Source organism: Panthera leo, chromosome B3 (genome assembly GCF_018350215.1).
Source record: "Panthera leo isolate Ple1 chromosome B3, P.leo_Ple1_pat1.1, whole genome shotgun sequence".
Lineage (NCBI taxonomy): Eukaryota > Metazoa > Chordata > Mammalia > Carnivora > Felidae > Panthera > Panthera leo.
In genome coordinates, this window is record NC_056684.1 from 133,179,469 (window position 1) to 133,756,184 (window position 576,716).

At 45.2% G+C, this 576,716-nt stretch overlaps 2 protein-coding genes, 3 long non-coding RNA genes and 1 other non-coding gene across 29 annotated transcripts; 2 read left to right on the top strand and 4 right to left on the bottom strand.

Annotated features, from left to right (window-relative positions):
- The first annotated feature begins 44,894 nt into the window (after nt 1–44,894).
- On the top strand, nt 44,895–47,630 carry LOC122223049. Its single transcript, XR_006204018.1, has 3 exons — nt 44,895–45,222; nt 45,598–45,609; nt 47,138–47,630. It is a non-coding gene; the product is annotated as an uncharacterized LOC122223049 (long non-coding RNA).
- A 2,826-nt stretch (nt 47,631–50,456) lies between these two features.
- Nucleotides 50,457–304,722, bottom strand: TTC7B (tetratricopeptide repeat domain 7B). Of its 11 annotated transcripts, XM_042944086.1 has the most exons (23): nt 304,593–304,722; nt 281,456–281,610; nt 275,284–275,452; nt 240,669–240,799; nt 224,377–224,498; nt 223,697–223,720; nt 196,784–196,862; nt 190,782–190,954; nt 182,813–182,876; nt 178,584–178,721; nt 159,767–159,850; nt 158,615–158,719; nt 156,574–156,691; nt 154,399–154,456; nt 147,936–148,008; nt 145,012–145,172; nt 121,851–121,967; nt 114,868–114,965; nt 110,275–110,439; nt 107,875–107,925; nt 98,829–98,969; nt 84,470–84,672; nt 50,457–51,417 (listed from the first exon to the last, which is right to left on the bottom strand). In XM_042944086.1, exons 1-23 carry the CDS (start codon nt 304,711–304,713, stop codon nt 51,196–51,198), a joined length of 2,772 nt encoding a protein of 923 aa, XP_042800020.1. In that variant the 5' UTR covers nt 304,714–304,722; the 3' UTR covers nt 50,457–51,195. The 11 variants fall into 11 exon arrangements, with proteins under 11 accessions (XP_042800020.1, XP_042800010.1, XP_042800012.1 ...); XM_042944076.1 differs by lacking the exons at nt 107,875–107,925; nt 110,275–110,439; nt 223,697–223,720; XM_042944078.1 differs by lacking the exons at nt 107,875–107,925; nt 110,275–110,439; nt 223,697–223,720; nt 304,593–304,722 and adding an exon at nt 296,005–296,209.
- On the top strand, nt 115,641–122,211 carry LOC122223051. 4 transcript variants are annotated; one of them, XR_006204022.1, is made up of 7 exons: nt 115,641–115,746; nt 119,516–119,744; nt 119,943–120,035; nt 120,202–120,308; nt 120,414–120,603; nt 121,477–121,579; nt 121,905–122,211. It is a non-coding gene; the product is annotated as an uncharacterized LOC122223051 (long non-coding RNA). The 4 variants fall into 4 exon arrangements; XR_006204021.1 differs by having other exon boundaries at nt 119,519–119,744; XR_006204023.1 differs by having other exon boundaries at nt 119,694–119,744.
- LOC122223475 lies at nt 244,545–244,674 on the bottom strand. The gene has a single exon (XR_006204345.1). It is a non-coding gene; the product is annotated as a small nucleolar RNA SNORA11 (small nucleolar RNA).
- A 7,594-nt stretch (nt 304,723–312,316) lies between the features above and the next one.
- Nucleotides 312,317–314,320, bottom strand: LOC122223052. The gene is made up of 3 exons (XR_006204024.1): nt 314,307–314,320; nt 313,912–313,987; nt 312,317–312,417 (listed from the first exon to the last, which is right to left on the bottom strand). It is a non-coding gene; the product is annotated as an uncharacterized LOC122223052 (long non-coding RNA).
- Nucleotides 314,321–338,968: 24,648 nt separating this feature from the next.
- On the bottom strand, nt 338,969–522,373 carry RPS6KA5 (ribosomal protein S6 kinase A5). 11 transcript variants are annotated; one of them, XM_042944090.1, is made up of 18 exons: nt 501,387–501,590; nt 474,848–474,988; nt 472,904–472,975; nt 452,004–452,222; nt 422,145–422,260; nt 418,853–418,960; nt 394,942–395,025; nt 392,887–392,990; nt 373,605–373,755; nt 370,269–370,430; nt 368,237–368,362; nt 367,249–367,382; nt 366,459–366,552; nt 362,726–362,896; nt 359,001–359,192; nt 350,922–351,081; nt 348,960–349,123; nt 344,274–347,431 (listed from the first exon to the last, which is right to left on the bottom strand). In XM_042944090.1, exons 4-18 carry the CDS (start codon nt 452,158–452,160, stop codon nt 347,192–347,194), a joined length of 2,163 nt encoding a protein of 720 aa, XP_042800024.1. In that variant the 5' UTR covers nt 452,161–452,222; nt 472,904–472,975; nt 474,848–474,988; nt 501,387–501,590; the 3' UTR covers nt 344,274–347,191. The 11 variants fall into 11 exon arrangements, with proteins under 11 accessions (XP_042800022.1, XP_042800024.1, XP_042800026.1 ...); XM_042944092.1 differs by lacking the exons at nt 474,848–474,988; nt 501,387–501,590 and adding exons at nt 485,672–485,749; nt 485,938–486,029; XM_042944088.1 differs by lacking the exons at nt 344,274–347,431; nt 474,848–474,988; nt 501,387–501,590 and adding exons at nt 338,969–339,267; nt 522,271–522,373.
- Nucleotides 522,374–576,716: the final 54,343 nt, after the last annotated feature.

The following is a 576,716-nucleotide window of genomic DNA, read 5'->3' on the forward strand; positions in this document are numbered from 1 at the left end:
CTGCTTCGGATTCTGTGTCTCCCTCTCTATCTCTGCCCCTCCCCTGCTCACACTCTGTCTCTCTCTCTCAAAAATAAATAAACATTAAAACATTTTTATAAAAAAAAATAAAAACACCATTCCTTTGTCAAAGAAACGCAATCATTTGCCCTATAAAAAGACCAACATTCTGGATTTGACTGTGTTCTCGTGGTGGTGTTTGGCATGTTCCTCTCTCCTCCATTTTTCTGTAAACTGGAATATCTAGAGGCTTAAATAGATTCAGATTTAGTGTTTGGGGAAAAGAAATTACGTTGTGGGTACTGCTGTGTACTCGTGGGCATCCCATCAGGAGCATGTTCTATTCGGTTGTCTCACTTTGTGTGATGTTGACTGATCAGTCAGTGCAGGTGCTGGAGCCTGACCTATTCTAAAGTTCTCCTTGAGTCTTCTACCCCTTTCCACCAGCTTTAGCAGCCATTGAATGAATAGACCCATTATTTCATTAGGAGTTGCAAGGGTGATATTCTAATTTTATCATTTCTCCTGCTGTTATTAGCTCTCATCCTTCTATAAAGAGGAATGTTCTCACATCAACCATTTGGTTATCTTGAAGATGAGTTTTACAGGAAAGGCATGATAAGTGCTTGAAGTGCTTGATTCTTTCTCTTCGATGGTCTTCTTTCAAAGTGATGAGATAGTGCCTGAGCAAACCTCCACAGGTGGCCAATAAAGGACTGTTTTTGTTTTTTATTAAAGCCGTTATAATCAGTAGGTTTTTAACATATTTATGTGCTTTACTCCATTTTGGTCGTTAGTCTTCTTGACAAATAAATATTCCCATCTTTGGCCAGGGGGAGCTCATTCAAGTTGGTTCTCGTGTCCTTTTTGACATGACCCCAGTAATCACTGCCTTGCTTTCAAACAGAACAAGAGGATCCAGACTCATCCTGTACATTTCCTGCCCCATCCCTAAAATCAGCCATTTCTCCAAGGAACCCTGGTTTTCTTTCAGTGAGAAAAGATACTCAGACATCACAATCTAGATATTAAGTATTGCAATTGGGTTGTTACTGCTCCTAAGACTTTTCAGTGGACAATGCTAAGGGGAAAACTGCATATTTTAGAAAGAGGGAAAAAATCCTGTGATACTGATATTTCAAATTTAATTAAAGAGCATAGGTAAAATTTTATTTAACTTTTTAATTTCATATTTATCTGTTTTCTCTAGCTCCAAAAATATTTATTGTCCTATCTGTATCCATCCATCTATCCATCCATCATCCATCGATTCATCCACACATATATTCACACAGATAAGAGTAGTTTCAAACTAACCATGCTGATATTGACACTGACAATAACCAATAACTAAATACAGGTGGAGATTGCTTTGTGTGTGATTTCTTCCTTAAGATTTGCTGAATAGTGTGCTTTAAAGTCACTTGAAACCATGTTTTTTTCTCCATATGGTTACATTGCCAGCTTGATGTATAACCATTATGATGTAGAAGTAGGTTTATTTAGTTCAGTTTGGTATGTAATTAAAAAAAATTAGAGATCCTTTGACTTTGTTTTCAATTTTTATTTACTTGATCTCAAGTCAAAACTATAAAACAAGTTGCATTCAGAAAAGTCGCTTCTCGCTGTGTTTGCCTCTCTTGTTTTTTACTAGTTTTTGGAATTCCTTCGATTATTTCTTTTTGAAAATATAAACAAATACATACATATGTGTATATGTGTATTTCCCCATTCTACACAAAAAAATAACAAACCATGCACTCTGTTCTGTACCCTCCCTTAGCAATATGTCTTGGAAATTGCTCTACAATACCACTTACAGGTAGTCCTCATTCTATATAGCTGAATAGTACTCTGTTGTATGGATGAACATAGTCTTTTCAACCAATTCTTTATTGATAAATATTTGGACTATTTCCAGCTTTTTTTCTTTTTGCTATTATAAATGATATTCCAGTGAATGACCTTGCACCTATCATTTTGTATTTCTTTCAGTGTGCTTTTGGGGCAGATTCCTAAAAATGGGATTACTGGATCAAAAAGTAGATGCCTATGTAATTTTGCTAGATATTGCCAAACTCTCAAGAGAGGTTGCATATTTATGCTTTCCTATCAGTACTATAGGAGAGTGCCTGTTTCCCTAGGGCTTCTCCAACAGAGTATGCTGCTGAATTTTGGAGTTTTGCCCATATGATAGGTAAGAAGTGGTATTTTGGTTCAGTTTTCATTTGCATTTTCCTATTTTCATAGGTTAAGAAGCTATTTGCATTTTTTTTCCCCTGGGAACTGTCTATTCCCATCTTTTACCCATTTTTCTTTTCTTAGCTGTTGTTGGGAATACTAATTCTTTAAAAAAATTTTTAAAAAAGGAATACTAATTCTTTGTGATGTAAGTTAAAAAATATTTTCCCAGTTTATCATTTGTCCCTGTGTTTTTATATGCTTTATAACATATGTTTATATGTTTTTTATATGAAAATTTTAAAAGCCTTTTTTTAATATAGTAAATTTACCATTTCCCTCCGTATTGCTTCTGGATTTCTAGTCATAATTAGGAAAATGTTTTTCCAATCCCAGGTTATAAAGATTATTTATATTGTTTTGTTTTTACAATTAGATTTCTCATGTAAATGGAATTTAACCTGGTGCACAGTGTTTGTCTGCATCTAATTTTATCTTTTTCTGTATGACTGTCCAGTTGTTCCACAAGACTTAGTAAATAACCTTCTTTGCCCCTGCTTACTTGAAATGCTGCCTTTATCATATACTCAATTTCCTTAAGTACTTGGGTCTATTTCTGGATTTTCAACCCTTGCACCATAAATAGATATATTCATCTTTATGCACCAATACTACACTGTTATAATTATAGAGGCTTCCAAATATGTTTGATATCTTATAAGGGTAGGACTCCTTATTACTCTTTCATTTTCTTTCCTAGCTATGCTTACTAGCTTTCTTCCATATGAATTTTATAATTAATCTTTAATGCTCCAGGGAAAAAAAGATGGTATTTTGAGAAGGGTGAATCCTATTAAATTTATAAGTAAACTTATGGAGAATTGACATTTTTACAGTGTTGAACTTTCCCACCAGGAACATGGAATATACATCAGTTTGCTCAAGTATACATATTTGCATTTCAGGAACCTAAAAAAATTTCCTCCTATAGATTTTACACATTTCTTGTTAAGCTTATGTCTAAATATTTTATTTCAAGTTTTGCATTACAAATGGAGCCTGTTCTTCTGTTAACTTCTTATAATTTTTTATATTTATAAAGATGATGGGTTTATGCATGTTGATTTTATTATCCTACTACTTTACTAAATTCTCATTGTTTATAGTAGTTTTTCCATATTCTTTTAGCTCTTTCAAATATATATAGTCATATTATCAGCAAACTGAGTTTTTTCTTCCTTTCTGATTATTATGCTTCTACTTGCTTTCTCGTATCTAATTGCATTGGCTACTATCTCCATCACATGTTACATAGTCATTGTGTGCTATTTTAAAAGTACTGTTGTTTTGTATTTGCTAGTATTTTAAGATTTTTCTGTGTATAGGTGAGATTGGTGGGGCCTGGTTTTAAACCCTTCTATGGTACCCATGGCATGTCACCTACAGGTGACAGCATAAACTGCAAAGAGTCTCATGAACTTCACTTTGCATTTTCTTCTCTTTCTTCCATGCTGGCTAGTTCACACTTGTTTGCTTCCATTGTTTTTGTTGTTTGTTTGTTTGTTTCAGTCTTTGGCATTCACCCTCATGTTTGCTTTCCATTCTTTCTCCTTCCTGGAGATCAATGAAGCTTGGTAGTGTTGGGGAAGTGAACGTGCCTCAGACTCACACAGACCAGCCTGGCATTGAATCAGAGCTCAGCCACTTACCAGTTCTCTGACTTTGGGCCAATTGCAGAATCTTTTCAAGCCTCAGCTTTCTCATCTGCAAAATGGGAATGATAAAAATGTCCAACTTTACAGGTTTGCTGGTAAGAGTAACACAATTAAAGAATACAATTAACAAGTGTTTGTTACAGCTGCTCGCCAAACCCTTTCTTTCCTCCAGGGCACAGACTTAGATAACATTTTCCACTCTTCATTGCAGGTAGGTGTGGCCATGTGCCTGTGTGCTAGCAAATGGAATGTGATCACAATGATGTGTGCCACTTCCGGGTAAGGCCCATAAAAAAAAAATTCCCACATGTAATTGTCCATTCCTTCTACTCTTCCTTCTACTGGGCTGATGCAGACGTGCAAGGTGAGGAATGTGGAAGGGGACTGGGCCCCTGAATCACCACATGGAAGAGAGTCGCCTGCTAGTCACAAACACAGTGTTGGACTTTACACGAATAGATAATAAATTTCTATCACATCTGACCCATTGCCCATTTCAGAGTTTGCTTGTTATGGCACCTAGCATTACCCTAATTAATACCATGCTCAAAAAACATAACTTCTTCCTCTCACTTTCCCCTCTTCTCTCCCTCATGACCCAGCTCAAAATGTCAGCTCCCTGGTGAGATTTTCTCCAATCTCCTCAGGCAAAATTAATGAGTCACCACTGTCTCTGTGCTCCCAGGGCACTTATAAGCCCTGACCCAGTCACAAACTGTGTTCTGAATTCTTTGTTATGCTTCTTCTCCAGGTGCCTTGCCCAGAGCTAGTACTCAACAATGGTTAGTGGATTACATGAGGAATGAGTACATAGTATGCAAACGCTTCAAATAGACATTCTGAATAAAGACTGAAGGCTGGCTAATGTCTGCAAAAGGGTGTGGCAATAACACACTGACCTCTTCATCTAACCTTAAATCTCAAAGCAAACTGTTGGCATAGTTACACCTTTGTTTTTTGTTTTTGTTTTAATTTTTAAAGTGTTTTATTTATTTTTTGAGAGAGAGACAGAGGGTGAGCAGGGTAGGGGCAGAGAGAGAGAGGGAGACACAGAACCTGAAGCAGGTTCCAGGCTCTGAGCTGTCAGCAAAGAGCCCAACGCAGGGGCTCGTGAGATCATGACCTGAGCTGAAGTTGGACGCTCGACCAACTGAGCCACCCAGGCACCCCTTAAAAAATTTTTTTTCTAAGCATGGTATTCATTTTTGAGAGACAGAGACAGACTGTGAGCTGGGGAAAACCAGAGAGAGAGAGAGGGAGACACAGAACCTAGTTATACCTTTGGATCACTGCAAGGGACTGCTCTCTCTAAAGTCTCCTGTTTTTGCATTGGTACAAATGACGTAGGTTGCATGGACCCTTCATTTCCTACCACATAAGGTTCAAGTCTTGGCTCTGTCTGGAACTAGTCATGTGGCCTTCGATTTGTCACACATACACACACATGCACATACACAGACACTGGTTCAAAGGGATGTACCTGGGAGTGGGGAGACCACTTGTGCTCTGAGGGTGAGCCTGGGGAAGTTGAGATGCAGGGAACTGAAGCTGGGGGGAGGCAGCCTACAGTTTTTTTGGTCTAGGGTCAGGAGACTCCTGAAATGCGAGAATGATGGGCCCAGGACTCAGCCCTCCCCGCCTTGGTCAGCTCAGTCTCAGTCTTGCTGCTCCAAACTCTCCAAGGGAGGGCCACATGAAGATTTTCTGAGACCCTGTATTTGGAAGAGATTTTGGGGCTGGCCACCACCTCACAAGTCATACAAAATTAAAACAATATTGAAAATACCATAGTCTCATTAAATTCTGATTTTGTGTGCGTGTGTGATTATTACTTTAATAGTGCTTTTACAACATTATATCAAAATCTTTTAAAAATGTTTTATTTTTCCTCATTTATTTTTGGTGCCCCTGTTTGCCATCATCTTTAGCACCTGCTAGGCCTCCTGCTGTAAGATCCAAGAGGCAAGTGATGCTCCTCTTGAAGCACCTTGAAAATTGTGTGTCCCTGGGATTTATGGGAGTGGAGCCCAATTCCTGTGTGTGTGGGTAGGTGTTAATACTTCTCCTCACACGTGGCTGGAAAGGAGCCAGGTCTCAGAGCTGTAGCACCTCTCCTTAGTTCCTTTGGTGCCTGGAGGAGGCAGGAAGTCTTGCAAGCTGCTGAGTGTGGGGGTGAGGGTGTGACAAAGGGCGCTGGGGATAGGGACAGGCAGGGAATGGAGAGGCTGAGCTGGGAGGAAAGCTAGCAGGGAGAGGCCTGTGGAAAATGCCACCTGCATCATCTCTTGGGCTCTGGGCGTGGCAGAAAAATGTGGAGCAAGCCCAGGTGCTTCCTCATGCAGGGGCCTCAGAGCAGTTCCTTGGGACAGCAGCTTGACAGGATAGGGGTAGGGGGATTGGTACTGGGAACAAGGAGCCCCTGGTTGGCCTTTGAGCCTTTTTCCTGATGTCTCGATAGAATCAGTAAAGCAGAATATTTAGAAATCATGGACTTCAGAGTAAGATTGCCCAGATCTGAATCTGGGCTCCATCATGCACTAGCTCCATCACCTTGGGGAAGTCATCTAATGTTTCTGAGATGCGAGTTGGTCCAGATGGAAGGGATCAAACTGTCAACTAGTCTAACAAACTTGTTTTACATATGATGCTGATGAGGTCCTGAGTGGGGAAAGAGCTTTCCAAGAGTTTGAGTAGGAGGTGGAGTTAGAGCCTGAACCAAGGACTTCTGACTCCCATCCAAGTACTTCATCCAGCATATCTCTGTGAACATTGGGCACAAACAACATCCAACTACCAATCCCCCATTTAACCATTCATTCTCTTGATCATTCATCATCCATCCCCAAACAAATTGACTCCTTTATTTAACCATCCATATAAATATCCCATCCACCACCTATCTGCCATCCACCCATCTATTTATCCATATATCCCTCTATCCAACTATTTCTTATTCACCCATTTACCCACCATCCTTTCTATCATCTATCTACTCATCTATCCACCCATCTATCCATCCAACCACCACCACATCCATGAACCCAAGGTGGGGGCGGGGGATGGAATGACTGTTGGGTACCTAACCAATAGTGTTTGTCATAGGGTGTGAGAAACTGAAGTTATTACCTTTAAAATTTGTGTTCCTAATTCAATTCAAAGTGGTTGCTGAATTGCTATTACGTTCACAGCATTGTGCTGGCATTGCTGCCTAAATATAAGGGTTCAGGAAAAAAACCCTGTTATATACACAACATTTTCTCCTAAAGAAATATGACAACTAAAAGCAGTTCGAGGCCCTGGATTGGATCTTGGACTGGGAAAATAAAATAACTACAAAGGACATTATTGAGACAATTGATACAATTCTAATATGGACTGTGTAATACATCATAGTATATTACTAGAATGTTTGATACCCTGATTTTTATAACTGTACTGTAGTTATACAAGAGCATGTCCTTTTTCTTGGGAAATGCACCCATAAGTATTTAGGGGTAAATGGACACAATATCCCCAACTTACTTACAAATTATTTAAGAAAAAAATATTTCTTATATGTAAAAAATGTTTACATAAATATTGTAATATACAATGTAAAATATATTTATATATAATATGTAAATGTACATATAATATATAAAATGTATAAATGTTTACATATTACATATTTAAATATATATTATAAATAAATAAATATATTTATAGAAAGAGAGAAAGCAAGCAAATGGAAGCAACTGATGAATTTTGGTGAAAAGCAGTGAATTTTGGTCAAGTATATAAGGAAGAACCTTGTACTATTCTTGCAGATGTTCTGTCTGTTTGAAATGATGTAATTAAAAGCCATCCCCCAAATGCAGTCTCTTTCTCTTGGAGTTTACTGTTAGATGAGGGAGCTACCCATGGAAAACCCAGACACATAAGAAGAAGACAAGACCTATTAGTCCATGAGTGTTCATGTTCCCCTTTCACCCCAAGCACTGTACATGATGAAGACCTAGAGGGGAGAGAATGGAAGAAAAACTAGGGGGTGGGACTGGGAAGAACATGGAGAGAAGGTTTGTGAGAGCTGTAGCTCCCGGGTCTGGAGACCTTAGGAATGCCAAAAGGAGCTTCGGAGAAGTCTATTATGGGTTTTGAATTTGATTGTTTTCCAAGAATCAAAAACAAGGATTGAAATGTCTTTTAAAATTGCTTTCAATTGCTAGACTTTCTTTGAGTGCAACTTCATGCAAAGACTAATTCACAAGGAGCCCTGCATTTTATCAGGTTGCAGATATATAATTATTCCCCATCAATTAGTATTACGAGATTGCTGAGGAATGGGTTGGTTATAGAAGCTCTACCTCCAATAGTCACTGGAAGATGTTGGGAGTAGAGCTTGAAGGGTAAGTGGCAGCTGGCTAGACAGAGAGGAGGAGAAGGCCTTGGGAATCCAGGTGAGAAAAGGGAAACCCTGTGCTAGGCTCTTTTACATACGTATATTTCATTTCATCCATTCAGTGTCCTTGTTAACTACTTATCATTAGCTCTGTTTTACACATCAGGAAACTGAGTCATAGAGAGTTGCCCACACTGCTGGTAAGAGGCAGAACCAGGAACTGTATGACTCCAAAGATCTATGATGCCATGCTGCCTCAGGAAAGAGCATCCGGGGAGATGGTAGAGAGAGATAAGGTGGGGGTGGGACAGAAGGGAAAGGCCTTGAAATGCTAAGAGTGTCAGCCCAGACTTTACCAACATAGATTTCCAAAAAACTACTAGCAGGGAAGGAGCCTGGTAGATGAGGGATATAATGAATGGGGACCAGGGGTTCACAGTCTTATGCAGCCACAATAACAATGGTAACAAAGAAGGCCACCTCTTACAGGACCTCACAGCAGACCCCTTAGCCTGACGGGTTCTCCTCAAGGTGGGAACTGCTTCTTTCACCACGGCACCAGATACATTCAAATTCAGAGAGGAGGATTTGTGATTCTGTGTGGGCAGATTCCCAGTTGTGAACTTGCTAGCTGCCATTTCTTCTTCCTTCTGCCACAGGATGGGGGAAACAGGCCCTTCTCCCCCTTGTAGAGAGTGGGTGATTATTGGACACACACTGGCTGCTCATTCATCCAGTTTCCCTCTGTCTGGTGGTGACTTGGACAGCAGCTCAAACTCCAGACCAAGCCCTTCCTAGATGGGCACAGGGGCTGAGCATGTGACATAAGGGACTAAGAGAAGGCTGGGGTCTGGAGAAATGGCTCAAGGGCAGAATGAGGGGGACAGTGAAAGCCAGAAAAAAATCATTTGGGGTTTTAGCAAAGTAGAAGTAGAATTTTTCCTGACTGGGCCAGGGTTCTCTCTCCGTTGGTCAGCTAGAGGGGAACTATGATGAGGCCCCACAGGATGGCTGAGCCACAAGATGGAAGGAGCCTGGGTCTCTGAAGGACAGTGAGGAGGACAGCTACCCAACTACCCTGAATACCTGCCCAGGACTAGTGTGAGCAGAGTAACAGAGGGGCCTCTGTTGTAGGGATCTGCTACATGTTTGGGCCTATTTGCTACAGCAGTTAGTTGGCCAATACACAGGCTGAATCATCAAGGGGTCATGCAAAGAGCATGATCTTATTCCTGGTTCTACCACCAATTGACTCTGTCATCTTGGGCCAGTCACTTTTCTGGACCTCAATTCACCACCTGTGAGAAAAGGGGTTCAGTTAGGTGACTTTTAAAGTCTCTTCTATTCTGCAATTCTTTTTTTCTAAAAGGGAGCAGCAGTCCTTGAGAAAAGAAACCCAGCCAAATATTTGACAAAATGCCTCACAGTATCCTTACTGATAATATGGTAAAATGGAACCTTGCAGGTTCTAGGTGGAGATAAGTCACAGAAGATAGATTAATGATGCCTAAGGAGCATTGTTTAGTAGATCAATAACCTGGAAAGGAGGTCTCTGGTGACATTAATAATTTGGATGAATACAAAGAAAGGGAACTGGAAAATATATGGAAGACACAAAGCTGGCTGGCTTATAGATGGATGAAACACTCATGGTTCAAAATAGTCTCTATAAGGCAAGGGCTGTGACAAAGGCAACAAAGGGAAATGAAGAAAAGGTAATGCAAGCCCTGCAAAACTCAAGGGCTAGAGGAGGTTGTCTTGGCAACAGGCCTTAGCAACAGGCTATGCAAAAGTGACCTCGGCATTTTTGTTGACCACAGGTTCTCTTGGAGCCAATACTGGGCTATGGCTGCTAAAAACCCACTGCATCTGTGGCTATACCAAGCAGCCACACACTGGGTCCAAGGAGGGGAAAAGTAAGGGTCAATCCTCAAGATCAAGTCATACCTGGGGTCTCCTGTACCATTTATGGGACAATTGATGCTTTAGAATAGATGTCAGAAAACTCTTTCTGTAAAGGGCTATGTAAGTAAGTAAATGTTTTAAGCTCTGTAAGCACAAAAGCAGTCATAGCCAATAGTAAATGTATGAGTGTGGTTGTGTTCTAATAAAAGTTTATTTACAAAATAGGTAGTGGGTCAGATTTGGCCCCTGGGCCAAATAGTTTTGCCAGCCCCTACTTTAGAAAAAGGACAAACGTAAATGACAAGCATGGGAAGGGTTCTGGAGGTTGAGGCATATATGGATTGGTAAAGAACAGGGTGAGACTAAGTATGGAGAGGTAGACACGCCCAGTCAGTGGTCTCAAAGGGAAAATAATAATGGAAGGAAGTTACAAGAGGCATATTTTAATTCGTGTCAAGGAAGACCCTTTAAAACAACAAAGGGGTAATTCTGTATCATCAGAAATGAGCAAGTAGAGGCTGGGGGATGTGGGAATTGGGCTCTGTGTTCTTTAATGTCCAGTTTTGCTCTGGAGTGAAAAGTTCTCTGCCTCCCATGATGGCCCTGTCTTCCCTTCCTTCCCAGTACTCAGTGCTGAGCTGGTACATCCTGCCCACACAGTGAGGCATAAATAATACATTGGAGATACAGCCATGTCCCTTTGATCACGAGGCTCCAGGAGTTGGAAAGACATTTGTAGGACTGGCTTGACTGGAAATTTATGGTGAGCACTGTGGAGGCTGGAGAGGCCTCTGGCTGCAGATATGCTCCTCTACCCACATAGGTGATTGAAAGCTGGCTCCTCAAATGGGGATCCTGGCCTGGGACTGAGCATTCAGAACTCGGTTTGTCCCTTTCCTGACCAAAATGGTGGAGGAGATTGGATGAGTTCATTTCTCTGGCCCTTCTGAGCATAGGTATCTTGGGGGCAGTACACAGCCACCAATGATTACTGACAGAAACACATGCCTCCATGTCAGTTTTAGCTGGCCCCTGGAAGGAGTCTCAAGAATAGGACTGGGACATCCAGGTTTCCTGAGGCAACATTCTGGATTCACTCACTTCAGTTCTGTAAGTTCATGACTGAGCTTGAAGAGGTCTGACCTTTCAATCTTGCAATAACCTGTGAAATGAATGGGGTGCCACCAGAGAGTTTTGGTTGCTAATAACAGAAACTCCAACTCAACTAGTCATAGTGGAGCAAGGAGTGACTCATCACCAAAGGCATGAAGGCTCCAAGTTAGTGAGGTGGCTTCTCAGGTAAAGGAATCTCCAATTCCCAATGGCTTACATCAATGAAAAAATGCATCCATTATATCAGCGACAATATTCAGTAACGTGAGACCCCACCTCTCTGGCCACAGCTGATTGGACTACAGGGAAGTATGAGGCTAAGAGCAATCAATCAGTTCCCAATGAAATAGTCAGGGGGCGGGGTGCTCTGCCCAATCAGGGAGCCAGCAATTAAGAGATCAGAATTGGAGCAAGAGAGTTGGATAGAGTGTGGGACCATCTGTGAGGGATCTGAAGGCAAAAATCCAGCTGAAGGTAGTGGGTAGAGGAACATGAGCCAGAAGGATGCAGAAGCCAGAGGGGAGTGAGAAGCAGGCAGAGTCAGCCTGGAGAGGAGTTGGCCATCCTTAAAGTCACAAATAGGGGATTCTCTTTCCCCAGAGCTGAAGCAGATCTTTCCCAGCTCCCAGTTTGTTCTGGTCTTTATGAGCCTGGTTGAGTGTCTCACCATGGAGGTTATGCCAAGTGAGGTCATGCCTGGCAGAGTTGCTATATTTGCTGCTGTCAAAGCATCCATCTTCCTTCCTCCCTCTCTCCCTCCCTTCCTCCCTCTCTCCCTCCCTTCCTCCCTCTGTTCCTTCCTTCCTTCCTTCCTTCCTTCCTTCCTTCCTTCCTTCCTTGTTTATATTTGAGAGAGAGAGAGAGAGAGGGTGGGGAAGGGGCAGAAAGGGAAGGGGACAGAGGATCCAAAGTAGGCTTTGCACTGACAGCAGAGAGCCCGATGCAGGGCTTGAACTCATGAACCTGAGCCAAAGTGAATGTTTAACCAACTGAGCCACCCAGGTGTCCCTGCCACAATATCTTTTAATAGGACCTATGATCAACTTCTCACTATGCTCTGGGAGATTTTGAGGAGAGAAGTGAATCCCCTGGAATTCTAAGTAATTCCCTTGCAGGGTCATGATATGGCATAAGCCAGACTTCCTGGGTCAGGTTTTCTCTCCTCAGGGTACCCCAGGAGTATTGAGGGAGTGCTGGGAATGATACCCATGTCTCTTGCCTCCTTGATCTCTCAATGCCAACCCTAGACCAGTAGCCATCTCTGGGCTTGAGAGAATAAGCAGTCAGCCAGGGCCAGGGAACTCAGTCAACAATAGTGTCAGGGAGGTGGGGTCAGCTGGCATTGCCCTCAGCCCTGGCCTCAGCCAGGAAGGTCGATGTGGGATGTAGACAGAGGGAAGGGGAAAGTGGGGAAGGCTCTGTGGGGTCTCTAGAGCATAACATATTCTGCCTGTGTCCCTTGTCTGCCTCCCCCACCCCCGATTTCATTAGCAGCACCTGGACTTATTCAGACAAGGGAGACCGCCCAGACACCATAGTGGCTAAGGGTACAGTCCCTGGAGCCCAACCAAACTGCTGAATCTGCCATGTATTGTGTGAAATGAATAAGTCACCCATCTTCTCTGAGCCTCCACTTCCTCATCTGGAAAATGGGGATGATGATAGAACCTACCACACAGGGTGGGAGGATTACATGAGTTCACATGTGTAAAACACTTGGGTGGTGTCTGGTGTATAGTACTCACTCAATAAATGTTAGCCACTGCTCCTAAGAGCAAGAGCTCAGGGGAAAGAGTAGGAAAATCAGGATTTAGAGATAGGACAAAAAGATACAGATAGAAACATTGAAGGAGGAAGGGAATGAAGAAGGCAAAAAGGAAATATAGGACTCATTTGGGTGCTGGCCTTGTCCACTCAGGGTCTGCTCAGGGCTCACTCTCTTGTTCTTCCCTCCCCCATATAATATCCCTGGAATTCTGAGGAATTCTGCTTCCACTCTCCAGTGGTTGCCATGGTGATGGAAACCTGGACCCAGTGGAAAGTTCTCTGTGCTTGGCAACGAGGCTGCAGCACCCTGCCTTCCGCCTGCCTGCCTGTGCGTGGGCGACTAGCTACAACTGCTTCCAGATTTGGGGCCAGCACAGCCTCTCTTTGGAGACCCAGCCCTCCCCCCCTCAGAATCTAGGATGAGGGCCCTGGTGTGACTGGCACCAAAGGCCTCAGACAATATCTAGCTTGTCCCTTTTTGCAGCTGGGACGTTGGGCCAGAAGGGTGACTTGGGAGACTCTTTCAAGGTCACACAGGCCTCTGACTCCCCTGAGTCGTCTCCCCTGGGCTTAGCTGTGAGTCCAGTAGGCATGGTGTCCCTGAGGACATCACAGATGGCAGTAGCTACATGGTAGGCCAGCCCCAGAGAACACACTAGCTGCTGAGAGCCAAAGGGACACGGGAAAAGAATCGGAGCCTGGGGAGAGCACCACTGCTTCCACTTCTCCCAGATACAGTGCTAGATGGGATTTATTTGGGTGCCATGTTTGCTTGTCTCTCAACAGCCCTCATTACAGCTGAAGTGACAAGGTCACAAAGCCAGCCTTTAGCAACCTCCCTCTAGCCTTACCTGGTAGGGTCCCATTGCTTATCTTGGCTCCTCCCTCTGCCCATGCCCTGCCCCCCAGACTGAGCCTCAGTCCCCAACAGGAGCCCAGCTGTCCCCTTCAGTGTTGGTACGTTCTGGCTTAACCAGATCTCCTACCTTTCACCCCCACCCCCACCCCGCAGTTACTTGTGTGATTTTTCTTCTATGGACTCTGTGTTGTCGAAACCTTTGTCCTTTGAGCAAACAGCGTTTATTGAGTCTGCGCACCATAGCTCATTTTTGATCATCAGAAACCAGGCTCTGACTACCCCAGAAGCAGAAACATGGGTTTGTATGATTGTGTGGTGGGTATGTGGGACTGTTCCAAGAAGTGAAAATTGACACTAGCTCAGGGATTATCTTATGGTCCCTACCTCTCAGAACCTGGCAGGAGAAGGTTTCCATGTTGGCAACGATAGAATTTCCCCCAGTTCCCATAGGTCAACCCCAGCAGGTGGGATGTGGTCTGTCTTGGGAGCTCTGACCACTGACCACATTAAGGCCAGACTGGGCCATATCATGCCTACCCCCACTTCCTATGTATGAGCTTTGACTAGGCATTTAAGGTTGCTGCTGAGAATTCAGATCATGGAAAGCAAGGGCCCCCTACCCTGTTTCTGATAATGAGATCTGGAGACAAAACTATGCATTGGAACAAAGGGCTTTCTTTGAACAAGAAGTTATTACCCAAAGAATAGAGACTAAGCCCGTGGGTCCTAATTTTCCATGGAATCTTGGAGTTGAAAAATTCCCTTAGAGATAGATTTAGCCCAATGTCATCATTACACAGGGGTGTGAACTATAATCTAGAGGGGGAAGTGATGGCATTGGCAGGGGATGAGTACCAGGTCCAGGGGTAGGGGGAAGTTTTCAACTCCATTACACCTGAGATATGTGGTTACAGAAGAATTGCATCATTTCTCTGAGCCTCAGTCTTCCTACCTGTAAAATGGGGCTCAAGTTATCAGCCACCATTAATTCCTCCACTGGGTCACGTGATCCTTAGGGGAAGGACCATGCTAACCTCCTAGTTTTCTGCCACAGTCCTAGCACAGAGAGGTGTAGAGGTCCTGGAATAGAGGTCCTGGCTTGATTAAAGGGTAAGAAAAAACATGAGGGCATTCCTTCCACATACTATCCACCACTCATTCATTTCATTCATTGACTCATTTATTTGTTCAACCAAAATTTATTGTCATCCTTTATGTGTTGGGAACACAGCAGTGCAGGAGAATGACTAGGAGCTTAAAAATTGACTGATGCGGTTTGGACAGGTGGTCCTCACACACTGGAATATGGGAAGTACAGGACATTATGTGAACACAGAGGAGATCACACTAAATTTTACAGAGCCCAAGAAGACTTCCTTGAGGAGGTGACAACTTAGCCAAGACCTCAAAGATAAGAAGGTTTAATAAAAGCAAAAAAAGCAGAATTAGAGTTTGAGGAAAGATAAGTGTAACCTAGATAGGGAGGGGTCCTCTGGGGCACACAATTCCCCACTCTCTACCTCTGCTCCTCAAAGAACAAAGTTATACAGAGCAGAGACTAGTGAGGTGGTTCAGGACCACGGAGAGCACCACGACATCCTAGCCACCATTGTGGTCTTGCTAATGCTGAGGGGCACAGCACAGGCTAAGACCTGAGATGAAGAAGGGCAGGGCCTATGGGGGTTTGGGAACCACCAAGCTGGGAACAGAGGAAGGAGAATCTGGGGGACTCACTAAGATCCAGGGTACTGATTGTTACATCTTCAACTGGATGAAGGCTGCAGTCACAGACCCATGAGAGCCTGGTGAGCAACTCTGCATGAGAGTGGAGGAGGGAAGAAGAGGTATAGAGAGTAGCTGGGCTGAGTCTGCCTGGATCCTCAAGCCCAGTACGAGAGGGGGCTCAATGCTCCCTGATCAGCTTCTGGGGGCATCCATGGGTTACCAGCTCCTGCTTTGCTTTTGCAGCCCCACCTTTCCATTATCTTATTTATTAATTGAGCACCTTAGTCAGATCACTCCCTGTTCTACACGTTTAGGGTATATCAGTGAGCACAAAAAATAAAGTCAATATCCCCATAAAGCTTATATTCCAGTGGATGGAGACAGATAATAAATAATAAAATAATGAAATTATATAGTATATTGAAAGTGGTAAGTGCTATGAAAAAAGGGGGGCAGGAGGAAAAAAGAAACCTGGCAGGGTAAGAGGAATTCAAGCACTCAGGATGGGCTGGGAAAGGGGGAGTCAGTTACAATGTTAAATATGTAGGTTATAGTGGGATTCACTGAGAAAGTAACACCTGAGCAAAGTAACACCTGAGCAAAAAAGGTTGAGAGGGAATAAGAGGGCTCCAGGCAGAGGGAACAGCCAGTGCAGAGGCCTGTGTTGGAGAAATAGCAGGGAGGAGTCAGGGAAGAGGTGAAAGGGACAATGGGGGACCATATGGTGGGGAAGCTTGCACCAGGTTGTTGCCAGAGCAGTGGAGGGAGCAGTCAGATTCTGGACTGATTCTGGAGGTAGAACCAACAGGATTTGCAGAAGAATCAAATGTGGGATGGCAGAAAAGGAGAGGAGTCAAGGATGACTAAAGTCTTGGCCTGAGCAATTGAAAAGATGGAGCTGCCATCAAGTGGGGAGAGATGTGGGCAGAGCAGGTTTGGGGGCACAGAACAAGAGCTCACTTTCAGCTGTGTCCTTTATGAGATATTCATTGGACATCCCACTAGAGACACCAAGGAGGCATTTAGAAACATAATTCTGGATTTCACAGCCCAGAGTAGCTGAAATGGAACAGGCCCAGAAGAGGCTGCCTGAGCTCAAGTCCCCATCAGAGCTGGCACATCTCCTCCACACATTTCCCACTACTGCTTCCATGTCTCTAGGGGTGGGTCATCGTTGTCTGCCCCTGCGGACATATGGAGGCCTCCGTATGTCTGAATAGTCCTGATGGAGAGAAGTTCTTCCTACACTGAGCAGACTTCTGTCCCAGGGTGTCAAGACCACGAGAGAAACTTAGATAAGAGACTCTGTGACCTCCACATGTAAGAGAGAGTGAGATGTAGAGGACATGTAAGGGTTCTTGATATCTTTCCAGTGTCTGATTGCAATCCTTTGTGAGACCAGTTTTCCCTAAGACACCCAGGGGCTTTCCAACGTGTGCTCCCTTTCTCTTAAGGTGGCTCTAGTGGGCTCTGCTCCTGCCTTCAGAGACCTCTGCCAAGCCAAGCCAAGCCAAGAACTGACAGAAGAGCTGTGAAGATTCAATGAAGGAAAAAATGTCAAATGCTTAGCCTGGTGCCTGGTGCCTGGTGCAGAGAAGGTGCTAGATGCAATGAAATAGTCACCTGTGACAGAGGTGATCACCTGTGCCCCAGAGCATCCAGAAAAACAGTGATCAGGGAAGGGACTCTTAAGTCCCAAAAGGTGGGTAGGACTTAACCAGATGAAGAGAGGGATGCAGGGATTCCTTGTCCCCAAACCATCTCTTCTCCATATTGAGCATGCCCAGCTCCTGCCACACATCCGTCCACCATGACTAGTGTGGAAGCTCCAAAGACAGACCCTTGAGAGGACACAGCACAGTGTAGAAGTATGTGGGGACTAGAGCTAGATATTCAAATCCAGGCTTCATCCTAGCTGTGTGACCTTGGATAAGTTATTTGACCTGTCTGCATTTCTGCTTCCTCATCTGCAGACAAGGGGATAGTAACAGGGCCTATTTTGTAGACTGGTTGTGAAGACAAAGTGGGCTAATGCCTGGTAAGAGCCTAGATGTGGTGAGTGCTCAAGAAAATGTATCTATTATCATGGTTGGGGCCCGACACTGCACTGGCCTCAGCTTCTGCTCAGCCCAGCAAGCCCTGACAGGTCTGTCATGGTTCACAAAACCTGCTTCAGTCCATGAGCTCAGGTGGCTCTGTTTTATAGAGAAAGACATGAAGGTGACCCAGAGAGGCCGAATGACATTTCTGAAACCCTACAGCTAGTCTGGGGAAAACTCAGCTGAAGAAGACAGACAGGCAGTTACTGAGGGACCAAGTAAAAGTGTTGTGGGGACTCAGGGCCAGGAGCAGGAAGCAAAGGAGACAGGCAGGGCTGAGCTGGGGGGAGGCAGTTTCCAGCAGGAAGAGGGAGTGGAAACCAAGCAGCTTCCCGAGGGGTAGTGGAAGCTCTGGCCACAGACACCTGGCTGTCCCATTGGGTCCCTGCAGACCTCTCCTGCCTCAACTCTGGGTCCTCGGCTGCAGCAGAAAATCCCTTTGCTGAGTCACCGAGCAGCTGGAACAGGCATGGAGCTTCCTGAGTCTTCCTGTAGAGCTAGCCAGTTTCATCCCCCTGCTGAGTAGCTCCTTGGAGCATTGGCTTCTGCTCTGGCCTGACCTTCAGCTGATTATGTATCCTTGGGTAGACCCCTGACTGTCCAACAGGGGTTCCCATCACCAAAATTCAGCTTCCAGGAAGCCAGGGACATTGATGGCCTTTTTTCTGTGTATTCTAGGGCCTACAGTTCAGTCAGGTACTTGATACTCAGAGAGTTTTTGTCAAGTAAAGCGAATGAATGAATGAATGAATGCATGCTCAGCCTTGGTCTGAGGGCAGTAGTGGAAACCAGATGAGTAAATAGGCAGCAAAGGCCTTTCTCAAAGGCCTTGGTCCGGTGCTCAATATCTGCACACACACTGGCAATTGGACCCTGCTCCAGGATGCCTCCAGGCCTCAGAATCTCCATGACTGAATCCAGACTCATCACCTGCCCTCCCACCCTTGGTGCTGCTTACACATTCCAACATCTTTGTCTCTGACCACAGAGAAGGAATTCCCTCAGTATCACCACCCTCAGCTCTTCATCTCCTAAATAATTCTCTATCCCACCCACTCTCTCCATCTGAACTCCATCACCTTGCTAGACTATATCCTCTTTCCCCTCCTATCTTCCAGAATGACCTTGCAAGTGGTCTGTGTCCAGGCATGCCCTGACCCACCCCACCCACCCCATTTCAATCTTCCCACTGTAGCCAAATAGGTCTTTTGCTTTCAGGGCTCCTCAATGTCCTCAGGACAGAATCCAAATTCCTCAGCAAGACCTGCATGGCCCTTGGAAACTGGACCCCTGCTTATGTTCAACCTCCTCCCTCTCCATTCTCCCCTCCTCTTATTTCATAACACTCTCCTTATGTTTCAGGAACCACCATATTGTTTCCATGTCTCTGTATCTTTGCACATTCCATTCCTTTGGCCTCCCTTGTCTGCATGATAAACATCCCTCCCTCCCTGGTTTGGTAATAAACACCCATCTCTCAAATCCCTCAAGAAAAGTCCCAGAAAACCCATCATGACCACCCCAGAGTTGCATAATTTCCCCTAAGACTTGCACAACTTATTATGAACAAATCTGTTCTATCACATCTCTCATGTTGTACCTCAAATATTTGGATGTCACTCATCCCTAAGAGGTATTTCTAGAATATCTAGGCACATGGTTTGTTCAGACTGCATATGAATATATATATATATATATATATATATATATATATATATGCAGTATCTAGCTCAAGTAGGTGTTCATAAATATGTAATCAATAAATGTACTGATGGGGTGGACAAATGGAAGAATGGAAGAAAGAATGGTTGAATAGATGGATAGACAGAAGTAAGGAAAAAGGAAAGGCAAATGGATGGATATATTGAAGGAACAGGATGAAAGGAAGGATGGACAGCTAAATTGAAGGAAAGGACAGGTATTGAATGGAAGGGTATAAGGACAAGGGATGATAGATGGAGAGGAAGACTGAAGTTTGGATGGATGGAAGGAAGGATGGGGAGATGGAAGAAAAGAAGGAAGAGAGAAAGCATGAATGGATGAAAGAGTAGTTGGATGGAATGAAAGGATGGAAGTAAGAAAGGTGAAACGATGGATGGATGAATGGATGGATGGATGGATAGTTGGTTGGATGGATGGATGGACGGATGGTTAAACAGATGGATGGAGGGCTGATAAGATGGAAGAATGAAAGGGAAGATAGGAAGAAGAATGGAAGCATGGTTGGGTGAATGGGTCAATGCTTAGGTGTGATTCACGGATAGATGTAATAGGTTTTGTGCCACTTGAACTGATCAGCTTTCTCACAGGCATTCTGGGGCTCCCAGGTTGTCCCTGAAGTTGGTCCTGGCCTGGTATATTTACACTGCACACTTTTACATTTTGACCTTAGACAATAAACTACTCATCTACTTGTGGTTGTTAAGAAAAACTAGAATGCTAGAGGTCAGCCAGTTCAATATGTTCAAGGGAGTGTCAGAGGAAATGGGGCTCAGAGGGTTTGGGCAGTCTGCCTAGGTCAGAGCCAGTTCCCGAGGTATCTGACTGGAACTCAGCTCTTCCAGCTCCCTCCAAAGCTCTGCATTGTACTCTTTGGTTTGCTCAAAGCTTCTCCCCAGAGGCTCATTCCGAGCAGGCCCTGCCTGTCCACTAACCTGGGAGAGATTTTTTCATGGAACAAATGAGAAAAGGAAATGATCTCAACCTGGGATTGAGGCTGGGGAGGCCTGAGTCAGGCAGCTGCTTTTCCACACTAAACGTGACCCTGGGCACATTCCTAAGTGGCAGGAAGAGGATCTGGTCCAGTGCCAGCTTCCTGGCACCTTGCCAGGGCCATGACATTGAAAAGGTTTGGGGAGCAGCAGAGAACAGTTTGGGTGCCCAGAAAATCCTCGGGGGAGGTGGGCTGAGAGGTCAGAGTTCCCCTCATTGAACCCAGGGCAGGGCATGAGCGTGGAGGCATCCGTGGACCTTCTGTCCCTGCCACACCCATCCTCTGTGGTCAAGGTCCAAAGGCTGAACCTCTACCAGTATCCTCAGCCTTGTTACCCCTGGTAGCACTCACCACTCTCTTTCTGAGCTCTTCACCCACAGATTTCATTATTGAGGCTTCCAGAAGATACCTGGACACCTGTGGTACCCATATATTGTCCTGTATCTCTGCATCCCAGTGTGGGTGGCAACAATCCAGGGGAACAGTGCCTGGGAAATCATTTGCTTCTTTCTCCGGTCTTCCACACAAAGCGCCACTCTGGGACACCTGGTGGCTACTCCCTTGGAACTTCCACCTTCACCCTCTCATGGAGACCTCACAGCCCCTTGAAGGGAGGGGCTTGGGGTTTCTGCTATGCAGACGTTGACCTAGAACCCAGTATAAGAGGTCAAGCGAGGCCACACAGTTTAGTTGCCAAAGGTGCAGATTTTGGAAGGTGCTATCAATGAGAGGTAAAGACTTCACTTTTTAAGCCTCTGTCTCTAATTTTGTAAGTTCTGTTGTATGTTTATTTTCTTTAGGGCAGCTGAAGGACAAAGCATGTATTTTTGAACCAGCAATGTTTTTAGTGTTTTCTTTTTCTCCCTTTCTTCCTGGGAAACAATTCAGGGCTTTCTTTTCATGCTTCATGACCATAGAGACTGAAAAAAAAAAAAAAAAAAAAACCTTGCTTTGGAAAATCCAGAAAGAGTCCAAGTTTCCTAGGGAGGCCGGCCGGGCTGGTGGGGTGTGGGCTTTCTTGCTTTCTTTGGTGCAGACGTGGTTGGCCTATCCTGCCGCTCAGCCTCAAACACTCAGCCCTTTGTGGGCCTTGTGCCCGCTGTGGTTTTTAATGTTGTTGTGTTTCAGAGTTAAGAATCTGTGGTTTTTAATTGCACCTCAGGATACCACCCAGCTCTGTTCCCAACCACTGCACCCCCTTACAGGCTGAGCGGAGGGACTCAAGGTAAGGTCTGAGGCTCTGTCATGCTGATAATTCATGAAAAAACATGCAGAAATCTGTATTTATTCAACCAGAGATGTCCTAGAAACCTTTACAGACAACTAGATATGAATTCTAATTTTAAAATATATGTTTGGGTAGATTAATATTTGAATTGGACAAATATATAGCAAGAGTATTGTAATACTGTGCTTTGGGATGTTCTTTACTGCTTAAGAGTCCGCCCTCTTCGTGGGTTCCTTGCCTCTACTCTTGACCCGCACAGTCTTTTTTCAGCATTGCAGCCAGGGCAAAACTTAAGGCACACACATTTAGGACAGGGGTCAGAAAACTTTGTCAAGGGCCAGATAATAAATATTTAAACTTCATGGGTCTTACAGTTTCTGGGGCAGCAACTCAACTCTGCAAAAAGTAGCTATAGGCAATAGTAAACAAGGGGGCATGGTTGTGTTCTAATAAAACTATTTACAAAAGCAGGCTGAGGGCCTGATTTGGCCCTTGGGCTATATTTTACCAATCCCTCTTTAGAGAAAGGACAGACATAAATGACCAGTATGGTGAAGAGGTTGAGGTATACGTGGATTAGTGGAAGAACTTCATGGGGATTGATGTGGAAAAGACTCGGAGAGTTTGACACATCCCTTAAATGATCAGGGAATGGGAGAGGGACCCACTCAGTGGTCCCAGAGGCAGGCCATAATGAGGGAGAGCTACTGGAGGTTTATTTTCATTCATGACAAGACAAACCCCATAAACAACAAAGGGGTGAGTTCCCTGTCGGTAAGGGCATGCAAGCAAAAGCTGGGGCATGGGAGGATTGGACTGGGTGTTCCTTAATGCCCAGTCTTGCTCTTGGAGTCAGAAGTCAGAAGTCCCCCACTTCTGCTCAAAACAGTCCTCCCCTTTGCTCACAGCAGAAGCCAAAGTCCCCACAAAGACAGACCAACAGTTCTGCACATCCTGCTCCTGCCTTCCAATCCTCTCCCTGTCTCTCCACTCCTGCCTTACTGGCCTCCGGGTTGCTTCCTGAGCCCCAGACACACACCCACCAAAGTGCCTCTACTCTGGCTGATCTGGTTCCTGAAATTCCACTTCCAGACCTTCATATGGCCAACATTCAAACAGCCACCTGACATATACATCACCACCTGCCCCCCACACGCCCTAGTGCTTTACCCTACATTACTGTTCCTCTTAGCACTTACCTCCACTTGATGTGCCTTTGAGTTCACCTATTCATGTGGCTGACCGATTTATTTAGTTGACCGATTTGGCTGTGTTCTCCAACTAGAATGTCAGCTCCCTGAGGCGGGGACTATTGTCTCCAGGTCACTACTAGTTCATAGTAGCCACTCAATGAACAGTTACTGAAGATGGCAGGTTGTATTTTTCAAAGATGGCTGCCACCACCTCCCACCCCACTTGCTCTTCGTACAGTGTAATTGTGACACTCACTCCTTTGAATGGCAGGAGGTGGATGTCTCTGCTCTCTCCCCTTGAATCTTGGCAGGCCTGTGACTACGTCAGAAGTGACGTTATGTGACTTCAGAGTTGGGGTCAGGAAAGCGACAGAGCTCTGCCCAGTTCTCTTGGGATGTCCACCCTTGGAGCCCAGCCACCATGGTGTGAAGAAGCCCAAGCCATATTGAGGTCAAGTGCAGGTGCTCCAGCCAATGGCCTTGGTTGAAGTTCCAGCTGACAGTCCGCCTCAATCGTTGGACACAGGGGTGAGGAATTCTTCAAAAAGGCTCCAGCCCCAGCCACCGTAACCATATGAGAGGCTCTAGGTGAGAACTGATCAACCCCCAGAACTGTGGGGTATAGTAATAAATTTTTTTTGAGAGACAGAGAGGGTGCAAGTGAGTGAGAGGCAGAGAGAGAGAGAGAGAGAGAAGCGGGGCTCACCCAAAGTGGGGCTTTTTTTTACCCAAAATGGGGCTCGAGCTTACCGGACACAGGGCTTGAACTCATGAACCAGGAGATCATGATCTGAGCCAAAGTCACATGCTTAACCGACTAAACCACCCAGGCACCCCTAAAATGTTGTTGTTTTAAGCCCCTAAGTGTTGGGGTGACTTGTTATCCACAGAACATCCAGTGACAGCATGCCGATGTGTTGTTTGTAACTCCCGCGTTCCCCACGTCAGTGTTCGGGACCCCACTTGACACTGACCCCTTGCTGGAAACCGGCCCTTCTCAGAGTGGGTCCTGCTGTGTCTGCATGTTTTCCTGGGCGCTGCCTACCTCGTGTGCTCTCTGGAAGCTTGTCCTGGGCGGGGGGCGGGGCATGCCCTCTTTTCTGGCGTCTGCTGAGACTCCTTCTCCTGGGCCTGGCTCTCTGCTGGGGTCACTGCAGATGCTCTTCGGGCCTCAGGAGGCATGGGGACATGGCTCTCCTCAGGCTGTTCCCCCTCCCTAGGTTGGCCAGAAAGATGCCCCTGCATTGAGGCTGAGGGCTCCTCCATCATTGTCCTTGATACTGGTGTCCCAGAAACTGCTCACCGCTCTGGATGCCTGCCTCTGCCACCAGCAGGCGGGAAACAGAGGCACAGCTGGTTTTTAACTCTCAGCAGCCTCCATGTGACCCACTGCCAAGACCACTTTAGACCCTGGAGCTAAAACTGAGAGTCCAGGAAGAGGAGAAACTCCTCCTGTCCCCCTTGCCCCTTTCCTACCCCCCTGAGACATTCCCTTTTCACGAATGTTCTTTCCAAGATCATTGGCGGCACCCATTCCACTCAGATTACACCCGAGAAACACCCCCAGCGTCCATCCAGGATGTGGTTCAGCGTTGTGATCCCAGAAAGTGATCCCCAGAGAGCCCAGCACTGGTATTTTCCTGAAAGCCTGGTCTATCCACGAGCACAGGGTTCCACCTGTCTTCTCCCAGCATCCTCTGGTTTGCCTGCACCTGCCCTCTGTAGGAGAGGTGCTGAGGGTGCTGAGGGTGCTGAGGGTCTGGGCAGGGCTGGGGCTAAGAGCACACGCTTCAGAGTAAACCAGACCCAGGTTTTCATCTGCTTTGTGGCCTTGGCCGAGTCACTGACCCCCTGTGATCTTTGAACGGGGGAAGTGGTCTTTCTGGCCCTACCGTGAGGATCAGGGAGGTACTATGTAAAATGTCCTTCTCATAGTGCCCGGCACGTTGTAGGCTTGCAATACACGGTGGTTGTCACTATTGGCATGTGACTTGCTAAGGTCATGCAGCCAGCCAAGGCACACGCAGCCAGCCCTGTGTCCCCATCTCCTCTGCTTTACCTGGCTGACAGCCCCCCTGCCTCACATCACACTTACAGGTGCACACCCCCACGTCCCACGTCTTCACTGAAACCACCTCTGGAGGGACAGCCCCAGGAGCTACCTTGGGGCCACAGACCAGCTCCCCCTGGGGCTTCCTTCTTGGGCTTGCAAATCAGGATAAGGTCTTCTTCTCCGCCTTGGCAGCCCTTGGCAGACCAGAAAAACAGAAAGGTTCCAGGAAAGGAGGACATGTCCCAATTTGGCCTTTGACTCAGGGTCAAATGGATCCAAGGCTTGGCTGCTGGAGCAGCACGAACCCCCAGAGGGCTTGGGGGATGCAAGCCCCTTACTAGCTGTGTGACCTTGAGCAAGTCCCTTTACCTCTTTGAGCCTCAGTTTTGTCATCTCTGAAATGGGCATAGTAGTACCAGCCCGGAGCATCGGTGCTTCCGCCTGGCTCTGGGGCTGGATGAAGGCACTTCTCTGAGGCCACCTCGAAGTTGGTCTCCCTCTTCTCTGGGACCATAGTCCCTTTTACCTCCTCCCCCAAAGAAGTCCCATGGTGATGTATTTGCTTGCCCTTTACCTTTAAGCGCCTTGAGGACTGGAACCTTCTACTGTGTTCCCTGTTAGTGGCCCCATGCCCAGCACTGGGCCATATACAAAGAAACCAACCTGTGTCAAAGGAGCAGGTGCTGACTGATGTGTGACCTCATAGCTCAGCTGGGACTGAGAGTCCAGAAGAAAAAGGCCCCAATCAGTGCCCCAACCAGGCAGAGGCAGGGACAGGGGCAGGCTAAGGATGGTTGTTTTTAGCTCACCTGGCCTTTGGAGCATTCCTGCACAGGGGCCCAGGGGCCAGCCCAGCCCAGCCCACTGCAGGTGGCACTAACTGAGAGGATGACGAACTGCCCCACTTCCCAGAACCCAGGAGCCCTAGAGGTACCTCAGCTGGAGAAATGTCTAGATTCCACGGGCCTGAGCCGTTTTACTTTCCCCAAGGGTTTCATCTTGTGACCTTTGTCATTGTCATCATCCAGTAGGCTTATATAACGGTTATGATACCCCAGGGCTGTTCTAAGTGCCCAAAACATGTGAGGTCACCTACCATGCTAACTCTGGAACATGGGTACTATGAATTAGCCTGGGGCCCAGAGAGGTTGGGTAACGCGCCCACATCATGTGGCTGAGGGGCAGAGTGGGGCTCTTCGCTTCTTTCTGAGAGCAGCAATTGAGAACAAGGCACAAGATGGTTCTAGGCCATCTCCAGGCACAACTGTAAGTTCCCCCGATGCCGCCTGTGGCCTTGCGAGCTTCCATTTCTTCATTTGTAAGTGGGGACAATAATGGCCAGCTCCTGGAGGCAGGAAGGGGCTCAATACTCAAAATCTGGCCTTATTTCCTTCTCGCCCAGCATCTGGCGGAGGCTGGTTCAGAGGTCCCCACGGATACAATTCTGCTGGAACAGCATTCTGGGGTGGAAGGAAGTAAGAGCAGGGCTAGGGAGGAGCCCTCGACTTCAGGGCTGGCTACACTGGGGGGCAGCCCCAGAGTGTGACATCCTCAGGCAGGGGTGGGGCATGTGCCCCAGACCTTCCCCTTCAAGGCCGAAAGCCTTGGCTGCCCCCTCTAACGAATACTTGGGTAGGCTCACAGCATCCCCAGGGCCTGGCCCTGAGCTGTGGGCTGTTTGCCAAGGTAGGGTGACCCTGGGTCAGAAGGCCTCCCCAGGCTGGCCCACCCCCGCCTTTGAGGAAATCCACTCTGTTCCCCAAAGGATTCCCTGCGTGAGTGTCCTGCCAGCCAAGGTACACAGGACCTTTGTTTGTGGAGCCTGGGGTGTGGGCAGGAGGGGAGGATGGGGCTTGGGCCAGGAGGAGCACCCGGCCTGGAGCACCTGGCCTGGCAGAGGCCCATTGGGCACAGGCCCAGGAATCATGGGCATCCCTGGAAATCAGTTTCTGGCCCCCAAGCCCCACCCTCAGGCCTCCCGGATCTGCTGCGTGAGGTGAAGCCCTAACAGGGTCCCTAACAGGGACCTCAGGGCAGGAGACGCGGAGCCCAGAGCACACATCGCCCTTCTCCTGGAGGAAGGGAGCCAGGGAAGGTGGCCCTGGCTGAAGGTCACACAGGAGCCCTGGCTGCTGGCCACCTTGGGCTGGGCCTGTCGCAGGAGGCCTCTCGTGCACCGAGGGCTTCAAAGTAGCCCTTTGACATTCTCTGCAAAGGAGGTGACAGCCTTAGGTATGACTGACATATCCACAGGGCTAAAGGAAGCTCATTTTATGGCCACCGGGGAGGAGGGTTCCCTCCCTTGACGCACCATCCATGGCCCCCTAACCGTGTATATGCAGAAAAGAAATCCTCTAGCTAACTTGTAGCTGCCACTATGATGTTACCCCGGGAGGGGACTTTAAAGGCGATTATTGATTAATTGCAAGCATTTGAAATAAGACCACGATTTTTTTTTTTTTTAACTGTATCTTGACTTGGTTTGGGGTGTTCTCCACCTCCGTGGGCCTGGGCCCGGGGACTTCTGGGTGGGTGGCGGGGCAGCCTCTGCCTGCCCCTGCCACCCTCCCCCCACCTCCACTGCCTACCCTAGGGAGGGAGGGAAGGTGGTGAGGAGTCACATCGGAGCCAAGAGCTGATGACCAGGGTGTGAGAGACAGGTGGACATCTCCCAGATCAGCTCCCCGCAGAAGACAGACTCTCAGCTGCCAGGTTTATCTCAGCTGGCCACTCCTCTGTGACATCGGGCCAGAGGCCCCTGCCCCCTCATCCCCATTCCCGCCTGGGGCCTCAGTGTCTCCAGCGGAACCTCAAAGGGCTGAGCTGAGTGGCCTCTCTGGTATCTTCCAGCCTTGACCCAGCATGGCGGAGACACCTCAGCTCACACCCTCCAATGTGGGGAACCACCTCGAGCACTCCAGGGCTTGAGCAGCCTCAGGAAGGAAAGAAAATGCTCTTTAAGTTGTCATAACAGAGCGGGCCTCCAGGCACCTCCTGTTTACCGAGACTGAGTAAATACAGCCCGGCCCTTAGCAACAGGCACAAAGGGGCCCTTGTGCCGCCTGCTCGCCCTCCCTCTGCTCTCTCCCTGAGCTCAGCCCCAGCTGGGAGCACTGTGGGAGGCAGGGTGGCCTGCCTGGAGCCGCCTGGCGGGTGACAGGGGTGGGTGCAAGACCTGCTGTGTGGGGACCCTGGGGCGTGTCAGGGACCCAGGTCTGCACGGGCCCCTGTCTTCGGCAGGCAGGAAGTTCTGCCCCATTTTGATACGGCTTGTCACTCAGAGATGGAACAGGTAAGCCTTAAACCAAGGAAGAAGGGTGGGGGGGGGGGTTCAATGTCAGTCCTAGCTGTGAAACTTTAGGTGTCTTATGGAGCCACGTTGAGCCTCAGTTTCCTCATTTGTGACCAGGGACTAATACACCCCACCTGCCTCACCTGGCCACCTGGTCATCCAATGAGATGGATGTTCACTCTATACGACCGACCCCGGGCAGACAGAAGAGTTGTTAGTTCAGGCTGAGGGGCAGAGCAGGTGTTACGAGTTGATGACAAATGGGTTGTGCCCCTGTTGAGTGCTAAGAGCTCCCAGAGCCCCCTTTGAAGGATGAGGGGTCCCACTTTTGGAAGCCTGTTCTGTGCCAGGCACTCGGGGCAGCGGGGGCAGGCAGTGAGGCTGGTACACCCTCTCCCCATAGACCCTCACTGTCTAAAGTGGGAGATGAGGCAGCTAATGACAAAGGGCTGATTTCTGTAGCATGTAAAGTGTTACCACAAATCAATACAAGGATGAATGGCCCGGTTGAAAAATGAGGAAAAAATACGGAAAAGTAATTCATAAAAGACTGGCTGATAAACACTTGGGGGGAAAAAATCAACGTTACTAGTAACAAAAATGAAAATAAAGGCAACAATGAGATTTTCTTTTTTTTCCTCCCGTTAGATTATCAAAAGATTAGAAATGTTTCTCGGGATGCCTGGGTGGCTCAGTCGGTTAAGCGTCTGACTTCGGTGCCAGTCATGATCTCACCATTCATGGGTCCGAGCCCCGCATGGGGCTCTCTGCTGTCAGTGCAGAGCCTGCTCGGGATCCTCTGTCTCCCCCTCTCTCTGCCCCTCCCCTGCCTTGTACATGAGTGTGCTCTCTCTCTCTCTCTGTCTCTCTCTCAAAAATAAATAAACATTTAAAAAAATTAAAGAAACATTTCTCTTCGTATTAGCAGGATTGTGGGGAAATGGGCATCTTCATATACTAATGCTCTGCCACTTACTAACTCTGGACTACTGACATAAAACTTCCCCCTGCCTCACCTTCCTCATCTGTAAAATGGGCTATGGAAGCATCCACCTGGCAGGTTTGTGGGGGGATTAAATAAGTCATGAGGTATAAAGTGCTCAGGAAGGGCCAGGTAAGAAAAAGTGCTTACTACCTGGTATTTATTATTCATTTGTATTATTACTGTTGGCTCAAGGTATAAATTGGTGCACTCTTTCTAAAGACCAACTTGGAAACACGTGTCTGAGTTTTAAAAGTGCCTACTAGGGGCGCCTTGGTGGCTCAGTCAGTTAAGCGTCCGACTTCAGCTCAGGTCACGATCTCGCAGTCTGTGAGTTCGAGCCCCGTGTCGGGCTCTGGGCTGATGGCTCGGAGCCTGGAGCCTGTTTCAGATTCTGTGTCTCCCTCTCTCTCTGCCCCTCCCCTGTTCATGCTCTGTCTCTCTCTGTCCCAAAAATAAATAAACGTTAAAAAAAAAATTTTTTTTAAAAAGTGCCTACTAAATCCTGCTCTAAGAAAATAATCAGACAAGTGAGCAAAGACCTGTATACAAGGATATTCATCAGAGTATTGTTTGTGAAAACAAAACATTGGAAATAATCTAAATGTCCATTAATAGGGAACAGAATAATTCAATTCTAATCTACCTCTTCAATGAAATACTGCCCAGCAATTAGATCAGATAGGGTAGACATGTTTGCATTGACATGGAAAGTTCTACACGTCACATTGATGGATAAAAGAGGTCAGGTGACATCTGATGCAAAGAGATCCCATTTACATGCAAGTGTAAACACAGATTTATACGTGTAGAGTCTGCACACTGAGGGATGTGTGTGAGCATATTCTCCAGAATGCTAGAGGGGCCTTCTTGTAAGGTGGCTTTTATTTTCTTCTTTATATCTTTTTGTATTCTTTTAAATTTTTTTTTAATGTTTATTTATTTTTAAGAGAGAGTGCAAGCAGGGGAGGGGCAGAGAGAGAGACACACACAGAATCCGAAGCAGCCTCCAGGCTCTGAGCTGTCAGCACAGAACCTGATGTGGGGCTTGAACTCACGAACCATGAGATCATGACCTGAGCCAAAGTCGGACACCCAACTGACTGAGCCACCCAGACGCCCCCCTTTTTGTATTCTTTAAACTAAAATACACACAAACACGTATAAAGTTGGTTTTACAGTTTATTAAAGCTACTTATAGCTTATTAAAGCTATTTTTGTTGTTAAGTTCAAAGGCAGTAAGTGCTGAATGGAAACGTGGCCTTACTCTCTGTGTCTGGAAAGGGCCAGTGCGTGGAATGACTTAAATGAGGATTCGCAGCGTGGACGGGAAAGGTGTGGTCAGTCCTGATTCGGGGAGGGGGAGGCTCCATTGAGGGTGGACACAGAGGACAGGGAAGGTCACAAGGTCTGTACAGGGGGACACTGTTAGTGGTCAGGACTCTGGCAGAGACGGGGAGGAGAGGAATAGGGAGCAGTAGTGAGAAAAGTAGACCGAGGCCAGGTTGCAGTGACTGGAAGGCCAGATGCAGGGTGTGGATTTTACGCAGAAGGGGCAGGGAGCTGGGGCACGGCAGAGGCCCCGACCCGGCGTCTTTGCTTTCTTTTGGTTGCTTACATTCGGCTCTCACTGCTCTGGGCAGGGGAGCCTTGGAACGGAGGGGACAAGCCCGAGGAGGTAGGTGGACCCTCACACACGAGCAAGTCCTTTCCGCTTGAAGTCTGTCTGCTTGAAGCCGGCCGGGGCTGTGGCCATGACTAAGTCTCTCCCAGTCCAGTAGAGCCTGGGCCTTCCCATGATGCATGATGAGAGCCGGTCCCCATGCACCTGTTGGGACTTGGAGAGCCTGAGGAAAGGGCTAGATTCCTGTGGTCAGCAGACTGTCACAACCCAGAGCTGACAAGGACCATGTGCCACTCCCCAGAGCCATCTGATGGCAGCCCCATGAGTAACCCCAAGGTTTTCACCAGGGCATCGTATAATTATAGGAGATCCCATGCTCTAGTCCTCGTGCCCTGGGCACTTCCCTAGTTGGCCAAAGGTGCACTATTGACATTTTGGGGGTTAGATAATTCTATGCGGTGGGGCTCGTCCTGTGCACCCAGGGTTTAGCAGCACCCTCAGCCTCTACCCACTGCTGTGAGCAGCACTCCGGCCAGATCTAATGACCCAAATATCTCCCACCTCCTCTGGGTGCCACAATCGCCCCCAGTTGGGAACCAGGGCTTCACAGTGACCTTCCGTGGCCGTCAGCCCCTCTCCGGGACTGAACGCCGCGCCAGGGCAGAGTCTTCCCAGCCCCAGCCCGGGCTGTGCTTCAGCAGGAGCTTGTGATGGCCGAATGGGAGCTCCAGCCCTGCCTTACCTGGACACCTCCTCTGCCCCTCACCCCACCCCTGCAGCTTCTCCCTCGGGGGGGGGGGGTGGAAATAACAGCTGAGAGAAGCACGTCCCATCCCTGCCCCTGCACCCGCCTGCCTGGCCCAGGACACTGAAAGCCTCATTGTCCCTCCCACCTCTCCCGGCTCTGGTCTGCAAGCCGCCATGATGGAAAGAACCAAATCCCTTGAGTGAAACAAACTTCAGTAACCTTCTCAGACGACTGTCCCCCCGTCCCACCCCCACACACAGGGAGGCCAGCTGCTGACACGGTGGGGACTCCTTCTCCTTGGATCACTGCATATGCATCCTTCACACCCAGCCTTCTCTGGCACCAGCCGCCTCAGAGGGAAGGGCCATCGAGATGTAGTGTCACATCCTTACCACCCCAAAGCACTTAGGGGAAGCTCAATTCTCAGAACGGCAGCTGGAAGGGTGCCGCAGATGACGGCTCGATGTGCAAGGAGGACAGAGCCCGGAGGGGATGTGGGCCGGGGTGTGAAGTGTGTCCCACGTGGGGCTCCGGCGACTCCAGCGGCAAGCATCCCAGGGCCGTGATCCCCAAGGGGGATCTTTGTTTCCATCTAAGACTCTGACCCGGAAGGATTCCGTCATATTCAATGTTTGAGACAAACATAAAGGAAGAAGCCATTGTAGTTAGGCAGGTGGCCAAGAAGGCAGAGTGCCTTGAAGGAAGGGAGCCCATGACAGCTGACAAGGAGCTGGCCAGAGAGGGAGCTGAGAGCATTTGCACGTTCAGGGACCCCAAATGTGCATTTGGTGACACGGGTCTTGCCTCAGGAATGGCTTCTTCCCAGAACCCATGGCCTGGACCAGAGCTCACTGGGTGCACAGGGTATCAGCAAAATTCTGGAAACCGGAACCGGGAAGTCTCCAAGAAAAGGCTTGTCACAGGTCCCTGGAGAGGAAAGATTGGATCCTGATGACTAAGCCGCACTGTCCAGGCTCAGCCATGATTCTCCACGCTCAGATGTGTTCACCGAAGGGCAGACGTACTAACTTTTGTTTCAGAAGGTGCCTGATAGGCAGCTGTCCCCATCAAACCATCTTCATAAAGTGCTGTCGCCTCAGGGCTTCTTGGTTCCCAGGGGTCCCTGGAGCCGTGGAGTCGGCAGAGAGGGGTCATACCAAGGCATCTGGGCTTCTAAATGACTTCCTGTTTTTCAAAGTTAAAGGGGATTCTGGGTGACCCTGGGACATCATCGCACATAGGCAGGCAGAGGTTTTGGTGGGGGCTGGGGAGGAGAGGGACCCTCGCGGGAATGCCGCCAGTGGATGTGTCATGGTAGGAAGAACAGAGGCTGAGGCACTAGATGCTGTTTGGGGACACGGGACATCATGATCAAGATTCTGGGGCCTGGGAGGGCACAGCCAGGTAAATGGCCCCTTCCTGCTTCCAGCAAGGTGGCTTCAGCAAGCCTGTTCCTGGCTGGGTTTGCCACCTTTAGGGACACAGCTGCAATGGAATTTGGGGTCCCTTTCCCTCCCCCAGGGAGTTCAAAACTCCTGTGCCTTCTGTGTCTCTTGTCCTCACATTGCCCCCTGGAGGAGGGACGGGGGATGGAGCTCATGGCTGAAGGGGGGGCAGATGCCAGGCATTTGAACTGGCCCTTCCCCTCCTCTTCTTGGCCATTAGAATCCCGATTTGGTTCAAAACAGCAGAGAGTGCCAGGGCCCAGGGGATGAATCTTGCCTCACTGCTGGTCCTGTGCCCCTTTGCCAGAGTCTCTCTTTCCCGGCCTCCCTTGCAGCTCTAGGTGGCCAGTGACCCAGTTCCGGGTTATGAAATATAAGGTAAAGTCTGTGGGGAGGGAGTGAGGGTGGCATCTGGGAGAGCTTTTGTTTCTTCATAAAAGGGACAGGTATGAAAGGAGACTTCTCTTAGGCCACCTTTCCTCTCCTTTCATGCTGGAATGCAGACACGATGTCCAGAACTGTGGCAGCCATCCTGTAACTATGTGACACCATGTTAACGCTGAAGATGATGGGCCGAGAGGTGGAAAGAACCTGGGTCCTTGACGATCTCACTAAGTTGCCGAACCGCCCAGAAGTCCCCTATGCCCGAGGTCCTCGTTAAATAAGCAATTACTGTACTAGTGGGTTAGCTGGATTCTGATACTTGTAACAAAACATGTTAGGGAGGCAGTGAAGTATGACTTCCTCTGTGGGAGCGTATGTAAAGGACCTGGCTCAGCGGCCATTGTCACTGCCGCGTGTATGTGCTCACACCCACAGATGTGTGTGGACGGATGATAGATGAGTCAAGTATATGTACACGTGATCTCTGGGGTAGAATGTGGTTCAAGTCCAGGTCCTCCGACTTGGCCCGGGTCTTTCGGGTTCTCCCTACCCTAGCAGAGGGGCGGTTTCCTTAACTAAATGGGGGACGATAACGATGACTGGCTAAACTGGCAATTACGATGTCAAGTCTCACGATAACCCAGAGGGTGGGCCAGAGTCCTGGCTCCACCCAGCAGACGGGGAAACCGAGGCTCAGAGAGCTTGAGTGATGTGCCAGAGTCGTGAGCCAAGCTGTGGCGAAGCTGGGGCCCGAATCAGCCTTCTTGCTCTCTCGTGTGGCCTCGCACAGTGCTCTGGGCGTCGGAGGGCTGCGTGTGGGCAGGGGCATGTGTGCAGAGGTGTGCCTGCAGGGTGTACGTGCAGGGGTGGGTGTGCACAGCCACACAGGCCAGTCACATGGGCTCTTCCAGCAAGGATGCCCCTGTGCGACAGACAGCTCCCTCCGCTCCCTCCGGCTCCCTGGGGCCCTGGGGCCTCCCGCTCCCTTCTCCAAAACAACTTCATCAGCAGCATGGGCAACAGCTCCCCAGGGGTGGGCCACCTGTTTACCACCTACGCGGGCCTCACCCCGCCCGGCTGCTCCAGGCTGCGACGACCAGTGCCTTCCAGGCCCCCAGCCCTTTCCCTCCCGGAGTCTTCGAGAGCCAATATTGGTGCAGCTGCTCCTGAGAAGAGCTTCCCTTTCCTTTGCTGCCAAGAGCCCCCAGACAAGGGGGCGCTTTCCAGCCTTCTCCCTCTGGGCAGCCTGGGGGACAGGGCTGGGGGCCTGAGTGGGACAGAAGGAAGGCAAAGGAAGTCAGAAGCTCACAGAGATGGTTCCAGGCTCCTCCCCCCACCACCCCCTCTTCCTTGTCCAAGCGGATCTTTCAGGTCGTCCTGAAGGACAGAGGTCCACTGGGACCTCAGGCTGCAGCCCACAGGTTGCCCGGTCATGGCAGACACGCTGGGGAGCCCTCCTGCTCTCACCTTACGCTGAAGGGTGCCTCCCTCCTCCCTCCTGTTCTCTGTCCTCACTTCCTCTTTCCCCACCGCTGGTGGAAGGAGATTCGGCCCCGCACTCCCAACTGGAGCTCAGGGCAGTCCCACCGCTCGGCCACAGGCCTCACCTCTATGATTTTCTCACAACAAACACACTGTCCTGTTGTCCTCCCCACCAGGGAGTCTTTGATCCAGCTTGGGCCCTGAGCCAGAAAGTCATTCAAAGAAAGTACAGCCAAGGAGAGGAAAAAATTGCTCTTCTGACGGGACAAAGCCAAACACTGTCACACGCCAGGGCCACTGGCCTCCTCCCAGGAGCTCGGAGAGAACTTCTGGGGGGTGGGGGCAGGGTGGGGGCCAGGGAAGGGGGCAGAAGAGGGGTGGTTATGGCCAGGGCCTTGCAGCCCAGCTGGGGTGCAGAGCCCAGGTTCATTCCTGCCGAGGCCTTGAGCGGGGAACCCAGCCTCTCGGGGACGGCCACCTTGTGGGGTTGGGTGCCTTGGAGGCCTGAGTGAAGAGGGCCTCCTGAGGTCTCTGCTGTTTCCCACAGCTCACAAAAGTGTTTGGGGGCGGGGGACAGTCCCCACACAAGCGACCAACTGAGGCTTGGGAGGGGTGAGCCGCCTGACATCACGGTTGGGGCACCCTCGGCTGTTCCCACGTTCCCCGGGGCCCCCACGGCTGTCCCACACTGGCCTAAGGAAGACAACACAGCAGTAAAGATAGCAACCCTCAGGAGCCCCACCTTCTCAGTCCCTGGCTGGAGGAACTGAGACCCGGGCCAGCTCCTATGGGGTGCCCGGCTCTCCTCGCGCCTTGCCTCCCTGAGCTACATCGCTGATGCTTACTGCGTGCTTCCTGCGAATGGGGCTAGTGCTTCGCGCTCTCAGCGTATGATCGTGTTTGGTTTTTATAACAAACGGATACATTAGGTACCTCTACTACCCTCCTATTTACAGGCGAGTAAGCCGGGAGGGCAAGAGACAGACCCAAGGTCACACAGCTGACCCGCGGTGGAGTCGGAACTCGAACCCACGACGGCTACCTCCAGTGCCCGGGGCTATGGCCCCCGGTGAGGGCTTCCTGTTTTAAGTGCTGTATGTGTAGTATCCCAGCCCCCAGTTCCTTCTAGGGGAGTCTCAGCCAGAGTGCCCCGTTACTGTGACAGCGTAGCCTGTCCGTCTCTCTGTTCGGTGCCACGTCTGAGGGTGTCTGCTCTGTGCCAGGCAGGCCGCGGAAGGAGCTCTTGCACCCTTGCCACCTGGCTCAGGGGTCCGGGGAGGGGCAGAGGGTGGATTGTGTCGGCTCTTCTCAGGGGGGCAGGGGGAGGGGAAGTGAGGTTGGAGGGAGGGAAGGGTTGGGGAGAGAAAGGGTGTCCTAGTTAACCCTCCAGACAGCCCTGTGAGTCAGGGCGCATTGCCACCCACTCTGGAGATGAAGCTGGGGGCATCCTGCGTTCTGCCCGCGGCACAGCAGTGAGGCGGAGTCCCCCCTAGACCTGCTGGTTCCAGGACCAGACCCCCTGCCTCACTTCCGGCTGAGGGTGCAGGGCCCAAATTAGACACTCGTCTCTGTCCCGATAGACTGAGTGCCTGATGCTCTCGAGCGGAGCTCCTGGCTCACCCACGACCCATCCTCCGGGGTGAGTTGGGAACAGCCACGCAGGAGGCCCGTATCCACATGGGGTCCCCGGCAGAGCATGGACCACATGGGGCTGAGGACCAGGCAGCTGCAGGAGGAGACGGCAGGAGAAAGGGCCACGGGCGCTGGGCCTGGCCCCTCCCTGGCCTGCTGAGCCGCACAGGGCCGGCAGAGGGTCCGGAGTCTAGGGCGTTTGTCACTCTGTCCCTCCCGCCCCTGAGCACTGGGGGTGGGCTGGGGCTGTCTGTGAGGAGAGGCAGTGAGAAGGGCTCTGCTCTCCTTTCCAGAGATCTTGCTGGAAAGAGTGTGGGAGATGGAGGGTCCTGGCTTCCAGCTCTGCCCCAGCCGCTCGTTCATCAGCTGTGCGACCCTGGATACGATTCTTAGCCTCTCCGAAGCTTTGGCCTTTTCGGCTGTCACAGGGCATGTATTGGTCTGCCCGTGCTGCCGTGACAAAGTCCCACAGACCAGGACTTAAAACAATGGACGTTCCGTGACTCACAGTCTGGAGGCTGGAAGGCCTATGTCAAGGTGTCCACAGGGCTGGTTCCTTCTGAGGCCTCGCTCCTTGGCTTGTAGGTGGCCGCCTTCTCCCCGTGTCCTCTCGTGGTCATCCCCCTGTGCGTGTCTGTGCCTTAATCTCCTTTTAAGGACATCAGAGCTCACCCTAATGGCCTCCTGGAATCACCTCTTTAAAGACCCTATGTTCAAATACAGTCATACTCAGAGGTACTGGGGGATTTAGGACTTCAATCTAGTGATTTGTTGGTGGGAGTCACATTTCAGCCCTTTAACAGGCATAACGTGAGTATGTTCTCACAGGGTTGTTATGAGGATTATTTACTATTAAGTTTATTTTGAGAGAAAGAGAGAGAGACAGAGTGAGTGGGGGAGGAGCAAAGGGGGAGAGAGAGAGAGAGAGAGAGAGAGAGAGAGAGAGAGAGAATCCCGAGCAGGATCTACGCTCTCAGCAGAGTCCGATGCGAAGCTCGATCCCAGCAAGCGTGAGACCATTACCGGAGGCGAAATCAAGAGTCAGATGCTCAACTGACTGAGCCACCCGCACACCCACATTGTGAGGATTATTAATCATGAAATGTAGGCTGGCAAGCCTGGATGCTGCCACCTGTCCAGGGACATACACGTGATAACCTTCACTGCTCAGGGGGTGCAACCTGGTGCCTGCACCCTGAGGAAATGGAGGGTGCTGAAGCCCGGGGCTTGGCTCAGGTGGGCCCTCGGTCAGGTTGTGGCTTTCCAGAGCCTGTCCTGTCCACTCAACCACGGGAAAGGGGAGCGTCCCTGTGGCCTCGGTCCGTGGCCCGGGCCCGAGGCCCCATTCAGCCAAGCCTCCGCTTCCTGAGCCGGCCTCCAGGACGGGCTGGGCCGCCGAAACCCTTCCTAAAAAGGAATTGGGCTGTAGTGGCCCAGGCTATTTTTAGACAATTGTGTTGAAAAATCCCCAAAGTACATGTAGCATCATGCATTTTTTTTTCCTTCAGGAAGAAAAAAGAGAGGGAGTAAGTGGACTCCCCCCATCCCCCTCCCCCACCCCCGACACTGGGAGGGGCCTCACAATGTCCCCTCCCTAGAGGGTCAGTAGCCAGGGTCCTGCAGCTGTCCAGCTGTGAGGTTTAGGAGCTCAGCACTTTGGGCCAGGGGAGGGGCTCCCACTGGCCCCCACCTCACCCTGGGCCCTCAGAGGGGACAGGGCACATGAGATCACCCCACATTACAGGCAAGGAGACTGAGGCCATGCTTTCCTTGACCCCATACTCCGGCTTCGCATTTTACTTTTTATTTTATTCTTTTAAGGTTTGTTTATTTATTTAAGTGATCTCTACACCCAGCGTGGGGCCTGAACTCACAACCCCAAGATCAAGAGTCCACTGGATCCACTGATCCAGTCGGGCTTTACTTGCTTTTTTTAATGTTTGTTTGTTTGTTTGTTTGTTTTTGAGACAAAGAGCTCAAGTGGGGGAGGGGCAGAGAGCCAGGGGGACAGAGGGTCCGAAGTGGGATCTGCCCGACAGCACAGAGCCTGATGCAGGGCTCAAACTCACAAACTGCAAGATCATGACCGGAGCGGAAGTTGGATGCTCAACCGACGAGCTACGCGATACGTTTTGATGGCTGTGAAGCCATCCCTACAACCGAGATAGTGAACACACTCATCATCCCCTAAAATTTCCGTCTCCTCTTTGTAACCCCTCCTTCTCGCTCCTCTCCCATCTCCACCTGCATCACTACCCACCCACCTGCCCCAGGCAACCTCTGGTCTGTTTTTTTTTTTTTTTTATTCTAGAGAAAGAGAAAGCAGGGTGGGGAGAGGGGCAGAGCTGGAGGGAGAATCTTAAGCAGGATCCACACTTAGTGCAAAGCCTGACGTGGGGCTGGATCCCACGACCCTGGGATCATGACTTGAGCCGAAATCAAGAGACCCACGACTCTGAGATTGTGATCTGAGATGAAATCAAGAGTCGGACCCTCAAGCGACTGAGCCACCCAGGGGCCCTGCTTTCTGTCACCATGGATGAGTTTGCATTTTCTAGAGTTTTCTGTAAATGGAATCCTACAGTACGTTCTCCCTTGGCTTCTTTAACTTATCATCGGTAGTCTGAAATCCATCCACGTTGGCTGTACATCTCGACAGCTCCTTCCTTCCTATCGCCACTGGTACCCCCTTGTGCGGCTGCATCACAACCCGTTTACCCATTCATTTGCCGATGGACATTTGAGTTCTTTCCACTTTGTGGCTGTTACGAATGAAGCAACTCTGGGCATTCATACGCAAGTCTTCGTACGGACAGGTATTTCCTTTTCTTCAGATAAATACCTAGATAAATACTACCTGTAATTCTATGTTTAACTTTTTAAGAAACTGCCAGACGGCACCATTTTGCAGTCCCACCAGCAGTCCCGCCAGCAGTAGATAAGGGCTCCAATTTCTCCACATCCTTGCCAACACTTGTTGTTGTCTGTCTTTTTGATTATAGCCATCCTAGTGGGTGTGAAGTTGTGTCTCCTTGTGGATTTGATTTGCATTTCCCTTATGACTAATGATGTTGAACATCTTTTCCTGTGTTTGTTGGCCCAGATCTCACTTAAAAAAAAAAACAAAAACAAAAACAAAAAACAGCACATACTTTTAATTTTGGAATAATTTTAGCTATACCGAAAAGTTGCAAAGACAATACCGATACCCATACCCCCTCACTCAGTTTCCCCTAATAGTAACACCTTATATTACCTGGCACATGTCACCGCTAAAGAAGCAATATTGCTACATGACTATTGATTAAACTTCAGACTTTATTCAGACCCCACTAATTTACAACGCTAATGTCCCTTTCTTGTTCCAGGATCCCACCCCGGAACCCACACCACATCACATGCGGTGGTCGTGTCTCCGTGAACTCCTCTGGTTAGTTTCTCAGACTTTCCTTGTTTGTCACGCTCTTGACAGTTTTGAGGAGACTTGGTCAGATATTTTGTAGAAAGTTCCTCAATATAGGTTTTTCTGATGTTTTCTCATTACTAAACTAGGGTAATGGTCTTGGGGGAAGCAGACCCCAGAGGTGAGGTGCCTTCCCATCCCATCCCATCCCACTGGGGGTACATGCCATCCACATGACTTACTGCTGGTGACATTGACCTTGATCGTGTGCCGGGTTTCTCCGCTGTGGTGGTACCATTTTCCCCTTTCTAAACTCTGCTCTTTAGTTGGGAGTCCCTAAGTCCAGCACACTCTAGTGTTCAAGCTCCTGAAGCCTCATCTTTATCTGAGAATCTTCTATGCCAGGCACTTCACACTGTCCCCAACCCTACCACTGTCCCTTTGGGAGAGGTCCCAATAACCCCTAAATTTGGTAATGTTTAAGATTACAAAGGATCAGGGGTCATTTAGTCAAGCCCTGTCTTGCCTTTCTTACAGATGAGGAAACTGAGGTCCAGAGAGGGAAGTGATTCACCTATGATCTCACTATGATCAGAAGGAAAACGGGGGCGCCTGGGTGGCTCAGTCAGTTAAGCATCCGACTTCGGCTCGGGTCATGATCTTGCAGTTCGTGGGTTCGAGCCTCGCATCAAGCCCTGTGTTGTCAGCGCGGAGCCTGCTTCTGATCCTTTGTCTCCCTCTTTCTCTGCCCCTCCCCTGCTCATGCTCTCTCTCTCTCTCTCTCTCTCAAAAATAAATCAGCATTAAAAAAAGATAAGAAGTAAAAGGATCTCAGGGCCCCAGACCAGGGCAGAGATCTGGAAGGATGTCCTGGCCCAGAGTAAATGCTCAGTAGGTATTTAGGGATAGATGAGGCGAGTATATGTTGAGTGAATGGTAAGGGCTTCCAGAGGTGATGAGGGTTCTTGGTGGACACCACAGGCCAGGCAGATACCTGCCATCTGCTAGTTCCCTGGACAAACTAGGGAAGGAATGATGCTGAAGGGCAGACAGCCCCAGACTCCCCTGCTGTGAGCCTCAAATGCCTCCCACGTTGGCCATACAACAGAAGGGCTAGAGGAGCCCAGATCTGGGGCTTCCGCTGGCTACAGATGACCCTCTGAGTGGCCGGTTAGGAACTAGAACCCCCATAGTGAGCAGACACTGTTACATCTCACAGGTGAGAGAGTCCAGTGGGAGGGCAGTTTATTAATGCTTATCAAGGGCATTAAAAATGTTCATGTGTTTGCCCTGGTTCCTGCAGGGAGGCGAGTGGAATCAGATGGATCCTGGATGGAATACAGGTCATGCTCATTGGCAAGTCACTTGGTCACTCTGTTTCAGTTTTCCCGTCTACAAAATGGGGCTAATCACTGCATCTACCTTTTGTATTGTTTTTAATTATGTTAACATACTTCAGCAAGGGCAGTGCAACATATATTAATTTTGATGTGCACCTAGAGATGACTACTTAACGCTTAAAGAAGTCTAAGCAGGAATATACACTCCAGGGCTGGTTGGTCAGCATCTGAAAGACTAATCAGAAGCCCCTGGTCTAAGAGGCAGCTATGACCTGCTCAGCTACTATATCTTCCACCAGGTCCAGAGGGTTTGGGGAGGGTGCTAATTAGTACAATGGATATGAAAAATGCTCTTTTTTGGGGGGGCGAAATCACTGGTGTTAAAGCGTTAGTGTGGATTGGCTGGCAAGACTGTACAGGCACCTCTGACATGCCCAGCACTCCAGGAGTAGCCCAGGACCAAAGACCCAATCTAGTTCTGTGTCCAGATTCCTTTGAAGGTTTTGATGTCTGATCTGACCAGAGGGAAGCTGAATTCTGAATCTTGCCATCAGAATCCTGTCGTACCAGTCCCTTCCTGGGAGTGCTTCTCGGCACCCGGGATGCCGGAGAGCTGGGACCCACCCCACCCCCACCCCATCCCAGACCGTGCACCTGCTTTGGCACCTGCTTGCTGATAGCATGATCTGCCTGGGTTTTGTATTCACGGGGCTCAGCTGGCAAGGTGGACTTGTGGGTCAGGAGCCTGCAGCCCTCCCTGCCAACGATTGGCCTCCACACAGACCTGCCAGCGATTCAAACTGACCAGCGTGGCTCCGGTCAATTTACAGACCGCCTCATAGAATCGCGAGGGTTGAATGAGGTAATCCACAGCATCACCCAAACCTGGGGCAGTTTGCTTCACCTTCTCGAGAAGGCTTCATTCCTCATCTGTTCCAGTACCTGTCATAACAGTATCCACCTCACAGGGTTGTCGTGAGTGTCGGAGTTCATCCAAGTACAATGCTTCGATCGGTGCCCGGTGCATAGTAAAGGCTCAGTAAATGTGAGCTGGCCTCCATCATTCCACTTCATGTGATATGACCATGAGAGACCATGGCTGACAATAATGGACAGGTGGAATGATTCACAGTGCACCCGTGTGATGGAAGCATCCGCTACCCTTAAATCGTCTACTGAGTTCAATGACAGGGGAATATTACGTGAAAAGGTGTGTAAGTATTATATGTAATTTCCATTACATCAAAAAATACCCTCATAGGAAAATACTGGAAGGCAACAGGGCAAAATGCTGAGAAGACAAACACTAGATGGTGACGTTTAATGACCTTAGTCTTTGTATTTCTGAGACTGGTCACAGTGGGGGTTGTTGTCAGAATAATGGCCCCCCAAAATGTCCACATCCTAATCTTTGGAGCCAGTGAATATGTTGCCTTATATGGCAAAAGGGACTTTGCAGATGTGATTAAATCAAGGATCTTGATTTGGGGAGGTTATCCTGGATGATCCAGGTGGGTCCAAAGCAATTACAGGTCCTTGCACGCGAAAGAAGGAGGCAGAAGGCAGGGTTGAAGAAGGAGATGGGACAAAGAAGATCACGGGTCACAGTGATTCACTGCTGGCTTTGAAGACGGAAGGAGACCACAAACCACGGAACGTGGGCCGCGTCTAGAAACTGGAAAAGACAAGGAGCAGATTCTCCGCCAGAGCCATCAGAAGGAACGCAGCCTTGGGGAGCCTGGGTGGCTCAGTCGGTTAAGCGTCCGACTTCGGCTCAGGTCACGATCTCGCGGTCCGTGGGTTCGAGCCCCGCGTCGGGCTCTGTGTTGACAGCTCAGAGCCTGGAGCCTGTTTCAGATTCTGTGTCTCCCTCTTTCTCTGACCCTCCCCTGTTCATGCTCTCTCTGTCTCAAAAATAAATGTTAAAAAAAAAATTAAAAAAAAAAAAAGAAGGAACGCAGCCTTGCTGACACCTGGATTTCTGTCCTATGAGACCTATTTCAGACTTCTGATTTCTAGAACACCAAGTTAATAAACACGTTGTTTTAAGCCATTGAGTTTGTGGCAATTTTCTACAGCAGCAATAGGAAATTAACACAGTGGGTATTTTGCGATGATAAATGAAAAGCAAAAGATGTTTGTGATTTATTTATTTATTTACATATTTTTTAATGCTTTCTTCTTATGTTTATTTATCTTTGAGAGAGAGAGAAAGACAGAGTGGGAGCAGGGGAGGAGCAGAGAGAGAGGGAGACAGAGAATCGGAAGCAGGCTCCAGGCTCTGAGCTGTCAGCACAGAGCCCGACGCGGGGCTCGAACTCACAAACCGTGAGATCGTGACCTGAGCTGAAGCTGGACGCTTAACTGAACCACCCAGGCGCCCCTGATTTATTATTTTTAAGACCATCGTTGGCCAAATAAAAATACAGTAAAACCTTGGTTTGTGGGCATGATTCATTCTGGAAACATGCTTGTAATCCCGAGCACTTGTATATCAAAGCTTATATATCAAAGCACTTGTATATCAAAGCAGCTGTGATCATGTGACGTCCAGCATCACGTACCTCCTGGTATTGCAGGACGTTGCTCTTCTATCAAGTTGAAATTTATTAGAGGGGCCCTGATAGCAGAGAGCCCGATGAAGGGCCTGAGCCTATGAACCGTGAGATCACGACCTGAGCCGAAGTTAGACACTTAGTAGACTGAGCTACCCAGGTGTCCCCAGAGAGGGACTCGATCCGCAGAGGGAATCGTGGCGTGGCCTCCGGCCCTGCTGCATACGGTTTGTATGGGAGGGGGGAAGAGAGCCAGCACATGCCTCCCTGCCCACCCAGGGCCGCTTGGCGTGTCTCAGGGCTGCTCCCCCCACACCCTGTGCTTGGCAGGGAAGAAAGCACATCCTTGCGGTGCGCCTCTGGGGCCAGGCACTGTGTTCCATCAAGATTACGTTCACACGCCCGGTAGCCCCGTGAGGGGAAGTGTCAAGCCACTTTGAGACAGGAGCTTGCGACCCTTTGCCGTCAGAGGTGATGTGACTGGGCAGAGCTGGGATTCCAGCCAGATCCGTGTGACCCACAGGAAACCCTATTGTCCTCAGGGGGTCGGGGGCCAACCGCCAGCAGATGGAGGAGGGAGGGGGGCTGTGGAGGCAGTGGGTGGCCCACTGGCCAGCTGGAGATCCTAGCTCCAGACAGACCTGCAGCAGAAGGCACCCTGTGACCTGCCTGTCACTTCCCCTTAGCCAGCCCCACTCAGGGTCCGAACCCCCAGGAGGGGTCCTGCTATAGCGGGGCCCCAAAGCCCCATGTGGAGGCCCCACGGGGGGCAGTGTGCCCTGCCCAGCTCCCCATAATCCCTACAGGGGCCTGCCGACTCACATCTCAGCCCAGAAGTGAGGCCACCATCCATCCCCGCTGGACCCTGAAACCCAGAGAGGGACAGTGACTCAGTCAGGGTCACCTCCAGGCAGGCATAGAGCTGGAATGGGTCTCCCAGGACACGGCCTTGAGGAGGGGGTCCCAGATGGGCTCTAAAAGACCTTCCGGAGGAGGCCATGCTTGTCTGAGACATTTGCAGGATGTCCTTTTCCGGGTCCCGTCCAGCGGCAGCGTGGGTGGGGGCGGCAGGAAATGAGTGAGAACAAGTGTGAGAGGAAGGCCGGTGGCAGGAGCAGCATAGCACAGAGGGCCAGCCTCCTGGGGCCCCACTCCCTGTCACAGGGAGACACAGGGGGCCTGCTGGCCCTGAGCAAGGTCTCGGCGACTGGCGGTCAGCGTGTGGCTCTGAGTGGCAGGAGGGAACAGAGAGAGGAACCGAGAGAGGGGCAGGGAGGGCAGGGAAGGACAAGAGTGCCCGCTGACAGGCCGGCCGCCGCACTCAAGGCTGAGAGTACTAGTCACCAGTCCTCCAGCTCAACTGGTGCCCCCCCACTGGATGACGTCCACCCTGCCGGCCCTGAGAGGTAGCAGGGAGAGGAGAGCAGGAAGGAGACAGGAGGGGACGAGGAAAGGGGGAGCTGAGCAGTGACAGGCACCCCCCCACAATCCTCAGGGGAGGGCTGAGGGTGGGGATGGGAGAGGGGACAGCAGGGCCCCTCAGAATCCCCTTCTCCCCGCCGCCCAGTTTAGTAGGTACTGGCTGGGCAGGGTAGGGGTGCAGGGGAAGGGCTGCTGGCCCTGTTTAGTCGGTACTGGCTGGGCTGGGTGGGGGCGGGAGGTTCCCAGGTGCCGCACTGACAGGGTGGAGGGTGCCGGGCAGAGGGCAGGGACGACCATGGGACCACAGGGGAGCTCTGAGCGACCATCTGGAGTACTTCCATCCGTGTGCCCTCCTTTAGGCCATAAGACAGGTAAGGACACAGGCATGGGAAGCCTTGGTTCTCACCCGGGGAGATCTGAGCTCACATCCCTCTCAGTCCCGAGGGTGTGCAGGACCCTGTCCCTGAGATCCTTCTCTGCCGGCAGGGGCTGGCTCCTTGTAAAGAAGAACCTCCTCTCTCCTCTCTCCCCTCACCTCTTCCTCCTTCCCTCCCTGGCCCCCTCACACCCCCTTCCCCTCCAATTGCCCACGTTTTCTCCTCACCCTCACCTTCAGCTTGCTCTCTAGCTTGCTGAGAGGTGGGGGCCACAGGAAGAGGACCACCGAGGCTCATCGGCATCAGGGGTCAGGTGCTCTACCCACGGAAAGCACCTGGGCTCCTGGCTGAAGCAGCCGGCTGCCTCTCATCTGCTCGGGGACGCAGCTCCAGCAGTTTCCGGCCCTGCTCTCCTAGTCCATCCATGTCCTGTCTGCAAACTTGAGCGTGAGCCCATCTTAAAAACAGTCCCGGACCACCTGTGCCCCCACCTTCTCAGGGTCCCTTGGCAGTGACATGCCAAGAAAGAGACGTCTGCACTCCAATCTCTCTTCCCACTCTTGAACCCGCTCCAAACTGGCTCTACCCTACCACTCTGTCCAAACAGCTTATTGTAGTTATCTCAGGCCGCCATAACTGAAATACCACAGACTAGGGGGCTTAGCCACGGGAATCTATTTTCTGACAGTTCTGGAGGCTGGAAGTCCAAGACCAGGGTTCTGGCCCATCTGGGTCATGGTGAGAACCCTCTGCCTGTGGTGAGAACGGCCGCCTTCTGGCCGCATATGCTCACACGGTGGAGAGAGAGGGAGACAGTGTGAGCTCTCTGGCGTCTCCTCTTACAGGGACACTCATCCTGTTGGATCAGGGCCTCACACTTATGACCTGATTTAACCTTAACTACTTCCTTAGACTCTATATCCAAATACAGGCACATTGTGGGGGTAGGGCCTCCACTGTAAATGGGGGGCGGGGGCATGACTCAATCCATAGCACAGCTCTCGTCAGGATCATCACCAACCTCCATGGTGGCAAACCCAGGGGTCCGTTCTTAGGCCTGGCCTACTGGCCTTCTGGGCACGGAACACAGCCGGCTACCTTTCCTCCTTGGCCTCTGAGACTCACTCTCCTGCTTCTCCTCCCTCACAACTGCTTCTCCTCATTCTTTGTCGGTCCGTCTGCATTTTCCCAACCCGTTAACCTTGCCATGCCCTGGCGCTCAGCCCTGACTTTTCCCCTTCCTGTCTACACTCCTGAGGCGGCCCCACCACATCCCCCTTCACTGATGCCCCCACGTTTACGCCCTCATCTTGGAGTCTCGCCTGTGCGCCAGCCCTGTCTAGCCGGCTGCTCCCCACTTGGAGCCTTCACGGGCGTCTTACAGTCAACCTGCCTACAACAAACGCCTGCCTTTCTCCCGCCTCGCCAACCTGCCCTCCCCTCGGGGCCGTCAGCTCCCTTTTTCCTGTGGTTCAGGACCGAACCTTTGCCATCCTCCCTCACTTCTCTCTTCCCCTCGCAGCCCTGGTTCTACATGTGAGCACATCCTTTTGGCTCCGTCTTCAAGATATTCAGTCCAACCACACCTGATCACTCGGCCTCGCCACCGTCGTGTTCATCCGGAGGAAACATAGCGCCCTCCTGATAGTCTCCCGCTCGGGTGGGCTGGGTGACGTCTCTCCTCCCCCAAAGAGGTCCGCGTCGCAATCTGTAACCTGTGACTGTGTCACCTTACGTAGTAAGAGGGACTTCGCAGATGGAATTAAATTGAGGATGTTGAGACGGGAGATTATCTTGGATTATCCAAGTGGGCCCAAGGGCCCTCCTTTTGAGAGGCACGCGAGGACAGAAGGCAGAAGGTGACGCGACAGTGGCAGCAAGCGTGGTGTGACGTGGGGCCACGAGCCCAAGAAACGGCAGCCTCTAGAAACGGATTCTCTTCTAGAGCCTTCGGAAAGAACACAACCCTGCCAACACAGACCTCCAAAACGGTAGAATAAATGTGTGTTGTTTCAAGCTGCTAAGCTTGTGGTAATTTTTTTAGAGCAGCCACAGGAAGCTAATGTGCACCCTTGATGTGGGCCACAAGGCCCTGCATGATCTGGCCCCTGTTAAGCCCCTCTGACTCATCTTTTTCCTCTCTTCCTTACCGCCCTGTCCCCCGTCTGCCTATGAGCTTTTGCACTTGCTGTTCCTGCTTCCCGGGATGCCCTTCCCCCCCCCCCCCCCCCCCAGATCCACCTGGCTTGTTCTGGCCAAATGGCACCTTATCAGAAGCTTTTCTAACCATCTCCTATAAACCGTAACTCTGATGCCCCCTTGCACCCCTGCATACCTGTGTCACTGTGTGTATATGGTGCATACACCAGATTATATATTTCTCTCTTTTCTTCCATGAAAACGTAAGTGCCGTTTATGTGTGCTGCTTACCCTCCGTGCCTACGATAGGTGTTCCGGTGTTGTGAGCACTTTACAGATATTTGTTGGATGGAGGGATGAATGAAGGAATTTTACAGATGGGAAGACTGAGACCAGGGAAGGGGAATAAATCGAACACGGCAACTGCCACATCTCACTTTTCCTCAGCTGGGCAGCCATAGGCACCTTTCAAAGGTTTATCCCTCAGGCCTGGATCTCAATCTGGGTTTTTTTTTTTTTTTTTTTTAATGTTTATTTATTTTTGAGACAGAGAGAGAGAGAGAGCATGAACGGGGGAGGGTCAGAGAGAGGGAGACACAGAATCTGAAACAGGCTCCAGGCTCCGAGCTGTCAGCACAGAGCCCGACGCGGGGCTCGAACTCATGGACCGCGAGATCGTGACCTGAGCCGAAGTCGGCCGCCCAACCGACTGAGCCACCCAGGCGCCCCTCAATCTGGGTTCTGCCGGGTAGTGTTCACATGACCCCAGGCTGGTGTCTCACCCACTCAGCTTCTGCTCCCTGGTCTGTTAATGAGTGAGTGAATGAATGAATGAGTGAGTGAATGAAGGCCATTGGTTGGGAAAGCCCTGCAGGCTAGAGGACCAGGGCTGGAGCAGAGAGAGACTAATGGGGAGCAGGAGGGGACAGCAGGGCCAGGCCGCAGGCGCTCGGGGCCTGGTTCCAAGAAAGAGTGGGATTAGCCATGGAGCGGGATGAAGTGGGCAGAGGCCTGATCCAGCCCTCACCCTATAAAGGACCCTCAGAGAACGGATTGCAGGGCACAAGGGAGGAGCGGCGAGGACACTGCAGTGGTCCAGTCAGAGGTGGTGGGGCCGGCTGATGGGGCAGGTGGGGAGGGAGAATGGACATATGATCCGGGTAGAAATGACCGGCCTCACTGACAGGTAAAATGGGGGGTGGGGAGCAGGTGAGATTAAGGAAGAGGACCAAGGGGTTTGAAAAGAGTTCCCTAATGGGGGTGGACAGTGACAGTCCCTCGCGGAAATGCGCTCTGCTTGCACAAGCAAAACAGGGAAATGCATAGGCTCCCGTGATGGAAAAGTCTGGGGCTCCGGTGCTCCAGCTATGAGTCTGGGATCTGGTCCCTGTCTCCTTACTCTCTCCTCCTGAGTTGGCATCACTCTCAGGCAGGCCGTCCCACATGGTGCTTGTGGCCAGCAGCAACCCCAGGCTGGCATCCCTTCAGGACATCAAACGCAACAGAAAGAGGGTTTTTTTCTATTTCCGTAACACAAATCCTAGGTGGGCCTCCCATTCCCATTGGTCAAGCTTGGACCACAGGCCCAAACGTGAACCACTAAAATTGGGGGCTGCCTGGCAAGGCGGGGCCCATGTGCTTGCCTTTGAGCCACGTGGATGGAGAGTGGGGGAGGGGGTTCTCCCGAGGGAGATGGGACCCTGGGGAGGGGATGGATGGGGGGCAGGCAGACACGATCCATCACCAGTGCCCTTGCACAGCCTGTCGCCTTAGGGATTTTCCGAGGCAAGGGCCTGGCACAGGGTTGGCTTGGGAGATAATGGCCGGTATGGTCCCTGGACCGTTATTTTTGGGTAGTCCCAGCTCCTGCCTTCCTGGTCCTGATCTGGGCAGGCCTCTCCCTACACTCCTGCACAGGATGGCAGGGCTGGGCCCTGACCCTCCAGCCGGGGTGAGCTGCTACCCCACTGGATACCTGCCCCTTCCTGCCTGTATCTAGTGTTGAAAATTCCATGATTTTTGTCCATCCACAGCCCCAGATGCCCCCTGGCAATGCCAGTGCTGAGGCTGGGGGGCTTACCTGCTCTGCTAATGGCAGGCAGGCTCCCTGCCTGTGGTCTCTCCCCAGACCTCAGCTGCCCCCTCACCTGCCTGCTCAGTGAGTCGGGAAGGCTGCGCTCAGCTTGGGTGGGGGGCCTCGAGACTGGAACTCAGCCCCTGCCCCCCATCCCGCATTTTCTTGGGCCCCGGCAGGGCGGGGCTGCCCCATATCTGCTTGGCTGAGCAGCCCCGGGGGATTGGAAGGTCCTCTCTGGCTCTTGCTGTTATCCATCCTGTTGGAGTCAGTCTCTGGCTTCACATTTGTCTCTAACACCTCTCTGCCCTCCCTCCCTCCCGCCACGGTGGCAGGAGGGTTGCTGAAGTCCTAGCCACACCACTCAGCATGGAGAGTAAAAACCTTTCCTCACACCTCCTGCCTTAATCGGGTCACTTTATTCCTGATCCTGTGCGCCCGTGAATGCAGACATCAATTGCTAGGCCCGAGTCCCATGCTCCAATCCCAGACAGCAGGGGAGCGATGGGAAAGGTGAATTTCCACAGGAAGGTCAGGGCGGGTCCCGGGCGCACACGGCCTCCCGCCCCGCAAACTGAGCCTTAGCCCCTCAGCCCTGTGGGCTTTCGTCAACACCACAGACCACGGGTCCATTTAAAAATCATTTTATTATTAACATCATCTTCCCATTTAGCCAAGTGTCTGTCATGTATAAGGAATGTCGGTAAATATTCCATTTGAAGCTTCTTTGTACATATTTCCATCGATAAATAAACTCTGAATTCACATAAAAAAGTTAAACTTAAATAGCTCCTATTCCCTTCTCTTGTAACAGGCATATATTGGTGAAATATAAATATTCTCGGACTCAGGCTTTGTTCTAAGTGAGGAGAGGAATTCATCACATGGTACAGTTACTGACAACAAAATCGAGAAACTGTCAGCTGGTGTCCTGGCTTGGACTAGGACTGAGGTGGGAACCAGAAAATTCACATTTGGTTTCCCGGCCGAGGTTGGGGGAGGAGTGGTGACGGGGAGGAGAGTTTCCTTTACAGCTCTGATAAAAATAATCTGCTCTGCCAGTGAACTTTAACTTTGAATATATTCTTCTACATTGGCTGATTCATTCCATTATTGTTTTACTTAAAACTTGGATGTCAGCTAACAAAATATGGCACATAATCCATTTTGAACAATGTCGGTGGGCTTGGAAACTATCATTGGGCTGGCCAAAACAACAACAGAAATGCACGTGGGGAGAGCGACGATCCGGGGCTTGTTTGGTGAGTTCACTGTGGTCAATCGCATGTTCAGCCACGGCCTCGGCGCGGGGCGCCCCAGGCGGGGCCTCCTGGGCCCGAGCGGCAGTGAGGCTGGCAGGGGCCTGCTCAGAGCACCCGGGGGATGATGGTGAAGGGCACGGCGGGGCTGCTGGCCTCCAGCTCCAGGGCTGTCAGGAAGCACTCGGTGGCCGCCGCGTCATTGCCCTGAGCTTGAAGGACCTCGCCCAGCCCGTTCCAGACCTCGTGGGCCGTCGAGTTCACCTGCACCGCGTCCCGGAGGATTTTCTCTGCCAGACTGTAGCGGCCCAGCTGATGAAGAATCAGGGCCTGCAGGCATCAGAGAGAGAGAGAGAGACAGACAGACAGACAGTCAGAGAGAGAGTCTCTGCAGCTCTAGGCTCTTAGCCGTCCTGGAGTTTCTGCACGTTTCTGGGAGGCTGGCGTGAATCTCCACCGGGCTGGGCACCCGGCAAGTTCGAACCCTTCCCGCACTCAGGCGCAATGTTCCAAAGAGTTGCTCGAACTGTATGTAGTTGCCTACGTACAGCCGTTTTTTGAAAGATACAAAAGGCAGTTCCACACGGTTCATCTTACTACTTAACCCCCAGGAGCGAACCAATCTGAGAGGCCAGTCTGTACTGACCCAGGGGGCCATCCCGGGTGTACCGGCTGATACGTAACAGGTTTTCTAACCTGAAGAAATGTCATTTGTGGCATTACTTATGGTGGTGACTAGAACAGACCTTTTTTTATTGCTCTCAGTCTCCCTACCATAAACAAGCCCCTGCCTTCGTTGTCCCCTGCTCATCGCAGGCCCGCCCGCCATTTTACACAGTTTTAATTAGGACGTAGGGGTTGGTCCCCAAATATTTGACCATGACCGTGTTTCTAAGTTATGCATCTCGATGACCGATGTTTTTGTATTCTTTCATCCGATGATATATTCTCTTTGCTCAATCTCTCCCTCACGGGGAACACGCTGAAATTGTGCCCACTTTCTCTATTTTTTTTTTTTTTTTTTTTTTACTTTATTCTATTTGTTTAGAGGGGCAGAGAGAGGGTGTGAGAGAGAATCTTTGGCAGGCTCCCTGCCCGCACGGAGCCCCACACAGGGCTCGATCCCACCACTCTGGACTCAAGAGTCAGATGCTCAACAGACTGAGCCACCCAGGTGCCCCTCCCTTTGCTATTATAAATCATGCTGCGATGGTCTTTCCAGACAGCGCCTCTGGTTCTTACAGAATGGCAGATCTCAAATCTTTTCTACAGTCCTGCTAACCTGTGGGTAAATGGAACCTTACTGAGAATACCCACATATTCTGGGGGGGACGCTGGGGTGGGGGCAGTGGCCTCTGTGGGCTCCTCGCAGCAGCCCTGGAAGGGGCTCAGTGGAACTAGCTTGATAGCAATTTGGAGACTCTTCCTTTACAGCAAATTTCCGCAAAGTGACCTTGACCGGGTTAGCGGATGTGACTCTTTTTAAGTTTTCCAAATACTCTGCAAATTATATGCCTAAAGGGTCACTTTCTTTTTTTTTTTAATAATTAAAAAATTTTTTAATGTTTATTTTTGAGAGAGAGAGACACACACACACACAGAATCCAAAGCAGGCTCCAGGTTCTGAGCTGTCAACACAGAACCCTATGCAGGGCTTGAACTCACCAACTGTGAGATCATGACCTGAGCCGGAGTCGGACGCTTAACCGACTGAGCCACTCAGGTGCCCCAGGCCGTGTCACTTTCTCACCCATCCGCAGAATTCCAGTGCTTGGTCCCCTGTCCCCCACTATCATTACTCTTCATGTTTGCTTATTTCATAAGTGCAGAACGTCTGTCCTTAGTAAAACCTGCATTTATTTAGTAACAGTTGAGGTTGGGGCTCCTGGGTGGCTCAGTCAGTTGAACACCTGACTCTTGATTTTTGGCTCTGGTCATGATCCCAGGGTCATGGGGTCAAGCCCCGTGTTGGGCTCTGCACTGCGCATGCACTGAGCCTGCTTAAGATTCTCTCTCTCCCTCTGCCCCTTCCCCTGCTCTGTCTCCCTCTCTCAAAAAAATAAAAATAAAAAAAACCCAACAATTGAGGTTAAAGATTTTCCATGTTTTTGTTTACAAGTCTTTTAGAAGACTGCTATTCGTCTGCTAGCGTACTTGTCTAGATTGTTCTTTAACTTTTGAGATTTTTTTCTTTGAACAAAAGTTTTTAGTTTTTTAAGTTGGATTTGTTGAACTTTAGTGGGTTTTGTTTCATTTTTTGGTCACTTCAAAGCTCTGAAAGTTATACTTTCAAAGAACTGACACGCGTTCAATCCCGCTTTGTTAAGTAGTTGTCTGCTTTATCTTGGCAGACAGGAACCTACCTGGATTTCTTCTTCTCTGCTGGACACAAACTAGCTACCCCTCCCTCCACGTTCCTCCCGTGAGGCACTGCCCGTCATGAAGTGAATTATTACATGAAACACGGGGCCTTCTACAACTTTCCAGTGAGCCACAACAACCCCCTCCTGCCTTTGCATCAGTACTGTGCTGTTAAGATTGCTGTTACATCATGTTTTAATGGCGGGGGTGGGGACGAGAGCCTCTCCTCCTTCCCTTTGCTTTTGAGTATTTGCACGACCGTGCCCGATGAACTTAACCATCATCTTGTTCATTCTCTTCAGGAGTTGAATCGTGCTTGCGTTAACCTTCTAGGTGTGTGTGGAGAAGCCCGACATCTACCGTGTTGGGTTTTCCCAACCAAGAACATGGCATGGTCGGCTGGTCCCGCGTATCTCTTCCTAAATTTCCCGGTAAAGCCTTGCTCTACCTTTTTGTGGTTCACGCACAGAACCGATGAGGCACCCCCAGTGTTCTCGAGCATATGCGTCACCAAGGGGCGAGGGCCAGCAGAACCTGCTGGGGAGGGGGCATATACGCGCCTTCCAGGGGGCTGGCTGTGGCCTGAGCCATAGGCCACAGACAACGTGAGCATCGGGGAACCAGGTGGGGCCCACTCTGAAGAGCTCTGGCCTCCGAGACAGGCTGTGAGGAAGGCGCCTCCGTGGGCGGTGTCCAGGTCCTGTGGGCTGCTAGGGCTGGCCTCTCCCCCAGGGCGTGTGGCCCTGGAGGTGGCGTCTGAGGGCCTGGAAAGCAGCCTTGCTTCCGAGAATCACCCGCACTTAAGAGTACCCAGCGCAGGAGCTGTGAGGATGATTCTGGCAGAGGCCAAGGTCAGTGGGGCGACGGCCAAGGCGACCCACAACCCCAGGGCAGTGCGAGATACTGTGGAGGGGTACTCTCCGTGCCCCCAGCTCCGGCTCCCTGAACTGCCTTCCAGAGCGAGGAGGAGAAGGCCTCCAGCAGACAGAGGCTGTCCTCCCCTGGCCAGGGTACAGCAGACCTCACTGTCAGCTCGACTCTCTCTGGGAGGAAAATTGAAAGGAAACACTATACATTCCCTTTCTTATTAACTTCGATATGTGCCTTAATTACGTCTCTGCTGGAGTCCACGTCCTAAATGGGATCCGTCAGAGCTGAGGCTCTGAGAGGGTGGCCAGGGCCGGGCAGACAGGTGGCTCCCTCTGATGCTTTAGGACACGAGAGGTGGCCGGAAGTCAGTCCTTGCAGTTAGGATTTCACCTTGGCTTCTGAAATTCTTCTCTCCTCAGACTACAGGCCTTCCCGTCCTCCAGCGCGAACTGCAGGTTTCAGCCGCCTTCCCCAAGGTCAGGGTCAGTTTTGCAGAGGCCGCCGGTGAGAGCCTCCCAGCTGTCTCCCCAGAGCCCCATCCTCCACCCACCTAGGAGCGGGCAAGGGAACCATGTGCTGAGAGCAGGGGTAGCGGTTCAGCATGGACCCAGCTTCCTGGCAGGATGATTAACAGTGATAACAGCAGCAAGGGCTTTCAGCGTTTTTGACGCACCAGGCACCATTCCAAGTGCTCATGTTCATTAGTTCACTTAATCCACCCGGGGACCCCGAAGTGGTTTCGCACGGGCATGGCCGGGACATGTCTGCACCTGGCTGCAAGGCCGGCTTCGACCGCGGTGGACAAAGGTCCTGCAGCGGAGGAGGAAATCTCCCCACGCACTAGGTACTCCTCCCGTTTTGCAGGTGAGAACTCCTACGGCTGCGTCTCCTGCCCCAGGCGCACAGCCAGCTGCTGCAGAGCTGGACTACAACCCGCATCCTAACTCTCAGGGCCTGCCTGACATCCATTCGGATGCGGAGTCCGGGGCGGGGCTACAAGCGGCCACCTCCACCTCCTGGGGTGGGGGGGCGTGGGGCATCCTCCCTCTGGCCCTCCTTCAGAGACACTGGGGCAGCTCGACACCCACACTTCTCAATCTTGGAGGTCCAGGCGGAAAGGACGAGAGGCCCTCCCCGGCTTGCAGGCAGCAGGATGTGAGGGCCAACGAGCTCCTGCCTTCATTCCTTCCGGGCGAGGTTATCAGCTTGAGCTCACTCTAGAACATTCCGATTTAACCAACAGAGCAGTGAGAGGAGGGAGGGGGTCCGGGTGGAGGCAGCAAGCAGTGGCATGAATTTTACCCAAGTGACCCTGTCATACTCTCTCTCAGTGCATCAAATTACTGAATACACACCACCTTTTTCTGAGTGGCCCTCCCAGGCAGGGAGACACGCACTGCGTGTGCCGGGCAGATGAGTAAGGAGGGACAAGCCACCGGGTAAGATGGAAAGAGGCATCCCTGGTTACCTGGCGGCAGGCCGAGCATATGGTCTGGGTCCCGACAGGCTCTGCTTTCTTCCTCTACGCGGAATGTTTTCTCCGCATCAGGCACGATGCTAGGCACTTGTACTTGGCTCGTCTTACATTACCACCGCTTTATAGATACAGAGACAAGGTTCAGAAAGGCCAAGAGTCTTGCCCAAGGTCCCAGGGCCAATGGATAAGGAGCTGTGGGCCGGCCCAGGTCTGCCGGAGGCCAAAGCCCCCATGCTCCCTGCATACCTTCCCAGCCGGCCCGCCTGCTCACTGCTGCCTCTGTCGCTTTAAGAGATGAGCCTGGAGCCCCCTGGGCACTGACCTAGTTACATCTGAGCCATGGCAAATGGGCATCTGCCGCACTGGGTCTCCTTTTCACTTCTCCAACCATTGATCGATCACTGGCTCTGTCACTCCTCCCCGTGGTTATGGCCAGGAGATGGTTCCTCTCCAGCCCAGCTTTTCTCCAGCTCGGGTTCCTGCTTGGCAGTATCCTATATATTCACTCAAGGACGAGGACAGCTCCTTGCCTCCCTTTGGTGGCCCAGAGGCTAGCTGTGATCTTGAGGCTTGGCATGGACATGGGTGCCAAAGGACTGGGGGCCAATGAGACGTGAAGACCTAGAAGGACCAGGGCCTTGGCCCAGCAAGACCCAGAGGCCACTGCACTCAGCAGCAGTGACCTACCCCCACCCTGTTGGAGTGGGGACAAGGTCACCAGTCCTTTTAACTGGGAATTTTGTTTAGAAATTGGCAGGCTGTTGTATCTGGGTATAGCCTACCATGGGGGCTCCAGGGTCTAAGGCAGGGGACACGTCTCCCCACTCCCAAATGCTTGCAAAGAACCAGCCAATGGGCTAATCTGACCTATCACCCGCAGTGTTGGGAAGCTAAGAGTCTTCATGTTGTCCAGTGTCACACAGGTCTCGTGGGCTTGGAAATTTCCAGCCCGTGTACCTGGACTTATATTCCTAATGTAGGAACAGGCTACCCTTTCCAGATGACCTTGAGGCTTCCTGAGCAATCTGTTTAGTGGAATTAATTCCTAAAGCTGGAGCTGCTCAGGGAGACATCAGAAGCTTGCCAGGGGCTGCCAGCTCAGGCTTGGCAAGGGAATGAAAAATCAGCCTCTGCCCAGTGCCCCAGCAAGCCAAGAGCAGCTCAGAAATCAGTCACATAATGGGATCAACCAGGACAAGCTCCAGCTGGGGTCTGAGCCATTGCTTGGGGCCAGCGTCGCCGGCAGGTTGGCCAGAGGTGGGCTGGGACCTGGACACGCCTGGCTGTCAGGAATGACATGCCACCCAAGCCCTGGTGTGCTGGGAGAGGCCTTCCCTGGCTTTGCCGTGCTCTTATGCACTAGAATCCCGACACCCTTTTCTTTAGGCCCTGCCTCCTCTCTCCTCCAACCATCAAAGGCTTAACTCGTGAGGCTCGAGTTTAACTATTCTCACCACGGCTGGATCCAACTTCCTCCTTGGACAGACCTCTTGGTTCAGCCAGGCTGGTCTAAAAGCCCACCCATTTCTGCAGGATGCCTCCCCCAGCCTTCTTCCCCCTCTCCAACCGTAGTCATTCCTGGTCTGGCCCCTCCTGCTGGAGTTCAAGTCCATCTGCTCAAAGCCCTGCAGATCACCATTCCCCCAAGAGCCCGGGCCACACTGCCCCCCTTAGGCAGCACTACCCAGAGGCACGGGTCCGGCTCCCAGCACTCAGGCTGGTAGGAGACAGAGCTCTCCATGAGTGACATATTTCATTACCACAACAACCCGCCTTCTCTCCCATGTCAACATCCAAAACCCCACTGAGTGACTGTCCAGATCCCAGCCACGTTCCGGCGACACACAGGAGGTCAAGTCTGCTCTCAAAGCTCGGGGCCCAGTGAAAATCCTAACCAGATCGAGCAATCGCTCCCTAAGCCCTAAGACACCACTGCAGGCCGAGGTGGGAACTCACGTGGTCCGTGCCTTCTCTTAACACCAGCCCCTTCTCTTCTCTTGGAGGTTGTGCAAACAGGCTTCCACCTTTCCCAGCCCTGGGGTTCCTGAGCCACCGTGGGAGCCAGCTGGGCCGGCCTTCTAAGAAGAGGGGAATCACTGAGAGGTAACTTACTTGTCCCTTTTCTTGGACACAAATGAAGACAGCCTCCCAAGCTTGTGATTATTATAATCACGTGTTCTGTACAAATAAGCTCTTGGTGCCACACCAAATTGGAAGTGAGAGATTAAATTAAATCTGTTATTTCAAATGAGACAAAATGGACTTGGCTAATTTGAGGACGGTTAGCATCTTCCTCACTCATGTCTTGTGTGTGTGTGTGTGTGTGTGTGTGTTTGTGTGTGAGATAATTGATGCCCAAGGACTAAAGACCTTGCCACATGCCGTGGGCACCCGTGTAGGAGCTCTGCGTGGGCTCTAGTGCCCAAGACGTCCTGCTACAGCCCTCGCTCTGGAGAGCACTCGGAGCCCTGGATCAGGTGACCAATAGCAAAGAGGCAGGACAAAAGCCACTATTTCAGACATCCCCATGGTGCTCTGTGCAAGTGCCAAGATGGCCCTTTGCTGGGCTCACTGCTTGTCCCTGTAGGAGTATGGGCACAGAGAGATAATGTCCCTGCAGGAAAGCATCCTTCTCAATGCCGAGCCACCACTAAAAAGCAGTCCTGCAGCTCAGCTCTGGTTCGGGGGTCAAGCCGCAGTCTCCGTGTGCCTATCACTCTTTCCGGGGAGGATGCTTTGGAAATCAAAGGGTCAGCAGCAGGATGGGGGTGAACAGCTCCCTTGTGCTTTTCATGCCGCGCCAGGCTGCTGCTGCAGACTCCACCCCGGGGCCGCTGCTCTTGACTTCTGGAGCAGAGACCAGCAGGTGCCCTTGCTGTGTTCGAGCCAGCCTGGGTTTTGCAGAGGCTGCTGGAAGCACCAAGGCCGGGGGGTGGGAGGAAGTCTGGTGTCTGGGGTGGGACTGGAGTATTTAAAGAGTTTTCTGTCCCATCCTGGGTCAGACCCTCCACCATTAAATCACTGCAGGGGGGTGGGGGTAGGGGTGGGGGTGAGGGCGGGAGCTTAGGGCAGTATTGTCAGGAGGTTCCTCCAAAAATACAGGTAAACCTGCAAGGACAAATGCATGGATCCACTAGGCTCTATTAATCTTTAAGTTTTTTGTTTTTTTTTTTTAAGTTTATTTTTGACAGAGACAGAGTGCAAGCACGAGCTGGGGAGGGGCAGAGAGAGAGAGAGAGAGAGAGAGGGAGACACAGAATCCGAAGCAGGCTCCAGGCTCCGAGCTGTCAGCACAGAGCCCGACGCGGGGCTCGAACCCACAAGCTGTGAGATCGCGACCTGGGCCAAAGTCCGACGCTCAACCGACCGAGCCACCCAGGCGCCCCATAGGCTCTATTAATCTTTAATGGGCAAAGTGTGATAGTCAACACGCTGCGTGTTACTGATTGCCAAATGCTTTCCTAACCGTCCTACGCGACAGGTGCTACGTCAGTCAAGGTGGCTTATCTCCGTCCCAGCTCCCCAACTAGGCCTCGCTCTGAAAGGCCGGAGGGCAGGGGCTGGGCAAGCTGTGGGTCGTCTCTGCTTTGGCAGGCTCGACGCCGAGCAGGCAGGGCCGTATTCAGTGCAGAACGAATAAATGAGGAGCCCCCAAAGATCGAAGAAACGAGGATCATGTTTAAGGCCACTGCTGGCCAAGTCCAGGTCGGTCTGGCCCACAGCCTGTGCTCCTACCCGCCACGGCATGCGTCGGAGAGACGGAGGACTTTGCCGGCACCAGGGAGCCAGGGGCCTGAAGGCAAGGCTGTCCCTGGAGGAAGTGGACATGGGCTGAGGACCAGATCTGCAGCCCCTCCTGGGCCACTCAAGCCAAACTGGCACCTCCAAGACTTTTGGACAGAGACACCTAAGCCTCCCCTCTGGTGGGTCTTCTGTTGTGACGGCAGCCAGAGGAAAGCCCATCTCCTCAGCCCGTCACCCTCTGGGACGGTGACAGAGCTGCCTGGCTGTAGCCTGAGCGGCGGCTGTGCTGACTAGAGGTAGCTTGTTGGGGGATCAGGACGCAGGCGAGGGGTTACAAAGAGCTCTGCGGTCTCTGGCCACCGCCAGAGGACCCGTGCCGCGCAGGTGAGAGGCCCGGCTCCCTCTTAGAGAGTGGGAGGTGTAGGTTAAGAGCGTGGCCTGGGGCTCACTGGGACTGGGTGTGAGCCAGTCCCACCAGTGACTTGGACAACTTCCTCCGGGTCCCAGATACTTGATCTGTATAATGGGGACAAATGCTAACTCACAGGACAGTCATGAGGCTACAAGAGCCCAAGTTTGTAGAGCGCTCAGTAAACCTCTGGTGAATGGTCACCATCATCAACAAGACCCTGACCGTTATCGTTACCCTTAATGATCTAGGGGGAGGGGAGGCCCTCCCGAGATGCCCAGGGTTGCAGGACCCTCCACTGCCGTCCTGTGTGCCTCTGGGTAGAGCTTGTGACAGCAAGGGCCATCTGGCTTGTCCTTGCACACAGAGGGGGTTCTTGGTCAATGTTTGGTGAACGGGTGGGAAGATAGACAAGCGGATGGCACGGGACACTGTCTGATGGTGGGAGGACGGGGGCGGGCATGACTTCTTGCCAGTGCTCTCGACCAATGAGTACCAAAAGGCCTGGCCTCGGGTCACCCTCGTCCACACTCGCATCAGAGCCCGATCGCTCAGAGCCTCCATGTGTGCCTTCTGGGGACATCGTTGAGGTGGCTGAGCCCGACGGGAAGAGGCGCTCTGTTCCCAGGGGGTTGCCACCGTCTCCCCTACAGATACTGCATCGCCGAGGAAAGCAGGACGCCAGTCCCCCTTCTGGTCAGGTACTTGCGTTCTCCTTCCTGAGGATGCGATCCATCAGAGAGAAGCCGGGTGGTAGTGGCGGTGCCCTCAAAGATAGTTTCCTTTTAAGTCAGAATCTAAATGGACTGCCAAGCAGGGCCACCCTGAGAAGGCCGCGGGAGACGGTGGCCTTGCAAAGGTTTTCTGGGAGCAGCGGTGGGAAGGCCAGGTGGGGGGCTGCCGCCGGCTCCCCCCCCCCCTCCCCGGCCCGGGAGTGGCCCTTTCTTCTCTGGGAAGCATCAAAAGCACTGACAGTTGTGAGCACCAGCATTTTGTGGGCGCAACTGAAGGGGCAGCCTGAGCCCCGCCCCGCTTCCCAATGATGCCTTGAAAAGGAACTGAAAACACACTCAGATGGGGTGGGGGTGGCGCTCAGCTTCTCTACCTGGATTCCAGCGGCTCTGGGTGAGGTCTGGGCTCTCCTGGGCTCTGTTTTATGTTTCATTTCTGTGTGTTTTGAGTGCTTAGAAATGCACACTGGCTTGCCAGGGGGCCGAGCGTGTGTGCCTTGGCCAACTATGCCAGGCTTGGAAGGGCCTGCCTAACCAGGCCAGGAGCTCCAGAGGCCAGATTCTAGGTGTCCCGGCTGATGCCAGGCGTCACTGCCCTACGGCCTATGCCGCTGCCCACGGCACCTCCAGAGCGCAGCGGGGGTCACACGCTGCAATTCAACCCCCTTTGCTACGTCGGTCAAGAATGAGTTTGGGGCGCCCTGGAGAAGAGCCTTCTGGCGGTGGCTCGGCAGGTCAGAAGTTTTGGGTAGAAACTGATAAGGGGTGGGTCTTTTTGTTTTAGCCATTTTACTTAGTTTTGCCCCCAGTTTCCCCAAAGGCCGGGGCCAGCCATTCCCGGCAGCCGCACACCCATCTAACCACGGACAGCAGGTGAGGCTGCCGCAGCCCCCACCCACGGCTGTCCGGGTCCCGTCCACCCCACCTGGCCCTCGTGTAGGGACACAACATTCACGAGGCCGCTTGACCTTCAGAGCAAAGGGCCACTGACATCCGGTACTGGGGACGGGGGTTGAAGAGCAGGAAGGAAGAGGCTGAGGGACAAAGGGGAGGAGGGAGATGTGGGCTGAGCGGCTCCTGGGGAAGGGCCAGCGACTGTTCAGGCTCCCTGAGGAGTGGCTCCTTGTGACAAGGTGAGTGGAAGCCAGGCCCCCATGTAGCTGGCCTTGCTCTATCCATGGTGGGGCCAGAGATGGACATGGCAGACATTACAGGACAATCTGGGCAGGCCTGGGCGAGGAGGGGCAGTGGTCTGAACCCAGCAGACACCCTGTGGAGGCTTTCCCTCAGGGTGTGCTGTGAATTGGTGCTGAGGATTCCAGAAGGAGGGAGGCAAAGACCCCAGCGCCTCCCTTCCTCCACCCAGGGAGGACCAGACGTGCCCGAGAGGCAGCTGGCACCTTTGTTCAGGCAGGAGATCGGCCGGCTGTGGGAAGCTGTCCTCTCACAGGCCCCTTTTCCAGGTCAAGTGTTTTATTTGAAGAAATGTGCCTTCTGGAGACCAGGTCTTTATAGCATTTAACTCAACTCAGAAGGAAACAGAACTCAATTTTTCCCAAACCTCTTATATTTCTAAGCCAGCAGCCAAGCATCCACGGAAGCAGAGCTCCTTGGCGTGAGGAGGGGGCTTGGGCCTCTGCTTCATGACGCACGAGCCCCTGCTGCAGTCCCTGACAGGCAGCCTCCCACTCTTGCTTACACCCTCCAGTGACGGGGAGCTCACCACCACCCCGGGCAGCCCACACCATTAGTGGGCAGTCTGAACTGTCAGTTAAAAATGTAGAGCCCTAATTAGGCTTTTTATCTAATTACTGTTCTCTGATGTTCATTTAGTCTTCTTGAGTCATATGGAAAAAGTCCCCTCCGCTTGATATCTGATAGTCCTTCAGGATCCAAAGAAAGCTTCCAGAATCACACACGCACATACACACAAGCTCTCTCTCCCTCTCTCTCTCAGTCCAGGGCATTAGAGGAACAGTAAATTCAGGCCTCCCTAATCTCCCCAACTCACTGACTTCTGCTGCTGAGCATGATACCCAAAGGAGACTGAATGGTGGGTTCAGAAGAAGGAGCCATTAAGCCCCAAGACAATGTGACTGTGGCTTTTCCTTTTCTTAAAGCGTCTGACTGGCATTGCTTAAAGCTGCTTTCTTCCAGAATGGTCTGGAATATTCTGGAGGAGCTGATTCCTCAAATAGCAGAGCTATAGGCTGTCCAGCAGTAAACGTGCCAGCAGTGAGGATGGGGGCAGTCTGGTCATAAGCCAAAGGGCCCGTCCAGCCTCAAGTGGATTTCACACAGAAATCCCAATTTGGCCCCAAATTTCCTCTGGCCTAATTTCTTTGAAACTGGGTACTTCACTGTCGGTGCCAAAATATCCACGTGCTGTGGTGGCTTTCAGAGAACAGTTGCTGGGGATCAGAGGGACATTTTAGGGAAGGGACCACAGTCAGCCCACCTGCCAGCAGCTTCCCAGCACCAAAGACCCACAGCCTGCCGCTGCTGTAGACAAATGCCCAGAGGGTGGTCAGGGATGGCAAAGAAGGGCACATGAGCATTTCCCAAAGGGCCACCCTCCTATTTCACAGGCAGGAAACAGGGGCCCTGATCTACCCAGGTGACAGAGTGAGCTGAGGAACAGCATTGAGGTCCCAGGCTGGGGCTCTGTTTGGTCTGCTGTAACCAAAGCCGTTTCTAGTCCTTTCCTCCCTTCTATAAACTCCACTGAGCACCTGTGGGTGTTCTGGTACCAGTGTGTGTGTGTGGGGGCGGGGGGCGGCTAGTTTGCTGAGGGTCCTGCCCCAGAGAGCTCCCTGAGCCCAGCAGGGGTGACTGTACATGTGGACGTCCAGCATCTGGAACAGAGTGAGGCCTGCTGGAAGGAGCACAAGGGAGGTCATTCCAGAAGAGATAACACAATGCTCCCACCTATTTTTTTTTTTTTTTAAACTAATGGGAAGGCTGACGCTCAGAGTTGGGCATGACTGGCTCATGGCCACAGAGCTACTTCAAAAAGCTCCTTGTGGGCAGGCATGTGGGCAGCCAAGCTTGGGAGGGGCTTCACTGATGACAGAAAAGTGAGGAAAGGGTCCTGGGCGGGCAAGCACCTGGGTCAGGCACCAAGCCAGGTAGAGGCCAAGTTGGGTCTCAGAAGCCAGATTTGTGGAGGACCAGCTCAGGGCTGTTTCTCTTAGGTCAGGGTACCGGGGTCTCTAGAAGGTGTTGGGCATTTAGGGGACCAAGAGACACATTCTAAGAGGGCTTCTCAGGGTTAGCTGGCTCTGGACTGGGCTGTCCAGGGAGCAGTCCTCTTTGCAGAAGGAGCTCTGGGGACAGGACTTCCCAGTCCAGCTCTGTTAGCCTGGACACTAGGTCCTTCTTCCATGCAGGGGATGCCACTCCAGTGGGGCTAGGCTGTGGGCTCTCTGGACCTAGGTGAGCACCACAGGACCTACCTTGAGAGGGGCTGATGGGGCTGCTCACATCTGCGTGACGTGACGAATGCCCACCCCACCCAGCACCCTGTGCTAGTGGCCCAGACGGTCACCTGCACGGCAGTCCCTCGAGGTCTGGACTCTGCCATGCAGAGCAGGAAAAGCCCAGCTCCCTTCTATTCGGCCTGCTGTGTTAATTTTACAACACTCCCCCCTCCCCCCATCTGTAATGTCTACTGGCAAATGAGATCATTTAAGACACTGATCACACTCCAAATCAGAGATGAGGTATCCTGTGCTCTCAGCAGTCTCTCCTGCCCTAATTAGGACCCAGCTATCTAGCACCCCAAGTCCCTTTCTTTACCTGCTCTTCAGAATGGTGCGGAGATTTCATTAGGAAAAAGATGTCAGAGCCCCTCTCTGACTTCATCGAGAAGGCTAAAAAGGCAGCTGCTTCCTCCCTGGAAACGGCTCAAAGGCAGCCTTCAAGCTGCTCCCTCTTGGTCCCAAGCACAGCCCCCACCCCAGCCCTGGGAGGTGAATCACTTTGATCTGTGTATAAAGCCTGAGGGTCAGATACCAAGGCCAGCAGGCCCTTGGAGACTAGGCCAAGGGCAATGGGGAATCCCTGTGTCTGGTGGGGTGAGCTCTCCCCTCCCCTTCCCTGCTATCCACTGCAGCCCAAGGCAAGGCACTCACAAATTACACACACACACACACACACACACACACACACACACACACCAGCATAAGCACCTGTAAAGCTCCTCATGGTGCACCTGCTAGGCAAGTTCCCTGCACTATCAAAGGACATGAGCGAGAAGGTCTGCCTCTGTGCGACTCGGGTTGAGCAGGGGGCCCTGGTGAGGGGTCAGAGGGGACAGGGCCTGCTGAGCCTGGGATGCTGGGCATTCTCCTTACTCTGAAGCCCGTGACAGTTCTTGGTAAAATTCCAGATGATTCTCCATCCTCCCCTGACCCAATCTGCCATTTAAATTGCACGCCTGGTTTTTACAACGAGTATTAGTGCAGAGCCTCAGGGTGGATATAAATATTAGCTACCAATTCTTAGGTGAGAGGAATCTGCAGTTTGGCCCTGGTGCTGTGGGACCGGCCACATCCCAGCCAGCATTTTCTGCGGGTGCTAATGTGGCTCCCCTTGCTCGTACTTTTCCACTGGTAATGGGCAAGAGACTCCTGTTGACTTACTTCTACATCTCCCTCGTTGACTGATTTATTTATTTTTATCTACCTTCCCCGACAAACAAGTCAGGCGGACATAGCAGCCCAGGGTGGCCTGGAAGTCAGCGCTTCCCCACGGCCCCGAGTTATCCACGCAGTGGAAAGTTTGGTGCTAATCACTCCCCGGGGCGAAGGCCCAGCCTCCCAGCCTCACGGGAGGCTGCTGGCACCCCAGGTGTGTTCGGGAAGATGGCGTCCCACCCCAGGCTGGTCCAGCTCAGCCAGAGAGGTGTGGGCCAGGGAAGCTCCGAATAAACTTCCAGCCCAGCCCTCCCCTGGGGTCCTGGCACCCTGGCTTCCACAGGTGAGAAGGGAGGCCCAGGCAGATGCTTAGCTCCCCATGAGGCGATGGAGACAGGTAGGTATGGAGGGAGAGACATGGCCCAGAGCTCTGGTGGGGGATGTGTCTGACAAGCCCCAGCTGCAGGTTCTCTGTCCTCAGGAGAATAATTCACACCGCAGAACTGAGCTGAGGGCTTGCTGGGAGCCCCTGGGCCATCGACAGTGGGGGAGTCCTAGAAACCCCAGCCCCATCCCCAAGGTCCAAGGCTGGGCCTCCTTCCCAGTGACCCTGACAGACTCACGTTGGGCCTCTGCTTTAACCTGTCCTCAGATGGGGCAGGGGGAGGCTGTCACACCTTCCACTGGGATGTCACTGCACTGAAAAGTCCTGGCCTTCCCTGGGGCAGAAACACAGGGATGTGGGGGACATCCTGCTGGCGGGGGGCACACTGTCTGGGCTTGCTCTGTGGCCCACTGCCAACCATCCTACTTGGGCAGAACCTTCTGTCTGCCTCACTTTCCTAACCTAGAAAACAAAGGGTAGATGATCAATATGAAAATTCTAGGGGTTTGGTAAAATCTTCCATCTAGCAAGTGTTTTTCGGACCACCTGTTACGCCTCCGGTTTGAGAACTTAAATGTTAACTAGAGAAAGCACCATAGGGAAGAGCCTCTTTCTGCAGTCTGTGGGGTTCAGGGAAGACTGCCCACAGCATGCCAAGAAGGGGCAGGGAGGGCTTCCTGGAGGAGGAGAGGCCACCACAGCCCAGAGAGCGGCCCTGGAACCTCGCTCCCTGCTGTGCTGTGTTGCCTGGGCTGAGTGGGGCCTGCGGGGTCACTGGGCAGTGCAGCGTGGCTTTCTCTCTGACACCTGAAAGGCAGCCAGCAGCTGGAGACACTTCGGCCCAGTGTGGAGTGGGGTCAGGAAGTGGGCTCACTGGCGGTACTGGAAGACGGCTGGATTTACAGGAAGCCCTGGGAAGCGCAAACAGTCAACAGTGCAGACGCAAAGGGCTACCAGCTTCTGACCTGTGCAGACTCAGGCACCTGGAGGCAGGGGCCTCGGCAACTCGTCTCTGTATCCCGAGAGACCGGTGTGGTCCTTAGGACCCAGTGGGCACTCATCAATGACTGCAGTATGGGTGTCATCTCCCAGCTGTGAGCCAGCCCCCCACTGCTGTCCAGGCCAGGGCCCGCCAGAAGGGCCTCGCCCAAGCTCGGTGCTAACTTGTAACTCTGGGTGCAGTGGAGGCTGGCCCAGGAGCGGACGGTGCTGTCCGGGTGGTGGGGCGATGGGTGTGCCCCTCAGCCTGGATGGCCAGCAAAGCTTCCAGACCCCAGCCCTGAAGGCCACCTGGGGATGCGGGTGCATCCGGGCTCCATGGAGAACACTAGCTCCACAGGCAGCCGCCAGGATGACGCAAAGCGGGGTGCTCCCCGAGTCTGGGTTTTCAACAGGCCCTGCTGGGGGCTGCTGGCCCCAGGCCACCACGGCAGTGCCACGCCCCTGATGGAGACAGACGGTTCTCTCGCCAACGCGCCAACGCACCGAGACGCAAATGCCGGTGATTCACTACCTGCCACGGGGGACGAGGTCATTTTGGCAGGCGCCTTCCCCACCCCTGCCAGGGTCTGGCACCAGCTATTTTTTCCATGTTTAAAGAGAAACAAACAGAAATGATAAGATACTTCTGATGGGGAGAGAGGACTGGGATTGATAGGCCTTGGAAAATTTTTTCCACAAATAACAAGAGAGATTCCAATCCAGGCAGGAAGGCAGGGCAGGGGGCTCGCTGGCCAGTGCTCCGCCTGCCCCCGAGCGCTTCCCCCTCACGCCCCGTGCCATTCCTGGTGCGCCAGAGGACAGGAGAGCTACCCTCTAGTGAGAGAAGAAAACAGGCAATTTGCTCAGAAATGAGGATTTTTACCAAAACTTTTGCCCCAGGGCCCCCAGACCTTGTCCCAGGACTGGAACAGTGACAATGGCAGACGAGCTAGGGCACTTGTGGGAGCAGCTGCCCGCAGGGAGCCACATGGCTGCTGTGGAAATGGGACAGAGACTCGGCGTGGCACTTTCTTTTCCAGCACGATTGAGCTCTTATCACTGACCACTTCAATATGGAATAAATCAGCATCAAGATTAGAGTCATTTCCTCAAAAATCCCCCAGCACTCTAAAGAGAGGAGCACAGTGATGTGCCCGGTCTCCGGAACAGAGGCTTTTCGGGCATAGCTAACATGCAGGGGCCACCTGCTGTTGGACGGGCTGTAGCTAACAAGGAGACTTCTCCCAAGCCAAGCCCACGCCCAGAGCTCCCAACAGATCTGGGAGGGGTCGAGCCGCTCATTTGCAGGGACACGGGACAACGGAAGAGCAAGTCAAAGCAACAGTAAGGATTGTTCCCAAGCTGCAGCACGTGTGACTTTCACGCCACGTGGGTTTAGGAAAGGTAATACTGTGCCGCTCCCTGGGGCCCACACAGGTGGCTGCTCACAGCCCAGAGGCTCTGGCTGCCAAGGAGCTGAGGGGACGAGGTCTCAGCCTCCCTGTAACCCACTCGGGCACCCGCTGCTCTCCAGTGGTGATGCTGTGCCGGGGAGTGAGCCCTCTCCTTGTCTCAAAGAACGGTGAAGAGCAGGACCGTGGGGAGACCCAACGGCCATCCTCTGTGGCCTCTGGGGGATCTCTTCACCTCACACATGATTCTCACAGCCACACTGTTTTGGGAGAAGGAGGGCCTGGAAGACTAGAAGCTGCCAGGCAGATCTTATGTGCTGGGAGTGCTCAGAACTGTGTTCAACCTTTACGACAGCTCTGCTAAGGTGTTATGTAGGAGAGGGTTAAATTTTCTTTTTTAATGCTTATTTTAGAGAGACAGAGACAGAAAGAGAGAGAGAACGAGCAGGGGAGGGGCAAAGAGAGAGGGAGACAGAATCTGAGGCAGGCTCCAGGCTCCGAGCTGTCAGCAGAGTCTGATGTGGGGCTCGAACCCACAAACCGTGAGATCATGACTTGAGCCCAAGTCGATGCTCAACTGGCTGGGCCACCCAGGGGCCCCTTGTATGGCAGAGGTTAAATAACATGTCCAAGGTTAAATAGCATGTCCAAGGTCCTACGCATCGCCAATGAATGGGAGAGCTAGAATTCAAATGTAGGACTTTTCGCTCCAAACCACACCTTCCTTCCTGCCACCCACCCAGGCAATTCTGAGTCTCGTTCTTTCTCCCCTGAGCCTCCCCGTAGCTGTTCTGTCTCTATCTAGAGTGGCAAGGTGAGCTCCACTCTACCTGTCCCACGAGTACCTGCCGCCCTGGAAGTCCTGAGGCAGGGACACGTGTGTTCTTCTCTGCCTACCCACTGCTCCCCCATTGCCTCCCTTCCCCCCGTGAAACCACCTAGATCTGTACATCCAGTGTTGTGCTGGTCTGCTGGCCCTCTGAAAGAAAAGAAAAAGCCCTGATTTGTAGTGCTTGCCAGTTTCTAGGGTATCAAGACTCCCACCATGGCTGGTTTCAAGCTACCCACGAGGTCACTCTGGGCAGAGCTGGGAAAGGATGAACGGAGCTGGCTGGCCGGCTCTGGCATACACTGCCTGCATCTACTGGCGAGCAGGAGCCACAAGAGGCCCCTGGCCCAGTAGCAGAGGGACCACAGAAGATGCAGGTGACGCTGGTGCCATAAAATCCGCCCATCCTGTCGGCCAAAGCACACTGCTGTCTTGATGGTGGAGGGGGGTCGGCACAAAACTTCTATTTTCTTCAGGGTTAAGGATGCAGAAAGGGAGCAGAGGGACACGTTTTCTTCTGTCATTGAGCAATCTGACTTGCGGGAAGCTTAAGGCACCACTGAACCACCCTCAGAACACCTCCCACATCCGGGAAAACGGGGCTGGGGGCTTCGTTTCTCCCCTTTAGTCTCCCAAGATCATCCAGCAACACAGCCCTTTCAGCCTGATTTCTCTAAAGCCAATTTTCTTGTCAACTGGGCTGTGTCCCATGTCATACTTGCTGGTGGGCATGTGGGCGTCCGCGTGGTGGCAGTGGGGGGGGGGGTGGGTAGCTGGAGGGGGCTGTTGCCGGCAAGAAGGATGGGATTGTAGCCGGCTTTCTTTCATCATGCCAGAGGCAGGAGCAGATGCATCACCTCTGTGTAAGATGCCAGGCAGCAGGTAAAGAATTTAACAGCTTGTGGGAGTTCTAATTAGATTGCCAATTATAACTCGATTGACCTGCCTGGCTTTGAAAGGCCTGGAAAAATGCATGTTGTCTGTAGGAAGAAGCAGATTTTGCTTCTAGTTTGTTCTGGGGGATCCCTGCAGGGATCACTTGCTTGGACTTTGGTTCTAGCCCCATGCATCTGTCTGGACTCCCGCTGCCCCGGATGCAGAGGAGGAGAGAAAACCCGCGGGGGTGCAGGGAGGGAGAGAGATTCGGATCCCTGTGGAGGGGGGAGCCGTTGTCTGCAATAGGCAGCTTTGCTCCTTTCTTTATGAAGAAAGACTCAGCATCATGTCCCCTAGGCTCCCCTGCAGGGTTGGGCCAGCAGTTTCTCCTTCATTCGGAAGGACATCAGCCAGCATTGCAATTACGGATCTAATCAAAACTGACCTCCTGGAGAGGCCAGATCCCAGGTTTTGTGTGTGTGTGTGTGTGTGTGTGTGTGTGTGTGTGTGTGTGCATGTGTTCAAGAGTCTTTGCAGAAAAGGTCACCGTTGATATCAGCTTGGGGCACGCCCCCTCCCCCGGACATTGGCACCCAGCAGGAGAATCGGGTCTCCAGCAGACACGAGAGGGCATGTTTCACCTCCCTCCTAGGAACCAAGGCACCCGTTCACTGTTAGACACCATTCAAGTCCTTCTCACTCACACATGTGATCCCATCTGATTCTCCCATCACCATCTCTACTCGTGGAGGAAGACACTGAGGCCCAGAGAAGCTCAAAGGCTCCCAGCTCCTCTGTGTGGGACCATGTCTGTAATTCAAGTCATTCTTGTCTCTCACACTTATCACAGTGATCTTGCTCACCGGGACCCTTCCTTCATGGACATCCCATAAACCTCACAGGGCCCTAGGCCGGCCACAGCCCGGAGCCAAGAACTGAGTGGGGCCATGGGAACAAGAGGGCTTGGGGATCTGCAGGGTCAGGCCCAAATCCCAGCTACAGTTTGGATGAGCTGGGTGCATGGGAAAACTGTGTAAATGACCAGAACCCATGTGTCCTCATTAGCCAAGTTACTCTCCCGCTCTGTGAATGCTGGTGCTCCTTGGGTTCCATCTTTGGCCCTCTTTCTTTCTCTCTCTGATTCGCAGCTCAGCTGCCACCTCCAGGCCACCACTGCTTCCTAACCATGGCCCCTGCCCTGGAATGTTCTGCCTCTAGACCGTGTGCAAGGCTTGTACCTTCCTTCCTCCCATTGCTTCCCTTCCTCCTGTGTTTCCTCTTGTTGGTGAAGTCGTCTTATCCATCCAGGTACCTGACCCGGGTATCTGAGAATCAGACGAGAACCTTCCAATTCCCTCACCAAGCCTTACTGCATCTGCCTTCTCGAAATCTCTTCTCCTGGACTGTCAAGATGTTATTAGTGGAGTCCAGTCCTTGGTGTCTCTTAGCTTCTACTAACGCATCCTCCACAGCTTCTAGATTGATCACTTCAAAATGCAAACCTGATCTCACTACTTTGTCTTAAGTTTTTTTTAATCTTGAAAAATTTCAAGCATGCAGAAAATTTGAAAGGCTGATATAATGAACATCTATATACCTATCACCTAAATTTAACAACTGTTAACGTTTTTCACACTTGCTTTATCTATTTTGGGGGCAAGCGTTAGTATTTTGAAGTAAACTATAGGCACTGTGACACTTCATCCCTAAATACTTCAGCAGGAATCTCTTAAAAAAAAAAAAAAAGAATGTTTCCTTACAGAACCACCTCTAACAAAATTAATAGTACCTGCTCACCATTGTCTACTAACGGGCCCCAACTGTCCCATGTAGATCTCCAAGAGCTAGTTTGTTTACTAGGTATTCAAGCTCCATCTGTCCCTAACTTGTGGAAGAGTCGACATCTCTACTCTGCTGCTGAATCCTGGCCCCCAGGTCACACCTTCGGTGGAGCCGTGTCTGTCCCTCTTCCCTCATGACACCAGACAACCTGTGACCTGTACCTCTGTCTACCAGAGCCCCTGTGACTTTTTTTTTAAATACTTTTTTTAAAGTTTATTTATTTTGAGGGGGGGGGGGGGGGGGAGAGAGCGGGGGCAGGGCAGAGAAAGAGAGAGAAAGAGAGAGAAAGAGACTGAGAGAATCCGTGCAGTCAGCACAGATCCTGATGTGGGGCTTGAACCTCATGAACCTCAAGATCATGACCCGAGCAGAAATCAAGAGCCAGATGCTTAACCGCCTTAGCCACCCAGGTGCCCCTCCCCTGTGACTTTTCCTACACTTACTTATACATGTTTATGGCTCTCCTTCGAGACTTGAGGGGAGTGGTCTAGTCCAGTATCTGGCACAGAACCAGGCTCCACGCAGCTTACGTACATCATGCCATTTAATTCTTACAGCAGTAACTAAGAGGCCATTGTGCAGAATCCATGATGCTGAAGGTGAAGCCAGAGCAATACCTGACACAGAGAAGGTGCCGGTGCCCAAGTGCCGGGTCCCCTCCTGCTCACAAGCCTCCAGCTGAAGATGTTCTGAAAGGCTTGAAGAGAAACAATGCCTGCAGAGGTATCTGAAGAGGCAGGTGTCCCATAAATACCAAGCAGATGAGGAAAGGGAGGGAAGAGAGATCACGCGTCAGTCAGTGAGCCTGGCGGGAGGTGAAAGCGGTCAAGTAACCGTGGGGACCGGGGGTCTGCCGCCAGGCAAAGGGGCTGGAGTCCCAGGGACCCTGGCAGAGGAGTTCTCAAAGGGCTTTCCTAAAGCTCCTGCAGGCCTGGAGCTTTCTGGATGCAGGGGCCCAGATCTGGGAGCTAGGGGTGGGCCCTCAGACTGTGGTTCTGGTCTCCCTCTGCAGCAGGTCGCCAAGGCCCCGGGGAGGGACATCAGGGGCAAGGCTGCCTCCAGACCCTGGGCGGTGCTCTCACCCAGTGCCCCTGGAGGGAGCCTCTGCACACTGGCACCCCATTCCTTGGTCAGTGGTGCTCACTGGCTTCCGAGAGCAGGGGCTCCCCAAGGAAAGGGCCCAGAGCGTGCTTCTGTGATCTGTGCAGGGGAGGGGGCCTGCCTTGGCTCCAGGCCACCACCCTCCTAGAGTCCGAGGGTTTGAGGCTTGGTGAGTTTTGGTATTTTGTCACTAATCCGTTTGTCATTCCTTCCTCCTAAGCAACCCCTCACCCCCACTCCTTTGGCAACGGGAGGGGTGCCAAAGGCTACTCTCTCCTGCGCCCAGCTGGGCTCATAAATCAGTGCTGATCCTGCTGATCCAGGCTGTGAGAAGGGGTGCTACACAGCAGGGGGGCCAGGTAAGAGGCAAGTGGGGAGACCAAGTCTTGACTCCAATTGGGAGCAAAATTGAGAGGATGCAAGCTCAGCGGATGCTACACGACCCGCCAAGACAGGCTCGAGCCCCCTACTCCCCTTCTCCCCAGAGCAATGAGCGTGCTTCTCCGGGGCCAGGGCCTACGGAGTCCTGGAAGCTCGTCTCTTCCCCACCCCCACCCCGATGTCAAAAGGCAGACGCTACCGCTCACTTCACAGACAAAGTGGACGTGACGCCTTCGGGAATGATGCGGTCAGGATTCCTGGTTGGGTCTGCCACCCGCTGCCCTGTGCTCTTGGCAAGTCCCTTCCCCCCTCTGGCCTCAGCTTTTTACCCCATCCGTAAAAAGGGGTGCTTAGACTACGGAATTTCGTTGGTGTTCTAAATCCTGCGATGCCTTCGCTCTCTGATGAGTGTTAGGTCCAAAGATGTCCCGGCCGCTTTAGGCTCTCACCCCTGATACTGGTGAAGAAACACCAGAAGCAGTACCTGGGAGAAACTTCCAGGGTGTCCTCCCCAGACCTTTGGGCTGAAGGGTTTTAGGCTCAAACTGAAGGTCTAGACAACATGTGTGCAGGCATGTCCCAGAGAGAGCCCAGGAGCACTCCTGGGGAGTGGGGAGCCTCTGGGACTAGCACTGAATGACGGGGAAGCCATTCAGACAAGAGGCGGGTTGGGGACAGCCAGCCCAGGTGGACCCGAATGCCACTTTCTCATGGCGACAGCCCTCTTGTTGACTTCAGGGACAGGCGGTGTGGGGGAGGAGGGTGCTGTAGCAGGGCTCAAATCCAGGGGGGCCTGAAATAAGGAAGGGGAATTAGGGGCAGGTATCTGGGAACACAGAACAACCCAGATAAGGGAAAACTTGGATCAGACAGTCTGATCCAAGCCAGGGAGCAGCAACCGTGGCAAGGCAGGAATGCGGTGGAAGTGAAATGTCAAATCATACTGGAATAATGGGCCAGAATTTCTAAGAATAAATGGTTTGGATAGAGTATGTCAGATTTTAAATAATTTTAGATCATAATTACTAATGAGACACTGAACTGCACTGCCTGTAATTAGTCATCTAAGACTCCCAAACAGAAAATAGAAATAAACACAGAATTAATTTTTTCCTTAAGCCGCGGCGAAGGAAGGCCCAGTGACATGGCTGGTATTTCGGAGCCTGCACCGGGTCTGTGATTTCAGTCCTCGCTGAAAGCCGGGTGGCCTGATGCCATATCTCCCTGGCCAGCACTGAGAAAATGCTGCAGTGGGAAGGAGGAATCCAAAAACCAAGCAGAAAATGTCTGCAGAGAGTATCTCTGCACCAAAGGATGCTGTTTGGGGTGGGAGGGCTTTTAGTGCGGGAGGGGTTGGCAAGATCAAGGGCCACAAGCCACACAGGAGCCACGTGGGTGCGGAAGTTCTACATCTCCAGGTGACCCTCCTTTTGCTCCAAGGAGGACATACACGCCAACAAACGGAAAATGCTTTAAGCTAAAAATACGCATTTTCAAAAGGATGTGAGGACATAGCTTGAGTCATAAAAAAAAACCCTTTCAATTACCTGGTTCTTCCCCCAAATAATTTCCAATCCCTCCCCCTATTCAGATGTCCTCCCCATGTGGCTCGCACCTCCGACCTGGCTCTGGGAGGCTCACTGTCGCTACCGCTGCTGGCATCCTACCCCCAAACGGGCGCGGGCACCGTGCAAACCCAGTTGGAGCGACGCGGCCCCCTCTCCTCTCGCCAGAGGAGCCCACCCTCAAGGGACACGTCTTGGTGCTGTGGCAACAAGGGAAGCTGCTTGAATCTGGGTTTGGGGTAGGGACGGGGGTTACAAACAGAGGCTCCCACAGCCTGGGGCCAAGATCAGAAGTCACACCCTGAACAAGACACCAGGCTCACAGTCTATGGAGGGAACCAGATAAAAAGGGCTGAGGATGTGTCCTGGGTCACCATCGGGGCAAGTGAAGAGATGACTAGGGGGTGGCTGACAGAAACTCCACAAGAGAACTCATTTGAGCAGAAGGATCAGTGTTTGGGTGTCTGTTTTCCTTAAACAGGAAATGGTATTTAATGATATTTGTATGGCATCCTGGGGCAGGAGGACTGGGCTGCTCTAGGCCACATGTGACACACTACTCCCTTTCCTTGACACTCCCGAGGGCAGAGGCTGTCCTCTCTTTGGCTCATCTGTAACCACAGGACAGAGGCGAGATGCTCTGGCCTAAAGGGCAAGAGAGTCTGGGGCCTGGGAAGAGGGTCTCTCTCTGCATCAGAGGCGGGGCTACTGCCTGGATCGACACAGCCCCAATCCCTCGGTCCCTGCCACGTCCACCTGTCTGCCTCGGTGCCCCAGGCTGCCTGGGGACGGCCATTTCAGTATGGGGTCTCTGGGATGGGCCGTGGAGCCTGATATCCGGCTTACAGGGGGAGTGCCTCTGGGGAGGACGAGGGGTGAGAAAGCACAGGGGTGCGGCCCAGGAAAGGCATCAATCTTTATAAATTTACCGTTTCACTTTCTAGTCTGAAACTAGGTCTCTCATGGGCACAGTTATTATGGGTCAGCTTCTCGGAGGATGATCGTCTCACTGAATGAGAGACAGAGAGCAGGCAGCCTGAGACACATGGGGCCTGGAAGACCAGGGCTGACGCTGGCAGGATGGCCTGGACACTGCTCCACAGCAGCCTCTGGCCTACGGATGGTGACCACTGCCACCCTCAAATGGGGCACAGGGGCTGACAAAGAAGCATGCACTTGGGGACAAGACAGGGTGTCTGAACTTGAGAGGGGCCCACTGCTGTCCCCCAGGGCCCCGGGGCAGAGGGCTGCCCCTCTGGAGCAGGTGCTACAGGTTGGCCTGGGGACCTGGCTGTGCCAACCACGCCTGGCAGGAGCCCCACCTTATAGCACAACACATCCTCTTTGAGACCCGGCCTGTGACACACTCAGATCCCACTGCACTGGAAGGTTCCATCAACTAGCTGACTCGGCCTCCATGGTCTCGTGTGAAACTGTGTGGCTGCATCCTCCAGTCCCCGCCTCGGTGTCACTTCCTGTACTCGTGGTGGGAAGGGACTGTGCCAAGGCCAAGCCAACAAACGCCCAAAGGACTCCGCATAGAGAAATAGTTAGCCTAGTTAAAAATAGCGCGTTCCCACGATACCTGCTCAAAGTCCATTCAAGGGAGATGGCACCCGGTGCTTTGGGGGTCTTTGTAAAAGGGGAATGATGACATCTGTCAAGGTCAAGTTGGCTCTTGAACTTGTTTTTCTCCATCTCTCCCTGCCATACCTCATCTACCTGACACTCCTGGTCTATACTGGCCGCTGTGTCACCACAGGCATGGCGCCTTCCCCTGACAGATCTGCAAAGAAAGAACCCTATATTGGTTCCACAAGTGCTTCAAGAGAGGGAAGTCAACGGGCCAAAGGCCCCTCTGCAGGGGTGGGTGGGTAGGGGTCAAGAAAGGCTCCTCAGAGGTGTGACATCTGAGCCGGCCTCCATGGCAGGCTCTGCCCTCCCTGCTACCCAGGCCAATCTATGGAGCCTGCCCAGCACCCCCTTCAGGTCCAGGGCCTGCCGCCACCCTGGTCTGGCCCCCCTGAGCCCAGATGCTTCCTGTCTCTGCCTGACAAACCACACCATGCCTTCCTACTCTTTTTGGCTTTAATAAGCTGGACTACGGGCCCCAGAGAAACAGAAAGTAATACTTAAAAGCAAAAGCACAAGCTTTTGGCCAACCACGTTTCATGACATACTCTTATTTCAGCTCCTCCGGCTGCTGAAATTCAGTTCAGAAGGAAAGCCACGCCCATGGGCAGATCTTTTGGAAAGGAGATGCCTCCCTCACTGTCAAGTAGATACAGAGGGGCTTCCACCGACTCAAATTATACAGAATGAGAGTAGCGTTCACAGCTAGTGTTTGTGGAGTGTGATGCAGCCTGTATGAGCTCGTTTAACCACACAATAACACCGAGGGGTACTATGGTTACCCCTGTTAAACAGCTGACATAACGGAAGTGCAGGAAGATTAAGGAACTTCTCTCGGGCCACACTGTTAGGATGTGACAAAGCTGGGGCCTGAACCCAGGCAGGCTGGCTCTCGCGCCAGGCTCTGAACCCCTGTGCCGTGCTATCACTCAAGCTGTAGGCGCTTCTGTGACTCCACAAACATCCGATCTTAGTATCGCCCAGCCCTGGATCTGCTCTTAATTTGCAGTGTAGCCTGGGGCCGGTCACCAAGAGCAGTCTCCTTGGCAGTAAAAAGAGAAATTGTCCATTTCAGCACATATCGTGAGAACAAACGCATCAGGTAGGACCTATGAGGCTTTCAGTTTCTTTGTAAAGGTTATTATATTCATGCCAAATACTAAGAGTTCTCGAAAGGGCCTTGAGCTACTCATGGGGCTAAAATGTAGTGTGTGCTACTAAAAGGAGGGAGAGAAGGCAGAATAAAGAACAAAGACCTAATCCCCCAACAGAATGCGCTACTCCTTCTCTTGCACTGTTAGTCTGAATCCCAGTTACAGCCAGTGAAGATACTGTAGAAATTGAGCGCCGTACATTTAAGAGTACTCTCCGTAAGCACACAGATGCGTAGGGAAGGGAGAGCATCTAAATATTTCATTAGGTCGTTCTTCAAAGAAAAAAATTGGTCTTAATTTGAAAAGCATTTTTTAAAAAAAACAATCAAGTAAATAAAATGCAATTAATAGATAAAAGAGCCTTCTCACTTGACTATGGCAAGGCTTTGTTCCTGCCAATCATTCTATGTACAGGAAGAAAATTGATACTTCAGATGAAAGAGATCCATTTCCAAAGATCAGCGTTTGAAAGAGGAAGGGTATCTTGATGCTATTTCATTGGCTTAATTGTCTTACCCAGAGTAGCATTAGAGATCAAGGGCCCCTCTTCAAGACAGGTTTTGCAGTGGGAAAACGAGCCGTGCCGAGGTGAAACCCTGCCCGATGTGTCTGTGCCCTGGGCCGCCCTCGACCCCAGAGCCCCCCGCCAGACTGATGCCGAAAGCAGACAGATACACAGACACAGGATGCCTGTCTCTGGAATGAACCCCTGCAACTCCATCCCATTCATTCCGCACCTCTCTGCCAACAGAGGCACAAACTGGAAAACATGCTTCTAACCAGTAAAAGAGGAGACACAAGCAATTTCCCCTCCGAATCTCATTAAACAGATGGACGCTTGAAAAGATGGGAGAGAGAAAACAAACCGAAGGTTCAGAATTTAGCAGTGCAAGTCGCCGGAGGGAAGCCAGAGCTCACCTCTTTCCCTCGATTCCAACCCTCTCAGCAATCCTTCTGGCTCCTCATGCAGAATGGGATGAAGCCTTTTCTCACAGTAAACAGGCATGTAAACCCGAAGACAGTTAAAAGAAAGCTCCAACTTCGGGCCCTTCTTTGAACTTCAGAGGAGCCTTTTTCTCCTCTGAACAATGTCATTAGCCAGCCTCGTTGTGACGAATACTTCTGGATCAAACTTTAGAGCTGTTAAAACAACTTAAAATGTAGTCACAATCCATAAGACATAACCCACTGCACTGCATAATTGATGTCCTCCTTCCAAACCCACCGTCGATGTGACGTGCCTCTGCTATTTCGTTTTTTTTTTTTTTTTTTTTTAACGTTTATTTATTTTTGAGACAGGGAGAGACACAGCATGAATGGGGGAGGGTCAGAGAGAGAGGGAGACACAGAATCTGAAACAGGCTCCAGGCTCTGAGCTGTCAGCACAGAGCCCGATGTGGGGCTCGAGCTCACAGACCACGAGATCATGACCTGAGCCGAAGTCGGACGCTTAACTGACTGAGCCACCCAGGCGCCCCTGCTATTTCGTAATAGAACGCGCTTTTCCAACAGCTCAGCCATTCTCCCTGCGTCTTTCCCACTAATGCACTGCCGTGGAACAGAAGTACAGCACTACTTCTAACATTGTTAATGTCACTTCAGATTTCTGATGTTTCAGAAAACATTAGATCATGGAGAAACCCCTTCAAGACAGCCTGTGTATGGGGGTGCCCGTTGCTCAGTCAGTTAAGTGTCCAACTCTTGATTTTGACTCAGGTCTCATGACCTGATCAATGACCTTTGATCTCATGGTTCGTGAGATTGAGCCCCATGTCAGGCTCTGTGCTAACAGCGCGGAGCCTGCTTGGGATTCTCTCTCCCTCCCTCTCTGCCCCTCCCCTGCTCACATGCCCACGTGTATGCTCTCTGTCTCTCTCCCCAAATAAATAAACATTAAGGAAAAAAAAAAAAAGATAGCCTGAGTATGAAACTGTTAGCCAGAAGCCATCTTGACTGCACTGGGGGTTTTCATGTCTTATGACCCTTCCACAGAAGACAAGCCTCAGCCACAGTCCTTGGGCAAATGGCCTAGCCTAACCCATCACCTCCAACCTCCTCTCTTCCCAGCCATCTTCCCCTCTCGTTGGGGAGATCCACCAGTGGTTTCTTACCACTACTTCCTCTGGGGGAGGTGGTGAAACTTACCACCTTCCCCAGTCTTCTGGCTGCCCTCCTTTGAATGACTGATGGCTTCTGTCCCTTTCTAGGCCTTGTCTCGGGAACTTCAACATTCAAGAGGATGGCCCCTGTGTTTTCTCTTCTCTGAGCATCAGCTCTGGAATATCACTGCCTCTGTTGCACAAAGACTTGCTTTAGGTGAAGGCTGACCCCTGACGCCATCTCTCCTCCTGCCCCCTGCAGAGGTGCAGGCTCTGGCTCACCAGTGCCTCTGTTAAGCCCCTCCTCCCCTGGTTCTTCTCAGGCTCACAGCCCTCTTCAGAGCCCTGTGTCCTTCCCTCCATGTGCTGTCCACTCTGGGAGCCCTGGGCAGCACCGCCCCCCTCCCCCCAGCCTTTGTTCCATGCCTTTTCTCAACCTGTCAAGTGGTTTAGAAGAAGACCTGAGCATCCTGGTAATATGATCTAGGATACATTTATTTCTTAGCAATACTTTCCCCTCCTCGCCTTATCAGCTCCTCTCCATATCACCTTCCTGGCTCCCTGCCGTGCTCATTCATCTCCTGCAAGTTCTTGTTCTTTTCATCCTCCAATCTCATGCATTGCCCCCATGAGCCCAGGCTGATGTTATCAGATGTTGAGCAGACGTCCCTGTTTGCAGAGCCTGTCCCTGTCCTGGTAATTCCGTCCTTGGCTACCTTGAGTCTCTATGCCTGCCCTGGGCCTGAGCAGTGCTGCCCAGCTGCCCCCAGCCCACTGACAGCCCTGTTTCCCTCCCCCCACCCCCACCCCCATTCCAGGTCACAGGACAACTGATGTGGAGAAGGGTGCTCTGTGTTTCATTAATTCATCTTGGGTCCTGGGGATGAAACATGGCATGGAAATGTATGTAAATGTATTCACTTATGCAAAATGGTATGAAAATATGTCTTTAGATTTTCTGGGAAAAGTCTGATCATTCTATGAATTCCTCCCCTTGTCAACAACATTACTTTGTAATTCTTTATCCCTTCAGCTCCCTGCTCCCTTAATACCTGCCCACACTCAGCTCTCTGCCTCCCTTATCTTGTGCCAAATCATTATTAACGGTAAACACATTATTTCTCTTCTCCCTTCTCTCTATATGTGAATTTAAACATATAGATGAAGGCTGAAACGATTAGAAAAGTGTTAATTTTCACTGGGTGTAATTTACTTTTCTTTTGTCGAGTCTGACCTTCTATTAACTTTAGTGAATACCATCTGCCTCCAAGTCATTACTGCTTTTCTAACAATATTAACGTGTTTGCATTTCTGCTTAAGTCGTCCCTGTCCTCCGAGCCGGACAATCTGGCACATGCTATTGCTAACAAGCCCTAGAAGCTAACCAATCCTTGTTCTTCACGAAACAGGCAGAGCTTCTGACCGTTGGGTTCTTCACACTCTCCATCTGCCACCTGGGCTCCACCTGTAACAGACGTGGCTTCCTTCCTCCAGAAGAGCTCCCTCCGACTGTCCCTCCGGCTCCCCTCCTTCCTCTCCAAGCCTGACTGCTGGCGTGGACGCACTTTCCACCCTCTGGTTTTTTCTACGACCCGCAATCGGCCTGTAGCCAGCTCTTTCCCTGGGAACCCCTGTGGTTGACTCTCGTGGTTTGGTCTCCGGCGGTCTCCAGTGCTCGTGCTCTTCAAACTCCTCATTGTGATCTTCTGAGCCTCGCCCTGGCCTGACCCAAGCCCTCTCTTGCACACTCCTCGCCCCGAGTGTCAGAACCGTCATCTTGGCTGTTTCTACCCTGCTTCCAGCACAGAAGTCTCGAGCTCCTGGCTCCTCCCTGGGACTCGGCCTGGTAAGAGGCCTCTGACCTCTCTGTTGACCCCTTCCCCTCAACTTAGGGGCCTGCAAATCAGTCTGGTTTCTATGAGGGCAGAGGCAAGGACCTACTGTGCCTTAATAAAGAGATTTCGGTTCTGTGTTTAATTTGTGTCTGGTGCTAGTATTGACCCCATTTATACATCTGAGGACACTGAGGCACAAAGAGGGTGACTTACCCATGGTCCCCAAACCAGTGAGGGACAGAGCTGGGATTCTAATCTCACACCTTTTCTGGCCTGGAGCCTCATCCTTAGCTTCTATTGCAAAGGCCGCCTCCTTCCCTTATTATGCTCCAAGCCATAGAAACACAGCTTTTCTGTGCAGCCTGGGGCCGGAGGGCCCGGGGGTCCTGGGGGCCACCCCCCCCCCGGGGGCCGCCCCCCCGCCCCCCCGCCCCCCCCCCCAGACACCAGGAGATCCAGCAGCACCAGCGGGAAGGGAATCTGCCAGCTGTGAGATGGACCGTGGGGGGTAGTCTGGAGAACACAGGCCATGGTGCATCATTTACAAGGTCACCAAGAAGGAACCATCCACTCTGCCCTTTGGAACTCACACCAAGTATAGTCATTGAGCAGTATTTTGGACTCCAAGAATCAAGACCTAAACTTTGTAGGCCTGCTGGCCTCAACCTGCCTCTAGTCTGCGTAGTTTCTGAATATGTCAGGATGCACTGAGAAAAGTCTTAAGGGTTTATGATTACTATTTTCTACTGGCAAGAATGCCTTTGAGCCAGACAAGGCTCAGACATTGCTGGTGATGGCCCGGCCTCACCTGGGTCCCGCTCACCAGCTCCCCTCACCAGGCCTGAGGCTACTCCTTTTGAAAGGCGAGCATCTGACATTTGTTGGAGAGCTCGGGTGACTCGAAAAGCTCCAAAGGTGAAACAGAAAACTTTCCTGGTGCGATCTTCCTACTCGATCTTTTGTCTCATGTTCCCCTTGGGGATGAACAAGAAATACTTGTCTGAATAATTCATAGGCCCCGAGGTAGAAATATGCTGCTTCTTTTCAATAAAAAGGCTGGGTACACGGTGTTGATTATACCTCTTCTGCAATGCTCTACCAAAAAGCACAGAGATCTGAGAAGCTCTGTACCAAATCCCTCTTACAACAGGGAGACAAAAATGAAAAGCCATGTAATATTTTTAATCAAACAGACTAATGCTTGGATAATATGGAAAATTACTTATAAAGCTGTACCAAGCTACAAAATGTTCATAAAGGGAAGGTGAAAAAAAAATCAAGTAGCTGCAATTATAAGGTCTGATTTATTTTTATTTTTTTTTAATGTTTATTTATTTTTGAGAGAGAGAGACAGACAGAACACGAGTGGGGGAGGAGCAGAGAGAGAGGGGGAGACACAGAATCCAAAGCAGGCTCCAGGCTCCGAGCTGTCAGCACAGAGCCCGACATGGGGGTCTAAACCCACGAACGGTGAGATCATGACCTGAGCCGAAGTCGGATCCTTAACCGACTGAGCCACCCAGGCGCCCCCCAAAATAAAAATAAATAAATACATAAAAAAAAATAAATAAATACATACATATATGGGGCGCCTGGGTGGCTCAGTCGGTTAAGCGGCTGACTTCGGCTCAGGTCATGATCTCGCGGTCCGTGAGTTTGAGCCCCGAGTCGGGCTCTGTGCTGACAGCTCAGAGCCTGGAGCCTGTTTCAGATTCTGTGTCTCCCTCTCTCTCTGACCCTCCCCCGTTCATGCTCTGTCTCTCTCTGTCTCAAAAATAAATAAACGTTAAAAAAAAATTTTTTTTTAAATATAAAAATAAAAAAAACAAACAAACAAACAGAAAACTGGTAGTTAGTTATTTTTGAAACTGCTGAACCCCTTCTACATCTTGCAATATCACTAAGAGATGTAGCAAGAGAACTAAGGCTTTGGGATCCTTTGGAGAACATTTTATTTCTTAGGTACTAAACCATAGCCTCCTAGTGTTGGAGGAGGTTCCCAGCCTATTTAGTTGCTTGTTTTCATTTTACAGAAAGGAAACGGAGTGCAGACAGCTTAGGGTCTTTCTTTTTGTGAGCTTAGGCAGGCTCACAAGTTAAAGAGTGAGCAACTGACACCACAGGGTCCGGAACGCTGTTCCCAGACTTCCTCGTCCACTGCTCACTCGTGGTATCACACACTGACCACTGATTACGGACACCAGGCTCCCAAGGGCTGCTGACACGAAGGCCACCTCAGTTTCACCACAAGTCTCCTCTGTCCCGTGGCTCACGAAATCACAGATATCCCACCACTAAGTACGAAGCGCAAATCCCAAACGTCAGCCTGGCGTGCAGGCCCAGAGTAGCAGTATGGCTTTTCATCAGCAACTCAGACTCTGGTTAGCTTTTGAGTTTCCATTCAGACTCACGGGAGAATAACAGGAGATCGGCGGCTTTGTGGGGCAGTTGTGCTCAATGCGTGTGCCTAACACGGTAATGCCACCAATGCGAACCCCGCGGAGGGATCAGTCTGCTCCCCCACCCCACCGAAAACGAGGTGGAGGGACAGCCGACTCCAGGCAAGGCAGGGAGAGGAGCAGCCAGGAAGCCCCCAGGCTTCGGGCGCACATGCATTTCTGGGAAGCCACCACACACGCGCAGTGTGGAAACCGGGTGACTTAGCTGGGTCCTCTCGGTACCAGAGGGCCCATCCCACCCTCCTCTGACAGGATGCCCCTGTCAGCCAGTAGCCTCGGAGACAAGCTGGAGTCTCCCAGGGTGGGGACACCCTCCCGAGGTGGCAGCACAGAGACCAAGGTGACAGTGGCAGTGCCCAGGAGACTAGTGACTCATGCCTGCCCCTTGCGTGGAACAGGACCGCTGGGCAGGGCTGCTAGGGCTGTGCACTGCCAACTCCCAGGGGCTCCATAAACCACACAGAAATGGCGCCGCTGGCTCTGTGCTGTGTGACAGCCTGGCAGGCTAACCGCATGGGCCTCCGAACCGGAGGAGACCCGCCAGTCGCTCCGAGGGGAGCCCCGGCCCGGGAGCGGGGTCCCGGCCTGGCTCTGAGACTCACCAGTCGCTGCATGCTCTTCACGTGGGTGGGACTGATGGATAAGGCTTCTTCATACCACCGCCGGGCCTCGTCGAGGTTTCCCCGGAGCTCGGCAACCTGGCCACGCATGTACAGGACGTTGTGGGACATCGGGAAGAGGTTGGCGGCTTCCTGAGTACAGGCCGTGGCTTCTGCAGGCTTCCCAATGCCAATGTAGACTTCAGCTGTGGGGGGGAGAGCAGAAGACAGATGCTTTACTGGTTTGCTGCCCTTCTGAGGCCCTGCGAACGGCTGTGACTCTAGTTGGGGACACTTACAACCCCCCCACGGGAGTCTGGCAGGGGCCCATCTGGAATCCGCAGGGCCCAGAGCCAGCCAGTCCCCCAGCCTGAGTCGAAACAGCTGCAGTGACGGCCCTTCCCGCCCTCCGTTACACCGGGACTCGAGTCTCTGGCTGTAGGGCCTTGGAAGGTACACGAGTCGCCACCAGCCAGAGGGGAGTGAGGCCTGCCTGGCGCCACCCCCCACCCCCACCCTCAGGGCTGACCTAGGGCGCCTTGGTGTCCGGGGCACCTGCCCTCGGCTCTGACAACCACAAAGAAAGGGCCGGAACGAGCTGAAGGCCAAGAAAACCAGAGGCACACGGCCCCTCAAGGGGGACAGCTCTGCCCTCCGGCCTGTTTTCCTGATGCCAAAAAGCATACAGAGGGAGCGGACTGTGGCTGCCATGTTCACGGGCATGAAATAAAACGGCGGCTCCATCAGACCCTGCCCTCCGACCAGTTAAAGCTACTGCGCCCTGGAGACCATTAACTATATGACACCGACAAAGCCCTTTGAAAACCAAGCTGTCACTTTCAAAAAGGCAGGAAAACGACCTTTCCTGCAATGTCAGGCCTCAGCTCTCAACGGTGGAGTCCCGAATCGCTTTGCGGCCCCTGCCTCCCAAAGGGCCCATCGCGCACTGCCGCCCGCCTGTCTCTCGGGCACACTCAAGTGCCCTCTTCTCCTGAGGCCTGTGACCCCGGCACCACCTTCTTCCCGGCGCTGGGCAGGTGTCTCCAAAGACTTCAGACCCCTCTCCTCTCTCCTCACCGAATCTGTCAACACTACTGCCCAGAGTCCTACTCGGCCGGCCGCTGTGCCCTGGGGCCTACTGACTGCTTCTACCTCCAAGGCAGCCCCCGGCTCATCGGCTCCTGCCTGGACCCCCACCCCCTCACCCCTGGTGGTCAGCGACATCTGCACCCATGCCCCCAAGTTACACATACGGTAATATGTTATGTGTCATAAAATGCAGGCCAAAGTAGAAGGAGTAGAACACAACACAAAAGAAATAGAAAAGTCCTAGTATTTTCCTTGTGCACTTCACAAGTTGTGTACTGGAGGCCACTTTGGAACTGCCCTGACCAGGGCAGTCCCTCCTTGGGCCCCTCACCTGCTGCCTGCCACACCTGTCTGTCCCACACAGCCGCTGCCAGGTCAGCCTCCTGAGGCAGAGCTCGGGGCCGGTCATCCCACCTGCAGAAAAAACGCCCCTTCCTGAAGACCTGCTGCTTCTGTTCAGCCCTCATGCCCTTCAGCCTGCCTTCCAGCGGCCTCCCAGGGAGGCCTTCCCTGACCGTCCTGCTTAGCCTGCTGCTCCCCACGTACTCAGCATGACCCTGTTCCATGCTGTTTTCTTGTCCTCCATAATTTCGACCAACAGGTTCCTCTCGTTGGTTTCCTGTGCTGTCTGTGTGTCCCCTGCAGAACATAAGCCATCAGCACACGAGCACAGGGACTGTGTGCGTGTTGTTCACCGCTGTGTCCCCGGGGATGGGAATAGCACCTGGCCCAGTCAGAGCTCAGGGAAGAGTCGCTGAGCGAATGAATGAATGAATGAATGAATGAATAACAGTAACAACAACAGTAGCTAACATTCATTAAGCCTGTGCCTTATGCCAGGAAGTGCCCTCATTTCTCCTTCATCGGCACACGATATGCCATAGGTACTATTATTTTATCCCCATTGTACAGATGAGGAAACTGAGGTACAGAGAGGCTGAACAACTTGTCCAAGGTTTCAGGGCAAGTTGGAGGCAGAGCCTGGTTTGGGCCTCTACAGAGAACAGTGGCCCTGACCCCAGATAGCATCCAGATCCCTCGATGACTGGCTCCACGGCCCTTACGAACCTGTGTCTCCACTGCTCCCCGACACCCTAAGCTCTGGTGAGCCACTGCTGTTTCCACACACGTGTCCAGTCTTCTGCCCCTTCCTGTGGTGCCATTCTCCCCCCACTGCGGCCTGCTCAATAGCCGTCATCCCTGGCAGCCAGCTCTTCCCCTCAGAGGGGAGCCCGGCCTCTGCGGTCTCTGATGGCTGTGGCCCTAGATGTGTTTCTGTGAGGGGTCTGGGGTCCGCTCGCGGACAGCACACTTTCTGTCTCCCCACCTGCAGCTTTGGGCCCAGAGGCTGGAAAAGGGCAGGTGTGGATCACACACTTGGGGTGTGTTAATGTTGACTACTTTTTGACCTCAACCGGCCTGATGGCCCCTCTCCTCGAGCCCCCTCTCTTTCCCAGGGATGGTCACCAACCACTGACTCCTCAGGCAGGGACAGAGCCCTGGGGAAAGCGGGCCCCGCACCGCCCGTCTGTTCTTCCGATCTGTGGGTGCCCTCTTCGACAGGGAGCACAGACATGACGGGCTGGCCCAGGGGTCCCTCAGACGTGGAAACTCGGGCCACTGAAATCCAGCCGAGCCCTGACAGTAGCAATGCCAGCACCGTGCCTGTCTCCCGTCCTCTGGAGGTTCAGCTCACCGGGTAGTTACTGAGCTCCTATGACACACAGGGACTCTGCAGAAACAAGGGTGAAAGTCTGTCCCCGGTGAAAGTCTGCCCCTCCTGGGAAGGACACGGCAGGGCCGTCTGATGTCTCTCACCATGCAATTCCCTCCCGGCTCTAGCCAGCCGGCTGCGTGCCCACTGCGGTTTTAGGTTACCTGAGTGTGCCAGTGACTCGGGAGAGCTGTACAGAACGTTCCTCCCACTGTACGCTTGGCTCCTGACTTGCTCCCATTTTGGGGGTGGGCTTGTGTACATTTCTGAGGTCCCCAGGGCCTAGAGCTGACTGGGTGGGTGACACACTGGGCCTCTGTCATCTAAATCACTATGAAAAAAGACCAGCTTGGGAGTGGGGACCGAGTGCTTCTAGAATTTTTATAACAAGAATCAAGGTGGGGCAGGGGGGGGGGAGCGGGCTTAAACACCAACATGACAATGTACCCGTCAGCCCTGTTCTAGGAAGGTTCTCCGTGGGACCATGTATCTTCATGACCACCGTGTTGTCATCAGCCACGTGTCTGACGCTATTGCTTCCTTCCTGAGGAATCGATTGGAAGACAGAGACTCAGCTGAGTCATGATCATGACAGTGGGAGAAAGAATCTAGGCCTCCAAGGATTTCTTTTCAGTGGTGCAGAAGTTACAGGAGGAAACCTATGTCACTGGCAAGGCCTGTGCTCCTCACATAGGTGGGGCAGACAGATGCATGGCCTGGCTATTCCTAAATGCATCCATTTTAAGCTCAAATGGAAGGACACGGGGCAGATATCCTGGGGTGATTTTCAAACCATTTCCTCCAAAGGAGCCTCTTTTTCCAAACGGATCTTAAGAGTGGCAGCTGGCCTCCCTCTTGGTTTGGTCCCCTCTTCCGGCCTCTGAGGCACCTCTGGGGACCTCAGGGCTCTAGGGTCCTCAGTTTGTAAGCCAGTATCACGAGAACACGGAGGGTTCAGTTCCTGTACCTGGGCCGAGTGTGTGGCTGGGGCAACGCAGTCAACTTCTCTGGGCCCGTTCACCTGTCAGCTGGGGCCCGAGGCTGGCCCACAGCTCTCCCTGGACAGCGGCAAGGGTCAACCAGGGTGGTGGGAACTGGGGAGGATGGCGCTTCGTGGAGCCCTGTCGCCTTCCAGATGGCCATGAAGAAACAAGAGTACGGGGAGCTGAAGCCACCTGGGAGAGCCGTCAGCAGTTTGGGCCGATCGGTATATTTGGGGGTGCAGGGCCAGCCTTCTGTTTACCACGGCTCCTGTGAGACAGTGGCTTGAAATAGTCATTCCCCCTTTACGAGGAAATCACGTCTTCTTGGGGTGCAGTCTTAGGCTCCAGGAGCAAGACCTTAGTGGACGAATTGGGGAGGAAGAGGGAAGGATTACAGAGGCCTCCCCGCATCCCTGAAATCCCCAGAGGGGTCCTCTTGCCTAGACAACACAGCTGGCCTTCTAGAATGTAACGAGTCCCTGTAGGTATTTACTCTGAGCTTATGATGCTTGGGAAGCCTTCCTTCCTGGGGGTCCTCAGCTCAAACAAGGCCCAGTACCTTCCTGGATGAGGGGTTCACAAGTGTCCATCCCTGAGTCCACAGGGCTGCAGCTCCCGCCTTTGTGGCTCCATGTGGCTTCCATAAATAAGCTCTACCATCCCCTGGAGCACATCATCTTTTCGAGAGGACCCTCCAACCTTTGCTTCTCATGTCTGCCGGGGGCTCATCTGCCACAGCCATGCACCCGGCCCTTCCCCGCCCGCCCCACGTCCCATCTGATCGATGCGTTTGGGAGAGGGCCTTGGGCATGCTCGCGGTGGCCCTTCAGAGCCCCCTCTGCCCCAGGCCTTGTCTCTCGGATGCCTGAGTTCTTGGCTTGCTCTTGCAGGCACGTCGCAGGGCTCTGCCTCTGCCACGGGGAGGCCAGCAGTTTGGGATGGGCGAATTTACCTGAGCCGTGATGTTAGGGAATCTAACCGAGACTAGATGCCAAGCCACATTCTCAGATTCCACTTCCCTAAGTAAGTGAGCTGGCAGTTTGCTCTCCACTTGCCAGAACTCAGGAGCTGAAGGGTGTTTCGTACTTTCCTAAAGCCTCCAGCATATGACCAGACTTGTTTTCTTCCTCTAAACTATGAGCGACTCCCAGCCACAGCCATCTCTGCATTCCTTAGCACAGGCTCTAGCGTTTAGCAGGTGTTCAAAGTGCAGTCTGAAGATTAGCGAATGCTCAGTGAAGGCCAGAGATGGGCCATTTCTGGGGCACAGGTCAATGAAGCAAGTCGAGGGTCAGAGAAGCAACAGCAAACAGTTTCCCTGACCCTTCACCGATGGCTAAATTCAAGTTAAAAAAAAAAAAAAAATGAACAAAGGGCCTTGTGAGCTTATGTAAGAGATGGTAAGAGTCTGCACCAAAGGAACAGCAAGACAGAACGAAGCTGGCTCCCGGAACCGAGAGCTTGTCAGGTCCTACGAGAATGCACTTGAACCATGCAGGGCAGGCTCTGAGAGGTCACTCTCTGATGGGGTCCCAGGCACAGAGATTCTGTGCTGGTTGCTGGCAGCTGACAGCCTCTAACCGGAGGTAAGGGGTTGCTCAGGGTCATGGACACTTTCCACCTTTCTGAGAGCTCACACTGAGCTCTGACAGTCCCCTTTGGAATCACTTGGTTTGTCCTTGTCATTCTGTTGCTGCAGAACATGTTGGAAATAAAATCCCCTCTCTGCTTGCAAACTCCCATGGTTCCCTACTGCAGGTGAATGTAACCGAATGTTTTTTGTTTTGTTTTGTTTTAATTTTTATTTTTAGTTTAGAGACAGCGTGCATGAGGGAGAAGAGCACAGAGATAGAGAGAGAGAGAGAGAGAGAGAGAGAGAGAGAGAGAGAGAGAGAGAATCTCAAGCAGGTTCCATGCTCAGTGCGGAGCCTGACATGGGGCTTGATCCCACGACCCTGGGATCATGACCTGAGCCAAAATCAACAGTCAGATACTCAACCGACTGAGCCACCCAGGTGCCCCTCTAACCCAATTGTTTTTGCTCAGCGTTCAAAATTAGGGCCTTGCCACCTTTCCGACTGCCTCCCACGATGTTTAGTTCACGGTCTCACCCCCACACCTCTGCTTGTGCTGTTCCTTCTGCCCCAAATGCCCTCCCCGAGTGGCCATCTGTGAAGACTCCTGGCTCTCAGCCCCAGTGCACTTCAGCTGCACTTGCCTTCCCTAGACACCCCCAGGGAAGCCACCTCTCACTCTCCTGTTCTTCCAGTGCCTTGAGTGTGCTCTGGGAAGCATGCACCCCAGTCCACCTTGTCCCATGAGATCTGTGTGTGTGCTCGCTTTCCCACTAGAGGCTGTGGTCCTGGACGGCCAGTCGAGCTTCTCTGCCTTGGCGTTGAACCATGCCTTGCGTGGAGGGCCTTCTGAAATCACTTTGCTGAACCACCTATGGGTGTTATCTGAAAGAGCTAAGCTCTGCGTGTAAGCCTGAGGACTGTTTCTTCCTCAAGGTGAAGAGCTGTTCCTGGTTGGGGGACCCAGTGTAGATGCACTCACAGTCTCCCACAGGTCTGGTTTCCCCATTCATTCATTCATTCATTCATTCTTCTAACATTTGTCAAGCACCTGCTTCATGTCAACTGCTAGGTTGAGAAGTGGCTTACAACGTGCCTTCCCTGGGCTCAGGGTTGTGCATGTTGTGCACTGTGCAAAGGTGCTGGGCAGAGGGGGGCTGAAATCTAGCCTGGATCCTGGCAGGCTGTGTGCCTGCTGCAGGGCTGCATTTGCCCAGAGAGATGCAAAGTGCCTTCTCACAAATGTGCCTTCAGCTAGTTAGGCCTGTTCTCTGCGGGATAGTCTACCCGGAGGGGACACCTATTTTGGAACTCAGATAAAGGAGCAGCAGTATATGCCGGAGGCAGCTCAAGGGCGGCACCTTGTCTGGGTGCTCAGATCTTCCATTCCACCTGAGGTCTGGCCGACAGGGATGCAGGAAAAGACCTGTGTGCCATCAGGTGCTCCCCAATCATACAGGTCAGGCCTGCAGGCAGGCAGGGAGCTAGGCCAGTGGGCCCCCTGACCCTCTAAAACCATTTCCTTTACCCCAAACCCTACTTCCCTGACTTGCGCTTGGAAAACAAACCTTAGCAACTTGGTTCTGGGATAGCTCCTGCACATGGGGGGCCGGGGAGTCCCCATGGTGAGCACAGGGCATCTTCCGGAAGCATCAAGTGCTCCTAGAGCACAGCACCCGGACCACTGAATTCACTCTTTCATACCAAAGTCAGCACGAGGGCCTGATGAGTTTCCTGTCACCCTTCCAAGTCATGAAGGCCCAGAGGAGGGCTGCGCCCTTATCAGCTCTCCCCAGAACTGTTCTTTACTTTTCCTCCGGGGAAGGTCAGAAGTGAAAGAAGGCAGTGATTTTGTTTGCTTGCATCGGTCCTAACCTGAGCTTCTCTGGGCCGGGCCCCAAGCTGGGCCTACAGTCCCCAGGATGAACATAGCCAGGGCCTTTCCTCCATGAAAGCTTGGCCAAATGCCTCTGTCAGGGTCTCAGCTTCCGGATCAACACTTATTTCTGAGTTTCCGAGTGGCTGTGTCAACCTGTCAGGGGGGAATGCCTCCCCCGGTGGCTTGGTAGGGGTGGCAGGACGGGCTCCTCACCCTCTAGCTGCATCGGAGACCCCTGACCCCTCCGGGCCCTGGCCCAGCTGTTCTCCTGATGCCTCAATCCTTCCCCAAAGCCCTCCGCCCCTTTGGCTGACCTTGGCTCATCATTCAAAGAGAAAACAGAAGCTGGCAAAGCAGACCTTGAGCCTTCTCTTGCCACCACATTGACAAGCCCTCTGTTGTCCTCTGTGCCTATCCACTCTGCTCCTGAGGGCCAATCCCTCTGCCTGTGCCCTGGAACCCACCACTCTCTTGCTTTCTAGAGGTATTCAGACCCCCCACGTATCCTCTCTCTCTTCAGGGCAAGGAAGGTCTCAGTCTTGACGTGATCACTCCCAGCAGCAATCAACATGCTTCTGTGTCAGCCATTTGTGAAGCCCCCTAACTTGAACCCACACTCCTCCCCAGCTACCCCTCATTTCTCCCCTCTGCTGCACAGGGGTCCTTCCTGGAAGGATTAGGTACCCCGTGCCTGTCTTCGTCACCTGCCATCCACCCTGCAGCCACATCAGGAGGCTCCATCTCTGGCCCCCAAAGCCTCACCTGTCATGGCCGCCGACAACTCCCATCCGCCACGACCAACAAATGCTTCTGTCTGCACCTCTTCAACCTCCCAGCAGCACGTCCTACCAGCCGTATCCTCCTTAATAACAGTGATTTGAGGAGTTCTCAAGCGCTTGCTGCCCACTGAACACTCCCCATGCGTTATGTGGTGTAGCTATCACAATTGCCCTCATCTTCTGTCGGAGAGCACTAGGCTACACCCAGGTGACACCGGGATTTTCACGAGCCCGACTTCAGAGCCCTTGATCGCGCCGCACAGGCCCCTTGGAAGGAAACCCTTTCAGCTGCCACAGTGCCACCTCTCCGGTTCCCCTCCTGCCTCCCTGACCTCCCCCTCCTTGACCTCGCTTTGGCTTTTCCCCTCCCGCCACCCCAATTTTAAATGTGGGAGGGGCTTGGATCACACGCAGTCCTGTCCCTTTCCCTGCTCCCTGGACATTCTCTTCCTGGGCCTTCTTATCACTCACTCCCAAATGTCTGTTTCTAGCCAAAACCTGACGTGGAGGCTTGACTGTCCAGCTGCCCACGTGCCATCTTCATTTGCGCATCCTCAGGCACCAGACACTTCCAAGTTCAAACACGACTCTGGTTTCCCTTCCTCCCTGACCCCCATGCATCAGTTCTCAATGCCCGCTCCCCCGCCCTGGCTTCCCATCACAGAGAACAGCGTCACCAGTCACCCGCTGACTCAGGCCCCGAACACAGAACTCTTCCCAGATTCTTCTTTTCTCCTTCTCCCCCAACTTCACACCCACCGGGGAGTCCTATGGATCCTGCTGGACAGTGCGTCTCAGGGCCCACCTCCCTCTGCCTCAGACACCGAGCCGCACCCTCTGTATTCCACTCTTTCTGTTCCCACCCGTCTGACCCTTTCACCCTCCTGCCGGAAGGCCATCGGTAGCTTTTCAATGCTTTTAGGATTAAGTTAAAGATCTTAGCATGGCTACCAGGGGCCCTGCTGGACTGTGCCTCACCTCGGGCCACGTCGTTTCTTTCTCCTTAGGCTCCAGGCCCAGGGGCCCTGCCATTTCTCCAACACTCTCCAGCACCGTCTGCAGGCCTCCCGGGTGCTGTCCTGTGCCTCCCCGCCCGTGTCCCAACCACCGCCAATCACTCCTCAGGCCTCCGGTCCCATGCCCAGACCTGCTCTGGCTCCCGGCTTGGGGCGACCTCTGTCGTCAGTTCTCATGAGAGACCAACCCTGACCCTTCATAGCACGTGGCACAATGAGAATTAATCTGTAATTGTTTTCTCTCACATCTGTCAACTCCATGAAGGCAGGGACTGTGTCTGTCTTTATGACCACTGCCCTCCTGAGCCTCACTCTGACTGTGGCCCATAAACACGTGCCGGAAGACATTGGGCTGAACGCCTGAGCGCCCACCCGGGGTTAGAGCGGGGGTGCTGAATTCTGGCTTCTCCCCTTACTGGCCATGTAATATTAGGCAAGTGACTTGACAGCTGTGTATCCGTTTCTTCATAGGTAAAATGGGGTGATTAAGGTGTTTACACCTCAGAAGGCAATTAAGGCATATAAAGTCCTTGGAATAAAGTCTGATACCTGGACAGTGCTTGGTAAATGTTAGCTACCTGCAGGATGTAGACCATTTAGTCAAAGCCACTCCGGGCAGGAGCAGGTGCTGGTTTGCTTAATCTAGACTGGCCCTGAATGGGGCTGGCCCGACCCCCAGGTACTGAGCGTTCCCTCCTGCAGGGGCTTTCTGTGTGGTGACCCATACACCACCCGTCTGGGAGCTGGGGGCTATGTCACAGGATGACCCCTCGATCCTGCGGATGCAGCCTTTGAGAGGCTGGGAGGAGCCTGGTAAGGGGGTGGGGGTGGGGTGTAGGCTGGGCCAGGGCCAGGGAATTCGTGAGAGTATCACCGCTTTAAGTTCCCAGCAGAAATCAGAAAATCTGATCTTGCACATCTAAGAATAGCCACTAGTTTCAACTGTGAGAGCGCCAAAGTGAAAGCTATAATTATTAGTAAGTAACAAGCAGAAATTAACCACCTACCGCAAAGTCATTTTTAGCCGCCATCCCAACGTGGAAACTAAAAGATGGGCAACAAAAAGCTGCCGCCTGGTGTGGCAAAGGCTCTGGTTCAACCTGGAAGGTCTGTGAATGTGTGAGTCTCCGATGGCCAACCATCGGTTTGCATCCTAAAGAAGTACGGCTCCTAGGGAAACGGGTTTTGCGGTACAATAAGCATCACGTGCTCTAACGGAGCTCCCCTGAGTCTGTCTCATTCCGCAGTAAGACCACAGAGGCACTTATTTCCATCTGGCCTGGGTTCTCCCACAAAGGAGGGGAGATAACCCCTTCTGACCTTTATAAGATGGTGTATATACCAATGGCCCCAGAAGGTGCTTGGAACTTCTGAAAAGGAGACCATAAAAATGGGTAAATGTCATGTAAAGCCCAGATGCCATCAAGAAAAGATTGATAAATATATTTTTTAAAAATTGGCCAAAAAAAAAAAAAGACCAACGAAAACACTAACAAAATAAAAACAGGAGAAAATATTTATAGCTCATATCACAGACACAAGGCAGATTTCTTTGACACATAACATGTGCTTACAAATAAAAAAGGAAAGCTCAGTACCTAAGAAGATAAGTGAGCAGAAACCATGAACAGACGATTGAAATACCACTTTTCACCTATCAGACTGGCAGAGATCTAGAAGTCTGAGAGTTCGTCGTGTTGATAAGGATGCAGGGAAAGTGGGCCATTCACACACTGTTGGCGGGGCTATAAGTTGGTACTATTTTGTGGAAGTCAGTGTGACCAAACTTATCAAAATTGAAGAGTGTATACCTTTTGGTCCATCAAGTCCATTTTTAGGAATTTATCTTACACGCAACATAGAGAGCAATAAATATTTGGAAGGATACTTACTGATGCATTGTCCGTAATGGCAAAATATTAGAAATAATCTGTTAACTAATGGAGTCATATAATGATTTATACTATGCAGCCAGGAAAAAGTCTGAGTCAGCGTTACATGTGCTGATGAGCAATGACCTCTGTGTGCGAGTGACAGCTCAGGAAAGCACACAGGGGACCTGCTAACAGAGGGTGCTGTGGGTGGGTGGCTGAGGCTCAGGGGCAGGATGGAGCCTTTTCACTCTCCATCCTTTGTACCCTTCCAGTTGTATACCAGGGGAAGGTACTCTTTATTCAAAAATGATTTAGATAAAACTGTCACGGAGGTCCCAACAAACTAAGGAACAAAATACACACAACCCATGCTGGTCAGCCACCAGGTGTCCTGGTGAAGAGCTGTTGGTCAGAGGGAAGGGTGTGAACTGGGAGCGAGTCCCACCGCTCAGGAATGGAGGGACCCTATGTGGCCAAATGTCCTTGGTCTTCCCGGATCTGTGCTCCCTGCTAGGCCATTGGCCCATTCCTTCACAGGGCAGCTGGAGGCTCTGGTGTCCAATTCATGATCTCTTTGCCATTCAAATGGACATACCAGTGGCCCATGGACCTGCTCATCCAATAGGCTGAAAATCGAAGGTTGTCTCAGAGTGACCTCACCTGCTAGCTTCGGGGGCCCCCTCACCATGGGCTCTCGTCATGAGCTCCCACTATACTCAGCTCACCAGAGAACACAATCTAGAGAGGAGAGACCCACAAATGCCACAGTAACACCATGGCCTTGGGCATTAGGCCTTGATCTAATTAGTTTCTTCCAAAGCTTGCAAAATTTACAGAATCTGGCAGTATTGCTAGGCCTGACGATGGAACCACAAATTGTCCAAGAGTCGGCATTGGGCAGGGCGGGCGGGGGCAGGGTGGTTGGTCACTGCTATCTTGCCTCTGAGAGCAGTAGAGCTCAAACCACAGATGGTAAGGTCTTACGGTTAAGTGGAAGCTGTTTTCTCAGTTCATTCTGAAGTTACCTCTCCAAAGACTATATGAATATATGATCCGATTCTAAATCTTGACTCAAAGTCATTGCTTTGAAAGAGTCAATATGGCACAGACCCCATAAGATTCTAATTTACTCAGTGCATGCACATAACATAAGCACTATGAATATTCTGTCCAGAGTTTATAAGGCAGGTATGGCATTCGTTTCCCACAGTCCAATGCCACCAACTAGTAGACTGTTTTTTTTCTAAATGTTTTTCCATTCATTTTTGAGAGAGAGAGAGAGAGAGAGAGAGAGAGAGAGCGTAGGCACGTGAGTGGGGGAGGAGCAGAGGAAGAGGGGGACAGAAGATCCAAAGCGGGCTCTGCACTGACAGCAGCGGGTCGATGCAGGGCTCAAACCCACGAACTGTGAGATCATGACCTGAGCCGAAGTGGGATGCTCAACTGACTGAGCAACTCAGGAGCCGCCCTCCCCCCCCGCCCCCCCACCAACTTGTAGGTTATTAAAAGCCACACCTATAAACTAACCACGAGAACTTTGTTCTGTGCTGTAAGCTGTGCCGATGAGAAGTGGATATTATGTGATCACGTAAAAATTCAAGGACAGCTCTAAACTGAATCTTCGCTACCAAGTTCTTCAATGTTCTCATCAGCAGCCACAAAATTCCCTCCCAAGAGTCACGTGGGATATGCAAAAAGGAAGAGAGTCTGAATAACCGAATAAGGGGCAGCAAGCCAGCGGGAGAGGCCATTCTGGAACTCAGTGACCCTCACTCAGGTCACTGACTTTTCCAAGAAATGGGCAAGAAGAAGTGTCCCTGAAGTCAAGGAAGTTCATTCCAGCCTAGAAGGACTGCCTTCAGCTCTTCTGGTTTTTTTAGACTGTGGCCCTCCAAAATCCCAACTTTAATTCAAATTCAAAAGACACTTCTGCCCCCACACTGGCCCTGCAGGGTCAGCCGGTCTCTCCTGGCTGGCCCTGACACTGAAGCCTTCCCTCTCTGCTCTCTGGAGTCACCGCTCATCAGGCGGCAGGATGGGACAGGTGCCAGGCCCTGGACTGGGGACTGGGCTCTTCTGTGGGAGAGCTGCATTAGTGCAGAGGAAGGCATTGCTGCTGTCCCCACGCCCTGAGCGCCAGCTCATCTAGGACCCGGCGAGAGGCCACATGCTGGCAAGCGTCTGCACAGGAAGAACAATCAGCACATTCATGAATCATCCCTCTTTTGTACTTCTGCTTAGAAGAATGTAATTTGTTAATTTACGGGAGTTGTTATGGCTCAATTAAAGATGCCAACACAGAAGAGGCCGGCTGAGCTTGGCTCTGTGACCCGCCAAAGCCAGGTAGATCCGACCATGTTTCCAACAAAGGTCCGCCGATGGTTCCAAACAAGGCTCAACATCACATAATGAGCCTTGGCAAAAGACGACTAAATAGATGGACAACGGTGGGTAAGAAGTACTTTCCTCAGCCGAATCTGGCCTTCCGCTCTGTACCCCGAGGGTCTAGCCTGGGAAGGCCCAGTTGGGGGTCTCGCAGACCCAGTGATAAAACTTGAGGAACAGAAGTTACCGTCTATACCCAGATATAAATACGGAAGGAAATCTGCAGCCATCACCTACCCGGAGCCTCTGTGTGTGGGGGGGGGGCGCTCGTTGCTGCAATGCCTGCACGTGGGATTTATTTGGGGGATCTCCAGCTATGCAGCAGCAACCATGTGAAACTGGAGGAGGGGGGGCAATCACATCTGCCTTCTGGGCTGGTTTCCAGCCCTGTGTTTGCTGCTACCCGCCCCTGCCTCTGCGGATTAGCAGGAGTGCCAACAGAGAGGGGGCAGGGACATCGAGAGCGCTGCCCCTTCCCTGGCCGTGACGAAGACATCTGAGCCATCAACACACCCGTCCCCTCTCCCAGGGACCCCAGGATGCGCCAGGCGCCGCGCTCATCCACCCTAGGAGGCCGGTGCTATTACCCCCACTGTGCAGATGTGGACCCTGAGGGGGAGGGGTGAAGCTATTAGCTCCTGTCTACACAGCCAGTAAAGAGTAATGGACTTCCAGACTTCTGAAGCCTGGGACACCCTACTACGCTGTCCCCTGCAAAGAAAGCCTGGGTGTAGCTCTGGGGTCCCTGCTGCAGCACAAACCCTACAACCGCCACCGAGATCTCCCCAGGACCCTTGACGTCCAATCAGAAAATTTCCGCTGGATGCCTGCTCTGTACCAGCCTCTGGGTCAGGGTATCGAGGCAGGGGACGGGGTGGGGAGATACACAGCAACTCGTGGTTCCTGCAAGGAAGTAGTGGCATTTTGGCGTGTGACCACAAAGGCCGTGATTTCTCCTGATGGGGGGTTGAAGGCTAAATAGGCAAGTGCCCACAGGATGCTCCGGCCTCTGGCTCAGTCGTGTGGGTGTGGGTGGTGGGAGGGCCCACGGGTAGGGGCAGGGCAGTACCTGCATGAAGCCAGATCTGCGCCAGCGTCATCCAGGGGTGTAGTGGGCCCTGCTTGGGGGCGCTGCTCTGCAGAGAAGAGGCCACTTCTGACAGTGCCTGCTCCACTCTTGAGGCTGCTACTGACGTGGCGTGGACAGAGCCTGTGAGGGGTTTCCGAGAAGACGGCATCAGAAGTCAGAGGACAGACCCGACTGACTAGTCACCCCCCCCACCCCCTCCCACACACAGACACGAGTTCAAGACGAACACACACTCCTTCCCCAGGACGTTTCTAAGTCTTATGTCCATAAAGAAATACGGACAATCATTATGGCCTTGAACCTGAGTTTCCATCCAAGGCTCTAGCTAATCTTTTAGTCAACATCCAGAGCACATGCCGTGGGAGGTGCTCCCTTGAGGAGCTCAGTCTAGGACAGCGCGAGTGTTGGGGGGGGGACAGGGGTACAGCTAGAGACACAGCTATGGCGCTCATGCGGAAACGTGGCATAAATGAAGTGCTACAAAGGAAAGTTACAAGGAACCCTGTCAGGGCCTAAACCTGGAAACTATCGTGGGGGGGGGCGGGGGGGGAATTGGTGACTGGAGGAGGAATCAGCCTTGCCTCCTAGGGATGGAGGCCGTTCTTAAGATAAATCAAGCCACTTGCCATTCCACTCCCTGGCTTTTGCAAGGCGGCTAACACCCCTGGATTTGGAACCACATTCTAGGACATGACTTAGGAGTAGGAGAGAGAGCACGCTTTCACCCTACATACAAGCAGATGTCTGTCATCAAGGCTAAGCTGAGGGAGGATGGGCTGTAGCAAAGGCACCTATGCTCAGGAGTTGCTACCTGCCTGACTCTTGGGTAAAATTTGTCCTAAAAGGCTATGGAGAGGTGTGGACCAAGCACATTCACAGGCAAAGGGAGTTGGCAAAGGAACTTCTATTCGGAAATCGATCGACTCATTCCTCTTCGTGTGGCCCTTCTATGGGTCCTGATGGCTGGAGACCATCAGGGGCTTGGTCCTCACCTCTTCCCCAAGTTCTCTCCTGGAGATGTTGTTTCAGAGCTGAGAGAAAGGGTCTCAGTTATTTCAAGGTGAAAACTTGATACTTCTATCACTGGCCACATTCTAAATTTGAATTCATCATAAAGTGTAATATGTAGATAAACATGGAACCATCAACTTATCATAAGGATTCAAACAGTGATAATATATAAAGACCAATGCTGACTACTCAAATAAACGGAGCTGGTTATACTCTAGATAAGACAAAATTGTGAGCATAAACATAATTTCTGTTGGGGCTTTGAAGTGCACCATAATTTATTCATTTTAAGAGTATTTGCAGCAATAGACTGGCCATCCGTTTTGCGTTTTGACTGTTCCAACATGAAGGAAACACAGATACCTCTAAATACACTCAAATCCTTCAGCAGGGATTTGGTGGAGGTGGCTTATGGGAGGTGGACAGAAACCAGGCCAGGAATTCACCTTCTGTGGATAATCCACACAGGGCACCCACGAGGACGAGCAAGAGGAGAGCCCCCCCCAACCCCCGCCACCCCCCATGCCCTCTGTCCCGGGAAGGAAGTGAGTCCCGCAGAGTGAATGCAGCCACACAGGAGGAGGAACCGGAGGCCGAGTTAGAAGACATCAATCGATGCCATTACCATCCGGAAGACCTAATGAAGTTCAGCTAAGAACTGACTCTTGGGTAGACAAAGTGTGTCTGACTACTCAGAAATAACAAAAACAGAAAAACAAAATCTAAACAGCAAAGTGATTACACTGCTGTTGATTTTTTTGGTCTCGTTTTGAACTTTTTTTTTTTTAATGGAAAATAAATATTTTAACTTTGAGAACAAAGATTTCATATAGTTTTCCTGAGAGTTTCAGGAGCAGCTGTCAGTTAAATAAACAAGGTTGCCATTGCTATAGTCTGACGTCACCACGGTGGCTTGCCTTCTCATTGACTGCCTTGAACAGTGGTTCTCAACCTTGGCTTCACATCAGAATTACTTGGCGAGGGGGGGGGGGTATGTTTCAAAACCCATGATGTCATGGATTTTTAAACCACCCCCCACACCAACTGAGTCACTAACTCTAGGGATGGGGCTAGGCCTATTGTTAATCACCCAGGTAATTCCACCGTGCAGCTAAGACTGAGACCCACCGACCTGGAGAGACAGAAAAGCAGATGTCATTAATGTTTGGTCAAAAGAAGCCTAAAAGCATATTCTGCACACGCCAGGCAGCGAGCGTGAGTTTTCCCTGCGGCCCAAGGCTCTGGAGAACAGAGTTCCAGGAAGATCTTGTTCTTTAAAGAACATTGGTTCTCAATTCTCTTGGTCTCAGGATCCTTTTATAGACTCTGCAGAGTTATTGAGAACCCCTCAAGAGATTGTACTTATAGGGGTTATATATCTCTCTATATTTACCACACTGGAAACCAAAACTGAGAAGCGCTTCAAATGTTTGGTCATTCATTCGTTACAAAATACAACAATAAACTACTACTGAAGAAAAATTCTACACATTTTCTAGTAGGTTCTATGGTTCCCTTGCTACAAGGGACCTGTGACTTTTGGAGGGGCTAATTTTGCTCTTTGGATTCACTGTTTCATTTGGTCTGCAAACAAATTAATCAGAGCTACTGTTAAAGTTCCTTCTCTTTGTGATATCTATATAGGACCAAAGTAGCTAATTACTCACATAATAGTATGCTTCACTGTGGATAAGTTCTGGCAAATGATGACGGTAGTGATGATGAGTTTTAGTGAACATGGTGTAGCAGGCTTCAGGCACTCCCAACTAGCACTTTACATAGATTATTTCATTTAACCTTTAAACAGTTCTGTGGGGCTGCTAACAATGTTATCTGCACGGTTTAGGGGACAAAATTGAGATTTCATGAGGTTATGAACTTATCCCAAGTCATACGGCCAGTGGGTGGCAAAGCTAGGGCTTAAACAGTAATCTAACTCCAAATCTAGCCTCTAGCCTCTAAATCCAGCTCTGGAGCCACCTCCTCCAGGAAGGCTGCTGTGAGCCTTCCGTTTCTTCCCCCTGCCCCTCCCCTGTAAGAAGCTAGGCCTTGGTGCCTTGGGTCCTCGGTGCTCCTATAGCTCCCTAGGGGTGTGGCTATCACTGAGCAGACCACACCGTTTCATGTTCAAGTTACTGTAACTGTCTCCCCTCTTAGACTGTGGTTCTGGAAGATAGGAAGCGTGCATTTAGGTGCTCTCAGGGGCTAACGACGCCAAGCCCGTGAGAGATACCTGGTAAAGGCCTGTGGAACGAAAAAATGAATGAATGACTACTGTCAACAGGCACGTCACTGTCTGAAATCTGGAAGACAGTGGTTCCCTCTTTTGGAAAAGCACGTCTGTGTCCTCTAGTCTCCTTGACTAACAGTGGCTCCGAGGCCAGAACCTTCACGGTCTCAAAGGGTTTTCTCAGCATGGCTGTCATCGCCTCCAAGCACCCGGACTGCACACAAGTCACCTCACTCCGTGACTTTCTCCCATCTCTAATATAACCAAGCCATTTAAATATGGAGGGTAACGGAGGTTTCTCAGAAATATTTTTTTTTTCCCTTCCCAGTCAATCCCTTTTAACACCTGCTTCACAAGGGCAGAGACCCTTCACGTCCTAAACCAGGGATGGATATTAGAGCCTTCAGATATGTACTAATAATAGGTGACTGGTAACAATGGCAACATTATCTAATAGTTAACACCCACTATTCCTGGCAATAACACCATCAATCAGATTCCTCCATTGGATTAGAATTTGGAGGAAAAAAATAAATAAACACGATTATGAATCAGAATGGATGTATCTGATTAAAGAAAATAACCAAAACAGCCTGTATCTTACTGTCTCATGGGACTAAAACGGTAAGTGCCAAAATAGATACGATATCAAAATAGATTTGGATTTATGTAGGTACACAACTAGAAATGCTAGTTCTAACCAACACTGTTTTTTAAAGCAACCACTCTCCTTCTCACCAAAGTAAAAGTATTCCCACAGCATACGTGGGGGTGGAAGGGATTATTACCCTCAGAGAAATGGACAAATTGAGGCTTAAAAAAGGAATCAGACGGAGGAAGGAATGGAAGACATAGTTCTAATTTGAAATCCAAGACTCTGGAGGAATCAGCTCCCATATAATCAGGTTCCACAGGTAAGCCAGGGAGGCCGGCTGCTGTACATCTCTTATTTAGCACAGGAATTCGAGACGTGCTTATCACTGTCCTAACCTTGCAAGCTGAGCAGCTGTGGTGCTCCACCCAGTCCCCCAGACACAGGGCACGAGGCCCTGAAAAGCCACCGCAAAACCTAACTGAACCGAGAGCTGACACAGGCAGGTGAGAATGTGCCCTAAAACCCGGTCCAGGTTCTGTGACCTAATCGTCCAAATGGTCCGGAGGGGGTGGGGGGTGGGGATCAGATGCCCTGGAGCTGAGATCTGTATTTTCTCAAGCCAACTGCTCTCTCTTCCCTGCCACCAAGATGCCCCCAAAGAAAATATGATCTTGGGCACCTCTTACGAAGGCAAAGTGTCCCCTGATGAACTGTTCTGATCCCTACATCCTGGGTTGTCATCGGGGTTCTCCTTGGACCACCCTGTGTGTGGGGATGGGGGGAGGGGACGGCAACAGAGTGGCCCCGGGGAACTGAAGTGGACAGGCATCTCCCCACGGCTGAGAGGACTCAGGACCGAGGCCACTGACCTCAGGAAGCCGTGAGTCCAAGCTCTGAACCCCTCTGCTGACCCATGCTGCTATCATGTGCTGAAAACCCTGTTGAGAAACGCTGCCACAGACGGGACACTGGGAACAGCCAGCTCAAGTTGCTTGTGCAGCTGCAGCCTTTACGAAAATCCTTTTTCCAAAGCACGCTACACCTGTGGTCGACATCACACAGCCCTCCAACGTGGCAGCTGTATGCGAACCCCATCTGACCGTTCAAAGGGATCCCGAAGGCAACCGTTTTGTTAAGCAAAAGGCACGACGAATGACGTGGCTTGGTTATGTTCAATGAGGCGTTATTTTCACAAGCGTGGTCACTGAATGCATGGCCTATATTTATATTCCAGCTGTCCTTCTGACTGTTCTGGTGGCATTAGGTAAGCGGCTATGGTCTGAAGGGTGTGCCCCTCCCTCTCCCCTCCTATCTTCTCAGCGTGTAGCAGATAAACTGGGTCTGAGAAGGAACCCTGCCCCCCTAGTGACTAGGCAAGCATCAAAGTCCAGGAACAAGGGACAGGTGTTACACTGCGTGCAACGAAACTCGCTTATCGGAGAGTCAGTAGACACAGCTCGAGTGTGTTTGCTTGGGATCCGGGCTGCTCTCTGCTTCGCGGCCCCAGAATCAACTCAGATGCCTCACGTGTATGAATATGGAGAGAGTGATGGAGCATGTGGCTGTGCCCCAGGTCCCCTCTCTCTGCTGGTCACCCACATTCTCCCTAACGCTACAGTGGCAGATACCTGGCCTCCCCACAGTTTTTCTGAAAAGAAACAGAGCCACTCCAGTAGTGGGCACGCAGAAATCCTCCACGGCCGATGAACCCCTCTACTGATTTCCCCTCGGTTATGAAATGATGCAATATTATCTGTCAGTAGATTTCGTTCAGCTTCCAGTTTCTGAGAAGCTGTGCTCCACCCCCCCGCCCCGAAAACAATTCCAATAAGAAGGAAATGGAAGCAGTTATACCTTCTTAAAGACCCCGAATACTAAATAGCAACCCTGAATGACTAAGCGTTCTTGCCAGAGAGCTTTGCTTACAATTTTTCACTTTTAACAGGAAAAGAACGTCTGTTTCTCGAGATAGGGCTTGAAAGTAAATCAGTCCGACGCTGCAGACTGCTGGCAGCTGGTGACTTCACACCTGCCACCTGTGCTCTGAGACCCAGGATGTCCTCGGGGCAGAAGGAGACAGCCCTTCCGTAGCCAGTGATGACTGTCTCTTATTTTTTGAAGGGGGAGGAGAACCCACTCTCACATCAACATTATTTATCTCTGTACCTTTTTTTTTTTTAACGTTAAACATTTTGGCTCCCCCCACCCCACCCCGGCCCCGATTTCTGCTGGAGGTGGTCTTGCTTCTCTAAGGAGGCTGACTTGGGGCTGGGGGTGGGTTCCTCGCTGTGCTGTGCGACGTGTCCTTCTCAGCTCCCCTCTTTGTAGCATGTCTGCTGGGGTGACAGGGGCGTGGGGCTCGAGTGCTCTACAGGCAACCGCCGGCCCTACCCAATTCCCATGACAACCAGGCCTCCTGCTTGTGGGTTCCTCTGATCAATAACTCTGGTGCCCATTCTAGGAGATACTTCCCTTTTTCACAGAGTGGGAAAGAGATTAAGACAGCCAAATAAATCAGGACAGCCAAACCCACGGTCTCAAGACGAGATCACAATTTCCAAGTGACTTTAACAGAATATCAAGCACAGCTGAAACCTGACAGGATGTGTCTTCTCCTGAAGGGGGAAAGTTCTTTCCAGGGAAAGCTTTAGGGAAGGATCCCACTAAGGCAGGGAGAGACTGGGGGATGCGGTCACCAGTGGGCATGCGGGGGTGACCCAGCATGCTGCTGGCGGGTGCTGGCAGGGCCAGGAGGTCACACGGGAAGCGTGGAGGGAAGCCGTTCACAAGCATGCAGGAAGATGCCAGCTGTCAGAGTGAGCCGAGCCATGGCTCTGGGCTGGAGACAGTACCTTCTGGAGGACGACACCAGGCAGATGCTTTCATCGCCATCAGAAACCCTCCCCGTTGCATATTCATGAGGCTGTGTCTTTGCACTCGAGTGTCTGGGGAAGGCTGTGTTTGTCTTTGAACGCAGCTTATGGGAAAAGCCTTCCCGGTTTTGGGTGAGCGTCTAATGATTGGACCCACACTCCTTAACTTCTATCCGAGTGCCATTTGTTACTGACTTGTCAATCTCCTAAGATTCTATTCAATCTTGTTTAGAGAAAGACACCACAGAACTAATTGGGGAGAATTAACTGTAATTTCATTAAAAGAGCAAGAAGAGGTTCATACTTGACTCATCAGGGCTGGAGTTTTTTAACTGCCACCCCTCAAAAGCAGTGGAGTCATCACTAAGAGTAACTTGTTCAAATATAGATTAAAAAAAACCCCGACTTTATTCTGTTAAGCAGGAGCAGAGGGTGAAATAGACACCCAACAGACTGGTCATTTCCTGATCACGAGATACATTTTTAACTGTCAGAAAATGCAAGGTCAATAATAAAATGCTAGCCATAAGAAAAGGGGAAAAAACAATGACCTTGAGTTTGTTTTTCAACCTTATTTCATTCCAGGGGTTTGTTTATCATTAATCTGCTTATTCTCTTCTCCGGGTTACAGGTTCCTAAAAGGGGCAGCAGCTTGACCAGAATCAGTGATAGGAAAAACTGAGCCAAGAACCCAAGTTGGCGTTCTTGATTTGAGCATGTTCTTGGAGAGGCAAATAAAATGTCGACACACATTCTCCTCCAAGATAAGGACTGCAAGGGCACTCAAGAAGGGGGCTGCCTGGGGTCCCCGGGTCTAAGGAGTGGTGAGCAGCGTGGAGAGAGCCTTGGACAGTTGTGTCCCAGTCGGGCTCTTCCCACCTGGCGGCCACCTCCCTGCCCCTCGGGAGCAGGTACCTGACCGGAAGCTTGAGATCAGGAGGGGCTCCTGGCATACCATAAAGGCATGTGTGAACAGAAGAATTAGTAAGCTGACATCCCTACAGATGGGGAAACTAAGGTGGACTCTGATTAAATGAGTTCCCTGGGTTCTTCCACAGAAGTGGCCCTTGAACCTAGGTTTCCTGACTTTGGAGAGAGCTGGAATGGTTCCCACAGAAGATAGTTAAGTCCCTTGTACAAATGTATCGAGCCTCACTGTCACTAATATGGGCTGCCTGAAGATTTTAAGGTAACCTGACTTTCTGAAAATCAAATCTTTTTAATGTATCCGAGGAGCCTGATATCGAAAGAACCTTGGCGGTAAAACCTTTTTTTTTTTCCCCATGAAGAACCCTAATGTGATGACAACACCAAACATATCTCTTCTATTATGGACTTGTATTTATTTTAAAAAATGTCTTATTTGTATTGACACTTTTAGAAGCCAGAAATAAAGTCACATCTAAGCTGAGCTGGATTTCAGAGGGGAAATCAACTACCTGAGGGGTATATTTACTATAAGCAGTAAAGGCTCAGATCATTCAAATGCATCGGATCACCATATACGTGAGCATCTCCCAGAATGCAGTGCCTGGAATGCTGATTCTACAGGGTGGGAAAAATGATGAAATTAGCTCAGGAAATTAGCTCGAACTTTTTTTAAACTGCAGGACTTCTCAGAGCCTTTAATACGCTAATGTGAACTGTCAGTCCCTAAGAGGGAGATGCAGTATTTCCCAAAAATATTTGCCCAGAGAGAATCAGAAGTCTCGGAAACATCCTCTGAAAGATGTGAAACTTCACTCCTGTCTTAAAAGGATACCACCTAAAGTATGAGTCCTACACCCAGGGAACCGCTTAGTCTCCTTTAAATTTTGGTAGGTGTAGGTTAAGTTTTATGGCATCTGTTTAGCTTATTTTAGGAAAATTCATGATTAGGACTGCTTTCCTATGTAGCAATAATGGTTGAACTGGAAAAAAAATTTCCAGATTCAACTGGTTCCCTCTACCTAAAATTCACAGACGACCCACACTGGGGAGGCTGAGTGCCTCACACTTCCAATCAGGCCACTGGGGCTGCTGACCAATCCATGGCATGCCCTTACTAGGGCATCTTTCCCACACTGCCTCCTTCTGTGGTCCCTCCCAGAGAAGTGCTGCCTCCTCATTGCTTAAGCCCAAGCTGCAGCGGAATGCATTAGAATCTTGGGAGAGATGGGAACTGGGGGTGGGCGGAGTGGGCAAGCACGTGGCAGCTTTGCGTTCATGTCATCTCAGCATTCCCAGCGGTCGACAACGACAACACACGTTCCGTGGTGGAGGGAAGCGTGATTCTGGAGACCCTCAGAGAGGTTAATAGATTGGTAAGCTACTTACTAACTGAAAAAAGGGAGGGGAAACCATGAAAGTATACTTCTGGAGAGTTGCCTTGGAACAACAAACCAAATCAAAAATTAAAACCAAGAAACAAAACATTTGAAAAATCAAAATTAAGGCTAAAAAAGCAAATAGAGTTCTAATAACCTTCCAACTGTTAAGTCTGGCTGTGTCGAATTAGATTTCAACTCAAGAGTGACACATGTTTTTCCACTAACAATGATTTTTTTTTTTTAAACCAAAGAAAGGCCAACTGGGCATTCCCCTCTACATTGAAATGTTCACCCAGCACATGAAAGCTGACCGATTCATGTAATGTGTTTTGTTTCCAGGGCAGGAAATTCCAAAGGGAAGGGAAAAATAATCAGACAAGCACTTTTCAGATCTTTCCACCACTAACCCTAATCATGATTCCAATACTTTGTAGACCTCGGCTAGTTTTTGCTCCTATGAAGTCAAAGGATTGGGGAGAGACATTCGTAGAACTTGGGGCCTTGGCTATCCCTCCTAACGAAAGGAGCTGGGATTCAAATTCATTACAGTTTTAATCAAGAAATTTTACATTTATCAGTAATGTGTGGTATGTTTTCCCCTTCTCTAACGAAATGTTGTATCTATGGGGGAGAAAGATTCTTGGGCACATCGGTCTTGGTGTAAAACACCTGGTTACTGGCTAGGCACTCTCTAAGGATGGGAAGATGGCTCGGGGTTTCACAAAGAATAAACAGTTGAGTCCTTCGTGGAATACAGCACATTCAGCAGAAAGCCCAGTGGGGGGCTCATCGCCCTAAAAATTCACTAATTCATCTGATATCTAGTGCTTCACTGAAGAGTCAGGACTTCAACCTTATAAAGTCTAAAGGAACACAGGGATCCTCGGGATGGTGTTGACAGAGGTGGGTTTGCCGTATAACAGGAGAGGACGGGCCAGTGGGAATGTATCATGCTATTCTAGAATGGTAAGATCCCATTTTAAGACCAAAAAACTGGGCAACAGTCAATGTGAAAAAAACAGCTTTTCTGGAAAAAACTGAAGGTGGCAATTGCCTGGAGGCATTGTATTAAGAGACAATGTCTATTTTAAGAAGTGGGTTAAAAACAACATAAGCAGTTTATAAACATTATCTTCATCTTGCGTTTCATAAAGCTGGGATTGCCACGAAAGCAAAGTTGAGCACACTTACTACACAGATAAGTAGAGCCAGAGTGTTTCCTGGTTTGGATGATTTATTTTAGATGATAGCCTCATTTCTGCCCCGGCTTTGTGCGTGTGTGAATTTAACACAGCAGCTTTACCATCCAAACGATGAGCACATTAGAGGAAGCAGTTCTCTCTGACAGCGCCTCCCCTCAGGGGCTTTTGTTCTGCATATAACTGAGCATCTGGGACAAAGATGAGCCCTTCTAAATTATGGATACAGAGATTAAATTTTCTGGCAGTGCTTTGGGCAAAGTGGATGTTAAATAAATAAGTGAAAGGAAGCAAGGCTGTACCTCCTGGGGGGAGACCCACAGTTGGGTCCCATCTAAGGACCTTACCGACCAGGGTTTCATTTTAGTACAGGAATCACTCTCTCTCTCTCTTTTTAATGGACAGGTCCCCAAACACTGTAAAAGAGACTTTCAAATTTCTGTATTATTTAAAAGCAAGATCAGATTAAAATACCATCCAATTTCCCTACATGGTTTCATGGGTTTTCACCCAAACCCTACATTTTCCTTCCTAGCCAATGGAAAACAATTTATACCGTTGCTTCCCAAGATGTGGTGACCCACTGGCTTTGGAATCCCAAGTGGGTATTCTGTAAATCCAGGTGCCTGGGCTCCAGCTCAGGCCTACTGAGTCCTAAGCTATAGGGATGGGGTTCAGGGGATCTGTGGTTCTTAAAGCTCTTCGTGTGCTTTTGATGGACAGTAAGTAAAGTTTGAGAACCACAAACTTAAAGGGCATACGACCATTATCTTTAGGATATCACCTTGATCACTGTATGCTTGTCGAATTAATTTCTAAATAGAAAATCAGAAATACACATAAATAAGTTATTGGCAAAATGTTCTAATTTGCCTTTTTTAAAAATAGCGTTTTTATGCATTAACATTAACTCCAGGAAAGCATACAAGTAACCAAGGACAGGACGTAATTGTCTACAAAAGCTTCTGTTTATTCTGCTCAAAACAGGTTTCCTTTCCTTTTCAAAGAGGAGGTTGGAACTTGGGCACCAATGTCTCTTTCTGCCCCAAACAGCTCTTGGATTTTTTAAATTAGCAAGATTTTCCCCTCAGATAAATTTGATGGGAGTTTCCTATTCAGCTTATCAGTTAGGAAGATTATCAGAAAATGAAACACCAGGCAAATGAAGCAGGTCTAACAAGAAAGGAAAAACCATAAAGCATGTTTACACAGAGAGGGCTCCTGGCGGGGACCTGGGTCATTGAATGAATGAGCTGCAGGGGGCCACACAAAGGTGTCAGGTTTGGGAGGAGAATGAAGATGAGGAGATACAAACAGGTGGAGAGGAGATTCGGTTCTTGAAAGAGAAGAGGAGGAGGAGGAGGAATCTGACACTAAAAAAGTGAAAGAGAAAAAAAAAAGGATAAAGGCAAAAAAAGCTTTAGAAACACAAAGGAAAAAATAAACTAGCTTTTCATATACTCACATAAGCTGCAAAGAAAATGAGGTCATGTAATAGACAATCATTCCTGTACTGGACAATAGCATACAAGTGCTTTTCGAAGAAAACAAATTTGTTGTTTTTTTTCCCCACTGGTTATTTAATTGTTCTGCAACAACACCACAGAATAAAAATAACTCAGATTTACCTGGGCACAGACTCAGCAGCATGATCCAATGACCATCTCTAACCTACAATATCCAGAACATTCTAGAGGAAACCGCTTTTCATTTGGAAAGGTGCAGTAGACCTTGGTTATTCCTGGACTTGTTTTTTAGGAGAAGCCCTTATATAAAGTTTACCTGAAAGGTTAGGTTTTCCTAGGTAGAGATACTGAGGTATGATGATATGTCTTAGTCCCAGCATCATGACAACAGAGTGCTAAGCTTTCTAAGTTGGTCTGTGGTTCGGTGCACAGGCTGGGGCACTTTGAAAAGGAAGCTGTTATTGTCGCCTTCAGGTCTCACAGCTGGAGACATACACAAGTAAGAGGGAGACCACCTTTCCCAGACACAATGGACCAAACTTTCAAGTTAAAAGAATGACTTTGCTTTGGACAGGTGTCCAGTGATATCTACCAATGATTAAAGATAAATCTCCTTACTCCACATCCTGTTTTGAAGGCAAAGGAAGAAAAAAAAATTTTTTTTTCATCCTCTATTTAAGGAACTACCAACTTATTCCTAAGAAAAGACAATGATTCATAGCTTCAACGTTAAGACTGTCACTCTATTTGATTCCTCTTTTTCCATGGCTGGGACCTATCAGAGGTGGGGGAAGGGGGACCAGAGGTGACACTGAAAGGGAAAACATGTTGTTTAGGGGGGTTTTTCAATTTGTCACATCCATTTAATGAACCCAATGCCCACTTTCTTAGCCACAGTGGACTTGGCCAATCCAAAGCTTCCAGACAAGAGTTCCCCTGATGTTATTCCATAGATGTTCATGTGGACAATTTCGGAGGTAAAAAACCATACCTAGTTAATTAACCACTTCCAATATCAATAATGCTGAGCCTGCACCTTATAATGACCCAGACGTATAATAATAGCATTGGACTTACATTTTTTAAGAGTTCTTATCTATTTGACGTGTACACTGAAATTTTAGGACACAAAATATGATGTCTGAGATGTGCCTTAAAATACTCTATAAGATCTAAGTGTGGGACAGGAGAGGTGGATGCAAAAGGAATACTAATTGCTGAAAGCTGGTGGTAGGTACGTGGGGATTCATTATATTAGTATCTCTATTTTGGGTATGTTTGAAGATCTTCCACAATAGAAAAAAAATTTTTTAAAAGGAGATACGTTTTTGTTCTGCAACACCCAAACAAGTAACCCAAGAGGGCCTATCTGCACGCTGGCTGACTGAGAACGGACGGGGTCATGGCGGTGGAAGTTCGCCATGGCTCTGGCCGCATCGTTGCCGATGCCAACGCTGTGGCTTTGCTAGTGTCACATGCCTGTGCCCTTTAAATGAGGAAGTTGGGGAAAGAAGAGAAGAGCAGGTGTTGCATGGACCAATGCTGTTAGCAAGATGTCACCTGCAGGGCTGGGTTCTCTCAGACACTTTGTTTTGATTCAGGAGCATTTCTACCTCGGGTAAGTTCCTTTTCTCTTTTTCTCTAAGCCCAGTTGCTTTCCGAAATGAGCAGAGCTGCAGTGGATACTCAAAATTAGCCAGCCTCCTCCCTCACGTGCACTGAAGACTGTGGCAAAGGGAAGGAGGAAGATGGCCGAGATCCCCGCCGGACGGGTTAAGTCCAGAGTGCGAAGTGTGTGTGCCATGGAATGCTACGTTGTTGTAAAGAATGTGGACATTCTGTACGGATGGATACAGAGGGGTCTTTAGGACATGCCGTGAAGTGAACTGAGCCAGGGACTGAACAGCACATATACACCGTATTCCGCTATTTGTCGTGTGGGGGGACATGGAAATGATATCTCTGAATATTTGAATGCAAACACACTGGAAGGGCAAACCAAAAAGTCAATAAAAATGGTTGCCTTTACGGAAAAACAAGACGGGGGTGTGGGGACGGGAGTAAAAACTTCTCTAGGGCACCTTCCGAATCAAAACCTAAAATCTGTGTGTTGTTCACAAGTTAGGCCATCCACACAGGTGTATGAATGAGAATGGGTTGGCCCTCTGATTGCTCCCCCACCCCCCAAGCTGAACTACAGAAAACTGGGCTCTAGTAACCAAGATGGAGGCACACTTCCCATTTTTAGGCGAGCCTCCCTAAATTTCGTCTCTTTGCTTTCAACTGTCATTTCAGAACGTACTACCCTCATTTACAACCAGGGGGCAACTGGCAAGGCCTCCTGAGGTGGCCTTCCATTCTTCTGATTCCCTGGCCTCCTGGGTAAGTAATTGGTGCTGTGTAAAACAAGAGTGTGGGGCTCTGGGGGCAGGGCTGGGGAATGAAGTCTTGTAGGGATTCCTGCAAGAATCATCTTGCAGGGATACTACAACAACAACAGTAAAATGGTCAGTGGCCAGGCCTGGGAGGCTGTGCTTCTCTCCTGCTGGGGGCGGGGCACCTGTGCAAGCAATCCAGACTCTAACCCCCTGGGACCCCCGGAGTGAGTGACAGAGCAGATGCAGGAGCCCCTGCCTGTGCCACAGACACACCCCTCCTGGACGCTATGGCACCTGAGAAGGCTCAAACCTGAAGAGGGAGATTCTTGAGGTCTCTAGGGAGAATGCCCCACGGGGCAAAGGGGAGACCAAATAACAGCAGGGTCTCTCTTATTTTCTGCCACTCTCTGTATTTAATGCGATGTGGCATTCGAGCCTTGGGACTTCAGGGGAAATTAAGGTCCAGGCCAGCTGGAAGGAGAGGGGGTCTGCATTCAGTAGGACTGTCCTCCCAGGGTGGTGAGGAGGGGTGACGGGGGAGGAAGCCCTGGGCAGCCGCAGCAGCTGTTCTGAATCAGCCAAATTGCTGCAGGTGCGGCCGTGAGCTTCCCCTCCTCCCACCGTGTCCCAGCCTCACCTTGCAGCGGCCAGTCTGGACAGCCTTTCCAGCAACGAGGGCTTACACAGTGTCTCTAGGAGCACTTCTGTGCTACTCAAAGCCAGAGGCCCCCCTTCCAAGGACTGCTGGTCAAGGGGAGGGAGGCGGTCAGGCCACTGCAGGGTCGGGGAGGGGGAGTTTCTCTGTGGCTTGGTCGTCTGCATTTTGAGCACAGGCTGCCAGTGTTAAACCGCATTGATTTGCAATTCATGCTGCATCCAATACCCAACACTCCTTTGACCTAGGAACCCTGGGGCCCTGGGGGCAGACTTCTGAAGACTGCAAATTTGGTAAAAGGGAGCCTAGCACAGGAATGCTGTTTGCAGGCAGCTGTTAGCATGGGCATGGGCCTGGGCGGGTAGCACATCTGGCTCCGAGAGGTGGTATTTCTTCCATCCTGCCAGGGGCCGGATCTTCCAGGAGATGGCTGTGCACACCTCAGGGCTGCTCCCTGGCTTTCTCTGGAAAGGCTTGGTCAGGAGAAGGACTGGGAGGCTCCTTCCATGAAGCCAGCCCATAAAAGAGCAGGCATACCCAGACGGGGATTAAAGCCTTACACAGACTGCCTCTGCGGGGCAGGGGGAGAGGAAGCAGAGCCGGCTTTCCAATGATGCTGTGAAATGGTCTCTGAGGCTCAAAGCAGAGGGAATTTCTTTACATCCTCCAAACTGCCCCTGGATGGTTGGTGTAACTGTTAGCATTACTTGTTTGGAGGTTTGGAAATGACAGAGGCATATTTGTTCGTCCTTACCCGGCAGATGTGGAAGCACAAATGACGAGGTGTACCTATTTGCTCAGAGGCAGTGAGTGCAGCAGGCCTTCACGTGGGGACAGGGGCATCAGAAGCTCGGAACCCACCTGCGTCCCTAAAGGGCCTTTTGGCCCAGGGTGGGGGTGGGGAGGATGTTCCTATGTGCAACTGATTAAAAATCAAAACCGATTTCAACAAGTTCTGAAACCTAAAGAGAGAGAGAGAGAGAGAGGCAGACAGAAAAGCAGAGGGGAAGCTTCACGGGGATGGGAACGATCTAATTTTAGTTTTGAATTTTGGGCTCTGAGAACAAGGGGAAAAATAGAAAAGATTTCAAAGAGCTCTGCCGGGCAGGCACTATCGCAACCCCCACCGTGAACACACACTTGAAGAGACGCTGGAGAAAATGCGCCTCGATTGAGTTTAACCTAGTTGCGTGAGGAGCGTTTCCAAGCCCAGTCCCTGGCAGTCTCCACCCCACGCCACTCGGGGCCAGGCCCCACGTTCTCGTGGACACCGTTTCGTCCCCTCTGGTCTGTTATTCTCACCTGTCTCGGGATCGCTGAAGTCTGGCAAAGTAATTGTGTTAAGCTGTCGTCTGTCAGCAATGGTTCTATCTAAGAGGCTGCTCCCACGTCCAGAATCACTGCAAAACACAGCTGCAGAGGTCAGTCATTTGAAGGGGGGCAGGGGAAAGACACAGACTTAACCACCACTGACCCTGAAGTGCAGTAACACCCCTTTTGTGCGTTTTCGATGCTCTTTAACACTCTCTCCGTTGACGACCAGGCATCCCGCTTGCGGCAAGGCCTGGGCTGGGATTACTTTCCATGTTCACTGTCACAAACACACGTAAACCACACCCACAGACCCTTGCTAATTTTCGCCCTTTTTGTGTCATTATAAGATACAAGAAAGAAACCTTGAAGGCAGGTTCTCGAACCACCTTAGAATGGGGAACCCACTGGATTGGCATTCTGTGTTGAATGTCTTGCACCTCATCAAGCCCGTAAACACACACCGTCCTCGAACTGCTTTACTAATCAACGGTCTACACCTAAGCCCTCACTGCCCAGGGAAGTCACCTGCCTGGGGCATTTCTAGAAGACTCTGAACCCTAGGCCCCTCTCCAGACCAAATCCATCAGCATTTCTGGGGCAGTCAACATTTTTCCAAGCTCCCCAGATGGCTCTGATGTGTAGCTAGATCTGAGAACCCCTGGCCCCTGCTTTTCCTTTCCAAGGGCAACCACAGCCATGGCCTGGTTTGTGTCCCTACTTAACAGAGGAGGGAAAGGGGCTGTGAGGTCACACAGGCCAGCTGCACCACCCCTCCCTCCCCACCTTGCTCCCACAGAACGGGCTTGGCACCATTGGTTGGCAAGTCGCTTGGGAGACCACATCAGGCCCGGGTGGAATGAAACACAGGTAGGGGACCGGAGCTCATACAGACTCTTGTTTTCTTTCGTTCTAAGAAGCTTGTAAGCAAAAACAGTTACATTCTTCCTTTTTTCCTCTATCATGAGATTCCATCAAAGAAGCTCCAAAAAGCAGCCCATCTATCTCTTGAGGTTTGAGTCTATCTATAATGCTTTTCTTTGCATCTATTTTGTTTTGTCAATCTGGGGGCTCTAGGAGTGGTATTTTGTTGTTGTTGTTAAGAAGTTCAAATTCTATAATAAAGGGACACGATTTCCTTCCTCCGTGCAGCTGTTGCTAAAAGTGATACAAACAAGATTTGGTATGAAACTTAATATGGTTCTCAGGCTGCAATTTCCACGTCCAGTGATGTAGTTAGAGAAATCCACAGGAAACAGATGGAAACTTGCCTCAGTACAGACTATTTGTCAGCCTATACTTATTACATCATTGGATATGCGTTTTTTGGAAACCGCTCTATTCATTATTTCCGCAATTGAGAAATAATAAATGTCTCTGAGCAGAAGACAGCACAAAAGTACATGCAAATGTGCATTAATCACATTACCGACTGAACAGTTCCAACATTGGTCTGTTCATGTATATATTTTTAATATAAATATGACAAAGATATTACAAAGAGTTGTCTGAATATTGCAATGGCTCCTCACTTAGGAGCTTTCCAGAAGATGTTATCTCAACATATAGTGATTTTTTTTTTTTTCAATCTCCTGGGGGATTCCAGGCCACACAAAAAGGTGTTGGCATTGCAAAGGAAGGATTCGCCTGGCATTTTGGTGGACCCAATCTGAGGAAATGGATCAGAAGTGTTTCTTTTGGCCCTAACCCTCCGGGCTTCCCATCTTACCAAGTTTCAGAGCCCAAGGTTGGCTGTCACATGTGCTGCTGGGTCCTGGAAGCCAGCCAGGGGGTGGGGGTGGGGGGGGTCGTCTGGCTTCTTACCTTCTATCTGTCCCTAACAAGTAGGTCACTTGGGGTCTACTTTCCCTGTCAGATGAAGATAAGGGTTGTCTTCCTACATACAGCTTTGCAAGGCTGAACTGAGGTCATGTGGTCACAGTGTTCAGAAGATTTGTAACTTTTGGGTATACTCCGTGCATCGTTATCAATATACATACCCATACATGCAGCTGAGGTTAATATGGCTGGCTAATTTCTGAGGACCACTTATTCCTTGCGTTCTGGTGCAACGATAAGGGTGGGAAAGCTGATTTAAGGGCCTCCTGCTCTCAATGTTAGAAACTGCAACCAAAACCCAAATTGTGACTTGTGAGCCATACCCACTGGTAATGACACAGGATCGACTTCCCCTCCACCAGCCCATAGTTACAACCCATAGTGCATGTTCCATAGTTCCTTTTGAAAACAGTATATAAGCAACAATTCACTCTTCAAAATGGAGATGGTTTTGTTTCCACCCTGAATGCTGGGACTGAGAATTTGGCTGGTTGCTTTAAGCAATGGTTAGTTCTACATTTAGAGGGTACGGAGTCTTAACCCATCAAGATTTGCCTTTGCGATGACATCTGGAATGTGGAGGAAGGGGCAAAGGGAGGCCCTGGCCAACCCTTGAGTTTTTTTGACTTTCTCTGGCCAGTGTCTCTTACAAAAGACTTCCTCTCTCCCTCTGGGGCCTGCTTGGGCCCCTCCCATGGACCACCCTCTGCCACCTTACTACCCAGTTAGTAGAGCCCGGTGCTTTAGGCTGCCAGGAGCACCTCTCAAGGAGGCAAGCAGGAAGGGAAGCAAAACCATTCCTGGTCAGTGGTGCTAGGAGACAGTTTAGGGAGAGGACAGTGGCAGGAGCCCCAGACCCATGGTACATAAGCTACAGATCTCCATGTAGGCAGATGCACAGGTGTGGGTAACTTCTGTTCCCCGCTCAGACTGAACATTTAGAGTGCACTGTAGTGACGGTTAAAGTTATACCAGAGATTGGAAGCTTCTCTTGGAAATCCTCTCTACCTTCCGTGGTACGCAGAGGTGGCCAGACGCAAGAGGCAAGCTGGCAGCAGGCTAGGAGTCAGAGCCCGGGAGTTCTTGTTGCCACCCAGCCTCTCGCCAGCTTCTGAACTAGCACGTGGCACACATAAGTGCCGGGTGTAAGAGAGGGGCCTGGGACAGGACACCAGAGAGGGGCAGGTGGGAGAGGAGATGCCTGGTGTCCTCCAGGCCTCTTACAACTGGGTAATAGGAATCAAGGTAAGCTCCCAATATCCCTGACCCTCAATTCTCATCAGTAAAATGGGTATGAGAGAACATGACATTTGCCCGTTTCATGGGGCTGCTCTGAAGATGAAATGAGAGCCCGCTTTGTAAACAGAAAAGCTTCACCAAAATGCTGGTGACAATTAGCAGGGAAGGGGGTTCCAATTCCCAAATGAAGTTAGAGTAAAGAAAATGTCTTTTCTTTTAGATAAAAACGTTAAGTGCTGTTTGTTATTAACGACTAGGACTGAGGAAGAAAACATTTTCTTCCAATTACATGGCTATATGATGGAGATGGTCCCAGTGGTAGTGGCAAGAGGGAGAAAGAAGGGGTTAACAATAAAAAAATAAAAACAGGGGCACCTGGGTGGCTCGGTCTGTTAAGCGTCCAGCTCTTGATTTCGGCTCAGGCCATGATCTCATGGTTCGTGAGATCGAGTCCTGCATCGGTCTCTGTGCTGACAGCACATGGCCTGCTTGGGATTCTCTGTCTCCCTCTCTCTCTCTGCCTTCCCCCGCCCCGCCCATACGTACCCTCTCTCATGCAAGCACCCTCTCTCTGCCCCTCCCCAGCTCGTGCTCTGTCTCTCTCAAAACAAAGTAAACATTGAACAAAATTTTTTTTAAATAAAATAAAAATAAAGGAAAAGAAGTTGGTTGCTGACGCAGGTTGATGGAGGAAGCTTTGGTGTTAGACCGGGGCTTGAATCATAGCTCTACTGCTTGTCTGATTGGGAAAATGGAGGCAAATTATTCAGACTTGTTTATTTTCTATAAAGCGGAGAGAACAGTAGTGATTCTGCAGGGCTAACGTGCGGACTGAAGGCAAGGCACAAGTGGATGGCCCAGCACAGCCATGGCCCAGGGAAGGGTCATTCAGTTCGAGGAGGCTGCTGGGGCCTTCTGGGGGGTGGGGTGCTCTGCTCACAAGCCACACTGTTCCCAATGGCAGAGTCAAAATGTGCAAGAACCAAAGGGGCTTGCTACTTTACTGGGAGAGAGGAGACGAAACAGGAAACGGGTTTCTCTCCTAAATGCACATAAAACCACACACCCAGCGAATAAACCCAGGCTCCTGAGATGACACACACCTTGCCACATGTACACTGGAGAGAACGCCTCCCCCCTGTGCTGCTCACAGCAAGAGATGCATTCTCAGACTGCGGGTGGAGCGCTCTTTGCAAGCTGTCTGAGGCTCAGTTCAGCCACTAGCTCGGTGTGATTTTCCTTCGAGCAAAAATAAAGACGAGCGAGTTGCAGAGAATACGAAAGCCACGTTGAGTCTCCGTGTGGCCCACTACTGCTCATACCATCCTCTGTGCCTCACCGCCTCCCGGGCTCTGGAGGCCTGTGTCAGCCCCGGGATGGAGCTGGGAGGGGGTGGGGGACAGCGGGAAACCCTGGCAGGTTGAGCACACTCAGAAATAAGGGCGCCTTGAGTCAGGAAGTCAGTGTGGACCTTCTCTTGGTACAAAGCAGCCACTTCCCAAGATGCTTTCTGCTGTTTTCATTTTCGTTTTTTTTTTTTTTTTTTTTTTTTTTTTTAAAGCAGGGATGCTTCTCGTGCATTGGTTCATGCAATTCTACCCTCTTCTGAAACCCTGTGTGACCTGATCATAGACTCAAGGCTCTTGGACCCAGAGCTGCCCTTATCTGGAGAACTAGGAAGTATGTGATCCCTCGTCAAGACACAGCCCTCTCCTCTTTATGCTTTATTCTATTGCCAGGGTCACGTCTTGCCTGACCACACTGGGGAGGATGTCTAAATTTGCACAATGGTAAGGCCTACAGGAGAAACATTTATTTATATCCCAAAGAAAATAAATAAAGTTAAAAAAACAATCAGGAAGCTCCTTAATAAGGGGCTGCTCGATTGCCACCCGTCCCCCCTCCCTCAAGGCTCTCTGAGTAGCAGGAGGGAGAGCTCCACCAACTGATGGGTCCTCCTCCACCCCCACCCCCCACACCCCACCCAGACTCTGCGTCTGGAGCCAGGGTCCCTCCCTGCTCCGGCCCCGAAAGATCCTTCAGGAAACGGAGGAAGTATGGACACACAGCCCAGGCATTTGGTTAAGTATTTTTAAAAAGCTTTCCAATTCTGCTATTTTTTTCTCCTCACATTCAATATTCTTGGTTGCTAAGTGGGAGGAAATGTGGGGAGGTGGGAGAGGTGTGGAGAACGGAGGGAAAATTGGCAATGTGAAGGCTGATGGGTGTATTTTCTCATTTCTAAAGGGGGTACAGGCAAAGGAATGCTCCAGCACGGAAGCAACCAGCTTGGGGAGCGTCTCCTGTTAGCTGGGCTTGTGGCAAAGACTCTACCCCAAATCCTGCTGCTTCTGGTAAGCCAGGAGCGGGGGGCTTTTCGGGAACATAAGATGGGCATTTTCTATTTCTGCTGACAGACTCAGAAAAGGAGAATTAATTAAAATGATCTTTATTTTCAGAACATATCCACAAAAGGGAAGAGGCCAGTTTCACGATTATCTTTTCACCGAGAGGAAGATGGGGCATGAGCAGTCATGTGCCACCGGCTATGTGAAGGGGACTCCTGTCTAATTGTTGCGACTCCAGCGATGCAAGGGTCGCCTGGCCGCCCGCTGGGCGTGGAACTGGACGGCAGGCTGGCTGTTCAGGGTGAGCTTCCTCCCGTCCAGCTGGACTGCCCCCAGGCCTGTGGTCACAAGTCTGTCGAATGTCAGGTCACAAACATCCATCCCCTAAGAGGGCCCTGATTTTGAATATAGTTTTTTAACTGCGGAAACTTTTGTAAAACAAAATCCCACACGGAACCCCACCTGTACTCTGTGCCCTCCTTAGCGCCCATCCCACCAGCGCTCTAGGCCAGTGGCCTATTGCCTCCTGGGAGACTGTGCTGGGCTAGTGACACATTTATGACACATTTACAATGTGAGTTGAACATATTTAGGCTCCTGACTTTTAAGAGCCTAGTGTGGGCTGTCTGTACATCTTGCTATGAGCTTGAAAAATGTTCCGAGTGTGTCTGAGCAGTTGTCTGAGTTCACTTGAATTATTAGGTCCCTTTTCATTAAATGACATCCTTCATAAGGCAGGACACACACTGGGAAAAACTGTTCAAGACTTGAAAAAGGGCACAACAGGTTACTGGGTGTCTTACAGCGGTGAGCTGGGGGTTGACTAGTGAACCTTCCACAGGTTATCTGCCTCTGCGGGCAGATGAGATACGACTGATTTCTACCCTGCAAAAAAGATGACCCCCAACCATATATTTCATTGTTCTATAGGATCCTGTCTTTGCATGTCCTTGCAAGTTCATTTTAGCATATCTATCTTTTGCAAATTCATTTTAGTGTTATCTATTTTTTGAATTCTTCTCTGAACCAGTCTTAACATCTTACTGGTTCCCTTGTTAATGAGGTAAATAAAATCTCGATAGGTCCTTGTTTTGTATTTGAGCCATGATTTGAACTGTTTGAAAATCATGCTTTATCCTGCCAATAGTGATACAGTGATTTCTACTCTCTTTAGAAGGACGCGGCCTATTGTCTACGGAGGCCTTTTAGATATTACCATAGGAGCCCCATCTGGAGTATACAGTTGACGAGTCTATCCACAAATTACCCGAAAGATGGTAAGACTTGTCAAAGAAGTTAACTGAATGGCTGGTTGAGAGGAATCAGATAGAGGTCGCCCATGAACCGGGCCCTAGAGGGGCATCGCGGCAGCAGCCGCAAAAGAAACCCACGGTGTGGGGGCCTCATCGGCCACTGGAAGAAAATCCCCTTAAGAATGGAGTGTGTGCGGCTCCATTGCTACCATCCACTAAATGCCCGTCGGCGGCAGCACTGTGGGGCGGGGACCCATGCAAACACCACACAAAGCAGGCGCTGCTGGCCTCTTACCTGGGGTTGGTTAGGTTGTAGCAGGATTTCCATATCTGCAACATGTGCTTACAGGTGAGGAGCGCCTCGTCCGGGCCCCGGCACAGTGACTCCACCTTCACTTTGGAAAACAGTAGTCTACAGCAGGGAGACAAAGGGAGAAAACAACACGGCTCAAGCCAGTGTCACCACCAGAAACCAAACACCGTGGCCTGGCCTAGACCCGGATGCTATGGTGCTCATCCTAGAAAGGGGTGTCCAAAGGCTTGGTCCAGGGGAAGCCGTGGTGCAGACCAAGGATTCCAGAACTCCCAGCTCAATATATGGCTTTGTATACTGAAGGCAAATGCAGGCATACCAAACAGGACCATCTGTGATCAGGTTAAAAGCATCAGAGTGGTTGGGGCACCTGGGTGGCTCAGTCGGTTGAGCATCCGACTTCGGCTTATGTCACGATCTTGCGGTTCACAAATTTGAGCCCCGCGTCAGGCTCTGTGCTGACAGCTCAGAGCCTGGAGACTGCTAAGGATTCTGGGTCTCCCTCTCTCTCTCTCTGCCCCCTCCCCCACTCATACTCTCTCTGTTTCTCTCTCCAAACTAAATAAACATTAAAAAAATTTTTAAAAAAAGCATCAAGGTGGCTAATTTTATTGAGAACACAAGGATTTTCTTAAGGCGACTTTTTAAAAAAGTTTATTTATTTATTTTGAGAGAGGGAAGGAGAGGCAGCAAGAAAGGGAGAGAGAGAATCCCAGGCAGGCTCCTCACTGACAGCACAGAGCCTGATGAGGAATTCAACCACAAACTGTGGGATCATGACCCGAGCTGAAATCAAGAGTCAGATGCTTAACCGACTGAGCCACCCAGGTGTCTCAAGAGCGATTTTCAAACCAAGCTGTTTATTAAGAGCTTTTTAAAACAAAACCAATTCATTTGCAAAGCTTCAAAAATTCATTAAAAGGGAATCTTGATTTATTTACAAAATTACACAAGAGGTGTGACTCAGTTGATACAAGCGTCTACAAATAACCTTCCACAATGATCCTCATCATGTGATGGTGAATAAATCTCGTAAGCTTCGCAGAGCCTGAACTGCAGGCACATAAAGAAGGGGGCATCTGGCTCATGCCCTGTCCTCGGATCTTCTCAGTCCTGCTATTTATGGGTTAGGATTTCACCAACTCACTTCGTAATCACCAACTATTTCTTCCCTATTTTTGTTACCACCAATGGCTTCACCCTCTGTCCAGACCTTGTGAGAGCTAAGCTTCGATCCTTCTCTCTCGGCCCCTCGGCTATCCCATTCCTAAATTCTACTTATGCCTTTCTGAAGACATTGGCTCCCCTGGGCCCAGAGCCCATCAGTACTATCCTTGCGAAGGCCCCAACATGAGCCCAGATACCGCCCTGGTGGTCTTCCGGTCCCCTGAGTTGCCCGGCTCTAAGAAACTGTAGATCTCTAAAAATCATTTTCATTCCCAGCTCAAGAAACTACAATGATTCCTTATTGTTTGTAATAATAAGTCAAAATTCCTTACTGAGTCCTCGAGAGTACCCTGCCCACCGGCCACTCCTGTGTCACCCCCCACCCCATTCTGGGCCACACATCCCTCTGGACCCCTTTACTCCTACCAAAGGCCAGGTTTCTGTCCTAACTCTATGAATATATTTGCCATGTCCTCAGTTTTCATCTGTATGGATGAATCTACTACTCTCCCCCATTCTTCCTGAATTCTAAACCCGGCTAAAACCCCACCTCAACAAACAAGACCACGTTTACGTCTCTGTCTTTTCTACTCTGTGTCACATCAGCTGCTGCTGGTTGTTAATGAAAATACAAAGAAGAGAGGGAGGTGCTCCTGTTTATTAAGGGTCTCCTCTGTGCCAGGCCCCGTGGTTGGCACTTCACAGACAATATCAAGGGCATCTTTGTAACAGCTCTTCCGGGCCCGGTGGTGTTTCTCTCCCTACAAGAAAAGAGCAGCGCCCCTCACTTCCGGAGTGCCTAGGATTGTGCTCAGAGGCCAGCGGGCCTTAAATCTGCATTTGCTCATTGACTGCTTTCTGTACAAATCACGGATTGTGAAATATGTGTCCAGTGATTTAAGGTAGATATGTAAGAGAATTCTTCCACCACAAATGACATAACGGCTTCATTTGGAGGCACTTTAGAAGAAAAAAGTCTCCTTTTCCTCAGTGGGAGATGGAATGAGGGTGGTCCGAATGCATTACTGCCCAGGTTCCAGAAGGGGTTAGTGTCACCCGCTCCCTCCAAATGGAACACAGGACGCCCAAGGGGGTGGGTGTTGGGTGGCTCTCAGAGCCTCCTGGAGCCTGGATCTGCAGACGCCTGGGATGACAGCGACGGGCCGGGTGATGACAGGGACGCAGTCCCTGATCTACAGGCAGGTGGGTATAAAGGGTGAGGCCAGACGTGAGAACAGGGATGGGCATCTGCTCAAAACATCTCAGGAAGGAGAGGTTCCCAGAGGCCTTTCCAGGACTGCCCACAAAGAATTACAGCCACTCAGGGCATCTCAAGGGGTTACTAAGGAGCCAGGTGCCGACTCCTGCCAATGTCTCCACTAGTCCAGAGAGTGGTGAGAGTTTCTTCCCACCGGAATCGGCCACCAAACATGGGTCAGCTGGGGATGTGTTACAGACGGAGGAGAAGCTGCCCAAGGGTCACCTAGCAGCATTTGGCAGAGACCTATTCAGAGGCCAGAGACCCCCTTGGGTCTGGTTGCCAAGCCATTTTGGCCAAGGAAGACCCCACCTAGGACCAGGGTGATGTTCTCTGAGAGGCACATCGAGCCCACCTGCCCCAGGGAGGGCCGCGAGATGGTGGGGAGGGTTTCGCCTCACACGCTGACGGTGTGGTTCCAATCGTCCACGATCGCTTTCACTGTACTCAAGGTACAAAACGCCGGAGCTTGTCTCCAAGCCTCAACTTGGGGGAACGGTTCCATGCAAAGCCTCTTGGCTGCAAAAAGAACTTCTAATTAACATGAAATAACAGCTTTCAAACACTTGACTCAGGATATGGAGTTGAAAAGGTGTGGGCTGGATTTAAGAGAACCAGACAGGAAGAACAATGGGGGAACGGATGAGCACAGATGATGGGAAAGGCACCTGGAAGTGAGGCTGGGGGAACAGCATGAGAGAGAGACTGGCAGAAAGAAAGAGCTGGAAAACACGGGCAGGGGAGCAGAAGCAAAGCCTCGCAGCTGCTGTCAGGTATCTCCAATACGCTGGGCAGAACGCCCTGCCGAGCCAAACTGATATATTCCCTCGGATGGGCACGTAAAAGCAGGAGGCAGAGACACGGCCTCCAGGAGACTGCTCCTTCTCACCACTTCCCCAAACCTCAGCTTGTCTACAAGCAGAAAATAATACCGAGCACAGGACAGGTGATGCTTGTCGGCATACTGGCCAAACCCTGCTCACACATTTCAAGACTGTCTGAAAACATCTGGCTGGCGGGAACGCGACATTAGCCCAGATAGGAAGGGAATGCAAACAATGATTAGCATGAGTGTGCTACAGGTGATATCCAAAGATATTACAGATTCCACCTACTGAGGAAACCCTGAGGACAAAACAGGAAGTCATGAGAAAGCCTGGGACAAACCAGCATTGAGTACATTCCAGCACACGGAACTACCAACCCGGCAGAGCGGGCAGAGGGGACTTCAGGCTGAGATAGTCTGCCGGTCACAGCAGCCAAGTCCGACCATGAGCTGAGGAAGGCACTTCTCTTAGTAAGAAGTTACGTGCTGGGAAAGTGGTCTATTCCTATGCCCTATGCCTGGCTCAAAGGTCATTGACCTAATTAAAACAATTTTGGTTCACACTCACTGAAACTTACAGAAAATGAATGAAGGATAGAAGAAGCTTGCCAATATACGACTCTGACTACATTCCTGATAGCCCAAATCTGGCGTCTCACACACTGTTGTTCCTGATCCGGCTCCTGCCCAAACGCTTGGCCTCGGTCTGCCCCCTGCCCGTCGTGTGCATCCCCCATTCTGGCCGTGATCAACTTCCTCCACGCCACTCTCCTTCATGACCCAGGCCCTTTGCACATGCTACTCCTTCTGTCTGCAATGCTTTTTCCATCCATTTCTGCATTTTAAAGCATCTACTCATCTTTCAAGATTCGGGGCAAACAGCCACTCCCTCCTTCCCCCACTGCCCAGTGAAGCCGACCTTAAGGAACAGGAGTTAAAGTCCCAAAGAGAAATGCAACTCCAGAGAAGACACGAGAGCTCAGCTGTGGGATAAGAGCCTACAAGCCAGGAAACTTCTGCTTTCAAGACAAACGAAATAATAACAATAACAACAGCTTTAAACAGTTAATTTAAATTTAACTATTTAATCACTGATTCTTACACTAAACCTGAAAGTCGGGTTGCGAGTTAAGTAACTTGCCCGGGTTCACACTGCTGGTCACTGGTTGAATGGAAGCAGAAACCCGGATCCCTTGGACTCCAAAGCACTGAACAAGAAACGCAGGAGAGTGACTGAAAATGCTCTAATCACGCTCCTGACATTAACGAGGATAGACACCATTTTCTAATCCATTGCCAAGTATTTAAAACCCTGTATAATGTGCAAAGACCTGTGTCGCTGTGTGGCATAGAAAGTGGTAAATATAATAAAATATAGTCCCTTGCCCTCAAAGAACATAAGTCCAATCAGAAGAAAAGATCTGGCCATGAATAGGAGGTAGGCTTCCTGGTTTAGGGACAGATTACGGCCCTGGAACTCGACTGCGGCCGCAGGAAGATGGGGGTTGGGCTGCTGGGGGATTGTTCCTGGGATACATCAGACGGGCTTCTTTACAAAATGATCACATTTGTCTCTGCTTCTTGTGACTTGCCTCCTTCACCCAAAAGTCCGGTGCATACAAAATTCGAGTCATTTGAAGGATTCAGTTAATCAAGGTTTTACTTTCCACTGCACCTAACAGAAATAACATTTTACCCTATTTTTGGAATTTTTTAAGACTCCCAAGATACCTCTTGAAATAACACCTGTGTTTGGCTTAGTGTAGAATTTAGAAAGAAGATATAAGCCCCCGTGAAGCTCAGGGGCACGTGGTACTGCGACTTTTCCTTGGGTACCTTAGGGAATGCATCAAAGTGGCATTTTATCGGGGCCAGGTTTAATGTCTAATGATCATCTTCAGGAAGACTTTCCTGACTCCCTGGAAACTGCCCCCAACCACCAGACCCTCCCAGTGGCTCATTCCAGTTTAACTTTATCCCCCACCCCCAGGAGTCCCAGACCTCAGACGCCCCTCCTTGAGTCCACTGTAGACGCTCACCCTCACGGCTCCCACCTACGCCCATGGTGTTGTATCTGCTGGCCTGGAAGTCTGCTCTCTCCAGTGCTCTTCCCACTCCCAGCTATGAAAATCCCCCTGTCTGACATCTTCCATGGCCCCCAGACTCAGGCAGAAATCTATTTCCTGCCTCCCCTTACACGTACAAAACATTTTTTCTAATCTGTTAATTCATCCATATTTGTACAGCTGACCACCTATACATCAATGTACCTGATAATGAACTCAAATTTGTTCATCCTTTTGTCGGTCATTTTTTAAAAATGTTTTTATTTATTTTTTAAAATTTATTTGAGAGACAGAGACAGTGTGAGTGGGGGAGGGGCAGAGAGAGAATCCCAAGCAGGCTCCATGCCGCCAGCACAGAGCCCCATGAGGGGCTCGAACTCAATAAACCATGAGATCATGACCTGAGCCGAAACCAAAAGTCAGACGCTTAACCAACTGAACCACCCCAGCCTCTTGTCAGTCATTTTCAAAGTGCCTATTATGCCTGAGGCTACAAAGGGGAATAAGACGTGGAATGTTCCCTCACGGTCTAGCGTTACGCACACATGATATGTGAAGAACAGACATACGGACAAAGTTCTGTGGGAGCACAACCGGAAGAACATTCTGCCTGGGGCTCGTGGAAGACCACAAAGAAGTGGGACCCTTGCGGGGGGCGTTGGGGAGGGCCTTCCAGGGAGGCGGATGGACAGCCTCTTGAGCACAGGCAGGGAGGTGTGAGCGTCCACAGTAAGCTAGGAGTGCTGTCTGGAATCCGGGCTATAAGGCTGGGGCCCGAGATAAAGGTGAAGGGGTAGGTATTTCAAATTTCTGGAATTTAATATGCCTCACAAAACTTTCTGGTGAAGAACTCTCCAAGAAAGTAAATGAGACAAGTTTAGAGAAATACTAAATTAATACTTCCCTCCGACCTTATTTGGCAGGATATAAAATGCACTCATTAAGTGCATCAAGGAGGAAACATGCATATTAATATACAAAACCCGCACTAATGAGCCGATCTGTAAATGCTGTATTCAAGGCAGATGATTCAGAATGAGAATCACAGGAACCTTGAACATTCGGTATTTGGTGCTGGTCTGTGTTTGAATGCTCTTGGGCCCAGCATGCTCTTTGTTTATCTGCTGAATATAGGCAGGGATGCAAAAGAGCTGTGAAGAAAAGCACATGGTGTCTGCCCAAGTGGGGCAATGGCCATGGGGGCCTTGACTACCGCCCCCATCCCTCACTTCCAGGGAATCTGATCCGAGAGCTGACGTGGGGCTGGCTGCCAAACACCTGAAAGAAAGTAAGAATCTGTCACCAGGTAAAAGAAATAATGGGTCAGGAGGGGGTAGGAGGTGCAGGTATGTTGAAATTAAAGTTTAAACTGAGAAAACGGTTTGGCAGCCGCAGACCAGTAAGGTAAGAGATGTGCCAAAAGCATGTGGTGACGAGGGGAAGAAAGATGGAAATCTGAAGCCAGATGAGTCAGCTGGGAACGAGGTCTGAAAGGATAGAGAAAGCAGCCCGTTGCTGATCGGGCAGAGGTATGTCATTAGATAAATCTAACCAACCCCTCAGAGGGGAATGAAGGGTTTCTTCCAGGCTCCGATGTGGCTTTCAAGAAGGAAATCTAATTCACTTCATTGTCACCAACATTTCTGATCTGGTCTTGGAGCCTCTCCTGGCTGGGCTTCCGAAGTGGTCCAGTCCCAGAAGGTCTGAGCCTGGGCTGAGTCACTGTCACTGAAAATCAAGACCATGACGGGCCTGTGAGCTGCCTGGCCTGACGGTTCAACAGGGCCCCTTCACCACCAAGGGGGCCAATGATGTTGGGTTTACAGCAGTGAGGGCCCCAAAGCCACGCCCTCAAACTGTTCCCGAGGGTCCTCTGACAATAGCTGGAAGGGATGGGTGGTAAGAAACCAGTTCATGTGACTCTTCCCACTAGGCATCAAATAGCGCTTGGGGACTCACTAATGGTGAATGTTCAATAAAAGTCACCTGAATGAATGATCTATCTACTCAACTGTTACACGGGAAACACACAATTTCTTTGACCATTTGGCTTACAGAATCGCTGTATTGACACTGTTCATTGGCTTGTTAGAAAAAAAAAAGAGAGAGATTTTTCCAATTAATCCAAAACTGGAAAAGGCCTCCAGTGGTCCTGTAATGCTTTGCTACTCAGAGTGTGGTTTGGGTCAGGCAACCGTGGGAGCTTGTGAAGAATGCAGAACAGCCACCCACCCTAGACCCAGTGCATTACAGTCTTCACGGAACGCAACTTGCAGATGATTTGTGTGCGAATTGAAGTTCAAGGGCCACCAGCCTGGTTCATAACTCTCCATCCAAACTTTCAATCAGCTGATCTTTTTAAAGACCTCCAAAGGAAGTGTTCCCGTAGCCCCTCCATTTAGGAAAGCCCACCTCTGTTTATTTCCCTCCAGTAAGAATTTTGGGAGTATTTTATTCTTGAATTCAGTGGGAATTCTGATCAACCACTCACATGAAGCTCACAAATGAAGCGGACCCCTACCCATGATCTTGAGCAGAATGCTTCTGTTCCTTCCGGAGGGCTTCCCAGGGCAGCTTCCTGAGGGCCGTGCTATACCCCCGCCCAGGTCCTCCCTGAGAGTCTCTCCAGCGAGGGTCAGCATATCAACCCTGGGGGCACATTCACATTGTCTCAAGGGCACAAGTGTCTCAAGGGCACCCCTTGAGTCTGCAGGGCACTGAGCATCACCCACTGCCATTGTGGGTCCTCTTGAGGGACAGAAAACTCCAATGTCTCCCACAACCAGGCAACTCAATAGGAGCTGGGCTCAAGATGTCAGGGAGCGTTTGGAGTCGTGCCTGCCTACCGGAGAGGTAATCAAATCCAAACATTTTTAAAATGTACGCTGACCTAACGGAACTCCGCTAGCAAATGTCAGCTCCCAGGCCGCCAGACAGAAACCCCTGGTTTACAAGCTTTTCAGGGGTCAAATCTGAGGAGCTGACTTTCTTGACAAAACCCCAGAGCACAACACAACCACGGAAGGAGAGTGGGAAGACTGTGGGTCTTCTCATAAGTGTGTCTGGTCCAGGGATAAAGCCTGTCCAGGAGCTGGCCCCGGGTGGGTCCCTGGCAAACTTCTGTCCGGGAGTTTTTAACCCCTGAGCAAGTTCTAAAAACCTGACCACTTTTAAGGTTCCTGGGTGCTCAAGAAGAGGTCGCCTAACGCGCCGGCCTGTCAGGGAGGTCATTTCAGCATTTCCCCACACTGGCCTCGCTGTCACCCATGTTATCCCGGGCCCAGGCTCCCAGGTCTGCTGGTTCCTGGGAAAAGCGGCACCACTCTTGTTTAACAAACTCTGGTATCAGGAGCAGAAGCCTCGCTCTCCAGAACTTAGCCGCCCCTCATCCCTGGCTGGGAGGCTGCTGGAAGGGACGGGAGCCGCGGGGCGTCCTGCCGTCTGTGAGGGCTCAGCTGCGCCTCTCGGTATCCTAATCCGGCCTCCTCTTTATGACAGGCAGGGACTCCTGTTAGATCCCCTATCAGTTACATTTCGCTTCTCATTTCAGTCAAAGTGTCAACAATCTGGAATACTCCCCCATCCTTCTAGCGGTATTTTTAGAACAAACAAACAACTGACATATTTAGCTAAAATAAATCACCTCAAGAAACCCCGGTTTGGCTCATTTTTTGCTCCCGCTCCGGTTCTTAATCTCAACTTAGACCAGTGACCGGGACCAGCAGCCAAACTGGAAATGACATGGCCAGGGTGAACTAAAAACACCCCTGGAACCACAGTGCCCGTGTTTCAAAGACCTCCTCCAGGGTGTGAGTTTGGCATTTTTTTGGAAGGGAGCCATTTCACTTAGTGCTATCCACGAAGCACCAAAGAACCAACATGAGCGGTCAGGGCCACTTCCTGAGCGCTGTCTCACCGGGTGGTGGGGGGAGGCCGAGGGGGTACCGTGGATGTGGGAGCACCTGCCCTCTGCTTTGCTATAAGCAAGCCGGCAAGCAAGTGCCTTTGGCACAGTGGCCATCGAGGAAGTAACTGTGTGAACGGGAAATATCTGAAAGCAAGTCTTCCCATTAAACTCTCTGGCTAAAAGAAAATCATCTATTCTCGCTGAGCCACAAAGCCATCGGTCATTTCTAAAACGGGGGAGGGAGTGAACCAGAAGCAACTCTACTGACCTGCCACCTGCTCAGAGCCCGTCTCTCTGGAGGGTATCCCTGTCCTTATTTCGGACTTAGCTCCCATGGCCCTGATTTCCCTGTATTCCCGAGTCTGAAGCTGGGAGCTTAAGCACAGAAATGAGACACATGGGTCCATTTCAGTGGATGGTGGCAGATGTCAAAAGAATGGGAATCCTCTGTCACATGGACCTAGATGGGGAAGAGCCCAGGCCAGATGGGACAGAGACAAAGGAATCCATGAGGATCTGCAGTATAGAAATGGCACCCTCCACTCAAGGACAGGATGGGAACCAGAAAGGAAGGAACCTGGCAGGGGGCTGGGAAGCTGAACCAGCTCTTTGGGACCCGAGGTGGACAATGCACCCATCCCTCTGGGATTGGATGTGAAATGGGACCTAGTTTCTGCACCAGAAAACTGCTGCTATGAATCCTGGCCTGTTTCACATGTCCCATGTTCTCGGTCTTGTGTGTTCCCGTCCTGTGTGTTCTCACTTAGCACATCATGAAGGGTTTTGTCTTGCTTGGCTTTGCTTCAGCGGTGCCAAGGAGACCAGAAGCAGGTCTTGTCCGTGGGGGCTGGAGCTTTAGCAGGGGGCCCTGCTCTCCAATGGTGTGCGTGGCGGGGGCCACAGCCATGATCTTTGTTTCTTCTGAGGTGTTCGGGACACTCTAGAGTAATTCTTCACACGGCACTGTAAGCGGCACGAAGGCAGGGACGGTGCTTTCCTTGGCCGTGGGAGAAAGTGGGAGCTCTCTAACCGTTAACTAGGGGGGTGCTCAAAGAACAGATAATCGGATCATCTGTAGGTGGGTTATTGATCCCAACCAGCTGTTTCCAGCTGAGGATTCCCACAAGAATACTGACAGGATAAACGTGGAGACGGTCTTCTTTGCTCTCGGGGACTTTTGTTGTGTTTTGTTTTTAAACAAATAGTAAATAGTAATCTTTCATGACCTTAAAATGCAAAAAGACCACTATGAATGCACTGACGTTCACCTGTATTTGGACTGTTGGATATTTTTCGCACAGTTGGCTGGGTAACTAGCAGGTAGGTGCTTCATATGATCCATATGTAGTAAGTAGATATCATCATTGTATATAGCAGAACTTGGCAGATTAAAACCAAAATGGACAATGGAAGAAACACAGGTAGACACACACTTAGGTGGAACTAAGGCTACCAGACTACTCGGTAGGGTCATCGGTTTCAACCACTCACTGCGCAAACGTGTATTAATGTGTACAGCATGGGCTAGGTGCTAGGGACCCAGAGGTTTCAGGAAACACCTTGCATGAAGTCTGAGGATGACACTCCGTACTTTGAATTGTTGAATAAGGTATCTAGAAGAACTTGCAATCTTGTAAAGAAAAGCTCCAGAATAAATAAACCTTGTGCATGCCACCACTGGGGATAGATGGCTTTGGGGTGGCCGCCTTAGCCTGGCCTCTCCCAGCTGCCAGGCCTCCTGAAGAGCTCTCTCCCCTGGCTGATGGGAAAGCGGCACATCCTGAAGGCTTTCTCTCCAGCATGCTCTGAAACAACCAGGAAAAGGGGAACTCTCTGGAAAGGAAGCAGGAGAGTCCCATGAGGGCTTAGGACTGGGGGACAAACAGCCACATGCATATCTAGGACTGGGCATGTGGACTCAGGGAGCAGAGTTTGGGCCAGCTCAACTCCCAATATGAGGACAAAGCCATCCCTAATCCTGGAGCAGGGAGGTCTTCTCATGACCCAACATGGCTTCAAATACATTTCTCCTCCATTTCCTCTTTTCCAGTTCCTCTACCCATACCTCACAAACCCAGTTTTCAGTTTCTAAGCCGTTTTTCATTGGCTTTTGGGTATTTTGTCTCTCTTAACAAGCATCTACATTTACTGAAGGCAACACGGCAGACCCAGGAACTTCACAGAAAGATTACATCAACGGGCTAGTGCAGGGGGCGACCACTTCCCCTGCCTCAGCAAGCCCCTCCCAGAAGAACCGTGGCTTTGTGACCCAGAGCCAGAGAGTCAACGGGTGGAGGGGCCCCCAGCCATCTAATCTCAGCCTCTCAAGAATGCTGGCAACCCTCCTACCACCACATACGTCTACAGGGAGAGAGGCTGGAAGGCTGATTTTTTTTTAAATTGTGGTAAAATATACATAACGTAAAATCTACCATTTCAAAGTGTACAGTTCAGTGCATTAAGTATATTCACAGTGTTGTGCAACCATCACCACCATCCATCTCCAGGACGTTTTTCCTCTTACAAAACTGAAGCTCTGTACCCAGTAAATGGTAACTCCTCATGCTCCCCTTGCCCCAGCCCCTTGGCAACCCCTAGTCTGCTTTCTGCCTCTGTGATTTTGGCTGCTCCAGGAATCTCACAGAACAGTAGCCACACAGTATTTGTCTTCTTGTGTCTGGCTTATTTCACTGAGCATAACGTCCTAAAGTTTCATCCATACGGTAGCTTATGTCAGATCTTCCTTCCTGTTTAAGGCTATATAATATTCCATCCTATGTATATATCACACGTTGGTTATCCGTTCATTCATCCGTGGGCACCTGGGTTGCTTCCACGTCTTTAGCTATTGTGAAGAGTGCTGCTGTGAACACGAGTGTGCAGTTATCTCTGTGAGTTCCTGCTTTCAATTCTTTTGAGTACTTACCCAGATGTGGAATTGCTGGATCATATGGTATTTCTATTTTTAACTTTTTGACGAACTGCCATACTATTTTCCACAGTGGCTGCACCATTTTACATTCCCACCAGCAGGGCACAAAGGTCCCAGTTCCTCCACATCCTCGCTAACACTCATGACTTTCTGGTGTGTGTGTGTGTGTGTGTGTGTGTGTGCGTGCGTGTTACTAACAGCTCTCCTAATGGGTATGAAGTAGTATCTCATTGTGGTTTTGATTTACATTTCCCTGATAATTAGCGATGTTACGAATATTTTCATGTGCTTGTCGGCCAGTTGAATATCTACTTTGGACAAATGTCTATTCAAGTTCCTTGGCCGATTTTTTTTGTTTGGGTTGTTTTTTGGTTGTCGTAAGTTGTTTTTAAGTAACCTACTGCAGGGGCGCCTGGGTGGCTCAGTCGGTTGAGCGTCCGACTTCAGCTCAGGTCATGATCTCGCGGTCCATGAGTTCGAGCCCCGCGTCGGGCTCTGTGCTGACAGCTCAGAGCCTGGAGCCTGTTTCAGATTCTGTGTCTCCCTCTCTCTGACCCTCCCCCGTTCATACTCTGTCTCTCTCTGTCTCAAAAATAAATAAACGTTAAAAAAATTAAAAAAAAAAAAAGTAACCTACTGCACCCATGAATCTGCTCCGCTTTGATCCACGGTGTCTTTGAGGGTGCCACCCATTTTCTTTTGCCCAAAGATCCTCCTCTCCAGCTTGTATTCAGGCGTGGGCATCCTTGGGTGGGTTACTTTGCACTCATCCCTCCCAGACATCCTTCAGGTTTCCATGGATTATTTCTCTGAGCTACCGAGAAGAATAATCTCTTTCTTGTGGCCCAACTTTCTATCAAGTGCAAATTTAATGGGCATGTTCATTACTCCATCACTCGGCTCAGGCATAAGAATAGCCCACAGCACCTGGCCTCTCAGTAATCACTACATCAAAACATTACTCAGTATCATCTTTCAACTTACATTGAGTGTAAGTGAGACACAGTGAGGAAGAGACAGCCTTACTTGCCAAGTAATGATTTTTTTTTTAAACCAGATATATGCTCCACTCAAGTACAGAATGATCCTAACCATGTTTTCCAGTTTATTGATAAGATTGACAGGGGAGACAGCATAAAAATGCGGTCCTTCTGGATTGCTAGCTCTGAGCATAAAATGTCTTTCTCTTATTCATGGCAGCCTTCCCAATGCCTAGCATGGTACCTGGAAGGTGGTAGGAACTCAGTGCTTCAAAGGCAGTGATTAAGAGCACAGATGTTGAGGCCAGACCACCTGTGTTCAAATCAGGACTGTGACTGACGAGGTGGGTAATTTTGGACAAACTAGTTTACTTTTCTGTGCCTCGATTTCTTTAGCTGTAAAATGGGGGCGATAACACTGCCCACCGTGATCAAATGAGTTTAGAATGAATTTACGATGTGCTGATAAGAGTTGCCTATAACAACTATTATCATAAATGCTAATAATTATCACTGCTAAGTGAATGAGTAGATGTTATGTATGTCCACTGCTTTCCATGCAGTTAGTTCCCATTGGTGTCAAAAGAAATGTGGTCTCTCGCATGTGTGAGAGTATAAGATCACCCACAGGAGAGTGTTTAGAAGAGCTGGTGGTCTTCTGGTCAGGTGACTGAGGACTTATGTCAGTACCTTCTCATGTATCAAAGTTACGGATCAGAAAACATACTGGAGGCATCCGGGTGGCTCAGATGGTTGAGTGTCTGATTCCTGATTTCAGCTCAGGTCATGATGCCAGGGTTGTGGGATCAAGCCCCACGTCTGGGGTCTGCACTGAGCGTGGAACCTGCTTGGGATTCTCAGTCCTTCCCTCCCTCTGCCCCTCCCTCCCACTCGCATGCTCTCTCTCTAAAAAATAAATAGATAAAATAAAATTTAAAGGAAATATACTTAAGAGAGTTGGCCACACACCTTAATGATGCCACTTGGATTTGTATCCTTGAGAGGTTCTAAAAATTGCTTTCTTATGCTTTGCGTCACAAACCGCATTTGTGGTTTAAATAAGAAAGATTAAAATTCAAATCAATTAACAGTTTGTAATCAGTCAGGCTGCACAGCCACCATTTGTCTCAGGGCAAGAAGCTAAACCTGGCAGCGGCTGCCCTTAGCAGTTACTGTAAGGCTGGCTGAATTAGAAGAAAACATTTTAGTTACACTAAAATTCTCAGATGCCACTGTAAATAGGATACTATCTGATATATTTTTCAAAGACAAAAAGGGACAAATTGTCAGCTTCCATCCCATTATTTTATCTAAAAATGCATCCCCACGGCAGAAACACAAAGTCTGTGAGGGGCTGACCAAGACGCTCACAGACAGATTGCCACACCATCCCCCAGAGAGACACCTGTTCCAAACATCACCTGGCACCTACATCTACCTTCTTGGGCCAATGAAGAAATCTACCAAGTAAAGTGTATTCATCAATCAGGAAATTTTTGCAAAGCTGTATTTCAAAAGGAGAAATATCAAGGCTCCTCTAACAAGTACTTTAGATAAGGAATCTACCCGAATTTACACTCTTCAATAGAAAAATGTGTTCTTTGTTAGATTTTATTTTGGGAAAAACTTACAATGTGTTAAAGACATTTTGGGGCACTGGGGTGGCTCAGTCGGGTAAGCGTCCAACTTTTGATTTTGGCTCAGGTCATGATCTTACAGTTTGTAAGACTGAGCCCCGTGTCGGGCTCTGTGCTGACAGGGAGGATCCTGCTTGGGATTCTCTCTCTCCCTCTCCCTCTGCCCCTCCCCTGCTTGTGTGTGCTTTCTCTTTCTCTTAAAATAAATAAATAAATAAATAAATAAATAGACATTTAATATATAATCAGCAAATAATTTGTCATTCTTTTGTTTAGGTATTTAATAAAGGGTTTTAAAAAATAATTTTTTAAGAGAAAAAGAAGTCACCACAAGAGGAACAAAATAAGAGAATACACATACAGAAATCGTACACATAAATCCAACCATACCATTACTTATATTAAATGTGAATGCACTAAACACTTAAGACAAAGGGCAGGAATGACCAGACTAAATAAAAAAGCAAGACCCAATCATAAGCTATCTATAAGAGAAGAAGTATTTGGCTGAAAAGAAATAATGGCAGAGAATTTTCTAGAAATGATAAACAATACCAATCCACCATTTAAGTAAGCCCAGTGAATCTGAGCAGAAGCCACTCTTATCTGTATTACAGTGAAAATGTACAGTGTCAGCAACAATAGCAATTAAGAATAGCCAGAGAGAAAAGACAGATGACATTAAAATGATCTAAAATTAAACAAATAGCTGACTTCTCAACAACTCCAAGAGGAAAGCAAGATCATTTGTGCTGTGAGAAAATGTGAGCCTAGAATTATATATCCAGTTGGAAAATCTCTTTTGAGAGTAAAGCCAAATATATTTTCAGACACAAACTGAGAAAGTGTGCCAGCAACAGACCCTCACTAAAATTTCTAGGATAATCACTAAACAAAAACCAAAACAGAATGTTTCTTTTCCAAATTGGCAAGTAAAAAAATACGTAACAAAAACACAATTAACCTAAAAGAAGGTAGGAAAAGAGAGGATAACCTATGAAAAAAAGGGCAGGACAAAGAGAAAGCACAAATGAGGTAGGAGACACTAACGCAAATATAATAGTATTTACAGTAAATGGAAATGAACTAAATGTTCCAGATAAGACTGTTGGCCTGAGTTAAAAAAAAAAAAAAAATTAGCTGTCTATATTGAGCACAAGAGTGAATCTAAAACATAAGCATATAATAAGTTCAAGATAACAGAATGAAGAAAGATACTCCAAGCGTGCATGCAGTGTGCACATGTATTGTATGTGTGCACGTATTAGATAAATGTTGTGGATGTGTGTGGATAGCATGACAAACTAGATTTTGAAGCAAAGTGAATTATGTAACTTATTACATAATGATAAAGGGTTGAATTTACCAGGAAGACAAGCAATTCTAAATTTATATGCACCTTATAGCACAGCTTTAAACTATATAAAGCAAACATTGCTAGAACTATGTGGGGAAATAGGACAATCTGCCATTCCAGTGGCACATTTCAACACACCTCTGCTCAACAATTGATCGATGAAGTAAACAAAAAACATCAGTAAGAATGAAGAAGATCTGAATAGTGCAATTAATAGCTTAATCTAATAAATATATATGAAATATATACAAATACATAAAAATGTACCTCCAAATACAGAAAGCGTTCTTTTCAAGCACAGATGGAATATTTATAAGGAGTGACCACATGCTGGGCCATAAAAAAAGTCAACACATTTCAAGTTCATCTAGATTGCAGTTTCTGAACACAATTCAATGAAGTTATTAAAAGCCCATTAACAAAAGATAAGTGGAAAGACCCATATACTTGACAACTATAAAACACAGTTCTAAAATAACTGATGGGTCAAATAAGAATAATGGAGATTTAAAGTTATTTAGAATAAAATAATGATAAAAATTTCACATACTGAAATTGTGGTCTCCCAACTAAAGCAGCACTTGGTGGGAAATTTTTAGTCTTAAATGTTTATGTCAGAAAACAAGAAAGACAAAAATTAGAAATGAACTAAACACCTAACTTAAAAGATTAAGAAGGAAAACCAAGCAAAACAAAACAAACTCAAAGAAAATAGAAGAAAGAAAATAATAGAAGAACAGAAATTCATGAAAGACAAAGTAAAAATACAGTTGAGACCATAAAAAAGCTGGTTCTTCGAAAAGATCAATGTAACAGACAAATTTCTGGCAAGGCTGTTCAAGAAAATTAAAAAGAAAGCACATTAAGCAGTATTAGGAATGGAAAAGACTTAACCATAGGTGCTACATGACAACAAACAGATCATAAAAAAACATGAACAACTTTATGCCAAGGAAATTTAATATTTAGATGAGATGAACAAACCCTTAAAATATATGTTGTATGTTTCAGCCTCTATGTTATATGTAGCTTAATAAAATAAGTGGAAAACGTGAAAACCCCCTAATTATTATTATTAGTAGTAGCAGTATTTATGAAATTTATTGTCAAATTGGTTTCCATACAACACCCAGTGCTCATCCCAACAGGTGCCCTCCTCAATGCCCATCACCCACTTTCCCCTCCCTCCCAGCCCCCATTATTTTTTAAAAGCATCAGAAGTCTTTCCACAGAAAAAAACCCAGCCCCAGATGGTTTTATAGGCAAATTCTACTGAAACTCATTATTCTAGAAACAGGTAATTCCAATCTCACACAAATGATTCGACAACACCCAAAAATGATTCCAACTCCTTTTAGGAGGCTGGCCTAATCTTGATGCCATAACTTGACAAGTATACAAAGAGAAGGGAAAATTACAAGGCATTTCACACCTGAACATAAATATAAATGTTCCTTTAAAAATTAGTCAACCAACTCTCTCATCACCTATAGCAATTCATCTCATATAATTTCATAACATCTTTTGCATTACTACCATTTGGAAGTGATAATTACAATTTTATTTACATTTAAAAAATAAATAAAAATAAAAATTAGTCAACTGAATCCATTAAAATAAGCTAATATGTCATGATCAAGTTGGGCTTATTCCAAGAATGCAGAGTTAATTTAACATTAAAAAATATCAATTAGGGGCGCCTGGGTGGCTCAGTCGGTTGAGCGTCCGACTTCGGCTCAGGTCACGATCTCACGGTTCGTGAGTTCGAGCCCCGCATCAGGCTCTGGGCTGATGGCTCAGAGCCTGGAGTCTGCTTCCGATTCTGTGTCTCCCTCTCTCTCTCTGCCCCTCCCCCATTCATGCTCTGTCTCTCTCTGTCTCAAAAATAAATAAACATTAAAAAAAAAAATTTAAAAAAATCAATTAATATAACATTCAGATTCAAGGGAGTAAAATCATACAACAATCTCAATAAATATAGAAAAAGAGTTTGATAAAATTCAATATCAATTCATGATTTAAAAAGATCAACACTTAGCAAGCCAGTAAGAAGAAAAGTTCCTTATCTTCTTAAATAATATCTATAAACAAACTTGTAAAAAGCATAATTTGTAATGGCAAAACACTGAAAGAATTTTATTCAGCTATACGGAAGGCCCAGTAAGGCCAGTTTTAAAAAGTTGAGGGATTAGAGATAAAGAAACTGAATTTTAATTATTTCAGATAAAAGTCATTGTCTATACAGAAATCCCAAAGTAATCTATACATAGATTGTTAGAAGTAACAAGAGTTTAGCTGACTGGTGGGTCAAGAAGAATATACAAAAATCAGCCACCTTTCTACACACTAACAACATATAGATAGCAGATTTGATAAAGAAGAAAATACTACATATATAGTGTATACAAATGAAATTTTTTTCAGGTAGTTAGGAATAAAGCTAGTTAAAAATGGGCAAAATATTTATAAGAAAAATCATAAAACTTCATTAAAAAGTATTTTTAAATACTTAAATAATTAGATATAATGGCCATGGATTAGAAAACCAACTGTCATAAATATATAATTCTCCTCAAACTGAGCTATTAGACTAAATGCAATTCCAATAGATTTGTTTTTGTTTTTGTTTTTGTAACTTGACAAACTTGATTCAAAAATTTATATGCAAGGGGCACCTGAGTGGCTGAGTTGGTTGAGTGTCCGACTTGATTTTGGCTCAGGTCATGATCCCAGCATTGTGGGATCGAGCCCTGTGTCAGGCTCCGTATTGGGCATAGAGCCTGCTTAAGATTCTCTCTCTCTCTCTCTCTCTCTCTCTCTCTCTCTCTCCCTCCCTCCCTCCCTCCCTCCCTCTGCCCTTCTCCCCCACTCACTGTCTCTCTCTAAGGAAAAAAAAATTTATATGCAAGTTCAAAGGCCTGAGAATATCCACAACACTCTTGAAGAGCAAGATAAGGGGACAAACTTACCCCCCATATAATAAAGTTGTAAGAATTCAGAAAGTGGCAATCACACACAGATGGGTACATTGACTGAAAGAACCAAACAGAAAGCTCAGAAATAGCAACCCCCTCCCCCCGATATGGGCATTTGATTTAAGGCAAAAATGATACTGTGGAACAACAGGGAAAGGAATCTTTTCAATACATGATGCTAAGACAAGCAATTTTTCCATAGAGGGAAAAATTACACTACATCCTTCACACCATACATATATAAAACAATCATTTCCAGATGGACCCTTAGATTTAAGTGTGAAAGGTAACACAAGAGAGCTCTTAGAATATAACTTAGGAGACTTATCTTCATGACCCTAGAGAAGGGAAAGTAAGGTTTCCTAAACTAGATGCAGAAAGTAAAATCCATAAAGGAAATAACTGATAAATTCAATCGCTTTAAACATAAGAACTTCTGTTCATCAGAAGACAAGGCACAGACTGGTGGAAGATTTTTGCAACACATGTCACCAACAAAAGGACTCGTAACCATAATATATAAAGAAATGTCACCAATTGGTATGAAAAAGTCAACCCAATTAGGAAAGAAGAAAGATTTCTCCCTGTACTTCACAAAACAGAAAAGCTAAATGACCAATAAACAAAGGTATTCAACCTCATGCAACTTAAATTCACAATGTAACACCATTGCCAAAAATAAGTCTGAAACACCAGGTATTGGTGTAGGCAGCCACATGGGCTCTTGGGCACTGCTGGTGGAAAACTGGCATAACCCCTTCGGAAAATAGTTTGGAATTATTTGGTAAAATGGAAGATGCAGATACCCTATGACCCAACAACCTCACTGCTACGTAATGCCTGGAGTGCTTGCACATGTGCACCAGGTGACCTGTACAAGGATATGTTGGGACGCCTGGGTGGCTCAGTTGGTTAAGCATCTGACTTTGGCTCAGGTCATGATCTCGCAGTTTGTGGGTTTGAGCCCTGCAATAGCTCAGAGCCTGGAGCCCGTTTCAGATCCTGTGTCTCCCTCTCTCTGTCTGCCCACCCTCACCCAACTTGTGCTCTGTCTCTCTCAAAAATATATAAATAAACATTAAAAAAAAAAAAAAGAATATCTACAGCAGCTTTGTTTGTAACAGCTGAAAATGGAAAACAACCTGTATATCCATTTGCGATCAACTAGAAAAATACATCTTGGTATATTTGTATAATAAAATACTATTTATCGGTATAAAGAATAAATTGCTGCTGCAGGCGGTAAGGATCAACCCCAAGAATACAGTGCCACACGACAAAAGCAAGCAGTATAAGGATATACTCAGTACAGTTCCATTAAAAATGTTTAGATATGCAAAACCAGAAATTTCCATTCTTTGGGAGTGCAAACAGATATGGTATAGAAACGCAAGGGAATGCTCAACATAGAACTCAGGATGCAGTTAACGTCCGGAGATGTTAGAGAGGTAAGGGGATAGGACAGGCAGGGATACATAGGAAATTCATAGGCAATATTAATCTTCCTTTTCTTAAACTAAGAAGTGAGTACACATGTTAACTGTATTATTATTTTAAATATATTTAATAAATAACCTTTAGCTTTTACTCAATATTTAATAAGAATCATTTTAAAGGATTCTCAAATATCATATTTGAGAACACTGTAGAAGGACTTGTAATACTAATAACATGGATTCCTACCAATTACTGAGTGATTACCATGTACAAATGCCTTAAATGCACTAGCTAAGACAGCTGAACGTCCTCAGAGGGGCAGCTGGTCTCTCAAGTACTACTTATCCTTACTGTCACCATGAAATGATAAAAGATGGCACTTGAGTACCTTGAATGAGCTTAACAGGGACCAAAAAGTCTATTATTCTCTGCATCAGGCTAAGAGGCTAGCTAAATCAATGCTCTGTTCAACAGTTTAACTGCCCAACAGTTAAACAGGCCTAAGCCCAACTGTGGGAGGGGCTTTCTCCTCCATCTGGCAAGTTATCTAGGAGGAAACATCAAGCGTGTCCTCAGTCTGTGTATGGCCATTGGGACACGAGAAACATGAGGCATTCCCAGGCTTCCGAGAGCCTACGGTTCTGCGGGAGACGAGCTTGTCACAAACGGATAATACGTGTCGGCATTCGGGACAGGTGCCCACATGGTCTTGTTTAGGTTGGTGATGAAATGTTTTACCCACGTTGGAAAGAAACCATGGGATCTACCAATTACATCTGGCCCCAACTTTTCACAAAGTATTCTTGGGAAGAAGTTTCCCATCACATAGGAAGAAATACAAATATTTAAAAAGCAAACAAGTCATTGGCTGCTCTCAGACCTGCTGCCATATGCTTTGCTTTTTTGAGCTTACAGCTTAACATTAAAATAACAGGCCTGCATTCTTCAAATATCTCTACTGCTGTTCCTTACTTATTCTACTTGAAAAGGCTGTCAGCTGCTGTCACTTGGAAGCATTACCATATTAGCCACCACTGTTTACTGCTCACTGTGTGGCGTGGCTATTAGTTTAATAAGCCTCCTCTCGGATGACACCCAAGGCTGTCTACACAGGAGACACACGCGGGAGTCTAACGTCTAATGAAGGTGTTGGGGTGGGAGGCAAGGAATGCCGCTTTATAAATATTGATGAGAGAAACCGAATTCAACGGCATCAGGTTGTACTTTACTGATGGGTAAAGGACGGAGTCCTTTTTCAAGTGCTTTCACCATTTTAAGATTCCTTGGGCTAACCGGCTTTGGATACAGTCCAGAAATACACTCGGTGTGCAAGAGAGCAAGTTTGAGGCCTACAAGAAGTAAAACACTGCAGCAAAGCTCTTTAATTCACTCTGCACAAATAGCTGAACCTATAAAAGAAATCTCTAGTCAGAGGTTTCCTGGGTTATAATGAGAATTTTCTCGATGGGGAGAAGAGAAGTGCCCTTTTCACTTGAAGACAAAGAAATGTTTGTAATGGAAATGCGTGAACCAATTTTCCAAGGAGAGCTGAAACGCACTGATTAAAAACAGTGAAGTGATGAGGCACGGAAATAAAGCCAAAGCAGAGCCACTTAAAATTCGCCACGGCGGCACTGATTTCTGAAAGTGAAGGGAGCTGCCCTGAGCCCCCGTCTGCATTCCTTCCCTCCCTCCTGCCCCAAGCCACCCCCGCCCCATCACTGACCCTGCCACTTAGACAATTAGAACCTGCCAGCGTGTGGGGTGTTTACTGTTTCTGGCCACTGTATACCGGTTACCAGGCTACTCCACTGAGGATAAAACGGGAACCAAGGCACCCACACAACAGTGTCCTTCTCCACAAAGCCTAACTGACAGGCCCGGATTCAGGGAATGTTGTGAATTCAAGTAGACCGACATGCATATGGCAGTTTACAATGTCAATTCTTCAGTTAGGTACAGACACTAATTGATTTATTTAGGGAATTCTATTTCCTAGAGAACAAAACCAAGGTACAAGGAGGTCAGTACCTTGTTGGAAGGTGCCTAAAAGATGACAACCGCCTGGAACTAGCAGAAGGCGCTGGTGACCAGGACAAACCAGCCATAAAGCATGTTTCCCAGGCTTCAGGCACTGGAGTCGGCTCGATTTAACTGGTGCCATATCCGTGCGTATCTGTATTAGCATTTACTTCATATTTTTCTTTAAACTGACTTTGAAACAACTCATTTGAAAAATCTGTGGTCTCCCTCTGAGCAGGAATTTCTATGAAAATACACTTTGATACACAGGTATATTTTTTCTAATGTGCATCTTAAAAAATAAAAATGTTCATCCACCATCCACCTAAAATCATCTAATGTGCACCAAAGCTACATACACATTGGGAAAGACTGGATAAGGTGTTTTAATGTAATAAGGTGACCTAACAGGCTATGTTTGTTTCTAAATATCATGGAAAAACAAGAATAAAGGAGTTTTGTCCTATTTACCCTCAGGGTATCCATGAAGGACTTAAATTAGATAGAGTGACGGAAGGGGGAAAGAAGTAAAGTTAATAACTTCTGAGTAAGGGAAAACAAAAAGCCAGGATCACTTACATAAAATTTTCTGGATATTCACTCAGGGCCATGTCAATGATATTCAGAGCATCGTGGTAATGCTTTTGTGCAGACAGTAAGAGGGCAAGAAGGTGCAGGGAGTTGGCATCATCGCCTTGAAGTTGAAGAGCTTGGCGGACGTACCCCAGAGCCTCTGGTATCTGGTTTGAAACAAAATCAAAAAGAATTTTAAAACACACGCACACACACACACACACACACACACACACACACACACGAGAAGATACCATTTCAATATCTGATTCTCTATAAACATCAAAAGTTGCTTCACCCTGTGCCACATTCAGAGTTTAACCTTTGTGATAGCCCCAGGATATTAACCACAAACATGCAGACAGATGTCTTCTTCAAGCGACAGTATGACCTGCGGAGTGATGCTAGATGCTCTGTTTCTCTGTAAAACTGCCAATACCAAATCTTTTGTTTCTCTCCAAAACACAATTTCTCTTTTTCCACAAAACTGATCCACTCTTGATTATGCCCAAGATTGTTTCATTCTCAATGGAGACACATACAAGTTGCCAGAAGTTTTTAGTGTAATTAAGCTGCCTTAGCTGAACTGTTCTCATTTTTTGAAGTATTAGTGAACTAAAGTACATAAGAAATTACAAAACCTGAAACAGAGCTTTCCAAAGGATCGGACACCCGTGAATCTTTTCAAGTTCCTTTGTCCTGGACATCTCCATCAGGCATCAAGGAAATATGCAAACAAACCGACAAACAAAAACCCCACACCTTTCCAAACTACAACCTAAAATAACTTGATCCAAGAAACAAATTGCAATGCTGCATACAAAGCAGATGTATCCAAATTCAAATAGGATGAGATAAAACTTTAACCTTTAAAATGCAAGAGCTGTGCAACCCTCTTCAAAATTGTCCAAGCACCAGGGTTGATAAAACGCATACATAATGGATATTTGAACGCCCGAAATTCCGTGCAGGTTTAACCGTAACTGGGGGGGAATTAGAACCTGACACTGGATTTCGAATAGAGCTCAGGACTGAAGCATTCTTACACAACCACCCAGGGACTGCTTCCTGTCCCCCTGCCTCAACTCCAGTCCAGACCTCTTCTCTGTTCGCCTGCTTCTTCCCAGCCCTTGGTAACCTCACTCTGTAGCAAGAAGCCACGACTTCCCAAACCTATTCATTTTCCTCTCTGAAATTCCATTTAGGATGATTTAAGTTATAAAGCCTGGCTACAAAGACTTTCTGCCACCGAGCCATAGAATCAGGGCTGTCACAGCCTGGGAGAGGGCTCATCCAGCCCAGCCATTTGTTTACGGGGAGGGAACCAAGTCCAGGGAGGTGACAAGACTTGAGCATTGCCATCTAGCTAGTGAGTGACTGAGTCAAGAGTGGCTCTAGACCTTCTGATTCCTCTCCTGTCCTCTCCTCCTGCACAAATGGCATTGGCTCTAAAGATAAGAGGGCCACAGCCTTGGGGCCCCTGCCTAGCAGGGACACTCTCCCACAGAGGTCTGGTGTCTTCACACTGCGGGCCTGCAAAGATAGTGGCTGGACCCACAAGGCCCCACCTATGTAACCTCTCTTCGGGGAGACAACCCACTGCGTGAACAGCCCTCAGCTTCCTGTTAGGAAGGCCGAAGGCAGGTGTACTTCTGGTGTGGATCTGCAGGGGTGACCAGAGCAATCAGGGACAAACTGATAACAGGATTCAACATGATGGCCTTAAGGGAGAGCTGACTGGGAAGGAATTCAAAGCTGGTTTCTTCATTCAACGAGTGTTACCGGGTACCTAACACATGGTGGGCAGTATCCCAGCCACCAGGGTATAGTGATGAAGGTGACAGCTTCCTGCCCTCTTGGAACCTGAAGTCTAGGGAGGAAGACAGGTCCTGAACAGGAGGGCTGAGCAGGAGGAAGGAGAAGAGATGGCTTCTGCAGGAAGGAGGCTTCAGGGAGAAGGTGAGAGACGCTTCTGGTGGAGGAGGGCCCGGGGGGATCGACCCCCAGTGTGCAGCTGAGGCAGTAGCAAGCTCCCCATCCGTCCAGCTGTGAGCCCTACCATGCCGGGCAACAGGGCCCACACAGAGGAGGCATCCTGGTTTCCTCGGTCCCCGGGTCACCACGGCAAGGCACTCCTCAACACCATTCCCAGGCCCGCGGGGAGTCAGAAGCATGCCCACAGCCCCAGCCTATCCGGGGAATGGCATGTCTGGGGAACTGACCTCTGCTTCACCCTCCAGTCAGCACTCAGGAATGTGCTGGGGTTACCACCAGTGTCTTGCACCTGGTGGGCAGGCAGGCATGCGGCCAGACTCTCAGAGCAGCTGGGAAGGGACGGGAGGGTATGAGAATGGTCAAGACGGCTTCTGGAAGCTGCTGTTGGGAAGAGGAAGGCCAGCAAAGCTTGCCTCTCCAGCAAGGAGAGTGCTGAGGAGTCCCGTATGTCGAGGGGGGAGCCACTGTGACTGTCCCTCTCTTCCACATGTTATAAAGGAAGCTGCTACCTTTTGCCCATGCCTGTCGGCAACTTCCTGTCAATCGCCAGCACCTTACGATGACCAGTGGCTAATCCCCACCGCGCGGCTCGGCCCTGGGTCTGCCAGCAAGGGACAAAGGCTCTTTGGTGACTCCTGGGTTCATTCAGGGTGTCTGCCACGTGCTGCAGCCCGTGTTGCCCTCTGAACCCTCCAGATGTGTGGACGTAATCTCCCAAAGCGGAGCCCAGGACATCTGTGTCTTCACAGCAGACACCCAAACTGACCAAAACACCAGTGGCTGTGCCGTGAGGAGTCAGCATCCTCTGAGAAGAGACTGGCTTCGGGTCAGCTTCGGGTCAGTGAAAGAAGACCAGCTACTGCCTCAGAGGGAGGCGCCGAAGGAACTGTAAGAAGGCGCGCACACCAAGTTCAGAGAACGTGAGAGAAACTGACCTGTCTGGAGATGGCAAGCTGCAGAGCCAGGTAGAAAGCTGCTTGGTGATCTGTAGGTGACAGGCTGTGGGCCCTGAAAAAGTATTGATGGCCATTAGAACGCGGGAGAGGCCATTTGAACCCTTCCTATCCAATGAGTATTCCCATTTGCAGTTTTACACGCAGGCCACATATTTAGCTACGCAACGTTTCCTTTAAACTCTCCTCTTTTGTCCATTAGCAAGTGTGACGTGTTTTCCCTCTTATGGCTGTGTGTGCGTATGGCGCCGGAGCCTGCCTCTGTGTTTCGTCTAGCATCTGAAATGGCAGCCAAGGATCCTTGGCTTTGAGGAGGTGAAGCCACAAGGCCCTGAGGTCTGACCCCCCAACCCCCCAGCAGACGCCTCCCTTGGGCTGAGCAGGAGAAGCCCACGTGTCATGCTAGGACACGGTGAAGCTATGAGTACACTTGGCAAGGTGACGGCTGCTTTGGTTAAGTTTTGGCTTGGCCTTAACACTACTCCCTCCAAATTTCGGGATTTCAGGGAAACCGTATGAAAATCAAAGACCTGGCTTTGCTTGTAAAATGAGGTTTTGGTTTTTGATGAACCATGGGAAGGGGAGGATTCTCATTCAGCCTCTTGAAGCTTCTACTAAGCTCCCTCCAGCTTACTAATGTAGTCTGTGTAACTATGACATGTAAGTCTCTGTGGCCAGACACAGGCTTCGTTTTATTAACTGGCCTTTGACAGCGAAGGGGAAGAGGCTGTACTGGCCTCCTACTTGATTGCAAACACAGTCATTCTTGCTTTTATGTGGAGGCCAATTGTATTTCACCAAGAGTAACTCAAAATGTGACTCGACGAGGCAGAAGTCTGTGTTCAGAAGTCTGGTAGGAAGAGAAAAACAAACTTTCAGTTTCTTCCTAAGGCACTATGGGGCCGACTAATTACAACTAGGGGTGGGGGTGGGGCAGACAGTACACAACCCTTCACGGTCCTCTGTCAACACTCTGGGATTAAAGGAGAATCTTCTACCAGCAGAAAACAAATCTGAGATAGAAAAGGAAGCCAAATCATTATGTATTCAATGGCAGCAAACACGTCAAGGATGTCTTCCTGTAGTAATAAGGCCTTTTGCAGAAACCATCTGTCTGCTGTGGAGAAAAAGGCTAAACAGTCTTCCAGGTATTTGGGATCCAGAAAATACGCTACTGGGTCCAACAAGTAGGGCATTGTTTAGACAAATGTGGTAGCTCCAGTGCAGGACTGGGGAAACTGGGGTGGTGACTGTCCTTTAGGTACACTCAACAGCAAAGGACCCAGACTCCCATTCCTGCGAATCTTCATTCATCATCTTGCCTCAAGACACAGCCCTCATTTAAGAGGCTGAGACTGAAGAGGCGTGCGTGTTGTCCTTTTAAATGTCATATTTCTGGGGCGCCTGGGTGGCTCGGTCGGTTAAGCGTCCGACTTTGGCTCAGGTCATGATCTCACGGTCCGTGAGTTCGAGCCCCGTGTCAGGCTCTGTGCTGACAGCTCAGAGCCTGGAGCCTGTTTCAGATTCTGTGTCTCCCTCTCTCTCTGCGCCTCCCCTGTTCATGCTCTGTCTCTCTCTGTCTCAAAAATAAATAAAACGTTAAAAAAAAATTTAAATGTCATATTTCTGCCAGAGGCCTACTCGGTGGGCTCCAAGTTTTATGATTTTACAAGTATTGGTTTTCCATGAATTTGTACATCAAAGAATTTTTTTTCTTTGGTGTTCATAAAAAGTGAGATTGGAATGTCATGGTTTCTGTCTCTCCCAATTATTCAGGGAAAACGAATACACACTTAATTATGAAGAGACTTTGAATTATTTAGCATTATTTATTTTATCTTATCTTCTTTCACAATGGATGAAGCCAGGTTTTTACAACCCTCAAAAAAACCCCAAATTCCTCAGAGCTACCATTTTCTCAGGCCAGTTTAGACTTGTCACAAATGAAGTTAAATCAAGTCATGGTTGCTTCTGCCCAACACCAACCAAGAAAAGCTGGCAATGGCTTGGTGAGTTCAGGGAGTAGATGGGGATAGTTCTGACCAAAGGCCACTCTGGCCTCCTCAAATAATGATTAACTGCTAGCCACAGCACTATGAAAGAAACAAACCAGAAACGACAGAAATCTTGGCATTTCTGGGGTGCATCAGGACAAAACCTGAAGACTGCCAACTTGACTGCCCAACTGCCAAGTTTCTAACAGGACACAACTTAAACATACACATTGAAAAATCTTATTTCAATAATTTTGCTAATGAATTAAACTGACCACTTTAGCCTATGAAAGAAAAAAGGAGATAAGGAGAATGCCCAAGAAAACAAGAAAAAGCGCACAGTGTGGAGCTCATGTAGACTCCAGAAAACTTGCTTCGGTCATGTAGAACAGTTTCAGCAGCTAGGCTTCCTGTGACAAAACTATGCCAACAGAAAACGTGCTCAACAGAAATGACCAAGCAATGCAAGTGAGAGGAAAGACATTAGTAGCGATCTTGAAAACTGTAAGCCTGCTGGACTCAGCATATGGACTTAAAGCAGCCTCATAAAGCCCATTCCCATAGAGTCAGCACCTGGTAAGGCTGCTAAGAGAAACCCAAAGACCTAAAAATGTCACCCCATGGATGCTCACAAAGCACTTCCTTTGTCAAAGCACCTCCATATCCATTAAGTCAGTTTCTCTTCCATAAGAAAAAATTATTAGATTGCTGGCTCACTGAGGCTGCCCATCTGTCCATCCATCTACTCATCCATCATCCACCTACCCAAGTCACCCACCCATCCATCCAGTCATCCACCCATCCACCCATCCATCCATCTGTCCACTTATCTGCCATCCATCTCAACTAGTCGCCCATCCATCCACCTGCCCTTCCATCCATCTATTAGTCCATCTACTCATCTGACCACTCATCCATCCATCCATCCTAGTCATTCATCCATCCACTAATCCATCCATCCATCTACATATCCAACCATCCACCCCTCTATCCACTCATCCATCTATCCATATCCACTTATCCATTCACTCACACATCCATCCAATCATCCATCCACCACTCATCCATCCATTCACCCTAGTCATCCATACATCAATCCATCCATCCATCCATCCATCCATCCATCCATCCATCCACTCATCCATCCTCATCACACATCCAACCATAAATCCATCCATCCATCTATCCATCCATCCATCCATCCATCCAGCTGTCCATCCGTCCATCCATATTATGCAGTACCTATTGCAATGCCAGGACATGTCCTAGCCTCTTGGAGAGGAAGGAGATGAAAGAACAACACAAGCGTCTTTCCTTCAGAAGCTCCCCACAACCCCGCAGAGGGGGAGACCCAAAGTGATCGTTACAGTGCAGTGGGAGCATGTCCTGGGAGAGGTATGCCAGGGTGCTATTGGAGAGCATGGATGGGCCTCCCAGACCACCTGGCTGAAACTCAGAATGCCTTGAGGTCACTCCAGTGCTTTCCTAGACTCTGGTTCCAACATCCTCTAGAGATGAACTAAGAATATAGAGAAGGCTGACCAATTTCAACCTGGTCCATAAGACACATACCTGGTAACAAGAACAACTATAGTTTATGAAGCATCTACTATTAAGCATCCTGTCCAAGAGCATCCAGCAAAAGAGGTGAAGCCAGAAGTGAAATTCTGAGGCCTTGTCTCCCTAGCATAACACCCCATTGCCTTGTTTAGCCAACTCTTAAGGTCCCATTAGTCCTAATTACAGTGGACATGGGATCTGTGTGTTATTAAGGAAATAAAAAATACAAACCTGATGAAAGTTATTACTCAGGAACCTCCCTTTAGTTACACACATAGGATATGACCAACTTGTCCCGGTTTGCCCAGGATATTCCTGGTTTTAGTACTGAAAGTCCCATATTCTGGGAAACTGCCCAGTTCCTGACGAACTGTGCATAAAACATGCCACATTAACTTAAACTGAAGCTAGGAGGGGGAGAGAAAAAAAAGAGCGAGATTGGACCCCCTGTAACACTTTATATGGCAAATGTGAATGACACCATGTCACCTCTTCCTTGTGGGGCAGCCCAGATTGCTGCCGATGGGGGGTCAAGCTGCTGAAACATGCTCTTGACTGTTTGCAGACTTGCTTTCCTCTGGAGGACACAAGAGCACAGAAGTAGCCACTCAGACCACTTGTGTGTCTTCAGAAAGCTCAGAAGACAACACTTTTTCCTCGTGATTCTTTCGTACCAGGCAAATGAGTTGGTTCAGCTGCTTGGGCTGAGTGTATGAGTCAGCAAACAGCTGAGGGTCTCAGTATTAAGATGCAGTCATGCAACTAGGAGGTCTTCAAAAATCGACTTTTGGAATCCACTAGAAAGCAAATCTTTCTGAATTCTGACTCCGGTCATAATTAAGAGTTAATTCTCACATGCTATATCTATAACCCCATCCCCTTCTTTTGAAAAGTAGGATCCACACCCAGCGTGGAGCTCGAACTCACAACCTCGAGATCAAGAGTTGCACGCTCCACCGACTGAGCCGGCCAGGAGCCCCAACGTCATCCTTTTTGAATTATACTGTTTTCTCTAAACAAAAAAATTGTCAAACAACGGTATAAACAGAATTGTGGGCAGAAGATTTACAATACACAGTAAATAAGTACTTCTCAGCCAAGTGGTTTTTAAATACCCATTTACATTTAAGAAGTAATACAAATCATTCTTATTTACCTCACATCATTCCCTTATAGATTTTTGTTAAGTCTCCAGTGCACTGGAATAGCTCTAGCTAATGAACGTACTTGAAACAAAATAATTTTATTCCTTTGAAAAATATTCTTTATTTCACACAAATACTAATTTAGGTTAGCCTTCCCCAATATGATCGTGTAGGTTAGCAGGATTTTATTACTCTTTATTCCCATATGAACTAATATTTTTAAAAATCTCCATGAATTAAAACCCAAGCAAAAAAAGGAACAAAAAGGGATTTCAGGCCAATGGAATAGCTGTTATATAACATGAAGTTACGAATTCTGGCAGCTCAAGGCAGACCACCGCCATGGCTGTTTTTAGACAGTCGGGAAGATGTGCCGATTTAAGAAAAATGAAACAGATGTGATGGCCACTTTTCATAGGCATCCATGTGTGGGCTTTACAAACTAGGACTGCAGGACGTGAAACTCCAAATCATTTGAAATGGAAATGCTTTCCACACTCCATGCTGAAGAACGTTAACAAAAGCTTAGCATGGAGATAGGAGGTCTGTCTGCAGATGTCAAGTGGTACTTTGCGTCATTAACCAGTCTGGGACTGGCAAAAGGGAAGAAGCTATCAGTATGCCTGCTAGGAAACGAAAAGAAACGAGACAAAAGAGTCCCATAGTAACTGAAGCCGGGTGATAATGATTTCATGAAAAAAGGGACACGTGCGCAGTGACAAATCTGTAGGCAACCCCAGTTACTAAGAAAAGAAATTGAACAGAGGTTATTTGGTATTGAGAGGTCCTCATAAAATTTTCAGAAAAGTAACGAAGTTTCTAACACAATTCCAAGAAATCAGTGTAACTCAGATACATTTAAGGTGACAGGATCAATACCGATTCAAGATTTGACATCACGGGGCTACCCCTGCAGGCAATGATTCGTTTGGGTGATTTATTATACCTGTGGTAAGGAATAAAATTAGGGCGGCAAAGTATCGTAGGTACGAGGAAAGCTGAGTGGGAGTCAGGCGACCTTGATTCTACCCTGACTTCAGTAGCTATGTGACTCTGGCAACTCTTTTCCCTCCTGCACGCCTTAGTCCCTTACCTGCAGTAGACACACCACTTGTTTGTCTGTCTTATTGGCATGAGGATCAAGTTCAAGGAGGAATGCGAGAGGTCACTCGAGCATTCTCTAATTATAAAGGCGCCCTCCTAATTTCATGAAGAGAATAATTGATGGAGACAATCACAAGGCTTATGGAGCTCAGTGGCAGTGCGGGGTCCTGAGACTTGCTGGCCTGTCTTATCACAGCATCTCAGAAACTGTCCTAAAATCTGGCCTTTTCATTTCTTATAAACATCTTCAGCATGACGTGTAAACAAACAAACAAACAAACAAACAAACAAACAAACAAAAAAGGCTAGAAAAGAAATGATCCCTTTTCTAGATGATGACAATTGTCTTTAATAAAAGGAAGCATCTCCCCAGACATACAAAGTGTCCATCTTCTTAGAGCTGAAATCATTTAATTAGGAATGAATAACATGCCCAAGTGGATAAACAGATTAACAATGCAGATTTACGTAGCAACAAGTGGGGCAGCAAGTTTTGATACTGTGTGTTCGGTGCTCGAGATGAAAAGACTCCCGGGGGGAAAATACTGTTTACATAATCTTTATAAATATCTCTTCTTTTTATACTTTTCATACTTTGGTGTCATTATGCACAGCCGAGTGAAAAGATGAACTCCCACTCACCTCTGAAATGCAAGAAGCGCCTTTCTCTGTAGGACCTCCTGCATCCCTCGCAAAGAAGCTAAGAAAAGGGTTCCATTAGTCAGTGGCATGGAAGATCGGGGAGTTTCTGACAAACACAAAGCTCATCATAAAAACTGTACATGCAACTGGGTTAAAAGCAACACAGGACTGTGTGCCCAGCCCCGTCCGGGCACTGGGAAATGAAGCCCAGACCGCCCCCAGACGGTTGCACTCTGTGGGCACAGCTGTGGAGCCATGCCGAGGGGACAGTATGAGTTGGCTGGTCACCTTGATGCCCCAGGCATAGGGGGCTGTTGTCAAAAGATCAGCTGGGAATTCCAGAGAGGAGTGAGTCTGCTTTCTCGAGCGCGGGCATGTGGCTTCCAGGGGGGGAAGACTGCCTCTACTGGATGGTCCAGAGAGATTCAAGCACCAATGGTGTTGATCAGACGGACTTCGGTTCCTTCTGGCACTGACAACTATGATACTGGGCCAAGGGAACTAGCTTGATGCCATACAAGGCCGGTTTAAGTCACACTGGACAATGGCCAGGACCTTTAATACCCTGATATGAACATAAGGGATAGACCAGGCAAACCCACAAATGATACTAGAAAATCAGCTGAAAAGTGTGAGGCCATCTTGCTGTGAGCCCACACGTCCCCTGTATCGAGCATATGAGAAATGGCTTCCTTAAGGTCTGTCATGGGAACTATAAAGGTACTTTTTACTAAGACATGAGAAAAAGTCCTGGAGGAACCTGCTCAGGGTTGGAACTGAGGAGGCCCTATCGAACAATCCAGCATGGCCGATCCCCTCCAGCTATGATACTGAGAATGGTGGACAGCTGTCCCAAGGGCCATAGCTAACTTAGAACAACAGTGACTAAGCTAGAGAGCATCTCAGGCGATCCTACTAAACCATGAATGCAAGACAAGGCTCAACAGGTCAAGCACCTCTCCCAAAATTACAGGGCTAATCAGGGCTGGGGTCCAGACTAAGACTCTATCTGGATAAATACACGGCATTAAACTTAAACTTCACTGAAAGTCGCCCATAGTTAAAACAATGTGCTGGGTGTTGCCAGTATATGATGTATGCAAAAAAGATTAGCAAAAAAAAAAAAAAAAACCAAACAAACAAAAAACAAAACCAAAACCCAAGCCCATTATTGAAAATCGATTGATAATGTGAAATTTCTCTAAGGTCTTTGATTTTTTAGGAGAAGAGGATTTGGGGTAATTTGTAAAGTAAACTATAGCCAAACTATAAAGCAAGAAAAAGAAAGTGAATACTATACAAGTCAGGATGGTGTTTTTTCTTCACGGGGACTGTGATCAAGAGCGGCGGGGGGATTGGGGGAGGGGGGGACAGGAGATGTTCCCCAGGCGGCTGGTAAGGTTCTATCTCCTGAGTAGGGTGGTGATTACAAGGATATCTCCTGTATCCTCATTCGTTAATGATGCATTTGCTTTGGAAAATGTTTTTTATTCGTGTTATATTTAACAACAAAATGTTAAAGACATAATAAGAGCTCAGGAAAGTAATTTATCAGTTTATATTTCCTGCAAACGTACCATTGAAAGCTTCATCAGGTGTACAAAACATAATTAAGATTTTTAAAAAATAGCTGGGACCCCCAAATTCTACGTACATCCAACAAGCATGTCCCCCCGCATGGGTATTTGATAAGCTGTTGCACAGCACGTGCACATATCTGTGAACTAAAATGTGCTACTAGGGAAGGGGCATCCTGAGCAGTCAAGGGAAGCTTCCTGGAGGAGGCTGGCCCTAAACTCTTCCACATTCCTGTGCCTAAGACACAACATCCCTTCACATGGGGACAGCCCAGCCAAGTGCCAGGGCAGACGCAGGTGCAGGCTGGGCTGGGTGAACCACCTCTCAAGACCCTGCACCTGCCAGCTGGGCACCCCGTGCACCACCAGTCAGTGCACCTGGCGCACAGGGCCTTCGCCCCCACGCTCCGATTCTCCAACCAGTGGGAGCGAAAAGGACAGCAGCAGCAGGTCCCCACGGGACGGCACACCCGAGTGACCCAACTTAGATGCATACTCCTGCGACAGTCCTCTGTGAGGGCTGTGGCAACCCTGCAGTGCAGACGTAGGGAGCCCAGCCCTGAGGAGCCCAGATCCCTTGGGGCGGGACTTCTCTCACCGTCAGTGGCCTGCAGACTGTACGTGAGCCCCAGAGCTAAGTAGCCTTTGGCCTTGAATTCTGACGTTTTCTCTCCCGCATCAACGACGGTTTTGGCAAACTTCTCGGCCTCTTCCAACTGAAAAACCAGACAAGTTGAAAACGACAACAACCTGCAGAATTTCTAACATGAGTTCCCATAAGCGTCTGCTGGCAAAACCAGATTTCTGATGAGTCACTGTGAAAATAACTCCCAGGTCTTCCAATTCCACTCTGGTGATTCTGTTCTCTTTATTTGAGCCTGTCTGACAGACCTCAGGGCTCCCACCTTGCCTTTCTTTCTTTCGAGTTTGCCTTAATGCTTTTTTTTTTCACTTCTTTTCCAAGGTCATTTTCATTCTTGGTGGGGTTCTATCTTTTTCATCTTTAGTTTTTACTAATTTGATCTGTAATTGGGCTGTGCTAGGGATTCAGAAATCGGATTGTAAATAAATAATATCTATAATAATTATAGATGTAACATATATAATATATATATGTTACATATAATAAAGTTCTTAAAACATTTGGTGTCTGGTCCTTCCTTTTTTTTTTTAATGACAAAAATAACACATTTGGGCTTGGATTCTCTTTCCCACAGCTGTTAAAAACTTCAGAACCCCCCATTTATTTATTTTACAATGCAGAGCACATGGACCTCACATCAGCAGATTCCAATGAGAAAATGTGAAAGGACCACAAATTTCATGGCTCTTTCCAAGCACCCGGAAAAGGCACCCACAGTAAGACCTTTTGCACAATTTATTAGAAGCCAAAATAATAAGATTTGTTTCTTCAAAATATGGCAAATGTTGGGGCCACGGAGGCTGGGGGATAGTACCCGGGAGTTCATTACACTCTTGACTTGTGGGGTGTTTGGAAATTTTAATAATAAAAATGTAAAAAAATATATATATACAGAAAAGATTTGTTCTGCTCATCTTTACACACAAAAAAAGAGAGTCCAGTTTATTTTTGGCCTTAGGGAGAGATCTACGTGACAGTCACGAACAGTGCCATGGCTGGAAGGGGCGCGACAGTCATCGCCGGAAAGTGGCATTTTCAAAACGGAAGGGTCTGTCCAGCTCCTCCGCCCACTGCTGGAGCCTGCCTGTGTGGTTCCCTCTCCTGTGGCACCGAACTGTCCGAAAGTGCATGAACCACACGACGCCTTCAGAGCTGTGAGCCTCAGGTGAGAACCTGCCCTTTCAAAATGTCTTTTTCCTTCCACACTTCCCCAAGTACAATTTAGCAGAAGTAGAACACTTTCTTCCCAGGGCTTACTTTCGTCCTGCTGCGTGAGAATAAATGGGAAAAAAAACAAAAACAAAAAAAACAAGCAGCGAGGACCGTAACAGTAAAAATCCTTAGCAGGGCACCTCGGTCTTTGGAGCAAATTCTTCTTCTAATTAATCTTGACGTGAAGTTAAAGAAAAGAAATTAAAACTGGATCGTCTGTGGTAACGATCCATACCACCACCTCAGCGGTTAGTCTGGCTTTTCTACTTTCTACTCAAACGGTATTTTTTTTTGAGGTACTAGAACTGTTACAGATGGGACTATTCCCAAATTCAAATCTGAGCGAGAGGAAAGCCTACGTGAAGGAGGAGGAACGAACAGCATTGGTTTACATGTGAGCTGCAGGAGAGAATGACTCTTCTCTTCTATAGAAAACCTCCGCTCTGCTAAGAGTGAATCACTCAGTGACATACACCTTTCCAGTCCCGCATCCCTTCTTTGCGTACAGCAAGGTTTGTGTGAGTACGAGTTCCCATTCTCTTTTATCACTTCTGCCTCTTTCATCAACTGAAGCACATTCCTGTGAAAAAGAAAACCCTGGAGTATCCTGGGAACGTGATTCTCCTCAGTCCTGGCGCGGTGCGTTGAGGCCGGAGGGGTTCTGGGGTTTGGGGCTTTGGGCGGCCTTGTTTTTGGGTAGCTGATGAATTGCCACTATTCTCTCTCAGTGTTTTGAAGTGAAAGAGGTCACTGCCTGAGCGCGCGGGGCCCCAGCCCTACTCACCCAGTGAAGGGAGCCCACGCACAGCTTCGCGGCGAGGAGCGGGATGGTGGCGTCGTCGGGCTTCAGACGGATACACTCTTTCAGCACCTTCACGGCACGAGCAGACTTGGCAAAAGGAAATTATTTCTGTAAAACTCAAACTTTTTTGACAGGACCAAATACAAAAGCCTTCCCTGAGGGGTTTCGGTAAGGGTGGCCTCTTCACGAGGCTTCTCAACTTTGAACCCAACAGAGCAGGGGCCTGAGGATGGTGACAACCGGAGCTTGGGGCTCTCGAGTGACGGGAGTAAACTGTGGTTAGGACAAGGAGAAATGCTTCCCTGGAATCGCCCTAATTTTCTTCCTTACTTGTGTCGCCGTTGCAAAAATAAGAAAAAATAAATAAATAAAGGCAGCGAAGGCTTCAGTTATCATGAAGAATAAACGGTACAATTTAAAGTACGCCATACTCAATTTCTGTCTCCACTTGGCCCAAATAATCTCATATCTCAGACTTAACAAGGCACTAGATGGCAGCTTCGCTAAATGGCCCAAATTAACGAGAATGGTGGCTACTACCTTTATTGTGTGTGTACCTGTGCGAGGCGGGGCGGGGGGGGGGTGCTATTCTACGCATCTTAGGGGTTTTACCTCATTTACCTGATAACGGTTCTGTGAGGGAGGCTCCATTGGGTCTCCACTTTGCCGAGGAGGAAATGGAGATACTAAGTGGCCTGCCCTCAGTGATAGCTGTGAGGGCAGCTCCAGGCCTCGACTCCAGCAGCAAGGCTCCACAGCCCAAGCTTTCAACCAGGATCCTACGCTGCCTGATATAATGCCTTGCTAAAGACAACGGAATGATTTCCCCCTCCAGGAATATGTTTATACTTCCAAATGAGTGAAAGGGTCGCTGGGAGAACCAGCCTTAGCTTAAGTCCCGCCTTCACACGACAAAGTTACAGTGGCCAAAAAAGGGCAAATATTTCAGAATTTCTCTTCTCAGTGGCATGTCCGTGTTTGGCTCCCAAATCATTACATGTGATGACTTAGTTATAAATGACCACAGGAGAGTTTCAGATAGTCGGTGTAGACATCTGCAAGGTGTGATATCACCCCCTGGAATTCCAAGACATGAAGCACTGAGAGAGGAATACGCATCAAAGGGCAACTCACTTTTCCGGCGGCCATGAGGGACAGAGCAAACTGGTACCACAGCTGGAACTCCTCAAAGGCAAACTTCATGGCTCTTTCCAAGCACTGGTTGGAAAGAAGAATAAATGCAGACATCTGAGAACTGCCAATGTCACAATGGGATATGTGTGAGTTTGTGTCTACACGTATTAAGGTAAGTCCTACAAAATCTGCTTCCCTCGAATGCGTCAGACTTAATCCTCCACCAGACCCCTCCTGAGGAGCTCCCACAGGGTATGAGTCACTGTGCCAGAAGCCAGGACCATCCACAGTTGACTAAGTAGTTTTTCATCCAGTACAAAGAAAAAGGCACGTATATAAACAACTCAAACACAAGGCCCAGACTGATATGTGCCCCAACAATGGGCAAGTAATCACAGAATTGAGAAATGGCATGCTGGAAAAATGCTACTTGAGCTGGGCCTTGATTAATGAGGAAGAAAAAAAATGCAGCTCTGATCTGGAAGAGGGGGGTATAAGCAGAGATGTGGAGGTGAGAGGGAATGCTTTGACTCGATGATAGCAAATGGTCCAGTAATAAAGGCAGCCCAGGGCACACAGGCAGGAATGGGCGGAATGAGGCTGCGAGGCTGGCATAGGCTGGGCCCATGTCACTGAGAGTCTGACATGGCAGCTCCTTTTCAAAGATGTTCCATCTCCCTCCTCCACCCCAGGCTTGGTGGTGCTCCTCAAGTTCATAACTGTATGTTAATATCACGGTCTTCAACTTTCCCGCCCCAGCCCAGCCACATTCCACTGTGAAAAACCATCAAGGGCAGAAATCCTGACTTTGTCACCTCAGGACCCACCTAGGTGGGTAATCTACAATAGGCTTCACTATGCACAGAGTGATATGATCACATCAGAGCTTTAGAAGGATCATTTGGGGGGCGGGGAGAGGGATGTGTGACCAGCATGAAGATAGACCAGGAATAAGGTGGATAGAATGGTCTAGAGACTTCAGCAAAGACAGGGCAGCCAAGGAGTGGGGAGGGATGACTGGTGAGGTGTAGAGGCTGAAGGAGGCCTCCAAAGTCTCTGGCTTGTATACTTGGGAGCAAACCCATGACAGAGAAGACCCTTGTGTAAACACACACATATGCGTGTGTGTGTGTGTGTGTGTGTGTGTGTTTATGAGAGAGAGAAAGAAAATTTTTAGAATAAAGAGAGAATTTGGGGAAGAAATGTGTTTTATTAATGAGCTTGGTAAGGGACATGGTGAGTCTGAGGTGTCATGTGGTTACTGATGATAATTAGAGACAATCTGGGGCCTCAAGAGAAAAATCTAAAAAAAGACATACATTTGAGCTGAAAGAAATTAAAGACATAAATAAATGGAAACACATCCCATGTTTATGGATTAGAAAATTTACTATTATTAAGATGTCAGAACTATTCAAAGTGATCTGAGGATTTGACACAATCCCTATAAAAATCCCAATGGCATTTTTTTTTTTTTTGGCAGAAATAAAAAAAAAACCTATCCTAAAATTCATGGAATCTCTAGGGACTCAGAATAGCCAAAACAATGATAAAAAAGAACTGAGTTGGAGGACTCACACTTCCTCATTCCAAAGCTTATTACAAAGCTACAGCTATCAAAACAGTATGGTACTGGCATAAAGACAGACCCCAAAGAATTAAAAGCAGGGACCCAAACAGGTATCTGCACACTGATGTTCATAGCCGCATTATTCACAATAGCTAAAGCATGGAAGGGACCCAAGTGTCCATCAATGGATGAAAAGATAAACAAAATGTGTGAGATATAAGCATACAATGGAATATTATCCAGCCTCAGATTAAAAAGGAAGGAAATTCTGTTGCATGTGAAATAAGCCAGTCACAAAAACATAAATACCATATGATTCCACTTGTATGAGGTACTCAGAAGAGTCAAGATCACAAAGACAGAGAGCAGGATGGTGGGTGCCAGGGGCTCGGGGAGGGGGATGGGGGAGGTAGCATTTCATGGGGACAGTTCCAGTTTTACAAGATGAAGAGATTTCTGGAGATAGATGGTGCTGATGGCTGTACAACATTGTGAATGTATTTAATGCCACTGCACTGCACGACTTTAAAATGGTTAAGAAGGTAAGACATGTATTTTACCACAGTAAAAATAACTGGGGGAAAAGTACATTTGAGAAAACAGTTGAAGCCATCAGAAGAGGTTTTGAAGAATATCAAAGGAGTGCTCGGAGAGAGGGCAGCTCGGGCAGGACCGTGGGAAGCATCTCTACTTTGGGACCAGGAAAGGAGACACAGACAAGTCTCAGGACGGGGACGAGGAGACGGTCAGAGTGCGGGAGGCCCAGGGGCCCCAGACCCGGCAGCAGGTGGCCGAGCTCCGGAAAGCACGGTTCTGGGATGCGGTGCAGGAGGATGCCGGGCTGCGGGGGCCTAATGAGCAGAGAAAAGAAGGAGGGGAGTCTGCAAATGGAAGAACGTGACTTATCTATGCACCTATCTTTCCATGGAGACAACTTGAGACAAACAAGCGGAAGAAAGTCAGAGAAGAAACCGAGGAGATAAATTAGGTCCCCCAGGACCAGAGAGAGCCAGGTCCCTGGAATAGACGGGCCCCTGGTGGAAGGCATTCTCTTAAGGACACAGGCTCCTTAAGATAAAGAGGAGAGACCCTTACCAGCAGCTGTCCTTCCCAGCCACTGTTTCCTCTGTAAAGATGGGCTAAGGTGGGTGTAGGAGCAGGGAAACAGAATAGGGCTGGGAGTTTTTTAAAAAAGACAGAAAAGCTTTAAACATCAACTTCACCCTGAGACAGACAGACACCAGTGTCACCTTAGAGGCTGGTGTGTGTGCAATGGCACCTGCAGCACCTGCTGCCAATTCTCTCTAGTGATGCTCTGCGGCCAGCCTGGGGCAGAGGAGAGCAACTACGGAAGTCTCAGGACTAACAGGCAGACATTCAGGGATGGGTAGGGGGCTAGGGGCTGAGGGAGGAACAAAGGAGCCACAGAGAGGGTGACGAACGAATGGCAGGAAATAATAAAGGCGAAGTGAGGAGGTGGGAGAGGAGAGAAAAGAATTCCAGAATTTTTGGTAGTATTTACAGAGAAGGTCACAGCAAATATTATGCTAGCTGGTTCACTGTGAAAACCTACCCCAATAAAAATATATTAAAAGGTAAAGCGATAAGCAGTTAAGAAGCACCTACTGCACACCTGGTGATGGGATAGGATGGGGATCTGCAGATCCCAAGTAAGATGAATATTTGGTTCCTCATTGCGATCACACTGGCAAACTGCTTAGCCAAAATCTGGGGGGTTGGACATGTGACTTCATTCTGGATCATGTGATGTCGGCAGAGGCCGCTGGGTGAGGCTTCCGGCATGGCTCTCTAAGAGGAGGGCTTTCTGGGCTACTGCACGCTCTGCCCTCAGCCCTGGCCCTCCCTCCCACCTGGGACGCAGCCAGGAACGCTGAAGCATGAGGACAAGAGCCACTCTCTAGAATGGCTGAGCAGAAAGAGAAAGCACTGGGCCCCTGAGGCTGTGACACGCCGTGGCTGTGACTGCAGCCTCTTTCCAGACGTGTTGCTGTTGTTGTGGGGGGAGAAACTGACTCATATTTGGCAAAGTCACTGTGAGCTGGTTTTTTTGATTACATCTGGCTGCACCTCTCACTAACACAGACACTAAATGGCAGAGCTGGGATCCGAACCTGACCCCAGAGCCCCCTTAGCGGCTCTGCTATACTGATAAGAACAGGAAACCCTTAAGAAGGGCCCTAAAAAGCCCTCACTGTGCCTTTAAGAAGCACTGTGGGAACAAAAACTAAAGCAGCCTGCTGAAAACATCAAGTAGGCAAGATGCGTGAAGGGAGACCTCATCCAGGTGTGGGGTGGTAGGAGCTGGGAAGAGGTGGGGGAGGACGGCTCTTAAGGAGAGAACACCAAGCAGTGAAAAGCCAACAGTGCTTGGAAACTGAGTTGGGGGATGAGGGACGGCGGAGGAGGAGGAAACGGAAAACATCATCACACTGCAGGAATTAGGCAAAGGATCCGGCGCGTGGAGAAGGTCGCAGATGACAATCAAAAATGAGGTTTGTCCTAACAGCTCTACGGAACCAGTTCACTGCAATATGACCACTAAGTACTTAAATATGTACACAGAAACATTTAAATGTTTGAACGCTTTTCTTCCTCTTTTTGCTAAGAGGAATGATAAATATCAACTGTTTTCCCGATAAACAAAAGGAGCTCAGCAGCTGAAACAGCCTGTTCTGAATCAAAAAGCTAGATGCTATAAATAAGTGTGCATCCTTATTTTCTTTTGTGCCAGAGGCTAACATACTCATTATACTCAGTGAAAAACACTTACTGGAGGCCCAATTGGTACAGAGCTCCATTCCACGTGCTACCAGCCATGGCACCAGGAAAATACCAGCCCTCCTAAAAAGTAGACCTGGAGAATCTTGGGGCTACGAGGGAACTTGAGAAACGTCCAGTTGAAGTCTCCAAAGGAGACATCTCTGTCGTTTTGGCTTCCCATCACCTCAAAACACTTCTGATTTTTTTGTTTCAAGAGTTGGGGATACCCGACATTGGAGGAAAGCAGCCTCTCTGTCTCCCTGTAGTAAGGCCTAAGGATGAATGAAGGACAGAAGCGATAGGAGTGGGTCATGTGGCCCAAACTCAGCCAATCAGATGCTCCTGCCGGAGCTTTGCATCTGGAGCAGGGAGGGGAGGGCCTGGGGGCCACAGTAGAAGAAGGGTTGGTGGAGGCCCTGGAAGGAAGGAACGGTGTCCTCCCAAACTGAGCCAGGGACCTTGCCTTCCTAATTTCTGCTCAGACCCATTCTTCAGCCTTCTGTGGATCCTGTGAGCAGCACACAGGGATGACTGCCTTTTCCGCCGGAGTGAACTCGTCAGCTTCTGCTACCTACAATCAAAGCCCTAAAGGTACGACCAATCAGATGCTTCAGGCTCTTACAAGCAAGCCCTGCCTCCTAGCCCCCAGCAAGTAGTTGTACTAGTTCTGCCCGGGGACCTTCCAGAATAGGGAATTCACAACCTGAACAGTAGCTGGAAGTAAAGCCAGGCACCACCACAGATGGGGCGTGTGGATTCGGGCAAGCCAATTAACCCCTCTCTATCCAGACTCCTCGTGGTAAAATGGGAAATATAATAGTAATTAATGTAGAGAGTTATCAGGAAGATTAAATTAGTTAATACACGTAAGCAATAAGAACAGTAGCCCAGATACTGGCTAGTAAGTGCTAAATAAAAGTTAGCTATTAGTTCTTGATAAAAATTTAACATTTTTTATTTTTAAAAAAAATTTTTCTTAAATTTTTCTTTATGTTTATTTTTTTTTTTGGAGAGAGAGAGAGAGCACGAGTGAGCAGGGACAGAGAGGGAGACACAGAATCCGAAGCAGGCTCCAAGCTCTGAGCTGTCAGCACAGAGCCCGACGCGGGGCTCGAACTCACAAACCATGAGATCATGACCTGAGCTGAAGTCTGAGGCTTAACTGACTGAGCCACCCAGGCGCCCCTAAAAATTTAACATTCTTACATTAAGAAGCAAAACTGTATAATTCCCATCACTTTATCTAAACTTAATGAAAATCTGAATATTAAAGTTCAAATTTATAATATATCAGAAATAATTACTTTACAAAATGCTTTCTCATCTTAGAAAAGGATTCAATCTGAGATCCTTGAAAATAGCACACTTTATAGAATCAGACTAGAACATATGTTAATTATCTATTTCCTTAACAAGTGGTACGGACCGAATGTTTGTGTCCCAAATTCATACGTTGAAACCTAACCCCCACTAGGATGGTGTCAGGACGTGAGGCCTCTGGGAGGTGATTAGGTCATGAAGGTGGAACCCTCAGGAACGGGAATGTTACTCTCATAAGAGAGAAGAGATCCTTTGCCCCCTCCACCGTGTGAGGACACAGCAAGAAGCCTGCAACCCAGCCCGCAGTCTGCAACCCAGAAGTGTCGGCCCTCGCCAGACATCAAATCTGTTAGAGCTACGACCTTGGACTTCCAGCCTCCAGAACGGTAAAAAATAACTGCTTACTGTTTAGAAGCCACCCAGTCTGTGGAATTTTGTTACAGCAGCCTGAATAGACTACAACGACGAGCCTTACTATAGGATACTGACTCTGTAGCCGGGAGCTAGTCTCATTGCTTTACAAGAACTGCCTCATTGCTCGTCCTCACAACCCTCCAAGGACAAGCCGGCACTATGACGGTCCTCCCTGGAGCACAGACGTGCCAGGTCGCAGTGAGCTGGTGGAAGAGGCAGGACCTGAATCCGGAAGGTCTGGTTCCAGAGTCAGAGCCCTCAACCACAACACTCCCCTGCCTCTGCGACTTTAATTACAGACAGGCCAGCCACACTTATCAGTCCCACTCTTGCTGCATAAAGCAAAGGATAGCTAAAATAAAAGGCCCCCCAAAATGCCACATGCTCACCTGAACTGTTCTGCAGATTCAGCAGTATTTTTTACTGCTAATGGGGCCCTCGCTCCCGTGGCCTCTTTGGGATCCCCGAGGCTTCAAAGCACTGAGGCCTTTCCGGCTTGCGGAATTTTCAAGAAACCTCCCAGACCCCATGATATCCACCAGCACCACAGTCAAGCAAAGGTGCTCAGTTCGTGTCCTTCAGGCATGTCCCCTCCACTGTGGCATCCTTCATGGGCCCCTCCCGCTTTGGACCTCCCTCCCATAATGAAACCGGTTTCCTAAAGTTAGTCCAGGTGTGTCACAAAATTAGGAAATACAAGCCAACAGCGACAAAGTAGCCCTTCGCCCCCAATTCTGAGGGGTTTGAGCTCCGGCATCACAGCTGAGGGCTCTTGTCCTCCCGACGCTCTTGGCATCTTATATACGGTGACGGCACGCTGTCTCTGAGAAAGTGCCTAGACAGCTCCAGATGCTTGTGAAAGCTTGAGGCCAAGCCTACCTCTTGGGTATATAGCATGTCCTCCCCGTGGCCCCCTAAACACGGGGATTATATAGCCCCGAAGCAGCTCAAGTCAACATACCTCGACAACGAACGGAAGCCCTCTCCCAAAGGATGCATCTGAATAAAAAGGCACTTGAGTCATCTCTGGAGGCATTTGCTATCCACGGCTTCCGCTCCTTAGGTGAGGTGTTTGCTCACCCCGGTTCTACCTGACTACCCTTTTTAAACACCCACTAATCATATCTGTATAGGGCGAAGTAAACATTTCCCAGTTTTAATGGACCGAGGGAGATGGCAATCCATACATGCTGTAAAATAAAGTCAGACAAAATAAGAACATTCATATTTCAATAACGGTTCCAGTCTAAGACGTGGGTGTTTGTGTGCCAGGGGCACGTGAGAGGCCGCTTCAATCCCCAGGCCCGGCGGGGGCCGGCGGCCAGAAGGGGAGAGGAGCCCGTGAGGCCAAGAGAGAGAGAGCAGTCACGTGCTGAAGGCCAGCCCTGGGGCCAGCTGCCCAGGCTTCATCCAAACTCCCTACTCACCAGCCATGGGTTGTCATGGGGTTAAGTGGACAAATACTTGAAAGAGTGGCCACCACAGAGCCAACGCTATAAACGCGTTGCTGTTGATGGTGCTTTGATGAAATGAGAAAAAGTAGCTGACGCTGAGGGGCTCGGGTCTGATCTAAAGGGGGCACGAAGGGGAGGCCGAGGGCCCTGTAGATGGCGCGGGGGTGCCGGTAGATGGCGAAGGAAGAGGGGAAGGGGAGAGATGCCAGCCAGATGCCAGCCCTTTCCCACGTGTGGTGTTGGGTCGAGAGGTGGCAGCGTGGCCGGGGCAGAGGGACGTGGGGCAGATGATGCCTGGGCCACACACCCCAGGTGGCAGGTGACATCTCCAGATCGCCTCCCTTGCAAGAAAAGAAGGGGGGTTTGGGAGTAGCATTACGTCTACCAGGAAAGGCAGGTCCATTCGCTGTAATCACACCTCTGCCAGCTCGCTACACCCCAGGTCATGTTCATTTAATACCGCGAATATTTTGTAGAGCAATAATTAGACTCTAAATGGCATCCTAATCATTTGAGCGGTAGTCAAAATGCCACTTGCGAAAATGTCGCTTCCCTTTGGGAGCAAGGGCTCGCCCTTTCCAGTCTATTTTGGCTCTACATAAACCAGCCAGTCCTGAGGGGGCTCCAGGAATGAGAAGCTCTTCTGGCCCAGGCAAGGGATGTAGCGATTACCTTCCTAGTACCCAAAGCCCAACTACATGAACTGGGTGCGTGGCAGTGACAGCAGGACAATGCCACGAGCAAGGAAAAGCCAAAGCCTATTTTTGGAATTCAAGAGTGAGATCCAGCAGCCAAAACCCATGGGGGAGGGGACAGGAATAAAATAATCAGATACCCCTCAGCTTTACCCTGGAGCTTATGTCTCAAATCCATCAGTATTAAAATAGAACAAATAACACACCGAGCTGTCTTCATTATTCACCGTCGTGAACAGGTTGGCCATATCCTAACTAAAAGTTCTTGTAACACAGATCCTCCAGTGGTTTAGGAGAATTTTCTTTTCTACATCATATATACTTAATGAGTTCGTTGATAAATGTAATCCTTTGCAGCTGTATAAAATTGTAGTTTTTTTGTTTTAACTTTAACGTGGCGTATGGATAATATTTCACCTCTTTACTTTTAACAATGAGAAACTATCTAAGCAATTTACACATTTTGGACCAATATCTTAGACCCACAGAACGACATCATCAGAGAGCATGTTGGGACCCTGGAGACTGCCCAGCCCTATTCTTACTTTACAGATGTGGCAACTAAGACCCAGAGAGAAAACAGGGCCTGCCCAGGGGTCACATAGGGGCAGATCTGAAATTAGAGCTTTGACACTCAGTTCCGAGCCCCTGTTTCTATATTAACTAAAAATAAGAGTACAAATTACAGATCTACTTGAGAGATCTACTCTACGAGAGTCTGAGTCCAGGAGAAGCTTCTAAAAGTCATGCTTCTGGGACTCTCAGCTACCAATAAAAGTCCCCCCACCCAGGTTGTGAGGAAATAGATGAGGTCCGTCAAGTCTCACTCAAGTTTTCCCCTCAGAAATGAGAAATAAAACAGAGTGAACCCCACATCTGTGCCCCCATCCCATTTATCTTTTTGCTTTCAAACACCAATACCGCTCCAAGCTGAGGAGTCTCAAACCTTTATTGTTCAGACAAGTGCTTAAACCAAAGGGTACCACTGCTTCTGGCCATGGTGGGAGGAATAGAGAGCAGGCTGGTTTCCAAAGGTTACCGACTTTATTGTAGACTTTGAACGCTGGACACCATCCTCTGGCACGCTCTCTGCTCAACTCTATGAAGTGACTTGATCAAGTTTGCCTTGCGAGTAAAGGGTCTCCAGGGTCCTAATCAAAAACGATTCCATCTGCCGCTGCGCTCATGTAGCTGTTATTCTTGCAAAATGAATCACTAAATTCAAGAAACGGGCATCCTGTTCATCTACCTCCTCCTCAACTGCTTCTAACCTTGGGTCTTCATCTGTTTTCAGTCCACCTGCCCTGGATGGGAGTGCCGGGTGTTTGCCCTTCGACCACGGCTGCCGCTTCACCCATGCAAGGGCTGGGGGAGGGAAGTGAGGAGTCAAGGTAACAGCAGACCAGGGGAGTGTCACACACGAAACAGATGCTCAGCGAATGCTTGAAGGAAGGAATAAACCTGGGTCAAGTGGCGACCCACTCTTCCAGATATGCTTTTAGGAGGCCACCCAAACAAGGAAGCACTTGGGAAGAGTACAGTAAAGTGCCAAGAACCTGGAGCTGGCATCACGTTAGGAAGGGCTACCGTAGTATGGCCTGTGAGCCAAACCACACCTGCTGCCTGTTGGCATAGAGTCCAAAAGCTAGGAGTCCTTTATAGACGAACATTTGCCATCAATTTGATGAGCAGAAATACCAACTTTGAACCCAAATTAAGTGAAATGTCATCCTCCAAAATAATCCCGTTCTTCTCATTAGTGGACCTGTATCACAGAAAGTTGTATTCATTGTTACAGTTGGAATGTAATCAATAAAAATTCTGTGGAAATTTGTTTCCTTTCTCGTCATACCTACATAATATCCTTGATTTTGCCTCTTGGTCCTCAAAGCCTAAAATGTTTAGTGTCTGGCTCTTTATAGAAACGTTTGCCAACCCCCAAACTAAAGGCACAGGGCACTTTAGGCTGGAGGAAAGAAGACGGCATAATAGCTGCCTGTCACTGAGGCAGAACCCAACTTGCTCTATTGTTCCAAAGAGACAGAATAGATGGAAGTTATAGGAGACAAACTTCAGATCCATCCTTTCTACTAACCAGAGAGAAATGGAATGGTACATATCACATATCAAAAGCTGTGCTATTTTATACCTATTGTCTCACCAAGTTTTATGACGGTCTTTGAGGTGGGAGTCCAGAATGGCTAACTCTTGGGGTGCCTGGGTGGCTCAGTCGGTTAAGCGTCCGACTTCAGCTCAGGTCACCATCTCGCGGTCCGTGAGTTCGAGCCCCGTGTCGGGCTCTGGGCTGATGGCTCAGAGCCTGGAGCCTGCTTCCCATTCTGTGTCTCCCTCTCTCTCTGCCCCGCCCCCGTTCATGCTCTGTCTCTCTCTCTGTCTCAAAAATAAATAAACGTTTAAAAAAAAAAAAAAAAAAAAAGAATGGCTAACTCTTTCCAAAATCACAAGCTAGGAAAGTGTAGTGCCAGGATTTGAACTCAGATATGCTTGGACTCCAAGGCTGAGTTTTTCCACTGTACAATGAAAGACCCTACCAAAACTCAAGCATTATCTGCCAGGGTAATTACAGAGGGGATTTTACTTGAGAAAGCACATGATCACCACCACCAATAAGAACAGCAACACGCACTTTGCATATACTATCCCATCAATCCTTACAATAACCCTCAGAGGTTGGTCCTATCATTACCTGTATTTTCCACGTAAGGGGACTGGTGTAGAGAGGTAAAGGAATCTGCCTACGTTCATAATCAGCACATAAAGTAGCAGAATTGAGATTCAAACTAAGATCTGATATCAAAACATGAGATATTGTCAGGAGGGCAACACTTTCCAAATGACCTACAGAGTCAACACAATCTCTATGAAAACTCTAACAAGTCTTTTTTGCAGAAATGGAAAAGCCAATCTTCAAATTCATGTGGACTTGCACGGGGCCCTGAATAGGCAAAACAATCTGGAAAAAGAGCAAAGCTGGAGGACTCAAACTTCTTGATTTCCAAGCTTGCAAAGCTACAGTAATCAAACCAGTGTGGTACGGACATAAGAATAAACATATAGACCAATGGAACAGAACTGAGATCCCAGAAAGAAACCCACACATCTATGGCCAGCTGGTTTTCCACCAGGGTGCCCAGTCCATTCAATGAGGGAAAGAACAGTCTCTCAACAAATGTTTTTAGGACAACTGGGTTTCCACATGCAAAGAATGAAGTTGGATCCCTACCTGCATACAAAAGTTAACTCAAAATGGATCAACATTCTAAAAGTAAGAGCAAAGACCATAAAATCCTTACAGGAAACATAGGAGTAAATCATGACCTTGGATTTGGCAATGGATTCTTAGCTATGACACCCAATGCATGAACAGCAAAAGAAAAAAATGGACACAGTAGACGTCATCAGCATGAAAAGCTTTTGTGCATCAAAGGACATTATCAAGAAAATGGAGAGACAGCCTACAGAATGGGAGAAAATATTTGCAAATCATTATCTGTTAAGGATTTATTATGCACAATAAAGAAAGAATTCCCATAACTCTACAACAAAAAGACAAAAACCCAAGTTTAAAATGGGCAAAGGTCAGGGGCACCTGGGTGGCTCAGTCGGTTAGGTGTCTGACTTCGGCTCAGGTCATGATCTCATGGCTCGTGAGTTCAAGCCCTGTGCTGACAGCTCAAAGCCTGGAGCCTGCTTCGGATTCTGTCTCCCTCTCTCTCTGCCCCTCCCCCGCTCACACTGTGTCTCTTTCTCTCTATCTCAAAAATAAATAAAAACATTAAAAAAACTTTTTTTAAATGGACAAAGGTCTTGAATAGATATTTCTCCAGACAAGACACACAAATGGCCCAACAACACATGAAAAGATATTCAACAGCATTAGTCATTTGGGAAATGCAAATCAAACCCACAATGAAATACCATTTCACAACTACTATGATGGCTACGAGAAAACAAAACAAAGCAAAAATAACAAGTGTTGGTGAGGATGTGGAGAACTGGGAACCCTTGTGCCTTGCCACTGAGAATGTCAAATGGTGCAGCTGCTGTGGCAAATAGTTTGGTAGTTCTTCAAAAAGTTAAACAATTACCGTATGAGCCAGCACTTCCACTCTTGTATATATGACTTTACAGAACTGAAACCAGGAACTCCAATATGTGTTTGCCAATGTTCCCTGCAGCATTATTCACAGCAGTCAAAAGGTGGAAACACTGAACACGTCCACCGATAGATGAATGGATAAATAAAATGCGGCGTATACATACAAAGGAATATTCTCCAGACAAAAAAAGGAATGAAGCCTGATACATGCGATCAGCCGTGTTACACAACAGAGTGGAATCTTGAAAACATTGGGCGAGGTAAAATAAGCCAGACATAAAAAACAAGGACGGCATGGTTCCCTTTACATGATGCAAACTCATAGAGACAGAAAGTAGATCGGAGGTTAGCAGGTTATGGGGGGTGGGGAGGAGGAAATAGGGAGTTATTGTTCAATGGGTAAAGACTTTCTGTTTGGAGTGATGGACGATTTGGAAATAGTCATGAAGGCTGTACAATATCGTGAACGCAATTAAATCACTGAATTGTATACCTTAAAAAGGTTAAAAAGGCACATTAAAATTTATTGAGGGCCATAAAAACAGAGCAATGATACTTAATTCAAAAACGTTTCCATAATGGTGGACATGGAGGTGCCAGGGGCCACGTCAGGAGGTGAGATTCTTTGGGGCAGGCCTGTCACACAAACGTGACATAGCCGATCCCTGCTGGGTGACCCCCAGAGCTGGACCAGAGTGGGGATCTGTAGGTGCTCTGGCCCATGCTGGGCCCAGCTCTTCCTCTGTTACCTATTTCCCAGCTAAATGACCTTTACTCTTTGGACTCACCTGGGAAGATATACTCACTGCATATCCAGGGAAAGTTTATCTTGAAAATCAAAGAAAAGGGAGCAGGACGAGAATGTCCATTGGCTTTGAGTTTATTCAGCAAGTTTCTACTGAACACCTACCATGCACTAAACATTCTGCCTTGATCTCTCAGAAGGCCACGTGTCTAGTGGTCAGGCCACACTGATGCCTCCTAGCGAGCTGGGCACCTAGGTCAAGGCTGGGCTTCTGTAGCCCAAGTGGGGCTGCACGAAACACCAAACTCTAATATAAACTGACAAATGGTAGGCCTGTTCCACAGACTTAGACATTCAAGTGTCTTTCACATGCTCCCTGATTAAATGAGTGTTTGGGTTAGGAATGTGTAAATGTCCCTTTGGTACAAGCACTAGCCAGACAGTTCTACCCACAGAACTATAATGTTGTTGAGATTTACCAGAAACGAATTGGGAGTTCAAAAGGAAAGACAAAAATACCACTTCTGTCTTTAAAGCTGCCGTCTCTATGTAGAGGGGACACGTACACCCTTCCCAAAAGGACCCCCTAACATTCTGTCAAGATGGAGCCATTAATAGTCAAATTCAAGAAACAAACCTACTTCGCAGTTTGGGTTCATTCTGAAAAAAACAGAGGAAGCGGGGCTTGTTGCTTTACTTTTAATAGCACGGGTTGTCATGCCAACTAGTGCTGCTGTTTAAATTGAAGGGGAAGAAAGAAGTGTTCCTTCCTACACAAACCTTTCAGCAGGGCTCACAATTAGTCTTCTAAAAACACGAAAACTCATGGCGCCGGAGATACGGTAAACACCGTGCTTATATTTAAGCCTGTCACAACGAGGATGTGGGAAACCTCTGGTTTGTACTGCCTTTACACAAGGCTCCTGCCCAGTTATCTGGCTGTGCGCTGCCCTGAAAGAGAGCAAGGCATTCCGTGGGCACACACACAGAGGCGTCCGATCTCAAGACAGGAGGGGAGCCTTCCATCTTGAAGGAACACAACTGAAGAGAGAGACAGAGACAAACAGTTTTCTGGTCAAGGTGGCTCTGCTCCCCGCGAAGGCACCGTTCCTAAAAGGCTGGGTCCGCACAGAGCTGCACAACACCCAAAGGTGTCAGTGATGCGGGGAGGGAAGGGGAAGGTGCACCAGGTGCTGCGGCAGAGGGACCCCCTCGGTGCAGGGGTGCCGAGGGGCCCAGGTCAGCGGCAGAAGGACGGTTGTTGGCTTCTGCTCACGCAAGGTCCCAGCTGGCATAAAGGAAGGTCTGTGCAGTGTTGCTATGGCAAGCAGGACCTGCTCACAGACCAGCCGCGGCAGGGCACGGCCGGATCCCATCAGCGAAGGGCGCAAGCAGTCTGTCCCAAGATGTCGGGGGTTCCCAACCCAGCCCTGTGCCCGTCTGGTGTCCTCTCCTCCTGCTCCTCCATGAGAGTGAGCCCTTGTCTCCCACGTCCTCAGGCCTCACGCCCTCACACCCCCACAGTCCTGAGGATGAAGGTGTCTCTCTGCTCTGAGACTTTAATTCCTAGCAGTCCCTGAAGAGCCAATTCAGGAACTAGCGTTCCTCCTCTCGCACTGGCCCTCCACCTACAAACACTGCGGCAGCCTACCCAGTCTGTCCACCTGTGGTTAGCATGCCTTGGGCTAACCAGTCTTCTCTAATCAGTGTCCTTTTGTGTCTTTCTATTTAATTTCCCTAATTAGTTTCTGGAAGTTTCTGGAAGCCAAAAGGCCTTTCTCTGTACACTTTGTTGCTTCCCCTGTGCCTGGAAACCCCTGAGCATACGGTGGTGGGGACAGCACAGAAGCACACAGCGGCCACGTAATAAGCTCCAGTGCTGGGCTCTGTTCTGAGTACCTTATGTGGTTTGGCAAATAAGCCTCACAATTACCTGAGAGAGGTGTGATTATTAGCCCCATTTTGCAGAAGGAAAAACCAAGGTATATGAGGTCAATGACTTGCCAGGATCACACAATTGGTAACTGGCAGACCCAGGACCCAAACCCAAGCTCTCTGACACGAGGGCCTGGGCCTGGGCCACACTTGGTTGCTGCCCTGGGTTTGGGGGTTGAGAAAACAAAGACGGGGTGGGGAGCCAATGGAGGGGAGAAAAATGAGTGGGAATATCTATAGTAAACACATACGATACTATCCCATTCCTTGAAACTTACGTAAATATACATGCATTTATTCACAAAGAGATACATGAAAAGATGGTCTCTATGATGTCAATGGGTAGTCAGCTGTCTCAGGAGGGCGGGGCTTTAAGTGCCTTTTGCATTTGTCTGTACAGTTTGATTTTCAAGGAGTCTGCAAGGTGCTGCATACTGCAAAAATGATCACCGATGAAGTCAATTTCATCATGGGAGGAAAAGGGAAACAAAACAAAAGAAAAAGAAAGGAAAAAGAGGGAGGGATGGGACAAGCCATCACGTGTTTCTGATCGGAAGGGTGGCATGCCACACCTGTGACTTAGATCACCTCGGGGACAATTCAGGAGGTGAAGACAGACATACTATTCTACCGCGATGAATGACAGCAACGACAATCACTAACTCTCATGGGGCCCAAAGAAGTAGTACAGGAAGTTGAAAATCCAGCTGCCCCCACAGCAGCACGGCTCACCACAGTCAAATGCCCATCAACAGATGAACGGATGAACAGGTTGTGGTATAATCTACATGATGGACTGTTATTCGACCATAAAAAGGAACGACATACTGACAGGCTACAGTGTGGGTGACCATGAAAACATTATGTTGAGTGAGAGAAGCCAGACTCAAAAGGTCACTTACTAGATGATTTTGTTTATAGGAAATACCCAAAATAGGTAAATCCATAGAGTCAGGAAGCAGGTTAGTAGTTGGCGGGGACTGGGGGGAGGGGAGAGGGGGACAGTTGCTTCCTGGGGATGAGGTTTCCTTCTAGGGTGCTGAAAATGTTTTGGGATTTGATAGAGGTGATGCCTGCACAGCACGGGGAATGCACGGAACGCCACTGAATCGTGCATTTTTAAAATGGTTTAAGTTTATGTTACATGAATTTATCTCAATGAAAAGACAGTCCAATTAGCTTTTAACCTAAAGCCCCAATAAAATGGAAGGGCAAATGAGAAGAAAAAAAAAGAAAAAAGAAAGAAAGTCCCAGCAAATGAAGGAAGCAGGACACCCCACGGAAGATGTGGCCTGGGGCTGGAGGAGAGAGGGTCCCTGCTCAGCCAAGCGTGGACCTTCCGTAACTGAGCACCGAGGTGCCACCATCTCCAGATACTGGGAGCTTTCACCTTTCTCCTACGACACCTCCTGTTCTAGCTAAAAGATATGAGACAACATGGTCATCAAATATTTGCTGCGGGAAGCTCCAACTGCAAAATCAAGTAGAGACAGAAAGAAAGGTTGAAGCCACATATTCAAATGCTTTGCTACTGGAAGCGGACCCTGCGGGGAGCCCTCCCCAGCATCAGCCACACCAGATGGCAACTGCCTGCTGCTTGGCTGCCTCCCCCAAGACTGGGAGCCACTCACGGGCAGGGACCATGCCTCGTGCAAGGCTGTGTCCCGGCCTTTATCACAGTCCCTGGCTCAGAACAGGGGAATGCATATACCTGTGTTAAAGAAATGAATGCCCTCCATTTTATATATCTTATCACTTGACTTCTATATATATTTTTTAAGTTTTTATTTTCATTTATTTGAGAGAGAGTGCACAAACACATGCAAGCGGGGGGGGGGGAGGGGGAAGGAGGGGGAGAGAGAGAGAGAGAGAGAGAGAGAGAGAGAGAGAGAGAATCCCAAGCAGGCTCCACACTCAGCACGAGACTGGCGCAGGACTCCATCTCACAAACTGTGAGCTCATGACCTGAGCCAAAATCAAAGGTGGGACAGTGAACCCACTAAGCCACCCAGGTGCCCCTGATTTATATTTTTAATAGATAAAACACAGCCATGGGATAAAATCCAAAGGCCTCCAAGGAATGTAACCGTGGTAAATTTCCCTTTCTCCTACCCTTGTGCTCCCTCACCTACGAGGCAACCTCTGACGCTGTCCCCATCATTTTAAACGTGACCAGGGCAGTGAAATTCTGAATTGCAAAAGCTCCGGCAACCAGACCGCCCGGTGACTCGGGCGTCAGGTCATCACCACAAGATGGAAGCCACATGTGATACCAAGATGAAAGTCATCGGAGTGCAAACAAGGTCCCAGTATTCCGTGCTGGGAGGAGGCACATGCCAGGCTTGCAGAGGAACGCTGCTAAGGTGACAGCCGTCCCCCTAGAGTCATTCATGGCATGTCGAGAAGTCCGTGGGCAGGGGCCAGCCAGCCACCTCCAGTTCCTCACACCTGATTCTGACGCTGGCGCATTTCAAGCTGAGGCAAGGCCACGTGGCCACGTGATGGGACGAAAGCAGACACACAAACCGCAATCACGCTCGGACCCAGAGAGATGCTTTAGCGGTTTGTCTAGAGGAAAAACGTTCACCTTAAAAGAACTCAACGGAGAGCTGGGTGGCCCTGTCCCCACGGACAGGCTCCACGGTGGACACGGCAGATGGGAACTCAGCCGGCCAGGAGGAGAGGGGCCGGGGAAATCAAAGCACCCACGGTGGCAAAGAATCTGGGCAGCGTCCCCAGGGGCATATCGTGTGCGACAGGAACATCTGGACACACTGAGCCCCGGCCTGTGAGGGGCTTTTTTTGAAGACTGAGTAACCATTGCCCTGTATAGTCACCAAACCGAAGCCTAAAAAAAGACCCGGGCCGCGCAGGCTCATCTGTTCTCCAAGGCTCCTGCCTAATGTGGCGAAGCACCGGCGAGAGGGTGAGCCGGGTGCTTATCTGATTTCAGCCAATCTGTTACTGTATTTCATTCCCTGTCCTCGTGCCCAGAGGCTGTTGCAATGTGTATAAATTTAGAAAGAAAAAGATAAATAACATGGAAAAGTCCATTTTAACAAAATGAGTTGTTTTCTTTCTTTTCTTTCTTTCTTCTTACTCCACTAAAGAAAGGACAAAGTGATCGTGTTACTTATTTAGCCCTTACCATGGTGGAATTTGGTATTCTGGGCAGCAGCTCAATAATGCATGACCGCAGCCCAAGATTAACTAGCTTCTTCTGAAATTGTAAAATAGTCAAGCTTCCATCCCAAATATTTTTTAGAAGCTGAAGGAACAAAATGACAGTACCTCGCCCAAGATCTGTAATCAACTAGAGTGTCTTCTCATCGAGCCAAAATCTCTGAACGAAGACTGTGTTTACCGACACGAATGTCTATGCCAGCTCACTGACCACACACGGCGGTGCCATTTTGCCCCAGGAGTTATGCGTCGATGCTTTAAATAAGGTAAAACCTTCATAAGGACATTAGTATCACGGATGGGAGGTTTGGGGTTACGGTAGAAATTACCCTCAAAGAGAAACTGCTTGAGAAATGCTTGCCTTCCCTCACACGCAAATTCACAGCCAGTGGGTTTATGGGCCAAGGTAGGAAGTCACCACCAGTGGATTCTACAAGCTAATCATTTAGCCCAATTCCCACTCCACAGAGTTAAGTGATGGGCCCAAGGTCACGTGGCTGCCAGTGGCAGAGGGGTCAGGACCAGGTCTCACAGCCCTTCCCCGGGCTTATTCTGCTGGCACCACTCCCCACCGGAAAGTACCAGATTCAAGCGCTATACCTCCGACAGCATCTCGTACTGGCCTCTCCTCCCAAGGGCAATGGTCAGCAAATCGTAGACCACAGACGCGCTCTGCAAGCTGATGAGGCGGTCACTCTTGTGCTCGGGTATCCGGCTCAGCACAGCGTCCCGGTTGGCCTGAAAACAACGCAGAAGAGAGAAGCAGATGGTGAGCCAGTCCCTGCACACTGCCAGTGTTCGGGGCAGAGAAGCCATCTAGGCCCTCCTGCCCCTCACAGCTTGCCGAGGGCCTGGAGACAGGGGAAGGAACGAGTACGGGGCTTGTCACCTTGGGCTGTTTATTCAAATTCCCCAGAGCACTGCAGCACATGGTACAGGGTGTTATCCAAACACGAAGGCCCGGAGATATGGTTCTAGAGGACGCTCGGTACCTGTCAGCAGGCATTTGAGGGAAGCTTTGGGGGCTGATGGGGAGCAGGGTGGTTTCTCCTGGGCTCGGGCTCACAGCCAGGCTCTGCGGACACAGCCAGTGCTCTGGGGCAGCCCTGCTGTGCCTTGCCTGTAGGTCCTTCTTCTGCTCTACATTAAAGAGCAGGGGGGAAATCCCCAGTCCCATGTTCCCATCATCAAAGGGTGCCATTACGTTGTGTCACTCCTGCGGAGACATGTGGTCCTTTTCCTGTGTCACTAAAGCAACATTCAAATCCCTATATGGCACCTTCCCTGGAACAGACTACAAAGACTAATGCAATCTTGTTTAGGGAAGCACAGAACAGCTGTATCAGAGAAACCAAGAAGCAAACAGATTTTTGTCTTAAAAGATATTACTGAGGACTCAAGAGATCACCTTGCCTATTTTCCATCGCTGCTGCTTGGCACAGAAAGACAGCAGGCACATTCAAACTTATTAATCTCATCTATCTGGAAATCAAATGCTCTTTACGACAACTTGTTTTCGTTACTTCCGAAATTTAATTTCTCTACAGATTCTCCACACATATCCCATGTATCAGGGACGCTACCTACTCTAACCATTTTCTTTTTCTCCCTAATAGAGAGCCGGAATCAACTAAGTTAGATTTTGCCTGTCTTTGTTCCCCCTGCTAGTTAACAGAAGTCTCCAGATCTATCCACCTCTAGGAGGACAGAAGGGGCCCGTTGGTTTTTCCTGTGAAGGGGTGCCTGAGATACCAGGGTCGCTTGTCCAGGCCGGCTGATGATCATCTCCCTGCCTGACATTTGGAATGGGCGTGCGCACACCTTCTCTCTCACAAACGAGACAAAATGCTTTCTCTGTGTGTGAGTCCGAGGCACTCACTTTTAGCCACCCATCAGTACTTACTGACTCGAAAACTCCTTGCTCTTAAATGTCAAAGACAAATAAGAATACATAAGACAGGCCACTTCCTACAAAGTGAGTCATCTCTTATGGATACAAGCCTACTTTTGAAGATTTCATTCTAAGGTTTTCTTGTTAGGAGTGTCTTTGAGCCAAGAAAAGAAACCCTGAGGGAAATAGGAGGGCCTCCTGTAAGGGGTCTCATTTTATTTACTTGCCATAAATGTTCCATACTGAGACCAATGCCTGGAAGAGAACAAAACAAAGCAAAACAAAGCAAAATACTACTTAGGGGATATTTTCAAGTTATGCCAAGCACACACTTTTTTTTTTTTTTTTAATTCTTAGAGAAAATCTATCGACGTCTTTTGATTAAAACCTCAATGCATCCACAGATAATAAATACCGCAGAACACCGTGTCGGTGGTAATTGTGGAAATGTAGTTCTGATGACCCCTTTCTCCTGGGGAAACTTCATTTGACACTTTCTTGCAGGTGGAGAGACTACGGATGAATTGACTTTTCTAAGTTAAAGTCAGAACCAACGAAGATACAATTTTCTCAGATACCAAAAAAAACACAGCAATTCTCAACTGGTTCTGAAATTGAACACATGAAACTTTCTGTCTATAAGCTGAAAAATCAAGAAGTCAAGGAACACGAAAAAAGGCTTGCAAAGGCAACTTAACTGAGACTTCTACCTACATAATTATGGAATAATTTACAGGGAGAGCACAGTCATTTTGGTTGGAAACCCAGACCTCCATATTTACTGATGATGTCATTGGATTTCACCATCCTCTGAAGAGAGTTTCCAGAAATTCAATACCACAGAGCCAAATCTGACTGCCTCAAAGGGATCTCAATTTTGAGTATTATTAGTTTCTATCATTTCAATTAAGGAGCAGGAAAGTTGGAGACATCATTCCCAAGACATCTCCACTTAGAGCGAGCATTTCAGAGATGTGCCTGTGTCTTCCAAACTCTAAACTGGAACACACAACCTGACCACAGAACACCATATTTTCAATCAGAATTGTCCCAGAAATCTAAAATGTGTGGTCACCACTCTTTCAGAACTTTTACAACGTCACCATCCCAGTCTGCCCAAATGAAACTAACTGCTAGGTTGTGGAGAGCCCCGCCTAGAAGGAGGGCACGAGAGCTAGGAGGCCAACGCGAGCTGGCCCCCACCAAAGAACTGATGACGAAGCGCGGAGAGACCGGCTCGTTCGCAAAACAGTTCCCGAATGCCACAGAGTGCCAGCCTGTTCACATATATGCTTTCCCTGACTGTGCCAAGGCAGAGTAGAGAATGTAAATGACACCGTTCTAAGTTACCAGCTGACAGTCAAGGAAAGATGAGTCAAGGGGGCAACCTGTTTCCTTCAGAGGAAGTAAGGCCAATGACGTCAAAGAGGTTCCAAATAAAAAGCAGTGGTAACTCAAGCAGTCTTGCTCCTGTAAACATCTCTGGGCCATTTCACAGAACAAGGAAACCCAAAGCTCGAAATTAAGGCAAGGATGCTAGCCTCCCTGACTAATCCCAGCCTCTTCCAATCCCTCCTTCGCTCAGCATACAGCCTTCTTCTTGTGTTCCATTTCTAAATCTTCTTCAGCTGAGCGCATTTCATGCCTCCATTTAAACTGCACACTTGGGGAAGAAGGAAACCACCTTCTCTCGCTTCAGTTTCGATTCCTTTTCTTCCACCTTCTCCACCTGCTTGCCTGGTGAGGAGGGGGTTATGAGAGGATGCAGCCTCATCTGGAAAGAGCAACAGACCACTGTGGGATGCATCCGTTTTGCCTGCTCTGGTCCTCATCTACAGAATGAGTGAATGGGTGGGAGGATATCTAGGTCCTTCCAAGTTCCAGGAGCCTCGCCATTCTGCTCAGGTGCTTAGCACACACCATTTAGGTGCTAACGTACTAACTACTATAACACAGATTGCTTCTCAGAGTTTCAAGCCAGGCGGTCATGACTAGTGATATGCAGAGTAGAAACCCAATAAATGGTGAGTAATGAAACACTAGATGTAAACTTTGATATTCTGGCCAGACATTACGAAAACATTTCAAAGGAATCTGATGGCCTGGCAAAAACTCCCGCACAACAGCAGAGCAGGTAACAGGAGCGAGCTCTCACGGCCAGGGACTCTGCAATGCCCGGGGAGCGGGCGGGAGACCTGTCCAAGGAGCTGAGTCTGCTCCATCGGGCTCCTGCTTTAAAAACCAGAGGTTCGGGGCGCCTGGGTGGCTCAGTCGGTTAAGCGTCCGACTTCAGCTCAGGTCACGATCTCACGGTTCATGAGTTCAAGCCCTGTGTCAGGCTCTGTGCTGACAGGGCAGAGCCTTCAGAATCTGTCTGTCTGTCTGTCTGTCTCTCTCTCAGTCCCTCCCCCGCTTGTGCTCTTTCTCTCTCAAAAATAAATAAAACATTTTTAAAAATTAAAAAAAAAAAAAAAAAAGAGGTTCGCATACACCACAAGTTATTTATCCCTAAACTCTCCCTCCCACCCAGGCAAGTTGAGAAGGCTCGAAAAGGTTACCCTCTGGGGGCTTCCTTCCCTTTTTAGGGTTACTTTGATGGTCTTTTTAGCTGCAGTTTTCCGATACACAACTGTGCTAGTGTTCCATCAATAATCACTAGGTGGGCAAATAAATGAACTCAGATGCCTGTTACCTACTAGGGCAGACAAGTCCCATGTCCCAAGCTGACATTAACCTACAGGAGACATTTCTAACCATTCCAAGAATTAAGAAACATCCCTCTTTTCAAACCCCCGTTGTTTTTCCCCCCACCCAGCTATCCCCTCTAGAAAGTATTCTTCTCCAAAGAAAAACAGCCACTGTACTGATGGAGTCACCATATCACAAACAGGACTGTAGGAAGAGGGGAAAGAAAAATGTAAAAACACATTCTACTTACCATTGATTCACTGATCAGCAGTAACAACAGGGCTTCTTCAGTATTTTCTTGAGGACAAAAAATGCTGTGTAAAGAAAATCAAATGTTATACATGGCACTTTCAAAATAATATAATGAACGGAACTGATTATTAAAAGCTTTTAGATTTTTTATATAGAATCCACACAAAAAAATACTGTATCATCTGGACACTTGAATTAATTTGCTTATTTCTATGGCAATCTATGGAAGTTTTAACTATATTTTAACTATGCATTTTAATAGCAGGCAGCAGAGTGAAGTAAAGCTGTAAAAACCACATTCAAAGCCCAAATAACATATATGCCAATTACAGAGGCAGAAATTTGCTACAAACTGACATTACCTCCATGATAAAGCTCTCTCTTAAACCCATTATGGGGTATCGATTATAGGCATTTTACTAAGCAGGTGTCTGCTTACCTATTTCTTGCTAACTGCCGTATCTTATATTGTCCATTAGATGAAATAAGAGATTGGAAGCAATTTTAGAGTTTGAATCATTTCTAGAATACTGTAAGAATTTGGCGAGCCACCTTAGTTAAACACACATGTTCGTTACAGGGTGGCCCGCAAGAGCTAGCTGTCTTATTAATCTGTTTTATGGAAGTTGGCTGAGCTATACAACATCTTGGATTGAAAGAAAAAGCTTTTAAGCTCAATGTTGCTCCTCGAGATTAGAGAACAAAAAACCCCAAACATACCCCCAATCTCCATTCTTTATAGCCTATAGCCTTGCGCTTTGAGCATTTTTAAAGACTTATAGCATTTTTTCCCTCTGTTCTAAAAGCTCTAGAATCCTTTGAGTAGAATTGGAAGTGTTATCACCAACTGAGCCAAACTCGACTCTTTCACGGAAAGGAAGGGGAGTGCAATAAAAATGAACTTGGTTAAAAACACACAAACAAGGGGCGCCTGGGTGGCTCAGTCGTTTAAGCGTCCGACTTTGGCTCAGGTCATGATCTCACAGTTTGTGAGTTCGAGACTTGTGTCAGGCTCTGTGCTGACAGCTCAGAGCCTGGAGCCTGCTTTGGATTCTGTCTGTCTATCTGTCTCTCTCTCTCCTTCTGCCCCGCCCCCACTTGTGCTCTGTTTCTCTCTCTCTCTCTCTCTCAAAAATAAATAAAGCATAAAAAAATTTTTTTAAACAAACAACCCCCCCCCCCGAAACAACAAAACAAAACAAATGTCCTGGACGTTTTGGAGACGATTAAAAAAGAATAAATCTTCCCAGTGATAACATCACAATCATTTCAGAGATGGGATGATTCCCCCACCAAAATGGTGAAAAAAATGTCTTCCACATCATTATAGATCCTTGTTTTCTCTGAAGTGCTGGCAACTTTTGTATGGCGACAAAGGACCGTGAAGAGCAAGACAGAAAAAGCACAGGGCCTGGTTCTCTTTTTACAACTCTGACGTCCCTAGAGGTAAGGAAACCACCTGTGGATGGTTCCCGTTGCTCTTGTGGGCTAAAATTTTACGAAAAAGCTGGCCTGTAAATGATGAGCAAGATTCTGGGATTTGCAGTGAATTTCCTAAAGGAGGTAGCTTGAGGTGAGCTGGGTTTTTCAGAGACGGAACTCTTCTTTCTCCTTAAATTCAGAAATAGAGCCTACAGAATTTGAATGAAGAGTGCTCGTGTGTGTGTGTGTGTGTGTGTGTGTGTCCACCCAGCAATCATTTCCTGATATTCTGGCTCCAGCTTACATACAACTGGGACCTTACAAATAAGGCAGTAGCATTAACCTTTTTTCTCATGGCTAGCCAGTTCTGCATTGTCCAGACTAATTGAAAAGAAGAGAGAGCCCATGCTAATTGTGACTTAACACCAGCCAATTCAGTCCATGGATAATCCCTAAATTCCATTTGAGCCATCCAGCCTGCTTAAATGCTAAGTTGTGTTATTTTTACCAGAGCTGCTAACAAGTAACACATTAACTGATTCTAATTCCACTTCCTCTACCCTTCCTTTCGAGGCAGGCGAGATGGGTACTCAGGAGCACTGCAAAGCTCTCAGGGCTGGCAGGAGGAAATGGGGGGTGAGAGAAGGAGGAAGGGTAGTTTTAAGGGGCATGTTGAAAAACTATATATCAGAATGCACCCCTTCCAGTACTTATGGATTCTCTAGACCCATTTCTGTCCATTCCTCCCTTCTTCTCTGTTGAACCTGATGTGGAGCTCAGGGTGGATGTCGGAATTGTGACAGTCTCCTGGTGGGGACCAAGAGCCTCAGGGGAGGTCTCAGGGTGCTTGGGTCTCAGCCTTGTGGAGCGGGAAAGCTGGGGCTCTAGACCCACAGGACATTGACTAAAGGGTAGGGTGCAGGATTCAAAGGAGCAGAGAGAAAACAGGGCCCGTGGGGGGTGAGGACAAGCTCCTGGGGGACAGACTGGTGGCCAGCGGAGGGGGTGGAAGCACAGTGCTGCTGGGTAAGATGGAAGGACTGCACTGAAAGCCCAGCCACATTACTAACTCACGGGCTGACCTGCAGGCAAGCCACTCATTTTCTGACTTTGGATGAAATTTACCAACTCACTGTCTGACTCTACACAAAAGAAACAAGGACAAGAAGCTTCACTTATAAATAGTGATCGTGACCTTGCTGAGGTTCCCACATAACAGCCCTTTCTTAAAATTTTCCCAGATAGGTGAAAAATGTCACTGTATGTGGTAGAAACCATCATACAAAAGAAATCAATCCAATTTTATCCAACTGCCGTTCATCTTTCTGTCATCTTTAGCCATTACACAACTAATGACGACTCGGATGTCTGGAAGTCAACGGCACCATCTGGGAGTCAAAGCAGACCCTATTTAGGTACAAAGATGGCCCTGAGCACCTCCGACCTGTAAGAAAGTTATGTGTAAGTAATGACGACATCAACTCCAAGGCCCAGCAATGGTGCCTTTTATTTTGACTATGTCTTGCCTGATTGTGATACTACTAAGGAATCTCTGGACAAATACAGCCTCTGAACCACAGCCAGTGGAGAAGAGCTGAAGAGTCAAAGCCAACAGGGCTGCAGCCCCACCCCATCCCCAAGTCACACTGTTAAAGATGCTGAGACAGAAAACACATCAGTCCCAGGTTTGTGTGGAAGGACAAGGATTCCAAGAAAGAAAAACTAACCATTAAGAGTACCTGCTGATTATGAGGGATCAGCTAGCCTGATGTGAGGATCAACCAGGCACACAATTCCATACAGGTCAACATCCCCTCATGACAAAGAAAGAAGGGTCCTTCGTTTGGATCAAGTCCCCTGAGCTATACTCTGGAGTGGACTGGGTGAGTCCCACAAAGCATATGGCCTTGGACGAGGCCTTCTGCGTTCCTGATGAGAAGACAGGCCCTCCACCATGACTGGAAGGTGGGCCATGTACACTAGAGGTGAGCCCAGGGCAGGAACCGGGGGCACAGGGGGTTGCTCACACAGCTTCAGTTCTGCCATCAGGTGGTTTTCCTGACCCTTCAAGCCCCCCATCTTCACACTTTAAACAGTGTCCTCATCTTTACCCAAAACCTGTGCACTGGCTCTGGGAGGTTCAGACCTATATTTAGAACTCCATGATAGTCACTCTCTCCTCCTGGGCCTACAAAGGAGTTCAGCACATCTGGCTCTAGGCTTTCAATAAATGTTCTCATCAACCACTTTCTGGCACAAAAGTAGTTTTTAATCTCCCTCCTTACTTTGCATAAATCACGAAGTCGAATATGCATTTAATGATCTAAGCCACCTCAAGTGTTCTTTACAAGGAGGAATACAATAGAAGGAAGATATACCTGACGTGTGTACACTAAAGGAACATGTGTAAGAATGTTCATTGTAGCACATTCTAGAAGGAGGAGTCAGATAAACACATGAACCAAAAAAATCAGATATTTTGAGTGCTATGATGAAAAATAAAGGAGCTAATGTGATAGAATATGCTCGGAAAGGACAGTTAGATACAGTAGCTGGGAATCCTTTCTGAGAAGATAACAGTTAAGCTATTTGGGCCAAGGCCTGGATGAGATGGAACCAGCCCCAACTGAGAAACAACTCCAACGTACATCATGAGCAGAACGGATCAATATATTAGAATACCTATGGAATACTGTGCAATAATGAAAACAGACTCCAACTGCATGCAAAAATATGGGTGAATCTCTCAAACATAATGTTAGAAGAAGTTAAACAGAAGAGTTCTTCATGTATTATTCCGTTTACGTAAATTAAAAAAAATGGGCCAAACTAATTATTGGGACAGAACTCAGGATGGTTTCCCTTGGATAGGGAACTTGGTAAAAAGTCATCAAGTTTTATACTTCTGGTTTATTTCTCTCAATGTGTGTCACGTATCAGTAAAAAGCTTACTTAAAAAATAAATAAGCAAAGATAAAAAAAAATTCCACATGGAAAGACCTAGAAGGAAGGAAGTAAAGAAGCCAATAGCATGTGCTCCCTCCCCTCTTTTCTATCTAGGATTCTCAACATCTGCTTTCCTTTCAAAATTCAAGATGGGGAGAGAATGAGCATCCTGTTTCCACTTCACATGCAGGCCACATTGACAAGGAGTGGAGTTTTCTGACAGAGCTCACTTTTCCATTATGACCAACTAGTCTGAAGGATTCTTACGATTTGCTGGAGCTAGAAGGCTCTGTGCCTCCTAAAGTCTGCTCTGTGCTCATATTTCTCATAAGAGACTGAGAAGGGGGAAGCATTTGGGACTATTGGCCAAGATGGGGTTTAATCATTATCTGTGGATTTCCTTTTTCACCTCCCAACTACCGCAAATGAATTGGTGGTAATGCCCTTCTCGCCACAGGGTTGACCAATCAGATAGTCCTGGTGACTAGGAAGCGCCAACACACGTGTAATCCCAACAGGCTTTCTCTGTTTACTAATAAACCAGGAATATCCCTGGGAACACACAAAACTAGAAACCTAAAAAATGATAGTAATGACTGAAGGAAATAAGGACCGTGTGGAAATTAATGAAATAGTGAATAGAGACACAATTAAAAAAAAGGAACAAAACTAAAATCTGGTTCTTTGAAAAGATCAATGAAATCTGATGAAGTCTGGCTTAGCATCTGAAAATTAATTAATGTAATACATTACATCAACAAAGAAAAAATGTACATGATCATTTTGATAGATGCAGAAAAAACATTTGACAAAATTAAATACCCTTTCACAAAAAAATTACTCAACAAACTAGTGATAGAAGGGATCTTTCTCAACCTAATAAAAGGTATATATGAAAACCCACAGCTAACCGCACACTTAATGGTGAAAGACTAGATGCTTTTCCCTCGTAAAATCAGGAATAAGACAAGGATGTCCGCCACTCTTGCCACTTCTATTCAACGTTATACCAGAGGTTCTAGCCAAGGCTATTAGGGAAGAAAATGAAATAAAAGTCACTTAAGTTGGAAAGTTAGACGTAAATCACCTCTATTTGCAGATGACATGATCTGGTATGTGGAAAATACTAAGGAATCTAAAAAACTATTTGAACTAATGAACTAGTTCGGCAAGATTGCAGTATAAAAGATCGATATAGAAAATCAATTGTATTCTATATATTTGTAATGAACAAACCAAAGACGAAATGAAGAAAACAATTCCACCTATGATATCATCCAAAAGAATAGCACACACAATAAGTTTCACAAAATAAGTGTAAAACTTTAACCCTAAAAATAACAAATCACTGCTGAAAGAAATCAAACAAAACCTAAATAAATGAAAAGACATCCCATGTTCATGGATCAGAAGACTTAATATTGTTAAGATGGCAACACTCCTCAAATTGATCTATGGGTTCAATGTAATTCCTATCAAAATCCTAGCTGCCTTTTCCCCCCCCCAGAAATGGACAAAAACTGATTTTAAAATTTATATGAAAATGCAAGGAACTGGGGGATGGGGGTGACAGCAGCTAAGAGGTACTGAGTTTATTTTTGGGGTAATGAAAATGTTCTAAAGTTGATTATGGTGATGGAAGCACAATTATATGACCATATTAAAAGCCACTGAACTATATACTTTAAATGAGTAAATTGTAAAGTATGTGAATCATATCTCAACGAAACGGTTAAAAAAAAACCCAACTGACTGTATCTGTGCAAAACGAAATTGTGACTTAGCAATCAGCCCTGGTATGGGAATCCTCTGGTGAACCAGTAATTGCATTTTCTAGATCTGCATGTTGCCTCCATAATTCTCCTTGGACAGATGGGGAAGTTGACGTCAGAACAGTGACAAAGTCTGAGTGGTTCACAAAATAAAGGAGAAGTGGCCGGCTCTATGAGCTTTTTTGCCTTCAAGAGGTGAGGCCACATTGGAATAACACGCAAAGAGACAGAGAGCTCTATCTATGTGTCCAGCTTGATCAGGGGAGGGAGTAAGAGCTGAGTTTCTCAATATACCTGGCATCTTATATACCTGTCAATTAAGAAACATGGAAAGCACACACACAAACACACACAAAAATCTCAGGTCTATTTTTAGGATGTAAGTTTCACTTTAAAAATGAACCCCAAACCTGCTTCTAAATAGTTCATAATGTGGAGTCAGCATTTTTAAAGTGAGAGTTTGGGAATTGTTAGGACAGATGTTCTGTGAATCCAGATAAGGACTAAGGAGTGAACACAGGCCATGAATTAAGCAAACTCATGGTTCAATGAGGCCATAAAAAGGGGGGATTAAATTAAAAGGGGATTAAACACAAATTAAAATAAGCCTAGGGAAAAAGTTAAGAATATGCTCACTCTGAATCCATACAAGAAATACAGTCTGAACAGGAAGATGATGACGGAGAGAAAAGCCAGGGTCAACATAAGAGGATTAAGAGAAGCTGCCTGGAGAAATGCTGTCCCCTTTGAAAATGCGACAATCATTTTCAGAAGTCACACATGTAGTATCTAGCAATACAGCAGCCTGCAGTCTCTCTGCCATTTTCCCGATTTGATTAACAACCGTGGAGGCTTCCATATGCATTCATACACGCCACCTTTCCCTCATGGAGAGATTCTGAAAAGCCATCATGCCTTGTCCTCGCAGGGACAGGCAAAGATGGGAAGGTGAGGCTCTAAGGGGAGGAATCAAGAGTGAGTCAACAACTGTCCCTGTCTCCTGGCCCTCTTCATGGTCTCTCCCTGCCACGTCCCCCTCCCCCAAATGGGGAGGGTCCACACGGAGACTGCAGTGGTTCCCTAGCCCACCTTCCTCAAAGGTGGTTAAGTCCCAGATTTAAAACTTAAAAAAATTAAGAGGATCTAAAAATGACATCATCTTCCAATCACTTACAAATTATTTAATTCTCCTTCTTCTTATAGATAATTCAGTTTAAAACAAATTTTTATTCATTTTTTTAATGTTTATTTTTATTCTTATTTTTGAGAGAGGGAGAGAGTGCGTGAGAGATGGGCAGAGGGGTAGGGGGGACAGAGGATCTGAAGTGGGCTCTGCGCTGAGAGCAGAGAGCCCAACGCAGGGCTTGAACTCACAAACGGTGAGATCACGACCTCAGCCGAAGTTCGGATGCTTAAGCGACTGAGCCACCTGGGCACCCCTAAAACAAATTTTTAAACAAAAAGATCAAGGAATTGCTGAAGAAAAGAAAAAAAGGTTAACTCTGGCTTACAAACAGATTTGTCGCTAATTGCTGGGTAATGCTAGGTTTCTTACAATAAATAGAATGAGAATCCCAAAGACCAACAGTGATGGCTGCAAACGGTGGCCAACCACCGAAATGAGAGAATTTTCCTACTTAAAATGCCCCACTGGTGCATAGATATTTGTAGAAGTTATGAAAAATAATGAGGTATATCTATTAAATTGGCAAATGAGACTTGTTGTCTGGTTCTCTTTTCGGGGAAGAATCTGCCCTTGAACTTCTACTCATCCTTGAGTTTTCCCCCAATCCCCTAACCTACAAATGAGGACATCAACTGCCATACTTCTCTCCTGAGTAGACGCGGGCTTTCCGAGGCAGGGTGTAGGTTTTGGTGTTTGCTCCTTTCCGGAGAGGATCGTCCAGAGGTGACTGGCAGGGTGGATCCTCCAGGGGGTTCCAGTAGCTCTGTTCACACATACCCCGCAACAAGATCTCCGCCAACTGCCTGGCTATTGTCTGGAAACACAAGGGAGGAAAGGCATAGCTATGAATCAATTTTGTATCATTCATTCACTCGTTCACTCATTCAATAAATATTTTGCAGTCATCATTTTGTGCTAGGCACAATTCCAAGACTCATGCTTAAAAATTTTTTACTTCTCTGATGAAAATTATATCAGTTGGTAACAAAAAATAAGATACAATACAGCAAGATAGTTGAACCATTTTGAAACACAAGTTCATGTCCTTGGAATGCCACCCTGCCTCTGAAACGCTAAACGTGTTTTATGCCTAAAGCAACTGAAACTTTGAGTTAAGTTCTCTCCCAAAAGCTCTTGTAACAGGTGAACTGCAAATATTTTCATCACCTCCCAACAGATCCCTGCTGAAACCCAAACTTGGCATCAACCTAGATGACGTTATTCCTGAAAAAAAAAAAAAAATCTCTTCGTTGATGGTAAGATGACAATCAGGGCAGATTTTTAGAATGCCTTCCCTCTTTGAAGTGCCACAGGCCAGTCCCATGGTGGCCCCATCCTGGGATTCAGCACCTGGGCACCTCGTTCCGGGCGCACCCTGGGCCTTGCGGCCCAAAGGCTCCTGCTGACCTTGTGCAACAGAGAAAGCAAGGTGGGGAGCGTGGCTGCTGATCAAGAGAGACCTCTTTTCAAAGCTGGATAGGTATCTCTTTTCTCACTGTGAAAACCCAGACATATCTGGGTCTTGCCATCCTGAGTTAGAAACAGATTTACTATGCTTTCCAAGCCCTCTGTCATGGAACATATAGAACAGTACCACGTAGGATGAATGGGAAGAGGGTGTGTGTGGCATCTACTAAGAAATAGTTCTTTGGCTGATGCGTATCAGTTCATTTACCTCATAATCTTCCAGAGATAAAGGAGAGGAGAAGTAAAAACAAACACACAAACAAACAAACCCACAAAATCTCTCTGAAAACAGAAGCATTGCACCTGAGGGTGGTCCAGGCTACCCCATGATCAGCCAAAGGTGGCAAAATAAAACTTCAACCATTAGGTTTTCCCACAAGGTTTTAGCATTCTTTAGAACACGCAGAGAATGCTGATCTTCCCTGAGGGCGAGACTTTTTTTTTTTTAATAAATATGTTCCAGGAGAGAACTCTGCTAGGTTTTCATCCACATGAAATCTCCTAAAACACCACAAGGAAACTTAAAAGCAACCAAATCACTAGCTTAGTGGTTTCTGATGACCACTGGGTAAAGGCAAATTTTCTTAATTATTCCCAAGTAAGACCCACTGGCTTTAAATGTCTACAAAAATGTGAAATTAAATGCACTCCTATCATCCCCAACTGAGCCATCTGTAAAGATCTCATAAGCACACAATTTTCAGGACCTGAACAGCTCCCGAACTGTTTTCTTAAACCTTCCATTATAGTTCCATTTCCATCTCATTGCAGTCATATACGTTAATGACTTCTGCTGGAAGCATCAACTGGCAGAAATAACCTCCACTCGCTATAGCTGAGGGGGAAAAAAAAACGTCAAAGGAGAAAAAATGAACGAGGAACTTCATTTTCTGGATATATCTGCCATGGAGGGATTCTGAAGTTATAAAAATCTCTGTCCTAAAAACAGTTTGCTTGTCCACTACTAGACAGCTCATGCGAGATCTCACTTTACCTCAGGGTATTAACCTTCCAGAGAGACTTTGAAAATAAGGTTTTGATGTGATTGCATATTTTAAGGGTGTCACTTCACCACTGCACTGCCGACTAGTTTGGTTGTGGGCACTGAGAGCCCACATGAAGTTCAGAACAGGAGATTAAATATGAGAAATTACCAGCAACATTACCAATGTCAATCAGACCTTCTACTTTTTTACACTCAGGTTTCATTTGCTTGCAGTTGAAAAGTTAACAAATTATTGGTAGCTATCAAAGTCAGAAGGAAAGAAAGGAGAGGAAGGGAGCCAGAAGCAAGTCAGGTTTTCATGTACAAATCCGTTTTGTAAATCCATTATGTAAATCCGTTTTGTATGTGTTTTTTAAATTGTGGTAAAATTTGCATAACATAAAATTTACTATTTTAACCATTTTGGTGTATAATCCAATGGCACTTAGTACCTTCAGTGCTATACAATCATCACCTCTATCTGGTTCCAGAATATCACCCCAAAAGGAAAGCCTGTACCCTTCTAGTAGTCACTACATTCCCCCCTTCCAGACCCTGGGAACAATTAATCTGCTTTTTGTCTCTGTAGATTTGCCTGTTTGGGACATTTCATAAAAATGGAATCACACAATTTGTGGCCTTTTTGTATCTGGCTTTTTCACTCAGCGTAATGTTTCCAAGGCTCACTTATGTTGTAGCCTGGGTCAGTCTTCACTCTTTTTGTGGCTGAATAATACTCCGTTGTGTGGACATACCACATTCTGTTTATCTAATCGTCAGCAGATAGACATTTGGATCGCTTCCATCTTTTGGCAATCATAAACAGTGCTGCTACGAACATTAACGTTCAAGTTTTTGTTTGAACACCTGCTTTCAGTTCCTTGGAGTGTTTCCCTAACAGTGGGGTTGCTGTAAATGTACTGTTAAGTCCTCAGCTATGGTCTCACCCCATAGAGCTTACAAAGCAACGTTTGCATCTCCTAAGTGTGTCATAAATTTGCAATGATCAGCTGATCCTTGAGGAATCCTGTGGTTATGAGCGGTATTAACTGGACAAGCTTTCTGATGTCTGGTGCAGACCAAGATACCAGTGAATAAGCCCACCAAACACAAAGTGCTTCTCAGCTGGGGAAGGCAAAGAATCCCTTGTGGAAATGAGAAAATAAAATTCTCGGGTCCTGCCCCAAACCTACTCAGTTGACATTTCTGGGGAAGGCAAAGAATCCCTTGTGGAAATGAGAAAATAAAATTCTCGGGTCCTGCCCCAAACCTACTCAGTTGACATTTCTGAGGTCAGGATTAGGGATGTGTACTTGTTCAAAAATGTTGCTCACATAATTCTGATGCACACCTTTGGTTCAGCCCTCAAGGAATTGGAAGCAGTTCAACCTAGGTCACGTGAGCCTCATCAACCAAGACCACAGGTCTACTCGCGCCTCAAGTCCAACACAGACAGGAAGTGACTCCTCTCGCGTCAGCACCAACCAGTTAGCAGCTGAAAATGCCCAGGGGCAACTCCAGTCTATCCAGACTTCTTTAGGAGCCTCTTCACGGTACTTCTCAGAAAAAAAAGGAAAACTAATTGAAAAAACTTCTCTCCCTTCCTGACATATCTTTATTCAGAATCCCACCTCATAGGATTTTTATAAGTTAAAGTACATTGATTGCAATACCACAAACCTTAGGCAATAGTGGAAGATATGCTCTAATTCTGTGAAAAATAATGTTGAAGTAAACAGCAGGCAGATCCCCATAGTGCACTCAATGTACTCGCATCTTCTAGTGGGGGAAAACCATTAATCTCCTTAATAAAATATGCTTTTGAGTCAACAATATGAACAAATGCATCATATTTAAGCAATCTTGAAAGACTGGATTTTTAATCAGCTCTTAAAACAATTATAAGAACACTTGCCAGTATAATCAGTTACTTTAATTGTGCTTCCAAATCTTAAAAGAACCTGTTCGTGCTGACCAGGCAAGGAGTGTTATGAAATGTTGGGAGGAGGTCAATCTGAGAGAAAAGACATTTGGCAATAATTTTTATCTATACTTTTTCAGGGTTTTGTTTTGTTTGGTTTTCCCTTAAAGAACTCTACAAATCAAAATGTCTAGTTTGAACTTCTTAAGGCACCTAAAAATCCCATCAATATATAAATAAATCTCACAGAGCAGGTGAAGTCTTGGTGCGGGGTAGGGGGTGGGGGGTGTAAAGTCACCCATCTTCCCTCATGCCCACTAATTCCAGGAAAGCCTCTGGCTTAGCCACCTGGCCCCATGACAGTTGCGCATCCTAAAACCCTGAAGACACCAAAAAGAAGATTCAGCCTCTCTTCCCACAACAGGAGTCTCTTGGCCTTGCCCAAGTGAAACTCTACCATGGCACGAAAAGGGGCCATGACGTGAGGAGGACAGTGGCATGGTAACAAGACAAAGGAAAGTGGAATCTTGTGTGGGGTTGTATGTGATATTCGCTTAGCTTCTGGTAAGCTCCAGACCTTCACCCAGACACCCCTTGGCTATGGCTCTGCAGGCCAAGCTATGGAGGTACCATCAATAAGTTCCCCCAGCAGGGAAAGTGTAAGGAGTAAAAGGAAGAGGGAGAACTTAAGTCAATAAGAGAGCCAAACAGTGATCAACAGCTTGGTTTATGGAACCAGCTTTTATATTTCTCCTCTGAGTTTTAGAGTCAATAGAACTAATCAAACAACTAAGTACTCTTCAGGATCTAATCTGCTTTTGCTCTGGTTAGGTTTTGGTGTGAAATCATCAGCAGACAACCGACTCCTTTGCTACACTGGCATCTGGGAGGGCTTACGTAGCCCCTGCCTTATGGGATGCATTCCTTAGGTTTCAAGAGCTAGCACTGACAATAAATACATAAAAAGATGCTCAACATCATTAACCATCAGGGAAATGTAAATTAAAACCACAATGAGACAGCACGTCACATGTACGGGGATGGCAACGACTAAAAAGACAACAGCAAGTGCTGTGAGGGATATGGAGAAATTGGAGGCCTCGTAACTTTCGGGGGGAATGTAAAATGGTGCGGCCACTTTGGAGAATCATCTGGCAGTTCCTCCAAATGTTAAACGTAGGGTTACCATATTACTCGACAATCAAAAAAGAATGAACTCTTGCCATTTGCAACAATGTGGGTAGAACTAGAGGGTATTACGCTAAGCGAAATTAGTCAGAGACAGACAAATACCATATGACTTCACTCATATGTGGAATTTAAGAGACAAAACAGATGAACAGAGGATAGGGAAACAAAAATAACATAAAAACAGGGAGGGGGACAAAACAGAAGAGGCTCTTAAATATAGAGAACAAACTGAGGGTTGCTGGAGGGGTGGTGGGTGGAGGGATGGCTAAATGGACAAGGGGTTAGTGGGGAGGACACTTGGAATGGGCCCTGGGTGTTATATGTAGGGGATGAATCACTGGTTTCCACTCCTGAAATCATTATTGCACTGTACGCTAACTAACTTGGATGTAAATTAAATCATTAATGAGTTAAACAAACAAACAAATGTAGAGCTACCGTCCGATCCAGCGATGCCAGTCCTAGGTACAAGAGTGTATATTTCCACCTAAAAACTCGCATGAGAATGTCCACTGCGGCATCGTTCATAGTCACCAACTCGTGGAAACAATCCAAACGTCCATCTGATGAACAGATACATGAGATGTGTTCTATCCATGCGGTGGGATAGTATTTGGTCACAAAAAGGAGGGAAGTGCTGATCCGTGCTACAACTTGGGTGAACCCTGAAAGCAGTGTGCTAAGGAGGCCAGTCATAAAAAGACCACATGGTACGTATCACCCCGTTTATCTGAAGTGTCCAAAACAGGCAGATCCATAAAAGCCAAAAAGAAATTAGTGGTTGCCGGAGGCCAGGGGAAAAGGGGAGCGTGGGGATTGACTACTGATAGGTATGGGGTTTCTCTTTGGGGATGAGAATGTTCTGGAATTAAATAGTAGTGACGGCTGAGCAATCTTGCGAGCATACTACAGACCAGTGACTTTAAATGGGTGAGATGCATAGTGTGGAAATTAGATCTCAATAAAGCTCATATATCTATGACAGAGGGGCAGCGGGACAGAGGGAGGGGAAGGGGGGCAAGGAGTGAGAACACCTGAAGTGCCCTTCTGGCCTCAATCAAGTTCTCCATCACACTCACCATTCGCAGGTTTTGAGTTGTTCTTGTTTCTACTGCTCTGAGGATCTCTCTAAATCTCCCGACTCCTCTTGTCAAGTTCCTGTGTGCACACAGAATTTGACAGGGTTTCCATCTGGCGCGCATTAATATTAAATATTTTATACACATATTTCAATGCATTTTGTCTACATAAAAGCTGTTGGCTAGATTTTCAGCAAACAATTATTCTGCACATGTCCATCCATCTTTGTTCAACTCTGAAAAATTTGGCCTGGGATTGGTGGTCTTTTGCGCTTCCACAGTCAGATTTCCTCAAGAAAAAAAAAAATGTGAAAATCAGTTCTAAGGTATAGAAGGAAGAAAGGAAGGAAGGAAGGGAAGGAGGGAGGGAGGGAGGGGAAAGGAAAGGAAAGGAAGGGAGGGAAGGAGGAAGGGAGGAAGAAAATGTAAGATATCTTGCAAGAGTTTCTCCTCAACCTTACAATGGCTCTGTAGTTTTCCTGCTCTATTGATTGGTGCTGAAATCTATCTTTTCACTTAAAAGGTGGGTGGCAACAGGGTACAGAAATGTCAGCACTGAATGCACTGTGGGTAAAGGCTTCCTGTTACTTGCGATTTTTATGGGCAAGACAAAGGTAACAGGTATGAAAACGGTGGGGTTCCACCAAGCAATCACTCTGCATCTTTGAGGACAGAAATCACTGTCCCCAAAACCCATCAAACCGGCCTTCCTCCCCCCAACCCTGCACCAACAAGAAAAAGCAAATGGTCAAAGGCCCTTCAGAGAGCAAATGCACGAGGACTGGAACCCGGAGCTGCCTGACTCTGCTCAGAACACATCTCCCCTCCCGGCCCCACACCTCCCAAGACAAACGGACAAATCATTGTTTAGTGACATCCCGGTGCAGATGTCCAGGCCCCTGCCCGTTGTCCTCCCTGAAAGCTGCGCCTGCCCTGCTCAGCTGGGAACACTTCCCATTTACATTGAGTGCTGCCACCACCTATGACATAACTCGGTGATATTTATAACTTGCTCATTAGGACACATCTCATCTTTCCAAAAAGCCGCAGAACGGGTCAGCCGGTACAAACCTGTCAGCCAGCCTCTGCCGGCTGGGACAGATGCTCTAGGTATTTGCCTCTCTTCTTGGGTGACATTTTAAATCATGCAAAGGTATGTAATCAAACTGAATGTGGGGTTTCTGTAGGTTACAAGCACTCACGCAGGCTGTTCCTTTGTATCTTATACCTACATGACGTCCCAGGACTCTCGTTCACAAGTACAGCCCTGGAACTTTAAGATAATAGTTTACTGGCGTATGTACATAAATACTCTCGGATTCCTCTCACCCACACATATCAGATGATACCAGATCAAAAGCTTTATGGTGACATAAAAAGAGAAGCGTGTGCTCAGGACTCTAAGCGACGCTAAAGAAAATCTAACAGAGGCGTGAATAAAAATTAGGTAATGGGCCCCAGGACATACAATCTCCTCTGCTTTCCCCTTCGTTTGTTTTTATGGGATCTGTGTTCACAGGCAACAAAGTACATTTGCTTTGGACTGAAGCTCAGCTCTCTTAAGTAACGGGGTGGGGGGTGGGGGAGGAAATAGCAACAGCTAAAAAAGGGATGGGTGTGGGCACGGTGGGCTAATTTTGTTCCAGAATCACAGACCAAGCTCCTACTGTGCGCAAAAGGAACGGCAGTTTGAACTGTAGGACGTAAGGGTGGGGCTGAGGGAACACAACTAAAGACCCAGTGTGTAAAGGGCTGTTTTTCCAGGGTGGAAATCAGGCCTGAAAGTAGCATCAAATCTGAATATGATGAGCCAGGGAAGGCTGCAAGATAGGCACTGGTCATTCAGAATGTCTCCCGCGCCCTGCTGGCAAAAGGGGACACTTATCCAGTTACAGACACACAGAATTTTCCAGCTAGACACGATCCAATGCAACCTAGTCCATTATGACACAGAAGTGAAATGGCTCGCTCAGGTTCACAAACCCAGTGAGAGAATGAGCTGGAAGCTTTCTCCTGGGTTCTATCACCTTTCTGGGCAAAAGAAATGTCAGCTCTGAAAGCCAAGTGAGGCTCTAGAAGAAAGAACAAAGTACGAATAAGAGAGCTCAGGTCTCTGTTTTGTAACATTTATATGCAAATCACTTCATATATACATAATACAGATTTTACCCGTTCCAGTGACCACAGCTAATGAGCTACTGCTAGGAAGTGGTTCACGATCCAAAAGAAAATGCGTCAGCCCAGGTGAAGCCTTCTGGAGGGTACTGCCTCGGCTGCCTTAAAAGAGAAAGGATGGCTGGAGAAACTCAACTACCCTCTGAGGGCCAGGAGGCTCTCCCGCGCGGGACCGAGGCCCCCTGCTGGATGACTGGAGGAAGTGTCTGGGCCTCAGGGGTGCGGCACAGGAGGGGGCTGATCAGCCTCTGGGTGCTTGTTCCCAAGGTACCCACGCTGCCTCTGAAGCAAACAGTTTTTCTCAACTGTTTCCACGGTATTTCTGGCGGGAGCTTTTCAGAATCGAATTGTTCCTCAAGCTCTGGGATCCTGCTTGTAAACAAAGGATCCACAGTGACCCCCGAAGGCCTCACCCCGCCGTGCCAATCAAACGAATGTGGCACCATCCACATGTGGGTGTCCGGCCACAGACCAGGCTGACAGCAGGAAGAAGGGGCTGGAGGTGAAAGATTTTAAATAGCAGAAGAGGAAGAAAGTTTCCCAGATGCAGAAACATCTCCTTCTCAGCAACTCCTATACCATTCATACATTTTTTTTTTAGGCACATAATTTTATTCAACCAATCATTTCCAACCGTTGCCATGACAGCAGGAAAAAAATTTAAGCTAGATGGATGATCATGACAGAAAGGAACAAAAAGGGGAAATTAACTTATAAGAATTATAGCCTAAATGCTATGAAATACTCCATTTTGAAGGAAATAAAAGCCACAGGATTGCCTTCATGTCTCTAAACTATTAGTTTATTCTTCAAATGTTGAGATCATTAAATATCTAGAATGAAATGTTGCTTAAAAACTCCACTCCAAAACGAAGACAAGGGAGGCCAGGACATTCCTTGGTTTTGAGGGTTTCCACAGACCCTCCACATTAGGTCACTGATTCCATTTCAACACCCTTGACTGAGAGAGCACAATGATGTCAGAATTCATTATGGCAAACTAGTCTCAAAATGAATGTTCCTGCCAGCCTGTGAGCAGCGGGCACTTTGGCAAGCTGTCAGAACTTGGGGTTCACCTCCCGCATCTTGCTTGGGTAAGCTTCCTGAGCTGGGTGCGTCTCCCTCCATGTGGAAAGGTTCCCAACAGCTCAGCTATCACCAAGGAGAAGGGGCCTGGGCGTCCCTTGAGCCCCAGCCGGTTGTCCAGTGTGACGAGCAGGCACAACCCTGCCTTCCCTTGCCAACATCCCTGTGTGTCCCCAACCCTGTGGGGAGAGCTTGGGCCAGTCCCACCGCCTTGCTCGTGTTCAAACCCAGGCAACCTACTGCTCTGTCTTGACAGGAAAGCCCGCCCACTTTTCCCAGGGACGCGTTCTGTTCCTGGTGACCTACTTGCACTTCTTCTTCCCTCCTCCTTTCTCCATCTGGTTTCAGATGGGAGGAACCTCCCAGGTCTCGTCTGCTGGCCCTTAGGTCAGGGCAAAAGCATGACTTCCTGAGGACACTGAGGGAGGCGGCCCCGCCAGCACTTGGCCTCCCTCTGGACCCTGCGGGCCCTGCGGCAGCCATTTGAAGGCTGGTCTCTGAAATTTACACCCTGCCACGTGCAAGTCCACGGCAGCGCCTGTTTCACGACTCTGAGCCACATTCAGAGCTCTTTGACACGGCCACCTGTGCCTCTGTGCCATGAAACCAAGGAGGAGCTGCATTGGGAAGGAAACCAGAGCTCCAGAATCAAAATCAAAATGGGAAACCAGGGCTGGGAGAAACTCGGAGACGTTCAGAACCGTTACACCTTGTGATAGGTGGCTCCTTCAACAGCAAGCTCAATACACCTTTTTCGTTATTATTTCTCCTTTCGTTTCTTGGGACCAGCGTGGGTGGGACGGGGCAGTTCTTCCCCTAACTTGTCCTTCCAGATTATTTTCTGACCTCAGAGTCTGGCCCAGGCCACCAACACTCTTCGATTCAATTATCCATTATCACGGTCATGCAAACCCAAAGTTCTGGGGTGAATAAAATACTTTTTATGCTGTTTGTCAAACTCCTGGATGATAAGGAAAAAGTGCTTCTGCTAGAGTAAGTTCAATATTTTTTCTCCTCTGTGGTTAAGAAATTTATAACCAAAGATCAATTACAGAACAAGTCAAGCTAGTAGATCTCTCAGAACTAAGAAGTCGCTGGCTTTTCCCAGGTCTTTTCTTACCAACTAGCACCCCTGAGGCTCTTCAGCAGTAGGGTCATTTCAACAGTCACTGAGTGCATTGTTCTTCAGGTTCCAGGCTCATCCCTGAAGATACACTGGCGAGCAACGGACACCATCCCACCCCAGGGAGCTCAGAGAGCTTCACACACCCCATAAGAACGTAATAAGCATCTCGAGGACCAAGATCTGTGTTCTGTTCACCGACATACCCCAAGCCCCTCAAACAGAGTCTGGCATACAGCAAGTGCTCAATAAATACTTGTTGAATGAGGGATGCCTGGGTGGCTCAGTCAGTTAAGCATCCGACGTCGTCTCAGGTCATCATCTCACGGTTCGTGAGTTTGAGCCCCTCGTCGGGCTCTGTGTTGACAGCTTGGAGCCTGGAGCCTGCTTTAGATTCTCTCTCTCTCTCTCTCTCTCTCTCTCGCTCTCAAGAATAAATAAACATTAAAAAAATTTAAATACTTGTTGAATGAATTTCAGAGCTACTGTAAGTCGAATAAACCAAGATCACAAGGGAATACATTTTCTACCTGCTCCTTGTCCCCTTCTTTCTCGCTGCACTGGGTTGGCAGACAGCACAGCAATGCACTCTCTTAAATAGAATATGTCACAGATGCCCTCGGTGGCATTGCAGCATGGGTGCCTGGGGGAACAGTGACATACCTGCCTGTCCCAAGTGGCAGAGTGAGGCATGCCTGGCCTGACAGCTTCTAGAGAGCTGCACGGATAAGAAGGATTTTGAAGATTTTTTAAAAACCTTCCAAATATTTCAGGGAAGCTTTCCTGCTCACGTGCCTTTTACACCTGCTCCTCTCTGTCTGAAGTGTTCTAGGAACTGTTAGTCATCCTTCAAGACCCAGGTCAGAGGCCACCTGGGGAGCCTTTTCCTAGGTTCCCTAGGAAAACGCAGGTACTGCTTCCTGGGGTTCTCCCAACAAGCTCGCTTGTGTTTTGAGCCTAGAGAGCACTCAACACACTGGTTTTCACATGTATTTCTGTCTGTCTGCCAACCAAAGCGTGATCACCTCGGGAGCAAAGACCCTCTTTGTCCCAACTGCTACATAGAGCCAACCAGGCACCCAGTGACACTTAGGAAGCTGTGTGCCCTCAAAAGAAAGAGTGAGCGCTATCTTGTATTCCAAAATCCCTTTCCCCATCTCCTTGATGAAAAGTCTTCTTGACCACAAATGGGACAACTGAAGCAGACCCTTCTTACATGAGACACACCCCACTGGTACGCTAGACATTGTCAACACAACCCCAGAAGGACAGAAATAAACCAGCCTTCTCTAGGTCAATTTCTCTTAGCTCTCAGGCTTGAGAATTGCTTCCTCTTCATTTATACAACCTTAGGATCATCTATTTGGAAAAAGTCTGAAGTCAAAACCAGATATCCAGATCGGGAAAGTGTGAGAAGAAAAAGACATCCTTCGCAGTCCAAAAGGGCACTTCTGGCCGGCTGTCAGGGAGCTGCTTTTTGTCCCAGAATGGACTCCAGCTTCTCCCTCTGTACACGCTCTTCGCCTCGTATCCAATGACATGCACTTGTGAAGACAGATGGCTTGCTGTAGTCAGAGGCCAGGGATCAAACCCACAACCTTGGCCTGGTTAGCAAAGGACTCTGTCTGATCAACGGAGCAGGCCAGCTGCAGCCTAGATATAGTGGTGGAGGGTGTGACAGCCATCCACGCTGGGAGGCGATCAAGCAGGCGAAGCTTCCGGAAGTCTCGCTGCAAACCTAATGAGAGTTGTACTAGGCTTAACAACATTTTTTCTGACTACCTCAGCAACTGAGGCTTCCCCGTGACAAAAGCAGAGTCAATCAGGCGTTTCGGTCAGCCGGCCAGGCAGCAGGCAGCACGCAGAGCAGGCTCTGTGTATCAGACAGCGTCTCAGGCAGCGGAGGGACAAGTCCAGTGAGGCAGGCAGGGCTGTCTCGGAGCCGGGACAGGACATGCACACTTCCAGCGTGGTGTACTAGAGGCCCCCAGATGCAAGCTGGACTCGGGCAAAAGAACGGCACCCTTCCCCCAACAACCTCTTCCCTGACACTCGCCCGGACCCCCGGCCTCTGAGGAAACACGGAATACGGATAGGCTTGCTTCCTCTCACGTTCTTCTCCTCCAACTTTGGGGAATGGGTCAAAGGCTATCAATCCTCATCTATCTACTGAGTGCCTATGGGCATCAGGAAAGGGGCACAGGGGTGCAATTGTGAGCCAGCCAATACACATGCATCCTCATGAGCTGTGCTGTGACCATGGTCACCTTCGCCCCGAATCCCAGCAGTATCCAACACAGAGCAGGACTCCTCAGTCTCATGCTACCTGCACCAAAAGAACCAGAACTTATCTAACACGTGAGGCCGGCCCTCCCATATGCTCACCTGGAAATCCACATACTTACATATATACTTATACCTAGACCAAACAGAACACGGGTCCTAGAGCCACATGGTAAGGGCTCAAGCCCCAGCTTCATACTCACTCACTGTTGACCTTGGGCAAGAGCCTGTTCCTCTGCTTCCTCATCCGTAAAATGGGGATAACAAATGTAGCCCCCTCCCCCCCACAGACTGGTTCTAGGAATTAAATGAGTTAATACACATGGCAAGTGCTTTTAAATGTTTAACATTATTACTACTATTTCCTCACAACTCTGTCGTCGCTCTAAATAGTTTTGGAATTCTGGAAACTACCTCCCAGTCAACTTACGGAACATGAAAGTCTGTTTTACCGCTTTGGAGACATTTCACTTTGAAGCAAAAAAAAAAAAAAAAAAAAAAGTTATTCCTGGTTTGGATTCACTCATTCACTTTGTTATTTACTGAAAACCTACCATGCCCTCAAAGACAAAAGACAACAACCCATGTCAAGGGAGGGTAACAGAAGCTCCTTCTCCGGGGCTCTGTAATCACTCTCCCAGGAAATGATGGTGAGATCTCCCAAGTGTGCTGGTGCCCACAGGGAGGAGTGCAGAGTCCCCACCGAAGCTGTAGGGGACGGTCCGGGACAAATGCAACACTGAGAAGCAGAGGCACTGAGGGAGGTGAACTGAATCCTTCTCGTGCTGTCTCAGTTAAAACAGCCAACTTACAGAGATTGCTCTGAATCAATTGATGAGGGCCAGGCCAAACTCAAAAAGGTTAACCTGGGAGGCTGAACCACTAACTGTCTCACAAGTACTTTTGACCTCCTGCTCACCCAGCCGATTGTGCTACGGAGAAGGAAAAAGGCGGAGAAGACATCAAGGGGAGGACAGTCCTTCCAAATGTACTGCAATACTTGAGCTGAAAGTTAAGTACAAGGATCAGAGTGCAATACTCACTTCCATTTCAATTAGCGGAAAACAGAACTGCAGTTCCAGAACAACGTCTGGGGACAATATTTTAAAAGCTATGACAAGTGGGAAAAAAATCCAAGGGACTCAGTTAAAAAGAAAAAAAAGAAAAAGATCTTTAAATGTACAGGGTCATGGGTCCAAACGCCTTCAGGAGCCAAGCAAGCAGCGACGTGGGTGGGGCCAGGCAGCAGCAGCAGCTGGGGGCGGTGCTGGGGCCCCAGGCCTGCCTAAGGTGTAGAGTTCAAAACCAGACCAGATACACTCCATGTGGGGAAGGCGGGGCGGGGGGGGGGGGGGGGGGGAGCTCCGCCATTAAATTGGCAAATGAGAGCCTCCAGTATTTTTCTTGGGGAAATAAAGCAGTATATCTCAGCTTGAGGCAGCGTGGTGCCGTTTGGGATTCGCAGACATTCCCGTGAGTCATGCCAGATAACTTGCTTGGGTCTGGGAGAGGCTAATAAGCTGGGGACAGAAAAGAAGAAAAGGGCAAAGGTTGCGGGTGATCATGAGCAGAAGAGGAGGAAGGGAGAATGGAATGTGAGACATCTGGAAACACAGCGAAGGGAAAACAATACCAGATGCTAGGCACGCACCGCGAAGGGTAAGAATGTGGGCAACTGGCTTTATCTTGCTGTGCCTGTTTCCTCGTCTAGAAAATGGGACTATCTTCCCTCCAAACACCGGAGTAAGATGACACCTGTACAGCTCCTGACCCAGTGCTCAGAACCATGTGAACTCCCCCCGTTCTCCAACCATCCACTGCCTCCCACCATCTATCATCTGGCTCTCCGCTCCACATGTCAACATTGACTGGGCCAGAGCCAAAAGCAGCCGCTGCTATGTCCGTGTGCCTTTGGTTTAGCAGAAAACAGAGGCAAATCAGGACCAGCTTCTATTATATACTATATCAAAATGTTCTTCTCAACCAACCAACAAGTATTTATTTAGCACCTTCTGTAGTTTTACAGAACTTTTACATGAGGAAACAAAGGCTCAGGAAATTACGTAACATCGTACAGCCCACAGATAGAAGAGCCAGCATTTGAACTCAGGCTCAATCTGATTCTGGTGCGAAAGCTGAAGACCATCCCCGTCGTGCAGAAGCCCGCAGACAACCTGGAAACTGTGACCGCTTCGCGTGACGCAGAAACAGAGGCAGAAGAGAGGCCAGAAAGGTTGGGAGCAGCGAGGGTCCAAGTCTCCACCTGAATACACTGGTTTCTAAAGAAGGGATGGGATTGGAGGCCCCTCCCCTGGGGGCGGAGGACAAAGGAACCTCGGGGAATTTCTGCTGAGTGGTCTGGGCAGAAACACAACTCTGAAGTAAGACGGTCTCAGAGAGACTAACACTGACCAAAGGACGACAGTACAGAGACGGGTCTCTCCCCAGTCATCAGGACAAGCTTATAAATTAAATTCTTTCATCATACAGTGACTCGTTTATTTGACCTTCCCATTCACAACCAGTCGTCTAAGATGGTGAGCTCAACTGTACCTTTGGACCATCTATAGAAAAAAAAAAAGCTTTGCTAAGCACACGAGCAGGACAGGACAAGCGTGATCTGTGAGGAGCATATTTAATTGTCTTGGGGGAATAAGCTATTTTCAAGCCCCTCGAAGCCATTCAGAAGTGTATTAATAAACCACTGACAAGGTAATTAAAAAATATTTCACTCCCTCATCAAGAAAGCCCCTCTAAGACTTTCAGCTCCTTCAGGACAGAGACTGGGTCCTCGTGTGCTCGCAGGATACGACCCAGCTGCATACCTGCTACTCACAGGGCTGCTGTCAGGATTACGTGACGTAACAGTCATCGCTGAGTAAATGCGAACCACCATCATTATCTTCTTCCGAGGCAACACCAACTGGTTCCATGCCATCTCCCAACCCATTATTCCAGATGGTTCTCCCACCAACCTAGTGAGGCATGTAGGACTTCATTACCTTCAACTGACAGAGAGGGAGACCGAGTCCCTGAGAGAGAAAGGGAGAGGCCCGCCCAGCAGCTCCATCAGTGAGTGGCCCCTGGCTTCCCAGTACAGGGATCCCTCCCCTGCTCTCTGCTGGGCACTGTTCTATCTCATCTTTCACTGCCCACCCTCCCCCATTCTTTGTTAACTTTTATTGTATGAAATATAGAGCAGACAGCCAAATAAAACAAATAAATCTCCTGGGGAATTCTTAGGAGGCAAACACCCTTATAACTACCACTCAGGTTTAAAAAAAGACCACTGTCAGGGAGGAGAGCCTGGGAGACTCAGTCGGTTGGGCATCCTACTCTTCATTTCGGCTCAGGTTGTGATCCCGGAGATCGTGGGATCGAGCCCTGCATCAGGCTCTGCAAAAAGCCTGCAATCTGTTTAGGATTGTTTTTTTCTCTCTCTCTTTCTCTCTCTCTATTTCCCTCTTGTGTCTCCCCCTGCTTGTGCACACATGCTCTCTCTCTAAAAAAAAAAAAAAAAGACCATTGTCAAACACCCTATCCCAATTAACAGGCTCCTCCCTCCACCCAAAAGTACCTGCTACCCTGTCCTTTAGAATAATCGCCTCATTCCATTTCCTTATGGCTTACTCCCTCGAGTATACATACCTACACTACAGTTCAGTCTTGCCCACTTTTCTCCTTACTCGAGGAGTCTTTAAAATCTCTTAATCTGTAGGTGCCCTTTCTACCTCCTTCTTTTCCTTAGAATTTATCTATTAAAGAATCTGAACTGTTTGCCCCATCGAGTTTCTCCTTAGCTGGAAAACGGCACAGTTTCATACTTTTCTCTGTTGTCTGTATTTCTTAAACTTGGTAGTTGGAATTCAAGACTTGACCTATTCAAGTTCAATCCCTTTGCTCAAGATTTTGCCAGTGGTGTACCCCTCTATCAGGAGGCACATCATTTCTGGCTGTCACTTTTTTTTTTTTTTTTTTTTGGTGTTAGCAGCCCTTAGATACATGAATTCACTGGGAGGTACAAAATGGTGATATTCTAAGTCTCTCTTTGCATTTTCATTCATTAGCTGGAATAATCTTATAGGAAGGTGTTTCCTTTCATCTAATATTCGGTTTTCCAGTGCTTTTTATTTACTTTGTTGATACCGATTTAGAACTCATGAATTTAAACATATTTGATGAGTCTCTTGCAATTTTTATCCTTCTTGAAATTCAAATTGTCCCATATTTGGCCTGAATTCTTTAAACATGATCCTAGAAATCTTTTGAGTTTCCTTGCTATCTGGTATGTAAAGATGTTCCAAACTCACCCTATTCATTTCTTATTCCAGAACTGGAATGATTTCTTTTATTGGTAAATGATACTTCAAGATCACAATCATGCACTAGGGATGTTCATTGCTACTGGGTCAGTCACTGACTCAGACCTCTCTCCCTCTCTCCCTTTTTCTCTCCCTCCCTCTCTCTCTCACGCACACAGGTGTAGATATGTGTATATATACACACATGCACACACATGTACATATGCAGACACACACTACCTCATGGTTTCAATCATTTCCAATTTAATCATTCATGACTGACACAGTTTGTTCTTGATTTCTTCCATTTTAAATCTGTTTTGCCTTTCTCCCACACCAAGAAATCTGGTTCTCAAGGACACAGGGCATAATAGATAGAACATTCCATAAGTATTCATTTGCTTTATTCCATGTCACATAAAAGTGTTTTGGAGTAGCAGTACTAATAATACCACCATCATTGTGATTACTGAAATATTAAAAATTTATTCTCCACATGTGCTATCAGCGTTCTCTTTCCATTTTAAAATTTGTGATTGTACTCTATCTGTTATGAGACACACAAAGAAACAGAAAAGCCTGACCTATGGCCAGAAAAAAAGAGCAATCAATATAAACTCACTCCAAATGGATCCACATGTTGGATTTAGCAAAGACTTCAAAGAAGCCATTATAAGTACAATCAAAGAATTAACAGAAACCATATACGAAGATGTTTTTTTAAGATCAGTCGATTCAAAAACAGGGAATCTCAATAGTGAAACAGAAATGATAGAAATTAACTAAATGAAGATTTTTAGAATTAAAAAGTATAAGTACAATGAAAAATTCCCTGAACGGAATTTGGCTGCTTTGAGATGGCAGAAAAATCACAAGCTTAAAGATGAATGAATAAAAATTGTCCAGTCCAAAGAACAGAGAGAAAAAGTACTTTAGAAAAACAAACATGTAATTATAAGCCTGCCAAAAGCAAGAAAAAAAAAAAAACCTTGAAAGTAACAACCAAATTAATCACATACAGGGGAACAACCATACTATTCTCATCAGAGGAGTAGATACACTCTAGGTACGGAAAGAAAAGAAACTATCACCAAGAATTCTATCTACAGTAAAGCTATCACCCAGAAATGAAGGCCAATAATGACATTCCCAGATAAACAAAGAGTGAGGGAATTCTCAGCTAGGGAATTCTCACACCCAATACGAAATTTTAAAGGAAGTCCAGACTACAAGGAAATGACAACAGAGGGCAATTTGAATCCACAGGACAAAAATCAGTAAGAGTACCAGGAATGTAAATATAGGGGTAAATATAAAATATTGTATGAATACATTTTTAAATCATTTTAAACTCCTATAAGATTGTATAAGGGAATACCTATTTTCTGCACTGTTGTGTTTATAACATAGAGAGACATTAATAGCACAAAGAAGGGAGGAAATGAAGCTATATTAGAGTCAAGTTGTAGATTTTAGTAAAATTGAGTCAGCGTTAAGCTGAAGTAGACCATGATCATTTAAGATCTACATTGTAATTCATAAAAAATCAACAGAAGAGTTAAGATGTAATACTAAAAAGTATTTGCTTAACACAAAAGAAAGTGATAGGGAGAAACAAAGAATCAAAAAAGATGCCAGACATATAGAAAAAAAGCAAGATGCAGACATGAGTCGAATCACATCAACAGTTACATTAAATGGGAATTGAATCAAAAGGCAAAAATGTTTATACTAAATTAAAAAAGCAAGATCCAACTACATGCTATCTACAAGAAATATATACAAGTAGTACTTTACTCCAAAGACACAAACAGGTTGAAAATAAAAGGATAAAAAAGATACACTATGTAAACAGTAACTACAAGACAGCTAGTATGGTTATACTGATATCACATAAGACAGTCTGTAAGTGAGGAAACATTACCAGAGACAAAGAGGCATTTATAAAGAACCTACAGCTAACATGTTATGGTGAAAGACCGAATGCTTACTTCTTAAGATCAGGCAGGAATAAGATAAAGATGTCTACTCTTATCACTTCTCCTCAGCTTTGTTTTGGAAGTTCTTGACAATGCAACAAGGTAACAAATGGAAGTAAAAGGCATACAGTTTGGAAAGGAGGAAGTGAAACTGGTTTTATTCACTGATGATGTGATGCCGCATATAAAAATTCTAAGGAATCTATTAAAAAATTTACCACAACTAATTAGTAAGTTTGGCAACATCACAAGAAACGATATTGAAATACAACAATATATCAACAGTATATCTATATGATAGCAAAGAATAATCTGAAAGTGAAATTAAGAAAATAATTCCTCAGGAGGCCTGGGTGGCTCAGTCGGTTAAGCGTCCGACTTCGGCTCAGGTCACGATCTCACGGTTCATGGGTCTGTGCCCCGCATCAGGCTCTGTGCTGACAGATAAGAGCCTGCAGCTGCTTCAGATTCTGTGTCTCCCTCTCTCTCTGCCCCTCCCCCACTTGCATTCGGTCTCTCTCCAAAATAAACATTAAAAAAAAATTTTTTTAAAGAAAATAATAATTCCATTCACAATAGCATAAAAATGAATAAAATAATTAGAAACAACAATAAATGCTTAACTTGCACAATAAAAGCCACAAAAAATTCTTGAGAGAAATTAAAGAAAATCTAAATAAATGAAGAGATCCTGGATTGGGAGATTCACTATTACTTTTATGGCAATACTCCCTCAATTGATCTAGAGATTCACTGCCAACCTTATCAAAATCCTGGCAGGCTTTTTTTGTAGAAATTGACAAGCTGATTCTAAAATTTATATGGAAATGTCAAGGACTGAGAATAGCCAAAATAATTTTGAAAAAGAACAAAGTTAGAGAACTCACACTATCTAATTTCAAAACTTGCTGTAAAGCTACATATTCAAGACAGTGTGGTATTGGCTTATAGACAGACATATAAATCAATGCAACAAAACAGAGATTCCAGAAATAAACCTTTAGATTTATGTTCAGTTAACTAATTTTTTTACAAAAGTGTCAAGGCAATTTAGTGGGAAAAGAGACTTTTCAACAAATGATGGTTGGACAACTGGATATCTAGATACAAAAAACTTTTTTACTCAGACCCTTACCTCACAGCATACACAAATATTAAAGCAGATAACAGACCTACATGTAAAAGCTAAAACTAGAAATTTTCTGGAATAAAACATAGGAGAAAATCTGTAGTCTTAGATACGACACCAAAGGATGACCCATAAAAAGAAAAATTAGACTCCATCAAAATCAACTTTCCTCTTTAAATGACCTCATTAAAAAAAATTAATACAAGCCACAGACAGGCAGAAAATACATGCAAAGTATATACCTGATGAAAGACTTGCATCAAGAATATATAAAGAAGTCCTACAACCTGATAATAAGACAACACAGTAGAAAACCAGGCAAAAGATCTGAATAGATATTTCATACAGAAGATATAAGGACAGCCAAGAGGCACACGAAAACTGCTGAACCTCATTAATCATTAGGGAAATACACATTAAAATCACAATGAGATACCACTAGAAACCCACTAGACTGGCTTTAATTTGAAAACTGACAACACTAAGTGTCAAAGAGGATGAAAAGAAGTTGGAACGCTCCCACGTTGCTGGCAGGAATGTAAAATGGCACAACCACTTTGGAAAACAGCTTGGCAGTTTCTTAAAAAGTTAAACACAAACTTATATGACCCATCAATTCCACTCCCATGAATCCATCCAAGGGCAATGAAAACATGTCTACAGAAAGACTTGTACATGAATGTTCATAGCAGTATTATTCATAACAGTTAAAAAGTGCAAGCAATCCAAACGTTCATCAATTGGTAAATGAATACACAAAAGATAGCATAGCCATGTGATGCAATAACTATTTAGCAATAAAAAGCAATGACCTACTGAGACTTGCTACAATGTGGGTGCACATAAAAACCATGCAAAGTGAAAGAGGCAAGACACAAAGGACTCCATATTCTATGATTTCCTTTCTGTGAAATGTTTAGAGAAGGCAAATCCATAGAGCCAGAGAACAGATCAGTGGTTGCCCGGGGCTAAGGGTGGGAATGGAAACAAATACGCATGAACTTTTTAGGGTGATGGAAATGTTCTAAAGGTGCCATGTGCTGATGACTGCACCACTGTAAAAATTTACTCAAAGCAATTAAACTGCAAATTTACAACAGGTGAGTTTTTGATATATATCTATAAAACCTAAATAAAGCTGCTAAAAAACTTAGCAGCTTGCTTTATGATAACTCTTGGCTATCTCCCTCTCCCCCCAACGTTTACCTTTTCAGTCTTTTGTCTCTTGTGTCACTTCTTGGTCAACTTCCATTCCACGCTCTGCAGTTTCCCCTCATTGTGGGGCCCAGTCCCGGCAAAGAGCCCACTGGTCCATTTTCAAGTCTTCAGAGGGGCCACACTGCTCCAGCCCCTTAGACCTTACTCGGCAAAACCCTCTCATTTTTAACCGCTGATCCCAACTGGCCTGCCAAGCTGTCCAGCCAACTCTTGTTGGCTATTTTAAAGTCTCTTACTCTCAGGTCCATCAGATGCCCCATCGCTTCCTTCTGCATTCTCCTACACAAATGCAAGTAACATGCTAGTCCATAGCTGTCGGGAGTTGTCACATCAGCTTGTACCTTGGTGTTCACGAGTATACCTTGGCATCTGGTTCTGTTATAAATGTTGTTTTGGGTTTGCTGCCTGGTTACGGTATCTTTAAAAAAAAATGTTTTTTAATGTTTATTTATTTTTAAGAGAGAGACAGACAAGGTGCAAGTGGGGGAGGGGTAGAGAGAGAAGGAGACACAGAATCCGAAGCAGGCTCCAGGCTGTGAGCTGTCAGCACAGAGCCTGACATGGGCCTCGAACTCAGGAACCATGAGATCATGACCTGAGCTGAAGTCAGACGCTCAACCGACTGAGCCACCCAGCAGCCCCTACTGTGTCTTTTTTACGTGGATATGTGAGAAGATCCAAAAGCCATGCGGCCCCTGTTGTCATCACTTTCCCAGATTTCTTAGCTGCCAATCGTACCTTTCCCTCTAGGAAGCTGACAAATCCTTCAGTCTGTGGAGCCGATCAAACCTTGGTATAGAGCTTACTATGTGCCAGACACCGTTCAAGCACACTATCGTTACTGAACCCACTTAATCTGCTTAAACAACACATGAATTAGCACTATTATTATCCCCAATTTACAAATAGGGAAATTGAAACAGAGAGGTCAAGAAACTTGCCAAGATCACAGTGCTGGTGAATGTCTCTATAAAACCTAGAGTCAGTGCTCTTTAACCACTAGACAATGCTGCCTCCAGTGAGCGTATGAAATGTATCTGGCCTGATAGATCTAGCATTCACCTGTGACTAACACCCCTGTCCCCCCAGTCCTTCCTAAGATGGGAAACTGTAACCCCTCCTTCAAAGACCAAGTTCAAATGTCAATTCTTCTAAGAAACTGGATGAGCTCACATAGGGAGGTGGCTGCTTCTTCCTTCCTCCCCCTTCTTTTCTCCAACCCATCCCTTTATGATTGTGCTTTTCACCAGGTGTTAAAATTGTTCGTCAACATCCTTGTCTTCCCCATGGGCTCGGAGAACAGTTTTTATTCGTCTCCTATCCCAGAGCTTACCCTAGCGACGAGCGCCCAGCAGGCTCTCAATAAACATTGATGGAACTGAGTTGGCAATAGTTTTTTTTCTTAAAACTAGCTCAAAATGTACTTGAAAGCAACATAATTGCATCTTTTTTTTTTTTTTTTTTTTTTTTTTTAATCTGTAATTCAGAGGTTTTACCAAGTCTGGCTAATGAGTTTTTCTGGGGCATTCTTCAGAAGAAACACAGCATCTGATTCTATTGATATTTTAGCTGCTTATTTCCAACATGCATAGATTGTTGCTTCTGATGCTAATTGCCAGGGAGATTCAAAGGAGAACCAGCTACCACACCCTTCAGCCAAGCACCTGCCAGCACAGAGAGGATATGGGAGGAAGAACTAGCAGAAGGAAGGTACCATGTGTCTGTGCCAGGCCTAAAGAATTACCACCAAACTCACAAATAAACAGGAAAAATTCAAACCTAAAATAGAGAGGAAAGTGGAAAAACCAAATGTCAATTGAAAAGAAATAATTCATTAATTTTTAAAAGTCTGGTAATTTAACAGGGGCACCTGGGTGGCTCAACTGGTTAAGCATCCGACTTTGGCTCAGGTCATGATCTCACAGTTTGGGGGTTTGAGGCCTGCGTCGGGCTCTGTGCTGACAGCTCAGAGCCTGTTGCCTGCTTCACATTCTGTGTCTCCCTCTCTCTCTCTGCTCCTCACACGCTCACGCTCTCTCTCTCAAAAATAAATAAACATTAAAAAAAATAAAAAATGAAAAAATAAAAATCTTGTAATTTAACAGAGAGCTTTGCTATGAGAAAATACAATTATATCGTAGATTTCCTTGTTGGTGTACAGATCTATGGCAGATATTGCCATATAAATATAAATATACAAACATAAAGGCAGATATTTGTAAGAAAATTTATAACCCCGCTCGTTTTCAGTAGAAGGTTCTAGTAGTTCCTAAGAAAAGTCAGAAATTCTGCAAAGATGCCTTTGTCATTTTCTGGGCTTTAGCTCAATCTCTCTCTGCCACTCTAAGACTTGACTAAAAATACCTCTGAGAAAAAAAGAATGGAGAGAAACACAATGATTTAAAAAGAAATAGGTAGGAAGTATCCCTTGAAAGAGCTGGGGACCCCATCCCCTCCGACCCTGTTCTCGTGTAAAGTATTAATGCATTTGACACCGAAACCAGGGAAAGAAAACAGCGGCTTAATGAGTTTGCTCTGGCCAAGAGCCAGAACAGGGGTGCTGCCTGTGTCCCCACCCCTCTCCTTCCCATCCACCCTGCTTCCAGGGCTAATACCTCTGGACTTGCTCTGTGGCATGGATACCACTAAACCACCAGGAAGGCTTCCCGGAGTCTGACAGGCTCAGAGAGGGTAAAATTTGGCTTCCTTCTTGACCAGACAGGATGCGAATTCCTCTTTCCCAACACACATGTGTCATTTCAACAGTTGGCCCTTGGGGGCCGCGTACAAAGGCCACACTTAAAATACTCTGACGTGCTTCAGTGTCCAACTTTGCCCCAAGAAGTTTCAACTCGAAGAGTTCCTTACTTGAAAAATGCGGGTCTGGGAAGCCCTGGGAGCAAACTTTCTCAACAACTAAACCACTGAAGACAGTCATTCTCGTCCCTGCTGTGGGAACTCTGGACTCCCATCCAGACGGGTGCATATGAGGCTTCCGTGAGGAGGCCTGAAGTCACCAAAATTCCACTAAGCTAGGAGCACTAAGCTAGGCCAGGGCCTGCTTGAGACCTTTCTTATAGTTAAGCCGCCGTTACTGCAAATATCCTCCAATCCCAGAGGTAAGGAGGAAAGCAGAGGTCCCAAAGCTTTACCCAGAAAATGTATTACTTCCTACTGAGGTCAAGGAAGTTATCTGATGCCTGGCCCCCTCCACCCTCCTTTAACAGAAGGACATGATATGCAGAAAGACCTAGATGAGGAGAGAACATCTCCCTCTTTACCACCGAGAAGCAGTTAACTGGGGCAGTAAGTTCCATTGAGCTCTCGATAAATATATGCTACATCACCTAATTTTAAGGTAAGCACACAAACGTCAGGCATCTGTGAGCCATGGCTATCTCAGCTGAAAACAAGAAGCTCATTTACTCACTCGTTCATTCACGTACAGCTCTGTACCAGACACTGCTCCCCACACAAAAGAGAAACTTCTGCCCAAGTGGAACGTATATTCTAGTGATGGGAGACAGACAAATTAGATAAGAAAAAAAAAAAAAATACAATTCGAGCAAAGGGTTAACAAATTCCCTTCCTCATCTGCTTGAGAACTTGACCCGAGGTTAACTTTCCAGTTCTGTTTCCCAGGAAACCTAATAAAGATAAAATGTCAATTATGTTACCAGGCAACATTGCTTATGATAAAAGTGACCCCTGATTGATAACTTGCATCTGGACTGGAAGGAACCATATACATCTGACGAGGACGTCGTAGCTTGGGCTTCCTCAAATGTGAGGGCTTAAAACTGAGCACCTCCCTAGGGGAACCCTGAGTACTTGGGACAGATCCCGTGCCCACTAATTGCGAGGCTCATTCTCTGATGGGGGAGGGGCAAATACAACAGCTGCTGGGTGGCCATACGGACTGCTGAGACCATGATTCACAAAGAAGAGAAACCCCTGACGTTGCCCTGCTGGCAATTTACGATCCTGTTCTGGATTCTTCTATCTAGATGGGTGTCAACTGTGGCCTGTGAAAGTCTTGTGAGTTAGAGTGTTTTTCACTGAACCTAAGAAGACCCTGGGGAGCACTGTGTATAGTATATTCGATGCTGGTTAAACGCTAAGGAGAAAAAAAGACAGAAAAAAAGGATGGGTCCGTTGGGCAAGCCGCTTCTGAAGATCCCTGCAGGTCTAAACAATAAGCACCACCCCCCCAACCCTTGACTTTGCCACTTAGCTGCCACGCAATGATTTATCTTCTCAGGCTTCTGCTCAGTCACTCCCTCAGGAAAACCTCCCCTCACCACCAAATCTAGGTCAATGTCATTTCAAAATGGACTCCCACAGAAATGGGGACCTTCCCTTCTGAGCACTATCTCAGCCCTAGACACCCAAGAATATAATGATCGAATTTCTCTCCGGGAGCAAGGAGCAGGTAGGGCTGCTCACCATTTTATCCTCAGGTAAATATCCTCAGATATTTATGCTGGCAGAACAAGTGAAGGTCACAACACATCATCTGAAACCAAACAGAGGTGGGTAGTGTTCCTGATAGCACTGATACCACCAGTGTGTGTTTTTCTGGGCTATCCCCATCCAGAGCATGACCCAAGAATTGTTCTGCAAATATTGCCACTGCTATCAGTAATTCCCAGGGGGATCAATCTCCAGTCATATCAAGAGGTATTGGGAATATTAAAAAAAAAAAAAAAAAAAACCTGTTAACTTTGATTGTCAGACATTATATTGTACAACTATCTCTTTCAGGAAAACTTGCCAAGTGAAAGGGTAAATTTTTAAAAATTTAAAAATTAGCGTTGTCTTTGTCCTATTTCCGAAGGCTTGACTCACTGGGAATTTTTATTTTCCTGCTGAACTAGAAAGTCCATAGGGATCATTTGTGTGCTTAACCCTAGCTCCTAGTCCATGAATATTTGATGGATGAATAAATAAGTGAATGAATAAACAAATAATCTCTCCCTCCCCTCCTGTCCCCGTCAAAACAGAAAATCACCAAGAGACAGATCTATTGCAAAGAACTGAACTAAACTCATCTACTAGCTCATGTTCCAGGGAGCTCCAATTCTAAATGGTGACTGAAAGGAGGCAGCGCACAGCCGGTCAAAACCATGTGCACAGAGGCCTTTATGAGATGCAATGAACTGCCGGTTAGTTCACCGGTCCCTCCCCTTTCAACCCTCCCATCTCAGCACTTTGGAAGCCTAAAATGACCTACCCTCTTCCACTAAAGCCAAGGGCAGACCAACATGGACGCACCTCCCTTGCACTCGTAAAGCTTTCAGACAACACAGGGCTCCAACATTCATTGTGAGTACATTGAAAGCAATTACCTGTTCCCTATAATTCATTCCCCATAATTCATCACTGAAAGTGGTCTTGGGGTTTCATAATTAAAATTGACAAAGATTCCTTTGTTTCCATACTAAAGTTCTGATGGCATTAAGGGATTAGCCAGACCTAGTCTACATTTAAACAAAACAGAGAAGATTTGGCTGATGCATTCTGTTACATAAATAATTACATCTCGACTGCCTTTTAAAAGTCCTTGTTTTCTAAGTGTAACACTTTCCTCCAAGCTACGCTGCCCAGTGCACCACTGTCAAGAACAGAGTACCAACTGGGCACGGTCCATGTGGGCCAAGTGGTGAGAGAACAGGACTGGGTGTCAGGAGGAGGTCCAAGCCCCAGCTGTGCCACCAACTGGTTGTGTGGTTTAAAATCCTGCTGCCTTATCTACTGACTGTTTTCCCAACCAAAATGTAAACTCCACAGGGGCACTGACTGGGTCACACCTGTTCTTAGATCAGTGTTCGGCATCAGTAAAGTAACCCAGTAAGGTTCTCAATACACGTTTATTAGATGATACTGAACGTGATTTCTCTGGCTCTCAGATTCCCCATCTGTAAAGGGCAGTGACTGAAACAAATGTGCTCTGATAAGTCCCCAGATTTCCAGATTCTATACCCCGTCATCAGTTGAACTATTATGGAAATTTTCCTTAGCAGGGAAATGACTCGTGTGACGTGCTCAGGGCAGTGAGCTAGGTTGACCAAAAGTCCTCCGGACCGAGTCTGTGACTCTCCCCTTGCAACTGCTTCAGCCACGCAGAATCCTTTCAGATTCTGAAACACGCCAAGGTCTTTCCCGAGTCAAGACCACTGCACATGCTGGCTGCTCTGCTTGGAATCCTCTTTCTCCTGCTGTTGGCAGGGTTACCTCCTTCTCACGGTCAAGCCCTGGGCTCAGTGTCTCCTCCTCGGCAGGCCTGGACTGACCACCCTACCTAAGCAGGTCCTCTGCTCTTTGCCTCCACTGCACCCACTCAATGCCTGATACTTCTTCCAATCTGTAATTGCACACATCGGTTTCCCAGTTTATTATCTGTCTCCCTCAGTCGACTGCATCCTCCCTGATAGCCTGGACTATGTCTCTTCTATTGGCCAATGTAGTACCAAGCCCAGTACTTGACATACAGCAGAACTCAACAAATACTTGTCAGATGACTGGCCAAATCTATGGCGTGCCAGGCCCTATGCTGAGAGGTTTATGTGAAAATCCACAGATCTCTACATAAACCCTCACTCCAGCCGAATGTATACGATACTGACTAGAGTTCTAACTCCATAGTTCTACCAGCTATTTGGGAGGTAGCCCTGGCACTCCCTAGTCGATTTGCATTGACAGCATTTCAAGTGCACGTCCTCAAAGCTTTACTCCCTTTACAAATCGTGAGGCTGTCTCGACATGGCCGCTTTCCTATTTGCTTTTGTGGCAACCTGGACCTTGCCCTGGCAACTCACACAAACTATCCAGAAATTGCTTGTTTTAATTCCTAACTCCCCATGGGACTGTAAGTTGCAGGAGGGCAGGGACATTGCCCCTCCTTTTCACCAGCACCTAACTCAGATGGGGTCCGTTACCTCACAGGTATGCAATAATCCTCATTAAACGAATGAACAAATGACCTTGCTGAGTGAATAAATAAATGGGCCTAGAAACTCGAGCTCACTTCAGTTAAAGTAATCAGGTGTCCTCCTTCATTTCACAACCTTTAAAGTTACTTAAGTTTACATCTTTTTTTTTTTTTTTTAACGTTTATTTTTGAGAGACCTAGAGAGATAGGGCATGAGTGGGGAAGAAGCAGAGAGAGAGGGAGACACAGAATCTGAAGCGGGTTCCAGGCTCTGAGCTGTGAGCACAGAGTCTGATGCAGGGCTCACATCCACAAACGGCAAGTTCGTGACCTGAGCCGAAGTCAGATGCTTAACCGACTGAGCCACCCAGGCGCCCCTACTTAGGTTTACGTCTTAACCTTTTCTTTTCTCCTACTATCTCCTAGAGTGCAGGCCCATTTCCTTCTAATCTCTGAATCCCTGGAAGATCGTCACGGACAAGAAGTTGATACACAGCTTCCTGGAAATGTATCTGAATTCTCCCATGTTCCCCGTTGGCTTCTGATACAAAAAAAGTCATGTGCGGTTTAAGAAGGGAAAACTTCAGACCACTGCAGGTGGGAAGACAGCCGGTATGCCAGCTAGCAGGCAAAGGTGAAGGCCAAGCTGCTTCAGCGCCTGGGGAGATGGTGCATACAGCACGGCCCCCCTGGCTTCCTGGCTGGCCCCTTCCCCATGGTCACATGGGCCGTAGGAGTCTGTCTGCCTGTGGCTGCTATCTGGGGACCATAAACACAGGAAGCACCCTACTCAGCAGCCCGTGGGACACTGCAGGCCTCTCTGCCCCTTTTTGGCCTGCTGATTCTAGGCTACAGTAAGCCAAGCTGAACAGTTACAAAGGGCACCAAAATTACTGGGGAAGTCTAGGAATCTTTAAAGCCAATGCACAGTGGTGATTAGCGGTCTATTTGATTGCCTGTAATAACAAAACTCCAAAAAGGCGCTCTACACCGCTTTACTCCCCAGTGTGGCCTCAAGCATCTCGGGGAGCTCAGAGTCTGACCACAGGCCTGACTTCCCACCTTCTCTGAGTCGGGGTCTCCCAGGTACAACTCCAGGATGCGCTCTAGCAAAAACTACAACCCACAGGCACGCCTCCCAGGTGTCGCTGGTATTTGCCTTGTTTTAACTTGTCCCCACCCTCCCTGAAGTAAAAGAAATTCAGAGCCAGGGAAAACACACACTGCAATCTGTTTTGCTCAGCCAGTACCTCTGACATGGCTGACAAGAAGCAGAGCCACTTGAAATGTCCTTTGCTGACCTCTGTTTATAAAAGATGATCAAATATTCCTAAAACAGCATGTAATCAATAAATGGAATCCCAAAGCCAAGCTTCCCGGAAGAGCCATGGGGACTTAAGAGAGGAGAATCATTTCTCTTCTCCTTAGAAGGCTGAGGGGAGGGGCACCTGGCTGGCTCAGTCAGAAGAGTGTGCGACTCTTGATCTTGGGGTTGTGAGTTCGAGCCCCCATGTTGTGTGTAGAGATTACTTAAAAATAAAATTTTAAAAAATCTTTCAAAAAAAAAAAGAAGGCTGAGGGGAGCGCCAGGCTGAGATCCCCTGTGCTGCCCAGTGAACACCCATTGCTACCGCATCAGACCAGTCACCCCACCTCCTTTCCCTAAAGCACCAAGGCCATCGGTCATTAGTGCTATCCAAGCTCACTGATAACACATCTTGAGCACAGCTCACCCAAAGCAGCAGTCACAAATAAATGCCCTTCCCTGAAAAACGTGTGGTGTGAGCCTCAGCAACCAAATGAGTGATGGCTGCTTCACAAACTCCCGCTTCAACTTGGTTCCACTTCCTGCTGGAAAGTCGGCTGGGCACCATCATCACCAGAAATGACAACTTAGCGCCTGCCGCTCGCCTGACGCCCTACAAAGAGCTTCCACGTGCATTTTCTCACGTGTGCGTTACCTCAGCTCTGTGACATAGGTGGGATTACGCCCATTTCACAGATAAAGAAACTGAGACCCAGTGAGAAGAAGGACTGGCTCCATCCAAGTCCAAGGCCTCTGGCTCCCACCCTCGCTGCCCCTCATCCGAGCGCCAGCCTGGGCAAGGCCCTCCGAGAACCCACGGAGGGAGCAGTCCTGGTGCTTGAAGGCTAACACTCTCTGATCGCACCCTCTGCAGAGGCTGAGCTACCCACAGGGTAAGAACTAGATGTGAAACAGACGGGGCAGTGTGGCGCTGGGATGGCCACCAAGCATTCTCTCCCTCCAGGAGGAAAGAGGCTGCAGGAAGGGCCAGGGGAGAGGAGGACAGAGGAAGAAATGCTGACCTGGGACATGCTCTGCATGAGACATGAGGAAAAATGTGATGAGAAAACCCCAATCAACAGCAGAGCCTGGGAACTGTCCCCTGGCAATGCCTCGTGCTTGGGTCCAGCGCTTCCTCCCAGGGGGGCAGGATGACGGCAGACCATGCGCCGTCGGAGGGTCGGACCAAGCGTCTCCACACACAGACAGACCTTCCCCTGTGTGGCACAGGGCTGGAAGGACTGAAGGCAGAACGGCAGCCAGGTCACCGTGTTCTCGTGGGGTGACCTACAGCGCCAGCCTCACGGGGCGGCAATGCCCAGGAAAGAGCGAACACTGTGAGGGTCAATGATGACAAAGTAAGAGCCTTGGTGAACACAACGACATCCCTGGGATCCAAGGTCTGGAGCTCAGGCTCTTTCTGAAAGAGACCCAAGTTCACTGGTTTGGCACTGACTCTTAGAAAAGATGGGAGAATTACAAAAGTATAAAGTTGATTACTAAAACTCATTAAGTCCTCAGGGACGACAACTAAAAAGCTGAGGGCATCTGAGTATATTTCTCTTTTTTTTTAAGTTTGTGTATTTATTTTGAGAGAGAGCAAGAGAGTGTGAGTGGGGGGAGGGGCAGAGAGGGAGAGGGAGAGAGAGAGAGGGAGAGAGAGAGAGAGAGAATCCCAAGCAGGTTCCACACTGTCAGCACAGAGCCCGATGCATGGCTTGAACTCACGAACCATGAGGTCATGACCTGAGCCTAATCAAGAGCTGGACGCTTACCTGACCGAGCCACCCAGGAGCCCCTAAGTGTATTTCTAAAGAAAAAGATCTGCTTTATCGATTTCCATCTCTTATTATGAAGCTCTTCTACAGTACATTTTCTTATCCTCACAAATCAGTCTAACCCTGTCCATTATATCCTTCCAGATACATATTTTTCAGGGGCAGAAAGATGAAAAGGAGCAAACACATGAGGAGATGGGATGTAAGAAGCCACTGGTGCTTAGGGACAGCAGCTACCTCCGGATGTCCCCACCTACTCTGCAGAGACCCTAGCTGCAGACGTCCACTGACAAATGACCCAGGTCTGGCTTTTGGGCCCTGAGAAACCCACTGCTCTAAGTCAGGTGGTGCTGGAAGCACTGGACATGACCAAAAGCTCCAGCTGCTTTTTCTCTTTTCATCCACATTTTGTGGTCCCCTAACTGGCCTTCACCTCTATCCACCCCAAAGTAATCTCTCATCACTGCCGCACAATCCCAGCCTTCAGGAAGCTGCAGCTGGCAAGGACCCTCTGGAGTAGCTGGCCAATCCCATCACTGGTCTTCAGAGCCCAGACAGAACAGCAAGATGGCAAGAAAGGAGAAGAAAAGGCTTCAGAGTTAAGCGGTCTCTTCACTTTGGCTACGTCAATGGGGATCTCCTTGAACTTGGGTGAAACAAAAAGAGAAATGAGCCGGTAAGCAATCCCTGGCATGTAATCCATCATCTCGTGCAAACTTCTCATCGTTATTATTTTTTAGTTGGACTCCGGTGGACCACCAACATTTCAGGGCAGGAGGCCAGAGCCCAGTATGACTGGCTTCCTCCTCAATGAATAGGCTTCAGATGAAAACAAATGATCCAGCCCACCCTCACCAATCCTACACAAAGCATTTTCAATAGCAGGTATCGGTTTGGCACCTCTGAGAGCCCCAAGGGAATGCATTCACCCCTCCAGACTTGCATCTGGGAGTTAACTACACACACTTACAGGTTAGAGGGAGGGAGAGCAAGGTCAGGGTCTCTCTTTGATGACCACCACTTATTATTAAAAGGGAGAAGAAACAGATCCTCAAAAAAATATTCCATGCTCCCTCCCTTCTCCCTCTATTTATAACATCATTGGAAACAGAACTAAAAATGGAGCTTAGGGGACATGCACTATTGCTCAGATGATCTCAGTCAGTGGAGGATGAGATCAAACTTGAGAGCATCTTCTTGGTGCCAAGGCCTCAAGACAGTCCAAACCTTGGGGTGTCCTTGCGGCCCTTTACAGGCCATGCCAATCTGAATCAATGGCCTTTGGAGCCAAACAGGCCTTCTCTACAAACAGTTTAACAAGATTTGGAAAATAAGCATTTACGCACAACAAACAGAAGATGGATGCGTGTGGCTTTGATCCCCCAGGCAGATGAAATGCCTTTTCCATGAGCTACGCCCCCAAGGTTTGAAGCTGTTAAAAATGAACAGGGAGCAACTCCACTGTTCATTTATCCCAAGGCTGGGACCTGCGTCCCCTCTGTCGTTCAAAGCGCTACGTGACTATTCCTAGAGGAAGGGGGATGGGCCCCTAGGGGCCTCCCGTGCCCAACCCAGGAGGAGCTACGGAAGAGCCAGATACCTACTGTTGGACTTCATGTACATCTATCCTGCAGCACAAGGTCAAAACAAGGGACAGCTGAAGAGATTTGGAACACAATCATCGCATTTCTTGTAAGAGCCAAACAAAAAGGAAAACCACCACCAAATGCCTTAGACAGCTAGCCCTCGCGTGCCCTTTCCAAAGGCAGCTCAAATGGAAAGTGTTCTTGTGTGGCCTCAGAGCCGCCCCCACGTTCATAAAAACTGTCCGATATTTGGCAAACCCAAGTCTCTGGACTGATAAGCCATTCAAGGGACAGTGACCCTGTGTGCTGGGATTTCCACGTCATGAACTTGTCCCCCAAAAGAAGGGGGAGGCCTGTGTGCAGAGCCACTGCCACGGAGAAAGGATGGCATAAAGCAGGCTCCCGTCGGACCCCCCCCCCCCCCCCCCGCCGACTCCCGCTGGGCCGGTGCTTCGTTCATGTGACTCATACCCATACAGCCCTCCTTCCTCCCTCTCCCACCTTCAAACCTCATGGCAAAGTGAGAGAGCCGGGGGAGAACAGACAAAAGAGCCTATATCCATTATTCTAAAAAAACTATTCCAATCGTAGTTCATACTTAAAATTGCTTTGTTACAATAGCTAAACCGGAGACAGCACTGTAAGGCTTTCTATTTTCCTTCTTTAGGAACCTGATTTAAAAAATGAAGAAGGCTTACCCATTTTTGAAATAGAGGACATGGGCTCTCTGAAGTCCTGTTTCTAGGAAAAAACCTAGTTCTTGATCGTGGGGAGCAGGGCCAGGCTTAGGGCTTCTGTTTTGAATATTGGTAAGTATTACCTAGAAGGGGAGAAAATCGGAAAACTAATCAGATCCACATCCAAGCCTCGTCCCTTCAAACCGCATGTCTACACGCGCTGCACGACCTGACAAATCACCTTCCTCACGCACACACCGGTGCATCGGGGCTGGTGCAGAAGCGAGTGCAAGGATTAGGAGAGCCGAGAGAATGGCACCTAGGAGACAGGGCATGTGTGGCCCTCCTGGTGAGGATGGCTGAGGACTGAAGGGTGCTGAAGGGTGCACGGTGCCGGGAGAAGAGCTGAGGCGGAGGGTTCTGCTGGATGCCAGGATGTTGACAGAGTCTGGGTGAGACAGAAACAGGTCCCAGCAACAGGCGGGAATAGTCATCAGCTACCAATGGCCGACGTCACAGACAGGCAGACTGAAGCTTCAGCCCTACATAAGCTTGATGAACTCAAAAAGGGTGGAGCCTAAGAAGCACTATGATTGGCATTGGCCCCAGAATTCCCTAGGGAGGGCGAACCCTCTAAGCTACAGAGCCAAGGTTACGGACTCTCGAGGGGAGAGCCGAGACAAACAACCAAAGCTCTCTCTCTCCCCAGACTTGATCTTTTGTCAACAGACAGAGAGGTTTTAAAGGTTTAAACTTTTAGCCCCGGCAAGAAAGACTGCCAAGTAAGCAGGATAAAGACCTGTAAGTTGAGTGGGTTACAGTGACATGTAAACACATATCTACTATTACAGAGGCTACTCGCCTTAAACTGGCAAGTCGAATAAAGCATTTATCAAACAGAAGCTACTTGCGGCCCATTTAAAAACCATACAAGTGTTCTCCAAACATGTTGTCCACGTTTGCTGACAGTCAGCAGCTCCCCAAAGACCCAACTGTTAGCCACGCCCCAAAGCTCTTAGAGGTCTCGACATTATTCTCTGAACGGAGTTGAAGCGATTGCTGGATCTCTAACTCTCGAGCTTTGGGAAACAGAAAAGAAAGCACACAATGAACGGATGTTGTGGAATGAAATCCAGGCGGGCAACCCTTGCATTTGAACAACATCCCAGCATCTTCTCAGAACTGCCTGGCTCCTTCCCGACTTAGCACTTGTCTCTGCAAGTGCTAAGAGGTGGGTGTTCCTCCGACCCTGCGAACCGTCAGTTTTGGCTTCACTGCAGGCTCCTCCCAACATCCTGCAAGTGCTGCGGATGCACAGAACGCGGTCTCTTGTAAGTCTCTCCTCAAGATGATCTCATCCGTTCCTCTGAGCTTCAGAAATCATCTCTATGCTGCCAACTCCCAAATTTATCCTCTCTGCTGCAGACTTTCTCCCTCTGAATCCCAGACTCAGATATTCAACGGCCTCCTTGACATCCCTACTTTGGGGCCCAATAGTTAGCCTTCGTGTGCTTTCAAAAATAGTTTTTTAATTTTTTTAAAAATGCCATGATTATCTTAAAAAGCAAAAAACCAATTCCGTACAACACAGAAAGAAAATTAAAAATCATCTCAAAATATCTCCCCTACAGAAATAACCAGTTAGCATGCATTAAACAACAATCCAGATGTCTCTATACATACGTATCAAGGGAAGAAAGATAAAAATCATTTTACAAAAACAGATTGTATTATATAAGCCAGTTTTAAACTTAAACCATTAGAATTAATTTCAATTGAATTTAACAGGAAAAACTAAAATGTGATCAGAGTAATCACTCAACTTCAGAAAAGTGTTTGTTTGTTTGTTTGTTTGTTTGTTTTAAGCACATAGTCATTAAAGGCCTGGGCACTTTTCCTAAAGTTAAAAATGGATCTTGTATTTATTATGTGTGTGTGTGTGTGTGTGTGTGTGCGTGTGTGTGTGTGTGTGTGTGTGTGTGTGTGTGTGTAGAAAGAGAGAGAGTATAGATACAGATATATCTTAACAAGTTAAGTCTTTTGATCCAAAAAGGGGGATGTCTTTCCATTTGTTTAGATTTTCTTTAATTGCTTTCAACAGTGATTTGTAGTTTTCAGGGTATAAGATTTGTACTTCTTTTTATTATCCCCATGTATTTTCATCTTTCCGATGCTATTATAAATGGAATTGACTTCTTAATTACATTTTCAGATTGTTTATTGCTAGTGTATAGAAATAAAAGTGATGTTTTTATATTGACCTTGTATTCTATAATCTTGCTGAAATCATGTATTAGTTACAATAGGGTTTGTGTGTGTGAATTCCTTAGGATTTTCTGTATGCAAAATCATGTCATCTGCAAACAGAAATAGTCTTACTTCTCCCTTTTAATCTGGATGCCTTTTATTTTATATTGCCTAATTGTATTGGCTAGAACCTCTACTACAATACTGAATAGAAGTGGTGAGAAGAGACATCCTTGTCATGCTCCTGATCTTAGGGGAAAAACATCCAATCTTTCACCATTATATATGTTGTTAGATATTGGCTTTTCATAGGTGCCTCCTTATCAGGTTGAAGATGTGAACTTCTATTCCTAGTTTGCTGAGGCGTTTTTATCATGAAAGGGTGTTGGATTTTGTCAAATGCTTTCTCCACATCTACTGAAATTATCATTATCATGTGGGTTTTGTCTTTTATTCTATTGATATATTATATATTTTTTAAAATTTTTTATGTTTATTCATTTTTGAGAGAGAGAGAGAGAGAGAGCACACACACAAGTGGGGGGTGGAGTAGACAGACAGAGAGGGACAGAGAATCGGAAGCAGGCTCCAGGCTCTGGGCTGTAAGCACAGAGCCCGACACGGGGCTCAAACTCACAAATGAGAGATCATGACCTGAGCCGAAGTTGGACGCTTAACCGACTGAGCCACCCAGGCACCCCTCTATTCATAAATTATATTAATTGATTTTCACATGTTAAGTCAACCTTGCATTCCTGAAATGAATCTCGCTCAGTCAAAGCATAATCCTTTCTTTTTTTTTTTATTTTAAATTGTTTTTTTTTAACGTTTATTTATTTTTGAGACAGAGAGAGACAGAGCATGAACGGGGGAGGGGCAGAGAGAGAGGGAGACACAGAATCGGAAGCAGGCTCAGGGCTCTGAGCCATCAGCCCAGAGCCCGACGCGGGGCTCGAACTCCCGGATCGTGAGATCGTGACCTGAGCCGAAGTCGGACGCTCAACCGACTGAGCCACCCAGGCTCCCCAAAGCATAATCCTTTCTATATGTTGTTGGATTCAGTTTGTTGGTATTTTGTTGAGGATATTTGCATCTATAGTCATATGAGATATCAGTCTCATAAAATGAGTTAGGGAGTGTTTTCCTCCTCCTCTGTTTTCTCGAAGTTTTTATAATATTGCTATAATCACTTCCTTTAATGTTTGGTAGAATTCACCAAGAAAGTCAACTTGGCCTGTAGTTTTCTTAGAAGGTTTTTAATTACAAATTCAATTTCTTTAAAGATATAGGAATATTTGGGTTATCTATTTCTTCTTGAGTGAGCTTTGGTAGTTTGCATGTTTCAGGGAATCTATTTTCTGTAAGTGATCACATTTACTGGCATAAAGTTGGTCATAATTTTCCCTTACAATCTTTTTTTCTTAAAGATTTTATTTTTTAAATAACCTATGTACCCAATATGGGGCTTGAACTCACAACCCCGAGATCAAGAGTCACATGCTCCACTGACTGAGCCAACCAGGCACCCGTTCCCTTACAGCTTTTTAATACTATGAATCTGTAGTATTATTTCCTCTTCTTATGCGTTCATAATTTGTGTCTTCTTTCTTTAACTCTTCCAATCTTGTTAACGGTTTACAAATTTTATGGATCATTTCAAAGAATCCATTTTTGGTTTCACTGATTTTCTCTACTGTTTATCTGTTTTCTATTTTACTGATTTCTGTTTTGATCTTTATTATTTCCTTCTTTTTGCTTGCTTTGGCTTTAATTTTTTCTTCTTTTTCTCATTTCTTGAATTGGAAACTTAGATCACTGATTTGATTTTTTTTCCCTTCTAGTATATGCATTTAATGTTATAAATTCCTCTATACATGTTGTTTTAGACATTTAGAAGCTCTACTTTAGGTACATACATTTTTAGAATTACAATGCCTTGTTGTTAACTGACCCCTTTTTAACGTAACATCTCCCTTTATCTGTAATATTCCTTGTTCCAAATTTAACTCTCTGATGTAATACAGTCATTCTAGCTTTGCTTTGATTATTGTTTGCATGATATATAATTTTACTTTTTGTCTACCTATATATATAAATTTTAAATAGTTTTCATATAGATAGCGTATATTAGGCCTTACATTTGCATCCAATCTGAAAATCTCTTCCTTTTAATTCTTTAGACCATTTACATTTAATGTACTAATTGACATGATTGGCACCATCTTGCTAGTTGTTTTTTTTTATTGTCTCATCTGTTGTTTGTTCCTTTTTTCTCTCTCGTTCTGCTTTTTAGATTGATGTTTCCAATTCATTTCCACTAATGACTGGTTAATTGTGTTTGTGTGTCCATCCATCAGTCTTTCTCTCTCAGCTGCCCAACTATAGACAATACAGCTCTTTAGCTCATCACAATTCATGTTCAAATAATATTACACTAATTCATATGTAGCATAAACACCTTATGCTATGTACTTACATTTCTTTCCCCATCCTTTGTGCGATGGTTGTCACACCTTTTACTTCTATGTTATATATCCCACAATATGTTGATGCTATTATTGGTTTAGGTGGTCAATTATCATCTTTTTTTTTTAATGTTTTATTTTTTGACAGATAGGGTGTGAGTGGGGGAGGGGCAGAGAGAGGGGGGTACAGAGGATCCAAAGCAGGCTCTGCGCTGACAGGCTGACAGCAGCAAGCCCGATGCGGGGCTCGGACTCACGAACCATGAGATCATGACCTGAGCTGAAGTTGGACACTTAAATGATTGAGCCATCCAGGTGTTCCAAATGGGTCAGTGTCCTTTTTAAAAAATTAAACAGAAGAAAAAGTCTTTTATATGTATGCTCATTATCACCATCTGTGATGATCTTCACTTTGTTATAGCTATCTGTATTTTCTTCTGCTTGAACTCCTTTACCATTTCTTGTCATGCAGGTCTGTTGGTAATGCATTCTTTCAAGTCTTGTTTGTCCCAGAAGAAACAGAAAGTTTTTGTCTTCTTTCTTCTGAGGTGTTTTGGAATTTTTCATCCAGTACTTTAAGGTTATCTTTCTGATGTCTTTTAACTTACCGAATTTCTAATGATAAGTCTGCTGTAACTATTACCATTATAGTTCTGTATTTCAAGTTTCTTGCACCACCTGGGTGGCTCGGTCAGTTAAGCATCCAACTCTGGATCTCAGCTCAGGTCTTGGTCTCAGGGTTATGAGCTCAAGCACCACATTGGGCTTCGTGCTGGGCCTGAAGCCTACTTAAAACATAAATAAGTAAATAAGTAAGTAAGTAAGTAAATAAATAAATAAATAAATAAATAAAACAAAATTTCTTTTTCTCTGGCTTCCTTCAGGATTTTATCTTTGATTTTCAACAGTTTAACTACAATACATCAAAGTGTATGTTTCTATTTATCCTGGTTGGTGTACTCAGATTCTTGGACATGTGGTTTGTTGTGTTTCAGTAATTTTGAAAAACTCTTAGCCATTTCTCTTCAAATATTTCTTCTGTTCCAGTTTTTCTCTCTTCTCCTTTTGAGACACCAAATACATACATGATATTTTTTCCACAATTCTTGCATGCTCTGTTCTAATTTTTTCCTCACTTTTTCTTTCTTTTTGTGTTTCTGTTTGAATAATCTCTGTTAACCTATTTTCAACTGGAAGATTTTTTTCCTAGTTGTGTCCAGTATTCTAACAAACCATCAAAAAATGTCTTCATCCCAGGGCACCTGGCTGGCTCAGTCAGTACAGCATGTGACTCTTAATCTCAGGGTTGTAAATTCAAGCCCCGTGTTGGGGATAGAGATTGTGTAAAAATAACATATCAAAAAAAATTCCTTCTTCTATTATATGTTGCTTCGTTATTTCTAGCATTTCAATATTACATTTTTATAGTTTCCATCTCTCTGCTGAAACTCCCACCTCTTTATGCATGTTGTCTACCTTTTCTACAATATCCTCTAACATATTATTCATGATATTTTTCAGCTCCTACCTGATAGTTCCAACACGTGGGCCATTTCTGGGTTTGGTTTATTGCTCTTCACAACAGTTTGCTTATTCCTGCTTGTGTGTGCATTTGTGTATATATCTGGTATTTTTAAATTCAATGTTGAAGATTATGTGTAGAAAAACAGAATGAGGTAAATAATATTTACACCTGAAAATGGGCACATTTTTTCATCTAAAAGGCAACCAACGGGGGGGACTGAGCCAATGCAGTCAGAGGATGAAGCTGGGCTGGGTTTTGTTGTCTCTATAGTTACTTCCAAAGTACCACAGATTGCAAACTCCTCAAGTAGTGGGCTACTAACTTGTGCTTACTGTGGGACCTGGTATGCCAGAGGGTTTTCCTCGGTGTTTCTGTTCCAATTTGTTTTCAGCAGTCCCTGTGTGCTTGGGCTACAGAGGGGATTTCTCTCCAATTTCATGCCCCTTTCCCAGCAGTATTCTGCCGTTACTCGTTACTTGGAGTTGTGTTTGTTATGTGGCTGGTGGTGGGAGGGGGAAATTCTTGCTTTTCCTGGTCCAATTTCAGTCTTAGGAAGGTTCTATACACCTGGAGCTCAGGGAGAAGACTCTTCCTCAGGGGCCCCTTTCTGGGCACCTCCTTCCTACCTTCTAGAATGCCTTCTTGAGACAAGAACTGCCTAACTTCCACCCCCAGGAAAACTCTGAGCATGATTAAATCTCCAGAAGTCCAAGGTCACTCCAAAACACAAATCTCTAGTTGTCCTGTCTTAAGAAAGAACATCATCCACCCAGCTGCCCAAATTGGACACTGGGGGTGAGCCTGGACACCCTGCCACTCTCTCACATCTAATCTATTACCACGTCCCTTCTAATTGTTTCTCAAATATGTCTCTATCTACCCATTAGTACAACCATTACCTCCATCTAAGCTACCATCACTTCCTGTTAGATTTCTACACTAGTCTCCTAAATGGAATCTCTTTCTCCTTTTCTTCCTTCCCACTTTCCACAAGCAGCCTGAATAACTTTTCTCTAACACAATCTGGGTCTTGTTACCTTTGTCATCTTTCTCACCTTTCAGGTGTCAGCTTGATTGTCACCTTCTCAGAAGGGCCTTTCCTAGCCACCTAACATCAAGTAGGTCTGCCTCTGTTATTCCCTCTCAAATCATCCCATCCTTTTCCTTCACTGCGTTTATTGATGTATTTTTTTTTTTTTTTTTTTTTGTCTTTGAATACTGGCTGTCTCCCTCCACAGTGCTAAAACTTCCACAAAGTCAGGGCCACATCTATCTCATTTGCTAATACATTCAGTGCCTACTGCAGTGTTTGGTGTAGGGTAAGCATTCAATATACAGAACAGATAGATAGATAGATAGATAGATAAATAGATAAATAAATAAATAAATAAATAAATAAATAAATAAATAAAATATGTAGCAAATGAATGAATGAATAAATTTGCAAGACCAATCAGAAAGGCAGGGAAAAAGGCAATACGAAGGTAACCTAGTATGCATTAGGTATTATGTAGGTACACAGGCTCTCATTTATTCCCCCACAAAAGACCACCGAGATACACTATCCTCTCTTCGCTGAAGGAGACAGCGAGGCTTTGTCCCATTGAGTGAGTTGCCCAAAATGCGCAGCTAGCCCGTGTTAGAGTTGGTGCTGAAACTCAGGTCCACCTGACTCTGCAGTCCAGCTCCTCCGCCTCTGTCCTCTTCGTCTGTGTTTGCTTGCAGAACAAAGTTCAGAAGACAAGAGGTCAGAGCTGCCAGGATGAGGCTTTAGGTTATAAGTGGGAAGAATGGGAAAGACACAGTGGGGAGGCAGAGAATAACCTAGCTCAGCTAAGCACCTTAAGTTTAAGCACCTTGGATTTCATCCCGTCTTCACAAAGAGCCTCTAACACATGGGCCTGGGCAGGAGTACTGTTTGGCATGTCAAAGCCACCACTTCCTCTGTGGATAAACACTTCCCTGCAAGAAGACTGCCAACAAACCCTCTTCACAAGTGCGGTCTGCTTTGGCAAAAGCATGCACCTAGTGACTGCAGAAGCTTGACAGTAAGGGGGCAGAGGCCAAAAACTTTAGGTCAAAAGACCCAGGTTCAAGATCATGTTCTGATACTCCTCACCACTGTGGACTTAGGACAATTCCTTCAATCTCTCAGACCTTCACTGTCCTCATCTGTGTATGGACATAATAATATATACCCGACATAATGGTTATGAATTGTAAGGGGAAACTTAATAAGCACACAAACATTTTAATCTTTAATGGGCATGTATTTATGAATTACCTTCAAACAGGAACAAAACAAGGGCATTTTCTACATTTTCTACCACTTTCATTCTTTTAACATTGCTTTAGAAAAACTGGAGATGGGGGGAAAGATCTGGAGGGACGGCATGAGAGGGATAAGACGGAAAATATTAGACAGGAGGAAACAACAACAAAAATCACTCCTCTGCCATGTATTCATATTCTTAGAAAAATGAAAAGAATCAATTCTATTTTTACAGAATTCAGGACTGTGGCTAATGATCCTATGCTGCCACCCTTGTCAGCCTTTAAAATTCAGCTCAGGTGTCCTGTCTTTCAGGAGCCCTCCCTGACCTACCATGCTGCCCCACCAAGACCCTTCTCTGGGCTTGCAGAGTCTGCTGAGTGTTCCCCACCAAAACACTGCCCACACTGGTTACAGACCTGTGTCCTCACGAGATCATCCGTTTCCTAAGGACGTACTCTGTGGCTTATTAATTCCAGTGTCCCTCGTGTCAAGCACACTGCAGAGCACAGAAGGCACTCGGTAAATGTTGGTGTAAGTGAACGAAAAAATTAATAGCGCTGCTATGCGCGAAAATATAATTAAAAAATAATGATCCCATTCAAAAGGCAATACAAATGGAAAAGATCTGGGAATAAAGTAAATTGACTACAATCTGTGAAACAAGAAGTCTTACAAAACGGAAAGTGGTATCATGGTCATAGATGAGTGAAGACTAGATATGATTCTCCCAATCATGTATAGGGTTCATAAAAATCCAACCAATCCCAACAGGATTTTTCTAGAACTCAACAGAATTATTCTAAAATTCACCTAGAAGTATCATGAGAAAAGAACAAGGGATATTCTGAAAAATAAGACTAATGCGTAGTTACTAATCCTTTCAGATGTTGAAACTCATCATAAAGAAGTACTTATTAAGTAGTGTCATATTGGTGCAATATAAGATTAGGAGAACAAACTAGGACAGCCAGAAATGACTGTTGTATCTAAAATTTTATTGAATGACTTAAAATATATGACAGAAAATGTGAAAAAAAAAAGATCATCTCAAAGCAGCAGTGAAATTGGAGAAAAACAGTAATTTAGAGTCATATCTACATCATACAACAAAATAAATCCCAAGAAGATTTAGAAATTAAAAGTTGTTTTCAAAAACATGGAGGGGCGCCTAGGTGGCTCAGTCAGTTGAGCATCTGACTTCACCTCAGGTCATGATCTCATCGTTTACGAGTTTGAGCCCCACGTCGGGCTCTGTGCTGACAGTTCAGAGCCTGGAGCCTGCTTCAGATTCTACTTCTCCCTCTCTCTGCCCCTCCCCTGCTTGCACTCTGTCTCTGTCTCTCTCTCTCAAAAATAAATAAACATTAAAACGATTTCTTTAATAAATAATAAAAATATGGAAAATGGTTGAAAAAAATGTTAAATCCTGGAGGGGGTTATCCCAAGATTTCAGCTTTTTTTTTAATATGAAATTTATTGTCTAATTGGTTTGGTTCCTTTATTTTGAGAGAGAGAGCAAGTGAGGGAAGGGGCAGAGATAGAGGAAGAAAGAGAGAATCCCAAGCGGGCTCTGCACCATCAGCACAAAGGCCGACTCGGGGCTCGAACTCATGAACTGTGACATCATGACCTGAGCCAAAGTCGGCTGCTTAACCGACTGAGCCACCCAGGTGCCCCAATGATTTCAGCCTTAAAACAATGAGGTACATGTAATTTAAAAAATCAGATTCAACTATATACAGATTTAAATTTTATAAGCAACTTGCAAACGGAAATTTACTGGTTGGGAAAATATTCAGAGCAAACATGATTAAAAGGCTAACATATTTATGATATAAGACTTTATTCAAATTATCAGAAAAAAAAAACTTCATCCAAAAATTGGACAGGAAGTAAACACAGGCAAGAAAGGAATGTTACTAGGTTAAACATAAAGTTACCAGTTTCCACTCCTAAGAATATACTCAAGAAAAATGAAAACATTGCCCACATAAAATCTTATATGTGAAAATTTATAGAAGCATTATTATAACAGCCAAAACCTGGAAGCAACCCGAATGGTGAATGATAAAATGCTGGACAGTATATCCACAAAATGGCACATCTGTCGATAAAAAGAAATGAAGCACTGGAACGTGCCACGAGATGGACGAAGCCAAGAAGCCAGTCATAAAAGACCACAGGTGGTAGGGTTCTACTTGAATGAAAAATCTAGAATATACAAATCTATACACACCGGGGAGACCGGAGGCAAATGGGGAGTGAGTGCTAACGGGTACAGGGTCTCTTTTGGGGGTAACAAAAATGTTCTGGAATTAAATATTGGCGAATGGTTATACAACTCTAAATATGTTAAAAAGTACTGCATGGTGTCCTTTAAAATAGCTGTTTTTTCAAAAATCGTTAACATTTATTCATTTTTGAGAGAGACAGAGCACCTGAGCGGGGGAGGGGCAGAGAGAGAGGGAGACTCAAAATCTGAAGCAGGCTCCAGGCTCTGAGCTGTCAGCACAGAGCATGATGCGGGGCTGAAACCCACAGATGGATGGTTTCCTTTAAATAGGTGAACTGGGGGCGCCTGGGTGGCTCAGTCGGTTAAGCGGCCGACTTCGGCTCAGGTCCTGATCTCACGGTCCGTGAGTTCGAGCCCCGTGTCGGGCTCTGCGCTGACAGCTCAGAGCCTGGAGCCTGTTTCGGATTCTGTGTCTCCCTCTCTCTGACCCACCCCCCCCCCCTTCATGCTCTGTCTCTCTCTCTGTCTCAAAAATAAATAAACGTTAAATAAATAAATAAATAAATAGGTGAACTGTATGGTAGGTGAATTATAACTCAATAAAGCTGTCATTCAAAAAGAGACAAAACGCAACCTGGGAGTAGATGGACAAAATTTCAGCCTGACTGATAGTCAAAGGAACGCAAACGAAAACTGCAAGCAAGGTCCCGTTTTTCCACCTAGCAGATCAGCAAAATAACCTTTACACAACAGCAAGCCCGTTGAGAGTGCAAAGCAACCATTATGCTCCCAGCGCGCCGAAGGGAGATGTTAGTGTGACTCGTAGGGAGCCAATGGACACAATATGTAGTTAATGAGAATGTCGAAAATATCTCCACTTGCAGGAATCTGCCGTCAGGAAACAACGAAAGCAAAGGGGGAGAGGCCCCCGCAGGAAGCTGTCATCGCCACGTTATTTACAACAACGGGGCAGACCCGGCAGTAAGCTGATTCTGTCAGAGAGACCGGCCACTCGATGAAATATTATTTGGCCATGAAAACATTCTGAAGTCCCGACGTAATGTTGAGTGACAAAGGACAGATACGAAACTCGTGAATGCCACGCAATTACGAGGGGAAAGGCTGGCCGGGAACACACGAAAATTAAAATCAGCTGCTGTTCTTTTCCGGTTTCCAGACTTTTCTACCTCTGCTTCAAGTGTGTGTGGCCTCCTCTCCCAGGCAGCCAGATGGCAGGCCCACAGTCAGAGCACATTTACTGGCTAGTCAGCCTCTCGACGTTTCTTTAAGGAAGCAAAGTTCGTAAGCTACGAACAGTCACCTGGTGCTCTGGCCTGGGTGGAAAGGCAGGCCGTGGAGAGGCGGAAGGAACCAAGAATCTTCTTCTTTACCGTCTCACGTTTTAAAGCCAAAAGCACGGCCATGTGGACCTCCAGAGTCACCCCCTGCCTTCCCCATCAGCGGCGCGGGGTCCTTCTCCTGGGACACCTCGTGTGAATTCAAGACCCGCCGTGACCTCCATGTCATCCGGTCCAGAGTCCGGCACGTCAACGACGTCACTGCGGGCGCCTCCCGTGCTGGCCAGGGAGCAACGCCTTGATGGAGCAGGAGTCCCGGGCCGGGCCCCGCGATATTTGGGGACCAGTTGTTTTCTCCTCCAAACGTCAGCACTGAAACTGCCCACGAAACGTCTCCGGCGCCCCGTAATTTAGCAGTGACTTCTTTTCTAAAATCGGGCGTGAAGAAACGAACTGCCGGCAGAAGGTGAAGCTGAACCCCGGCGCGGCTTCTCCTCAAGAAAGCCGTAACCAGCTGGTTGGCTGAGGCGTGCAAAGGACACAGACGGGATGATTTCATTTGCCAAAAGCAGGGCTCGGCTTATGCTCTTCAAAAATGAAGTCATCTTTATTCCTATCGCTGCACCAGGAGACGCTCCTTGTGGGGCAGGTAACTTTATTTACCGTTGGCATAATGCCACCAGCTCGAGACAAACAAATCAAGGACAGCCTGTGTCCTTTCTAATTCGATGCGTTCTAATTCGATTTGTTTGATTAAATTACTATATGTGCACAATTGTAGGAGTGTCTTACTCCCCTTCAGAGAACAAACTGAGAAAATTAGATGGCTCTTTAACCCTAAGATAACAGGAACAACTCTAAACAAATATTGAATCACCCTGCTTTCGTGGATTCAAATTTTCTTCGGCCCTGCCTCCACCTCTGGACAAGGGGCAGGGGGACAATAACACATGGCACGTCCCATAAGGGGTGGAAAACACCAGCCCCAAACACACCAGGCAGTGTTAGCCCCACCGTGACAATGGAAAGTCGAAGCACACGGAAATATATGACTGGACCAAGGTCAAACAGTCAGGGGTAAACAGAAGTCCGGAATCCAGATATGACATGAGGACTCCAGGCAAGACGCCATCCTGTTAGGGCTTCTGCACAAGAAAGGGAAAAGTTCTGAAAAAAAATCACTCCATAAATATTCTGCTAAAAATTATTTAACAGTTTAATAAAACAAAAACAAAAAAACAAAAAAAAAAACAAAAAACAAAACCAGTGTGTTAATAATATTCCAGATTTTTATCCAACTATCTGAAATCTTCTAAGATTAGGAAAGATTCCACCGCTAACCGTATGATGGCAGGCCTATGAGTGAACCCATTTTATCCTCATGGCACCCTTACAGCAATTATTATTGCCATGATACAGATGAGGATCTTCGGGTGGCACAGAAAGGTTGAGTAACTTTCCCAAAGTGCCACAGCTAGGAGGTGGCAAATCCAAGATCCCAACCCTGGCTGTCACTATACCACTGCGCTCTGCTGCCTCTCACAGCTTAAGTCAGCTGCCTCACAAATCTAACATTCTCAAACATCTCCGAAACACGGTTCGGGGGTGTCACATCATGAAAAAATATTGACCGTGTCACTCCACCCTGTCCTCAAAACTTCTCCCCCAGTTTTCTTCTTGCTAGTGAATGAAGAAAACCACTCAGAAAACCGAAACAAACAAACAAACAAAAAACCACCACTAGTAGATAAAATGCTGAAGGTCCTGGCCAACAGAAGTTTCTTTGCTACGGAATGGCCGGTAAATGGGGGGAAACCACTGAGTGACCGTCTGCCTGTGCCCAGCAGAACGAATACCAGAACAGAGTGTGTGGGATTTTCTACTTCAAAGGCCTGCCCGCCCAGAAAAACAAAGCACTATGAACCTCAGCTTGTCCTAGTCTGTGACTTCTTTCAGATTCTATTTCCCTAACATTTCTGTTAGCATAATTCTTAAAAGTAATTTTAACTTCAAACTTAAAAAAAAAAAAAAAAAAAAAGAGGCCAAGTAGGTATCTTCTGCATAGAACACCAATCTTGCTTCATCAAGACCTTGAACATCCACCCAGCCCAGCAGTCACTTAGAAAGGCTATTTTTCCCCCACGCTTCCCATCAATCTACAAATGGCTTCTTGAGCACCTACTACAGTCAAAACAGATATGTGGCTCATTCCGTCTCTCTCATCACTAATACCCCAGCATGTTGTATCTGGGGGGGGGGCCCAAAGTGATTTCCCATAAAGCAAAACTCACACTGGAAAATCAGAGCCAGAAATGTGAAAATCATCTATACCCCGAGATTACACCCTAGGCTGAGGCTGCTTCCCCGCGCTACCGAGAGCTACGCTCGCTTGGCCAAATACCTCCTGAGCGCTTTCTGTCGGGAAGGGTGTGGGAAACGACACTGCCTTGTACTTGTGTGCAGCAGCCTGACATGAGTGAGCCCTGAACTTGGTGTCAGAAGAGTTCTAATCCTACCTGTGGTCCTAACTTCCTGTGGGTCCTCCCTGTCTGGGCCTCCATTTTCATCTCCAAATCTCACATCCTATGACCACTGTTTCCCCAACACCGCACAAAAAAGTTTTTCTTTTAAATTCTATGATTATACAAGTCTCCTTGGTGGTCTGGCGGGAGAACCCGACAGTGAACTGGTGGTTGTCACTGAACACAACAGGAAGTACATCCAGAGCTGCCAGTCCCCACGTCATTAAAGACACGTGTCACAGATGAACTCCTTTCCTCCAGCCGGGAGAAGGCAGCCCCGAGGTAATGGGGCCAGACAACTGTTGGCAAGTAAGGTGCAAAATAAGGGCCCCTAAGTGGCAAAGGCTGTGTGGTCAACAAGAACTGCTTGGCTGGATAAGAGACGTCTCCACTTCCAAGCACTGGCTATCAGGGAGACGGACGTTCAAGACGCTGTGCATTTTAAAGCAGGCTGCACGACCATTTCTTTAAAGATCATACCAGAAATTCTGAATAACTGAAAAATTCCTTTCTCATATGAGCAGCCTTGTGAGGGGACGTTTTGGCAAGACGGCCAAGTATCTTCCTGAATTCCCAGACACCATGACCTCGATTTACAACCCATGCTGGTGTCGGCCAGGTCAAACGCTGGTCCCCTCATTCCCCCAGACTCCTCTCTCTGGCTCTCACCTGCACTCCCTGCCCCTTACAAGGCAATTTTGATCCTTATCACACACATCAACACGTTATGAGAAGACTTAAGGGAAGAAACTGCTTCAGTCTGTACACATACAACGTAACAGAGCTAACCAGACTTTGGCAGCCCCTCCCCATTCTAATCCTTAGGGAAACAGAGAACTCATAAACTTGATGAGAAACAAGACATGTGTCATTTTCAAAGTCTCGTAGGACATGTCTCTGGGTGTGAAAGGGGAAACACCGGTGGCAAGCCCTTGGTCAGAATGCCAGGAAACTCTGCTGGGGGTAGAGATGGCTAGAACCCATTGTTATTAGTAGAAAATAAGTGACGTGTACCAAGAATCCAGTATATTTCTGCATCGGGGCTAAGTTCCTTCACTGACACGTCCTTTTACCATCTCCACAAGAACTTCATAAAGTAGACGTTCCTTTTACACACAGAAAGGTTGAGGAGAGAGCAGAGCCAAAAGACAGCGATCCTTCTAAACAGACAAGCTGCCCGCACCTGGCTGGCCCCATCTCCTGGCTGGCTCCGACCTCCTCTGCCCGAGGGCGTGAGCGCAGGTATCTTCCCTCCATCCCTGCCCAGGGGGGCCCCCTTGTCAGCTGCCGGCTTGGTTCCCCACACCACAGGCAACCACTGTCTGCTGGAGGTAAACCATCCCAGATGGTTTCGGGGGATACGCACCTGCTCCGAGCAGGTCAGCCGGGAGTCCCCAGCCGACCTTTCATGTAACTATGGATGTAAAGCCTCCCAAACCCCAGATGTACATCATGTGGGCATATCATCTGTGCAAGTACAACCCACTTCGCGTAGGAGAACATGAATGACTAACCAGCCCCGGGGCACACTGTCACTTCTGCTCTGAGGATACTAAAATGCTTCCCAAACACTTTTCACAAGATGCCACAATCCCCACCATCTCCCATGCGCTGAAAAATGTAAGGAAAGCTTTCACCCAGAGGCAGACACGTGGAAGGTTTTCCAGAGGTTGACCACAGTTCTCTACGGTCTGGTTTGAAATTTTTAAAAAGTTATCAGCTGGAGCGAACACACGCTCCTCACTTACCCTCTCTATCTCTTGGAGGTACAGGAGTGCAATGTCGCCTGCTTTCTCATAGCAGGTGATGACATCCTGTTCCCGGTCCACGTGGAGGTTACTGGTAGAAGAGGAAACAGGCAACTTCTCTAAACAAAGTCCTAAAAAACAAACAAACAAAAAAATCAAACATACAAAAACTGGGTGAGTTGTTTTTCATGGAGCTTAATTTTTCAGTATTGCCCTAGAGGACCAGAAGATGGTCCCAGGATATCATAAACTGTCAGAGAAGCGGCTTCTCTGCCCTCTACCCTCCCTAAGGACAAAATGGAACATCAAAATGAGACACCAAAAAGAATATCCGTATGTGACACATGAAAGAGGCCCCCAAATACACAGAAATTACCCCATGACTTTGATATCCAGGTTGAGAATTTGACCGGGTACTTTACCATGACCCCATTCAGACCTAACAGAGCTTCTCATTCAAGGTATGGCCCAAGGCCCTTAAAGTAAGCAAAGCTTGACTCACAGCACAATACTAGCTAAAGAATATCTTCTATCCCAAAATCTACACTTAACTAATTGAACATAAAAAAAAAAAAAATGTTAAATGCTCTCAGGAGTCTCAGTTACTAGGAAAATCTTCCAACTCTGAGCTTTAGACTTTTGGGAGTCACAATAGCCCCACAGACCACCTCTCCGCTGTGGGCTAAGAAAATACCAGAGCTGCTTTGTGGGCATTTCTTTGGAGACAGAAGAGATCCTCTTTGCCAAGAGAGAGTTCAGGGCTGGGAGGTACAAAAGTACGAAGACTGAAAAAATAAGAATGCTATGAACAGCTGTTGCCTGAACCAGCACCAACCTCTGGCCCGGCCCTGGGCAACCAGTCGCCCCCCCGGTCTCCACCCACAACTGGAGGCAGAGAGAGGGAGGGTCTCCGGTGACTCTACACAAGAGGGCTTCTCCTGTGACAAGTGCCCTGGGACATATGTATACACCATGGCATATATTCCACTCCAGGGAAAAGTGCGGGAGAAGTTTTGATATTGACAGAAAGGGGGTCTGGAACTGGAAGAAGCCAGAGAAATTCCCACCCCCGGAAAACCCACTCATTTTATAGACCAAGAAGCTGAGATCGGCCAGGGTGAAAGTAAGTGATTTGTCTAAAACCTGACAGTCGGTTAATAGAACAACAGGAATCAGAATTCAGGTCTCCAGCCTCCCAAATGACACCCATCTAGTTAGTTGCTAATTTTCAGAGCAGACCCACTACAGAGAGGAGACCAGACATGCTGAGCGTCAGCAAATGACCCATTCTTTCATGTGTCATCATGTTGAGAACAGCCTCTTCCAAGCTGCTCTTATCAGTGACCGTCCCTCCAAGGCTGCAAAAAGCCACGAGAGAGGTGTCTGTACTGAACAGGAAAGAGGAGAAGCCACTTCTATTCACAAGGACGCAACAACTGAGGACAGCGTGCCTGGGAGCTCAGAGGTTACCAGTTTGTCACAGAAAGTGACGGCTCAAAGATTTTGTCATTTTTTTAGCAGCTTTATTGGGATGAAATTGGCATACAACAAGCAAAACATTTTTTTCAATGTTTCATCATGATGATTTTTTATTTTTATTTAATTTTATGTTTTATTAACTAAAGTCCATAGTTAAACCACATTAGGGTTCACTGTGTTCTGTACTTGATGAGTTTTAACAAATGTTTTGTCATGTATCCACCATTACAGTGTCCTACAGACAAATTCACTGCCCTAAAGACGTCCCATGCCCCACCTACTCATCTCTATACCCCTCCTCCTGAGCCCCTGGCAACCACTAATCTTTTCACTGTCTTTATGGTCTTGCCTTATCCAAGATGTCATATAATTGCAATCATGCAGCATGTAGCATTTTCCCTTTCACTTTTAACTTCACTTTCATTTTTAACTTAGCATTTAAGGTCCCTCTGCATCTTCTTGTGGTCTGATCAGTTCTTTTTGTCCCTTTACAATATTCCATTTATTCATTAATCCATTGAAAGGCATCTTGGTTGGGGCTTAAGCATCTGACTTCAGCCTGGGTCATGATCTCGCTGTTTACAAGTTCAAGCACGGCATTGGGCTCTGTGCTGACAGCCTGTCTCTGCCCCTGCCCCACTCACGCTCTGTCTGTCTCTCTCTCTCTCTCTCTCAAAAATAAATAAACATTAAAAAAAGAAAGGAAGGAAGGAAGGAAGGAAGGAAGGAAGGAAGGAAGGAAGGAAGGGAGAAAGGCACTTAGGTTGACCCCAAGTTTTGGCAATTACAAATAAAGCTGCTATAAACATTCACGTGCAAGTTTTTGTGTGAACATAGTCTTCAATTCAAATGGGTCAATCAATACCAAGAGTGAGACTCTGTAAGAAATAGCTACAAATGGGGTGCCTGGGTGGCTCAGTCGGTTAAGCGACTGACTTCGGCTCAGGTCATGATCTCGCAGTTTGTGAGTTCGAGCCCCGCGACAGGCTCTTTGCTGACAGCTCAGAGCCTGGAGCCTGCTTCGGATTCTGTGTCTCCCTCTCTCTCTGCCCCTCCCCTGCTCATGCTCTGTGTCTCTCTGTCTCTCAATAATAAACATTAAAAAAAAATTTTTTAATAGCTACATAAACATATTTTGTTTACAAATAACTTTGAAACAATAATATTTTTAGCTTTGTCAGAAACTGCCAAACTGTCTTGCAAAGTGGCTGTACCATTTTGCATTCTCACCAGCAATGAATGAGACTTAGTATTTCTCAGCATCCTTGTCAGCACTTGGTGTTACCAGTTTTCTGGATTTTAGTCATTCTAATAGGTATGTGGTAGTATCTCCTCGTTGTAATTTGCAATTCCCTAAAGACAAATGATGCTAAGCATATTTTCTCATGCTTATTTTCCATCTGTATACTTCCTCTGGTGAAGTGTCTGGTCAGATCTTTTGCGTTTTTTTCAATTGGGTTGTTTATTTTCCTATGGTTGAGTTTTAAGATTTCTTTGTATATTTTGGATACAACTCATTTATCGGATATTTGCAAATATCTGCCAGTATTTTATTAGAGTCTATGACTTGTCTTTTCATTCTCTGAACAATGTCTTTCACAGAACGAGAGGGTTTTAGTTTTAATAAAGCCTATCAATCTTTTTTTTCACGGACTGTGATCTTGGTGTGGTATCTAAAACCCCACTGCCAAACCTAAGGTCACCTAGATTTTTTTCCCTATGTTATCTTCTAGAAGTTTTACAGCTTTGCGTTTTCTACTTAGGTCTAATCCATTTTGAGTTAACATTTGTGAAAGGTGTAAAGTTTGTGTCTAGATTTTTCTCTTTTGCATGTGGATGTCCAGTTGTGCCAGCACCATTTGTCGGAGAAACTATCTTTCCCCCACTGAGTTGCTTTTGTGCCTTTATCAAAAATCAGTGGATTATATGGGACATCTGGGTGGCTCAGTCGGTTAAGCGTCCAACTCTTGATTTCTGCTCAGGTCATGATCCCAGGATCGTGGGATCAAGCCCTACATTGTGCTCGGCACAGAGCATGGAGTCTGCTTGGGATTCTCTCTCTCTCCCTCTGCACCTCTCCCCTACTCACATTCTCTCTCTCTCTCTCTCTCTCTCTCTCCCCCTCTCTAAAATAATAAATAAAAGTTTCATATCCCCATTAAAATAAATCAGTTGGCTATAGTTGAATGGGTTTATTTCTGGCCTCTCTGTTCTGTTCCATGCGTTTATTTGTCTATTCTTTCCACAATACTAGGCTGTCCTAACTACTCTATACCATTTTTTCCAAACACAAACAAACAAACCTCTCCTGAGGGATAATTTATATACCATAAAAGTCACTCAGTTTAAGTATGCAATTCAACAACTTTTATCTTATTTTATTTTTATTTTTTTGACACATGTAGGGTATCTGTTCATAGGAAAGCCACAAGGTTTGTGCCCCTTGTCACAACGAACCCAGATTCCTGTTGGGTGTGTTGTAAACAGAAGAGCCATTTCTTCAGGCCCCCTGCTCTGATCACACCCCTCAACAGCTTTTAATAAACTCAGAGCTGTGCAGCCATCAACACGATACAGTTGTAGAACATTTCCGTCATCCCCCAGTGATCCTTTCTGCCCACCCCCTGCCTCAGGGAACCACTAATTTCCTTTCTGTTTCCGGAGAGTTACCTTTTCTGGACATTTCATAAAAACAGAATCATTTAATATGTGGTCTTTTGCGTCTAGCTTCTTTCGCTTAGCATACGGTTTTCGATGTTCATCCAAATTACAACAGTACTCCATTTCTTTGTATTGTTGTATGGATAGACTGCATTGTACCTGCCCACTTGCCACTAATGGACCTTTGGGTTGTTTCCACCTTTTGGCTATTATGAATGATGCTGCTATGACCATTCATGTATAATTTTTTGTGTGGACATATCTTTTCAATTCTCTTTCAATGGGTATGCACTTAGAAGTGGAATTATTGGGTCAGATAATAAATTTATGTTTCATTATTTAAGAAATACTAAACTGTTTTCCAAAGTGGCAATAGCATCTTACAGTTTAGGGGCGGTCCAGTTTCTCCACATCCTCCCCAACACTCATTATTGTCTGTTTTATTGGAGCCGTCCTAGCGGGTGTGAAGTGATCTCATTGTGATTTTGATGGGTGTTTCCATAATGACTAATGAAACTAACCATCTCTTCGCGTGCTTATTTGTTATTCATAGATCTTCTCTGAAGAAATGTCTATTAAAATCCTTTATCCATTTTTACTGGGTTGTTTGTTCTCTTATTATTGAGCTTTTAAGAGTCCTTTATATATTCTGAATACAAGTTTTCTATCAGATATGGGATTTGCTAATATTTTCTCTCATCTATAATGTTAAGACATGTCTTAATATGTCTTTTGAAGATCAGAAATCTTAAATTTTGATGAAGTCAAACATATCAATATTTTCTCTTATAGACTGTGCTTTGGGTTTCCTATCTAAGAAATATTTGCATAACCCAAGGTTACAAAGGCTTTTCTTTCTTTTTTTTTTCTTTTTTTGAAGTGTTTACTTTTGAGAGACAGACAGAGTGTGGACAGGGAAGGGGCAGAGAGAGAGGGAGACACAGAATCCAAAGCAGGCTCCAGGCTCTGAGCTGTCAGCACAGAGCCTGACGTGGGGCTCAAACCCACAGACCACAAGATCATGACCTGAGCTGACGTTGGACACTTAACCAACTGAGTCACCCAGGTGCCCCCAAAGGCTTTTCTTCTTATACGTTCTTGTGAAATTTTTATAGGGTAGGTTTTACATCTAGGTCTATGATCCATTTTAAAATAATTTTTGTAGGGCTGCCTGGGTGGTTCAGTCAGTTGAGCATCCAACTTCGCCTTAGGCATGATCTCATGGTTCGTGAGTTCAAGCCCCATATTGAGCTCACTACTGTTGGCATGGAGTCTGCTTTGGATTCTGTGTCTCCCTCTCTCTCTCTCTCTCTCTCTCTCTCTGTGCCCCTCCCCTGCTTGCACACATGCTCTCTTTCTCTCTTTCTCAAAAATAAAAATAAACATTTAAAGAATAAATATTTTTTGTATATGTTGCAAGATAGAGATCGCAGTTTACTTCTTTATAGATAGACATCCAAATGTACTACTTATCGAAGATTTTTATTTCACATGGAATTGCCTTTGCACTTTTGTGAAAAATCAGATGGGGATATACATGTGAGTCTTTTTCTAGACTCTCTATTCTGTTTCAATGAGCCAATTGTCTATATTTATGCCAATAGCACCCTGTCTTGACTACAGCACCTTTATAAATCTTGAAAGCAGTGTTAGTGTTCCAATTTTGTTCCCATTTATCAGGTTCTTTTTTGGGGGGGGGGGAGGGCTATTCTTAGTCCTTTACACTTCCACATGAAATCTTCTTGTCAATATATTTTTTTAAGTTGGCTGGGCTTTTGATGAAGATTGTGTTGAATTTATAGATCAATTTGGGAAGAACTGGCATCTTAACAATATCGAGTTTTCTGACTCATGAACACAGTATGTCTCTTCATTTCTGTAGGTCTTTAACTTCTCTTAGCAATGGTTTGTAGCTTCCAGTGTATGTGCCTTGCAAACCTTTCCGCAGATTTACCCTTAAGTATTTCATATTTGTCATGGTGTTATAAATGATACTGTTTTAATTTCAATTTCCTTTTGTTCACTGCTATATATAAAACCACAATAAATTTTTGAATATGGATCTTGAAATCTGTAACTTTGTTAAATTCACTTATTCTACCACCATTTTTGTAGGGTCCTGTAGGGTCCCTCAGAATTTCTACAAAAATACTCATGTTGTTTGCAAATAAAAGGCAGTTTTGCTTCATCCTTTCCAATCCGGATGCCTTTTATTTCTAGGTACTGCCTTATGCCTTGCTGCAAAGAATTTCCAGTACAATGCTGAATGTAGTGGTGAGGGCAGAAATCCTTACCTCATTCCTGGTGTTAGGGAAAAAGCACCAGCCCTCCACCATTAAGTTTGATGTTAATTGTGAGTGTTTCACAGATGCCCTTTATCAGGCTGAGGAAGATCTCTTCTACACCAATTTTACTATGAGTTAATATCAAGAATAGATGCTGAGTTTTCTCAAATCCTTTTTCTGTGTCCACTGAGATAATCAGATGGCTTTTTTCTCCTTTAGTTTTTTAATCTGGTGAATTACACTGACTGATTTTCACATATGAAAACAAACTTCCTTTCCTGAAATAAACCCCACTGACCATGATGTATTATCTTTTTTTATACTGTCAGATTTGACTTGTTAAAATTTTGCTTAAAATTTTTTCCATCTCTGTACATGAGGAATATTCATCCATAGTTTTCTTGTAATGGATTTGGGATTTGTATAAATGCTAACTTCATAAAATGACTTGAGAAATATTCCCTCCTCTTCAATTTTCAGGAGGAGTTGGCATGGAATTGTTATTTTGTTCTTAAGTTTTTGGGAGAAGTTACCAGGGAAGCCATCTGGACCTAGAGTTTTCTCTGTGGGAAGCTTTTAACTACAAATTCAATGTCTTTGATACAGGGTTGTTCAGATGATCCCATTCTCCTTACATGAGCTTTGGTAGTTTACATCTTTCAAGTAATTTGTCCATTTCTTCTGAGTTGTCAAATCTACGGACATGGTGCTGTTTAGAATATTCCCTGATCCTTTTAAAATCTATAGAATCTCTGATCAAGGCAGCTTGTGTTCTCTCTTTTTATCCTGGACAGTCTAGCTAATAACGGTTTATCCATTTGATTGAAATTCTCAATAAAGATCTTTTGACTTCATTGATTGGGGTTTCACTGATTTTCCTCTATTGTTTTCCTGTTTTCTATTTCCTTTATTTCTGCTCTGGTTTTCACTATTCCCTTTCTTCTGTATACACTGAACTTGATCTACTCTTCCTTTTCTTATTTCTTAAAGTGAATGCTAAAGGATAGATCTGAGACCTTTTTTCTTTCCTAATATAGGCATTCAGCTATAAATTTCTCCCTAAGTACTGCTTTAGCAGTACCCTATAAATACTGATATGTTGTGTTTTTTTTTTTCATTCAGTTCACAACACTTTCTAATTTAACTTTTGATTTCTGCTTTAGAAATGTATTATTTAGTTGCCAAATACTTGGGGATTTTCCCAAGATCTTTCTATTATTGATTCCTAAATTAATTCCATTATGGTCTGTGCAGTAAAAGGCTAAGCGGGCTTGGGATGTTCGAACTCCGCACATTCCGAAGAAAGGACTGGCCCTTGTGCAGCTCTTGGCGAACAACCTCTAGAATCCTGGAAAATCGTACCTGATAAGAGTGTCTTTGTTAATCTGGGTCACACCAGATAGTTATACTTATAATGTGATTTATGGTGAAGGCCTTGGGCCACCCTATATCCGTTTGACCTCTGGAAATAGTAAAAACCGAATAATTAAAGTCAGTTCCATGGGTGCTCCATTTCTACATAACAGAATCCCAATAAAAACCCTAAACGCCAAGGTTTGAATGAGCTTCCCTGACTGGCAATACTCCGTAGGTGTTGTTCCACAACCTTCCTGGAAGAATGAAGTGCTGTCCATATGACCCCACTGGGGGAAGACCACTGAAAGATTGAGGCTGGCCTCTCCCAGACTCTGCTCTAAGCGCCTTTTCCCTTTACATATTGTAATCTGTAAACTTTGTTGTAATCGACTGAAGCCGTGAGCATAACAACTTTTCTGAATTCTGCGAGTCTTTCTAGTGAATCACTGACCTGAGAATTGGTCTTAAGGATCCCTAACACAGGCCAGAGAACATAGTTGAACCCTTCTAATTTGCTAAAACTTGAATCAAAATTCTGGCCCAGAATATGGTCAATCTTGGTAAGTGTTTCATTACACTTAAAAAGACTGTGTAGGGGCGCCTGGGTGGCGCAGCCGGTTAAGCGTCCGACTTCAGCCAGGTCACGATCTCGCGGTCCGTGAGTTCGAGCCCCGCGTCAGGCTCTGGGCTGATGGCTCGGAGCCTGGAGCCTGTTTCCGATTCTGTGTCTCCCTCTCTCTCTGCCCCTCCCCCGTTCATGCTCTGTCTCTCTCTGTCCCAAAAATAAATAAAAAATGTTGAAAAAAAAAAATCAAAAAAAAAAAAAAAAAAGACTGTGTATTCTGTTGCTGGGTGGAGTGCCATATAAATGTCAGTTAGGTCAAATCAGTAGACTGCTTTGTTCCAAGGTCTTCTATCCTTACTGACCAATCAACTGTGTACTTGTTCTATCACGTATTGAAACGGGTACTGACGTCTCCAAGAACTGTCAGTGGTCGCTTTAGGGTTTAACTCATCACGGTCTACTTCAAATGACAGTACTCCACATCTCATACAGTACAATGCCTTCACCATTGCATACTTTCATTTAACTCTCTCCAGTCTTTATTCTCTTATTATACACACTTTACCTTCACATAGGTTCTAAGTCCCACCCTACATAGTTCTCATTTTTATTGAAATGATCAATTACATGCTAAAGACATTTAAAGAACAAGGAAGAACACACACAGCCATCGACACAGTTATGACTTCGTTCCTTTGCATGGATTTGTATTTCCTCCTGGTACCATCTTCCTTCTACCTAAAGGGCCTCCTTTAACATTTCTTAGAGTTGCAGTTCAGCTAATGATGATTTCTTTCAGCCCCTGTATGTCTGGAAAAGGCTTTTTTGGGCCTCGTTTTTTGAGAGATATTTTCACTAAGTATGGAATTCAGGGCCGATAGTTCATTCCCGTGTCCCCCACCAGCGCTCTAAAGGTGTCACTCTGCTGTGTTCTCACTTTCATGGTTTCTGACAGTAAATCGACCACGATTATAAACTTGGATGGGTTTTGACAATAAATCTCCCTTATGTTTGTCCGTCTGCATGTAATGTGTATTTTTTTTTTTCTGGCTGCTTTTAAGATTTTCTCTTTATCACTGGTTGTGAGCAATTTGGATTATTAAGTGTTTTGGTTCAGTTTTCTTCATGTTTCTTGCGCTCGGGCTTCACTGAGCTTTCTAGATCTGAGGAATTATGGTTTTCATAAAATTTGAAAAGTGTTCAACCATTATCTCTTCAAAAATCTTTTACGCTACCCATCCTATTAGGAGACTCCAATCACACACACATGAGGCTACGTAAAGTTATTCCATAGCTCACGTTTGCTCTCTCCACTTTTTGAAAGGAATATATTTCTTTCTCTGAAAGAGAATATTTTTCTCTCTGTTTCATTATGGATAGTTTCTACTACTACGCCTGCAAGTTCATTAGTTTCTTCAATGTCTAATTTGCCATTAATCATATCCAGTGTATTTTGCATCCCAGACATTACAGTTTTCATTTCTAAAAACTTGACTTACATGTATTTTTTTGTTTCTTGGTTTGTTTGTTTGTTTTTTAGAGACAGAAAGCATGTGAGCAGGGGAGAGGGACAGAGAGGGAGAGAGAGTGAATCTTAAGCAGGCTCCATGCTCAGCATGGAGCCCAATGGAAGGCTCGATCCCATGACCCTGGGGTCATGACCTGAGCTGAAACCAAGAACAGGATGTTCAATCGATTGAACCACCCAGGTGCCCCAACTTATGTCTATTCTTATCTTCCATGTCTCCACTAAATTTTTAAATGGAAGGAATACAGCTCTAATTCCTGTTTTAACGCCCCTTCAGTCCTAGAATGTTCAATATTCATTCCTTTCCCATTTAGAGTCAAATTTGTTTACGCAGTTGCAAAAAAATCACTATGCAGCCTCTCTCCAGTGTGAACTCTGCTACAGCCTCTTGAAATTTTCTCTGGAGGAGCATACAAGATAAACTGAACAAACTCTGGGGCGCCTGGGTGGCTCAGTCGGTTAAGCGTCCGACTTCGGCTCAGGTCATGATCTCCTGGTTCGTGAGTTCAAGCGCCGCATCGGGCTCTGTGCTGACAGCTAGCTCAGAGCCTGGAGACTGTCTTCGGATTCTGTGTCTCCCTCCCTCTCTGCCCCTCCCCCGCTTGTGCTGTGTCTCTGTCTCTCTTTCTCTCAAAAATAAAACATAAAAAAAAAAAATTTTAATTGAACAAATTCAATGGGAGTATTAGTTGAGTTTATTTATAGAAAGCACTCAGGAAGGGTTTGCTATGATTATTGTTAAGGTATTATTACTACCACTACAAACTGCCTCACACTCAAAAAGCAAACCAAACTAAACGAATTCACCATTTGCCAGAGCAGCTCTGGAACTACTCTGAAGCGTGTGCTTGACTGGAGCTTCCTCGATGTGCTTTAAGTGCTCACTTGTGCAAAATTTAAACCACCGGAAAACAAAAACAGATCAATGGTTCCATAATCTGCCTTCTGCTTGTATGAAAAATGACCAAATAATGTGCAAGTCGTTATCGGGAAGTTAATATAAAGGAAAAAAAAATCTCCAGGGTGTGTTGAAGGGCCAGGAAAAAGAAAAGGGTGGGGGGTGGGGGGGTCTATCCTGCGGCACTTTGTATCACTGCAGGCTGGACCCTGACCACTAACGCTCGTGAAGACGACCTTCAGGGACCCGCCAAACCCACCAAATCAAAGAAAAGCCAATTCCAGTTCAGCACAGATTGTCTATCATCTGTATTTGAGGGTCTGAAATATCTGAAATCCAGTCATCTAGGCTTGCAATCCATCAACACGCATAGTTAGTAGGAACACTCAAACCAGTTCCACAACTTAATCCTCCACAGTGAGGAGACACCGGTGTTTTCTGTGGGTCTGTGTTCTAATTCGGGAGATATGTGGACACCCAAGGTCTGGGCTGGCAAATAGGTCCCTGGCAAGGAATCATTCTTAGTAGGGGGCTCTTTATGGTAAACATCATTCCTTTCCTTCTCCCAAATGCTATGACATTCTTTCCATGTGTCACTGGGCACATCTCAGAGCAACAGCAGAGCCTTGATTTACCACAGTGAATTCGTGGCTATGCAGCTCAGCTCCAGGATATTTAATTCTCTGTCAAAAGCTACTTACAGGGCCTCTCGACTAGACGATAAATTTTCAAGCATCTGGGATCAGATCAACACTGTCTGAGAAGCAAGTCCTGAGGTCACGGCCCAAACTGGCCCCCATTAAAATGTCAGATGACACCCTGTCAGTTTGGAAAGCTATCATCAATAATGATTTTAGTTACTTTCTTTTTCCGAAAGAAATGCATGACCAAAAAAATAGTGAAGAACAGACTTGACAAATAGCTGGTGTGACAGCAATGTCCAATGCACATCTTGATAAGCTCTGTGCCTCCAAAATCAAAGCTGCATACAAAGAGTGGAAATCAACAGTTCCCTGCCCAATCATCCAACTTTAAAGCATGGATGAAAACAGTAGCGGACCGTGTGCTACAATTTCAAAAATGCAGAATAGCCACTGGACCTAAAATGCATCCCCCTGCCACTGGAGGGGAAGCCCACAGGTACACTCACTTCCGAAAGGTCCCTCCTATGAAGGGTAACACGCTTAAATAAATTAGTGATCAGAAAATCATTTAGATCACACCTGACTGCTTTCGAAGCCCTTCCGTGTACAGAAGCCTGTGTGGTCCTGGTTAATAGACACCATCCTCCCTCCAATCTCATGGAGAAAGAAAGTCTCAGAAGAATGAAGCGACAACCAAAAGGTCTGTGCAGGGGCCAAGAGGAAACTATAAGAGGGCCTGGGAGCTGGGCAAATGTGTCCTGTCCCGGGGAATATTCTGAGGGAAGAAACCAAGACTGCCGAGTCTGATGCAGCAGGAGGGGTGTTGGAAGGCAAAGGGGTCACATGGCCACCAGCAGACCAAAGGGACGTCACAGTAGGGGTGGGGGGGCAAGGGGAGGGGGCTAGGCTGCAGGGAGCTGGCTGAGGACCTCAGACACTTTTAAAAGCTCAAATGTGTGCAGCCTCTGAACTGCTCTATTTAGGTGTGGCCTAGAGAACATATAACATAGCAACCTGGACTCTCCATCCTTGGTTTCCTTCTGCAGCAAGGTTTCCTCACCTCTGAAAGGGAGCTCCAGTTTATCTCCACAAGGGCTATGTATCCCTGGAGGGCTGGCTGAGGAAGTGGCCAGCTGCACATCTCACTGGCCAAAACTCCAGCGATCGCTGAGGGGGAACCACCCCAAATTCGTTTGGGACTGTTCAAATTTGAGAACCCTCAGTGAGAGCCTGGTCTGGATATGTATGTAAGACTAAACAGTTTCAATAATGATAAAGGCTCATTTATCAAGGCCCTACTCAGCACCCAGCACTATGTCTGGGGCTGACACGCACCATTTATAATCCCCACAGCCACCATGCAAGGAGGGTGTTAACAGCACCTTACAGATAAGACTGAACTTCGGGCTCCACAGCTAGTGAATTTTATGATAAAGTCAAGTTTTGACCCCTGGTCTATCAGACCACAAAACCCTACTCACAATAGCCAGTCTCGCTGAGCTGCTGACAGCATATTCAGTGTCTGATAAGAGTAATGACGATAAAAATGAGTTTCAAACTGTAAAGACACAGAAGTCGAAGTCCAGAGCCCAAAGGCAGTGATCTCTCCCACCAAGAGCTATGCCTCCCTGGACAGTTCTGTGGGTCACTGGGCCTCCCACACTTTGTCTGTGTCAGGAAGGGCTCAGCCACCGGGATACCAGCTTGAGCTGCACAACTTCAGAGAACAGCCAAAACCAATATTGTGAATTTTTTAATCGCATTAAAATGAACAAGGAATTAATTTCTTATAAAGTTACACAACACAATAAAAGCCTATAAAATATAATCATATGAATTAGGGACTACAACATTAGGCATTGTTTCCTCATTTATCTTAACCACATCTCTGGAAGCCAGACCCTGACCCTTGGCTGTAACATGACCTATAAGGGAGTGTATAACTGGAAGTACCAGGAAAACTTTATTATAATACACTGTCTCTGATAACCCAGCCCTGTGGTATGGCCTTCAAAGACAGTAAGACGATTTCCAGGGATCTCAATTCCCAAGGCTGAAAAGAAATTCAGGAAAAGAGATTCCAGATCTTCAAATCCAAGTCCTGGCAAAGGCAGCTCCAGATTGTTGGTCCTGTGTTCTCACCTCTAGAATGGCCAGGTTCCCACCAGGTGTCACATGTACTCAACTCAGTGGAAGGACAAGCCACTGTGTAGGGTGTAGGCAGGAGAAAGCCAATGGAAACCACCAAATGCTGGTGGGGGTAAGGGAGTGGGGTGGCTGGCCTAGACTTCTTGTGAAGTCCCCGTCAATCCAGGGCTTCTATAATTTTGAGTGGTCTCTGGGCTGGGAGCCTCGGTTGGCCCCTTCCGGATGCTTTTAGAAACTGCTGTCTTCTTTCCAGAGTCGGCATATTCTTCTTAGAAGGCGTGCATGTATATACACTTACACACACAACGCACACACATCACTCACAAAAGAAGATGCCAGACCCTGAATTACACACTCACCTGCTACAGCAGGCCATCTTTCAGTGCCCCTTCCACAATGCTGTGAGCAAGTGAGACGTAAACTCGACCTGAAATGCTCGCCAAATGAAATTTGCAATTTGAATGACGCTCGCTAAGTCACTACTTCGTAACAACATAAGAGTAATAACAACCCTTAGTGAGTATTAGCTGCACACCTACACACGAGGCACTTCTGAGAGTTTGACATAATTTCTCTACCCTTCGCAAGAATGCTATGAGCGAGGATTTACTATCATCCCCTTTGAGAGATGAGGGAACTGGTCTCCGGGCTATTAAGTAGCTCACCTAAGATGATGCACCTAGTAAGTGGCAGAGCTAGGGTTCCAACCAGATACTATTACTTGACTTTAGGTCTCACATTACACTCTCTGGTCTCTGATTTACCTGCCTCTATATGTAAAGCAGTACCGTGTAGTGATTAAGAACTTGGGTCTGGAGTCAGACTCCCTGGTTTTCCAATCCACAGGTGACTTTCTGTGTAAAAACGCCCTGTGCTTGGAACAGTACCCGACACACATTAAGCACCTGAAAAACAGTAACTACCATGATCATTCCCTACACCACTATTATCTTTAGGTAACAGCAGGCTGGAAGGTCTCCAAGTGGGAGCATCATAGTCCTTTGTTATATTATTTGTACACAGATTTTAATGACAGCTTTACTGAGATATTACTTATATACCACAACCACCTGTTTAAAACATCATGATTCAGTGGTGTTAGTCCATCCGCCTAGTTGTGGAACCGTCGCTACTAGCTAACTCAAGAACATTTTCATCACCCAGAAAGAAATCCCACTCCCATTAGCGGCTCCTCCCCAGTGCACCCTCCTCCCAGACCCTGGTAGCCACTAATCCACTTTCTGTCTCTAGGGATTTGCCCCGTCTGAATAGTTCACATAAATGGAATCATACAGTATGAAACCTTTTGCTTCTGGCTGCTTTCACTTGGTGTGTTTTTTTCGAAAGGTTCATACCTCTCGTATCAAGTATCAGAACTTCACTCCTTTTTTTAATTGAGGGGAAATTCACACAACACAAAATTAGCCATTTTTTAATATTCGCTGGCATTTAGTACATTCACAATATTGTATGACCAGCATCTGTATCTAGTTCCAAATACTCCATTCCTTTCTATTGCTGAATAACATTCCATGGTACAGGTATAACACTTTATCCATTCATCGGTTGATGACCATTTACAGTTTTTAGATATTATGAAAAATGGTGCTGTTAATAGTCATGCACTGATTTTTGTATGGACACACGTTTTCTCCTTGTTGTTGTTCTAACATTTGCTCTTTATTTTGTTTTGTTTTTCATTAAGTTTTTTTACTTTAATTCCAGGACAGTTAACAGTGTTATGTTACTTTCAGTTGTGCAACGGTGAGTCAGCGCTCATCCTAAGTGTTTTCCATTCTCTTGGCTATATCCCTAGAATAAAACTGATACAGAACATGGGGTAATCCTATGTTTTGTTGTATTACTTTCAGTCTTTGTTTCAAAAAAATCACATTACTATCTAACTGCCACACTGCTAGGTAAAACATTAAGAAATGAAAATACATGGGCTTCTGAGTACACAGGCCTCAACTCTAACCCTTGCTTCTCCATTTATTAGCTCCGTGGCTTTGAGAAAGCTGCTCAACATCTTGGAGCCTCTATTTCCTCATCAAGTAAACGAGAATATTCTGAGGCTTAGCCGGGTGCCTAGCACAGAGGGAAGTAAGTCCTTGATAAACAGTAACTACTACTACCAACAAGCACCTTTCTTGGGGACAATGACGAACCTTTACCCTTTTTTAGAAGTATCTGAGTAAGGCAGAAAAGCACTGAGAAGAAGAATCACCTGTATTCCCACCACGCAGAATTATACGCATACACCCTCAACCCCAAGCATTCATGATGCCATGTAAACTCTGGTCTCGGCTTTAGTTTCCTTCCCAAGAAAAGTAGACAAGGGATCCCCACAGTGCAAAGCGCATGCCCTGGGTGCCCCAACTCCAGCAAGGAGCGCGGGCTGCCAGTGACCAGATGTGCTGGTCCTTTCTTCACTTCTAGAATTCTCACTGAGCACCACCTGTGGGCAGTACTCTGCTGAGGGCTGGGCTTCACAAAACAGGCCATGGTCTTCTCCCTCGAGATGTTCACCTCTAGTGCAATGGGGGAGAAAGACATTCTCAAAACAATGGAAGCAGTGCAGTGACTAAGACAGAATAGGTATCACAGAGAAACTGAGGACAAGCACCTCCGTGGACCTTCGCCTCAGATTCCAGCCCCCAAACTTTCTTTGGTCTCTTTGAGTCTCTGCTTGCTTTCCAAAATGAGAACCGATGAGGAGCCTATTAACACAACCAACATTAAATATGAATATGGGTCAGTGGCAATAAAAGGGCTCTTACACTTCTCACACCATCTAAATATAAACAGGAAGCTTTGACTAGCAACCTGAGATGAGCAGCCACAGAGCATGCAGCCTCCCGCTAGTGGGAGCATGGTTACATCTGGCCGGGAGGAGGCCAGAGATCAGGAGCGGGAAGGCTTCTGATGCAGGAACCTCCCAGGCCCTGGCCTCAGCCATCACTTTTTCTGGGTTTGGCACACTGGCAAAAGCCAGCACTCAGCAAGGCCTTCCCTAGCCCCAACTCTATCACCCTGTTTCCTCCACCCATCGACTTTCCTTTTTTTTCTTTTTAAAAAATTTTTAAGTTGTTCATTTATTAGTAACTTATTTGTTTACTTATTAGAGAGAGAGAGAGCACCCAGGCACCCCTACTCATCTACTTTTCTATAAAACTACTTTTTTCCCGGTACCAAAGGGATCTCGAGGCTTCAAAAAATAGTAAGAGGAGGAAGGAAGGAAAGAAGGGAGGGAGGGAGGGAGGGAGGGAGGAAAGCAACTTCTCAAGGAAAAAAGAAAGTTCCCCTATCTTCTCTGCTCACTCTGCAGATGAAAAAATCTATGCTCAGAGAGGGTTCCCAATCTGCCCAAGGTCACACAGAGGGTTATCTGCCCAAGGTCACATAGAGGGTATCGGTAGAGCCAGCCCTGAGCCCTGCTCCGATGAGCTAACTACCAGAGCTGGTCCCCGGTAGCTGGAACACGGGCCCCCCACTGGACTGGAGACTTCTTCTGCAAGGGAAGAGACACTGTCAATGGTTACTTGTCTGTGCTGCGCACCTCCGGGATACCTAGAAGGTCACGGTCATTAGCAGATATGCAATTCATAAAGGTCAGGCCTAGACACTGTCACTTCAAGACTGGTACATTAATCTACCAACCACTACTCCAGGAAAATCTTCCTTGGGCTTCTACAGTCCTAATTATAACTGGGGAGGGGAGTTCGGTCGGTGATAAAAAGAAGGCATGTTAACTCCTGCTAAACCTCCACTATCGGCATACATACTGGTACATCCCTTTCCTTCTTAAAGCGATGCATGCACTGAATGTCTCCAGGTACTGGGCACTGCGGACGCCTGCGGGACAACAGCAAAGGCCCGGCTGGATCTGCACCTGCCAGAGAGGCCCCCTTGCCCCTGGAGGCTGGGTTTCCAGAAACCGGCCTGGAGTTCCTCGGGCGGCTCACGGACTTAATGAAGCCTGGCAAGTTCACCCCTCTACTCCGACCCCTGACCTCGCGTGGAATCTCTGAACGACCCAAACGTCAGGGCCTGCCCCCGCGAGTCCGCTGCCTGCCGCAGGCCCGCGGAGGCGGGCAGGACCAGCGCGGAGACTGGACGCTGAGGCGCGCCCTGCGCATGCGCGGCCCCGGGAGCCCGGCAAGCACGCGGCTCCGGCGCCCCCTGGCGGCGGCGGCCGGCTCGGCTTGGAAGCCCTGGCGCGGCCGCTGGCCGCCGTCCCTGTTGGAATGGCCCGCGACAGAGCCTTGAGCAGGTGGCCTCGCTAGAGGCCGTCTGTGGAATTCCGGTTCTGGAACGTGCTCACCGAACCACAGAACTCTACTGCTTAAATAAGAACCCCGAGTGCTGTCTGTGCTGTGTTCAGGGAGATGGAAGTTTTCCAGAAGCTCCTGCAAAGTCGGCTTGGCACCAAGGCAAGGCACCCCCAGGACCCCAGCGTGGACTCGGCCTCTTGAGTGCGGCCTGGGCAGTCTCTGGAGGTGACCCGGAGGTCCCTACCCACACAATGCACCAGCCCCAGTCTAGGAGGCAGGGGAAAAAGGGCCAGGGGCTGGTAGGGGGGACCCACCCTTCACCCCTCCTCTTAAATGGGGACCTAACCAGCTTCTATCTAACAGGGTTGCTGTGAGCATTAAGGGCGCTGAAGGGCAAGGGCTTAGAATGGTATTTAGAAGGAATCATCTTTAATGCTGTAATTACCATTAATAACCTGCTACTAGGATCCCAGAAGCCGGCACACAGTAGGCGCTCGCCGAAGCTGAGGCCCTCTCCCTGGCTAGTGAGGCTGCCGCGTCCCCTGTAGGGCAGTTGCGGGCCTCTGCCTCATTCAAGGCTCAGGGCCCTGGCCAGGGAGGCCCCGCCCGGGCCCCGCCCCAGCTTGCGGCCCTTCTTCACCAGTCCCAGCGTGAGGGAGAGGCTGGGGAGCCCAATCCGACACCCTCCTTCTCCACAGAACAGTCTGTGCTCTGCTCCCGCCCCCACAGAGCTCGGAGCTTTCCAAATGTGGATGCTTTTTTCATTCCCGAAGCATCGGGAACATTTGGGGGAAGAAAATGAACACCAGACATGGTTTGGAAATGATGGAAGCCAAGAGATGGGCGGTGGCAGAGGGAGCACGGTCTCAGGCGTCAGGAGTCCTGGTTTTAAAATATTCAACAGGAGTATGAACTAAATGATCTTTTAAAACCTGGCCAGCTTCGTATGCGCGTAGGCCCCAAAGAGATCCTAGCAGAAAGCACCCAAATCCCAAGAGTGAAAAATAGAGCAGCCATAGCACAGTGCAGGGGAGAAACCTGCATTAAGGACGTCCAAAGAGTCACTGGCTTTCAAAGAAAAGGAGCCACGGGAGAGAGGCTTCTAGAGCCCTACAACCTGAAACACAGTCCACAGCCTGGGACGAGCCGACCTGAAGCTGAATGTGGTAGAAGACGAGTCAGAGACACGATTCGTCTCATGTCAGGCCCAAACCAAAATCTATTTTTATCTAGAATGGAGAGGATTTCAGAATACACTGGAAACACGGCACTTTGGGTTAAGCAACTTGTGTTACTTGGCTAGAGTTCACCTTCAGCGGTGCACCCCAGGGTTGACAGGGGAAAATGTTTAAAGAACCACCCCACCGCCAGTAGCCCTGTGTGGCAAGTACTGTCCCTTGCGTGAATGTGGGGACACAAAACAAGCAGTTTGGACATGACATGCCCTCAGAGGCCACCCCGGAGCAGGCGCTCACATATTTGCTAGCTTAATGAGTTAAATATACAATCTAGTTTGAGAAAGGCAAGTGACAGGTGTGAAGTCATCAAACAAAAACTGAATGCCAAATTGGATGGTACTAACTATAAATAGAGGTAGAAGAGGAAGGAGGGACTGAAGTGGACAACAGAGCTGGAGAGATGGTCACTGACATGTCACCAGGGGTGGACTCCTCACAGGGAAAAGGAGGAGACCCTGGTTGGAGGGAGAAGACAAGTTGAGGTGGGGAGTGGGCCTGGCAGGGGTGAGGGCAGGTGGGCAGCACACGGGTGGGACAGACCAGGATATGGGGCTGCCCCAGCAAGACCAGGACAGAGCCTCCAGAATCTGGAAAACTGCTCGGCCCCGCCTAGACCTGCTTTGCTCAGCAGAAGCACTCATCAAGAACCTGAGCTTCAACAGTAAGGGAAAAGCTAACTTGGGGTGGGGGTGGGGGTGGGGGGCTCCACTCTTGATTACCTCAGTAACTTTCCATAGTTTTTAAACCTCAGACTGACTTGTCCTGACACTCAGGCCACTGTCTACTGACTGCTTTCACCACACTTTAACTTCAGCCTACTTAAGAATATAAATCTGCCACAAATGTACAGTGCTGTGTTTTAGACCCTGTAGACCCCAGGGAAAAGCTCTGTGTCACCTGCCTCCCTCCTCCTCTCCTCCCAGAGCCCTGGTGAGCGCTCTGCCTGAAGGAAGAGCTTCTCTGGTACATCCCCAGGGCCCCCAGGGTTCCAGCTTCAGATCTTGCCTTTCCTCACGCTCTGTGTTCCTCCGAGTGAGCTTCAGCCACTGCTGGGTTGTGACCAAATTCTATACACAATCAGCTCCTAAATCCTGACCAACAAACCCGAAGCCTAAAGACCCCTGTGCTGAGCAAAGGCTCCAGAATTAGAACGGTTCCCTGGACAGCACCCCCTTGCGGTCACAGAGGTTATCACCATGTTCCCCTCCAACCCAGTATCTTCCCCCCGCCTCCAAGGGAAGCTGGCTTCTCCTCCTGTAATCCTTAACCTGGTTCAACATCATTCTCTGCCCCGTGAGTGACGCTGAAAATCCCAGTCATCTTGACTCCTCCCTCAACCACCTTCCCACAGCAACTCCCCCCAACACACACGTCTCCGGGGCCTGCTGGGACCCGGGTTTTTGCAGTATCTGTCAGGATCCAGTAGGACAAGAGAATCACTCTAGTTCTTACAGATAAAAAGAGATTTAAGGGGATGAAACAGATGAAAAGACAAACAGGATGGTGTGGCGTCCAAGAATTCTGAAACGTCAGGAGGCCACTGACATCCCGAGGGCCAGAAAGGACCGAGGGAGGAGATGGAGTTACGAGAGCCCAGAAGCTGGGGCTACTGGGTGGGAGACGCAACCCAGCAGAAGCTCCCCTGTGGGAGCCAAAACCTCAGGGGAAGTCTGTCAGACCCCCACAGCTGGGGCACCTGCTGTCAAAAGTGCTGCTGGAGGCAGACAGCAAGAGCGAGCGAGCGAGAGAGAAATACCCTGGCTTCTCTCTCCTTTTGCTCCCCGATTTCCTGCCAATGCTTCCTGTTGGCCAAACCCAGGCAGCAACCAACTGACTAGAGGATCTTGGAAACAGCTGGCAGAAGTCAGGCGCCCTGGGATGTAGAGCAACAAGAGGGAAAGAGCCCACAGCCAGTTCACCTCTCTGACCAGTCCCCTTCCCTATAATCTTTAATTCTTTCTAATCCATTCTCCGTTCCATGCCAGTAACTTATAAACTTAAGTTACTCTTGGTTGGCAGTTTCCTGGCAGGGCAAAAGAGGACTCCTCCCCCAGGCTGACTTTGCCAATCAACGCCAAATACAGGAAGTGCTGTTCCCTTGACCACACCGTAGAATGGGTATACGGGGTATATAACATGGGGGCTGCTGCTGAAGGTATTACTGAACTTAATGGCTAAATATCATTCCTTTCTGACCAGGGTTGTTTGCCACGATCAAGAGGCTCGGGGCTCCAATGAAAAAATGCCATGTCAAAGGAAGTGGAGAACAAGTAAAGGCTAATTAAAATCTATTAAAACAGGGCACCTGGGGGGCTCAGTAGGTTAAGCATCTGACTTGGGCTCAGGTCATGATCTCACTCACAGTTGGTGAGCTCCAGCCCCACTCTGGGTGAGCACGAGCCCTGCTTCGGGTGAGCCCCACTTCTCTCTCACTCTCTCTATGCCCCTCATGGGATTCTCTCTCCATCTCCCTTTCTCTGCCTCTCGCTCACTTGCACCCTCTCTCTCTGAAAAAAAAAATAATAAAATCATAAAAAATACATTTTAAATTTTAAAAATCTTTTAAAACTATAGAGTAGTAAGAGACAGAATTGAGAAATCAAAAAATTTCCTAGAAAGAAAAACTCAAGCTCAGATGGCTTACCGGTGAATTCTACCAAATGCTTAAAAAATTAACACAATACTTGGGAAACTCTTCCAAAGAGCAAAAGAGGAGGAACACTTCAAAACTGACTCTGCAACACCAGTGTTACCTTGATAACCAAAACCAGACAAAGACATCACCAAAAAAACTACACCAATATCCATTCTGAGTATAGAAGTGAAAATCCTGGACAAAATATTAGTGCATCAAACCCAGCAACATATAAAAAGAGTGTATATATGCCCTAAGTGGGATTTATCCCAGGAATACAAGGCTGATTAAACGTATGAAAATCAATGTAATACGCCACATTAGAAGAATAAAGCACAAAAATGTACATGATCATCTCACTAGAAAAAAGCATTTGACAAAACCTAACATTCTCTCATGATAAAAAAACACTCAACGAACAACGAACAGAAATAAAGGAAAACTTCTTCAATCTGATAAACGCCATCTATGAAAAACCCACAGCTAACGTCATATCCAATGATGAAAGACTGTAAGCTTTTCCCCTATCTTAGAAGATCTCTGTTCTGGTCATTTGTATTAAACATTAGAATAGAGGTTGTAGCCAATGCAATTAAGCAGCAACAACAAAAGGCATCAGAGTAGAAAGGAAGTAGTAAAACTATCCTTTTTACAGGTGACATGATCTTGTCTAGAGAAAACCCTATAGAATCTGTACACACCAAAAAATTATTAGAGCTAAAAAAATCAGTTCAGCAAGGTTATAAGGTAAGAGATCAATATACAAAAAAACACTTGTATTTTTTATACACTAGCAGTGAACACTCTGAAAATGAAATTAAGAAAACTATTCCAGTTATGATAGCATCAAAAAGAAGAAAATACTTAGGAATAAATTTAAGAAAAGGAATGGAAGTCACACTGAAAATTACAGAACACTTTTACAGTCAAATGTTCTACCACTGAGCTATACCCCTACAGAACACTTTTGAAAGAAATTAAAGAAGACATTCTGTGTTCATTGACTGGAAGACAATATTAATCAGATGGCAATACTCGCCAAATTGATCTATAGGTTCAACAGAATCCTCAAATTCCCAGCAGTATTTTTTTCCCCAGTAATTGACCACTTGATCCTAAAATGTATATGGAAATGTAAGGAACCCAGAAAAGCCAAAATAATCTTAAAACAGAACAAAGTTGGAAGACTCACGCTTCCATATCTCAAAACTTAATACAAAGCTACCGTAATAAAGACAGTGTGGTATTGGCGTAAGGACAGAAATAAATAGACAAATGGTGGACTAGAATTAAGAACCCAGAAATAAACCCTTACATTCATGTTCATCGATTTCAACAAAGACATCAAGACAACTCAATGAAAAATAGTCTTCTCAACAAATGCTGTGGTAATAACTGCATATCCACATGCAACAGAATGAAGTTCTCACACCATAAAAATTAATTCAAAGTAGATTATAGATCTAAATCTAAGAGATAAAACTGTAAAACTCTTAGAAGAAAACATAGGAATACATCTTTGTGACCTCAATTAAGTAGTGATTTCTTAGCTACAACACCAAAAACATAAAAGCAACCAAAAAAAAAAGTAGAAGAAACACTGAACTTATTCAGAATTTAAATTTTTTAATGTTTATTTTTGAGAAAGAGAAAAAGAGAGAGTGCGCGGAAGAGGGCCAGAGAGAGAGGGAGACACAGAATCCGAAGCAAACTCCAGGCTCTGAGCTATCAGCACAGAGCCCGACACGGGCTTGAACCCACGAACCGCAAGACCATGACCTGAGCCGGAAGTCGGACGCTTAACCAACTGAGCCACCCAGGCGTCCCAAACTTAATCAAAAATTTAAAACGTTTATGTTTTGGGGGGTGCCTTCGTGACATACCACATCATACCCACTAGGATGGCTATAATCAAGAGGACAGATTATAAAGTCAGCTTCACGGCGGACAAGTTGTAAAGCAACGGGAGCCTCTAGAGTAGTACAGCCGCTTCAGAAAATAGTTGCAGTTCCTTGAAACGTGAAACCCAGAGTAGTCACATGATCCAGTCATTCCATTCCCAAGTGTATACCCAAGACACATGAAACTACACATTCCCCCCAAATTTTATGCACAAATGTTCACAGCAGCATTATTGATGATAGCCCCAAAGTGGAAACAACCTCTTGTCCATCAACTGATGCATGGATTAATAAAATGTGCAAAACGTGACATATCCATACAATGGAATATTATTTGGCCAAAATATGAACGAAGCACAGATTCATGCTACAACAGGGACAAACCCTGAAAACATGCTAAGAAGCCAGACACAAAACATCACACACTACATGATCCTGTTTGTATAAAATGCCAGAACAGGCAAATGTAGTGGAGACACAAAGTGGTTGACTTCGGCTGGCGGGGATGTGAATTAGGCAATGGGAAGTGACACTGGTGATGGGGTGATGAATGCACAACTCTGAATGTACTAAAAACCACTGAACTTTAAAAGGTTGTATTTTATGGTATCTGAATTATATCTTAATAAATCTGTTTTTTTTAAAAAAAGCTATATTTGACCATATAAGCTATACAAAGACCATATAAGCTAGACAAAAAAGCTATACAAAGACCATATTTGTAATATGAAAAACTGAAACAATACAGATGTTCCATAGGAAAAGTGGCTCAAAAATATCCCATAAGGCACACCACCATGCCGTCATTAAAAACTTTTTTCAAAGATACTTAATGACCTGGAAAAATAATTATACATATACATATATACATATAGTGAAAAAATAGACCATAAATAGTATATCTAGCGTAATTCTAACTGTATTTAAAATAGCATAGGAGCGCCTGGGTGGTTCAGTCACTTGAGCATCGACTCTTGATGTTGGCTTGGGTCATGATCCCAGGCACACGGGATTGAGCCCCACGTCAGGCTCCACACTGAGCACGGAGCCTGCTTGGGATTCTCTGTCTTTCCCTCTGCCCCTGTCCCCTGCTTGTGGGCTCTCTCTCTCTCAAAATAAAATTAAAAATATTATATAAATATATTTTTATTTTTTTATATATTAAATATATATAGATATAGATATAGATATAGATATTTAGATATAAAATATCTATATGTAGACACATATAAATTTAAAAATATATATTTATATTATATATATATGTAATATATATGTGTATATATGTATGTGTGTGTGTGTATATATATATATATATATATATATATATATATATATATTTAGCAGTGGTCAACTAGCTTAAGTGGTAGCATGAAGACTGATTTTACTTTCTGCTTTACATTTTTCTTTATTTTCCAAACAGCCGGCACTCAACACACAACCAAAGAATCGAAGTTCATTTTTAGGTCAAAGGGGTTCTATTCAGTGTGGGCCAGAAGGAGAGGCAGCAGGTCCCCTACTCTATGGACAAAAAAGCACAAAGGTACAGCCCTCTGCAGAACAGTCTGGAAATACTTCTCTTTTGACCCAGAAACTCCCCTTCTGGAAATCTCTCCCAGGGAAATCATTAAGGACAAGCACAAAGACCAGGCCGAGAGGGTGGTTCGTCACAGCTTTACGTGTAACAGTAAAAAGCTGAAAACAACCTACATGTCCAAAAATAGGGGCTTTTTAGTTAAATATATTATAGCTTGCCCATATAATGAAATGCTGTACAGCTGCTAAAAGTGTTTATGATCTGAAGTGGAAAAAGCAGGTCACAAAGCAGTGTATGTGGTATAAACTCATTTTTATAAAAAAAAAAAAAAATCACACATGATAATTATAGAGATCTAAAAGTAAATGCACTAAAATGTTAACAGAGGTTGGCTCTGGATAGACCAAGTGATGGATATTTTTATGTTCTTTTGACTGGTCTGTATTTCTGATTTTTATATAATGCACATGTATGTTGTCTGTAACAAGAAGAACAGTAAAATAAAATGATGGGGGAAGGGGCAGGAGGTCAAACACAGGGACAGCCAGAAGTCCCACCTCACTGCCCAAGGAAAGGAGCATGCTAGACAGGACCTTGGGGAGGGGAGGGTGAGACCATCACAGCCACCCGTCGCCCCCAACTGCAGGTGTATGTCCGACTACACAAATCTCCTTCTGTTGACCTCCGATTTATAGACTTCAAAGCATTTTCCCATTTTGTCTTAATTCAGCCTTCTCAGGACTCTCACCTGAATATTATTATCCCCATTTTGCAGGTAAAACAAGTAGGACTTAGACACTTAAATCAAATGGTTTAAGAATCACAGAACAGAATGAGGGGTTCGCAGGTTATCTGACACCAGACCCTTGTCGACAACAACCCCACTCTAAATGAGTTTATGCTCCAGCTGAAAGGCAGCTCGATAAAGCCGAGAGAGTAGGGATTCTGGGGTCCACAGGCCTTGAGGTGAATCCCACTTCACCTCCGAAATTCACCCTCTCAACTACTCACAGGGAATGATAATCCCTGAGCACAGGACTGCTGCCAGAATGGGGTGGTCACACAGGTAAATCAGCAAGCATCACGCTTGCCTCTGGGCAGGGCTCGATAAATGCTAACCCACCGGGAACCCCCACCTCTCAGGGCAGCCAAGCCCTGAGGTAGCTCCTGCTAGTAGAAAGACTTCCAGATACGGGCCTAACGTTGGACTCGGTGAAGTTTCCACTGCCCCGCTCTGGCCCCATCCCCGAGGACAGAACAGAGAAGTCCTTCTTCCCCCAAGGGCCCTCCACCCCTGGAGACTGTTCTTTTCCAAAATGCCCCATTCCTTCAGCGCTTACCCACCTGATATGGTCTGGTTGGAAGGCCCCTCCAGTCCAGTCCACAGAGACTCCGTCACAGAGCAGCCATGTGGCTCCTCTCATGTTCCTTCTACCCTGCAAGGACCGCTGCCAGGGAGAAAAGGGTGTTCAGGGCCCTGGGCCTCTTTGACGAGAGGACTCCTATTCAGAAGAGCCACACTATGGACTTCTATCATAGAAGTCTGATTCTCCCGGTGGGACCACCCCTCCTCATCACGGCCTTCATGCAAGGCCTAAGCCAGTCCCTGGGCACGATTCTGGCCCCTGTAACTACATCAAGGATGGGAATGTGATCCACCAGGGCCAAGGAGACACAGTGAGAATGTGGCCGAGGTTTCTGAGACTTACACCTAAGAGAATCAAGAATCTGGAGCCGCCCCAGCCGCCTGGAGCCTGGAATGGGAACCAACACAGAGGACGGTAAGCTGAGAAATGGAGAGAAAGCACCTATCTCTGAGGCCTGAATGCGGCTGCCGCTGAGGTCGGCCTGGGTTGGGTTTTCTTTCACCGACAACTGAAAGTTGTCTTTCAGAAGACACAGATCTTAGCAGAACTCCAAAATGAGCCTCCAGCTTGGCTGGGGGCCTCACCTCCCCTTACACTGCTTCCCTTCTGCATGTCCCTGGGGGCAGGGGCTTGGCCCCACCTCCCGAAAGCCTTGTGGGGTGGAGTTGAGTTGCTGACTAGGATTTGCACTGCCGCCTCCCATCCTCTCTGTGAACAAAACACATTTGTTTACTGCTGGGGCGGGGTAGAGCAGAGGACAGGGACCCTCTGCCACTGGTCTGCCCCTTCCCTACTCCCATGTCCCCGGTGACCATCACATCTCTTCGGTGACACTCTCTCCCACCAAGTACACGAGTGGCCTCACCCCAAGCCCTGGTCACCGCCCCTGTGCCTGAGGCCGAGCAAAGGGCTCAGAAGACTTCAGCCCCCCCGCCTGAAGAGGGCAGGGGGCCCCCTACGTGAGTGTGACCGCGGAGGCCTTCAGCACTGGCAGGGCATGGCCAGCCTGCAGCCAACCCACCACACCCGGGCTGCCCCGGGACCAGCAAACTAACATCTCCAAGGATGGAGCCCACAGCATCCTGAAAGCTGAAAGCCCCCAGTGAACATGTTTCCACTTTCCTGGGGGAAGCTGGGGCTGCTCCTGGGAGCCAATATTCCACGATGGGAAAACACGCTTCAAAGCAGAAAAGTAAACCACCGTGTAGGAAACGAATGCCTCAAGTCACCTGGTCGAGGGTCTGGCCTCGCCTTGACATACAGTGCTGTTAGAATCAGCCCCTAGGGAGAAGAGCCGATATGCCTTCATTCTGTATCTTTTACATTCCACAGAGGCAACCCCTGCTTAACACGGCAGCCTTTTGGGGGGTATGACGGTCCTCAAGCCATAACCACCCACCGTCTGAAGAATTTCCAACTCAACTTGTTCCAAGCCTTTTTCCATGCCACCCAGATGCCCAGGACTGAGCCAAGTGTGGAGAAGTCACACCCGAGCAACACTTGATAAAAAGCCCCTCATCAATGGACTGCATCCGTTATGCTGACTTATCTAAATTTGCTCTGGTAGGAGGCCCACAGGAGACAGTGGGCAATCCCCAGGTGCCTCTTCCGAAAACATTCGTAGAGAATGTTTAAGTCTCTTGGCCTAACAACCGCTTATGCTGAGCTGAAGTCGGCGGGTGTGTGAAGACACTGGGTTTCAAGCTGGGGAGAACAGGGCTGGGATCCAAACCTTTTGGAGACGGGTTCTCTATTTACAGACTAGTGCTTATCAGTTGCGGAAGACAGGTGGTGGTTCTGGAAAGCCTCTCTTGAGAGCTCCCTTGCCCCTTCGTACTGCCCACTGCACAAGGCAGGTGTCTTCGTTCCTTCCCTGACGCTGACCCCTGAGATGGAGACACTCAGAACGCACACGGACAGTGGAAAGAGAACCCTAGGGCCAGCTTTACTGGAGGCAGGCAAAAGAGGATGTAACATTTTCCAAGGGGAAGTCATTATATGATTCTCGTGCTATTCATCACACCTGCGCTTCTGGAAAGACCAAGGGGCCCACGAGCTCTGCAGATTCTAGAGAAGGGGAGGTCTTTAGGGATCAGCCTCCGACCTTCGACCTCCGGTCAGGAAGGGGTGTCCAATCAGAAGAGACAAGCCCTCCTCCTGGGAGCCGAACCAAGAGATGGTTTCTCCTCAGCTATCTCTCCTCTCATCAGCCAACGTATTTAGCATGTTCCTTACAAAGACAGCTGTCAGATGAATGTGTGAATTGTTCTGCCTCTTACAGGAACACTACTTGAATCAACTGATCCATTCCAAGGTGAATGGTCCTTTGTGATAAAACCATGAATGTGGGCCCAATTCCAAAGACCTCTAACCCTCTGGGTCAGCCTTGGGCAAGACTGGTGAGGGGCAAATGGACTAGTCTTGGGCCCCACCCTCAAGCAATCCCCTTAGGGTAACCTATCCATCTGCCCCTGGCCACCGGGTACTGCCCTCCTCCAACACCATCAACACCTTTTCCTCTTTATGGGGCACTCCAGGCCTCAGATCTTTGGCTTGATCTGCCCCTAGAGATTTCCCTCTAATATACTGTTCCCAGGTCCCACTCCTGGGCCCAAACCCTCTGCCAGACAAGGCAGATATACTAAGGCAACGATTCCCTCTCTCCATAGCTGGATGTTACCTGGGGCTTCTGGAGAGGTCTATCCATCTGAGGTCACACCCAAGAACAAAAATAGCTAAACTTTGTTGCTCTGCCAGGTGCTGTGCTAAGAGCTTTACAGGTATTCACTCTTTCCCTACGATAACCCTACAATGCAGATACTATTATTATCTCTATTTTATAGAGGAAAAAACGGAGCCCCAGTGACGTGAAAGCAACTGGCCAAAGATCTTATAGCTGATAAGAGACAAAGCTGGAGATCAGATCTGGGCAGTCGGGCTTCAAAAGCCCCAGGCTCTTAACCAATGCATCAGAGGAACAATTTGAAACCAGGAGCAAAGGAGGAAGAGAGAATGTGGCTCCAGAGAGCTCCCCCACAGGGTGCCACCTTCTCTACCTGGGCACAGAGGCCGTGCAGCCTGACGGGCAGGTCTCCTACCTCATCCTGGCCCTCCCTCCAGTTTACTGGGTGTCATCAGGCAAGTCCCTGAGCCACGCTGGCACAGTCTCCCCCACTGGAACACAGAACATTTGTATGAGGGCCCCGTTTGCCCTTTGCAACCAATCCTTCTCTGCCTGATACCACGCAATCTAGAAAGGAAGTGTAATACCACGCCAGTCTCCGGGTCCATTATGTCCCTCCTCTTGGGCACCAAAGCCTCAGTCTTGCACGTCCCCTTCCATTCACCCGAGAGCAGGCTACTTCTTTCGGCCACTTCCAGCTGGGTGAGAGACCACACTCTACTGGACATGTCTAATCAGAGGCTGACGTGTGCCCCTGGTCTTGTTTTTCCCAGGTGACTATGGTCCTATAGCAACGTCTCACCAATGGACTGTCAGCAGAAGCGAGGCGTGCTCCTTGTGCTCACCCAGACATCTCTCTCTCTTCCCCTTTGCAGGAGCTGCAACACATCAGCAAGCCGGCTTCAATCACAGAGATGAGGACGACACCCTAGTGCCTGGGGAGAAACGGTAACCTCAGGGAACACAGCTGCCCCACCAGCTGTGACCAGTTGGAATATTACAGGGCTTCTCTCAGACGGGAGCCAGTGCGTGTTTGGTCCCTGTAGGATGAAAAGGTACATGCCAAGGCTGTCTATAAAGTCCACATCCAGGAAGGCAAGCCACTTCCAGCTTCACTGTCCCATCTGCAGAAAGTCACCCCGTGTCCAGCAGATCTAAGTCCCAAAATAGACAGTGGCCATGTGTCCACTGTTCCCAAGCCTTCCCGTTTGGGAAAGAAACATCTGTGGCCATTTGGTGTCCTGGAGATTTCACCTGAAACCTCAAGCTGTATCCCAGAACAAAGATGTCTACTCACTGGATTAAACCAATGCTATCAGAAGCTAAAGTGTTTCTCAATTCCCTCTCTTCCCACCCTCTATTTGTCTGCTTCGGTTTAAGAAATGAAGGAAGGAGTTAAGGGGATGAGGGGGAGGTGAGATCCACTTAGGAACTCTCTGATCATGGAAGTGAACTGAAACGTACAACCTTTTGGAAAGAGATCCATGTCCGGCTCTGTCATGGTGTGATGCCAGCATATGCTCTCATAGGTACTTCCCATGATTGGAAGGATATGACCCTGAATCACTAAAATATGCCCAATATGTTGCCTACAAACAAAACGCATCTCACTGTGACCGGCTATGAGCCAAGGCACCGGGAATCACCTGAGCTACACGACGGGCATCTCAGTAAAAATCCAAGCAAGGGAACTTTTATAAATTTCACTCAATAACTGAGCACCAATCATGTGCCAAATACCGTGGTAAGTGCTGAGGCTCGCAAACAAACAAAGAGCTCTTCCTTCAGAGGAGCTCATGGACTGGTGGGGGTGTCTGATCATAGGACAGCTAACACTACTATGATTTTCAGGCAGTCTGCTAATCTACCACGCAAGGACAGCAGTGAACCTGATTAACTCTGAACGTGTGAGTCCCAGAAGGGGTCAGAGAAGATGGGAGGTGTGAGCTTGAGGCACAAAATCTACAGGTAAAACTCTAGGCAAGGAGAAGGAATTAAGGTGGAGGAACAAGGAAGGTGAGTCTGCAAAGAGGGGTGTATATACAAATCACGGGTATTCTCCAGTGATCTGAATGTCTTCTACATGAGGAGACCCTACCTGGCCCAAGCATCCTCTGACCCACATGCCAGCAGAGCAGCATGATTAAGAACATGGGCTCTGGAGCTGTTCACGCTTCAGACTGAGTCCCCCTTCTGCCGCTCAGTAGGAGAGCATGGGCTCCAGCACCGGTCTCTGCGTTCAAGTCTTAGCTCAGCCACTTCCTGGCTTTGGGACCCTGGGCAGCTTATCTAACCTCCCTGTGCCTCAGTTTTCTCATCTCTAAAATGGAAAGAATAACAGAGCCTACCTCATAGGGTGGTTGTGAAGACTGGCTGATACCCAAATGAGGGGCACAGAGCCTGGCACAAGTAGGCATCGGTAACATTCCAGTAACCTCGCCCAGTCTCACTTCCTTGGTCTGTAAATTAGAGGTTTGCAGGATTTAAGAGACACTAAAGCCGTAACTGATAACTGAATGATTTTGGCTTCTGATTCCCAATAAGCCAAGGCTAACATCAGCCCGTCAGGGGAAGCGCTCCCAGCAATGGCTGGAGAAGCAGATATGGAAGTTCATGGACATTTCCAGGCTCTGGCTGGCAGCCCGGCTCAAGTCAGGCCTCCGGAAGCCATGGACCAGTTTAGGTGACCTGTGAAAGGGAATTCCTCCACCTGCAGCAGCACGCAGGTGGCACAGGGGAGGGGTGTCCCAGGGGCTGCTGTGCTCAGCTCCAGCCAGGGCCTGCCCGGGGGCAGTGAGGGGACCGCTCTTTCCTTCTTCCCAACAGAGCTGGAATTAACTGGATGGTCCCAATCTGGAAATGTCAGCAGCTAATTCAAAAGCACTGGAAACACGGAGCTGACCACACCAACCCCGTCTCCAGGGCCTGCAGGTTAGCGGTTCGCACGGAGCGGTGAGTCCTCCGTATATTTTGCGTTCATCGAACATTTGTCCGCAATCTCTCCTAAAAACTTCTCAAGGACCTTGATGAAGAAAGAAGAACCAAAGAGTATTGCTACACAGAATTAAGACCAAGAGCCTCTTGAACTCCTTAGAGAAACTGGCCTGTCTTTGGGCATCTCCAAGAACTAAAGGGGCAACTTTTCTGCCACTCATAGTCACTTCTTGTGGTCCCCCCATTAAACACTTAGCTTGTAAGCCAAGAGTTGTGTCATGTTCATTATGTGCCAGGCACTGTTTTAAGCATTTTCTATATACTATCTCATGTAATCCTCATGACAACCCAAGGAGAGCTTGACAGATGGGGAAACTGAGGTACAGAGCCATTAAGAATTTGCACAAGGGTGCAGAGCCAGTACATGATGGAGGTAGGCATTGGACCCAGAAAGATGGCTAAGCACTGGTGGTCCACACTGCCTCTCACGTGGCCGACGCAGGTTCTCAGGGCTGGGGGCCTCCACTGGCAAAAGTGACCCTTCCCTCTCCCATACACGTGTGACACTGAATGTGCCCACGGAAGTCAGAAGCTAGCCAGGGCCCGGTCTCCCGTGAGCCGGGCAGCGTGTCTCAAGAGCCAAGTGCCTCAGGGTGCCTGGGTGGCTCCGTCGGTTAAGTGACCGATTTCAGTTCAGGTCATGATTCTCAGGGTTCATGGGTCTGAGCCTCACATCAGGCTCTGTGCTGACAGCTCAGAGCCTGGAGCCTGCTTGGGATTCTGTGTCTCCGTCTCTCTCTCTGCCGCGTGCACGCTCTTTCTTTCTTTCTCTCTCTCTCTCTCTCTCTCTCTCTCACACACACACACAAATAAATACACATTAAAAAAAATTTTTTTTAAAAGAGCAAAGTACCTCAGCACCATGGCTAGGGGCCCACTGCTCACCACATGTCACCCAGGACAACTCAGGGACCAAGTCTTCTGTCCTCCTTGCCCACCTGCAGCCACGAGACTCTGCTGGCAGTGCCACCTGCAGATGGTCTGCCCCACCAGCCTGTCTTGGAGCCAATGCGAGGACCTGAGCTGTTGCTGCGAAGCAGGCCTCAGAGCCATCCCCCACCCCCAGCTAGCAAACACCCCTGGCTAAATCCACCAGCCCCCAGGTGACTGGAAACTGCCAGAGGAAGCTTTGTTCTCACTGGAGAATATCGTTCCTGGCCCCAAATCACACACGAGCTCCCATAAGCCTAAGCCACGTGAGGTGATGTGAGGTGACGGAGTGGGCACCACGAAGAAGCGGGCAGCAAACCACCAGAACGCCCTGGCCAGACAGACGACATCCTTTCCCAGCCCGCACGGATGTAGAGAAGATTAAGTAGATGAACCTGGCAGCACTCGAGGCTCCCCAGGGAACTGGGTGACTATGTCACCCCTGTCACAAAGCTCATAAGTGTGCCTCGGGCCAGGTCTTTGTTCAATATCGCATAGGACAACCAGTCAGACAGCCAGCAGCACACAGATGACCAGCTCGCCGCCGTTCTGGTGGCCCCTGTGCCCAGCCACAGTCCATCACATGCACGGTTTGGACAGTAGGTGGCAGGAGGGAGAGGAGCAGCTTCAAATGGTCCCCTTCCTCCCAAGGCCTTTGGAATTCAAAGTGTCCCTCCTCCTCCAGGAAGCCTTCCTGGCCCTGCGGGTCTGTGCGACCTCTGTTGTCTCCAAAAAGCTGTTAGCCGTGCCCGACTTTTAACGTTTGCTGCCTTGTTTGGGGCTGATCTTTTAAAATGTTATTTAATAAGCACTTCATAGGCCAGGTACTGTGGTGTTCTGCATACATTATTTGACTGAATCCTTAGAATACATCTGTGAAGCGAATATGATCATACCCATTTCACAGATGAGGAAGTAGCAGCTTGGAAAGGTCAAATAATGTATGTGTCCTGCCTCTGGCATTTTTCCCTCTCTGAGACTGCATTCTCACACATTTGGTTACAAACTCCTTCCTGGCAACTGGGGTGATTTATACTTGCTTCTACCCCTACAGCCCCCAGGCACACAGCTAAACACCGGATGACTGACTGTGCCAGGGATGGCCATCCGCAGGGACCGATCAGCCTTAATTAGCCCAGAGGCGGCATCAATGAATACGACAGGTCAGCCACGTGGCCACGTGGCCCTATGACAAGACTCCCTGCATGTGCTGTGCAGGATCCCCATTACCCCATAAACCCCTGCTTTCCTTGCAGATTAGTTATCAGCACCCTTTCCGTGTTCGGCCTTTCCTTGTTTTGGTGAGAACTGCAGACCGGAGGCTCTGAGGAAGCAGAGTGTGGCTGGGCCTGAACTATGCAATGCACGTGGTGGGCTCCACCCCGAGGCCTTGCTGGGGACTGCCAGTCCAGGGCACGGGTCGGCCTGCAGGCTCCACGCAGGGCAGCGTGGCCCTGGGGACGGCCTCTGGGGAGGGAAGGCTCGGGCTCACCTTTGGTAGCGTAGGCTTCCGCAATCAGGCGCAGCCTGTAAGGAGGGACGGCGGTCAGCGGCAGATCATCGAGGCCCCCCCGGGCATAGATGTTGAGAGCCTCCTTATAATCTCCTTCCACGTAATTCAACTTGGCCATGATCAGACTGGATTCTTGTAGGAACTCTGACTAGAAGGAAAAGGAGAGAGAGAAACGTTTTCTGACGATGCTCTGAGTCACGCTCCCTCGGGGGCCCTCCACCTGCTGCTGCAAAGCCTTGAGGCTCTCTACACAGAACCCACACTTGAACGTGCAAAGCAGGGTGTTCACGACGGCCCCGAAGTGGAAACAACCCAAATGCCCATCGACTGAGGAACGGATAAGGAAAATGTGGGCTAGCCTCGCGGTGGAATAATCCTCAGCCAGAGTGAGAAATGAAGTACTGGCCCACGCCACAACACAGACGAACCTCAGAAACCTTACGGCAAGTGAAAAAGCCAATCACAAATGGCTACATATTTAATGCTTCCATTTATGTGAAATGGCCTGAATGGTCAAACCTATAGAGGCAGGAGGTAGATTACCGTTTGCCTGGGGCCGGTGGGTGGGAGGATGGCAGGTGACTGCTAATGGGTACGGGTTTATTTTGGGGGGTGTTGAAAATGTTCTAAACTAAGGGTAATGACTGCACGAGTCTCTGAATATACAAAAAAAACCCCACTGAATCGGACATTTTAAATGGGAGAATTATATGGCACATGAATTACATTTCAATAAAGCTGCTGTAAAACAAAACAAAACAGAACAGAACAGAACACTGAGGCTCCCCTCTGGCCCCTGTGCTTGGCTATGCTGGGCCCAGAATGGAAGGGACACTTTATGAACAAAAACATACAAGCACCTGTCTCAAAAAAGGACATCCGGGTAGGTCCTGCCCATTGCACAGGGGGTATGCCACAAGACCGTAACCCAAAGGACTCCAGGAGAGAGGCTTTCTAAATTGGTGCAGGGCACCTGGGTGACTCAGTTGGTTAAGCATTTGACTCTTGATTTTGGCTCAGGTCATGATCCCACAGTTCATGGGATCAGGCTCTATGTCAGGCTCTGTGCTGACAATGCGGGGCCTGCTTAGGATTCTCTCTCTCCGTCTCTCTGCCCCTACCCCCGTGCATGTGCATGCATTCTCTCTCTCTCTCTCTCTCTCTCTCTCTCTCCCCAAAATAAATAAATAAACATTTTAAAATAATAATAAACAAATTAGTGCAAAACCCAGGACTTTTCTTTCCAGGGGCAAACTTTTCCCACTGAGCCATTCTCCTTGTCAAGGTGACTGAGCCCTGGTCGCCTCCACAGAGGCTGCAAGCTCTAACAGTCGTCTGATGGGCCCTCATTCCTCTCCAGCCAGGAGCACTTGGCTCCCCCAGTCCACACCCACCCCACCCCCTGCCCTTCTTCCAGGCCACCACTCCTCAGCAGGAAAAGAAGAGACGACCCAGCCATCTATAGAAGGAAGCAGATTTATACCCTGGCGCAGGCCTTCTCCCTGGAACCCAAGCTACGCGAGGCTAGCTTCGCCAGCATACAGGAGCTCGCCAGGAAGCTGCACTGTCCCGCAGCCTGCAGCTGGGAGGGGGTGGGCAATGCACAGGTCACCTGCCAGAGCATGGCAAAGCAGCTGTCCGCCAGGATGGTCAGCTTCCACGTATTTCTTTCTTTTTTCTTCGAGTACAGTTGGCACACAATGTTACATTAGTTTCCAGTGTATAACATGGTGATTGGACAACTCCGTAAACTAGGCTGTGCGCACTACAAGTGTCACTACCGTCTGTCACCATAGGATGCTCTTAGGATACCATTAATGTGTTCCCTAGGCTGTGCCTTTTACCCCCATGACTTCTTCAGTCCAAAACTGGCAGCTCGTATCTCCCGCTCCCCTTCACCCATTTTACCCACCCCTCCCTCCCCTCCCCTCTGGCACCCATCAGTTTGTTCTCGGTATTTATGAGTCTGTTTCTACTTTTTGTTTGTCTGTTTACTCATTTGTTGTTTTTTAGATTCCACATATAAGTGAAATCATAACGTTATTTCTCAAAAGGGAACAGGGGCAACAGGCAGCACTGGAGAGATGGCAAAATGGGCACAGGAAGTGAAGGGAACAAAGGGGTTTCTTTTTCATTTAAGTTCACTATTATTCTTTTTTAAGTAGGCTCCACGCCCAATGTGGGGCTTGAACCCACAACCCTGAGATCAAGAGTGTCATGCTCTAGGGGCGCCTGGGTGGCTCCGTCGGTTAAGCGTCCGACTTCAGCTCAGGTCATGATCTCACGGTTCGTGGGTTCGAGCCCCGCGTCAGGCTCTGTGCTGACAGCTCGGAGCCTGGAGCCTGCTTCGGATTCTGTGTCTCCCTCTCGCTCTGCCCCTCCCCTATTCATGCTCTGTATCTCTCTGTCTCAAAAATAAACGTTAAAAGAAATTAAAAAAAAAAAAGGGGGGAACAAAAGAGTTTTAAGTGGGGGCAGTCCGGGGGCGGGGGGGCACCAATGCAAGAAATTAGAATTACATCTGCAAACGCAGAAATCAAAGCAGACTTAAGAGAAAAAGAGCGATGACAAAAGCACCCACCGCTGGGTTCTCCACCCAGAGGAAAGGCTTCCTGGCCGACTAGGCTGTCTTCCTTCCTACCTCAAGCCCTCCGGCACCGAGACCACTGGCTTAAAAGCAAGGGGGAGGGGCGGCGGAAGCTGGTGTCTAAGAGGCTTAGCGCTTCATCCTGGGACAATGAAAAGGTTCTGGAGACGGCCAGTGGAGATGGTTGCACAACAGTGTGAACGCACTCCATGCCACTGAAACTGTATACTTAAAAATGGCTATAACACTAAATTTTGTGTTATATATTTTTTACCAACAGAAGAAGATTTTTAATATTCAGCTTGAAAAAAAGTGTAAGTTTTTTTTTTTTTTTTTTCAAAAAGAAAAGTAGACTACGAGGCCAGATGGAAAAGATGTAGGAGCCTGAAGAGAATTACAAGCAGAAAGGCACAGTTTGGATGCAGGGAACAGCCTTGCTGGGTGAGTCCAATCGGCCGCAGGCGGACGGAGATCACCTCCCCCACGGTGTTGGGGCGTGGCCTTGCCCTTGATAAACACAGTTCTCTTGACTTGAATCAGAAGCAGGGCTCCTGACTCCCAGGTCAGGCTCTTTCCGCCACGCCACATCGCCTCCTTGCTCTGGTCCTTCCTGCGTCAGTCCACGTGTGTTTTGTGGGTACCTTGTCTGCACTGGGCTTTAGCAAGCTCCCAACCAGGAGACAAACCGACTTAAGGTCAAGAAGAGAGGAAGTTTCCCGTACAAAAGTTGTGTGACTCTGGAACACTCTGTATAGGGTAGAGGAAGCTACAAAATGGTAGGAGGAGAACATTCCTCCAGGTAGAACCAGTACCAGTAAAACAGCAACAAATGACAGGTCCCTGGTGCTGTGTGGCTGTGAAAGAACTTCCACGTCCGGGCCTCAAAACAACCCTGAGCTAACTATATGCTTACAGATGAGCAGCGTGAAGCTCAGAGAGGTTAAGTAACTTTGCCGAGTCACACAGCTCATAAATCCAGAACTGAAACACAAACTCAGGCATTCTAACTTGAAATTCCGTGTTCTTACCACTACACTGGGTTGTAGAGGGTGGAGAGCAAAACCCAGCAGCACCTGGTAACACAAAAGGTCAACTTTTCACCATGAAGTTAGGGGTCTGGGAGGGGGGAAAGAAACTAGCCAGATGTCAGGCCTGGAGCGGGATCCTCAGCCTTTCTCCCCTAACACACAGCCACATCCTCACGCCTCTTGGAGTAGTGCTTGAATCTGACGGCTGCCACTGTGAAGCGTGGCCCCTCGTGTCCACTGTCCTTCTACCCCTTCGCACTGATGAACACCTGCTAGTATCATGAGCTGACTTTGAAGAAAAGTGTATCATGGCCCCTGGAAAGCAACAAGGAAAGAGAGAACATGTGTTTTTAAAGCCCCACCTGCAGCACCAAGTGCTTAGTAAACTGCACTTCCTATATTAAAGTGAATGCTCTCAAGCCAGCCTCTGAGGGGCCTGGGGCTATGTCCACTGGAGACAGACATACACAAAGGCCATTTTGAAAGGAGGCTTTCTGCCAGGGTTTCCAGAAGCCTGCAGCCACATAACTGATGAACACTAACACTCACGTATTCAAATGCTGCCCACGCCCTCAACTGCTCCGGGGCCAAGGAGGTGATCAGATAACAGGGAGGAAAGGACATCTCAGAATGAAAGCTCGCAGGCTTGGAATATACTGGAGCTGGGAGGGTCCAAGCTCACCCCTCCAACAGCCCGCCCCTTTCAAACCAAGAGAAGCTAAGCCCCAGGGAGGGAAATGATCTCCTTGGGGCCACACAGCAATTTGGGAATAGGCACAGGTTTCCAAAACAGATACAGAAGGTAAAGTCGAGGAAAACATGGTCTCTTGGGGTGGGGGGGGGAGGGGATGTACACAAACAGGAGAGTAAAGTCCCAGAGGATTTGGAGACAGGAAGTAAAGAAAAGGGAAAGAGAAATCATCCAGGTCAAAAGCAAAGAGATACAACTCAACAACAACAAAAACCCAACCTGAATAAAAGCTGGCCAAAGCACTTGAATAGATATTTCTCCAGAGACCTACAGATGGCCAATGAGCACATGACAAGATGCTCAACATCACTGATCATTAGGGAAATACAAATCAAAACCATAATGAGATACCACCTCAAAAGTATTAGGATGGCTACTATCCAAAAACAACACACACACACACACAAATACAAAATGCTGGCAAGAATGTTGTGAAATTGGAACTCAGTGTTGGTGAGAATGTAAAATGTAAAATAGTGCAGCTGCTGGGGAAAACAGTGTAACAGTATGGAGGTTCCTCAAAAAATTAAACATAGAATTAGCATATGATTCAGCAATCCCACTTCTGGGTATATGCCCAAAAGAATTGAAAGCAAGATCTTGAAGAGATATCTGTAAACCCATGTTTATATCAGCATTATTCAAACTACCAAAAGGTAAAAGCAATATCAGTGTCCACTGATTGATGGATGAATAAACACAACGCAGCTTAAACACACAGCAGAGTATTATTCAGCCTTAAAAGGGAAGAAAATTCTGATACGTGCTACGACATGGATGAACCTCGAGGACATAATATTAATAAAATAAGCAAGTCATAAAAAAAACGAACACTATACAATTCCACTTCTATAACGGATCTGGAGCAGGTAATATCATTAGAGACAGAAAGCAGAATGGGGGTTGCCAGGAGCGGGGAGAGGGGGGAATGGACAGTTAGAGGGTAATGCGTAGAGTTTCACTTTGCGATGATGAAAAAGTTCTGGAGCTGTGATAACAGTGAGGGGGGCACAAGAGCACAACGGCGGCTAGAGAAGATGATGGGAACAGGCTAGGTACGGGCAGCAGCCTGCAGAAGCGATAAGAGCCAGCCTTCGGGGCCATGGGGTGTGCAGAGCCCTGCAAGCGAGGTAACGGTGGGGAGGGAGGAGGGGGGAGCGAAATCCAGATGAAGGGAGATTCAAAGGAAGCAAGAAAGGACTGTGGTGAGAGGCAGAGGGCAAGCTGGGTGCAGAGACCAGAAGACAGAGCAGGCGGGCAGCAGAAGGGTAGCACTTCAGGTTTCTGTGCTGTGAGGAACAGGTCATTGCTCAGGCAGAGGGCAGTTCCTGTCCTGGCTCCTTCCTACACCAAGGTACCAAGCCTGCGGTGACCAGCAGGGGCCCCACCCAGTTCTCAGGACATGCGTGTCTCAGGCAGGAACTGGCGGTAAAGGGCACTCCTGATCAACTCCTCTCCTCCCTACAGTGGGCCAAGGTGGCAGGTTGAGCTCTGGGCCTCAGACGGCAGCTTTATCCAAGCACCTGGGGCAGATGATGCTTCAGGATAATGTGTCGTCGAAGGACCACCAGAGAGGCCCCTAGGAGCCGGAAGCCCCCGCACGGTGGTCAGCCAGCCGTGGGTCCGGCACAGCAATCGCGCAGCGAGTCGGCCTGCTTCCCAGAAGCCACGGCAGGGTACAGACGTGCTTCCCACCTGCCCGGCTCCTCGTAACTGCTCACTGCCTGGAGCGGGTCGGGCCCAGCGTCACCCCTCCGCCCCCCGCATCTCGGACACCCACAGTACCTTCAGGTTCCCCCGGTCCAGGGCGGCGGTCAGATGCTTGCGGACCTCGGTCAGCTGGGGCCTGGGGCCTCGGGGACTGGCCCCCTGCCGTAGGGGGTGCTCCTTCAGGTACTGCTCCAGCTTCGACTCCCCGAGGAGGAGCTCTGCCATGTCATCTGCAGAGAACAAAGCGAGAGGCTAAGCGGGAAGGCCCCCCAAGGACTTCAGGACCACCACACCCTTGCGCCGTGCCCCCAGCAAGGCCCTTCTGGAACTTCATAACCTTAGATGGAGTCCAAGGAGGCACCATCTTATGGTGAATTCTGTTCATTAATAAGAATGTTCCAGGGACATCCGGGTGGCTCAGTCGGCTGAGCGTCCGACCTCGGCTCAGGTCATGATCTCACGGTTCATGGGCTTGAGCCCCACGTAGGGCTTGCTGCTGTCATTGCAGAGCCCTCTTCAGATCCTCTGTCCATCCCTGCCCTGCCCCTCCACGACTCATGCTCCCTCTCAAAAATAAATAAACATTAAAAAAAAAGAATGTTCCAGAGTTTGTACTCAGACAGGTGGTAGCTCATTCCTTTGTCACACATTGATTGAATCTAGAAAGGCTTGATATATGTTAACAGAGAGAGCCCAAATTCAATAGGAAAACACAAAGTTGTCTTACGATATTTTTCAGCATGATCTTTATAAAACAATACTATGTATTTTCCAAGAGCAATGCGGTGAAATCTCCTAGTTCTGTTGTGTTCTATGGCCTTATAACGCGGAGGTGAGCTGGCAGAGTATCTTCTACAGTCAGATTTTTTTTATTTTATTTTTTTACATTTATTTATTTTTGAGAGACAGAGAGGGCAAAGCACAAGTGGGGGAGGGGCAGAGAGAGAAGGAGACACAGAATCGAAAGCAGGCTCCAGGCTCCAAGCTGTCAGCACAGAGCCCGACGCGGGGCTCGAACTCACAAACCATGAGATCATGACCCGAGCCCAAGTCAGACGCTTAACCGACTGAGCCACCCAGGCGCCCCTGCAGTCAGATTCTTAAAACGAGTTGTGTCAAAAACACCTGAGTTGCATGCAGTCTGTTTCTGCCTAAAAGTCGAAGCTATATAGACACTGACAGCTGGGAATGTCTAGATGCAGGTTTTACCCTTAAGAGTATACTACTTATGGTTGCAATTCTGCTAATATCCGTGCTGGCTTGTTAATTAGAATGAAGAGCTCACTCCAGAAGTAGCTCTTTGGGAGCACATCTAGATGTCCTGAATAAACCCAGAACAATTCATACACCAGCCTGAGCACGACGTATTTCTGCTGTCATGGGACGGGATGCAATTGTATCAAGATGTAAGAGCGACAAAACAGGTCTGGAAGGATATATCTCCAATCCATGACCGTGGTTACCACCAGGATGCAGAGCGGCAAGGACCTCAACTGGAGTAAAGGGTCAAAATGGACTTCAGTTTTACCTTTAACATTCCAGTCCCAGAAAGGAGAACAGATTTGCCTATTGTTTAGGTAATCTAAAATTAACTCAAGAAAAAAAAAATCACAGAGGACCCGCTGAGATTCTGGGTGGTAGGTCCACTGAAGGCTGCAAGCTGGAACGAGAGCCTTCCCAAGTCCTGTGGTCAGTGACCCAGATCTGCCAAATCTAAAGTTCTCAGCAGTGCTTCTGTCTGTGCACCAGGAAGCCTAAAATAGTCTCTTAGAGACGAGACCGAGGGTCCTAGGATAAGCCGAGCAACAACAGAACAGGGCTGAGATAAGTGACTGAACACAAAAATTCTGTAAGTGTCCAAGAAGAAAAAGCAAATCACCTACAAGATGAGGGGGAAGATCAGGCAAGATCCACAGAAGTATCCTGAACCGAAGACAGTGAAGCCACGTCTACAGAAGGCACAGGGACACAAAGCGTAGCCCAAGTGCACATTCTTGAGAATGAAATCCAGCTAATAAAGAAACTCGGGACTCAGGGGTGAAGGATATGTGGGCAAAGGCCTGACAGGGAGGGTCCACACATTTACCTACAGGATACTAGGTGCCTACAAGAATTACAGTTAAAGAACAGACTGTGACTGCTTTAAACACAGTGCAAAAATGACAATGTATCAAAATTGGGAGGAGCTTTAGAGCACCATCTTTCAAAACACAGTAATATAGGCTTAAAGAAAAAAAAAAAAAAAACCACACACATGACTCCAGTCTTTTGAAGAGTTGATTGAACTCTTTTAGGAAGTGATGCCGTGTGCCGAAGCATTTATCTGGAGTTCAACAATTCCCTGAGATTCACTTTCGTTTCTTTCTTCCCATGAGTACTTATTAATACTTTATTTTTCAAGTCGAGAACGGCTGCGCCCAAGACCTGTGTACAAACCACACATTATTTTAAAAGTTGCAGTCGCTATTGTAAAAAAGGAAAAAGAAACAGGTGAAATAATTAATTTTGATAATATCTTTTATCTAACTCAATATATCTAAAATATTATCAGTTGAACAAGCAATCCATGTTTTTTAACTACTGGCATAGTTTTATGTTCTTTCTTTGCATTGTTTTCCAAATCTAGGGGCACCTGGATGGCTCAGGTGGTGGAGCATGCGAGTCTGATCTCTGGGGCGTGAGTTCGAGCCCCATGTTGGGCGCAGAGCTTATTTAAAAAAAAATTAGTAAATAAAAATGAATTAAAAAAAAGCTTTCCAAATCTCATGGGTACTTCGCATAATATGGCACATCTCAATTCTAACCAGCCACCTTTCAAGTGGTCAGAAGCTGCCCGTGGCTGATGGCTGTGACGTTGGACAGGAGTGTGCGATCACTCTTCATAAAAGTCTGCCTACTTACCTTTATTCTGTTTTCCTAAAAACATGTCTAGAATGAGTATCTCTTAAGAATGAGTAATAAAAATTTCTGAATGATAGGATTTGGGGTAATTTTTTAACTCTGTGTAGTTTGAATTGTTTTCATTGAGCAGCATTGTTTTACCTTAATATTAGGAAAAAGTGCAAGTCTTCTTTAAACACTGGAAGTATATATGATGGGACAGGAACAGTGGTTATTTCTGGGGTGAGACTATTCATATACACGGACTTTCTTTTCTGTAGATTTTAAATTTCCAAAAGCTAAAATAACGTTAGATTCAGAGTTATAGATATAAATCCCAGTTTGTCACGCTGGGACTGTGGCCCTAGGATTTAACCTCAGTGTTCTGGGGGGGCGGGGGGAGCAATTTTAAGAAAGCCCCACTGTACGTGTGAACTGAGGATTCCTCGCTCCGCATTTTTCCCCACTCCGATTAACTCCCCACTGCGGGCTCCCCTGACCTACAGCTGAAATGGCCGTCCCCAGCAGAATCACTAGGCCAGCAAGCAGAAAGGACAGCAGACTGGGCCCTCTGCTGTCTGCCACCTCTTTCTAGCTGGGCGACCAGGGGCACATTGCTCACCCTCTTGAAGCACCAGCCTCCATGTATAAAATGGGAAGGATACGGTGACCACAACGAGACTGTGGATGGGAGCTAATGCATTCTTGGGGAGGGACATGCTGTGGCCTGGCCTGCCATGCCTCTCAACTAGACCCTACAGGATGAGTAGGATCTGGACTGGCAAACAGCACAGGGAAGGACAAACCAGGCTGAGGGAACAGCAGAGCACAAGGAAGGTGCAAAGGCAAGGAAAGTGCACCGGACCAAGTGGCCGGAGAAGAGGGTGTGGGCGAGCGGGAGGGCAAGAACGGAGACTCAAGCGGGGAGCAAAACATGGGACTAACGGTTCCCCTCTCCCCGCTGAGCCCCATCTCCGTGGAAAACAGGTTCCGGCCAAGTTCTCCACACGTGGGCCCAGTGAACCTCCTCCACGCCTCTGGGATGACTCGGAATGTGGAGAACACATCCACCGCTCCTTGATAAACACCTACTGATCTTTTGGGCACTGCTCATCTCTCCCCGCATGTGCCCTATCCCACGCCACCCCCGGCTGCCACCAGGAACCTCAAGCACGCCAGCCTAGGCCTTTACCTACCTATCTGCCCCTTCCACACTGAAATGAGAGGCCTGAAGGAACAATCTCTATGTCACTTGTTTTCAGTCTCAGGGCAACCAAGAGTAATGTCTGGCACAGAACCAGCGTTCAATAAACGGTGAAGTAACTCAATGGTAGGCCAAGGCACTTGGACTACACCCTCCAGTGTTAGGTCTGGTCCTGCCTGTGGCAGAAACTGCCAACTGTCCCCAAATATTCATTCTCCCCTTTTTCCTTTAGTATTAGAGTCCCTGAGTTTTATCCATGCCCATAGCTGTCAAGGTAGAGACTGCTTCCCGGGCTCCCTGGGGGCTGGGTGCTAAGTTGTGGTCAGTGGGATGTGAACAGAGTGCCGCATGCAGCTTCTCTGCTGGCCCCACAGGAAGTGAGCTCACCCTCCGGTTCCTCCTCGCCCTACCCCAATAGCTGGAAAGAGTCCGCGCTGCTGGGAAACGGCGCGCCCATTCTGACCCTCCAGATGGAAGCCATCTACTGAGGACCACAGAGCGGCACAACACGAGGAACCTCGGTCTCCAACACGCGTGAACTGCCACCAAGCCCTAGACCGCTTACGATCAATCACTGCGTGAGACAGAAACATTAACTTCCACTTGGCTCTTGTTGTTTAGTCACTGTCACTCGGACCTTAGTTACAGTGGCCACACTGCCATCCTGACTAGATCTCCCGACCACCAAACAGGCTTCCAGCTGAGAACGGCTATCTGAGAACACCTCGCCGAACAATACTCATGCCCAGGGTCCCTCACGTCTAAAAGGAATTTCCACAGAACCCAACTGAGGGCTTTGGTAGAATGCCCCGACGTCCCACCTCTGCCATTTCACGGCTTGTATATCCTAGGCTTGCAAAAATATTTGGACAAAGGACTACATAAAGAGACGTATAAAGCTACCACCTCAGTGCTTTGTAGGATTTACAGACTTTTAGCGTATCGATCTCCGGCTAATGGAGGAACACACCAGTCTTGCTGCCAAGCTGTGGAGGGAGCCCAGCTCTAACAGAAACACTGGACGGGCCCTGGGAAAGGTTCACTGAGAGGAAGAGGCCTTGCTCAGACTGAGGAGACACGGTCCCTTCCCTCATGGAAGCTCCACACGACGCAGTGGTACTGGAGATGTGCACAGTCCTGGACGGGAGGAAGAGGAGGAGACAAAGCCTTCACCAGCAATGTTACAGGTACGTGTTCACAAGCAGAAGAAACAGAACGTGCAAAGGCATGGCACAGCCCCGTTGTTCGGGGAACTCCAAGAGCTGAACCATGAAGGGCAGAGAGGGGAAGAGGGGAAGAGTTGGGATTTCCTGCCAGGTCGGCGAGGATCAGCTCCTCAGTTCCCGAAGGAGCCGCGCGCTCTGAGCAAAGAGCGGCTGCAAATTGAAAATCTGAAATGAACATAGCGGCTGCAAAATAATTTGTGAAACTTTAAAATTGTTCAGGCTCCAGGGAATCGCCCAGGCAAATTATGTTTCCTTTTCTCTCCTTCCAAAAAGGTGACTTCTCTACCACTCACTCTCCCAACCAGGAGGGCAAAGATCTGAAAAACATGCTATGAACTCACGCTGGAGAAGTTCTACGGAGGCTGCGAGGCTCCATCCTCAGCCGGCGCTGCTGGCTCTCGTCAAGGACCTCTGGGTCCCCGATTCAGAGGCCACGAGTGACAAAGGACACAGATGTCACCTAGCCAGTTGTTACTGCCCACAGCATGTCCAGCTACATGCTAGGAAAGTGAGGCACAAGGGGAAAAAAAACGGCACCTCAGGGCATGCAAGAAAATTAATTCCAGCTGGATTAAAGAATTAAGTATGAAATAAAAGAGAATAAAAAGTTAAAAACAGACTTTCGCTTCCAGCCAAGATGGAACAGATTTACCCTCCTGTATAAAATAACCACGAACACAGGGCGCCTGGGTGGCTCAGTCAGTTGAGCGTCCGACTCTTGATTTCAGCTCAGGTCATGATCCCAGGGTCGTGGAATCGAGCCCCATGTCAAGCTCTGCTTTGAGGGTGGAGCCTGCTTAAAGATTCTCTCTCTCTCTCTCTCTCTCTCTCTGCCTCTCTCTCTCTCTGCCCCTCCCCTGCATTTGCGCATGCACTCTCTCGCTCTCCCTCTCAAGTGAAAAAAACGAATAACCATAAACACAAGACAAAATATGTGAAAAAACAATTTTCACAACATTGGATGTGGGACAACAGAGAAAAGTGGTCCCTGAAAAGTGGGGAGCAGACAAGGTGAGCTCTGTAATTGCCTTAAGAGTTTCTGGCTGCACCACTGGAACAGGGAACCCTTACATGAGGATTCCCCCTCATGAAATACTTAAATCTGAGTATCTCTCCCCACTCACTTGCCTACTCACACTCACCAGGCATAGGGTAGGGCACAGCCGGCCATCCCACCCTGCAGGGAGCACAGCAGGACTGCATAGTGGGGCCAAGGGTGTACTTTCCAGAATGGAAAAGCCTAGGAGTACAACGTGGAAGACAGAGCTCTGGCCTCAGGCAGCCCCAGGATTAACGTCGGCTCCCTAGCTTACTTAGCTGAGCGGCTCTGGGCAACTTACCTAACCTCTCTGAGCCTTAGTTTCCTCACCTGGCAACAGCGAGGATTAGACGTGGGTGTAATGCACAGAGTACAGAGCAGGTACTGAATAGATGTGAGTTACGATTACTGTCATTGCCATTCATTTTGGACTTGCTATCTCCCAGAATGGTTATGTTGCATCTAGGAGACCAGAAAGCTCTAGGGGACACAATCCCTGTGCTCAAGAGGCCTGCGATCTAGTAGGACGATAAAAATGTTGTATAATCTTACTAGACAAGCCATGCTGGGCTCTTACTAAATGCCGTGCCGCGCACTGAGACATCACATCACCCCGTTAGTCCTCCAAACCTCACTAGGACCTATTCTCAACCTCCATCCTCACGGATGGGGGACCAGGCACAAGAGGTGAAGCCATGTGCCAAAGGTCACAGGGCCAGTCAGTCCTGGAGCTGGAATTCTGAACCCAGGCCATCTACCTGCGCCGTTACCCCGGCGCGTCAGGCACGAACCGTGTGGACATCAGCATCCAGAGAAGGGGTCCAGCTTCCCTCCCAAGCAGCCATGTGACGCTGGCCAAGCCATTTCACCCTTCTGCCGCAGGGCTGCGCGGGCCGTTCCTAAGTCCCTTCCTGCTCCGCCTGCCAGGACTGTCAGGTGACCAGGGTGAGGAGGGACTCAGGGGTGCTTGGGGCTGGTTTCCACCTTTCCCATGGGTATTTTTCAGGGTTTAAGTGAGGCTGCAGAAACCAGCTTCCCAGGGACTTAGGTAGAGATAAAGCCTGAAGCTGAACAGAGACCGTTCCTGGGGACCCTCACTGAGAAGCAGATGGGGAATCGGCCCCGGGCGAGAGCCCTGTGCTGAGCTTCATCCGCAAACAGACAATCCCCGAAGCCTGGCGGCTGGCCCTGCTTGATGCCCAGGCGGCCTTGGCCTCCCTGATTCCCCCAAGGAGGGAGGCGCTGTGTGGCCTTTGCCACTTCAGGTGACTGCCCCCTCCTCCCAGCCTTCTCCCTCACGGGATAAACAGCTGACACCCAGAGACTGGATCAGACGTGGAAGAAAAAAGCTTAAGGTTTCTACTCTATTCCAGGGAGTACGTGACACAAATACAAAAAACTCTCAACAACTCGCATTTGTCAATAGAAAAGCATTTAGGTCTATTCAAACCAATCCTGCGGTGGCTCCGATCCAAGAGGAAAAACAAACCCCTGCTCAAGTCCAGCCGTTGTCAGCGTCCCCTGCACCTCTGTTGCTGCCCTGCGAAGTCAGCCAGGTTCTCCATTTCTTGGTCTCAGGACGACTTCAGTGAATTTCGTCTCATTTACTTGGCTTCTTGTAAGTCACAGGTACCCCAGCACCTACAGCACTTGGCATCCCCACCCCACCAGGAAGTGACAGAAAAATAGACACTGGGATACTGTCGGCAGGAGCATAAATCGGTACGAGTGTCAACCGAGGGCAATTAGCAACATCTACAAAACGATTTATGTACCCGCACCACCTGACCCAGAAATTCCAGGCTTAGGAACTTATCTCACACATACGTGCACTCCTGAGCACCTACGTGTACCAACGGGGATGTTTTTACATACGGCCCCACTGGGAACAGCACAGGACAGAAAACAACCTGCACAGTCCTCACTGCGGCGTGCCCCACGTGATGGGACATAACGTGCCCCTTACACGGAAGGAAACAGATCTACATACAGTCCCGCGGTACCTGACTGCACGAGCGGCCCCAGCTCTTCATACCCCTGAACCCACATGCTTTCTGGCCACTCACACTGAACGTGGGCTTGGCCGCGTAACTTGCTTTGATTGACAGGACAGACGCAGACACGTGTGACACACACAGAGGCTCGGAAAAGGGCTTACTCGCGTCTGCTTTCCTCTCACTTCTCTGGGACCACCTTGAGAACGCAGCCGGGCTGGCTAAGAAAGGCCACAGGGAACACAGCTGAGTCGTCTCAGCCAGGCCCAGCCACGGGAGAGGGCCCAGACAAGGGCAGCTACATCGCGGAGCAGACCCACAGCTGGCTCCCCTGGCAAGCCCAGAATGGTGAAAAATAATAAAAGGTGGCTATTTGAAGGCACCAAGTTTGAGGATGGTTTGTCACACAGCAATAGGTAACACTGTCAGAGAGGGATACAAAACAGGGTGTGCAGTATGTTACTATTGTGTGTAAAAACCAGAAACCAACAACACTCTTTCTTATACACATACAGATATGCTATTTCTTTTTAATTTTTTTTTAACGTTTATTTATTTTTGAGAGAGAAAGCACAAGCAGGGGAGGGGCAGAGAGAGGGGGGGACCCAGAATCTGAAGCAGGCTCCAGGTTCTGAGCTGCCAGCACAGAGCCCGACACGGGGCTTGAACTCACAGACCGTGAGATCATGACCTGAGTGAAAGTCAGACGCTTAACCAACTGAGCCACCCAGGTGCCCCATACGCTAGTTCTGAAAGGACCCCCAGGAAAGTTCCAAGAGTGGCTACGTCTGTGGACAGGAGCAAGAGGACACAGGGATGCTGTAGGAATAAAGTTACTTTTCTCTCTTGTATTATTTGACTTTTACTACCATGTACATTCATTGCCTGCATAAAACATTAACTAGTTAATTTAACAAGAAAAGAGGGGAGGGGTGCCTGGGTGGCTCAGTCGGTTAAGCGTCCGACTTCGACTCAGATCATGATCTCATGGTTCGTGGGTTCAAGCCCCACATCGGGGCTCAGAGCCTGGAGCTTGCTTGGGATTCTGTGTCTCCCTCTCCCTCTGCCCCTCCCCTGCTCGGGCTCTGTCTCTCTCTGTCCCTCAAAAATGAGTAAATGTTAAAAAAAAATTTTTTTTAATAAAAAAGAAAAGAGGGGAGGTGGACCGGGATAAGGGGACTAAATGAATGATGGGCATTAAGGAGGGCACTTGTTGGGATGAGTGCTGGGTGTTATATGCAAGTGATGAAGCACTAAATTCTCTTAAAACCAATAAAATAATCATAACAATCAAGAAAAGAAGATGGCCCGTGTTGGAGTGTGCTGACTCGGGAGTGCGTAATCTGGTCACCCACAGGGGGCTGGCAGGACCTGGCCCGTCATCTCAGAACCAGGTGAGGGAGGTCTGGGTGTGCAGTTATTAAGCAGAGCTCGTCACCGCTGTCCCTGGGCCACCAGCCTCCCACATGCACACTCTCCAGGCCCCCCACATCCTTCCGAGGCTGTGGCAATCTGTCTCACCTGGGGGTGCCTGGACAGGCTGTACCTCCCTCCCTTCTCCTGCCAACAGCCCAGGCTTCGTGTGAGCTGCAGTTCAGGGTCACCTTGGAGAAGCTTTCCTGCTCCCTTGGCCTGACCTCAGAGTGCTGCACGCATTAGCCACCAGCCAGCATTTACTTAGCACCTGCCAGCACCCAGCACGTACAGTGGTGGGTGAGGCAGAAGCGTCTCTGCCCTCGTGGTGCTCACATTCCAGAAGAGGAGACAAACCAGGAAAAGGCCAGGTAGCGGTAAGAGACGCGCAGAGAGCTAAAACAGGGCGGCGTGGCAGTGCGTGACTGGGTGGCTACCTGAGACTGGGCGAGCCATGGAAAGATCTGAGGGAGGAGTATTCTGGCAGCCCACGGAAGGGCCCTGGGGCAGGAACACAGCTGGCATGCGTGAGGAACAGCAAGAAGGCCGTGTGGCTGGAGCGGAAGGGACAGATGGGAGCATGGTAGTCAGAGAGGCGGTAAGGGCAGCCACGAACACACTGTGGCAGACTGTGCTCAGGAGTGTGGCTTTCCTTCTCAGAGCACCTGGAAGCCTCTGGAGGGGGCGGGGAGTGTGCAAGCAGGGGGTTGAAGTGATCGGTTTAGGTTTTGTGAAGACCCCTCCCTCCGCCGTGTGGAGAACGAACTTGGGGCTGGAGAGGGCGAGGCAACGGCAGGGATGGTTGGAAGGTCACCGCAGAGGAGTCTGGTGAGGGGTGACGGATGCCAGGACAAGGGGGCAGAGGTGAGAAATAGTGCCGAAGGGGAGAGACGGGCAGAGGGGAAGACACGATTTGGAGGTAAAAATAAACAAGATTTACTAATGGGTTGGACCGGAGGTGTGGCACACAGAATAATACCCCCTGCGCCCCAGAGATGACTGTGCCCTAATTGCTGGGACCTGTGAGTATGTCACCTTACATGGCAAAAGGGACTCTGCAGATGGGATTAAGTTAATGACCTTGAGACGGGATTATTCCGGATTACCTCGGGGGCACCACCGAGTCCTTGGAAGAGGGAAGTAGGCGGCTCAGAGGAGGAGATGGTGGTGAAAACAGGTCTAGTCACAGAGGAAGCTAACTCCTGGCTCTAAAGATGGAGGCGGGGCCACGAGGCAGGGAATGTGGGCAGTCGCAGAGGCCAGGAAGGCAAAAGCATGGATCCTTCCCGAGAGCCTCCAGAAGGAACTCAGCCCCTCTGACACTTGAGGTTAGCCTAAATGAGACCCATTTCCAACCTGTGGCCTCCAGAACAGTCAGAGAACACAGCTGCATTGTTTCAAGCCAGTAAATGTGTAATAATCGGTGACGGCAGCAATAGGAAACGGATGCACGAGGGATGAGGAATGGACGGGGATGAAAGATAAATTCTTTAATCTCAGATATGACACTGCACAGTGGAGTAGACAGTGGTACCGTTTTGCCGTTTACTGTAGGGGAGGAGGAATAAGACCAAGAGTTCTGCTTCGACAGACTTAAATAACATTCGATATCCAAGTAGAGACATCAAATCGGTGGATGGAGGTCGGCGTCAAAGCTGGAGAGAGTGAGTGAGCGAAAGGACCAGGTTAAAGAAACCAGGACGGCCTGTTACAAAAACGGAGATGAGAAGTTTCCAGAAAGAGGGAGTGGCCAAGCGGGTTAAAGGCAGCTGGAATAGGGAAGAAAATAAGAGCACAAACGTAACCACTGGATTTGGCAACAGGGAGGCAACATCGGAGGGTGACCTTGACCGGAAGAGCAGCGGGATGGGCAGGGACACAAGCTCCGTGGAGAGGGCCGAGGAGACAAAGGTTCCTCGAAGAGGCTTTGCTGAGACAGAGCAGAGAGGCGGGCAGTGAGGAGACAGAGACGTGGGACTGAGGAAGGTTTTTACAGGAGAGTCTTGGGTATCTATGAACCCTCAAGGGCATGATCCAGGAAACAGAGAGAGACAGAGAATTGATCCAGAGGCGAGGAGAAATGCCAGAAGCCGTGAAGTCCTGAGGAGGCTCCAACAGGGCGATTGTGAGCAAAGGTGAAGGGGGTGCAGGCCTTGAAAGGAACTGGAGCCTCCACGCAGTGACAGGAGGGAAAGTGGACACAGATTCGGTGGTGGGAAACAAGGGGGTTTCCTAACCGCCTCTATTTCCTCGCTAAAATATGAGGCAACGTCATGAGGTAGGAGAGGATGCCATCCAGATAAAAGGCCTAAGAAGGGAAAAGAGTGCGTGAGAGCAGGAATACAAACATGCCAGAAGCGTGGCAGTGCCTCCGAGGTCACTTGTCATCAAGTGCAAATGACGCGCAAGGTTCCTCCCGCAAAATGCAGCACGCAGGGGCAGGCCGGGAGCTGGGCTTTACCAGGGTAGGGCCACGCAGCAGGGCAGAGAAGAGAAGGTCATGTGACCCGGCCCCTCAAAACCCTCCGGGAGCTCCCCTTTCACCCGAAGTCAAAGCCAAAATCCCTGTACCTTACCACCTTGGCTCTGACCTCTGCCCTGTCACTCTCCCCTTTACACCCTGTCTCCAAGGCACACAGTAGGTATTCTTTAAATATTTCTGAAAGGAATGAGTCAATCTCTAGTCTCCCCTTCACGGACAGGACCTAATCAGGTACCTCAGCCCCCCTCAGGCGTGCCTGGCATGTAGCTGGGATATGATTGTTGACCGAGACCCCGGCCTTCCCATTTCCACCTCAGGGCTGCCTCTGTTCCCCCTCCGCCATCTTTGCTTAAACTATGACCCGGTTCAGAGGACCTGGCCATTTGGATCTTGACTGAAAGGCAAAGATGCCATAAGTCAGAGATTAAGGAGCTCAAAGAAGTTGGCAGAAAGCTATATTCTGGGAAACTCTTGGTAGTTAGAGTCCAGGCTTCAAGCCAAAGCCTTCTGCCCGTGTTCACGTACAATGCAGAAGCTGGAGGGACAGGATGAGAGAGTAAAATGTGGGAACAGAAGACAATATTTCCACTGCGCTGGCAGAATAGATAAGTATACTGGTTTAACACACACACGCTCATACACACGTACATGCACACACACACACACACACACACACACTTCCCTAGAAAAACCTAGTCTAAGAAGAGAAAAGGTAACTTGAAAGTCATGATCTTGGAGTTGGTTTGGCCTGTCCCCAGGGCTCAGCAGGGCAGGAAATGACTCTAACAGGGCAGGGGGATGTTATCAGGCCAACCCAGAAGGCTTGGAAAGGGCTCGCTCAGGAAGCTGGCCCCACACAGACAAGTTAAATGCATACCTACACAGAGCCGGCAAGCATCTCTTGAAGATTCAAAGCTCTAATCCTGTCCCTGCCCTCAAAGACTACAGTGTGGGACCATCAAGCCCAGGCACAGTGGGGTGGAAAGACCACCAGGGACACTCAGAAGACAGGTGAGGTAGGATTTCTCCAAGTGAGAGTCCAGGCAGAAGGAGACGCCAAAACTGGTGTGTGCGGCGGGGCAGAGGTAGGAAGGAGGCTGCCCCGGGCCGTGGGGCAGCTGCAAGGGGCCTGAGGGACCCACCTTCCCAGGCCTCCAGGCCCAAGACTCAGTGGAGAGCGGACTCTCTTGGCCTGGCGGGCCAGAGAAAGGAAAGGCATTTACTGCAGGTCCCTGTGCTCGACATGCCCAGCAATATCACCTCACCGACTCAACACCCCTTACTTGAGAAAACATACTGCTTCTTCTTGGACTCAGAACCTGCAAGGGCCGGAGAAGGCAGTTACTCAAGGCAGGCAGGCCTCACAGCAAAGGGGCTGAACCAGCCCACAGGTGAGGAGACTGGAGAGACAAGGAGAGGCAGCAGGGAGCCCTGGCCACTCAGCAAGTGTCAACCCTACAGTTGCACAGGAGACACAGGAAGAGAAGGTCATGGGCGTTCAGTCAGCCTGAACAGCAGTCCATCAGCCAGAACTTACCCAGAGCCCCAGGCAGGCGGGGCCATCCAGTCACCTGAGGGACGATACCAAGAGTCTTAGCCTCTCAGGTCGACACTCCCTCCCCAGGACCTCCTCAGCCCTCGTCCTCTCCCACTCCCACTCCCAGCACTGAGCATGTGTGCTACACTAGAGCACAGGGTGGGCCTAATGACCACGGCACCCCAGGCCCTCAGGCAGCGGCTGGCACCCAGCACGCACTCAGCAGGTGTTTGAGGAGGAAATGAATCCGAGTTAACTCCTCAAGGGCAGCGGCCAAGGTGTTCACTGAACAACTAACGGAGTACCTACTGTGTGTCAGACGTGTTACTGGTGCTTGAGATATAGCAGAGAACAAAAGAGCGAAACAGCCCTGCCCTCATGGGGCTGACAGCCCAGCGGCCACATTCGTTGTTGCGTCCCCAGTACACATCATGACACCCCCACGTCCTATCCCGGCTCATTAAAGTGCAGGATGGAAGGCTGCAAGGGCTGGGGAGTCTGTCAGACCTGGCGTGAGGCCCCAGGTCCACACTGACTAGTTCGGGGACCCAGCTAACAGCGACTGCCGTTCAGCTTTGGGCCTCAGCCACAAGTCAGTACAACAGGACCCCACCCCAACCCCTCCTGCACGGCTCTGTTATCACTGCTGTCATTGTCACCCCACCTGCTTCCTCCTCCCTGTAAAGGGCTGAGTATCTGGACCTTTCTAACCTCCTTCCACACACAGTACTCCTGATTCAGGCAGGCTGCTGCAGATGACTGCTGGTGCCTGAAACTGTATTATCTCTTTTACTCCTCAAAACAACCTTTGAGCTAAAGAGGGAGGCTCGGGGAAGCTGAGTAACTCACCCAAGGCCGGACAAGCAGCATCAGAGTCGGGATCTGAACCCAGGTCTAACAGGACAAAGCCCTGCTTTGCACCAGGTTCCTTTCCTCTTTGCTAAAAACCGCTCCATCTGCTTAACAGGGGATCTATGGGCCTGCTTGCCCAGGCCTGGGGGGTTCCCAGGACACAGGATTTTCAGTTCTGAAAACCCAGAAAGCGTCAGGCCAACTGGGACATGTTGGTCACCCTAAAGCCACAGCCCTCCCCAAGATCCTCCTCCTGGCACTCTGCCAGGCCCCTCCCACTGTCGTCTCAGCGCACCCTGCCCTCAGCCCCCCAGTAACCCAGCGGCACCCTGAAGCCTCGTAACGCGGTCATTGCTCTCCTCAGGCCGCAGGCGGGGCACGCTGTCCCCACCACTTGGACAACCGTGTCTAAAATCTGGTCCTGGAGCTTGCTGTGCTCCAACCACCTATGCTCGTCAACAATCGTGCTTCCTGAACCCCAACCCCACTATGGCTTCCTGAAGCGGAATTCGGGCCCAGCGTGGGAATCTGAGTTGCTAAGCAGCCCCCAGGCGACTCAGCTGCCCAGAGATTACGTGACTACCCTGAGCTGGAAGCTCCTCGTGGCTGGTGACCCCCTCACTCTATTTCTTCAGGTGCAGTCCCCACGCATAGGAGGTGCTCATTAAATGCTAAGGATTATGGTTGAGAGCAGGGCTTCCAGACCCGCTTGATCACACAACCCACCTAAGGCTCTATTTAAAAATGCACACGTTGGGGCACCTGAGTGGCTCAGTCAGTTAAGCGACTGACTTCGGCTCAGGTCACGATCTCATGGTTTGTGGGTTTGAGCCCCATGTCAGGCTCTGGGCTGACAGCTCAGAGCCTGGAGCCTGCTTCGGATTCTGTGTCTCCCTGTCTCTCTCTCTGCCCCTCCCTTACTTGTGCTCTGTCTCTCTCTCTCAAAAATAAATAAACATTAAAAAAAAAAAATGCAGATGTCCAGCCCCCACCTTGGACCAAGGGAAATCACCACCCCACCGGAGAGGCCTGGGAATCCATGATGTCCAGGCTCCCTTAGTTCAGTGCTACTCAGAATGGGTGGACGGACCAGCAGCACTGGCATCACCCCGGAGCCCTGCCCCAGACCCGCTGCATCATCAGAATCACTAGGGATGCGGCCCAACAAGCCTACTTGGTGATTCTTTGATCTGACAAGTTTAGAAAACAATTGGTTGGTATAAAGAAAAATGGAACTAGAGTGAGAAGAGGGTTAGAAACCAGTTCGATGAACATCTCCAAACGTCGGTCCACTTATCCCCGAATGAGAATTACGACCCCCGACCCCATTCCTCACGCGGTCATTGTGATGCCCAGAGCACGGCACACGGCAAAAGCTCAAGAAATGCTTGTTCATTCCCTACTCGCACCGTTTTAACACCCAGGGAGTCAGGAAAACTAAGGCTTCAGAGAATCAAGTGAGGTGCACAAGGTCACTCAGAGGGCAAACGCATGCAGATTCTGACTCCAGGTCTAGCCAGCGTCCAAAAGGACCACAAAACGTCTGCTCCGCCTTGCTCTGGCACGTCCCCCTCCACCGCACTTGACAAGCAGGGGCAGACACACAGGGGCTGTGGCCACACACACTGCTAGGTTTCCTGTGGCTTGTGACTGCCCTCTCTACGTTACATGGCATTCATCTGACCCAGCTGCCAAATGCCTGCTCCTTCTTGTCTTGGTAGTTGATGGAGAGGGTTTTGAGAGGTGTCGGAAAACCTTTTCCCTTCTCTTGGCTTCTCAGATGGGAAACACTGGCTTTCACAGAACGCCCTGCAACCCTGCGCCACCCGCCAAGCATGAGGTCACCCAGCGGGGCAGGAATCTACCCAAGTGAGGTCAACGTGCATCAGAAGCGGAGGCCGTTCCCGATGGCGTGCCCGGTGCAAAGCTGGCGGGGCAGCTGGGGGTGCCCCGAGTGAGCCAGGAGGTGTACCTGCTGGAGGGCCTTGGGCGGCAAGTAAGGAGCGAACCCAAGTCAGTGTGACTTCAACAACAAGACGTTTATGACCCCACATACAAGCAAGTCCAGAGAAGAGGACCTCCCGTCGCCTGTTCCAATCGCTCAGAGGCCTCCGCTCGCAAAAGTCCGGGCCCAGTTGGCCGCACAGCACGCCAAGCGGGCTGACAGTTCATCCCAGCAGAACCACAGCCCTCGGTCCCCTAGAAGCTGAACGCCTGGGTGAGGAGACAAGACATGTGCCAAGACAGCCCACACGGGGGAGGAGAAACAGCCCTGGACTGGGGGATGGGAGATCGTAAACCCACCACCGTGGGCTATTTATATTCTATGTGTCCCTTTGCAGTGACTGCTCGTGTGTTTTGATACAGAAAGAGTGACATGTTTTATTATCAAGTGCTGCCCCGGACCCATTGAGAGGGTCACATACTGGCCAGCATATGGAAAATTTCCAGTATTTCTGGAAAATTCTACATTCTTAAACACAGCTGGCACCAAGGGTTTCAGAAAAGGGATGCTGAATGTGTATCACCCCTTCCCATGCGGGGTTTCACAAGGGGAAATAACGCTCTTAGTTAGGAAGGAGCACAGCCTCACTTCGAACCAAGCAACTGAACCGGTAAGCCAGAGCTCTGACCCACTCTGCTCTTTTCTGCCACTCGCCAGCTGGTGGCTTTGCAGGAGACACCTCTGTGAGCCTGTTTTCTCACCTGTAAAATGGAGAGCCAAAGACTAGATCGATGGCTTTCAAATATGTTTTTAAAAGCACATTAGCTCTTCTTTCAAAGGAAACTTTAGGGAAAAGTATCGCTGCTCCGTTGTGTGAGGCCCGCGCACCTGGCCCCCAGGCCCCTAAAGCGTGTTCCCAGAGGGGTTCCTCAACCACGCGGTTTGAAAACTGCTACACAATGGGATCTCTCAGGACCCATCTGGTCCTAACACTGTATGGTTATTTTCTCTGAAGCAAATCCTTTTCTGTGAAGGGAGGACAGCTGGGAGGAACTTGAACCAGACCTTGACAGACGGGTAGGCTTCTGACTGCAGAGAGGACTTCAGAGCAATAGCGTGAGCATGGGGGCAAAGACAGTGAGCAAAGTGAGTGTGAGGGTCCAATAGGCCAAACCAGCCATGGCGGGGGGGGGGGGGGGGGGGGGGGATGCGGAGGAGACAGGGATGGGGGTGAACTCAGGGAGGACACACTGGAAAGGCTGGCTTACCAAGCAGATCAACGTCAGGAATCCTCAGAGCCTGAAATCCCTCCAAGTCGGAGGCCAGGGAGAAGCTGAGCAGTCCCAGCCCCACTGTGTGCAGCCACAAGGTCATGGTCCTTCTGCCCTCTCACAGCAACCATGAGCCTGAGCCCCGGTGCTTATCTCAGAGCTATCAACATATTATTGTCAAAAAAGTGAACCTTTGAATCCAAAAATCAGGACGTATGGTCTGCCACAAAGGTGCGTCCTTCAGAGGACAGACAACAGGACAGAGTACGTGAAAGCAGGACGGACGCCCTAGGAAGGCCGAGATGAAGTGTCATCAAGGTCTGACTCGTGTCCTTCCCCACTGTCCGGGAACAGTCTGACGTCCTGGGAACCTCCAAAGAAGCCATTGCAAACCACAGTGACACCTTCCCACCCCACAGCAGACTATCAGTTAAACCTCAGCCTTATTTCCAAAGAAGCCCCTGGTCCAGCAGGAAAGGCTCCAGAGGCCTGAGACCAGGGAGTTGTCCAGGAACTCAGCCCAGCTCCAGAGTGGAAAGCCACGGTGCTGAAGGCACCAATGCCATGGGGAATATCAGTTATTGGCAAATGCAAGAACTTCACTCCCACTCAATGGTCTGCATACATTTTGAACCAAACTTTGCGCCAGAAATATTCTTTGTTTCAGGCACCATTTCCCTACCTGCCCATCACCAAGAGGTACTTAAAGGGTCTCAAAATCACACTTAATCAGAACGGTGATGATCCCTTAAAGGAGAAACCACCATTTGGGGCCGAATTGTTGTAAGTGAGCTCAGTAACTGAGCTCACCTAAGATTAGCAGACAGGGAAAGGAAGGAAAAACAGACACTGCTTCAGAAAGGGGGTGGCTGTCTGTTGGGGCTGGCACAGGCTCCAAAATGCCTCTTTCTGTGCCTGAAATACGCGAGAGTCTCCACCGGGCACAAGCTCAAGTGTGTCATTTCTAGGCCTCCCATTCTTCTTCCCAGCCAGGTGATATCCAGGACATGGCCTGCCTTGTCCAGGGTTATACTGCGTCAGGTGGAGAGAGTAAACAGTGGTGTTTTGCATGTAGCAAGCTTTGCCTTTCTCACCCCATTTCTTCCTCACCGCCACCCTAGGGGAGTAGGATTATCAACCATATCACACCGATGAAGAAACACAGCCTCCGAGCGATTAACTAACTGGCTCAGGGTCACCCAGCCAGCTACAGGTAGAGACTGGATGGAAGCCCAGGTGCCAGACCACTGCACTTTGTCACACAGCAGTGAACTCACCATGGGGAGGCTAAAGGGTGACATTCTGGAGACAGGAGGCAGCTGGGACTGTCCTCCTAGGGCCAGGACCGACCTACGAGCCAACAGGGAGCTGATGTGCTGTTCTCCGTCTTTACCCCCTCACCCCCTCAGGCTGCCACCTCAGCTCCAGGCCACCGCACCTCAGAACTCCCTGTACCCACAAATCTCCTGGATACCTTGTTAAGATGCAGATTCTGACCTTGCAGGTCTGGGGTGGGGCCTGAGAGTCCATTCCTCACACGCTCCCACACGATGCCCAAGCTGCTGGTTTGCAGCAAGAATCTAGACTTGAGTCGAATTTTCTCCCACCTCAACCCGCCGCCCCCCTTAACTTGTGTGGTCACTGTCCTACTGGAACACACAGGGGCCTGGCATATCACTGCCACGCATTTTGTGTTTTTGAGATGGAGTGGTTAAAATGGTACCCACAGGGGGGCACGAGGCAGAAAATGGACTTCTGGGGTCTGTTTTCAGCTTGGCATTTGCCCTTTTCTTCCTTATCCACCTCTTGGCAAAATGTCTAAACCAATTCATCTCAGAGGAGTCAGGCTGGAGCAGCGTGCTCTGAAAGTGTCTACTATTTCAAGCCCGCAGCCGTGCTCCCGTCCCAGAAGAAGCAAAAGCTGCTGAGTAGGAAGTCCTCTGCAGGCAGGTCTCCTCCACTCGGAAACCTCCCTTGGCTCCCACCTCATTCAGAGAGAAGCCAAAGCCTTAACCGTGACCTCCAAGCCTCAGGTGATCTGGCCCAGCCACCCCTCTGCCCTCATCAGGCCTCTGCCCTTGAGGTCCCCTCCCTGGAACATGCTTGGCCACAGCCTCAGGTCCTATCTCAAATGCTGCCTTCCCGGTGAGGCCCTCCCTGGCCACATATTAGTATCCTCTGTGCCCCCCAACCACCCCTCTCTCAAAGCACTGCTGCCTCTTCCCCTCTTGAGCCCCCTCTGATACCACTTACGACCATCCGGCAACCTGCAAATTTTACTGAGTGATTTTTATTTACATCCCCTTGCCCCTTCCCCACCAGAATGTGGACTTCACAAAGGCAGGGACATTTGTCGCTTTTGTCTGTTTTGTTCACTGGTATATCCCCAGTGCCTAAAGCAGTGAGTAGCAAGTACTCGATATTTATGGAACGGATGAATGAACGAACAAACGAATGAACGAATGAAGGGCCTACAAATTAAGATGTCAGACTCTGCGAGTAGCCCTGGGAGTCATTAGTTCCTGTGATCTCCGTAACAATCCCTGCAAACTCAGTCTTCAGCTCCCCTTCTAAGGTGAGGAGACTGAGGCTCTGCGTGGTTAAGTGATTTGGCCAAGGACATAGAGTCAGGCTCAGGCACTGGTCTGCCTCATTCCAAAGACTGTTCTGTTATGCCTGTGGCTGCCTTCAGTGTCTTACTATGAAAAACATGACATTAACTCGCTTTCCTTATTCCAAGCAGCAAATGCTTTAGCCTAAGGATTTTGCCAAATCTGCCAAGAACTTGAGGTCCAGTGCACCCAAAAGGATCTAAGGGGGAGCTGGTGCCCTCAAACCCAGGAGGAAGTCCCACCGCCAGCCAAAGGAAGCCCCCAGCAGCCAAAAGAAGGGAAGGACCCTCCTTCAACATTTCTCTGAAACCTAAAGAAGAACCACAATAATTCTGGTTTTGTTTCATCTCTTTCCTTGCTGTGTATTTTTACGTTCCTGAGCAATCTCTTTGACCTTTTGAAGGCTGGGTGGGTGACCTTTTGCCATCAACTACTGCCACAAGGTAGGTGGGTTCTGGGGCAGAAATCTGCCTCTCACGAGCTTCCCAAAAGCAAACACACACACAGACCCACGGACTGCAGTGCCCCACACAACCCACTCCCCCAAAAGCCCCATAATGACTGAGGCTCAGGCCCCAGGGACCAGTCCCTGAGAAGAAAGCCAAGCCTTGGGAGGCTGTGAAGGTAAGATGGGTCCATACCACCAAAAGCCCATCTATTCCAAAGACCACCATAGTTTGAGTTGCCTCTCCTCCACTCATCACTCTCAATCGCCTTTCCTCATCTGTTTTCTTTAAATCACCTCCCACGGGGGCGCCTGGGTGGCTCAGTTGGTTAGGCGACCGACTTCAGCTCAGGTCATGATCTCGCAGTTTGTGAGTTCGAGCCTGTGTCAGGCTCTGTGCTGATAGCTCAGAGCCTGGAGCCTGCTTCGGATTCTGTGTCTCCCCCTCTCTCTGCCCCTCCCCTGCTCATGCTCTGTGTCTGTCTCTCAATAATAAATAAACGTTAAAAAAAATTAAAAAAAAAATAAATCACCTCTCACTATCTGAAGCTAACCTATGTATTGATTTCTGTATTTGCTATCCTATCTCCTCAGAAAAGTTTAAGTACACGAGGGTAGGAGCTTGGTTAGTGCTGTTCACTTCTGTTCCGTTCCTGGCACAGGTGGGCACGCAAATATCAGCACAATGAGTGAGTAAACAAAGCAGAAAACAAGTAGGTTCTGAAGAAGAGAACCAGGGGGGGGGTCACAAATGAACCCATTTAACCCTAACATCAACCTGCCCTGAAGGTATTTTATGCCTACCCAGCCAGGAAGTGACAAAGTAGACCCAGGACTGTCCAAACTCCAAGGAAAAAATGAGACCTTGCTGCAGGTAACGAGAGGAGAAGCAGGAGGAGAAGCCGGTGAACCTTAAAGGAAGGGCAAGGTCAAGCTGCCATTGGGGCCCACGGGACCAAACACCATTGTTGTCAAGGGAGAACTTAGAGAAGAGTCAACACTTTCCACCAAGCTGAGCCCAGGTAGGTCTATGCTTCCTCCATGCCCCTGGGGCAGTCATGGTACCCGAGTCCTTTCAGGAAATATCTGCCCAAAGCAGGGTACCACAGTTGAGAGTGTGCAAAACCAAGTTCTTATTTCAAGGCACTAATACCGTAAAAGGCACAGTCATAAACCATTCTTGAAGAAGACACGTGACATCCCTCTCCATTTCTGGGTAGTTTGAGGTTAGAGGGTTGAAAATAGTGTGATGTCTTTTCTTAGAGCAGTGCCATCCATTCATTCATTCATTCATTCATTCATTCATTTGTTCAGCCACCATTTGCTCACAGAGCCTCAGGCTGCCAGAGATGATATAAAACACAAAACCTCTGCCCTCTCACCAGTCCACTGGTGCCCTTGGTTTTTGGCGGGTACTAAAGGACCAGCAAATATTAACGATACTTGCTTCCAAAACAAATAAGGCCACGTGGAGCTGCGCTCTGAAATGGGATTTTGGATGCAATTTTGATTCGATTGGGTACAAGAACCAATTCACTCAACGGGGCCATAGACTAACTCCAAGCACCAGGTTTCTACTCAGTGGCTCCCTTAGGCCCCTTCCTCCTCCGGGCACCGAGCCCCTTGCCCATCCAACCCCATTCCTCCACAACATTCCCACCTCTCTCTACAATATTCTCTCCCTGACTCTCTTGACTCTACTTCCCCAAACCCGACCTCCCGAGGTCCACAGCTTTGACATTCTACTCTCTGAACCCCAGGACACACATCTCCCCTGCCTTCCCCAACCACCCCCGACACACACCCCAAGTCTGAGCTTCTCCCTGGAGCCCCTTGAACGTCATGTGTTTACAAACCCTATTTCCCAGGGGTCTCTGTTCGACACCCCCCTGGGTACAGCATACACGCACACACTGTAATCCCCTGCACGCTGCACGCTGCACGGGCCGGGCCGTGCCCGGGGGAGCACCCTCCCCCATCGCCTCCAACTTCTTACAACCCGAAGGCCGCCCCGGCCCCTGGGACCCCGGTGGAGCAGCCGGCTCCTGGAGCCCCCCCGACGCGCGCACCCCACAGGAGCCCGCCAGCACGCCGGAACTCCGGGACGCCGGGCACGGCCCCCGCCCGCCGGACGCCCCCACCGCGTGACGCCCGGGCTGCCCAGGCCCCGGCCCCGCGCACCTCGCCGGCGCGGCGCCCGCGATCCCGGCCGCGCCCCTGCCCGCGCCCCTACGCGCCTCCCGGGCCCGGCCCGGCCCAGCGGAGAGCGCGGCGCCCCCCCCGCAGCCCAGGCCGGCGCGCCCGGTGCCTACCGTTGGCGATGAGCTTGGCCGACAGCTGCTTGACGAGCTCGGGGATCCGCTCCCACTGGCACTCGGAGCGGCAGCGCTCGATCTCCGTCTCCAGCCGCGAGCCCGCCTTCCTGGTCGCCATCGCGGCCTGGCCGGGCCCGGCCCGCCCGCCCGCAGGCCCCGCAGGCCCCGCCGCCGCCGCCGCCGCCCGGGCGCCCCCGCCGCCGCCTCCCGCTGCCGCCGCGGGCGCGGGCTCCGGCTCCCGGCTCCGCGGCGTAACGGGAGCGCCGGCTGGGGAAGGGGCGGGGAGGCGGGCGGCGGCGGCGGGCGGCGGCGGGGCCCCGGGCGCCGCGAGGAGCGGCCCCTGCCGGCCAGGGCCGGAGCGGCAGCCGGGCTGGGGGCCGGGGCCGGGCGCGGCTGGGGGGCGGCGGGAGGCTGAGCGAGGGCGAGGTGCGGCGGCGGAGGCCCGACGGGGGAGGGACGGCGGGAGGGGGGACCTGGAGGGGGGCGGGGGCTGGGGCTGGGGTCGAGACCCGAGGTGGAAGGGGTGGGGGGAGCGGCGGTGGTGCGGGCAGGTGAGGAAGGGCAAGGGTGAGGGGTGTGGGTCTGGCGGGCTGGGGGCCTGGGGACCCGAGGGAGGGAAGAAACTGCAAAGGGGCGGATGGGGATGGGGCCTAAAAGGGCAGCGACCCTGAGGAAGGTCACCCGCCAGACAGGACTAGTGGGCCTGGTGTGAGGGGAGTGTGAGGGGGAGGCCTGCCTGAGCTTGTCCTGCCATCTCAGGTTTCAGTAGATCCTTCTGGGCCAGGGTTGGCCTGTCCCCTCAGGAGGCCCCCCTCTGCCCCTGGCAGCCTTAGCCCCCAGGCAGACGAGGTGGGCGAAGAGTCATCCGTGTCAGGCCGGCACAGCACCTGTCCAGGGGCTCCATAAATGTCTGCTGAGTTGAACTGGGCCTGGCAAGGACTGCTACCAGCTCAGACGCCAGCTGCCTTGCCCCCTGAGGAGTATGCAAAGTCACCAGTGGGGTTTCCTTGCCTTGGCTCTGTGGACTGAGAGCTGGGGGCAGGTGTCCAAGGTGTGCATTCTTTCAGTTATTTGGTAACTATGTAGCGATCACCAGTTCTGTGCTTGGCCCTGGGTTGGGTGCTGGGAATAAATACAGTGGAGAACTAAACAGCCAAGACTTCTGTCTCTCGTAGAGCTTTCATTCCAGCCAGGGGAAGAAATAAGCAAAATACAGTAGTCAGTTAGAAAGTGAAGATGGCTATTTGAAGAGACGAGGGGGCCAAGTGAGAATACGGAGTGGGGGGCAAGGGATGTGAAAGATGTTGCAATTTTCAATGGGATGTTAGCCTTGGCTTCATGGAAGTGACACTTGCCAAGGACTTCAAGAGGGTGAGAGAGAGCCTTGAGGACATCTGTGGGGGAAGAGCATTCTTCGCATGGGAAACAGCAGCGCAAAGGCCCTTGGGGGAGGGGGAGAGAGCATTTGGGGAGTTGGAGGAACAGCAAAGAAACCAGTGTGGCTGGAGTGGAGGGAGGGAGTCAAGAAAAGGCAGGAGGAATTTCAGTTCATGGCGGGCCTTGTGGGTCGTTGTAATGACCTTGGCTCTTACTCTGGTGGAATGGGACGTCCGTGCAGGACTTTTAACAGGAGTGTCACTTTGTGACCTACATTTTAGGTATGTCACTATGGCTGAGAACACTGCCAGTAGTTGGGGAGAGAGATGGCTGGGGATGCCCCAGGGTGATAGCTGTGGCTGAGGTGAGGATGTTGGATGCTGGACAGTGTGACCGAGGCCGGAGCTGACGCTCTGGAGCTCCAGTGCTGAGGAAGCACTGTCCCCAGCAGCGGCACCCCTTCCAGGGACCTCACTCCAGCTTCACATGGGTTTGTCTCCTGTCTCCTCAGCAGCCCTGGGGCTGTTCTTGGGGAGAACAGACATGGCGGACAGCGGTTCACCATGAGGAATCTGAAAGGAGACATTGGACGTTAGGAAAGGAAGGTCAGGAGATAACTTCTGCCGTGACCAGCATAACCTTCAGGCACCCCCAAGGACCTGTGTCGAAGGTGACCTGAAGGGTCTCAGGTGTTGGGGACAAGCCCCAGGAAAGGGACATGTCTTAGCAGAGGACCCTTTAGTGCCTGGTGCCTTCGGTTCTGCCAAGAGGGAACAGGAAGAACAGGAGGAGAAATGTCCACAGGAGATATTTCCCCTCCCCCTCAGACCCTCATATTCTCCTCGAGGCTCTGGCATGGCGATCTGTCTCTCCCGACATTTGCCTGGAATGTTCTGTCCCCTCTGGTCCAGGAGGGAAATTCCTGTGCGTTCTTGGAGCCCCAGGCCATGCTAGGGCTTCTAACAACAAGCTTTGTAGTGACGTTTAAGACTGCCTCAGTGGCCACGCTGGAATGTGAATTATCAGAGTTCCACTTATGCCCCCCTACCTGATGAGTTCCAAGACAAGGCGTATGTCGTCATGAGGGCGGAGTGGAGCCTGGACCCTAACCCAGGAGGTGCCTCCTGGGCAGTGACATTTCACCTCTCCACACCTTACATGCCTCCAGCTCCTCAGCTAGCATACCTATTCAGTAGAGTTGGTGGAGAATTAAATAAGAAAATACAAGCAAAGCACTTTAAAATGGCATTGACACACCATAAGAATGCAAAAAAACGTGAGCTCTCATTCTGTGTCTCTGTACCCCCCTTGGACCCAGCATAGGAACGATGTAGGAGTTTGAGTGAACGAATGAGGCTGGTGATCTTCAAGGTCCGGAATCAGCCTGCAAATGTTTTCCTTTTGGACTTAACAGTATCTGTGACTGTATCTGAGGTTTCCACCTTCACCACAGGCCACCCTGGAAGTAGTGGACACCCAACAGAGTCCTCAAGGTCATTTGCTTGAGCCCTGAGGTTGCTGGGGTGTAGAGACTGGGAGAAGAGCTGACAAACACTGTCAGCCTGACCGGCCAAGGGCAAGAACTTTCTGGCCCCTCATTGTGCAGAGCCCCAGAGAGGGCCCCTCGGTCTGGACTCAGCCCCACATCTGTGATGTTTTGGTCCTCCCCATGGCCCCGGCCGCTCTGGCAGCTGCCATGACAACCCTGGAGACATACAGGAGGTGGCAGGTGGAGAAGTTCCCCAGATTGTTTTCCAGGTAAGTTTACCTGCAGGTGGCACTCGGAAATTCAGGGGTAGGAAGTCATACGTGCTGATGATAATAATTAAGCCAACATCTTTGTTTCCAGGCACTGGTATTACAGGTTTGACAAAGATGTGAAAAATCACAGCTTGTAGGCCAACCCCCGAGGCTGGCGATGCCCAGAAGGAAAGAAGCTAAGTGGAAGATGGCTCAGGAAATATGAGTCCTGGCTAATCCCTAGAGTAAATCTGGCTTGCCGGAGTGGTGAGGGCGGGCTGAAGGCTCAGAGCAAAGGCCGGTACAAACAGGGGCGCCCCTGTGGTCTGGAAACCTCCCATTCCCCTTCCCCCAAAAGCCTGGGTCTCCTTTACAACTAGAATAGCGGGGAGTGTCTCAGTGGCTCAGTGGGGTAAGCGTCTGACTTCAGTTCAGGTTATGATTTCACGGTTGGTGAGTTCGAGCCCCACATCGCCCCACATTGCCCCACATCGCCCCACATCGCCCCACATCGGGCTCTGTGCTGAAAGCTCAGAGCCTGGAGCCTGCTTCCAATCTGTGTCTCCCTCTCTCTGCCCTTCCCCCGCTCGCACTCTGTCTCTCTCTCTCTCTCAAAAATAAACACATTAAAAAAGTTAAAAAAAAAAAAAACAACTCTAATAGGGGAAGAGATGAGTGGGGGGTGGGAGTGGGGGGAGAGTGCTTGAGAGAGGTCTGGGCTGGAGTTGGGGGAGCTCCAGGAGACTGAGGAGAAGGCAAGAAGAGGGGCCAGGGGCCTTTGCTCTGCACCTCCCTCAACGTGGAAGGCTCTTCCCCAGATATCCACGTGGTCCCCCTCCCTTCCTTTAGGTCTCTGCACCAAGGTCACCTCCTCAAGGAGGCCTTCCCTGACCACCCCATCCAAACCCACTTCCTGCCATTCCCTTCACTCCTGATCTTTCTACTTCACTGTGGTGTTTTTCTTTTTTCTTCTTGACTTCTAGGTATTAATTCAGTGTTTACTGTCAGTCTCCCCTCACTCAAAGCTCCATGGGTAGGGGTTTTTGTGGGATTTTATCCACGGCTGCCTCCCCAGCGCTGAGAACGGTGCCTGGCACAGAGTAGGTGCTCCGTAGATATGCGGCTGGGCTGGGCTGGGCTGGGCTGGGCCGGTGTAGCCGAGTCCTGAGCATCCCCAGGGACAGGCCCACAGAAGTGGGGATCTGCCTGCTGAAGCAAATGGGTCGCATTTAAGAAAGAGATGGAAATCTACATGGAGCAAATGACAATGACCACAGTGTGCTAACAGAACAGTCACTTCTAACCATTGACCTCACCAGGCCAGGCAGCAGCCCTGTCATCTGGGCCCTGGACCCCTGGAAGGTGTGAGCCATGAGCAGCCACCCCATGGGCAAGTGGGCACTGTGGCGATGCCCGTGAGGACCCTGGAAAACGTGCCAGAGCCTGCAGGCCTGGGGCTTGAGTAATGACAGGTGCCGTGCCTTTGCGTGGTTTATAATTATGAAATATTTGATTCATACAACCCATATAATCAAGGGGCACCTACGTAGTAAACTAGTAAAATGAATACCAAGGCACCTGCTGACTATCCCAGTGTTAACCATCATCTTGATCTTTGCATTTATTATACCCTGGCTTTGTTTTGTAAGTAGCCTTCTGCTGTCCCTTGTGCCGTGAATGTTACATGTAACCCAATATATGATATTGTTTGGTTTCATGCTTTGTAAACATGGTGTCATGTTCTGTCACTTGCCTTGTTGCTCATTCTCTTCTTGGATTTGTCCTTGGCACAGCCTTGTTGAAGGCCGTGGTTCCTTCTTTTTCCCCGTGTGTAATACTCTGCAGTGTGCCCATGACACCCTGAGTCAGCCACATTATCATACCCGCAGCACCCACACTTTTCTGAACAAGGCTGCTATTTTTTTAAATTTTTTTAAGTTAATTTATTGATTTTAGAGAGAGACAGGGAGAGCGAGTGGGGAGGGGGAGAGAGAGAGAGAGAGAGAGAGAGAGAGAGAGAGAGAGAAAATCCCAAGCAGGCTCTGCACTGTCAGCGAAGAACCTGACACAGGGCTTGAACGCATGAACCAAGAGATCATGACCTGAGCCAAAACCAAGAGTCGGACGCTTAACCGACTGAGCCACCCAGGTGCCCCAGAAAGCTGCTATTCAAAAGTTGCATCAGTGCTGTTGTTTTGAGCAGGGTTTCTGAGGATGACTCAAGAAGGCTCCATGCCCCTCCCCTTTGAAGTGCCCTAGGGTCCCCTGAGTTTCTTCCCAAAGGCCACCTGCTGCCTGGAGTCATGGTTCCCACTGTAGGGACACACCAGTGGGAATCTTGCTGGGCAGTCCCACTGCAGGCACTGAGGCTGGTGTCTCTATTTTATCATCGGTTGCCATCTGAGAGGGATAGCCAGATAGCCAGGGATAGAAGGCTGGCTGGCTGCTCGAGGAAGGCCTGGGCATGGCATGACCTGCACGTGGACACCATGTTCCCAAGGTGGCCTTCAGCCTTGTAAGTCCAGAAACATGCGGGGGCTCCAGGGCACTCCACCTGCTTCCACTAAAGAAGCTCACTACAGACCACTGTTTATACTCCATGCCAACTTTCGTTGATGATGGAAGCCATTCCCCCAGTACCCCATCCCTGGAGACCCTGTTCCCAGTGTCACGATGCACGCAAAGCTGAAACGGTTGTTAAGAGATTGCTTGGTGAGCAGGATTTGGAACCAGAGTAGGGCAACTCTCAAGAAGGTCATCATTCAGGCCCTGGAAAAGATCGGAGGACTGTGTTGGTCCCATTCTTGAGCCTACCTCTCCAAGGGTGAGAATATCCATATGTCCCAGATCTTTGTCTTCTGCTCAGGATGAAGCTGGACCCGTTCTGTGAATTTCCACTTTCTGTCTCCACCCATGCCTACTTTGCATAGGCTTTGGACACCATAATAACAATCAAGGTGGTTTGGGTTTAAGCCTGTGTGATAGGAATCCCTTATTTTCATGAGTGTTTTTTCACACTCAGAGTTTAGGGGACACTTTCCTGTTACCCTTATACCACCTGTCCTACCTTCTGCCAGAAATAGGCTTAGTGATAAAATACCCAACTGCATGTGTGAATGAACAGCAACATAAAGATCAGAAACTACATGGATGCAGGGGAGAACATTGTACCTGTCACCTAGTCAAGAGTGTGACTAGAATGATTTATAAGCTTCCTGGAAGATCAGACACAGAAGAGAATAAATGGAGTGGTTTGATTTGAATAATGGTTGATTCACACATCAGAAATTTTAAAGGGCCATCAGGAATTTACTAGGTAAGCACAAAGGATCTGGTTGTTCCTGCAGAATTGAATTAGCAAACATTTTCCCTTTAAACACTTTATTAGTAAAAAGAAGCTAACTCTGGGGCGGCTGGGTGGCTCAGTTGGTTAAATGTCCAACTCTGGCTCAAAGTCATGATTTCAGGGCTCATGAGTTCGAGCCCTGCATCAGGCTGTCTCCTATCGGTCCAGAACCCACTTTGGATCTTCTACCTCCCTCTCTCTCTGCCCCTCCCCCCTTTCTCTCTCTCTCATAATTAAACATTAAAAAAAAAAGTTAATTCTCATTCAGGATGAAAGAGCCTCAGAAACACAGAGTCTACTTTTACGAGTGATCTTTCCCTACACAAGGCCACCAGCATGCAAAGTTTCCACAGTTTAATTCAACAAACATTTATTAAGCATCTATTGTGTGCCAGACAATGTTAGGTTCTGAGGATACAAAATTGTATAAAATGTGATGCTATCCTTCAAGGAACTTACAGTCTAATTGGGAAAAGGGACAAAGAAGTGAAAAATAGCTCTGTGGTTGCACTCAGATGAACACCAGGGACTGGGGGAGCCCTTGGGCCACAGAGGGGCTCCAGGAAGTCTGCCTGGAGGAGGTAACCCCTGAGCCAAGCCTTGAAAAATGATTTCGGGTCTGGTCTGATCGTCCAAGTGGAATATGTGTGACACTGAAGCTGGAGTTAGGAGCCCAGGATCTGACTTTCATCTAACTAACTTGCTGTGTGACCTTGTGAAAGTCATATTCCCTCTCTGGGAATCACTGAATTCTCAGGGTAAATGTGGGAGAGAAGATCACTAGCATTCCGCAGTAAGATGGGGCGTGAGAAATTCATCCACTGGAAAGAAAGACAAAACTCTTTAGAATACATGATTAAAATAAATGGGAAATAAATGTGATCGGTCAGGTACTTAGGATCAAAGTGCCAGCTAAACCCCAGTAACACACCAGTGGAAAGTTAGCGCAGAAAACCAGTACTTTGGCAGGTTGAAAAAAACACTTCAGTCTTTCTCAAGAAACGAAGTTTCTTCTGAGGAATCTAAAGAGAAGCCTGCAAAGCCTGCAGCTAGGAACCCAAGCAGCCTTCAATCTAGGGGCCGGGCCCGCGCAGAAACCCGGAGCTCTAATGGAAGGGGCAGGCCCGGCGCGGCGGAGGCAGCCAATGAGAGAGCTTCCCGATGAGGTCATGGAGTTCCTCGGCGCTTCATTGGAGGACCCCCCGCGAGGCTTTGGCGCCGACTGCCCCGCAGGACGGCGGGTAGCAGCCGCAGGCCCGGGAGCCAGGGCTGGGACGGGAGGGCGCGTCCCCAAACTTTGTCCCAGTATTTATTTACGCAGAGCAGCGAGCCACGCGGTGAGTAGGACCCGGTCTCCTCCTGCAGGGAGAAATGAAAATGCCCCCCAAAAGAGCTCTTAACCCACCCAGAGGCTGGATTCCCAGGAACCCTCATTTTTGGTGAAAGTGGAGAGCTTGTTTTGTCTTGTTTCAGTCCCAACATACTGATTAATTAGACACCCAAGGCCAGGAACAAAGACATTTCTGGTGTTTTGAAACATTTTAAAACCATGATCCTCAAACCCTGGTGCACAGAGGGATCCAGAATGCTGGCTATGGAGGCTAGGCCCTACCCCTGACTCTTGTCCTTCTGACTCTGAAACCTGCGGGATAAGGACACTGGCAGGACCTGAGAGCTGGACTCCACTTTAGGAACCAAAGTATTTAAAACATCATCTGAACTTGTTAGAAATGCAAATATTCAGGCTGCCACCTAGACCTACTGAATCAGAAGCCATCTGTGTGTGTGTGTGTGTGTGTGTGTGTGTGTTTAATTTGCAGAGAGAGAGCACGCGCGTGCACACATGAGTGGGGGAGGGGCAGAGAGAGAGGGAGACACAGACTCCAAAGCAGGCTCCAGGCTCTGAGCTGTCAGCACAGAGTCCGACACGGGGCTGGAACCCACGAGCCACGAGATCATGACCTGAGCCCATTCAGTCGCTTAACCAACTGAGCCACCCAGGTGCCCTGCCATCTGTGTTTTTACAAACCCTGCAGGTGGTTCTGGTGCTCACTAATGTGTGAGAACTGACCTAAGTCCTCGTGACCTTTGAGACTGCTTCAGAACAATGTGGATTCTGTACTCAGAATCCTAGGGCTGGGAAAGGGGCCCCCGGTCCAGTCCCCTGTGGGGGAGGTAAATTTGGAGTGCTTGCCCTGTTCTCACCATGGACTTCTGGAGCCTGTTTCGGCTCCTAGCAGCTGCCGTGGTTTGGGCTACAGGAAATTGGACCAGAGATGCACGTGTGACCAGGGCTTTCCTGGATCGAGGCAGTCCCTGTGAGTGGCTGGACCAAGCGTGAACTTGGTACCCACGGGCAGCCCTGTTCTGCCCTGTGGCCTGGGCAGCAGAGGAAACCAGTCTGCAGAAGGAAGAACAGTGAAGCAGACACATAGGCCCAGAGAGGGGAGGTGGAAAGAGAGTCCATGCTGAGATGCCCTCCAGGCCCTGCACTGCCAGGCCCCTGCCTCCCTCTCAGACTTAATTCAGGCCACTGGCTCTGGCTGATGGACCTCAGGGCACTTTGGTCTTTAAACAAGCATAACCTGGTCCCACCCGAGGTTTGGGGCATGTCGTTCCTCGTTCCTCAGCCTAGAACTCTGAACCGTCTTTCCCATGCTGCCTCAGGCTTGACATTCAGGAATGTTCTTTTCTTTTTTGAGGTGGGGGAGGAATGTTCTTAAGTGACCCTTCCTCAGAGAGGGCCACTCTAAAAGGACCCCTCCTGCAGCCAGACTCTATCATATTAGCCTGCTTCCGTGTCTTCCTCGTATGTGACATTTTCAGTACCATCATGGGTATTCATTTGCTTACCAGCTCTCCATAAGCTCCTTGAGAGCCGAGATCCTGGGGGTTTGTTCATCACGGGATCCCAGGGCCTTGAACGTGCCTGGCATGTAGAGTGGTAGCTCAGTAAATGTTAAATGAAGAAGAGATCACTTTCCCAGCCTTCCCAAGGCCCAGCTGCTTCCAGCCCTCAGGCTGCAAGAGACCCTCCCAGTCTGTGTTTCTGACAACACCCCTCCTGGCATCCCGTGTGGATTCCTGATGTTTGCCACTCAAGGACTCCTGAGGGGTTCAGCCTCATTTTACAGACCAGAAAACAAAGGCCCGAGTGACTGGGCCAGGGCTATGTGGCCAGTGAGCGGGACAGTGGGGACAAGAAAACTGTGTTTTCAGGCCACCGCTGCATCCCCCAGGCTACTCACCCTCATGATCTTGGGCCACTCCCCACAGCAAAGCAGTCAAGTCAACCTCAGGCTTTTTTTGTTTTTTGTGTTTTGCCTCTTCTTGTAAGCTTTTAATAAATCAGTTTCATTTTCAAAACATTGCCCAGAATAGTCTGTGGCCAGCAGAAAGATGCTGCCAGCACTGTCTACTGTAGGAAGTTATTTTCTGATGAGCTCCAGTGGGGTGGATGGTTTGAATGTCTCTGTTGCTGCAGGAGCATGATGAAGGTTGCACGGGTCCTCACCCCACCCAGATTTCTCTTTTTAGCACATAAAGGGATATGAACGAGCAGTTCCACTGCTGGATATTTATCCAAAGAAAACAAAAACACTAATTTGAAAAGATATCTGCACTCCCATGTTCATTACAGCATTATTTACAGAAGCCAAGAAATGGAGTCAACCTAAGTGTCCACAGACAGATGAATGGATAAAGAAGATGTGATATATATATGTGTGTGTATATATATATGGTGGAATATTACTCAGCCATAAAAAAGAATGAAGTCTTGCCATTTGCCAAAACATAGATAGACCTCGATGGCATTATGCTAATGAAGTAAGTCAGACACAGAAAGACAAGTACTGTATGATTGCCACTTATATGTGGAATCTAAAACAAAACAAAAAAAAACCCTCATAGATACAGAAAAGAGATTGGTGGTTATCAGAGGCTGGGGGGCCATGGAGCAAAATGGGTGAAGAGGGTCAAAAGGCACAAATTTCCAGTTATAAAATAAAGGCATGGGGAGGTAAGGTACAACACAGTGACTGTAGTTAATAATACTGTACTGCATATTTGAAATTTGTTGAGAGTAAATCTTAACAGTTCTCATCATAAGAAAAAAAAATTAGCAACTATGTGTGGCAGTGGATGTTAACTAGACTTACTGTGATCACTTCAGAACATACACATGTACACCTGAAACTATATAAGGGTATATGTCAATTATGCCTCAAAAAAATAAATAAAAACCTAAAAGGACATGTTTTTACAGATGTTCTTGTGTTACAGCCTCTGGTTTGCTGCAGTCCAGGGAAGCAGAGCCTTTGGCCCAGAGGGAAAAGAATTTTTTTTAATGTTTATTTATTAGAGAGAGAGAGTGTGTGAGAGAACAAGCAGGGGAGGAGCAGAGAGAGAGGGAGACAGAGAATCTGAAACAGGCTCCAGGCTCGGAGCTGCCAGCACAGAGCCTGATGTGGGGCTTGAACCCACGAGCTGTGAGATCATAACCTGAGCCGAAGTCAGATGCTTAACTGACTGAATCACCCAGGCACCCCTAGAACCAGAGGAAATAGTTTTAACAGCTGTGTGTCGAACATTGTTCTAAGGAGCTTTCCCAAGCAATAGGACCCTTGCACTTGGCCTGGGACCTCAACAAATATGTGTTGAATAGCTGACTCAGCCATGAGTAACTGTTGTCAAACTCAGAGCTCATGCTGGTCAGGAAGGCAGGGAGTAGGAAGAGTGGAGTTGGATGCCCTTGCTCTGGGTATTTATCCAAAGATGAATGGCCATCTGTCATGCCTTGTGGTCACCTGGGATCTTTATCTCCCTCCTGTATTTGGGGAACACCCCACTTGATGAGGCAGATCCCCCCTCCCACCAGGGAACTTGAGAATGCCAGCCACTCACTGTGCCAAACTCCCTTGTGGATGAGGGTGGGTAACCTCAGCTCTGCTGGGCAGACAACCTCTCAGAGCCCGGGGGCAGCCGCATCCCGATCTGGTCCAGGTTGTTGTGGCTGCTGTGGGTGGTGTCGGCCCACGTGCACCTGCGTGACCACGCCCAGTAGTGGCGCCATGCCCTCTCCTCTCCAGACCAGTCTTCGGGAGGATTTCTGGCCTCTGTAGAGGGCTGCCCAGCTTCCATCCTGGTCCCTGTCATCCCCGAGATTGTGAGCCATCTGAGGTTAATTCTGTTAATGCAGAAACCAGCCTCCATTGGTTTCTGTGGAGAACAGGACTGAGGGAGGAGGCTTCCAGAAGGAGGGCCAGGCACTAGCAGGGCAGGAAGAGGGTACAGGTGCCCGGGTGGAGGAAGTGGCATTTGAGCAGGGAGAGTACGGCAGCAGTGTTGTCCTTGAGACCAAGTCATGGGTTGAACAGAGAGAAGTGAGTCACATGTGGGTAGGAGCCTCCCCCAGCTCCTCACTTGGGTCACCAAGGGTCACAGGAACGGTGAATGGGCTGGAGGGTTTTCCTGCAAGTCTGGCTTGCTTTCTAAGCCTTTCATTCAAGAATGTCAATTAGACTGCCTCATCCTCATCGTGGGAGGCTTCTCAGGTTTGATCGGGAGGCCTCAGGCTGCATGCCCAGCCTGGGGCCCAAATAGCCAAGTCCTTCCCCTAAGATACTATTTTAACTTGGGGTGAACTTCTCTTATTATTTGTTTTATTTTTGAGAGAGAGAGAGAGGGGGAGAGGAGCAGGGGAGAAGGGCAGAGGGAGAGAGAAAGAACCCCAAGCAGGCTCCATGCTCAGCACAGAGCCCCACATGGGGCTCGATATCACAACCCTGGGATCATGACCCGAGCTGAAATCAAGAGTCTGACTCTCAACTGACTGAGCCACCCAGGCACCCCAGACTTTCCTTTCACAGGGAAAAGCAACGCTTTCAGGGACCTCACCTCCCTAAAATCTCCAGCATAGATCTTGCACCTCTGCCTTTGATGGGAGCAACTAATCCCAGTGGGTTGAGCCCTTGCAACTCTGTGTGCATTAGAACAGGCTCCTGGGGGGCACCCAGGGGGCTCAGTTGGTTAAGCATCAGGTCACGATCTCACGGTTCATGGGTTTGAGTCCCATGTCGGCTCTGTGCTGACAGCTCAGAGCCTGGAGCCTGCTTCCAATTCTGTGTCTGCCTCTCTCTCTGCCCCTCTCCCATCTGTGCTCTTTCTTTCTCTCTCTCAAAAATAAATAATAAATATTAAAAATATACATATTAATCCTATTAGAATTGACTCCTGGGCCTAAGCCTGGGGGGGTGGAGGTAGGAAGGGCTTGGGGACCCCACTCCTGAGTGGCTGAGGGGTCCCTCTAGTGGGGCTTCGCCCCATGCAGGGAGGCACTGATGTACACGGTGGGGCCAGGGATCAGGTCCTTTCTTGGGAGCAGGGATTCAATGAGCAAGGTGCGGCAGGGGTGCTTAGACATGGGAGAAGAGGAAGAAGAGGAGGAGGGAAAGGTCCCTAAAAGGTCGGAACAGAGTCTGGTGCCCCATAGACTGGCCTCCCTCTCCTGTTCTCATCTCATTCCTAACCCCGGCTTAAACCAACTGCAGCACAGCCCTTCATGCAAGTCCAAGTCCGGATGGATGGACAAGGAGGCAGCTGCCCACACAGGGGACCTCAAGGAGCACAATCTGGAAAGAGCCGAAGCAGGACATGGCATTCCTATGGCCCTTACCATCCTGAACATCAAGCCAGCATCTGCCACATGCTGCCTTCTACAGGTCATGGGCTCTGTTCGTCAGCTTCTCACAGTGTCCCCGGGCCGGGGGCCTGTGGACACCAGGCACTGCGGGGCCATGGCTTAGCCCTCCGTGCAGCCTCAGGACACCCAACTCAGCAGGTACTCGCCAGTTCACCCATCCATCCAGCGGGGGTGGCTTGGAGAGTCCCCAAAGGAAGGAGCAGGGAAATTTCTGCAGAACCATGCCTCCCTCTGCACCAGACTCCTCTCCTTCCCCAAGAGGAAGAGACAGTTAGGATTTCCAGTTCTCTCCTTTGTCATTCTTTCTTACACTAGTGCTTTATTGTGACAGGGGCACACAGTCCCTCTCCTGTTAGAGGCATTTGGGTGTGCATTTGCTCTTCTGGGGGACTGTGTTTCTCAGAAAGGCCAGGACGAGGTCTTGGTCACTTCAACAACCCCCACAGCATCTGGCATGTGGTTGGCATGCCATAGTTTTTGAATGAAGGAACATTCATTGCATGGGATTGTCATACAAGAGGCCACCTACCCTAATAACATCCGTGTAGCGCGTTAGAATGTGTCATTTAGTTTGGGGGCGCCTGGGTGGTTCAGTCTGTTAAGTGTCTGATTTCAACTCAGGTCATGATCTCACGGTTTGTGAGTTCAAGCCCCTCATTGGGCGCTCTACTGTCAGCGTGGAGCCCGCTTTGGATCGTCTGTCCCCACCCTCCCTCTGACCCCTGCCGCCCACTGGCACGATGTGTGTGCACCCTCTCTCTCTCTCTCAAAAACAAATAAACATTAAAAAATAAAAAGTTTTAGATAGAAATCAGCATGCATTCTCAATATAAAATATATAATTTAATAGTTATCAATATATTCACAGAGTTGTGCAACCGTCACCAAAACCAATTTTAGAGCATTCTATCATCCCCAAAAGACATCTTGGACCCATCAGCAGTCACTCCTAGTCCCTCTTCCCCAGATCTTGGCAAACGTTAATTGATTTTCCGTCTTTATGGATTTGCCTATTCTGGCCATTTCTTTTAAATGGCGTAACACAATATGTGGTTTTTTAAATAACTGGCTTCTTTGACTTAGCATAATGTTTTCAGGATTTCTCCACACTGTAGCATGTATCAGTGCTTCATTCAGTTTTATGGTCGAATAATGTTCCATTGTGTGGAGGCTACAGTTCTGAACATTGGGTTGTTTGAACCTTTTGACCATTGGGAATGAGGCCGCTGTGTACCTTTGTGTGCAGATTCTGGTGTAGACCCACATTTTCATTTTGCTCAGGTATATACCTAGGAGTGGAATTGTTGGGTCACATGTCAACTCTACATTTAACTCTTTGAGGAACTGCCAAACTGTTTTCCAAAACAGCTGCACCATTTTACATTCTCATCAACGATGTAGAAGCGTTCCAGTTTCTCTACACTCTCACCAACGTCTGTCTTTTTGATTCTAGCCATCCTAGTGGATGTGAAGTGTATCTCATTGCAGTTTTGATTTGCACTTCCTTGATGGATAATATTCTCGACCAATTTTTTTGTGTGCTTATTGGCTATTTGTCTTCTATGGAAAATTCAAATCCCTTGCCTATTTTTAGTTGTTTTTTTTTCAAATTTTAATTGAAGTACAGTTGACATATAACATTATATTAGCCTCAGGTGTACCACACAGTGATTTGACAATTATATACGTTACAAGATGTTCACCATGATAAGTATAGTTACCATCTGTCATCACACAAAGTTATTACAATATTATTGACTATATTCCTTTATGCTGGACTTTTCTTCCCTGCGACTTATTTGTTTTATAATTGAAGGTTTGTACTTTTTAATCCCCTTCACCTGTTTCTTCTACCCCCTCTCCCCCCGTGCCCTCCCCTCTGGCAGCCACTAGTTTGTTTTCCATATTTATGAGTCTGTTTCTCTTTTTCATCATTGTTGTTTGTTTTGTTTTTTAGATTCCATGTAGAAGTGAAATCGTACGGTATTTTTATTTCTCTGATTTATTTCATATAGTGTGACACCCTTTAGGTCCATCCATGTTGTCACAAATGGCGAGGTCCTGTTCTATTTCATGACTAATATTCCATCATGTATATATACCACAGCTTCTTAATCATTCATTCATCCACGGACACTTGGGCTGCTTCCATATCTTGGCTATCGTAAACAATGCTGCAGTAAACATAGGGGTGCCTATATCTTCTTGAATTAATGTTCTCATTTTCTTTGGGTGAATGCCCAGTAGTGGAATTATTGGATTACATGGTAGTTTTAGGTTTCGTTTTCTGAGGAACTGCCATGCTGCCAGGCAAATCCAACAGTGCATGAGGTTCCCTTTTCTCCGCATCCTCACCAACACTTGTTATATCTTGTCTTTTTTTCTTCAAACGTTTATTTATTTTTGAGAGAGAGAGAGACACACACACAGAGAGAGGGGAGGGGTGGAGAGAGAAGGGGACAGAAGCAGGCTCTATGAGCCCGATCAGAGGCTCAAATTCACAAACTGAGATCATGACCTGAGCAGAAGTTGAAGTCGGATCCTCAACTGCCTGAGCCACCCGGGCACCCCGTTTCTTATCTTTTGATTCTAGCCATTCTGACAGGTGTGAGGTGGTATCTCATTGTGGTTTCGATTTCCATTTTTGTGATGATGAGTGATGTTGAGCATCTTTTCATGTCTGTTGGCCATCTGGATGTCTGCTTTGGAAAAATATCCATTCAGTCCTCTGCCCATTTTTAATCCTTTGCCCATTTTTAAATTGGATTTTTTTGTCTTTTTTATTGTTGAGCAGTGGTAGTTTTTTTATATATTCTAAATATGTCTCTTAAAAAGATTTTTTTTAATGTTTATGTTTGAGAGAGAGAGAGAGAGAGACAGAGAGAGACAGAGCACACGTGGGGGTGGGGCAGAGAGAGAGGGAGACACAGAACCCGAAGCAGGCTCCAGGCTCTGAGCCGGTAGCACAGAGCCCGATGTGGGGCTCGAACCCACGAGCTGCGAGATCATGACCTGAATTGAAGTCAGATGCTCAACCGACTGAGCGACCCAGGCACCCCTAAATATAAGTCTCTTATCAGATATATGATTTGCAAATATTTCTCCCATTCTATGGTTATTTTTTCATTCTCTTGTTAGTGTCCTTTGAAGTGCAAATGTTTTTAATTTTGATGAAATCCAATTTATCTAATTTTTCCTTTTGTCACCTGTGCTTTTGGTATTGTTTTTAAGACACCATTGCCTAACTTCGGGTCATGAAGATTTACACCTATGTTTTCTTCCACAAATTTTGTAGTTTTAGTTCTTATGGTTAGGACTACGATCCATTTTTGAATTAATTATTGTGTATGGTGAGGTAGGGGGTCCAAATTCATTCTTTTGCTTGTGGATATTCAGTTATTCCAGCTTTCTTTCTTCTTTCTTGCTTTCTTTCTTTCTTTCATCTTTAAATTCAACTTAGTTAACGTACAGTACACTAGTGATTTCAGGAGTAGAATTTAATGATTCATCACTTATGTGCAACACTCAGTGCTCATCCCAACAAGTGCCCTGCTAAGTACCCATCACCTATCTAGCCCATCCTCCACCCACCACCCTCCAGTAATCCTCAGTTTGTTCTCTTTATTTAAGACTCTCATGGTAGTTGCTCCCACACCCTTTATTGAAAAGGCTATTCTTTCCCCCTTTGAACGATATTGGCATGCTTACAAAAAGTCATGTGACCACAAATTGACCATAAAGGGTTTATTTCTGAATTCTGGTGTTTATTCCATAGATCTACATGCTTATTCTTTTTTTTTTTTTTTTCAATTTCTTGATGTTTATTTTTGGGTGAGAGAGAGAGTGTGAGTGGGGGAGGGTCAGATAAAGAGAGGGAAACACAGAATCTGAATCAGACTCCGGGCTCCAAGCTGTCAGCAGAGAGCCCGATGCGGGGCTCAAACTCACGAGCTGTGAGACCATGACCTGAGCCGAAGTCGGATGCTCAACTGACTGAGCCACCCAGGCGCCCCTACATGCTTATTCTTATGTCAGTATCACACTCTCTTGATCACTGTATCTTGGTAGTAACTTTGGAAATTGGGAAATTTCAGTTCTTAATTTTGTCTTTTACAAGATTATTTTGACCATTGAAGGTCCGTTGCATTTTTATATTAAAATTTGGATCCATTTCATATTAAAATTCGGACCCACTTCTGCCAAAGCTGGCAGCTGGGACTTCGCTAGGGATTGTGTTGAATCTGTAGATTAATTTGGTTGAGTACTGACATCTTAAGAATATTAAGTCTCATCCTGTCTTCTACTTGTCCCTTGTCTCTGCAGAATTGCTGCTGTTTAAAAGAGGCCGGGAGCTGGATTTGCTGGGTTCCAATGGCCTCCGGGGCATCTGGTTGCTGAAATCAGAAGAGGTTTGCCTTTCTGGTCTCAGAGACCTAAGGGATCAAGGCTCAGCTTCAGGCAAGATCATCTCATGCTTGATTGCCAGAATTCCTGGGCCCCAATATGGATACGATTTCAGGGCTTCTTTCAGCAAATGCTGAAGATTTCAGGCCTGATCAGCAAATGCTCCCAGCTGAGTGTTCAGGAACCTTCACCACATTAACAAAGCCCATGATAGGTTGGCTTGTACACATTGGGCCTCAAATATTTTTGCTGCATAAACAATCAAGTCATTCAGGCAAACAGTAACCTCCAGGTCAGTTTCAAGGGCACCAAAAAGGCTTCTTCCCCAACGTTTCACCTACCTGTCCTCCCCACAGTCCTTAGAGAGTCTGGTCTTGGGCAGGTGCCTGTTAACATGCAAATGTGTCTGAAGATAATACGGAAACTATAGTCTCTGTGGTCTCCCAGCTCAAATTAGTTTCTTACCTCCCTTTCCCTGCGGTGGGAGGGGCTGTCAGGGAATCGAGGAAGGGCGCAGAGGCCCTGTCTGCCCAGGTTAGTGTGGGAGGGTGCCCTGGAGAAACTTCATTGACATCCAGCTTTTCCCAAACAGGGGAACCAGTTCCTGGTGATTAAGACATTGGGGCCTGAGGGAAGTCCTGAGAGAGCAGAAGGTCACAGAGCACAGAGAAAAGAGCAAGGTGAGGACATCCAAGGGACTGTCTGTGGTCTGGAGGTAAGCCTGGATCAGACCAGACTGGAGCTCCAGGCTCAGGGCTCTCTTCTCTGTGCTATGGGTCACAGTTGCACACAGGCCGGGGCCATTGTTTCCAGATTTACTGAGTGTCTACTGTGGTGCCGGGGACAAAGCTGGATACTGGCAACACGCAGTGGGGAGCTGACAGCTGAATGGGGAGGACACCCAGCCATTAGATGGCTATGAAGTCACGTACTTATAACTATGAGTTATATTAGGAAGATATGTGGGGTTTGGGAAGGCGAGGAACAATCTGAAGGCCCCCACTGAGTGGAGGGATCAGGGATGCCTCTGGGCAGAGGATGGAAATAGAGATCTCCTGTCAGGATGGGGTCAGGGAGTGCTGGGGGCAGAGTGAGCAGGGCAAGGAGCTCGGGGGCTGGGGCCTGCCCTCTACTGGGTTAAGACAAGAGCAGGACCACAGGGGGCTTGAAGGCATCTGCCTAGGATCAGTTGGGAGCCACCGAGCAGTTTCAGTTTCGGTGGAACGTGACATGATCAGACTTGGATTTTATGATGATCATTGGGGCGATGCCCACCTCAAAAATCCCCGCGCCTGGCTTACCGCTGAAGTTCAGGCCCCCCAGCCCAAGAGAGCCCTGGGGGAGGCCAGCTTCCTTCTCTGCAAGCGGATCAGTGGCCTTTGTGTAGAAACCACAGCTCAAACTTACTTTTATTTCCTGAAGACCAGGAGACATCGAAACCCACTCTTGGCCCTCAGCTTCAGGGAGTCTTTTTGGCTCCCGGGGGCACCCCCATCTGGCCCTCTCTGAGCTGGACACCAGAGCACAGGGGCGTTTCTGGGCTGGCTGGCCCCTGACTTTGTGCCTGGGAGGCAGAAGGTACCATTTTCCCTCGGGCCTCTGCACCTCTCTGAAATCTTGGGAAAGCTACAGAGCCACCTTCCGACTGGGATGGAGTGCTGGGGTCCGCGTGGTCCAGCTGCCGGGGCAGAAGGGTGCAGAGCCTGGGCACCTCCTTCTTTACCAGCAGTATCTGTACAGTGTGAGGGGTGCTGTCGAGCAGACAAAATCGGCTGAGGCCCATCCCCTCGTCAGGAAGCTGGGTTCTAGATTTCCTGTGCCCCCCACCCCTCTGTGCTCTGTTGATTTGGGTGTCTGTATCCAGGCTGGGGATGATGTCTGCCTGCCTGTGTTTCTCTCTTTCTCTGAAAAACTTGTAAAATAAAAAACCCACATGGTGTCCAGGGTGGAGCCATCTCTAAAGTGTCTTTTCTCCAGACTGTGGGCAAATCACTTAACCTTCCTGGGCCTCAGTTTTCTTGTTGTAAATTTCTCATGACCCCAAAGTATCTCAGAGTAGGAGTGTCAGGACACCCCATCCTGGTCAGTGGCCAATCGTGCAGTGTCCGGAAACCCAAGCGCATTGAGATCCTGGGCCTCCCCGAGTGACCCCACAGGGTCACCTGGAGGGCCTCACACGGATGCAGAGGAGTGGGCCCCAAACTTCTAAGGGGCATCTGTGTTCCACAAAGCCCTAGAGCAGCTCAGGTCGTGACCTCAAACCCCAGGAACCACCCCCTATCAAAAGGTGGTCATGAGCTGTGGTTTCTATACAAGGGTCACTGACCCACTTGCAGAGAAGGCAGCTGACCTCCCCCAGGGCTCTCTTGGGCTAGGGGGGCGTGAACTTCAGCGGTAAGCCAGGTAAGCCAGGCAAGCCAGGCGCAGGGGTTTTTGAGGTGGGCGTCACCCCAATGACCATCAGAAAATTCAAGTCTGTTCATTTGTTTCAAGGCTTTTTTTTTTTTTAATCTTTATTTTTGAGAGAAAGAGAGAGCGCAAGTGGGGGAGAAACAGGGAGAGAGGGAGACACAGAATCCAAAGCAGGCTCCAGGCTCTGAGCTGTCAGCACAGAACCCAACGCGGGGCTCGAACTCATGAGCTATGAGGTCATGACCTGAGCTGAAGTTGGATGCTTAACCGACTGAGCCACCCAGGCGGGAGCCCTCTTTCAAGTTTTTTTGAGAGTAGCTCTGAACGAAAGCTAGAACACTGCAGGATGCTGCAGGGGTTTGCCAGTTACTCTCCCATGCTCCTGGGAGAGCCCAAGTTTGTTCTTCAGCTGCGGAACACAGCAGCAGAAGACGGTGTTTATGAATCCAAGGAGTGGTCTTGATTTCGCACAGAAGATAGAAAAGCTGAGTATTTCCCGCCTGGACCGTGATAAGCAGACCAGCTTGCTCCTGCGGCGGCTGGCTGCTGGGTCGCCCTGATGAAGATTTCTCAGCGAAATCACAGTGTTGAAGCAATCACAACCCAGAGAGGAAGGTGCCTGACTTCTCGGGAGAACATAGGTGACCTTTGTCTGAGGGGATGAGTCACGCTCTTTGTTGCCAAGGGGAAGATAGTGGGCATCAACAGAATGAGTCAACACGACTTTGCTGTAATTCACCTTCCTTTCTCGAGGGTGGAAGTGAACATTTGGCCCCTCTTGGGCCTGCTTTCATACTTCATCTTGGAGTAAGACCCTCATGGTGGCATGCAACGTCTTGACAGCAAGTGGCAAAATTATTCCATTATTCTGCAACACCACAGAGGGTCACCCTGCCCAGGGTGGATGGAGGTGGAGGTAGCAAGAAGGCACCCGCAGGGTGACAAGGCCTCAGGAACACAAAGCCGGTGTGATGTGTTTAACCCTTGCCACTCTACCTTGGGGTGCAGAGATGTTGTGAAGTGTTAAGAAGATCCGCATTTCATTTCTCTTGTCTTTGATTTTACTGAACTCAATTCCATCAGTAGTTATTAGGCAGCTACTCAGTGATGGCGACACCGATCGCGATTGGGGCTGGTGCTGAATTCCCTCCCACCCCTGCCCCTTAGGGGAATAAAAGTGCAGGAGAATGTCCCTGTCCTGTTTGGGCTCTGCCGGGGAGACAGACGGATTGGTTAAAAGGCTGGACGAAAACATAAGGCAGAGAGCAGAGATGGGGTGGGGAAGGTGGCGGGAGTGGCTATTAATGCTGTTTCTACCCTCTGGTTAAGCTCCCCTTGGACTTTTGAGGAATGACCTCGAACTAGCACCTCTTCTGTGACTCAGGGAAGATGCCCCGCCCTCCTCTAGCCCAGGCGGACAGGACCCTCCCCCCAGGAAGTTCAGTCTTGCCTGGAGGGAGACAATGATGAAGGAAAAAGGACACACACCCACATGCACGCACACGCACGCACACGCACGCACGCTCAGTTACAGGCTGCCCACCCCTCCACGTCAGCCTCAGACACTGCTCAGCACTGAGTCCCAGATGAAGCAATCCATTCGTTTTTCTTCCTCAGGCCCCAAGGGGCCAGATTCCTGCCCCTGCCACACCTGGCTCTTTGTTCCTTCGGTCCAGAGGTCCTCCCATTTGCTGTCATTCATTCCGTTTTTTGCTGAAGTTGTTCAGGGATAGTTTTTGTTGCTTTCACACAAAGAACCCAAGTGGGACACCGGCAGATTATTTTTATATCCCTCAGGGTTGGAAAAGATTAGAGAACATGACCAGGACTCAGGAAGACTGACAGAACTGTCCAGAGCCCAGACCCGGGCAGAGAATGGCTGGCCCTGGGATGCGGCTGTGAACTCTGATGACAGAAGCAAGAAGACCCTGATTTTGGAGAGCGTGGAAAGCCTTCTTCTGTGTAGGCCGGTCAGATGAACAGAGATCTTAATATCTCCTCCCTGCTTTTCCCCCCACCCCCTGCATGCTCAGGATAGGGTGTCCCCCAGAGTGGGACTCACTGCTTACAGGGGGCCTGTGGATGGGTTCAGTTCCCTGGGTCACCTGTTCTTCCAGGCCCGTGCGCCCTGTGGCCTGATGGCCCGCATGAGTGAGCACACACAGCTCCTCAGACTGAACTCCGTACCATCTCCTCAGTCACCCTGGGGATCATCTGGGTTCAAATTTCAATCCTTGGGTGGCCTCCTCTTGCAGCCGGACCGTCTTCCTTACTAGTTGTTCAGGGAAACGTTCTAAGACTGGTGGGACCAGCGTCTGCCTTGCTGATCTGTTGCTTTTGGGGCCCTCTCCTACGTGTTATGTAATCCAGAACCGACTGCCTTTTGCTGGTGGCACTGGCCGACACTGTCCTTTAAGAAATCATTATGAGGGGTACCTGGGTGGCTAGACTGGCTGAATGTCTGACTTCAGCCCAGGTCATGATCTTACATTTGTGAGTTCGAGCCCCGCGTTGGGCTCGCTGCTGTCAGCCCAGAGCCCGCTTCGGATCCTCTGTCCCCCTTCCCTCTCTGCCCCTCCCCCACTAGTGCTCTGTCTCTCTCTCTCAAAAAAAAAATATTAAAAAAAAAGAAATCAAACATTAGATATGCATTTTGGGCCTCCTATGCAAATGCCTGCCCAAAGAGCCCCAAACTCGAAAGCAGAGCTTTGCAACCTGCCCCTGCGTTTGGCACGAAGAGCAGTTCAAGGTGGGGCCACAGTGAAGTAGCTTCTGCCTCTGATCTGGTAAGACACTGGAGAGTCGCTGGGGGTCTAGGAGATTGCTAACATCATCCCTACCGCTGCAGCTTTCTGCCTCCAGAGGGGACGAGTAGAAAATTTGATTCTAGTTCTCCACGGCCCCTTCGCATCCTAATAATAACCAGTGTTGGGGGGGTTATTAGTCCGACCGCCATGCCCAGCTCCTTCAGGGAGAGCTGGCTCGTCCCCTGTTAGGTTCCGCCTTCGAGCCTTCAGTGTATTACTGGCCTCAGACCCTCCCTCCGTACTAGTAATCTATCATGACTATTATGATTTTTGAGCAGTCTGAAAGTATCAAGAGACTTCAGATAGACTTTAGAGCACCAAGAAGTCCCCAGGGGATGTTCCAGTTTCCTGTGGCTGAAGGATGACAATAAGGTCACCCCTGTTTCGCAGGTGAGGAAACTGAGGCCCAGAGAGGTTCACCCTCCGGTGGTCGGAACTCAGGCGGTGCTGAGGGGTGTCGAACCTGCTGGGGAGGCTAGGTTTGGAGGCAGGGGTCTTCCCCAGGCCTCGCACCACAGTCTGATTCTGGTTTTTGCCGGGCTAGTCCATCCACCCTTTGGGATGCTTTTCAGCCACTTGTGCTCATGCCACAAAGGGAGGGACCCAGTGTGGCCTTAACCCATGTTTCCTGTTTGTTCCATATCAATACCAGCCGTGGCCTCAAACTACCACCAGGGCACAGTTTGGAAAGTACCGACTGGTGGTTTTTCTTGACATACATTATTATCGTACGCAAATGAGATTCTCGACTCAGTCCTGTGACTCAGCGTCATTTGCAGCTGAACATTCTGCAAAGTAAACACGCAGACCGGGTTACCTGTGGGCTATCGGGTGGTCCACCGTTAACCCTTCGCCCCACACCTCTATGTGGCAGTTTAGCCACGGCGTTTGATGTCACCTGGTTTTAGGCTGGGGATTATTTCTTCTCTGTCTTATAAATAGCCGAACACGCACCCGGGTTAGCTGTTAATCCGTGGCGCTGGCTCTGAGATTTTGGAATCACATCTACCTGGGTTCGAGCCAACAGCCCCACATGGCATAACTGACCCAAGTTAAAGAAACACAGAATATGAAGCCCAGGTCCACACAGTTTGAGTCTGTGGCTGGATCTGAGAACTGATCGGAGTGAGACACACGAGGGGCATCGTCCCCATAAGGCAGTTCCGTGTACGTCATCCCACATCACTCCCTCACGGCCACAGGCCTCACGCTGTGGAAGACCCCGCGGCCCGCTGGGAATCCTTTGTGGTGAACGTGAACTTCCTCCGCTCGGTCAGAATGTCTTCAGGCCCAGTGAGAGGGAGGAGAGGGGATGGGAATCAAGAACGAGGGCTTGGGAAGCAGGAGGTTGGGTCATAATTTCCAAGAAACACACAAAAAAACTTAAGCGCAAAAAGAGCCAGGCCACAAAGTCATGAACGACTGACAGGCAGGTTTTCATCTCAGCAAATAAAAAAATCCATTGCTCTCTTTTTTATGCATCCAGTTTAAAACAGAGCCTTAGAAAAGATACGCTGCGGTTTTAAACTGGGTGCAAAATATAAACAGTGTGCTGGACAGAGCCCAGCTGCAGGGACCCCAGAGGCAGCTGAAAACAATGAAGCTTTACTCGCGGGCCAGATAACGAACTAAGCATCTAAGTGGAAGGCATTTATTTCACTCCCAACGTTTTGTTTCGGCTGGTTGAACTCGGGATCCAAATGTCTTGGGAAAAGCTCTTGGGGTGTCGGTCCCAAGCGGGGCCGCTCCCGGGGGTGGGTGGGAAGGGGAGAGCTTTGCTCCTCTTCTTGAAGGGTCCCAGGAGATGGCAAGGTTGTGTCCTGGCTTTTAAGGAGTCTCCTGTGTGTTATGTCCATTTTCGTGGGAAGTAAAGGTGGTCTCCCGCGAGGTAAGTGCAAAATACCTCTTCCCCAAATGCCATGCACCGCCAGAAAGGAAGCCTGCGGCACCCTTCAGCCGTCAGCCCTGGTACCCCTCACGCCGCCCCCACCCCCCAGCCCTGCCCTAGGCAACCATGAGCCTAGTTTCTGTTGGGCGCTGGGAAGCATGGCGCGCTTCCCTCGGAGTGACACCTTGTCTTGGGAGCAGAGTGCTCGGTGGGCCCGGACAGCGGGCAGCGGCCTCTGGTCTTCTGGGCTTGCCTCCCCCAGCAGGAACGTCTGCCCCAGGTGCCAAGGCGGTGGGGGCCCCCGAGCTCTCAGGGCACGGTGGAGCCTCCACCCCACAAGTAGGGGCCAGAAGGAGGAAGGGAGCCCCCAGCTCCCTCCTGCGCTTGCCTGGGACTTGGCCTCGACCACAGGTAGCTGGGCCAGGTTGAGAAATGCTGACATCCCACCTCTCCTGGAAGAGGGCCCTCCGACCGGATGCCGGGGTTGGAGGGCAGGGGCTCCGCCTTCTCAGAGGCACTATTCTGGAGTGGAGCCCCAGCCTCGCAGAGCTGAAGTCCGAAGTCCATCTCACTGGTCCAAATCAAGGGATCAGCAGGCCTAGCTCTTCTTGGGGGCTCGTGGGGAGGATCCGTTTCTTCGCCCTTCCAGAGACCACCCCGTGTTCAGGCTTGGGAGCCCTTCCTCCCTCTTCAAAGCCAGCAGGGCACGCCATCTCCCCCACTCTGCGGCCTCCCACCCCTCTCATGGGGAGACAGCACGACCACACGGGGCCTCCATTGGACAATCCAGGACAATCTCTCATCTCAAGACTCTCACCCGAATCCCACCAGGACGGTTCCTTTACCACGTGAGGGGCCATCTTCACAGGGTTTGAGATCAGGACATGGCCGTTTTTCTGTCTACTACAGGGTGGGGAGCACGAGGACAGAGTGGCCTCCAGCTCAGAAGCTGGCACTTTTCGCGCCAGTGCCCAGCTTGGCTCATTCTCTGACTCAGCCAGGAGAAGCAGAAGATATGACTGCAGGGAAGCTTCTAGCACTGTGGGACAGTCTGGGCAGTGGAGACGGTGGGGGTGGGGGGGTGGGGGGGGTGGTGTTCAAATGACAGCAGCCAACATCCTCATCCTGACTGAAACACATGAAGAGACTCAGATCCGAGCCAGGACCATCCAGCTAAGCTGCTCCTGAATTCTGGACCCATAGGAATTGTGCAATAATGGATGGTTATTGCTTTAAGCCACTGCATTTGTGTTGTTTCGCCGTGACAAGACGCTCATACGGGACCTGGGCTTCCACTCATTCCATCAACGGCTGCTGCCCCCCAAATAATTGAATCGGGTCACTCTTTCCTTAGAAAATCGAGAGAAGCTGGCCTTGAGGGATGGCAGGTGGGTGTTTCAGAGGATGAAGTGAGGGATAAGGGGCCAGAGGAGCCGGGGGAGAGTCACTTCTGTGGGGGGGGGGGGGTCTGAGTCCCAGAAGATCGGGTGGGTGGTAGCAAGGAGCCCAGGGAAGCAGCTGCCAAGACTTGTAGTAATGGGGGCACCTGGGGGGCTCAGTGGGTTAAGCGTCTGACTCTTGATTTCAGCTCAGGTCACGATCTCACGGTTTGTGGGATCAAGCCCATGTCAGGCTGTGCTGACAGTGTGGAGCCTGCTTGGGATTCTCTCTCTCTCCCTCTCTCTCTCTGCCCCTGCCCCACTTGCACTCTCTTTCTCAAAATAAATAAACACTTAAAAAAAAAGTTGCAGTAACGAAGGCTGAGGCACACCTCCGTTAACATCTGCTGGGGCTGGTTCCTTCTGGAGCCCCCAGGCCACACGACAAGGGTTCTAGGAGAAAAGTGAAGGTGGACAGGCAACCAGAAGACCAGCCCTTTAGAGCACGCCGCGCAGAGAGAAGCTTCCACGCTTTCCAGAGGCTGCAGAGAGGAGCAGACAAGGATGGTTAAGGGAACTCTGCCTTCAGTTCGCAACACACGGGTTTAGTGCAAGTTTAGCACAAGTTATTCTTCTAAGACATAGAATTATGGATATACACTGTTGTGTTTCTTTAAGCATCTTATTTAATGCCAAAAAAAAAAAATCCCACAGATCCGAATCAGGTGTTTGTACATTGACAAGTTTTTTTCTTTTCTTAAAGCTTGGAAAAATACATCTTTACACACACACACACGTTGGTAAAAAGTAAACCCTTACTGCTTTGTTAAAAGTAAAACCCACACACAAAAAACTTTTCTGGCCAAACGCCCAAAGTAAGAAAACATCACATGTCTACAAAACAGCCACGTTGGGATATGTGTATGCCTTCCGGTCGACACCACTCATCCAGACCTGCCCCGACAAAGGGAAAACTGACTTCAAGACCAGGAAGGGAAAACATACATGCCTCTTACAAGTGTTAAAGACAAGTAGCTGCGAATTCTGAAAATTCCCAATAAATAGCTCATAGTATAAAAATTCTTAACTCCATATTGTTTACCTTTAACCAATGGCAGTACCAATTATCATGACTCGTGAGTTCGAGCCCCACATCAGGCTCTGTGCTCACAGCTTAGAGCCTGGAGACTGCTTCGGATTCTGTGTCTCCCTCTCTCTCTGCCCCCTCCCCCATTTGTGCTCTGTCTCCCTCTCTCTCTCAAAAATAAATAAAAACATTTGAAAAAATTAATTAATACTTGATTCTAGCCCAGCTAGAATTAATCAATTTTTTAAAATCTACCATAAAATATTATAAATATAGGATTCAAGAAAGCAGCTAAAAAAAAAAAAAAAGCTACTATTTACTAAATGCAGGAGGCATCAAGCAAAAAAAAAAAAAAAAAGAAAATGCTATTCCCTTTGGGGAGAATTAATACTATAGTAATACTAATAAAAATAATAAAAGATGACATACAAGGCAGATATAAATCCTTGATGTGAGAATATTTCTTGCATTGTAAGAATTGGGTCTTCTAGAGAATTACGTCCTTCTAGAGAGACTTAGAAAAAAAGCCATGCAAATAAAATTCCAATTACATGCCAGCTGAGTGACTTTGTCAAAGGTTTGCCCCAGAAGGGTTTTTGTTTGTTTGTTTGTTTGTTTTTCCAGAAGGGTCCCACTTGCCATCCAAATTGATGTTTACAACCAACACAAGACGTCACCAACTTCCAAAGCAAACCCTATCTGGAGACTTTGCTTAAGAGCGAACAAAGAGGAGTTTCCCAGATTCCCATATTGGAAAACTGAGAGAGCAGGAGAGAAAGACACAGCTGTGCAGGTCAAGAACCTCATTAAGTCAGGCAGAATTTGTGAGAGATCAAGAAGGGTGCAAGCAAGTCTCTGCAGGTTGACTAGTCCCCCTCCTCGGCGGGGAGTGAGTACTTGGTCCTAGGCAGGAAGGCTGCACAGGCAGCCTGGGAGTCTGAATATCATAAACGCTCCTCTCATATGTAGGGAATGATGCATTAGCTACTGCTTATCAGGCAACTAACGGAGGCAGAAACAAAAAGGTTACGAGGACACCTTCAGAAATAGCCCTTTTAAACTGGAAACGAGTTTTGGCCAGAGAATAACTCACTCCGGTCGGTGATTCTTCTGCCCCAAAGGCCACCTGGGACTGCTACACAGCTGGTGTGGTTGGACAGCAAGCAGCTGTTCAAAACTGTCTAAAATTATTTGGCGGCTACATGCAGATAATCGCTGCTGCAGGGTTTAGAGTCTATGGCTGATTCATCTTAACGTGGTAACCTGCACTGAGCAAGATCAAGCACAGCTTCCCTTGGAAAGGTGGGAGGGGGCGCCTGGGTGGCTCAGTTAAGCATCCGAGTTCCCCTCAGGTCATGATCTCACAGCTCATGAGTTCCAGCCCCACGTTGGGCTCTGTGCTGACAGCTCAGAGCCTGGAGCCTGCTTCAAATTCTGTGTCTCCCTCTCTCTCTGCCCCTCCCCTGTTCATGCTCTGTCTCTGTCTCAAAAATAAATAAAACGTGAAAAAAAAAATTAAAAAAAAAAAACAAAAAAAACAAACAGCAAGGTAGGAGCCTGCTCCCTTCCCCAAAGAATCTCCAGTAAGAGGCCCCACGAGCCCCTGTCAGTGATGGCACCAGAAGGAACCTTGCCTCTGATAGGCCCTGGGTGAGCTCTAAGGTTCCTAAGCTCTAAGATTCTAGATAAGCTAAAAATACTGCTATGACGATAGTATGATCTGATCCACTATGTAGCCCTCTGAAATAAACAAAGTTGGCTCAAATAATAAGACCTTCTACAAATTAGCCCAGTGCTAATACACTTCAAACCCACACTCAGAACTATAATATACATTATAAATTTTTACTACTTGATGCCCCAAAACATTAACAATCTTTTAAATTAAATTTAATTTTTTTAATGTTTATTTACTTTTGAGAGAGAGAGAGAGACAGAGGGTGAGCGGGGGGAGGGGCAGAGAGAGAAGGAGACACAGAATCCCAAGCAGGCTCCAGGCTCCGAGCTGTCAGCACAGGGCTGAATGTAGGGCTCGAACCCACGAACTGTGAGACCATGACCTGAGCTAAACTTGGATGCTTAACTGACTGAGCCACCCAGGCGCCCCTAAAAATCTATTTAATTTTAAACCTACCTATTCTCAGTTTCTATTTCAATATACTAATTGATATTCACTATACAGAACCAGGCAAAGACACTTTCAAAATTAAGTTGCTATATAATAGAGAGCCTTCATTATTCAACAACAGCTACATCTATGTTCTTCCCATCTTTGGGATCAAAGCACCTGATAGAAGTTTTCCTCTTCTTTCCATAATTTGGCTATTGTTGAAAGTGCTAAATGTCCATCAACTGATGCATGGTTAAAGAAATTGTGGTTTATGTACACAATGGAATACTACTTGGCAACGAGAAAGAATGAAATGTGGCCTTTTGTAGCAACGTTGACGGAACTGGAGAGTGTTATGCTAAGTGAAATAAGTCACACAGAGAAAGGCAGATACCGTATGTGTTCACTCTTACGTGGATCCTGAGAAACTTAACAGAAGACCACGGGGGAGGGGAAGGGGAAAAAAAAAAGTTAGAGAGGGAGGGAGGCAAACCATAAGAGACTCTTAAAAATTGAGGATGAACTGAGGGTGGATGGGGGGGTGGGAGGGAAGGGAAGGTGGGTGATGGGCATGGAGGAGGGCACCTGTTGGGATGAACACTGGGTGTTATATGGAAACCAATTTGACAATAAATTTCATATTAAAAAAAAATATATATATAAAAGTTTTCCTCTTCTTTAACTGATCCTTCAGTGTGCTGGTGAGGCAGGGAAGGACGGGTGGAGTTATTCCCATTTTATGGCTGAAGAAATGGAGGCAGAGAGAGGCTAAGTGACTTGCTCAGATTGATCAAGTCTGTGGCCAGTCTGGAAACATGGGATCAACTTCCTGCTCACTTCCTTTCATAAAACCATCAGCAATACTGATGGGAAGTGCCACACACAGTGCAACATGCAGAAACATAGCTGGGGGGCGGGGGGGCATGGACCACACCCGACCTGGATGGCGGGCTGTGCTCACTGCCCTGCCTCCCGCCACTTGGGTTCTCGCCAGGGGCTCGCTGCACCAGTCACTTTGCCTCTAACTTCACCACACAGTGTCTCCCGTGGTCTTGGGGCTTTTCCGAACACAAGAGATATAACTTAGTAACACATTGGTTGATACAAGGAAATAAATACTACTTATTCAGTAACAGTCCTAGAATATAGACACAGAGCATTATGCCCAAGATTCATCGGCAAAAAAAGTTAAGAATGGAAATTTCACCTAAAACTGTTCTTCAAGTCTGTGGTTCATGGGCAAATAATTAATTTCCAATGTCTGAATACCTTTAAAGGGGCAAATATTTATGTATCAGTTCAATCACAGGAAACCCGCCCACCCACTTGACTTTCCAAGTCAAGAGCCATATTTAATGCACATGTGCACGCTGTTAGCACGGCTGGTATCTGATGCCGAGGTGGGATACTGTACCTTAGAGTTTGCCATGTGAGAGGCACATATGCAACTTTTATTTTCTCTGTATTAAAAATATTCATCTTTAAACAAAAATAACCAGTCATGGGCACCTGGGTGGCTCAGTCAGTGGAGCATCCGACTTCAGCTCAGGTCATGATCTCATGGTTCATGGGTTCGAGCCCTGAGTCGGGCTCTGTGCTGACAGCTCAGAGCCTGGAGCCTGCTTCGGATTCTGTGTCTCCCTCTCTCTCTGACCCTCCCCTGTTCCCACTTTGTCTCTCTCTCAAAAATAAATAAACGTTAAAAAAAAAAAAAAAACAAAACCAGTCAGGCTCTTTTCAGTGAGGAACATTAACTTTGCAAAGCAATCACAATGAAAAGAAGCCTAGTGCTAGCAAAAAGTGTTAGATATGCTTGTCATTCTCTATATAAGATGAATTTACTATGAAAAAAAATTCCCTGTGATGCTTTGCTTAATTTCCCTACCTCCCAGCATAAGGGAGTAACTCATACCAGAGAGTATTCCAGTACAGGTGGGGATCACAGCAAGGCAGATAGATAATTTGAAAAATTATGATCCAATTATAAAAATTTGACATTGTAACTTATACTTTAATAGTTCCCGGATATGCTACTATATTTAAAACAAAACCCTTTACTATAACCACCATAATGTGCTAACATTTGAAAAACTTAACATGAAACTAGTGTAGAAACTAATTAAAAGAAAAATTCTACATGATAAAGACTATACATTAAGTATAATAGTCACAAATACTTATCTTTTTCACTTTCATAATATACCTAGGACACAACTAAGTCATTTTAAACTCTAATTAGAATTTCTGAACACTCAACTTTTTCCCTGAATGTATCATTAGATACACCATTAGAACAAGTTTTCTGAATTTTTAGGTGAGTAGAATTTGATTATTCTGACTTTAGAAAGCCAACACTATGGGGCACGTGGGTGGCTCAGTTGGTTAAGCATCCAACTCTTCGTTTCCCCTCAGGTCGTAATCTCACAGTTTGTGAATTTGAGCCCCACATCGGGCTCTGTGTTGACAGCATGGAGCCTGCTTGGGATTCTCTCTCTCCTCTCTCTTTGCCCCTACCCCTCATGTGCTCTCCCTCTCTCTCTCTCTCAAAATAAACTTAAAAAAAAAAAGAAAGAAAGAAAGCCAACACTAGGCTCAAAAGCAAGGGCACTGAAACTTAAAAATTGGAATACTTTTACAGTGGACTTTACTCCCAAATCTAAAAAAGATATATTAGACTGGGGGTACCTGATCGACTGATAAATGGATAAAGAAGATGTGGTATACATATACAATGGAATATCACAGCCATCAAAAAGAATGAAATCTTGCCATATGCAATGATGTGGATGGAGCTAGAATGTATTATGCTAAGTGAAATAAGTCAGTCAGAGAAAGACAAATACCATATGATTTCACTCACATTTGAAATTTAAGAAACAAAACAGATGAACATATGGGAGGGGGGAAAGAGAAGAGAGGGAAACAAACCACAAGAGACTCTTAATGACTGAGAACAAAATGAGGGTTGATAGAGGGAGGTGGGTGGGTGGGGGGATGGGCTGGATGGGTGATGGGCATTAAGGAGGGCACTTGTTGGGATGAGCACTGGATGTTGTATGTAAGTGATGAACCATAGAATTCTACTCCTGAAACCAACACTGCCCTGTATGTTAACTAACTAGAATTTAAATTAAGAAAAAATTGGGGTGCTTGGCTGGCTTGGTCAGTGGACCATGTGCCTCTTGATTCCGGGGTTGTGGGTTTGAGCCCCTCATTGGATGTGGAGTTACTTAAAAATAATAATAAAATCTTAAAATAAAAATAAAAGCTGCATCAGCATCACTCAGTAAAATAATACTATAAACAAATATTTATCTTTCCAGTCCCTTCTTGTAAAACATATATACCATTACACTAATGATACAAAAAAATACTTCTACTAGCTCATATATTTTAGATAGGCTTTATTCTAAATATTTTAAGAAAGAATTTTCAATAGCTAGTTTTTATTTAAAAATATCTTCAAAACATTTACCATTCAAAATATATAAAAAGTACTGATATTAGTGTGCTATTATACTCACCACAGAAAGATTTTAGGTGAAATAATCTGCAGTTTGAAACAACTTTATTTTACATTTGCCATAAAAGCATTTTGAAAATTTCAAAGTCTAATTATCTTTCTTCAGTACGGTTCATCATTGCCAGAAACAAAAGCAGTTTCATGTGATGTCTCAGTTAGTGAATAAAAAAATTTGTAAGTTCTCTCGTACTGATAAAACTTTTACCTTTAATGAGTATAAATAAATTATCCAGGGGTGGCTGGGTGGCTCAGTCGGTTAAGCATCTGACTTCGGCTCAAGTCATGATCTCACGGTTTGTGGGTTCGAGGCCCGCACTGGGCTCTGTGCTGACAGCTCAGAGACTGGAACCTGCTTCAGATTCTGTGTCTCTCTCTCTCTGCCCTTCCCCTGCTGGCGCTCTGTCTCTCTCTGTATCTCAAAAATGAATAAATGTTAAAAAAATTTAAAAAAACAGAGAGTAACTGAAATGATTAGGCTTTAAAACAATTGTCGAGGATACAGATATTTTCACCATATACCGTGGAGTTAAGGGAGACAATTGACCTCTGACTACTTGGATGGCAAAGCCAGGAGTGACGTGACTTGCAGATATCTCGATGGCACTATGTTTGAGAATAAGACACCTGCTCCAAATGATTTCATGAATGAATAAAATAATATTTCAGCCAACCGCTTCTGAGAGAGAAAGGTAACATTGGTAAGGCAAGAGAGAGTGGAGAAAAATATTCACCAAAGAAAAATGTATGCAACACAAGAGCCTGGTGGCCCCATTAGGACAATGAAGCCAAAAGCAAGAGATAAACCTTTAGAGCGGAGATCAAAGTGATGATAAGCTGAACGAGACCATCGTCAAAACACACAGCATTTTGGTATCTACCCAAACGTTACCCAAAACTGGGAGGTGTCCCCTGGTAGGCTGCAGTTTGGGGGTTCTCTGCAGGCAACACATTCACTCTGTCCCTCAAAGCTTAATTTCTCTTTTTAGCAAAGATTCTCCAGCCATAGTATTAATTATGCTTCAAACAGGCTTGTTGCCACTTAAAGGACAGTGGAGATGGCTTTGTTGGAAGAGCAAGGTGTTAGCACTGACTACATCAACAGGACTCCATCTTCTCTGGCTGATCGTGTGTGTGTGCGTGCGTGTGTGTGATTTTTTAAAAATTAGGGTAACGTTCACATAACACAAAATTTCCCATCTAAAGCGTACAGGTCAGTGGTTTGTACAACCATTACCCTATTGAATTCTGAATGTTTTAATCACCCCCAAACCTCATCACCTACATGCATTAGCAGTCGCTCCCCATTTCTGTCTCCCATCATCCTCTGGAAATCTCTAATCTACTTTCTATCTTGATGGATAGGCCTGTTATGGACATTTCATATACAGGAGCTTACACAAGAAGTGGCTTTTTGTGTTTGGCTTTGTCTACTTTATTTTTTTATTATTTAAGAAAATTTTTAAATGTGAATTTTTGAGAGAGAGAGAGACAGGGTGTGAGCAGAGGAGGGGCAGAGAGAGAAAGAGAGAGGGAGACATGGATTATGAAGCAGGCTCCAGGCTCCGAGTGTCAGCACAGAGCCTGATGCGGGGCTTGAACCCACGAGCAGCGAGATCATGACCTGGGCCGACGTCAGATGCTCGACTGACTGAGCCAGCCGGCGCCCCTGGCTTTGTCTATTTTAACTGGCAGTTCGTAAACCATTCCAAAAGGGTTGTAATCCCCAGGGCACCACATCACAGGTGTTCAAGATTCTGGGTCTGTCCTCATGGGCGTACTCCAGCTTCTACAGAGCCACTATGCATGATGTTCTAGTTCTTGGACTGCCTTTTGATCGCATGAAAATGGATTACAATCGGAACTACAAATTACCATTCCCCAGAATATGTGAAGTTTCTAAAGTGGGAAAGAATAACAAAAAACAGGACTAAAATTCTTGATTTGATCACAATATCTTAACAGTAACATATGCTCAGGTTATGTTTTTTCTTTTGGTACCAGTGACATTTAAGCTATTCTGGAAGACTGGGAAAAGCAAGCCATATCTTTTACTATTTTCAGTATTTTTCTTAGCACTTAATAAGTGCTTTGTAGCATGTGAAATGTTTGCTAAAATCCGAAGTTAAAACGAGAAACCACAAGTGGGCTGACTGGATCACATATGGACGCTCACGGAAGGATTCGCTTTCAGAGCTATGTTTGTTCTCCCTGAACGAGTTCCTGGAGTTTTAACTAGAATTGTCACTTACTTCTGCTCCAAAGTAAGTCTCTCAAGTGTTTGTCTTGTCCCTATGATGTAGAAACTCGCAGATAGGGAGGTAGGCATAATGCCTTAGCTTTTCAAAAGATTAACCCACTGTGAAGTGGGTTAATCTCTGCAGAATTTTTTAAAAGCCTAAAAATATTTTTATAAACTCGGAAGGCGTTGTCATCCTAAGGGCCTTGAGCTCAGTCTGTCTCTCATTCACCCACACACAAGAAAAAGTCTTGAAATAGTACAACACAGAAACCCTTTGGGAGCAGTCCTTCTAGGAAATGAGAGGCTCTAACTCCCAAAGTGGCCGAAATCTTATTTCCTGCTGTATTACCCAGGTTGAGAATAGTACCTGGCCTGAGCAGGAGCTCAAAAAGACGTGTGTGAAGGAACAAACGAATAAACTGGGTTTCCTCCTATGTGAACCCATGACAACCAAGTTATCATTGCAAGAAGCCACTGTGGGGAAAATGACTTTGGTGACTGAAAATGATTACCATCAGATTTCTGCTCTGGGCCACAACAGAGTAGCTTGTGTGTTTATTCCAGGAATGCAACATTTGAAAATCAATTACTGTAATTAATCACTAGATGAGAACGAAAGAGAAAAACCACATGGTCATCTCAGAAGAGGTAGAACAAGCATTTAATTAAAACTCTCAGAAAACTAGGAGAAAAAAAATCCCTTAATTTGGCAAGTGGTATCTATTAAAAAATTTACAGCAAACATCATATTGAATGGTAAAATACTGAGTTCTTATTTTGAGTTTAGGAACTAGCCAAAGAGGTCCACTGTCACCATTCTATTCAAGATTTTGCCAGAAGTCTAGTCAGCTCAGTAAGGGAAAAAAAGAAAAATTGGAAACGGAGAAGTGAAACTATCATTATTTTTAGGAGATATGTGTATACATGAAGAAATACAAAAGAATCTATAGAATTAGTATAATTAAAGTGAAGTTAGTAAGGTTGAGAGATGCAAAGGCAGTATAGAAAATAATTATATTTCTACATACTAATGAACAATAATTAGATAATAACATATAAACATCAAAAATCTAAAGATAAATCTAACCTCCACATGTAAATCTTAAAACCTTGTTGAGACAAAGTAAAGATGATCTAATTAAATAGAGAGATATACCATGTCTATGGATTACAAAACTCAAAATTAAGAAAATATAAATTCTCCTGAAATTGATCTCTATAACTTAATGCCATACCAATTAAACCCTAATAGGTAACCTCCCCAAGGAAAGCAACAACCTGTTTCTAAAATGTGTATGGAAGGGGTGCCTGGGTGACTCAGTCGGTTGAGCGTCTGACTTTAGCTCAGGTCATGATCTCATGGTCTGTGAGTTTGAGCCCCGCATCGGGCTCTGTGCTGATGGCTCAGAGCCTGGAGCCTGTTTCAGATTCTGTGTCTCCCTCTCTCTCTCTGCCCCTCCCCCGCTCATACTCTGTCTCTCTCTCTCTCTGTCAAAAATAAATAAACATAAAAAAAAATAAAAACAAATGTATATGGAAATGCAAAGCGTTAAAAATAGCCGAGACTATCTGGAAGAATATCAAAGTTAGAGATCTTACATTACCAGATGGGAAGACTATAAAAATTACAACTGCAATACACTGAGATTTTCAAGACACTGTACTAGGTCAAGTGAACACTCATGGAATAAGTAAACTTTGCAGTATCTCACACCATGCACAAATACCAGTGCTAGATGGATCACAGATCTAATGTGAATGATAAAATAAAGCTTTTAGAAGAATAAGAATCTTGGGGTAAAGATTTATGAAACAGGACACAAAAATCACTAACCATAAAAAACGGGTATACTGCACTTCACAAAAATTAGAACTTTCTGGTCATCAAAGGACATCGATTGGAAAGTGAAAAAGCAAACCAAAGAGAAGAGATTTATAACAACACATCAGACAAAAACTTCATACCAATAAAATATAAAGAGCCCCTGCCAACCAATAGGAAAAAGACAGACAAGCGAATAACTATAACTTGTTAAGTGACTTGAGTAGGTGCTCAACAAGTGAGAATGTCCAAACGGCTAATAAAGATATAAAAGGGTGCTCTACTTGTCACTGCTTCTCAGGGAAATGCAAATTAAAACTACAACAGAATCCACACTTGCCAGAATGCCTAAAACCACAAGGAAATACAATTTCGCCAGAATGGCTACAACCACAAGGAAATACAACTTCGCCACTCACACATTGCTGGTGGGAGTGTAAATTGGTGCGACAGCTGTTGGAAACTATTTGGCAACATCTTTAAGCTAAATATGCATCCATCCTATGATTCAGTAAGTTTCATCCTTATGTATAAACCCAAGGGAATGAATGTACATATCCACCAAAAGTTACGCACGGGAATGTTCGTGACAGCTTTAGACAAAAAAGCTAAAAATTATGAACCCAAATGTCTATCAACATTAGAATGGATAAATAAATGGGGATATACTCATCTGATGGAATAATACACAGCAATGAAAAAGAGCACACTATTGTTATGGCTGCATGCACCGACGTAGTTGAATTTCACAGATACGATGATCATCAAACCCAACCAGACACAAGGGCAGGCAAACAAGTCTACGGGAGACAGAAGCCAGAAGAACAGTAGTTAAGTTTGAGTATGGAGTGGGAGCCTTATCTTGATTGAGGTGATGGTTATGAGGGTACATACATAAGTTAACGTTCACTGAGCTGTCCACTTAAGATCTGTGCACTTTATATGCTATACTGCATTAAAATCAGAAAAAAAATTAACGTTTATTTATTTTTGAGAGACAGAGAGAGAGAGAGACAGAGACAGAGTGTGAGCAGGGGAGGAGCAGACAGAGAGAGACAGAGAGAGAGAGGGAGTCACAGAATCCCAACCAGGCTCGAGGCTTGGAGTCGTCAACACAGAGCCCAAGGCAGGGCTTGAACTCACGAACTGTGAGATCACGACCTGAGCTAAAGTCGGACACTTAACCGAGTGAATCACCCAGGCGCCCCTAAAATTTTTAAAGATTATGATCACTACCTACATGTACCCTTAGTGCTCCATTTGGACTGGTCCCTTTGGCCACGGAACGTCAATGGTCTCCAGGGCAGAAAGCAGTAGGAACAGTTGGAGAGGGAACAGGGAAAGAGAGGAGAAAGCAATCACATGGGCCTCCTAGCAAAAAATAACCATCTTACAAAGCCTGTATAGACATGCTAAATAAGTTCACCTACCGACCCAGTAGATACAATGATTAAAAGAGATTTATACACATGGCTACCGAAATGGCCTTTTTGTAAAGTCACCCTCTGTCCACGTTCATAGCAATTGTTTGTACCTCCGAGATGTAAAGCTGCTCATTTTCCCACAGGGCCAGTATTTCCCTTTTCCTACAGCCCTTTCATCCCCAAATGTTCCCTTCTCTGCCCCCATCAAGGATTTCTCTGATGTTAACTACAATCCATAAACATTAGTCAACACATGGGTGTGTTAAGAAGTGGGGAGTAAAGTGTCAGTGTGGGGAAACACTCACGTGTGCGGTTGTACCATTGGAAAGCAAGAGAAAGTACACTTGCTGCCGTCCGTGAAGACACCACAGATGGCGACGGGCGGAATGGCATTCGTCTGAATTGTGTGACACCACTGTCCCCCTTAATCGTTCACACGGAAGAACAACAATGTTTCTCATCTTTTTATATCCCACTTACTTACTTTCTAGGAAGACGAATTCTTATCTTTATGAAGGCTGTGGAAGAATTTACATAATTACGTGGATTACTGTAGCTTATTTTCGGCAAGTTTTCAATTCCACACCCAAGGATGCATACATACCCCTTGAGACAGAAGTACACCTGCTATCCGTTAAAATGCCAGTCTTTCAAAAATTTCTCTAAGTATGTTCGAATGTGCCTTCCTCTTCTTCTTTTTAAAAAGTCATGCGGTAAAGTTCTTAGGGATATTTTTCAAAACTTCAGTACTAAAGCGTTACCTTTACATGTAATGTGGCACCCTCTGTATTTCCCTTCTTACTCATCAGGAGAATGAGAATTATTGTACACTTAATCTCTCCTTTTACTGGTGTTCATAACTTCAGCAAATAGGCTAGCACTACAGCGCCTAAAATAAACTGTTATGAATGATCTAAGGTCTACACAACCAGTAGGTCTTTCATGAGGATAATTGTCACATATATTTCAACACAACAGTGTACATTTTGCATGACCAGCCCCATAGAAAGTCAAAAATAAAACCGCCATTAAGAATGTCATGTTCGTCAACCTTCCTGGATTTTAAACAAAGAAAACAAGAGAAACAACAATTTCCCCATCTACCTACAAGCAGGAAAACAAAGTTATAGCATTGGGTTCATATTTAACTTACATTTCCTTGTCTTTTTTTATTTAAAAAAAACTTTTTTTTTTTTAACGTTTATTTATTTTTGAGACAGAGAGAGACATAGCATGAACGGGGGAGGGTCAGAGAGAGAGGGAGACACAGAATCTGAAACAGGCTCCAGGCTCGGAGCTGTCAGCACAGAGCCCGACGTGGGGCTCGAACCCATAAAACCTGGTATCATGACCTGAGCCGAAGTTGGACGCTTAACTGGCTGAGCCATCCAGGTGCCCCAGACTTACATTTTAAATGTAGCCCTTCACATAGTTTTTTAAAAGAAATCAGTAGCAATATAAAAAAATGAAAAAGCAGCTTTTCACAGGTAAATGAATCTGCAACTCCAACACAAACAAGCATGTTTGGAATGAACCCAGGAGGCTTGATTTTTTGTTCCAGTGGCTCATTGACTTATTATTTTATAGAGGTTTGGAAGAATTAATGAATTTCAAAATAGCTAATTTAACTCAGTCAGCCACAGGATCTGGCATAGTAGTTAGAAGAAATGGGTCTTTTAAAATTTATTTCCTCTACGACTTTCCTTTTCTTATTCTTGACTCTCCATTAGCCATATACAGTTATAAAATATTTGAATCAGGGTCTATGATGGTATGAAAACGACATGCAATAAAATCAATAAGGGAAAAAGGAAGGGGTGATTTCGCCTTATCTCCAAAATTAATATTATAAAGAGAAATTAATGTATTTATATATTGGGGGCTTTTTTGGATCTACTTCTATTCTACTCCTAATACTAAGAAAGAGTTCATATGAAGTATTTTCATATAAAATATTTCTTAGCTTACTTCTGATGTGACTAAGTGAAAGTGTTGTGAATTTTAGAATACAAGTCACTGGGCGGTGACAGTTTGCACACAGTGTAACCACTGCAAGCTTAGCATCAGAGGCTGTCTTTCTGGAATTCATAAGCGGGGTGGGGATGAAGGTATTTGACATAGGGCACCACCCCGAGTGCTTTTAGGTCTTTTCAAAAGCCCATTCTAGATTATTCAGAGACCCTCATTGCGATGGATTAGCTGCTCCTTCCTTCCTCTTCTTACTCTGCCTTTTTACCCATTTCATTTTCTGTCAAGTCCTTCTGAAGAAGAGGCAATGAAAATAAACGAAAATGAAACCCCTCAATTTCAACATCCAGGAGTCAATGGCATCTTCAATCATTACACTGACCATTTTTCTGGATCGTTTTCCATTAGCAACAAAGTCCGTTTAGTTTATACTCTGCAAGTAGTATTTTCTACTAGGATGCACAGTTAAAAAAAAATGACCTGAAGAGCTAACTTAGACATTTCCAAATCTATTTAACATAACTATAGATACAAACGGACATTTTCTTGGTTATTATAATTCTGTGCCTGAGGAAATCACATTTTGTGAATTAGCTATATGGTGGTAATAATTCATGTAAGATTTCCCATCATTACCAGGAATGACTGAAAGCTAGGAGCACAAAAGTTTCATTGACTCGTGAGAATTATATAGCCATTTGGGCCGCTAAAAAGTATAAAAAGTCATTTCCAATAACCTTCACGGACAAAAATGTGAACAGAGTGATACAGTATTTTGAAAATATTTTAATATTTGCCATTTTTTGCCTGTGCTATTAATATGTACATTGATTTAGTAATAAATATACTATTACATAGAGTGCAATATTTTTAGTATTTGTAACTGTTTGAAATTAATGCTGCTATTATCTCAAGAAAGGAATAAATAAATATCATGCCCAAATTCCAAACCAATGCTCAAGAGATTATCACTAACAAAAATTATAAAATAAACATGTTGGGCATTATCTTTTTAAGCATGATTCTTGTAAACACAGCCAAGATCACTTTTCTCAGTCCTGACATTTCCTGTGATGGCTTTAAAAGAAAATACAACGTACAAATCCTATCTTTTTTTTTTTTTTTTCTTTTTGCATAGGGAATGAATTCATTGTATTTGAAAAGGAAGCAATCTTTTTGGTGAAAGGTCTCCATCACATAGTACTTGTTTTCTGTAGGAATGCAGAACTTTGGAGCAACAAAAGGGCTCTGCGGAAGTTTATAAAATATGCTCTCTGCATTTAAAATTTAACAGAAAAATTTCAAGACAAGTCAGAGTCATGATTCTAAAATAGTATGTACATAATATCCGACTCCGGGAGGGCATGCCTCGCTGCAGCACAACGCAGTACACAGATGTGAAGCACAGTGTTTCATAGAATTTTCCTTTAGATTTTCTTCGCATCGGTGCCTAAGTGGATCGTGATTGTGCCCATTCCGCTTGTCGCAGACAAGGTAGAAGGGGGACGTGAGGACAAATTTAAAGCGGATGATGGAAAAAACGGGCAAAAATGCAGCACATGTGCTTTAAATGGTGCACTTTATAAAATAGTTTGCTTTATCCATAGTCTTTTACAAAGTGCAGTATTATTTAAAACAGAGACGTGTACCTCAATATTCGGCAATAACCATTAAAACAACCTGCCAGGAAAGAGCGGTGCGAAATTAAAACCGTACGTAGCTTAGCATGCATGTCAGACGGTCCCCAGTACAGAGTATGGGACCTTACGTTCCTGTATCTTTTTTTTTTTCTTTTACTTTTTAGAAAAGGACTCATAACAACAGGTTACCATCGTAGGCAACCATAAAACAAAGACAATAAGTTAAAACCCTCTCTCAGGAAATGAGCGAACGCCACGCATCAAATTCACTACACAATCTCTGCACTGCTCCGCGGGGGCCCATCTCTTAAAAGGCCACACGGTCCCCGAGGCAAAGCAAAAGGCATCATCATCACCGTACACGTGACTCCTGCGGGCGGACGTCTGGAACACCCGAGACTCGTTTTGTAAGCAGCTCGAACCTGACCCGTCCCTAAGTAGGTTTACAGACACCCCTGCTCTTTCAGGAACAGTCCTGTTGGCGTCACGCCAGGTCACTCGACAGTAAAACGTGTGCTCTGTTCACAGTAACATTCTCCGTGCAGTGCTTTTTGGACACGGGCAACCAGTTGGGTTTGCCTGAAAACGACTCCCTAAGAGGCAGGTTCCGCGAAGACCAACGGGGCACGTTTTTAAAAGCGCACGACGTCACCTCAGACACAGGCTGAGGGCACGCGGGTGCGATGGGTCGTCGGCGGCGACAGTCCTGCCCTCCGCCCGCCCGCGCTCAGTCCGAGAAGTGGGAGAGGGTGTCCGGGTTGCTGCCGTCAGCGGGGTGGCCGGGCTGCAGTGTCTTCGTCGGGGTGGTCTTCCCGTGGGACTGGGAGGAGGACGAGTGGGAGCTTTCGCTCGAGCTGCTGCGCGTCTCTGTGCTGGTGCTGGTTTTCTTCATTTTCCTTCTCTTGGCCAGAGGGGCCTTATCGACATTCTGCAGGCAAAACCCCTCTCTCTTGTATTTGTTAAAGGCCTAGGGGAGAAAGAGAGGGAGCCTCTGTGAAGGCAAAGGGGCTGACGCTTTCCGGGCACGTCTGACTTCTAGAAGAAGACAACTTTCGGTTGGCAACCACGGCTCCAAGTTGTTTCGGGAACAAAGTCCTTAAAACCGGTACTTGCCAACCTCCTGGCAGGACGCACAAGCTCAGGGGAAGAGTCCCCAGGGCTCTGCGTAAATCAAACCAGCCAGGCTGCTCAGGAGTCCTGATTCTTCCTCAATCTTTTGACGAGGTCAGCGCTACCTCTCAGTAAAAAACACTCACCACCCCCCCCTCCAACCCCCATTACTTTTACTGGTCCTGCATCTGAGATTTAAATCCAACCACAGGGGCATCTGGGTGGCTCAGGTGGCTAAGCATCGGCTTAGGTCATGATCTCATGGTTGGTGGGTCCGAGCCCCGCATGGGGCTCTGTACTGACAGTGACGAGCCTGCTTGGGATTCTCTCTCTCTCTCTCTCTCTCTCTCTCTCTCTCTCCCCCTCCCATGTCTCTCTCTCTCTCTCTCAAAATACATAAATAAACTTATAAGAATAAAATAAAAATAGCATAAAATAAAATAAAATAAAATAAAACAAAATAAAATAAAATAAAATAAAATAAATTCTGACCACAAAACCCCAATACAGAGCAGACCTGATCCATTACAGGCCCCTGCTCTCCACCTCCAAGTCGGGGTAATCCGGGTGGATCTTGGACACTTCATCTACATAGAAAGGCTCGGCGCCACATGCCTCGGCCTGGTTTCTCCTCCCAGCAGCCTGTCCCTACTTTTCTTGGTCTCCAGCTTGGGTGTCACTGGGGCTACTACTGATCGCTTTGCCTCAAATACCACCGGGAAGATGGGCGACCATCTGCTACAACCTTCGCAGTCACTCCCTGCGCACCTCAACGTATCCTCGTTCATTAATTTTTGATCCACGTCTGCCGCTGAAGAAGAAACTGTCCTTTTTCCTCTCTCAAGATGATCCCTTCAGAGGTAATTGTACTTCTCCGGAACTCACCTATTCCTTATGCGATTATCTTAAAGCATTAGCAGCTGCTTGGTACAAATGCGTGTACTCTGACGACACGTCCCCCGCAGCCTCGAGGATATGTGATGTGTCAATGGTTGTTAAGTGAACAGACTTTCACATGTGCCTTCGCTCCTAATGTTTATTTATGGCTTTCAAAGAAAATGATTTAGCTTATTTGAGAGAGAAAAGTTCCAATATGAAGCCTATTGTTTTCATGATCTCCCAAAAACTTTCAACTACTCAAATGTCACACGACTGCCCCATCTCACAAGCTCATTCTAAATGTCATATGAGTGCTTGTGGGTCAGCAGTGACTCTGATGCCCCACACACTTTGTGTTAATCCATGTGTTTATATCACGAAGGCATTTCTAAAAACATACCTAAACTTAAAAAAAAAAACCGCATTATTTTCAATGCACCACTAAGGATGTGTCTCTGAGGTCATGATTCAAACCCGCCCTATGTGTGCAGAGCCCAGGGCCTTACGTGGAAGGTGGCTTTCACACAGGTTTGCACAGCAGCCCCTGAAGATCCTAGAATGTCTGGAGTCATCAGAGGATTTGAGGACAGCTGACTGCCATCTTGAAGCCATTCATTATGTCTCAAGCCTGACATTTTAAGCCTTTTATTTGGATCGACTGTGAGAAGTCCTATGGGAATAATTGAGATATTTTTATTTTATGATTTGTTGCTTCAGACATAAATCTCAATGAGGTTCACATGACACAATGGTTTCTATAAGGCTTCAAACTCCTACTAAGGTAATTACATTTTCATATACATTTAAATCTCCTAGTAAATGCTGGGTGCTAATTGATCATAAGGCCTACAATAGCCTATGTCTGCTGTAGGCTAACTGGCTTCTTGATCAGGAGAAAATTAGCACCCACATAAAGACGCCCACTGGCCAATGGGAAGCTCCAAGGGAACAAAGAGCACCTAGATGTACTTCATTTGTGTACAAACAATCCTTTTTTTAATGTTTATTTATTTATTTTGAGAGAGAGGGAGCGTGCACGTGTGCGCTCATGAAGGGGAGAGAGGCAAAAAGAGAGGAAGAGAGAGAATCCCAAGCAGGCTCTGCACTGTCAGCTCAGAGCCTGACGTGGGGCTCCATGGCGTGAACTGTGAGATCATGACCTGAGCCCAAATCAAGAGTCGGACGCTTAACTGGCTGAGCCACCCAGGCGCCCCTTGTGTACAAACATCTTGTACAAGTCAGTAAGTGCCGTAAGGCAGGGGAGATATGGAGATGGAGACACAAAGAGGAGCTCTGAGTTGATGTACAGACAAAACCAACTAGGACAGCATCAGGGGACGAGCGCAATAGCAAAATCCCCAGGCACAGTGTGTTAGCCGCCCAAGGGAAGGGCTCTGACCAGAGAGTGGGGGCACCCCGGAAGGCTTCCAGAAGATGACTCCTGGGGGGATGGGTACAGGTGGGCTCAACGAAGAGGGACGCCCCAGGAATTACAAAGCGCCAGAGTAAAGTCACACAGGAATCTGAGGGCCGGCACATTTGAAGAATTCAAAGGCAGAGTAAGGGTAACAGGAAGCATAGGCAGGCAGGGCCAGGTCACCAAGGACTTTGAATCTCAAATGCTCCCATATAGGAGTCTGACCTGAAGCTAACAAGGACTCTCTGAAGGATTTTTAACAGAAGAGAGGCATGAGCACGTCTGGATACGAGGAAGGTCGCTCTGCGGATTGATAACGGACAGGTAAAGTCAGAGGAAGTGAGACAGGCTGAAAGGATGGTGTGGGATCTCAGGAGAGGAAGGATGGCAAGACCCGAGGGCGGCCATGTGAACCGCAGGAGGTGGTGAGGAGAGACACCGAACCCGCAGCACTGAGTGGCTGCGGAAGGTAAGGAAGGTGCGGGACGTACGGTGACGTCCAGGTTTCTGTCTTGGTAATTTGGCTGCTTGGCAGTGCAAGAGGGGGATGGGAAGAGGCATGTTTGGGGGGAAAGGATAGTAAAATAGTGTCAGTTCATTTTGGAGGTGTTAGATTGAGACACTGCGGGCCCTGTGCATGTGGGTAAGACTACTAAGGGACAGAGTTCTGGTAAGAAAAAAAATAAGGCCGGGGCGCCTGGCTGGCTCAGTCAGTTAAGTGCTGGACTTCCGCCCAGGTCATGATCTTGTGGTTCGTGAGTTCTGGCCCCGAGTCCCGCTCTGTAGTGACAGCTCAGAACCTGGAGCCTGCTTCGGATTCTGGTGTCTCCCTCTTTCGCTGCCCCTCCCTGGCTCACGCTCTGTCTCTCTCTCAAAAATAAATATTTTAAAAAATGAAAAAAAAAAAAAGGTTCAGTAGACTAACCTGGAAACCTTTTAGAACACATGTAAGCTCCATGAGTAATTAACAAATAAATATATGCACAATGAGTATGATTCCACTTTAATCACTACACATCATACAAAATGTAAAATTGCATCAGATTCTTACCTTGGATCAAATCTTTAGCTTCTTGGGATACATTCTTCCAGGCTTCTCCTTCAAAGGAGAAATCTCCCTTTTTAATTTTCTTCATGATCTCCACTGCACTGGTACATGTCAAACTTTTGTCGTGAGATTGGAATGGGACTTGCCCTGACAACATTGTATACTATCAAGAAAAAAAGGGAACAGAACAGAATGTCTGCCAAAGTCATTGTCAAATCCACTCCAGTAATCTCACTACTAACTTCATCAGCATAGTTTACCAAATACAATAACTAGCCTTACTGGGTTTAGAAGATTATGTAGACTTCTATCACTGAAGCAACAAACACATTTCAAAGCCTTATAAATAAAGTGAGCCGGCTTATTATGATACCAAGATTTAAAGAGCAAGAAAAACAAAACAAGGATAATCCGGCTGCTTCTGAAAAAATAGTATTCGTGTTAACAGAGAATTGAGAGGGAGCAGAATGCCTCAACAGCTATTTTTTAATGCAATTGTTTTTAGTTTATGCATTTATTTTGAGAGAAAGAGAGAGAGGAAGAGAGAATAAGTGGAGGAGGGCAGAAAGAGAGGCAGGGAGAGATCCCAAGCAGGCTCCATGCTCAGTGCTGAGCCCAAAGCAGGGCTCGATCTCATGACTGTGAGATCATGACTTCATGACCCTTAACCCACTGAATCACCCAGGTACCCCAATAGCTATTTTTTTCTATTCAATTCCACACATCCTTTCCCTAGGACACTTTTTCTTTCTTTCTTTCTTTCTTTCTTTCTTTCTTTCTTTCTTTCTTTCTTTCTTTCTTTCTTTCTTTCTTTTCTTTCTTTCTTTCTTCAATTTTAATGTTTTTATTTATTTTTGAGAGAGAGAGAGAGAGAGAGAGAGAGAGAGAGAGAGACAGACTGTCAACGGGGGAGGGGCAGAGACAGAGGGGAAACACAGAATCTGAAGCAGGCTCCAGGCTCTGAGCTGTCAGCACAGAACCCAACGAGGGGCTCAAACTCATGCCGTGAGATCATGACCTGAGCCAAAGTCAGATGCTTAACTTACTGAGCCACTCAGGTGCCCCGGAAGACCCTTGTTCTAAGGAGGGAAATGCTAGGACACCTGAAGAACAATGCCAGAACAATCTAAGAAAACCAGAAACCTCCCTAAATCTTCTTTCCTTCATCCTTCCTGCATACCGGCAACATTCACACAGCCAATGTCTTTTCCCGAAGTTTCCCTCTTCAGACTCCTACACTGGCTTCCCGACATTCACAGGGCACCTTTCAAGCTCCGGCCTCGTCTTCCCTCCTGGGCTCAGCCTCTGCAGTAGCCGTATTCCCACCCCCTATTCCGCACCAACAGTTCCTAGGCCTCCTGGGCTGCGCACAAGCTACTCGGTCCCCTCAGAAGGCCATTTTCTTTCCTGAGCTGGCAGAGGCCCACCCACCCTTCGGTGTAACTTTCCAGGATGTGTAACGAGGGCCTCCGCCATCTGTCATAGTTACTCCCGAGAGAAGATAGGCGGTAGGAGGGGAAAATGAGCTTTAGTGTCAGACAGACCTGGTTTCCAACAACTGCTTTTTTACTTACTAGCTTCTGTTTTCTAGCTTTTTAGTTTACTAGCTTGGGTATGTTAGTTAACCTCTCTTAGACTTTTTCTTCATCTACACAACAAATGTAACAGGATCACACAAGCCATTGCACGTGGTAACAGCGGGAGCCTGCTCACTAATATACCAGGCTTCACTCTGTTCTTCCTCCTCTTTCTCTGGCTGGAAGGCAGCAGGGACCCCATTTTCTCAATGGAAGGTGGGGAATCAGAACAGTGAGTCAGGCGACTTTAGAGCCCCTTCCTAAAGGTCTGCTTTCTAGATCACTGGAGGCTCCAACACTTCAGCCTGGGTTTCCCAGAGAGCAGAGTCTAAAGCTGAAGTGAAGACAATTACATTCCTGAGCGGGAAGAACTGAGAACAGGGAACAGTGTACACACCAAAGGAACTGCAGGGATCAGCTGCCATGCTGAATGTGGTACAAGTCAATATGGTGCTGGCATCGATAAGCACCTATTGATCTGGTCAATAGATTGTTCTTGATCTCTATCAATAGGAAGGATCAAAGCAGTAGATCTTCACATACCAAGGATAGCATTCACTGTCTTGCCCAAGAGCTGTGTAACCTCTTCCACTCTGTTATAATATAGTCTGTTAGGACCTTGATCATCTCGACATTCTCAAGAATCCCATGCTGGCTCTCTATACTGATGTCTTCATTAAGTGAGACCTGGGGAGCAGGAACTAGCAGGTATCCCAAATGCCTTATAAGCACACGAATGTCAGAGGGACGGAGATGAACTCCATAAACGTTCAGGGGACTATCACATTGGTAAAGACTTTAGAGCTCCAATGGTTAGGGGCATAGAGACATTTCCCCTGAAAGATAAATTGCTGTACCTTGTCCCACTAAGAAAGAGGTGCAGGACTCAGTGGGCTTCCTTGGATTTTGGCGACAGCATACACTGCACTTGAGAATCCTGCTCCAATCCATTTATCAAGTGACCTGGAAGGCTACCAGTTCCAAGTGGGGCCCAGAGGCAAGAGGGCTCTGCGGCAGGTCCTGGCTGAAACACAAGCCGTCCTGCTACCTAGGCCATAGCATTTGGTTGACTCGACTGTGTTAGAGGTATCTGCGAAAGGGAAGAATGCTGTGTGGAGTCTCTGGCAGCTGCAACAGAGGAGTTGTAGAGCAGACCTGAAGGATTCTGTGTGGGGTCATGCCTTCCATGGCAGAGAACTACTCTCTGAAAAGCATCTCCTGGACGCTACTGGTTCCTAGTAGACTATGAATGCCTATAGAAGGGATACCAAAAGCAGTGCATCTTATACTATGATCAGCGCTGATTCGCAAAGCCCGAGCAGCGATCCAATGTCCTATGGACACAGCACACTTAGAATCAACCCTAGGAAGTCCAGAAGGCATGAGCAAGTTACATTCACAGTGCGTGCCACCTATCTCTGTTGCACCAGCACTTCTTCCTCAGCTCAAGCCAATGGCCTCATTGAGGAGGGGTTCTCTAGGACTTCCTTCCTCTACGGAGGAAGAAAGGAAATTGAGACTGCTCGATAGGTGGCCTGCTAGAGCGTGAAAAACTCAGTGAAGGCAGCTGCTCAGGACAATACCGCGTGGGGCTGGGGCTCTGTCCCTGAGGATTGTGTTGAACCACTGGCTGATCCATTGGTGCTGGATCCCCCATATCTGGATTCTGTGAGTGGAGGATCATGTTTTAAATGGAATTAGCTGTCACCCCACAGGTATGTTAAATGTACCCGTGGGGAAGCATACGATCCTAGCCCATGTAAATACTGTGTGTTATGGACTGAATGTTTGTCTGCCTCCAGAATTAATATGTTGAAGACCCAACCTCCAACGCGCCTGTATTTAGAGACAGGGCCTTTATGGAGGTAATTAAAGTTAAATGAGGTCATATGGGCGGGGTCCTGATCCAATAGGATTAGTGTCCTTATAAAAAGAAACACCAGAGAGGTTGCTCATGCTCTCTCTCTAAGCATACACACTGAGGAGAGGCCATGTGAGGATACAGAGAACAGGTGGCTGTTGACGACTCAAGGACAAAATCCTCACCAGACACCAGCGCTGCTGGCATCTTGGTATTGGAATTCCCAGCATCCAGTCTGTGAGAAAATATATTTCTGTTGCTTAAGCCACCTAATCAGTGGTATTTTGTTATGGCAGCACCAAGCTAAGACACCGTGTAAGCTCTATTTTAATTAAAGTCCCGTACATTTGTTTAAAACATTTTTTAATATTTATTTTTCAGAGAGAGAGATTGTGTGTGTGTGTGTGTGTGTGTGTGTGTGTGTGAGCAGGGGAGGGGCAGAGAGAGAGGGAGACACAGAATCCAGGCTCCAGGCTCTGAGCTGTCAGCACAGAGCCCGACGTGGGGCTCGAGCCCACAAACCACGAGATCATGACCTGAGTCGAAGTCAGATGCTTAACTGATAGAGCCACCCAGGCGCCCCAAAGTCCTGTAGGTTTCTGACAGGGATTGCATATCTATGAGGTAGACGGGGGTTGTAATCATGCCATATGATACTACATGATGCAGCTTCCTGGAGTATTTGTTTTACTCAATGGGGGTAATATAAATTATTTTCAAACTATAATAGCTACATTCATGTTTATTAGATACAACATACAAAAAGGCCACAGATTTCCTTTCTTTTTTTTTAAGATTTTATTTTGTTATTTTTTTAAAGATGTTATTTTTAAGTAATCTCTACACCCAGTGGGGCTCAAACCCACAACCCCGAGATTAAGAGTCACATGTTCTTCTGACTGAGCCAGCCAGGCACCCCAAGGGCCACAGATTTCTAAGGCAAATCAGGAGACTCCAAATAAACTTTGTGCTTGTTATGGAATAACTGAGGCTTTGTATCTAGATCCTCTGAAGATATGCATTTATTCATGTAGAAAAGTTCACAAAGCACTCTGGGTTGTTTCTTTTTTTTTTTTTTTTTTGACAGTTTAAGGTATATACTAACATTCTGCATACGTATTTCATTGTGTATCTCTAAACAGCAAAGATCTTTTAAAAACCACAACAACACCATTATCACATCTAAAAAAAATTAGCAGTAATTCCTTTATATCATTCAGTACCCAATCAATATCCAAATTTCTCCATCTGTGTTATATACGTCGTATGTATCTATTATAATTATATCTGGATGACTTAGAGTTTGAACCTAATAAATAGCATTAAAATTAGAATTTGCTTGAGTCAGAATTGAAGTAAGTGTAAATATTGTTTCCTAAGTGTCTTTTAATCTGTAGGGTCTCAGGCTCTTTTCTTTTTTCTAGGAGAAACTGGGTTGTTCGTCCTGTAGAACGGCCCATAGTTTGGATACTGTGACCGTACTCCTGTGGCATCGTGTAAGCTGTTCTTTGCCCCTTGCTTGCCTTAGAAACTTGACAAATAGATCTAGAGAGAAGCATGGCTCCCGTCCGTGCTGTGACACACAGCTATTTCCATAGATGTGGCATTCGGAAGCTCTAAAACACTCGTCCACATCTCGAAGACTGTTTGGTAAAACTTTAAAAAGCATGATGATTAAAACTGACCTATATTTAAAGTAAAGGCTCTTTTACAAGGGGTACTTTTATATTATTACTAAAATTGGAAAGCTCCCCTTTATTTAGACTAATTTTTTCGGAGAAGGTTAATGAAAATGTAATCAGTTTAGGCCCTTAAACAAAACTCTCAAATCTATAGCAGTTCGTTGTTTATTTTTATTGAAAAAACCTTATTCGTAAATATTTTCATTTGAAAATTATAAATGATGAGTTAAAATTGCTGAAATAAAAACCATATAAAGCTTAAAAATAAAAGAGGAACCATCCTGCAGGGACAACTGGTTAGCCACTGTGGGAGAATCGACACCAAAATAAATCCCAGATGGAGTGCAGATTTAAGTATAAAAATAAAATATAATTCTGGAGGGAAATTTGGGAGAATATTTTTATAATCCTGGGTTGGGGTAGGGGTGTGTGACAATCTGACATCAAAACCACATGTCACAGGGGCGCCTGGGTGGCTCAGTCAGTTAAGCGTCCTACTTCGGGCCAGGTCATGATCTTGAGGTCTTGAGTTCGAGCCCCGCATTGGGCTCTGTGCTGACAGCTCAGAGCCTGGAGCTGCTTCGGATTCTGTGTCTCCCTCTCTCCCTGCCCCTCCCCTGCTCATGCTCTGTCTCTGTCTCTCTCAAAAATAAATAAACATTAAAAAAATTTTTTAAAAACACGTCATAAAGGAAAAGACTGATGTCTTACTACAGAGAAATAAAAAAATTCTCCATTTAAACCCTGAAACACAAGTGAAAATCCCATGATACTATAAACAAAGTTTTCAAATGACAAAATCAGAATAAAAACATCTCCACTATCAATGGCAGACAAAGGATTAAAGTCCTTCACAGAGCTTTAAAATGGGCAAAGCTCATAAACAGCAATTCATAAAAAAGAAAATACAAGTGTCCAAATACATGAAAAGATGCTCAAAACTGAATATTCATCAAAGAAATGTATGCAAATTACAACAGTAGAAAATAATTTCAGATTGAAATTGATAGTATCCGATGTATTCACATACAGTTGATGGAACATGATCTGGTAAACCTTCTAGAAGGAATTTGAGGCATAGATGTCAAAATAAAGATGTGCGTGCCCTTCTCGTAGGAGTTTATTCCAGGGAAATGAGACAAATGCAGCCACATCTATTAAAAAATAGTCATTTGTGTAGTTTGTAATTAGCGAAAAACTGGAAAATGCTAACTGCTCATTATAAAGAAAAGGTTAAATGAAGTTTGGAGGCTCCAACTACACGTATAATATAAGCTCATTTGCTAAAAACCCAAACAGCTGTACACGTAAACAGAAGAAGGAGAAAGCCAGAAAGCACACGTAATATGGTGGCGGCAGGCAGTGGGTTAGAAGAGGGGGAGCTCACGCACATCACCTCCACACAATGTCATGAGTGAGTCTGCTTGTTCCTCTACTCTTTCGGTTTTGTCCGAAAATTTCTCCCTAAGATTATGCATTACAAGTTACATGCAGAAAAAGTAAAGCTATTTTGAGAAGAAACATGCCAAGATTATTTTTCTAGCTTAATGTTCTGTTTCTGATCACAGCAGCCCAGGTCATTTTGTGAAAAGCATGCTTATCACGATTACTATAAGTTACTATAAATATTTCCCGCTTTATCCATTAATTTGTTAACTTACCCTAAATCATTGTCTTTCATTACAGTTTTAGTCTGAAAATCTCATAGAATATATATATATGTGTGTGTGCATATGTGTACGTATATATATGTATATATATATATAAGCTTATATATGTGTGTGTGTATATATACATATATATATGTATATATATATACACATACGCATATATATATATATATATATATATATATATATACGTATATATATATGTATTTTTTTTTTTTTTAACGTTTATTTATTTTTGAGACAGGGAGAGACAGCATGAACGGGGGAGGGTCAGAGAGAGAGGGAGACACAGAATCAGAAACAGGCTCCAGGCTCTGAGCTGTCAGCACAGAGCCTGATGCGGGGCTCGAACTCACGGACCGTGAGATCATGACCTGGGCTGAAGTCGGATGCTTAACAAACTGAGCCACCCAGACGCCCCATATATGTATTTATTTATTTATTTTGAGAGAGGGGGCATGCAGGTGTGCATGTGAGAGAGCAGGCGAAGGGCAGAGAGGGAGAGAGAGAACTCTAAGCAGGCTCTGTGCCACCAGGACAGAGCCAGATATGGGGCTCAAACTCATGAACCGTGAGATCATGACCTGAGCTGAAACTAGGATGCTTAACCAAATGAGCCATCCAGGTGCCCCCTCAAGGAATATATTTTTTATTTTTTACTTATTTAATTTATTTTTTATTTTTTTTTAAGTTTTTTTAATTTTTTAATTTTTATTTTTTTTCAATATATGAAATTTATTGTCAAATTGGTTTCCATACAACACCCAGTGCTCATCCCAAAAGGTGCCCTCCTCAATACCTATCACCCACCTTCCCCTCCCTCCCACCCCCCATCAACCCTCAGTTTGTTCTCAGTTTTTAAGAGTCTCTTATGCTTTGGCTCTCTCCCACTCTAACCTCTTTTTTTTTTTCCTTCCCCTCCCCCATGGGGAATATATTTTTTAACGTTTTTCTAATAATAAATCACTTTGCTATTTTCATATTATATCTGATATGTATCTTTCGAAAATATACTATTGTGTCTTTAAAAAAAATACTATATAAATTCTTATGCATATAAAATGCAATACCTTAAATATTTCAAAATAAACCAAAATAAAAATTCCCACATTGTCTCCGATGTAAATTTTAAAAAAGGGAAATAGCCTTTGGTCAGACCTTTACTTGGTTGTACCGAAAAGAAACCAATTTGTCAATATCCCCCACAACTTTAAGAAAAACAGTAGGAAGAGATAGGTAAGAGGCCATCCAAGAACTGACTAGGTTTAACGGCTCTAGTGAAATGAACTCACCAAAATGACGCCCAGGCTCCAGAGGTCACAGGACTCGTCGTAGCCATTATGGTTCAAGAGCTCCGGGGCGGCATAGTGCAGGGTGAAGCAGGGTGTCTTGAGAGGCTGGTTATCAGGCGGCTTTAAGCGCGCAAACCCAAAATCGATTACTTTAATTTCCAAATTGTCGTTTTCGTCAGTGAACAATAAATTCTGCAAGATACAAACACGTAAATCAGTCTCCCGTGACAATGTCCTGGGACTTGGTGACGCCATGTACATAACGTTGTCTATCTCTATGCTGATACGGGATTTGGACACGGAGAGAGGTCTGATGGAGAGGGTCGGGGAGCTGGACGACAGTGTACTGTTCTTCTCTGGCTAATGCTTGTTTATATTATTTCAATTTTACAACATCTTATGAAACATTTTTCGATTGCACCACGCCTCTTCCTGTGTCAGAGCCTTTGTCTACATTTTTCGGACGGCGTTTGTCCTCTACCCCCTCCACCAACCTCGGTACCGACCAGGCCCACGTGCCCCTACTGCTTGCTTAGAGATACCGCCCTCACCCCCCCAAACGTGGCACCGCACTCAAGTTAGGACTTTTTCTATTTTCTCCTAGCATATTTGCTTTGCCTTTCTGGCACTTAGCATCTCGGCATTATTAGTCCACTGTCTTCTTCCTCATGAGTCCATAATTCCCTAAGGGCGGGGACTATGTGTCCACCTTATTTATGACTCTATTCCCCAAACCTGCTGCACTCATATAGTAGGTGCTTTGGTAAATATCTGCCCACTGAATGAAGTCATAAATAAAATAGCTGTATCCAGTATAGCTTATTAAAGAAGACACGGTAGGCTGGCTTCCAACTGGCTGGCTCAGTTGGAAGAGTGTGTGACTCTTGACCTTGGGGTCGTGAGTCCAAGCCCCACACGGCATGTAGAGATTGCTTAAATAAATTTAAAAAAACATCAAAAACCTTTAAGAAATAAAAACAAATTAAAGAAGACATGGTAAAGACATACATTACATTTCAGAATATTTTCTCCAAAACAGCTAAGACTTAAACATTTTTTGGATGCTTATGGATATTATTCCTCAATTATGCACACATTGTTCTCTTGAATCCCTCATCTGCCAAGCCTTCTCAGTCACTAAGCTTTTACTGTACTGTTTTCGTGTTTATCACATGTTTAATAAATGCTAACTGTACTAAGACATGATCATCACTTTTATTAGTCTATCAAGCTAGTAGCCACGGTAAGCGAATCTGATTATACTGTCTTCAGACACGCTGACGAAACCTGTTATGTCTTTATGTTCATTAAATTATTCCTCGGATCTGGAACATCATTTTTTTTTTTGTTAATATTATTTCCGCTAAAATAAAAGACATTACAAGGGTTCATTCATATAAAGAAGAAAACATCTTCTACACCTTCCACCCAAAAGTCAAAAATGGATAAAGTGGGGGGAAAGAAAAGCAAAACAATTAAAAAGTTTTCTTAAATTTTCTATCCTAGGATGCTTGATCCTGAACGTGTGATGGAATTAAAATGTGGATAAAATGTGGATAAAAACTGAAGCCCAGCTGGGGTTTACACGCCATAGCTCCTGGCAAGTCTTTCAGCGAATGACTTGTGGGCTCCTCTGCGGCGCAAGCACTGTGATCTGTACAGAGGACCGTGGGGCACACCTGGCCCCCATCCGCACGGAGCCTGCCAAGTCTTGGGAGGTGGTTTCCGTTTATTCTCTGCGAGGACTTCCTTAACCGCAGTTCTTGAAATGAAGGAGGGGGGCGCTCCCCCTCTCGGCTCTCCCGATGGGGCTGGGTGCGCATGGGCGGGAGTGGCAGGAAGCAGCCGCCTTTCAGCCTCCTCTCAAGCTCCACCCTGAAACTCATCTGATGTCACTGGTCTCTCATCTCTCAGGATGGGGACCGGTTTGAAAAGCACAAATCAGTCCACTAAGAATGTCAGCTAGCTTCTAAGTTTATCTGCTTCTCACCTAGAATTTAGGAGTTTGCCCATGCCGAAAGCAAATGCCACATTAATATTGACCAAAAGATACACCATCAGGTCTTAAAATACGACATCAGTGGGAAAGGGATTACACTTTGGGCCTGGGAGTAACATACTCTGCCATTTAAAAGTCAAAGTCATTTTATTACGAAGATGTTAGTACGAAGGCACATTTTCATTTCTCCAGAATCTATGTTGATTTAGGACTATAAATGTAGTAGAATGTCCTAACTCATCTGACATGTCTTCATTTCAAAAGGCTACTTGAAAGAAAAGGTTGGTAACAAGAAGAACGAAGCTACAAGTATCTTTGTATCGGTAAGATGGGAAGGCAAATTTAAATTCTGTTGGAAAGGACAGTTGCATCATTTGAGACTCATGGGATGACAGATGGCCGGTTATCAAAGAATAAAACATGTGAAAATGAATTCTATACAGTCATGGAACAGATCTCTTCAATTAAAAAAATTACATGCTTGTTCCTTGTCTATCAAGAAAACATTTAAGTGGTGTGCTTTTGCATTTAAAAATAGATTGCTAATCTCCAATGTACAGAGCACCATACTGTCAGTGGGCGTTCTGTAGGAGAGTGAGAACTCGGAGGAAGGAAGCAGAGGGAGAGCTACCACAGTTGCAAGTTCATGAAACACAGTTCACTTTTGATTCATTACTAGTAATATGGATAACAGTAATAGGAAGTCCAGGGACAGAAGTCTATGTGCTTTAGAATCAGTTGATTATACTTGGATGCACAGAATTCCATTTTTAAAACACCCTCTTCCTACCAATGATCCAAGATACTTAAAAAGGCAAAAACAAAAACAAAAACAAAAAAAACGGTGCTTTTGGAGACATAGTCTTTCGTGGTCTAACACAAAAAACAGACTCCAAATAAATTATTATTTTAAGAGTATTTGAAAATGCTTTATCAACACGTGGTAATTACAAATGAAGTTCTATTTTAAAGAGGAAATATGTATAATTTTGCATATGGTAAGGATGAGTCACTGTTGTCCTTTTATAAATCATTGGGTTTTGTTTTTCAATTTTCGTTATTATTTTGATGATTTCCTAAAAGGGGGGATTTTCATATTTTTGATACTACAAAGGGACATTCTAGAGTTAGAACCTTCTTTACTAACCTTTTGACAGAAGAAATATATAAAAAGCTGCTACTTTTGCTTTGCTACACAATTCTATAAATACAGTACACGGGCAAAGACATATAAGGATGGTGTGGCTAATTAAATCAAGACAATTCTTTATGTTTAAGTATTTAGAACAGAATTATATACATTCCTATTCATGAGCTAATCAATTTGATTACAAAAATGAGAAACAAGCTTTCAAAATACATCATTAAAAAAATAAACCTCTAAAATGGTACACATATAGGAGGGATGTTATTTTCTGCTACAAAAATTTCCATAGCTATTTTTAGCCCACAACTGTTGCATAAAGTATTTCTTCCATAAAAGGCTCTCACACTTACAAATATAACCTCAAGATGATCTGCTGGCAAAAAAAAAAAAAAAAAAAAGACAAATTTATTTTTGACTAAAATAGAAAAGAAAAAAAAAAATCCCAGAAACAGGATATCTGCAAGTATCTATTTAGCAGGAAGCCCTAAAAAACAAAACAAGAAAAGCCCACACATACTCGGGGGGATATTCGGTAATGAGGCGAGGCTGAGTTACACGAGAGAGCACGTCACTTTATACCTCGGGTTTCAGGTCTCTGTGCACCACGCCGACATCATGCATGTGGCTTACAGCTGAAACGAGCTTCCGCATGATGTAGCTGGCTTCGGTCTCACTGAAGTGCTTCTTTTTCTTAATACGTTCAAACAGCTCTCCCCCGTTCAGAAGTTCCATCACCAGAAATGTGTGAAGCTAGATAAGAAAAAAGATTAACGTGGAGGGCTTTCATGAAGAGAAGTGTATTTATGTATGAAACATTCCTTGACTATTAACTATCACCAATACATTTACAGAATCCCTTGGTAAAATAATCAACAGCAGTCCGTAATATTTTAGAGGAAAGAATCGAAGGGTAATGTGGCTTTTTTAGAATTCTATTTCGGTAATGGAAAATTTCAAGTACTGCAGTCAAACCTTTATATATCCTTTCCTTGACTAATTCTTTCATTTGAATTCCATTCCAACCCTCTTGATCAAGTTTACATAGCTTTCTTTTTAAAGTGACCTGGTGCTGATAATAATGTGAAATCGTCTGCTTTAAATCATACAGAAGATTAATGACAGAGAATGGGCAACTGCCCACTGGAGGCCTGACACACCCAGTGAATAGCAAATTTATCTTTTCAAAAAGGTGTTTCATGATGTCACTTTGAACCTCCTGTCAGACCTCAACAGATTAGTTTCAGGGTTCCTTGTTAATACCCACGGCAAATACCCATAACTCACTGCCTTTTTTTTTTTTTTTTTTTTTTTTAAATAATTGCTTTGGATACCAATGGCGTTATCTTAAAGAGTTTAAAAAGTTATTTATTTACTATGCTTTGCACACATGTCCATAAAGAAAATAACTCAGGAGCAACTGAAAAGCAAAGGAACTGTATCCGCTCTCAAATGAACACAAACATGTTGTTTAAAGAAAGATAGCCAATCACCAGATTCAGGTGCTATGCATTACAGAACCAACATCACTTGACAAATATGTTTCTTTTCGAATTAGCAAAATCCTCCCCGAAAGAAAAAGCTTCATAATTATCCTGTACAAACTGGGCGAATTTTAAAAGGTGAACATTTTTAATAAGAGAATTGCTTCCAGCCTACCAGAGATCAAGCTAATTTGAGTTTCTACGTATGACAAACCAGGTCAACACTGAAGGTCTGTTACAAACATCTGCCAGTGACTAACAAACAATGGAATGGTTTAAAAGATGGGCTTTAGGGGTGCCTGGGTGGCTCAGTCGGTTAAGTGTCCAACTCTCGATTTGGGCTTAGGTCATGAGCTCATGGTTCGTGGGTTTGAGCCCCGCATCAGAGCTCCGCACTGATGGTGTGGAGCCTGCTTGGGATTCTGTCTCCCTCTTTCTCTGCCCCTCCCCTGCTCTCTATCTCTCTCTCTCAAAATAAATGAATAAACATTAAAACATTTTTTTGAAGATAGGTTTTAGAATCAACCCTGGATCTGAATGCTGCTTCTGCTACTTACTTATGACCTTGGGGATGCCACTTAACCTCTGTGACTTTAGGACCCTTGCCAACAGAATGTAGATAACAGTGAGAAAATGTATATGAGACAGTTGACTAACGGCCTTCCAGAGATGTCCGTGTCCTAATCCCCAGAACCTGTGGATGTTACCTGATATGGCAAAGGGATTTTGTGGACGTGATTAAGGATCTTGAGCTGGGAGGACTGTCTAAATTATCCATCAGAGCCAACAGTATGGGATGGGACTATGGAAACAAGAGATTGGAGAGATATACAGAAGGGTCACGAGCCAAGGAAGGTGGACAGTCTCCAGAAGCTAAAAAAGGCCAGCAAATGGATTGTCCCTTGGAGCCTCCAGAAGGCACCAGCCCTGCCATCACCCAGACGTTATACCAGTGAGACTGATTTTGACCTTCTGATCTCCAGACTGCGAGATTATAAATTGGTAGTGTGTAGGTATGTGGTAATTTGTTACAGCAGCTATAGGAAACGAATACAAATCATCGCACACGAAGTGAACTATATGCTGCACACCCAGAGGCTGAAGACCCACCCTAATCCATTTCACCCCTCCGTCAAAGAGAAGACTGTGTGTACTTGGGGATGATCTAGGCAACCGTGTCACCAACACAGAAAGAAATCACCCCAGGTATCAACAACTGGACAGCAGAATGATTATATATTTGTACTAGTAGATACAGGGTCACATTGTGAGACAACTCACATTCAGTAACTCTTTAATATAAAAATAGCAAACAATAAATTTAACCTGTGGCATAAGTAACAAGGGAGGGATGCAGTTCCTGAGATCTGACATCCGCCAGAACGTAAGAGCTGGGATGGAGCTGGGCCCAAGTGCAAACATCAGAGGGGGGTGTCGAAGGTCATCCACCAGTCCCTTGACTTGTTATGTGAATCATCTCCAGGAGGAGACTGTCCGGGCTCCTTTTAGGCACCTCCAGCGGATGGGGGACTCACTACCTCCACTGCAGTCAGGTGGCCCCATGAGGTGGCCGCAGCAGGAGCACGGGGAGCAGCTCCTCCAAGTCCTCCCCTCAAAGACCTCCCTTTTCTGACTACGAGAGCCAAAGAGAAAGGAGATGACGATGTTATTTTTGGGTGCTCGCTCACCTTCGGGGAGAACCGGGCCATGTTGCTGCCTCCCCTAAGGCAGCAGAGCAGAGTAATTAAAAGCTTGTTCTGCGGTCGGACTGCTTGGGTTCAGAGCCCGGCGTTACCACTTACAAGCTGTGAGATCCCGTCGCTTAACTTCTCAGAGTTTCAGTTTTCCCACCTGGGGGAGTTACCTTATGTAAGGACTGAATCGCGCATGTGGAGTCTGGGACGGTACCTGGACCATGTAAGGTATGCAATACTAAAGGGCGGCAGTCACTGTGGCTAAGCTGTATCATTCCAGTGCTCTGGGAACTTTCAGTGTGGTGGAGAACTGGGCCTCGGCCTACCCAGGACATGCTGTTACAGCAGCACAGTGGAGGTGGCCCAGATTTTCCCGACGAGACGCTTATGGCCCTGCTCTGTGACCATGGACAGGGCTCATGACCCTTCTGAGTCTGCTTCTTCTTTGGTAAAGCTAGGGTCAGCTGCATCCAGGACTGGTATCGGCTTTTGTGCTTAGCATGCTGTCTCAAGTAGGACTGTGTCTTCCCCCCCAGTCTCAGGGGGCAATGTGTCAACAATGGAGCAACTATTGTCATGGAGGTTGGCGGTGGAGGGGCTGAGGAGACACGGACTTGACACATTCCTCCCACATCCAGAGGTACATTGCTTCTGCGCGGGGTCCTGTTGCAAAGCAGGACCTGGCCTGTGGTCTGAGTGAACGTGCCATCTGGAGAGGAAAGGGGGTACCCTTGCCCTTCTGCTTCATCTTTGTTCTGGAGCTTGCATTAACTAGGCTTAAACTCTAAATCCTATTCTAGAAGTGAAAAGAGAGTCGAAGGCTGATTGTTAACTGAATACTGAGAAGTCCAGGGATTAAGCTGTGGAGGGCCGCAGTGGAGCCGGTGGGAGGCCCAGCAGCTGTGACCCACCCTGCCCTCTGCCCTTCGTCCATGTCACATATGCCTATGACTGAGTGAGAAGAGCAGAAGTGAAAGCGTGCACTGGTTTTGGGGGTGGGTAAGAAGTTTCTCTGCCCTCTCTGGTGGCCAGGTCATATCCCATTATCTCTAACTCTGACCCTGGCAGTTGCAACTCAACTGGCAAAAAGACGAACTCTGTGTGAGTCAGTAGGGACAGAAAAATAGTGTGAGATACCTGGTCGTGGAAAACTTCATGCAGCTTCACGATATTGGGGTGTCCTTCACAGAGTTTCAGGGCTGTTATTTCTTTCTGAGTATTGGCCTCCATCCTGCAGGGATGAAAATGATTAGCCTCCACGTACGTACCTTCTTCACCAAGTTTTCATGTCCATATTATCCCAGCCCTAGTTTTGTGTTTATTTACAGCGTGTTCAGAATGTAAGTGTTCAAGTATCACAATGAGGTTTCCATGACAGTAATGAATCATACCACCCACCAGAACAAGTAATGCATTATTCCTGAGAAAATGATTACTTCTGAGTCAGAAAAGAGCCCATCATGAAGAAATGGGTGCCTCACTTGCCTGACATTTTGGTAGTAAGAATACACAATCATGGAAGTAATAATGAGTTCCCAAAACAACTAGCTGGCTCCCAAAAGCTGCCAGCAAATTGCTAAGTAATTTCAGAAAAAAAAAAAAATTCAGATACACAACTATTAGGAGTGGCAACAGCTGTCGAAATGAATGGGGCAAGTCTGATTATCACTGCCACGGAAAATGTTCTCACGGTAGACTCGAAAGCCTGTCACGCCATGATTTACGTCCCAAATGGATTACTTTACCAGCAAACATCTATTAGAGTCAGAGGATAATGGATCAGCTAATGAGCTGAATGGCTACACCAGGGTTAAAAAGCTTTACAAGAAACCACTGATTTCAAAATAAAAATCCTAATTTACAGAATTCCTTGACCAGGATGAGTCCATACAAAAGAATGCCAAAGGATGCCAGAAATGGTCCCTACCTTTTGCTGATTATTTTGACTGCGAACGCTTGGTTACTTTTTTTGTGTATGCACTTTCGACATATTGAGAAACTTCCCTCTCCCAGTGGCTTGTCCTTCAGGTCTAGGTCATAGTGTTGATAGAATGGGGAGTCCTGATAAGAAACCAATATCATTTACCTTAAGAGAATACTAGAAACTGAGGCGCCTGGGTGGCTCAGTTGGTTGGGCATCTGACTCTAGATATCGGCTCAGGTCATGGTTTCACGGTTTGGGAGTTCGAGCCTTGCACTGGGCTCTGCACTGACAGCATGGAGCCTGCTTAGGATTCTCTCTCTCTCTCTCTCTCTCTCTCTCTCGTTCCCTCTCTCTCTGCCCCTCCCCGATTGTGTGCTCTCTCTCTCAAAATAAATAAAAAGAAACTTAAAAAAAAAAAAAGAAAATACCAGGAACACAGAGGGATAAATAACAGAGTAAAAGAACATTATTATTTCTTTTAATATTTATTTTTGTGTGTAAGAGACAGAGAGAGAGGGCATGAGCAGGGGAGGTGCAGACAGGGAGGGGGACAGAGGATCTGAAGTGGGCTCTGTGCTGACAGAAGCGAGCCCAACACAGGGCTCGAGCGCAAGAACCACGAGATCATGACCTGAGCGGAGTCGATGTTCCAGTGACTGAGCCATCCACGCACCCCTAAAGAACATTATTAATGTTAATAGATATGCATGGAATATATTTATATGCTTCCAAGATTCAGCTTGCTTTAGATCATTTCTACTTTCATCTGTATAATTTTTTAAGATATATAATTTGCTATCACTGTAAAAAGGAGTTCATTGAAATGGATGTGACTAATTCTCTAGGGCAAACATTGCTATTTCCATTTATTCATTTCTTAAAATTGCACCTTACTCAAATGGTAAGCCTATTAAATTCATTGGCCTTGACAATGTTAATTAGCATTGGTATTTAAATCATAACTGTGTCATTTAATTAAGCACATGTATACCTTCATCATTGCGCTCCTGGCGACACTCGTCACTCCAGGGCGATCAACTCCTGTGTGGAACTGAAGGGGATCTATGACGGCCGCGTTCCGCTTAAACAGAATGGAAGGAGCGACAAAGGAATAGCCCTAAGAAAGAAAAGGAAGAGTAAGGAACAAGGGTTTGCAATTTTCCAGTTTAGCACAGTCCAGATTGTAATAATGTTTTTCACTCTCTGTGAAAAACATTCAAATATGTGTGGAGATGAATCTAATTTTATTTTATTTGCAATCTAAAATGCAAATCAATGGAGATTTCAAATCAATGGAGACACACTTTTCCGAAGGAGATAATGCCATCTTCTGGTAGAATTAAACCAATTCAGAATTAAAGGCAGAAAAACCTTCTGTCCAATTCCACCCCCAATATCTGACTCAGAGATGGAGTTCTTTCGCATTGCTGATGAAAGTTCACTTAGGAACGCAACTAGCTTCTCAAAAAAGGTACAGTTAAGGTATTAAACAAAGTGGCCCAAGAGTTATCATTTTTCAAGCTCAAAAAATAGCAAGTTTCACTACAGCGAGTTTCTAATTTAGCAATTATTTGACTCTGATTAGATTTCCTTAGACTAAAAATTTCAAATGGAGTTTTGGAAAAGAAATAAAAATCAAATGGCAGAACGACGTGCCAGAATGAACCAAGAGTAGTATAATGACAGATGATAAATCTGTTCAAGCTAGAACACTCACTAGTTCAAAGAACATTTTTGAAACATCTACTATGTGCTCAGCCACGTGCTAGATGTTAGTGTCATTAAGGTCCAGAGACACAGCCCAGGTGACCAGATGAAGCCATACTAATGGCATACTTATGGGGGTCCAGAAGTGAATCTCTCATAGCATTTAATAGTCTTTAATGGTTTTAATAGCTTTCTGATACCATTTAATAGCATAAGTCTGAGAAAGACCTTTTTCTCAGTATAAAATCTTCCCTAATTCTTTTTTAGGAGTTGGAAAACAGTTAAGATTTCTCATTGAAGATAAAGAATCAGATAACACTTTTTATGAACTGAAGACAGTTTTATATACTAGAGGTAAAATGAAGTAGTCTTGTATTTTTCTATAAAAGCAACTGAAGAGAAATAAAATTTCAAGTAAAAAAATCAACACTTCTTTACATAAAGAACTTGGAAATGCAAGCTGGTGCAGCCACTCTGAAAAACAGGATGGAGGTTCCTCAAAAAATCTAAAATAGAACTACCCTACGACCCAGCAATTGCACCACTAGGTATTTATCCAAAGGATACAGGTGTGCTATTTCAAAGGGGCACATGCACCCCAATATCTATAGCAGCACTATCGACAACAGCCAAAGTATGGCAAGAGCCCAGATGTCCATCTATGGATGAATGGATAAAGAAGATGTGGTGGATATAGATATATATATAGATATATAGATATAGATACAATGGAGTATTACTCAGCAGTCAAAAAGAATGAAATCTTGCCATTTGCAACTACGTGGATGGAACTGGAGGGTATTACGCTAAGTGAAATTAGTCAGAGAAAGACAAAAGTCATATGACTTCACTCATCTGAGGACTTTAAGAGACAAAACAGATGAACATAAGGGAAGGGAAACAAAAATAATATCAAAACAGGGAGGGGGACAAAACAGAAGCAACTCATAAATATGGAGAACAAACTGAGGGTTACAGGAGGGGTTGTGGGAGGGGGATGGGCTAAATGGGTAAGGGGCACTAAGGAATCTACTCCCGAAATCAGTGTTGCACTAGATGCTAACTAATTTGGATGTAAATTTAAAAAAATGAAAAATAAAATGAAAAAAAAAAAAGAACAAACACATAAGTAATATCTACTATGTCACAGACCATAAGCTTCAGTTAATAATTTGCAACATCTCCATATTTAATCATTTTGAAGAGATTAGAGGATCTTGCTTTTAAGACACCAAGAACACTTATATGGGAAAATTAATCTTTTCTTTCACAGCACATCCGGCCACCGCACAGGAGCGCCCTCTCTTGGAGATTACCTGAAACAGCCTCTCGGAGCTCTGGGGCAGCGCAGCAGGGGAGTACGTGGGATCCATCTCTGTGAACTCTTCTGCAAAGTTACTCACATCTAATTCATCTCGGATGACCGGCTTAAATGGGGCGGGCACTTTTTTGGCAGCTAGATCGTCCCAATTTATTTTCTGAAACAGAAAAAGAAAATGGGTACAAAGTAGAGACCAGCAGAGTGGAAATATTTTCTGAGACTAACACAGATGGATTAGGGTTTTAATTAGGCAACAGGGAAAGGGCACATCTTTCAAACCAATGATTATAAATATGTTTTTTTCCCAAGCATGAGCACATTTTCTGACTGCAGTTTATTGCTGCATTCAATGCTATGCCTGAATGAGGAGACTGCCTTCCGTCACTGTGGGGTCTGGCCGTATCCTCCGGGGGGCACCAGGATATCCTAATTCACCCATAGGGAAAACAGAAAAATTACTTTTGTCCTGAAGGTGTAAGGCCAGAACAAAATAAAACTGAATGATGACAAAGGGCTTTTCAATGCTTTATGAATATGAATGCTGACTCTAATATTCCTATTTTCTAGAGACAAAGTTAGGTAGCTTTCTTCCTAGACCTGCTTTTCCTCCTGGTCATCTGGACAGACTAGAAAATAAACTCACTATAAGTCATGCACTTGTTTACGTCTGTAAGTTTAAATGATCCTATCATACTGATATAATCACCCTTTTCTCATTTAAGCCTGTATCCTAGCTTTTTAAATACTGCTTCTTGTCTCCCCCGTGGGATAATCCGAGCCCCCTCTCCCCCCATGCCAGACACTTGTTGTCTGATAAATAGAGCCAACTCTGTGCTCTATTTTCTTTGTGCTCCTTCTGTCACTTAAAACAACCTGAGATAATACTTATTGAATCAAATCCCACAGCTATTATATTAACATATTTCTTCAAATCTAAGATGTCCTCATTCATAGTGAGATATGCCATGATTTCATGTACCATGAAGAAAGAAAAGGCATTATGAAGCAGAACGGTTAAGCTGTCCATTGTAAGACGCATTCTGATTTCAGAGACAGTGGATGACGTTCAGGAAGTTTAATCAACTAACGAAAAAATGTTTTTATTATGCCCTCTTGTGGAGGCAATGGAGAAAAAAAATCATTAGATTACAGATCTTCAAGTTTTTCAGCTAGCGTGGGCTTTAGAGACCAATTAGCTCATCTCCTTTAGACCCAGATGGAAACTGAAGCCTGGAAGTAAGAACTAACCTTCTCACTTAAACATTAGCTCATGGAAGGGTCAGTCTCTTGATTTTCTCGTTAGCGCTCTGTCCTCCGTGTGGCTGTAATGTTTTCCATTACAAGCATATGATTTGTGCTTGGCTATTTATACATACATTAAGAGAAACTTCTAGAGGAAAGGGGTAATTTAAAGAAATATATTGTTAGCAGGAGAATGTTTAGTATGTAGAAAATTGATCGCTGTTACGTTCCTCTCCACGTCCTCTCCATTTAGGTCTTTACAAGTTGGACTCTGGTCTTTCCTAAAGAGTCCTTGTCATTTAAAAAGCAAAGCCATTAAAGAACCTAAAATTACTATTTCAAGCTATAGAAAAATTTCCGTAATATGAAAGAGATACTGTAATATTCACAAATATAGTGAACTGTAGTGAAAAAGATCCTATGAAAATATGATGGGGGTATTTTGCTTGAGCACTTTCTTGAATTTTACATTGTTAAATTTTGAGCCACATTTCTCAACAAGGTATTTGAAATAGTTTGTTCAACTATTAATCTTTGTAAGCCATGCTGATTTATGAAATGTACACACTGAGAAGTTAATTTTATTCTAAATGTATTTCTGTTACTGAACTTCTGTAAGATGTGCGGTAACATATTTTTAAACAGGTTACAACTGAGAGACTGGTGCTCTTTTTTTGAGTATAGAAATACAGAGGGGGGGGTCAGTTGGTTAAGCGTCCAACTCTTGATTTTGACTCAGGTCATGATCCCAGGGTTGTGGAATCAAATCCCCTGTCGCACTCTGTGCTGAGCATGGAACCTCTGGAATTTTCTCTCTCTCTCTCTCTCTGCCCCTCCCCGCCACTCGTGCTCTGTCTCTCTCTCTAAAACAAAATTTAAAAATACGTCACACATAAAAAAGATAAGAAATACAGAGAGGTAATTCTTATTCTCAACCATCACTTGTTTTTCTAGATTTAAAAAACAATAGACAACACAGAGGTTACTCTAGGGCAGTTTTCCTTTGTTATGTTAGGCGTTTTCGTTTGCTCTGGTGATAATACTGTAAAAGCTCAGTTTGCAGAATAAAAATAAAACCCGGATGGTCCCTTTAGACCATAAACATTTAAGTCATGCTTACTGAGGTGATGAAATTTTTTAAAAGTCCTAAGTTCAGGGTTTTAAAAACTGAGGTCATGGTATCCTGGGTTGACTACTCAGACTTAAATAGCTAGCCAACTCAGCCAATTTAATTCTTTTCCCCCAGTTATCTAAAATTTTGGAGTTCTTTTGTTCGTTTTACTAAAGTGAGCAAACTAAGTTAAGCAGATGTATTGGTGCTCTGTAGAATGGTCTCATTAGGTTTCTTCAGAATAAGCAATAAGTAAGTAAGTAAATAAATAAATAAATCTATGTTACAGATACGTAACTGAGAAATAGGTACATTTTAAATTTTCTGTGATTGCTCCCGAGAAAAGGAGAAAGCATGAAATCACTGTCTAAAGGGCAAAACACACTGGTGGGAATGGCTCGTGAACTGAGAGAAAAGTAAAAAATAAAAGCTCCTTCAGTCCATATGCCTAAATTTCAAGATCATAAATAGAAACCAATACTCAAAACTCGAACCAATAAGCATATGGAAGACTGAACGCCATTATGGTCCTCCCCACTCTCACTTCATTTAGGCAGAAAAAGACCATTTAGGTGTCTCTAAGTAGAATTCTTTTTTTTTTTTTAAATGTTAACTTATTTTGAGAGAGTGAGAGTGAAAGCGGGGGAGGGGCAGAGAGAGAGGGAGACAGAAGCTCCCAAGCAGGCTCTGTGCTGACAGCAGAGAGCCTGATGTGGGTCTCGAATTCACAAATTGTGAGATCATGTCCTGAGTCAAAGTCAGACGCTTAACTGACTGAGCCACCCAGATGCCCCTCCAAGGAGAATTCTGATCCTAGGATTCCTACAGGGTCCCTGCTATTTAAAAAAAAAGGTACAGTGTATGTGAAGACAGGGAGCAAATGTCTCCAAAAGGGGCCATGTTCACTCATTTCATGAAGAATGCCAAGCACCCTGTAAATAGCAGGCCATATAAAACCATCTGTTCAATAAATTTCACCTGAAAAAAGAGATGTTCTTTGATTTCATCCGCATCACGTGGACCACATCCCAATCTTTTCTTGGGATCTTTCATCAAAAGACGCTGAATCAGGTCTTTAGCTAAAGCACTCATTTCTTGAGGATATGGAGGCTCGCTTTTTAATATTCTCCTGTTGACAGATAAAACTTGCTATTAAAACAACCAGAGGATGAAGTTATAGTGACGATATTCTTAGCAAGACAAGTACTGTGCCACACACTCTGAAACTAAACTATATGTGAAAAGCAGAGCAAAAGTATTTAAAATGAGATGCCACGAAATCGAATTTCCGAAACTAAGCAGAGACGAAAAGCGTTGGATCATTTTTTCAGTGTAAGTCGCTCTTAATGGGGAACCACCACCCCAAATATTTAATTGGGGAAAAAAATGAAGGCTTGGGACAGGTTAGACCTTGACTTGACTCTCTGATGAAAGATTTCCCAATGGAAACAACTCCTAATAAACTCAGAGAAGTCAATCCAGCGCTCAGCTCCAACCATCATACCCTTCTCTCTTCCCCTTCCCTGTGTGCCGGGGAACAGCTGGGCCCGGCAGGAATGGGGAGGGAAGGCAGGCCAACGCAGGTAGGGTCACAGCCACTGGGGCATGGCTCCACTCTTAATATCTGAAAACGAGCACCAGACCTGGGGCTTTTCATGGGATGAGATCACCTGCTTCATTATCTCCCACTATAAAACAGTCAGGTAAACCCTATAAGGAACTCAAAGGTAAAGTCTACTGTTTACTATGGAAGGTGAAACATTAAGATAATCAAGTTTCTTGATGAAATATTTGAATTTATGCTAAGGTCATGGAAGAAATCAATCCAATCCAAATGTACCTCTGCCTCTGTGAAAGGGCAGATGAATAATGAGAAAGAATAATGAAAGGGACAGATTGAAATTAAGAAGCTTAACACGGTATACACGGAGATAGTTATTCCTTTATTCGGGTTTGTAAAAAGATTCCCTGTTGGGCATTAAAATATTAATAACCGTTATGGAACAAAACCAGGTAACACATTTGTAACAGACAGCACAGTGTGGTTAAGCACACGGACTCTGGAGCCGGACCGAATTCAAACTCTGGCTTGCTGCTAACTGGCTGTGCGACTCTGAGAGTTAATGAACCTCTTCACACCACGGTCTCCTTAACCTAAAATGGGTATTATGATGCTTAAGTGAGCGAAGACAGTGCTTAGTGCTGCACCGGGAACATTGCAAGCGCTTGACCTGTGTGCCCCTGGCTCCCTTAGGCTACACCAACCACAGAGAAAACCACAGCCAGTAGCCACTGAGAATCAGTGAAATGACAGTGGAACTGTAAGTTTTCACTAGAAATTCTAGCCGTCTTGTTCATTTCAAAGCTAATCCCGCTTCTGGCACTCCATCCTGGGGATGCAAAAAAACCCGGACAGAACAAGGGAAAAAAAAGTACACTTTTTCTCTTTAGGGTTCTTTAGTGTTCCCCCAGGGCTCGCTGCTCGTCAGGGTTTTCTGCATTGGACAGAATCCTCTCCTGGGACCAGGCACAGGTGTCTCTGAGAGACACTGGCAGCCCGGTTTCTGAGGGAAAGCTAAGCAGAGACTTTTCCATTTTCCCCACCTTTCATGTGCTTTTAGCAGGCAGGGACTTTTTGTGTGAAATAGATACCCTGTTGCTGACATTCACTTTGGCTGAGAAATAAGCACTTTGGCTGACGTCGTCGGAAGGTACTGATTCTGTAGGTCCATACACTTGAGTCATCGGCATTTGCTGGAAGTCTACTCTGTACAGGCACTTAGGGAAAGCAACGGTCATGCCAACCCTGGCGGTTCATCCACAAAAGGAGGGGCATCGAGAGAACAGGGAGCACCCGGAAACAGGGATGGACCCACTGAGATGCCAAGCTGGGAAGAGGGGCGGGAGACTCCGCGTACAACTTGGGGCGGAGGTCTGGGCACGCAGACAGCATTGGTGGGCGACCGACGGCTGCAGCAGGTGCCACACGCAAGGAACTAGAGCGTGACATTGGAGTGAGGCAGGGAGCACAACAGGAAGAGACGGAGTGGAAATCTGAAGGGGTTTCTCAGAGCAGTACTGACGAGGGGAGGAGAGGGACCACCAGTGGTGGCCCCAAAGCTTCCCTTTTTCCTGGCTGCAGCGAACATGGCCAGAAGCAGCCGGAGGAGGTCGGGCAGGCGATGGTGAGCTCGCACCCCAGCTCGCAGGAGTGAAAGCAGGGGCCACGCAGGAGGTAGCACAGCAGGACCGCTTCTTAGGCTCCTTGTCGTCTTGGTAAACGGAGTGGCACGGGGCTTCCTCAGTGCGTGGAGAGGTTCTGAAGCCTAATCCCGCGGAGAACCGTAGGGCCAGGAAGAGGACCAGAAATGGAGGTGCGCTGGTCAGGAGAAAGAGCCCCCAGCAGGCTTAAATCTCTTCTCCAGGGGAAGATGATCTCTTCTTCTGCTTCCTTGAAACGTACGGGGCCGAGACGCATGTGAAATGACAGCTGTGCCTGGTTACCGCGAAGTCACCCCTGAGATGTGTGAGCAGACAGGACTATTTAAAACTCAGAGAACACAAGTTTCTGGGTGTTGTCTCTTACCCCAAGGGTGTCCTTGGAAGGGGGGAGTGGTGGAAGCTGTGCACAGAGGAGTAGAACAATGCAGTCCCGTGGTGGCCTTCCCATGTGGGGGTCACCCATCCACCTGTTCCCATCACTAATGGCTGAGTGTGCCCTCTGTGGGCTGGCCAGCCAGCCCTGGTCACTGCAAGGACCCCTGATGAAGAGGTGCTTGATGCTGATACCCATGTTTCCTGATCTGTATCTCAGGAAGCTAAGTAAAACTGGTGCCAGATTACAGCCTATTGTGACCTGTGAGTATGAATGTCAGTCTGAAGCTCAGACCAGCGCAGTTATGCAGAATGCGCACTGCAGAAAGGGGGACGCAGATGGAGGATGCTCAAGGACCTTTAGCCGTGACAATACTAGAACATCCTGCAACAAGGGCAGGGAGACATTTCTCAGGTGTTGTTGCCACTTGACCTCTTCGAATGTTCTAGATTTCTGAATTGGTAATGACCCAGAACTCTTTCTTTTTAGCTCCAAAGGGAATCTGGGAAACTTGAGAAATGAACTGTAATGGGGTGGGGCCCAAACAAATCTTTTTTTTTTAATTAATTAATCTATTTTTTATACATTAAAAAAAGTTTTTATTTATTTATTTTGAGAGAGACACAGAGAGAGAGCAGGGGAGGGGTAAAGAGAGAATCCCATCTAGGGTGCACTGCCAGTGCAGAGCCCTATGAAGGGCTTCAACTCATGAACTGTGAGATCATGACCTGAACCAAAACCAAGAGTCAGACGCTTAACCAACTGAGCCACCCAGGAGCACTGAGCCCAAATAAATCTTAGAGCTCTCTGGAAAATCAGAACAGGCTCTGAGTTGACATATCACGTTAAACATTTCTTGTGTTTGTTATCATTTAATCCATACAATAATCCTATCAATAGGCAGCCACTATTATCCCTGTTCTAAAGGTAAGGAAAGATTCCTTTCAAATCAAGACATATACACACAAAATTTTAACTTGATATTCCAGAACATAGATGCTCCTAATATTTTTTTTGCAAGAAGCAGCAAATAACAGAGCTAAGAAAATTTTGAAAAATAAAATAATTGGGAAAGATCTGCTTAGCCACATGTTAAAATGTATTATGAAACAAGATTGTAAAAGTGAGGTGCTAGCAAAGTAAATCAACAGCCAAATCACATGAACAGAAGAGACAACTTGAAAAACATCCAGACATATACACAAACTTACATTGTTTTTGAAAAGGGACCAGCCAACATGGGAAATGCCACATTGTTTGACAAATGTGCTGGGGAAACCAGCTATTTGGGAAACAAATGAAGCAAGACCTTGCCCCATACCACAACCTGAAATGAATTCCAAATGGATTAGGAATTACATGAAAAAAGAAAAATCAAATAAAATTAAAATCAATAATATAAAAATGAATATAAAATTTCTTTCTATTCATGAATGTTAAGTTTCTGAGAACCTCTGTGGTGAAAGAAATTCACATCTGATTAGCTTAAGAATGTATGGATTGGGGGGCCTGGGTGGCTCAGTAGGTTGGGCATCCAACTCTTGATTTCAGCTAAGGTCTTGATCCCAGGGTCATGGGATCAAGCCCCACATTGGGCTCCATGCTGAGTGTGAAGCCTGCTTAAGATCCTCCCTCTCTCTATCTCTCTTCTCTACCCCTCTCCCCACCTCATACACACACACACACACACTCTCTCTCTAAAATTAAAAAAAACAAATGTATGAACTAAAGAGTACTAACATCGAGATTAAAATTAAAACTATGATGGGGAGCAAGATGGGCAGATGGGTAGATATACAACAAGCAAGGATGGTAAAATAGTCATGGCAGCATCATGGCAGCGTGTAGGCAGGTTTCCACTGTGACAGGTATTCGAACATTTTCATATAAAATGTGGTGGAAAAAGTGAGCTCATGAAAGTGTGCACGTGTTTCTTATGATCACAACAATATAACAATACGGAACTGTCTCAACACTGGTGTTAGTACAGTGGGCAATGCTCACCTGTCACCCCACTGAGGTCTTTGCTCAAGTGTCACCTTATCAGAGCAGCCTTCTGGAACCATTCGAACAAAAATACCTATTTCCCCACCTTATTCATCCCTCTCCTTTCTTTTCTTTTCCTCCATGGCATTTAAAGGCTATTTGTATTTATTGATTGGTTACTCTGATCTCTCCAGCTAAAATGTAAGCTCTCAGGGAGGAGAGATTCGTTTTAAAGGCAATTTTGTTCAGTGCTTTTTTCCTGGGGCCTAGAACACTGCTTAGCATATAGCAAGTCCTCAACATAGATTTCCTGAATAAATTATTTTCCATTTACGATACCTTGCTCACTCAGGATCTTTCTTCCTCAGTTGCAACAGATGCCTGCAGATAACATCTTTGTTTTTTCACCAATAGCATATGCCTTCTCTTGGGGTGATTCTATTTGTCCTCCATTTCAAAGTTCACAATCTTTCCTATTTTGTGACTTAACATTGTTGATTCTCCCTTGCTGGTTCCCATGTGGTCCCAGAATTACCGGACTACTTGTATGCCTGCCTGAATTAGGAAGTTTTCTATAAACTTCATTTACTCTAACTAGGTAAGAATATTATGGTGCGTCTACTCAATGGTATATTATACAGTCATTGCAAATTATGTGTACAAAGAGTTTGTATACATGAAAATGTGTATAACTTTAAGCAAAAACTGGAAAATATGAAGTTATATTTCTAGTATAAGTACAACATTATACAGATGTAAAAGACTAAAAGGAAATATATCAAGATATTGGCAGTGCTGGTCTCTGGGTGTTATTACAGTTTTCCCTTATGTACATTTTAAACTATAGTGAACATTACTTTTAGAACAGGAACAACAGAACGAACTTGATTTATAAGATCACAGACCCACAGAGACCAGCACAAGCCTGGCATGGGGGCTGGGAAGTCTTGAACCCTCTGTGGGTATTTCCCACTGCCCAAAAGGCCTTCTTTCCTACCTTCAGCCTCTGCAAGCCTCTGGGTCCTCCTGGCCCAGCCCATGCGGTCTCTCCGTCATGAACGCTTCCCTGACACTCTCAGTCCCCAAGGGTCCATGCCGCCTTTGTATTTCCATGGCAGTCATCTCACCACTCCAATACTTCCCCAAACTTCTGGTATTATGAATTGTCATCCTTTTATTCACATCTTCCTTAACAGTATACAAGTTTTCTTAGGACAAGAACGTTGCCTCTGTATGTCTCCTCTGCCTTAGGAGGTAAAAATTACTCAGCAAATATTCCAGAGATGAATGAAATCAATCACCCTGTTGTCTGGGCCAGTACTTCCCAATCCCTTACCTGAAATAAGCATTCAGCTCTAGGAAAGAAAACAGCAGCACAGAACCAAGTGTGAGCCATGGGACAGCATGAAGCAACTTTCCAGGAGTCATTTTGTACTTGACCCCAGTCCCAGCGCCCAGTTGCTCTGAGTTCTTAGGCAAGACAAGCCTCAGTTTCCTTGTCTGTAAAACAGCACATGCAGCTACCTGTTTTCCAAGGCTGTAAGGATTCCAGGAAATGCTATGTGGGACTTCTTGGCACAGAGGCTGGCACGCGGCTGTGCCCCGGGGAGCCTCCCCCTCTGTGGGGCTACTCCAGGACTGTTCCTGCTCTCAGACACTGGCTGCCAGAGGGGACACTTCCCTTTGGCTGTTACCAAACCCTTCCTTGATCCACCTACCCCGTCTTTCTTTAGACATTGCCAGTAAGAATAATAAAATGAGATTCTTTACCAACTCCTGCAAAATCTGGGACTCTACTCAAAATCTCAGCCAGTAATCCCTGGGAGCCCCCAGGGCATGTCTTAAGTGAGCTATAAATACTCTTCTTCACTCTCACATAAAGCATCTCCTTTCCTTCTCTTGCCTCACAAGCCACCTGAGGGGTGCTCACTCCTGCCATGGCTTCTGGTGCAGAAGAGAGAACATTTCTGTTCCCCGTGAGGTTTGAGGACGTAAAGATGTATGCACGATCTTGTAAAGATTTTGGTAAGAGAGCTTTCTTTTTCTTTTCAACGTATAGCATCTTCTCCCTAAAAGTGATGCACACGACCTAGACTTGCCTTCCCCACCCCGCCCCAGGGCCAAGGCCTCTGAGGACCGAGCTGATCTGCCTGGGCTCCTCCTCCTTGCATTCTCGTGCACTTAGTGGGTCTACCAGACAGTTTTATCAGACATGCCTGAATGTGTCTTAATCACGGGGTGGGTGCAGATTTAGGCTAAAGCTGGGACCCCACTACACTGACTCTGGTTTTTGTTGGCAGGCCTCATCCCTGTCCCTCTTCCTTTCTCTCTTTTCTGTGACCAGGATGATGCTCAAGAAGCTTTTACTTCACCCACTCCATTATCTCTGCTGGAGCACCTTTCCTTAATCGGCAGGATGAAAGGGATGCGAGAAGGTGGAGAACCACACCTTGGTGATGTAGGACCAAGCGGCTGCAAGGGACAGTAAACTAAAAGCAGTATTTCAAGTCAAGAACAGAGTGAAATGCAAAGAATTTCAAAGAGATTGCTAAAGGGAAAAGAACCAAGGTCAGAGCAAAGAGCCAGTACACAGCCAAGAGTTATCACCCGAAAGGTTTGAGGCCCCTCCCGGGAGGCGCTGGAGAACCATGAGCACCTAAAGAACAGTAAGATTACTCCAGAAACTGAACCAAATGAGTCACAAAGGCAGAAGGCCACCTCCACAGCCTCTCCCAGTACGGATGAGGCTGACCTTTCAGACTTCAGGTGGATGGGACCAGTGGAGAGCCGACTGGGTGGTAATGAGAGGTGGTGATAAGTACCTCCACAGAGCCTCGCCGGGAACAACCCAAGGCCAGGTCTCAGGGGGAGCACTGAAAGACTATAGTAACCATTCTAATAGCGCCTCTGGCGGGTCCTTCCCACAGTTGGAAGGATTCTTCCTATGTTCTGTTCAGGGCTCTAAGTCCTCCAGTGCCCTAGAGAGTGAGTGCTTCAGAGGACGAGTTCATGATACAGCAGGATTCAACTCTATCCCCACACATCATGCAAGGGCAGCAGGAGTAAGCCGAGCTTAAGGACGATAAGGCAGCTAAGACAGAAAGCTGAGGGCAGGGTCATGTCCATCCCGTTCCTCTCCCAGCTGCAGCCTCCCAGCACTGGACTCTGCCCTCCAGCTGCTGCAATTGTGTCACGGAGAAGAACATGTAGATGAATCGCTATTGTGACACACGTCATCGGATTGGGGGGGGGGTGGGAACTAGTCAAAACCACCTCAAGAAACACAGATGCTGCTACTGGGTACAAAAATACAGAAAATGAGGAAGAGAAGAAAAAAATGAGCAGCACACTGGGAATCAAGAAGCCTTTATAAAATATGCTGATAAAGGATTTTATCATGAAAATGTGAGAGAGACACGGAAGCCACGGGGGAAAAAAATGATCTCTTAAAACAGGGAAAGAAATAATAATGCTTGCCAAAGTTATTCTATGTGTAACTCTAAAAGCAAGACATTCGTAAACAGAACATTTAAAAAAATACAAATGAACTAATTCAAGGTGTTACTGACTAATCAGCATGCATAAAAGAATACAAGAAAACTACTATCTTAATTTTGTTTTAGAAGACTATAATAAGGCCACACAAAATCAACGTAATTCCCTAAAGACAGACACTCTTTCGGAGGACAAATAAGAAATTAATCACCTAAGGCAGAGGTCAGCAAACATTTTGTAAGGGCCCATGGCACGCAGACTTCTAAGATGGTCTCCAATGACCGTGGTCTCCTTATATTCACAGCAATCTCCTTGGGTCATCCCCTCCCTTCAGATGTGTGCGGGACCTGGTAACTTGCTTATAAACAATACTATCAGTAAAGGTGACAGGATACTGCTTTCATGATTAGGTTACAAAACAGTCCAGCCACCTGGGAGACGCTTCCCGTTCCTTCCCGGTTTGCATGCTTTGAGGAAGCAAACGGCCAAGTTAGATAGGCCCAGGTGGCAAGGAACTGAGGGTGGTCTTTGGCCCACAGCCAGCCAGGACCGGAGGCCCTCAATCCAACAACCGCGAGGAACTCAATCCTGCTGACAAGCACATGTGCTTGGAAGCAGATCGTCTCCCAGGTGGGCCTGGAGACAACGACAGCCCAGCACTTTGCAGCCTGCGAGTGACCTGGAAGTGGAGGGTCTGGCTGAGCTGTGCCCAGATTCCTCATCCCCAGGAACTCTGAGAGAGTTAATGTATGTTGTTCTAAGCCACTGAGTTTTCAGGCAGTTTCTCACTGGGCAATGGATGACAGATAACCAGTGAAAGGCCAGACAATAAATACTTCAGGCTTTGTAAGCTACATAGTCTCTGGGCCAAATATTCATCTCTGCTGCAGTGGCCCCCAAAGCAGCCAGAGGGGATACCCCAATGAAGGAACCCAGCTGGGTTCTAATAAAATGTTACTAATGGACAGTGAAACTCAAAATTTCATAGAATATTCACGTGGCACAAAATATCGTTCATCTTTTGACTTTTTCAACCATTTAAGAATGCGAAAACCAGCTCCCAGGCCACAAGAGAACGGGCAGCAGGATGGATTTGGCCTGTGGGTTGTAGTTTGCTAACCGCCTGACCTAAAAGGTACAGCAAGAGCTCTGTTGAGTATTATTTTGATAACACTTAGACCTGAATTTATAGAACACTATGCTATATACAACAAAACACACTAATAAAGCCAAATAAAACAGATAATGAAATGCCAAATAAACATCTCATGGCAAATATTTTCTACATTTCAGAGTCAGAGAAATTGAGGCAAGGAAACGCCCCTGTCAGAGATGACGGAAGAAGTGCAAACAGAACCTGTATGTCCTGATTCTCAGGTGAGGACACAGGACTCAACCACCATGGGTAACACAGCCCCAGTCAAGTAAAGGAGGAGGGGCAGACAGAACCGATGGAGATACCGTGATCGGGTGGACCCCTCCCCACAGAGCCCAGGAGAAGTTCTACACAGAAGGGGAATAAAGGCTAGTGGGAGACACACATGGAAAGCACACGCCACATACATGAACTAAAAATAAGACACGGACTCAGAAAAGCTAATGAAAGGTTTATCCTAGATAAAACTATCTTCACTTCCCTAAAGCGACGTCGGGAAGAAACAACAGAACTACTCTATGTTCTTTAAATTTTTTTGAAGCTTATTTATTTATTTTTGAGAGAGACAGAGATAGTGCAAGTGGGGAAGGGGCAGAGAGAGAGAATCCCAAGCAGGCTCCGTGTTGCCAGCTCAGAGCCTGATGCAGGGCTTGAACCCACAAAACAGCAAGATCGTGACTGCGCTGAAACCAAGAGTCAGAAGCCTAACCTACTAAGCCACCCAGGTGCCCCAACTAGTCTATGTTCTTTAGAGGACAGAACTAGGATTGATGGGCAGAGGTTAGAGGAAGCTTATTGCAACTTACGTTAAGGGGGCAGGATTTTATACAAAGTTGTTCATTAATGGAAGGGGCTTTCTTGAAAATACCTTATACAACTGTGCTCACCGCTCATGGATGGCACTCAGACAGAAGGCAGAGGACTACAGGACCCTGTTGAAGGGACTCTTACATCAGGGAGAAACTTTTCCTATCATTCTTCTTCTTCTTTTTTAAAAATCTATTCATTGGGGGGGGGGGGTACAGGCATGTGCAAGTGCACGCAGGGGAGGGGGCAGAAAGAGAGGGAGAGACTCTCAAGTAGGCTGCACGCTGTCAGTGCAGAGCCCAACACAGGGCATGATCCCACACACCGTGAGATCATGACCTTGAGCCGACATCAAGAGTTGGACACTGAACCAAGTTGAATCACCCAGGCGACCCCTCTCATTCTTATTACATTTTGAAATTTGACATACCAGAAAAACATGCCTGCTCTCATTTTAGGCTATGTCTAGACAACAAGAGCAGGTAGATAACTTGGATAAGATGTTCTTTTGAAGCACCTCAAGTCAAAGCTCTAGAAAGTATACGGCATTCAGGGAAGATCACAAAAACTAAGGAATGGAAGGGTTCAATGATGAAGAAAGTCCTTGGCTAATTAATACAGGGGACAAGACAATGATATATTTATCTGAATGGTACATTTTTTTCCACTTTTTAAATTTATGTGTTTTTTTTTTAATTGAAGTCAAGTTGACACCAAATGTTATGTTAGTTTCAGGTGTCCAGCGTAGTGACAAGACTATATGTTATTCTCTGCTCACCACAAGTATAGCTACCTACATGCACTATTACACTATCACTAAAACTACAACACTATTACACTACCATTTACTTATTCCCTATGCTGTGTTTTTTTATCCCTGGGACTTATTCTTTCCATACTCGAAGTCTATTATCTCCTCCCCCCTTCACCCATTTTGCACCCCCACCCCCACCCCGCCACTTATCTCCTCCCCTCTGGCAACCATCAGTTTGTTTTCTGTATTTATGGGTCTGTTTCTGCATTTTTTGTTTGCTAGTTTGTTTGGCTTTTTAGATTCCACGTATAAACGAAATTATATGGTATTTGTCTTTCTTTGACTTACTTCACATAACATAATACTCTCTAGGTCCATCCATGTTGTTGCAAATGGCAAAAATATCATTCTCTTTTACAGCTGAGTAATATCCCATTGTATATATACTGAATGGTGCATATTTTTAAAAGAACATACTATGAAAGACTTTATAGCAGGAAGACAATCAGAATGATTACTTTGAAAGGAAAAGATAGTTTAGGATAACTGAATGATGACACAGTTTATAAATTTCAGTAACAACAGCAAAAACCCCCAAACCACGAAATCACGGGTCAACACTAAGCTTTAAAAAAAATTATTAATAACATGACCAAATCGATAATTGATTAAAGGGAAAGAATGTTATCTAAGTTCTTGAAAAATATTTTCTAGTTTTAAGAATTTAGACACTCTGATTCAGGCCCTTTCTCTTTCTAAAACCAGAATGTCAAATGATTGACCTAAAGGCAATAAAATCAATTTAAATTTGAGTATCACATGGCTCATAACATTCCTGCCATCATAAGCAGCAATATACCTCTCTGCAGGCAGACCTGTGGAGGAAAGGAAAACTGGAAAAAGGAGACTGCTTGTGGATGTGGAATCATAAAGTGGGGAATCAGAGGAGATACTATTTAATATCATCATTAAGTCTAGCTTTGCACCTGTCACCATGACAGGTATGACTTTGCAAAGGAACCCAAATTCTCAAGACCATGACCAAGGTTTCCTATAATCCTGAAGCATTTTCAGACTGTCAAAAGGCCCATTTAAAATAAGCAAAGTAATATTTTAAAATTTTAGTAACAGGCATGACTTTAACTATGATTATAACAAGAAATATTACTGATCACTTCACTTCAGTATTAAACAAATTGGAACAGTGAGAAATAATTTCCTTCCTAATCTGTCCTGTAATAAGCATATTAAGAAAAATTTAAGTTTTATTAAAATAACGGTGATGTACAATAAGCTTCTGACATAAAAAGTGTGCCCTTTGGTAAGTTCTGATATATGTATACACCTGTGAAATCATTGCCACAAAGTAAGTGACATAGATAGCCAATCACCCTCCAAAGTTTCCTGGTGTCCCTTTGTCATATCTACTGCCCTTCCTCAATCAACTGGCCCTCAATGAATTCCCACATTTGAGCCAGTTTATATCCCCCAGAACCTCTTGAATGAAGGGAAAGATGAGTCACCTTAAGGAAGGACCCTGAAAATTTATACTGTTACTCTTTCTCCCAGCCTTCTCCAAAGGGGCCCACAGCTTTTTAATGGAGGAACTGTACATTGGTGAGAAGGAAATAACCAGACTTCTGGGGCCTACTGGACTCTGGCTCTGAACTGGCACTAATTCCAGGAGATCCCTGTGCCCACCAGTCAGAGTAGGGGCTTATGCGGTCGTGAGTTCAAGCCCCGTATTGGGCTCTGTAGTGGCATAAAGCCTAGTTGAAAAAAAAAAGTTCCCACCAAGCAAATTAAAACAAACAAACAAAAAACTTATGGGGTGCCTGGGTGGTTCAGTTGTTTTGAGCATCCAACTCTTGATTTTGGCTCGGGTCATTACCCCAGGATCGTGGGATTGGGCCCCCCATCGGACTCCATGCTCATTATAGAGCCTACTTAAGACTCTCTCTCTCCCTCTGCCCCTCCCCACCATTCATGCACGTGTGTGCATTCTCTCTCTACAATAAAACGAGAAAAAAAAAAAAGAGTAGGGACTTATGGAGATCAGGTGACCAATGGAGTTCCAGCTCCATCTCACGATGGCTTCAGTGGGTCCCGGACACCATCCTGTGGTTATTTTCTCAGTTCCAGAATGCATATTTGGAAGAGACATATTTAGCAGCTGGCACAATCCCGTATTAGTTCCCTGACCTGTGGAGTGAAGGCAATTATAGTGGGAAAGGCAAAATGGAAGCCATTAGAACTGGCTCTACCTAGAAAAATGGCAAAACCAAAAGCAGTATCACATTTCTAGGGGACTGCAGAAATTAGTGCCACCATCAGAGACTTGAAAGACGTAGGAGTGGTGATTCCCACCCATCTCCTCACCGATTTGGCCTGTACAGAAGACAGATGGATCTTGGAGATGACACTGGAGTATCGTAAATTTAACCAGGTGGTGACTTCAACTGCAGTGCTGTACCCGAATGTGGTTGCATTGCTTGAGCAAATTAACACACAGCTGGTACGCAGCTACTGATCTGGCATATGTCCTTTCCCCACCACTGTCCATAAGGCCCAACAAAAGGAGTTTCTTTCAGCTGGCAAGGCCAGCAATGTACCCTCACTGTCCTACCTCAGGGGTATATCAACTCTCCAGCCTGATGTCATAATTTAGTTCATAAGACTCTTGATTGCCTTTCTCTTCTATAAGATACACACTGATCTGTTACATTGATGACCTTATGCTCACTGAACCTGGTGAGCAAGAAGTAGCCACTACTCTAGACTGATTGGCAAGAGAGTGGAAAATAAATCTAACTAAAATTCAGAGGCCTTCTACTTTAGTGATTTCTAGGGGTCTAGTGGTGTGGAGCTTATCAGATACCATTTCCAAGGTGAAGGAGAAGTTGTTGCATCTAACCCATCCTACAACCAAAGAAGATGCACAATCCCTAGTGGGCCTCTTTGGATTTTGGAGGCAACATATTCCTCATTTGGGAGTATGGCTCCCGCTTGTTTACCAAATGACCTGAAAAGCTGCTGTTGAGGGGGGCCCAGAACAAGAGACAGCTCTGCAACAGGTCCAGGCTGCTGTTCAAGCTGCTTTGCCACTTGGGCCATATGCTCCAGCAGATTCAGTAGTCCTTGATGTGTCAGTGGTAGATACAGATGCGTTCGGAGCCTCTGGCCCCTATCAGTGAATTGCAGCACAAAGTCTTAGGATTTAGGAGCAAAACCCTGCCATCTTCTGCAGAAAACTACTCCCGTTTTGAGAAACAGCTCTTGGTCTGCTACTGGGCCTTAACAGAGACTGAACACTTAACTATGGCCCTCCAAGTTCCACTGAGACCTGAAATGCCCATCACTAATCGGGTGTTATCTGATCCATCAAGCCATAAAGTTGGGTGTGCGCTGCAGCCCTCCATCATCAAATGGAAGCAGTATGCACCAGATGGGGCCTGAGCAGGCCGAGAAGGCACAGGGAGTGACATGAAAAAGTGGCCCAAATGCCCACAGTCCCCACTCCTGCTACGATGCCTTCTTCCTCTCAGCCGGCATCTCTGGCCTCATGGGTTGTTCCCTATGACAGCTGACAGAGGAAGAGAAGACTCGAGGTCTCATTTACAGACTGTTCTGCATGACATGAAGGCACCGCCTGAGAGGGCCGGCTGCAGTGCTACACACCCCCGAAGGACATGCCATGCTGAAGGGAGATCCTCCCAGTAGGAAGAGCGCGGGCAGTGTACCCGGATGTTCATTTTGTGAAATGGCTGGACATCCAACTTTATATTGATTGATGGGCAGTGGCCAATGGTTTGGCTGGATGGTCAGGGACTTGGAAGAAACAAGACTGGAATACTGAGGACAAGGAAGTCTGGTTGACCAAGATATCCGGGGAAGAGGCGTGTGGATAGACCTCTCTGAATGGGGAGGAAAAAATGTGACGATATCTGTGTCCTGTGGGAATGCTCACCAGAGGGTAGCCTCAGCAGGGAGGATTTTAATAATGAAGTGGATAGGATGATCTGTTGTGTAGATAGCAGTCAGTCTCTTTCTCCAGTCAACCCTGTCATCATGGGGTGGGCCATGAACAAAGTGGCCATGGTGGTAGGGAAGGTTATATGTGGGCCCAGCAATGTGGACTTCTACTCACCAAGGCTGACCCGGCTACGGCTACTGCTGAGTGCCCAATCTGCACCAACACTGATTGTCCAAGATGGCACCAATTCCCAGGGTGCTCAGCCAGTCACATGGTGGCAGGTTGATTACATGGGACTACTTCCATTACGGAAGGGGCAATGTTTCATTCTAAATAGAACAGACACTCTGGATATGGATTTGCTTTTCCCGATGAGCTGCTTCTGCCAAAACTACCATCTGTGAACTCACAAAATGCCTTATGCGCTGTCATGGTATTCTACACAGTGTTGCTTCTAATCAAGTAACTCACCGCACAGCAAAAGAAGTGCAGCAGTGGGCCCATGCTCATGGAATTCACTGGTCTTACCAAGTTCTCCACTATCTTGGAGCAGATGGCTTGACAGGACAGTTAATGGCCTTTTGAAGACACAGTTACCGTGTGAGCTAGGTGGCAATATGTTGCAGGAATCTGGCAAGGTTCTCCAGAAGACTGTCAATGCTCTGAATCAACATCCAATATATTGTGCCTTTTATCCCATACCAGGATTCATGGGTCCAAAAATGATGGGGTAGAACTGGGAATGGCACCCCTCACTATTCCCCCCCAAGTGATTCACTAGCCAAGTGTGTGCTTCCTGTTCCCATGACTTTATGCTCTGCTAGTCGAGAGGTCTTAGTTCTAGGAAAAGGAATGCTTCCACCAAGAGACACATAATGATTCCACTGAGCTGGAAATTCAGACAGCCACCCAGCCACTTTGGGCTCCTAAAGCCTCTGAAGCAATCGGAGGGAGTTCTGTGCTGGCTGTGGTGAATGATCCTTGCTACCAAGGAGGAAACTGTGGACTACTACTCCCCAGGGAAAGTAAGGAAGAGTGTCTGAAATACAGGAGATCTCCTAGGGTATCTGTTAGTATTACCACGCTCTGTGATTAAGGTCAACCGAAAGCTACAATAACCCAATCTAGGTAGAACTACTAAAAGCCCAGATTCTTCAGGAAGGACTGTTTGGATCACCTCAGAAGGTGCTGAAGGCAAAGGGAATACAGAGTGGGTAGTAGAAGCAGGTAGTTATAAATACCAGCTATGACTCCATAACCAGTTATAGAAATGAGGACTGTAATTATTGTATTTCCTCATTTAGTTATGAATATATCTGTGTGGTTGTATGTGTGCATAAATAACGTAAATGTATATATTTGTTACAGATATGTCTTTGTTTTCTTCCCTTCCTTATTCCTTTATCATGTAAGATAAGATGTACTGACTTTATATCATGGTATTTAAGTATTGTTAATTTTTTTCACAGTACCTAAGTTATGGGATTTCAAGAAGGGAGAATATCACTTAGGGGTTGTATGTAAGGGGTTAGTGGGTTTTGGTTGTATGAGGGATAACTGTATCACGTTAGGTGGAATTAGAACCGTGTTATTGCCTTTATGGAGACGAAGGACAGTTTGAGGAGATGTGCATGGCTGCCAAACTGACGAGAGGGGGACATGTGATGGTTAATCTGAAGTGTCATTTGACCGGGCTACAGGTTGCCCAAATTAAACTTTCTGCGCATGTCTGTGAGGGTGTTTCTCAATGAGATCATCAGCATCTGAGCTGGGGGACTCCAGTAAAGCAGAATCCTCTCCTCAGTGTGGATGGGCAGCAATGAATCCCTTAAAGGTCTGAGTAGAAACAAAAAGCAGAGGAAGGGAGGATTCAGTCCCCCTTCTGCCTGCCCGCTTGACACCGGTCACTGGTCTTCTGCCACTGGACTGGGTTTTACACCATGGATTCCTGTCGTTCTCAGGCCTGGCTCTCCTGGGTCTCCGGCTTGCAGATGGCAGATCATGGGACTCCTCAGCCTCTATAATCTTGCGAGCCGATTCCACATAATACGTCTCCTTTTATACATACCTGCGTGCATGTGTGTGCACGCGCGCGCGCGCACACACACACACACGCGCGCGCACACGCGCACACACACACACACACACACACACACACACCCTATTGGTTTTGTTCCCCTGGAGAACCCTGATACAGTCTCGCTCTTTATTTGTAGCCATTCTAGTGACTATACAGTGGTATCTCACTGTGGTTTAGTTTGCATTTCCCTAAAGACTAATGATGTTGGGGGCGCCTGGGTGGCTTGGTCGGGTAAGCGTCTGACTTCGGCTCAGGTCATGATCTCACAGTCCGTGAGCTCGAGCCCCGCATCGGGCTCTGTGCTGACAGCTCAGAGCCTGGAGCCTGTTTCAGATTCTGTGTCTCCCTCTCTCTCTCTGCCCCTCCCCTGTTCATGCTCTGTCTCTCTCGGTCTCAAAAATAAATAAAAAAAAAAAAAAAAAAAAGACTAATGATGTTGGTCATCTTTTCACGTGCTTAGTTACCACTCATAGATCTTCTCTGGTGAACTGTTAAACTCTTTTGCCCATTTTTCAAAACAGGTTTTTTTTTTCCCCCTTGAGTTTTGAGAGTTATTTATGTATTCTGGAAGCCAGTCCTTTATCATATCCAGGATTTGTAATTTTCTCCCAGTCTGGGGTTTGTCTTTCCATTCTCTTAGTTTCTTTTGAAAAGCTCATGCACGCATGTACTTAATTTTGAGGAAGCCCTATTTATCAGTGTTTTCTTTGATTGATTGCACTTTTGGTGTCCTAAGAAATCTTTGCCTAACCCAAAATCACAAAGATTTTCATTTGTTTTCTTCCAGAAATTTTGTAGTTTTAGGTTTTACGTTTAGGTCCGTGATCTATTTTTAGTGAATTTTTCTATACAGTGAAAAGTATTTATTCAAGTTCATTTTTCCCCATATGATAGCCAATCGTTCTAGCATCTGTTGAAGAGACTTTTTTCCACTAAACTGACGTTGTGCCTTTGTTACAAAAAAAAAAAAAATCAGTTGCCTATATTTCTGTGATTCCATGTCTCGGCTTTGTATTTTACTGATGATTTGTCTATCTTAATATGAACACCACAGTGTCTTAATTACTGTAGCCTGTAAACCTTGAAATCAACTTTGGTCTACTTTTTCAAAGGTGATGTGGCTATTCTAGGTCCTCCACATATCTCTATGCATTTTAGGTTGTCAATTTCTGTAAGAAAAAAAAAAAAAAGCTTGCTGGGATTGGGATTGTGTTGAATCTACAGATCAATTGAGAGAGAGATCACATCTTAACTATACTGAGTAGCTCCCAAACACATGTGTGTTTATCCATACTTCGCTGAATACTTTTGGGGTACCTTCTGCAAATCTCTGGACTTCTCTCTGGACTCTGCCCTGCAAACTCTAGCTGCCTGGTCTTCCTGGACTCTCACTTCCATCTCCTCAACTCTGCCTGGGTTTCCCCTCCCTGTGCTGCAGCCTAGATACTCTCTCAAGGCAGTAAGCTGGGCAATCATAGCGCTCACCTCGTTTATTTTCCGTCACTGTGTTCACTGTCCTTCATTGCTAGATGTTCAATGTCTTCAATATTGCTGTTGCATACATTTTGCCCATTTTAAAAACTGTTTCAGGCAGGAAAGTAAATCCGGGTCCCTGTTATTCCATCTTGGTAAGGAGTGGAAGTCTCAATTTTTAATTTTTAATGTCAAATCTGTTCTCAAAGTTATAAAATTCAAGTAAAAACAGGACAAAAACATAACTAGTAATTAGTATAAAGTTTTATCACTGTTCGTTTATTTGTTCATTAACTCATTTCATTCCAAAAATATTTATTGAATTCTGCATAGTAAGCACTGTGCTAGCACGTGAGCATACAACGCTGAAGATCAAAGCCAGACATGCCCCTTGCTCTCACAGAGCTTACAATCTAGTGGGACAGACAGACATTAATCAAATAACTATGAACAAAAATGTAACACTGCAATTGCGATAACTGCTATGACGGAAAAGAATAGAATAATGCTATGATAACCTATAAGAGGGTGGTTTTATGGTATTTGTTTCTACTGAGAGTATGTAGCCAGGAGTTGAAGAGATCACTACTGTTTCTTTATTTGCAAAGAAATTACATTCAGTATACAGTGGGAAAAAAGTACCCAACAAATACAGTTCTCAATATATGATGTACTAGGTTAAGACAATATGCTAAGTGCTTTGGAGCACACAAAAATTTTGACACTATCCTTATGAGACTTAAGATCTAACTGGGCACATAAAATATAGAGAAATATAAAGGCTATGTATCTACATTCTATGTGAATATAAATGAAAATTTACCACGAACGTTATTTTGTCTATCTTCATTAAAAACATTATCTTTTCTATCAGCCTACAATTGCAGAAATTTGGTTAAGGTCCTTTGATAAAACAATATATTTATTTTATTAAGTCTTACCTAGATATCTCAGCTTGGGAATTCTTCTCTCCATCAACAGTGAAAGGAGACGCTCCAGTTAGTAACTCATACATTAGAACACCTAAACTCCACCAGTCAACTGCCTATAAAACAACAATGTCATTTTATAGAATATGAATATATATTTCATAAGAAAAGATGAACAAAATAAAGCTATATATTTGGAAAATATTTTAACCAAAAGGCTTTGTATATAACTTTCCGTGTAAGGAGTATGAAATTAAGCACTTGCACGAAAGACACTTAGAGAACAAATATCGAGGTATCCTCACAAAAGAATGTAAACATAGTAAAGTCAATCAAGGGGCTAAAAGTGTTTTCATTATTTCCTAAATCATTAAGTAATAGTTTCAGTTTAGTTAATTTTTTAAAAATTTCTATTTATTTTTTAACTTTTTTTTAAAGTTTATTTATTTTGAGAGAGAGAGAGCGAGTGAGTGGAACAGAGCAGGGAGACAGGGAAACAGAGAATCCCAAGCAGGCTCTGCACTGTCAATACAGAGCCCGATGCAGGTCTCGAACCTGTGAATGGTGAGATGATGACCTGAGTTGAAGTCAAACATGTTAAGTGAGCTACCCAGGCACCCTAATTTAAAAAAATTGTAAATTTAAAATAAATTTTAAAAATTGTAAGTAAAATCTTTACACTTATGATGGAGGGGAAAAGGGAGCATTCAGCATTATTTATTTGTTTTTGAGAGAGAGAGAGGGGGCACATGAGTGAGCTAGGGGCAGAGAGAGAGAGAGAGAGAGAGAGAATCCCAAAAGGTGAAGAGAGAGAGGGAGACGGAGAGCGGAGTCCAGAGTGGTGCTCAGGCTCACCCAATGCGGGGCTCGATCTCACGAACCAAACCATGAGACCATGACCTGAGACAAAGTCAGATGCTTAACCGACTGAGCCACCCAGGAGCCCCATTCAGCATTTTTATTGATTATTCTGCTCCAATAAGTATCATGAAATTCCTTGACCTTAAAGGGCAAAAACGAAAATGGTTGTTTTCATAACCACATAAATCAATTCCTCTTATAGAAACATTCACATACATCTTCATTTGTGTGAGCCATCCTTTTTTTTGGGAAGCATGAAGACACTTAATACAAAATAAAAGGAGATCTAAAAAAAAAAAAAAAGCAATCTAAATTGGAAACCAATTTATAAATGTAGTTACCTGAACTGAGAGCATACCAAATTATATATAATTTAGGAATTTTGATATATCGCAAATTAGTTCTTTTATAATTAGGCAAATCAAGATTTCAGTAATTTCTTGAATACACAAGCTTATACCAATGAGATATTAACTGGATGCTAAAATTTTTAACTCTGCGTCCCAACTTCAGGACAAAGGTTTCAGAGATATGATGCAAAATTTATGAACCTAGAGCTATTTTAAAGAAAATACATAACCATGACATATGAAACATGATCAGGCAGACTGCAATCATAAAAGGAACAGTGTGGAGGCAGGTACGTTGATAAGCACTTTGCATATATTGTCACACTTAATTTAACTCAAAGTTGTCAAGCTGTTCCATGAATGGGAAAGAGTATTTATTGACTAGCTCTATTCTGGACCTCAGGTCTGTAGGAATTCTAGGAAGTTCTAAAAGGTTTTCTTTCCTAAAAATTGGTTACTTAGGATGGGACTAAACAAATCTGTACCCTTTAATACAGGAAAAAATAGATTTTATAACAAAACTACTCAGAATGCTTCTTCTACAATCTTCATTTTGCACATACAAAGGCAAGTGAGGTTTTTAGAGGGCTTAAGGAAAACAGACTATCTTGAATCCTTGACTGTCTCCAAGGATTGTTAGTATGCTTATTTCTACTGAAGAGATAATCAACAAAGTCTTTTTCCTCTAAAACACTAGATACCATAATGTGTTCATGTATACAAAGCAAAGGAGAGAAAACAATGAACGTAAGACAACACTAGAAAGAGGGCTCTGTTGAAGAGACTGTACTCAAGTTATTAACTAGGATTCTTACTGTACATTTTATAGAGATATATAAAGAAGTACAGAACATACCTTGTCATGTCCTGAATCTCCCCCTCTGACAATGTCTGGTGCCATGTATTCAATAGTTCCACAAAAGGAATATGCTCTTTCACCCTTAAACAATCAAACAAACAAAAAGGCATTTGATTTCAAACTAGTCTGACAAGTGACAAAAAAGGAAAGTTAATACTACATGTTACTGGTCAAGATAAACCACAGTAGCAAAGTAGTGGTAGAATCTGCTTGACAGACTCTCCCCCGCTTCTCACCAGGACAGATCATCACCTGTATAGTCAGTCCTGGGTGAATGTCCTGTTGAAAGACTTTGATGCCTGAAATCTACCATCATCCATCCATCCACCCACCCACCCACCCATCCAGCCGCCCATCCATCCATTCATCTATCTGTTCTTCTTTGCTGTATGTATGTATATTTCAATTAGTGGTTTCTTGTACGATTGTCTTTGTAAAACTTCAAATAGTCCTAGTAGGGTACCAAGAACTGTCTAATACTTTACTACTTTATTTCCAGATCAGCAACATTGAGAAAACACTGGGAAACCTTAAGGGGGGAAAAAAAAAAAAAAAAAAAGACAGAGACCAAATGCTAAGAAGGGAATAGGGAGCCCAGAGATGAAAAATGATGAAAAAAATTCTTCCTACCTTATTTTTTCTAGGTTTGGCATTGCCAATCATATGCTCAGTAATGATGAGTGGAAGTGTTTTTATAAAAAGACTGTCCTTAAAGACAGTTATTTCTCTTTTGTAGGACTTTAAAAAGGTCTAGATTTGAAAACTAAATTTTTTAATGGATCAACTGTGTCATATGACTCATCCCAATGAAACAGAAGAGAGGAAATATCTAAATTATTATACAGATATATAAAATAAAAAAAAGGACTCCTCTTTAATGGGACACAATTTGTATGGCTGTACCTGAAACATTTTAAGGCACTTTGGTGCCATTAAAATATTTTAAAAAACTAAAGGAAGCTTTTCAATTTGCACTTTATTCTTCCTCTATCAGTAAGATTTTGAGATATAGGCATTCTTCTTATTTGCCAATTTCAAATGTAAAGAACATTACTCTAGCAATGTTACAGAATCAGCAGAAGTTCTCTATTTGTGTAAAGTTAAGCTCAAAGACAATACATGTAATGAATTGATATAAACACTTTGGTAACATATATTAAAACTACTTAATTGTAATTATATTAGATGGTTTAAGATTCATTTCTTTCTTTTTCATACTACATATGCTGAAAGATTACTATTCCTGAGTATAACGAAAAGAAATAATTTACTTATGCTTAGATCTGCAGAAAATTTTTTTTGTTACCTGGCAGAATATCGTCAATAAGTAGCTAATATAAACCATATATCAAGTATCATTATCTCTCTGCTTCATCATTTCAGTACCAAATGCAAATTTTGTATCAAACTACAGAAAAATTAAAGCTAAATAAAATTGATTCCATTTAATTTACATATAAGAAGTAATGAATAATTTTAAACTTTGTTAGACATGCTTAGAAAAAATGTGTATATTAAGAAGCATTCATCTGTTCACTGACTTATTTAAAAAGAAATACTACAAAATTACTCTTAAAAAAAATCCAAACTTCATAAAACCAGTGTTTTTAGTTACTACGCTATTTAATAGACAACAGCCTTTTTTTGGGTGAGCAAAAATCACTGTGTAGTTGACATAAAGAAACACGAAAATTACTGAATCATTGTATTTATCATTTGATCTCATCTAAGAAATACCTTTAAACCATTATATCCTAAATCAAGTTTAGATATCCTGAAAAAAATATAAATAATACTCCAAACTGTTTTATGAGTAAAAAGAATGAGTTTGATTTATTGCTTCTCTAGATTTTATTTATTTAGAAAACTAGTCTTTTTAGCAAATATAAACTTTCACTGCCATTAATAGGCAGCTCCATGTCACAAACCATTTTGAAATCATGCACTTTTCCTTCTAAGTATGAGACAATGATTAAATTTTACAGAGTTATGAAAATATACACTCTCTTCTTCAAAATACTAGATACTCATGAAGTTTAGTGTTCAAAGGGTATAAGGCACATAGATCTTACTGATGAATGCCAGAAAGGTCTCACTGATGAATGCCAGAAAGGTCACCCCCACTTCTCATGTTTTACTTTCTCTGGCAATGGGAACTACTCAGCTCAGCTCTTGAAGGTCTCAACAGAGAGGAAGCTCAGAACCATATTACGTGCTCAAAGATATCTCATCCACCTTCTCCGTATGAGTTTTGAGCTCCCTTTAAATCACTTTAGCTTCTCTGTTTTGTGTTTATTTGTTTGGGGGTGGTGGGTAGTGGAGGGGAGTAGGCAGTATCTACATTAATAAATAATTAATAATTACCTATTTGATCGAAATTCTAGGAGACAGAAAAATTAAAGCTTAAGTTTTGGGAAGTTCCAGTTACTGAGAAACAAGAGTGAAAAGCATTAGGAAAAGCATTTCTTAAGTTTCTCTGTTATTTTAAAACACTGCCATTTTAGCCTCTTGCAGTTCTGTATCTGCTTCCTCTTCCTCTGCCCCAATGGTAGTGTTACTCCCTCTGGGTTTTAAGTTTTAGTGTGTCAGCCTTGATTTCCTGAGAGTTTATCTTCTATGTGTAAAATATCCCCAACTTACTTTTGAATTTGTATTTATCTGCTTAGGAAGATGCATGTTATCTGGAAAGTATACAGAATGCCTTTCAAATAATTCTACCAAGGAGATAAACTGATGAGGTATGACAGAGGAAGGTCTGCTGTGGGGGCAGGAAAGAATCCTAGGTAATATTTTATGAACTATGGTTTTATAAGGCTAGGATAACATAATTAAATTCTATTCATTACCATTTGTTCAAAATATCTTTACAGTACTATTTTAATATTTTAAAAAATACCCTAACCCTATTTAGGTCCACATTATTTTATAAATAATATTATTGATTAAAGCGAGCACAGAGTTAAGAGACTATGAATGAGAATGTACTTAAATGTAAATATGGTAAAAGCAGTGTGCGTGTACCATTCTGGCAGATAAGACAGAGTGTTCTTGCGCTTAAGTGACCAGCTGATCAAGGAGGTTCCACTGTCTCTTGGAGAGAAAGATCAGATAGCACTGGACAAAAAAAAAACCAAAAAACAAAAAACTGGCTCCCTTCTAAGAAAAAATCCAAATATAAACTTAAGTGCCAAATTCTTAGGCATTTCTCAATAAACACTAGATTAAATCATTCTCAGCTTTTATTTGCCAATGTTTTATCCTGATCTTCTTTGCTTATGATAAATTTATAAATGCAAAATTACCAATGAAAAGTCTCATCCCCATCCTGTATTTTCTCCCATCCTAATTTTGTCAAATCTTACAACAAATATCTAGAAATGTTTAATTTTAATTTTTAATTTTTACTTTTTTAACGTTTATTATCAAGACACAGAGAGACACAGAGCGTGAGCAGGGGAGGGGCAGAGAGTGGAGGAGACACAGAATCCGAAGCAGGCTCCAGGCTCTGAGCCATCAGCACAGAGCCTGTTGCGGGGCTTGAACTTAGAAACTGCGAGATCATGGCCTGAGCCGAAGTTGGACGCTTAACTGACTGAGCCACCCAGGTGCCCCTAGAAATGTTTGATTTTTAAAAAGAAGTAAATATTGCATTGCTAATCATCTAAGACTGTGCTCATGAGAAAGAGAGGGGAATCCCTAGATGCAAGCCATGAAGAGGGTGCCAAAAACCAGTGAGGTAGACATATGACCTGTGCTACAGCTGCAAAGGGAAGGCCTTTAGCTTAGAAAACAAATATGCCCCTTTTGAAATCAAATCCCAAGGCTTCTGCCTCTTGTAGACTTGAGGCCTGAATTTACTCTCCCCTCCTTGGTATGAGGAAGTGAGAAAATCTGGTCCAACGTGGTAATACTCTGGAACACATGACAGAACCAGACAAATTCCCACAATCCAGCTGGCCCAGGGTTCACATAGATAAAGCCCTGGAGTCTCAAAATTATTAAATAAGTGAACTAGACTCCCCAAACCAAACAGAAGGATTACTTGAAACACTAGAACAACATTCTATAAAATACTAGTATATTGTAAAAGATGAAAGACATAAAGAAGGAAAATACCTATAAAATAATGTAGCGGCATAAAAAAGATGAGAAAGATATGAAAAGGAAGCAAACATTAACTATATAAATGAAAAAATGTATTAATGAACACAGGCTGATTAAACAAAGTAGACACAAATAAAGAGAGAATCTGAAAACCAGAAGATACACTTGAGAAAATATTGCAAAAGTCCCAAGCAGACTAAATAAAAATATATCCATGGGTGGCAAATTCCCATTCTTGAGTGATGGTTGTAAGTGTTTGCCTTATAAAAATTCCTTAACCTATACATTTATTTTGCTTTCATTTTTGCATATGTTTTATTTTAAAATAAAAAGATAAACTAGTCCATGAGTAGATATAGTCCATGACAGCTAAATTAACAATGAATTTGCAGTGCAAAATAAAGGCATTTTATTTGGGAAACTCTTTATCTCTCCTTCTATTCTGAATGGCAGCCTTGCTGGATAAAGAATTCTTGGCTGCATGTTTTTCCTATTTAGCACGTTGACTATGTTCTGCCACTCCCTTCTTGCCTGCCAAGTTCCTGGGGACAGATCTGCTGTGAACCTGATCTGTCTTTCCTTGTAGGTTAAGGACTTTTTTTTCCCTTGCTGTTTTCAGTATTCTTTCTTTGTCTGTGTATTTTGTGAATTTGACTTTGATATGCCTTGGCGGTGGTCAGCTTTTGTTGAATTTTAAGGGAGCTCTCTGTGCTTCTTGCATTTTGATGTCTGTGTCCTTCCCCAGATTAGGGAAGTTCTCAGCTATAACTTGTTCAAAGAAACCTTCTGCTTCTTTTTCTCTCTCTTCATTTTCTGGGATTCCTATAATATGAATGTCATTCTGTTTCAGTAAGTCACTGAGTTCCCTAATACCTTCATGATCCATCACTTTTCTTTCCCTTTTCTTTTCAGCTTCATTATTTGCCATAATTTTATCTTCTTTATCACTCATTTGCTCCTCTACTTTGTCCATCCTCGTTTTTACGGACTCCATTTGGGTTTGCATCTCACAGCAGTTTTAATTTTGGCATAACTAGATTTTAGTTCTTTTATCTCTGCAGAAAGGGATTCTCTAGTGTTTTCTATGCTTTTCTCAAGCCCAGCTAGTATGCTTATAATTGTTGTTTTAAATTCTAGTTCAGACATATTATATCTGTAGTGATTAAATCTCTGGTTGTGAGATCTACTTCCTCTTCTTTCTTTTGGGGTGAATTTCTCCATCTTGTCATTTTGTCCAGAAAAGAAAAGAAGAAAACACACACACACACACACACACACACACACACACACACACACACACAACAAAGAAAAAAGCAAAAAAAAAAAAGTAAAAAAAAAACCAAAAAACAAAAAAACACTAGGTCCTGGGTGTGTTCTGGTCTGCTGGTTAAAAGAATCTAGATCCTAAATTAAATTAAATTAAAATTAAAACCATATATAAAATATTTTTAAAATAATAAAAAATTTTAAAAGGAATTTAAAAAAAGAAATGGAAAAAATAAAGAATGAAAATAAAAAGGAAGCTAGATTTGAATTCCCCTAGTAGACTTGGTACAAGCTAGTTGTTTGTGCTGGTCCTTCTGGTGGAGGTGCCTGTCGCACTGATTCTCATGTGAACTTGCCCTAGTGTAGATGCACCTCCAAAGTGCAGGGGGGTGAGACTTGGTAGAAGTGGCTCCAGCCTCTACTATGTGGCACAGTTTTGCTCCCTGAAGGCTTCCAGTGCTGATGAGGGGGGATGAATGTGGCAGCACCCTGGTCTCTAGCCCTGGAGCTGAACATTCGCACCCCCACTCCTCAGGTCACCCTCACAGAAGAGCAATCAATATCCCTCAGCTGTCGCCAGTTGCCATCAGAACCCTCTGTTCACCCGGCCTGTGTCCGAGCTTTTTCATCTCAGGTGTGCAACTGAATTTCAAAATCTAAATTTTGGGGACTTCCACAGCACAGACCCACACTGTTCCTCTGGGTGATCATCTTGTCATGCTTTTGCAGTTTGCTGGCTGTGCAAGGAAAGTGGCTGCACGGGGGTTCAGACTTTATGGCAAAACAGAGCAAAAAGCCAGCACTCCAGCTCCCTGCCCTCAACAGGAACCCCCTGCCCTCCCCACCCCCCACTCCTATGCCTGGAAACAGTGCAGCATGTTGGTGCCACCCTTTCTTCTTGAGACCCAGGGGACCCTCAGTACATGCTGTCATTCCTGGGACTCCACCCCACTAAGCACCTTTAAGCCACGCATGTCCCCGATGGTAGTGGACTTCTGGAAGTTCCAATTTTCCACTCCCTTGCTTATAATACTTTGTGGTAGCATCCATAAGCAGGCTTCCTCCCCACCACCTTACCCACAGTTATATCTCCCCCAAGTCAACTCTCTGCACCTCCTACCTTCCAAAACGTGGTTGCTTTTCTACTTGTAGACTTGCAGTTTTTGTTCTCTCAGACCTCCAATTGATTTCTTGGGTGTTCAGAATGATTTGATAACTGTCTAGCTGTGTTTGAGGGACGAGACAAGCTTAGGATCCTCCTACTCCTCCACCATCTTAACTTCCCCATAAAGGCATTTTAAAACAAAGAGAATTTACTATTCATTAATCCTTGTTAAAAAGACCCCTAAAAGATGCAGTTCAGCAATAAACTGAACTCACAAGAAAAGAGTTAAGTTATAAGAAGCAATAGTGAACAGAGAAAACAGGTAAACGTGAGAAAATCTAAACAAGTAGTGAATTTATAAAATGAAAATTACACAATAATGATTAATTTGGGGGAATATAATACAAGGTAGGGCTAAATACTAAGTAACAATAATACAGAAAATGAAATGGATAATTGAGGTTAAAACACTCCATGTTCTTGTAGTGGTCATGACAATTATAGACATAATTGTTAAGTCAGTATATAAGTTAATAGAACAGATATAACTTCTAGACCATTAGGGAGAAATGAAACAAAGAAATCCTAACAATCTAAATAGGAAAGGAGGAGGAGAAAGCAAAGAGAAACTGTGATAAAGAGAAACACATAGCAAGATAAGAGAAATAAGTAAAAATATATCAGTAATCATAATATACAGATTTAACTCACCAGTTAAAAGATAGAAACTCTCTGGATCAAAAACAAAATCCAGCTATATGTTATTTACAAAAGGCACACCTAAAACATAATGACAAAGAAATATTGAAAGTAAAGAGATGGAAAAAGATATATCAGACCAGCACTAGCCAACAGAAAGCTGGAGTATTTTATTAATAGCAAGAAAATAAACTTTAAGGCAAAAGGGATTATTAAAATTAGGTAGAGTCATTGAATAATAATAAAAGGAACATTTCACTAGGAAAATAATACTATCCCAAACCTGAATATACTCAACATTTGTTGAAAAGCCTTAAAAAGCAAAAATGGAGAGATGTTTAAGAAGAAATGGACAAATCCACAACCATAGCAGGCATTTTAACATATCTTTTTTATAACTAATAAACTAATCAAGCAGGAAAGTAATTAGTGAAGCTATAGAAGATTTACATGATGTTCCTGAGAATACCCCAAACTTTATATGTAATAGTTAGAGAATACACATTCTTTTCAGGCATATATGTCGTATTTATAGAAATTAACCATGTACTAGATCACGAAGCAAATCTCTAATTCTACAGAAATAAAATCATATATATTTTGTTCTCCATACAGAAAGCAATAAAATTAGAACTCATTTACAAAAAGACAACCCAAAATTCCTATATATTTGAAAACCTAAAAACCCATTTCTAAATAATTCATGGCCCAAAGGAAAAAAAAAAACCCACAATGAATATTAGACTATTTCAATAACAATAAATATCTTATATATCAGAACTGGTGAGATATATCTAAAAGTTGTTCTTAGAAATTATCTCATTAAAAATGAAAAGATTAAATATAGTGAGCTGGAGGTCTGACTCAAAAGTTTAGAAAAAGAATATGAACGCAACACTTGAAAAATAAAAGGAACAAAGGAACATCATCAAAGAAATAGAAAAAAATGAGAAGCTTGACAAAAGCTGTTTTTTGGAAGAGATTAAAACGGACAAATTTCTAGCAAACTGATCAAGAAAAAAGAGAAAAGTTATAGATCAATAAAAAGGAAACTTTACTACACTCACAACAGAGATTAAAATATAAGTGAATTCTATGAACAAATGATACCAAGGAATTTAAAAAGAAAAAAGATAACATTTTTCTATAAAAATACAACTTACCAGAGTTGACTGAAGAAGAAATTGAAAACCATATATAATTATACATATTTTTAAAAGATTAAATAAGTATTTGAAAAGCTACTCACACTCGGGGGGGGGGGGGGAGAAAAAAAATTACACTCTGATAGCTATACATGTGCAGTAAGAGGAAATATTAAGAGGAATAGGATTTCTATCTATATATCTGATTCTAAATTCATTTCATGATGTTGGTATATAATCTTGATACCAAAATCAGACAAATGTAATATTAGAAAATTATACGTCAACTGGAAAATAAAGTCCAAAATAAAATATTAGCAAACAAGATCCAGCAAAGTGTAAAAAAAAATATAATAAAATATAGAAAGTAAAGTTTTTTCCAAGAATTGAAAGATGGCTTAACACTCAACAACATAAAGTTATTAATATAACTCACAACACTAGGTGACTAAAGAGAAAAACTATAAGAATTTCTTTATATCAATAAACAATTAGAAACTGAGAATTCATCTACTAAAACCCTAGAGTAAACACCATACTAAATTGTAAAACCCAAGACACATAGCCTTAAAGTAAACAAGCAAGAATACACATGAATAAAAGGGCAATAAAACCAAACCAAACCATCCATTCACAAACACACAGAATAAAAATGAGAATCACAAAGATATAAAACCATCATTACTGACAAACAGTGGTTCTGATTTTCTCTTAATATAGTCATATACTTAAAAAATCCAAGTGAATCTGTAAGTTACTGGAATATGAATTCAGCAACATTGCTTTGTACAAGATCCAACATTCCTGTAGTGCCAAAAAACCCCATATTCTTATTTTTGTAAATTGGAATAAAACTTATAAAGTTAATAGAAATGAATCTAATAATATAAGTACAAGCATTACACAGGAAGTTATAAAGTATTATTAAAAGGAATAAAATATAATAACTGGGAAAGTAGGACTATTTATTTATGCTAATTAATCAGAAGATTCACTATCCAAAGATCACAGTTCTTTCCGAATTAATTTATCAGTTTAATTCTATAATTCACATGGAGGAACAAAAGACCAAGAATAGAGAATACAGAGAAGAGAGTGAAGGAAGGTCAGATGAAAGGAGGAGAGAATGGCAGGGTAAGAGTGAAGAAGAGAAAGATCTCACCTTTCCAGATTTAAGACTTACTATAAAATCATGGCCTTTAAGATTTTTTATTTTGACTCAGAGAGAAGCAACCAGAAGAATGAAACTGAGTAAAGAGAAACAGAACAGAAATAGACTCACAGGCATGTATAGGAACTTGGCATATGACAGAAGGTACCTTTCAAATCAGCAGGGAAAAGACTAACTGACCATTCACTGATCGTGAACTATCAACTGGATTATCTATAAAAAGAGGTAACATAATATCCCCACTTTGTTTTATATTCAGAAATTAATTCCTATTAAATTAACATTTTAATGTGCTCATTTTTATTTTTTTTTTTTTTTAAATTTTTTTTTCCAACATTTTTTATTTATTTTTGGGACAGAGAGAGACAGAGCATGAACGGGGGAGGGGCAGAGAGAGAGGGAGACACAGAATCGGAAACAGGCTCTGAGCCATCAGCCCAGAGCCTGACGCGGGGCTCGAACTCACGGACCGCGAGATCGTGACCTGGCTGAAGTCGGACGCTTAACCGACTGCGCCACCCAGGCGCCCCAATGTGCTCATTTTTAAAAGAAAATAAAAGCAAATATCTTAGTGCACTGAGATAAAAAGAGATTATGTTTTTAAAAATTCAAAGAAATCAACAACCCAATTCACACCTCAAGGAACTAGAAAAAGAAAAACTAAAAGCAGCGGGAAAATAAATAAGTACAGCACAAAGAAATGAAACAAGAATAGAAAAACAATAGAAAAAAACTAACAAAACTAAGAGATGGTTTTTTGAAAATATCAACAAGACTGACAAACTCTTAGCTACATTAAAAAAATATTCAAATAAGTAAAATCAGAAATGAAAGAGAAGACATAAGAAAATGAAAGAGAAGACATAAGAAGCTACTATTGGGGTGCCTGGGTGTCTCAGTCAGTTAAGTGTCTGACTCTTGATTTTGGTTCATGGTTGTGGGATTGAGCCCCAAATTGGGCTCTGTGATGGGCATGGAGCCTGCCTGGGGTTCTCTCTCTCTCACCCCCTCTGCCCCTCTCCTCTGCTCATGCTCTTTCCTTCTTTCTCTCTAAAATAAAGGAGGTAAAAATTTTTAAAAAAGAAATAACTATGAACAATTATACACCAACAAATTGGATAATCTAGAATGGATAAATTCCTGGAAATATAATTTATCAAGACTGAATCATAGAGAAATAGAAAGTTCTGAACAGAACCATGATCAGTAAGGAGATTAAATCAGCAATCAAACACCCTTCCCCCACCCACCTCCCTCCCCAAATAAGCTCAGGCTTAAAGGAAAATTCTAAAAAACATTTAAAGAATGTCCTCACTTTTTCAAAAAACCGAAGAACATACTTTTAAACTCATCAGATGAGGCCAGCATTACTCTGATACCAAAGCCAGCAAAAGATACTGCAAGAAAAGAAAACTACAGCCTTCTATTTCTGGTGAAAACTGATACAAAAATCCTAACAAAATATTAGCAAACCAAATTCAACAGCACCCTAAAAGGTTTATGTAACATGATCAAGTGAGGTTTATTCCTGGAATACAAGGATGGTTTAAGATTTGAAAGTTAATCAATATAATACACCACATTAACAGAATGAAGAACAGAAGAACAGAATGAAGAAAAATTCAAGTGATGCGGAAACAGCATTTGAGGGGCACCTGGGTGGCTCAGTCATTAGAGCATCCAACTCTTGATTTTGGCTCAGGTCATGATCTCATGGTTTCGTGAGTTTGAGCCCTGCATCAAGGCTTCAGTGCAGAGTCTGCTTAAGATTCTCTCCCTCTCTCTGCTCTCCCCTCCCCCCGCCATTCGCACTCTCTGTCTCTCTCAGGATACATAGATAAACTTAAAAAGAACACTCAGCAACAAAGTAGGAATATAAAGAAACTACCTCCATAGTAAAGACCGTATATGAAAAGCCCACAGCAAACATCCATACTCAATGGTGAAAAATGGAAATTTCCTCTAAGATCAGTAACAAAGTAAGGATGTTCCCTCTTACCACTTCTATTTCATACAGCACTGGAAGTCCAATCCAGAGCAATTAGGCAAGAAAAAGAAATAAAAGACATCCAAATTGGAAAGGAGAAAGTAAAATTATCTCTGCTTGTAGATGATATAATCTTATATGTAGAAAATACTAAAGATTACACACACACACACACTATTAGAATAAGTATATATAGCAAAGTTACAGGACAGAAGATCAACATACTAAAATCAGTTAATTTCTTTACACTAACAATGAACAATCTAAAAAAAAATCCCATTTAAAATAGCATCAAAAATAACAAAAATGCTTAGAAATTAATACAACCAATAAGTCAAAAGACCTGACAATTAACATTATAAAATACTGTGAAAGGAATTAAAGAAGATAGAAATAAAAAGAAAGACATCCCCTGCTTGTGGATTGGAAGACATAATATTGTGAAGATGTCCATACTACCCAGAATAATCTAAAGATTCAATGTAACTCCTATCAAAATCCCAATGGCATTTTTTTTTTGCAAAAATTAAGAAAAATCTTAAAATTCATATGGAATCTCAAGGAACCCTGAATAGCCTAAATAATCTTGAGAAAGAAAGAAAAGTTGGCAGTCTCACACTTCCTGATTTCAAAACATATTTCAAAGTTACAGTAAATAATACATCTTTGTAGTGGAATTAAGACAAATATATAGAGCAATGGAACAAAACACAGAGCCCAGAAATAAACCTTATAGTGCATATGGTCAAGACCACACGTGAACAAAGGATGGTCTCTTCAACAAATGATGCTGGGAAAACTGGAAAGCCACATGCATTCGGCCCTTATTTTGCACCAAATACGAAAGTTAACTCAAAAAAGACTAAAGACCTAAATGTAAAATCTAAAACTATAAAACTCCTAGAAGAAAAAACAAGTTTCATGACACTGGATTTGGCAACGATTTCTTGGATATGATACCAAAAGGACAAGCACAAAAGCTGACAAATGGGACAATATCAAAATTAAAAGCTTCCTTGCATCAAAGGAAACAAAGTGAAAAGACAACCTATAGAACGGGAGAGAAAATTTTCAAATCACATATCTGGTAAGTGGTTAATATCCAGAATATATAAAGAACTACAACTAAACAACAACAAAAAGTAAATAATCTGATTTTAAAAATGCAAAGAGGGGTGCCTGGATGGCTCAGCCAGTTAACTGTCTAACTCTTGATTTTGGCTCAGGTCATGATCTCGGGGTTCATGAGTTCAAGCCTCACATCAGGCTCTGTCTGCACTGACAGTGTGGAGCCTGCTTGAGATTCTCTCTCTCTCCTCTCTCTCTGCTCCTCCTCACTCCCCCCTCCTCTCAAAATAAATAAATAAAGAAAATAGGCAAAGAATTTCAGCATTCTTCCAAAGATGATATACAAATGGTCGAAAAGCATACGAAAAGATGCTCAACATCACTCATTGCATCATTAATGCAAATAAAAACTACAATGAACTATCACTTCATGCTCATTAGGAGGGCTGCTATCAGAAAAGCAGAAATAATAAATACAGATGAGAATGTGGAGAAACTGGAACCCTTGCACACAGGTGGCAGGAATGTAAAATGGTACAGCCGCTATGGGACACATTATGGACATTCCTCAAAAAATTAAAAATAAAATTATCATGAGGGAAAATAAATAAAATGTTATAATGATATGATCCACCAGTCCTACTTCTGGATATATATCTAAAATAACTGGAAGCATAATCTCAAAGAGATATTTGTATACCTATGTTCACTGCAGCATTGTTTACAATAGCCAATAAGTGCAAGCAACCCAAATGTCCCTTAGTAGATGAATGCATAAACAAAGTATGATATATACATATATTATAATATTATTTAGCCTTAAAAAAGAAGGAAATCCCAGGATGCCTGGGTGGCTCAGGCAGTTAAAGCATCTGACTTCGGCTCAGGTCATGATCTCGCCATTCCCAAGTTTGAGCCCCGTGTCAGGCTCTGTGCTGACAGCTCAGAGCCTGGAGCTTGCTTCGGATTCTGTGTCTCCCTCTCTCTCTCTCTCTCTCTCTCTCTCTCCCCCGCTCACACTCTGTCTCTCTCTCTCTCTCTCTCAAAAATAAAATAAACATTAAAAAAAAAAAAAAAAAAGGAAATCCTGTCACTTGCTACAACGTGAATGAACCTTGAGGACATTATGTTAACTGAAGTAAACCAGTCACAAAAAAGATAAACGCTGTAAGATTCTACTTATACTAGGTATCTAAAGTAGTCAAACTCATAGATACAGTGTAGAATATTGGTTTTCAGGGGCTAGGAAGGGGAAAAAATGGGGAGTTATTGTTCAACGGGTGTAGTGTTTAGTTTTGCAAGATAAAAAAAAATTCTACAGACCTGTTACACAACAATGTGAATATAGTTAGTACTACTGATCTACACTTAAAATTAGTTAAGATGATGGGGCGCCTGGGTGGCTCAGTCAGTTAAGCATCTGACTCTTGATCTTGGCTCAGGTCATGATCTCTCGGTTCACGGGATCGAGCCCTGTATCAGGCTCTGTATTGACAGCACGGAGCCAGCTTGGGATTCCCTCTCTCTCTCCACCTCACTCTGCCCCTCCCCAACTCATGCTCACTCTCTCTCTCTCTCAAAATAAATACACATTTTAAAAATAGTGAAGATTATAATTTTTATGTGTATTTTCTAAAATTAAAAATTTTACATAATCAAATATAAATATTAAATGATTACAGTAAATTTGATTTTATTAAAATGTCAAATCTGATGATGGCAAAAATATCATTCAAAACAAGTGAAAGACTTGGAAAAGAAACAATACGTAAATTACAAATGACAGGTATCTAGAATATTTAAAGAACTGCAGCAAACCAATAATATCAGAAAAAAAACTTCAATACTGTGATAAACACAGAAAGCTAAATGAATCTCAGTAGGATAATGGGTAAGTAAACTGGATAATTCACATCAAAGAATATTATATAGAGGGTAAACTGAATGAAATAGATTCATACTGATCAACTTGGATACATTTCAAAAATAAGTCAAATAAAACAATTTGCATATGGTATGTCATTTATGTCCATTTTAGGAACATGAGCTAAAGTGTATATAGTTTCTGGATATACACATCTGAAGTAGGGGCACTAAAACAGGATTAAATTCAATCCACCATCTGCCTTTTGCCTGCACTTGTTAAGCAAAATGTGGTTGGAGTAAAACATAGAATCAGGTTGACCAATTTCACTTTAAATTCACGACTGTGAACCTCGAGCAGGCCTTTAATGCTGCCCAGCAAACGCACTCATTTCCTAATCCATTCATTCTCCCACGGACATGACTGCTTATTTTGTATCTTCTCCTCTCTCCTCAAACTCCAGTGTCTCCTTCTTTTCCCTCCTCACTTTCAGTGAGAACACAGAAGCAATCAGAAAAGACCCTCTATGAGCTCTCACTACCACGTCTTGACAGCCACCTGCTTCTGTGCCCAGGAACTCACCCTTCTCTGTTCCTAAGGATGAACTGATGAAGCCACTAGCTAAGAACTACATCCCCATTTGTGCACTGAGTTTATCCCTCCCAAGGTCCAGCATCTCCCCCCCATCTCTTATTATTATATCGACCCCCACTTCCTTTACAGGAATGTGTCAACCAGCATATGACGTCTGTCATTTCTCCCGCCTTATAATAAAGAGACCTCTTTTGACCCCGCTTCATCCTCTGCTGCTCTCTCCACACGATTTCACTATTCCTTTTTACAGAAAACCCCAAGGTTGCCTTTATTGGTAGAGGACAATATGTCTATTCCCATTCTCTCTCTCTTGAGGTTTAAACTGAGCCAATGATCAATCTCCTGTCCTCCCCTTACTTGAGTAAACAACAGTATTTGACATAGTTGATTTTGTTCGTCCTTGAAACATTTCTTCATGTGGTTTCTAAGATAACACACTTGCCTGTTTTCTTCCCAACTTTCCAGTTTCCTTTGCTGGTGCCTCTTCCTCTCTTTACTCTCCATGTTGGAGTAGCCAGGGCTCAGAGTTTAGTCCCTTTTTCTTTTCTATCTGTACTTACCCTGCTGATATTCTCCTCAATTTTCATGATTTTAAATATACTGGCAAATTCCAAATCTGTATCTCTAGATGGGACTTCTCCCCCACACTCCAGACTCCTATGTCCTATTGCCTCCTGGACATCTCTGTAAGTCTAATAGTCATCTCAAAACTCAAGCTGCTCAAATGAACTCCTCCACTTACCCCAAATCTTCTTTCCATCTTAAGTCCACTAGTTGATGGCGACCTCATCCTTCCAGACTCTCTAACGAAAAAACTTAGGGCTCCCCTGATTCCTCTTGCTCTCTCACACCCCACACCCAACCCATCAAGAACTTTCATCATCTCTAATGTCAAAATATATCTAAACTCTGACCACTTATTACAACCTACTCTGCTAGCCCATGGTCTAAACTAGCCATTACCATCTCTTGCTGGGATTAATGCAAAAGCTTACTAACTGGTCTCCATGTCTCTAGACTTGTCCCACTATTAGAATAGCATGCTTGGCAAATCGAATTACTCTTCTAAAATAAGTCAGATCCTCTCCCTCCCCTACTCGAATCTCTCCAATGGCCCCCACTTCACTAAAAGAAGCCGTAGTCCTTACAACAGTCTTCGATACCCTACATGACCTGTACAATCCTCCCTCTGTATGACTGCCTGCACACCCCGACTTTCTGCTACTCTAACCGTCAGTCATTTTATACACTTACACTGCACTCCTCTGTTCCACAAACAGCCCAGACATATTCCCACCTGGGATCTTTCACGCTGGCTGATCCCTCTACCTAGAAATGTCTTTCCTAAGATACGGACATGGCTCACACTCTCACTCTCTTTGTGTCTCTACTTAACTGTCACTTTCTCAGCAAGGCCATTCCTGATTACCTGATTTAAAAGTGCAACCTTTCTCTCCCTGATACCCCCATCCCTCTTTCCTAGTGTACTTGTCTCCTTGTAACTTACCACTATCTACCATATTCCATACATGTTTTTACTCATTCTCCTGTTACTGGCTGCCCCCCTGTCTAGAGGAAAGATTTCTGTCCATTTTGTTCATTGCTAGATTTCAACACTAGATAGAACTCTGCCTGGATCACAGTAGACATTCGATTGATATTTGCTGAGTGGAAAAAAATACAAAATGTTTATAAGTGCATATGTAAATAGTGGGTGCACAGATTCTGTTGTATCACTTTTTTAAATTTTTATTAGTTAAATATTGCACAATGTAAAAAATTAAAAAAGATATTTAAAAGATATAAACATTTATTCATCCAATTTATTCAGGGTTGATTAGTATTCCAGAATATTTTTTGCTAAATTCCCCTTAAGGGCTTGAAAATCCCTGACACTCAACATGGTTTTAAATAATTTTCCCTTTATTATGGTCTATTTTCAGATTAATGCATCCTATGTTAATATAGAATAATGTGATTGCTAAATATAATTTTCAAGTAAATAAAAATTATATATATTTACCCTGATTTGAACAATGGAACACATGAAAGAAGTTTCTGTGAAAAGAATCTCCACTCAAAAGTTGTCCCTGCTTGTTCTGTGATGCCATTTACATTAAACCTGCCCACTGAACTTACACATTGAACCTGCCTTATTTTCATTTTTTAAATTTAAAAAAAAAAAATGTTTTTTAGAGAGAGAGCGAGTGAGCTGGGGAGAGAGAAAAAATCTTAAGCAGGCTCCACGCTCAGCCCAGAGCTAGACACGGAGCTCTATTCCACAATCCTGGGATCATGACCTGAGCCAAAATTAACAGTTGGACCCTTAACCGACTGAGCCACCCAAGTGCCCCAAACCTGCCGTAAAATAAATAGTATAACGATAAGTCTTAACAGAGCCAATGATTTTAAAAAATTTTTTAATATTTATTTTTGAGAGAGAGACAGAGCGTGAACAGGAGGAGGGATGGCGCAGAGAGAGAGGGAGGCACAGAATCGGAAGCAACAGAGCCAATAATTTCTATTGTACGAAAAGTTATAAAGGAATCTGTGCGGTAGACATCTGAGGGCAAAGCCCTATCCGTCTCCCTTCCCCTGACAGATACCTGACAGAAAAACATTGCAAAAACAATGGCTGAAACTAACGTGCTAGCATCTGTAAATTGCATAATACTGTTTGAGTAGAAGAAAAACTGGGGCAACAGAAAAATGCTCTGACTGGTTTCTAGGCCTCCTGTTTTCCCAACACTTCCATCTCAGTGTTGACCCTAAAATAACTAAAATTATCCTAAAGTCACTCATCTTGGCAAGTGACTGACAAGACTTGCTTACAGAGACTTACTTAATACGTTCTTCAGGAGCACATGCCAATGCAAAGAATCGTGAACATATGTCACTACAAATTAGGCAGGAGGGGGACAGAAGTAACTAGAAAGCTGCCTTAGAGAGGAGGGTTATCTGATTCCTAATGCAAACATGCTCTTTATGGGTCCTGAACCTCCCCAGGCATCTTGTGATATATATGTCACAATAGCAGAATGCTGCAAATGACATTATTAACCAGGCGTTCATTAAAGATGTACTTTAAAACTTTCTTACAAATCAGAAAAGGGAGAATAATTAAGATTCTCATCTGTCTATTTTAATTTTGCTCACAGTAATCTAAACTTTGAACAGTATGTCCTACAAGTAGAAACTGATATTTATTTACTGCTTCACACATTAGAACATACTTTCATAAGCACCAACTCATTTTGTCCATATTATGATCCTATCAATTAGATATGACAGCTATTATTTTACAGATGAAGAAACTAAGACTGAGAGGGGTTAACGACTAAGTGGCTTGCCCAGAGTCACACAGCCACAAAGTGGAGAATTGAAAAAGATCCTCTTACTTTAATACATGTTCCATCCAGTATATAAGCCTTTATATGTTCAAAAAATTAATTAATGAGTAACATCATTTTATAAGCGAAGGTACATTTTTCTATTTTCTGTAAAGAGAAAATAGTGATTAATCCATAGGCCTGTCCCTTTAAAGTATATTATAGTTTGGCAGTATGTTATAGTTTAGCTACTTCTATTTTAAATGTTGGGGTCATTATTTTTCTGCTACTTTTATTTAACTACCTGTAGGTTCATGTTAATAACCTGTTGTGATATTTGTAAATGTTCAATGTGAAATTATGAAAACATAGAATGCATGCACTATTTAAGTATAGGGTAACTAGGGGCGCTTAGGTGGCTCAGTCTGTTAAGTGTCTAACTTTGGCTGAGGTCATGATCTCATGGTTTGTGGGTTTGAGCCCCATGTCGGGCTCTGTGCTAAAAGATCAGAGCCTGGAGAATGCTTCAGATTCTGTGTCCCTACTCTCTCTCTACCCCTCCCCCACTTGTGCTCTGTCTCTCTCTCTCTCTCTCTCAAAAATAAATAAACATCAAAAAAATTTTAAGTATAGGGTAACTAATAATACATTAATGTATCATTTTGACATTGTTTACGAAGAGGTAAAAACAAACCCCTTTTAAAAATAATGTTTAGGGGCGCCTGGGTGGCGCAGTCGGTTAAGCGTCCGACTTCAGCCAGGTCACGATCTCGTGGTCCGTGAGTTCGAGCCCCGCGTCGGGCTCCGGGCTGATGGCTCGGAGCCTGGAGCCTGTTTCCGATTCTGTGTCTCCCTCTCTCTGCCCCTCCTCCGTTCATGCTCTGTCTGTCTCTCTCTGTCCCAAAAATAAATAAAAAACGTTGAAAAAAAAAAATTAAAAAAAAAAAATGTTTAAAAAAAATTTTTAATGTTTATTTTTGAGAGAGAAAGACAGACAGACAGACAGAGTGCTAGTAGGGGAGGAGCAAAGAGAGACAGAGACACAGAATCTGAAGCAGGTTCCAGGCTTTGAGCTATCAGCACAGAACCCAATGTGGTGCTTGAACCCACAAGTGGTGAGATCATGACCTGGGCTGAAGTCGGGCACTCAACCGACTGAGCCACCTAGGCGCTCCCCTAAACAAATGTTTTTGAAATCTTCAATGTTAGAATCATATATCCGATACCTAGCAAATGTCTGACTTACATTAGGAACTCAACAAATGTTTACCGAATTGTACTCTCAAGAAATCCTCTGAAGGACATAGGCTAGCATACAGGTATTTAGAAATGTCTTCTTTTATTCTTAGAGTCTCAAGGGATTTATCAAATTCTATGATTGAGAAAAGAACATATCAAAAGTATCAAACTTGTAAAGTATTCATTATCATATAAAAGACTTTAAAGATTTCTAAAATAAATCAATTTTATCCTGTTTACAATCTAGTTTAGCAAACTGTAATCTAGAAATAATTAATCATATGAATATTTGACAAATACCTCTCAATAGAGGCTCATCAGGGCAAAGAATTTGTTATGTTCCCCACTATATTTCCAGGGTCTAGTACAATACCTGACATACTGTACTCAATATTTGCTCAATTGTTAAATTAACGAATACACAGAGACATGAATATTACGCCATGAACAGAAGCTTTAAAGATTATTTTAAAAGTACACATTTTTTACACTAAGTAAACTCCTAAAAATTAAAAAAGAAGTACATTTCCCAGACCAAATGAGGGCAGAATTTATAACACAAAATTGCAACATGCTGAAGGAGAAGCAGATTTGGGTGGGGGGAAGATAAGCTCGGTTTTGGAAATGTTGAGCTTGAGGAGCTACAAAAGTGTCAAGTGGAAATACGGTAGAAGCATGTTAGGGTCTGGAGCCCAAAAGAGAGGTCAGAGTTGCCATACATATTTAAGAACCACCAGCCTGAAGGGAGAGAGTAAGGCATAGAGAGAGAAGAGTACTTAGTATTTAACTGTGAGGAACACTTGGGTAGAACAGGAAAAGCCTGCAGAAGATAGTGAGAGAGATAAGGAAAGCCAGGGGACCGTGGTGTCACAGGAGCCAAAGTAAGAGGCAATTTCTAGTTCAACATTACTAGGTAGTCAAGTTAAGAAGAGGACTAAAAAGTATCTAAAACTGAGGTCAATAGTGACCTTGACAAGAAGACTTACAGTCAGTTGGTAGGTGTGCAAGCCAAACCAGAGTAGACTAAGGAGTGAGTGAGATGTGGGTAAGTAAAGAGTGTGTAGACAAATACTGACAGAGGAGAACAAGAACACAAGAGATGGCAGGGAATATGTAATTCTGAGATTCTTTTTATCTACTAGTCAGTCTGTCCGTCCGTCCGTCCGTCCATCCGTCCATCCATCCATCCATCCACTCTCCATCTTTAAAAGTTTAAGACAGGAGAGACTAAGCATGCTTAAATGGTAACAAAAGGGTCCAAGAGGAAGAGGTAAAAAAGGAGAGAGGTTAGTTAGAGCTAGAGCCATACAATCTTTCCCTAGGCACTGGAAACCTAGGAGGAGACTCCTTAAATTAGAGTTTAAACTAAAAACCAAGGAGGTAGAATAGGGATAAACAAAAAAGAAACTCACTCCAAGAAAGATACTTCAATATAAGTGATTCAGCGTGACATGTGAAACCAAAAAGGAATGCTAGCTAATCAAAACAGAAATTGTTTGGTGGAAATATTTTTAAGGTGGAAGGAGTCTTAGGCAGGGAAACTGGCTGGATAGGTGGTGGGTAGAATTAGGGAAGCAAAGGACCATGAGATCCCGTTGTAGGGGTCTCAGAGAAGGGTAGTTCCCATGCCAGCCATGAGAGCTAAACCTGAAGTCTAGTGTGATGGTATGTCCTCTACAGAAAGAGGAAGAATGAGCTGGTAGTCTGAGGGGAAGAGATGAAACTAGAAAGCTTAATTATACAGACACTATCACGTAACTATAATTAAACGCAGCTAGGTTGTATTCAGTGAAAAATAAGAAAATTTGTACAGTATTTCTCCACTTCAGATAGAATCCCAGTATTTCATTTTTGCACCTAAACAACTACGTGCTCAAAACTTATGGCAGCCAATGAGAGCCTCCCTTGTGGAGGAGCGGCTGACATGACTCGCAGGACACACAAATCTCTCTTGTGAGGAGGGACCTGGCTGGTTCGGTCACACAGTCTTTCTGATTAATTTGTATCTCTGTATTAAAACTCAACAACTCTGATCCATATTTGACTTTTGTTTATTTTGTTTTCGTTTCTGACATTTTGCCGTTGCCCAGGGCCAAAGTCTGCCAAACATTCAGCCACATGTACCTGTAAATACAGGGGTCACTAAGTGATTCTTTTCATTGGTGTCTTACCAGAACCTAGCCCAATGTCTCATGGAGAAGGCCCTCAACAAATACTTTGATAGAGGGAAGGAGCAAATGTGTGAATGGTCCCATGGAGAGAGATGATGGTCACCAAATCTCCCTGCGAAGGGGTCCTTTACAAACCAAGGGCCCTTTCGCTGTCTGTTGAAGCCCACAGACCACTTCTCAGAATAGTGTTTTTAAATGCACAGTATGACAGAGGAAACTAATCATACTGCAATACAGACAAAAGAAACGAATTACGGTGAAATATACTGAAATCAAAATAGAAAGAGAAGTTGTGACATCATCACAAACATGGTTCCGGGGCACACGCTGGGCCCGTCAAGTCCCAGACATCTCTGTAGAAAGATCTGGCCGGGCTACTTCACTAGCAACACCACCTACTGATAGCATCTGCAGGTTTTGTTTTCAGTTTCTCAGAGAGGAATTCTCCAAACTCCTGTCTGGGAAGACGTGTTCTCAGGACAAAGTGGCAGAAAGAGGCCGTGGGAGCTCCATGGTTCGCTGTGTCATTTTTCACCCCACCCAGTAGTTTCCTTGTTGTGGCCTCACCTTCAGCCCCTCGTCCCTGAATCCAGTCTTTCTACTTAACCCTTTCAGTCTTCCTGGAAGGTAAGGGAAGCATGGCTGCCTGGGTGAATAGGGGAGACAGAGACCTGGAGGCTACCTGTTTCTTATACAGACTTCCAAACAACCCTCCTATGTCCCATGGCACCTGTGTTCCTACTCTGAGGGAGTCCTGAACCTTTCTGGGGGCCAGAAGTGCAAATTAGTTTGCCTTGGGGCTTCTCACGTTGCTAGCTTAGGATTCAACTGTGATCAGGGATGCTTAAATTGGCTACAAGTAGTATTCCTGCTGACTGTCTTCCAAAATTTGGTTGCTATATTCTTTCATCTTTTCTGAGTACATACCTATTTTACTCCTTTACTTTTATTTATGGGGTTTAATGAGGAAGCAACAGTAAATGTATTTAATCTGTCACATTTTACTGACATTGCCACTAACAGTTTTACAAAGGAGAAAAAGTCTTAAAAATCAAACTTTGAAGTAAATTCCTCAAAAATTCATCTATTTTATAACAATGATTGTCCCATCAAAGATAATCAGTATAATTATAACCGTAACTTCATGAAGGCATCTTATTCACCACTGTATTATCCAGTACCTAGCATAGTAGAGGTGGGCAATACTTAATAAGCGAACTGAATGAATACAGATATGATAAAAAGTTGAGATCTTTAATTTTTATGATTTCAGCACTTATCAAATTCACTTAGGACTACATGGGCAATACTCCAAAAAGCAAATGTTCAGAAATAGATACGCCTAATTTGGAATTCAAGACCAATGTGTTTTACAACCACAAAGTTCTTCACTACAAAAATTCCACTGTGATTCTGTATTCTAACTAATAATTTCTTAGATAAAAATGAATTGGCATTCAAATTCATCTAGTTATCTTGCATAACCAGTAGCGTAAAAACACAATTTTTTTTTTACAGCTGCTACATGAGGAGTATTTAACTAGAACTAGATGTACAGTTTTAAATGTCATTAAATGCACCTGTAATAATAAAGAAATTCTACTGAAAGTGCAAGGTCCTCCATATTCAAAATCTGCACGTTAGCTATCAAATTTTAGTTTAGCTATCACAAATTACTTCAATAATTTTAGATTGTTGAAGAAGTAGGTCTAGTAGATCCTTGCCATTTTTGTCAAGTGAATTCGAAGGGCCATCACGACATGTCCTACTTTGTAAATATAATGTAAACTGTATGTCCTTTGTTTTGTAATGGTCCACCGGTTATCACCTAAGCCATAATTCTCCTAAAGGGCCCAAAGGATTATTCAAAATTTTCAGTCATATTTTATAGGGAAAGTTAAATGCATAGTTTTGATTTTAGACTGGGGAATTCTGATATATTCATTAAATGTTTACTGCAATTCTAGCAAGATGGTTCCATGTTCCATGGTAATTTAAGCTAAAACTCTTTACAGTCATTCAGGTCAAGATGTTCCTCTAGGCAAACTGCCCAAAAAATCCATAATCCGTATGGTACTATCCTGATAAATGCTTCTTCTACAGCTCATTTTTTATCATTGTGTACATTCCATTGTTACTAACTTCAAATTAAAATATAATACTCACTTCTTCAGCCACAAACTCCTTACTCAGACCAAAATCTGTCAGCACCACGTGGCCATTAGAATCAAGTAGAATGTTCTCAAGCTTAATGTCACGGTATATAATCCCCAACTGTAAAAACAAACAAATATGCATTTTAAAATAACAGTTTCCAAAAAATAAATTAGGAAAGTCTTTGTCTACCTTAAAAACAAACCAAAAAAAGGATTCTCCTGCTCAGGATGCACTAATGGCTCTTAGTGACTGGCCATGGCAAATGTGAATTCCTCTATCTCAGGGCTCATCTGCTGGGCTCGCTGGACCTCTCCTACCTCCTAACTCTTCTTTCTTTGTGTAACGAAGGTCCATCTTTGTTGGACCAGCTTCTGTGGGGTCTTTCTGTTGACTATTGCTTCCTCCTATCTTCTTAATTATCTAATCCTCACTGTACATGATCTTCTTCAGGTACTTTTAGCCAATTCGTGTCCATCACTTGCTAATGGATTCGGAGGCTTTCCTGACTAACCAGATTCCACACTGGTCATGTCTTTCTTTTTCTTCTTACAGCACCTACACATATATTGTACTTATCTAAAAATAACTGATATTTTCTAGGCGTTTCCTCCTTGTCTTGATATAACCATACTCTAACTCTGTTCTTCACATTTATCTAGTATCTTGCAAAGCATCAACTAGATAATTAATAAAGGCTTGTTGGATAATAGGCTTCTAAATAAGCAACATAAGTCAATTAGATAACATTTATATATCCCTCCATTTTGTTTTGCATGTGTTACAGTAAAACACTTCAGCTATTTCTTCAGCTAAATAAATCTACACAAGTCATATAAGTTCTTGATATATGTGCATTGCACATTTCATGTTATGTCGGCCTAAATTAAATGTTTTTAAACTTAGAAACCCTGCTTTCTACAACATTAAGTATATGAAAAAGCAGATTCGTACTAATTTCTTAAAATTGAAACAAAAAATTACAGAAGGAAACATGCTAGGCAATTTTCCTCCTGGAACTTCAGTGTTCTACACGAAAGAGAGGATAATATCTGCAGTCCGAGCAGACATTTGACTCAAAGCTTCATGAACATCTAACAGCCAGTGTGACTTTTTTTTCTTTGAAACAAACTCTTTGAAAACAATTTTAGAAATAAATTATTTACTATCTGCTTCACCTCATTACTTCCAAGGAAACTCTCATTTTTGTCTCTTCTCAGGAAACTCAATGTTAGCAGCTGTGTCAAGGTTAATATTCCTGGCTTCCTGTTGTATCTCTTTGTATTTATCTTTTTAGGGTAGTAAGATTAAGAGAAACTTAGCTGAGATCTGATTTGCTACATTACTTTCACTCTACATCAATTACACGTATATCCAGTATTCATCAGGTTTTCTACTTCTGATTACCCTGTTTTAATAATAACAGGTGTTCATGGATTTTTTTCTTTAATAAACAGAATTAACAGAATTAAAGATTTCACACAAATTAAAAACTGAATTTAGTAGCTTACCCATTGGAGCTTTGTATTTGTTTTGCTTGTTTCTACTCTGGTTATTTATGGTGATTTCCACCATCGTTTTTATATTATAAAAACTTACACCTGGGGCGCCTGGGTGGCGCAGTCGGTTAAGCGTCCGACTTCAGCCAGGTCACGATCTCACGGTCCGTGAGTTCGAGCCCCGCGTCAGGCTCTGGGCTGATGGCTCAGAGCCTGGAGCCTGTTTCCGATTCTGTGTCTCCCTCTCTCTCTGTCCCTCCCCCGTTCATGCTCTGTCTCTCTCTGTCCCAAAAATAAATAAACGTTGAAAAAAAAAAAAATTAAAAAAAAAAAAAAAAAACTTACACCTAACCATAAAACTCCAAGATCTTTTCAACCCATTCCTGGGCCCAATTTGGTTCATATATGAAGATGTCCTAACTGCTTTATATCCCACGGATACTCAACCAGCAAAAGCTGGCCACTCCAGGACAACTCCACCCAAAGGAATGTCTGTCAGCTCCCTTCCTGCTCCTCTGTCCCTTTGGTCCACGCACTGCAGCCCCACCCCCATGCCCACCAGGGCCTTTTCTCTTTCCCTCCTGTTCTTATACATTTTCATCCACTCTCCGTAAGACTCCTGCTCTGACCCCCCCACCCCCACCCCGCCCCATCCAGTCCTGGCTCTGTTCTGCTCTAGATGTCCCCTTTCCTTGATCCTCTCCTTCTGTGCTTGTGTCTTCTCACCATCTTTTCTCACAGCCTCTCCCGTCCATTGCCTCCATCTTGCAATTCCAGTCTCCTTGCCACTTTAAAATTTTCCTCCCTCTTCCCCGCCTTTTCCTTCATCTCTCTCCACTCCTGTCCATGCTCCATAAACACCACTTTAATCCCTGTTCATGTCTAATCCAGTGCAGGATCTGAATTCACGACAAAGAACAGTAGCTCTACAATGCACCTGTCTCATCCTAATGTAGCGACTCAAGTCGTGATGGCCTCATGATCTCACACACTTTGATGAAAATTACTCAAACACTTTCTATTTCTGAGGAAATACACACACACTTGGTCTACACAGCTAACTGCTTCTATAATAATCCATCCTCATTAAGTTAAAAAAAATTTAGTCAAAATTTCTTCGATCAAGATTAATAGTATCTGAAATAATATATATATTTTTAAAGTTCGAATGGATTTTATGGAGTTCAAACAGCAGCACAGGCATGAATTCCACTTAAAGTTTTTAGCAACTGAGTTCGCGCTACATGGAGACAATGGAAGAGAAGGGACAGAGAGGGAACAAGAGGGGGGCCCCAGGGGCAAAACAAAGGCAAAGGCAGACCAGAGTGGGACAGCGGGGTAGCTGGGTAGCGTGGCAGGCACTTCTTTCCAAAAACTCATATTCTCCAACTTAATCAGGAAATATACCCTGCAAACAAACAGGCAGAGTCTGCAACGGAGTAAGTCACAACTAAGCAAATATAGATTATGACTTGTGGTTTTATTTCAAAGGTTATTTTAAGAATGAAAAGCTTTTATTCTAATGGTACTTTGTAATAAGCATTAGGATTTTTCATAAACAAGAACCAAAGAACTGCTCACATTCTACCTTTTTAATCCGTATCGCAGGAACTACCAAGAAAAAAAGATGATTTTTGAAAACGGGAACTACAGAATTGAGAATATTGGCAACGGTGTGTAAGTGTGCTTTCACAATCTCCACGAAGACAATGATGTTTAAAACAGTAGCTCTTTAGCTCCAGAATTACCTCAGTTAAAATATATTTTTTTTCAAGAAAAGAACTCTCAAAGACTGAGCATCTTACCTTGTGGAGATGTTCGAGGGCAAGCACAATCTCTCCAACATAGATCCGCACCTCGTGCTCTGTGAAACGCTCTCTTTGAGAAAGATGAGTAAAAAGTTCTCCACCATTTATATAATCTAAAAATGAAATATATTTTTTTCTTTCTTTGACTTGTATTCATAAACTTAAGGAAGTATTCCCTTTTAAACATTTTGGATTAACCACAAGGCACTGACTTTAATATATTATTTTTGTATAATTCTTTGCCTATAGTATATAGTTTCATCTAGAACATATTACTAAATACACATAGTAATACATTTCATAAGATAACGACTACCCTAAGCCACAATCAAATGAATGTGCATGGAGTATTGCCATTAAAACTATTACATGACATCTGTATATATTTAAATACATTTTTCCAAATGCAGTGTATCAAAACCTCTGCCATCACCACATAATACTTAGCTTGCTGTGGAGTAGCAAAACATCAACCATTGCAACAACTAAGATAAAAAAAGGAACAGAACAAAACAGAACACAAACAAAAATCTCAGCTTTTCCTTTGTAATAGCTGCCAGTCACTATCTGAGCAGATTCCCTATTTTCTAGAATTTTCTATGTACCCTTTCAAAAACGTGTTTCAGGTAGCAGGTGGCCTTCTTATTGCTCTATGCAGCCCATAAGTAAAAGTGGCACAAGGTGGCTGAGTCAAACACCTGACGCTGAAAGATTCCCATTTCCCTCTTAATTTGCCCCATTTATCCCAAGAATAATGAAATTAGAGACAAAAAAGGCTACAGTGAGAAATACATGAGAGCTGAATAATAATAATAATATAACATAATAATATATTATAATGTGATTAATAATATAATTACTAATTATAAATATAATTATTATAATATAGACAGTATAAATATAATTATATTTAATAATAATTACCATTATTATTTGTAAAAATTATTTGTTTGTAATTAGCTCTAATAAGACATTTATTGATAATCTGATAGTAGCTTCATCAGAAACTAACCACTGCTACCTGACCACACAACATCTACGTGTGAGAAACAACATATACCTAGAAAATAGTCACAGATGTAATTTAAAGCTTTCCTCCTAAAAATTTGAGAAACATGCATCCCAAGTATATTCATTTATCAAGTTCAGCAAAATTTGAAAAAGGAACAAAGCAAAATCTTCACGAACTTGCAAATTTTTGTTTCATCTTGCCTGGTTAGCTTTAAATTCCAAAAAAGCAGATGCAACAGAATGAAAGAACTCTAATGGTTGTTTTGCAGTGTGTTTTACAAAGCGCATGCCAATAAAAAGCATTGCCCTTCTAAGGCTTCTGCATTTTGCTCAGAGGTTTTAATTATATCTTAACACAAAGCTAATTATTAAAAAGGTGTAAAGGAACACAGCATTCCTGCCAACTAACAATGAATTTTTTCTACCTTTAAGTAGTTATTTACTTAAATCAAATACTGATGTTTATGCATACATGGTTTCCACACTTAGTCATGACACAGAAACAGACACCCACAGGTCAGCTGACCAACTGACAAACTCCTACCCATCCATCCTTGCATGTCCTATGCCATTTTCTCATCTTCAATAACCACTCCAGCAGTTGATCACTTCCTTTTTTGTTAGCCACTGTACTTACTAAAGACTTCTCCCACTGCAGTTATCTTACTGTATTGAAAATGTTTATTTGCACACTTGCCTTCTCTACGAAACTCTGAGCTTTCTACAAGTCTGGATCAATGTATTCATCTCTACAAACAGTACCCACATACAGGAAGCACTCCATAGATATATTAATTAAACACAGATTCTTTACAGTGGAATATTAAATGTACTCTGAAAAAAATCACTCTGAAACTCAAAGGCAAGTGTGTTGTAAAAAGAATCCAATATACTATCTTTAAGGGACTTCAATATAGGCCATAGGACCTGGGCTTTGTAACTCTCAGACTGGGATCAAACAGCGGTTTCACTGTGTCCTGCCTTGAGCAAATCAATCTCTCAGCTGCAGTTTTTATCCATACAATGGAAATGGTTAACTACTGTGGATTATGGTTGCTTGGAACATAGAAAGTGGTTTATTTTCCATTTACTGGGGAGACAGAGAACAACTAATGACAAACTTAAGAAAACAAACCTAAAATAGCATCAAGTAACCTACTTTCTACTTTTGGAATCGCCCAAGAGCCAAAGGTGAAGACCCAACTTTCATAAAATAAAAATTTATTTGTAGGTACATGGTTGCATACTTTACAAAGTGAACAGCCAGCTCTACGCAGCGGTCCAGGTATCGACAGTGGTAAGTAGATACAGAAGCTGCCAAAGGGCTATAATGGCAGGAACTATGGTACAACTGAAGTGTCCTTATGGGTTAAGTACTTGTGCTAATCAGTGGCTGGGATATGAGGTCAGTGAGAATTTCTATAATGTAAGCAGTTGGTACTCTCAGTCATTATAATTTTAGTTGTTCTGTTTAGTGTGTTGTGGTATCTCATTATGGGTTTAATTTGCACTTTCCTGAATCATAATGATACTTAGTATCTTTCCATGGCTTATTGGACATTTAAAAAAATATTTACTTATTTTTGGGAGAGCACAGGTGGGGAAGGGCCACAGAGAGGAGGACAGAGGGTCAGAAGCCAGCTCTGCACTGATAGGCTGAAAGCAACGAGCTCGATGTGGGCTCAAACTTATAAGCCAGGAGATCATGACCTAAGCCAAAGTTGGACACTCAACCCACTGAGCCACCCGGGTGCCCCAGCTTATTGAACATTTTTATATCTTCTTTGGTGAAGTGTATTAAAGTGGGTTTTGTTTTGTTTGCCTTTTGATGTTTATATTTTTTTAAGTTTATTTTTTTTTTTTTTTTTTTTTTTTTTTTTTTTTTTTAAATTTTTTTATTTATTTTTGGGACAGAGAGAGACAGAGCATGAACGGGGGAGGGGCAGAGAGAGAGGGAGACACACAGAATTGGAAACAGGCTCCAGGCTCCGAGCCATCAGCCCAGAGCCTGACGCGGGGCTCGAACTCACAGACCGCGAGATCGTGACCTGGCTGAAGTCGGACGCTTAACCGACTGCGCCACCCAGGCGCCCCTTTTTAAGTTTATTTTTGAGAGAGAGAGAGTGTGCAGGGGAGGGAAGGGGCACAGAGAGAGAGAGAGAGGGAATTTTCCAAGCAGGCTCCACGTTCTCAACACAGAGCCTAACACAGGCTCGATCCTGCAAACCGTGAGATCGTGACCTGAGCTGAAATCAAGAGTCAGACACATAACTGACTGAACCACCCAGGGGCCCCTGATTTTCTTTTCTTCATTTGAAATATAGTTCACATAGGAGCACCTGGGTGGCTCAGTTGATTGAGTGTCTGACTTTGGCTCAGGTCATGATCTCATGGCTTGCGGGTTCGAGCCTGATGTCGGGCTCTGTGCTGACAGCTCGGAGCCTGGAGCCTGCTTTGGATTCTGTGTCTCTGGCTCTCTCTGCCCCTCCCCACTCATTCTCTCCCTCTCTCTCTCTCTCTCTCAAAAGTAAATAAACATTAAAAAAAACACTGAAATATAATTCACATACCACGAAATTCGATAGTTTTTAGTATATTCAGTTATGCAACTATCAACACATTCAATTTTAAAACATCTTCATCACTCCATCCAATTTAAATTCCAATTTATCTTTTTTTTCTTTAGTTGCTTGTGCTTTTGATACCATATTTAAGAAACCATTGCCAACACCAAGGTTGCAAAGATTTACCCATCTTCCACTAAGAAATTTTTTCATTTTAGCTCTTACTTTTAATCTTTGAAACATTTGGAGTTAATCCATTCATGTTGAACAAAGCAGTGAAAGTGGATATTCTTGCCTTGCTCCTGATTTTAGGGGGAAAGAATGGCTCTTGATTTTGAGGAAGTTCGCTATTCCTACCAAAAAGTAGCAGTAGGAGTGTTTTTATCACAAAGGAGTGTTGAATTTTGTCAAATGTTTTTCTATGTCTACCATGATGATAATATGGTTTCTGTCCTTTATTTGACTAGTAAGGTATATTAATTGATTTTCACTTTTCCTTGCATTCCTGGGATAAATCCTACTTGGCCACAGTATACCTTCCTTTTAATATGTTGCTGGATTCAGTTTGATAGTATTTTGTTGAGGATTTTTGTGTCTTTATTCATAAGAGATATTGGTTTATAATTTTCTTGATTTATCTTGATATTTTTGTCTGGTTTTGGTGTTGAGGTAATACTGGCCTCATAGAATTGGTTGGAAAGTGTTTCTTCCTCTTCTATATTTTGGACATTTGTGAAGACTGGCATTAATTCCTTCTTAAACGTTTGTCAGTATTCACTACGGAAGCTACATGGGTCTGGGCTTTTCATTGTGGTTAGTTCATTACATCTTCTCCTTCTTCAATTTACTTACTTGTTATAGGTCTATTCAGATGTTATATTTCCTCTAGTCAACTCTAATAGTTTGTGCCTTTCTAGGAATTTATTTCACCTAAATTGTCTAATTTTTGGCAGACAGCTGTTCACAGTTTTCCCTTATGACCCTTTTTAATTCTGTAGTTAGTAGTCCCTTCTTCTATTCCTAATTTTGCTGACTTGAGCCTTCTTCCTGTTTTACTTGGCCAATCTAACTACAGGTTTGTCAATGAATCATCTTTTGGTTTCACTCATTTGCTTTACTGTTTGCACATTCTCTATTGGATTAATTTCTGCTCTAATCTTTATTATTTCCCTTGTATCTGCTTGCTTTGGTGTGAGTTAGCTCTTCTTTTTCCAGTGCCTTAAGGTGGAAGATAAAGTTACTGATTTGAGATCTTCTTTAAAAAATTTTTTTTTCTTCTTTTTCAATTCAGGCAATTACAACTATGAATTTCCCACTAAGCACTACTTTAGCTGCATCTCATAAGATGTGGTATGTCATGTCTTCATTCTCTCTCATCTCAAAGTATTTTCTGATTTCTCTTTAGAGTTGTTCTTTGACACACTGGTTACATAAGAGTAAATTGTTAAATTTCACAGTTGTGAATATCCCAAATTTCTTTGTGTTATTGATTTCTAACTTCATTCCATTGCAGTCAGAGAACATACTTTGTATAATTTTAAACTTTTTAAAGTTTATTGAGGTGTTTTTAAAAAAAGGTTTATTTAAGTAAAATTTACACCCAACGTGGGGCTCAAACTCACAACCCCAAGATCAAGAGTCAATGCTCTTTCAACTGAGCCAGCCAAGCACCCAGAGGTGTATTTATTTTTTTAGTGGCATACCATATGGCCTATCTTAAAAGAATGTTCCTTATCCACTTGAGAAAAATATGTACTCAGCTGTGTTTGTTCAGAGAGCTCTACAGATGTCTGTTATATCTAGGTGGTTTATCTTCTATTTCCTTGCTGCTCTTTTGCTTAGTTAATCTAAAGCATTATTGAAAGTGGAGTACTGTTGTTGAGTTGTTTATTTCTCCCTTCATTTCTATCAGTTTTACTTCACGTATTTTGGGTCTACATTGTTAGATGCATGTTTGTTTGCAATTGTTATGTCTTCCTGATGATTTGGCACTTTGATCATTATGAAGTGTCCCTTTTTAATCTGGAGTAACATTTTTTGTTTTTGAGTCTATTTTGTTTGATATTAGTAAGCCACTCCTGCTTTCTTGTAGTTGCTGTGTGATTTCTTCTTTTCCATCTTCATTCTTTAATCTATTTGTATCTTTGAATCTACACTGTATCTCCTGTAAACAGCATAATGTTGATTCTTTTCTCCCCTTGTCTGACAACTTCTGCCTTTTGATTACATGGACTACTCCATTTACACTTAATGTTATTATTGATATTGTTGATGTCTGTCTGCTGTTCTACTTTTTCGTTTTCTATATATTTTTTCTCTATTCCTCTTTTACTCCTTTCTGTTTCACTAAGTGAATATTTTCTAATACAACATTTTAATTCCTTTAATGAATCTCACTTTTTATTAGTGGCTGTGCTATGGCTTATTATATGCACATTAACATCAAAAAAGCTTCAGATATATACCAACTTAATTTCAGTGACACACACAAACATTACTCCTGTAGAGCTCAAGGCCTCTTCCTTTTTATGCGATATTGTTATACACAGTACAACTACATGTTACAAGCCACCAGAATATAACAATGATTACACAATTTTATGTCTTTCAGAGAACCTGAGAGGAGAGCAAGTATATATTTATAATTTAGCATGTTAGCCTTATTTACATTTTTGGTTCTCTTCGTTTTTTTTTTCTTGTGGATTCAAGTTATGATCTGATTCCAACTCCCTACCCCCACCAGAAGCTTGTTTTTATTTATTTTTTCTTTATTTAATAACTGAGTATTCTAGTGAGGTCTGTTTTACCTGCAAGAAGTCTCTGCTGCTGCTCCTTAGAGGACACAACCTTGGGCATTCATAGAATGGTTTAGCAGGACTCTTTTTTTTTTTTACTTTCTTTAAGAACCTGATCTGTTAAGCTGTCTGACTCTTTCATATTATACCCAGTTGTTGAGCTCCACTAATTGCTGGCTGATTGATCTATTGTTTTCAATTTATGCCCTGGGGCATAAGTTACTCCCCAGTCTGATCCAATAAATTCAGGCTCTGTTGTAGGGTTAGTTTCTGAGGCCGGTGTTTGAGATTTGTTCTGGCCCCAAAAGTGTTCTTCATCCTTGACTATTTCCCTGGTATGCTCATTCCAACAGTTTAGTGTGCTGCTCTAATGGAGCTACGAAGCCTCCTCTTAATTGCTTACCACCAAAGTCCCCATTTTCCCCCCTCATCCTTAGGTTTGAACTTCTACATACTCTGCTTCAAGTAAGTTCTTTTGTTAAGAACTTCAGAGTTCCGGGTTTATGCACTACTTCTCCCTCTGGGGAAATCTCTGATGCACTGCTCTGGGGCTGGGGGTGAGGACAGTGGCCCACTTCTCTCAGAGTGACACCCCTGCTTAATTAATAAGGTGCTACATGAAGGCACTAGTCCCTGGCCTTCTCAGTTTGCCTCTACCAGCACAGAACCCTCACCCTACAAATCAAGCAGGGCAAGAGCATCAGAGCTCCATATTCTCAACTTTCCAAGCCTAGAACAAAGCTTCTGCCCTAGGAGTGGGGGCTGGGTGGAGGAAAGGAGCTCCCAAACTCTCAGCCACAATTCTTTGCCAACAATTTAGCCTCTGTAGCAAGGAGCTGGGTGAATGAGAAATGCTTGGTGTCCTGAAATCTCCTGGTGAGATACAGTATCTCTTAACTGGGAGCTGAGGGGAAGGGGACCCCAACTTCTTGGCTACCCCCACCCAAATGGAGTTTCGGTCATGCAGTGTGGGAGAGGGCAGAAGGTCATGGCTCGAGTGCCACCCACTTTTGCTGTTCTAACATTTAGATTTCCTTGAATAAATGTTTCTTCAACTGCTGTATGTATGCCCACCCACAGGCTAACCCCCAGAGATTTTAAATGATAACTTTTATTAGTTACAGTTGTTTCCCTGGAAAGCAGGTCCATGTAGCTCCTCACATGACCATTCTAGGAGCAAGCTCTCTTTGTTTACTTTTTAAAATAATTTAAAGGCATTCTTGTAGATTTTGGATACAAGTTCTTTGTCAAGTACATGTATGGAAAATATTATCTCTGAGTGAGTGGTTTGCTTTTAATTTTCTCAAAAGTGTCTCTTGATGAGCAGAAAATGTTTAATTTTTATTAGTTCAGTTTTCTCCTCCTCCTTCTTCCTCCTCTTCTCATACTGCTTCCATCCGCCTCCTCCTTTTGGTTACTGTTTTGAGGAGACTTTGCCTACACTAGTTATAAAGATATTCTCCTATGATTTCTTATAAATGCTTTATATGCTTAACTTTTATGTTTAGGGTCTGTTTCAAACTAATACTTGTGTATGGAGCAAAGTAAGTGTTGAGATTCACTTTTTTCATTGTTCTAGCACCACTTACTTCTTTCCCCATTGAATTGCTTTGTCACATTTGTCAAAAATCAAAGGGCTATAAAAGTGTGGGTGTATTTCTGGAGTCCTATTCTATTCCACTGATCTATATGTTTCATGCCATACTGCCTTGATTACTGTGACTTAATAGTCATTTTTAAATCAGATCATTTAAGCCTCCCATATTTGTTCTTCTTTAAGACTGAACGAGCTCTTCTAGTTCCTTTGTTTTTGCATAGGAATTGGAGTCAGTTTGTCAGTCTCCACCAAAAACGCTGCTTGGATTGTGACTTTGACGGTTTTGCATCTATAGTTCAATTTAGGGAGAACTGGCATGTGAACAACATTGAGTGTTCCTACTCATGAACATGGTACATCTCTCTATTAATCATGTTTTCTTTAATTTCTCTCAGCAATGTAGAATTTACAGAGTAAATTTATTCCCAAGTATTTTATGTTCAAAAAATTCCACTTTCCAGTTGTTTGATCCTACTATATAGAAATACACTTTTTTTTTCCATTTTATTTTGAAACAATCATAAATCTAAAGACAAGTCTTAAATATAGTCATAAAACTTTTTTCAGGAACCCATCTAAGTGATTTGTCAAGTTGACAACCCATCACTCAAGCACACTTTCATCTGTATGCCATACCATGACATGATCATTTACAAAATCAGTGTATTAACACAAATATATTGTTACCATCTAATACTCAATCCTAATGTCAAGTTTCCTTAGTTGTTCTCAAAGTATTACAGCAAAAGTTTCCAGTTTAGAATCAAATGTTCAGTTTAGTCATCCAATTTCTTCAGTTCGGAATAGTTCCTGTCTTCCCTTGACTTTCATAACCTTGACACTGGGAAGATTACAGGCTTCGTACTTTGCACACTGTCCCACAATCTGAATTTGTCTGATGTACCTGCATGATCATACTCAGGTGAGCATCACTAGAGGAAATCATGGAAGTCACACTGTTCTTGGTGCATCGTCTCAGGTAGGGCCTGATTTCGATTCATCCTAGTATCAATGATTTTCACTTTGATCTCTTGATTAAGGAAGTTGTCTCCTTGGCTTCTCTACCGTAAAGTTACCTATTTCACTTTGTAATTAGTAAGTATTTTTGGAGAAGTACTTTGAAACCATGTAATTATCCCAAATCCCATCATTCAATTTATTTATTTACATCTGAAGGAACTCAGGGGTTTAGTTTATTCAATGAGTTAAAATTCGCTACCACCACTTATTTTTGATTCTGCAAGTGTGGTTCTTACTCTTATGGCCTGGCTCTTCTAGAACTTTGACAAAAGTCTTGTAGAGTTTACCAAGTCCCTATACCTTGGGAGGAATTTAACTGCAAACTGTCTCCCCGAAGGTGGGAGCTGCTGAAATCTTTATCGGGCTCTTTCAACCTTTCCAGCTTTTGTCTGGGCCACTTAGATGTTCACCCCATGCACTCACTGCTGGGAAGTCAGTCCACACACAGAGATTTCTGAACCACCTCACCTGTGGTTCCCTTCTTGGCAGGGTCCTTCGCCACAAAGGAAAAGGGTCTTTTGCAGCCACTGTGTTGGCCCCAAACTCCCAACTTTTGACTCCTCAGCCTTGTAAGACTGCCACTTCTAGACTACATTTTGACCTCTTATTTTATATATCCTTGGAAAGAAGTATTTTTGGTATTTAAGAACCTAAGTCTTTAGTGTCAGAAAATCCAAAAATCCTAGTGATACCATTCATCAGTTGTGTGACTTTGAGCAAGTTGCTTAATCTCTTTGAATCTAAAACCATAATTATAAAAGGAGAACAATATATTTCCCTAGGGTTTGTTCATTTCATTCAACAGGCTTTGAGCCCTTATTATATAACAATTACTTTTCTAGATACTGCACCCATATGCCAAACTAAACAGGCAATAATTTTCCATCCTAGTGAAGCCTGCATTCCAGTGGGAAGAGAGAAACATAAGTAAACAAGATACTATGAATACGTTGGAAGATGATGATTGCTATGGAAAAAATAGCACAGCTAAAGGCAGATAGGGAATGCCAGGATAGAGCTGAGGACTGCATTTTAATAAGGGTGGTCGGTGTATGCCTCACCAAGGTGACTCTTGAACAAAGAATTTAAGAAAGTGAAGACATGAGCTAAGCAGATGTTGGGGGGACCCGATTCCTGGCAGAAGTAACAAATGCAAAGGCTTCAGGTGGGAGAGCCTGGTGCACCTAACAATTAGGAAGGAAGCTAACGTGGCTAGAACACAGTGAACAAGGAAAACGTAGCAGGGGAGCAAAGGTCACAGAAGTCACTGAGTTATGGGGGTGGGAGAGTTGTGCCAAGTCTTACAGACCATCACCGGGGCTGCTATGCATACCATGCACGGTACAACGTATTGTGATCCTCTGGAGCTGAGCTGGCCATTGGAAGGATCTCATCTTTCACTCTGAATGAGATGGGAAGCCTGTAGAGGATTCTGAGTAGAACAGTGAGGGAAGATAAGACTTGCGCTTTACTAGGCTCAATGATTCTGGCTGCTGTGTTGAGAAGGGCAAGGGTAGAAATAAGGGGATCACTTGGAATGAAGCAGGGTGAGAGAGGATGGTGCTTAGGAGGAAGGCGACTGCAGTGGTAGGAGTACAGATCCAGTCCCACCGGAGCACCTGAAGAGATGGAGTTGGGGAAGGCTGCTGGAAGAACAGGTTTGGAGAGGATGACCCAGAGTTCACGTCTGGGGATAAGGAATACACAGTATCTAACAAACACTGAAAGCTCAATACAAGGTAGTTACCATGATCCTCATCATCACCCTCAATTATTCAAAGACTGTTAAAGAGGTACAAAAGAGCCCTCTGGAACGTTTTGAGGGAGAGGAAGATAGACTTCTTATGGCTGGTTTTGGAGCAATGAACAGCAGGCTCTGAAAGTGCTTCATGTAAATTCCTTGAAATTATGTGCAATTGTTTTCAAGCATATGTAAGCATCTGTGCATTCTTCTGAGAAGAGAGGGTCTACAGCTTTTATCAGATTCTCCAGGGAGTTGGAAGCCAAAAACAGTTTAAGGAACATGGCCCCTACAACAACATTGTAAATTTGAATCGAAAAGTTCCTATCAAGTTCTATTTACAAACAAACCAATGAGTACTGGCTGCCAGCACATGGGAAACATCCGAAAATAGTGTCCTACAGGTCTCCAGCACAGCAAACTTTATCATCACGGCACACACACCCGGTTCCGGCCTCTCCGGGGCACCGAGCTCACTTCTCACTGACTTCTACCCTTGCTTGGCATAGCTGTCCTGGGGATTATTTGTATTTAGGATTGGACTGGTGAGGTCCAGAGCTTTACAAAGTGAAATGGAGCAAGGGGTTTTCATTTTCAACAAGATCTCTGACTACTGAGGATGTGCTGGGACCGCATTCTGGTGTCTTTACATTGGTGTGTTTATCAAGAGATCTAGCAAATCTAATAGGGTAAAGTTGGGGCTTGCTTGCCCTAAGTAAAAACAATTTAGCCAGGCAGTGAGACAACAATAACACAGATTTAAAAGACCGTAGGGATATTGTTAAATATGAGCTGAATTATAAAATCTTGACTCTCTTGAAGGAGAATACTGGAATCAGGAAAGCAGGCAGATTCTGGGACAGAGTTAGCAATGGCATGGATATGGTCAGTGACATCACAAAAACCCAGATCCTTACTGATATCTGGGAGGAAGATTCTTCTCAGCTTTATAAAGCAAGGAACCCCACCCTTCACCCCCATCCTTTCCAACTGAGCATAAATTATATTTCCTCCCATAAAAGACTTACTAAAAGCTCAGACTGAAAAAAGTCGCTGAGTGGAAACTGGAATTACCTCAGGTCTACTCTGCTTGGTCAGCTTTTGGCCCATGCCAACATGTCTACCCTGAGTAATAAGTTTCCTGTACAAATTATGGATTCGTTAGATTTCTAGAAATTAGATTTCTCAGGTTTCTGCCAGTTTCTTTCACAACAAATTGCAAGCATGAAGTTTGGCGTTTTTTGGTGGTTTGTTTGTTTGACTGAAGCCAATGCTGACTGTTTTTATTCTGTTTATGATAGGGAAACTGTCAGAAACAGCATGAGAATGCTCCATTTTTACTGATATTCCTGAACCTTCTTGCCTCTCTGGACATAAAGTGGACCAAGTGGTACTGACTCAGTGAAGGCTCTTGGCTACTGCTGTTTGTATGGAAGCCGCATCTCTATAGCCTGTAAGTCAGGGAAGCAGGAAAGGGCTGCTGACAGGTAGGAATTCAGGAACATAAAACAGGGTTTTCACTGCTCTCCTTTAAAATTTATTATCTCAACACAGCTCGCTGCTTTTGAGACCAGACAAAGAAGTAATAACAACTACAGACATGGGGCACCTTCTATGTGCCTGTTCCACTTAGATATGACAGTGAATCTGACCCTTATCAACAGTGCTCTTAGGTACTATTCTAATAGTATGATCCCCAGAGAAAATAGGTACTCCCTAGAGAATAGTGAGGCTAAACAAATATACAAAGTTGTATATCCTGTGAGTGGGAGGATAGGGATTATGAATATGGGCAGTCTAACTCCAAAGAGTGATTTTTTTATGCCATATTAGAAATGTGCTTCACTTCCTCCAAATATGGTTTTACTGTTGCTTACTAACAGCAGCCTCATCGTGCAGCTGGTCTGGTTAATTATTGTCCAAAAAACTGCCTTAAGATCAACTGTTCTAAAAAAAAAAAAAGAAAATCAACTGTTTTGTCCTTCAAACATGTAAATGGCTTAGAGCCAATAATTCTATATATTTGGTCATAAAATTGTGCTATCTTACATGTTTTTCACAATTAAGTTTGACAAGTCTGGAGGGCTCATCTGAATGTCACAGTGCTCAAAAGTAGACATTCTTGGCGGGAGGGGGGGTTGCTACACAGAGGGGTTTTTTTAACGGCCACAGTAAACAATGAGTTTCAATCTCTTCTAAGAATGTACCAAGCTAAAATTATCACTGACCCATTTATAGCACATAATTTAAAAGAGTCAATTTATATCTTGCAGGAATGGACTGGGCTGTTTTCTCAAAAAAAAAAAAAAAAGAAATTATTTGGCCTTGCCTTCAGGAATACCTCCATCCTTGTGGAAGACTCCTTAATTTTTCCTAAGAGGTGATAACCTTAGCCCACCTGCCTGTTCAAGACGATGAATTGAATTTGGCAACACAGAAGAGCTACAGTCTAGGAGTCCAGGTTCTTTGTTGTTGTTATTGTTGTTGAAGTAGGCTCCACACCCAACATGGGGCTAGAATTAACGACCCTGAGATCAAGAGTCCGACGTTCTACCAATAGAGCCAGCCAGGCACCACTACAGTCTAGGTCCTTGTCAGAGATTAGAACCTCAAATTGTCGGCAGTCCAAATCTCATCAAATATTTGGTTGTGAGAAATAATACATACAAAGAACGATACATGTAATTGTATCTATACCTCTTTCTGGATATGCCATAATGGCTCTGGCCAAAGTCAGAACAGAAGAGAAGTATAAACTTGAATAACACCATTTTGGACAAATTATACTCTAATCTTGTTCCTCAGGCTTACATTATATGGAATATTGACACGAAATGTGGCATCATCTTTAGTCAAGAAAGGCTGGTGAAAACTAGTCATTACATCTGGGCCCTATTTGAAAAGTTTTTCCTAGGTCATCCTGCCTTGCCTGTGGGCTTTATTTATTTATTTTTAAACTTATCTTGATATAATTTCAAACTTACAAAAAATATTTGCCAGAACAGTACAAGGAATCCCTACATAACCATGATGAAAATTCACCAACTGTTTACATTTTGCTTCATTTGCTTTAGTATTCTTTCGTGTTTTTATATATGTGCATACTCTTCCTGAGAATAAGTTGGAGACATCACGCTCCTACCCCTAAATCCTTCAGGGTGCACCTCCTAAGGAAAAAAAAACCCCACCCTTTTCTATAACCACAGTACAATTATCAAGATCAGAAACTTTATGATAAAAACACTATTATCTAATTTGCCCTTTATTCAAGTCTTGTCATCTGTCCCACTAATACGCTCTCTAGCTACTTTTGTTTCTAGCCTAGGACCTAGTTTATGATCACACAATGCATTGGAGATCCTAGGTCTTTAGTCTGAACCCTCAGTCTTTCTTTCTTGATCTTGACATCTATGAAGAGGATAGTTCAGTTATCTCATAGACAAACCCTCAATTTCATTTTTTCCCCCCAGATGTTTTCTCATGATCAGATGCAGGTTATACATTCTTGGAAGGAATAGCAATGACATGATGTGACCGTCTTAGAAAATATCAGGAAGCATGTGATGCTAGTTCTCCCAATATTGGTGTTAATTTTGATCACATGATTAGTGTGGTGTTTGCCAGGTTTCTCCACAGTAGAGTTACTCTGTTTCCTTTTGTAATTAACTGGTAATTTGTGGGGAGATGAATTGAGACTATGTAGAAATATCCTATTCCTCATCAAACCACTGTCTACCCACTTTGGATCCAATGATGATTTTCTAATTCCATTGCTCTCTTTGTTTGTTGGACGTACATTTTGTCTGGCTGGGCAAGTATAGATTAGTAGGACAGATTCATAGAGTTAGACTGCAGAGCTATAACATACTTACATATTAAATTTCTATTGCTGACAATATTTTATAAGCGCTTTCCTCAGAAAGGCTTATAGCCACTCATACTCCCCACCAACAGTGAATGAATGCCTTAAAAAACAAAGTTCTCACCAACTCTTGATATTATTGTTATGTTTAAATTTTTACCAAATATGATAGGCATTTCCAAAAATTTCCAAGAAATTGTTAACATGCAAAAGAAAGAAGAGAGGAAGAAAATCTGAGAGTGTGCAGCAGCTGGAACCTATTTTATAGTCCATACAATGCAAGACCTTAAATGATGCTTGTATAGACTGCTGGTTCCTTGAGTAAACTAAAAGAAACTTCTTATATGCAAATGATTACATTTTAAGGGGTTAATATAAAAAATATATAAAGAACTTACACAACTCAACACCAAAAAATCAATCTGATTAAAAAATAGACAAAAAACCCCAAATAAACATTTTCCCAAAGACATCCAGATGGCCAACAGACACATGAAAAGATGCTCGACATCACTCCTCATCAGGGAAATACAAATCAAGACCACAGGTGAGGTGTCATCTCATACCTGTGAGAATGGCTAGAATCAGAAAGACAAGAAATAACAAGTGTTGGTGAGGATATAGAGGGAAAAAAAACCCTCATGCACTGTTGGTGGGAATGTAAACTGGTGCAACCACTGTGGGAAACAGTATGGAGCTTCCTCAAAAAATTAAAAACAGAAGGCGCCTGGGTGGCTCTGTCTGTTAAGCATCTGACTCTTGATTTCTGCTCAGGTCATGATCATGAGACCAAGCCCCATATCAGGCTCTGCTCTGACAGGGCAGAACCTGCTTGGGATTCTCTCTCTCCTTCCCCTGCTCGCACATACTCTCTCTCTCTCTCTCAATATAAATAAACATTAAAAAAAAAAATTAGCAACAGGGGCACCTGGGTGGCTCAGACGGTTAAGCGTCTTTGGCTCAGGTCATGATATTTGTGATTCAGTAATTCCACTACTGGGTATTTACCCAAAGAAAATGAAAACACTAATTTGAAAAGATATATGTACCCCTATGTTTACTGCAGCATTATTTACAACAGCCAAGATATGGAAGCAAGCAACTTAAATGTTTACTGGCAAATGGATAAGGAAGATGTGGGGTGTGTACACACACACACACACACACACACACACACACACACACACACACACTGGAATATTACAGAGCCATTAAAAAGAATGAGATTTTGCCGTCTGCAACAAGAATGGACCCAGAGGGTATTTTGGTAAATGAAGTAGGTCGGAATGAGAAAGACAAACACCATAAGATTTCACTCATATGTGGAATCTAGGAAACAAAAAAATGAGTAAGCAAACAAAAGCATAATCAGACTTATAAATACAGAGCACAAACTAATGGTTGCCAGTGGGAAGGGGGTGGGGAGATGGGCAAAATGGGTCAACAAGCTTCCAGTTATGGAATGAGTAAGTCACAGGAATAAAAAGCACAGCACAGGGAAGACAATCCATGGTATTTTAATAGTGTTGTAAGGGGACGGATGGTAACCATACTTGTGGTGAGGTAGCATAACATATAGAGAAGATGAAACACTATGTTGTACACCTGAAATCAGTGTAATATTGTGTGTCAACTACATGCAAATTTTTAAAAAATATTTTAAAAGGCAGAAGTTTGTAAAAAAAATCACAATAAAGCCAACTTAAGATAATACAAATTATATCTCTGGGCGCTCTGGGTGGCTCAGTTGGGTAAGCGTCTGACTCTTGGTTTCTGCTCAGGTCCTGATCTCATGGTTTTGTGAGTTTGAGCCCCGCATCGATCTCTGCACAGACAGTTTGTGGAGTCTGCTTGGGATTCTCTCTCTCCTTCTCTCTCTCTGCCCCTCCCCATTTGTGCTGTCTCTGTCTCTCTCAAAATAAATAAATAAAAACTTAAAAAAAATTATATCTCAATTCTTTTGTATTTGCTAAATGGGTCTTTTCATGTTTAATGGCTCATATTCTCTATCTGTAGAATGTGAATATAAATAATTCCAACTCCCACATAAGATTGTCATGAGGATTCAATGAGCTACCAAGAGTTAAACTTGGGCCAGATATAATAAGCATGCATTGCACAGTGTTTATTGACTACTGTTATTGTTTATAGAGATCAATTACAATTTATAGGATTGAAAAATAATGCCCAGTTTACTTGTAATGATTTAGAAATAAAATTCAAATTCATGGTGTCCTGACATCTACTTTCTCAACGTAAGCATAATTTCAAGGCTTATAAATGTTTAACATATATTACCGTCAAGTACTACTAGGGTATAATTAGTTTTAGTCAGTATTAAGCTAAAGAGAAATGTTCTTATAGAATTGGTATTTTAGTGCAATCAAGTTTTAAAGTTGCAGAGATATCTGATTTGTATTCAAGTACAATTAACTTGCTTTTAAAGAGTTTTATGTGATAGTAGTGGGGAGTGTCGGGTAAGCACTCTGTTGCTGTATCTCTAAGAAGCATAAAAATAACTCAGAAATCACACAAATAATGTAAAAATTCAAAAGTGCAGAATCTCTGCCATTTTCAAACAATACCATCCTCCCTAAATCCTGCAGGTCCTCATCTTCTCTTTCTTCTTCCTTTGATGGCAAACTTCTTTAGAGGGTCTATGTGGATATCCGACTCTCCCTACCCTCTGTTCACTTCCTATTGTTGGTAATCAAATTACTACAAGATTTGGTGGCTTAAAACAAAACCAATTTATTACTTTATGTTGTAGATCATAAGTCTGACATGCATGTCATTGGGCTAAAATCAAGGTGTCAGCAGGGCTGCATTTATTCTGGAAGTTCTGGGGGAAAGTCTTGTTTCCTGGTCTTCTCCAGCTTCAAGAGGCTACCCACACTGGGGCTCATGGCCCCTTCCATCTTCAAAGCCAGCAATGGCAGTCAAGTCAACTGCTCACACCCCGTTACTCTAACCTCTTCTGTAGTCACATCTCCAGTGCACTCTCCTCTTTTGCTTTCCTCTTTCACTTTTAACCACCCTCCCCTGTGATCACACTGGGCCTGTCCAGGTAATCTGGGAAAATCCCCCTATTTTAAGGTAGCTGACTAACAATTTTAATTCCATCTGCAACCTTAATTCTCATCTATCGTATAACCTGACATATTCATGGGTTCCAAGGATTAGGCTGTGAGCATTTCTGGGTGGCTATCATTCAGCCCACCATAGCCTCTATTTACTGCTTAACACACTACAGAACAATGTCCACCTTCATAATAGCATCGTAGACTAGGGTTAAAAACAACCTTGCGTTACCAGACAATGGATGTTTTTCAGCCCTCACATTACTTGACTTTTCAGCTGTACTTTGCAAACCAAGAGAAAGATTTCAAGGAGAGTAAAGTAAGACTGGGGAACCATGCCTGTGGGTCCAGCCCAAACTGACTTGTCCCAAAATGGTTGTGTTAAAGCCACTTAACTTGGGGTAGTCCGTTTTGCAAAACAGCTAACGGAGAAGACATTGGTAAGTTTTAAATCGTGCTTAAAACCAAGGGACTTGCTTAAGGTGACACAAATCCATCTGACTCCAAGATCTAAAAGCCCTGCATGATCTGACCTCACAACCACACCACACAGGACTGTTTCCACTGGGTTCACATTGACATTTTGGTAGCCCTCTACTGCTCCTATTTTCAGGCTACCACACATGCTGGGTGGAGCCCTGTGCCTGGAACATTCTTCCATATCCCCTCCTGTTGCTCACCTAACTTCTATTCTTCCTCTTAAATTACACTTTAAATGTCACTTCTCTGGGAAGGTCTTGCCTGACAACACAGACTAGACTTAGGTGTTTTCACGACTGACTTTCATTAGTGCCCTCTGCATCTCCTTCCGACTACTTGCTTCAACTAAGTACTCAGTTATGTGCTAATTTATTTAATGTCTGTCCCCCTTTTCGATTACAAGGCTCTGAGGGTAGAGAATCTTGTCTAGGTTGTTTGCTACCATTTCCAAGCACTTGGCACAGGGTAAGCAGGCATGAAGAGTTTTAGAATTGACAAAATCTTGATACAGTTCACCTCTTGTACCAAAGGGGTCAGTATCCCAAAGAGTCCTCCAGGAAACCTACATAATGAACTTGAATTTGAAGCCACATATCATCTCTCCCATGAACCATCATTTATTCGTCTACTTTTGAGACCTGCAAGAGTCCCTATGCTTCTAAACTGGCTCAGTATCAGGCCCATGGACTGAGGAAGAAGTCTTCACCCAAAAGTCTGGGTGAAGTTTATGTCTAGAGAAGTCACAAGTTACAGTGTGTAAGACTTCTACCAGTGGGCAGCAATTCTAGTACTGTGACACATTAATATGTCCTTGTAGAAAATAATTAAAAATAATTATAAAGTGCCAGATCCTTCACAGTTCCCATTAAAAGAATCTTTTTCTCTATTATGCTAGAATGATGTTCCTCTAATTTAGGCCAAATTTTTTTTTTTTTTCATACAAGGGATGCAATTTAGGTCTTATTTCAATGACATTTAACTGACACAGATATTTAACAATAGCAAGTAGATTCCGTTTTGTTGTTGTAGGGTTATCGCATCCTCAATAATATTTCCTTCTTGGATTTAGGACAGCACACTCTGTGGTGTGGGTCTGCCTCTGTGTGTGTTTGGGAAAGGGGGAGGAGATTGGAAGAGAAGGAAGTAGCCTTTAAGCCAGTACATTTGTTTTTTAAAAACAATGAACTAATCTTCAGAACTCGACCTGAAGATCCCCACAAAATTTCCAGGATTCCAGCAACTCCCTATGACAAATTATTCGTATTTTTGAGACAATATTTTGTGGGGCTCTCATTAACAATACTGTACTGTATATTTGCAAGTTGCTAAGAGAGTAGGTCTTGAAAGTTCTCATCAGAAGAAAAAATTTTTGTAACTCTCTGAGGTGATGGGTGTGAACTAACTTAGTGTGGTAATCATTTCACAACATATAAACATATCAAATCATTATGTTGTACATCTTTAATATACTGTTATATGTCAATTACATCTCCGTAAGACTGGGGAAATATGTTATGGGATTAACATTAAAGTAAACAGCATCTGCTTTCAATCACAATTATTACTTTCTACGTATTATTTAATTTTTCCATTTCAAAACAAAAAAAAATAGGTACTCGAAGTCACTTCTAAGTATTTGCAACAACTTTTTCTGTTCATGCTTTGAGTATACTGTTGAGAAGTCATGCAACAAGAGCATTAATAACATGGAACACGTTCACTTTGTTGAGAAGAAACATACATTGCTAGTTGGTAGAGGATAGTTTCAGCTGCTCAGACCCATGCACATCTGATGTGACTTACTGTTGAACGCAGAAACTCTCTGCTGTTCTTAGTTTATGTGCTTCTATTAATAGGTGGAGACACTGAAATCCACTCGAGATACTAAGTTTGATGAGCCTTCAAATGTTACAAAAGACTACAGAAACGACCTACACAGCACTATTTTCCCCCGAGGGCGTACAAGGATAACCATGGGAAGAGTTGGGTCAACTTTTGAAGGCTCTGTTTTGTTTATGTCATCTCCTGGAAATCAGCTGGCAGGAGGGGAAGCAGAGCTAGCAGACAAAAGCAAGGGTGAAATCCTACATCTCCTGTTTTCAAAGGGAGATCTTCTGGTTCTACTTTCACTCTCCACAGATCTACTTATGTCTGGCAATACTCTGACCTCTAGTCATTTAACCTTTTTAATCTCAAATCCCTTTATTTAGCATTTCTCTCTCATGTTTCCTCTTACGGTGGCACCCTCCAAAGAGCTATCTGCTTTAAGTCCCATATTCTGCCCTCACCACTACTCCCACTGTGCACTATTACTTGGCCTTCTTTTCTTTTCTTCCCCTACAAATTTTTCTCTTGCTTCAGATTGGCCTCAAATACATGAACTCCTACACATTCTGGTTCTCATTTCCACCTACTCTTCCTCCTCCAGACCACCCAAATCTCTCTTGATCGCACCTCTTCTTGTCTTGTATCTCAAGTACAGTCTTAATATGATATACCACACATACCATACAGACATAATTTCTTTTTTTTTTATTTTTTTTAAAATTTTTTTTTTTTTCAATGTTTTTTTTATTTATTTTGGGGACAGAGAGAGACAGAGCATGAACGGGGGAGGGGCAGAGAGAGAGGGAGACACAGAATCGGAAACAGGCTCCAGGCTCCGAGCCATCAGCCCAGAGCCTGACGCGGGGCTCGAACTCACGGACCGCGAGATCGTGACCTGGCTGAAGTCGGACGCTTAACCGACTGCGCCACCCAGGCGCCCCGACATAATTTCTTTTTAATGTCATGCCAAAGTCATCTTCCTTTTTTTTTTCTTTTGGTTTTAGCTCAACTTCCTAATAGCACTTCTTCATGAATGCATTCCAGCTTATCGAAATCAAGTTCTGACTAAGACATCTCTATCAGTGTTGGACATTAGTCATATTTACTTCAAAACAAAGAAAAGGAAGTTCCTTCCATTACTGCCTGTTTCGCCAAGTACTACAGACTGCAATGTATCATGATCCAACTGCTACCATCTCGGCAATGTCCTCGCCCTGCAAAGTGTGAGATGATATTAAGACTCAAAAGTGAAACTTTAATGCTTTCAATAACTTCAATTCATATTGAAAGGATGACTCATGATACTGTCTACAAGGCCGGGGTGGCATTCATTATTAACAAAGCTCCTTGGCATCACCTTTATAAAACCCTTTGTGATTTGTTTCTTCACTCTCTTCTTTAGTGTCTTAATTCTACTGATAAATCGGATAGTTTATACAGTCATAAATCAGCTGGTATTTTGACAAAATTACCATTAACAGATCAGAGAATACCAAAAGAAAAATTGTTTTTATAGATTATTTTCCACAGAGAATTCTCTCCCACTGTTAGTTAAAATGAATACAATTTTAAGAGACAGAGAGAGAGAGACAGAGAACAAGAATAGATTAAAATATTTTTGTATTTCTTGTTATAACCATACAGAGAGAGGTACAAAGAAAGTTATAAAAGGAAGTACGTATGGTTTGCATGTTATAAGACTTGGAAAGGCTAAATAATTATATAACGGAGAAAACCCATTAAATCCATATGATACCATTAGATGTAAATTACAACAGAGCCTAAGAAGATATTCATGATGTAGAATTAAAAAAAAAAAACAAAAACCACAGAAATGCGACTTACAACAGATGGGAGTACACAGGAGTAGTCAACAAATTACAGCCCAGGAGACAAGTCTAGTCACTGCTACTGAGCCCTAAGGTAGAAGACAGTAAAACAACAGAAATGAATGGAAGACAATTACAACTAAACCAGGTGTATTGTAGGAAACAATCGTACCTACGCAGTTCTGACAGAAACACTATACTCCATATCTGGCAAGTGTCAAGGGTAAGCATCTGTCAAGATAATACTAACGTTACAATAATCTTATCGTTTGGAGAAGCCTGTGCCAATCAGGCAAATTTTGTCCCAAGGGAAGGAGACTGGTCAAGAAATGCCCAGTGAGCCATGAATCCGAGGAGGAATGTGACAGCAACCTAGTTGTGGGTATCCACATCAGCTCCCAACACATCCTAAAGAACAGCAAGAATGGTAATAAATCTCATAACCTGTTCCTTCAGCAAAACTTAGAGACAAACCAGTGTGCCATGAGCAGGCTGAGAAAGAACAGGACGGGACACAAGTACCATGGAGAGGGTAAGAAAATGCAGTCAGACAGCAGGTATAAAATTAATGTACAAAGACTGTCAGCTCTCAGCTAGAAGATACAGTAGAAGAGAAGACCCCATTTACAATGGTGACACGTGGCAGATTATCTAAGATTAACTTAAGAAACGTGGGTGGGAGGAAAATGAGAAACGCTCCTGTAGGTCTCAGAATTCAACACGTGAGAAAAGACATACCGTGTTCTTAAGCAGGAATAACCCGTATCATAAAAATGTCAATTCTCCCTAAATTTGTTTTAATTTAAAACGATCCCAATAAAAACACCCTAACAAGCTCAACACCCATACAGAACTCAACAATTTGATTCTAAAGTTCATGTTGAAAAATAAACAAACGTGATGGCCCCCCAAAAGGTTCTGAGGACCAGCCTTGCCAGGTATTAAAGCACACTGTAGAACTCGGATAAACTAAAATAGCATGATTATGGCTGGTGATTCAACAAACCAAACAGAGCAGAGAATCAAGAAACAGACCCTGATGTATATGAGAATTTAAAATATGGGAAAGGCAGAGCATCAGGTCAGTGGAAATTTGGACTTTTTTTTACTAAATGGTACTGAGAAAACCAGTAGTCATACGAAAAAGATTAGGTTGGATACTTATTTTATGTTATACCCAAAGAAAAATGCTCCATGTATCAAAGTACTCAATCCAAAAAATAAAACTATATAAGCACTGGAAAAAAACATCACTGAGTTCTTTTATAACCCTCAAATTTGAGGAGATCTTTTATGAGGATTTTTATGACTGAAAATCTGTAAGCCATAAAAATAGTTTTAAAATAAATTCCACTACACATAAATTTAAATTGTTTACCTGGTAAAAACATCGTAAAGTCAAGAGGCAAATGGAAAGCAGGGGAATTTTTACAATGCATATTGCAAATGGTTCCTCTCTCTAAGAGCTCCTCGAAAATTAAGAAAAAAATGAGCAAAGGGTACAAATGATTTTCAGAAAAAAACCCCAGATGACCTTTAAAACATAAGCAAAGATGTTCACTGTCACTAACAAGACCGTACATTAGCTCTATACTGAGATGCAACTCCTCGCCTATGAGACCAGGAAACAGCCACGAGTTCAATCGTGCTCCACAGACAAACAGGCACTCGAGGACAATGCTGGTGGGAGTATAAAATGATGCAACTGCTATGGAAGGGTATATGCAAAATACAGACCTAGAAAGCCTTTGGTTTTTTCCTACACAAGTGGGAAATTACATGTGCAAAGTTGTATCTGAAGCCTCAAAATAAGATTAGAACCAGCCCAAAGATCCAGTCATACAGAACTGGTTATGTACACCATAGAAAAGAATGGCATTGCTACAAAGGAAATTTAAAAGAATGAGATCTTTTTTTTTTTTTTTTTTTTTTTTTTATGATTTTAGTTTTAAGTAATCTCCACACCCAATGTGGGGCTCGAACCTACAACCCCAAGATCAAGGGTCACACGCTCTACCAACTGAGCCAGCCAGGCATCCCAAGAATGAGAAGATCTTTATGAACTTATGCAGGGTGAGCTCTAGGACACACTTGTAAGTGAAAAAGAGAACAATCAGAACAGTACACGGGACAAGCTACCTCTGGTTATGAGTGTTGGTAGTTGATATCAGGCACCCTGAAATACAGGCCTACTGGAGTTTGCTTTTTAATGTCTCGCTTTGAATGCAGATAGTTAAAGGAAATGATTCTTGCCCTTCCATTAGAAACCGTATCTCAGGGTAACCAAAGAATTACAGTGGATGACAGAAAGCCACACTTGATGAAAGAATGCCAGCCAATAAACATAGAAGAAATGATAGACGTAGAAAATCACCACTTTGCAACTCATAATTCGTTGATTTTAGCAAGTAATTATCAAGTATTAATTGTTAAAACCATAAAGTGCCAAAACAGCATGCAAATTATTTTCACTAATAAGGAAAAAACATAATTCTGTTATAAAGGGATCAGACTGTCATCTCTCTTAGTCTTCACATTACTAACAACCAGATAATGGGTTTCTCCTGATGCGATACAATATGAAACAGGTAACACCACCTACGATTTATTCCAGCTAAAATAGTGAACGTCAATCTATCAAGACCAGATCTAACTTCCCAACTACTAGAATTCAGTAGAGAGAGGGATAAGCTAAAAGATACTACAAGGTAATTTCTCAGACCAGTAAGCCATGGATACAAAAAAGGGTAGGTTCCAGATTAAGAGACTTCAAGGACATAACAACCAAGTACATGTTCCTGGACTGGATCCTGGTTTGGACGAATCAGCTGAAAAAGATACTATGTGACAATTAGTGAAATGTGAATATGGCCTTGTGTGGTAGACGGCCACCAATTATTTGTAGTCCCCTCATCAGGAAGTGAGGTCTTTGGCGAGCATGTGAACAGGGACCCTCCTGCACTGTGGGTAGGAATGCGCCCTGGTGCAGCCACTGTGGAAGACAGTATGGAGGTTCCTCAAAAACTAAAAATGGAACTACCATATGATCCAGCAACTGCATTCTGGGTATTTTTCTGAAGAAAATGAAAACACTAACTTCAAAAGATATATGCCCTCCTCCCGTGTTCACTGCATCATTATACTTACAATAGCCAAGATATAGAAATAACCTGTGTCCATCAATGAATGAATAAAGAAAATGTGGTATATATACACAGTGGAGTATTATTCAGCCATAAAAAAGAATGAAATCATGGCATTTGTGACAACATGAATGGACCTTGAGGGCATTATGCTAAGTGAGATAAATCAGAGACAGAAAGACAAATATCATATGATCTTACTTATATGCCGAACCTTAAAACAGAAACAAAAGACAAACAGAAACCAAGCTTATAAATAGAACACTTAGGTGGTCGCCAGAGGCAGGGATGAGGATTAGTAGGTGACATGAGTGATGAGAGTCAAAAGGTACAAACTTTTTGGGGCGCCTGGGTGGCTCAGTTGGTTAAGTGACCAACTCTTGATTTTGGCTCAGGTCATGATCTCACACTTCGTGAGTTCAAGCCCTGCGTCAGGCTCTGTGCTGATGGTGTGGAGCCTGCTTGGGAATTTCTCTCTCCCCCTCTCTCTCTGCCCCTTCAGAGCTCTCTCTCTCTCTCTCTCTCCCTCTTTCAAAATAAATAAATATACATTTTTTAAAAAAGGTACAAACTTTCAGTTACAAAACAGGTCATGGAGATGTCACGTACAGCAGGGCAACTAGAGTTGTTGCATATTGTGTTGCATATTTGAAAGTTGCTGAGAGAGTACATCTTCAAAGTTCTCATCATAACAAAATTCTGTAACTACGTGTACTGAGGGACATTAACCAGATATACTGTGGTGATCATTTTGCAATATATACAAATACCAAATCATTACGCTGTATACCTAAGACTAATATAATGCTGTATGTCTATTAGATCTTAATTAAAAAAAAAAAAAAACTAAAAAAAAGGCGGAGGGGAATCTATTTCTCTACTCATCAAATCCAGGCTGGTCTCAGGTCAGAGGTGAGGCTGCATGAGTTCCAGAGCCTGGCCTTGGGAGGCCTTGCAGCCTCTACCTTTGCCCTCTCGGCGGCTGCCCTGAGGCTGCTGTGCTAGGAAGAAACCGATCTACTGCCCTGGAGGATGACAGGCCACGCAGAGAAGAGAGGTGCCCGAGACAACCGCCAGCACTCGCTTTCAGACACGAGAGTGTAACCATCTTGGCAATTCAAGGCCAGCCAACCCTGCAGCTAGCTGAGCACCACCCCACGAGCAGGTCTGGGCTCCACCGGCAGAGCTCCGCCCGGCCAACCCACAAAATGATGAGAAAACAAATCCTTGCTGAAGCAACTACTTTGTAGAGCGGTTTGTTATATGCACAATACATCACTGGTACCACTGGGTATTAAATGAAGTGAAAGTTTATTAACCAGGAAAAGCAGGCATCATCAGCTGAAAAATGGATGTTGGGCGCAAACCGTAGGTAGCACGGGACCACCTCATCTGACAAAATGTGCCTGCATGCGGACACACAGACAAAAAGATCTAGGATACACATACTAAGTAATAACAGCGATATAGAATGAGGTAAACTCCCAGTAGTGAAAAGGTTTTATTTTTGCTTTCCCATATTTTCCATACACACATATGTGCTTTTATAGTAATAAATAGTTTTAAAAAAAAATATATATATATATATATTTTAAAAAGGCCTATAATATTTACTTCAGACAAAATGGTCAGCTGGGCGGGCATCTGGGTGGCTCAGCTGGTTAAGCATCTGGCTTCGGCCCAGGTCATGATCTCACGGTTCACAAGCCCACGCCGGGCTCCCTGCTGTGTCAGTGCTGAGCCCACTTTGGATCCTCCATTCCACCCCCCCATCACTGCCCCTTCCCCACTCATGTGCTTTCTCTCTCTCTCTCTCAAAAATAATAAATTTAAAAAAAAAAAAAAAAAAAAAAAGGTCAGCTAGGTCCCTGAAGAGCTCAACATGAAAATTCTTGCTATCTCTAATCTATAAACTTAACAGATAGTTATGGGCTGAACTGTGTCCTCCCTGCCTGCCCTAAATTAATATATTGAAGCCCTAACCCCCACTACCTCAGAACGTGACTGTATTTGGGGACAGGGTCTTCAAAGGTAATTAAATGACTAAAATGAGGCATTCAGGGTGGGCCCTAATCTAATCAGACTCGTATCCTTATAAGAGGACTATTGAACACATAAAGCACCATCGGGTGTGATGCACAGAGAGGGGACTGTTGGAAGAGGCAGCAAGAGGACGGCCATCTGCCAGTCATGGAGAGAGGCCTGGAACAGACTTTCCTTATGGCCCTCAGAGGAAACCAACCCTACCGGCACCTTGATCTGGGACTCAACACCTTGATCTGGATCACAACAGTGAGGAAAACAGACGTCTGTTGTTTCAGCCCCCTGTCTGTGGTATTTTGTTACAGCAGCTCAAACGGACTAAGATGAGGACTAAGTGTATAGCACAACATTTGGAAAACTGGCCTAGTGTGCATTCTAAGCATTGCAAACTGAACCATAAAAACAGTTGATAATAAAGCCTTGCTCAAAGATTCTGCAAAGTTTCGATTTTAAAGCCGAAAAAACAACTATTAACATGCACAATGAGAAATTATGTTAAATACATCAACACAGAGAGGAAGTAGAGGGCATGCGTTCCAAAGGTACTGCCTCACTCATGATGGAGCCAGCGTGCTATTCTAGTCCACATTCTACTCCTGAGATGGCTTGAGAAACAGGTTTTCTTGTTTTCTTCTGTATTTATTTATGGGCCACTAACAAAGAGCAAAATTAATGGAGAACCAACAGCTAAAAAACAATACTATTAAAGACTATTGTTTTGTTTTGCTTTGTTTTTAAATGTTTATTTTTGAGAAAGACAGAGTGCAAGCGGGGGAGGGGCAGAGAGACAGGGAGACACAGAATTGGAAGCAGGCTCCAGGCTCTGAGCTGTCAGCACAGAGCCCAACATGGGGCTCAAACCCACGAACTGCGAGATCGTGACCTGAGCTGAAGTCAGACACTTAACCAACAGAGCCACCCCAGGCACCCCAAGACTATTGTTTTTTAATCAAATACAAAATCGTCCATTCATCTACTTCTAAATTAAAAACATGATTTACCAAACTACACTATTTACGATAAACAGTAAAAGAAAAGACCGAGTCCAGTTATGGTGCGAGAACAGGAAGAAGAGGAGCGGAAGAGAAAAGCTGCTCTGCGGTGGTGCAGAGTCTGGGAGTGTGACTGCTTTGCCACTTCAGGCTCACACTACTTACATGAACTTAGGCGCATGATTTCACTTTGATGAGCCGGCTCTTTATCAGGAGAGAAGCTTAAACAAGATAATTACTTCTCAAGCAGTGTTCATGGACTTCCTAAAGCTTCCCTGGAGATTCTTGTAGGGTGGGTATAGAAATAAACTGGCAGGACTTAGTGCCCTTGGGCTTAGATTCAAGCAGGGGTACTCATTTCTATTTGTTTTCCATTTGAATGTTTGCATCGTCACTTGAGGGAAGAGTTCTCCTGCCATAAGTGTTCAAAATCATTGTACGAAAGCGCTCTGTGCCATATACCTGGGATACTCCGGGAATACATATTTAACAATCAGTAAGTAACAAAGCTGAGCAGGTAGACCCAGGAGGCAGAAAGAAGAGCCAAATGATAACTGACTTGCAGGAACACCGGGTAGATGATGATGGTAACAGGGGACCCTGACAGGGCAAGGGAGAGTGTGACCTCTACGTATACAAGATTTAGGACTGTTAGTTGACGGTAAGCATTCCAAACTGAGCCTGAAGTGTAACTTCATGACTCAAAAAGTGAATGCAACTTTAGGCGTCATTGATAAAAGTATAATTTCCAAAATAAAGGCATTCGACAAAATCGTCAAATATATATTTAAGAACCTACCTGTCTGTACTACCAATAATCAAAGAGTATAGGCAGCACTGTTTGGCGGACTTTGAAATGAGTCAGACCCGAGTTCCAATCTTCATTCTCAAGTTTACACAAGATATGTAACTTCAGGAGATACAGCTTCTAGAACCATCAACATCACTAATGAGGGGACTCTAGCGGCACTGTCGTGAAGGGCTAGTGATCACCACGGATAATACTTGGCACGTAGCATGGTGCAGGCACACCACTCACACTCAAGAAATAGGTGACGCTTACAGAGCACGATGTGGACTTCTATCTCCTCTAACCCTCAGAACAGTTCGAGAACCAGGGGAGCACAGCACATAAATGCAAATTATCACAAGGGTGGGACTGAAGTGGAACAGATGAAATAGTCAATGAGGACAGAGTACAGCATCACCATTTATCATTAGGAGGAACAGAAAACGCTACGGCTTTCCCGCGAGGCAATCTGGCAACGTGTAACAGAGGACATTTCCAAAGTTCATACATGATGGGCCAACTCTGTTTGGGAAAGGAAAGGATTCAGAAAGTGTCTGTGGGTAGAAATGAGAGTGCCCCCATTGACTGGCTGGTGAGCATCTCCTTTAAATGCAGATTTTTCACCAAAAAAGCAAAGCATCTCCAAGAATAGAAGTCTCCCTTTTATCTTTTTCCCCAATTACCAGTTTCCACAAATATCCCTTTTTCAGCCCGAACATGGAAAGCTCCTGAGAACTCCTGAGGCAGAAACTGTGGCCCATGTCACCGTTCCAGTCCTCACATTTGAGTGGAAGCACAATGCCCAGGGAAGCAGACCCCCCTAATGACTCAAGTATTCCTTAAGACCAATAAAGGATTGTGGAATAGAAGTATATAAACCCCTTCAGGGTGGGAGGTCCCAAATCCCGAACAACTCATGGTGTTCAAGGAACTGCCGTCACAGAAAGAATGAGAGTCAAAACGTTTCATTTCTTCTAAGTCTGAAGGAGGCGGTCCTTTGAGTTCATTGTGACTCGAGACCCAAGGGAAAAAGTGTTCTGGTAAAAAGAACAACTGACAACCGAGGGCCAATGGACACTTACCTAAAATGAGATGAAGTTTGGTTTCTGTCTGGAAAGCATAGTGCAACGTCACCAAAAATGCTGACTGCCTGATGTGCTCCAGGACTTGCCGCTCTGTCCTTGTGTGCTCTGTGGTTTTGGCCTTTTGAACTATTGTTGCCTTTTTCAGTACTTTCATGGCATACAGCTTTCCAGTATCGTGACCACTGATTTTACGAACCAGAAATACTTTTCCATAAGCTAAAAATGAAAAGAAAAAAGAAAAAGAATGAAAATACTACACAGAACGGTAATCTATTGGCAGGTGAAAGTTACGAGATGCACGACAAACTTTCCTTGATGAAAAAGTACCTTTATTGCGGTTTCAAATAAAACAGCTTTGACAGATTTCTTTCGTTGTAGGCCAAATATATTTCTAGGTCTAAACCTTGGTATTTACATATTTCACCACTGCTGACAGCGTTATGTTTTCACTCTTTTACTGGTATTTTCTCCTCAATATTTTTAGCTGTAGGGAACTAGCTGCTATTATGGTCAATTAACCACAATCTGATTCTGGAAAAACTAGGACATTTTAGACATCAGATAAAATCTTCAGGTTTTGCTGTTGATGTAAACAAATGAAAACAGTTCTTAAGAATCTCATACACATATAAACCTAGCACCTCGACTATCCCTCTATATTTAATTAAAAAACTAAAGAAACGTAAGCTGACATTATATAAACAGAAGAGATCTTCAGACTTAGAAAACACTAAAACACCTTAACTTGTAAGCATCCTGACAGAAAAGCCCCTTTACATCTTTGGGCAGTAATTCATGGCTCAGTAGGTCAACCTCAAAAAGTTTTCCCTAAGGGCTCAGTTGGACAAATCCTGTGTGTGGTGCCACTCCCCCAGATGGAGGAACTGGGGCCGAATGCGCAGGTATCTGCATTTATTTCCCTAGAGAAAGGCGAAGAGGGCAGGAAGGGGTAGGAGGAGGAGGGTGAAGGAAAGGCAGACAAAAACACTGTAAGAGGGAAGGGGTAGGTCCCCAATGCATCTTCACAGTGTATTAAAATTCTCTTTCCTTTGAAACACCTCCTGGGTGGGTAAGCCCAGTCCCACTTTTGAAGTTCAGCACTTTATTTATTTTCAGAGAGAAAGAGCACAAGCAGGGGAAGAGCAGAGAGAGAGGGAGAGAGAGGGAGAGAGAGAGAGAGAGAGAGAGAGAGAGAGAGAGAGAGAGAGAGAGAGAGAATCCCAAGCGGGATCCGTACCATCAGAGCAGAGCCCAATGCAGGGCTTGAACTCACCGACCGTGAGATCACGATGTGAGCTGAGGTAAAGAGTCGGACACGTGACCGACAGTGCCACCCAGGCGCCCCAAGTTTGATACTTCCATCAGACCGTTCTGGAGTTAGTCTGAGTTCTGACCCAGACCTTCCCTCCAGGGCCTCCCTGCACCCTGCCCACACCTCTACGGTATTTAGCCCATAATTCTGTTCTGATCCACTCACTAGTGTGAGAGCGCTTAAAGGGAGGGGCTCCTGAATACTCCACGTTGTTCAGGTCAGTCCTTCGAGAAGTAAATTAGTACCAACACATGACAGACGTATGCATATGGATTGGTGAAAGGCTGGAATGCTCCTGAGGAGGACGCTTCCTAAGGAACTTGCTTATGCCAGGCTCTGTGCTGAACACATTCCACACGGGTTCACTTAATCCTCGGAACAGCTAGTGAAGGTGGTACTTTTAGTGACTGCATGTTACAGATAAGAAACGGGTTCCAGGACCGTAAGGAACTGGCCAAAAGACGTGGGTAAGCGGTGGCAGAATGGATACAAACTTCAGGGACCACGCTTTGGGCTGAAAATGAATTTAAGAGATGATTCTTCACGAATACTAGAAATCGGATGCCCTGGTTTTAGTAAAATCACTATCATATCATACTGAACACATTCTGGAATACAGAGAAAGTGCATAAAGGGTTTGTGTCCTACCCCACTGTAAATAAAATGATCACAGACTGAGATTTTAGTGAGGTAGAGGTGAACAAAAAAAACAAAATGACAACTTTCCGAAGCTAACAAATTAACCTAAAGTATAAAAATGAAAAAAGCTCATCTATTCCAGAAGCCCTGCCAGGAAGCTGGAAAATATTCTGATGAAGTGTGCTATATCTTCCACAGAGTCAGCCATGACAGAAAGTCGGGAGAAAGTCAAGTCCTCTACAAGTATGGGGCTTTTGTGTTCCCTACACACACAGCACCCACCCAGACCCCCCCCCCCCCGCCCCGTTCTCTGAGACTCCCATATCCAGAATGCTCCGGTCCTTAGAAATTATGTGTGCTGTCCAACAAAGCAAATCTTCCCAAGACATCACTGAAAGATGGCTGTTCAGCTTATAGCTAGCTAGTCTTTCAGCCTAAGTGTTGACCGTGTGGCTGACAGACGACAGGGTGTTAGCACTTAACATCTGAGTACTTGCCGGGCACTGTAGAGGTATATTAACTCATTCAATTCCTACATCATCCCTGTAAGTAAGGGAGAAGGATTACCACACTGAGAAACAAGCATCGAAGACCATGCTTGCCCACCTGGCCCTGCGTCCCACACACTTAGCTCTGCTCCATCTGCCTCCCTTCAGTGGACGACCTCACAGGCAAATAAATAGGGAGTGAGACATTAAACAGAAGTCGCAATAGAAGTAAGGTGGTTTTTTGGTGTGATGGACACGGGGCCATTAACTTTTATGAGGAGAAAGTCTTGCAAAGTAGCCTATTTTATTGATGGGGAGAAGGGATGGAAATATTAGAAAATGTTCCTTTTATCGAGTGGACACAGACCTTTTTTATAATATTTATCTGTTGGTCCTTCTATACCCTCTGGACTTACAAAAAGAGTATTACCCTTCCCTGTACGATCATTTTTTAAATACTTAAGAACACTACCATGCCATCTCACCTATGCAAAATGTCCTTATTCCCTAAGCCAAACTTAAAGTAAATGATTTTGAGACTTCTCACCACTAGGAGGTTCCACTGACGTACTCTGTGAGTTACAAATATTTTTTCTTTGATTTCTTTCCTATTACTTTAACTCTTAAAAAATTTTTTAAAAAATGTTTATTTTTGAGTGAGAGAGAGAGAGAGAGAGAGAGCAAGGGAGGGGCAGAGAGAGGAAGACACAGAATCCAAAGTAGGCTCCAGGCTCGGAGCTGTCAGCACGGAGCCCAACACGGGGCTCAAACCCATGAACCGTGAGATCATGACCTGAGCTGAAGTCGGATGCTCAACCGACTGAGCCACCCAGGTGCCCCTCTTTCCTATTACTTTAAAACTATGTCCTATTATATTGGGAAGCCTGGGTGGCTCAGTCGGTTAAGCGTCTGACTTTGGCTCAGCTCATGATCCCATGGTCGGTGAGTTTGAGCCCTGTATCAGGCTCTGTGCTGACAGCTGGGAGCCTGGAGCCTGCTTCAGATTCTGTGCCTCCCTCTCTCTCTCTGCCCCTCCCTCACTCATGCTCTGTCTCTCTCTGTCTCTAAAAAATGAATAAATGTTAAGAAATTAAAAAAAAATGTCCTATTATGCTAAATATGAGGTAGCACAGGATGCTAATGTATGTGGTCAAATAATATAAAATCATCCTGCTGCTACATTATATACTGTCAAATAGTAAACAGTCATCCACCTTACCATGTGATGAGATCCAGAAGCTTACCAATAACATAAGCTAAAGACTGCATATATCCTGCCAATACAATTATTTTCCCTATCAGAAAGCGTCAGGGAAAAGAAAGAAGGATAAAGCTTACAAATCTTCTGTTTTTACTTTTATAGTTGCCACGATTAACTAAGGCTACAGTACTTTTATCACATAGTAAGTGCCAAAGGTGTTTATGTCAACAAAATTCAACAAGTGCCTTACAACATTCCACACAACAAACATTTCAGACAAGTAGGATCCTAGGAGTAGGGTGGTCTAACTAAAACATAGTTGTGTCCAAACAGCCTTGTTTTTGAAGCACCCATAAGGCTGCTTGTCACACTGCAGAGGGGAAGAAAACCCAGTCGCTACGCCCTCCCTGGGTAAACTGGGTTGCAGATGAGTAGAGAGAGAGAAAGTAAAGCAGCCCTTCTAGTGAACAGCACCATCCACTCCAGAACCACCTACATGCATTCCAGTATCTGAAGAGGGGACACGAAAAGTGGAGTTGATGGAAGTATTGTATCCTTTTAGTTCGTAACCAGATGAATGACTGCTTGCCTTCTAGTGCAGCCAACAACTAACTGGCTTTCATTCGGTAAGTGGTGTGCCGACGTCGTTAAAGAATTCCTATTCCGAAAGCATCGTCTGGAACCTGCAAAGGCTGCCAATGCTGACAACCCTCCTGGCCATAAAAAATGAACAGTACTTCCTGCTCAGATGGAGCCCCTAAAATGGATGTTTGGCCACACATCCGGATTTGCTGCTTAGGTAGAGACTAAGCTTCCTGCTTCAGCATGACTCTAATTTTCACATGGACACGCAATGGTTTCAAAGGCTTTATGAGCAATCCTCACGGAAGTCCTGTGTACTGCCGTGAATCTTATCAATTTCATTAGCATCAGCGCCTCTTCAAGATACTCTGTCAAGAAATGTGAGAAAAAGAGGGCACGGAGTTCACTGGGTTTCCAGAGGACCAGTCTAACGGCGCTTGACGGAGAGGTAGAGGTTCTACTTCTTTTGAGACTGAAGGAAAGTCAATTCTAAGAATGCATGACAAGAAGGATTAGTTCCTGACTTTAGCTTGATAGACATCTGGGACCAAATGAAGGAAGTAAACCCTTCAATTCTAGGCCCAACAGACGCCATTTTGGGTTCTGCTTAAGACCGGAGTGCTCTTCAAGCAGCCATTTCAGAGGAGAGAACTGGATCAAGACACATAAGTAAACTTCCCCACAAAGCTGGAGAAAGAACTCCACAGCTGGGAGGAAACCAGCTCCCTTATGAAGGTTACTTCTGTTCAAAGTGAAATGCGGATTTAGAATTCTATCCTCGCTGACACAGACAGCACAGTGCTGGCAAACCTTGTTGACAACGATCTCAATAGCTTGAGGATAAAGCAAGTAATATAAAATGAACTAAAACCAAGCACTACGGGGAAATGTCTAGTTCCTTGGAGTACGTCTCAGTTTGCTTTTCCAAGTGTGGGAATCTTACTCCACTTGCCACAATTAGTATTATCAATCAGGTGTTTAGTGCTTGTTGTCATAATAAAGAAAAGTTAAAACTGACTGACGGTTTGAAAACAAGATGACATTCATGCTGCCATATCAAAAGCCACCACACAATTTCAACTACATTTTCAGGCTAAACAAAAGCAGCCTTCTTGCTGAAATTTATTTTGAGCATAACTGAACCGATCTTTTTGCTTTATTTGTAAAATGTGAATTCATTAAAAAGTTTTAGGAAGTAGCATCTAATCTCATGATAATGAGATCACAATTTGTTAAAAAATATTTTTACAGTCTGTAAAAGCAATCACTTTACAATGCCATATAATTAAACGCATGCAAAATGTGCATATGTTTACATGCATTATTCTGGAGGAAGAGTTAGTTAGGAGCCATTGTTCTAGAAGGTCTCTGGTTTATTTACTTAATTGCAGTCCTCACCTAGGACATGCCGCTCTCACTGGGACCCAAATGGCTCAAGCACTGTGAGATCACTGCTTCCCAATTTTTACTAATGCTATTGAAAACTGTGTGCCTTGTACACACTGCTTATCAGTTATGCCACACTTTGGGTTCATACCAAACTCCTAGCAGAAACTGCTGTACTTGAACCATGGCTTTTAAAAAACTGCATGGCAGAAATTGTTAGCGACTTCCACTTGGACCAGGAATACGCCCCCCTTTTCCTCTGTACAACACACTGCTGCACACTGACTGCCTAGGACGGGTTCACCCATGCGTTTCTGTCTCCACGTAGCTCAGCTGTCTGCTTCACACCAACTCGTGGATACTCACTCGTGGCCTCACCCATTTACTCCTGTTATTGTTATTATATAATTTAACTACATGTTACATAAACCACTGAAATGTAAATGTGAAAGAAAAATGAGGTTGAATACTTTGGAAGAACTGGATAGAAGCAAGACACTTAAAAAAAAAAAACTGCTGAAAAGCTAGGTGTGGGTGGAACACTATAAAAGGCTTGGGGGAAAACTGTGGAAATCTAGAAGGATTCTGGACTCAGAGTACTTCAAATGCTGCTGGTTCCCACTCTGCTTTGAAGAATCCGAAACTTAATTTTAGATGATGCACTACAAGCATCACTACAAGTGATTTATACAAAATAAACTATTGTTTAAGAAATTATTCTCGGGGCGGCTGGGTGGCTCAATTAAGTGTCTGACTCTTGGTTTCGCGTCAGGTCATGATCTTGCGGTCTGTGAGTTCAAGTCCCACATGGGACTCTGCACTGACAGCGTGGAGCCTGCTTGGGATTCTCTCTCTTTCCCTCTGCCCCTCCCCTGCTCGTGCTCTCTTTCTCTCTCTCTCTCAAAATAAATAAACTTTAGAAAAAAGTTTAAAAAAAAATTATTCTCAAAGAAAAGGTCCCATGCCTACATCCAAAGACTGGCAAGTGGGGGTGCCTGACTGGCTCAATCTGTAGAGCATCTGACTCTTGATCTCAGGGTGGTGAGTTCAAGCCCCAAGCCCCTACTTAACAAACAACCACAAAGACTGGCCTCACTGGCAGATGAATATATATTTATCTATTTTAAGTGAAATTAATATGTTCAAAGCACATATTTATATATACCCTTTTAAAGTGATTTTCCACTTTAACCGTTTTTTTTTGATTAACAAGTACCAGTCATGTCATTATGAGAGAGGATCTTGTTCATTACTGTTGGAACCCAAGAAGTCTCTCCTCCTTCCAGATTATTGGAATCTCCTTAAAGGGTGACTCAGCCATCAACCACACTATGGCCCCAGCTTGCTTTCATCCTCAACCTGGCAAGCACAGCTTTTGTGGTACCATCTAAATTGTTGATAAAAAATATAACCCTTCTGGCTCAAATCAGTTGATGTCCAATTGCCCTTAAGATAAGGAGAATACTTAATATAATTAAATTATCTGGCGTCCACCTCCCTCTTTCCCCCTTCTGTCTCATTTAGCAGACTCTTTCAGACCTCCAGCCTTTTCTGACTTCTCCGACTAGCACAGTTCCTCAAATTTTATGCTCTCATAACACCATGCATTCTTTGTCACAGAAATGATCAGAAACATGATTTTTCACTGATCTGTGTGACTGCTTCACTGTCCACTTCCACAGGACTGGAAATTCCACGAAATCATACACTGTGATTTGACTCCTTGTATCATCAGCAAGTAACTGGAGACTCGATGCTAAGTGCGTGAAAAAAAAGAACAAACAAGCTAGGAAACAGGAGCAGACCAAAGAAAGAGCTCCGTAGCGTATAGCCAAATACCCTCTTCTCGGCTGATAATTTTGCTCTAAAGTTGAAACTGAGTCTTTAACAAAAGAAACCAGTAATGCAGACCGGTGGTACCGAGCTACCCCCAGCCAACTCTTTCCCTCGGAGGAAGGAACAATCAGCTTTCGTGAAGCAATTCCTTTTAATTTGGGTATTAAATTTGATTCCTGGCAACATTCCCTGGTGAAAGTGAACTCAGGAAACTTAGGAACCACCATTCTAGAGCAGGAAAATGTCTTAACATAGTCCACTTATGGCCACTGCGTTATGATCTGCCACAATCACTGAAGAACGAATCACAATGCCTGGCCACATCCCTTTCTCAGATATAATTTAATGTGGGGAAAAATTTCTGTCTTTCCACATGTGATATGTCCTGGCACTGACCAGCAGGCCACCTGCCTTCCCTTCCTCCTTCCCCTGTACAACTTCACTGACCCCAAGACAACATTGTCAGGAATGGAACCAAACAAGAAATACACTCATGGAATTCTGAATTTCATTTGTCCTGCCCTTGGAAACGAGATCCCTGTCAATAGGCGAGTGGAACGTACGTGGTGAGTAATGCCAGAGTGGTGTGTATGAAGCCCCAGAAAACCCACCATCATCCATGTCAGAGAAATAGCTCCATTTCATTGTTCTTACAGCACAATTAGCCACAAAAACACACACTCACGAGTCCAACCGACTAACCATAATTTGGTACTTCTAAAAGATCCATCTAAAACATCTAATTAGACCTTAGCATCAAAAAGAAACATTATTGTCCAAAAGACAATGTTTTTCCAATAATATTGACACATCTTCTGTCAAAGATGCTGTTCTCATGATATCATTTAATGTTCATGATATAGGAACCATTTGATAACTTCAGCACTTGTTAAGTCTCTCTAGGCCGGTTTTTGGGGGCACCTGGTGGCTCAGTCGGTTAAGCATCAACTCTTGATCTCATGGTTCATGGGATCAAGCCCTACATCGGGTTCTGCACTGATGGCATGGAGTCTGCTTGGGATTCTCTCTCTCCTTCTCTGTCCTTTCCCTGCTTGTGTGCGCTCTCTCTCTCTCAAAATAAATAAATAAATAAATAAATAAATAAATAAATAAATAAATAAACAAACAAACTTCAAAAAAAAAAAAAAAAGGGCTCTTTAGACTGTTTTTTTCCAAACAGTGGGCAGTGGTACCAATTAGTGGGTCTAAACAGCATTTAAAAAAAAATAAGATAAACAAATACACTAAAAGTGTTTCATGAAACCCGTGCTTCCTCTTTATAAATGCATGCCCATGTGTATGTATATATGGATGTAAACAAATCTGAGCACATGGGAGGGGAAAAGAGAGGGGAGTACAGAGCAGCAGCTAAACACAAAGACTCTGCCAGATTGCCTGAGGCTGAACCCTACATATGGTATTTAGTAACTGTATGACCTTGGGTAGAACAGTTAAGATCACAGTGTCTCAATTTCCACATTAGGGAGAGTAATAGTTTCTACATCTTACTTTCTGTTCCAGGGATTAAATAAATTAATGTAAGCATCCTGGCAGATAACAAACACTACAGAAGTATTAGTGGAAGAAAAGTGTGTGTGTGTGTGTGTGTGTGTGTGTATACAGACATAACATAAATACACATACTGAGTTGCAATATAAAAATGTGCTTATTTCGTCCTATGGGAAATAGCCAAAACAGCTTGAAAGTCACTGTTCTAAGTAAATTTATATGCCTTTCCTTTAAAAAAAAAATTATGTAAGCCACAGAATTTTCCCTTTTATCCCTACCTCCTAATAACCTCAGAGTTAAATTTAAGACTCAATTATAATGCCTATCTCACCCCGGATGTCTGTAAAATCTATTTCACTTTCCTTTTATCTGGCTTTCACTTTTTTTTTTTTTAAGGTTCTCTCTTTTTTATCTTGAAAATGCCCTTAAATCTCTTTTTGAAAGAAGGTAAATTTCAAAACATATTTAAAATAAATGCACTTGACTTTATATATTTATCAAACAAGCATTGATTCCTAAATTCCTTTATACAACAGATATCTTAACTGTACACTAAATTCCAAATATTAAAAAATACATACCTATAAAATGAAATATTTCAAATTTTAAAAGAAAAAATGTCTGAAGAAAAAAATTTTAAAGAAATACAATTTTTAGAGAGATAAAATTGTTAGAGGAAAAAAAAGGAGAATCTGAGCCATTTCATATAACTATTTTGTAAAAATTGGCCACTGCTTTGATTTGTAAAATCAAAAACACCCCAAATGTATCAAATTAATTAAGGCAGACTAAAATATTCTTCTAAGATATAAGGAAAAGCTATGAACCCCAAACACGATTAAATAAATAGATGCTGTAAGTAAACAAAAGAGGCACAGTAAAAGCGTATGAAATCATAAGCAGTGATTTTTATAAAAGACACTGAGGTAGGCCATTTGTTTGGGGCATAAACATTTATATCCTTCTGAAGATATGTAATACAGAGGATCTGGATGAGACATAATAAAAGTGCCAGCATTCTAGATTTAATCCAGTTGTAGTTTTTAAACTAAAAACACGGCCATTTGACCCATTTGCTTAACTACGTCAATGGTCAGAAACAGTTGTACAGCTGAATCAGGAACACAAAACAGTACATTTTCTTATGGATGGTGATAGCGTCTAAAAAAGACTTAACATGTACAAAGGTTGAAAATAAAAATAGTCACAGGAATAACTATCTATGGCTACCATTTGTGCATACTGCATTAGCTTGAGTAACTAAAGACTAATTGTGTAAAATTTTCTAGATCAGCACTTTGTAAGTTTCAGAGAAAGCACTAAGACACTACATGCATGAAGCCAGCTCATAACTGCATATATGTAAGTGGGTGTGGCCAACTCCTGCCTATCTCCACATGAGTGACCCATTACATCACAGGCGCCATATCTTATCCCTGGTGCCAAATGACTTGAAAACCAAAGATTCTGGTCCAGTAGGAAAGAAGAAAAAGCTACAAAGGAAACCATGCCCAACTGTGAGGTCTAGACTTGGAAATGACTGCCCATGAATATGATTGTCAGAGAATCTTACTAAAAGAAACATCCACAAGAACAAGGAAGTAAGAACAACCATTACTTGAAGCACATTCATAAATCATTCCCTTTATACCTCAACAAACAAGCTGTCTGCTTAGCTACACAGTTATGTCTTATTGGCCAGTGTTACATACCATCTGTAGTAGAAGTGAAGGGTGCTCTGCCAGTGACACTTGGACAGGCTGATATACCCATACACCAGAGCTGCTGATAATCCACAGCTGCCTCCTTCTCAGGAGAAAGGCCTAAGGTAGACAGTGATTCCCTAACCCGTCCCAACCCAAGCAGCCTACAGCCAGTGACTAACATAGGTGCAAAAGGCCTGCCTCCTTACTTTTGCTCCAAAACTTCCCATGAGTCCAGGCTGAATCTAGACCCGAGCTTAGACCACATGCTGCTTGGGCTCTTCCCCTGCTCCTTCTGCTTCCCTCACTCTCTCCTGAGAGCATTCCTGCAATTAATCACATGCACCTAAATCCCTGTCCTGGCCTCTGCTTCTAGCTGACATGACCTACGACAGCATCAGTAATAAGTTGTATCATGTCAATGTCAACCAACATCTTCCTATGGAATCATTTTATGATCATGGCATAAATCATTACAAACATTGAACCTCTAAGGCTTCCATAAACACTGTAGGTTTACACTGAAGCATAAGGTACAGTGGATATATACAGATGCAGAATTATAAACTTTTTTGAATAACAATTTTGACAATTCATGAATACATGCTTGGAAAAGTACTATTTTAATAGGGATATTTTCCAAACACTTAAGGGAATAAAATGACAAATGATGACTAAGTCAGCATACTTTATAAAATAGTCTTTTACATGATTCAACCAAAGTTTTATTCCCCTTTATCCTATCACCAAAAAGTAGCTGTCTTTAAGTTGCCTAGTGTAATTTCTAGCACCCTCTAGTGGCAAATTACCCAAGAGAAATAGAAATCTGTCTCATTTAATAAAGAAAATGTGCTTCTGATAACGCTGAAGTATAAATTAAAAAAAAAAAAAAGGCTGTCCCATCAAGGATGATTTTCATAGAGTCTGGGAAAATGAGTAAAGAACACCAGAGTCACCATTTCAAGGATGGCACTTAAGATTGGGGTAAGCAACCAAAAGATGGTCTCTCTACTGGATAAATAAGTATTTCCATGCAACAGCTTGCAAGATCTGCTATTGATTAGATGACCCCCCCCCCAAAAAAAAATCAACACAATAAGGAAAAAGTTATCTTCTCATAAGGGCACCAGGGGCTGAGGTAGGCACAAATGATAGTTGCCCACTAGACATTCCTAGAGGTAAGGCATTTTGAATTTCTGTACTTTGCCAGTACTCATTCTAAGGTTTCATAAGCTCAGGAATAATTCTATATTAAATGACTACATTAAATGCCTAGATCCTTATTATTCAATTTGCAGATTTGTATGTAATCTATCATTTTTTTTAATACTGCCTACTCTAAGCCCAGCACCCAAAACAGTACTTGCCTCTTGATAAACACATGTAAATGAGTGAATCCCAAGAGCAATGGGAATGAACTGAAAGTTTATTTTTAGTGTTTGAGAAAGAGAGAGAGCGTGAGTACGAGCTGGGGAGGGGCAAAGAGAGAGGAAGAAAGAGAATCCCAGGCAGGCCCCATGCTGTCAGCACAGAGTCCAATGCAGGGCTCCATCCCACAGACCGTGATATCATGACTTGAGTCAAAATCAAGTCAAATGCTTATTAGTCAACTCAGCCACCTAGGTGCCCCTGAACTGAAAGTTTCAAATAGAGAAGTGGCATGTCCAATTTTGCACTTAAGAAGGATCACTCAGGCTGTGGAGTGGATAATGGACCAGAAGAACCAGCCTGAAACCTGGACGATCTTTGGTGGCTCTATTCCTCTCTTGCTGGACATATTTTAGGCTGTACCATAAAATATTTGTTAAAAAATGACACATATCACGCTCATGTGAGACCTCGCTAATGCATTATATTATCTCTTTTAAGAAGCTGGGCTTCTTTCTCTTTTAGTTACATAACTAGCTGAAGTTTATACAGCAGTTACTATGTGTCAGGCACTCTAAATGTTTTATTACTCATTTTCTGCATATTTAAGTATAAGATCGCCAACCTAAAATAAAAGGGTGTTCAGAACCTAAAATGTCTGTATAGTTAAAAGAAGAAAGCAGAATAAGAAACACAATCCTTTCATTTGATATGTTATTTTTAAGGTAATAGACAAATCAACTTCTTAGACATGTTCATCAAATTTCAACTACCAATATCTCATTTATGAAGCAGTTTTTCATTTGTTAGACTTTTCTTATTAGAAATATAACTTCCGTTGAAATTACTCCCAGATATGCTAACATATCTATATGAAAAAACTAATTATCCTTATGAAGAAGTCCCAAATAATTTTGTTTTTCAAATTTAGGACATAGCTTTACAGTGGAGTTTCCTATTCAATAAACAACCACAACTGATGGTTATCCAGCAACTGGCACTTCGTATCCATTATTTCATTAATCTTATAACGACACTGTGAGATGGGTATTATTGACTTATGCCAATAGGGACTTAGGCTCTCAGAGTTCAAGTGATTTACCCAGGGAACACAAGTAGGTAATGAAAACATCAAGATTCAAGCCTGAAGTTGCTATGTCATCCTGGATACGAAGTACTTCACAGTTGTGAATGCACTAAAACTTGAAGAGGAAATCAACTCGGGGGCACCCTTTGTGGTCACATGGCAAACTTTATCTAACTTTTGGGGAGGCGTAAGGACAAAAGATCTCCAAAGTACAGGATCATGTATGATGACTAAAGAAAATTCAAGGAGAATACTAAAGTTTTTTTTTTAGCTAAAACCATCATGCTCCATTCCATTAAGCATTAGAAGTACTAAGAATGTACACAATGGGTATGCTTAAAGCCTTTCTTCACCTCTACCTGGGCACATGTCTCAGAGAAAGCAAATGGTTAAAAGTAAAGCAGCAGAAAAGGTAAGGAGAGAAATGAAAACAGAATCAGTATTCGCACAAACAATCTAAAATTTCATCATGAAACAAAATACAGTTGATCCTTGAACATGGGTTTGAACTACACAGGTCCACTTACACATTAATTTTTTAAAAATAAATACAGTACAATACCGTAAATGTATTTTCTCTTCCTTACGATTTTCCTAATATTTTCTTTTCTCGTGCTTTATTGTTAAATGCACAGTATATAATGCATATAACACACAAAATATGCGTTGATCAGTTATTTATATTATCAGTAAGGTTCCCAGTCAACAGGAGGGTAGTTAAGTTTTTGGTGGGCCAAAAGTTATGCACGGATTTTCAACTAGGCAGGGGGTTGGTGCCCCTAACTGCCACACTGGTCAAGAGTCAAGTATAATTCTAAAAGATGAACCAAAGCTATTTCCTGGACTTGGAGGTATCAATCTCAAGAATCATGCTAGAGACAAGAGCATGAATTATATACTCATTAGACCATTATCATCTCACACTGTTGTGAGCTATGGAGATGGGGCAGGGCTACAGAGTTGGACAGATGTATGAAAATGATCTTAAGAGCTTACAATCTAGAAGGAAAATAGCAGAAAAGAAGGAAAATTCAGAGAACCACTCAGTGCTGTGTTCTCTGCAAAGGAATTTCAGCACCCCAATTCAGAGAAGGAAGGGATCTAGGCAGGATTTGGACGGGCAGAAGAGAAAAGGAGCACTAGGATTATGGGAAAAAAGATAAGGCAGAGCATCAGAATATGGGAAAGTATGCCTAAATGTAGGGGAGTAAAACAAAAGTAACCAGATTAGAAAGTAGGTGGAATATCAGGGTAACTGGACAAAAAAGACAGGAGAAAACAAAGCTAAGTCTGAAAACAAGGCAAAAGGATTTGGATTTGAATTAATTAACTGGGGGAGGGGGAGGCACTATAAATTCTGAAATAGGAGAAAAGCGCAGTAATGTTGAATTTTAATGAGGATGCATACCATTTATAACAGAATATAAGTAAAATGCATAACACAGAAGAGAGAACTTGCAGAAAAGCAGACCAGTTAAGAAAACCCTAGCAACAATCCATGTACAAGGTAATATCTATCAGTGATGGCACAAGGAACAGAAAAGGTCAATCCAAGGGTCATTTCGAAGGAAAAATTATAAGACTTTGTAAGAAATAAGAAATAAAAAGTAGAGAAAAATCAAAAATTACTTCCAAGTGTCTATCTTAGGAAACTGATCGACAGACTAGTGATAGACCAACAGGAACAAGATAGCTGGAAAGAGAAATAAATCAACACTCTGAGTGAAAGAGAGGTTTTGAAACGAATATTACATGCATTTAAGTATGAGATCAAAAAGCAAATCTTTGATATTTTAATATTCCACAAAGTCTTCAAGATATTGGGTGAATAGCATTTTACATAGTTCAAAACACATAAAAATTAATTCATCAGAAGAATTTTCAGTTTCACTTCCAAAGAAAACCTGGCTTGACACATAAAGACATCTGATGAGGCTTTTCTATTATTCTAGGTGGTGTTGGAAAAAAATTATCTTAAAAAGGTAATGAAACTGAAAGATTAGTGGTGAAATTTTTGAATAAAAATTGAGATTTTATTATATTCATAAGAAAAGTTTCCACCTACTCCATTTAGTCATCAAAAATGTGATTTTAAATACAGAAATACCTACAAATGACACCTTAGTTATTCCGTCTTCTCCTAAGAGAAGTAAGAGTATAATTGGTAATATGGCAACGAAAAAGCATGAAATGAAAATGCCCAAGTAAAACGTTCTTGATAAACTCATTCCTCACCTTTGTAGAGTTATCTTAAGGACCTGGAATCATACCACTCAAAAAGCTGAAGCAGGTAATGCGACAAAGTATTAACTGTGTTGAAAGAAAATATACCCCAGGTTTGATTTCGATAAATTCGCTATTAAAAATTTCACACGGATGAAACTGGCCTATAATTTTCCTTCCTCATATTCTCTTTGTGGTTTTTGAAATCAAAGCCATACCGCATCCAATGAACTGGAAAAAAAGAATCCCACTCTTCTATCCTCTGAAAGAGTTTGTGGAAGATGAGAATTATCTATGTGTTGAATGCTTGGCAGAACTCATTCTTAAAACTCTATCAACTATTGTCCTGGCAGAAAGTTTTTGCTTACTAATTTCCTTAACAATTACAGAATATTAAGGTTGACTGGTCTTTTTTAATCAGTTTGGAAATTTACACACTGCAAGATTTATGCGCATGTTAAAGTTTGCGGAATACTACCTCAGAACACTAACTCCTATCACCTCCCAAACTGTATGCTATTTTTGTCCAGTGATTCAGTTTTCTTTTTTTAACCCCACAATTTCAACATTACAGCTATGGTTGTTTAGATTTTCTTTAGATCCAATCCTTTTTGCATCTCGGAAACTCTCCTGAGATTACTTTCCTTTTTCCCTACAACTAGGTCTTTTAGAAATTCTTTTAGTGAGGACGTGTTGGTGGAAAACACACTCAGCTTTTGTATGTCTGAAAATGTCTATTTCGCCCTCGCTTCTGAAAAATAGTTTTGTTGGGTATACAATTCTAAACGGACTTATTTTCTCCGGGCATTCTGCAGATATTTGTGTACTCTCCCTTGGTTTTCATGGTAGCTGTTGAAAAGTCATCTGTTTATCTGATCATTGTTCCTTCATAAATAAGTCTTTTCTCTCTGGCTGCTTTTAGGGTATTTCTCTGGTGCTCATCACTTTCTCTATGATGTATTCATGTGAGAATTTCTATATACTTGTCTGCTTGGAATTTGTTGTTTCTTCAACCTGTGAATTCACATGTTTAATCAATCTTAGTAAATTCTCAGCTAGGATTTCTGATCAGACAACCTTGTACCTTCTCTCTGTCCTCCATGTCTTAATCTCTCTTTTACAGTGTCTTTTTTTTTAAATTTTTATTTATTTCTGCGAAAGGACAAGCAGGGGAGGGGCAGAGAGAGGGGTACAGAAGATCCGAAGTGGGCTCCCCACTGACCGGCTGACGGGCTGACAGCAGCAAGCCTGATGCAGGGCTCAAACTCACTAACCAGCTCGTGGCCTGAGCTGAAGTCAGACACTCAACCAACTGAGCCACCCAGGTGCCCCTTAATCTCTCTTTTATAAATGCCATCTCATTTTCCTCCATTTTATATTCTGCACATTTTCCTCAAATCCATCTCTCAATATGTTAATTCTCTTTAGCTACATCTCATCTGCTAGTAAACCAACTACTGAGTTTATAATCTGAATTACTTTTTCAACTTCTAGAACTACTATTGGTTCTCTTTCAAATCTGTCCATTTTGTAGCATGCTTTTTTTCCTTAATATTACCATCAAAGCTCTGTTTAATTTTAAAGACCATATCAACATTTATATCATATTTCAGACCTAATAATTCCAATAGTCTCTACAGGTCTAATTTTGCTATTTGTTGTTTCCACGTCTTTCACTCATGGAGACTTGCTTCTTGGATGTTGTGATCATTGACAATTAAGACCATGTCTGTAAAACTTTCTTCGATACTTCTTTATGGTCTAGGTAACAGTTTATTCTTTCAAAGAGGATTTACATTTGCTTTTCCTAGGCACCTGGGAATACTACCAACTCAGTACGACTGTAAACTAAATTCCTACCTATTTTTTGTTCTTTGGAATTACACAAATGTGTACAAATTCAAGCTGCAAACCCGCATGATGCCTGGCTTATGTTGTGAATGCTCAGGGAACGCTTTTATTTATTTATTTTTTCCCTTCACCCAGAGCCAATGCTGAGGCAGAAAAATTTCCTCTGCACCTCCCTTTGCAGACTGGATTTTTTTTTTTTTTCTTATTTAGTGGTTTGCTAAGCAGTAGCCTTTTCTACCTCTCGGGAGTCTTAGATGATGTCCCTCATACCAGGCATGGAAATGCTAAGTCCAAAGAACCTGCTCACAATCTACTGGTACATTTCCCCAGAATAACCTTTGCCTTCAAGGGGCTTATTTATTCTCTAGATTCCTGTTCTGTTTTCCTTTTGGATTCCAAGGATTTTTCTTCTTCTTACAAGCTGACCTATACTATTTAGTAGACTTTCTTTAGAGGTTTTTATCCAGCACTTCAGGGGTTTAAAAATGAGGAAGATTTTCCAAGATATGCAAGCTGTCATCTTATCAGAAAGAGAACATAAACTGCCTTTCTATTTCTACTTATGTATTTGGAATATACTGCCAAATATAAAATTGACAGATCAAGGAACAGAATTAGTTTCATGGTTTTTGTTACATGTTATAAAATTCAGCGATGAAAATTAATTAATATTACATGTTAATAGTGGCTTGAGGAGATCTGTAGTTTCTATGCCTATTTTGCTTCAGAGAGGTTATCCACTAATATTAAATAAAAGTTTTTTGGCTTTGACCATATCTGGAATAAAACATGATCTTATGCTGATTTTCATAACTTATTTTCTAAAAGACCAGCTGCAAGTGTTGATAAGGTTGTGGAGATATTGAAACCCTCATACACTGCTGGTGGGAATATAAAATGGTGGGAATGTAAAATGATGTGGCCATTTTAGAAAACAGTCTAGTAGTCCCTCAAGAAATTAAACATAGAATTATCACATGGAATAGCAATCCACTGCTATGTACCCAAGAGAAATTAAAACACATGTTCACACAAAAACTTATACATGAATGCTCACAGCAGCATTGTTCATAATAGCCAAAAGGCAGAAACAATCCAAAAACCCCACTGACGGATGAATGGATAAACAAAATGTGGTATATCCATATAGAGGGATATTATTAAGCCATGGAAAGGAAAGAAATACTGATGCATGCTACCACATGGATGAATCTATAAAACATTATGCTAACTATAAGAAGCCAGACACAAAAGACCACAAATTATATGATTCAATTACATGAAATATCCAGAACAGGCAAATATAATGTATAGAAAGTAGGTCAGTGGTTGTTTAGGGCTGGGAGGATGGCAAGCTTGGGAAGTAATACACAAAGGGTTCATAGTTTCTTTCTGAGGTAAGGAAAATGTTCTAAGACTGGCTGGGGGGATGGTTGCACAGCTCTGTAAATATACTAAAACCACTGACTTGTACACTTTAAATGGATGGACTATATGGCATGTGATTATATTGCAGTAAAGCTATTAGAATAAAAAACATGCAGATAAAACAAATTCTGTGGCTATAACATAAATTGACCTGAAAAAGCCTTTGACAAAATGCCACAAACTATTTCTAAGGAAATTCAGTCACCATACAGTTGTGACCCTTCTTCTTCTTCGAGGAGATACTGCCTTTGAAAGAGGAAACAAATGTTAAGAATAAAAGACATTATTTTGATATTTTGCATGATTTCTTAATGATATGGTAGGGTGAGGCTAGTTTGTTTCAAAAATACATCTTTACAAATGATCTGATGGAGAGAATGCACAGTAAACTCTCCCAAGTTGACAATTATACTAAACTCTTCCTGACAATAAAATATTTAGCTGATGAAAATAAATTATAGGGCTTATGCACTGGCAGCTGTAAAGGCTGGCTCTATACAATATGCTGAACTACTCAGGAAAATCATGAAAATTTATATGGCAAGGCCCTAGGCATGACAGCTCAATACCGAATGACCTAAAGACAAATTGCATACGTGGTATGCGAGGGCAGTGGCTGGGACTGATCCTGGAAGCCCAGGAGAAAGGACTTTTCTCCTGCTAAAAGCCTCGGCACTTAGGAATCTATGGGCAGGTGCCTTCCTGCGGACAACGGCAGGTAAGAGGCTGGGAATCTAGGAAGGCATACAGGCCCCTGAGAGTGTGAAGCTAAACTTTAGTGGAGAAGAAAAATAGTCTGTTTTCTGAGGCTCTCCCTCCCCTTCCAGGAAAGAGACAATAGGGCCTGTTGAGACTGCAAAAATAAAGAATTAAAATCCTCCTTTTCATCCCTACCTTAAAGATGGAAAATGAGAGTCCCAAGTTCTCACAGCAGCATACCTACAGAGCAACACATCCCAGAGAGAGAGCTGAAGAGACCAGGTGCGTTCCTGGCAAGACCAGCTGTGTGGGCTGACTTGCCCACAGTCAGCCGACTGTGGGCCGACTGCAGAATGACAATGTGGGATGCTCTGCTCATGAAGTACTTAGAATCTCAGGACAGTGAAAGCAGAGCATTAAACCTAACATGGGGCTCTTCTGAGTGTGGGGGTCTCTGCAACTGCACAGGCTGTACGTCCAAGAGGCCCTGACTCTTGAGCAGCAAGAATGGCAGCAGCAAAAATCCAGGAGGCACAGAAATGTATAAGGCAGAAAACCAAGATCGTCCAAAATCCTACCACCTGAGACAACCACTGTTATCATTTTGGTGATTTTCCACAGAATTTTCTATATTCATATATACTGCTGACCCTTCAACAACAGAGGTTTGAACTGCATGAGTCCACTTATACATGTAATTTTTTTTTTGATAAATACAGTGTAGTACTGCAAATATATTTTCTATTTCTTATGATTTTCTTAATAACATTTCCTTTTCTCTAGCTTTCTTAATTGCAAGAATACAGCATATAATACATATACAAACTATGTGTTAATCAACTGTTTATGCTATCAGTAAGGCTTCTTGTCAACAGTAGACTGTATTAGTAGTTAAGCTTTGGGGGAACCAAAAGTTACCCACAGATTTCCAACAGTGCAGGGGTTGGCACCGGTAACCCCCTGCATTGTTCAAGGGTCAAGTGCACATGTAGACATTGATTCATACAGAAATGGTATGTTGCACACTCTCGTCTGTAGCCTTTTTTTAAGCTTATTAATAAGCTTCTTACATTATGGAGAATTTTCAAAAATGTTAAAAACACATCATTTCAATCTTATTGTCTAAATTACAAAACATAAAGATCCCTGTTCAATTTAACCAAACTCAAACCTAACTTTTGTTAGGTTTCTGAAGGGTCTTGGGTTTTTCGTTACTAACAATGATGACCAGTGGATATGAATAAAATGGAGTGAGGAGTGAATGAGTTAATCAGCATAAAGTATTTCACAGAATACTTGGCAAGTAACAAGCTCTCTATAAATTTTAGGGATTTTAGTATTGTGTCCTATGTAAAGACTGAACTAATTTACATTCCCAACAGCAGGGTAAAAGAAATTGGTTTTCCTAAATCCCTGCCGATTCTTCCAAATTTTTCCTTTTGTATTTTTTCTATGAATCGTTTGTTTGTGCTCTTTGACAGTTCTCCCACTGGATTCCTTACGCTTTTAAAATTTTAACTGATTTCTGTATTGGAGATACCAATCCTTTGTCATAGGAGTAACAAATGCTTTTTTAAGACTTACCTCCAGTTCCTAGGACCTTGAGGAGCTCAAAATTTTCAATCCCCACCTTCTCTGCATGTCCTGTTAAATTAGCTAAAAAAAGAAAGAGAAAAAAGAAATAATTAAGAGGGTCAGGAACAGGAGGGGGCCCTTGGGGGCTTCTGAAATACCAGCAATATTTTACTACTTGACTTGGGTAGTTAAGCCAGGGTTCACTTTATAATTATTTGTTAAACTACACAGCTATGTTTTGTATACTTCTCTGTATGTTATATATTACAGGAAAACTTTTAACATGTATTTATTAGAGAGAGAGAGATAGAGAGGGGGAGAGAGAGAGATAGCACAAGTGGGGAAAGGGCAGAGGGAGGGAGACAGAGTATGTGCAACAGGGTTTGCACTGTGAGCACTGAGCCCAGTGTGGGGTTGGAACTAACCAACCGCGAGATCATGACCTGAGCCAAAATCAAAAGTCAGACCTGAATAAAATCTAAGATCTCTGCCAGCTCTAAAATTTGTCTGAAAGTATTAACTCTTTAAAAACATATTCTGGGGGCGCCTGGGTGGCTCAGCTGGTTAAGCGTCCGACTTCAGCTCAGGTCATGATCTCACAGTTCGTGGGTTCAAGCCCCGCGCAGGACTCTGTGTTGACAGCTCAGAGCCTGGAGCCTGCTTCAAATTCTGTGTCTCCCTCTCTCTCTGCCCCTCCCCTGCTCATGCTCTGTCTCTCTCTCTCTCTCTGTCAAAAATAAATAAACATTTAAAACATTTTTAAAAACTGGTTAAAGTGGTAAATTTGATATGTATATGATACGTATTTTACCACAACTACAAGAAAGAAGGAGCTCTGTAAACTGTGGGCTTCGGGTGAAAATAACATCACAGAATTGGCTCATAGGCTGTACCAAATGAGACACACTAATGTAAGATGTTCAGAGGGGAGGCTCTGGGAGAAGGTGGAGGCAGGTGCTCTGAAGGAACTCTCTGCACTTCCTGCTCAATTCTCTATAAATTAAAATGAAGTCTTCTAAAAAATGAAGTCTCTAAAAAATGAAGTCTTCAGGGGCACCTGGGTGGCTCAGTCGGTTAAGCATTGGACTTCAGCTCAGGTCATGATCTCGTGGTTTGTGAGTTTGAGCCCTGCATTGGGCTCTGTGATGACAGCTCAGAGCCTGGAGCCTGCTTCAGATTCTGTGTCTCTCTGCCCTTCCCTCACTCATGCTCTGTCTCTCTAAAATAAATAAATGTTAAAAAAAAAATTTAATAAAAAAATATTCTGTCCTAGATAAACAAAATTAGGATATCTTACAAATGAGCATTTTCCAAAATATATTCCATTGATTCTGGTCCTATACTACAAGATGTTAATTGGTGTTATGTTTAGGGGGAAAAGATGCTTTCAAGTCAAATAAACCTGAAATTCTCGGCTTAAACAAAGTTAATCAGGTTACAGGTTTCTTTACTGCTGAACTTCATAGATTCTACACCATGAAAATCTGCATGTGAATCTAAAACTCAGATACTGTATTTACCAAATTTATTGGATCACAAAATTATTTTTTATGGCAATACCTATTAATATTGTGCCAACCAGCATTCTATAGATGTGGTTAAAGGAGGCCTAAGCTAAATTCTATTTCTACCACTTAAAAGCCACGTGACCTTGAACAAATTAATTAACTTCTCTGTGTCTCAGGTCCCCTCTAGTGTAAAATGAGGATAATAAAAATATCTACCCTCAAAGCATATTGATTTCTGCAATTTGCTTTGAAATGCTTAAAAAAAATAAGATGGATTAAGGGGTGAATAGAGGTATGGACAGATATGTGATAATGCAAATACGATAAATGTTAATTACAGAATCTAGACAGTGAGTGGGAGGGTGTTCAACATGTAGTTCTTCCAAATTCTCTGTATATTTGAAAATGTCCATAATAAAATGGCAGAAAATAAAATAACACCTACCTCATAGGGATCTGATGCGGATTCAAGGAGTTAAATTTATACGGAGCTTGTTGTGTGCCACTGAGCATCATTATAAGTGTTTGCAAATAAATAATGCTCTGGGCCTCCAACTTCAAGCAAGTCAGACCCAACTGCGAACTTCTAGAATTAAAAGTTTCAGGGGGATAAGTGACTTCAGTGTCCTTCCAAAGTTTAACTAAATGTATAATTAAAATATTTTAATTGTGGTCAAACCATGTAACATAAAATTTACCACCCTAACCATTTTTAAGTATATAATACAGTGGTGTTAAGTACATGTACTGTGTTTGCAACAGATCTCTGGAACTTTTTAATTTTGCACACCAAACCCTACACCCATTGAACTTAACCTACTGACAATTTAATGAAATTGTTGAGATGGCTGGATTTGGGTTTACCATTTTATTGCTTGTTTTTAACTTGCCTCTTCCCTTTATTTAAGTAACCTCTATACCCAACGTGGGGCCTGCACTCACAACCCCAAGATCAAGAGTCGCATGCTCTTCCAAATGAGCCAGCCAGGCGCCCCTTGACTTGTTTTTTCTGTTTGTTCCCATGTTTCTACTTTCCTGACTTAAAAACAGCAACAGCAAAACATTTAAATGGTTTTTAGAATTTCATTTCAATTTTCACGTGGCATTTTAGCTCTACTTTGTTACATTATTAGTGCAGTTGTTACCCTAAGGAGTAGTGTACATCTTTAATTACCCACAGTCCTCTTATAATTAATACTGTTCCATTTCCCTAAAACTGTAGAAACTTTGTAATCATTCTTTATGGAATATTGATATATATTAAATGGAGTTAATATCTTCTATATATGCGATTATGCACAAGACAATGCTATCAGTTTTCCTTATATGATTTACAAAGAAAGAGGAAAGAGAGAGACTTCTGCATTTCTGTAGATATTTATCATTTTTGATGATCTTTCTTATCTTTTCCAAGGATCCAAAATTTCATCTGGTGTAAGTTTTCTTGAGCCTCGAAGAACTTCCTTTGACATTTATTGTAGCGCAGAATTCTCCAAGTTTTCTTTGATCTGAAAGAGTCTTTCTTACCTTCATTCAAATCTTTTTATTGAGATATTCACATTCCATAAAACTCACCCTCTTAAAGCGTATCTGTCCATGCGTTTTAGTCTATTCACAAGTTGGGTCACTGCTGCCACTAACTAAATCTGGAATCCTCTTCATTTTTGAAGCATATTTTTCTTCGATAAAGAATTCTGGGTTGACAGGCTTTTTTCTTTTCTTCCAGCACTTTTTTTTTCCTGCTTATTTATTTATTTTTTAATATGAAATTTATTGTCCAATTGGTTTCCATACAACACCCAGTGCTCATCTCAACAGGTGCCCTCCTCAATATCCAGCACTTTATATAAACATGTTCTTCCATTCTCTTTTGGCCTCCATGGTTTCCCAGGTGAAGGCAGTAATTTAAATGTATCATGTTTCTCTTACTGCTTTCAACATTTGCTTTTGAAAGTTTTGCCGTGATGTGTACTGATGTGGACTTCTTTGGGTTCAGTCACCCTGGTATTCACTAAGGACCTTGTATCTGTAAGTTTGTTTTTCATCAAATTTGGGAGGTTTCAGCCTTAATTTTTCAAAAGAAAATTTTCTATCCCATTCTGTCTCTCCTCTGAAATTCCAATTATGTCCATGTTAGACTGTTTGATTCAACCTGAAAAGTCCCTGAGACTCTGTTCATTCCGCCCCCCCCCCCAATACGTTTTCTCTCTGTTCTTCAAATTGATTTCTATTACTCTATCTTCAAAGTTCATGTACTTTTCCTTTTGCACCTCCATTCAACTGTTAAATCCAGCTACTGAATTTTTATTTCAAATATTGTATTTTTCGACTCTAGAACTTCCATTTGGTTCTTTTTCATTGTTTCTATTTTCCTGATAGGATTTCTTGTTTTGTTTTTCACTGAGAGCATGACGTTTTATTTCACTGAGGATATTATAACAGCTGCTTTAAAAGTCTTGCCTGGTACAGCCAATATCTCGTTCATCTCAGGGTAGAATTCAACTGATTTTCTTCCTCTCTGATATGTTCCATTTTCTTGATTCTCCATATATGGGGTAATTATGGACTGTAGAAATGTTAATTTGTGGAGATGAGAGATTGTTTTTTTCTCCAGTGACAGTTGTTTCTTTCCTTCAGCCGGCAAATATCTTGGGTCGGCTTGAACTGTAAACTATTTTTCTTAGGAGGCAGCTCCAGTCCAGTTGAGATTCTTTGTCTTTACCCGAGTTTTTCTGAGTCCACTGTACTCACGCAGGGCTCAGAGGGCAGTCAGAGATGTGTGCTCACAAAAGCTAAGGACTCCCCCTCCTCTGGCTCTTCTTTTTCTGGGATTTCTCCCCTATCTTCAGTGATCAGGGTTCTCTGGTTTCAGTTTTCTAGTCTCCCTGGCCAAAGAGACTACTGTTTTTCCACCAGAGTCCCCAGAGTACAGACTGTACTTAGCCTGAAGCTAAAATCAGTGAAAAGGCAAAGTTACTTCTTATAGCTCCCTCCCTTCCCTCCTCCAACTGTGTACTCCCCAGTAGAGTCTATCTGCTTCTGTTCACTCTCCAGTGCCTTAAATAGTTGCTTTTTACATTAAATCCAGATTTTACAGCTGTTTTCTACAATGGAATTCTCCAGTAGACGGTCTTTTTGTGAAATTATGAGAAACATAAGTCTTCCCTCATTACAGTCAACATCATGAAGGGGAGCAGAACACGCCCCCTCCAAATACGCCACTTTGGCATACTGGTTCTTTAGAATTCAAGTTCCTTAAGACACAGCCAGTGAAAGGACAGTGACCTCCTGGGTCTACCCTGAAGGCAGCAAATAAATCTCTCATTTGAAAGGTATCCTCCCTGTACTAGGAGGGTAGAAGGCATCCTTATTATCAGAAATAGGGGATTTAGGGCCAAGAAAGCTATATAAACAAACTGTTACTGCCTCCCTAATTCGATACCCGAGCCTAAACCCTTTTGTCAATTCTTCACAAAGCTACCTGCTTTGGTCACTTCTTTCAGTCTTGTATTTCTTTAGGCTCCTGTACATACAAAATTAAATGTGGTTTTTTTCCCCCTGTTAACTTGTGTTATATCAATTTAATTATTAGGCCAGCCAAAGAACCTAGAAGAAAGGAAGGGAAAGGTTCTCCTCCCCTACAATTACAGAGTTTCTACTTTAACTGCTCCCTTCGCAAGTTAACTTCAAAGAGTAAAATAAAATTAAAAAGGTAATTTGTTATAAGCCCAACTCAGGGATCTTGAACTTAATATCCATATAATTCTTTTACACGACATCTGTTAGGCAAAGTGAGTAATCAGACATATGGAAGCAAATTAATAGGAAGCTCTATCAATATTTAGGCATGAGGAAGAATTTATCAGTTATAAAGACTTTTTTCACTGTGTTAACAATAAAACACATATAGACAAATGGTAAATATGATACTATATATAGAATCCTAAGAACCAACAAACATATGTTTGGGCATGTGAGTCTAGGTGTCTAAATGGTTCTCATTTCTGTGCTATTGTCACTATTTAGAAGCCTTTGAATATGAAAGTCTAAAACTATATTCCTCTTAATTAAATTATTAAGCCAAGATCAAGAGCTCCAACTTCCCAGCACAATACCAACATTTATTAGAACAAGACTTAAAATATTTACACATTGTATTTCACCCTGGAGGTAAAGTAAACATCAGCCAATCACAGAAATCTGCGTTTCTGAGTCATCACACGCCTTAGTAAAGTCCAAAATGTATGCTGATCAGGAGCTACTCCATCCCTGGGGCCAGACCGTACCAGAACCGAGCATTTAGAACTGAGAGACAGAACTGTCCATTGTTTGCCTTCCTACGTGAAAGTAAATGGCACTTTATTGTGCTTGCAGGAGCTCCTTTTCCTGTGCCAGGCAAGCCTCTGCCCACCCCCTGTCTAGTCCTACCCACAGGTAAGAGCAGTTACTAATCTAATTATTCAGGAGTCCAAAATCCTGACTGGGCACAGTTAACAGTAGGTGGGGTCACTGTGTTAAAGCAACAGTCTCCACACAAGGTTTGTTTCATTGCCTCCAACTCCTGGCCTGGCCTGGCCTGACCTCCTGGGGCGCAGTGGCCATTCTCTTGCACTTCTCCTTCACTACACAGCAGTCCCCTTATCCACAGTTTCACCTTCTGTGGTTTCAGTTACTCACAGTTCACCATGGGCCGGGCACAGATGATCCTCCTTCTGACCATCCTCAGAAGGTCAATAGTAGCCAAACGCTATGTTACAATGCCTACATCATCCACCTCACCTCAGCTCTTCATCACACAGGCATTTTATTTTCTCACATCATCACAAGAAGGGTGAGTACAGTTCAATAAGATAGTTTGAGAGAGTGACCACAGTCTCACAACTTTCATTACAGTACACTGTTGTAACTGTCCTGATTATTAAGTATTGTTGTTAATCTCTTACTGTGCTTAATTTATAAAGTAAATTTTATTATAGGTATATATGTATAGGAGAATGCATAGTATATAGAGGGTTTGGTACTATCTGTGGCTTCAGGCATCTGCTGGGGGTCTTGGAATCGATCTCCCGTGGGTAAGGTGGGAGACTACTGTATACGATAATCAACTAAGCAGATTCAGAGGTTCTTTTGGGACTTGGTTCACTTACTAGTTTGTTCTCCCCTCCAGTTTTTTTTTTTTTTTTTTTTGAGAGCGAGAAAGAGAGAGAGACAGAGAAAGAGAGAGAGAGAGAGAGAGAGAGAGAGAGAGAGAATCTTAAGCAGGCTCCACAGTAAGTGTGGAGCCTGACATGGGGCTCAATCACACAACCCTGGGATCATGACCTGAGCCAAAATCAAGAGTCCCATGCTCAACCAACTGAGCCACCCAGGTGCCCCTCCCCTCCAAATCAAACACTCATCTCAACATGCTGATTGAATGTGATGGGGTGATTGGTGATTGGATGAAGTTGGAAGGGAAGCAGGAGTCCCGACATAGGCCTTAAGCCCAAACTGCTTGCACCAAGGCCACTGTTAAGGAGACTTCTACACTGATGTGCTGGAAGTTTACAAGCCTTTATTAATGTGGCACCTCTGAGTCCCACTGGCTACTACTGTTCCTTGCAGACAGTCCCCTCATGACTCCCAAAGGATAAGAGTAGATTGGCTGGGCAGAGGTTGGGCATTTCTGGATTTCTGGCTCTAATAACTTAATGGCACCAAAACCTTACCCTCAGCTCCCAAATCCTAACTAAAAGGATTAACTCCTTCCCACAGAAAGAATGCCTTATGAAACCTCTTCACAAATATATAAAATAACAAAGAATATCAACAAACTATTTAGTTGCTACATAAGCTATTAATTAGTACATAATAGTACAACCATGTCAGTTATTTGTGTCTAGCAGCTATTTCAATGCCTATCTCATGAGTTGTTAAATATTAGTAAGCGCAGACTAAAACAAAGAAAATATTTTTAAACCTTTCAAGATCTATGTTAGGCCTATCTCTATTGTTAATCAGCTTAGACAGTCTCTTCTCATCAAAAGGATTTTTTTTTACATTAATGCATTACTCAGTTTATTCATTTAGAAAAGATAATGCTTTCATAAAGCAATTTTCACCAATTTTTTTCTTATTAAGATATTGGAAACTACCCCCATTGAAAATCTTTCACTTCTTCATTAGTGTTATTATCCTATAATGCATATTTCCTGATAAGGAAATCACTTTTAAGGGTGAATTTCATGAGTTCCTTTACAAGAAGTCAATGGAACTTTACAAAAGATTTGCCAAAACTTAAACGAATTTCAGTTGTTTAACTGATTCTCTTTAGAAAACAGTCTGACCTATTAATAGCTCTTAAAGGAAAAATCTTGTCTTACACAATGAATATAAAGTACTTGGTGTTTTACACTACAACTGGATTCCTTTGGTTCCTTGTATAATAATATGGTTGTGTGCCTGTGTAGGAAAATATGACTGATGTATTTTTTTAAATAATAAATTTAGACAAACCAGATAACTGTCTTTTCTCCCAAATTTAAATAACTTTGTTGTTTGTTCTATTATTATAAAATAATCCTGGTTTGTGGCTTAAAAAAATAGACAATATAAATAGGTCTAAAGTAAACCTTGAAAATCTCCCATATTCCCAGCAAAGATTACTATTTGTAATCCTTGGCACCTCCTTCCAGGATTTGAGCCATAAACTTATGATTGATAAATGGCTTCTTAACCCAACTTTCTAGGCAATTCCACCAAAAGTAATTTGTAACGCATCTTATCTATGACCATTTCTTTTAACTTGAGATGTTTAAGTTGGAACTTCCCAATCTCATGGAGGAAAACAATCAGGAAAAACACATTTTTCATTCTGTTGCCATAGTTTCTGCTAAGCTGCACAAATGTAATTGCTCAGAGCATGTGCCGAAATCATTTGATTAGATCCAAGAATTCACTTGTGTTAAAGCTAAGAAAAGGCTTAATTTAAAGCACTTTTACAATTAAAGTAAAAGTAAAGAAGAAGAAGAATGCTTTTGAAGCCATTTCAAGTAAGTTGTTAGTAAATGAGTGAGGTACTCAGATACCATTTTATCCAATGGATTAATCACTTAATAAACTTGCAATAAACTACAAGAAATGTAATTGATTAGAAAGGATTATGGAGTCTATGGATATTGGGGGGGATATCATTGTCATGTAAAGCTACTTACAAATGCTCACTGAGAATACAAGTTCTCATTTACTCATTTAACAAACATTCACTGAGTACTTACTGACACATGAGCCAGCTGTTAGGTCTTTAAGAAGTATATGATTTGAAAATAAGAGATCAGCTAGGGAATTCTGGGCTAGAAGAATATCAGGAGCAAAAGCATAAGTAGGAATAAGTCTTTTCCTAACACAGAATAAGAAGAGGATTGTTCTAATTAGCTACAATGGGCTTATGTGGGAAAAACAGAAAAATATTACATCAAGTAGGAACAGGAAACTAGGGGATTCAAAACTTAGAATGCCAGACTGGTTTCAATTGAATCCATAAACAATAATGGCTCTTGACAAGATGAAAGTAAGGTTTTAGAAAACTGTTTTGGCAGTAGTGTGCCATGTGGAAAGCAGCAAGGGGAAGACTAAAGCTAAAAGGTGGTGAGGTTAATGCAATAAACCAGATGTGTGCTAACAAGACTCTGGTCTGAGTAGACACTAGAGCAAAGAGGAACGGGCGAACCTAAGAATCACTGCAATATTCAGTTCAAGAAACATTTGCTGAACCCCTGATTTGGGATTTGGGTGCTGAGACCACAAAAGTAAACAGGACAGGGTCCCCACTTTCAAAAATAAATAAATAAACGAAACTCTGTTCCTCCCTCTGCCCTTTGGCCCCATATCTAAAGTACAAGAAATGAAAGTCTGGTGAATGGTAGTGTTACTGGTGAATACTGTGGAAAGGGGAAGTTGAACGGGGAAGTTTTGGGGTTTCAACACTGATTTTGGAGGGACAGCTAGGCATTCCGAAAAGGCTGCCATGTAGACAGTTCTAGACAAGGAACTGAAGTTTGGCAGAGACAGCACACTGATGGGGCTCAGAACATGCCATCCACCCACCAAACACAGCACCTTGGCATGGTGGATATTTTAAACTGAAGTAATCTCAGAATCAACAGCAGGTACAGGAAGGAGTTTCTGACCTTCCCCTGAAGCAAGACCTCCTGTGAAACGCACCCTCCCTGTACCAGAGGAAGGAGCATCCCTATCTCTTTTTTTCATTTTTATTTTTTATAAAAAAAATATTTTTAGTTAATTTATTTATTTATTTTGAGAGAGCGAGAGAGAGAGAGAGAGCACACAAGCGGAGGAGGGGCAGAGAGAGAAGGAGAGACAGAATCCCAAGCAGGCTCAGCGCCATCAGTGCAGAAGTCTGATGCCGGGCATGAACTCATGAACCATGAGATCATGACTTGAGCCGAGATCAAGAGTCAGATGCTTAACTGACTAAGCCACCCAGGAGTCCCATGAGCATCCCTATCTCTGTAGACAAGGGACACAGGGAGGAGTGTGAACAAACAGGCCTTGCTAGGTTTCTCTCCAGTTACCACACTTACCTCATACCTTGGTCCTCTCTTACTCCTTTTCTACAACTTTCCACTCCATCAAACCTAACACGATAATGCACAGGTTTATGTCTCCTGGGTCTTCCTTTCCTTATGAAGGCTCCCATGTCACATAAGACTTTTTACATAAATTTGTATGTTCTTCTCATATTAATCTGTCTTTTGTTCCAGAGGTCCCAAAGAACTTAGAAGGGCAGAGGGAAAACAAGTTATTAGGAGAGGAGCAAACACTTTAAGAAAAAAGTCCTCAGGAGACCACACAAAAAGAAGGGCAAGTCTTGCTGACAATCAGGAGTTAGGATGCAGGAAGAAAAAGAGCCAGAGAAAAGGTGGGGAAATGAACAGTGTACAGAATCCGAAGAAAGAATGCCAGGAAAAAACAAAAAAAACAAAAACAAAAAAACCCAACCCTCATTAACGATGAAGTCAAAAGGCGGTACAACGGGAGATGTAGATTTGGTCTTTGTCGAGGCTCCCAGCACACAGCTTCTAGAAGCTTAGGAAATGTCCAGAGTGGTAAGAGTGTCTTTTGTATGCTAAAATGACTGGGGGCTAAGGGCCCCAGAGAACTTCAGGTTGGGGACTGGTTGCTAGAAAGACCTAGGACTTTCAGCCCCACCCTCCCCTCTGTCCCCTCCAGGGAAGAGAGAGGCACTAGGGATTAAGTTAATCGCCAATGGCCAGTGATTTAACCAGTCATGCCTACATCATGAAATCTCCAGAAAAAACCCTGAACACGGGTTCTGAGAGTTTAGGGCTGGTGAACACAGAGGTGCTGGGATGGTGGTGCTCCCTGACGGGGCACGCGAGTTGCACAGTTCCCTGCTGCTCCCCTATTACCAACACCTTGTCCTGAGCATCTCTTCCAGTTGGCTGTTCCTGAGTCATAGTTTCATCCCCAAGTCTAGGCTGGGAGGTCAGGGTATATGGCTGGGGAGGGGCAAACAAGACAACAACCTTAAAAACTTCATTCAATTTAAGGATACGAAAGGAAGGAACAGAGTGAGAATGGGAAAAGAATTATATGAAATATTTTTCCAACTCAGCAGTCAGATGAAAGAGAAGGCCTGTGGGCAGAGAGAGTAGATCCTTCGGGAAGGGATAAATGATGGGATCCAGGACAGAAAGAGAGAAGGATTAAAAGACAGAGAGAAGAATAAGGCTGTGTTAAGGATGGAAAAAAAGATTATCCATGGTCTTTCTACTCCAGGCGGGAGTACCAGAGAAGCAATGCATTGAGTCAACAGCAAAATGCCTCAGAAATCAGCTTGGCCAACATGCACAGGGGGATGAAATGAGATCTCTAAAAAGTCACCTTACGCGACAAAAACCACTATAAACCTAGAATCTGAACTGTCGAAACTACAGAAAGAACTAAGATATTTAAAGAGTGGATAACAAAAGGTAGATGGGAAAAAATGAACACTAAAAAACAGAATGCTAAATGAGGTAATGTGTTTCTAGCACTTTCCAGGGGACACCCTGATCATTAGCTTCAAATACCAGGTCCCCTAGGAAGCAACACCCCTATCCCGGAGACGGCCATATTGTTCTCCTAAGCCTTTCTCTGGTAGAGTACACAACCAACTCCCTTTTTTTCTAATTCCATGCATTGCAAGCAGCCCTATTTTACATTGATAGCCTTACCCAAAAGGAAAACATGCACTCATCAAGCAAACACAAGTGTTTCAGGTAGTTGTTTGTGTTTCCCACTCTAAATTGGTCAAGTGTCATTTGAGTTGATACGTCAATCTTTTGAGATTGTAATTATAGCTACATGCATGAAACCCGAGCACGAGGAGAAGACACAAATGACAGAACAATCCAGCATCAATCTTGTCACTATCAAGAACACTTCAATAACAGCAATAACTATAAGACAACATAGTAGCGTACTGTGACCTTGTCAATGGTTTTGTGACTTTTTTCATCTCGGAAGAAAAGGAGAACAATTACAGAAAGCAGCATTGTGAGATTAGCCGCAAGTGCAACAGGAAGTCGGGCAACAGCCTTTCCCCGCTGAAACCAAAACAATTAAGCCATGATTTATTATAAATCTGTGATCTACAGAACACCAACTTAGAAAGCTTAAACACTACTCTTGTCTTACACAAGAGCTTGCCCAACTTTCAGGCACTTAACAGGTTAATTTTCCTCTCTGAGACATTATCTCATCAATTTAAAAAAAAAGGGAGGGGGGACAAAGCCTAACAAGTCAATAAAAAAAAAGTTCCTGTTTTTGGTAAAGAAAGGAGTTTCAGTCCTGGCTCAAATTCCCTATTCCTCAATAATTACTTTCACCTTCCCCTTTCTAGCACCTTCAATGTTAAAGAAATCAACACTGACCTCTAATTTCCAAGTACTGGGGAGAATAAGATCACAGCACGATATTGTAGACATTTCTCTCTTTTTAGAACTTTTCTTTTATCACGAACTGTAACAGAAACAGTTTCAGAGGTGGCAGCGATTATAACCCCCCCATCCTAATACTAGCTACTCTCATCTTGTACATTCATTTCCACTTTCTTCTCGTGTATGTATCCTAGTTACTGGCTGGGGCTTGCCAGCTCAATAATCTAAACCAAAGGACTCACACCGGCAGAGCCAGGACTTGTGCTGGTCCAAAGCCTTTCCCTCCCCTCCAAGGCTTCTCTCAATTCCCAGGAGAGCTGACATACCTCAGTGCCCTCTGAGATCCTCAGGTACCTCTGCTCCGCACTGCTCGATCCCTGCGTGACAGGGGCTCCTCCCGAGTTCTATGAAAGTAACAAAACCCGAACACAGGCAGAAAGCATCCCTTGGTAAGAAAGGCTTTGGTGGAGATTTCTGCAGAAAGGCAGAGATTTCTGGCACACAGGGCAGCAATGAAAAGGGAACCAGAAGGAGGAACAGTCTTAATTTCTCACCGTCTTCCAGTCTTTGAAGGAGGGGGTCTTTAGCTCACCTATTCCCTGGCTTCACAAGGCTTTTCCGACTTTCCTCCTTTTCTCTCTCTCTTTCTCTCTGAGGAGCAAACCCAACAAATCTGTCCCCGTGTTTCCTGTCAGGCAGCTTCCTCTACTTCTGACCTCTCAGCCCTAGCTAACACCCATACTCCCATCCCTGAGTGAGCTTGAGGTCAAGGCAATACCTGCCTGCAAGGCCGCTCCCTCCATACAAAGAATTCTGGTGCCCGTTGCTGTGATAACACATTTCCCTCCTCCCTACCTAGAGCAAACGATACTAAGTGAACAATACTCTGAACGCTTACTTGTATCCAGTATTGTGCACACCAGTGGCAACACCGGAGTGGACATCCTCCCTGATGCCAAGCAGCTCAGGGGCCAGAGGAGGTGCTTGGGCAAGTGAAGAAGCCACAGGCACAAACACCACTGCAGAGGCACGAGGCACGCAGAACACCCAGAGGACACCTGACCACATCTGAAGGTTTGGGGAAGTGAGGCACCGATGGGGGAAAAAAAAAAAAGGCCTGCATGTCCGAAGAAAACACAAAACTACCATGATGACAGAGAACACGGCATGTCTGGGAATCAGCAATTAGCGAGGACAGGCAAATGCAAAAGAAGGAACGGGCAGGAAGGCATGGCCAGACTTGAGGCAGGAACCAGCTCGTGAAAGACTCTGATTTGAAAAGGTTCGTATTTTGTTCTACAGGCAACAGGAGCCAATGAAAGCTTTTAAGCAGAGAATTGAGATAATCAGTTCTGTACCTTAGAAAGACCAGCAGCAGCAGCAGCAGCGTGGAAAATGAGTTAGAAAGGAATTCACGTGGAAGACAGCGAAGCCGACGCACAGGTTGCTACAATGGTTGAGGCCAGAAACGATACAGGCTACACTAAGGTGCTGAAGTTAGGAAAAGAGAAGAAAAGTAAATTCCTTAGTATGTTATTTATTAATACTCCTAAGCACAAAGCCAAAACATCGGAAATTACTAAAATTACAAAATTCTGAAAAGCTGTAGTACAATCCCTTCAATTCAAAATGGTAATCCATCAATGACCACGAAATCACAAAGTACTTGGAATAAAAGACAAGATAAATCTTCAAAATGTTGTACATGAACTGTATTCATTTGTTAAAACTCAGAACTGTATGCCAGTGAGAGTGAATTCTACTGTATGTAAGTTATACTTCGATATAAAAATATGAGAGCTATAAATATTTTTTTTTTGTTTTGGGGGGTTTTCCCCATGAAGATATTTTCTAAACACAAATGTTACATAGAAGAGATTTTCAGATTCAACTAGAATTTTCTTGATATGTACTTGGTTATCGTAAGATACAGATGTGGGGGAGGGTGTCTATAGATTTGGTAAACATAAACTTTGTGAGTTAAAACTATGTAAAATGTCTGTGGGATTTCCAAATGAAGATGAACAATACACAGTAAAGAATTTTACTGTAGTAAGATGATTTGAAAATTCACAATTATTATAAAACATACAGCTTTACAAGAACAGTCAACTTGAATACTTCATTTCCTGGCCATGTCGCATGACTGAACTTAATACATACAAAGATGTGAAGACAAAGATAATTTAGGGAATATAGCACATCGAAAGGATTGTGTAGAAGTTTTTAGAAGACTTCCTTTTAAAAGTAAGCTCCCTCAGTGTTAGTTTATCACTTAGTGTTAATTTTTAGTCATTAGCTATTTGACGGACAATTTAGAGACAACTGTGCTCTGAACTTGAATCTGGATAGACAACAGAACCACGTTACTGACACTCGGCACAGCTTTCCTTATTCTTAAGGTATATGTTCATTTGCGATGGAAATCATGCGGCAGTATTTCGGTAGGCAAAAAATTAGCCAACTTACAAATGATAAAAACCTTAAACCGTTACAGAAGGTAAATACTCCAGATTCCAATGTGCTACCAAAATTATTTTGGTATTTGTTGACATACTTGAAATTGTACCTTCCACGCAAGATATAGTTTTCAAATAGTCCAAAGTAATATTCCCAAGAGTCAGATTTCAATTTGATGTAAGAAAATACAGCAGCACTTTGTTCCTCCTAAGCCATACCTCATTTTTCCACTGCAATTCTAGTGTCACCTCTACGTTTGATTCTATTATGAGAAAGTACTTTACCGACACCCTTTCCTTTTTCTATTTTCCAGAGGACATGCTGCTAATAGTGTCAGTTTGGTTTCTATTAGCACTTAAATGTAGCAGCCTTGCATCAGATCAGTTTGCAGTAATATGTGCCTATGGCTATAAACTTCCAGAGGGGCTACCGCCAACTGGCTTCTCAAGAACAGTTCTACTTACAAAAAGTATCAATTTTGACTCCTAGTGAATGAACTAACTTCACGCTTATGAACACTGGGGACCGGACAGACTAAATTCATCCCGTCTTATCCCATCCTTCCTCTATCTCAGTTTTAACGGTCTTCTCTACCACAACCAGCCTCCGACACCAAGTCTGCATTTTACTTCCTCGTTTTTATTTGTTATTTGTTAAAGTTTATTTACTTATTTTGAAAGAGAGAGCGTGCGCGCTCCAGGCTCCATACCACCAGCACAGACACCAACACGGGACTGGAACTCACAAACTGTGAGATCGTGACCTGAACTGAAATCAAGAGTCGGACGCTTAACTGACTGAGCCTCCCAGGCGCCTACCAAGTCTTCAATTCAGAAGAAAAGGTCAGAGAATATTCTAGAAGGACTTACGGGCCGGCACTAGAGCTCTGTAGGACCGTGCTCCTGTGCTGTCCCCTCCTTTTTTTATTTCACACATGAAGCATGTAACCCATTCCGCTGAAACCAAGTCAAGCAATGAACGCTTCTGATTTTATGACAAGGGTATCAGCACAATGGTGTTGCCAGTGAAAATGTTACAGAACTTTCATGCCTCTTAAACACTATTATAGTGCTCCCTGGTCACATGAATTTTTTATTTTATTTTAAAATGATTTCAAAGTCTAAAGTTGCAAAATAAGGGACAACTCTCATATTCAGAATCACGAGTGTTTAACATTCTGCCACATTTCTGTCTTATTCGTACACTCAATGTGTATGTACACACTCTCACACGACTTACTTTTTCTGATCTATTCACAGTGGTTTGCACATGTCATGCATCTTTGCCCCTCAATACCTCAGTATGCATTTCCTAAAAATGCTTTTAAGTAACGTCAGTGTAGTTATCAAATTCAGAAAATTTAACACTGATAAAATACTTTAATCTGTGGTTCCCATTCCAATCTGTCAACTGTCTGATGTTCCTTGTGATGGTTAATTTCATGTGTCACTTTGGCTGAACTACACAGTGCCCAGACATGTGGTCAAACATTATTCTGGGTGTTTCCATGAGGGTGTTTTTGGATAAGACTAATATTCCATCGGTGGACTCTGAGTAAAGCAAACTGCTCTCCATAAAGTCAGGTGTTTACAGAAGCCTCCATCATCAAATGGAAGTGGTAACGTGAGCTTGGGGCTGAGCAGGTCCTGAAAGCAGACAAGTTAAGAACAAGTGGCCCAAATGCCCGTGGTCACCGCTCTTGCCACACTACCTTCATTCTCCCAGCCTGTAGTTATGGCCTCATAGAGATCCCTAAGATCAATAGACAGAAGAGACAAGACCCAGGACTGGTTATAGATGGCCCTGCACAACATGCCATCACCACCTGGAAATGGACAGTTACAACACCACAGCTCCTTTCTGGGACATTCCTGAAGAAATGTGAAAGCACCATGTGACCAGTTACAGAAATGAAGACTGCAATTGTCATGGGTATTTCTTCCTTATATTGTTATTAATATGTTTCTGTGTGTGTGTATGTGTGTGTGTAAAATAAATATCTTTGTTTTCTTCCCTCTCTTGTTCCTTTATCATGTAACATATATGATGTATTGACTTTACATCGTAGTATTTAACTTACAGGATGGATACCAAGGAGAAGAATAAACATCACTCAAGGACTGTGAATCCTCTTCTGAGAAAACAGCATGTTTTCTGTTGTACACAGGATAGTTGTATCATGTTAATGGGAACCTTGACCTTGTTATTGTCTTTACTTGGAGATTAAGTATGATTTAAGGAGATATACATAGATATTTGGTCAGTCAAACATTATTCTGGGTTTCTGTGACAGTGTTTTTGATTAACATTTAAATCTACGTACTTTGAGTAAAGCAGACTGCCCTCCACAATGTAAGTGGGCCTCATCTAATCAGTTGAAAGCCTGAATAGAACAAAGAGACCAGCCTCTCCTGGGGAAGAGAGAATTCTCCAGCAGACTCCCTCAGACTAGACTTGGAACATCAGTTCTCCTCAGCCTCCAGCTGCTAGCCCACCCTTGTACATTTTGGATTTGCTAGCCTCCATAATCACGAGCCAATTACTCAAAATAGATCTCTTTAGACACACGTGCACACACACACACATACACACACTTTTGGTTCTGTTTTTCTGGAGACCCTTGACTAATACATTCTTTAATAGCACTTTTTCCTTGAGTGTAGAATCTAGTATACAATCACATATTGCACTTATTTTGTCATGTCTCTTTAGTCTTGTTTAATCCAAAAGATTTCCTCAACCTTGGTCTTGTATAACTGATGTTTTTTGAAGAATATAATTATTTAATTTTTTTTATTCAAACAGAATTTTGTTTGACTGAAGTCTGCTCATGATTCAGGTTGTACATGCCCAGCTGGAATACTACTTAAGTGATGCGTGCTTCTCAGGGTATCACAACCAGAAGGAGACAATGTCAGTCTCATTGGTGGCATTAGTTTTATTTTTTCTTTCTTTCTTTTTTTTTATGTTTTTTATTTATTTTTGAGAGACAAAGTGTGAGCAGGGGAGGGGCAGAGAGACAGGGAGACACAGAATTTGAAGCAGGCTCCGGGTTCTGAGCTGTCAGCACAGAACCCAACATGGGGCTCAAACCCACATGACCTAAGCCGAAGTCGCATAACCAACTGACCCACCCAGGCACCCCCATCTTATTTATTTCTAATTTTAAGTAGGCTACATGCCCAACATAGGGCTCAAACTCAAGACCCTGAGATCAAGAGTCGCATGCTATACTTGCTGAGCCAGCCAGGTGCCTTGGCAACGTTAGTTTTGATCACCAAGTCAAGGTGCTGTCCAGTTTCTCCATTATAAAGGTACTAATTTCCCTTTTGCAATGAGAAATCTGTGGAGAGACACTACAGGGCCGTCAAAATATCCCATTCCTCATCAAACTCCCACACCTAGATTTAGCATCCATTGATTCTTGCCTAAACCAATCTTTGCTATAATGGTTACAAAATAATACTTTTTTATAATAATAATTTTCCACCTCTTCCATGCCCCTCTATGTCTACCAGTTAGCACTGTATTGCAAGAAGAGTCCTCCCTTCTTCCTATCTATCTATCATCAGACAATTCGTGGATTACCATTTTTTCAGTGCCTTAAAATTCACTCCTGTCAATTATTTTCCTGCACAAATGGACCCAGATTTGGTTGGTAGAAGCATCTGCAAGCTGGCTTCTGTGTCCTGACATGACCCCTTCATTTATTTTCTTCCTTTCTTCTTAGCATTTCTTTGCTTTCTCTTACAAGTAGCCTTGATTCCTTTTAATGGTAAATGGCATTAGAAGCCAAAATCTGGGTGCCAGGTGTGCTCACTGCTACTGGGAGATCTTGCCTTCTAGGCCTTTTCACAAACAGAGCTGGGGAATGTATATTTATGCCATTACATATATATTTAAGTCTTCTGTACATATATTTGTATACTTATGTTCTATATGGACTTATGTTGTACATGGACATACACTGTATACACATGTGGTATGTGTTCCAAAATACTATAAGAGATGCCTCATTCAGTGGGTGTAAACTATTTGCTTACAATTTGCTAATGTAGAAAATTATTCTATATGAAATTATTTGACCTTCAATTTATTTACTGGTTTAAGTCATTCCAAATGAACCAAAACGCATATGGCCAACTCACCCAGAAATAAAAGAACATGATGAGTACAAGAGTAATGATCTAATGCTGAATGATGAAATCCAAATATTATAATGTTGAACCAATGGAATGTGAAGTACACCAATGATGTCCATGTATCTAGATGGTCTGCCATATGCCATTACCAAGCCACTTCCCAGCAAACAACCTGAATGCTCAAGAAATGTCAGAATGTCGGCAACTAGAGGATACTTGATGTAGAGGCTGAAGCAGAAAAAGAGGCTGAGCAATTTGAGGAGGCAGGTCCTACACCCCTTTCCCACCACCTTTTTAGCTTGGAAATAAATACTTGAATCTGAGAATGTGTACATGGTTTGCATGGTTTCTTAGTTCTGCTTCTGTGTGTTTCATTGTGAAAAACTAGATTTTTTCTGTAATGTCAAGAAAAATTGAAATTGAATCTAAAATTGGGAACAAATATGTTCACAAACTTATGCTCTAAGCGTTCTTAGGTGATACAAATTACAAATAGTTATATACAAAATAAAACTTTAAGGTTCACATGCTTTTCTTCTATCTGCGGCCCCATCTTCTTTCAGTCTCAGCTCTATAAATAAATATTACGGGCTCATCATCAGTCCTTTTCCCCAATCTATTTGGATGAAACTCAATCCAACAGATTCCTCAGGAGGACCACTTGTGTAGGTATTCTCTGAGTTCTTGCATACTCAAAACTTTCTCTATAACCTCAATCATGAAGGCAGTTGGTTGTATATAATTCTTCTTTGCACTTCCTTTCCTTAAGTAGTTTTCTCTTTTAAAAGTTGCTCCAGAGTTGCCATGCCATGTGTGTTGCTTTTGAGAAGCCTGATGCCAGCTAATTATCCTACAATTGTGTAATTTATTTGATCCTTTGGCCTGAAGCTCTGAGAATTTTTTTAATCTTTAAAGTCTAGTGGTATTACTAAGATACGTCTCAGAGCTGTTCACTATGGGAGCTGATCATTATATCATCAGTTTTTCCCAGTAACCCAGTGGCCATTGCAATGTGTAGGCTCAAGTATTCTTTGATTTTTGGAACTATATTTCCTAGATAGTTCATTTTTCTTCTCTTAGGACTCTAGTTGAACATGCTACATCTTCTTTGTCCTCTATTTCAACTACTTTATCTCTGACCTTTTTTCTTTCTTAATCTAATTTTTAGCAATTTGTTTCCCTGCTTTCTTCAATACCTCCTATTAATTTTCATGTGGCTCTATTCTTCTTTGGTGTTTTTGTTATTTAGTCTTCATTTCCAAAATGATTTTGTCTTTTCCTTCCTTCTTTTTTCTTTTTTTTTTCTCCCTAAGTTTGATCAACTCTCATTGCAGTTCCCCTAGTTTTTTTGGTTTTTGCTTTTTTGCCCATTTCTTGTTTTGTTTTTGAATATATGATTTAAGGTTTTTTTAATATCATCTGGTGCTTTTCTATGGATATTTATTCAGTTAGGAGTATTGTATTCTGTGTTTCTTTTGCATAGCTGCTGGATTTAGGGGGGACTGCATCAGTAGGAATGTTTTGATTTACATTTTCTATTTTCCTTTTATAGTAGTTTTGTATTCTTTTTTTTTTTTTTCTATATTTAGGTATTTGGTGTACAGGGTTCCTGGTGGTGTAAAAGAGGCCTATAAGTTTAGTGGGGTTCACTGTGTAATGGATGACAGCAAGGCACTGACAGGTTAAGTTATCTTGTTTCTGCAAGATCTGTTATTTTCTCCTTTTCTTTCTTTCTCTTCACTAGCCACATTCCCAAGGTGCTCACTTCTTCCTTATCTATTTTCCTATAGAAGCAGTTCTTTAACACTGCCACTTCTGATCCTCTTCACTTCAAGCCCTTTCCGTGGCCAAAGCTGTGAGCTACCAAGCACCAGGGCTGGGGATCAGTATTTTGCAACATACTGTTGACACTCTCTTTCTGAGAGCGATTTTTTTGCCTGTGTTTTGCTTCGGTTTTCTGTGCTTTTTTTTCAGAGTCTCTTAAGACTCCCCTCTCCCACTCTATGCCCCACAGGATTGCTGTTGCAAGAGCTCTGCTGGAATTTGGTGCTATTTTTCCTTCCCTCCTTGGATATAATCTGAATATTATGGTATTCCCTATCTCCCAGCAAAGCTGAAGATAAGCATCATAGATGGTTTTATCTGAGCTTCTAATTAATATTATGGGGTGTGGGTTTTTTTTGCAGGAGGGATGTATAATGGAGATTTGCAATCAGACAACTGTCATTATCCTCCAAACCTAAAAGATTTATCCTTGCTCATGGTTAAAGTGTCATTTCTGAAGTCCTCCCCCCATCCCCCTAAAAATTCTTCAAGGCAACTAGGAAGTTTCCAGCTTGGTCTGGGAGTCACTTAGAGGTGTTCCAAAAGTTAAAAACCTTCCAACCCATCTCCACCTGACCCTCAATGTAAAGCTAAATGTCAGCATCCTTTTCCTGTTAAAAAATGGTGGATTCTTTGCAGCTTTATAGTCTTAAAAAATTCTGAAAGCCTTCATATAACACTTTCCCTATAGGAGGTTTTATCACTTAGAATCACCTAAATTATATTGCCATAACATATTATCCTGAAATTTCAGTGGCTCAAAACCACAGTTTATTTTATTCATTTTTCATGTGCATCGTGACTTACCTGTTCCATATCTTCTACTACAGTACCTGGGATTACAAAGAAGCCACCATCTAAAGTACTGTCAGTTGCTGAAGCAGTGGGAATAAAAGCTTTGAAGGGTGTCATACCGGTAATTAAATACACAGGCCTGAAGTCTTACCTGTAACTTCTGATCAATTTCGTTGACCTGAACTAGTCACATGACTCCACCCAACTACAAATGCACCTGTCTTGTGCCAGCAGGAGAATCAGAAATCTCTACAATAGAAACTGCATCTTAAACCTAAAATATGCCCAATACTGTTAACAGCAATAAGACAATGTACTTCTTAGTATGTGAAAACTAGATTGACTCTTAATATTAAAATTAAAGAAATCATAATCTAATGAAATTCAAATGACATGCAGTAAATCCAAATAAGCCTGTCCAATACATGCAATATTTTAGTTGACCAAATGACGGAAACTAAAATGCGTTATTAAGAATTCCCATTAAATAAGGGTGCCTGGGTGACTCAGTCAGTTGAGCATCCAACTCTTGATTTCAGCTCAGGTCATCATCCCAGGGTCATAGGATCAAGCTCCACATTGGGCTCCACACTGAGCATGGAGCCTGCTTAAGATTCTCTCCCCTCCCCTCTTTTTGCCCCTCTCCCCACTTACATAAGCACACATACTCTCTAAAAAGAAAAAAAAAAAGGAAAGAAAAAGAAAAATTCCCATCAAACAGATTTAGCTATTGCCAATGCAAGCCTATTACAAACTTTAAATTATGGAAGATAACAGTATCCATAATACCCTTATGAAGAGAATTACATGATTTTAATAAAGGAAACCGCTAATATATGCATACATAGGTTGACATTCATATACCCAGAGATCTTTATCTACATATAAATTTACATGTTATTAATTACCTGCTTAACATCAGTATATCTGAAGGGGTAATAAAGGAAAGTATTTATTTTATTTTGGATTTATAGTTGTTCTTATTTGGGGCTATAAATCAGGAAGATAAACAGGCAAATTCTAAAGTATCTAAAATATCTAGACAACAGTAAGTTGATAAGCATAAACTCTTTTTTTTTAAATAAGTCAAGGACACCCATGGTAAAAGAAGATTAACCACTGATGAAGATTTTTCCTTTCTCTGCTATGTGCCTGCAAAAGGGAACTTTAAAGGAATATTACAGTAATTAAAAACTGAATACCCATAGACTCCTTGTGGGAAGTGACATAAAAAATTCTATTCTGCTTTCCTATTATTTGCCTTATTATAGCCTTCCATTTCAATAGTTACTAAAATGAAGATGAAAAACATACTAGCTTTTAAAAAGGCCTTTCTACTTTGCTAAGCTGCCCTTATTTATGATACTGAAATTGACTCCAAAAAAATGGAAAATAAAAAGATTAAGATTTCACATAAAAAAGCATAGCAACTAGGCAATAGCTAAGCAAAAGCATACCTATAAAAATATCATTCTAATTAAAAAATTAAAACCCAGAGTGTACTTTAAAACACTTATTCTACAAATATTTAAACACTTGTAATTACAAGTAGCTATCTAGAACAAGAGGGGCTTAGAGTCTCACTGTACAGATTAGAACGCACGCTCCATTTGCTAGCAATGCATGCTCAGACAAGTTGCTTAACCCCTCTCTGTATCTCTGTATCCTCATCTATAAAATGAGAATGCTAATAGTACCAGCCCTGTAAAATTTGTCATGGGATAGAGAGAGCTAAAATATTTAAAATTCTGAATAAAGTCCATGCATGGCACAAACCACATATTGTACAGATTACATAATGCATGCACACACTGGTGGTGCATAGATAGTAAGTGCACAATATAGGTTAATGGGTTGCTATATAATTCACTGAAATGAAATCATTTATTGACTTCCAATTTCAAGACGGTAAAGACCTTTCTACATCCTAGTTTTTCCAAAAAACTGCTCCCAAACAAGGTAAACAAGGAACAGAAATTCACTTTACAATTAATAATACCCAAAGACATCTATAATCCTGAACTGCAAAGTGTGAGGATAGAAAATATCTGAAAGAATGGTAAAGTGACTCAGCAGAGTGGAGAAAGGTGAAGTCAAAACGCCTGCAGATGGAGCTATTCCTGAGGAAGCTGAATTACCCCCAGGGGACCCCAAGAAGGCTTGGGATACGGAGGCTCAGGTAACCGTGGACGGCAGAGGGCTGACCAGGAGGAGCAAAGTGAAACATGAAAACAGGGAAAATGTCTGAAAGCCTTTTTTAAGTTTTACTCCCCATGTCCCCACACTCACACATGATACAGGATTAATAATTTGGGGAGGAAAAGAACCAGATTTGGGGTTATAAAACATAGCGATGGGGAAGGATGAGATAGTAGACTGAAAACAAAAAATTAAATACAAGTCCACATATTTCCTGCTGGCTCCAAAAGCAGAGGGCCAGGCTAGTGCTCCCCAAATAATAGTCTGGAGGATCCTTCTCTGGAGAAATGGATAATCTTGAGTAAAAGCCTAACTGATATTGACATATACAGTTCCCAATACAAAAGCTCTACTGTATAAGCCTCCAACTAGCAAGCGACATATCCCTCACAAAAGAGTTTCTAACCTGTGCTTTAGTGTCTTACTCAAGTTACCAGTCAAGGATCGCAAGGTAATTGAGAAAACTCCCTACAAACAAGACATCAAAATAAATAAGAAAAAAAGGGAAATCAGAAGAAAGAGTGGTAATTCAAGGTACAAGAAAAATAAAACTTTATAGAAAGTACAATCAAATCCTTAATTCATTTTAGCCATGAAACAGAAATGGGGTACAATTAAAAAGGAATAAATTAATGGGGCCCTTGGCTGGCTCAGCCAGTGGAGCATGTGACTCTTGGTCTTGGGGTTGTAAATTCAAGCCCCACATTGGATGTAGAGATTACTTTAAAAAAATAAAATCTTTTTTTTTAAAAAAAAAGATTATAATAAATTAAAAAGTAAGCTCTTAGAAATTTTTTAAATCTGGGAATAAAAGTTGTATTTTGAAGATCTGGATGATAAAGTTAAAGAAATAAGCCAAAAGTAAAGTAAAAAATGGAAGGAGATGAACAATAGGAGAGAAAAATAAGAACGTTACAGAATATCTTGGAAACCTAACATCTAACAGAATTCTAGAAAGTGTGTATAAAAGAACCAAGAGGAGGAAATTATCAAAGCTATAATTTAAAAAATACTCCCAGAACTGAGAGTGTTTTAAGGGGTGCACTCAATGTTTAGCATACTGAATAAAAAAGTATCCACATGCAAATATGAAATTTCTATGTCCGTGTAAATGTGAAAGTCCAAAGTTCCAATCCAAGGATAAAGAGAAGATCCTAAAACCTTCCTGAGATTAAAAAAAAAAAAAAAATTATGTACAAAGCACTGGGAATCAGAATGCATCAAACCTCTCATCACCATCCTTAGAAACTAGAAGACAGTGGGACAAGCCTCAAAATCCTGAGTGACAATTCAATCTGGAATTCTGTACCAAGCCAACCTATCACACATAAAAGAATATAATGAAGACATTTTCCGATTTGAAAAATCTTTAAGAAATAAAAAGCCACAGGATCCAGGAAACAGCAATAAATAAGCACACCATTCCCAAGATGATAGTGAAGTAAAGTTCCATGGTAACAACTATGCAGTCACAGAGAGACCAACAAATCCCAGTGGAAAAGGACAGAAAGCTCCAGAAGGAATGTCATCAAGAAAAAAGGAGTGCTCATGGGTTATCTGATCTACAGAAAATCATGTTGAAAATTATTTTACAGAGCTATTAAAACCATGTGGGGACACCCAGAGACTTGAAGAAAATTAAATAAATGAAAATATTGGGGTAATTTAACTCCAGGAAAAAAAATTATATAATGAAGAAAACAAAAATATGAGACACTTAGCTCAGCAATGGATATTTATATAGCTATTAAAGGTTGAATATGGATTCCACCAAAATTGTAACGTAACTCCATTATTGTAGATGAGCAAAGAAATAAAAGTCTAAAACTAAGGACTCAAGAGCTCTTAAACGTCACTAACCACTGGTAGACAATATTCTAAGAGAGTAGAAACTGGAAATGGAATATCAGATGAGGGTCAGGGACTGCTGATTTTGTTTTGGTGTAAACCTTGTAGTGGTATTTGACTAAGTACTTACATGGATTAATTTGTTGAATATTCTTTATGGCAGACATTACATGTTGGTCCACCTGACACAAGTCTCCATCACCTTGTTCCTTGTCTAGAGAGGTTGGGAAGCTAAATATTCAATTTCACAGCTTCCCTTGCAGAAAGATGGCCATATGACACCATGTGGCCCAAACACAGAAAAGTCTGTTGAGCATAAAAACTCTGCAAGCATTGTTAAGCAGAGTAGGGTCCCAGCCAAATGCATAAAATCAGAAAGATTTCTTTACGGATCCAGCAACACTCAGAAACCCAAAAGAAAAAGTGACTTTGGAAAGTTGTAGTTCAGAAGGTTTAAAGATAACTTATGTTGGTTTACAATAACACATGCCAGTCTCAAAAGCTTATCATCACTACTGACAGGGTATAGCAGTGCTCACACTAATCTGGAGGTTGAGCACATCCAACACCCAGAGTTCAAATACAAGCCCCCACCTGAAAAAGATGGGTCTCCAAGATTTGAGAAAGTGGCTCCTCACGGCACAGTCACTTCACAAAAGACAATACTAATCCTTAGAGCCTCACCTAGATAATTTTATCTAAAACCAGACAACAGTGAAGCAAGAATGAAATAGATGGCAAGCATCAAGAATGGAAACAAGAAACAAAGGAGGAAAAAGGGAATACTATAAAAAGTAAACAAAATAGCTGTAAAAAGCACAGCAGCCCAGGACCATCGAGTATGGGAACACCAACGATCTCATACATCTTCAGCACTGCTATCAAAACACAGCACAATAAATGTTGTTCACAGTCACTATTAAAAAAGAAAAGGTTAAATTATATCCAGAATACTCTGTTAAGAAAGTTAGGGATATTAGTTTCATGTGTAGGACTCAGTGATTCATCACTTACATACAACACTCAGTGCTCCTCAGAGCTAATATTACACGGTATGTTAACTAACTGGAATTTAAATAAAAACATGGAAAAGAAAGAAAGAAACTTAGGGATACAAGGCAGGCAGCATAAAGAACTATGTTTACACAAAGAGAAACAATCCAACAGAAAATCCAGTTTGGAAGGGGGCAAGGGACCAGAATGACAATCTCATAAAAGAGAAAAACCAAATGGTCAATACCCTGTAAAATCTATCCATTTTCAGGGAATTGCTAATTCAGATAGAATACGCCCATCAAATTGATAAAAATTACAACCCTGGTAATACCAGGGGTTGGCAAACAAAGTAGAATTAATTCCTGCGTCACACTGGCAGGGATATGAACTGGTACAATTTCAAAAGCAACTTGGCAGTATCGAGTGAAGATGAAGGTGTGCCTACCTACAACTCAGTGATTCCATGCCTAGGTATACGCCACAGATAAACTCCTGCACATATGTGTGTGAAGACATACAGTGCCACAGTCAACATTACTGCATGAGAGCAAAAAATTAAAAACCTAAATGTCCATCAACAGGGCAACAGATAAATTATTATATATATGTAGTCATACAGTGGAATACCATACAGCAGTGAAAGTCAATTTTAAAAAGTTAAAGCGGTCCATACAAACAGCTCTCACTTACAATGTCAGCAAGGAAGGATATAGGTACTATAGGCAACAAGGATATGCGTACAGGTAATAAAGATGTATATATAACATAATGTCCTTTATGTAAAGACAAAGACATGCAAAACATCATTATGTACTGTAATTTACGGACATATACCTATACAGTAGAAGTATAAAAGCGTAATTGGGATGGCAAAAACTAAATTCAGGATAGCGGTTACTTCTGGAAAGGAAGACAAGGAGGAGAATGGGATCAAGGAGGGGCACAGAGGCTTCAACTGAATTAGCAATGCTTTGTTTCTTGAAAAACAGATACGAGCTCCACATCACAAAACGTTAAAATTGGGGTTTTTTTAACGTTTATTTATTTTTGAGAGAGAGATACAATGTGAACGGGGGAAGGGGCAGAGAGAGAGGGAGACACAGAATCCGAGGCAGGCTCCAGGTTCTGAGCCATCAGCACAGAGCCCAACGCAGGGCCCGAACCCATGAACTGTGAGATCATGACCTGAGCTGAAGTCAGACGCTTAACTGACTGAGTCACCCAGACACTCCAAATATCACAAAATTTTAAGATTACATAATGCTAGTTGGTAGGTTTATGGGTGTTCACTCTTTACAGCTATCAGAAAAGATCCATGCTTTTAAAAGTGACCTCTTAAAACAATAAATAAAACTAAAGTAATGAGAATTGACCAGTTTCTAAAGATACAAAAACAGCTTGCCCTTCCTGGCTCGCTCACCACCCCTAAGCTTGCACCACCCCGAATTTGAAAATAAATAAATGAATACACAAAGGTATGTTCTTCTCAGGCAGGGTGAAAAATCAGTTGTGGAAAAAGCATTAGGTAGAGCAGTTTCTGGAGTCCAAATATCTGTCCAAATATTCATACACAGTTTTGCCACTTGCAGTAGGTGTAAACTTGAGCAGAGCCCTTAACCTTAGTCTCATCTTCTGTACCACAGAGAGAGTGACAGCATTTACTATACAGGGCACTTAATGACTTAATGAGAATGCATAGATAGAGTACCTACCTGAATTATACTACTAATAATAGCAATCAAAACTGATTAATGGTATAGTAAATTTCATGCACTACCTCAAAAGAAAAGAGAGGTTTGTTCCAATTTTTTGAATGGCTCGTAAGTGACGCTGACAAAAATAGGGTCAAATGTCTTCCTGTAATGTCCACCTGAAATTAAAGTGTTTCCAAAGAAATTACTCCACAAATCTAGCTTCATGTGGCTTACTTTGTATTTCTTTTGAATAGAGTAAAGACAGTCAAAATACAGAATGGTACAATTCAAAAATTATCTTACAAATAGTAAAACTAAAGAAAATGATCTTTTAACAAAAAAATATTGGAAAGAATGCCTATAATTATGGCACACAAATTTCAGATGACTATCCATTCTGTTCCTTTCACTCTTTTTCCTTATTAATTTCAGAATATGGAAAACTAACAAATGTATTTTCTGAACAAATTCATTTACAGAAATAAATTTCCCTTCTGACCTGTACATTAGTAAATCAATGCACTACAATGTTGACTAACACCGCTATTTATAACAATATCTTTCTACAGGGAATTCTGGATGAAGTCAGGTTTTTTTTAATCCCATGAACTGCAATAAAGTTTTATATATCTCTTATTTGATCTTCCAAAATTTTGTCTAATTTTTGTGTATAATAATCATGGCCCACAATACCAAATGAAATACTGTAGGTAACAAATGGATTAAATGGATCCCTTAGTTTGAGAAGAAATTGCTCCCTTTAAAAAAAAAATGTTTATGTTATGAAAAGTTAGGTCAAAAAAACCAATTTCTATCAATAGAATATTTAATAATTTTTATGTCAAGGGCCTGAATTGTCAGAGTTTCCTTAAAGATATACATTCATATTGTCAAATTCTTTATTTCAAAACCAGTTATAGAAAAAGCACAAGTCAGATATCAGCAAAGTGGTAGAAAGTAGCAATAACTGACCCCGTGATGAGATTCTGGGACACCTACACCCGAAATTAATCAGGCAAATGGAGCCTTGGACATTTAAGAACCCAAGTTTGTCTTTTCCACAAGTATGGAACTTTAGCCATGTAACACATAAAATATTTCCTGTATACCAAAATGGTAAAAGGACACTGATACATTAAAATGATCCTTTAAAAACATTAATTTTGCCAAACCTTTTCATAGATAGTCTTTTTAAAAAAAGAACAAACCATGAATAATTTCATATTCTAGAGTTTTAACTAGTCAGCAATATTAAAGGCAAGGAAAGGTATATATGAAAGTCATTGCAACTTTATTAAATTTGACAATTAACATTATAAGCTCAATGGGAGAGTGTTATTTTTACTATCTTAAATTTTAGTAGTATTACAATATAAACCTGATCATTATTCAAATTTTCTACTTATTTATCTTCTTTTAAAACTGAAAATCAGGAGCACCTGGGTGGCTCAGTTGATTGGTCATGCAACTCTTGATTTCTGCTCAGGGCATGATCCCAGGGTGGGGGGATCGAGCCCCATGTCAGGCTCTGCACTGAGCGTGGAGGCTGCTTAATAAAATTCTCTCTCTCTCTCCCCTGTGTCCTCTCTCCCCCACTCGCACTCTCTTTAAAATAAAAAAAAATTTAAACAATATGACTTAAAAATATTCACATTATTCATAGCTGATAGAGGTGGCATTCATCAACTGACAGTTTCTATGCTGCTTTAAGTAAAGTAATCTATTTAGTGGGTACCTACTATGGTAACACAACAAAGAAATGTGGTCTGTCGGTTTAGAGATAGTCACAATTTGATGGGGTGAAGGGAAACACAAATATATGATTACACTGCAATATAAAAATGCACCTATTAGAAGTAAAAGTAGTTAGGAGCACAAGTAGTAAATATTTGAGCATGGAAACTGGAAAACTATAAGGAAGACTTCAAAGAAGAGAAGAATGTAAAGTCTAAGCTGAGTGTTTCAAAGTACAGAGAAACTTCAGGTTAGGAAGATGATAAAGGCTTCCTGTTCACCCCCCCCCCCCAAAAAAAAATAAAAACCACCATAAAACCAACAAAGAGAGGAAATAAAGCCACATGTGACCCATGCCTTGGGCAGGACCAAGGAATACCACAACCTTCAAATGACCTGTACTAGAAAAACAGACCAAATTCCAACCAAGCTCCTGCCACTCCCACAGCCAAGCCTGCAGGTTTGGAGGCAGGGAGGGACACCTATGAGGCACTGAAAAGAGCAGAGGAGAACTGAGGACTTAGACAAAGCAAGAAAAAAAATCATGCCCAGAAAGGGCCCAAGATAAAAGCCCAAAGACTACACATAGGCCAGCACTTTACTTCAAAACACTAGCCAGGAAAGAAGGTCGAGGGTCAGTGGGGTTGGACACAAATGGCAGCCTTGGAGAGAGAAGCACAACTTCTGAGGGCAAACCAGAGACAGAGAGAGAAGGAGATGTACCCTTGGGAACACAGAAGTGGAGAGAAAGAAGGGAATAGGAAAAAAATGAAAGATCCCACAGAAACGAAAGACAAACAAGACATGCCCCCCGTCCCAACACCATCCATAAAAGAAAGTGCACAGAGGAGGGTGCTATAGAACTCTCCAAGTAGGGAATTAACAGATACACAGAAAGAGCAGGTCACGGACACAGAAAAACTACTGTGAAAATCAGAAAACGCTAAATAAAAGCATTTCAGCCAGTGAATCCCTCCCCCTCCTTTTGAAAAGACACAAAGCTGAAGAAAATGGCAGCACAACACTCCAAATGCAATTTAAAATCTTCAAACAAGCATTTGGGATAAAAAAAAAAAAAAAAAAAAAAAAAAAAAAAAGTCCTAAAACAGAAATACAAAAACTAAGAACAGAAACCAGCAAACAAACAACAACCGAAAAAAGAAACACAACAAGAGTTGATCTCAGGAAAGAAACAGAAAAAGTACACTTTTCCCAAACAGACTGTGAGGGGTACATCTCCCTACAATAAAACACAAGGAAAGGAAAGAAACTTATTGGCACCAACTTGCAGACCAGTGAACTATGAACAACCCTATGGACAAGCAGGTAGAGCCAGATCACTAAGGACACTGAAGGACCAGCTAAGGTTTACTGATTTCATCTTCAAATGTGGGGAGGCAGAAAATCAAGGAAGAAGAGCACTGCTGTGTTTTGGCTTCAGATGAATTCAATCTCCACCGGTTACTAAAGCTGCACTAAGAAATTATTCCTATCCCTCTAAGACTCTTATTTATAATCTGTGGTTGGTTGGTTGGATGGATGGATGGATAGGTAGGTAGGGAGACACCGACATACATACACACACACACACACACACACACACACAGAGTTGTACTTGTCTGAATCTAGATTCCTTCCAAAAACAGAGCATCACAGAGGACTTGTATAGAGACAATTTAATTGGCAGGAGAAAAAAAGGACCACAGAGGGTGAAACTGGAAAGGAGCCTGAACCAATACGAGGATGCTGTATTGAGATGCTCATTGCTGTGGGCAACTGGAGCTTAATCTTACCAGACTCTCTGAAAATGATTAGAAAGCTGTTAGAATGGCCTGTGCAAAGACAAGGAGAAGCATTTCACCACTGGCTCCGACTCCCTCTAGTTAAGGGTTGTCCTAGAGGGTACATTAACTTCCAGGCATTTCCAGTCTGAATAAGCCTCTGAACCCTCCCGCCACTATCTCCTGCTGGGTGGTGGACCTTGGAAAAGCCCTGGAGCCGAAAGGAAAAGATGGGTGGTGAGCATACTTGAGAGAAGGCACTGTTAGGGCAAAGTGAGTCAAAACCTGATTGAAAGAGTTTGAAAATGATGTGAGGCGCTGCTTCAGAGGCAACTGATAGACTATAGCTCAAATTCCCTCCCATCTCTGTCACTGAACACACGTGTACCAAATCATTCCACTTTACACCTTAAACTTACACAATGTTACATGTCAATTATAGCTCAAATAAATCTGGAAAAAAATAAATTAGTCACTGAGTCTTTCAAGGAAGAGCTGGTTGCTACCATATAATGGTGACAGGGAAGAGCTTATCTTGAACTGAAGGAATTTACTAGGATGTTTGTTGGTGCTTCTGTGCCTGGTAAATAATGGTGAAGAGGCATCTGGAGAAACCAGAGTCCAAGGGCAAGTGAAGGCTCAGATCCCTCAGAGACGAAGGTCTTAATCAAGTTAACATCCTGGTTGGTTGTCCACCTTTTTTGGTGCCAATGCCACAGATCTCTGCAGGTCAAGGCACCCTGAATGCTACCTGGACCATTATGGTAATTACATCGACCTTGCCCCTGATGGTAAGTACCACCATTTGGCTTTTGTGTCTCCAGAATCCTATCAGTTCTATGGACACTAGGGAACCCCATTCCATGGTAGCACCTCCTATCAACCCCAGTCTGTTTCCCATCACCAGTGCATTCTGGATTACCTTGTTGAGTGAAGTGTTTTCTTTGGACCCTCCTAAGGAACGTATCAGATAGTATGTTCTCTAGTCTCATACAATAAAACGATTCTAATATTCTTTCTTCTTTGAGACTTCTGACTTTGATACTCTGCCAAAGCTGTTCTTGCATATTTATCTAAGAACATATTTATCTAATTTACTGTAAGTCATATGCATGTCCAAGCTTCAAGAAACTATCCCTGCAGTATATTAGGACCAGGTTACTAGGATATTAAATCCTGAGTTACGAATAGTGCTCCCATGTTAATAAATTCTCCCCCATCCAGCCTTATTATTCTGCCACTCCTGGCCCAGTACCTTCAAGATCCACTCCCCCACAAACTCCTCCTGTTCCTATTGGTACTTATTAGCCGGCTCCTGGAATTATTTGTCTGAGTATTTCCTCCCGGAACAAGAATATCCCTGATTAGATTACGCAAAGATTGCATCTAGTTGTTCTAGAAGAAACAGGGGTAGAGAGTGGGGCAGATTCTAAAGAGGACAAGCATCATTCTGGGAGGCATGAACCTCAACAAGTTCTTTGCATGGTGTCCAAACAAGGGAGGGCTGTTCTGTTCTAACAAGACACTGATTCTGCCTGTCCCGAGGATCAGGGAAATTCAGGGGTCCAAAATTATCAGGCTCATCCACCCAGATGTCCCCATCAGAGATCTCAGGGTCCTACTCTTTCCATCTGAGGGTGCTGACTTTGACTCTAAATACCCTAGGTATGTATTCAGGTGTATAGAAGAGGCAGGGTGTATATATGAACAACACAGAATAAAGGACTTACTTAGGGATTTGATCCCACACACGTATGAGAGTTCAAGAGTCTACGTAATCCTGCTGCTTCTGTGTCTGGAGCTGAGTCTGAAAAGAGCAGGGCAAGCAAGTGGAAAGGAAAGGTGAACGTGAAGGGGGCAGGAGCAAGGATAGACTGTAATCCCAAAGACAAGCTGGAACCCATGAAGGTAAGTAACAACCTGTCTGTCTCTCATACCTTCCGCGCCTCCAACTTTGATGACGCAGGCACCCTGGGGAAAAGCTGCACATTATGACCAAGGATCCTAAGCAGTTGATGGAGGTGAACCAACAGGAGCTAAAAGAGCTACAGGCCTGGCGGTTAAAGCTGCATGCCAACAATATGACACAGCAGATTGGCAACGACGTGTGGGAGCCGCAGCAGTGCCTAGTACCAACCTTCACACGTAAAAGAAATACGGCTGCTGCTTCACTTCTGCCTTTAAATCTTGCTCAAAATATCTCTGTGGCCAGTGCTAACCCAGAACCCAGAGGGGAGTTCCGGGAAACGTAATTCTCAGGTTAGCTCAGCCGCCGCGGTACAAACCTACCCAAGAAGATATACGGCTTTCCCACCCTTAGGATTAAATCCAGGGCCTGCTTCCTTAGCATCAGCTGTCCTCTGGTTGCAGGCAATGACAATCTTTTCAAATGCTGCCATGGAGGCTGTCTTTTCACAGTGTGTCCTGCAATGATAGCTGGCTGGCCTAAGTCTGTCAGTCCCTCATTTTCAACGTTTCCAAAGGTAAAAGAGGTCAGTCAACTCCAGGGTCCTTTTATAATTACCACTGTCCCCATACCACTCGAGTCACAGAGCTGCAACATGACCCAATGCTTCGCCTTCCATTCAATGCCAGTCCCAATGCCTTGCAGGTCGGAGTCTCAGTAATTGTTCTGTCACACATGACAGGGGTTACCGCCAGCAATGGTGTCCCTCCCTGTTGCGATGTCACCAGTGGGCGACCCACTCCAATACCCTATCTGAAGTATGCTTCCTAGAGCCAGTGAGGTAATGTCTTAGCTGGGGCTCACGGGCACATAGTTTGTTTGGAAAGTAATCCCAGTGAGAAGGAGTGAGGAAGAACTCAGGAGAGTGAATAGGGAAGAAGGAAAAGCCAATACAAGGATGCATTATCAACTCAATCTAATCTGGAACTGGACCTTTTGAGGAATGTATGGAATGCCCGTCAGAATTTTCCACTCTCGGATCAATACAGAGAAGCATTTATTATCAGCTTCCATCATCCCCCATTAGGTGAGGGTGGCCCCAGTGGGACATTCACTCCGTACATTTCTGGGATACGCACTTGTGCTTGCCAAGCCAGCTCCCACTAGGATCCCAAACCTTAAAGTCAAAGTCCTGGCGTAGAAAGTAAAAATGTTCAGCACGTATACCTGAAATTAGACACCATCAAACTGTAGTGAGCCGAAGCCCACACAGAACTCTGTGCTACGACTGGACTCTAGAGTGAGGCAGATAGAAAATGGGCTTGGGCACTGCGGGTGTCAGAGACAATACTAATCATGTGTATGTTTTCAGAATTCAATGAAACACACAAAATGCTTGGCAGATTTCCTAACACACACAAAGCTCAATAGATGATAGGTATTACCATCAGGTTAGACACTGATCTAAGACTGTGGCAGCGGCAATGGGGGAACAAGAAACAGATAAAGGAGATACTGCAGACTTATAAACTACACAACGGGGAGAGTGAACGGGTAGGCAGGGAGAACGTAAGGTAGAGGAGGAAGTCCAGGATGGTTCTAGCTAGGGTCCTGGAGGGATGGAGAATGACAGTCCCACGAAATACAACATGGAAAGCTGGAGGAAGAAGCATTATTCAACTTGAGAGTGTAAGGTACCTATGGGCAGCCTGCCCGTTTTCTGTTCAGTAGGCAGTTGGGAATAACTGATCAGAAACTCAATGAAGACAGCCATGCTGAAAATAGACTTGGATAGTAGTTCAGGCCACGACGATGACTGATTTCCCAGAAACAGTATGCATATTTACAAGAAAAGAGGGCTGACGATGGATTACCAATATTTACGAGACACACACAGCGATGGAGGCCAGGGAAAAAGAACCAGGAGGAAGGGCACAGTGTCCCTGGGTGAAGGGAAGACAGTGCCAGCACCTGAGCGCCAGGTGCTCTGAAAGAGGTTAAGTAAAACAGACATTTCCACCGGATCAGGAAAACAGGGAAACCTTGGTGACTTCAGAGGGTACCGTCATGCTGGACAGATTGGGACAGAAGCCCTCTGCTGCAGCACATCAAAGAATGAACGGGAGATAACAAAGTAGAAACAGCTGTATAAACTGCTCTTTCAAAAACTGGTGGAACAGAGAACGACAGCAAAGACTCGAGGGCCAGAGAAGATTTTTTTTTTTTCTTAACAAGACGATTCAAATGTGTTCGTGGGAAGGAGAGTTTGAGGATGAGGGAAAGGGGAGGGAGAAAATGGGAGTAAGTTCTCTGAGGAAGTGGAAGATTTCAGAAAGAGGTGTGAGAGCACGATCTGACTCAATCATCTTTATTTAATATGCTTGGCTTTATTTTTAATATGCCAACTAGGAAATATGTATTTAGCATCTAATTTGCTGAGACCAACCTAATAAAGTTATAAAATAACTTTTCTTATGAAATCTTGCTTTTTCTTATTCAACACTACAAAAACATAAGCTTCTTGGATTAATTTTAGTTTCAGTCAAAAGGTGACAATTGTATGCAGTGAGAAACAAATCTTCCTCTGCTGTTTTAGTTCTTTTTTTCTTTGTGTCAGGGGGAACTAAATTATTTATGAAACAATTTATCAGATAAGCTCTGTGTGTCCAGCACAGTATTGCCAGCACATACATAACTCTGAAATCTAGAATCTTTAACCTCTGTCAGCAGGGTCCAATTAGCCCAGTTCTAGGGAATATATGAGAGCCGGAAAATACGCTAAATAGCACATCAGGTTCCTTTTAACTGCCAGGTGGTAAGCTATTCTGAAGCTGTTTAGATTTGTGGTTGGGCCTCCAACCATGTCTCTGGACAGCGTTCTGCTGGAGGCAGAACAAAGTTATATTTAATATCTGTGTACTTTAAGACAATGCCCACTTTTCTCTTACTGCCAGGGTCACTTACCTTGAAGACTCACTGTACTTTTGGTGTATAAAACAGTCATGTTTACTTATCCAGCTGATTTTGGAATGGCACGATTGGGCCAGCATGAAAATGGAGTCAATAAGAAAACAAAATGCTTATAAAGCAGTAACAAACAGCCTTTTTTCCAATACGCGTACCAAATAAATTTAACTTAGAAGAAGTGAACTAAATATAAAACACTTCAAAAAGAAGAAAAAGAACATTATGCTTACTAAGAATTTTGGCATGATCCAGAGAACATGTTCAGAGAACTGACCTCTGGGAGAGCACAGAAGCATTTCAATGGCTATGCCTGAAAACCTCTTTTCCATAAGCGGTTCCACAACGTTCTGTAAACTTTCGTCTTATAGCGGGCACATTCTGTGTCAACTTTCTGGGTGTTTTTCTAGATCTAAGAATTTTTAAAAGACCAGAGTAACAATTTTTTTTTTAAACGATGAAGTTCTTTTTCTCTTCTTGAATACAGAATTGCCTTTGCTTCACAATTCATAGAGGGAAAAAAAAATACAAGAGCTCAAAACTCCCATATCTTCCTGCCACTAAATCAACAAATGCACCTGTATCCTCTCCCTCTTCCCTTTTATTATCCTAGAAGCGGTGGCATTCTCTTATCAGAGGCCAATCTCTGCTCCCACTTCATGTCCCCTTCCTCTAAGGGACCCTGCTGCTATCAGCTATCTGCTCGCACTTGTGGAGTTTTGATCTCAATCTCTCTCTCTCTCTCTGTAATGGATTCAGACTCGTGGTATCTAGCATGTTCTAACACCACTCACATTAAAATAACCAGAAATACCCACCTCGAACCCCCAGGTTCTGTCTGGCTAAGTCCCTCTCTCTAATCCCCTCCAGAACCAAGTCTCTCAAAGTTGTTTCCCCTTGCATCCATTCCCTCAGCCCATCCGCTCTGGCTTCTCCTGCCAACTCGAGGCCACGGCCACTCTAGATAAGGTGGTGAGCTGAGCAGTCGGACTGGACATGTGCCCATGAAGCACCATTCCACCTGGGCTTCCACAAGGTTCTTTCTTGGCTTTTCTTCTGGCTGTTTCCCCTCGGTGCCCCTTTGTAGCACCTCCTTTTCTACACATCCTCTGAACTGTCCAGTTGTTCAGGGCTTGCTTCTGAGTCCTCTTCCTCTCTCGATTCTACAGTTTCTCCTAATTTGATCCCATCTCCACCTGGGCCTTCAATGTCACCTAAATGCCACCGATGCTAGGATCACTGCCTGCAGCACAAACATCTTTCCCAAGCTTCAGACCCATACCTTACTAATGAACTAAAGCACGGTGACTTAGATGGGACTTGGGCCAGACTGCCTGGGTTTCAAAACTAGTTCTTCTACTCACTTCCTGGGTAACCCTGAACAGGTCAGGGAACCTCTCTAAGACTCAGCCTCCCCGTCTGGAAAACTGGAATAGTAATAGCACTCACTTCATAAGGTTATGGTGTGGATTAAATGAGTCAATGAAAGCACCTACCTACTAGGTGGCACACAGCAAGCTTTCATTACCCATGATTACTCTTACCATGTATGTTCATTAGAATATGTCAAACATATCTCAAACTTGCTTTGATCCACGTAAAACTGGATCCTATCTTTTCTGCCCACTCCCATATATGATTTACCATCTGTGAGTTCTAAGGCAGAGGTCTAAGATGAGCCCGTCATGAGGCTCTGCATGATCTCCTGCCCCTTGAATGAATGAATCTGGTAACGCCCTTGCAATAAAGGATGTTTGCAGATGTAACTAAGGTCCCAAATCAGTTGGCCTTATGATGAGCAGAGTAACTAGGTAGAACTGACCTAATCACACGGGCCTAGAGATCACAGAAGAAGATCTAAAAGTCAGGGAGTCAAAGACTTTCCGTTGCCTAAAGATGGAGGGCCAAATGAGAAAGAATGCAGATGGCTTCTACCAGCTGACAGAGGCCCCCGGCTCACCGCCAGCGAGGAAGCTGGGACCTCAGGCCAACAACTACAGGAACTAAAATCTGCCAACTACAAGAATGAGCTTGGAAGTAGATTTTTACCGAGAGCCTCCAGACAAGAGTAGTATGGCTACTACCTTGATTTCAGCCATGCTGGGAGGGAGGACTTTTAACCCACCGAACTATGAGCTAATAAATGGGTGTTATTAGGATTCCTAGATTTGTGGTAATTTGTTATGCAACAATGGAAAATTAATACACCATCTGAACAAAGAGCACCTTCAAACACACATTTGTTCCAGCCAGAAAACGCTCTATGAATACAACACTAAGCTCTGCTGAGATTCTATCTCCTAAATACATCGCAAACATATTCACGATTCTTAATCTGTTACCTAATCCAAACTGTACGTTCCATCTGAACTTCTGCAACAGCACTTAACTAGCTTTCCTTCATGCAATCTTCCTGCCTATTCTCCTCACAAGAGCGGGAGCCATTTTTTACAGTGCAAAACTAATCTCAGAAAAATCCTTCACGGCCTCATGCTGCACTCAGGGTAACACCTGAACACCTCATCATAACCTTCAAATCCCTGCACAAAATGGCTCTGGCCAGCTTTTCAGCCTCATTTCCTGTGACTCACCTGCTTGGATATGATGTCCGAGGCACAGAGGCCTGTCTTCCAGTAACCCTGGTGTGCCAAACCATGTCCCACATTAGGACCATCTGTGTCACTTCCCCCGACTCACCACCCTGTGATGGCCAGGGCCTCGGCTGACTGTCACCACTTCACAGAAGCCTTCTCTCACCCCTAACATGATGCCAGGCCCTCCTGTCAGACTCTCTCACAGAACCCTGTATCTTTTTTTTTTTTTTTTTTTTAGTATTTATTTATTTTGAGAGAGAGAGAGTGAGAGCGGGGAGGGACAGAGAGGGGGAGAATCCCAAGCAGGCTCTGCACCATCTGCACAGAGCCCGACGCAGAGCTCGATCCCACAAACCGCAAGCTCACGACCTGAGCCAAAATCAAGAGTCCAACGCTTAACCAACTAAGCCACCCAGGCACCCCAGAACCCTGTATTTCTTCACAGAGTTATCACAATTGCAATCATATGGCTGGTTGTATGATTGTGTATTTAAGGTCTTTCTCTCAGCTATAGCTCAGTGAGGGCAGGAGCCATACAGTTTGTTCCTTGCTAAAACCCAGCATTTGGTACAGTGCCAGACGCACTGTAGGAATTCAACAGTCCTTAATGAATGAATAAAACTGTGGCTGTTTTGCCCAACTTATACATGGCAAAATTAGGTGATGAGTTTGATTTGTGTGTGTACCATAGATTTGCCCTAATCCAGCCGTAATTATAATGCCTCCTTACGAACAGATGATATAAATACAAAGGACATACGGGGGCAAGTTTACTGGAAAGCGTCACTGCAATTCTGCTAGGATTCAGCATTCATGCCCTCTTAAGGCAGCATCATATTTAGATCTGAGGTGCAACATTATCCTTATTGCATATTTTGAATAGTTTCTCCCTTAGGAAAAACATATAAGTCCACTCCAGTATTGATGTGGTCAGAGGACAGAGTGCTTCAGTTGACTGAATTTTCCAGTTGATGAAGGGATGTTCCACTAACGTAGAAAACTGCCTGGTACAAAGACAGCCCTGTGTATGCTCTCCACCCTTCTGCCAACAGAATTCATTTTTAAAAGTATGCCTCTATTTTATTAATTTCTCATTATTTCTCTCATTTTTATCATTTGTATAAAAAAACAAAAGTGCTATTAGTTAATAAAGACCTCACTTTTTTTCTTTTAGGAGAAATATAAAAATAGCATGAACACCATATGACAAAGATTTTATTTAAGAAAGCAAAACAGCGAAGAGAAAGTCAAGTATCTTCCCATACTGCCAATATTATGTATGCTTTGTTTGTATGTGTTTGAATATAAATCCATTTAATTACATATTTACCTAATCCTTCCTCTGGTCTAGAAAAGATTCAAGGCAAATTACTTGGATGAACTAAAGCATAAGAACGAAAACAGAAAAAGAAGGCAGATTAGAGACAAAAAAATGATACTAGAAAGACTGAAGATGCATGCCAGACCACAATTTTATGTGATACAGGCTTGAGTTGTGAAGCTTTCTAGCACTAACTTGATAGAACAGGGACCCATTTCACAGCGTTCCTAGGAAAAACAGAACAGCTGGTCAAAAGCAGTTCAGCTAGGGTTGGTACTAACATCAGAAAGGAATGTCTTCTTGGGGATTCCTTAGAGAGGACACCACTCTGCTTCTACTAAGAAAAACACTTGTTACCATTTTCTACTAAAATAGTTGCTTCAATAACTGCCTGCTGCACGTTGTTATCATACCCAGTTATCCAGGCTTGGGGCAAAATTATCTCTTGGCTCACCCAATCTTAAGCAAGGTTTAATAGTTTCCTATTATTGCTGTAAAAAGAGAAAGAAAAACAACCCCTAAACTTCATGGTTTATTAACAACCCAAACTTGTCTTCTTAGAGTTCTGGAGATCAGAAGTCTGAAACTGGATCTTACAGAGCTAAAATCAAGGTGACAGGAGAGCTGCCCACATTCCTTGGCTCATGGCCCCCTTTCAGCAATGGCATCACTTCAAGCTCTGCTTCCACGGTCACATCCCCTTCTCTGACTCTGACCCTTCTGTCTCCCTCTTATAAGGACCCTGTGATTGCATGAGGCCCACTTGGATAATCTAGGATAATCTCACCTGCAGGGTTTCTTGGCCTTGTAAGGAAACATTCATAGGTTACAGGTTAGGGCATGGACACCTTGGAGGACTTGGGGTGTCTTTATTCAGCCTGCCACACAAGACTCCACCATTTACCTATTTGCACCTACCTAAATTGTGAGGATGATGTCAGAAAACAGCAATGTAAGGCCAAATCTACAAAGTAATGGTAAAGCTTACCAATGGAGAACTTAATCAAAAGGGTTTTTTTCTTTAAGTTTTATTTAGTTTTGATAGAGAAAGAGCACAAGCAGGAAAGGGGCAAAGAGAGAGGGGGAGAGATGATCTGAAGCAGGCTCTGCACAGACAGCGGTGAGCCTGATGTGGGACTCAAACTCACAAACTGTGAGATCATGACCTGAGCTGAAGTCAGATGCTCAACCGACTGAGCCACCCAGGCGCTCCAATCAAAAAGTTTTAATTCAAGAATTAACCTCAGAATTCTTTTAAGTAGCAAGTTCACCTTCTATATCCTAAATAGTTTGATATACAAAAATATTATTTACACAATTTTTTGTCAAGAACACACTGGTTATAAAAAGAAGCACACCTACACAAAAACTTGAGTGTGAAATAAAGTAACTGCAATACCAAGTACTATACTAAAAACTGGGAATTTTACCTCCCTATTCTGTCTGCAGTCACAGGGGAGAATGCCTACTGAATGTTAAAAAAAAAAAAAAAAAAAAAAAAAGTGAGATCATCAGCTCACTCAATACTTTAGGAAGGTATTAAGCCCAGAGAGCTCACTTGATTTTTGGAGGAACAACTATAGCTGAACCCAAAGGGACATTGCTAGGGACAAACATAATGAGGGCAAGATTCTATTTCAGACCCTATTCATCTTCCTTCACAAACCAGAGGAATGTAGGAGTGCTCACACCTTGGAGGTGCATAAAGAGATCTGTAAATCATTATGGGAGCTCAAAGGAAATAACTGTGACAACCCCTCCCTCCCACTGCATTCTGGGACTGACATCTCTCCATGGTGGATTTAATTGTGAAGTTTCAATCAACACATGATGTTATTATGTTAGATTTTTCCCGAGAGGGGTTTTCACCAAGCATCAGCTTCTTTTTCACAGGAAGAATTCAATCCTACCCACCAAACCACTTATGTCTCCAGGAAGCTGAGGTTTCAAGATTCTTTCTTGCTCTGGAGTAGAAGATTAATGTTGGGTCTGATACGACAGGAGACTTGCCACCGGAGAAGGCTTTTCTGCCCAAGATATACTTGAATCCCTCTTGACTTAAGGACTGAGGACCAAGTGAGATTTATCCCAGGAATGCAGGATTGGCTTAACACCTCCGAATTAATTAATGTAATATACCACACCAATAAAACAAAAAACAAACACCACATGATCATCTGCATAGGTGCGGAAGAAGCATCTCACAAAATCCAATGCCTTTTCATGATCAAAAAACAAAAAAACAAACAAAAAAAAACATCCAAATAGACTAGGAAAAGAAGGGAACTTCCTCAACTTCATACAGGGCATCTATGAAAAACCTGTGGCTGACCTCATACATAATGGTGAAAGATGGTAAAAAACTAAATCTTCCCCCCTAAGATCAGGAACAAGACAAGGATGTGTACTCTCACCAATTCTACTGAACATATCATACTAAAGGTTCTAGCCTGGGCAATTAAGCAAAAAAAAAAAAATAATAATAATAATAATAATAGGCATGTACATTGAAAAGGAAGAAGTAAAACCATCTCTACTTGCAGATAACAAGATCTTATAGGTAGAAAATCCTAAGACATCCACTAAAAAACTATTAGAACTAATAAACTAGTTCAGTTTCAGGATACAAGATCAATATACAGAAATAAATTATATCTCTACATACTTAACAATGAACAGAAATTGAAATAAGTAAGAAAACAATTCCTTTTACAATAACGTCAAAAAGAATAAAATATTTAGGAACAAAGTTAACAAAAATATACAAACTTATACTCTGAAAACTACAAAATGTTGTTAAAAGAAATGAAAGGAGATCTAAATAAATGGAAAAACCTTCCATGTTCATGGATCAGAAGACTTACTATGCTAAGATGGAAATACTCCTAAAACTGACCTACAGGCTCAATGTGATCTCTAACAGAATGCCAGTGGACGACTTTGCAAAATTTGACAGGCTAATCCTAAAATTCATACGGTTATTCATGGGACCCAGAATAGCTAAAACCATTTGGAAAAAGAAAAACAAGATTGGAGGACTCACACTTCCCAAGATCAAAACTCACTAAAAAGTTACAATAGTCAGCACAATGTGGTACTGGCATAAGGAAAGAGAGTCTAGAAATAAATCCATCCATCTATGGTCAATTGATTTTCCACAAGGGTGGAAAGACAATAAAATGGGAAAGAATAGTCTTTCAACAAATGGATCAAAAACCCAAATACAACAGCTAAGACCATAAAACTCTTAGAAGAAAATAGGTATAAATCTTCTTGAACGTTAGATTAGTCAATGGTTTCTTAGATACAATACCAAAAGCACAAGAAACAAAAAAGATAAATTGGACTTCACCAAAATTAAAGGCTTTTGTGCCTAGAAGGATGCCATCAAAAATAAAAACAAAATGACAACCCACTTCATGGGAGAACATATCTGGTAAGAGACTTGAATTAAGAATACATAAAGATTCACATTTCAATAATAAAAAGACAAATTAACCAATTAAAAAATGGGCAAAGGATCTGAAGAGACATTTCTCTCAACATATACAACTGGCCCACGATCACATGAAAAGATGGTTAACGTTATTAACCATTAGGGAAACACAAATCCAAACCACGGTGAGATACCACCTCTTACTAGGATGGCCACAAACAAAATGATAATCACAAGTGTTAACAAGGATGTTAACTGGAGCCCTGTACGTTGCTACTGGGACCATAAAGTGGTAAAGCCACTTTGGAAAACACAAAGTTAAACACAGACCTACCATGGGATCCAGTAATTTTACTCTTGGAATGTACACAAAAGAAACAAAAACATAGATCCACACACAAAAAGTTGTACACAAATGTACACAGCACCATTATGCACAACAGCCAAAGGTGAAAACAACCCAAATGTCAGTCAACTAATGAACAGATAAACAAAATATGGCATATCCATATAATGGAATGGTATCTGTCAATTAAAAAAATAAAGGGCAGATACGTGCTGTAACATGGATGAATCTTGAAAACACTACATTCAGTGAAAGAAGCCAGCAATAAAAGGCTACGTATCGTAAAAATCTATTACATGAACTGTCCTAGGCAAATGTACAGAGGCAGAAAGTAGAATTAGCAGTTGCCTAGGGTTGGGAATGGGTGGTGAAAATGCTGAGTGGCTGATAAAAATGGGCAAGATGTTTCTTTTCAGGGCGATGGAAATGTTCTAAAATTAGATTGTGATGGTGGTTGCAGAACTCTATAAATATACTAAAATTCACTAAATTGTACAATTAAAACAAGTGTATTTTATGGTATGTAAATTATATTTCAAAAACTCTGTTTAATAAATACTGCTGCCTCCACCTTGTTCTTTTTCTCCAATTGCTTGTTCTGGGGAAGCCAGCTGTCATATCATAAGGACATTCAAATAGCAGTATGGAGAGATCCCCATGGCAAGGAAGTGAGGCATCCTGCCAACAACATGAGAGAGAGATGCCTTAGAAGAGGACCCTACAGTCCCAGACAAGTCTTCAGGTGCCTGCAGTCCTGGTCAACATCTTGACTACAATCTCATGAGAGATCTTGAGTCAGAACCATCAAGCTAAGCAACTCCTAGATCTCTGACTCACTGAAATCATGTTGTTTTAAGCCACTAAGTTTTGGGGTAATTTGTGACACGGCAATAGGTAACTAATATCCCTTCCTTGACCCTCTCTTTAGTGTTGGGCTCTCTCTCTTAATGCAGGACATCTGAAGAAATGTCTTCCCAGCAACCCTTCCTCTTCTAAGAGTTTGGTTTCACCCCCATCCACATGTTCACTACAGTAGCTGTCATGTTAGTCAATCATGATCCCATTCCCTGGCCTTCACTGAATGATCTGAAAGTGGGCATCTGACCAAAGCCAGGTCAATAAGGTCCTTCCCTGAAATTTTTATTCCTGAAATTGTGAAAAAGGCAGTATCTCTCCAATACCTATGGCTGTAAGATGTAAAACTTGGGGTCTGTCAGCAACAATGATCTCTCCTGTGTGGGAAAAGGTAGACAGCAATGGATAAGAAGGAAGCCTTCACATAAAAACAAACAAAGATCTGGGGTGCCTGGATGGCTCAGTCGGTTAAGTGTCCAACCTCAGCTCTGGTCATGGTCTCACAGTTTGTGAGTTTGAGCCCCGCATCCAGCTCTGTGCTGACAACTCAGAGCCTGGAGCCTGTTTCAGATTCTGTGTCTCCCTCTCTCTCTGCCCCTCCCCCACTCATGAGCGCGCGCGCGCGCGCGCGCGCGCGCTCTCTCTCTCTCTCTCTCAAATAAATAAACATTTAAAAAAGCTTTTTTTCTAAGAAACAAGCAAATATTCAAGATGGAGGGAGTACAAACAACATATGTCTCTGGCTCAAGGGATTTTTGACGCGACTCTGCCCTTCCAATGGCAAGACCATATCTATCTTGTAACCCCACCATCTAAACCAGCACTCAGGACGTAAGAGGTAATGAAATATTTATTGAATAAATGAGTGGGTAAAGTAATCCAATATCCTTCCAATAATCCCTCCCTCTTTTTTTGTTGTTGTTGCTGTTCAACAGAGAGATTTGATTATTTGAAGCCTAAAGGTCCTAACCTTTTCTTTGCTGCTTTTATATTCTGTATATCCCTCTGTTGTTGTGATTACGACAATATATCCTAATTACTGGTCCACATCGTCTCCTCCCCTATCAGAGCGCAAAACATTTGCTTATCATTTTTGGTATCACCAGTGCCATTTAGCCTAGAAAACAGAAAGTGACAAGAAATGCTTACCTGATTCAAGCAATCGTTTACTCCATTCTTCAGTGTTTATAATTAATGCCATCAATTTATCAACCACTTAACATTTACAAGATACTGGGAAATACAATCAACTATTGGTTGTTGCTTGGTCCTGGATTCTCATCTACTCAACGAATTCATTCAACAAATATTTGAATCCATACCATACACCAGGGGCTGAAAATGGACAAAGGACACGGTGTCTGCCCTCAAGAACCCTACAGTCTAGCACAGATGAGTGAATCCATTATTACAGCGCTGTGTGTTAAATGTTACTGAAGTGATACACACAGGCTGCTAAGCAGTAGCAGGGATCATGGGGAGTTTCCACTCTACTCCAGAAGGCAAAATATACCCAGGAAAAGAGGAGAGCCAGCAATGTGACATAGGCTAAGCACCAAATTAGTGATTTATTTTCTTGGTTACATGGGACTAATTTGCACACTTTAAGAAAAGATACTATCATTAAATGATTTTCAGATTTACATGCAACCAACATCTCCGGAGTGTCTCACATGTGCCAAGCAAACTGCTTAGCACCTTTTCAGCAGGGTCTCATTTAATTCTCCCATTTCGTAGATGAGAGAAGTGAGCTCGAAAGAGTTGAAGTGACTTGCCCAAGCAAATAAGCGGCAGAGCTAGGATTCAGAATTAAGTCTTCCGATCCCATGTCCACGTATACCAGGCCACTCAATCTACACAACTGGAACACCTCCCATGTCTACACAAGTGGAACGCTTTCCATGTGACTTTCATTGCCTTTTCATTCATTCTAGAGCATACAACATGGTGTTGGACACAAATGGACAGTCACCAGCTGCTGACTTGATACGGCTATAATGCTTGTCCACGTTGTGAGAAGCCAAGGACCACATCAGATCAAATTACTTTGACGCCTGTTATAGCATCATGTGCTGACAAGGATGCAGTTGGCTATAGATGAGCAAATCTTTCAAGTTATATTTTAACACTGTTTTTGACCACTATATCCGGTCAGTTGTTCCAGTGTTCAGCAGTAAATCAAAATGACTGTTCATTTCCTTTGACAGTTAACAGTACTAATGAATTCAGGATAATCTCACCATCTATCAGAACAATTTCTAAAATGCAAACTTGAAGGTGATGATTCACGGGGTTAGCAGAGAAGGAGAAGTAAAGCAGCACTCACTGTTATCTATAAAACTAGCATTGTTTGCAAAACCCAGAAACTGAGCAGTTGGTCTACTGCTAATAACAAATAGGTTGCTCTTTGGTCACTTAGCAAAAAGCTGCTTGTTGCACCATGGCCAACAGCTGAGGAGTGTATGTAGCTTTTGTGATACAGCACAATTCTACATATATAAATCGGTGAATTGTTACATAAGATTTAAAAAAAAAAAAAAAGAAAGAAGGAAAGAAATTCAAAATCTCCACACCAGAAAGCACCTGATACTGAGCCTGCTGGCACAAATCAGATTTTAATACTGAATAAATGTTTACTGAAAAAAAAAAAAAAAAAACTGACTTCATGGCTCTTTCAAAACATAAGTTGTCTATTAAATTGAGAGAGAAAAAACAAACCAACCAAACCCACACAGGTTATGTTAGGAATTCAAAAAGATTTGGGGTAACTAGCTCAGGATACATAAGAAATTCACAATGACCAAAAAAAAAAAAAAAAAAAAAAAAAGTTCAAAAATGTTGAAATAAGTAAACATGCATTTGACATCCCTCTTCAATTAAGTCACCACACTGGCACGCAGTGGAATGCTAACCAGCAATCTCCTTAGAAATAACAAAAACTAAAAGAACAGGTGACAGATGTTAGCTTTACAGTCTGTTCAAAATGATAACGAGGTGTACCAGGTATGCACCTGATATCTGCTGTATAAGCTCTGTATCTACATCTTTATATGCCAAAGAAACTGAATCATAACCCTTAATAAATGCTCACGAGAACATTTAATAGTAATAACGAACTCGTTAAATGTATTAAAATGTATTGTCCAGAAATGAAAAAGTATCTCTAATACGAGACTGGGCTCCACAAATCTAAACCCAAAACTGTAGTGATTAGTCAAAATAACCATTTTCCAAAATGAGCCACTCGGACCCACACAACGAATAAAGTAATCTCACAAGTATGAAGCTTGGGACAACTCAAGTGATCTCAAATGTTAGAACATTACAACGTGAGCGCTTAACCAGGCTGGTTAGTCGCTTCTACTTAGAGCTTTAAATTTACAGAACCTTCTTCGCAAGCGACCTTTGAAAGACTTCAAGGCCAAGTATAGTATTTCATGATAATTGCAAATAAAAGCACTCAGATCCTGAAAGCCCGCGATCCCTATCTACCTCACAAGACACTGGACTCGTGAAACACCCCGGGGAACAGCCACCCTTTACTCTGTACAGGACCCCGGGGCTTAGGGGATGGTTCCACAAACCCCCACCGGGACCACCGTTAGGGAAGGACACAAGGGGAGAAGCGACTCAGGCTCCCCAACAAACCGTCGTTCACCCCACACTCAGGAAGGCGCACCTTTCGCCCCGGACAGGATGCAGTGACAGATCTGTCACCTGTGAGGGAAGGGGGCGCGAAGACATCCTCAGAGATGAGTGCCAACAGGCAGCAGTCCGCCGCTCCGCCGGCCCCAACGCCCCGCGCCCGCCGCTCATTCCCGGGCTCGGGAAAACTTTCGGCCCGCGCCCCCCTCAGGGTCGCCCCCACCTTCAGGGACCCCGGGCTCCCGCCCCGCCCGCGAGGCCCCGCCCCGGGCCCGCCCCCCACGCCCACTGCCCGGCCCCGCGCCCCCGGCCCGTGCGGGCACCCGCGTGCCCTCAGGGCGCGCCCCCGCGCCGGGCCCGGCCGCCAGAGGGCGGGGTCGCTCACCCGTCCGCAGCTCGTGCTTGACAGTGAGGAGCTGCTCTCCCCCGGCGCCGCCGTCCCCGCTGGTCCCCGCGGCGCCGCCGCCGCTGCCGCCCTCCTCCATCTTCTCCCTTTTCCGATCCCGCGGGGTCCTACGCGGGAACCCGGGAGACAGCGGACGCCCGGCTCCTCACGGCTCGCGCTGCAGCTCCGGGAGCCGGGATGCGGCGGCTCCAGAACTCGGACGCAGCGACGAGTCTCTTTCCCGCTCTGGCCGCACGGCTCGCTCCTCCGCCTCCTCCCCCTTCGGCGGGCACCGCTAGTACCGCGCAACCAAACCGCCCCCTGCACCGCCGCCTCCTCCTCCTGGCCGCTCCGCCCACAGTCAGCAAGGTAGAGAAGCCATTCTAGCCGCCATCGCTTATTGGGCACAGGGCGCGCGCATCTGTGAACGCCGGCTCCCATTGGGCAATCCTCTCTGATGCTTCGGGGGCCGCCCCGCCCAGCTCCTCGAATTGTTGTTGCTTGGCGGGGAGGCAGGAGAGGGAGAAACGCGACCACTCTGATTGGTGAGACCTGAGATCCTGCCCCGCCCATTTCCGCTGTTGCGCACGCGCAGTCAGGACCTTCCCTTCCCTCACCTCTCCAGAACTGTCACACCCCTTATTCCCCAGCTTCGATCTGTTAGTAAACAGTGTCTAGTAGTCAGGAGGCGCTTGGAGTCTGTGATTGGCTATTGGTGAAAGAGGCGGGGAGGGCTGATTGGAACATTTGGTCCGCCAATCACAATGGACAGAGGAGGGGCCTAGAGGGAAGAGCTTCTCACACACGTGTTTGCGGATACACCTGAGGGGTCCAGCAGCGATCCACGGACGTGTGCCCAGCTGAAAGACAGCGTGTCTTAAAAAAGATGTTACTTGCCTTAGTGTGCCCTGTACAAGTTAAGTGGAATTTGTGCGTAAATGCAGGTAGATATTAGACATTGCAAAAATTCACAATCCCAGCTCTCTCGGTGAGGACTTTTGCAAAGGATAGACATTTCCATTTTGTACAAGATACTCCAAGTCATCAAAAGGATACAGAGATTAATAAAACAGAATACAATACCTTCCCCTAAGCAGCTTTCAATAGAACGTGAGAAACAATCCGTATATACACAGGAAATATAAAGCAGAGTGAAACAAAACAGTGGTACAAACGGTTAGAGAATTGCACAGATGGCAATAATTATTCTCAGTAGGGGAGCAGGGAAAGCTCTTAGGGCAAGAAGGAATTTGAGATAACCAACTTAAAGGATGGGTTAGATAGAAATACCAGCAGCAGACATTTCATGCAGAAATGAGCTGTGACGTTCAGCCTGGAAGTAGAGAAGGCAGGGGTGGGTTAAGTGATTGATAAGACTGGGTGGAAGTATGACCTAAGAGAAACAGCTAAAAAAGGTAAGGTGCTTAAAGACAATGGAGAACCTTGACTACCATCGTAAGCAGTGCGGATTTCGTACTGCACTGTAGTCCAGGCTGGGGAGTCTCAAAGAGTAGTTATAATACCAAAGCTGTTCTCTTGGAAGTTAGCTTCAGTTACAGTGAGAAGGATGGACTGGAGAAAAAGAAAAATAACAGGGCAAGAATACTGTGGCAAAGATAGAACCGTTAACCTAAAAAAATAAAATAAAATAGCCATTTATTTTACCAGCAAAATGGGTTTATTTAGGAATATCAGAGAATTGCAACTTGAGGGTGCAAGCTATGGAAAAATCATAGGTCCAATAAACAAAGGAGAGGAGTTTTTTTAGTGGAAAAGGAGGAAGTTGGCAGGGGTTGTTTTGAAGGAAAGTCCATTGGAGAAAAGCAAGAGTTCAGGGTAATGATGGGTTCTCATTGGCTGAGTTGTAGAGACAGTCAATTTCTTATCAGAGATACAATGTACATCTTTTCCTATGGATCCTGTAATTGACCATTATTTCCTCTTGACTATTCACTTACTGGAGTCTGTAATTGCCAATTTCTTCCTGTATTTTCTGTGGAGTGGTAGGCTCCCCTTTAGTGAGGTTTCCCTGTTTTGATTTTCACAGAATTTATGGGGCCTAATTTCTGGCAGTGGACCTGAGAATAGGAAAAGGGGAGGATTAAAGATGGCCTCTTGGATGTAACTCACATAGAAGTGACTTTTTAAACTCAGCATGGATTAGATCTGAGGTTAGCAAACGTTTTCGGTAAAGGGCCAAGTGGTCTCTTTCACAACTACTCAACTTTGCTATTGCAGTGTGAAAGCAGCCATAGACAATAAGTAAACTAATGGGTATGACCATGTTCCAATAAAGCTGTATTTAAGGACGTTGCAATTAAATTTCACATAATTTTCATGTGACACAATATACTCTTCTTTTAATTCTTTTCAACAATTTAAAAAGTAAAAACCATTCTTAGCTCTTGGGCTGTAAAAAGCAGTCAGTAAACTAGATTTGGCCTGCAGGCCATAGTTTGCAGACTCCTGGATTAGACTGTCAGGGAAGAGAAAGCGGAGAAGCTTTGACAGCCCATTCAGGTTGCCTCAGCAACCTGGGCTTACCTGCCTGGAACATTTATCCCACTAAACCATGACTGCCTACTTACTTGCCTTTCTCCTCCACAAGTAGTGTGCTAGCTGGAGCCAGGGAATGACTGTGTGTAATTGTTCATTTGTTCACTCAACAACTTTTACGCCAATTATATACCAAGTAGTGTGATAGATGCTGGAAACAGTGGAAGCAAAACAGATGTAATCCTTCTTGCTCTCATAGAGCCTACAGTTTAGAAAAGGAAATAAATATTAAATAATCACATAACAAGAGGCAAAATTTCCATTGTGATCATGCTATAAAGGAAAATTATAGGCTGTTACAATAAAATATATCAACCTAATTTAGGCTGGAGGAGCTCGAAGGCCTTAATAAGGAAGTATTATTTTAGCTGATTCTTTAAAGATGAGTAGGTTTTAACCAGGATGTGGCAGAAACTGGCCTGGTGCTCACCAATCTCATTTCCTCTTCCTGGACACACAGGAAAACTACTTTTTTTCCCCTTTGTAGTTAGACTCAGGTCATGTGACTGTGATCTGGCCAACGGGGTGTGGGCAAACATGATATGTGCCATTTCCAGGCCTGGCCAGAGACCCCCTACATAATCACCTACACTTTCTTCTCTTTCCACAGCAACTACAAAGGCTAACTTTCGAATATGGGGTGCCACAATTTATAAGAACCCTGAACCCTTGAGTCTCCACTTGAAGAAGAGCCTCCCTGACCTACATACAAAGTGATATGAGCAATAAATAAATCTTAGGCGTAAGCTACCAAGATCTTGGGGTTGTTTGCTACCAAAGCAAAATCTAGTCTACCCTGACTATTTCACAAGTGAATTGTTGGCGGGGTGGGAGGAAATTTTAGGAAGATACAGATGCCAAGTCCTGAGGCAGGTGAAGAGTCTATGTATGTTAGGGATTGAGAGAAAGCTGGTGGGGCCCGAACACAGTGAGCAAGAGATTAGTTAATAGAGGGAGACAGAGACCCAGTCATGAAGTATGTGGTAAACCTTATTAATATTTTTGGAGTTTTTCCTGTGTGAAGTCCAAAGCAATGGAAGGAATATAAACAGGAGAACGATATAATGGAATATTATGTCCAAAAGGTCACTGTGGTTAGTGTTTGTAGCCTGGGCTGAAGGAAGCAAAAGGGGATACAGAAAGACCAGTTGGGAACTTATCACTATAGTATAGGCAGAAGATGACAGTGGGTGAAGGAGATATAGTAAGAAATGGAATGTTTCTGGATATGTATTTTAGATTTCATAAAGGATTGGACTTGTTGGGTGAGGGAAATGGGGTACCTGAAATGACACCAAAGTTTTTAACATGAGCAACTAGGTGGATGGGAGGGGATGATGGTATCATTTAATGAGAGGGGTGAGTTAAAGGAAGAACACATACCAGAGTGAAGATCAAAAGTTTTATTTTGAGACATCCAAGTCCGATATTAGGTAGCTATGTGGATATATGAGCCTGGAGCTCTGCAGAGAGTTCTACGATAGAGATATAAATTTGGGAATCACTGGCAGATAGATGGTATTTGAGGTCAGAGGTACGAATAAGATCACCTGGGGCAAAAATGTGCAGAAGGAAGAAAAGATGAGCCCAGGACTGATGTCTAAGGAATTTCAACATTGAGATGTTGGAATGAGAAGGTAGAGCTGGAGATGTAGAAGGAAAACCCATAGCTTCTTGGAAGCCAAAGTGTTTCGAGAAGGAGGGAACGGTCAGCTGAGTCACATGCCCTAAGAGGTCATATAAGATGAGGTCTGGAAAGATCCCATGAATTTGTCAACTTGGGTGCCATTGGTGACAATATCCAGAGTGGTTTTGGTAGAGCAAATGGGAGGTGAAGGGGTAGAAACAGCATGTGTGGACATATTTTTCAAGGAGTTTGACCCTGAAGGAAAATAGAGAAGAGAAAGCCCTAGCTGGAGGGACCCAGGGAGGTTTTCTTGTTTTATTTTTTACTTTTTATTTTCAAAAAATTCTTAAATTGCAAAAGAGTTGCAAAAACAGTGCAGAGTTTCCACATACCCTTCACTCAGCTTCCTCTAATGTTAATATGTTACATACCATAGTTCAATCATTAACACTGAGAAATTGACATTGGTACAACATTACTAAATTACAGACTCTACAGATTTCACCACTTTTTCCATAAAAATGATTTAATTTTTTTAAAGGTTAAAAAAGAAGAGTATACCATGACACATAAAAATTATGTGAAATATAAATTTCAATGTCCATAAATAAAGTTTTATTGGAACACAACCATGTCCTTTCTCTGTGCCAGTATCCAATTCAGGATCCTACATTATATGTAGTTGTCCTGGCTCCTTAGTTTCCTCCAGTCTGCAGCAGTTTCTTAGTTTTCCCTTGACTTTAACGACCTTAACTCTTTTGAAAAGCACTGGTCAAGTATTTTGAAGAATGCCCTTCAACTTGGGTTTGTCTGATGTTTTATTATGATTCAATTGAAGTTATGCATCTTTTGGCAAGAGTAACACAGACGTGATGTGCTCTTTGTCAATTCGCCATATCAGAGGTACAAGAAGTTTATATTCTTATTACTTTTGGTGTTAACCTTGAACACTTGGTTAAGGTGGCACTTGCCAGATCTCTCTACTCTAACGGTGTTATTTTTTCTATTGTAATTAATAAGTATCGGGAGAATGTGTGAGGTACTTGTAGACTATGCAAATACCTGGTTTCTCCTTAAACTTTCTCCCACTAAATTTAGCATCCATTGGTGGGTCTTGCCTATTGCAGTTATGACTGTGATAGTCTAATGGTAATTTTCTATTTGACTGTCTTTTAAGATAAGAAATACTGGAATATGTTTGAATGGTCATGAGATAGGTGGATGGGGCAGAGGTAGGAGAACCAATGAAGAGAATCTCTGAAAAAGTGAGTGGGGCTGGGAACCTGAGCTCACTGAGAGGTTTGCCTTTGAGTAGGAGGTCCTTCATTGTGAAACCTAGTCCTTCATTGTGGCTGGACAGAGGGAGGAGGGACTGGAAGCAGGCATGGATTAGCTTGTGGGCTTGGGGATTTCTTGGGCATCCATCTCAGTATCCCTGGCACCTAGAATGGGGCTTGAACTTTGGGATGTTTTTTAAAGGTCCCCAAGGGATTGTGAGGTAGAACCAGTTTTGTAACGTACAACCATCAGAGTAGAGGAAGATAAATAAGGACATGCTGGAATTTTGAAACAACAACTTCTCATAGGCGATCATGATGCTAGGTATGGTAGAAAGAAAAATTATAAATCAGTGGCTGAAAACACCAAAAAAAAAATGTGTGGGAGGGGCTTAATTAACGAGACAGTGATATGAGAAGATGGCTTAAAATCCACGGAGGAAGTTGTTGAAGGCATGTGAGACAATGGTTGATGGGCTGGATGTAGCTGCTGGAATTAAGCAAAATATCCCTGTTCCTTCTGGCCTTGAGAGATGAGCAAGTAGCCAGGGCAAGTCTGTCTGGGAAAGGGAAGGTGTCATGGTTCTGCTAAGGCCCAGAAGAGTAATAGAGAAAAAGCTTGAAAATATGTTTGTTCGCCTTAGAAACTGCCTTTCACAAGGCTTGCTGGTTCCTGGTGCCAGAATGAGGGCACCCAAAGGTGTGCACACCACCCCTTTATCTTGCGGGCCTGTGTCTATGGCACCATGCTGTGGCTTCACTTATCCTTAGCATGAGTGGAAGGGTGGAAGCAAAGTGGAGGGGGACCTCATTTGGTGTGAGCCATTAGGGCTTAATGATCTCATTTTTCCTGCAGTGTGAGAGGGAAGCTCCTCACCTTTGGATTTATAAGATTTAGAGAACACCAGAGGCTTACCACATCTTGACCCCCTCTAACTGACTCTATCAAAACACTCAGGTAAACACTCAGAGAAGAAAGAACTTCTTTCGAAAAGTCAAAAGTGACGTTGTCAACATCTTTCACCTGGTCAGAACCTCCTCTGTGTGATATAGATGCAGCAAATTTAAGGGAGTCACTGCAGGATACAGAGACCAACAGTTAGGGGGTGTAAGGTTCATACTCTCTGAAGACACCTATCCACTGCTAAAGCTGACATATAGCCACTGTTGTCAAAAAGGATGTTGGGAAGGCACACACACCTTGAGTCCACAAAACGGGAAGGAAGTTCTGTAAGGGGACGGAAGCATTAAGGCAATTTCACACTCTCCCTTCTGGTATCCCAGATAAGGTATCTACAAGCTTAGAAATCCTTGAGTGTGGCAGATGTGGAGTGCTGGGCTGAGTTGGAGTATCTGGTCTGAGCTCTGGCAGCGTGGAACTGTGCCAACTAGTGCACAGTGGGAGAGAGGCATGCACATCACATACAGATCCAGTGAAAGATAGTAAAGATATTTCTACCTCCGACCTCCCCAGACCCCACACACACACACCAAATCTGCTGGAAGCAACGAAAAACAAAACAAAGCAAAAACACAGAAAAAGCCCCGTTTTTAATGAAACAAGGAAACTCTCAAAACCTCAAACCACAAACCATGAAGTTTGCCTGCCAAATACTGTAAAATCTGCACTGAAATTGTTAAAATGCTGAGAGCCAATATACACTGTCTCCAGCCTTGAGCAGGAAACACCTTTTCTTAGATGTTAGTGTCACAGTCCCAAGGGACCAAATCATTGATCCTTGAATGAGAGTGGGGTTTCTCAAAGGCAAGGGGGCCTTGTATTACTTGGGGAACAGGAAATAAGTTTAGGTGGTGCACGGACAGTCATTTGATTATATCAAATAACATAATGAAAAAGCTATTTTGAGTTCTCTTCTACTTGTGATTACATCAGGAAGAAAGTCTTGGTTTGGGGCCAATGGTCTTCAACTTGTTTCTAATTTGTAATGATGTCTCTTTCTAACCAGGAATATGTAGCCCTCAGACTCAGCTTCCAGCAGACAACTGTGTCTAGGTAGAACATACTATCATTGTTCTGTTTCAGCATTTGCCTTAATAGTTACTTCCTATTTATCACAAATGATACTGGCTTTTCATTTCTGATAGTGATATGCCTCCTTTTTAAATAAGTAATAATTGGGAATTGATTCAAAGAAGAACATTGATTATAATAGAGGTGATATTCAGATGAAGCAAAAATTGTAGAAGTGGCGTCCAAATAACTGAAATTTAGACTTGAGTAACGAGATCCAAGGACCTCACAGGAGAAATAGTGTTCTTGCAAAGAACCAGGATGATAGCAAGGAGGGCCAATGCCAAGGAGAAGTCAGGTGGATGCTCATTTTTTTCTGTGAGCTGGCCTCTATGCCAAGGGAGTCTCCCGGAGATGAGAGAGTAAGGGATGGAGAGGTGACTGCTAGATTGTAATCCAGAGAGCTTTATCCCAAAAGAGGCTTGCTGGAGACCTCAGTAACCCCTCAGTGCCCAAACCTGGGAATCTAAGAGACATTCTCTCATAGAGAAGAAATTGACAGATTTGGAAACACACCAAAGAAAGCTGCCAAGTGCCTCAACATTCTTCTTCCACCCCTCCCATGTTATTCTTTAACAAAGAATGCCCTATCTCACTGGAAAAAATTACAAAATAATATTATAAAAATTACAAATTACAGGAAAAAATCTCAAAGAGGACGTTCAGGGGTACAAATAAAGAATTATATAGCAATAAAAGACAATGAAACCAAGTGGCAAAGCTCAAGAAAGGAAAGAGAGGAAAGCAACTTTAGAACCAGCCAAAAATTGGGGGGCCTGGTTAAGCCCCCCCAAAGTCGGTTAAGCATCTGACTTTGACTCAGGTCATGATCTCACGTTTCATGAGTTCGATCCCCACATCAGGCTCTGTGCTGATGGTGCGGGGCCTGCTTGGGATTTTTTCTCTCCCTCTCTCTCTGTCCCTCCCCTGCTTGCTCTCTCTCTCAAAATAAATAAATAAACATTAAAAACTATATTAAAAACAGAATCAGCCAAAAATAGAATGGACACCAGTAAAAACATAATGGAACAATATGGAAAACAACATTAAAAATTATAAAATGTGATAGTTATGGAAAAAAAGCAATGGAGATCCAGTATATGAGTAATTGGCATGCCTGAAGAAATGCCCAGAACAAACAGAACAACAGAAGGAACTTGATTGGAATGAAGATTGAGTCAGCAGGTAGAAAGCACACACTGTCAAGGTAAAATTTGTTCAGAATCATCAATAATAAAATATAGCAGATAAAAATAAGCAAAAGCCACACCTAATATTAAATGACAATAAAGCAAGGTCTACAAACGTTAGGAGCATGATGGTATGATTCATAAATGTTATATTCTGCCAAGTTGTCCATTAGCATAAAGGCTATTCCCAGTCTTTCTCGAACATGAGACTCAGGGTTTCCACATTCTTGAAAAAAGTCTTTTATACTGAAATCCAGTCAGCTTTTGGATGAACCCAAGTAAATCAAGAGAAGAATTAAGGGTTTTTTAAAAATACTGAAGATCAGTTTTGAACGTTTTAAATACAGAATTAAGACGAAACAGCCATGGAATTTATTGTTGAAGAACAAAATGTAAACACTATAGAAGTAATTATATACCTAACAAAAATGAGGGGAAAGTCACAGCAGAAGGACTGGAAGGATGTACATGTACTCATGTTTAATGGCAAAGAAATAATCACTCTAAGAAAATGCATGGACTGCAGCTTTTTTAGGCAAGCAGGATTCTAACTTCTTGATGATTTTTATATTCAGTTTTTCTTATATTTAAAGGGGATATTGTAAGAATTTTTGTGGTATCGAAACATTTAATTCAAGTTCAACAGCTTTTATTTTACTTCCATTTCTCTTTCTGTTAGATTATTTTTTTTATATTTTTTTAATGTTTATTCATTTTTGAGAGAGAGAGAGAGTGCATTAGAAGCGGATGTGGGCAGAGAGAGGGGGAGAATCTGAAGCAGGCTCCAGGCTCTGAGCTGTCAGCACAGAGCCCAATGCGGGGCTTGAACCCACAAACCAGGAGATCATGACCTGAGCTGAAGGTGGATGCTTAACCAACTGAGCCAGCCAGGTGCCCCTAGATTAATTTTAATCATTTTACTTAAAAGTAATCTGCAGGGGTGCCTGGCTGGCTCAGTCGGTGGAGCATGCAACTCTTGATCTCAGGGTTGTGGGTTTGAGCCCTGCATTGGGTGTAGAGATTACTTCAAAATAAAATATTTTCAAAAAAAAAAAAAGTAACTTGCAAAGTAAAATCCCGCTGTTGTCTATCAATCTGGCTGCTCTGGTTCTATGCACAAGGACCTGTTGAGATGATCATTCCAAATGTCATTTCTGGTGAGATTTAGGGTGCATTTTTTTGAAACTTCCTCTTTGAACTGTTCTATGTTATTTTTTATCATAAAACACACCAAATATAAAAATAACAGCTATTTTCTGGGGAGTGTGGTAGAACAATAAAATGGCCCTGTGGTCTTTGTCCTTGGGTGTTGCTCCTGGGATTATGTCATGTTAGACAGCAAAAGGATTTTACCGATGTCATTAAAGTTACTAATTAGTTGACTTTAAGATTAGGATGATCTGTGTGAGTCCAACCTAATCATATGAGCACTTGAAAAGCTGAGAGTTTTCTCCAGCTGGTAGCAGAAGTCACAGAGATTTGAAGCATGCAAAGACTTCCATGCAAGAGAGATATCCCAATGTTGGCTTTAAAATAGAGGGCACCATACGGAAAGGCCCTGAGAGCAGCCACAAGGAGCTATAGCAACCCTCTGCCAAAAACCAACAAGAAAACAAGACCCTCAGCCCTACTCCTGCAAGGACCTAAATTCTGCCCTAAGTGAATAGGAAGGAGATTCTCTCCCAGAGCCCCCAGCTAGGAACCCCACCTGGCCTGCACCTCAGTTTCAAGTTTATGAGACCTTAAGCAGGTAACCTGTTTGATCTGGCAAGTTCTGACCTACAGAACTGTGAACGACTAAGTGGATATTGTGTTAAGCTGCTCAAGTTTGCAGTCAGTTGCCACCCAGGAATAAAAACTAACAAAACTAAAGAAGGTAGTAGACATTTTTTGCTCCATGCCAGACTTACAGAATCACAGTCATCATCATCAACCTCATCATCCTGCCCATGCTATCCTCACCCTGTTGCACATCCTCGTTACTTTATCTGCAGAGCTCATAACGTTTCCTGAAGCCCCCACAGACTCTGTGAGAAAATGGGGACTGTTTTATGTGACAGCTGGAAGACTCTAGTTTGGGATGGGATGTTCACGGAGACTTTGAGTCAGATTATGCCTTTCGTACTAGTTGACTTTTTAAACCAACCAACCAACCAACCAATCAAACAAACAAACAAGCAAAGGTTTTAAATGAATAAGTAGACAAGATGGGGCCAGAGAACTAGAGATGAAGGAGAGAGGGAGGCAATGGGTGGGGAGTGGGTAGGAAAGCAACATGGCGGGGGGCTGAGGAGACAAACATAGTGAAAATATCTCTGCCCCACCTCATCTTTTTCTTGGTCCTCAGAAATAATCATTTTTATCTCTTTCTGATATTTCTTCTGGTGTCATCTCTGTACCTTTAAGTAATTTGCTCTTATCACTATTGATTGTTTTATGCCTCCTGTATTTTCGTCCTTACGTGATAAATGAGGATTGAACACATAGTCACCCACACCCACTCTCCTCTTTATATAGCTACATAACTCTGTTTTTCTATAGGTTTTCTGTGTTACATTAATGTGCCGTTATTTCTTATTCCATCAACTAAGGGTAGTTATCTCCTGACTGCTCAGAAAAAAGGATGAAGGTAACAGCGTCTCTACACTTCTCTTTCACGTCTACCTCCAAATCTCTGCCATATACAATTTGAAAGATAAGAATATTTGCATTCTCTTCTTGGTAACTAATTTTCCCACAGACTTATCATAAAACATGAATAGCATTTAAACAGCATTTACATCGTTGTGAGTCTATAAATACTGTTTTCTGAAGAGGCAAAATGTTTATGAAGATTGTTCTTCTTTTTGTGGTACAACGTTTTTTCCTCTTGGGTTTTCTATTTGTCTTTCTTTTATCTTGTTGCATTTTTCTTTATTACTGCTCTTTTTTCCCCCAGCTTCTTCAACCAATCAGGTATTCTGTTGAGTTTTTAAGCCCCCACCCCCCTCCCCGAGGCCCACCATCCTCATGCAGTGCTCACATGATGGGATTTCCCTTAATGGCTTTTCTGGGTCAATTCTAGATTTTCCAAGATAATATCTTCTTACTTCTTAGATTATGTTTTTGTTTTGCTGTAACATATTTTCAAGTATCCTCCGAAGAAATGGTGTGTGAGAGGTTAATTTTCTGAGCCCTGTTTGTCCCAGAAGATCTTTATTCTGCACCCACAGTAGGCTGATGGTTTGAGTACAACGTCCTAGATTGAAGATCATTTTCCTACAGAATACTGAAGGCGTTACACTATTGCCTTCTAGTCTCCAGGGTTGCCCATGAGAAATCTGTTTTATTTTCATTCCTTTATAGATGACCTTTTTTTTATACTGGAAGTTTTCCAACTGTTCCCTTTAACTTTGATGTTTAAAATCAGATTATGTGACTAAGTGGATTTTTGTTTCAAACTCTGTGTTTACCACTCAGTGGGCCCTTTCTGTCTAAAGATGTGTGGCACTCAGTGCTGGAAAATTCCCCTGTCGTATTTCTTTGGTACTGTCCTCCTCCTTGGTTGTCTTTGCTCTCTTTCTCTCAATCTACTATTAATCGGATATTGGACATCCTGTATTTATTTTCCTTTCCTTTTCCTTACCTTTTTTTTTTTTTAATCTCTGTTTTTTGGTTCTACTTTCAGAGAGTACCATAATTTAACCCTCACACTTTCTATTGATTCTTTTATAACTGTAACAGGCATATTTTTAATTTGTAAGAGCTCATCTTGTTTTTTCTTTGTCATAGCATTCTGTTTTTTTGTGGACGAAATAGCTTCATGAGTCTTTCTGAATATATTAACCAGAGGTTTTTTGTTCAGTTTGCTTTGATTTGGGTTCTCTTCTTAAAATAATTGATTGTTTCCCCCAAGCTTCTTGTGTTTTCCTATTTACTTTCATCCCCCCCCCCAGTTTTATTGAGAAATAATTGATGTACATCACTGTATAAGTTTAAGGCATATCTCTCTCTCAGAATAAATAAATTAATTAATTTAAAAAAAAAAAAAGAGTGAAGCTCCAAAAATCTGGTTAGTTCTGTGTGCCTGGGCTTGTAAAGGCTTCATGTAAATGCCCAGCAGTCCTACAATGTGCTGACTTTCTCCCTCCAGAGGTACTGAATATTTTTTTTTTTAAGAGTGGAATCCGGGGGCCCCTAGGTGGCTCAGTCAGTTAAGTGCCCAATTGGATATCAGCTCAGGTCTTTATCTCAGGGTCATTAGTTCAAGCCCCATGTCAGGCTCTGTGCTGACAGCTCGGAGCCTGGAGCCTGCTTCAGATTCTGTGTCTCGCTCTCTCTCTGCCCCTCCCCCTCCCTCGCTCACAAGTGCGCTCTCGCTCACACTCTCTCTCTCTCTCAAAAATAAAATAAACATTAAAAAAAAGAGTGGAATCTGATAGTACCTTTCCTGGGCGATAGAGACCTTGCTTTAGGGATAGGGGGTGAGATAGGAAGGCCCAATTGTTCCATATTCAGACTTTCAATTAATTCTCTTGTCTCCAGCCCTGTGTCTCACATCCTCTGTGGCATTTGATGTTTTCACATCCTGGCCTTCTCTGAGATTCAGCTAGGAAGCTCAGCCTCCTGTTCCTCCATGTGTACCCCAAAGAGCGGTCCCCTGCCATTCCTTGGATTCTTGTATGCCACTTGGGGAACCATCCTATCTAAACCATGACTTTTATTTTCCCCCCTGACATCGCAAAGCTCATGAATGCTGGAGCTAGGGCTCAAACCCACTCTCTGATTCCAAAGCTGAGGTGCCTGCCACTAACCATAGCATTCTAGGAACTACATGCTTAAGGACTGATAAAGAAGGGTGAGAAATTTGGGCCTCTTTTTCAACAGATATCATAGATTTGTTCACTATTCAGTGCTTATATGCCTTAGGATCATATTCTTTCCTTCACAAATTTCAGACTTAAATATTTACATAGGCCAGAGAGGTAAAATGAAGCAGCCACTGGGCGTGGGGGGTACGTGGGGGGGATGGTGGTGGCAATACACATACCTCATTCAAAGTGGCAGTCAGTCACTCGTCAGCTGCTGCCACGCAGGAATGCTGGCCAACCACAGCCCGGTCTTGTGATTTTTCAAGAAACATCACAATCTAAATTATTATTATTTTTAAAGTTTATTTATTTTGAGAGAGAGAGAGCATGCACGTGAGTGGTGGAAGGCAGAGAGAGAGGGAGACAGAGAATCCCAAGCAGGCTCCATGCTGTCAGCACAGAGCCTGAGGCAGGGGTCCATCCCACAAATCACGAGATCATGACCTGAGCCAAAACCAAGAGTTGGACTCTTAACTGAGCCACCCAGGTGCTCCCAAAATCCAGATTACTGAGTAATATTAAGTAATGATTTTAAAGGTTGGCAAATAATTCAAGTTCAACTGTGACTGTAGGCCAGCTGCAGCAACTAGTTTGCTGCCTCTAGACATTGCTTGTGGGATAGAAAACCTGAAATGAGATTTGTAGAGGGAACAAAAGTAAAAGCCATCACAGGACCCCCCCACCCCCCACCCCCTGCCTATCCCAGAAGCCTGTTTTAAACAAACCCAGGCAGTGTGTCTTCTTTGAGCCAGACACTTTCTAGAGTGGATCTGGTGATCATTTCCTAATTCTTGTAACATTCACAACTCCACTGCCTCTCTTAGATCCTAAACCAGCTGGTCTCTCTCGTTTTCTTCTCTTAAGTCATTTGGGCTCAAAAAAATCTTCTTCCTTTTGGATGACAGAGCCAACAGCACATATGAAGGACTCATGAATACTATATTCAGGTATCAAAGGGGGGGGGGCGAGGACTAAGACCAGAACCCCCATGAGTGAACCCGTGCTTGAATAGCTGATCTGCTAGGTTTGCATACTTTGGTGACAGGGGCCATTTTTAGCCAGAGGCCTGCCTGGAAACTGGGAAATGGACCAGAAACCATTTAAATATCATTGAGCCTGAGCTTCTTGCCTCTAATAAACTGAGATAATAAAAATAGCTGTTTGTACTTGAGAGTATTGTTCCGAGAATCAAATGAGATAATGTGCAAAGTGGTGGTATTGTGATTGCAAACAAACTATCGCCTCTGTTGGAGAAATTAAGAATGCATTTGGATGGTACAACGTGGGGGCAGGAAACAAACCTCAGAAATATCCCAAGGTTACCCTGTGATGAAATTTCCAGTCATTTTGAGGTTGATGTCATCCTGTCTGATGAAATGGGCTGCAGTTTATTTTATTTAATTAAACTTATTTAAATAATCAGACACCTGAAATAACAAAATACATTAGAAAAGAAAGTGAGCCTCTCATCGGAAGTCCTTGGAATATGCTGACTCCTGTATCCAATGATGACCTACGAAGAGCATTTCTGGAACACATGCATCCTTAAGTTTTTAAGAACTCTGTTTATGTGCTGGTCTCCTCCCAAAGAATCCCTTTTACGACTTGCAGTCTTTTGGGAAACTGACAGAGAATTGTGGTGTCATAGCCACACTCAGTTCTAAGACAACTCAGCTACCAGAAGAAGAGCAGGCACTTCTAAATTTCTTTTGGTTGGGAGATTATGGCCAAGACTCAAACAGTGTCTGCTTTGTCATTCAGTTTCATCATTATTGTGTACCTTTCATATTGAATGACACGAAGGTTCATGTACAATATGTTCACTGAAGCAATCTTTACAAAAGCAAACAATTTGAAAATGACATGTTTGCTTAACAGTAAGAGAATGGTTAAATACAACATATTTTGATGATGAAGGATCAGGAAGCTATTAAAAATATATTTGCACACTGGTTCCTATGAGGGAATGGTTAACAACACAGATGTGGTTCTGTTAGACTGGACCAAGGCAGGCTGGGAACATCCACTTCTGCCCAGCACAGGCCAGCTGAGAGCAGACGGAATCATGACTTGAAATAACGCAGCACAGCTGTGCAGTGTGGACAAGCGTCTGCAGCCTACGGACAGGTGAGGTCTGCAGCTGTCAGAGGTGACGCTGTTCACACCAGACAGACACATCTGGAGCGTTCAGGGGAAATGAACGCTACAGACCCTGTATACTCTGTGCACACTTGCATCTGGGAAATCCCCCAGAAGCCATTAGTGTATATTTTCTGAGAAGGCTGCATATGGGGACACTGCCCCCATTGGCCATGTCATCTGCAGTGAGAGGAGCCAGGTCACCAGGACAGGGAACAAAAGAACGAAGAGGAACTCAGCAGTGTGTATCAGCAGAAGCCGAGCTCCGTATGCTTATTCTAAGCTGTTATTTAATGCAAAAGCAAGTTGCAATTAAATCATTGCTTTTATTCTTGACCCTGGGACATGTGATAGTTGGGCGGATGTTACTTCAAGTCCAAGTGAATGAGTGGGATAAGCTCAACAGAGAACTGTTTTCAGAGGAGCCATTAAGCCTTCCAGAGTGAACATCCCAGGAGAAAAAGCAGCCCAGCCAGGCACTAGGAAATTTCTCTGATAAGAATGTCAGGGTCATTGGAGAAACAGGGCGGTTCTAAAGTTAGTCTCCAGGCGGGGCCTTTGAGGCTTCTCCTGGTTCGGGCTCTAGTGATCTTTTTGAATTCTGTAGCGTGGGGGCTGACATGGAAGGATTATATTACCAGAAATTCTTAAACATTGGGCCATAAGTAGATTGCTCTAGCACCCCTCTAAGTGGACTGCAGACAGGACAAGGCAACCGCCTCCCCAAGTCATCCCAGATGACTGAGCAAACCACTCTGATATCACAGGTGGGGTCTGAACCCAGGGCACCAGCAGGGTCCATGGTGCCTGGCTGGACAATGGTGGTGCCCAGCAGGCATGGGCTTCTAGGAGTGGGACCCCTAGCAGTCATGAGGGAGGCTTCGACAGGGACCAAGAAGCTCTAAATGAGATGGTGGGGATGAATACCAGGAAAACTGGTGACTCCCGTCTCTGCTCACAACATGTTGAGGCTTAGAAACCATGTTACATACAGATGGGGTAAGTGAGGCACAAAGAGGCCAAATCACTTGCTCAAAGGTGTAGAGCTGTAAAGTGACAATCCAGATTTGAACCCAGATCTTCTTGACTTCTGCTTGTTCTACTAGACCATGAGCACTTTCAGGAGAAATCAGAGAATGTCCGAGGAATACCAGTAATCCAGTTGGATGGAAAAAAAAAAAAGCATCAGAGGAACAGCAACAATCAAAGCTGGAAAGGTACTTGGGCCTGTATTGCAGAGAAGTTTGCAGTAATTTGGGCAATAGTGGCACAGGGGAACGGCAAACTATGGCCTTCAGGCAGAATCTGCTGTCTATTTGGGGGCCACAAGTTAAGAGTGGTTTTTACAGATCTGATGATAGGGAATACCAACTTTGAGCCCCAATGTCATAGGTGAAATATTATCCTATGGGAAAGAATTCCATTCTTCTCATTAGTAGTCTGTTATGATAAAATATTCAATTATTATTATATTTTGACCTCAATAAAAATTTGTGAAAATTTGTTATATGATTCTCTATATAATTTTCTTGATTTTGCCTCTTGGCCTACAAAGCCTAAACTATTTACTATCTGGCCCTTGACAGAAAAATATCTCCCACCCCTGGCATAACCAATGATTGAAGAAAGTTATGGAATATAATTATTTTTGTTGTATACTCTCACCAAGAAAAAGTTTGGGCGTGCACATCCTTTACATGCATTATTACTTAATATGTATAATATGCAATGGAATACTATGTGGCAATGAGAAAGAATGAAATATGGCCTTTCATAGCAACATGGATGAAACTGGAGAGTGTTATGCTAAGTGAAATAAGTCATACAGAGAAAGACAGATACCATATGTTTTCACTCTTATGTGGATCCTGAGAAACTTAACAGAAGACCATGGGGGAGGGGAAGGAAAAAAAAAAAAAAGGTTAGAGAGGGAGGGAGCCAAAACATAAGAGACTCTTAAAAACTGAGAACAAACTGAGGGTTAATGGGGGGTGGGAGGGAGGGGAGGGTGGGTGATGGGTATTGAGGAGGGCACCTTTTGGGATGAGCACTGGGTGTTGTATGGAAACCAATTTGACAATAAGTTTCATATTTAAAAAAATAATAAAATAAAAATTAAAAAATATGTATAATATGTAGTAATATACTACATTACTAATGTATACAAGCAGCATAGTCAGGGCTATGAATATATTTAGAGCTATCCAGTCAAATTGCCTGAGTTCAAATCCCAGACCTACCACTTACTAGCTTTATGACATTGGACAAATTTCCTAGCCTTATGCTTCAGTTTCCTCCCCTGAAAAATGGGGATAAAAATAGTATCTATTTTATTGGATTGTTTTGAGAATTAAATTAGTGAATATATGTAACTTGCTTAGAACAGTCCCTGAAACACAGTGTATAAGTGCTAAATAAGGGTTATTAATAATGGTACAAACATTCTATTATCATTCGTGCACCACAAAGCAGAATTTAAAACAATGGGATGATAACAAAAGTCCTAAACTTTTCTTCTGGACATGCTCATGTGATCTGTCTCATCACCCCTGGGGTGTGCACAGAGCAGACCCCAGGTAACTTATCAGGGCACAGAGGCAGGTTGCAGAGGGACTAATCAGGGGGCGGGGCGGGGGGGGGGAAGGGGCAAGGGCTTCAAGCCCACTAGGAGAGGGACGGGAAACTTCACAGGGATGGCCATACTAGGGTTAAGTACCGAAAGACGTGTGGGCACGGGCAAGGGCTGGAGAAGGCATTCCAGGCAGACAGAGCAGAAGAACAAAAACAAAAAGGCACGACGCAGCCCAGGAAGTTCTGGGGACAGCAAACGCCCAGCGCCCAGCGCCCAGCGTAGTGAGGCTACACGTGGGGAGGGCGTCATATGCCAAGCCCTGGGGCCATGGCAACCACGCAGAGCTGGGGAATCACTGATGGCAGAGTAAACAGAACAAAAATATATAAATTTCTTTTTAATAACATCCTGCAATACAGACCCTGCTGATAGGGTCTTTGTGGTGCAATACGCATTGGTGGGCCTTAAAAAACTATTTTGTTTTGATTATTTTTAAAGGCAATATCAACGTCCGTAAAAGTTACTTTGGATGGTATGCTAGTGAACAATTGAACTCAAAACTGAATTTAATAACCTTGGCCTTACATTTACTTTCAGGGGACTTGGTCGTCTGCTTTTATACTGAAAACAGAAACTTGTGGTTTTAGAACCTAATTTTTCATGGTGAGGTTACAGTGGGGGAGAATGAAACGCTTTCCTCCCCCGCCTCCCCGCCCTGCCCGCAGTGGGTCTCCTCCTTGGAGTCCTTTTCTTTCTCTGTCTTTTCACCCATCCATTCACTGACAGATATGTATGCGTTTCTGTGGACAAGCCTATGCCTCTTTTTGAAAACACTAGGTTGACCTCAACAACTAGGATTAAAGTAGCAGTTGTTAGAAAAGAAGACAGACAGTCTTGTACCAGGGAGGATGTGGCAGACGCCCAAATAAGCAAGGACTATGCCACACTGAAGTTTTGGGGCTTGGGACATTTTTGGGTTTTGGTTTCTGGTCTTTAAAATAATACAGGCTCTCTGAGGAAAACCGGAGAGTACAGGGAAGTAATTAAGAGATGGGGGGAAGTAACCTTCTTTCCAATCATGTAGGGGCAACCTCTGTTACATTTTAGAGTACTTTCTCCTAATATTTTTCTTATATAGGTTTGTAATTTTTTTTTAAGATTTTTTTTTTTTAAGTGATCTCTACCCCCAAAGTAGGGCTGGAACTCACAACCCGGAGATCAAGAGTCACATGCTCCACTGACTGAGTCAGCCAGATGCCCTGGGGTTTTTTATTTTGAACATACCTGGGAATCATACTAAGCACAATAGTATACTCTGACTTTTTAAAAAAAAATTTTTTTTAACGTTTATTTATTTATTTTGAGAGAGAGAGAGAGTGTGTGTATGTGTGTGAGTGGAGGAAGGGCAGAGAGAAAGGGAGACAGAATCCCAAACAGGCTCTACCTTGCCAGAGCAGAGCCCAATGCAGGGCTTGATCTCACAAATCCTGAGATCATGACCTGGCCGAAAACAAGAGTCTGACGCGGAACCAACAGAGCCACCCAGGCACCCCTACTCTGCTTTTTTTATCTTAACATTGTATTATAAGCATTCCTTCGTGTCAGCAAAATCTCTTCGTAAACATGACTTCTAAGGCCTGTCCATACTTTGGACACATAGTAATTTCCTAACAAATCACCTGCTAGTAAACTATAAGGTCTTTAGAATATTTTATAATTAGAAACAACCATGTGGTAAAGAGTCTTCTGCAAAAAAAAGGGGGGGGGGATGCTTGCATTTCATATTACTACACTAGAATAACTTCAGAGAAGAGATTTGAATGTTTTTTATGACTTTTTAAAAATTCTTTTAATGTTTATTTTTGAGAGACAGAGAGAGGGAGCGCAAGTGGGGTAGAGGCAGAGAGAGAGGGAGACACGGAATCCAAGCAGACTCCAGGTCCTGAGCTATCAGCACAGAGCCCAATGTGGGGCTTGAACCCAGGAACCGTGAGAGCTGAAATCGGATGCTCAACCGAATGAGCCACCCGGGCGCCCCTGTTTTTATAACTTTTAAAATTTGTGGTAAAATATGTAAAACATAATATTTACCATTTTAACCATTTGTAAGTGTGCTGTTCAGTGGCTTAAATCCATTCACCATGTTATAATAGCCATGACCACTATCTACCCCCGCCCAAAACATTTCATTAACCCCAACACGAACTCTGTACTCTACAATAATCCCCTGTGACCCCCTCCTCCAGCCTGTGGTAACCTCTACTCCACTCTCTGCCTTTATGAATTTGTCTCTTCCAGGCACTTATCATATAAGTGGAATCATATGATATTCTTCCTTCTGTGACTGGCATATCTCACTTCGCATGATGTTTTCAAGGGCCATCCAACAAATGTTCGTTTTGCTTTTATAGCTGAGTGGTGCTCCATTGCCACTATCACACATTTTGTTTATCCATTTATCCGTTGGTAAACATTTGTGTTGTTTACACCTTTTGACTGTTGTGAACAATGCTCTTTTGCACATTGGCGTACAGATGTCTTAGTCCCTGCTTTCAACTCTTTTATATACCTAGAAGTATGTGATTCTATGTTTAACTTTTTGAGGAACCTCATGCCATTTTATAGAGACCCAACCTGGAAATAACAGATGAGGTTTGTATGTAATTTAGGCAAGCGTGACTAGCAGGAACTCCTATTAGCGCACACACAAGTCCTTGGTCTTCCATCAAAATTTGGTGAATGATTACACGTTTATAAATGATTATAGAGAAGGTGTTGCCATTTTTAATGGTTTCCCCCATTTTATTCAACCAGTCCCAAACTCATACAAAAGGTCTTCAACTATAGGGGTGCCTGGGTGACTCAGTTAAGCATACAACTCTTGGTTTCAGCTTAGGTTATGATCTCATGGCTTCATGGGTCTGAGCCCTGCATTGGGCCCTGTGCTGGTGGGGCGGAACCTGCTTGGGATTCTCTCCCTCCTCTCTCTCTCCCCCTTTTCCACTCACACTGTCTCTCTCTCAAAATAAATAAGTAAACTTAAAAAAAAAAAGCCTTCAACTATAAGTGTGAAACCAGTGCCAAAAGAGGGGTCCTGGGGAAAATGCTCTAAACTTCCGGAAAATGATCAACAAATATATGAGTACCTTATGTGTGCTTCGTGCAGTGTTCATTCTCTCGAGAAATGCAAAGAAGCCCAGGGAAAAAATAGTTTATTTTTCACTCACCAAAATAGGTAAAGCCCTGCTCTGTGTTCTAGAAATGCCATGTCAACTAACCCAAGGGACATGCCCAAGATGAAAACGGGAGGCCCATCCCACAGCAGCACGGTATTAACTTTTGAATGCCTAAATAGCAAGTAATAGGCATTCATAAACTAGCACAGTTCTTGAAGACCTCAGGTCTGGGCCTACAGAACCTTTCCAAAGGTTGGAGGATTTTAGCTGGTGTGTTAGTTTCCTTTCTGTTGTAATACATTGCCACATATTTTGTGTCTTGAAACGACACACATTTATTACAGTCCCAGAAGTCAGAAGTCTGAGATGGGTCTTATGGGCTAAAATCAAGATGTTGGCAAAGCTGTGTTCCTTCTGGAGGCTCCAAGGGTGAATCCGTTTCCTTGTCCTTTCCAGATTCTGAAAATCTGATTTTACATGCTCTTTCAGATTCCAGAATCTGCATTCCTTGGCCCATGAACCCTTCCTGTATCTTCAAAGACTATCTGTCCAACCTTTATTCCCATTGTTGAATCTCCTCTCTCCTCTCTGACCCTCCTGCCTCCTTCTTATAGGGACCCTGTGATTACATAGGACCTGCCTCGAAAATCTGGGAAAATCTCCCCATCTCAAGATCCCTAGCTTAATCTCATCTTCAGAGTCCCCTTTATGTGAGGGAATGATGTTTTCACAGGTTACAGCAATCACTGTGGACATCTTTGGGGGCCATTATTCAACCTACCACAGCTGAGCAACATCTGGAAAAGCAGAAATAAGGGAAATTGTGCTCGAAAGAACATGTAAAGGGTATTTGTCAGTTGGACCACCAGCATGCAAAAACCCTTTCATATTTGGGAGGGATTCCAAGATAAAGTGTGAGACAGGCAACCCTCTTCCCATGAAAGAGGTACACGACCCAGGTGTGGCCCATGTGATGTTCCCACCTACCATTCTGACCAAATCGGTTTGCTTTTACTCAGACTCTGGCCTTGATTTAGGGACCTTCTAACAAACAGCCACATGGAACTTGTTATTGTGGTCACTTCAGGGACACTGTTGAGAACCAAGTGCACCTCATCACGCCCTTCACAAAGGGAAGGGTTTCTTAGGTCTCAGTGCCAGGGAGACCAGCAAATCTTGTGAGCATATGGCCTACATTTGACTTATTGAGGTTGCGACTCCTGTAATTCAACATTTCCCAGCCCTCAGTGTGGAACTCTGGTATTCTATAAGATTGAGGCCAGCTCCTAGAGGTTGGAGGGTGACAATTAACCACCCTTCCTGCCTTCAGTGTTGAAAACGAGTGTAAGGAGGACTTAAGGATCCCAGTGAAGCTCAGGCTCAGTGTAGACTCCATCATCCCCAACAATGGCTTTGGTTAACTTTGTTGGAGCTCTAGGTGGGCATCTTTCATTCTGAAAGAGGGCAGGCATCGTGTGCCCCACCCCCACTTTCAACCCTAAATCTGCATATGGAGAACAGCATAGAGGAGTCTTGTTTGCGAGCCTGCTCTAAGCACATTTACACCTCTACCACACTGAGGGTTGTGGTCTGCCTCGCTCTTATAGAACAAAGTGAGAAAGACCCACAAAAGAGTGGGTCTCCATATGTCCAATTGTGGGCAAGCAAGAACAGAAGGAGAAGGGAGAATATGCTCCTCGAAGCTCCTTCCTGGGGAATGGGGATGTCTCCTTGCTTCCATGTCAACTTAAGAACGGGCATACCAGCAATGTTTACTCTTAAAAAAATTGTTTTTTAGTATGTAAGAAATACGTGTTCCTGTCTTAGAGCTCTAGATGCTCTGCCTCCAGACTTCCCATAGCTCACTGCTAACGCATTGCTCAGGGCTCAGCTCAGCTGTCTCAGCTTAGAGTGGTTTCCATGACCCCCAAGCTTCCTTCCACTCTGTCCCACCCCCGTCTCTTCACCCCCCTGTATTGTCTTCCCAGCCTCGACCACTAACTAGATGATCTTGCTCATGCATTCATTCGTTTGTTGGCTGCCCATCTTCCCCCCTCTCAAACACAAGTTCCATGCAAATAGGAGGATTGCTTTTGCGGGTCTTTGCTGCATGCGCAGTGCTTAGCACCGTCTCTGGCTACAGCAGCCCTAGTGGTACATACTGTCGGATGAGGGAGGGGTGCTGCCTGGACCAAGGGCCTGAGCTCCTGCTTGCCCCCCATCCACTCAGCTCCACGCTTTAACAGTTCTCTCCCCCGTCACCCATCTCGAGTCCCTCTCTTCCTCTCCACCCTCCCTAACCCCCAGCACTAATGTTCAGCCCTAAAGACAATGGCAGTGGTCCTCCCTGCTCTGTCTGCCGCAGTTGCTGTCCCACCCTGCCACCAAGGGCTCCCTGTGTTTCCCCGTGTACAAGCTTTGCCTTTGCTGCCACCCCGTGCAAACTTGTGCTGTCCAGCGCAGAGGGGGGCCTTACCACGCGGATGCACTGAAGCTGGTGGTGAGATTGAGGATGTGGACGTGCAGGTTGAAAACAAAGCTGTGCTTCCTCCCTGTAGCTTTGCTTTGTTCTATACTCGCAGTATTTAATTTTCTGTATCAAATGTTAGGGAAGGGCCTACAATTTTGTGCTTCTCAAGGAGGCTGGGGTGTGGTTTTTAAAACTAAGGGAGCAGTCAATTGCCCTGACTCCTAGATAGGTTGGGAAATCTCACCCCTTCACCCTGCCCTTACCCAGGCAGGTCTTCCCTCCCGATCCGTGCTTAGGAAACCCTTGCTTCTGTTCATGGGCCAGTTCAAAGGGCTTTTCTGTGATGCCTGCCCACATATTTTTCTTCTTCCTCAGCCAAGAGGACTGCCCACTCCCTAAGCTTCAGAGCACTGTGTCCACAGCTCTGACGGGTAATTATTTTGTACTTGTTCAGATTCCCCGTCACTCAGTATCTTACTTAGCCAGCCCAGGGTACCATAACAAAATACCGTGGACTGAGTGGCTTTGACAACAGAATATGATTTTCTCATAGTTCTAGAGGCTGGAAGTCTGAGATCAGGGAGCCAGCATGTTCAGGTTTGGTGAGAACTCTTTTCCTGGCTTGTGGGGTCCACCTTCTTGCTGTGCCCCACATGGTAGAGAAAGAGAGAAAGAGAACAGGCTCTCTGGTGTCTCTTTTTTTAAATGTTTTATTTATTTTTGAGAGAAAGAGAGACAGAGAGAGCATGAACAGGAGAGGGGCAGAGAGAAAGGGAGACGTAGAATAGGAAGCAGGCTCTGTGCTGACAGCAGTAAGCCTGATGTAGGGCTCAAACCCATGAACCACAAGACCATGACCTGAGCTGAAGTCAGGCATTCACCTGACTGAGCCACCCAGGCACCCCTCTGGTGTCTCTTATAAGGACACTAATCCCATCAGCCCAGGGTTCTACCCACATGAACTCATCTAAATCTAATTACTTCCCCAAAGCCCCATTTTCAATGTATGAATGAGAGGTGGGACAGGGGAACTTGTGCAAACATTCTGTCCATAACACTCAGTAAGCATTTTTCAAAGTTAGTTATTTTTTGGGAGAGGGCAAGCAGGGGAGAGGCTGAGAGAGGGGGACAGAGGATCCGGAGCAGTCTCTACACTGAGCTCGAACCCACGAACTGCGACATCATGATCTGAGCCAAAGTCGGACGCTCAACCGACTGAGCCACCCAGGTGGCCCAGCATTTTTAAATAAAGAAAGAACCTATGCTTCCTTCAATTCCCCCTGATTAAGGACAGGACTGATCCCAGGGTCCAAAGCAGGTGCAGTTCACAGGACCCACCTTGGAAAGTCAGAGTCACAGACGGAATCTAGCAATTTGCTACAATGTTGACATAAATGGATCTTGTCACCTGGTCTCTTTGTCACAGATTGAGAAAGTCAATCCCCAAAGAAGTTCAAGGGACTGGGCCATTGTCTTATTCCTCTGATTTGTGCCTAGAATCAAACATTGCTTGCAAAATCATCTTGTCCATTCAGAAAAGATTTATTGGTCACCAACCGTGTGCCAGGAATTGTGTTGCACTCCAGAAGTAGGAGAGACAGACCCACAACCAGCCACAATAGTGCGGAATGGTCTGGACCTTGAGACAGCCCTAGGCAGGAGCCGCTAGCCCAGCCTGGGAATTGGAGGAGGCGTCCTGGAGAGGGGACACTTGAACGGGGTCTCCCAGGACAAGGAGGGGTTAGGCAGCTAAAGGGTCAGAAGAAGATGTTCCAGGCAGAGAAGGCAAGCCGGAAGCCGGGCAGAACAGGGCCCCATTGGGAACTGCAAGTAATTACTGAAATTACTGAGAATTCAGTGTACGTGCCAAATGCTGTTCCCAGCTCTGGGGTTACCACAATGTGGAAAACAGAGGCCCTGCCCTCAAGAATTTACAGTAAAAGATACATGAAAAGTGAAATAAGTAACAATTCGAAGCACGACTCTCAGCTTCACCTCTCCAGGGGTTACTTAATACAATGAGAGTTTGCACTCTTTTTTTTTTTCTTCTTTTAAAGTAAGCTGCACACCCACCATGAGGCTTGAACTCAAGACCCTGAGATCAAGAGTCACGGGCTCTACCAACTGAGCCAGCCAGGTGCCCCAATACAATGACAGTTTAAATGTGCTTCTGAGCCCCCCGCTATTGTTTGGAGAATGCCTTTCCCCCCTCTTGGGAGTACCTCGATAAATCCCACAATCCCAGGGCCTTCCTCGGTCCACGAGGGCATCCTAGTGACTCTGCCTCTTGGAGAGAAAATCAGAAAAGCTGAGGAGCCCCCTAGGGGGTTGTGTTCTACACTGTTATTGTTGCTGCTGTTGCCGCAGTGCCTCTGCTGACACACGGGGACCTGGGACAGAGCTCATCCGGGGCAGAGATGTGGCCTGTAGTCAGGGAGAGAGGAAGGGAAGAGGCCTCCTTTCCATTGAGTCGCGCTCAATGAGGATGCTACATGACACAATGGACTTCAACCCCAGTGCCTCAGGTCCTCTGGAGACAGACAGACACACACACACACACACACACACACACACACACACACAGCCTCAGGGGCAGGGGACTTCCAAACTAGAGCCACATGCATTCTGGGAACCAGCATCTTTCCCCAAGAATCCCTTCCTTGAGCAAGGAAGCCCCTCCGCCTCCTGCTCCAGATCAAATGACATCGCTCTGGGGGACCGAGAAGGAATATGCCTCCTCTCTGGTACATAAATCACAGACAAGTGATCAGATGCACGCCACGGGGATCATTAATAACTACTTGAAGTTGTCGGTGTTGGACACTGAAGGGATTGTCTATTCTACACCTTCTCTCCTCTAAAAACTGCCTCTTCCTCCGTTCTGTCTCTGGTTGCCCAGAGAGTTACAACATTCTGAAGCCTCCTGGCCCGCCTGCCCACAATGTGGCCATAAGTCCCTGCCTTGGGACAGTTTCACACTTGCACCTGAGAACGTTGGTGTCCCTTTGATGATGGAAGCTGTCAAATGTGCAACTCAGGAGCTGGTGGCAGCTCTTGTCACGAAGACAAGGACAGTAGTGCAGAGAGAAAAGGCAATGGAAGCCTCAGGGAAAAGCAGGACAGACAGCGAGGGGTCACGTGGGGTGCAAGTCCCTGGTTCCCACTGTATCCGACTGTCACGCAGACGTGACCACAGAATGTCACTTTGCTTAAGCTACCTTGTGTGCTTTATGTAAGCCTGTCCCTCATAACTAGGACGACCAAGGAATGTACTGTCCAACCCAGGACACTTTAAAAATGAAAGACGCCACTAGTAATAATTACCTTGGGACAACGGATGTCACCTGGGGCAGTCCCAGGCGGGTGCTCCCTTTAACCCACTAATATGATGATGGGGGAATTCAGTCCGTCCAGCATTGAGGTGTAGTGGGCGGGCCCGAGAAGATGGAGGGGGTGCCTGATCCGGTAGGTATGGAGTCGGCAGCTGCAGAACTGTGTGCCCACGTAGCCTTTCCTCCCTCCCCACTGCCTGGCCACACTTTCACTACAGCACAGAGAGGAAAGCACCTTGTTCCCGGCGTTCCAAACTGCGTGGGGTTCTTGTGGGGAGACCTCCACAGATTAGGAACTAGACGGGTCCCGGCCCCAGAGGTGGATCTTAGGAAGGATCATTTACTATCCCTGTACCCCACTTTTCTCAACCCACAAAAGAAGAGGGGAAGGTAGGCTGTTGAATGGCAGGGATGCTGTCCCCACATGCTCCGCTCTCCTGTCTCAGATGTCACTGCCTCCTGAGCTACCACCTGCCTGTGTGTTTTTTTAAAACTTCACCTCCCAGGTTACTTTGACCATGAGCATCACTCCTCATCCGAGCTGAGGACGACAAGATGTTCCTGAGGGTTGGGTAGTGTCTCCCGCCTAGGTTCTGGGGGAGGAGGGGGGCAACCTAGTTAGGAAACTAGGAGCCACACTGGCAGGAGATTGCTGGTGTTAAGAAAGAGAGTCCATTGATGGCCCTGGAGTGCATGATCCAGTGCTCCAGCCCCCCCAACCTGGTGCCATTTGAGGAATCACACAGGTCAGCTCTCATGACAAGTAGGAAGGGGGAGGTGCCCATGGCTTCTCGTGGAGCCAGGCTGTCTGCTATATGCTGTTCTGGCCAGAATCCAAGGAAATGTACACGCTGAGGGTGGTGAAGGCCCCATCCTCCAAGGTCACTTAGGGTGAGCTGTCAAGGACTATGAAGGGTTAGCCCCAGAGGCTGCATCCTCAGGTGTAAATCTGCCAAGTACTCTGGCTTCTCTAAACAACCCTCCCTCTTAGCCTTCCACCCTTGCGCTCAACAAGAGTGGGTGAAAGGTGTGGCCAGTGTGGACTTTGCCATGTGAAGGGCTATTGTTCTAAGGAGTGTCAAGTATGGGAAGATATCTATAAAACCAGCTTAGCAAATTTCCAGTCCATTTATCCATTCCCGGGGGGCATAGGTCTTTCCCCAAACCTTGAAATAATGCAAAAAGTTCTGGCAGCTAAGCAAAAGTCCATAGCCTGTCTGGGCAATTCAAATTTGCATGTCTAGGGCACAAGATGGTTGGTACACAGGGAAAACACGTTCAGTTCCTGTCATAAGAGACCACTATGAGGACCACTATGACCTGGAGGCTCAGTCAGTTAGACATCTGATTCTTGATTTTGGCTCAGGTTATGATCTCTTGGTTCATGAAACCAAGCCCCGTGTCGGGCTCTACACTGACAGCTTAGAGCCTGCTTGGGATTCTCTCTCTCCTTTTCTGCCTCTGTCCCACTCTAAATAAACAAACAAACAAACAATCAAACATTAAAAAGAGAGAGAGAAAGAGACACTATGGGTACAGACTCCTGTTTCATCCCTGGTGGAGTCTTTGTGATATAACTGCAGCCTGGAATAAATGTCCCTGAGTCCCCTGAACCCATCCCTGGCCCCCGGCTCTCCTGCTCCAGCCAGGCTGAGTTGCCTGGGACACAGCTTTGGTTCAGCCGTCTACAGCACTAAAACTTCAGGGCTTTTGGTTGCCCATCAGTCACCCTTGCAACTCTGGTGCTCTGTCCTCTGACCTCCTCATCATAGGAATTGACCATGTCTCCCAAATCAGACCCTGGACTCCAGGCAAGCCAATACCCATCCTCCCATATCCTCACTTTCTTGTTCATTCCCGTCTCTACCTGCTTGGAACCCCCTGCCCCTTTTAAGCTTCCCCTGTCCTTTAAGACAGACTCTTCCTTGAATCCTTTCCTGAGGATATCAGCCCCCGTTGAGTTTATTTAGTATCCATCTGGCTAATTTAACAGCTGATCTTGATGGGGTTCAGGGCAGGCTGCCCCAAGGTGTGCCATTCCAGCATATTGATTATTTTGAATTAAAGTTACTTAGGAAACAGCCAGTGTAAGGACACTCTGAACTTTCTCTGTCCCCCTGAAAGCAGAAAATAAACCCCCCATGCAAAGGGTACTCTCTCTGCACCTGGAGTATAGAAGGCATCCTTATCACCAGAGAAAAGGAATTCAGTGCTGAGAAGGCCATATAAACAAACCTCTTACTTCTTCATTCATATTCTACCCCCAAACCCATACTTGTGTGTCCTGTCAACTCTTCACAAAGGTATTGTTTCCTTGTCTAAAAAGTATGAAAGCTGCCCACTTTGGTCACTTCTTTGAGTCTCATATCTTTGGGACCCCAGTACACACAAATTTAATTTTTTTTCTGTTAATTTCTCTTTCATTGCAGGGGGTATCTCCGCCAAGATCCTGGAAGGGTAGAGGAAAATGTATTTTTTCTTCCCTACAATCTTGTGCAGACATTCTCCACTATTGCACTGCCCCCGGATCTAGTCTTCTCAGTTTCAAAGTGTGCAGGACAGAAACTACCTTCTGCTTATTCATACTCCCACTCCCCCACCGTGCTGCTTGGGATAGTACCGAACTCGCAATAGATGTTCAATCAACTCTTGTTAATGGTTTGATATTCAGACTAAGAGGAAATGCCTTGGTTCCATTTGGTTTCATTGTGCGCTGGTAGCTTCTGACCTTTTCAAAGTCAGGAGGACCTCCGCCCGAGATGAATGGTATTGTGAGTTTTGCTGGACTGAGGGGGCACATGATGACAAATGCTTTGGATGACTTATCATTTATTCATCCCAACAGCGACTAACACATTTGAGAAACAGTCATGCCATGCAGCAGAGTAAGAGTGGCCACTCAGCACTGGAGAATGTTTGCTGCAGACACGGTTCAGGAATTCTCTGCTGTAACTGGGTAGCAGAGACCCTATGACTCCGTGGCCTACAGATTGGGAACCTCTGGGGGATGCATTCAACACCGTGCTTATAAGTACCTAATCCGTGCACCTTCTCTCTCTGCTGTCAAACCCTGATTGCGTTTAAGATATGTTATAAAACAGGGGCTCCCAGTCACTGAGTCAGTTAAGTATCCGACTCATGGTTTCACCTTAGGTCATAATCCCACGGTTCATGGGATCAAGCCCTGCTTTGGGCTCTGTGCTAACAACACGGAACCTACTTTGGATTCTCTCTTTCTCTCCACACACATCCCCCAAAATAAATTAATAAACTTTTAAAAAAGATATTTTGTAAAATACATGGATGGATACTACAGAAAAAGGGGTTAGGAAGAATTCATAGATTCATAATGATAGCATTAATAACTTATTGTTGAGCACTAATTGTTGGATGCTTTGGGTCATTTTTTTTAAATGTTTTTCTTATTCTTGAGAGAGAGAGAGAGAGAGAGAGCGAGCATGAGCAGGGGAAGGGCAGAGCAAGAGAGGGACACAGACTCTGAAGCAGACTCCAAGCTCTGAGCTGTCAGCACAGAGCCCGACATGGGGATCGAACTCACAAGCTGTGAGATCATGACCTGAGCCAAAGTCAGACACTCAACCGACTGAGCCACCCAGGCACCCCAGGTCATTTTATTTGTTACGTATGACTTACCCGTCATAGAATTCTATGAAGTATCATTATTCCCAGGAGCAAACTGTGAGTGGAGGTCATTGTGAAAATGGAGGAAGGGCTCAAGCTTTGCATGTGGGTAGATGAGATACAGAACAGCAATGACAGGTATGCAAAGTGTGGTCTATCCATGCAATAGAATATTATTTAGCCATAAAAAAGGAACAAGGGGCTGGTTCACACTGCAACATGGACAAACTTTGAGGTGTTTTGCTAAATGAAGGAAGCCAGACACAAAAGGCTACACACTCTATGACTCTATTTATATGGAATGTTCAGAATAGGTAAATCCATAGAGAGAGAAAGCAGATTAGTGGTTGCCAAGAGCTGTGAGGGGGTGGGGAAGGGGAGAGGAACTGCTTAATAGATATGAGGTTTCTGTTTGCAGTGATGAAATATTCTGGAAGTAGATAGTGCTGGTGGTTGCACAACACTGTGTATACACTTAATGCCACTGAAGTGTTCACTTTAAAAGTGGTAAATTTGGGGGCACCTCGGTGACCTAGTCCGTTAAGCGTCCGATTTCGGCTCAGGTCATGATCCCACAGTTCTTGGGTTCGAGCCCCACGATGGGCTCTACACTGACAGCTCAAAGCCTGGAGCCTGCTTTGGATTCTGTGTCTCCCTCTCTCTCTGCCCCTCCACCTCTTGCTCTCTCTCTCTCTCTCTCTCTCTCAAAAATAAATAAATATGAAAAAAATTCAAAACAAATAAAAATGGCAAATTTTATGTTATGGGAATTTACCACAATTTACAGTAACAACAACAAAACAAACAAAAATAGCAACAGTAGCCCGCGTGGAGACAGGGTCCCAGAGACAGGGTGACCATTCAGAAATAACACTTTGGGAGCCTATAGACACAGGTGGGATCACTTGGAGATCATAAAAACAGTGATGATTGCTAAGAAATTAATCAGTCACTGCCCAAAGAACCTCCAAGAGTCCTGGCTGGGAAATGCTGTCCCCTGGAGGGGACAGGAGGGCTGGGGGGGGGGGGGGGTGGGGGCTGGTTCTCAAGATCCTCACAGAGTACAGACCTACTTCCAGCTTATACTTGTTTATCTCACCTCCCGCCACAGCAAGGCAAGTGGCCAGTAAGAGCGTGCTCACTGCTACATCCTTGCGCATGAAGGAAAGTGAGTATTTGATGCACTCCATGTTCTTTTTTTCTTCCAAGGGAGTGTTTTTTCCTAATGGAATCCAGACTCTTTAAATATATATATATTTTAAAAACACAGTTCAATCAATTTCTTTTGTGAATTTCAAAAGAGATGTTTTATTCAGTTCAGATATGTGGCAACAGCAGGAGATCAAACGCAAAAAATAAATACTTGCAATTATTTGTCATATGGATGGGAGGAGAGGATAAAGACTGTGCAAATAACAGAGAGAAAATGGTGGCTGAAGGAACTAGATGGGATGGGACGACCGCCCCATATTTTTCCTTAAATGTAGGGACCTTTCCTTTCTACATCTCTTCAATGGTACTCTCCACTGGCCTATTCTACTCTCCTCACTTTCTCATCTGGACCCATCTTTCCCCAAAATATACCCTCTTATCTTTATAATCTAGAATGGTCACTACTCCTCACCACTTCAATCCACACCTCACATCTCAACGTCCCACTGCACACAGGATCCAGTCCCTGCTCCCCAGTGTAACATCTTGCTGGCTTGAACCACCTGACCCCAGCCCACATCACAGGAACCTTTCTTGTAGCCTCTGGGGATGATGGTGCAACTCAGAGGAATGACAGGGATTTCAGGCACTGTTGTAGGCTAGAGATGGGCATTTATTTCAAGATAGGTGAAGTCTTCGTCATGCCCTCAAGTTATATTGCACAAGTGGCCACCTGAACCAGTGGAGTGATGCATTGTTGGAAGTAGGAAGTAAGACCCTCTTTCCACTCCTCCTGGGGCCACCAAGTCAGTGGTAGAACAGTCTGTACAGCTGTACAGGCTTTGGGCTTTCTTAGAAATGTCTGGAGACTGACCACCGCACAGTTCTCCAGAGAGGCTTGTCAGCCCTTAGAATGTTTTGGGTGTACAGTTACATCCAGTCACACCCAACGTGAGCAGCACCCTGGCTTGCTTCTTTGAATTCCTCAACTATCAAGATCACAGCTTGTTACCTTCAGCCTGAAGCTATCTCTAATGACAACTCAGCTCACCTGTATGAATTTTTCCTCCTCGCTCCCTCCCAGGGAAACCAGTTGGCCCACTATGAGGGGGTGAGTCAGCGACAGTCAAGAGGCCATTTTATCAAGCTCACACTGGGAAAATCAGGTAAATTACTGACTGGCACAGGGGCATGGAACCCACGAAACACTCTCCAAGATTAACTCATAGTTTCTGGTTTCTGTGTCAGCTTAAAAAGAAAAACAACAACACTATAAATCTATAAAGGCAGAAAGTAGATTAGTGGTTGCCTAAAATTCTGGGCGGGGAAGGGACTTGGGGGGAAATGGGGAGTGTCCGCTAATAGGTACCAGAGTTTCTTTTCAGGGTGATGAAAATGCTCTAAAGGTAATTGTGGTGATGGTTGCACAACTCTGTGAATATATTAAGAAGTCATTGAGTTGTGCCCTTTAAGCCATGTATGTGAGTTAAATCTCGATAAACTGATTATTGAAACAAATAGCCTCATCTTTCCCTCCAAAGACAATGTTGACAATCCCCTCAAGACAGGTGTGTAGGCAGATTTACCCACCATTACCCCTCACCCCGTCTCTCTCCGCTTAGCATTCAAGGACCGATTGGAGACACTCCCTCCGAATGTTCTTCGTTCCTCATTTGGTTCCTCTACCTTATACTATGTCACTTTTATGCAGCAGTGTGCTACTACAGGGTTAACAACCAGCTCTTCAGGGAAAAAAAAAAAAACAACCACACCCTAGTTTGTAACATTTGATGATTTCTGGGATGTAAATACTAACACCACACCTGAGCTACAGTACCTGACCGCTGAAGCAGAGTTGGGAAGGGCCTGGCAGGACACCATTAGGTAACATTTCTAGCATACAGATGCAAATTACCTCAGGACCATGGCAAAACATCCTAAAACGGTTGGGAAATGAGGACTTTTGAGTGCACATCAACTTTGAGTGTGTTTCCATCATCTTTGTGATGAGCTTTGAGGGTGTACCTCTGTCTTTTATTTAGTTAATTGTCAGTTTATACAACTTAACTTGAAATAATGGCTGTGTTTAACCACCAGCTCACAAAATCCCTGAAAAGTTAACCATCAGCTCCTACAAGCTTGTATGAGCCAGCTCTAGCATCCCACCTGGCCAGGCCTGCCCTTTTGCCAGAAAGACACCGTTTCCTAGAACGCAGCCTGGACGCTCTCAAGAGCAGGGACAGGGCCCATGCTTGTTGATCATCTAATCATCCGTGGGGTTCGGTGGCCAACAGTTACAAGGCATGTTCAACACATGCTCGCTGACTGACAGCAAGAGGTTATCTTTGAACCACCACAGCGGTTAAAGACTGGCAAATAATAGGCTTCTGAACAGCGGAAGATAATGGAGTAAGAGAAAAATTAATGCAAATCGGTCTTTAACCTATTCGTTTTAATAAGTTAAATACAAGTGAAAGATGTCTGTTCTGTACTGGGCACAGAGCAAGATCTCTCTGCATGTGGAGCGTAATGTTACAGGAAGATGATGGAAGATGGAGACCAGAGGAATCTGCTTACAGGAAGTAGTTTTAGAAGAATTAAGGCAAAGAATCTGGCTTACCTTCTGACCTACTAAATGAAAGATTAAGCAGGAAGGTGACATGGCATAAGGTCAGTGTTTCCAAACTTTTTTGAACACATACCCTTCATTGATTAGCATAAAAAATGCCCCCTTTTCCTCAGAGATTGTGATCTGTCCCCCTAGGGAGTAGAACCATTGCCTTTGGATGACAATCTCTCATACTCAGAACTCCTGGGTCTACCCACAAGCCCAGGGGATTTGCAATTTTATTTATGAAAGCATAATGGTTTTGGTTGAATGGGCTGGGGTTTTTTTAATTTTTTTTATTTTTCAATATATGAAATTTATTGTCAAATTGGTTTCCATACAACACCCAGTGCTCATCCCAAAATGTGCCTTCCTCAATACCCATCACCCACCCTCCCCTCCCTCCCACCCCCCATCAACCCTCAGTTTATTCTCAGTTTTTAAGAGTCTCTTATGCTTTGGCTCTCTCCCACTCTAACCTCTTTTTTTTTTTTTTCCTTCCCCTCCCCCATGGGTTTCTGTTAAGTTTCTCAGGATCCACATAAGAGTGAAAACATATGGTATCTGTTTTTCTCTGTATGGCTTATTTCACTTAGCATCACACTCTCCAGTTCCATCCACATTGCTACAAAGGGCCATATTTCGTTCTTTCTCATTGCCATGTAGTACTCCATTGTGTATCACAATTTCTTTATCCATTCATCAGTTGATGGACATTTAGGTTCTTTCCATAATTTGGCTATTGTTGAGAGTGCTGCTATAAACATTGCGGTGCAAGTGCCCCTATGCATCAGTACTCCTGTATCCCTTGGGTAAATTCCTAGCAGTGCTATTACTGGGTCATAGGGTAGGTCTATTTTTAATTTTCTGAGGAACCTCCACACTGTTTTCCAGAGTGGCTGCACCAATTTGCATTCCCACCAACAGTGCAAGAGGGTTCCCATTTCTCCACATCCTCTCCAGCATTTATAGTCTCCTGATTTGTTCAGAAAGACAAATAAACTGATCCCATTCACAATTGCACCAAGAAGCATAAAATACCTAGGAATAAATCTAACCAAAGATGTAAAAGATCTGTATGCTGAAAACTATAGAAAGCTTATGAAGGTAATTGAAGAAGATATAAAGAAATGGAAAGACATTCCCTGCTCATGGATTGGAAGAATAAATATTGTCAAAATGTCAATACTACCCAAAGCTATCTACACATTCAATGCAATCCCAATCAAAATTGCACCAGCATTCTTCTCGAAACTAGAACAAGTAATCCTAAAATTCATATGGAACCACAAAAGGCCCCGAATAGCCAAAGTAATTTTGAAGAAGACCAAAGCAGGAGGCATCACAATCCCAGACTTTAGCCTCTACTACAAAGCTGTCATCATCAAGACAGCATGGTATTGGCACAAAAACAGACACATAGACCAATGGAATAGAATAGAAACCCCAGAACTAGACCCACAAACGTATGGCCGACTAATCTTTGACAAAGCAGGAAAGAACATCCAATGGAAAAAAGACAGTCTCTTTAACAAATGGTGCTGGGAGAACTGGACAGTAACATGCAGAAGGTTGAAACTAGACCACTTTCTCACACCATTCACAAAAATAAACTCAAAATGGATAAAGGACCTGAATGTGAGACAGGAAACCATCAAAACCCTAGAGGAGAAAGCACGATTGGGCTTTTTTTCAATGACCTCTCTCCATGCTCACCCCACAGGCTGAGAATCAGGAGGTGATGGCCCAGGGCTGGCAGGCAACATACCTGGCTTCCAGGTCTGCACCTGCCATTTGACTTACTGTGCCACCTTCACAGGTCACTGCCCCTCTCTGGGTCTCAGTTTCTTCACCTTTAACTCTCCCATCTTTAACAAGAAAATTAGATGGTTTTAAAGTTTCTTCCCAGCTCTAACATTTCATGAGCCCAAGTTCACTTTTCATCCTGACCTAGATTTTAAAGATAATGTACTTAAAATATTACAAAATGTGAAAGTGATCAGTTATCTCCTCCGCTTGGCAATGTCATCGCTGGAAGTGCATTGGTGGGCGTTGGGGGGGCTATTTTGGTGCCTGGATGCTCAGAAGAGGAGGAAGAGAGGGTGGAGAGATTACCAATTCAGTAACCTCCTCACGACTTCTGAGGCCAAGTCGATGCTTGTCTTGAATGCCTAATCCAAATAACTATGAGCTGTGCAGGTGTGTTAGAATAGTGATTAAAAATAGCTGCCACTTTCTTTTACTGACTGCCTACTAAGGGCCTTGGACTTGACATGATTTCTCTCTGATTTTCAAAACAAGTGCACAGTATGATCCCAATTTTATAAGTGAGCAGTGAAGTAACTTGCCCAGGCTTCCATAGCTCGATGAAACCCAGATTCAAACTCGAATCTAACGCCAATCAATGCCTATCTTCTTCCATTATGCCGGCGTTATAAAGTATGGCTTCCAGAGCAGCAGCATCTTCTGGGAGCTTAGGAATGCAAATGCCCTAGGTCTACTGAATCAAGAAGCCCTCCGGGGGATTCTGATGCTTGTTCACATTTGAGAACCCCTGTATGATGTTAGGCTGTCCCTTGCCAGTAGCTTGGTCAGCAGTCACATTGTGGAGATCTTCAGAGAGCCAACATTTCCTATGCCCTCACAATGATTTGACCAGGACAGTGAAAACCATCCACTCCCTGGTTTGGGGGTAATATCCTGACATCATGGGTGTTCCAAATGTCACAGAAACCATAAAGTTGGCTTATTGAATCCTTCTTGAATCAAGTCAAAATAAGCTGCCAGAGATCGTTTTTCTAATTTGACTTCCTGGCTCCAAAAAAAGTGATCAGCATTCCAGAATGCTCTCTAGGGGAAGATGGGTGGATTCTAGAAGGAGGTGTTGGGGTGAATTGAAATTTCTCTCATTGGAATTTCCTTTTGTCTCGTGTCTACTGGAAGACTTGCTTCATTTGAAGACGAGCTGATCATAAGGTATAGAATTTTGCATGTGGATTCCTACATGGAATCATTGCTCATATTTGCTGTCCCTCTCACTGGGACTGGGAACAGTAGCCAAAAGGAAGGTGTCCTTGGAAGTGGGGGGCAGACATGACTTGCAGAGGAGCAGAGGCATCACTGGCAGGATGTGGAAGGTCAGTGGACTTTGGCTGCAGCTCAGTGGAGTAGAGTCAGGGCTCACAGGTGCATGCACAGAATGTGGACTTGGAGGACGGGGGACGGGCTGGGAGATTTGTGCACCTGCTCCTGGGGACGAAAGGGTGCTGTGCAACCCCACCCCAGTTCTTGATCTTGAAGGTGCACATTTCCCTCTGGCTAAAGGAAGAACAACCAAATGTTGAGGCTTGGCTCCAGAACGCTGCCTGGGGGAGCTACTGCCAGGGACCAGAGGCCTCATCCACCTGCTCCACGCTGACACCAGCACAGATGAGGTTACTGGAGAAAATCCTTACACCACCATGGGCTGTCTTCAGTGCAAACTCCTGGTTTCAGACTGCAAATGGGCTATCAACACTGCCTCTTCTCCTTTTGGCTTGCTTTGCTCCCATGCAAGTACTGGGCCTTTTCCTCCCTCCTCCACCCCGCTCTCCACCCCAGCTCTGCTGCTGACCCAGCCGCATGTTTGGTTGGGAAAATAGAAGCCAACAGATGGGAACTCCCTCCTCTTGCTGCCACCAAATGCACACACCTTCCTACATCTACTTCTGCAACAGGCCTCTCTTTCTTCTCTTACACTGGAGCAAGTGTCCCCACTCCTTTCAAAGGCAAACCCCTCAGCTTGTGGCCTGGATCCTACTCCTTCTTGTCTATCCCAGAAAATCACATCTCCTCTCTCTCTCTCTCTCTCTCTCTCTCTCTCTCTCCCTCTCTCTCTCCTTCATCTGCAAATTTTCACTCTCCCCTGGACCAACCTATAGACTTTCTCTGCTCTCTCTTATATGTACATAAAGAGTTTTAAAACTTTAACATATAGTATTAATATAAAATACATGTGCATACGTTAAAGCATAATATACATGTAAAAATAACTCCTACGTGTAGATGTATGTGTTATGTATACATATGTGTATACATGTATACACATACGTATACACATCTACATGTATATATACATACACATCTATATAAAACTCTTAAGTATATATGGGTTTTAAAGACAACAACAGATGTCCCCCTTGGCCCTGCCTCCCCCCTCATTTCTGGATCTCCCCTCGCACCTCCTGTTCTCTCCTCTCCTCACTCCAATCCAGCTTCTGTCCCCATGAGACACTTGGCACTGTCTGGAAACATTTTTGGTCCTCATGACTCAGGGGAGGGGTCCACTGGCACCTAGCAGGTGGAGTCCAGAGATGCTGCTTAACGATCTACAATGCACAGGACAGCCCCCACAGCACACAATTATCTAGCCATAGGGGCACCTGGGTGGCTCAGTCAGTCGAACGTTCAACTTCAGCTCAAGTCACGATCTCACAGTTCGTGAGTTCGAGCCCCTCGTCGGGCTCTTGTTTTCCAACTCTTGATTTCCAACTCTTGATTTCCAAGAGTTCCCATGATGCCTAAGTCTGAGAAACTATTTTCCATGCTCGACACACTCAGCCATTTTCCCTTGAACTCTGTGATGCTTCTCTTTCTTGGTTTTCACCTATATTTTGGGCCATTCTTTTGCATGTTCCTCCTCCACCTGACTCAGTTCTGGGCTTTCTTCTTGTATTTCTCTTTCCCTTCTCTTCCTATTGGCCCATCCAGTGACTTCCTATCATTTGCACGCTGGCTCTGGTGCCAGCCTGTCTGGTTTAAGTGCCAGCTCTCAGCTTCCCAGCTGTGTGACCGTAGTAACAATTTCTTCTCAGAAACTTGGCAGCCTTTGTTTCTTCTTCAGTAAAATGGGGATAAGAATAGCATTTAGTGCACAGAGTTGTAATCACCAAATGGAGAAAACCAAGTAAATCTCACAACAGAGAGTTTAAACGCATGTTAATTGTTATTATTGGTGTTTATGACTCTTTGACATGAAAACTGCATGTCTTTTTAGTTTTTACCAGAGAGCCCAAAAACCGATAGACACTGAGGACTCACCAGATCAAATCAAGACGGGTCAAGCCAATTAAAAACAAAACGAAACAAAAACACTGCTTGAGCATGAGCTGTGTGCCAGGCACAGCTGGAAATTCCTGCCCCAGAGAGCTTATTTGCTGGGAGTACACAGGACAGAAACCCAGAAAATACGAGGAAGTAATGGCTGGCATACGATGGGTGCCCAACTACTGGAAGACAGTGATTTTCAGAAACCTGTTCATCAGGGACACTTCAAGTAGGTGGGTCCTCAAATTTTTGAATTCAAATCTCTATTTTTGTTATTGAGGTATAATTGACACATAATATGAGGTTTTAGGCGCACAGCTAAAACTAGAGATTCAGTATTCAAATTTCTGTTTTGAGGTGTATTTTAAACTATTTTATTAAATTAATGATAAGATTTTAGTAAAATTTATTAAGTTTTTTAAAAAGTTGTTTTAGGATTTTTTTTATTAATTTATTTTTAAGTAATCTCTACAATTAACATGGGGCTTGAACTCATAACCCCAAGATCAAGAGTCACATGCTCTACTGACCGAGCCAGCCAGGCACCCCTATTTTAAGCTATTTTAGGGGTGCCTGGGTGGCTCCGTCGGTTGAGCGTCCGACTTCGGCTCAGGTCGTGATCTCGCGGTTTGTGAGTTCAAGCCCCGCGTCGGGCTCTGGGCTGACAGCTTGGAGCCTGGAGCCTGCTTCAGATTCTCTGTCTCCCTCTCTCTTTCTGTCCCTGCCCTGCTTGCACTCTCTCCTTCTCAAAAATAAATAAACACTAAAAAATTTTTTTTTAAATTGTAATAAATAAGAACATACTTATGACAGGTTACAGGCTAAATTTCAAGATGGTAGAGAGCATCGACACAGTAAGCTTGGTTTCAGGTTGATAGATTTTCATCCAGACTGTGGGGAAGTGTCTCCTTCCACCTCTATTTCGTAAAAGAAAATCTTCATTCATCTAGAGACTTGCAAGGGGAACAATTTTGTTTTGTTTAACAGCTTTATGAGAGAGATAATCCACGTACCATACAATTCACCCATTGAAAGGCTGTTGTTTTTTTAATAGTTACAATTTCAACTGCTTATCTTGGTCAATCAAGATTCTCTTGAGACTGTACCAAGAAAATGGAATATGAAGTAAAATAAGAGGGACACCTGGGTGGCTCACTCTGTTGAGCGTCCTACTCTTGATTTTGGCTCAGGTCATGATCTCATGGTTCACTAGATCGAGCCCCGTGCCAGGCTCTGCACTGACAGCATAAAGCCTGCTTGGGATTCTCTCTCTCTCTCCCTCTCTATCTCCCCCTCCCCCACTCACGCTTCCTCATGCGCTCTCGCTCTCTCTCCCAAAAGAAATAAACATTAAAAACAAAATAAAATAAAATGAGGATGCCGTGTGGTGAGGCCAAGTGTCCCTAACATCAATTTTCAAATTTTTATGCTCAAGTGAACATAAAATATTTCCTTCTGCTGCCTAAGTAATTATATAAATTTAAATGTAGAAAATTATTTCATACTAACTAAAATCTTCATTTATCTGCTTTATGTGTTGAGGCTGCACATAGGAGTTAGACTGAAGAGATTTAATTTGACAAACGTAATTGAATATGTGCCACACACCGGGCCCCGTTCCGGACTCTGGGAGTCAGCCATGGGTCATCAGGCCCTGCTCTCGTGAGGCTTAGATTCTAGTACAGGAACGGGCGAGAAGTAAACAAAATGACGCATCAGATGGTGAGAAATGCCATGAAAAACTAAAGCAGGTCAGGAACCAGGTGGGGGAGGGTGGGAGACAGGGAACAGGCCCCTGAGGGGCTGCTACGAGTACAGGGTCCGACCCTGTCTTTATGTGAAATTTTGGTATTTTGTTCATCGCAGGGGTTTGGGGCATTCATTTTGATTTTTTAAGATCGGTACTTTTGGTTACTGAGTTCTTTGGTGCCCTCTTCAATTGCACACTGGTTTCACCCTGGTTTCAGCCCCGGAAGCAGGGTCTGTGTAAATGTGGTCACAGTCACCAGAGGAGGGCTTCGGATGCTTTGCTAAGTCTTCAGAAGTTCCTCTGTGGTCTTTGGAAAGGCCACTAGAGGGTCTTGAGCAAATAGATGATGTGACTGAAAATTCCACCTGGGGACTGTTGGTCTGGAAGCCGGGTGGAGACCGAAGGGGAATGAGCCCAGTGCCGGGACCAGTCAGGAAATGTATTGTGACAGTCAGGCCCAGGGCTGCTGGAAGAGTAGGCAGCAGAAAGGAAGCTCGGTGGCCCTGTGCCCCTCACGTATTTTTGCCTGCCCCTAAACCACCCCCAGAAGTCAACATCTCCCAAACAACTGAGCAGACACAATGAATGCCAGCCTCTTGCCTCTTTCTGTTTTTAATATGGTCGATTTGTGCAAAACAGGAAGTTCTGCTGTGACAATGGCATTATTTGTGGCCGAGCAATGTACTTTTGAGAACTCTAAAAACCATGGGTCCCTTGTGCCGCTAGCTCAGCCGTGCTTATGGAATCTCCCGTCGGGTGGGCCCCTTTCCAACAGGGGCCGTGATTTCCCTCTGCTCTGCCAGCAGAATGAACTCAAGAGCGGCTCTGTTCCTAAGACGGGGGACAAGGTTGCTTAGACTTTCGGGAACTCCCAGCTGCGTGGGGCCCTGGCACTGCAGTGGAGAGGGGCTGGCTGAGTGCCAGGCGGGCACTGTGAAGGCAGGGAGATTTACTGGGAGGTCACAGGAAACCCTCCCCCCGCCCAGGCTTTGGTCCCAGATAAAGGGTTCAATGTGAGGTAGTGGCCGCAGGCTGGGGAAACTCAGAGGAAAGGTAATTCCCGGAGACAGAGGCAGACAGGAATGTGTGGTCGGTACCAAGCTGGAGTTGGGAGGCCAGACCCTTCAGCAGGAACTTCCAGTCTTCTGTTCAGCGGAAATGAAATTGCCAGTTCCGGTTCACCCTGGTGGCCTCACTTGCTCAGACATCTCTAGCCATTTTCTAAAATGACATTTTTCACTGGGCCATGAAGACGTTCTTTTGGAGAGTGGTCTTGTGGAATCAGAGTCCGGTTTGAAACCTGACTCTGTGGCTTCCTAGCTGGGTAGCGTCACGCAGATTGCTTAACCTCTCTGAGCCCCAGACCCTCCATGGCGTTTGTGAGACGAAACCCAACAATAGTCAAAACCCCACTCTGCCACACGTTTGTGTGACCGTGGGCAAGACGCTCAGCCAGTCTCTCAGAGCTTCGGTGTTTTCATCTTCGGTGTGGGAATAACAATAGTGCCGACCCCAGAGCCTAGTTGTCAGGATCAAATGAGACAAACCCCTGAATGAGATAAAATAGGAACATGGCATACAGTAAGAACTCAATAAATGGTTAATATAATTGCTGCCATGGTTGGAAATGGTAAGCTGTTCCAGCCTCATTTTGGAATAAAGTGCAATAACATGGGTGCAAGTTGAATTTCAGGACCCCAGTGAAATTATTTCAGAACTCCCTTTCCATCTCCTCTGGTTCCTTTTGACCGACTCAGTCAACAAGCATTTATTGAACATCTACTCTCTGCCGGTCACTGTTAAGAATAGGAGACATGGCAGCCAGCAAAACAGGCATGCGTCCTACTCTCGTGCAGCTTAAGATCTAGTGGGAGAATCAGACGATCAGATAATTTTACGGATTTAGAGCTCCTGAAGGTAATGAGTGTTTTGAAGGAAATATTTGGCAGTTATGAGAACTTATATAACAGGAGGTGCCAGCTTGGCCTAGGGGGTCAAGGAGACTTCTGGAGGAAATAAAGTTTGATTTGAGATCTGCGGATGAGGGAAGTGATTAAGTCCACCCCCGTGTCCCTCCCTCTGACGCCTGGAGGTCTTCACATCTCAGCTCCCCTATACTCTGGGAGTCTCACCCGCCAGCTGTAAGGCACAGACTGTTACAGTCACCTCCCTCCCTGTTTTCTCTTCGAGAGGTCCAGCAGACTGGAGATCAGAGGTGCAAATGTGCTCTGCAGAAAGGGGAAGTTGTATGAAGACCGCGAAGGCAGAGACCCAGCTAGAGACCCAGCCCGAACGGAAGACAGCTGGAAACCAGAATCCAAGCCCTACCCAGCTACCTCTGTGGACTCGGCAGACGGGGACTTGGATCTTTCCTGCCTAACGGATACTTCCTGGGCTGCTGAGGGGTGCTGGCTGCGGGCCGATGGCTTGTGGTTTCTCCTTGAGGTTTCCGTGGAGTCAAAACAACACATGGACTTTGATCTCTCTTCAGCAGTTGGCAGAAAGCTCAATTCCAAGCAGAGGCCAAATCAACTTTTGAGGACTAATCCCTCAGCCTCCCCGCTGTCAGGGACAGCCACTTCTGGAAGCTTCACATCTAATTCAGGCTGCAAAAAGCAGCCTTGAATTCTTATTTCTATCACCCACTAAATCCATTCAATTGCCTTCCCTTTTCTTAACTTCGAAATAGCTTCAATTACCCGGCATACAATAGTCACCTGGGTTTAATTTTTTTTTTTCTTTTTTGAGGGGAACTCATTTTAGCTAAGCGATTACAAACAATAGCTTGATTATATTTCTAAATGCTTTTGACACAAGCAACTGCTTCTTTTCCAAAGCATGCACTGAGCTATCGGAATATTGTAATATTTCCCTCCCCCAGCAGTTTTGCCTGGATCTCACCCACTGAAGAAACCAACTGTAAATATTTGACATTCCTTGTACTTCTGGTAGTCCACACTGTTTAGCCTTCTGGGGCTCTCCATTTCAGTTTTAAGCCTCAAGGGAAAATGGAAAGAAAAGGCTGGGGTATGTTTTAGGCCCTGAAACTTTGCTTCTTTATAAATAGTCACCCCTTGGGGCACCTGGGTGGCTCAGTCGGTTAAGCATCAGGTCATGATCTCATGGTTCGTGAGTTCGAGCCCTGCGTTGGGCTCTCCGTTGATAGCACAAAGCCTGCTTCAGATTTCCTCTCTCCCTGCTCCCCCTCCTGTTTGCACTCTCTCTCCTTCTCTCAAAAATAAATAAACATTTAAAGAATAATAAAAAATTGGGGCACCTGGGTCGCTCAGTCAGTTAAGCGACAGACTTCGGCTCAGGTCATGATCTCATGGTTTGTGGGTTCGAGCCCCATGTCAGTCTCTGTGCTGACGACTCAGAGCCTGGAGCCTGCTTCAGATACTGTGTCTCCCTCTCTCTCTGCCCCTCCCCTGCTTGCACTCTGTCTCTCTCAAAAATAAATAAACATTAAAAGAAATTTTTTAATAAAAAATTTCATAAAAAATAAAATAATAGTCATCCCTTGAGGGATGCATGTTAGCATGTTGCCATAGTTTAGGTTTCTAATAAAGGTTTTTGTGTGTGTTTGGTAAAATAGATATACGTAAATTTTACCCTTTTAACCATTTTTAAGCATACAATTCTGTGGCATCACATACATTCACAATGTCATGCAATCTTTGGCACTATCCATTTTCAGATATTTTTCATCATCTGAAACAGAAGCTCTGTACCCATTAAATAGTAGTAGCTCCCCATTATCCTCTCCTCCAGTCTCTGGTAACCACTAATCTATTTTCTAACTATGAATTTGACTATTCTAACTACCTCATACAAGTAGAATCAGATAATATTTGTCCTTTGATGTCTGACTTAATCTCACTTAGCGTAACGTCTTGAAGGTTGATCCACATGGTAGCATATATTAGACTTTCATCCCTTTTTGTAGATCCCATTGCGTGTATATATGCCCCATGTTGTTTATCCAGCACATCTGTTGGTGGACACTTGGGTTATTTCCATTTTTTGCCTAGTGTCTAATAAAGTTTAACATAATAAATACATGGGATCTGGCTCCTCTGTGACCTATGACCAGCGTAACAACTACCTTTTACTTCATTTCATTCTCTAGAAATAGGACATCGGGGCGCCTGGGTGGCTCAGTCCGTTAATTGTCCAACTTGGGCTCAGGTCGTGATCTTGTGGTCCGTGAGCTTGAGCCCCGCATCGGCTCTCTGGGGTCAGCATGGAGCCCCCTTCCGATCCTCTGTCCCTTCCCTGCTCAGGCCCACTCTCTCTCTCTCTCTCAAAAATAAATAAACATTAAAAAAAAATAGAAATAGGACATCGATTAGAGCACCACCAGGGCTCTGCAGGCAAAACTGGTGCTGGAGATAGTCAGTGAAAGATGAGGACCCGTGGTCACTCTGGACTTTTGCAGAGCTACACCTGAAGGTCTAGCTGGTCGGAGACGGCACCCTGGGTGAGTGGGATTGCACAACACGGGGGTTCTGACTCTGTAATAAAAGAGAACTTGCATTCATTCGTTCATTCATTCAATTCATTAAACTCATTCATTCTATCATTCTCCCACTCGTTCATTCCAATATTATTTAACACAGTGATGAGCTCAGACTGCCCTGAGCTTCTAACCGTTAGAGGCAGAGAGGCCCGTAAATTGACACTGACAAAACCCAACATTCAGGGCTTTGGGAGAAGCAGGATGGCATGCCATGGGAACCCAGAGAGGTGCCCCTCCTGTCCTCGGGAGCCAGGAAAGGCTATCTGAAGGAATTCACACCTGTGCCAAGTCATTAGGGAAGGGAAGAAATTAGCCAGAGGGAGCAGAGGATGGAGAGGGTGAACCAGGCCTAGGGAGGGTCACCTAAGGGCCCAGAGATGAAAGGAAGGACCTGTAGTTGGCTTACGTGTGTGACTTGGGATTTGAGGTGGGGGTGTGGAGATGTGTGAGAGGCAGAGGCAGTGAAGCCACAGATGTGGGCAGGGATCATTTGGAGAGGGGAACTCATGTGGTGTTTGGGCTCAACCCTGGGGCAAAAGAGAAGTTCTGAGGGCTTTGAAGCCAGGGAAGAAAGCAGATCCTGATCTACCCTTGAAGGAGGCATCCAGCTGAAAATCCTAAGAACCAACATCTACTGAGCATTTCTGAGGCCTGAGTGCTGCTCTGGGGCCTCATGCTTATCTCAGTTAACCCTCACAACAGCTGATCAGGATGAATGATGAGACCTAGAGAGAATCTTACCAAGGCCTCCAGGCGTGGGTGGCAGGATGCAGATCCCACTGATGAGGGACCATAAGGCAGGCTGAGGGCAAAGTACAAATATAGGTGGGATGTGTGTGATATCTCTCAGGCACTCCCGGCTGCCCAAGACCAAAGGAAAGGAAAGAAAACAAATGGTTAACTGATAGAGATCACAGTCATGCAGGACATGAGTCTCCATCAGTTCACAAATATCTTAGTAAATTACAAGAAAAAGGCAACCTTATCAATTGCTTAATCTCTAGAAACTGGTAGGCTCAGTTTCCTGAGCCCCAACATCTCCTCTTCAGTGATATGGGGAACAAAGGCAAGAAAGAAATGGCAGGTAAAATTAAATTTCCTTATAACCTGCAGCCCATTAACAAATACTTGAGGCAAATACAGAGAAAACATTTCCCCAGGAACCCCCCACCGTCTTAATATTAATGCTTTGCTAGAGGGAAAACAACTTTAGCTTGACAATAGCGAGGCCTCCAGTATCCTGTGAATTTTTTCAGCACAGGAAAATCTCTTTGGAAACTTCCCTTTTGACCTTACCTCCCCAACTCTATAGTACATAGCCAGTCATTCCTCACAACCCCAGTGCAGCTCTTTCTGCCCAAGGGTCCTCCTGCCCGTGCGCTTTAACAAAATCACCTTTTTTGCACCAAAGACATCTTCAAGAATTCTTTCTTGGCCGTCAGCTCCGAACCCATCATCACCCCCAAAATGTCATCATAACCATCACCGCTGCTATTCCGTGTGGTCTGGGGAGCAGAATCAACTGTATCTCCCGGGAACTTGCTGGAAATGCAGAACCTTGGTCCTACACCTTCCAGAATGGAATCTGCATTTCAACAGGATCCTCCAGGGTGATTCCTGAGCACACTGAAGTTAGAGAAGCTCTAAGGTGACTCCCGGGACCAGCTGCATATGAGACTCTCCTGGGTGGACTGTACCCCTGGATGAAGGACTGCAGAGTTTCTGGGGCTGCCGCTCAGGCATCAGGATTTTTTCAAAGTTCCCCCAAGCCCTTGCGTGACGCGTCCCCCTTTCCAGGGAGGTCAGGCTGACTCCTGCAGGAAGGAGGGGAGAGGGGAGGGGGAGGGGGAGGGGGGGACTGGGCTCCCGGCCCCTGGAGGCTCTGCAGCTTTAAGAAGGGGAGCTGGCTGCCAGCCACGGAGGCCCCGGGAGGCCGCCTGCCATCTTGCACAGGCCACGTGAGCACAGGCTGCAGGCGGCGACAGTCAGCGCTGGGCCCGCCCGGGCTTGCAGACCCGAGCCCCACAGGCCGGCCCCAGCGGCAGTGGCGCGGGCAAGCCGAAGAAAGGGGACCTTTATGCCTTTTGGGGGAAGCACACATTCTGCGAGGCCGTGGAAACAAAGAGAGGAACTGTTTGTAGCCCTAGTCCAGACGTCCCAAACAAACAGTAAGTCAGGAGGGCACGAACACCGCACAGCCCCTCCCCCAGGACACCACACACATGCACACATACACACACACACACACACCCCTGCAGCTAAGGGACAGGCTCTGCCCACAGCCCACCCAGGGACAGCCTGGCCAAGCCAGTGAACAGGACAGAAAATTCCCTGAAATTCTTTCTCCAGGGTTGGGGGATGGGGGGGGGGGTGCTCTGAACTTCAGGGCTCAGCACAGGTCAGGTAGCACCTGATGACTGCCCACACCTCAGGTGTGAGTGGTGTTTCTGCACTCTGTCCCTCCGCCAGCAGGGGCCTTGAGGTCCGTGTCCTTGTCCTGAGAACGCCTTGGTCCCGTCGTGAAAGCAGAGAAAGTGAAATTGAAACCTGTCAGTTTAACTGTCGGTCTTTGGGCCACCAGCTTGCCTGGAACAAGGCAATGAAGCTAATGGCCAAAATGGGGGTGGCTGTGGGGGCTGTGACAGATGCGGGGCAGTTGGCGTCCCAAGTTTCCCCAGGCACCTGCAGGGCATAGGCAGGGACTTCGAGGAGGGAAAGGTGGAGGGGAGACAGCAGCCAGGACATCACCTCCACCTTGGCTGGAGGCAGAGCTCTGTTAATCCTATTCAAGACTTTCTCCAGGCCCTGAGTCCGCTTGACTCAGTCTCCACTGGGAGGGGGCAGGACCAATTGGCACAGGTGGCTACGGTGGCATGCCCCTGACCCGTGTGTGCCACCAAATGCTAAAGGCAAAGCCTTGTGACTTCTGGGTGTCTCTTCTCTCGTGTCATCTGTGCTGCCCTGCCCCCTCCTCCATTACAGACAATTGAGAGCTAACTATACTCCACCTTACTGCCTGAGAACGTATGCGAAAATTATCATGCGTTGGGAGCGGGTAGCAGGTTGAGATTATGTTGGCAGAGAGAAGGTTGGCATTGATTGGCACGCAGAGGAGGGAAGCTACTTTGTGTCTTCAAGATAACTGGGTACAAGCTAAAAGGAAGGGAAGGGGAGGTCCAAGAGTAGGGAGCAAAGAGAAAGTTGGCTTTACCGGTGGGTGGAGTGAAGATGAGGAAGAAGGAAGAGGAAGGTGGCATGGGGAGAGCAGGGCAGGGCAGGACGGGGTTCGCGGAGAGGAAGCCGAATGGTAGCTTGCCCATAATAACGATGAAGCATCTTCAAGAGCCAGATGTGGCTTCTGGCTGCAGGGGCTAGATCCCAGAGATCAATTGCTGGCCCCTGGCATGTTTTATTTATTAATCTGAGCACCCTCGGAAAGTGGGGAGATTCCACGTGTGACTCTGAAAGGTCTGCACACCAGGCTTAAACTGCAGAAGGGCAGCTGAAGCTGGAGCTGCACCTGTTCACCGAAGTCCCCACTCACCGCAAGCATTTGGTCTTCTCCCCACCCCCACTCCCCAACTTCTGTTACCTGCCGGGTTCCCACAGGCATTGATTGCAAACTGCCGCTACTCCTGGTCTCGATCATAAGGATTCTCTTCTGTTGAGCCTGTGTGTGTGTGTGTGTGTGTGTGTGTGTGTGTGCGCGCGCGCGCGCACGTGCGTGCACGCGTGAGGCTGTGTGTGTGCACATGCCAAGCACACAGGTATGCTGTCTTTCAATTAATTTCAATTAATCTCTCCCCTTTTCAGCTGAGGATGGCAGATGCAGAAAACCAAATGTACCCCTCTCCTTACAGACTCTGCAGCCTTTCCAGGCTATCTGCCAAATTGCAAGGTGGTATTTGCATTTAAAAATTTTTTTTTGAGTGCATTTTCTTATTTTGGTTTAAGTATTTCCCAGCCTGCCTGAAGGCAATATTTCATGTATGCCACACTTTCTAGCTTTTAAAGTATTTCTGCAACATGCACGAATTCATTTTCTCCTTCTGGCAGTTCCGTGAGGTGGATAGTTTGGGCCCCCTTCCTGTGCTCTCTTGGAGAAAACCGACAGTAGAGAAACTAAATGCCTTGGTCCTGCAGCAGTTGTGAAGAAAAGTTAATAAAAGTAAGCTGCGTCCCTTAGACTGCGTGGAATTATAAAAAGCTAGGCTTGGAAAAGCATAGTGACCATAGGTAGGATGTCCATCCAGAGTACTAGCTTGACTCCTGGTTAGGCGACTCGGTAGCTGTGAGTCTTTAGACAAAGTACTGAATCTCCCCGTGCCTCCTTTTCTGTAAAATGGGTATGACAGCCCTTATCTAGGGAGTGTTGTGTGGGTTAAATGAGATAACACGTGCAAAATGTTCAGAACAACGCCTGGCACGCTGTAAGTTTTCAGTAAATATTACTATCAGTACTAAAATTATTATTATCGGTACCTTTGCGACAGGCTAAGTTGTAACAAAAGGACCCCAAAATGCATTTGCTCAAAAAGGATAGAAGCGTATTATTTCTCTTTCACCTGCTAGCTTGGAGGTAGATGGTCGGTCCAGGACAGGTAAACAATTCTGCTCCACAGGGTCATTCAGGAACCCAGGTTCCTTGTGTTGTGTTTCTTCCCATCCCCTAGGGTGTCCCCCTCTTCTGCCTAGTTACAGCTCCCCAACATTATATCTCCTTTCTGCTCCTGCCTGCAGGCAAACGGCCCCCTTCCAAATGTTGTAACTCTGAAGCTGTTCATGCCCTTTCACTCATATCCCTCATTGACCAGAACTTGGGCACACTTAGCTGCAGGTGGGTCTGGCAAATGTAGTCTGCAGCTAGGCCAACTAAATATGCCCAACTAAAACTTAGGAATTCTCTTACTAAAAGGAAGAAAGGGAGAGTGGAAATTGGGAACAGTTCATGGTCACTGGGTTCTTAGCCCACCTGAGCTCTACTTCCGACTGGATGCCTGATTTGCTTGTGGATTTCTTCTTTAGAAAAATCCAGGGACAGCTCTTGGTTCATGTTTCAGATAAATACCCCTGGTGGCAGCATGGGTATCTCCTGCTGGCTGGTCAGACTGCCTGTCCACAGGGTTGGGCAGCCTGTCCCCTTACTGCTCAAACCTCCTAGCAAGAGTGGCATTGGCTCTCTTTGTTTGTTTATTTTCTTCTGGCTCTTTTGACAACTTCCCCAACAGGCAATGTAAATTCCACACTCTGTTGTCTCCAGAGAGTCACTCTTCCTTGTGATCTTGAGTCTGGGGTGGCTGATTAAGGAAGGGTCCCTGTGTCCTTCCATTCTCCTAGAGCTCATCCTTGCATGCGTTGAAGAGGGAACCTTCTCCCCACCTCATCAAGGATTATCTATGAGCCCGCAGGACTGTAAGAAAGAAATCAAGCCACATGTTTGCCGAATGGATGGGCAGCCACGTGGTCCCAGAGCTCTGTAGTCTTTTAGTTCAACTTCGGTGATACATACTTTCCTGAAAGCACTAGTTTAAGTAGCAGCCTGGCTCAATGAAAGGAAGTGTGGATCAGTATTCCATTCTCATTATTGCAAGTAACTTATTGGTTGGGTCAAAGAAAGGCATATCAATGGTCTAGCGGGAGCTTACTCCAGGGACAGAGAAGGTACTTTGAGGTATATTGCCTAACAGATGAAGGAGGACATTTGTATTTGTTGAGGGCCTGCTATGTGCCAAGCACCTGCTCAAGGCAGCAGTCCAGGCATTAAGTAACAAAACATGCACCTGATGGAGTTTACAACCTAGCAGGAGTACCATGCATTAACCATCTCATTTAATCCTTGTAAATTCTGCAAAGCGTGTATTTTTCATATTTTGTAGGCCAAAAATTCAAGCTCAGAGAGGGAAATGGTAAGGATGCTTTTAAACCTACATCTACCTGATTCTAAAACTCTTGCTCTTTCCATTATTATTCCATCGGCCTCCAGACACTTTTTGTGTTGAAGAGGGAATCTAGCCTATATGTAGGAGAGACGTGGTCCCCTGTGCTAAACACCTGAAACGGTGACTATTATAAACTCAGGGGGTTGGCTTCACTTGACTGTGGTGGTTGGATTTTTTGCGCTAACCTGCATCTCTCTCTAATCACCCTTGCCCACTGATCCTTCTTTGTGCACCCACCCGGTGGAACCCCACTTCTGGAACAGTTCTGCCCTGCTCCTTTGTTGGGCTCTGACTATAGCTGGAGGAATTGTCTGCCAAGGCTGTCTGGACCATTAGAGTACTAGGTTCCCAAGGCTGCCTGGAAACCCTCCCAGATGTCCCTAGGCCTCCCCTATCCCATTATTATTGGTGTCTCCTCCTGGCTGTTCCTCTTTCATCCGCCCTGTTTAAACCTCCATTTCATTGCTTGCCACTGTTCATTGACAGGGAATCCATCCTGTCCATTGATAAAACTGAACACAGTTTAAGGCCCCAAGAAATTCTCAAGGTCATCTCTGGCAATCCCCCCAGCATATCTCCTACTCTGCTTCTCCACTCCCCCCGTGCTAGGGAAGGGGTGTGCTCCTGCCCACGGCCGACACTCCTTGTGCTCCAGACACTCTCCCATCTCCCCTAGAGACACCCTCCAATCATTCTGTTGTCTTGTTCACATCTTCAGCTTCTTGCCTACCAGTATTTCTCATCACTACCTGAACTTGTTCAATCTCTCCAATCTGAATAGTACCCTGTTCTCGAACCCATACTTCTGTCTACTTCTGCCTTCAGTTTCCCTTTCTCTCTCCTTTCGCAGCCCAGGCTTCTTGAAAGAATCATCTACACTGGCTGCTGACACTGCCCCCCTGCCCATTCAGTCCGCCATCACCCGTCTGGCGTATGTTCCCATGATCAAATGCCCAGACTAACGTCATGAAAGACAGCCATTCCCGAGAGCTAGTTGTTGTTTTTCTTCCCTAGTATGACTCCATCTTTTGAGGGCATTGGTACCATTACACACCCACACATTTTGAGCCTCTCTTCCCAGATGACTTTGCTCTCTAGGTTTCCACCCTACTTTGCTGGATATTTTTTTCCTGTCTCCTTAGGGAGACCTCCTGTTCTACTTACTCCCTGAATGTCTCCAGGGTCTCTCTGTCCCACCCACTGCTCTTCTCACCCTCTCCCTTGGTGTCCTCAACCATATATGAGCCGACACTCTCCCGCTCTCCCTCCTGACATCTGGTCCTGAATGTCCAGCCTCTCATGGACTACTGCTTCTGGCTCTCCCCAGGCTCCTCCCGCTTAGCATTCTAAAGCCAGACTCCTCGTCAGGCTCTTCCAAGACTTGCCCCTCTTCTTATGCCCCCCGTTGTCAGGAACGGTACCGTTACCCCAGTTGCCCATGTCAGAGCAAAGAAGTCTAGTAATTATCTTGGATCCATCCTTCTCATTGCATCTCAGTGAACAGGTATCATGTTCTGGTGAGTCTAGCTCTTCCAGCTCCTGAATCTCCCTGCCCCTCATTCTCCTGCCGCTGGGGGAAAATCCTGTACTGCTTCTCACACAGCCATGGCAAAGGGCCCTTGAGGGACCGCCTCTATTTCCATCCTCCACTGCCAGGGTCATCCCTCTAATGCTGTTGGCTCAGGGCATCCTCCTGCTCTTCAGTGCTCCCAGAGATGTTGGATAAAGCTCACACTCCTTCAGTTAATCACACAACCCTTCCTGATAATTCCGGGTCTACCTTTACAGCCCCTCTCCATCTTTACCCCACGCGGGGCGGAGCAGGTTCATGCCTAGCGACATGCCTTCACCTGCAGCACCTTCTGCCTTCCTCCTGGTGCTGATCTCCAGTTGTCTGTCAAAACTCAGCTCGGGCAGCATCTCACAGGCCATGTCTGCCCGGCACGGCTGTCACAACTTCACACACCAGATTCCCCGTCAGCAGCTCCAGGGCCGAAGCACACACAAGGTGCTCTACAAATGGTGAAGGCATGGACTATTTTTTTCAGAAACTTTTAATTCTCACTCAGGAAGCCTGAGGCATCAAGTTAAGGTCCCTTGTAAAAGCTCTTCAAGGGGTCTCCAGTTTTTTAATAGAAGCACGGTTTGACCTTGACAATCAGACATGTAGAAGCTGCGCAGCCAGTCAGCTGAGGGTAGAGCAGTTAGTCGTTCCTCATTCACTCCCAAGTTTTGAGCAAAAGGAAGCACCACTGCCCCTCTTCCCCACTGCCTCCTTTCTCTGGGCTGTCAGCGTGCATGGTATTTTTGCATATGCCCTGGGGTCCTTTATTCTCTGGGGGTTTCTGAATTCATTATATTATTGCATTAGGCCGGAGGGGTTGACAGTTCAGCAGGATTCAAGGTTTCAGGGAGGAAATAGGGTCTCTGTGGGGGTAGCTTCTTGTTAATTCATGGTGGACTGGACATTTTGTGAACGGTGACTTTCCTCAGCCAGGAGCACTGAAGGTTTGGAGAAAGCTTTGGGGGG

Coding starts and splice junctions, on each gene's coding strand:
- RPS6KA5 (XM_042944087.1), bottom strand. CDS start 522,370: ATGGAGGAGGGCGGCAGCGGCGGCGGCGCCGCGGGGACCAGCGGGGAC. Junction 472,976..522,270: donor CAAGCACGAGCTGCGGACGG/GTGAGCGACCCC, acceptor TTCTTTTTTTAG/CTAATTTAACAGGACATGCA. Junction 351,082..359,000: donor GGAGCCTGGGCGTCATTTTG/GTGAGTTCATTT, acceptor TTTTCTTGATAG/TATACAATGTTGTCAGGGCA.
- TTC7B (XM_042944086.1), bottom strand. CDS start 304,713: ATGGCGACCAGGAAGGCGGGCTCGCGGCTGGAGACGGAGATCGAGCGC. Junction 178,722..182,812: donor TGCTGATCAGTGAATCAATG/GTAAGTAGAATG, acceptor CGTTGTTTTCAG/GCCAACCGGGACGCTGTGCT. Junction 84,673..98,828: donor GCAGATCTGGCTTCATGCAG/GTACTGCCCTGC, acceptor TCCCCCCCACAG/CTGAAGTCTACATTGGCATT.